The sequence below is a fragment of the Homo sapiens genome, chromosome 14, assembly GCF_000001405.40.
Source record: "Homo sapiens chromosome 14, GRCh38.p14 Primary Assembly".
In the NCBI taxonomy this organism is placed as follows: domain Eukaryota; kingdom Metazoa; phylum Chordata; class Mammalia; order Primates; family Hominidae; genus Homo; species Homo sapiens.
Genome location: NC_000014.9, coordinates 51,264,283 through 51,765,613, shown reverse-complemented (window position 1 = coordinate 51,765,613; position 501,331 = coordinate 51,264,283). Strand labels below are relative to the sequence as shown.

General features: G+C 40.3%; 1 protein-coding gene, 8 long non-coding RNA genes and 7 pseudogenes across 41 annotated transcripts, besides 16 other annotated features; 8 read left to right on the top strand and 8 right to left on the bottom strand.

The window, feature by feature from the left end:
- OR7E106P (olfactory receptor family 7 subfamily E member 106 pseudogene) lies at positions 1,540 to 2,566 on the top strand (annotated as a pseudogene).
- OR7E105P (olfactory receptor family 7 subfamily E member 105 pseudogene) lies at positions 7,628 to 8,623 on the bottom strand (annotated as a pseudogene).
- FRMD6 (FERM domain containing 6) lies at positions 34,887 to 369,183 on the bottom strand. 32 transcript variants are annotated; one of them, XM_047430926.1, is made up of 18 exons: positions 368,894 to 369,183; positions 333,152 to 333,198; positions 276,194 to 276,273; positions 195,204 to 195,266; positions 144,888 to 144,990; positions 75,679 to 75,923; positions 67,382 to 67,472; positions 64,455 to 64,558; positions 63,026 to 63,102; positions 60,679 to 60,865; positions 57,381 to 57,536; positions 54,018 to 54,083; positions 53,063 to 53,131; positions 50,115 to 50,289; positions 45,224 to 45,559; positions 43,534 to 43,665; positions 39,744 to 39,835; positions 34,887 to 37,869 (listed from the first exon to the last, which is right to left on the bottom strand). In XM_047430926.1, the coding sequence occupies exons 6-18, from the start codon at positions 75,775 to 75,777 to the stop codon at positions 37,585 to 37,587; spliced, it is 1,869 nt and encodes a 622-aa protein (XP_047286882.1). In that variant the 5' UTR covers positions 75,778 to 75,923; positions 144,888 to 144,990; positions 195,204 to 195,266; positions 276,194 to 276,273; positions 333,152 to 333,198; positions 368,894 to 369,183; the 3' UTR covers positions 34,887 to 37,584. The 32 variants fall into 32 exon arrangements, with proteins under 32 accessions (XP_047286882.1, XP_047286889.1, XP_047286878.1 ...); XM_047430933.1 differs by lacking the exons at positions 333,152 to 333,198; positions 368,894 to 369,183 and adding exons at positions 210,809 to 211,024; positions 274,080 to 274,203 and having other exon boundaries at positions 64,479 to 64,558; positions 276,194 to 276,486; XM_047430922.1 differs by lacking the exon at positions 144,888 to 144,990 and having other exon boundaries at positions 333,121 to 333,198.
- Positions 41,406 to 41,511, bottom strand: RNU6-301P (RNA, U6 small nuclear 301, pseudogene; annotated as a pseudogene).
- On the bottom strand, positions 72,753 to 72,862 carry RNA5SP385 (RNA, 5S ribosomal pseudogene 385; annotated as a pseudogene).
- Positions 112,931 to 113,080: a silencer, noted in NCBI's record as "silent region_5740". NCBI's record gives its function as "represses an Ori minimal core promoter by ATAC-STARR-seq in GM12878 lymphoblastoid cells {active_cell/tissue: GM12878}" and the evidence as "EXISTENCE:reporter gene assay evidence [ECO:0000049][PMID:35858748]".
- Positions 113,091 to 113,150: a silencer, noted in NCBI's record as "silent region_5739". NCBI's record gives its function as "represses an Ori minimal core promoter by ATAC-STARR-seq in GM12878 lymphoblastoid cells {active_cell/tissue: GM12878}" and the evidence as "EXISTENCE:reporter gene assay evidence [ECO:0000049][PMID:35858748]".
- Positions 113,161 to 113,250: a silencer, noted in NCBI's record as "silent region_5738". NCBI's record gives its function as "represses an Ori minimal core promoter by ATAC-STARR-seq in GM12878 lymphoblastoid cells {active_cell/tissue: GM12878}" and the evidence as "EXISTENCE:reporter gene assay evidence [ECO:0000049][PMID:35858748]".
- Positions 113,461 to 113,910: a silencer, noted in NCBI's record as "silent region_5737". NCBI's record gives its function as "represses an Ori minimal core promoter by ATAC-STARR-seq in GM12878 lymphoblastoid cells {active_cell/tissue: GM12878}" and the evidence as "EXISTENCE:reporter gene assay evidence [ECO:0000049][PMID:35858748]".
- Positions 113,870 to 116,098, top strand: FRMD6-AS1 (FRMD6 antisense RNA 1). The gene has a single exon (NR_037676.1). It is a non-coding gene; the product is annotated as an FRMD6 antisense RNA 1 (long non-coding RNA).
- Positions 114,041 to 114,110: a silencer, noted in NCBI's record as "silent region_5736". NCBI's record gives its function as "represses an Ori minimal core promoter by ATAC-STARR-seq in GM12878 lymphoblastoid cells {active_cell/tissue: GM12878}" and the evidence as "EXISTENCE:reporter gene assay evidence [ECO:0000049][PMID:35858748]".
- Positions 114,041 to 114,701: a biological region, named in NCBI's record as "H3K27ac-H3K4me1 hESC enhancer GRCh37_chr14:52117631-52118249".
- Positions 114,083 to 114,701: an enhancer, noted in NCBI's record as "H3K27ac-H3K4me1 hESC enhancer chr14:52117631-52118249 (GRCh37/hg19 assembly coordinates)". NCBI's record gives its function as "activates a minimal SCP1, AML or CMV promoter by ChIP-STARR-seq in primed H9 embryonic stem cells {active_cell/tissue: H9 hESC(primed)}" and the evidence as "EXISTENCE:reporter gene assay evidence [ECO:0000049][PMID:30033119]".
- Positions 155,598 to 155,647: an enhancer, noted in NCBI's record as "active region_8374". NCBI's record gives its function as "activates an Ori minimal core promoter by ATAC-STARR-seq in GM12878 lymphoblastoid cells {active_cell/tissue: GM12878}" and the evidence as "EXISTENCE:reporter gene assay evidence [ECO:0000049][PMID:35858748]".
- LOC124903415 (uncharacterized) lies at positions 160,714 to 160,775 on the top strand (annotated as a pseudogene).
- FRMD6-AS2 (FRMD6 antisense RNA 2) lies at positions 165,662 to 311,102 on the top strand. Of its 2 annotated transcripts, NR_047477.2 has the most exons (4): positions 165,662 to 165,787; positions 181,331 to 181,448; positions 217,731 to 217,907; positions 218,794 to 218,985. It is a non-coding gene; the product is annotated as an FRMD6 antisense RNA 2 (long non-coding RNA). The 2 variants fall into 2 exon arrangements; NR_051990.1 differs by lacking the exons at positions 217,731 to 217,907; positions 218,794 to 218,985 and adding an exon at positions 310,799 to 311,102.
- Positions 230,223 to 231,422: an enhancer, noted in NCBI's record as "MED14-independent group 3 enhancer chr14:52000910-52002109 (GRCh37/hg19 assembly coordinates)". NCBI's record gives its function as "activates an origin of replication core promoter dependent on BRD2, BRD4, P300/CBP and CDK7 cofactors, and independent of MED14, by STARR-seq in HCT116 cells {active_cell/tissue: HCT116}" and the evidence as "EXISTENCE:reporter gene assay evidence [ECO:0000049][PMID:35650434]".
- Positions 230,669 to 230,963: an enhancer, noted in NCBI's record as "tiled region #6575; HepG2 Activating DNase unmatched - State 8:EnhW, and K562 Activating non-DNase unmatched - State 24:Quies". NCBI's record gives its function as "activates a minimal TATA promoter and a strong SV40 promoter by Sharpr-MPRA in HepG2 cells, with weaker activation in K562 cells {active_cell/tissue: HepG2 | K562}" and the evidence as "EXISTENCE:reporter gene assay evidence [ECO:0000049][PMID:27701403]".
- Positions 242,647 to 242,750, bottom strand: RNU6-1291P (RNA, U6 small nuclear 1291, pseudogene; annotated as a pseudogene).
- Positions 297,271 to 297,985: an enhancer, noted in NCBI's record as "H3K27ac hESC enhancer chr14:51934347-51935061 (GRCh37/hg19 assembly coordinates)". NCBI's record gives its function as "activates a minimal SCP1, AML or CMV promoter by ChIP-STARR-seq in naive H9 embryonic stem cells {active_cell/tissue: H9 hESC(naive)}" and the evidence as "EXISTENCE:reporter gene assay evidence [ECO:0000049][PMID:30033119]".
- Positions 326,301 to 329,464, bottom strand: SETP2 (SET pseudogene 2; annotated as a pseudogene).
- Positions 368,479 to 373,485, top strand: LINC02310 (long intergenic non-protein coding RNA 2310). Its single transcript, NR_146549.1, has 4 exons — positions 368,479 to 368,614; positions 372,005 to 372,154; positions 372,565 to 372,646; positions 373,283 to 373,485. It is a non-coding gene; the product is annotated as a long intergenic non-protein coding RNA 2310 (long non-coding RNA).
- Positions 368,631 to 369,830: an enhancer, noted in NCBI's record as "CDK7 strongly-dependent group 2 enhancer chr14:51862502-51863701 (GRCh37/hg19 assembly coordinates)". NCBI's record gives its function as "activates an origin of replication core promoter dependent on BRD2, BRD4, P300/CBP, MED14 and CDK7 cofactors, with strong dependence on CDK7, by STARR-seq in HCT116 cells {active_cell/tissue: HCT116}" and the evidence as "EXISTENCE:reporter gene assay evidence [ECO:0000049][PMID:35650434]".
- Positions 368,631 to 369,991: a biological region, named in NCBI's record as "CDK7 strongly-dependent group 2 enhancer GRCh37_chr14:51862502-51863701".
- Positions 369,491 to 369,991: an enhancer, noted in NCBI's record as "H3K4me1 hESC enhancer chr14:51862341-51862841 (GRCh37/hg19 assembly coordinates)". NCBI's record gives its function as "activates a minimal SCP1, AML or CMV promoter by ChIP-STARR-seq in naive and primed H9 embryonic stem cells {active_cell/tissue: H9 hESC(naive and primed)}" and the evidence as "EXISTENCE:reporter gene assay evidence [ECO:0000049][PMID:30033119]".
- Positions 369,992 to 370,492: an enhancer, noted in NCBI's record as "H3K4me1 hESC enhancer chr14:51861840-51862340 (GRCh37/hg19 assembly coordinates)". NCBI's record gives its function as "activates a minimal SCP1, AML or CMV promoter by ChIP-STARR-seq in naive and primed H9 embryonic stem cells {active_cell/tissue: H9 hESC(naive and primed)}" and the evidence as "EXISTENCE:reporter gene assay evidence [ECO:0000049][PMID:30033119]".
- Positions 396,262 to 396,846: an enhancer, noted in NCBI's record as "H3K27ac-H3K4me1 hESC enhancer chr14:51835486-51836070 (GRCh37/hg19 assembly coordinates)". NCBI's record gives its function as "activates a minimal SCP1, AML or CMV promoter by ChIP-STARR-seq in naive H9 embryonic stem cells {active_cell/tissue: H9 hESC(naive)}" and the evidence as "EXISTENCE:reporter gene assay evidence [ECO:0000049][PMID:30033119]".
- On the bottom strand, positions 400,057 to 432,221 carry LINC00640 (long intergenic non-protein coding RNA 640). Its single transcript, NR_038358.1, has 5 exons — positions 432,050 to 432,221; positions 417,054 to 417,107; positions 415,871 to 415,945; positions 415,242 to 415,419; positions 400,057 to 400,251 (listed from the first exon to the last, which is right to left on the bottom strand). It is a non-coding gene; the product is annotated as a long intergenic non-protein coding RNA 640 (long non-coding RNA).
- Positions 417,093 to 425,497, top strand: LOC105370495 (uncharacterized). The gene is made up of 3 exons (XR_007064165.1): positions 417,093 to 417,132; positions 420,539 to 420,731; positions 425,379 to 425,497. It is a non-coding gene; the product is annotated as an uncharacterized LOC105370495 (long non-coding RNA).
- Positions 425,502 to 432,215, top strand: LOC124900595 (uncharacterized). Its single transcript, XR_943854.3, has 3 exons — positions 425,502 to 425,583; positions 429,425 to 429,531; positions 432,144 to 432,215. It is a non-coding gene; the product is annotated as an uncharacterized LOC124900595 (long non-coding RNA).
- Positions 432,222 to 437,228: 5,007 nt separating the features above from the next.
- LINC00519 (long intergenic non-protein coding RNA 519) lies at positions 437,229 to 461,303 on the top strand. Its single transcript, NR_145423.1, has 2 exons — positions 437,229 to 437,484; positions 460,774 to 461,303. It is a non-coding gene; the product is annotated as a long intergenic non-protein coding RNA 519 (long non-coding RNA).
- Positions 461,304 to 469,111: 7,808 nt separating this feature from the next.
- Positions 469,112 to 478,183, bottom strand: LOC124903315 (uncharacterized). Its single transcript, XR_007064164.1, has 2 exons — positions 477,551 to 478,183; positions 469,112 to 472,462 (listed from the first exon to the last, which is right to left on the bottom strand). It is a non-coding gene; the product is annotated as an uncharacterized LOC124903315 (long non-coding RNA).
- Between the last annotated feature and the right edge of the window lie 23,148 nt (positions 478,184 to 501,331).

Sequence of the window (501,331 nt, the reverse complement as noted above, 5' to 3'; positions counted from 1 at the left end):
AGACTCCGTCTCAAAAACAAAAAAGAACCCACAACATTTTGAGGGTTGGGAGACCATCAAGTATAGTGCCCGGGACTTAGAGTCTGGCCATTAATTTCAATACCACCCTTTCTACTTATCTGTATGGCAAGGAGTGAGACGTCCATCCTCTGAGACTCAGCACTCTCATCTGAGTTGATTTCTAGTTGATCCAAGGGAAGTGAGCGATGATGAAACCCATAGTGGGTGCCCGCTGCGTGATCTCTATGTGATGGATGCATAAAGTCAAGGCAAAGTGAACTTTAGATACATTCGTTAATATTTTCAGCTTAAACTCCAAACGGTTCAACGGAAATATCCCCTGACCTGAAGTTCTTGTGTCCCTGCATTCCAGACAGGACATCTTATTTTGTCCTTGTCTCAGTAAGTACTGAGTATTGTGAGAGGAACAATTGAGTCTCTTTTGTTTCTGATTCCCCAGAGCCTATATCTTGCTTGGCACATAGGAGATAGCCAAAGTAAACATCTATGCTGATTATTGAATTGACACTTCCTTGGTTCACAAAAATTGGCTGTCATCAGTGTGACGTCAGTGTGACAGAGCGTGTGTTTTTGGTTTTTTGTTTTTTGAGATGGAGTTTTGCTCCTGTTGCCCAGGCTGGAGTGCAGTGGTGTGATCTCGGCTCACAGTAGCCTCTGCCTCCCAGTTTCAAGCCATTCTCCTGCCTCAGCCTCCCGAGTAGCTGGGACTACAGGCACACGCCGCCATACCGGGCGAAGTTTTCGTATTTTTAGTAGAGGCGGGGTTTCACCATGTTGGCCAGGGTGGTCTTGATCTCCTGACCTCGTGATCCGCCCTCCTCGGCCTCCCATAGTGCTGGTATCACAGGCGTGAGCCACCGCGTCCGGCCAAACGTTCTGATGAAAACTCTAAGTCCACCTAAGCTAAGGATAGGAGTTATAGCTTCCATGAATTTTAAAACAAGACCCACTGATTTGAGGAAGCAATTACTCTCTTGAAGGAGAAAAGTCAGAAAACGTAATGATGAAATCACTGGGACCCACCTGGCCTGTGGAACTATTTTCTGCTTATGAACCATCAACTTTAATTTCATTTCCAGATGGCATGGTCTCAGCAGTTATACAGTGTTTACAGATGTTCTAAATCAAGGGAATTTGTATCAATCTATTCGAATAAAATAAAATATTTGAGTTCTTAATTTCCTTTCATTAGGATAACCTTTTTCTTAAAGTGAAGAGAATGGTTTCATTACATCGTTTTCTTCGGAAAAGATAGGCTGTATTTTCTAGCAATGACGAACTTCTTATATAGGATGATTTGGTTCTTGGAAGATTCTTGAATCTAGTGTCTCTAAGGCAGGTGTGTAGAGCAAGAAGTGAAGAACACAGAAATCAATGATGAAAGCATTAGAAGACAACTGAGTTTGTCAGCACTGCAAACTATTGCTGAGTGTGGATTGCTCTGAAATCTGAAAACATGACTTGTGAATTGCTTCTATGCAAAATGCAGACATGATGCTGGGTGTTGCTTTACTTGTTTCCAATTTCTCAACCCTCTTTTCTAGGCAAAAGGTGTCCAATCTCTAGAGACCCACAGAATCTAACAGATGTCTCTATATTCCTCCTCCTAGAAGCTCAGAGGATCCAGAACGGCAGCCGGTCCTCACTGGGCTGTTCCTGTCCACGTGCCTGGTCATGGCGCTGGGGAACCTGCTCATCATCCTGGCCATCAGCCCTGACTCCCACCTCCACACCCCCATGTACTTCTTCCTCTCCAACCTGTCCTTGCCTGACATCAGTTTCACCTCCACCACAGTCCCCAAGATGACTGTGGACATCCAATCTCACAGCAGAGTCATCTCCTATGCAGGCTGCCTGACTCAGATGTCTCTCTTTGCCATTTTTGGAGGCATGGAAGACAGACATACTCCTGAGTGTGATGGCCTATGACCAGTTTGTAGCCAAATGTCACCCTCTATATCATTCAGCCATCATGAACCCGTGTTTCTGTGGCTTTCTACTTTTGTTGTCTTTTTTTTTTCCCTCAGTCTTTTAGATGCCCAGCTGTACAATTTGATTGCCTTACAAATGACCTGCTTCAAGGATGTGGAAATTCCTAATTTCTTCTGTGACCCTTCTCAACTCCCCCATCTTGCATGTTGTGACACCTTCAACAATAACATAATCCTGTATTTCCCTGATGCCATATTTGGTTTTCTTCCCATCTCGGGGACACTTTTCTCTTACGATAAAATTGTTTCCTCCATTCTGAGGGTTTCATCATCAGGTGGGAAGTATAAAGCCTTCTCCACCTATGGGTCTCACCTGTCAGATGTTTCCTGATTTTATGGAACAGGCGTTGGAGGGTACCTCAGTTCAGATGTGTCATCTTCCCCGAGAAAGACTGCAGTGGCCTCAGTGATGTACGCAGTGGTCACCCCCATGATGAACCCCTTCATCTACAGTCCGAGAAACAGGGATATGAAAAGTGTCCTGCGGCGGCCGCACGGCAGCACGTTCTAATCTCAATACCTTCTTATCTGTTCCATTCCTTTTGCAGTGTGGGTCGAAAAAGGCTGCATGATGAAATAAGAATGATATCACAGGGTGAACACCCACTGTGATACTAGGAGTAATACCTCCCTAGGATATAAAATATACTGTCACAGAGTATACACACATGGGGTACACCCACTGTGATATTAGAAGCAATATCTCCCTAAAGTAGGATGAAAAATATCACAGGGTGTGCACACTGTGTGATATGAGGAGTAATATTTACCCTGGATAGTACGACTAATATCAAGGGTGTACACACACGGGGTACACGCACTGTGATATCAGGGGTTGTATCTCCCTAGGATATTATGAATACCATCACAGGGTATACACTATGTGTGTACATCCACTGTGATATTTGAAGTAATATCTCTCTAGGAGATTATAAATAACATCAAAGCGTGTACACCCCTGTGACATATTAGGAGTAACATCCTTCTAGGGTATTACAGATAACGTCACAACGTGTACACTTCCTGTGACGTTTTGTACACTCTTTGTGACATTCAAAGAAACATCCCCCTAGGATATTATGAATAATAACACAGGAGGGGTACACACATGGTGTACACTGCCTGTGTCATCAGGAGTAACGTTCCCCTAGGATATTACGAATAATATCACAGCACGTGTACACACATGGTGTACACCCCATGTGACATTCGGAAGAGCATACCCCTAGGATATTAGGGATAGTATCACAGGTGTTGAATACGCATTTTTAATGTGTAATGTCACCCCCAGTGACATTAAAAATAACCTCCCCCTTGGATATTACGAATAATATGACAGGGAGTACACCCCATGTGACATTAGGAGTAACATCCCCCGAGGATATAACGAATCATATCAGAGGGTGTACATGCATTGTGACCTTAGTAGTAACATCTCTTTAGGATATTACAAATAATATCACAGGGTATACAGGCATTGTGACATTAGTAGTAACATCCCGCTGGGATATGACGAGTCACATCACAGGGTGTACACCCCCGTGACAATAGTAGCAACATTCCCCTAGAATATTATGAATAATATCACAGGAGGTACAGCCCCTGTGATTTACGATTAACATGTCTATAGAATATTACAGCTCATATCACTGTGTGACTCTGTGTACACCCCGTGTGACTTTAGGAGTAACATCCCACAAAGCTATGATGAAAAATATCACAGGGTGAACACCCTCTGTGACCGGAGGAATAAAGTAGTTTTAGGATATTGTGAATGATGTGACAAGGTGTACACACCCTGTGACGTTAGGAGCAATATCCGTCTAGGATGCTAGGAAGAATATCACACGGAACACACCCCCTGTGGCATTAGGATACGACAAATAATATCACAAGGTGTACACACATTGTGACATTAGTGCTAATATCCCTCAGGTACACTATGAATAATATCACAGGTTGTACATCCCTGTGACATTAGGAGTAACATCCCCCTAGAATAGTAAGAATAATAACATGGGGTGTACACCCTCTGTGACATGAGAAGTATTATCTCACTAGAATATTACGAATAGAGTCACAGGGTGTTATCGTCTGTGCCAATAGGAGTATAGACCCCTGGGACATTATGAATACTATCACAGGGTGTACAGCCCTGTGACATTAGGAGCACCATCTTTCTAGACTATCACAAATAATATCACAATGTGTACACCCCCTGTGTCATTCGGAGTAAAATTGCCCTAGGATATTACGAAATAGAACACAGGGAGTACACCCTGTGTGACATTAGAAGTAACACCCCCCGAGGATATAACCAATAAGATCAGAGAATGTACCTGCATTGGGACGTCAGTAGTAACATCTCTTCAGGACAATACGAATAATATCAAAGGGTCTACACGCATTGTGCAATTAGTAGTGAACTCCCGCTGGGATATTAGGAATTTTATAACAGGGTCTACACGCCCTGTGACATTAGCAGTAACGTTTTCCTAGAAGAGTACAAATAATATTAAAGGGTGAACAGGACCTGTGAATTACGAGCAACATTTCCACAGCATATTGCACGTAACATCACTGTGTGTACACGCCGTGTGACATTAGGGGTAACACCCCACAAAATTATAACGAATAATTTCAGAAGGTGTGCACCTTCTGTGACATTAAAAGTGACATTTCCCTAGAATATGACGACAATGTCACAGAATGTACACCCTCTGTGATATGAGGAGTGACATCTTATGAGGATAATACGAGTAATTTGACAAGGTGTACAAACCCTGTGACATAACGGGTGACATCCCTCTAGGACATTACGAATAATATCAAAAGGAAAATATCCCCTGTAACAATAAAACAACCTCCACTTAGGAGAATAAGAATAACACCACAAGGTGTACACACAATGTGACATTATTATTAAGATAAAGCTAGGATATTGGGATGACATCACAGTGTACAGAGTCCTGTGACATGAGGTTTAACTTTCCCCTAGAAAATTACGAATAATATTGAAGGGTGTACACCCCCTGCGACTTTAGCAGCTGCATGTTGCTACAATATGGAAGATAATGTCGCAGGGTGTAAACGGAGGGTGGCAGTTTAGAAAGGATCCTAGGAAAAATCGGGGAGTAATATCACCGCCCTCTCCCCCCATGGATATTACGATTCACATCGCATGGGGGCGGGGGCCCCGCGATTCGGGGAGTAATATCACCTTCCACTCCCACCCTGGACATGACGATCCCCATAGCAGGGGGGTGAGGCACCCCCCGCGATTCTGGGAGTAATATCATGCCCCACTCCCACCCTGGATATGACGATCCACATGGACGGGGGGGTGAGGCACCCCCCGCGATTCGGGGAATAATATCACCCCCCAATCCCACCCTGGATATGACGATCCTCATGGCAGGGGGGCGAGGCGCCCTCAGCGGTGCGGGGAGTAAGAGCCAGCCCCGCTTCCCCCCCTGGCTCTTAGGACCCCCATCCCAGGGGACGAGGCGCTCCCCGCGGCCCCCGCTGGCTCTTAGGAAATTAGGAAGCTTCTTACCAAAGCATCTGGAAATATGCAAGAAATTCTTGTGAACTAAAATTTCCATACTGTGCTATCAAACACTGGAACTCACTTATTCCATCTTTGTGTATTTTGGGACCCAATTATCCACTTCTCTTCATTCCCCATCCCACCCCTTTTTCTTCCTAGCGTCTGCTAACCACCTTTATACTTTCCACCTTCCTGAGATTCCTTTTGTGTGTAGGTGTGTGATGGAGTCTCTTTCTGTTGCCCAGGTTGGAGTACACAGGCACAGTCCGGGCTCACTGCAACCTCCGCCTCCCGAGTTCAAGCGCTTCTTGGGCCTCAGCCCTCCGAGTAGCTGAGACTACAGGCACGCGTCACCACGCCCGGCTAATTGTTTGTGTTTTCCGTAGAGACGGGGTTTCACCATGTTGGCCAGGCGGGTCTCGAACTCCTGGCCTCAAATGATCCGTGCGACTCGGCCTCCCAAAGTGCTGGGATTACAGGCCTGAGCCACCGCACCTGGCCAAGGTTTCCTTTTTTCTTCCTACATAGAAGTGAGGACATGAAATATTTGTCATTCTGTGCCTGGCTTCTTTCATTTAATATACAGACCTGCAATCTCATCCATTTTCTCTGCAGCGGAGAGGATTTTCTTCCTTTTTAGGCTGAATAATACTTCATTGGGTGTGTATACCACAGTTTCTTAATCGAAACAAATTTCTAAAGAGCTAATGTTTTTAAAATGTCTCGGAATGTGAAACTTCAGGGATACTGTGCCCATTTTATTCTTTTCTATTTCCCATCTTATGTATGTGCAAGTGTATAACAAAGCAGCAATCAATGTGTGTATAAATCTATAACTTCAACAAATGTAAAATGTAAATGCTAAGTGGTGGCTGGGCGCGGTCGCTCACGCCTGTAATCCCAAAACATTGGGAGGTGGAAGCGGGCGGACCACCTGAGGTCGGGAGTTCAAGACCAGCCTGACCAAAATGGAGAAATTGTCTCTACTAACAATACAAAAAAAAAAAAAAAATTAGACAGGCATGGTAGCGCATGCCTGTAATACCAGCTACTTGGAAGGCTGAGACAGGAGAATCGCTTGAATACGGGAGGCAGAGGTTGCAATGAGCCGAGACCGTGCCATTGAACTCCAGCCTGAGCAACAAGAGTGAAACTCTGACTCAAAAAAAAAAAGGAAAAGAAAGAGATAGAAAATGCGAAATGGTAAGAAAAAAACAGCATAATACACATTGTATGGTGTTGATGGACAACGCATTTGAAGATAATATTTGAAGAAATCATATTACAGTTAATTTCTGTTCTTACTCATTGGAGCTTGATGCCTCTAAAAACTTCGTCATTGGAACCACCTCTGGTGCTTTAAAGGAAAAAAAAAAAAATCCACATACTCACACAGGTGCAAGGAAATCAGAATCTCAGGTATCGAGACCCAGGCCTCATCATTTGTAAGCTCCCCAGGTGATTTGACTCAAAGCCAAGATTGAGGAACGGCGACATGGATCTCTACACACAACCTGCCTAAATAGATTCTCTAGAAGCAGTTTATAAAGAAATTCCACATGAACTGTGGAAGAGGTTATGAATTTGATGTACAGTATGTCCTCACTTAACATCTTTGAAAGTCTCTTGGAAACTTCACCTTGAAGCAAAGTTATGTATAGTGAAACCACTTATTTTTCATCAACAGTATAACTACACAACTTTGAACAACCAATGGTGTTGGAGGACCTCTTGTACATTGTTTCCATAAAGTCAGTTTTCAGGGAATTCCAAAATGAAGTGAGGACTTCATGTATATAAAAAGATGGTTGTGATTCCACCTGGATGACAGGGTTATTGCTCAGAAACTAAAAGAGGCCGCCTAGGTATAGAGGATTCTGTCATGAGGTTTCTGCTGAACAAAGGATCCCAGAATACTCACCCATTCCAGTGAAAGGCATAACGAAGAAAGCAATATTCACAAAGGAAATGCGGAAAGGAATAAAAGCCGTCAAGCCACAAAAATAATGTGACCAAGGGGCAGGATTTGCAGATGTAGAGATTTGATGTGGTTTCCCTTTTTCACCCACACAAGAAAAAGGATGCAAGAGATCATGAGATTCAACTGTTCTGCTGCGCAGCCTCCGCAGGGCACTTTGTGTGTGCCTGTTTCTCAGGCTGTAGATGAAAAGGTTCAGCATGGGGGTGACCACAGCGTACATCCCTGACTCCACGACACCATTCCTGGGGGGTGGTGCCACAGCTGAAGTCAGGTACATGCCAATGCCTGTTCCATCAAATCAGCAAACAACTGCTAGGTGAGAGCCACAGGTGGAGAAGGCTTTATACTTCCCATCTGACGATGACATCCTTAGAACGGAGGGGACAATTTTAGAGTAAGACAAAAGGATCCCTGAAATGGGAAGAAAACCAAACATAGTACTATCAAAATATATGAATATGCTATTGATGACGCTGTCAGAACAGGCAAGTTTGAGAAGTTGAGAGGGGTCACAGACAAAATTAGAGATTTCCACATTCTTGATGATGGTGAATTGTAACACAATCCAACTGTGCAGCTGGGAATCCAACAGGCTAAGGAAAAAGGACACCAAAACGAAGAAGACACAGAGGTGAGGATTCACGATGACTGGGTAGTGCAGAGGGCAACAGATGGCTACAAAGCAGTCATAGGCCATCACAGTCAGGAGCATGTCTTCTATACATGCAAAAAGGACCAAGAAAGACATCTGTGTCAGGCAGCCAGCATGAGAGATGACTCTGCCATGCGACTGCGTGTCCACAATCATCTTGGGAACCGTGGCCGAGGTGTAACCGATGTCAGCCCAGCACAGGTTGGAGAGGAAGAAGTACATGGGGGTGTGGAGGTGGGAGTCAGAGCTGACAGCCAGGATGCTGAGCAGGTTCCTCAGCACCGTGACCAGATACATGGACAGGGACAGGGAGAGCAAAGCGAGGACCGGCTGCAGTTCTGGATCCTCTGAGAGTCCCAGGAGGAGGAATTCTCAGACACCTGTGAGATTCAGTGGCTCTGTGTGTCTTGGACACCTTGAGAAGGAAAGAGGATTGGGAAAATAAAAGATAAAAACCAGCCCTTAATGCTGTGTGTATATTTTGGATGCAAGCAATTCACAAGGAACATTTTCACACTTGCGGACCATACACCGCCAGCAATGTTTCTCAGTTGTGACAATTCCAAAAATCTCAGAATTATTATGTGATTTACTTTTTTGCTATACAAGTCTTTCGGTACATACTACTTTAGAGAAAATCCACTGAAGAATATTAGAAGACCAAAACGTCATGTATAACAAATCCGTGATCTCAGTAAAATACTGCCTACTCTTTTCAGAAAAAATACAATGCAATGAAAATGTCCTTCTCTCTTTAAGAAAAAGATCTCAGTCTAATTGAAAGAAATTAAGAAGCCGTGAAATACACTCTATTTTATTCTGACACCGTGCTACAAATTCCTTTGATGTAGAGTATGTAAAAGGACGACACAAGAGCTAGGACCGCATTATCTAAAAACGAAATCGAACCTTATAGTTCTCAATCAGAACACCTTTTCACCTGCCTGTGACTTTTCATATTTATTATCATCCTTAGGTTTTCTGACATCGTTTCTTCACAAAAGTACATGCACACTCAAATATGGGAGCTGTGTTTCCAAATGAATTGAATATATAACTCTTGGCCGAGCGCCATGGCTCACACCTGAAATCCCAGCACTTTGGGCGGCCGAGGCTGATGGATCACCTGAGGTCAGGAGTTCCAGACCAGCCTGGCCAACGTGGTGAAACCCTGTCTCCAGTGAAAATTTAAAAAAAATTAGCCGAGGGTGGCAGGTAAGCCTAGCTACTCGGGAGGCTGAAGCAGGTGAATCCCTTAGAACCTGGAAGGCAGAGATTGGACACCCTGTGATAGGATTTTTGATATCCTAGGGAGATATTGCTCCTGACAGCAGAGCGGGCTTACACCCTGTGATATTATTTGTAACATCCTAGAAAGATATTGCTCCTAATATCACAGTGGCTGTACACCCTGTGATATTAATTGTAATATCCTACAGAGATATTACTCCTAATAATACAGTGGGTGTACACCCTGTGATATTATTCATAATATCTTACGGAGATACGACTCCTGATATCACAGTCAGTGTACACCATGTTTGTACACCCTGTGATCTTATTTGTAACAACTTAGAAAAATATTACAGCTAATACCAAAGTGGGTGTACACCCTGCGATGTTATTTGTTATCTACTAGGTAGATATTAGTCCTAATATCACCGTGAGTGTACACCATGTGTGTACAGACTGTGAAATTATTCGTAATAACCTGGGAAGATATTACTCCTAATAGCACAGTAGGTGTACACCCTGTGATAGTATTTGTAATCACCTAGGGAGATACGATTCCTAATATTACAGTGGGTGTACACTCTGCGATGTTATTTGTAATGCCCTAGGAAGATATTACTCCTAATATCAAAGTGGATGTACACCATGTGTGTACACTCTGTGATATAATTCATAATATCCCAGAGAGATATTTCTCCTAATATCACAGTGGGTGTACACCCTGTGATATTATTTGTACTATCCTACAGGGATATTGCTCCCAGTATCACAGTGGGTGTACACCCTGTGATATTACTCATAATATCCTAGGGAGATATTACCTCTAATATCACAGTTTCTGTAAACCCTGTGGTATTATTCATCATATCCTAGGGAGTTATTATCCCTAACCTCACAGAGCGTGTACACCATGGGTGGACACCCTGTGATGTTATTGGTCATATCCTAGGGGGATATTACGCTTAATGTCACAGTGGGTGTTCACCATGTGTGTACGCACTGAGATGTTACTCGTAATATCCTAGGGAGAAATTACACCTAATGTTACAGTGGGTGTACACCATGTGTTTCTATTCTGTGATGCTATTGGTAATATCTTGGAAAGTTATTAGTCCTAGTGCCACAGTGGGTGTATACCATGTGTGTCCACTCTGTGATGTTATTCGTATTATCCTAGGGAGATAGTTCTCATAACATCACCGTGGGTGTACATCATGTATGTACTCCCTGTGGTCTTATTGGTTATGTCCTGGGTTGATAGTACTCCTAATATCACCTTGGGTGCACACCGTGTGTGTACATTCTGTGATGGTATTCATAATAGCCTAGGGAGATATCACTCCTGATGTCATAGTGGGTGTACAGCCTTGTGATATTCTTGGTAGTATCCTTGGGATGTATTACTCCTGTTATCACAGTGGGTGTGCACCCTGTGATAGTATTTGTAATATCCTAGGGAAATATCATTGTATACCCGGTGATATTGTTTGGGACATCTGAGGGAGCTGTTTCTCTTAAAGTCAGAGTGGGTGTACACCCTGTAATATTCTTCCTAATATCACAGTGGGTGTACACCGTGAGTGATATTTTTTTCTAATATCCAGCGGGGGAGAGGATGATATTGCTTCCAATATCACAGAAGGTGTACACCCCGCTGCGATATTGTTCTGAATATCCAGGGAAGGAGAGGATGACATTATTCCCAATATCACTGGGGGTGTACCACCTCCCGCTGGGATATTGTTCTTAATATTCGGAGGTGGAGAGAATGATGTTACTCCCAATATCCCAGGGGGTGTACACCACCCCTGTTTGTAAACACCCCCTGTGATATTGTTCCAAATGGCCTGTGAAAGAGTAAATATGACTCCCATTATTGCGGGGGGGTGTTCAGCCCTGATGATATTGTTTTCTAACATCGAGGGAAGGAGAGTATGCTATTACTCCCAATATCACAGGGGTTGTACACCCTTTTGTGTTTTCGTGCCCAATATCCAGGAAAATAGAGGATGATATTACTCCCAATATCGAAGTAATTGTACAGCACCCCTGTGATATTCTTCCTAATATCCGGAAAGGAAAAGAATGATATTACTCCCAGCAGCGTAGGAAACGTATACCCACGCTGTGGTATCTTTCCCAGTATCCAGGTGGGGAGAGGATCATATTACTTCCAATATCGCAGGGTGTGTGCACCCCCTCTGTGATCTCGTTGCTAACATCCAGGTTTGGGGAGGACGACATTACTTCCAATATCGCAGGGGGGGTACACCCCCCCCCCGTGACCTTGTTAGTCATTTCCTGGGTGGAGAGGATGATATTACTCCCAATATCGCAGGGGGTGTACTCACCCCTGTGAAAATCTTCCTATATTCAGAGGGAGAGAGGATGATATTACTCCCAGTACCGCAGGGGGTTTACACAGCCCTGTGATACTCTTCCTAATATCCACAGGGAGAGAGGATGATATTACTCCCAATATCGCAGGGGGTGTACACAACCCTGTGATATTGTTCCTAATATCCAGAGCGAAAGAGGATGACATGACTCTCAATATCACAGGGGGTGTACACCCCTCCTGTCCTATTGTTCTGAATACCCTGGGAGGGAGAGGATAAGGTGACGTTGAATATCGCAGGGAATGTGCACCCTCCCCCTCTGATACCCTTCCTAATGTCCAGGGGAAGAGAGGAAAATTTTACTCCCAATATCGCAGAGGCAGTACACCCCACCTGTGATGTTGTTCCCAATATGCAAGGCGGGGAGAGGATGATACTACTCTCAATATCGCAGGGCTGTTCACATCCCCAGTGACATTTTTCCTAATATCTAAGGGAGAGACAATTATATGACAGCAAAGGTCGCAGGGTCTGGACATCCCTTCCTGATGTTGTTCCTAATATCCAGGGGGGAAGAGGATGATATCAAATATGAAAGGGGGTGTACACCCCCCACTCCTACGATATCGTTCTTAATAATCGTGAGGGGAGACGATAAAATTGCTCCAAATATCGCAGGGGTGGTTCACAACCCCCTGTGATGTTGTTTCTGATATCCGGGGCGGGGGAGAAAATCATATTACTTCCAGTATTGCAGGTGGTGTATACCCCACCTGAAATATGGCACCGAATATCCAAAGAGGGAGAGGATGGTATTAATACCAATATCGAAGTGTGAGTGCACGCCCCTAGTGAAACGGTTTTTAATATCCAGCGGGTGGGAGGATGATATTAGTCCCAACATCCCAGAGGGTGTACACTACCCCTGTGGTATTGTTCCTAACTTCCAGAGGGGAGAGGATGATATCACTCCCAATATCTCAGAAGTTGTACATCCCCCGTGATATTGTTCGTCATATCCAGGGAGGCGCAGGATGACATTCCATTGAATTTCGCGACAGGCGTACACGCACAGTGTGATATTGTTCCTAATATCCAAGAAGGGAGAGGATGACATTACTCCCAATAAAGCAGTGGGTGTACATTACCCCTGTGTTACTGTCTCTAATATCCGGGGCAGGGGGAGGCGGGGAGAGGATAACATTCCCTCAAATTTAGCAGGTGGTTTGACACCCCTCGTGGTGTTGTTTTACATATCCAGCGGGGAAGACCATAATACTATTTTTGATAGTCCGATTCATCCGCTCCACCTTTCCGGAACTCTGAGGCCGGGAGGCGGCATGCAGTTTCCGTGTGATCCCCAATACCGTTGCCGTCTTCTGTAGCAAGTCAGCCACAAACGCAGGCCCGTTATCTGAGCCGATCCGGAAGGGCAGTTCCAATCTAGGAATCAGATCTCGAAGAAGCACACGGGTTACTTCACGAGCTTTCTCAGCTCTTGTTGGATAGGTCTCCACCCACCCAGAGTAGGTACGCCCAAGAACTGGTAAATACTTATTCCCTCCACACTCTGGCATCTCTGTGAAGTCTACCTGGAGATCTTCAAAGGCGGCTGCTCCATAAGCTTGTATGCCGGGCGGAACGGCTGGACCTTGCCTCGCATGATGCTGTCGGCAGCTGACACAACGCTGCCTCACCGTTTTGGCAAGGGCTGAGAAAGGCGAGATGTAGAAATACTGGCCTAACAACTTTTTGCAGTGACTCCTGACCTAGATGGGTGGTTTCTTGCACAGCCAGTACAACTGCAGCTCCTCGCAGCTGTGGCACAGCTACTCTCCCATCTGGTAACCGAATCCATCCTTCCTCCATCACTTGTCCTTCCCTCTACCTGGAGAAAGTCCTTTTCTTCTTTAGAATAAGCAGGTCCAAGATCAGGTGCTTGAGGGAGCAGAGGAGCTGTGACTGATGCCTAGAAAGGGGCAGATGCTGCTTTTCCAGCCTCTGAGTCAGCGCGGGAATTCCCCAAGCCCACCAAGGTGGAAGCTCGCTGGTGTCCTCTGCAATGCATAACTGCCACCTTGTGGGGTTTCCATACTGCTTCTAATAAATGAAAGATTTCTGGTTGATATTTTCTGCCTTTTCCCCCAGAGTTCGATAGGCCCTTTTCTTTCTGTCACACTCCATGCACTTGAAGGCTTAAAAAGGCATACCAAGAATCAGTGTAAGTGTTGACAGTCTTACCTTCACTGAGTTCTAAGGCCCGAATTAAAGCAATGAGTTCAGCTTACTGGGCTGAAGTGGCCTGGGGCAATGATCTGGCTTCAAGTTGTTGAGTGTCCAGGGTTACCACTGAATACCCTGCACCTCTCTCTCCATGGGGGTTGACAAAGCTGCTCCCGTCCACCTATAGTTCCCAGTCTACTGATGCCCAAGGCTGGTCCCGGAGGTCGGGTCTGCTAGAGTCAACTGAGTCCAACACTTCTACACAATCATGCTCGACAGGGCTCATGATGTCCTTTAGTATTCATTAAAGTCACCACAGCATGGGGGGCCTTTGTGTTCAGGTTCTGCCCAAGAGTCAGCTTATTTGCTTCTTGTACTAGCAGGGCAGTTGCTGCCAAGGCCCTCAAACACAGGGGCCATCCTTTAGAGACCCCGTCTAATTGTTTAGAGAGGTAGGCCACCGGCCTCGGCCAGGGCCCCACAGTTTGGGTTCAAAGTCCGGCTGCCATCTTATGTCTCTCTCTGACACATAGGATGAAAAAGGCTTTGTCAGATCGGGTAGCCCCAGGGCTGGGGCTGACATAAGTTTCTCCTTTAACTCATGAAAGACTTGCTGTTGTTGGGATCCCCATTCAAAAGGTTCCCGGTCCCCGTCCCCTTTGTGACCTCATACAAAGGCTTGGCTTATACTGCAAAGTTTGGGATCCGCAGTCTACAAAACCCCACAGCTCCTAAGAATTCTCTCACCTGCCTTCTGCTCTTAGGCTCCACTAGATGGCAAATGACCTGCTTTCTTTCTGATCCCAGGCTGCGTTCCCCCTGTCAGATAGTAAACCCCAAGGAACGTACCTGCTGTCGGCAGATCTGAGCTTTTTTCTTGGACAACTTATACCCACAGTCCTCCAGGTGTCAGCGTAGGGCAATCCCTTCCCTTGGCGCACCCGACTGCTGTGGGGTGTCCCAGCAAAAGCTCATCAACCTAGCGGAGCAATGCGCAGCCTAGGTCTCCGGTGGGAAACTTCTGGAGGTCTCGAGCCAACGCCTCCCCGAAGGTGGTGGGGGAGTTCTTGAACTCTTGGGGAAGCCCGGTCCAAGTGTACTGAGTAGTGACACCTGACTCCGGATCTTCCCACTGAAAGGCAAACAGCTTCTGGCTCTCAGGGGCTGATCTGATAGGAAAGAAAGCGTCTTTCAGGTCCAAGCAGGTGAACCAGCTGTCCTCAGCTGGCAGCAACCCCAACAATGTGGACGGGCTAGGTACTGTTGGATGGAAAGTCAGGGTAGCTTGACTAAGCAAGCGCAAATCCTGTCCCGGCCTGTAGTCCTTGGTCCATAGCTTGGGAACAGGCAGGAGGGGAGTGTTCCGTGGAGACCGACAAGGAACTATCATTACAAAAGTTCTTAGGTGCTTAAGATGGACCTGGATACCTTGAAGAGCTTCTCTGGGGACCGGGTCCTGTTTTTGCCTAAGCGGCTGGGCCCCAGTCTTAACTGGCCAACCCTGGAGGGTTGTCTTCTGCCCATACTCTTGGCCACCGCTTAGCCAGAGCTGGTCTTATCTCTTGGCCCGGCTCAGTTCAGAAAAGTCTCCATTCCTCCTCTCGGGGGACCGTAAGGGTCATAATGACTCCCGTGGCGGGTAAATTTAGCAGCAAAGAGCTGTGTTCTGTCAAAGACAGAGCAGCTCTCAGCTTGCTAAGCAAGTCCCTTCCCAACAAGGGCAAGGGACAGTCAGGCATGTAGAAAAACTGATGAATCACTTGATGTCCTCCCACAGTACGAGTCCCAGGCAAGCAGAAAGCTAGCTTTGCTGAAGCCCCCGTGGCTCCGGTGATGTCAAGAGTCTTTCTGGATAAGGGGGCGACCGGGGCGGTTACTAGCGTATGTTCAGCACCGGTATCTACAAGAAAATCAATGTCTCTACCCCCGACTGTCATTCTGACCAGAGGCTCTTTGGGGACACTTGAGCCCGGTCTCCCTCAGTCCAATAACCCTTCTGCCAGGTTGAGCCGGGCCCCTTCCTCCTTGTCCGGGGCCTCCTGCTCTGAGTCACCTTGTTTTCTTTTGAGCTCAGGGCATTTGTTCTTCCAATGTCCTATTTCTTTACAATAAGCACACTGGTTACGCTGCAAACTCTGACAGCCAAGCTGAGTTTCTTTCCCAGGGCACCTCTTCCCTTGCTTCTTTGGGGGGACCGCTCTGATTGCTGCAGCTAACCAACAGGTCGGCGTTTCGCCGGGCCTGACGTTCATTCTCTTTGCGCTTTTCCTCGCGGCTTACTGCGTCCCCGTTTACCAACACCTGCTTAGCTATTGCTCATCAATGTGACGTATTCATCCCTGCAAGCCCAGCCTGCTTCTGCAGGTTTCTTCTAACGTCTTCTGCGCTTTGACAGACTAAAGCCATGTGAATCATGCGCTGATTTTCAGGGTTATCGGGATCAAGGGGAGTATACATACCACAGGCCTCACACAGTCTCTGGTGGAATTGTGCTGGACTTTCTTCTTTTCCCTGAATGACCTCAGAGACCTTGTTAACGTTTGTGGCCTTCTGAGCTCCCCTCTTGAATCCTTCCAAGAGAGCTTCCCTGTCTCGGTTTAGCCTTTGCATATCCTCTCTTTCATGTGGGTCCAACTGGGGCTGGGTTCCTGGTAACTGGGTCCTTCCATACTCTTGGGGGTTTTGATAATCAGCTGGTGCATGTTCCTCTAGCCACTTAGTTGCTGCGTGGAGCCCTCTCCGCCTTTCGCCTTTCATCTCTCTTAAAGAGGAACATGAGCAACCGGTGGCGATCAGCCCAGGTGGGCTTGTGGGTCTGGATAACAGTTTGGAGCAAATCAATTAGGGCTTGCGGCTTTTCGCTCTAGGATGGGGTATTGTTCTCCCAGTTGAGAAGGTCGGCAGAGGTGAAGGGCTGGTACACAAAAACACGCCTCTCCACCACGTGACCATCCTCCTCTATCCCAGTATACCGCTGCTCTCTCAGGGGTATTTGGATCCCCGTTTTGGGTCGTCAATGAGCTGCCGGGGGAGGGGTGGGGTGGAATGGCGCAATGTGACTTGCCGCAATTAATCTCAGTTATTAATTGATACTAATAATGATCAATATTAATAACTGATCATATAATTCTTAAAATCAATACCGATAAGAATGATAATTCATATTAGAGTTATACTCACGATAACAATAAATGATTAATATTAATGATTAATGATGCCTGGTATTAAAGGGTGATATTGATCTTATTCATTAGAAAACTGCCATATTAGCTCCTAATAATTAATATTAATATTAATTATCTGAACACTATTAGCAATGATTTCTTAATATTAATATTAATATTGGTAATACATATTCATGGTAATGATAAATGAGGAAGAATTAATATGAATATTATCCCTAATACCTCAGTGGGTGTACACCCACCGGTGATATTGTTCCTAATGTCCAGGGAGGGAGAGAGCATGATATTACGTTCAATATCGCAGTAGGTGTACACCCACCCGGTGATATTGATCCGAATATCATCTCCGGGGGATGGCGTAGGACGTTACTCCCAAGACAGCAGTGGGTGTTCATCCACCCGGTGATATTCCTCCTAATATTCCCGGAAGAAGAGAATGCTATTACTCCCAGTATCGCAGGAAGTGTACACCCCTTCTGTGACATTGTTCCTAATATCCGGAGGGGGAGAGGGTGATATTACTCGCAATATCGCCGGCTGTGTACACCCACCCTCTGATATTGTTCCTGGCAGCCAGGAAGGGAGAGGACGATGTGACTCCCCATACAGCAGGAGGTGTACACCCATCCTGGGATATTATTCCTAATATCCATGGAGAGGAGAGGCTGATATGACTCCCAATATCGCAGGGGGTGTACATCCAGTCTGTGATACTGTTCTTAATATTCAAAGCTGGAGAGGTTGATATCACTCCCAATATCACAGAAAGTGTACAAAGCCGTGTACTATTGTTGCTATTATCCAGAAGAAGAGAAGATGATATCACCCCCCCATCGCAGGAGGTGTACACCCACTCTGTGATATTTTTTCCAATGTGCAGGGCAGGCGAGGATAATATTCTTCTTAATAGCACAGGGTGTGTACAGCCCCACTGTGATATGGTCCTTAATATTCCAAGGCGGAGAGGATGATCTTCCTCCCAATACCGCAGAAAGTGTACACAGCCCCAGTGATATGGTTCCCATGATCCAGGAGAGAAGAGGATGATGTTACTTTCAATATCGCAAGGGGTGGACACGCCCCCAGTGATATTGTTCCTAATTTCAACGTGGGAGAGGATGATACTACACGGAATGCCCCTAGGGGTAAAAACACTCCTGTGATATTGTTCTTAATATCAAGGGGAAAGAGGATGCTATTACTCCAAAGAGTGCAGAGGATGTGCACCCGTCTGTGACATAGTTGGTAATTTCCAGAGGCGGAGAAGATATTACTGACAATAACGTGAACACGCTGTGTGACCACCGTGGATCGTCATATCCGCGGGGGGAGAGGGGGATGATATGACTCCCCGCATCGCGGAGGCGCCCGCCCCCCTGCGATGTGAATCGTTATATCCAGAGGGGGGTGATATGACTCCCCGCATCGCGGGGGCCTCACCGCCCTGTGATGGGGCTCCTAAGAGCCGGGGGGGATAGGGGCTGGCTCTTACTCCCTGTATCGCAGGAGGTATGTACAACCCCTGCGATATTGGGAGTAATATCATCCTCTCCCCCGAATATAAGAAACAATATCACAGGAGGATGTACACCCCCCGCGATATTAGAAGTAACATCATTTTCTCCCCCTCGGGATATTCGGAACAATATCACAGTGGGTGTGTACAGCCCCTGCGACATTGCTGCTAGTATCTTCCTCTCCCTCCCAGGATATAAGGAGGAATGTCACAAGGGAGTGTACACCCCCTGCGATATTGGCTGTAATATCTTCCTCTCCCTCGCTGCCCTTTAGGAGCAATGTCACACAAGGGGTGTACACCCCCTGCTATATTGGGAGTGATATCATCCTCTCCGTCTCTGGATATTAGGAACAATATCCCTAGGGAGTGTACACCTCCTGCAATATTCAGACTAATATCATCCTCTCGCCGCCTGGAGATTAGGATCAATATCACAAGGGTGGTGTGCACCCTCGGCGAAATTGGAAGAAATATCATCCTCTCCACCTTTGGATGTTAGGGACGGTATCACGGGGGAGGTCTCCGCCCCCTGCGATATTGGGAGTCCTATCATCCGCTCCCACCCAGGATATTAGGAACAAGATGACCGAAGGGATGTACACCCACTGCGCTATTTTCAATAATGTCATCCTCTACCCCCTGACTATTAGGAGTAACATCATAGAGGGGTGTACACTTTCTGCGATATTAGGAGTAATATCGTCTCCCCCACGGATATCGGGAACAGTTATATTAATTATTAATATTAATCAATATAAAAACAATTAAAAGTAATCATCGATATTAATAATTACAGTAGAGACAGTAAAACAGTATGGATGAAAAATATTAACGTTACTATTAATAACTAATAGCAATATCAGTATTAATAATAAAATAATGATATCACTGATTAATGTTACTTCCATCAATCATAAGTGATGTTGGTAATAAAACAATAATTACTATTAAGATTAATAACTAATATTAAAAGTGACATTAATATTAATATTTAATTTTAATCATGCATAATCATATCTTGGAAATAATCATTAATGATTGATAATGTTAAACTGTTAATTAATATGACCATTGATAATTATTCATAAGACTGATGTTTAATAATTCATATTATTACTGCTAATACCGCAGGGGCTGTACACCTCCCTGTGATATTGTTCCTAATATCCAGGGATGGAGAGCATGATATTAGTTTTCATATCGCAGTAGGTGTACACTCACCCTGTGACACCCATCCTAATACCCAGCGGGTAGAGTATGACATGACTGCCAACATAGCGATCAATGTACAGCCACCCGGTGATATTGCTCCTAATATTCACGGAAGAAGCGTACGATATTAATCCCAATATCGCAGGGAGTGTACACCTCTTCTGTGATATTGTTCCTAGTATCCCGAGGGGGAGAGGGTGATAACAATTCCAGCATCGCAGGCTGTGTTCACCCAGCCTGTGAAATTGTTATTAGTATCCTGAAAGGGAGAGGATGATATTACACCCCATAATAGATAGATATGACTCCCCATAATAGATAGACATGACTCCCCATAATAGAGCAGGAGGTGTACACCCACCCTGTGATGTTCTTCCTAATATTCAGAGGCCGAGAGGTTGATATTAGCGCCAATATCGCAGGAAGTGTACACCCCCGTGTGACATGGTCCTTAATAATACTCCAAGGCGGAGGGGGTGATATGACTACATACATGGCAGAAAGTGGACACCCCCCAGGGATATTGTTCCCATAACCCTGGAGGGAAGAGGATGATATTACTTTCAATATCACAGAAGGTGGACACGCCCCCACGGATATTGTTTCTAATTACAACGTGGGAGAGGAGGACATGACACGCGATATCCCAGGGAGTGGAAACACCCCTGTGATACTGTTCTTAATATTCAGGGAGGAAGAGGATGATATGACTCCCAATACAGACGGGTGTACACCCTCTGTCCAAGGTGTACACCCTCTGTATACAACCGTCGGTGAAACAGTTCATAATCTCCAGCGGGGGAGATGACATTGCACACAATCTTGTAAACAGGGTGTGAGTCCACCGCGGATCCTAAGAGCCAGGGAGGCAAGAGGGGCTGGCTCTTACTCCCCGCATCGCGGGGGGCGCCTCGCCCCCCTGCGATGGGGTCCTGAAAGAGCCAGGGGGGGAAGAAGAGCCAGGGGGGAAGTGGGGGATGATATTACTCCCCGCATCGGGGGGGGGGGGCGTCCGCCCCCCTGCGATGTGGATGGTCATATCCAGGGTGGGAGTGGGGGGTGATATTACTCCCCGAATCGCGGTGGCACCCGCCCCCATGCGATATGGATCTTCATATCCCGGGGGGGAGTGGCGGTTGATAATTTCACAAGGTGTGCACCCACTGTGACATTAAAAGTGACATTTCCCTAGAATATGACGACAATATCACAGAGTGTACACCCTCTGTGATATGAGGAGTGACATCTTATGGGATAATACGAGTAATTTGACAAGCTGTACAAACCCTGTGACATAAGGGGTGACATCCCTCTAGGACATTATGAATAATATCCAAAGGAACATACCCCGTGTGACAATAAAACAACCTCCCCTTAGGAGAATAAGAATAATACCGCAAGGTGTACACACAATGTGACATTATTATTAAGGTAAAGCTAGGATATTGGGAAAAACATCACAATGTACAGAGTCCTGTGACATCAGGTTTAACATTCCCCTAGAAAATTACGAATAATATTGACGGGTGTATACCCCCTGCGACTTTAGTAGCCATATCCTGCTAGAATATGGAAGATAATGTCCCAGGGTGTGAACCGAGGGAGGCACTATAGAAAGGATCCGAGGAAAAATCGGGGAGTAATATCACTCCCCTCTCCCCCACTGGATATTACGATCCATATCGCAGGGGCGCGGAAGCCCCCCTCGATGCGGGGAGTAATATCACCCGCCTCTCCCCCCTGGATATTAAGATCCACATCGCATGGGGGCGGGCCCCCCTTCGATTCGGGGAGTAATATCACCCCCCAATCCCACCATGGATATGACGATCCACAACGCAGGGAGGCGGGGGCACCCCCCCGCCGTGCGGGCAGTAATATCACCCCCCACTACCCCCCCCGATATGGCCTTCCGCATCACAGAGGGGCGAGGCGCCCCCCGCGATGCGGGGAGTAACAGCCACCCCCCTCTCCCCCCCTGGCTCTTACGATCCACGGTGGACTCTCTGCCTGTTTATGATATTGTGAGTAATATCATCTCCCCCTGTGGAAATTATGAGCTATTTCACAGACGGGTGTACACCGTCTGTATTGGGAGTAATATCAGCCTCTTCCTCCCTGAATATGAAGAACAGCATCACAGGGGTGTTTCTACTCCCTGCGATATTGGGTGTCATATCCTCCTCTCCCACGTTGAAATTAGAAACAATATCAGTGGGGCGTGTCCACCTGCTGTGATATTTAAAGTGATATCATCCTCTTCCCTCCAGGATCATGGGAACAATATCCCTGGGGGTTGTGCACTTTCTGCGATATATGAAGTAAGATCACCGCCTCCGCCTTGGAATATTATTAAGGACCATCTCACACGGGGTTGTACAGTTCCTGGGATACTGGGAGTAATATCAACCTCTCGGCCTCTGAATATTAGGAACAATATCACAGGGTGGGTGTACACCTCCTGCTCTATTATGGGGAGTCATATCTATCTATTATGAGGAGTAATACCATCGTCTCCCTTTCAGGATATTAATAACAATATCACAGAGTGAGTGAACACAGCCTGCGATGCTGGAATTATTATCTTCCTCTCCCTCTCAGATACTAGGAACAATATCACAGAAGAGTTGTACACTCCCTGCGATATTGGGAGTAATATCATACGCTTCTTCCATGAATATTAGGAGGAATATCACCGGGTGGCTGTACATTCATTGCTATGTTGGGAGTCATGTCATACTCTACCCCCTGGATATTAGGATCAGTGTCACAGGGTGAGTGTACATCTACTGCGATATTAAAACTAATATCATGCCCTCCATCCCTGGATATTAGGAGCAATATCACAGGTAGGTGTACACCCCCTGCGGTATTAGGAGTAATAATATCATTAATTATTAAACATCAGTCTTAATAATAATTATCAATGGTAATATTAATTAATAGTATAACGTTATTAATAATTAATGATTATTTTAAATATGTTTCTGCATGCTTAAAATTAATTATTGCTATTAATGTAATTTTTCAATAGTATTAGTTATTAATCTTAATAGTAATTATTGTTTTATTACCAACATCACTTATGATTGATTTAAGTGACAATTCCTGATATCATTATTTTATTATTAATAGTGATATTGCTATTAATTATTAATAGTAATCGTTAATATTTTTAATCAGTCTTAACTTTTACTATCTCTATTGTAATTATTAATATCGATGATTACTATTATTATATTTATTAATATTAATAATTAATATGACTGTTCCCGATATCCGTGGGGGAGACGATATTACTCCTAATATCGCAGAAAGTGTACACCCCTCTATGATGTTACTCCTAATAGGGGGTAGAGGATGACATTATTGAAAATAGCGCAGTGGGTGTACATCCCTTCGGTCATCTTGTTCCTAATATCCTGGGTGGGAGCGGATGATGGGACTCCCAATAACGCAGGGGGCGGAGACCTCCCTCCTGATACTGTCCCTAACATCCAAAGGTGGAGAGGATGATATTTCTTCCAATTTCGCCGGGGGTGCACACCACCCTTGTGATATTGATCCTAATCTCCAGGCGGCGAGAGGATGATATTAGTCTCAATATTGCAGGTGTACACTCCCTAGGGATATTGTTCCTAATATCCAGGGACCGAGAGGATGATATCACTCCCAATATAGCAGGGGGTGTACACCCCTTCCGTGACATTGTTCCTAATAGCCAGCAGGGGAGAGGGAGATATTACCCCCAGTATCGCAGGGGGTGTACACCCCTTCCGTGACATTGTTCCTAATAGCCAGCAGGGGAGAGGAAGATATTACCCTCTGTATCGCAGGGGGTGTACACCCCCTTGTGACATTGTTCCTTATATCCTGGGAGGGAGAGGAAGATACTAGCGACAACGTCGCAGGGGCTGTACACACCCCCTGTGATATTGTTCCGAATATCCCGAGGGGGAGAAAATGATATTACTCTCAATATCGCAGGGAATGTACATCTTCCTGTGATATTGTTTCTTATATTCAGGGGGAGAGGATGATATTACTCCCAATATCGCAGGGGTTGTACACACCTCCTGCGATATTGTTCCTGATATCCTGAAGGGGAGAGCATAATATTACTCTCAATATCACAAGGGGTGTACACATCCTTTGGAATATTGTTCTTAATATCCACAATGGGAGAGGATGATATTACTCCCAATATCGCAAGAAGTGTACAGCCACCTCTGGTATAGTTCCTCATATCTAGGTGGAGAGAGGATGATATTACTACCCATATCGCACGAGTTGTAAAACCCTTTCGATATTTTGCCTACAATCCCGAGGGGAGTGGATGATACTACTCCCAATATCGAAGAAGGTGTACAGCCCCGTGACATTATTCCCAATATCCACGTTGGGAGACTATGACGTTACGCCCAATATCGCAGGGGATGTACATCCACCCTGGGATATGGTTCCTTATATCGAGAAGGGGAGAGGATGATACTACTCTCAATATCGCAGGGGCTGTACACCCCTCCTGTGATATTGTTCTTCATATCCTAGGAAAAAGAGGATGATACTACACCCAATACCGCGGGGGGTGTTCACCCACCTCCTTAAGATATTGTTCTTAATGTACTCCACCTCCCCCCACCAGGGATATTGTTCCTCATATCCAGGGAAAGAGAGGATAACACTATGCCCAATGTCGCTGGGCGTGTACACACACCCTCTGTGATGTTGTTCCTAGTATCCAAAGGTAGAGACGATGATATTACTGGCCATATCGCAGGGGGCGTACACCCTTCTGTGATATTGTTTTTGATATTCAAGGGGGGAGAGGATAACATTAGTCCCAATATAGCAGAAGTTGTACAGACCCCCGTGATATAGTTCCTAATGTACAGGGAAAAGAGAATAATATTACTCTTAATATCGCAGGGAGTGTAACCCCCCCGCCCCCCGTATATTGTTCCTAATATGCAGCGGGGTAGAGGCTGATATTACTCCCAATATCGCAGAAGGTGCACACACACCTGTGATATAGTTCCTAACATCCAGCGGGAAACAGACTGATATTACTCTGGATCTCGCAGTGGGGGTACACCTGGCATCCCGGCACAGGTGAAGAAGTTTCACTCACTGCTTGAGTCAACATTTATTGGGCACCCTTTCTATGTGGCATTGTGCTAGTTCCTCAGGATGAAGCTGAGAATGAGGGAGATACGGCTTCTGCCCTCATGAAGTTTATACATCCTGGTGCATTTTTTATTTCATGAAAGCTAAAACTCTGCCGACCCTCAATTTCTAAAGGCCTGGATCTTCTTCATCATAGAAAATCTATTCTGGGCCAGGTGCTGTGGCTGACGCTTGTAATCTCAGCACTTTAGGAGACTGACGCCGGCGGATTGCTTGAGCTTAGGAGTTCAAGACCAGCCTGGGCAACATGGTGAAACCCCATCTCTACAAAAAGTGCAAAAATTAGCTGAGCATGGTGACACATGCCTGTGGTCCCAGCTACTCAGGAAGCTGAGGTGGGATGATTGCCTAAGCCGGAGAGGTTGAGTCCAGTTAGCCCAGATCGCGCCACTGCTCTCCAGCCTGGTCCACAGAGTGAGACCCTGTTCAAAAAAAAAAAAAAAAAGAAAAGAAAAGAAAGAAAAGAAAAGAAAAGAAAAATTCTATTCTGGATTTTGAATTAGGGTGGCTTTGGTGGGGAGGGCTTTGTGACTGCAAATACCAAAACCCAAAAGGAAAATCAGCGATGCAGGTCCCAGGCAGCTGAAAACAGCATCTAGTGGCTCCAATTTTAAAAATCCATCTACCATCTTCCCCCTGTTTTTGGGGGGAAAGCTTTCCCTTAGCTCTCTAGCATTCTCCTCATGCTATCCCAGTATTCTGTGTTCTGGAAAAGAAATTCACTTCTAAAAGCAAAGCTCTATTTTCAGCCCATTCAGGTATCTTCATTTTTGGTAGCATCTCTTGGTGCTGAGCAAAAGCACAGAAGCTTGGCCCTTTGATGTTCCCCACAACACACCTTCTACACCTTGGAGGCTGTGGGAGGAGCAAGAAATATTTGTCTTTGAACCTCTGAGTTGCCCTTCAGAGGTTCTCACTGAAGATGAATGATGAGAATAAAAATGGCAACAATCTATGTGAAGCTTTGCTACAGCCCCTCCTGGGAAGCACCTACTTCTCTGCCAGCATGAATTTATTACTGACAGATGCCATCAACACCCTAGCAAAAAGCAAATTTTTAACAATATTCTCTCAGACACGGGGTTTTGGAAAGTTCTCTTTGCATCTGAAATTCTAATGAAGGGGATGAAGAGAAAGAGCTCAAATAGGCAGAGGGTTGCCTTGGGAAATGGGCAGGGTGGTCTGGAACTGGCACAGCTAGCTCCCAAGGGTGGTCAAAGAATGAATGGGTGCATCAGAACCCTCGGCCTTACCCTCAGAGGTTCTCATCAGTAGATGTGGGCTAAGGCCCGGAAATAAATCTATTTATTTATTTAGCTTTAGCAAAGCTCCTCTGGAGCTTCCAAGAATCATTTAAGTTTATAAACCCTAGAACTAGGGGCTAGACTGATCAACAATCTCCTGGTTAGCCTCTCCTGCCTTCCTGACTACAAAACTCCCTGCCCTGTGTGTCTCCAACCCCTCCCTCTGAACACCAGCCTCAGGTTTGGTCTTTCACTCCACTTTTTGTCATTAGCCCCTAGAGGCCTGTGGCTGAAACTGGAGTCAGCCCCAGCCCCAGTGCCAGGTGGAGCAATTGACTTGGGCCATTTCAGCAAAGGCTTTGGGTTACCAGACACCCATCTGCTGGCTGTTCTCGCCAAAGAAACGGGAGTCAGATCACTCTCACTGGGTGTCAACCCCACGCGTCCCCGTGTGCAGAGAGGAAGAGGATCCGCCTCACCTTCTGGCGCCTTCACTACAAACAGCTCCCAGACGGCTCCCCAAAGCCTTCTCCTGAATAGCCTAACATCTCCCAGAAGAGCCTGAGTGTGTTGTCAGAAAGAGCCCACTCCAAAGGAACATCAGCCTCCCTCTTCCATTCCATCTCCTGGCTGGGCGCCCACGTCCTCTATTCATTCAAGACAAATATAACAGCCCACTCCTCAAAATAGAGACCGAACACCCACTCATCCCCACTTCCTTCCATTTGTTGGTGCTTTTCTCTTTATGGCTTCCAGGAACCCAGGGTTATTAACAGGAGTCTATGCTAGTGACCAAAATAGTTTTTATCTTCTTGTTATAAAAAGGAACTTTTTATTTTTATCCAACACATCTACACAACTTAAAAGTTAAATATAATACAAAGCCTCAAACAAACAACAAAAAAAGCAGTTTTCTCTTCCTTCTTTCCCCGAACAGTAACACTTTCAACTCTTGAAGTGTTTTTAGCAGAAATGCATTAACCTCTATATTTCTAAGTAATAGTCATATTTGTGTACTGTTTCTTTATGCTTTTTCAATTTGGGACATTATCAACTTCCTACTGTGGAAAATGACAATATAGCACTTTTACACACATTTACTCTTCTCAGACTATCCACATAGATTTTCCCTTCTTTTCCCATATTTATGTTATATTTGTAACTTTTAATTTGTTTAACTTGTAACTTTTAAAGTTATAATGTAACTTTTAATATATTGACATTATAATAGTGTTTACATTACGATTGTACAAGTCTTGTTCATTGTTAACCCATGTATTATACTATGATTATATGTTTTTCTTCAACATTTTGTTCTCAGAGTTAATAACCTCCTCTTTTTGCTTGCTCAGTTATTCTACGTAGGCATCAGCAACTTTTCCCACTTTCGTCAAAGAACTGTAAAACCTCTCTCTTTTTCTAAAAAGTCTGTGGAAGGTTTTATGGTCTTTTCTTTATCTTTAGTATTTAACATTGTATGATGTTGTGTCCTGGATTGGTCTTTATTCCTCATTTTCTAGGCGTTGCTTGCATTGTTTTTGTTTGTTTGTTTTTCCGGTTTGCAAATGCATGGCTTTCAGTTCTGAGGAATTTCCTTGTAAGATTTTTTCCTCTATTTTTTTCTGTGTACATAAGCTGCCTCCCTGTCTCTATGTAGGCATGTATGTAACATTTGCCCCCTAGATGTTGGGAATCTCTCATTTCCTATCCTTTCTGTTGTCCATCTCGTTGTCTTTTTGTTCTGCTTTCTGAGAGATTTCCTTTATCTTCCAGTTCTACCACTGGAACATTTATTCTGGCTATTATATTTTGAAGAGCTCATAATTCTCTCTATCTGTATAGCAATCCTCTCCAATTTTCTGAGTGCAATATTTTCTATCTCTCTGACAATATTATTATGAGGTTGTTTTCTCCAAAAGTTTTTTTACTTTCTGCATAATCTCTGCTTTTTTTTTTTCCTGAGAAGATGGAGTTCTGCTTTTTCTTTTTTTTTTTTTTTAAAGGCAAATTCCCTTTCCCCTCTTTTCTTTAATACTCCCTTCTTCAGAGTTACCAATGGTTTAGTTAGTGGGATGTCTTTCAAGGTCATTTTTCAGGCACTTACATTTAAACATACACATATAATTATGTATCTTCTGTTTTTTCATACTACACTAGTGAACTGCATCTTGTCTTTCTTTTTGTACATAACAAATGCTGAAGATATTTTAATGTCTGTGCATCTGAACCATTTATTATTTTTAACTCCTTTATTATTTTTAACTCCATAATAAGATTGTGCCAATATTTATTTGACACCTAGATTGTATAACATGTTTCTCTTTTCAAATCAATACTCTTAAATTTTTATGTTTATTTCTATAGGATAAATATTTAGAAATCAAATCGTTGAGTTGCAAGGTAATTTTATTCAAAATTTTGGTAGAAACTACCAAATCGTCCTACAAAAATGCAGTATTAATTTACACTATGATAAAAAATTATGAAGGTATCTATTTCTTCACACTCTTACAAACACTAGATATTATCAATCATTTTAACTTGTCAGTTTGATAGACAAAAAAATCAGTATATTAATGTTTGGTTAACTTGTTACTGGTAAGGTTGAACAGCTTTTCCCACATTTATAAGCTGTTTTAAAATTTTTCCTCTGTGAATTGCCCATGCATAGATCCCTCTAATATTTCTACTGTGTTGTTTGGGAGTTTGCAGAATCTCTTAATATGCTATAGACCCAATTATTTGTATTTGTAAAAGTTGTAGATATTTTCCCCATGTCACCTATCTTCAGGTAATGGTATAAAGAGTTTTTCAGCCTTTTTTTGATTTCAAATTTATCAAATTTTTTGTGTGACTTGGGAGTAATGTGTGGATTTTAGGGAAGTTTCCCCGCCCTAAACTTTCTCTATTGCCCTCTAATACTTTGATAGTTTTAATTTTTAAGTATTTAGCTATTTATTTTTGTGTAAGGTAAAAGACTGAGATTTAATTTTATTTTTCAAAAGAAAGCTAATTTTTTCAGCATTAACTATTGCATAATCCACCTTTCCCTCTATGATTTGAAATGCTGTGTGTTTTATATACTCAGTTCCCATTTGTAGATTCGTCTGTTCCTGGATTCTTTGTCTGTTACATTGCTCTAAATCAGGGATTGGCAAACCACAGCCTGTGAGCTAAATCCAGCCTGCTGCCTGTTTTTTGTAAATAAAGTTTTATTGGAACACAGCCATGCTCATTTGTTTACATATTGACGATGGCTGCTTTCAGGCTGCAGTGGCAGTGTTAAAGTAGTTGCAACAGAGACGGTATGATGGCAAAGTCCAAAATATTTACTCTTTGGTCCTTTATGGGAAAACTTTGCCAGTCCTTGCCCTAAATGGCTATTGTTGTGTTAGTATCGTTAATAACAGGAGCCCTATAGTGTGTTTGCATCTGGAAAGGTAAATACCTCCTCATTGGGTCTATATTTCAAAATATTCTTGGCTAGTCCTTGTAATGTCTTTGGGGTCAATTTTACATTTAGTTTGATTATTGGTATGGCTGGGTTTGAATGTACCAGTTTTCTATTTTTTTACTTGCCCTATTTGTTTTCGACCCTTTTTCCCTTTTTGTGTGCCTTCTTTTCAGTTTATTATTTTCTTATTCTACTTTATCACTTATGCCTCTTTGTTTCATTTATTTATTTATTTATTTATTTATTTATTTATTTATTTTTGAGATGGAGTCTCGCTCTGTCGCCCAGGCTGGAGTGCAGTGGCACAATCTTGGCTCACTGCAAGCTCCGCTTCCGGGGATCACGCCATTCTCCTGCCTCAGCCTCCTGAGTAGCTGGGACTACAGGTGTCCGCCACCACGCCCGGCTAATTTTTTTTTTTTTTTTTTGTATTTTTAGTAGAGACGGGGTTTCATCATGTTAGCCAGGATGGTCTTGATCTCCTGACCTCGTGATCCTCCCGCCTGAGCCTCCCAAAGTGCTGGGATTACAGGTGTGAGCCACCGTGCCTGGCTGCCTCTTTGCTTTATTTCTAGTGGTTGTTCTAGAGTTTATAGTATACATCTTTAAACTATCATAGTCCATCTTTAAGTAATATTATACCATTTCAAATATAGCATAAGAAACCTACAACAGTATACTTTCATTTTTTTCTTTCTGCTATTGTGGTGAGACATTTTACTTTTTACATATGTCACAAACCCCACAATGCATTGTTTTTATTTTTGCTTTAAATAGTTGATTATTTTGTAAAGAGATTTAAAATATTTTTTAAAACTTTTGTATTTGCCCACAAGTTACCATTTCTGGGGCTCTTCATTCTTTGTGTAGATGTAGTTTTTTTAATCTGGCTTTTTTTTTTTTTTCTTGGCCTAAAAGACTTCCATTAACATTCCTTGTGCAGCTCTGGTGTTGAATTCTTTCAGCTTTTGTATGCGTGAGAAAGGTTTTATTTCATCTTTGTTTTTGAAAGAGATTTTTGCTAGGTATAAAATTCTAAGTGGATAGCATTTTTCTTTCAATATTTAAAAAGGCTGGTTGCTTTTTAAGCTTTGTTAGGCAGGACCGGAGCAACACCCTTGAGTCCTTTATGAGGTGTCCCATGTATTACAAGGCTTTTTCATTCTACTTGGTGGGGACTGAAACTGTTCTTGGCCTTACATGAGCTCCAGGGATGGTTTTGTTCTTTTCTCCTGGCTCACTCCCTGCCTCGGTGCTTTCCTCACAGGTACTTGCAGATCAGCACTGAGCTGAAGGCTGGAGGGGAACCTTCTGCGGATCTTCATGGCCTTCCCCTTCACTCTGCACAGCTCTTTCTCTGGTACTCTGCCCTGTGAACTCTGGCCACCTTGGCCTACCTAAATTCTCAACTCTGCCTTCTCAATTCAGGGAGACTTCTGGGATCCATTTAATTTCCTCCTGTCTGTGCTGTGGCCTGGGAACACTCAGGCTGTCAGATGAGGCATTGATCATGCTCACCTTGTTTAGTTTCCTTCTCTGGGGGCTACTCTACTGCTCTACCTATTGTCAAATGTCTAAAAAACATTTTTTATTCATATTTTTTCTATTTTTAATTATTTAAGGTGGGAGGGTAAAAGTAATACCCATCTTTCCGTCATGGCTGAAATGTTTTATTTGGGATTTTGATTGGAATTGATGGGAAAACTTGACACTTATATCATTCTTTCCTTTTAGGAATAGGGTATATCAATTTGTTTCAGTCTTCTTTGAAATCCTCCCATGGACTTTATGGTCTTACACATTCCTATTGATGTTGCATTTAAAGGCCCCAATACAGGCTCGTTACCTTCTCTCTTAAAGCCTGTTATTCCTACTCTAGCAATTCAGCAGTAGAGTCTAAAGAAGACCCTGGGGCCTCTGCTCCTTAGAGTAGCTCCTAGACCTATCCTCTTCCACCTCTGCAGGTCAGGAGAAAAGGGCCTGTTCTAGCCTACTCTTTCATGATGGCAGAGCAGCCTGAGCAGCTCTGGACTAGAGGGTGTGGATGAGAAAACAGTGGATGCATCCCTCATGGAACTCCAAGGGAAAACTGGCTAAGAGCTGCTTCATCTTGGCATGGCTTGCCTGAAGCTTTCTTCTACTGTTATCCATAGTAGGGCATGAATGTACTATGAGAAGTAAAACCGGAAGATTGAACTACTGGTCTACAGGGGGTATATCATCTCTATCTGGTTGTGGGGTCACTCCACCTACCTTATTTATGTTGTGGGCCTGCCTCTTTGACAGATGATTACTAATACACAGAAAAAAAAGTCATCTCTAATAATATCTCTGTGTTGAACAGGCATTTATGAGCTAGTTAGGGAGGCTGGGGACGTGTGTTCTAAATGTCAAACAACCAATTTAGAAGCAAATTTGGAACTGAGTCTTCCTTCCTAAGTTGGGAACTATCTGTTCTTATGAAATCCATCTTGCAGTAATGACAGTAATAAATTGAGGATCCCTCAGCTGACTACAGTTGACACCAGATGGGTAAACACCCATCCTAAGTAATGAGTTGGTTAATTATAGCTGTGCCATGTTCATAGACCTTCAATTAGTCTCTTGAGAATATATAACTTTATCCCCTACAATGGCTCATAGCATCTGAGCAGGACTTCTCAGAGGTCAGACTTCTCCATTAATTCAAAATACATGTCTTCAGAACCTAAGGGCTGGGTGGAATTTAGCTTACTTATTTTCATTATTCCTCTGTGTGGGGATCAGCTTGTATAAAGCACTAGAGAAATGACAAGGCAAATACAAGAATGATAGGGAGGAGATTTTTAAATATTTTACCATACTCACATTATCCCCACCCTCATACTTAGCCAGTCATATGTAACACCCTGATCTCTAGAATGTGGGTGTATTCAGACTTTCTGAAATGGTGAGTTGACTGCCCCACTCAAACACTGGTCCACTCTCTGACAGCTTTATTGGCAAAAGAAAACGTCATTCTAACAAAATGCAATATACCCAGACACTCTGGAGACCCGATCCATCCTAACTGTAGATCATACCAGTTCAGGAGCAGATAGCCTGCCTGGTCTATATGGCTCGGGCTCATGTTATAGACCCATGGGTTGCAACCCTGATGCACATTAGCATCACTTGTGGAACTACCCTGAGACCAAATATATCAGAAGCTTTGGGCTGGGACCCAGACTATACTGTTTTAAACTCTCTAGGTCATTCTAACATGCAGTCAGGTTTGAGAACCACTGCCATAGACTAGAGCAGTTGTAGCCATTGTGCCAATTTTTAACACTCAACAAATTTATCGAGTGGATTTTAATTCATATTATAAAGTAGTACTTAACTCTAGTCTTCCCAAGGACTTTGCCAAGTAAGGGAAGATTGCCTACTTCTCTGGTTGTATTTAGTTTAGGAGATGACAACCTTCTGTTTGTGTGTAACACAGTCCCTTGGTTCTGCTTTTGAATGTTTTCCTTTTTTCTTTGCTACAACACCCTCAGTTCAGACCCTCATCACCTTCCAACTGTCTCCCCACCTTTTGTTAGCATGGCTCTCATTATTTCTCTCAAGCCCCAAACACACGTCTCTTCCTTTTATAGCTCCGTTCTGTCCAGAAAAAACTCAGTGTCCTCATTTGGGCGTCCAAGGCTTTCATGGCTAGATTGGAGCATGATTACTCAAGCCAAAAGGCCCCTTGAGGTTCTTGCAGGTCCCTTGACTGACCACTGTTATCTCCACCTTCTAAGCTTTTGCCTGGATAGTTTGCCCCTTACTCCATCCTGCCAGAAGTCCCCATGCAAATAAAATTGCCTTTCCAGTAAAAGCTTCTCTGATCTTCCTGCCTCCCATTCCCCACCTCCCAGGTCTTTACTGCCTCTTGGCCAAAGCAATGCCTATATAAGCCCTCTATATAGTCTGGCACACAGTAGATGCTCAAAAAAATTACGAAGTTAGCAAATAAATTTCATTTATCCGCTATCAAAATTGGAGTCTGTCTTCCCTATTAGGCTCTGATCTTTCTTTAAGGGCAGTGGGTAACAACTGTATACAGTATAAAAAAAAAAAGCAAGGCTTTTGGAGAAAAGTTTGGGTTTAAAACTCTGCTTTACCACTCACTAGCTGTAGAGTCGTGGGCAAGTTTAACTGTTTCCTCAGCTGTGAAATGCGAGTGACAGACAACTCCTTGAAGGGTTGTGAGGATTAGACACGGTGTTTGTACTATTAGATGCATAGTAGGTACCAAGTATTTTCTTTCCTGGACTCCAAATCACAATTTATCAGACACTGCAAAATTCGTAACACTTGACTAGAAAACTTGTTTTGGACCGTGTGAATCCAAATGGCTCTGTTTCACAAAAGTTAAATGTCAGATTTGACAGCCCTCCTTTTCCCACCTAGTCATCAGGGGCATACTCAACCATTACCTTATCTAATTCTCCAAACAGTCCTTTAAATTATTAACTCCATTTTTTGGCCAAGAGAAGTGGCGCAAAGAGAAGGTAATGGATTTCCCTTCAGAAAAAGAGCTGGGGCTTTTCGGAATGCTGTTGACTCTCAACTCTGGGCTCTTTCCTTAATGCCATGCTGCCCTCACGTTCAGCTTTGTGAATGCATGCTTTTAAATGCAACCATTTGTTTATTTTATAATTAAACCAACAGTCCAATGATGACGGTTTTCAGGTTTAAGTTACTTATTTTGGTTAAAATATTTCCTTTTAAAGGAGAGTTTTTTTCAGCTCCATAATTTGAACTCAACAGTGGCTGACTACCACAAACTCCTGGAAGCTTGATTCCTTCACATCTGCAACTAAGAATAATAATAGTACCTGCCTTCTGGGGATATGAGGATTAAATGACTGAACACATGAAATCTGAATACATGTGAAACTGGGTCTGGCACATGGTAGTACTCAGCATCAGTTATTACCATCGTCACCACCAGGACTGTTTTACTTGGAATTCTATCACATGGAACCTTGTTGTCCTTTACTGTGCTCCATTACAGCAAAGAACATGAAGAAAACACTGTCACTCCTTAATGCTTCTCGCTTGAGAGCTCTAATAATCAAAAAGGCAATTTAAAGGCAAAAAAGTAACTTTATTGACTGCTAATCTTACCATGAAATATCTATAAGAAATAATTACAAAATAATGCAGGTTTCTTTTTACATACTTTTGGTATCATCTTGATATGATGATCCTTTCACAGAAAGGATTATTTACAGTTTATGTAGATATAAAGCTCACTGTTGCATATACAAATGTAGATGTGCAGAGGCAATATATACCAAAACGGGTATACTGACAAGCGATAGATATGTAAGAAATGCAGAATAAATAACAGCTTTATATATTTCCTTTCCTTTTTATTTTTAAAAACAATTTCCAAATACAAAACATGGATTATTCAAAGTGGATTTTTCCTATACATATATATAATTCTGCTGCAAACAGTGGATCAAAAAGCAGAAGTGTTCTTAGCATGATTCATCTTTGAAAACCCATAGAACTATTCATAAATCCAATTAGAAAGAACATGTGCAAAACCACCAACAATGTCAGCAAAACCTCAAAGATCTGATTTTGGTTGAAGTAGAGAGAAAATAAACATAAAGCAGTACCTGTTTACAGTAATTAAATATGTTTTTTCTTTATCTTTCTTTCTTAAATATGTCTTTTTTTAAATGTTTGCAAGAAACTCTAAGGGCTAAGGAAATGCACTGCATTATGATCTGGGCTCCTTAGAGTACAAACCTCACCAGGCTTAAGCATCATCCATAAGAAATGGTGGATTACTTAATGACTTATAAGTAAAACAGTCATTAAATGATCCTTTCATACTTTAATCCTCTTATGCAGAGACTGAGATACTTCCATACATTCCAATATCTGCAACTTTGGTTCTATTAAAGTATTTGATAAAAGCAAAACAATTTTGTGACCACAGAACTCTATGGAACTTTTTTTCCTTTTAAAGTGTCAGGTGAACCTAGCGTGATAAGGCAATGTTGCCTACACATCCGCGACCCAGCACAGGAGGGACAGCACAGACAGGGCATGTTCCAGCTCACCATTTGTTGTATAATACTGACTCCCAGCCAGGGGTAACACTGCTTATGTTCCACTGTACCCTACATCTATTTCGTTACCTGAAAACATAATTTTGTATAAAAATATGATTGTTTCTTTAGAAAATAATATATAGTTTTTTTAATAAAACTGGGCAGATAGAAAAAAATGGTATATCAAAATATGGTAAACAAATGTTGTAAAATACTAAATCATTAAAAATATCTTATAGAAAGACATTGTGCTATGAAGTTCTCTCCTGAAGTGTGAACTACGTTTTTACTTTACATCAAAAGATTGATAAATTCACTCCCCTGACTTGGTTTCATTATATATTGTAACAGCAGCACAACAGGTAACTGTCTTAAAAATGGCCCTTTCTCATACACTACGTCTTCTGTACACTTTTACTTCAAAATTAACAAGACACCCCCAGGATCAGTGGTTTTCAACTTTGTTGCATATTAGCTCCATCTGGAGAACTTTAAAAGAAAAGGCAATTCTACTTGGGTCCCGCCACAAGAGAATGATGTAATCGGTCTGGTGGGAGACTCAGTCATTATTTTTTAAAAGCTCCCCCCAAAATTCTGTTATACAATCAGTGTTGAGAATCATGGCCAAAGGCACATGAGAAAACAGTCATTCTGAACTCTACATATATCAACTGACTGTCTGCAGGTATCATTCACTCAGTGACATATTCTCAATCTTAAGGAATTCCATGTATAAAAGATAGTCATGGAAGCCAAAATGAAGACATAGTAAGCTTTAAACACATATAGACATACACAATCCCATGTATTTATATATGTATAATATATACACAGAGTATTTTGGTTAAGCAGAAACTAGCATTGCCATAATTTGTTCTTGATAATTAAACAAATAAAGCATCACCAAGCACCAACGTTTTCTAAGACATTTTCCAAAGTTTTAACAGACACTGGTTTTGTAAACTCCACAAAATGCATTACAACATGAATATAATTCATCTGTTACTTGGATGTGGAACTCAAATGAATCCTGGAGCTTTCTGGAAGATCACAAAAGAGGACATGGCACTGAGCGGGATGAAGGAGTCACAGGCATCACAGCATGCACTTCTGGTTTTCTGCTTATTGCTTATGTGCTTCTGTCACATACGTATCTTTGGCTTGCTACAACCTTATGATTTTGACCACTCCATCAGTGTTCACTTTGGGACAGCCTCAGGGAGGAAGCAATGGGTATACAGAGCAATCATCTCTCTGTTAAAAGAAGAGAGAATCTTCCCTCTTTCCTCTCCCAAACTATGAGCATTTTATGTGGGAGTGGTAAAAAATTTATAAGCAAACAAATCTAACATCTTTCACGTGATAAAAAAATGTGATGTTACATGTAACTGAACTAAAAAGCATCAGATGAGCAAACACACCACACTCCAATATTCTGAAGGCTTTGCAATCAGTAAAGCGCATTTCCTTCTGAAGGATCAGTGAACTTCCGGGCACTTGTCTTGCTGTACATTTTCTGTAGTTCTTTTACTTCTGTGTAATACTTAAAGTGCAATTGTTCCAAGGCTTTTGTTTCCATCATCACAAATATTATAAAGAAAGAGCTATGTTTAGGGTGAAGAAGATATGGCACAAGTAATATGTAAAGAACTTATGACTTTCGCATCCTCTAGCAAACAGTAAGCTGCCTGTACAGCTGCACACAGACGGACTTTACACAACAAACTCTGGAACTTCATCATGAGTGAGATCCAGAGAAAAGTATTTGCTGGTTCTTTTGACTGGAAAAGCATCTTGGATGTTGATGCACTGCTGGGCCAAGCAACTGTTGCAATAGAGGCCTTCCTCATCCAGTTCATGGCCACATCCAAAGGTGTAACTCTGAGCAGTGTCCTGACACAGACCTGCAATGCGCAGGAAGTCTTTCTGGTAAAGTCTGATGTCATCGAGGCTCAAGCTGTGTCGATCAGTGGAGGTCTTTGGTTTCCGACATATAGTCTGCAAGATAAGGGAAGGATGAAACAACTTTAAAGTGAAAGGTTAGAATATTTGCCTTGTAAAGAGAGATGCTACAGAACCACAAAAGGTTAAGTAATCCTTACATGTTAGAAAGTGGTTTCCAATCTGTGGTTTCTGGGCTGTATGGGGAAATATATCATCAACACCACCTCCATCAGTAATAATAGCAGCTAACATTTACCGAGCAATTACTATGTGCCAGGCCCTGACCTAAATACTCGGCATGCATTAACTCATTTAATCTTCCTAACAGTCCTAGGAAGCAGGCACTATCATTCTCCTCATTTTACAAATAATCCAAAGCACAGAGGTGCAAATACAACAGGAATCCAACTATCCCTAGCATTTCAGAAATCAAGTAATTATCTTGAAATAAGGTCATATAGGTAAAGACATGGCTTCCTTTTTTTTTTTCAGTAGGATATGGCAATTCAGACCTTTTAGGCCAAGGTCTGTTATTATTTTATTAAGAAATAGGAAAATAAACCAATTATTACCAAGAAACACAGTTTTTCTCTTTAAAAGGCCAGAATTCTTGGGTTGAATATAAAGTGTTCTTGGTGCTGGGTAGGATATAGGGTGTTCTTGGTGTTGAAGAGGCTGGGAGGCAGGCACCAGGACTAAGTTCCCGAACACGAGTCGGGGGTGGGGGGGTTCCGCCAAATGCTGTACACAGCAGGGGGCAGACTTTTTTTTATTATCCCAAGAGGTGGTATTAGAAATAGGTTAAAAATGATTCTGATAATTATATGAATGGAAGATATGCAATGGGTTATTTAAGGAAACCAGGTATTATATCTTTAAATTTTGCTGCTTCCCACCACAAAGGACAACCCTGTTAGAATAAGATACAATTTTTGCTAGAGGCAAAAGTTCCAGAAGCATGTTTTACTAGGAAGTGTCACATCCGAGTGATCCCTTGTGCTGATGCTGTCTTCCCAGACTCCAACAGGATTTCACACATAGAATCATTTGGTCATCCCCACAAACTCTCAAGGAAGGCACACAAAGTTCTCCCCATAGTGTAGGTGTGGAATCTGACTATCAGCTGTGCCCCAGAAACATCTCTTAAGAGTAGATTACTCATTGCAGTTTTCAGGAAAATATTTCATAAACATCATTTTCACATTATGGTTACTTCAACGCAAGTAAGAGAAAGAAAAGACAAATGAGAAAAAAGGGAGGAAAGAGGAAGAGAAAAGTAGGGACAAGGAGAGCCAGAATGCAAATGAAAAAAGAGAAACACACACAGAAGGGAAAAAAACAAGACACAAAGAGAGCCCAAGAAAGAAAGGCAGGAGGAGGGAGGAAGTGCTCAGGAATTAGGGCCATTAGTCATACATTACATCCAAATGCTGAAACCATGAGTTTCAGAGTATTTTATCTATATTGCTGGACATTTAATAGTTTAACCAATGATCACAGGTTGTCAAATGCTCTAGGCTCAGCATACTTTGAAAATTCAATCTGAATGGAATAACCAGAGTGTGGAAACATTTCTGCCAGAACACACTGACAAAAAATATTATTCTCCCAGGTTGAGGACAAGCAACACACACAGACACATGCATGTGCACACGTGGTTCGCCTGAAGCCTGAAGAACAGAGGCTTCCCAACCATATAAAATGTGAAGCAAAATCTATAACTTATCTAAGTAAAAATCAACTCAAAGATAAGCAGAACTAGCAAATAAGATGGAAATAAATTCAGAATAAAGCTAGAATGTACGTATCTAGGAAGGATCATTTCCTTAGGGTTTTTAATTTTTGCTCATTTGTATAAATGTAAGTTACTACTTAAAATTTTCTATAACTTCAGTTTCCTAACTGATATTTTTCAATTCCTTTAATACCTGTGGAAGAGAATCAGTACTCTGGCCACGAAGCTTAACAACTGTTTCTGAAGAGCTCGAGGTGGAAGACCCAATTTCTTTCACAATCAACCCTGAAATAAAACACAGAGATAAAAACAATAAATACTTCAAATTATTCACACCTCTTGCCATATATTCTGACATATTGCTATCAGGAATGAAAAATCAAATATTAACCATTACCAAAAAGTTTCACTGTGACTCTTTGGTGGCAGACAACCAGAACAGCACACACACTCTCTCTCATCTTACAGTAAATAGAGGTTAATGAGTCAAAGTAGGGTTAGAGTGTAAGAAGATGTTTAGTCTGAATTTTCTAAAACAAACTTCTAATTAAGCTATTTATGATGAAGTTATAGAAAAGAAGCAAAGACTATAGGTATAAAGCAGCCTCTTTACTGCATCTCATAAAGCTTCCCCTCTTCCCCTTTCTATTCAGCAGCAACATTAAACTTAACCCTTACTGAACACATGCCTTCTAGATTTGGTTCGGCTTGGATGTATAGTGGTGAATTGTGGGGGCTCTGGCCTCTGAAGTCAGATAGATCTGGCTGGATCCTGGCCCAGATAACTAATTAGCCATGTGTCCTGGCCAGTTACTTAGCCTCCCAGTGTCTCAGTCTCCTTCTCGTATAAAATCGGGCCAATAACAGCACCTGCCTGCTAGTTTTAATAATTACACAGTGAATGCATAAAAGGGTGAGGTACAGGGACTATACATGGATACACTCAGTTCACAGCAGCTCTTTTTGGGTGATGGGACACTTGGCACATACCTCCTGCAGCAGATCCCCCTGGGAGGAGACAAACTGGGAGGCCACAGTGAAAATTCAGTACTGGGTCTTTGAGAACAACAGAGCACCTAACCTAAGCACTTTAGCACTCGGTGGAAACCCGCCAAAATTTCAGAAGCAGAAATCCAGGGCTGACATTTCCCTATGTGACTGGCATATGAGTGAAGCACTGAGTAGAAACATGTCTCAGAAGGTAAAATTACCAATAAGAACTAGAGGTGTAAGTGAACACCGCTGAAATTTTTCTTGCCAATGGATGAAGCAAGTGTACTACAGGTCAAGCCCTAGATCCATAAGGCCAAATGGCTTCTTAAAAAAAAAAAACAAAAAACCCTTTAAGTAATGTGATTCTTATTCAACTACTGCTAGTAGTCTACAGAATGACTTGTGTTCTATCCCTTAACTCTTTAGAAACATCTCATAATGACTCAGTGTCTAGCATATGCCATAAACATATTAAGTATTCAATAATTAGTTCAATTGAAACATGAAATATGAAGACATTACTGGTTTACAAGTAGACACTTTAAAAACTCAGGGGATACTCATGTTTTAGGAGTTAGTACAAATGGCTTTAGTAGAGGATCTAGAACGATCTTTATCTTCTAAAGAGCATTAAACCTTTAAACAAGTTGTCATGGTTCCTTTTCGATTTCCTGGTAAATGTGCCCTCAGCTATCATGCCTGTAAAGAGTATTCTCCAAACTCAGACCCACCACTGGAAAAGTCAACACCGAGCTGATGCTCAAAACACTTAACCAACTCCTATCAAACTCTGTAAGAATGAAAGACAGTGTGGTATACTTCATCACTACTCAATCTTAGCTGAGTGTTTTTTTTTTTTTTAAAGATATGGAACACTTCACAAATTTGCATGTCATCCTTGCCCAGGGGCCATGCTAATCTTCTCTGTATCACTGCAACTTTAGTGTATGTGCTGCCAAGGCGAGTACTTAGCTGAATGTTTTATAAGCAACGTTTAAATGCTCAAATTAATAGAGAATTTAGAAAACTAAGATGATGTAAGAAAGAAAATAAAATCATCTATATCTATAACCCTAACATCCAAATAAAAGGCTATTAATAGTTTTACGTTTTTAAAATACACAAATAAATATTCTTGTTTTTAATTAGATGACATTTTATATAATTTTTACTATTTACCTTAACTATCCTTCTTATGTTATTAAATATTGTTTGAAAATCTCGAATTTAATGGTTATATACCATTGTATGAATAAGGTATAATTTAACCACTTGTTCTTTTTCTTTTTTTTTTTTTTGACAGAGTCTCACTCTTTTGCCCAGGATGGAGTACAGTGACACAATCTTGGGTCACTGCAACCTCTGCCTCCTGGGTTCAAGCGATTCTCCTGCCCCAGCCACCCATGTAGCTGGGATTACAGGCCTGCAGCTAATTTTTTTTTTTTGCATTTTAGTAGAGATGGGGTTTCACCACGTTGGCCAGGCTGATCTCCAACTCCTGACCTCAGGTGATCCACCCACCTTGGCCTCCCAAAGTGCTGGGATTATACGTGTGAGCCACCACACCTGGCCTTACCACTCATTCTTTAATTATTTTTATAACATTTCAACAAACTTTTTTTATATATAAATCTTCTTAAACAGCCAGGCTTTTTACTTAAATTTTATTTCTATTTAAAATTAACAGTCTTATAAAAATTAAATGCAGAAATATATAAACGCAAAGTCCAGGTCAGCTTCCCTCATACCTCCCTTCCCAAAGGCACTGCGGCATACACAGTTTTTAGACCATTTCCTTTCCACAAGCATAAACACACAGAGCTATATACATGGACCTATAATGTGCATATAATTGTGAATTTAAATTAAAATGTAATTATAGGAGAAAATTCAATATCATAAAGTACATGGGCAAAAAGGGGCAAAGTTTGGTATATGAACTCTAAGCATGTTTAGGGTAAGCAGCCTAATGAGTCAGTGTTGGTCAGAGAGATGATTCCCTGCAGCTACAGGCAGGTCTGGGAAGCCAGGGTTCTGTTGGGTTAGCGAACAGAATTCTGAAATAAAAGATGCCTCCTGCTCTTGAAGACTAAGTGCCAGGATGGTAGTGACTGTGTATCGGTCTGGTTCCTCTCTGATTTCCAGTGCCTGGCACCTGGAGGAGGAGGCTCGATGAACATCAGGAGCTGTGGATTTGCCAGAGCAGGGACAGGCTACCTCAGTCAGGCCCTTCATTCAATCAAAGCTGGAAGGGGCCATTTCAATAGTGCTGGTTCCTGAGGCATATTTCTCTAAAGAACAGACTGATTCATGATGTGTGACAAAAGCAGTTAGATCTGACTGATGTCTATAAACAAAACTGATACTGCTGCCGTTTTTTAAAGATAGTATCTTACATGTAACAGAAATATATATGATGTATTATATAACTATAGGGAATGCATGTTTTCTACAGGAATTCATACGAATATGGAATTTAAGAGTGTCTTTTTAGGTCAACCCATTTTGACACTTTTCCTCCCAGACTCCTCTACCAGTATAACACAGTGGGAAAAACAAAAAACAAAAAAACCCCAAAAACCTGGAGGCCTACTTCTGTTTCTAGCCATGTTGGATTTGTCCTCTTTGAACTATAGGTTAACTTATCTGTAAAAAGGAGGCCAGACTGAAGGGGTCTACAAGGCCTTCCAGATACATTATATGATTCTCGACACAGCATAACATAAAGAGAACCCTACTGTTCAACTACCTTTTGTCCAAAGCATGGAGCACAAAATGCTAATTCCCAGTCCTGGGTGTTTCTCCTCTTCCCTGCCTTCCACAGAAGGCACAGGATCCTGCAGTTTACAACACTGACCTGAAGAGACTCTTAGTGCAGTCCAGTCTCTGGTCTAGGGCCCCCAGCTCACCCCTTCTATTTTCTGAGGCATGTGTTTTTCAGTCCTGGATAACCTGCTACCAAGGAAGAATAACTTCCCGTAAGAGCTCACCAGAGTGTCCATTCAGCTTCCGCGACATGAGCATGTCCTCTGTGATGTAGATGCACATGTCTGGGCTGACTTCCAGAGACTCTTCATTCATCTGCTCCAGATCCCGGGGGTCATCAACCAACATCTCTATTTCTGACACAGAAGAAGGAAAAGATAGTTAATGACAAAAAGGGAAATGACCATCATAATATGCAACCATATTTTGAGGGTGGCTATGTAATTATTCCTATTTGAAAATAAATTTGCTAATGAGACTCCAATAGGAAACTCCAGGGACCATTTTCAACAGGTACTACTTGTTTACTCCTTCCCTCCTTCCCTCCTTCCTTCCTCCCTTCCTTCCTCCCTCCCTTCCTCCCTCCCTTCCTTCCTTCCTTCCTTCCTTCCTGGGACCATTTTCAACAGGTACTACTTGTTCCTTCCTTCCTTCCTTCCCTCCCTCCCTCCCTCTCTTTCTTTCTCAATTTCTTTCTTTTTGAGACGAAGTCTCACTCTGTCACCAGGCTGGAGTGGTGTGATCTCCGCTCACTGCAACCTCCGCCTCCTGGGTTCAAGCGATTCTCCTGCCTCAGCCTCCCGAGTAGCTGGGACTGAAGACGCGCGCCACTACGCCCATCCAATTTTTGTATTTTTAGCAGAGATGAGGTTTCATCATGTTGGCCAGAATGGCCTTGATCTCTTGACCTCGTGATCCGCCTGCCTTGGCCTCCCAAAGTGCCAGGATTACAAGTGTGAGCCACCATGCCTGGCCTACTTGTTCTTTCTTATCGGATTGCTGCATTACCTATATGTGTTTTAATACTATAATTTGCCCATTATTCTGTATTTTTTAAGAAGAAAAACTATACCACCTTGCTGCAATGACAAAGGACAAACCGAAACTGATGGGCCCTTTGCCTGATACCAAAGCAAGGCTCACTGACACAGGCAGATGACAGTTCACAAAGCCCCCCATGTCCATAGCTGCCTATTCTGAAGGGCACTGAGTGACTTGAGAGCCACACAAATTCTACAGAAACCAAAAAGATGGTCTGCACTTTTCTTTAACAAAGTCTATCTTTTCCGTCAAGCCTGAATGCTACAGCACTTATTTGAGACAGAAAAATAATATAAAAGAGGGACACAAATGTTAAGTTTGGCTAAGATAAGCCATAGGATTCATCTTATCTCCTTAACATGCAGTAAGTTCCTATCAACCAGGTGCTATATTTCTTTTATCCTCCCTATAGTTCTGGTTACATGGGAGGCGCTTCAGAAAAACATTACTAAGTAACTCAATGGCATGGACTCCAATCTTTACTTTGTGGGGAGGGGTCCAGAAGTTCAAGATGTTTCTGTCACTATTACTGCACTCCACTGTGCTGTCCTAACCACTGTTTTATTTAATCTGGGAAGCAGAAATACAGACACAAGGGCAGCAGGACTAATTTCCAATCTACTTCATAGAAACAGCTAAGACTGAGTCTACAACCATCCAGTCTTGTGGCCGCAAAGGATCACAACTAGAGGGATGTTTTGTTCACAGCCAAACACAAGCAACTCAACCAAGTCATTGGGGAAGACAACAAGACACCTCTTCCACTTTATTACTACTGCCTAAAGTTGCTCTCCAGACACCAGTTCTATAGAACCAATGCTTGAAAAAACTGGGAGACTAAACAGAGAGCCAGTGAGGGGACAGTACTGTTACCATCGTCCTGTAAGTCCTCTTCCAGCCGGTCTTTGCCGCCACTCTCCACCCCTGAGGTGTGGGAGCTGCCATGACTGGTCATTGAGCTGCAGGTTTTCAGCTTGCGGTGGATGGCACTGCTGGAGTAGCTGTCTTCTGGCCCCGTGTCCCGGGGCTTGGTGTCTGCCTCAATGCCCGAGGTGTGGGAACTGCTGTGGCTGGCGGTGGAATGACGGGACAGGCGCTTGTGTTTCATGCTGCCCGCACTGCTCCCGCTGGCCCGCGACCGTTTTTCCAGCTGGTCCATGTCGAGGTCCAGGTTGTCACTGATGTAAGATTCCCGGTACTGCTTCTTCTCTACGTGGTGGGGAACACAGTTCATTAACCAAGACAGAAGGAACGGCTGGTGAGCTTAAGTGACTCATCAGGCCAAGAACAAGGATAACTTCAAATTCAGAATCTAGTGATTGGAAAGTAGTAATAATTTAGATAGGAATTTGACTTCAGAAGACTGAAAAATGAATAAAAACCAGTGCAACAGATTTGAGGGGGATATTTAAACTACTTAGTTTTTTGAAAGCTTCAAGCAGTATAAGAAGAGTGGTATTTAAAGTGCAGTTACAGACCACTTCTTGTCTGCAAATTTATTGGTCCATAGTGAAATAAATTCAGTGAGTGATATGAACATTTAGAAACTTCCAGAGCTATGTGACATTGCCATGACAGCCACCAATGTGATTTTGTATTTTGCGAAAGTATCCATAGCATATTAAATATTTTAAAAATCTGGCCCTTTTCTGCAGATAATTTCAGAAGCACTGCTCTAGAAGACTACTTAATAAATACAATTATGCTAATTGCCATTCATTTTATTTGTTCATTTGTTCAATTTGTTCCACTGTTAGCTTAGCTCTAGCTGCTGAATACAATTTAAAATAAAACTATTCTTCTGAGAATTTCTTGTGAATATTCTAAAATTTGGATTTTCATTAATATAAGATTGATTTTCTCCACTTAGGCTGAATTAGTGAGGCTTTATCATCTACTTAGAAAATACCAGTAATCACTACTGGTTTGATGATTTCCAACTCTGACTGGTAAAGCTGTTCTTTGATTTCACATGTCAGTGCTGTTCTTTAACGCAGTCAAACACACAACACTGCAAAGTCTCTTTTATTACATATAAACTAACCATTCCATTAAGGCACAAAGTTACAACCCAGCTGCCAGTTACAACTCAACTGACACAAAAATATTATTCTTGTCTTTCAGGTCAGAAATGTAAAACAAGGAAGAAGTTTAGATTCCTTGCCTTTTTAATACTGGTGAGAAATAATACAATAAAACAATGTTAAAAATGGAGAGTGCATTTGGGGAATGTGAAGTTGATCTGATTTTAGAAACTAGTAGACTAATTGGGTTCTCAGGGGCCTGTTAATGGATTTTAATTGTCTTGTTTCTTGGTTAAGTGAAAATACTTGCATGCCTGATGTCTGAATCCAGCTCGGAAGTATAATCATCACAGGGTCCCTAGAGAGAAAATGAGCAGGAGGAGAAAGAAAAGATGCGCCTTCTAGGATGCAAAATGCAAAAAAAAAATGCTTGGAGAAGGCTATGTGCACATTTCCAGGTTCCAGCCTATTCACATTGTTCTAAGGAACTGGCTGAAACACAAAGGTGAGTATGTGTTGCTACAGAGAAAGCAGGCTGAAACCAGACACCAGAGCTCCACGCACATATCATCACAACAAAAATGCATCCATGTACAACTTGTCAGGGAGCAGACTGGGGCCTAACAATCCCCATCTTCTGAATCAGCAGGTGTGAGATGAAGGTGGACAGCTAAAGCAGTTTGCAAAAATTACTGTAGTTTTTATTCACTGTGGTTTCACAGCAATAGCCATGTGGCCCTTGGATGAGTGGCAAGTGAAGAGAAAAAAGTAAAAGTCTCTAAGTTGTTGGAGTTCCATTGTTCTAAAATAATTAGGAACTGTGGACCTAATAATTTAAAAGCTTTTCTGTATCTTTACATATAGCCTTTTTACTCTCAACTTCCTGATAGGTTCAGAGATCACTATAGTTCCTCTATATTCACTAGTATGCTCACGAGAAGACAAGTACTTGCCAGCCTGTTTTCTACCTATTCCTGTCAACATGTTAGCATGGCCTGGGTGTTCCACATGGCTGGCTTCTCTTCCCTCCCTAGTGCTGTACCAGACCCTTTCCAGACATTTAGGAAGCTTCACACCGTTCAGTTACAAACTGAGAGAAACATTAAATAATTCTGAAATGTTTTCTAAGAAATGTAAAATGCAACCTCTCATCCCCCTAATAATCACTGGTGTCAACAGTGCAGATCATCAACATGCCTGTGCTCTTTTTACTCCCTCTGTTGTAAAAGCCCAGAGACAATGAGGTTTTTCATACGCTACTTTGGAAAATAATGCAGTAAATGTGAATACTTATCCTAGGAATAAGCTCCAGCTGTTGAATAAAGTTAGGCTTTAACATTTTTTTAAATGACGCAAGGCATGTTTTTGTTTCTCTTCTAAACCCTATGGAAAAATCCTTGTGATCATTTTCTACTAAAATGCTAAAATAGTGTTTTAGACAAGGTGACTCTACATAAAATTAAGAAAAACACAGACTCTTTTTATGCTGTTTTTTGCTAAACTAATGCCCAAAAAAGGGCTTTTCATGTTAAAATGATAAAGCCCTTAAATGGGGGTGAGATCTTGGATTCAGGCCAAAGTTGACCCAGAGAAACTTAATTTCAGGCCTTTTTCAGACCTGGAAAACCCCTAAGTAGAAGAAACTAAGCATGTGTCATTTCTTCATTCCTCTACTGCTATGGTTTGAATGTCTGTTCCCTCCTAAACTCAGGTTGAAATCTAATTGCTATCATAAATCATATGATATCAAATATCATAGTAGTAAGACATGGGAGTTTAAAGAGATGATTAGATCATGAGAGCTCTGCTTTCATGAATGGGTTAGTGCCATTATTGCAGTAGTGGGTTCATTATGAGAGGCGGAGTTTGGCCCCCTTTTACTCTTTCTCACCCTCTCTTTACCCTTCCACCTTCCATCATGGGATGAAGTAACAAGAAGGCCCTTGGTAGATGCTGGCCCCTCAATCCCGGACTTCCCAGCCTCTAGAACTGTGAGGAAATAAAGTTCTGTTCTTTAGAACTTACCTAGTCTGTGGTCTTTTGTTACAGCAGCACAAAACAAACAAAGACACCTACTCACTTAAGCCTCCGAATACACTTGGTACTATGGTTGGCAATGAACAACGCCCTGTCTCTCTGAAAACTCAAAATTCTTTGCAATTTTTACCTTAGAACCTATAGAGGAAGGTCATTAATTCTTTAAGGCTCTGAAGGGATCTCTTAAGGTCATCTGAACAAAAAAAATGTACTAAAATGCTGCAGGCAGAAAGCTGATAGAACAAATCAACTTCTCAAGGTGCCATGTTAGACGTTTAGGAATGAAGCTGACTTGGCAAATTATGGGCTCTGCACGTAATTATGTCACCTATTCTCACAGGTTCTCCTGCTTCTTCATCCTCCTCCTGTCCCCATCTGAATTCCTTTTCATATTCATGTCAGCATAGGAGAGATATATTTGTTACACTGATGAGTCATCGTGGGGAAGAAGTGGCAGTCTAGCAGCAGCTGAAGCCAATACACCTGACAGTTATACCAATTCTCTCTGAAGACACAGGCAGTTTGTGGCAGACAGTGAGGAATGATTCATGTTCTAATCGCTACGAAATTACAAAAGAATTGCCAAACCGGGTCTCATTTGGATTGACAGAGAATTTTTGAGAGAAATCTATCAGAAGCACAAACCTCTACAAGGTCTTTTGTTTGTTTAAGAAAGGATGGGTATTTGCCTGGTTTCTAAAGGAAAGATGAGGTCTGAGGTGTCAAAACTTGTCTCAGACATGAACCTAAAATATGAATCTTCACCCTGATATTCACACAAATACACCAAATCCAATCTAATCAAATTACTGTTAGATATTACTACAACATGAATTTATAAAACTAATTTTTGCAAAACAAATCTTTGAAAGCATAAACAAAACCCCAAAGCATTAAAAAAAAAAACAAACCCAAATACGTAATGTAGCAGTTTTGAGGATTAGGGTTGGGGTGTGTTAAATGGAGGAAATCCAGGGTGCCACAACTCAAGATAAAGGGCTATCAGATTAATGTAAAGTTGAAGTCGGATGTTACAGACCCTTAGCACTGCCTTCTTTCCCACCCTGACATGATCCCCGTTTCAGGGTCCAGTACTCTGAGGCCCCAGACAGACTGCTTTATTTCATCTGCATCTCAGCAAAGGCCCCACAGGACCAGCTGACTTCCCTCTCCTTTGTTTGGCACTCTTGCTAGAACAGACTTGGGGGCCTCCCAGCCGTCAATCAGAGGCTGCAGACACATCTGTGACCTACCTTTATTGTCACTCTAACCCTAAGAAATAATCACATTGGAAAGAATTCCAGACCACCTGTGGATAATAGCACTAAGGTGGGTCAGTGTAAATACAAAGCTCTAAAATGCAGATAAAATCTGAGTTGCAGATAAACCCTTGCCCTGTGCCTTTATGGGTGGCTTTTTGCAAGTATTTTCAAGTCAGGCATGGGAAAACCTTAGAGACTGTACTTGAGAGATAGCTAAATGCAGTCACCTCAGATATTCTGAATAAGTGCTACAGTAGGTGGGGCTCAAGCCTAACCCTTTGCCTTCTGGAAATACTGAGATGTAAATAGTAATGCTGCTCTCAATCTGGAGTGTCCCAGTCCCAAAATCCAATTCTGTAGGAGCTCAAAACCCCCATTCAGAGTAAGAGGCCACAGGTGGCAAAGGTACAATTTGCTTCCACACCCCAGACCCTGCAATACCTTCGTTTTCCTCCAGCTTCCGGATATGGCGCAGGACAGGCTGCAGATTCATATAGAGGCGGTGGCTGTTGCTCAGAAGTTGCAGGAGGTGTCTGGAGCGCATGGGGCACCCCGTGTAGTATATGAGCTTCCGGGCAGAAGGCAAGCCATCTGGCAAAATCTCAAATTTCTTACCCTTTGGAAGGAAACCATGAATCAAATTCAGGAAGAAAAATCTCTGATTTGCCAAAGTCCCCTTTGTTTCCTATTTAGTAAGGAAAATTATAGATTCTGAAATGTATAAAGTTTCATTTAAAATTCCTTGTGGGATAAATTATTGTTTTTCCTTTCAAAAATGTCACAGGACAGGGGATGACCAGAAATTCAGGAAAGCATCTAGCCACAAGGGTCTGTCAGTAAACACTGACTATCCAAAACAGCTGAGGAATATCTTTGGTTTCTCTGGCTGGTCAGGTTATTTGTATAATGCAGAAGAGAAGGGTCCATCATAAAAGAACCATCAAATATAATCCCAACACCCTAACTCAGCAACAAGGCAACCAATTCTAAAAGATTCTAAATTATTTACCAATTCTAAAATATTTATTGAACACTTAAAATGTACCAAACACCTTGCTAGGCACTGAAAAAAAAATAGGCAGTGAATACGACAGACAAGGTTCCTACCCTCATGGAGCTATATATCCCAGCAGGAGAAATGGCAAAGAAACACACAAAATAATAAGTTTATGATAAATTATTGGAAATAAATAAGGAGTTATATAGTGAACAATACAGGATATCTATTTGGGGTTTAGAAGAAATGGAAAACTTCCCTAGCTAAACATAGAGAGAGCTGGTAGTTGGAGGTATGAGATGGGAAAGAACAAGAACAGCTATCAGTAGACATATAAGGAGTCTCATTCTTCAAATCTGATCACTAAGATAAAGTCCTAAGTTGAGGGCAAGGCTTTGACAAAGTTTCTTACAGTTATGGGATATTATGAACTCTTTTAACTTTCCTAATAATGAATAGGGCAGCCGAAATACAAAAAGGAGTATTTCAGATATAATGATTCTCAGCCAGAGAGTGGAGGTAAAGCAAGAACGGAGACATATTCTAACTACACACCTTAAGGTCTGTATGGAGCAGTATGGGCTTGTATAGCCCAGGCAGGGATAAGGTGGAGGTGTTTTTTTTTTAAATCTCTGAGATTTCCCTCATTTTAAAGGAACTACCAGTGGACCCCAATACTGAAATAGTAACAACTGACATTTATTGAGCACTAAGCATGTATCCACTCATTTAATCCTCAAAGCAAGTCTAGGGAGGGAGTTAATTATCTACATTTTAGAATGAAACCAAGGCACAGAGTTTATGTAACTTGCTCAAGGTCATACAGCTAGGCAGAGCTGAGTTGGCTTCAAGAAGCATCATCTGAGAAACTTGTCAAAATAGATTCCTCATCTCTACTCCAGACCCACTGAGTCAAAAATCTCCTGGAGGAGGAGCATGAGGCCCAAAAATATGTATCTTTAAAGAAGACTCCTCAGATAAGGGCAATACACAAACAGATTCAGCAAGCAACAAGTCCAGGACCCTAAAAAACCCTCAATTTCATAAATGTACTTTATTATAACTTAATTTGGGGCATGAAAGGGGCAAGTGCGTCATAATTTGCTCATTTTCAAACAGCTCAGATCCTTTCACAAATAGCTTGAAACAAAAAAGAGCCAGTTAGGAGGAGACAGGTTAGGCCCCATGTAATGTATAAGTAAAGTGAAATCAGATTGAATCGTGCCCAAGTAATTAAAGTAATGTGAAGTCAGAAACACATCTTTTGACTTACAGGGCAGCATGGAGTCAATGCCCACATTCTATTTGCAATATAGCCTCATGGAGCTATATATCCCAGCAGGAGAAATGGCCCTTTATTTACATAGGCCATCTTTCTTACAGGAGAGAAGCCCATGTCTACAAATCCTTATCTTCCTTTCCTCATGTATTTTTTTCAGTAATTTCTGAACAAAGCAGAACTACGATTTTTTTTTTTTTTTTTTTGAGATGGAGTTGCACTCTTGTTACCTAGGCTGGAGTGCAATGGTGCGGTCTTGGCTCATGGCAACCATCGCCTCTCGGGTTCAAGAGATTCCCATGCCTCAGCCTCCTGAGTAGCTGGGATTACAGGTGCCCACCACTATGCCCAACTAATTTTTGTATTTTTAGTAGAGACAGGATTTCACCATGTTGGCCAGACTGGTCTCGAACTCCTGACCTCAGGTGATCTGCTCACCTTGGCCTCCCAAAGTGGCTGGGATTATAGGAGTGAGCCACTGTGCCCGGCCAGAACTATGAATTTTTATGACCAAATGTACACATTATTAACTATAATTCTTTGAACCCTACCAAAAAACGGATATAGCTGGCAAAAGAGAAATACTTGGGAAAAATCAAGACGTTGCTCTAACAAAAGAAAATGTATCATTCTCAATATTGTAAGAGTATTTTTCATGTTAAGAACTGCAGACCTCTCTTTAAAATAATGGGTTTTAAATAGTCAAATATTAATAGAAACATCTTTTTATATAATTCTTTATTCTTTGCTCAAGAGAGGTAACTTTCAAAAGAACTGGCTAACCTCTACGCGAAATACCTTCTGCAACTAGAATAACTTAGGGTCATGTGCTACGGACCAAACATAAATTAAAATTACTAACTTCTTTTGCTATAAGAGTCTTTACTGTAAGATTCTTTGATTTTAAGTTCACTACTGATATGTGTGACAAAGAATCTATAGCACATGCATTAGAATACAAGAAAGCAAATTATCTTCAGTGTCAACTTCTTAAAAATAACAGCTTTTGTGCCTGAGACAATATTGTTTAAAAACAAAACAAAAAATAACAGAAACCCAAAAAAGTAAGCAATTAATGAGACTTTTCTTTTAAGCCAGTTATTTTAAACTTACCACAAACACCAATTTTCCAACATTTGTCCAGGGGAAATCATAAAGTAATTGTTTCTCTTCATCTAAATTCTGTGAAAAGAATATGCATATGGAGTTAATGGGAAAAATGATAGATACTGTAAAATGGCTCTAACTTCTTTCCCTGAAAACCAAAATACAGTAATTAAAATCTGAAAAAAGCCCCCACATCTCTTTGGAGAAATACAGACAATAATTAAAAGATTCATGATAACAATTCTGTGGCTTTTGGTTCCTGTGTGACTGTATTAACTAACCCTTTTAAGGCAATCTTTTCCCTTCTGGTGTATGCCTAAATTTAAATAAAAAGTCCAAAGGACTCAGGTATTCAAGAGATGCAATAAGGCGCTCAGACTTTCATAACTGGATATTTTGCCTACATCAAAGATAAGACATCCTTTCACTTTCCTGTGTCTTGCTGAAAGAGGTATCTGTCTCCCTTTTTGATGGCTGCAGGATAACACTGTCTCACCTGCTAAAAGGTGACAGTTTCTACTTATTTAAGGGGTAAGTTTCATCACTAAAGTATAACGGAAATTAAAACGTCTGGTCAGGCACAATATTAAAATGTTGTTTTTCTTTCCACTTACAAATGCTCCAAAGGATAAAAGAATATTTAAAATCACTGACACACAGAAACGTTTGGATATTAATGATCTGTTAGTGACCTGTTAGTGATGAACCTGGGCTAATCTTTGACTTATTGTTTTCTGTTATTTCTTATTACTTATTGTTTTCTGTTATTTCTTATTACTGTCAACAATCAGGCTGAGTCACTTCATCCATCCTACATCATCCACATCTGTGCTAGACAAATGGGAAATGATGACCAGCCAGTGGCCAAAAATGAACTACTGAACCTGTGGCAGGACCACAGAGGCATGCTGTAAACAGAAGACATGGCTGACAGCATTTGACACAATTCTCATTTACCAACCTGAAAAATCTGTATTCCCCTCATGGTCAATCCAAGAGTCAGCGATGCTTCAATTTCCCTTTTATCCTGTAGGAATAGGATTTTATAAAAAATTAAATGTTTTTATATATTTTTTCTACAGTGGACAATTTAGCACCAAAGAAACATTTCAGGATTGAAATTCAGGACTGAAAAGTTTTTGACTTAAAATAACTTTGCTCAAGCCTTTCCACATACCTAGTTTCCTACAAGAATTAAGAAAACCATGGGCACATATTAAATCAAGAATGGTATATTCTACTTTTTAAATTCCTGAGATTTCAAAGTTTTAGTGTTTTCACTATATTACATACACTTTTGTATCTGACAATATTCTAAATACTTGTTATTGACAACTCCAGTTAACAAGGCTATTTTTGCTGCTTTTGCATTGTTTGATTTTTTTGACCTTCCATCTCATAATTACTCTTTTCTCAGATGTTAGAATCTTAAATCAAATGTAATAGTTATATTCTGAGATGCATAAGACTTTATATGTTTAAAACTGGGCACATCTTCCAGCTCTGTAGCCAAAATTAGGGGCAAGTGACCAAATATTTAAGGCTCTCTCATGAGGATAATAAAGCTGTACAAGCGGTGTATTCAGATAGTTTGGAAATACTTATTTTTAAGAAGTTCAATGATCACTTGCCAATATGATACACAATCTACCAGCTAAACCATAAACTGTAGAAAATAAACTACAATGAGCATAAGGGGAAAAAAAAACCTCCACAATTAAAAATTCACTTTAAAATTCAGCCACATCCTTTAAGTGCTCATCTGTAATAAGTATATATAGTGTATAAAGTTCAAAATAGAAATGAAATTACTAAGTAAATATTTTCATTATGAGATTTCCCAATAAACACAATGAGTATGCAGAGATCTTTTTAAGCTTAGTGCCAGCTTTCCCATGAACATGGGATGAAATATTTTTAAAACATGTGTCCTCACCTGGCATTATAAATATAAGACACAGCCTATTTCTACTATTTAGGCTGTTTCTTTCCAACTAGTATATTTTTACATCAAGAAAAACACATATAGCATAAGCTTTAAGAGGAGAAACTAATCCATCATTATATGAGTTTTGGTCAATTTCGCTTTCAAGGATGTACAGATTGCTTTCCAAAATAAGGCTATGCTCATAAAAATGCTGGTTTTCAAGTATACGGTATATATTGGTGGGAAAGGGGCACAAAACGGGTTTTTTTTCCAGAATGTTCCCTTGTCCTTTGTCTACCTTATTTCCCGTTTATGAGCAGCTCCTAAATGAAGCAGATTTAATGGCTGCCGCTGAATTTCTCCAAAGAATAAAAACTGTGAATCAGCCAATATCTTTTCCCCCACTTCATTATGTTACATTTTTACTAAAAATCTTTTTAGCAGATAAGAGTCATTTTCTATGCAATTCAGAAGCGCCATACTTTAAGTAAACTTGAAAATTAAGTTTTACACAGAAGATAAATTGGGGATATCTACTTCAACAAAAGATTCTTATTTCTTAATAGGATTCTTTAAAATAGCAAGCTTCCCCAGCAAATAAGGCAAAAAGCAATTAATGGTTATTGAGCACTCACTAATGTGCCAGGTATTCCACCTCATTATTTCAGATTCATTATCTCACCAAAGCCTCCCAACCTTGTGAAGCATATTGTATCATCCCCACTTAATAGACAGCTCAGGATTATAGTTGCCTAGGATCCCAGCTATAGCGAGTAGTGACATAGGGTTTCTAATTGACATCTGATTCCAAAGCCACACTCTTACTCTTTCCAACATATCATTCATACTTCTAATACATTTTAAAATATAAACTAATTATCAAAACTGTCATTTATTTGCATTTTCTTGTGTCAATTGAGGTGTCACAAATAAAATCTCTTCAGGCTAAAAAAAAATTACAACTCAGTCCTTTAGGAATTTAGCCAAACAGATCTTATGGAACTCAATTATGCCTTTCAAGGAAGATGGGGCATTAATAATGCATCTCTTGGGCATAGAAGAGAGATAGAAAAAACATCAGTTGGTCCCTTAAGTTTTCTGAACCAGCTAACAAGATTACTGAGCAATACATCCAAACTAAAGCCCAGTTTCCAATGGTCTAGCTATGCTAATCCTACCACAAAAGGCAAAGTAGAGATAACAAGCATAATACTATCAATGGTAATGGTAACAGCAGCCAACTTAACATCATGCTTAACATGTGCTGGGCACTGTTTTAAGCAGTTTTTCATCCAACAATTCCTTTAGTATTCAGCAATCCTAAAAAGCAGGTATGTTGCTGTCCCCTTTAACTATGGGGAAACTGAAGTACAGAGCGGTTAAGTAAGTAACTTGCCTGAGGTCACATAGTAAGAGGCCAAACTGAGATTCAATCCTAGGCAGTTAGGCTCAACTTACAGTGCTCTTAACCACTTCATCCATTTGGTTTGAGAATACACCTTTGAATACTTAAGTGGGTATTCAGGAGTTCTTGCCAACAAAGTGGCACTTATGGAATAGTGAAAGGGGTTAGGAGGAGGAGGGGAAGAGAAGACAAGATGATATAGAGTACTGTGAGTGATTCCCTGCAGAGCATGGCCCCAGTTGTTATTTGGGTGTGTGACCTCTGCCCCAGAAAGGAAAAACGAGGCTAGAGATACACGGGACACAAAGGAGAGTAACTTCCGAGAGTGAGGAACGTGTGGAATACAGTGCCTTAGGCTCACAGCCTATGTTATCAAGAAGGCCTTGACTAAATCCTGGCTTTGCCATTTAGTTTTGTGATCTTAGGTGATTCATTTAATCTCTTTAAGCCTCAGTTTCCTGGACTGTAAAATAAAGATTAAAGTACCTTTCATATAAAGTTATGAGGATTAAAAAAAACACATATAAAGTGTGCCCAGTAAACACAGGACTCCATAAACATTACCTGTTGTGGTAATGTTCTTGTAACTGACGGATACAACGCAGGTATAGCTTCACTTTGAGGAATATTAAAAATTACTTATCAAAGAAGTTGCAAATGCTATTCCCCAAAGCAGAAAAGCAGATTTGGGGAGGAGAGAAATAACAATGCCATAATCACTAAAAAAGTCAGATTAACATCTTATAGCCAATTGTCATCTCACTATTAGAACCATTAAAAAATACTCCACCCCGCTTCCAGGCCAGAGTAAAAGCACCATGGCCTCCAAGACTGACGTGCGATAACAAAAAGCAGTTCAATGAAACTCTTTTAAAAGCATGTAAAAAATGAAATAAGTTTTAATGGAAATGAAATCCTTCGGTTTTCCTTCTCAATCCTATTGAGAAGATGTTTTTTTCTCAGAAGCTGAAGACTTAGTTGCCGTTTCATACCTTATACAATCTGTAGTAATGAACAGCGACGTCATCCAGTCGGACAGCCTCTTTGATATATTTAAGATGAGCTTCGGAAGCTGTTAGTGCAAACTGATCTTTGTGCATGTTTGGAATGTGCTTCAGGATGTAGTCCTTCCCCCTCTTGGAAACAACCTGTTGGGATACAAGGGGTGTGCAATGCAACATTTGTTGGAGAGATGTAAGTTCTACCCCCACCCCCAAAATGATGAAAGAATGAGAAGCTAAAATAGGCCATGTAAACTGGTTGGTTTGCATTGAAAATTCATTCTGTTTTCACCATCTGTTATGTTACTAGGCTAAATCAGCTAATACTAGAAGCTATAGAGTCAATTTAGTTGTACTGCTGAATACCTAAGAAGAAAAATCACAACAAATAGGAAAAATAAGTTATCTTTGCTTTAAAGTCACCAAGAGAAAAACACTACACAAACTTTCATAATTTTGTACACATAATTGTTTATACTTGCAAGTTTATACTTGGTACCATGAAATACATCTATAGTAGGCACATCTTCAGGTTCTGGATCCTACCTAACTCTTAAGAAAATTTCAGCCACAGACTGGGAGGTTCTAAATGTTAATCAAAAGAAGGCAGGGTACTGGGAGAAATTCTCTAAAACATTTTTGGTTCTTGCATAAGAGGCTGATATGAACACTGCTGGAATACTTATGAGAAAACCGTTTCATTCAAACACTCATTGTGATTCACTGTGACTTAGATTTTCATCAGACAGTACTCTGGGCTTTCAGATGTCAAATATATAGTATCCAGCAGCTGCAGGCTAAGAGAAAGGTGTTGATTAAAGTCTTAGCTGATTCCATAAGGAACTTAACAGATGGAAAGAATTATGCAATGTGAGCAAGAGTCGTGCTTAAAATAATCAAAATTTAAAAATTACAGACTTTTTGGTTTTAAAATGTCTTTATATTGACATTTTGTTTCTTCCTATTGAATATTTTACAGAGAATTAAATATGATGAATTAATAGTCAGTTGTCAAGTTCTGCTAAGAACTCAAGTTACACAGATTTTTCTTTCCAGGTTCTTTTCACATGGTAATCAGTTAAATCAGTTATTTATCAACCTTTTTTTCAGGTCAAAAGCACACTGAAAACAGTATTTGTAAGGGCACTAAAGCAGATGGCTTTGGTGATCCCAAGGGTGGGGGAAACTGATATCTCAGCACACTGGTTGCCCTGGCATACTAACTGGATTTCAATAATCAATATTCAATGAGCACCTGATGACAACCAGAGAATGCAAACATGCTACAGACAGCAATAGTTTGACAGACATTGTGATTTCTCTCCAAAAAAATGAAGCACTCTAAGTCACACAACAAAAAATTACTGAGTACCTCAATATGAAGAGCTGATGAAATAGAAAAGGTTAAGGTTATGCCCGTCTTTCAGAACACACTAAGAAACAGTTTACTGGGAGCAAGAAATAAATCATTTTAAAATAAGATGTAAAACACTATTCCCAGGTTCTTCTTGAGCACTGGGCACCTAGATGGTCTGCCCAGAAGGAGCGACACCTGGGCTGAGTCTCGGAGGATGAGTAGGAGTTAGCCAGGTGAAACAGAGAGGGGCTTCACTGGCTAAAGGAACTGCAAGAAGAAAGACCTGAAGCATGAAACACCACAGTAAGTATGGAGACACACCAATGGCTGGATGTTGCCAGAGCCTAAAGTTCAAGGTGCAGGACAACCAGAAAGGAAGCTGGAATGGCTGGCAGGGACTATAATCTGGAGAGTTTCTAGGTTATGCATGGGAGCCTGAGCTTCACTCCACAGGTGACAGAGGAGGCCCTGAAAGTTTAAGTCAGAAGCAAAATCATCTCATCTGCAAGCTGTGGAGTAAAGACCGAAGCAGGGACAAGTTTCTGCAACAGTGCTGCTGAGAACACGAACCTAGAAACAGCAGGAGCTAAGACAGGGAGAGGAGGCAATGGACATTTAGGAAGGCTAATGGCAATAAAAATAGAAGATAATTTTATTTCTTAAGCTGGGTGATTGGTATTCAAGCACAGACATTACAAGGTGTTACAGTTGATGGGACAGGACAGGGAGAAGGAATGGTGATAAGGCAGAGTTCCGTATGACTCCCACGTACTCAGAGGTAGGAATACGTAGAAATGAGGTGGCAAGAAAATGAATTTGATTTAGGACATCTTGAGTTTGAACGGCCTATGGGTAAACAGCTACCTTATGGATATAGGGGAAAAAACCAGATTTGGGACTTGCCTTCACATAGGTGATCGTTAAAAGCATTAATTTGGATGAGATCTCCCAAGATGTGAGTAGTTAAGTGTCAGGTACAGCAGCAAAATTTAGTGAAAAGAGTCTGCTGGATATGTTAATATAAAGCAACTGGTGTCAATATAAAGCAAAAGTAGTGCATATTTAATTTTTTACTTCTTTACTGTATTGATATAAAGCAACCTAACAGGCAGCACCATGAGTGGACTGATGGGGAAAGAAGGCAGATGGAAATGGCTTGAGGAACACTTGTGGGAAGTAAAGAAGCTGAAAAAATCAAATACACACTACCTCTTCAAGATGCTTTACTGAGAAGGAAAGGCAAGAGTAGTAGCTCTTCTTTCCCTCCCCACTTTCTTTCTCAAGGATGGGTGGGTGAGAACCAAACATGTTTTGCATGTTCTCACTGAAGAAGAGTTACTTTGGGGAGGGGCTAATGATATAGAAGAGAGACAGAAAATACAGCCTAGACATGGAGGAAGGACGGGAAGAGAAACAGACAGGGTGGAGTGGAGAAAGCGCAGCTGAGACAGTTCACGTTGGAATAACCCACATTTTCTTGCTGAAAGAAGGGGTTAGTTCCTCCCCGAGAGTGGAGGACATGGAGGCCGGAGCCAGAAGTTGACATACTTGTTCTCGCAGCAAAGGAAAGCGAGGAATAATCTTACTTTTTAAAGAGTTATGTTTTTCTGCCTTCAAAGGGAGAAAATACTGCTTCGGTAAGAGTAGGCAAGAAGGTCAAGGGCATGTCAATGCTGAAAGGAGGCTGGTAAATTCCAAGCTCCACTGTATTATCAGGATGGATGGCAATTCTCTACCCCACTCACCATAAGCAGACTAAGTACATGAAGACATGATGTGCACCACGTTCTTAAGCATTAAATATCTGGGCATCACAAAGAATTTGGCCACAGAACATCTGTGTTCCCATTTCTTAAAGAGTATGAGTAGCAACACTACGAACTAGAAATGCCCGAGAGAAAACACTCTTTCGAATTTGAAAACAGTGCTTACCCAAGATGGGAAGTAAGCCTCTGGCTCGAAGTATTTTCCATAGTGCTTATTCCTTTTGAAGTTCCCAAGATCAGCCTGCAGGGCAAAGGCTGCCAGCAGGAAGTAGGCCTCCTCTCGGAGCACACACTGAGAATGAAGAACTTGTTTTCTCAGGTGCCAGTAATAATAGTATCTTGCTGCTCTGTCACTAGAAAAATAAAAGAAAACAGAACTCACATTTTGATGGAATAATCCAATGACATGTAAACAGAACCCAAATCCTTCTCTCCATCTGGTGACAGGAACCCTTCTGTTTCTGCTCCTCCCTCCCACCTCACTGAAAAGGAAGCGGTTGTAGCTAATATCTGATAGCTGCCTCACTGAGGTTGCAGGGGGTCAGAACCCCAAATCAGACTATCCAGACAATAAAAATAACGTTTCCTAAGGCTTACAGCATTTGATTCATTCAGAGAAGAAAAAGGTCTGAATCATTCCACTCTAAAATGGTAAATATTTCACTGAACAAGTATTAGAATAGAAACTAGACATGTGTTGTCTGTACTAATGTTGCTACAATGATGCTACACACGTGACATAAATAAGGAAAAATCTGAGGAGCAATCCTGCTTCAGTGTTTTGCTGTTCTTTTTATTATTTTTTAACTGAACACACTACAAATACTCTAAGGCCCTTTATAAGTATTTGCATATATACTCTTCTGGAAAAAAATTTGCTTAACAAAGGTTTCTTTTCCGTTTTTTAAACTTCTCCAAGAAGAAATGCAATGAATGCTTTCCTTAAATCTTTTTTTGGGGATTTTTTTGAAGTGAATGTTACATTACTGTTATGTTTTTACAGGCACATGTCACGACAATTATTATACTCCCCACAAAAGGAAATACTAACAGAGCACTCATTACAATCTCTTGAGATCAGAAATAAATACAGTCATCATTAAATACGTTAAGAAATGCTGACTGGGGAAAACATGGTAAAAGCTCCAAAAAATATTTACTGGCAAATAGGATGCTTTTGTGATCAAAGTAAAAATGTGTGTGTACATATTTTAATGAGCTCATTTGCCTCTACATTATTTCAGGTTGAATGTTTACCTGAGATTCATAGCTGATGTCATTAGCAGATAACAATAAACACATATGGGTTTATTTAAACTAAGACCATGGTTAAGTAGAAAGAGCTTAAAAATAAAGCATTTATGTAAATTTTCCCCCCTTAGGACAGAGTACTTTTCAGAGCACTTTTGTTTATAATGCCAACCACAGATGGTTTGGACTGGTTCATGCCTGGGAAAAAGGGGCAGAAGTATAGGGATGCATTAAAACTTAGCCCCAGGGGGTTAACTATTTGTTAAATATATATATTCCTTCTTTCCAGGTCATGCCACACTTACCAGGTAAAATAAGTAAAAATTGTATGTAAACTAAGGATAACTAATAAAGTGTCTTAGCCTTTTTTAAAAAAAATCCTTATGGGCTAATTTTTTTACTTTTTAATTTGCATCTGGCATTGATAAAAATATCAAGAGCTAATTTTACATATAACTCACTAGCCATATGTATTTTGTTTCTTTCACATGGAACTTCTCAAAGTTTAAAAATATATAAGCAAAACAGAGTTCATATTTCTAGTATTTTCTATCGGCCAAGAAATCACTTCTGAAAGTTTTCTAGCACTGAATCCTCCTATACAGACCGAGCTTCTGAAATGGTGAATTCTGAATTTGCATCCTGAGCCTACTACTGTTCATGCACACACCTCCAGAAAAAGAATCAATTACCTGCCCTTGTCAAATTGCATCTAAGATTCTGATAGGATAGCTTCACTGGGCTTAATCTTGGTTTTAAGGCTACTGCCAAGAATATAAACAAGACCCCAAACATGAAAAGAAAACCGATTATATAAACACCCATCCACTTTTATAGGAGAGTTCCTGCCTCTGACCCACTCCCACCTTACCACTGGAAAAGAACATAATCTTTTAATCAACCTCCTCACTCTTTACAAAAGTGCTAGTTTCTTCTTGAAATAAGTATCTTTTTGGAGACTGATTTGGTTATGAAAACGTGGAGTGGAGAAAATGTGGGCCAATAGATACTGTTAATATTTTTATCAACAGTCTAACATTCTTTCATTTAACAAATATTTACTGAATGCCTATTGTATCTCTGTTTTAGGGACTGAGGATATACCAGCGTACAAAATATTAAAAAGAAAAAAATTGCTGCTCCTACAGAGTTTATATCCTAAAGGTGAAGACAAAGAATAAACACACGTAACTTATTTGGTATGTTAGAAAAAGTGCTATGGGGGAAAAAAAAGCGTTTAGAATCACCCCCTGTCCTCTTACCTGATCAATCTGCCATTTTCCACATAGTACTGCACACGGAAGTGGATGATCATAGGAGGCCCAAATTGGTCGATACCCTAGAAACAAAAGCACACACAAAAATCAAGCTATTTCTAGTTACTTTGAAAATGGGTTTCAAAAGCAACCAAAATACAATTATTTGCAAGATACTTTTTGATCACTGATAGGTTTTATTTACTTATAATGAGTAGGGGCTTGTAGTAGGTAGACAGTTGTCCTATATAGATACCAGGTTCATATACAATTAGGAAGTTATAAAGCGAAACAGGGCACCATCCTTCTATCTGATTTTCATTCACTGTAATGCCAATGACAACATAAGGGAAGATAAAAATAAATGCCAGTGGAAATTTCTAGCTGAGACCCAGCTCCTCGCTCAGCTCTGTTCCCTGTGGTGACCATTTGCTCCTTATTACAAATGTTCTCTTGTTCCTCTGACATTCCACATACCAAATTCTAATATGCTGTTTGTTTATTTAGACATTCATGTTCTTTACTTTGCAGCTGGCTTTGAAGTAGCCTTCTAGTTTACTCCAAGACTTCTTAAATACAAATTAGAGGATCTAGGATTACTATTCCTGACTTACTAGGGAGGTTCTGGAAACACGAGGTGAATTCCCTATTAATGTTCTCTCATGTAAATGAAATTAATGTTTGTGAAATAAAGCACCAGTACAATGAATGGACAAAGCATCAAATGCAAGTACAGTAAAAGTAGATTTAAAAATTAGTAATAACTTCTAGAACAGCAATTTTGACACCTAGCATAGCCAAAAAAGAAGAGCAAATAATTTTTCCATACTTTTCATTTAAAAGCATTATTCCAAGATTACTAAAGTTATTATCCAACATTATTTAACAGATAATCCAGATTCTATTTATTATTTTCTATAAGCTATTAATACTTGATTAATGTGACACTTTAGAACTTATAAGTTTCTTTTCCCATTTTTTATATATACTAAGTATATATACTATATATACTTTATATACTATACTATATTTTCTACTATATATACTAAGTATATATATACACTTTAGAACTTATAATTTTCTTTTCCCATTTTCTATATATACTAAGTATATATATATATACATTTTAGAACTTATAATTTTATTTTCCCATTTTCTATATATACTACTATACATATTACTATATATATATACTAAGTATATATACTACTATATATATACTCAGCATATATAGAAAATGGGAAAAGAAAATTATAAGTTCTAAAGTGTATATATATATATACTATACATATACTATATATAACTTAGTAGATAAAGTAGAAAATATAGTATAGTACATAAAGTATTGCTTACAGTTTTCTTCTAATGTATAACAGCTAAAATAAACATTTTTTAAAAAAAATCAAAATAATTTTGCTTATAAATGTAATCTCACCCAAGTGACTTCGTATTGTCGTACCTTGCTGGCCTCTTTCTTCCATTCTTTTGGACAATATTTGTAAAGCTTTTGTGACAACTCCATATACACATGTTCATTATCTGTACATTAAAAAAAAGGAGACGACATGCTAAAGAAAGGATTTTTAAAAGAAAAAAAATATAGAAAGAAACAAGTTTCTTTTAAAGCCTCAAGACTTGTGAATGTAGTCTGAATGCACATACTAGAAAACCCAAAGAGATACTAGAAGACAAAAGGTTCTGTGAACTAGACATTAATGAGATACTTGTGAATTATTTTGCTTTTGCAATACAGAACACATACTATTAAAGTATATAATATTTAGAAGAAATCTTAGATTCCAACTTCTGCTTTTTCTTAGTTTCTAGGGTCATTATGACTTACAGTCTAACTTCTAACACTGTGGGTGTTAGTCTTAGGAAAACATGCTTTTGTTCAGCTCAAAGAAGCCTGCTCTTATAGGTACAAAATAATAAAGCAGGGCAGAAACACTATCTTAATTGCTATGTAAGAAATTAGAAAACACGGTATCAGCTCATTTCCAAGTGAGAAGTCTGACCCACATTTTGTGAAGACTAATCTTTAAGACTATTTCTTGTCCGTGTTCCACACACAGCAAAACACAGCATGACAAAATGATAAACCCTTACTCGCACTGCCTTTGGGATCAATTTCATGGAAAAGAGAAGAAACATTTTATGAAAAACAAGTATGGATGCCAAAACATCCCTTCCAGGGGATGATGCTCATAAGGTGAACAGAAAATAAGACCGCTAAAACCTATGTTAAAGTGATCTAAACACGTGAAAAGAAGCTGGTAGAAAACAAACGTTTTCATATTTCCCAAAGATAATCTTTTAAAAGAGAGAGCTATTTCACAAAAGAAGTCTTTGGCATTCCTATACTGTACAAAGTTTCAAGTCTTTTTTAAACTCCTTTTATTCTAACTATCACTAAGGAGACATCTTCACGGAAAGCTCTGCATAAAAATGTACCTGTTCTGGAAGTGTGTCTCTTTGACTACTCCAAAGATGTGCACACTTTGCTACACTTTGACTCCAAGCTGAATACTGGGACTTGACTGGAAAAATGCCAGAAGAAAATAGGAAGGGTAAAGTTACTCGTTGGTTATAAACGACATTAAGTTAACCAATTTTAATGAAAGGGTTAGAAAAGAGATCCCAGAGACAAAAAAAGGAATGCTACTTAAATCCAGTTATTAGGTCAACTAACACTATCTCCCATCTCTCATATCACTGATTAAACATGAAATAAACAAGACCAGACAATCTTCCTGTCGAAACTGATTTGTGTTTGGCTTGAGTTCCCACCTAAAGAAGCAACATAATGAATAGAATTAAGACTGTTCACCATAATAGTACATATATATATTTTTAAACTGCCACTATACCTCTGCCACCTACAATCTGACCAGAGCTTTATACCTTAAGAATTCTCAAAGCACATTAATCCTGCAAAGCTGGTGGAGTAGTAATTTCCATTTGACGCGAAAAAACTGACATTGAGAGAAGTCAAGTGCTAGTTAGGGGTGCAACCGGAATTAGAACCAGGTCAACCAATTCCTGTTTCAATGTTCTTTCGCCATACTACTATCTCTTTTTTAAAAAGGACATCTTAAAAATTATTTTGAAACCTAAGGAAGCTATAAACTGGTTTTATTGGACTTATTTGTTGAACAATAAGGATCTAGCAGTAGTTGTTGTAAGAAGAATTAACTTTGAGCATGGAATACTAAAAGTTACTTAGAATCTATAGAGCCTCTTATGGCTCTCAGACTCTTCCCTGAAAGAACGACTGAAGTATGCACTAACACAAGGATGGAGCTTAGCAACTGTGTTTTATTGTTTTAACTACCACAGGAAGAAACTGAAGAGCAAATGGCTGATTCACAAGGTCCTGATGTGTTCCCTGCTCCATGCTCTTTAGCCTCTCCTAAAAAGGCAACTGAAAACAGTCTACATTTTGGGGGAAAGGGGCCTTGTTTATCAGCTGACCAACTTTATACTGATATCCTTTCCAACTTGGCAGGTGTAAACATATTATTGTATTGACCAGATTTCCAAGATATCTTAAGCCTTGAAATTTAAACCAATTCCAGCAGTAGAAAATAAACCATATTCAAGAATTAGAATTAAATACACCGCACCAAAAAAAACTCTTCTTGACAAAATGAGCAAAGATATATAGAAGACTAAATTAGAGAAATTTAAAAATATCATTTGAAGGAAGAAAGCTTATAATAAATGGCTTTAGAGAAGTCCCAGAAATTTAACTCTAACTAAGGTGTTATGAGAGAAGAAAGCTTATATGAAGTCCTTTACTTAAAAATCTTCTCCTCACAAAGAATATAGAAGAAACTGACCCGATATTTCCAAGTCATATAGTCTGACTGGAAAAAAGAGAAGGGGTACGAGAGAAAAATAAAAAATAAGATTAAATTAATAATTACTTTGTGATACTATATAGTTAATAGCAAGATAACTTGAAAAGAGAAGTCAGTTTAATGTCAAAAATTATAAAACAAATTAAATTACTTTCCTAAGTATTCCAGCTGCTCCCTGAATGCAAGGAAACAAAAATCAAGCTTGCTTCATTAAAACATGGAAGAGCAAACACATAGAATCTAGATTCCCAAAGAGGAATCAATTTTTAAGTTCAAACTATAATAAATAAATGCCTAAAATCCTAAATATTGTAAAAAATACATAGAAATTGAGATTAAAAAATTAAATACTACACCTACACTAAAAATGAAAATCAGTCCATGGGTATTTTGACAATCACAGTTTTATAACAATAGGCCCAATTTAAGTTATAGCTATAAGATGTCATTTCCTCAGGGATAGTTGGCTAAATCCATCAGAGAGGGCTCTAAGACTTACTTTGTATAACACTGAGTCCAAAGAGGTGGCAGTCCTTTAGCCTGAGCAGGTCACAAACCTGGACCAGCAACTGGTGACACAGAATCTTAACCTGTAGGGGAAAAAGGCACGACGTAAAATAACAATTCAACTAAGTCCACCCAGGGAGCCACAATCAGGCAATTTAATGCATCGTAAATATATTCCTTGAAAGGACAAGCTGACAGTAGAAAACAACTGCTGCTTTATCCAAATCACTTTAACCTGGGGTTGTGTTTCAGTAATGATGATCACAGTACCAGTTTTTACAACATGGTAATAAAGTACAAGACTCACAGATCTTACCATACATGGACAAAGCTCTGAAACCATGGTGCATGATAAATGATAAATGAGTTTCAGAAAGTAAGCAGCATAGCCTACTCAGATTACTAAAAATATTTATTTGGCAAGTATCTTTTTTAAAAAATTTTTATTCATTTGTTTTTTTAATTGACTAATAAAATTGTATATATTTATGGTATACAACATAATGTTTTGATATATGTATATACTGTGGAATGAATAAATCAGACTAACATATGCATTATGTCACATATGTATCTTTTTGTGGTGAGAACACTTAAAATTTATTCTTAGCATTTTCAAGTATACATCATCATTAACTACAGTCACCACGTTGTACAATAAATCTCTTGAACTTATTCCTCCTAACTGAAATATTGTATTTTTTTACTAATATCTCCCCAGTCCCCCTAACTCCTCAGTCTCAGGTAACCATCATTCTATTCTCTGCTTCCCTGAGTCAGACTTTTTTAGATTATGCAGGGTTTGTCTTTCTGTGCCTGGCTTATTTCATTAAACCTAACATCCTCCAGGTTCATCCGTTATTGCAAATGACATGATTTCCTTCTTTTTAAAGGCTGAATTGTGTTCCACTGTGTGTATGTGCCACATTTTCTTTATCCATTTATCCACTGGTGCACACTTAGGTTGATTCCATACCTTGACTGTTATGAATAATACTGCAATATACATGGGAGTGCAGATGTCTCTTTGACATAATGATTTCATCTCCTTTGGGTACATACCCAGGAATGGGGTTCCAGGATCATATGGTAGTACTATGTTTAATATTTTGAGGAACCCCCATACTGCTTTCCATAATGTCTGTACTAATTTACATTCCCAGCAACAGTGTACAAGGGTTCCCTTTTCTCCACATCCTCGTCAACACTTGTTATCTTTTGTCTTTTTGATAATAGCCATTCTAACAGGTGTGAGATGTCACATTTCCCTGCTATTTAGTGATGCCGAGCATTTTTTCATAAGCCTATTGGTCATGGGTGTATCTTCTTTTGAGGGACGTCTACTCAGGACAAGTATCCTTTCAAGGAAAGCTTTCCTCTTAATAGTCTACCCCAAAAACTCATCTACTGTACAACGAGTTGGTCTAGACTTTTTTTTAAAGACAGAGTCTCAATCGACTTTTTTTTTTTTTTGTAGAGACAGGGTCTCTCACTACGTTGCCTGGGCTGGTCTTAAAACTCCTGACCTCAAGCAATCCTCCCATCTTGGCCTCCCAAAGCGCTGGGATTACAGGGATGAGACACCATGCCCAGCCTGCCTAGCTTTTAATTTATCACTGTTATTTTGTCTAATATATTTTTAGTGCCTAAACCAGATTCCTTTTCTGAGTCTTAGTATACTTCAATCACAAAGCCATATTAATTTGGAACTCTGGCAATAAGTTATTCTGACAAGTCAAAAGTTAACTGATAGTCTTTAAAAGATACAATTTTCTTTCTCAATATTATTATTATAAATAATAACTCATACAAATAATATTTGTATTATTATTACAAATAATAATTATTATCTCATAATAATGCTTTCTCAAATGTTTAAAGTAGTATTATGGAGGACAGTAATTCTGCTGATTCTATCTTGTTGACTTCAGAATCATCAAGGTTTATTAGAGTTTGGATAGAGTTTAAGAAACCACCCAGGTCAATTTATTTTCTGAAAATAAAACTCAGAAAGCTTAAAGTCATATCACTAATAGTGGCAAAGGCAGCAACTCACAGCTTATTTGTGTATTAAAATACCTTAATTATTAAATATATATATTAAAATATTGTAACATGACAGTTTATCATTTTACCTATATGCATTACATATGGCATTCTCCCCTTTTATTAGTACTATCTGCTTTCAAATCCTTTTTTTCAATGATAATGAGTTTAAGTTATTATAAATTCTAAAAATTAACTCTGAATTAATGACTTTATCATATCTTAATATGAAACTCAGATTAGGAAAATAAAGACACGCCAAGATCCCTTGAAATTTGAAAGTAAACAATTCAGAACTGGTGATAATTCCGACTGTAGTAAGAAGAATGGGTTTACTGCTCTTTTCCACATTCATTATTAAATAGCAACCAACCTAAAGTATCTTACCCACTGGAAAGAGCAGAAGATATTTAAGACCAAAGTAGCACCAAGTGAGCTGCTTGGAAGTACCAGGAACTCATGCAGGAACAGTGTCTTATTTTACATTCAGGATCTATAGTAGGCACTCAGTAAATGTTCGATGAATGAAAGGCAGGAATCTGATTCCCTGTGGGCTCCTGCTCACCTTCATTCTGTTCCATGACTAGAGATCAAGACCACTCCCTGAATTACTGAGCAAACCATTTTATAAATATGCCATTCAGCATTTTAGGAAAACTGTATAAATGCAAACCCACCCACCACCACCACTGGAGAACACATTTGCCAATGGGGAATCATTATCATTCTCTTTGTGTACAGCTAGGTTGAATCACCTGACATTCTAGATTTCTGTCCTATAGAAGTCCTATGTCATTTCCAACACTCACTTTAAAAGGCCTCTGGATTTTGAGTTCCATTATCATCGTAATTCTACCTTACAAATAAACTTAAACAATGATAAAGAAGAGGAGAACACATCAATTATCACATAAAATTCTTAAGTTGAACTATATACTACAAATTTGTGACTTAAAATGTCATGTTGTTTACAGCACCTTTAATCCTTAGTTTGACTGTATTTAAAAACGTTGGGTACAAGGCAGCCAAGATAAAATGCCATAAGAAGTTAAAATTCCAAACCACAAACTAAATGTATAGGAAATAAACTGTTTTAGGCTCGTGTGACTGTAGACCAAATAACGTTATATATTTCCTCCATGCAGCCCATACATTTATTATTGTTCTGCTAGTTTAAATCAAGTATTTGAAGCCTACTGGTAAAGCTCTTTAACAAATATCAAGTAAGCAGTGCTCTTATTCAAAAACTATAATTAAATAAGGCCATGGCTCTGAAGTCTTGCCTGCTGTGAAAATAAGCTTGAGTTTTCTGTATTTGCATATTATGAGTCTTTAAGGCTACATTTTAGCTGACTGTAAAATTTCTCAAGTTCTTTAATCTTCAGGAGCAATGGGAATGTTAAAAAGTGCTATATAGTATGAGGTATTAAGAATAAGAATTAAAGCTTTATCTAAAAATATACTCTATATGGACTATTTTTTTTCCCTTGAGACAAGGTCTCACTCCGTTGCCCAACCTGGAGTGCAGTGGCACGATCACAACTCATTGCAGCCTCAACCTCTCAGGCTAAAGCAATCCTGCTACCTCTGCCTTCCAAGTAGCTAGGACCACTGGCAGTGCCACCATGCCTGGCTAATTTTTAAATTTTATGTAGAGACAGGGGTCTCACTATGTTGCCCAGCCTGGTCTCAATCTCCTAACCTCAAATGATTCTCCTGCCTCAGCCACCCAAAATGCTGGGATTACAGGTGTTAGCCACCTCACCCAGCCTCTATATGGACTTTTAAATTAAAATAGTATGTGATCCTAAATGTTAATGGTTTGTTATTGTGCAGGAATGTTTAAAATATACTCTAGAAAAAAAGAATTGCTTAATCTTAGTGAAGACATATAAGCTCGTGGCCACAATTACTTCACTCAAATCTTTATGGCTCCTACATTTACAATGGTTTTACTTCCAAAATTGTCCAAAGCTTCCATATTTGCCTGATGATTAAAATCATTTAAAATAGCTTCTATTAATGCAACTCACAGGGAATTCAGAATGACCAAAACACTAAATTTATTCCATATGCAAAAAGGCAACATTCTATCAACCACACCTGTCAGGGAACAAACTTTCATTGTTATAGAGAGAGAAATTATGAAAAAATTAGTTAATAAAATCGTTTTTGCTACAGTTAATTTATTACACTCAAACTCTATACACATTGACTGCTATTTTCTGAACACAAAGATAACACTTTGTAAAAAGGGAGGGCCTCTTGGCAGCCATGAATTGTTTTTCTGGTAGTGGGGAAGCCTCCATCCTACGTAACCTAGTCCCTTCTTTGGTCCAACCGCTTACTGGAGAGGAGTTTGGGCATAGTGAGTCTACATGCTTGTGTCCTACCTTAGACCTGCCCTGAAATAAGAAATCTTGCAGGCCTACATGGGATTCAGACTCTTCATCTTGGTTTATTAACAGAGTACACTAATGAAATGAACAAACAGTTCAAGGAACTAAAAAGTAAACTGACACTCAAGGGTTCACTTACTGAGCAATTCACATATGCAGGCACTTCACTGAATACTTCATGCATGTGACATCTTTAAATCCTTGCAATGTCCCTGTGCAGAGGGTAAGATTATCCCTACTTCACAAATGAGGAAACCAAAGCAACAAAACAAAACAACTAGAAAATTTGCCCTAGATTGCAAAGTTGTGGAGTAGGGATTTCAACCCAGGTACCTGTGACTCCAAAACCCACCTTAATCGTGATATATGACCTCACAGTCCATGATCATAGTCCTAACCATGTTAGAGAGATTATCATACTAACACTGTAAAAGAGAAGAGTTGAAAAAGTATAATTTATCTCTGCCTAGGGATTAAAATGATAATAGCAGCTATTATATATGCATCAGAAATTATGCTGAGTGTTAATCCTAAATTCTCACAATCACCCTGCAGCGTAAGTATTATTCTCATTTTAAAGGTGAAGATGTTGAGGCTGGAAGAGGTATAATTAACTTTCCCAAAGTCATTCAGATATGAGATTTGAATTCAGGTCTGTGTGTTTTAAGTATATCCATGTGTTTTCACTTCCATACTACTCTTCGATTATTCTATAGAGGGAAGACAGAAATGAAGCTAATACAAATTCAGTACCCACTAGGTACCAGGTACTGGGCAAGTTGAAACACAATCGAGTAACCAGAATTCCAGAGAGTGAAAGAAACTAGGTGGTGCTGGCACATAGATCTTTGCCTGTTTCGCTCAAATTTTAGAGTATCTATAGCATCTATTTAGGGCAGATGCTTGCATCCTGCCTCAGACTCACTACATCGGCATTTCTCTCATCCAAGTACTAACCAGGCCTGACCCTGCCTAGCTTTTGAGATCACATGAGATCAGGCAACATTCAGGGTAGTATGGCCATAGACTACACAATCTGAATATTAGTAAGCTGCTCCAAATAATTCTGATATATATTCAAGTTTCAAAACCACTGATCCATAGGAACAAATGAACTAGCTATCTTCCAGTCTGTTCTCTATAACTATCTTCCTCAGCTGAGATTTTAGTATAAATTAATTTATTTGAAAATTATAGTCAGCTTTCAGTATTCTTCACTGTCAGATTAGCCTTCCCTTCACTTAAATGTGGTAAGGTGTTGTTCCACAACCTGCTTGTGTGTGTACACACACACACACACACACACATTGCACCACGTAAAAAGACAAATGAAAGTGAGAGAAGTTTCTTAAGTGCTTATGCTATATGTCCTAGATTATGTATATTTTTAAAAATTATTGGATATCTTTTATATAACTGTATAAAAAGTAAAACAAAATATTCACATATGTAAGTAGGATTCAATTATAACTTATATTGCTAGTGCCCCCACTGAAAAAAGAGACACATTGTCGATTTTTATTCAGTTTAAAAAACCAAATGCTGTCAAAATAGTAGCCCACCACTTCACACATCCAAAAACAATTTCAGTTACCCTGAGCAGCAATGTAGCTAATCATTGGAAATTCTGCCCAAAAGATGACAAAGTTCATCCAATAGGCAGGCCTGTTGGATCCTCAGACAATCCCTAGAAGCAAAAATGAGGATACAGCAGTAAATTAAGAAATTGGGTTGATTGTCAGAATAAAGCCAAAATGACTATAGCAATAAGCAGAAACTTTTCTTAGCTAAACTTTTTAATGAAGTTATTTAAATGTCATATATTTCAGCATAATATTTAGAAATATTCTTTTATATAGCAATTGGATTAAAAATATAGTAACATAGCCAGGCACAATGGCTCACGCCTGTAATCCTAGCACTTTGGGAGGCTGAGGCAGACAGATCACGTGAGGTCAGGAGTTTGAGACCAGCCTGGCCAACATGGTGAAACCCCATCTCTACTAAAATTACAAAAATTAGCCAGGTGTGGTGGCAGGCACCTGTAGTCCCAGCTACTCGGGAGGCTGAGGCAGGAGAATCGCTTGAAGCTGGAAGGCAGAGACTGCAGTGAGCCAAGATTGTACCACTGCACTGCAGCCTGGACAGCAGAGAAAGACTCTGACTCAAAAAAAAAAAAAAAAAAAAAAAATCAAAATCAAAATAAATAAATAAAAATATAGTAACATATAGGAAACTAATTCAAGTCATGCACTAAGGCAATTTTTTCCTCTAATTCCATCAGAATACAATCTATGAAAGAAACAGTATGAAAGTTGATAACACAGAGAGGGGTTGAAAAATCTTAGGCATGACACTGATTACCATAAAATTGTTTGGCAGTCTCTACCAAGGCTAAACATAGTGTAACCTATGATTCACAATTACTCTTCAGTATAAACCAAGAAATATTTCTACATGTGCATACACATAACATGTTCATAACAGTTTTACAATAGCCCAAAACTCAATATCTATCCATCAACAGTAGATGAATAGATTGGGTGTATTCGTACAATGGAATATCACACAACAATGTAAAAGAAAGAATTATTGTCACATGGATTCACATGAATAAATTTCACAGGACAAATGTTGAGTAAAAGAAGCCAGAAGAGAATATATCACATAACTTCAGCTTCATGAAGTTAAGAAACAAGCAAAACTTTGGTGACAAGAGATCAGAATAGTTTTTACCCTTTAGGTGAAGGATATTGACTAGGAGGGGTCACAAAGGACCTTTCTAGGGTGCTGGAAATGTTTTATATCTCAAACAGTGATGGTTACATGGATGTATACAATTGTAAACATTCATTGAGCTGCACACATAAGGTTTCTATACTTTGCAGTATGTAAATTATAACTCAATTTTTTTAAAGTTAAAAAAAAATCACATTCCTCAATGTTCAGGTTATCTAAGCAAGCTGACTATGACTCACAAACCATAAGCAACAGCTTAGTGCTCAAATGTTCAGCCTATAGGCACCTAGTCCTGGAAATTGGCTAGATTTTGGCTACTCTTAAGATAAAATCAAGATGCATATTAAAAAGCTATCTAAGGCTGGGCGCGGTGGCTCACGCCTGTAATCCCAGCACTATGGGAGGCTGACGCGGATCACCTGAGGTCAGGAGTTCGAGACCAGCCTGGCCAATATGGTGAAACCCCGTCGCTACTAAAATATAAAAAATTAGCCGGGCGTGGTGGTGCGTGCCAGTAATCCCAGCTACTCGGCAGGCTGAGGCAGGAGAATCGCTTGAACCCAGGAGGCAGAGGTTGCAGTGAGCTGAGATCATGCCACTACACTCCAGCCTGGGTGACAGAGTGAGACTCTGTCTCAAAAAGCAAAAACAAAAAACAAAAAAAACTATCTAGGTTGGTGCAAAAGTAATTGTAGTCTTTGATACTACTTTCAATGGCGAAAGCCACAATTACTTTTGCACCAACCTAATAGCGATGATTACCATTTCATGTGTGTGGGTGACAACTCTAAGCATTTAAGACATAAATTCATATACTTCAATAAAAGTTATATTTCGATCAAAAGTTTAAAAATAGCAAATGTTTGTTTTTCAATATAGTAACCATAGTCCTCTAATTCTAACCCAGGTGAGAGAATGTTGAAGGCAGCTGCACACAAGCCACAAAGCTAAGTTAATGTATGTATGGACTATTTGACAACCCAATTCTGCCACATGATTACTGCCCTAATTCTGTAAAGATTTCACCCTTAATCAAGTCATAAGTTGAATGTGGCCACTGGTGAAAACACAATATTTAGACATTTCTAAAACTGGATCTACTCACATTTATGATGATGTTCAGAGATTCATCGTTGGGAAGGAAAATGCACACACTGCGGCGGTCTTGCATGACTCTGTTGTTATGAAAATTCAATTTGTTCATTGTGTTTTGGGCACTCTGGTGGTCAGGGCTGGGCTCTGGGTCCTTGGCAATTCCTCAGGTTCCCAGCACTCCAAAGCCAAGCTCGCCTCCTCATCACACGCCCTGCAGGAGAAGCATCACGGTGTTCGACTACGTGGGTTTCATAGCTGTGAAAAAGCCAAAGGGGAGACTCCTGAAGAAAGGCGGTGAAGACTGCGAAGAGCGCGTCAGGAAGATAAGCACAGCACCACTACTATTGTGGGCACAGGGACAGCATATCTCCAGCCAGCACCACCTTATTTAATACATGGGAACTCACTGAAATTCATTCTGTATTTTGCCCACAAAGTTTTAAAGCTTTCATCCACAGTCAGGAATTAAACTTATAACCAATGAGAGCCTCACACATTCAAGGATGTACTAAGTACTACAGGCCTCACAGAAACAGAGATCCTGTCTTGGAGGAGTTTTCAGTCCCACATGGGAGATAAAGGGTTTTGAACATGAAATGGCAAAAACAACAGCAATAAGAAAATTCTCGTTCTTTTTCATAACTATCAAACTCAAATAAATGTCTTGGCTCTTACATTACATTCATTCTTCAACCACTGTGGTCTGGCTTACACTTCCTTCACTTCACCAACATGGCTCTGCCAAAGGAAGCCCATGATCTCTAGGCCATCACTTTAATTGATCTCTCTACAACATTTATCCTGGTTGCTAAGCCCTCCTTACAACATTCTTCTTAGTTTTTATAGCTCTGTCTCTCCTGCTTCTTTAACCTAATAATGCATACTTGATTTTTCTATTATTTCATAAGCCAATTAATACACAGATAAAACAAGACTGTATATATCAAACCATGTTTGTATAGAAAAAATGGATTTTGGATGCCTCTCATATCTAATTAGTTCTATTAAACATATTAACTGTATTGTTTAACTTATCAGGTTTTTGACATAGAGAATTTTGTTTGCAAGTAATAGAAATTTTATCTCCAATTTTCAATAATTACACCCATTATTTCTGTTTTATGTCTCATTGCATTAGTGAGATCTTGCAGAATAATTTTAAAACAGTAGTGGGTATTTTCTACTTTTAATGGGTGTGTCTAGTATTTCATATATTGTTGCTAATAGAACACTATTCAACCAAGACAAGTCAAGACTAGTCGTCTGTCAAACCATTAGTATTTATATTATTCCTTTCCAGCTACATTTGTAGGACGTAAAAGACTATTTCCAGGAATATGGAACTGTTTTACTAGGTGGAGAGTATATATAACCATACAATTTTCACAGAAAATACATTAATACTCACATAAATCAAAGCATAAATGAAATAGAATCTTGGCCGATTTGCTTAAGGTTAAATGTATAACTCTTATCAGCAGGAGGGGAAAGAATATATTCTTAGATACTTGGCACATTTAGAAAATATAATCTAGTATTCTTCTTAAAGAATAAATAAAACATCATTTACAAGGGAATTACTCGAAACTAAAACAAATGGTAATCATATATACGGTACTTCATTATTAGGAAGGTGGCTAAAAGCCCATTTAGAAGTATTCTGCTTTTCTTAATAATAATCATCTCATGTTAGGTTATAGCCAGTACATCACCTCATGGGGTCATTGGAGGCCTGTGCTATCGTTCTCACTAGGATGGATGGTTAACCCATGTGTTCTAGGACCACAAACTATGCCCCAAGCTACTCATCCATCTTGAAAAAAAAAAAACACGCATGCTTTTCCTTCAACAATTCCAAAGCATCAGTTGGAGGACCAGGGTTGGCTGCATCAGAATCACCTGGGTGTTTGTAATGAACACAGAATCCTGAGCAGGTATTCTGGCATTTCTATTCATACAGAATCTCCAGGGTCAGAGCTAGGTATTTCTGATGTGTAGCAACAGATGGAAACCACCACTTTACTTAGCAGAAGGAAGGGACTGAGCAGAGGGTTGAATATAATACATTGGAAAAATATCTTAAAGATAGAGAATTGGGAAAAAGTAATATAGGTGAATATCACATCATCTTTATAATAGAAAAAAAAGGTCCTCAACATTGTCAAAGGTATGAATTCCTAAAACAGGTCAAATTTGTGTGCTCAAAACATTTTCCTGAAAAATGTTACTAGGTGGTACAGGGATAAATAGGTTTGCAAAGTACTGTACCCTATATATGTCCTCTCTTAGAAATCAGAAAGTGTTAAAGGCTCTGAGAAGTGTTGCAGGCAACTTCTTATATTTAATGCAGTATATCTCAAACTTACTTGGGCACACAATACTTTTTTCCCCCAAGGCATATCTATTAAGGTCCTATAGAACAATATTCTTAGGCATACCATTTAGAGATACAATTCTAAAATGATTTTATCAAATATTATATTTCATGACAAAATTTTCCCCTATATATTGATATATTCCAACACTTAGTCTTCCTTTTTGCAATATAAATCTTTTCAAGAAGAAATTATAAGCTTTGATTAAATGCATCTTAAATTCAAACCCTTAAGTAATATTCATCCCAGTGTAATTCTTATTTAAATCTGTACTTCAAATTGAGTTAGTCCTATAATTTTTCACTTCTAATTAAACCAATTAAAGCAGGGTATGTCTACTGACCTACTTTCCAGAATTTAAAAAATAAACTAGAAAAAAATATCTTCTGAGCTGTGGGATGTTTCCAGAGCTTCATTAAAATAACTTGAAATTTTCATTTGGGTACAATTTTTGCTTATTTTATGGCTCAAATATGCAGCACAGAAGATGACTGGAAGAGGATTATTGAAGCAAATGTAATAAAAGCAGAGTCGATACGAAGCAGCACTGCTTCATTGCTGCTTTTTCTGCTTTGAGGATGGCAAACTAGAAAAGCCCTTAAAGAAAGAGTTTAAGTTTTTACTTTACCCAAGACAGCATTAAAGCTGATTAAAAGGCTCCAATGAAATGGCAAAATAGCCATATCTCTAATATGCACCAGTATAAAACTTAATCTTAAATTGGGCAGTCCTGGGGAAAAGAATTAGATTAAATTTATACCAATTTGAATTTTAGAAGTCAGCCTCACAACAGCCATTGGCTACTTATTTTGTATCCTAAACTAAATCTCAACTCAGTCCCAGGAGGACACATTTCTTACTACAGGGCAACCCTTTCCTGTCCAATGATCTTAGGATCTATTATCTTCGAAGGGTAGACCATGTGGTAGTAACATATTTTCCAGGGAACAAAAAAAAAATCAGTTTTAATAGTGATCAAACCCCACCCAGCCTCTTTATTTATTAATATCCAACTTACAAAAACAATATGTTGAGCTATACAATTCCCCCACTGGAACTTTAAGTGCACATTATTATAAGCTCCTTATTTCCTGATAAGTCCCAATGGTTACAAAATTATTCCATTTCTTTTAAGAATCAGGAAGCCACCACCCATGGGCATTCAATACTGATTGTCATTTTTAACAAATTGTGGGAAAAAAGCTTTAAAACTGGGTCCACTACCCCTAAAAGTATGCAGTTTTGTTATAATGTATCAATACTGATTTGTTAGTTGTGACAAATATACCATAATCATGTAAGATGTTAGCAACAGGGGAAACTGGGTGCCGGTGTGGTATACAGAAACTCTCTATACCACCTTTGCAACTGTTTTCTGAATCTAAAACTAAGGTAAGTATTTTTTTAATTTTAAAATTAAAAGTAGGTCACCAGAAGTTTCCTACCCACATAATATAGTCTCATATTGAATGTAGGCAAAGGAGGATTTTCAATTCTAGGACTGTCTCTTAAAAAGTAAAAAGCTGGTAATTTGTTAAGATTACTGTAAGCGAAGCATGACTAAGTAGGCATGTATCAACAGTCAATATGGTATCTTCATCACCTAACAAAAACAAGGCAAAAATTTATCTTGGAAAACTGGATTGTAGAGAATCCTATCTTCTAATTTAATCATCACACATTTATACAGCTCGTGTTACACACACAGTACGGTAATATTTATTTGCTGAAAAGCAGAATACAAAAGCATTAGATACTCCCCCTCCACCTATATGAGTTCACCATCTAGTTAAGGACATATCACACTGCCAAGAAGCTTAAAACGATAATATTGTCCCGATTTCTAAGAGCACACATACTCTGATGGGCAACTCTCATGCCAACCTCAAAGGAAGATATAATGGATAACAGTATTAAGTACACAAATACTGTGCTATGAATACTGTAGCTAAGATCATTCTGGAATAAACTGTATCATCTTTAATGTATAGTATCCTATCCCAAAAGTGATATCAAAATGTCTTTAGTAAAATGAGTTCTGTTTTTGTTCATTCTTTCATTCAACACCTGTCTGCCAAATGTTGCTGTATGTGCTGAGTACACTAACAGCACTAACAAAAATACCCTGCTCTAATAGAAACAGACAATAAGCATATGATATAGATGGTGACATGTACTATGAAGAAAAATAGGCCCAGAGTACTTGATAGAGTTGATGGAGATATGGTTGTGGTGTGGATGCTATCTCATATAGGGTAATCAAGGGAAGCATCTCTAATGAGTCAATATTTAAGGAAACATCTAAATGAAGAAAGAGATGTAATTTCCTTCCATCTGTCCATCCATCCATCTATCCCAGGCAAGAGTTTTCCTTGCCAAGACTCACTTACTGTTCAGAAAAGGCAAAATAATAGTGCTAATGATAGCTAGCATTTACTACAAACTTACCATGTTCCAGGCACTGTTAGGTACTTATGGTATGTTAAGGAAACCTGCAAACTCACTCTCATGCTTCCCATTCAGAGGTGGGATCTATTTCCCCTCTCCCTGGATCTGGTCTGGTGCTGTGACTAACTCATGCTCAGTAAGAAGTTTTTCCTTGTGTGGATAATCTACTTGTGCAATACTCCTTGTAAGTACTCCTCAGTTGTCTGTCTCCTCTACTCAGCTCTTCTCAGAGGAGGGTCACTTCACTAGCTACATATTTTGCTTAATCTCCAATGACAGGCACATAGTATATGCTCATTAAATGTTAGCTGTTTGGCTTCCTATACATGAAGATTCTACTGAAGGGTTTTTTAAACTTGCCACTACTGACATTTTGGGCCAAATATTCTTTTTGGTGGGGGGCTGTCCTGCACATTGTAGGATGTTCAGCAGCAGCCCTGGCCTCTACTCACTAGCTGCCAGGAGCCCCTCTCCCATCAGTTGTAACAATCCCAAATGCCCTCAGACATTCCAGAATGTTCTCTGGGGGCAAAATTACCCATGGTTGAGAACTAGTGCTCCACAGGTTTCCATATAGAGACACTATGGGCTACTTTTTACCATCCAGCTGTTTTTTATTTAATAATACAATTCTTACTAAATACATATTTTCCAGCTAAAGATTAGCAACTGAGTGCTAAACTCAGAAATCTGGCTTGAACTTTAAAGACAATTTTCAACCTCTTGAATGTGTGTGGCCTCTGGCTTTGGAATAGCTTTGAAGTTTAACTTCTTAAAACTTAAATATTTACTGCAGTATACAGCCAAACTTCTCACATAAATACACTTCCACAATCCCCACCTGCTTGTTCCTGAAGAGTCCTTTATTTTGATAACAGTACCTGAAAATATAAAATCTGACCTGGAAACAACTATTTTAATTTGCTTGCATACTCTGTACTATGAGGGTTTTTTTTTTTTTAAGGGTCATTTATTTATTTAAAAACAAAACAAAACATTTAGGAGCCACAGATTTACTTTTCTCACTTAAGGTGAGAGATAAACTGAACACTCTGTTTCATGGCCTGTTTTACAGTTACCATTTTACCTATAAAGAAAGTAGTTGACATCTATCAACCATCTGGAGCCAAATACTCTGGAAAGAACATCAGATTCTTTGTTGCCGTCTCTTTCCTACCTTCCAACCATTGCTCTGGTGGATAAATGAGGCACTGTGGAAAGGCTAAGATCGCCTTTGATATGGCTTAACCTCATGTTTAGAGACAATACAAACAGATTACTGATTAAGAAGATAGATTTAAGGGTTAAATAACCCTTTCTCAAATCAGTCAAATCTGGATCTTAATCTGGATTCCACAACACCTGCTGTGTGACCTTCGGTAAGTTACCTGACCTCTAAATCTGATTCTTCATCTGTAACATCTGTAGTATTGGCCGCCTAAGATTATTGGAAGGGTTAAATGAGATAATGGATATAAGTATTAGCTATCAGGTTATTTGGGTGGGAAAGATTGTTCATTAAAACAAGAGTCAAAGCCAAGCACAGTGACGCACATCTGTAATCCCAGCACCTTGAGAGGCTGAGGCAGGAAAATTTATTGAGGTTAGGAGTTGGAGACCAGTCTGGGAAACACAGCGAGACCCCATTTCTACTAAAAAAGTTTAAAAAAAAAAAAATAGCTGAGCATGGTGGCACATGCCTGTAGTCCTAGCTACTCAGGAGGCTGAGGCAGGAGGATCACTTGAGCCCAGGAGATGGGCTCAAGTCATTGCTGCAGTGAGCAATGACTGTGCCACAGCACTCCAGCCTGAGCAACAGAGCAAGGCTCTGTCTCAAAAATAAAAAAAATAAAAACTAGTCATGAGTTGCCAGGTCATGAGAAGGAATATCTACAACTGATTAATAAAAATACACTCATACAGAGATCTAGGCCTCGGAGCCAGATGTAGCAAATGAGCTAAACTTTAAGAAGTCTACTTTTGGGTAGGGAAGTTAAGCGTATTGTTGGTTGTAAATGGAAAAGTGGCATTATATTAAGTGGTTACTCCTTTGAAATTTTATGTACTGAAAGACAGTGCGTATGGGTGTATGGGTTGAAATGTGTGCTGGCTGACCAAAGAATGGAAGGTAGAGGACATCTGTTTTAGTCTGCCTGGCACCATCTTTCCAGTGGGGCTATTGATCACAGTGTGTTGTCCCCACCCTGGCTGATGGGGGTGATGTAGGAGAGGGATGTAACTCACAGCTGGCCAAACAGGGTTCATTCTCCAACCACAGTGCTTGGTCTAAATGCTGAACATGTAACCCAAGCAAAACCAGAATTCCTCCATGAAATTTGTGATATAAACGCTGGGAAGGAGAGAGCTGCTCTTCTTTTTGTATTGCTCTTTGTGAAAATAATATGAGCCTGGAGTTGCTGGCAATCATCTTTGATGCCACATGGTAAGAAATCTCCTGAGAAGGACATCATCACAGAGGAAAGAGAAGCTCAGAAAGAATCCTGATTGCATCATTTGAACTGCTGCATCTAGCTATCTGAAGCCAGAAACCATCCATAGAAATTCTCATATAGTGAGCCAGCAAGTTATCTTAAGCTAATTATGTTAATTCTGCCACTTGCAACAGAGTAAGTCCTCTCTAATACAGATAATCCAAACAAGAAGCTGACTGACTGCTTGATACATTCATTCATTAATTCACTGTTTCCTATCTCTGGCTATACCAACATTGATATTTACTTTACTTAAAAAAAAAAACAAAAAACTGCTCTAAGTTTTAAAGTTTCTCTCCAATCCAAAAAAAGGAGAATAGTCACTATTCACCATAAGCAGAGAAGACCAAGAAGATGGGGGATAAAATCTGAGTAGCTGAAAAATTTAGGTGGTTGGGTTAAAATAATAGTAAATTATTATTTCACCCAATAATCCCACTTACAGGGAATATATAAGTAGAAAATAATTCAAAATAAATCACTAACACAGTAAATAATTTATGGAAATAATGCAAAATTCATTTAAGGCAAACAAAGCATATTGGGCAATTAATAACAGTAATTTTCAGCAACAAAGGAATATCTCATCTTGCATACTAATGTGTGGGTGAATAGTCCTCTTATTAAAGACCACAATGTGTTTTACAGAATCACGCAGAATATGCTTTTATTGTATTGTACATTTGTAACAAATTAGAGTAGCTGTAAAAAAATGCTTTTACTGCAAACAAAATAACTGGAAAGCATGGTTGATATGTAATTTGAAAATTGATCAGTAAACAGTGTAATCATAGCAATTTTAGTAAAAATAGCTTTAATTTGAAGCATATTTTATAAATTTGGTAAGGGGAAAACCATTAAGCTAATTACCAAATGCAAGCTAAGAAACTGTAATCTGACTGTAACATTATTATACTATACAATTGTAAGTGGCTGTGTATGTCACTTGAAATGCAGGCTAGTTGTTGAATCAACAGAAAGGCTAAGTTTTGAAAGAGGAAATACTGTATGGCAGTAGGCAGCATAATAGGCTGTTAAGAGCTTGGACTCTGGAGCCAAACAGCTTGGGTTTGAACCCAAGCTCAGACACTTCCCACCTGGGTACCCTTGGGCAAGTCTCTGTACTTCTTTGATCAATTTTGCTCACCTTTGAATTGAGATTCATGTGAAGTTTATTAAACGGGTTACTCATATGTGAAGCACTTTGAACAGAGCTTGATATACAGTATGTGTTACTGTATTTACTAGCAAGAAACATAACTGGCTTCATATCATGGAAAGCAAGTGGAAGCACTGTTGTTTGCAAACATGTAGTGGTCACTATCTATGCTATTTTATCATATCTTGAAATCTAAATAAATGGTGTTTTTCTCCTGTTGGCAGCTAACAGATTATTTAACTTCTGTATTTAACCAATGAGGTTAACCTCGGGGTTAGGAACAAAAAAAGAACCTTCCAATTAAAGTGGACTTGCATTGGTGCCAAGTAATGCTCATCATACTCTAACGAAAAACATTATGTGGGTAGTACTCAGCTATAGAAAAGGGAGAATATAAAAAGACCAGCAAAGAACTTTCTATTGCAATAAAGAGAAAAATTAGTGAAATCGAATCATAAGCTGTGGTTAGCATTATAAATCACTGCAACCAATTTGGCTTTTTTTGTAGTAAGAGTCATAGAGATGTTCATACCTTTTCACCCAATAATCCCACTTGCAGCGAATGGATAAGAAATAATTCAAACAAAGCATTCAACATTTCTGAACAAAAGTACTCACTAAAGTGTTATTTATCAAAGTAAAAAATGAGAAAAATCTAAATAGGGAAAAGACAGGAACAGATTAGTAAATCATAGTATATAAAAAAATAACATCAATAATAATAAACGTTTATTGAGCACATCATCCCCTAAATCACAAATACCCACTATAGCCAAAAATTACCCTTTCACTATATAATTTTAGAATAGGACTAGCAGGAATAAAGAAAGCTGCTAAATCAAAGAGAAAAAAAAAGCAAGAAAAAGATCATAAGTATTCTGTTAGTCAATGAATAAGCATAAACCAACTGGTATTTGAGAACTCTAGCACTTGTTAAAGTGTAGTTCATACATATTTGTCTCTCAACACCATTTCTAAATTTTAGCCCTTAGACAGTTTATACTCTTTCAAGAGTCAAAATTAATAGCGTAGAAACAATAGGAAGTAATGCAACTACATCTTAAATTAAATGCTAAACTGTACAGTAAAATGAAGGCTGTGGGATTTGAGAAAAGGCTGAGAACTGGGAGGAGCATGGCATTCAGGAAAGATTCCATGAAGGGAGGTTAACAGCATGTATGGGGAGAAGAAAGAATTGCAAGGGTGGGAAGTAATACAGATAAGGGCCCTAGTGGAGAGGCCTGGGCCTGTGCTGCTGCCCCATGCAAACTCAGACTGAACAGATGAGAAGCCTGGTTACAGAGCCTTCTCCTGAAATATAAGGCTTTTCTTCAGTTGGAAAGCCTGAGAGGCTTCCAACAAGATTCACTTGGATGGCACACAGCATAGTACACCACGGACTGTTTTTCAAAGTTTTGTTCTTTGTTAACTCAACCAATGAATCGCCTTCTCTAGCTTTAACCGAGGTTTTGCACCCTGTGCTGTTTGGACTCAACCCTTCCCCCTTCTTCTTTGGCATTATTTTCTGCTACCACCATACTCACGCTATTTATTTGATTACAGAGGCAAAGCAAAGGCTAATGACAATAGGTACTTGGGAAAATGAAATTATCACTTGTCTTACATTAGAGATTAAAAACATATTTCTCCAAAGCACAGGTCTGGTATATCCTTCCTAAACTGAACAGTAATAAGCATAATTCTGTTAATCAACTATTACAATGAAGCCCATAAAAGAAGTGATGGGGATCTTCAAATATCTCAAAAAGCCTGATAGAAATGGCATATTTTCCCACAATAATATCTCAAGGGAAATTAAAAGATCTTTCACTTAAGTAATATTAGTATTATTTTCAGGCACTTATTTTGATAGCACACTTAGCTTTACATGCCAAAGCAAAAAAAAAAAAAAAAAAGAAAACAAATGACTTAATTTGTTTTGACAGACAATCTTTCCAAACATTAAGCCTAAGGAAGGTGGGGGAAACGACAAATGAAAGTGATCCTCAATGACTGAAAGGTTGGGAAAATTATTTGCTCTCTCTGTATTATTTGTTCTCTCTCTCTATATGCTACATATGCATTATATATATGCATAATATATATTATATATAATATGCATCATACATATATAGTATGCATTATATATAGCAAATATATACATCTATACACGTGTGTATATTTTTATATAATCTTAGTAAGAAAAAAAAATCCTTCCTTTTGTCTAGCCTTTTTAACAGCTTTCTTCTCTACTATACAACCTCACTGTGTTCTCACCTAAATTTTTAAATGTTCTCTGTCTTGTCTCATTCCTTAAAGCCATCCCCCACAATGCTGCCAGGGTGACCTCTTAAATTGCATATCTGATCATACATATCACACCATTGCTCACATTCTTTAACAGTTCAGCACATCCACAGGACAACACCTAACACTAAAGCACAGTAATCCTTCACCATCGGGTCCCATTCCTCCTCAGTGTGAGTATTTTCCAATTCATGTTCTGAATTACTGCAGTTCTTTTCCTCACGGATCCCTGAACAAGTCTTGCTTTCATACTTCTATGCTTTTGACCATGCTGTTCCCTCTGCCTACAATATTATCCCTTGCATATTATCCCACCCACCCACCCACTCCAAAAGAACATAATGAAATCACAAAATATCTTCATTCTCCCTGGAAACTCAAGATGCTGGTCTGTGAAGCATGCCTCCACGTTCCTAGGCAACTCAGCAGTTTTTCTCCTGCTCCCCATGGAGGACTGGAGTCTCCTCAAGGGTAGGCTGTCAGCATCCTTATGTCACTAATGCCCAGGGTAGTACTGGCTCTGTATAGGTATCCAGTAGGACTTGTTAAATACACTATTTAGACTTACCAGAAATGTGAATGAATCCCTAGCAATTAAGTTAAAAATTATGTTCCTTTACGACACACTTTTCCCCCACAATGGGAGTCAGCGTTGGTCAGAGCTTCTTGAATATTTTCTGCATATTAGTTATAGAGGAAATGTGTACATTTCTTCTTGTCTCCAAATTTAGTGGACATAATGTGAGAATACGATCCTCCAACACTGTCCACAAAATAATTTCTGCAAAAGTCTCCATGTGTGTCAGGTTAAGCCAACTTATGTGAAAGCAAACACATAAGGAGACACACTGTTTGGGACGCACTAAGTTGCAAGTACCAAAAATATCCAACTCAAATCTGGACTCTGAAGCCAAACTGCCTGGGTCTGACTCTTAGCCAGCTATTTATTAATACTAACTGTATGACCTTTGACAAAGTCTCTTCACCTCTCTATCTCAGCTTCCGTATCTATAAAATGGAAATTATAACAGTACATACTTTATAGGGTATTATAAGGCATATGGTAAGCACTAGATAAGTGTTAACTATTAGTAAACAACAGGACTAGTTAAATAAGCGAAATTTATAAATAGAGTGACTTGGAGCCTAAAGTGAAATGGGTGGCCCCACAGGTGGTTTGATGTGGTGGCTCACATTGTCATACACAGAACCTAGTTTCTCCTGGCACCCTGAAATCAGCTCCATCTTAAGGCTGGCATCTCTCAGAGTGGCCAAATCAACCAGAATGTAGAAGGAAACAAGAATACTGAATCTCTACCTGACTGGAGAGTTCACAAGTCCTTCAGCACTGAACAGGGGCAGGGAATAGTTGAACTAGCCTAAGCCACCTAGGGCCCACATCTAGATCTGGCGGTGTGTTAACTTCCCCTGAAGTACACGGACATTAAAACCAAAATTTGGGTACCTATGGGAAGCTGGGGGATAAGAGAAGATGTTAGATAGGCAACCAACAAGAACAAAGGCAATGGTAAAATTCATGAATTTTAAACCACAGAAACTACTTTCACAGCCATCTGTATTCAAAAGTCATATCAGGTTTAGCAACCAGGCACAAAAATTCCTTTCAACCAAGATGAATTTCTAGCATGACATCGCCAACAAAAAGTGCTGTTCTCAGGGAAAATCCTCCAACTTAGAAGCATCTGCTTCTAATTTCCACAATGAAATCTTTGATTCCCTCATTCATGGGACTTGCACTCAATTCCCTCTGACACAGGAACTGCAGTTTTCTAGATAATGACTTTGCTGTGAAATTCTCATTATCTAGTAGCAATATATGAATCTTAACATTAACTTTACTTATTTTCCCCTGAAATACTTCTTCCCAAAGAGAGCATAATGCCCCTAACAAAGATTGAACTAAATATTTGAGAAGTTGCTAGCTTTCTGGTAACATTGCAAAAGGATTTTCTATGTCATTACATGGCTCCTAACAACAAGGAAATGTACAAGCTAGAAACGCAAAGGCCCACTGACAACAGACTAAATAAAATATGGTACATTAAAACAATTAAGCAGTGAAAAATCATGAACTACAGCTACACATTAACAAGTGCGAATCTCAAAAAACAACATTAAGGAAAAAAGCAAGTAACAGAAGAATACATATGACAGATTACAAATAGAAGGTTCTTATGTTCACATGTCAGGTTCAAAAAGAAAAAAAGAAAGTTCAAAAATAAGCAAAACTAATGAATGATTCATTTAGGGATACATATATATGTGTGATAAAACTAAAGAAAGGCAAAGGTATGATTAACTTCAAAATTGTAATGTGGGGGAGGCTGGAGGTAGGATGACATATTCAGAAAGCAGCAGAGAACTTCAAAGGTTCTACAGAAATTTTTTTCATAACTTGGTAGTGAATACAATGGTGTTCTTTCATCACTATTATTGTTTAAAATGTACAGACATTACAAACACTCTTCTATGTGTATATTTCACAATTCTGTAAAGCACATCAGAAGTACTGAGGTTGAAAATGCTGTGAATAATCACATACTGATAATTAAACTTTAAAAAGATACATAAGGCAGGACAAGTATGAAATGCTGCTATAACTGCCTGCTACATTTCACAAAAGATGAATCCATTACGGATCCTATGCAGAGTTTAACTACCATGTAACCACCATGTACCACATACTTAAAAAATGTTATTTCACTTACTACACAGTTTGTTTCCAGGGATCTGAAACTAAGAAAAGCCTTAGAGCTCCTAGTATTGTTAATGAATTCTTGTAATTTTTATAATTTAGTGACAGGTATAAAATAATTTCTGAGTTTCTATCTATTCCTAACTGGAAACAAATGTAACAAAGTGCAATCAAATGAAAAATTTATCACTGTATCAGATTTTAGAGATGACTTCATCCAACCTTTTAAGTTTACAGGTTAAGAAACTGGCACTTTGAGAGAATGTGCTGGCCAAGATGACAGTCAGCTGTAGGACCGTGGTGTGCTTTTCCTTAATGGGATTTTTCTTCCTAAATTATATTCCAAAACTCCCATGGGTAAAAAACAATTTAGCTTAATCTAGTATCTTTTCAGAAAGTTCATATTTTATATTTTTAAACGGAAAGTTAAGAAACGTGCTAAAATAATTTACTAAATTAAACATACCCAAATGCTAATAAAACCTGCCTTTTACCTTGATACCTTTCATTATATGTGAAAAATTTTATGAAACCAGAAAAGGGCTTTGGAGATTCTAGATTTAATTTTTACCCTACATAAATTATGGGGATAAGATTATGTTGTTACCTAGACACACTCAAAGCAGCAGCATTTGCTGTGGGGACACCCACAGAGACACACACACACATTGTACATGTGCAGAATGATGCAAAGTGAGGCTCCAAGGCCAGGTACTCTTTAAAGTAAAGAAGATCAAAAGCACAACCTACAGACTTCAAATTAAAAAATTCATCTGGAAAATCGAACAAGACTTTCTACTGCTACAAAAGTCCTTGTTTAACACCCCCTTGGGGGATTTTGCAGTGATTACACAAGCTGGAGACAAGTTGCTAAATAAACTTAAAAAGACAAAACATTATACAGTTTTAAAAGCCCTTAAGAGAAATGATAAAAATGTTTCTTTTATATATGGCTTTATTATAGTTTCACAACATATTTACCATTGTCATTTTCATGTACAGATTCTGTCTCCAACACATTAAAAGACACTTCTATCCTAACAAAGCCTTCCATTAATCAGAGATCTACAGTTCCCCTGTGGAGTCATCAAATCTTTAGCCAACGTGCTCTAAGGAGACCAAGGTGCCTTCTGTTATTCCATAGAAACATGGATCCAAGACTGCTAAGGTAGCTGTCAGGAACATAACTGGGAGCTAGGGATGGCTGTATCCTTCATGCTTCTCCCAGGGGAATCTTCAATCAGAAGCCGGCCTCTGCTACTGTCACCCAGTGTTTCATTCTCTTAGCTTACTTCTAGAAGATAACTACCATGAATCTGCCAGTTACACCAAGTGTGGAATCTCATTTTCAGTGGTACTTACCTATCTAGCAACATTCTATTTCCCATATGCCAATTCACAGGCATTATTTCTGTAACTCTTCTCAACTAGAGTTTTGAAATAATATACAAACCAAGGTCAATTCAATTATTATCCATCTATTCTAAAAGAAACAGAAATAAAGCCACTTAACAGTGAACCTCTCTGGTCTCTCTGGTGTGTGAAGTCAACAAAATCCAGGAATGAGTAACTGAAGAGCCCAGTCCAGTCACCTCCATTTGACCTACCTATTTACTGGATCATCTGGTTGTTCGGTTCGTGCGTCCCCCTCCATATTACCAAAAGAGAACATTCCTTCTCACAGTAATCATCCTCTGATGCGTTGAGAGAGGCTTAAAGTATGCTTTTTAAAGGGTGTGGGGGAAGGAAACCAGAATTACACCTTACCCTACACAAATAGGGTTAATCTTCCATGAAAAATGGAACCATACCTCAACCTTGAAGGTTGAAGTTAAAAAAGAAAACCCCAAATCAATCAAACAAACAAAAACCAGAAACCACCCTACCTCTGCTCAGCACTGCTTTTTCATATGGCTCTAATCATACTGGAAAGGCAGAAGTACTGAGACTGACACATAAACATTTATCCTGGAGAAACCCAAGGAGCAGACTATTCCAAGTCAGCAGGCATGGCAGGACCACTGCTCAACACAAATGGCTCACTTACTCGCTCAATCCTACCCTAGAAAAAGACTATATATTGCCTACAATTAATTGCCTTGGAATCACCTTATCTCTGATTCACAGGCAAAATCATTCAAATATTTAAAAAGCACTCATCGAGAGGAGTGCCTATATTCCTTCATGACTTTCACGTTTGGAAGAATGAATGAAGAAAACATGGTGTTGCTCCTCATAGTGGGCTTTCTAGGAAAAGTTGGATTCTTTTTTTCAGATATAAGATTTGCAAAGTTGTAAATCCATTGGATTTTTACCTTCAGTACAAGTTTCAATAACCAGGAGACAAAATCCTGAAACTCCCTCTAATGAGTCTTTCTTTCAAAAGCATCTTCCAATTGAAAGTCATCTGTCTAGGATTTGGAAATTATTTTCTCCAAGAGTAAAAGTCGTGATGTTTCCTAAGCTTCCATGTATAATAACTGAAAACTGTAGCTGAGGTCTAAGTTATCCACTTTAGTGAATAAAGCAATTAAAAGCAAAGATTCTGATAATAAAAAAGAAATACTTCCTTTCAGACTCTTAACTTGTCACATGCACCACAAACTCTGGACAATCTACAAACTTCCACTGGCAAGTGATTACTTTCAAGGACCATTTCTCAGAATGAGTATAAAAAGCATCATATTCCACACATAATTATGCAAAAGATGCCTCTGTACTTTTTTTCCCCTCCACATTTTTCAATGCGTTTCTTCCAGTTTTGGGGAGTTCTGAAAAATAACCTGTTACATCCAGGAACTTTCAGTTCTTGGCCATCAAATATTAATTGCTGCAGGAATTGTCCTCTGCCATAAACAACTAGAAAAGTGGATAAAACACATCAAATGGTTTTTAGACACTGAAGGAAAACAAACTAGGTGAGCCTAATGATTCCCCAAACTTAATGACTGGAGGCAGTTTTGGTCCACAGTGAGGAAAGGAATCCAAAAAGAACTGAGAAGATTCCCTGAATTGAGAAGATAAAGAGAAAAGTTTGGGAGGCAGAGGCAGCTAGAATTTGGGGGGCAGCACAGAATCCCAAAGAGGAAGTAGGGGAACCCAGATAGAGGTACAAAGATCTTCAGAGAGGTTCTCCTGGTACATTGGCTAACTACTGATCTGTGCTAACGTGGAAAAAAAAAAACTCCACAAGGCAGAGGAAAGAATCTTCGACAAGCAATAGGTCAAACAATTCCTACAGCTCACATAGAGCTGGGCATAGTTCTCATTCCCACTAGCCAGAGGAGAAACCCTATAATATTTATGGCATCAGATAGGTTAGTGTGAAGGATATCACCTCAGTAGGCCAAGTAAAGCTTCAGTCTGAAGGCTGCCCTGAACCAACTCTATAGAAGGTTAAAAGCAAGCCTCAAAAGGATCAAACTGGGCCCAAGTAACTTACCTACATGGTGAATAAAGTCCAGACTTCTTAAAGCCCAAGTAACTTACTTACATGCTAGAATAAGGTCCAAACTCTTTAATGCCCAAGTAACTTATCTACACTTATCCTCCATGAAAAATCGAACCCAATGAATGGGTTCATTCATCCTTCTAGAATGAAGCCCAAGCTGTCAAAATCCAGCACCCAATAATAAGACTATTATGAATAATTTTACATTAATAAATTCGAAAACATAGATAAGATGGACAAATCTGTTAAAAGACAAACTTCCAAAGCTCATTCAAGACGAAATAGATAACCTGAATAGCCCTATATGAAGGGACTTCAAAAAGTTCATGGAAAAAATGGAATTAAAAGATAAAAATAAAGAATATAAGCTTTATTTCTCACCATAAGCTCCAAAAGGTCAAGATATTTTTATAATAATACCAGCCACCTAGTGCATCCTAAAGAACTGAGGGTCCTGGGAATTTAACCATGTCAATGCAGTCTTTTTACATTTTTAATTGAAGAAAAATGGGTGCCCTTTGAAGATTTTTAAGATTAGGAAACAAAAAGAAACCAGAAGGAGCCAAATCAGGACTGTAGGGTGAATGCCTAATGATTTCCCATCAAAACTCTCCCAAAATTGTCCTTGTGTGAAGAGAGGTATTGAGCAGGAGCATTGTTGTGGTGGAGAAAAACTCTCCAGAGAAGCTTTCACGGGCATTTTTCTGCTAAAGATTTGACTAACTTTCTCAAAAGACTCTCATAATAAGCAGATGCTACAATTCTTTGGCTCTCCAGACAGTCAGCAAGCAAAATGCCTTGAATATCCCAAAAAACTGTTGCCCTGACCTTTGCTTTGACTGGATCACTTCCACCTCTTGGTAGCCACTGCTTTGAAAGTGCTTTGTCTTCAGGATCATACTGGTAAAGCCATGTTTCATCTCTTGTTACAATTCTTTGAAGAAATGCTTCAGGATCTTAATCCCATTTCTTTAAAATTTCCAATGAATGTTCTGCTCTTGTCTGTAGCTGATTTGGGCACAATGGTTTTGCCACCCATCTAGTGGAAAGTTTGCTCGAATTAAATTTTTCAGTTCTGATTGTGTAAGCTGAATTAACTGAGATTCCACAGTGTTGGCCATTGTTTCTGCTGTTAATTGTTGGTCTTCTTAAATTAGGGCATGAACAAGATGAATTTTTTTCCTCACAAATTGATGTGAATGGTCTGCCCCTGCAGGCTTCATCTTTAACATTTGCTAGTCTCTTCTTAAAACGAGTAAGTTATCCACCAACTGCTGATTTCTTTAGGGCACTGTCCCCATAAACTTTTTCTAAAGCACCAGTGATTTCACCATTCTTCCACCCAAGCTTCACCATAAATTTGATGTTTACTCTTGCCTCAATTTCAGCAGAATTCATGCTGCTTTGAGAGGGGTTCTTTTCAAACTGCTGTCCTGCTGTCTTACCCTTTTTAGTGCCTCAAACTAGATCCTATTCAGGTATCTTATAACATGTTAGTATGAGTTTATTTCGGTGCAAAACCATTCTGAAATCCATACATAATATGCATTTTCTGTGAACTTTCTGAAGACCCCTCAGTTATTAAATGAATTGAATTTTTAGTTAAAAATTTTATGACAAAGAAAATTCTAGGCTCAGATGGCATCACTGGTAAACTCTATCAATGTTCAAATAAAAAATTAATATCAATTCTACACAAGCTTTTCCAGAAAACCAAAAAAGGGGAATATTTCCCAACTCTTTCTATGAGGCCATCATTTCCCAAACTAGGTGACATTATAAGAAAATGTTTTAAATGACCAATATCCCTCATGAACATAGACACGAGATTCCTAACAAAATTTGGTATACTGAATTCAGCAATATATACCAAAAGGACAACATATGATGACCACGTTGGGTGTATTCCAGGAACGCAAGATTGGTTTGATATTCAAAAATCAATGTTACTCACCACAAAAGATGAAAAACTGAAATTATATGATCATTTCAATAGATGCAGAAAAACAGCTGATAAAATTTAACATATGTTCATGATAAAACATACAAACCGCCGGGCACGGTGGCCCACGCCTGTAATCCCACCATTTTGGGAGGCCGAGGCAGGTGGATCACCTGAGGTCAGGAATTCGAGACCAGCCTGGCCAACATGACGAAACCCCATCTCTACTAAAAATACAAAAAATTAGCCGGGAGTGGTGGTGTGCGCCTGCAATCCCAGCTACTCAGGAGACTGAGGCAGGAGAATCGCTTGAACCCAGGAAGTGGAGGTTGCAGTGAGCCAAGACTGCGCCACTGCACTCCAGCCTAGGTGACAGAGTGAGACTCCATCTCAAAGAAAAAAAAAAAAAGACCTAACTAAATATATAAAAATGTACATTAATAGGAAGACTCAATATTGTTAAGATATTGATTCTCCCATAACTAATCTATATATTCAATGCAACTACAACCAAAGTTCAATTAGTGTTAAACATGAGTACACATAAAAACTGAAGAAATCCAAGGCTAGTTAATAGTACTGTACCAATGTCAATTTCCTGGTTTTGAAAACAGACTACAGTTGATTATCATTGGGAGACTCTGTACACTATTTTTGCAACTTCTTGTGAGTCTAAAATTATTTCAGGCCAGGTGCGGTGGCTCATGCCTTTAATCTCAGCACTCTGGGAGACTAAGGTGGGAGGAGCACTTGAGGCCAGCCTGGGCAACATAGTGAGACCCCCATCTCCACAAAAACAATTAAAAATAAAAAATTAGCTATGTGTGGTGGTGCATGCCTGTGGTCCCAGCTACTTGGGAGGCTGAGGCAGAGGACTGCTTGAGCCCAGGAGGTCAAGGCTGCAGTGAGCCATGATCATGCACTGCACTCTAGTCTTGGCAACAGAGTGAGACTTGTCTCTAAAAAAATTAAAATTAAATTACCTCAAAATAAAGTTTTTAAAAATCCCAGGGACTTTTTTTTTTCGGTAAAAATCCAGAATCGGATTCTAATCTACTTCAGCCCTTATACAGAAATTACTTTGAAATGAACTACAGGCCCAAATTGAAAAGCTAAAACTCTAAAAGTCATAGAAAACTTACAGGGGAAGATCTTTGTTGCCCTGGTTTTCTTAGGGCATTAAAAACATGAACCACAAAAATTTTGCTTTTTAATTTTGCCCTCTGAAAGTCACTTAAAAAATGACAAAGAAATCATCATAACAGAAAATACATTTTCAAAACATATTTGGAAAAATAGAAACCATATCTGATTAAAGACTTAAATCCAAAAATATATAAATATTACAACTCAAGAACAATGCAACTCTTAAAAATATGGCCAAAAAAGTCACTTCACCAAAGATATACAAATAGCAAATAAGCACTTGAAATGATACTCAACATTATTAGTCATTAGGAAAATGCAAATAAAAATCGAAGTCAGGTACCACTACACACCTGCCAGAATGGTTAAAGTTAAAAACACTGACAATACCAAATCTTAGTGAGAATCTGGAGCAACTAGAACTCTCAGACATGGCTGGTGGGAATGTTAAATAATACAGCCACTTTGAAAATGAATTTGACAGTTTTTAATAAACATTCACTTACTATACAACTCAGAAATGAAAAGCTATGTCCCCCAAGACTTATATAATACATAAATGCTTATAGTAACTTCATTCATAATAGCTCCAAATTAGAAACAATCCAAATATCCACTAACAGGTAAATGAATAAACAAATTGTGACAACTGAATACCACCCAACAACAAAGAGGAACTACTGATATGTGCAAGAAAATGGATGAATACATCATGCTAAAGTGAAACATGGCCAGATACAAAAGCATCTAGAGTGGCAGGGGAGGAGACTGACTAAAAAGGAGCTGTAGGAAACTTTTTGGCTTGACAAAAATGTTCTGTATCTTGACCGCAGTGCTGGTTACATGATGATATATACATTTGTCAAAACTCATCAAATTATCTACTTAAAATTTGTTTATTTTATTATTGCATATGATTCATCATTTAAAAAGCTGATTTTGGGCAGGCATGGTGGCTTATGCCTGTAATCCCAGCACTTTGGGAGGCTGAAGTGGGTGGATCACTTGAGGTCAGGAGTTCGAGACCAGCCTGGCCAACACGGTGAAACCCCGTCTCTGCTAAAAAATACAAAAATTAGCCGGGTGTGGTGGTGCATGCCTGTAGTCCCAGCTACTCAGGAGGCTGAGGCAAGAGAATCACTTGAGCCCGGGAGACAAGAGGTTGCAGAGAGCCAAGACTATGGCACTGCACTCTAGCCTGGGTGACAGAGGGAGACTCAGTCTCAAAACAACAAAAACACCAGCATTATTTCATTCGAGCTTCACAGCCTCCTGCATTCTAATTTTAAGATTACAAAGTTCTGGGCTGGGCACGGTGGCTCATGCCTGTAATCCCAGCACTTTGGGAGGCTAAGGTGGGCAGATCACTTGAGGCCAGGGGTTCAAGACCAGCCCGGCCATCATGACAAAACTCTGTCTCTACTAAAAATACAAAAATTAGCCGAGCATGGTAGTGCATGCCTGTAATCCCAGCTACTCAGAAGCTGAGGCAGGAGAATCACTTGAACCCAGGAGGCGGAGGTTGCAGTGAGCCGAAATTATGCAACTGCACTCCAGCCTGGGTAAAGGAGTAGATTCTGTCTCAATAAATAAATAAGTTCTAAAGAGTAAATCAAGCAACCGTCCTTAGTATCTTACCCTTAAATGTATAATATGTAATCATTTCAAAACACCTTTACTTTCATATCCCTTTCCTAACCAGTTCTATAAATTAATAGAGTATTTTTCAGGGTAACAGCTGCTCTGAACAAATGACTGATAATGTGAATTAATTTAGACCCTGTATCTATAATATACTGATTAAAAATTTCCTGAAAATTTACTCATCAGCAACATGAGCCTAGTTCAAGAATATGTAAGGCAGTAATTAAAGCAAATGTTGTTTTATAAATTAGATAACTTCAATTAGCTTTCCCTGCTAGGTTTTACTCTACAACTTATATTTCATGAAAATTTCTCTTTACATTTCTCTAGGCACCTGTAGAAGCAAATAATTTAGTCAATTACAAACCATTAGCTCTCAACATCCTTTCACAGATTTAAAATGAATGAGGGTTCAGAAAATCAGTATTTGAGTTTTAAAAGATTTTACTTTTAAGATTTAATTAGAATTTATTTTAAATTCTAGATGAGATAACATTTATTAAAAACTGTTCCTGATTTTAATTTCCTTAAATATCCTTAATATTACACTTGAAAATCTTGGGTTTCTTTGAAGTAAAACCCTTAAACATGTCAATGTTTCTGAATCTCCTTCTATAATTGTAAGTAACGTGAGTTCCTCAAAAGAGATTTCAGAAATGGCACCACTGCAGCTGACCTTTGTTTCAGTATGTCACTAAACTATGCAAAAAATTAACTTTACCACTATATTTAGATGGGTTAAGTATAGAATTCTATTTTCTTTGGAAGAAAATACATAAAACATTTCTGATTGTTGCGATAAAACATACGCAACCACACAAAATTCCACTCTATATTTTGGGTCACACATGTCAGTAAATTCACTGCCGAGTTTTTTTCAGGATACCATATTACTTCATTCTTCCGACCAATAAAGTATTAATTTTTCAGTTATGGGCTTGCAAGTATTAAATAAAGGTGCTATCCACTAGTAACTGTTGGGGGATTACTAAGTTTATTTTTTATATCCTATTTCTGAAAGCCATGAGAAAATTCCTCATTACAAATACCTTTGAAATAATTATAGTTTCATAAAATAAAAGTTGTTTTTGTAAGCTATTCACATCTGATTTTTTTTTTCTTTGAGACAGGATCTTGCTCTGTCACCCAGGCTGGACAGGCTGGAGTACAATGGCATGATCACAGCTCACTGCAGCCTTGACCTTCCAGGCTCAAGCAATCCTCCCGCCTCAATCTCCAGAGTGCTGGGACCACAGGCACGCATCACCACACCCAATTAACTTTTGTATTTTTTGTAGAGACAGAGTTTCATCATGTTGCCCAAGCTGGTCTCAAACTTCGGGGCTCCAGCAAAGCGCTTGCCTCAGCCTCCTGAGGTGTTGGGAATACAGGTGTGAGCCACTGTGCCAGGCTAATATCTGAAATTTCTAGCCTAATTCCCCATTTGTCCTTTGTTTACTTATTTAAACAGAGTTCAACTCAGGTACCAAACAATAAATTCTAGAGCTATAAATCATAATTTTGTTTATCACTAACGCAATGACAACAGCCAAGTTAAGTTCTCAGGGAAAAAACTTTTTAACTATTATTTTGTTACAAAATTATCTTTTTGTTTGTAAGGTTAAATTTTTACATTCCAATTACTTTACAAACTGCCATGGAATATATATGAGAAAGTTAAGGAATTCAGAATTCAGTCCTGTTGCAATTCCCACTTCAGTCCCCACTCCTAGACCAGATCAGACTGCCCCGAAGTCTCACAGCACCTCTACTTCTTAATAACACTTTTTGAAATTAAATCATTATGTACTCCATTATTTAAATCTGAATTTCCTGCTAAAAAGTAAAAGCTTCAAAAGGGAAGGTATCACAGTAATATCACAGACATACTATTTACCAAATGAATAAAAAGATAAGACATTTAAAACAATATTAGTCATTAGGAAGAAGCATATCTAAAATAATAAAACGGCACATAGTAATGACGCATTCATCTGGAAGCATCATCCATCTATGTGACAGAACTAGGGAAATGGCAATAAATGAGGTGTTTAGTGAATTCATACTCAAATGGATTATATAAATGTTACTAACAAAGCTACAAAGGAAATGGCATAGTAAATTAAGAAAGCACTATTTGAGGAAGTAGATTTCACATAAGATTTTGATTACGTTCTACTTCTTCTACAGGTGTCACTATAATCATAGATTACCACCCACTGGAAGCTAAATCTAACAATAGAGTATTAGTCCATTTTCATGCTGCTGATAAAGACATACCTGAGACTCAGCAATTTACAAAAGGAAGAGGTTTATTGGACTTACAGTTCCACGTGGCTGGGGAGGCCTCACAATCATGGCAGAAGGTGAAAGGCACAACTCATATGGCGGCAGACGAGAAGAGGGCTTGTGCAGGGAAACTCCCATTTTTAAAACCACTAGATCTTGTGAGACTTAATCATTATCACGAGAACAGCACGGGAAAGACACACCGCCATGATTCAATTACCTCCCACTAAGTTCCTTCCACAACACATGGGAATTCTTGGAGTTAAATTCAAGATGAGATTTGGGTGGGGACGCAGCCAAACCATTAGCAAATAGTTAACCCAGAAGATCTAAAATAAATTTGATAGGTGTTAGTAAATTAAATAGTCTTTGTCTTCAAGAAACTAGTACAGCTGGGGAGCTAGAAATGTGCTAAGTTCCAATGATGTGACATGAGCAACATGCAGCTCGGACGCAGCGGAAGGAGAAGCCAGAAGCAGAAACATGAGGTAGACGAAGTGTGTACGCATTAGACAGGACAATGGGAAGAACAATTTGGCTAGATTTAAGGAACTCTGAGAAAAAAAAATAAGTATCTAAACACAAGGTTAGCAAACTCACATGCCTACAAGGGCAGGAGCAAAGAAGTGAAGCCTGCAGGATGAAAAATGCCTACAACAGCTTGGTCCCAATGTTGAGGACAAGAGAGTCTCTGCCAGGGACTGTGGGAGACTACAGAGCACACACCCCGTATAAAGGGGGAAGCTGTTATGTTGCTACAACAGACCTTGCCAGGCCTTCAAATTTTTCAAGAGAAGGTATAAAATGCAATTTTTTTAATGTAAAATTTCTCTATTTTTAAATGTTGGCAAATAACTATGTTAAAAGCCAAAACATGTCTGCAGCCAAACTTGTTGGTGGGCCACAGGCTTGCAACTCTGGGCTGGCATGATGAATTCCACCCTAAGAGATCTGGACTTTATTCTGTAGTCACTGACAAGTGACATAAGATTTATTTCAAAACTTGCTCAGTTTTATACCTCTGCATACTCCAGTATCTACAATGTAAAATCCCCAGCACTGCGAAATTATTCCACATTGGCCTCGTGTATTTGTTCCAAGCCAATTACATTCTAACTAACTGTACTGTAACTTAACTAACTGTAGAGTAACTTACAAGTTTCAGCTGAAAAAAACATTCAAAATGATGCGAATAAAACAGTGCTGGCAAAGCAGTACCTAAGAGAATGCTGACATTATATGCATATACCACAACCCACTGGAAACACACATATAATCACCAGAGCTCCACTTCTCAAAAACCTTGTGCCCTAATCCACTGCAAAGGAAAGTCTTCGCCCTTTCCGGCATTTTCTAAATTAGCAACTTTCTAAAGACTAATACTATACTTTGGTATTACCAAACACTAAAATATATGTAACAAAGTTTTCATTCTACCAACCACTCTGAGCTTCTAACTATCCAAAAACAATACGTATGCATTAAAGGCCTATGTGTTAGCATTTTAATAAGCTTAGAGAAAGAGAAGATAATTAGTATCAGACACCTGTTGATTCATTTTGATGACAGTATTACAGACAGTTAGCAAAATTCAAAGGTAGTTCCCAGAAGAGAAAATTCTTGGTGTATAATTATAAAATACAGAACTATGAAAATTGCTTAATCACATGCTTTGAAATAACACTTCATGATGAAAGTCATCAACAAGGTATTTAAAATTTTAACGAGGCAATTTTTCTATTACTCAATTTGCTCTGGCTCTTGGGATTCACTAACCTGAGCCATCTACTCTGTGAATGATGGCTTCCAGGCCAGTGGGGCACTATGCTGTGTGGCCTAGTCAGATCAAACCTATCACCATTGCTGAAAAAGAAGCCACCTCAAAGCACATGTCTCACCTTTCATGAAAAAGGACTGCTATGGTTTGAATGTGTCCCCCAAAAGTTCATGTGTTGGAAACTTAATCCCCGATGCAATAGCATTGGGAGATGGGGCCTAACAAGAGGTGACTGAGTCATAAGGGTCAAGTCCTTATGAGTGGATTAACGTAGTTATCACAAGAGCAGGTTGTTATAAAAACTAGTCCAGCCCCTTGTGCTTTCTGTCTTGCCCTTGCTTCCGCATTCCACCATGGGATGACCTGGGCCAGATGCTGGTGCCGTGCTCTTGGACTTCAGGGCCCCCAAACCATAAGCTAAATGAACTTCCTTTTTTTAAAATTTAACTTTTATTTTAAATTCAAGGGTATGAGTACAGGTTTGTTATATAGATAAACTTGTGTCATGGGGGTTTGCTGTACAGATTATTTTGTCACCCAGGTATTAAGCCATTAATTATTTTTCCTGATCCTCTCCCTCCTCCCAACCTCCATCCTCTGGTAAGCCCCAGTGTATGTCCCCTCTATGTGTCCATGTGTCCTCATCATTAAGCTCCCACATAAGTGAGAACATGCAGTATTTCTGTTTCTGCATTAGTTTGCTGAGGATTAATGGCCTCCAGCTCCATCCATGTTACCTCAAAGGACATGATCGCATTCTTTTTTATGGCAACATAGTATTCCATGATATATATGTACCACATTTTCTTTATCCAGTCTACCACTGATAGGCATTTAGCTTGATTCTATGTCTTTGCTATTGTGAATAGTGTAGCAATGAACATATGCATGCATGTGTCTTTGTAATAGAATGATTTATATTCCTTTGGGTATATACCCAGTAGGGATTGCTGAGTCTAACTGTATTTCTGTTTTTAGGTCTTTGAGGAATCACCACACTGTCTTCCACAATGGTGGAACTAATTTACACTCCCACAAACAGTGTATAAGCATTCCTTTTCCTCCACAACCTTGCCAGCATCTGTTATTTTTTTAACATTTTAATAGCCATTCTGACTGGTGTGAGATGGTATCTCGCTGTGGTTTTGATTTGCTTTCTCCAGTATCAATGACAAGCTTTTTTTTCATATGATTGTTTGCTGCATCCATGTCTTCTTTTCAAGTGTCTGTTCATGTCATTTGCCCACATTTTAATGGATTTTTTTTCTAGTAAATTTAAGTTCCTTATAGATGCTGCATATTAGACCTTTGTCAGTACATACTTTGCAAATATTTTCTTCCATTCTGTAGGTTGTCTGTTCACTCTGTTGACAGTTTCCTTTGCTGTTTACTTTAATTAGATCCCATTTGTCCATTTTTGCCTTTGTTGCAATTGCTTTTGCTGTCTTCATCAGTAAATGTTTGCCATTTTTATGTCCAGAACGGTATTGCCTAGGTTGTCTTCCAGGGTTTTTAGTTTGGGGCTTTACATTTAAGCTTTTAATCCATTTTGAGTTAATTTTTGTATATGGTATAAGGAGGCAGTCCAATTTCAATCTTGTGTATATGGCTAGCCAATTATCCCAGCACCATTCAATGCATAGGGAATTCTTTCCCCATTGCTTGTTTTGTCAGGTTTGTCACAAATCAGACAGCTGCAGGTGTGTGGCCTTATTTCTGGGCTCTCTATTCTGTTCCACTGCTCTATGTGTCTGTTTTTGTACCAGTATCATGCTGTTTTGGTCACTGTTGCTCTAATAATTTGAAGATGGTACCATGTTGCCTCCAGCTTTGTTCTTTTTGCTTAGGATTGCCTTGGCTATTCAAGCTCTTTTTTTTGGTCCCATGTGAATTTGTAAATAGTTTTTTTCTAGTTCTGTAAAGAATGTCAATAGTAAACTTCCATTCTTTATGGACAGAATACCTTATGTGTGGTACTCCATTATAGTATCAAAAAACAATCTAAGACAAGGATCAATAGATTGAATTAAAGAACACATCTTTACTAGAAATGAAAAAGTCTTTAAACAAAGTATGAGTATTTTCAAGATATAGTTCTCATCCAAAGACATTTAACAAAGAACTAAAAAACTGCATAGAACCGTTTCTCTATTTCAAAATATACAAACTACAATCTATATACTAGAGCCCTACCCCTACCAATAATAACTAGGGAAAAGCTCAAAGGCTCCCTAACCCTGACAAAGCCTGCTGAAGATATGCACGGCCTCCAACATTCCCATTTCCAAAGTCCCACTGCACATCCTACCAGGCATATTAAAATGTACCCACATCAATATTGAATATTTGTAATATACAAAACTGAATTACAAGTAATAGTTATCTTTCATAAATTTTTTATTCTCTTTGAACCCACTCCAATAAGGTTTTCATCTCCACTTCTCCAGTGACACAGCTCTTGTCATCATCACCAATGACTCCCCAGGTTGCTAAATCCAATGAGCAACTCTCAGTCTTCACCCTGCTTGACTTCTCAGCAACATGTGAGCTAACTGATCCACTCTTCTGCTGGAGATATTTTCTTTGACTACAAGGACATTTTTCTAATTTTCTTCCTATCCTCTGCTTGCTCCTTTTTAATTTTCTTTTACTGATTCCTCCTTATCAACACAACCTCTAAAAGATGAAGCATCCAGGTTTAGCCCAAGACCATCAACGCAATTAGAAAAACAACTCATAGTTCATTCTTCCATTGTGTAGATCAATAGAGTTCACAATATCTTCTAGTGATAACATTGTTACTCAAGGAATGGAGACACTTAATTGGGTTCACTATGTTGGAAAAACGTGCATAATTACTTTGGCTTAAAACACTTCTTGGATTATGTGTGTGATTTCTTCTTCTCTCTACAAACTGTAAATACTGATATGCCCCAAGGCTTGGTCCATAAGCCTGTTTCTCTGACTACACATATTCCCCAAGTGATCTCACCCAAATTCTGTTGGCAACTTCCAAATTTGTATCTCCAACTTAGACCTCTTCCCTAAATTCCAGATTCCTACAGCAACCAGTGATTCTATTAAAATGCAAATCAAATCCTCTCACTCCTCTGCACAAAACCTGGCTCCCCATTCCACTCACAGTCAAGTCCTGAATACAGTCCACACAAGCCAAACATGTGCTCTCCAAACATCTCTAACCTTATCTACTACTCCTTCTCTCCCTGCTCTCAGTGCTCCACCACTGTGGCCTTCTCCCTGCTCCTGGAACACATCAGGCATGCTTCCGCCTGATGCCTTCACTAGTCCCTCTGCTGCAACACTTTTCCCCCAGCTAGCTCTGTGTGGCTCTCTTCCTCCTTCAAGCCCTCTTCTCAGTGAGGCCTACCTTGACTATACTCCACCAAATCGCAAAGTCCCTGCCTCCCTCCCCCAGCACTCCTACTGTCCCTTAGCCTGCTCTACTTTTTCTTTTTCCCATCAGGCTTATTACCTTCCAAAATACTACAACACTTATTTTCTTATGCTGATTGCCTCCTAATAGAATATAAGGTCCACGAAGGCAGAATTTTTTTTTTTTTTTTTTCCTTTATTTTATTCACTGACATCTCTCAGACCTAGACCAGTGCCTGGCATATCCTAGGCATACATTATATTGAATGCATGAATTTAAACATTTAATAATTTTAATTTCATAGTTGTCTTTTAATATTTGAGATTTTTACCAGATCTTGCACATTCTGTTGCTACTAGAAAAGCCCCTTTTCTATGGGCTTGAAGGATAGAAAAATCTTAGCCTGACTTCACTAACCAGTATAAATCCAGTGGCCCCAGGAAGGCTGGGAACATCCTATGTGATCATCCTTGATTTTGGACCCTAAAACGAAAGCTCAACTTCACACTCATCTGGAAACATCTAATATCTTTTCAAACACATGTATTTTGTTCCCCCAACTAGACATGAAACACATTGACAGAAATTGCACAAAGTATTCAGCACAGTCCTGAATACTTCATAAAGACATAAAACCTGGCTTTTGATGGACTTAGTGAACATTTTTAAAGTGCTAAGTTTACTAAGCTCAAGATTTTACACACACAATCAAAACGGGGAACTGGGTTATCTGGACTAGGTCCCCCGCCCTTTAACAAACAGATCAGAATGATACAGCACGATTCTTCTAGAGGATCCTGTACCTTTTTTAGCTGAGCTCGTAATTAGGCTAGTTAGATGAAAATGTATCTTTCTAAGGTGTTTAACTGTGTCTTTCTTAAGTTTCTTTGAATGAATGGTTTAAAATCTCAAACTCTGGCCCTCATAACAGAAAATCACAAATGGTTCTGACCCACATTATATAAACTGTGCCAATGGTTAGGGGTTGGGAATAAAGAACTGCTTTATATCAATAATAGTGGCTTTCTTCAGAAGTACTCACATGAAGCCATACAGGGAACATGAGCAAAAGACATGGGCCAGTCAGTGGTACTCTTTAAAAGAACTTTGCACAACATCAGTCACCGTAAGGAGAATTTTAAAAATCTGCAGGCTGGCTTTTTTGACATATGGAAAGAAACAGTTATCTAGCAGACAGAAGCTGAAGGACTGAGACGGCTGGAAATTAGAAGAGAATTAAGAAAAATAACTCGATCAATTAGTAATCAGTGCAACAGGCCAGCTGCTCCTACTGCAGCAACACAGACTTGCCAGTATCTGTAACTGAGAAATACTAGGTTTTGTTGCCTGCTTAATGCCATCAAAAAACAAAGTTAAATCTCATGAAATGCTTATAAATGAAGGCTTGGGAACCTCCAATAAAACTATAAGTCCTTTTATACATCACTTCTTTTTGTCTTAAGCAGCAATAGCTAACATCACGTAAGACGTTTATTATATATCAAAGACCATGCCATTTGTTTTACACGTACCATTTCACTTAAAAATAAGAACAATCCTGTGGGATAGCTATTATAACTATCTCCCACTTTACTGATGAGGAAAAAGAGGTGTAGAGAGTTAAGTAACTTCCCCAAGGTTACACATGGGAGAATACTGGAGTCTGGATTTGGGCCCCAGGGAACTGATCTCGAAGACCTCATTCCTATCATTATATTTTACTATCCCTCTTCTATGCTGTCTTCAATACGGATTACGCTATTCTGTAGTAATTTCATGAGCAACTTGTCAGAGCTGTGGCCCTATGGTCAGCATATTTTTTACTTGTTAACATTACATATGCTAAATTTTTGCTGTGATAAGCAGTATCTTATTCGGGTAGGATATATAAATACCACATATTTATAAAATTCTCTAATTTTAACTTCTCTTCACCTTTTTAATGAGCTTAAGCTGAAGCTCTGAGTCTTTTCTTAAGTAATAAAACTGTCCTTTATTCTTTAGGGAAACATAAAATAAAATGTATACATGAATAGTTTTCCTTTGCAAGCACTTTGTTTTATCTGTTAGATCTCTCAGTGAAATCATAATCTTATGTTTTACAATAAGTACTTCCTGGAGACTGCCACAGATTTTAGCGTCAGAATTTCACTGCTGCTCTCAGTAGACAAAGATTGGATGTTTCCAGGGATCTTTAAGAAACGATAACTGGATGGGGGTGGAAGGAAGACACAAAAAGGGAGAAAAGAGGGAGAAGCATAAAGGCAGGAGAAGTCCAAAAACTGAATTTTTGAAACATTTTCTTAAGGATGAATTATTCCAAAAATATTGACAAAGCAGTCCTTTGAAATTAGGGTCCATCCTAGATCATTTATGGATCAACAAGAGTGAATCAAGAGGGACCTCAAGAGATCTCCTACTTGATACTTACAACCCAAAGTCTCATTAGGAAGCCCTAGAAGTGAGAGAGAGAGAGAAAAAAGGGAAAAGGCAAGCCCCAACAGAGCTCTGTATGGAGGGCAGAGGTACAGCAGGCTGAAAGAAGAAAAATTCTGCCTCATTGGGCTACAGATCCATTTCCTCTGGGCAGATCTGAGTCTATCTGAACAGAGCCATAGAATACCTTTGCATTAATCAGAAAAGGGCACCCATCCTCCAGGCAGTGAGCCCCCCAATGGACTCACTTGCTTGGACTACATAGTAGGGAGCTGGTTTTCAGACCCACCTTGCATGGCAAAACCTGCACAGCTACAGTTGGTAGCCCTGATCTTGCCTTCTCTCTCTCCAACAAGCATGTGGCACTAGAGGAGACAAGATTGAGAGTCAGAGCAGCTTCTACTACTGGCGCTGTCATCAGCTGTGAGACTCTGTATGAATCATTCAACCTCTGCCTCCATCTCTGAAAAATGATGGGGCTGGCTAGATGTCACCTAAGGCCTCCTTCCTCTTACCAATTCTCAATTGAAATCTGGTGATATCTAGTTGGTATATTCCAAACTATATCCTTAGGATACAGTGGCTGAGTGGAACCTTTAAAGTTTTCTTAAGATTGCTTTTTTTCCTCTCACATCTTACCTCTAACGTTACTTTTTCTCTTTTAATTTTAAGACCATACTCTGCTTTCAACCCCAAAGTGCTCAACATTTTTTAGAGCCATCAAAAGGTCACCTACCATGTACTGTCCTCAAACTACCCAAATATCCACCAACAAAATGGATAAAGAAACTGGGCATATTCATTCACAGAAATAACAGAAAAAAGACCTATTGCGACCTACATCAATTTGGATATATCACATGACATTATGCTGAGCTAAAGATGACCAAAAAATGTGTATTTTATTGCATTTAAATGCAGTCCAAAAACAGTTTAAAACTAACCATGACAATAAAAGTCAGCATAATGGTTATCCTGGGGGCAAAGATGATGACTGTAAAGAGAGGCTGGTAATGTTCTGCTTCTTGATTTGGATGCTAGTTGCCCAAATGTGATCATTTTGTGCTGTACACTCCTGATCTGTGCATTTGTCTGGTTGTGTATAATTCAGTAACAAGTTCAAAGAAATAAAGCTACAGGGACCAAAAAAAAAAGTCATCTACTGAAACTGTACACACAAGTGCTACTACCTGTGGGGAGAAAATTAATTACATTTTATTTAACCCAATCAGAGAGAAAAATCATCTGAAAAGCTAAGTGAGAAACTTCATTATATTTCCTAAAATATGCATCAAGAAATTGCTTAATTTTTTTAAATGATTTCCTCCCTCACATGAAACTGTGGCTATAAATTAATTCAAAATATTGTTTTTCCCTCTGTCTTCATGTATCAGTAAAACATTATTGCTCAAAGTTGTATAAAACATGTACAAAGATAATGTTGTTGGAAAACATCTGAAAACACCCCCAAGAGGATCCATTTGGAATACTGAGAGTCTAAATAGATATTTTTGGTCAGAATTATCCCAATTATCAGCACATTAATGCAATGACCTGGATAATGACCAAATCTCTACCTAGTTTCTTGATATATCAATTTAACTCTGCTAAGACAAGACCATACAGCTGGGGAAAGACATTCAAGAAAATGCCATGCTAGCCGGGCGCGGTGGCTCAAGCCTGTGATCTCAGCACTTTGGGAGGCCGAGGCGGGCAGATCACAAGGTCAGGAGTTTGAGATCAGCCTGGCCAACATGGTGAAACCTCATCTGTACTAAAAATACAAAAATTAGATGGGCGTGGTGGCAGGCACCTATAATCCCAGCTACTCGGGAGGCTGAGGCAGGAGAATCATTTGGACCCGGGAGGTGGAGGCTGCAGTGAGCTGAGATCAGGCCATTGCACTCCAGCCTGGGCGACAGGGCGAGACTCCGCCTCAGAAAAAAAAAAAAGAAAAGAAAATGCTATGCTACAGACCACTCCAAGGAAGCTCCAGGAAAACACTGCCTTCTCCTTGCGACTGTATTTGGTTCATCTGTGAATTTGTTTCAGCACATTTTTCTCTTCTTGACTTGAAGCAATACAATCAGCTGAGAGATCAATGATTTCTTTCCCCTTCTCAGTGTTCTGTAATTCATCTTTGATCAATATGGTATATATACTGCATGACTGCTCTGTTCCATTTGATATATACAAAAAGTGATCATACACAAACTTGCATCAGAAGTAATTACATCACTAAATCGCATAAAGTAATGAGAAGCACAGATTGCTTGTTTCTACCTAAAACTTCATAATAACTTCAGCCATTACTGCTGTAGAGCCCCCTCTGGTCCCACAGCATGGGAAGTAGACATTAGTAGTTTCCTCAAATGTTGGGGGACTAATTAAATATTTGTAGAATCATTAGCACTTAAACAAAAAATGTTTCCAGTCTTTGAAATGGGAAGTGGCTTTTGGAGTGTACGGGATACAGTTATAAGCATCCAGTCCCTGCACATTATTTAACACCAAACTAGTGATTCAACACAAAGACAGGCAAAATTTCCAGGATAACTATCAATTAGCAGTCCTATTTCAAGTTTGTATACAGATCTTATAGGGCACCTTGATTCTAATCATTCTGATCCTTTTTTCTCAGCTAAAAATACCTTATTCTTTAATCTACACTTCTAAACAGTAAGTTCTCTCTACTTCAGCCTTGTTTTAAATACTTATCCTTCTAACTTTTTCCTTGCAATTCAATGTCCAGTATTCCACTTCCTCGTTCCTCTCAAATTATCCCTTTAACTTGTTTCTACTTACTTTTAAAGGCCCCCAAAGCCTCTTCCTCAGGATAATGTGCAATTCAGAAAGCCCTCTCAACTACCCTCTGTATAAAAGTTTAACCACAGAGACCAACGATAACATTTTTCCTGTTTGGGTTTTGGGGAACATACATTATAACTGAAATTTCACTACTCATAAAACTCCTTCACTAAATCTTTCCCATTCCCCTCTCCTAACTCTCCATTGTTTTATACACAATCACGACATAAACACACTCCCAAAATGTGTAATGATATAATCATACAAAGACTTTCTAAAAATACATAATTTTAATGTGTGCAACAAACAGCCTTTATAACTCTAGTACTGGGAGTACACGTTTAAAAACATACTGACTTTTTAATAAACTGTGTTTGTTTTTCCTCGTTGGGGGTGGGGAGGAGGTAGGGGATCATCAAACAAGGACCAATTGCTATACCTGAATCCACAAACTGTGTTACAGTAGGATTCTATTGAGGATTGTAAACACACTTAAAACTTTTTTTTTTTTTTTTACTTTAAAAGAAGAAAGTTGAAATTGCAAAAATGAGAGCCAAAATTTCTATGCTTTACCCATAAGGATACACAAACTGAATACCTCCTGTTTTCCCACTTATGAAAGAAATATGCTTCATCTACCAAACTAGGGCATTTATGAGGTTTGTATTAATGAACAGAAAAATGCAAAAATGTACAAATGCAAAAAACTTTCTATCCTTTAGAAGACTTAATATTAAAATGATTTTAGGGAAAGCCCAAGAAATCTCATTCTCAACTCAGAAAACTACCTAAGGGATAATTTGTGAATGCCATCTGGGATCCAGGCAGTCCCATCCACAAAAGGGAAAACTTGTTGAGATCATCCAAATCTAAAATTCACATACATTTTTACATCTGGACTGAATTAATCTTTTCTTGGTACTGGCTTTCATGTAATAAAATAATTGTTTGCAGGTTTTATTTTTCTTAAAAAAAAAAAAACCCACAACTTTAGAAATCAAAATGTGCAACATCCAAATCGAAAACTACAAAGAATTCCTTTATCAAAAAAGTTAGTTGTGAGACAGGACTCATTTACACTCAACTCTGAACCTGACAGCTCAGTCAAAAACAATTATGTTTGAAACTTTCATTCCAAGCATCTGCCACAAAAGGCTACGCAGTCTATTACATCATAAGTTCAGAAAGCCAAAAGCTTTATAAGTATAGTTAAATGTGGAAACAAAATCCAAAAACTACAAAAAGACCCCCCCCCCAATTCAGCTAACCTAGTTCAGTAACAATTTTTTTTAAGAATTTGTAACTAAAAACCGCTACCTAGCACACTGGCATTTTGCTTTCAAAAGCAGCGTCTTCATCCAGGCCCATGCTGTTTTCAGGCGTTTTCCTGTACAGCCAGGAGCATCTTAAATCTCTAAGTTCAAATTATGTACTTAAAACTAGCAGCTTACCCTTGTTGCCCCCAAAAAGGAGATACTGGAAATAGGAAAGATTTCCTGCCCCTTAAAATGTCTTGAGTACTGCAAGAACTGCTGATTACTGTAGCCCATCAGTGTCAGATCTCAGAGATTCTTGCAAGCAACTCAAAGGGGGGAAAATTAGTTCATATTACAGTCAGTCTGCTTTCTGGAGAAGATGTCCTGCAGATAATTTGATATTAGATATCCCCTGGGGGACCCTTTTCATCTAATAATCCTACTAAATGTCCATTTTAATATGAAATATGAATCCAAAATGTTTACAAACATACTGGGAAAAGTATTCAAATGCCAGCTGTCTCATATTGTGAAGTATTTTCATTTTTAACATAAAACGTTTATTTCTCAAAGCCACACCTGAGAAAATGATTAGGTGCTGTGGTGCTGTTAAGTTTTATACTACAAAGGACATCAGCAAAGGCATCTGTTTTCCTGCCTCTCTTCTGGTCTTCTCCCCTCCCCCACTCTCCATCCTGTAGGTCCTGGTAGTTAAAATTTCTACAATAGTCTCATAATGCTCTAAATTCTAAAAAAAAATTTCTCATCCTTTAACACTGCTGAACCTAAATTCATGCACTGCTCTAAGAAGGAAACCCAAAAGTCACAAGCCTTTTTAATGACAGATGTATTACGGAAAATTTTCCCCACAAAGTTTTGATGCTGTGAAATATCAACTCCCTGAAATCACAGAAAGGAAATGACTTACATTCTTGGAAAATGAAGCCACTAGCAGCTTTCTCCAACAGCATTTTCTAAACCCCAAACTACACCCTGTGGCAAGAGGGAGTATTTCGTGCAAAAACTAAATTTAAATAGATGCTTATAAAACCCATAAACAAACATTGCCCGGTCCCAGAGAAGAACAGAAGGGAATCATACTCGGAAAATCCAGCAAGAGATACTTTTTCTCCACATTCAGAAATGCTGGAGAGCACAGGCTGGAAGTCAGAAGCAACCTGAGAACGCTTGCTGAAGTTTTCCTTCCCTGCTGTGAGCAATGCACAGCTCCTGAGGGAAATACTGGCAAAACAGATTTTGCGTAAAAAAATAAAAATGAAAAGGTGTTAAGGGGGAAAACGAGCTAATATTTCTTTGGACACTAGCTACACAACTACACGGCCTGAAAATCTGCCAGCTTTCAACTTTAAAATATGCTTATTTTGACATTTTCCCATCTATTCGTGCCTTTAAGAAAACGCCCGCACCATTAGGTTATGCTGTCCCAGGACTCGAGGTGTTGTTTTAATCTCTGTAGACTTTACACTTACACGGGTGGACCGCAGCTGTCCATACCTGACAGTGCCTGGCCCTCCCGGAGCCGAATCCGGTGCTCCTGTTCGCCTGGGGCTCCGCCAGCGCGCCGTAAGCTCCTCCAGAAACCCAAATTCTGCAGGCCGCACCCCCAACTCGTATCTCACCCAGGCCCCCGTCTGGCGCCGATCTGCCCCAGCTCAACCTCCGGCTCCGCAGACTAGGCACTTTCCGGGACGCGGGGCAGACCCTGCGCTCGGGTCCCTTCCCGCAGCCGGGCTGTCCGGCCTCTGCGCGCGCACAACAGGCGGCACGGCGCAGCCCCCGGGAGCGCGGGACTCGGGTGCTAGTCCCGGCGCCCAGCCACAGCGACACAGACCTGGGTGCCGGGGCCCGCCAGGGAGCCCTGTGATCCGGGGACCTCCGCGATGCAGAGAACCAGGGACCGCGCACGGAGCCCAGGCGCGCAGTCTGCAGCCAGGACCAGCCTCCCGCCCCCGCCGCTGAAGCCGCCCCGAGCTCCACGCCTCCCCCGCTGCCGGGCTCGGCTGCCCTAGGGCCTCGTCCGCCCGTCCCAGAGTGAGCGACCTCCGACTCACGGAGAAGCGACCTTACCACCGGTGCCCGACACCCAGAGCTAAGGGAGCGAGAAGAAGGCGAAGAAAGAGGCGGAGAGCGGTGCACTGCCTTCGCTGGGACTCGCGACTTCCAGAAACCCTCCCGAAACCCAGTCCCGCCGCCGCCCCGCCGGCAGGGGGCACAGCGGGCGTCCGGGGCGCGGCGGCTGAGCGATGGGGCGAGCGGAAAGGGCCCAGACGCCTGGTTCTTGTTCATACCTCGGAGAAAGTCTTGAGCACCAGGCGTTGGGCTCTCTGGTCACCCCTCTGACTCTTCCTACCGGCGCCGAGCCTGCCCCACTCCTCTCAGCCCCTTGGCCCCGCCAGCCAGAGGGGCGCTCCGCGTCCGCCCCGCCCCCCACCCACGCCTCCCGACCCGACCCGCCCCCCCGAATCCCCGCCCCCTGAGACCCCGCCCCCGACCCGCCCCAACTGGCCGCGGCGGCAGCCGAGCCGCGGGAGCTGCGCGCTGAGCTCGCGGCAGTACGGGGAGCGCCCGCCCGCCCCGCCCTGGACCCAACCAAGCGTCCCGCGGAGGGGTGCGGCCACTTGGGGGCAGGAGAAAGCGGAGTACGCCACCCCTCTAGGGACCCAGGAAGCGAGGCGAGCCTCAGGTGGACGCGGTGGTGTGGACCACGGCGATCAGGGCCTTTCCCCCTGCTGTGGAGACGGAGGTGCGAGGGGACGCCGGCGGCTCCCCACCTTCTGGCCGAGTGGCCTTCTCCGCCTCCGGCTGGACTCCCTCGGGGCGCTCCCTCCAGAGCCGAGTCGGGCTGGCCGGGGGCGGCTGTTTGGCCTGAGTGTCGTCTTACTAAAGCGGAACGCCGGAGGGGAGGCCACTCCGAGAGAAGGCGGTCCCCGGCGGAGGTGGCTTCGTGAATCCTGCAGCCCCCTGCCCGCCCGCCACTCGAGACGCCGCGCCTCGTGGGTTTCACGCTGGATGGAGGGGGCGCCGCCGAGGATGCCCAGCCTCCCCCTCTAATTCTACCTCTCCAGTTCCTCAGGTAGACACAGCCTCTGTCTGCTGTGGTTTTAGTGCCCATGGCCCCTCAGAAATTATTTTTGTCCCCTCCCGATAGTGGCTTTGGGGGATGGAGGGCGAGAGATGCAAAGGGCCAGTGGAAGATTTTTTATAGCACAAGGAATCAAGCCAGGAGATGGAGGTTTCATTGCCACCTCGGGGTCTGGGGAGGGGGCGAGCCACACCTCTCCGGTCAGTCTGCGCCCACCAGGACCTGCTGCTGGGAACCGCACACGAAAGGAGAGACACCCAGCACCTGGCCCCTAGACCCGCAGGGCGTCAACCTCCTGGGCTTCTGCCTTTCTAGGTTTCCTCTGACTTTGCTGACCCAATGACCCCTGGCCACGGGTGGCAAAAACGCCCTCACTGAGCCCTTCGCTAAAGGAGTGCCGGGGTTTATGTGTCTGGCTTTTAAAATGGGATGAGGAGACAAGGAAACAGGACCTGAGAAAGGACACTATCCAAAATCTGATGCTCTCAGAAGTCAACTTTAAAACTGCCCTGCTCCGCGGTGGCTCACGCCTGTAATCCCAGCACTTTGGGAGGCCGAGGCGGGCGGATCACGAGGTCAGGAGATCGAGACCATCCCGGCTAAAACGGTGAAACCCCGTCTCTACTAAAAATACAAAAAATTAGCCGGGCGTAGTGGCGGGCGCCTGTAGTCCCAGCTACTTGGGAGGCTGAGGCAGGAGAATGGCGTGAACCCGGGAGGCGGAGCTTGCAGTGAGCCGAGATCCCGCCACTGCACTCCAGCCTGGGCGACAGAGCGAGACTCCGTCTCAAAAAAAAAAAAAAAAAAAAAACTGCCCTGCTCTTTTCATCCAAAGATGAATATATGAAGCCAGCTGTTACTGGTTGAAAGTGTGCCTCTTGTTTGCATGGCAAAGGAATTCAGTTTTGTGTTTATTTACAGCTGAAGCTCTCTTGAAATAATTGTCTCAGTCACAGCTTTTACATTTTGGGGAACCATGCCATTAGAACTGAATATTAGGAACTGTGATCTTTTGTCTTTTCACAATTGACAATACATTCAGAACTTATTTCTGATAAAACTGGGCAGTTTCTAAGGATACTGTACTTATGATTTAAAGTCATAACTCCATGATGCAAAAGAGAACAAGAAATATGTTTCAATGACTGCCTTTTAAATTAGCGGTACTCCAGCACTTTGGGAGGCCGAGGTGACAGGATCGTTTGAGGCCGGGAGTTCAAGACAGCCTGGGCATCATAGCCAGACCTTGTTTCTACTAAAAATAAAAAATAAATAAATTTTCCGGGCATGGTGGCCCATGCCTGTAGCCCCAGCTACTCAGGAGGCTGAGGTGGGAGGATGGCTTGGGCCTAGGAGGTTGAGGCCACAGTGAATTATGATTACACCACGGGACTCTAGCCTGGGTGACAGAGTGAGACCCTGTCTGAAAAAGAAAAAAAAAAATGTAGCTGTACTTAATGTACTAAAGTTAAAAATTGGATAACAATAGTTGAGGACAGTGTAGGCATTTAAAGGTAGAGGATTGCACTTTTTTTCTCATTTTTGTCTTTTATATGCATCAGAATGAGTGCATATTGTATACTACTTGGTAAGGTCTTAAATTAATTTGGTACCTACTGAGATAATCCGGCATTTCATGTGTAAAGATAAATTAGATAAATGAATAATATATCACTATCTTGGAAAACAGTTCCTAAATCTGATTTATTTTCAGGTTTCATGAATCAAAATCTAACAGATAAACAACAACATATTGGTAGGCGTGAAACATTGCTGCAAATATAATTAGGTAAAACAAATAGCAAAATATTTGGAACAGTTTAAAAAAAAAAGTGTGTTTAAGAGTGGGCTTGTTGTCCAGAATTATATTGTAGGAAAATTCACTATGTGAATATTTTCTGAATCATAGTGATAATATTAACAGTATAAATACCACATTAAACAGAGACTCTTAGTTAAAATATTTTGCAAACTAAGTATTTTAAACTCTTAAAATCAGTTATATAAACTCCTGTAACATCATCAAATTCTGAAAGGACTGATTGGGGAAGTAATACATAATCTAGTAAAGATGGAAGGGGAGCTGAGAAAGGATGTGTTGTTTTAGATATTTCTTATCACAGAAAACGTTTAAAACGTTTTTCTGTGCTTATTACAATAAAGAATGCAACTGTGTGGGTAATAATTCAAAGTTATATTTTATGTTTCTTCTTAATGTTGGGATGTTTTATTTTCACTAATATGATGAGATGTTTTTCTAAATATGGGACATTGCCCACCAGGGAAACATTATTTTAAACACATCCTAAGCAATTACTTTTTCCATGGCATTTAAATATTAACACAACTCTACATTTTTGCTTTTGTTTTTCTTAGGAACAGGTTATTCATTCTATGAATTTATTGGGTTCTCCCATGCACCAGGCAAAGGGTTAGATTCAGAGATTCAAAAATAAAAATACTCCTTAATCTTATAGTAGATTAGGGGAACAGACACGTGAGTTAACAGTTACAACATAGTTAGTTCATGCTATGGTAGAGATACGCAGGAAGAATAGTGAGAAGGCCTAGGGAGGGAGAGCATCAAACATCCCCTGTGAACTGAGAAGGGAAGGATAAACAGAAGTTTGCCTGAGAACAAGTTGGTTGAGACAGTGCTCTCAAACTTGCAAGCACGTTGGAATTACCTAGAAACTTTCAAAAACTATTGATGCCTGTGTCTCAGGCATATAATTTAATTGGTCTGTGGTATGGCTTGGGCTTTGGAATGTTTTAAATATCCCCAGGTTATTTTAAGTGTAGGCATATGGCAGAGGACACAGAGTGAACAAGCACACAGAGCCATGCTTTTAAAGCATGATGGCCATAGCCTTATTTTGAGAGGTGTAAACTTTGGTAGGTGGTATTTGTACATTTTGGTGTAAAGAACACAGTAATATAGAAAATGAGATAAGAACTGCTGTAATTCACATTCCTTTACAGGTATTTTCTAGACACCAGGATAGTATGTTGACAATTAAGATTAGCATATTAGAAGAAAAAAAATTATTTTTATCTTTTGTATAATTCAGGCTTATTGGCTGGGCGCGGTGGCTCATGCCTGTAATCCCAGCACTTTGGGAGACGGAGGTGGGCAAATCACCTGAGGTCAGGAGTTCGAGACCAGCCTGACCAACATGGAGAAACCCCATCTCTACTAAAAATACAAAGTTAGCCAGGCATGGTGGCACATGCCGGTAATCCCAGCTACTCAGGAGGCTGAGGCAGGAAAATCGCTTGAACCTGGGAGGCGGAGGTTGCAGTGAACTAAGATCGCGCCATTGCACTCCAGCCTAGGCAACAAGAGCAAAACTCCATCTCAATAAATTAATTAATTAATAATAATAATAAATCAGGGCTATCCAGCATTCAGAGTATGTTTTAATGCTGATATGTAAGTTCTAGTCTAAGAGAGAAGTCAGTGATTTAACATACTGGCTTTTAAAGAATACTTTTCCAGAATTAAATACCGTTCATCATTCTGGCTGAAGGTCATAATAAAGAAATTAAGTTCATTTTTCTTTTTGGTAATTACTGAGATTCATTTTAAAAGCAAAACAAAAAGTACTTTAAACAAACAAAATAAATTTAATTAAGTCCTACTTTAAGGTTTTAGATGTCCCTGTAGCTAATGAAAGAAAATAATCTCACATGGAAACTTAAATAGTTTAGTGTTATGGTCCTGATTTTCACTGCCTAACATTTAAAATGCTCTTTTTATTATTCTCAGCTAGTAAAATAAAGTACCCAAAGAGACTTTAATGCTTAAGAAAAGTCAGGAAAATTGATTATCATTCATTTAACCCAGCTGTCTAATTACCATACACCGGGAGCCCCTAACCAGGAATACGCATAATTATTTTTCAGAGGCAGCATAGCACGGGGCTTATGTAGCAATCTAACTCAAGAAGATTTACTTTTACCCAATTTATAGAAATACAGAGTTGAAAAAATTAAATTCATTAAATTCTATTCTCCTGATCATCAAATTTTGAAAAAAAAATATGTAAAAGTAGAATAACTTGATTATCCAGGGTCAAAGTTTCATTTTAATATGGTTTACAGGGGATGTATTTAAAGAACTACTTTGTTTCCATTCTATTATGGCTTTAATTTCACCACAAACATCACAATTCCCATTCCTTGAGGGCTTGAATACTAGAATACTCCAGATGTAATAAGAAAGGTTTGATAAGGCTGGAAGGGCCAGACCCTGCCCCTTGCTCTTGGGAAGGTGTTGCACAATGTAGAGAGAGGGCCCATCGTAGAGAATTACACTGGCGTCTTGGAGTTGAAAGGCATAGCGGCAAGGCAGTGCTAGGTTAAGGGATACTGCTACTAACTAAAATATAGTTGAGGAATTATGTATAAACATGGGATTGCTGCCTTATGCATGAGACTTTACCTTATACAGAAGACTGAAGATAGAAGAGCTCTAGTACAGAAAAATGTCAAGCAGAAGGGCAGGACAAAGGGTGGATTCCCTACAGTATGAAACTTAACTCATGTATTCTGTTTGTGTGATATACAATGGGTCTTAAAGGTTCCAGAGTAGTTTTGCAGCTCTGATTCTTTGATCACTCACTGAAAACCTGGGGGAAAAAAAAGCTTACCCCAGAGTTGGGAGGCAATTCCCTCCACTCCCATTAGGATACGCAAGAAGAAAGGAAGCAGCAATCTATCTGGTGACAGACTGGTTACTCTTTGACTTATGTCTCAGGCACGCTCTGATTATCTGAGATAATATTCTCAGAGGATTCCTTTGAAACACTAGTGATAACATTATGGAGGTCTTGGGCCACTGAGGTTCTCTTCAGTGGGTTTTTTTTTTTTTTTTTTTTTTTTGGATATGGAGTCTCGCTGTGTCGCCCAGGCTGGAGTGCAGTGGCGCGATCTCGGCTCATTGCAACCTCTGCCTCCTGGGTTCAAGCGTTTCTCCTGCCTCAGCCTCCCGAGTAGCCGAGACTACAGGCGCGTGCCACCACCCCCAGCAAATTTTCTGTATTTTTAGTAGAGACGGGGTTTCGCTGTGTTAGCCAGGATTGTGTCGATCTCCTGACCTCATGATCCACCTGCCTGGGCCTCCCAAAGTGCTGGGATTACAGGCTTGAGCCACCGCACCCGGCCTCTCTTCAGTGTTTTGTGATATCAATGTGTGCCTAAGACATACTGAACTGGAACAGTGGGAGGGGTGAACATCTGTCTTTCAGAATACGCATGTACAGCCTGGCCAATGCTGGCTTTCTTGAGAATACCAACAAAAGTTCCACTGGCAAAGAGCATTTATGAAACCTGTCCATTCTGTTTTAATTTAGTTACCCTGGGTAGGTTATAAGCATAACAAATGTGCCTTTGAACTTGTTTTTGATTGCTTAAGAAAGAATCATGAGTAAAAGTACAAATAAGATATCCTAAGCCAAATGTGGTGGCTCCTGCCTGTAATCTCAGCACTTTGGGAGGCCAAGGCAGGTGGATCGCTTGAGCCCAGGAGTTCGAGACCAGCCTGGATAACATAGTGAAACCCTATCTCTATAAAAATAAAAAATAAAAAAATAAAAAATTAGCTGGGCGGAGTGGCTTGCAGCTATGGTCCCAGCTACTCCTCAGGAGGTTCACTTGAGGTGGAGGTTCACTTGAGCCCGGGAGGTCAAGGCTGGAGTGAGCTGTGATCATGCCACTGCACTCAATCTGAGTGACAGAGTAAGACACTGTCTCAAGAAGAAGAAGAAAAAAAGGCTCTCCTAGCTCTGGAATTTCATGGGAAGTTCACTGAGGCTAAAGGACTTGGTGCAGCCTCCAAGGGACACCCTACCTGTCCATGGTGGTTGGGATTTGGTTATAAAACAAGATGCTGATGTGCTAGCTATACTAACTGGTTGGATGAAAGGAAGACAGTACCTTGAAACACCCGACATAAGATCGCTGTTTCTCCTCTCACCTGATTCTAGGTTAGAAACAAAATCTGCATTCATTTTGATTTGGCTTGGCTATGAAACCAAATGCCAGAAAATATTAAGAAAGTTTTCTACAGGCAAGGTAGTGGTTAGATTTTTCATTTTCAAAGGTAGCCTAATAAATTATTCTATTAGCCTAAACAGACTTCTTATACTTCAGTTCTTCAAGGAAAGAACACTGCTAATTAGATCATGGAGATTGAATTAGAAATTATGGATTGGAAGATTGGTCTCAAAGGACCCCAGATTCAGATGTTTACTTTTGACATGTATGGAGAAAAGAAAGTACTGGCCAATAGCACTCTTAACTAGATTTAGCTTCAAGAGGAAGACTGGGGGCGAGGAAATACGCTCTCTTGTAAAAACATTTTTATATATTTGTTATTCCTATATAATTAAGCCATACATTCCATGTGATTTCTTGAGCAGAAAAACAGAATCAGCATTTTTAGTGATTTTCTGTTCTGCAAATAGTCCATATTGGATCATTTTGTCACACTTATACCCCAATTTAAAGGATAATGAGGAGACACATTAATATATGATAGTTTTATGTACAATACAGACTTAATATACAAATCATTGTGAAATATTAACACATCACTTATTTTTATAGCACATTTTACTATCTGATTTATGAATATGTTAACTGTCTCTCCTTTTAGAATTTAAGCTTCACGTGAGCACAGATCTAAAATCTCTCTAACTGCTATGGCCCCATTCATCTAGAACAGTATCTGACACATATTTGTTGAATGAATGAATCCCATAAATTACACGTAGAGATCAGGGAGGGAGAGAGAGAGAGAGAGAGTGAGTGAGTGTGTGTGTGTGTGTGTGTGTGTGTGTGTGTGTGAAGGGTGAGGCAGAGAAATCTGAGATGCACTGAGATGAGAACAGAAAAGGATTAACATTTTTTGAGAAGCTTCTGGGCCGGATATCTCAGGTATTGATGAAAAATGATCTATCCCTTAAGAAGCCTTGGTTGATTTGAATGGGACACCTTATATCACTCAGTTCACGTAATGTTTATTTTTTTCAAGTGTCAATGTATGGTATAATTAATATTCTATTGATGTTCCTTATTGTATATTTTATTTCTATTTTTAGCCTTCCCCCTGCATTGATATCAGTGGATCTAATTCAAATTTGGGAAGGATTACCTATTTTTGATGTTCTGTGATGTTGATTGAATAACTAAAACTGTAATTATTAATTTCTTAATAAGAAATCATTCAACTAAAGTGAAACTATACTTAACTATACATCCTCCAGCTTTTCAAGATATTAAGAAGTTTATTAGCAGGATTTTACTAGAGTGGTTATTGTTGAATTCTTTGCTCACAAAACATTTTGATGAGATACGCTTGGGAACAGAATAGTTTGAGTTGAACAAGGAAAAATGTGTGGCCTTGCCTCCATTTGCTCAGCCTCCGCCACCTCCATCCAAGGTTTAACTGCACCTTGTGTTTCCTGGAGCTGCTCCATCTCTGAACCTTTGGACTGGAAACTACTCTGTCCACCACATCTGCCACTGTCACCATCTCCCCCTAGACTTTCAGTCCCCAAACCCCTCCCTGTTCTTTCAGTTTATTAGCCGTTTTTTGGCTTGACTTCTTTCCTTTTCAGTTTAATCGCTGAGTGGTCTCGTGTCCCAATCCCTTTGACCTTCTAATCCAGCTTTCTTAACAATCCCAAAATTCAGGTCAACTCAATCATCCGTTTTCTTACATTTTGCTTTAAAGACATTGAAGAAGCCTAAAGAAAATTGAATAAATGAGTTGATTAGTCACATCACCAAGACAACAGTTTGGTCAGTGAAACACTCATAGCTGTTGGGTCAACTTTTTATTCATCCCTGCCTGGCTGTCTTTCCTTTTCATCACACAGTGACTGTTCACATGTTTATGACTCTCCACAGGTTCCTCATCCCACTCTGAAATCCTGCCACTCTCAATGGTCAACCGAGCCTTACTCTTGCTGGTCACTGATCTGTGACGTTTATATGTATTACCTTGTTGAATCTTCACAACAGCCCTTTGAAGAAGATATTATCCCTGGTTTACAGATGCCCAAGTTCTTAAAGAAAATAAGTAGTGATGCTTGGATCTGAACCTAGGAAATCTGACTCTAAGCTCATGCCCTTTGTCCCTAAACTGCCTTGCTTCTGGTACAGACTTGGTCAGGCATTTTCTCCCTAGAGCTTCAGTCCTTTCCACCTACAGATTTTTCCGTATCTTTCTCCTAGGCCATTCTCTCCTGACTCTTCTCAGTTAATCTCCTCCTACCAAAGCTCTGTATCCCCTGCTCCCCTGGCTCTTTTAGGGCTTTCTCCATCATTGATTTGTTGATTCATTTAGCAGATACTTATTAAGTATTGTATACTAGGTCTTAGGGACACAGGTAAACAAAACCTAATCTCTAGTCCTGGAGCTTTACATTCAAATTATTCCTCTAAAATATTTAACATCTCACCATGCCCTAGGCCATCTTCCTCCTACAGAAATGCTGAAGTGACTGTATATTTCATACTACATCTAGCACCACACCTGATGAGGCACCAGGAACATGTTTGACAGAGGGACAAATAATTCCAGGTAAAGTAATCAAGCTTTGGAAGTTTGTTCTTAGTCTCTAGCCTCCTTTGTATTATTTATTTATTTATTTACTTAGGAGATGGAGTTTCTCTCTTGTCGCCCAGGATGGAGGGCAATGGCGTGATCTCGGCTCACTGCAACCTCCACCTCCGGGTTCAAGCAATTCTGCCTCAGTCTCCCAAGTAGCTGGCATTACAGGTGTGCTCTGCCACACCTGACTAATTTTTCTATTATTAGTAGAGACAGGGTTTCACAATGTTGGCCAGGCTGGTCTCAAACTCCTGACCTCAGGTGATGCCCCCACCTTGGCCTCCCAAAGTGCTGGGATTACAAGCGTGAGCCACCATGCCCGGCCTCTGGCCTCCTTTTTCTAAAAAGTAGCCCACTTCAGATGTTGAAAACCCTCTCTCTCTCTCACTATGTTCCCTTCTGAGCAGACTCAGAAAGGTTCTGAAAACCAACCCTTTGCCATTAATGACTGACTAGTTGTACTTTCACTGAAATCCCACCAAAATCACCTCAAACTAGTACCTACAGTTTAAGCCTTTAAGTCTATGATTGTGAAACAAAAGGTACGTGGCCTTATTAATAAATTTTGGCATCTGTAAGGTGGGAGATAATCGTGAGACAAGGGAACCTTCAAAGCCATATTTTGTCACTTCTAGTGGTCCTTGGATAGGGGGTGATTTTGCCCCTACGAGAACATTTGGCAATGTCTGGAGGTATTTTTGGTGTCACAGCTTTATGGGGAAAGCGGGGAGGAGGGACAGTGCTACTGTAGGCTTCCAGCAAGCAGAGGCTAGGGATGCTGCTCAACGTCCTACAACACAGGGGACAGAACCTCACAACAAAGAATTGCTGCCCCGACTTGAAAGCCACTGATCGAAAGGGTGAACTTGACTGGAACATTGAGGTGCCCTGTGAGTCAGGGCAGTTAGTATCTGGGGGATGCTGGCTGAGCCTGCCAAGTGTCTATTGAAAAGTTGCTGGAGGTGAAGGATCATGTCTTTGGGACCTAAAGAGTGAGATATTTGGACTCAGTTTCTGCCTCCACCGTTCCCCTAACTTTATTTGGATCTTCCCACAGCCCCAAGACGTTCAGTACACATTTTATCTCGTCCTAGATCACCTTCTTTTTTAGTATGTAGAGATTTTGAGGGGAAAGGTAAATAGGAGACTCTTTCTCAACAGAGGTAGGATAAGATTTATCTTAATCCCAATTAAACAATAGTGAAGACCCAAAAGAAAAAAGTTGGAAACCTAAGCTTTTCACTTAATAGCAATGAAGAATCAATTTATTGAACAAAAATTAAGTCTTAAAGGAGGAGAATAGGCAGGGCATGGTGGCTCACACCTGTAATCCCAGCACTTTGGGAGGCTAAGGCGAATGGATCACTTGAGGACAGGAGTTCAAGACCAGCCTGGCCAACATAGGGAAACCCCCTCTCTACTAAATAAATAAATAAATACAAAAAATTAGCAGGGTGTGGTGGCATCGCCTATAATCCCAGCTACTTGGGAGGCTGAGGCGTGAGAATTGCTTGAACCTGGGAGGTGGAGGTTGCAGTGAGCTGAGATCGTGCCACTGTACTCCAGCCTGGGTGACAGAGCAAGACTCTGTCAAAAAAGAAAAAAAAAAGGAAAGTTATGTTAATAAAGTATAAACTCCAAAATTTAACCAGAAGTTAGTGGATATTAGCTCTTACCATGGAAAATTATCATTACTTAAATAATTTGCTAAATTTTATTTTTAAGTGGTTTAGTAGAAATATATTTAATAGATGAAACTATGTGTGTTTTAAACAAATAGCTACTGCCAAATATGTAGAAGTAAACATTGAAATGATTATTAGGGCTATCAAGAATTGTTTGTATAAATCAAACCAATCAGATTCATATGGATTAAAGCCATTTTCTTATTTTTATACTTTTATTGTTCATCATATCACTAGCATTTACAATAAAGAATATATAATTATGAATTCAAATATACTCAAATTCTCATGAAGACAAAACCCAAGAAGAATAGTTGTAAACGGGATCATTAAGCACCTTTTTCAAATATTGCCTGATTTCCACTTAGACTTATTAGCTGATTGCTTTTAGACAGTGGTTTCCAAACTTGGCAATGTATCAGTACCATTTAAGAACTGGTGACAGGGCCAGGAATCTCCAATTAAAATATCAGCAAAAAGATCCAAATGATTTTGATACCCATTCATGACATACAGGTAGTTGCCCTGTTGATGCTTATACTAAAACAAGTTTTAAATGAAGAGGCCAGATCTAAAATATTTCTGAAATGTTTAATTTGAAGCCCCAAAATGCTTTAGGTATTGTAACTCTATCCTTACCTTCCAAGGAATAAAAACGTGGAGGGGGAGGAATGTGGTAAAATGTGATTAGTAATCTTTTTGTCACAATAAGGACATTGACGTCAGTGCATCTAATTCAGATTGGGGAAGGACTGCCTGTTTTTAATTTTCTGGGATGTTAATGGAATAACTAAAACTGTAATTATTAATTTGGTCAATAAGAAGTCATTCAACTAAAGAAAGCACTGGAACCTACCAGTCTTAGTGAATAACATAATTGCATCTAGTCCCCAGAAGCTTCTACATCAACCTAATAATGTATACATGAATCATATTCTTAATTAACATTTCCATAAATATGCTGAAGGGCAGCTCAAAGAAAATGGAATACAGACTGAACAGGATATACAGGCATCCCAATTTCTACTCCTTCCCATTCATAGCTTGCTCTTTTGATGCTGCCTAATAGATATCTCTATATTTTACATATATTTAGGGACATATTTCATCTCCACTGTACTGACCCACTAAGGGCTTTGGCTCATAGATAAATACGAGGTTGCATGGATAGATACTGTTTTATTCTATGAACGACAAGTTCAAAAGGGTGGTTTCCAGGAATGCAACGCATTTGAAATAATCATTTAAAATAATGACAGCTGATCATCTACTGTTTACTGTGTGTTTTAGATGCTATGCCAAGTTTAGGTTTATTATCTAATTTAGTCATAACAGCACATCATGAAATAGGTACCATCATAATTCCTATTTTACAAATAATGAAACCAGAAAACAGACAAGTTACCCAAAGTTAGTAGCTTATTAATAGTGGAGTTTAATAATAATAATTATTTTTTTTTTTTGAGATGGAGTCTTGCTCTGTCACCCAGGCTGGAGTGCAGTGGCGCAATCTCAGCTCGCTGCAAGCTCCGCCTACCGGGTTCACGCCATTCTCCTGCCTCAGCCTCCCGATTAGCTGGGACTACAGGCGCCTGCCACGACGCCCGGCTAATTTTTTGTATTTTTAGTAGAGACAGGGTTTCACCGTGTTGGTCAGCATGGTCTCGATCTCCTGACCTCGTGATCCGCCCGCCTCAGTCTCCCAAAGTGCTGGGATGTAATAATTATTTTTGTGTGTGAACTCGGCAGAGAAGTATGTAAATAATTTTTTAAAAAACAAAGGAAAAGAAAAGTCCTGTGGCAAAAAATGGGAACACCTAGTTTTAATAAAAAAAAAAAATCCTGACACTTGAAGTGTCCACTTTCTTAGCAGAGAGTGGCTGATTTTCGGACAGCAAAAACTATGTATCAGAAAACCGGGAGAAGAACCCAAGATATGTCCCTGCTCAAACTGATTCAAACTTAGATATGTATATGGAACAGGAAGGACTGGGAACAAAATTCTTAGCCCATTTCTAGTGGGTAGAACATTTAAAAATAATTACAAGGAATTATGTGAGGTCATTTGGCAAGAAGGAGTCAATAGGGCAGTGTTGGATGACACCTCTTCCATTCCAACAGTGTAAGCTCTACTGTGTCTTAAATTGATCAGACTAAAAAAGAATGATCAAAGTTCTCAGATAGGTTGCTACACCCCTCTACATTCCATCTGCAACTCAGCTTTTGTCCTTCAAGTTTCTAATTGCTTCATTTGAGCCATACACTCAGTATAAAGGAGAAAGTTGGACAATCTGGGTCACAAATGGGGAGCTGACTGACAGTCCCCTGGAATCACCTTTGCCTTCAGTCCCTATCATTGCGGGAGCCAGGTTGTAAAATCTAGCATGGAACAAGAGGCTCATCTGTCAGCTGTGGCTCCCGGAGCAGTAGCCCGGCAGTAAGTGTCTCCAGGAGGAATGTGAACAATGCGGAACCACCCACATCTGGAGGCTCCCAGTCTCAATGGAGTAGTAGGGACAGAGTTACTGTTTGCACTGGCATTGGGGATTGGCACTATGCTATCCGCTCTCACTCAGCTTATTACCCATGGAAGGAATTTGGCAAACTTTTTTTTTTAAGACAAGGTCTTGCTCTGTCATCCAGGCTGGAATACAGTGGTGTGATCATAGCTCTCTGCAACCTCAAACTCCTGGACTCGTGATCCCCCCACCTCAGCCTTCCAAGTAGTGACGACTACAGGCTTATGCAACCACACTCAACTAATTTTGTAAATTTTTGTAGACACAAGGGTTCACTGTGTTGTCCAGGCTGGTCCTGGTCTCAAACTCCTGGGCTGAAGCCATCCTTCCACCTTGGCCTCCCAAAGTGCTGGTATTACAGGCGTGAGCCACCACGCTTGGCAGACTTTATTTCTTAAAGATTGCCGTCTTACTCAGCATCTTGGAGAACTCACAAATAAATGTCCCTGAGTTTCGAGACAAGCCAGCCATTAAAATCTTTTAGGGGGATCCAGAGAAGATGAGTTAAATTGGAATGGACTTGAAAAAACTGATTTAGTTGGATTTATGGATCACAGTCATGAAAAGGTAAAGATACCAACTTGTTTTGTGAATTTAATCTTTATTCCTTACTTTTTTGCCCCTACTGTTTGTAATTCCTACTTTATAATGAAATCCTTCTTGTGACTTATAGAAATTAACTGGGGAAAATGTTTTTCTGTTCTCCATTTCCTTTAAGTTTGTTTTTAGATACACTGCATTGCAAGTATGTGTGGTACAGTAAAATGTTGCTAATTGTATCTGCGCTGATAAGATGCCATTTGCTCTAGGTCAGTTTCCTACCCCCTCCCCCAACTATTCCTAGCCAGTGGTAGCATGCTTCTTACTTCCAAATATATGTGTGTGTGTGTGTGTGTGTGTGTGTGTGTGTGTGCCTGTGTGTATCAACAATGTGATCCTAAAATAAAAGAATGACATATATTTGACATTATTTACATACTAAATATGGGAGCACATAAATCAATTACAGAATAAAATCAATTTTTCAAGGATTTTGATGTAATGGTTTTTATTCAAAATGTTTCTTCCTTTCCTTAGGTAGAATTTTCTGCCAATTATTTTAAAGAAAAATGAAGATTTATTTTTTAAATGTGAAATGCAGTTTTTTTCTCTTTTTTGAGACAGGGTCACGCTCCGTCACCCAGGCTGGAGTGCAGTGGCAGGATTACAACTCACTGCAGCCTTGACCTCCCAGGCTCAAGCAATCCTCCCACTTCAGCCTCCCACGTAGTTGGAACTATAGGTGTACACCACCATGCCCAGCTAATTATTATTATTTGTAGAGACAGGGTCTCCCTGTGTTGCCCAGACTGGTCTCAAACTCCTGGGCTTAAGCCATCCTCCCACCTCAACCTCCCAAAGTGCTGGGATTACAGGCATGAGCCACTGTGCCCAGCCTACAATTACTATTTACTTAAAATGTTTATTAATGTGAGAAAATGTTTCAGAATGAATCTGGTCTTTTTTCTCTACAGTGGCCTCACCCTTACTTTTCTTTCTTAGCCCTCTTGGGAAAGGGGCTCCCTGCTTCTCCCCTCACGTCACCCCTCTCACAGTGCTTAATGGGGACCTATAAACAACAACTCCGTGGCCCCGGGGAAACAAGCACCTTACCTTGTAACAACGAAGACCTTTAAGGGGTCACATCCCACATTCTGGCCTTTTCCCCTCTAAACTTTATCATCAAATTTAACCTTTCATATGATAACTAACACTTGGACAGCATTTTATAGTTTTTAATCCACCAGCATTATCTCATTTGCCTCACAAAAACAGGAGGAGGCTAGGGAGTCCAGGGACTTCCTGAGCCATCTTCAACACAAGTCAGCATTTCACAGGGCTCCTTTCCTCCAGCTGCCCAGCCAGCGCAATTTAGTTATTGGCAGAAAGGAATAGAACTTTACGGCAGGAATATGGACCAACAGTCAGGCAGTGATCTCCACCAGCTTTCCTCACAAAGGCTAAAGCAACTCCATTGGATGCTAATCTGCCATGTTGACTAATGACTAAACCTTTTCTGGGAAGGACTCTAAGATTTCCAGTTTATCTTTTGTAATTTGTTTAAATCCTGCCCTTAGGTCAAAACAACCTTGATGTTATCAAACCTCAATTGTCCTTCACATCCCATCTGAATCATGCATACCCTTTCCCTATATAAACCCTGGCTCCGGGGAGTAATGGGGCGGGGATCCACCATCTTGTCTCACCACCACCTGAGGCCCAAGACACAGACGCAACTTCTGCTCCTAAGTCCCTATTAAATGTTTCTCCCTAAGAAACTGAATTTGTCAGCCTCTTTCTTTGCCTTCCGCTTTCTCGGACTTTGGGAGTAGGTTTGTATAGACCTGTCCACTGCATAACTCACTCATGCTGCAAATGTGAGCATATATAGGACGGAGTAAAGAGCTAGGTGTACACTACGGGATTGTTTTATTGTGTTCTTTAGCAGGAAAATAGGAGTGTTTTTCTACATAAAGCCTCGATGGAAAAGATAAATTATAGCTGCTTTACTGAGTGATTACTACATGTCAGGTATTCTACTTAAGAGAGTACTTTGCAAGTATTTTTTTATTCTACCTCCCAACAAATCTGTGAAGCAGATGGCATTATTTATTTATCACTTTTAAAAATATGAGGTAATAGGAGACACACAGAAGTCCTTTGTCCTGAGTTCTAAAGCTAGATTTCAACCCAGTCTGACTGCAGAGAATGTGTTCTCAAAAGCTAAATAATCTGCCTTATGGTAAAATTTACTTAAAACGTTAAACTAAATGAGAGCACTTAAAATTATTTTCTAAATCTACTTTTTAAAAAATTGGATAACCAAGGGCTTTTACTGATATGCTGAAGATTGTGTTTGCCAGTACTTGGGCTCCTGTAATTCAGAATGGCATTGGGTCCCTGAAAAGCACACAGCTAGACTCTGCCTCCTTTTTGTTTTGTTTTGTTTTAAAAAGATAGGGTCCTGCTGGAGTGCAGTGCAGTGCCACAATCATAGCTTACTGCAGACTTAAACTCCTAGGTCAAACGATCCTCTTGCCTCAGTCTCCAGAGTGGCTGGGATCACAGGCACACGCTAATATGCCCAGCTTGCTTGCTTATTTATTTATTTGAATTGAATTGAAGATGGAGTCTCACTGTGTTTCCCAGGCTGTTCTCAAACTCCTGGCCTCAACTGACCTCTGTACCTCAGCCTCCCAAAGTGCTGGAATTACAGGTGTGAACCACAGTACCAGGTCTCTGCCTGCTTAATACTGGTAAAGAAGTTGAAGCCTTACTCGGGAGGCTGAGGCAGGAGGACCACTGGAGCCCAGGAGTTCGGGACCAGCCTGGGCAATATACTGAGACCCTGTCTCATTTGAAAAAAAGAAAAAAAGCAGCAGCTTAACAACCAAGCACCGGTCAGTAGCCTCTGGTAGAAGAATAACCAGAAAATTGACTCTATTTTAGACCTGGAAAAAATATATAGATAATTTAATCTAACGTTTTCATTTTATAGATGAAAAAACTGAAGCTTGAAGCAGTTATGTGGCTTTACCAGGGTACATATCACTAACTAGTGGCAGGGCCAGAGTTCAAGCCTGGCCTTTCTGACTGCATTCTCGAAGTTATACTAACTAGGCTGCCTCCAAATTTGTGAGAGGGAATTTTCTATTTCCTTTTCCAGTGTTTTAAAAAATGTCAAAAGCTAACATTTATGTATTTTAGTAAATTTATCTTTTTTTTTTCCTTTTTTATAGACATTGGTAAATGAAAATTTGTTTGGATTTCCCAAGAGTACTTGAATTTCATGATTTTACATTTCCTACAAAGGGGTCAGACTCAGCAATTTAATTTTCATGGACTAAGAGCTTTCATCAAAGCCTTCATCTTAACAAATAATTGGTTTTGGGAATAGGGGATAGAGATAATTCGGAGAGAGGATAAGCATTCATTCATTAATTCACGCAGACATGTATTGCATGCCTATTTTAGACACTGTGCTAGGTACAAGTCATACAAATATGGCAAAGTTCTTTCCCTTGAGGAATAATTTTTTCCTTCCTTCCCTATTAGCAAAGAATCTGATGTATTCTTGCTGGTCTTAAATTAGGTTACTATCTCCCAACGTGTAATAAGAGTACTACTTATTGTATGCCACATGATTTTAGGTGATAACAGACAAGCACTTAAAAAAACAATTATATACACTTCAGTGTATGAAGATGTAGTTATATAGTCATTTCAATGTAGAAAAAAGATAGTTCACAAATCCATATTTGTGGACGTTGTATCTTAGGACATGGCTAATCATGTCGTTGATCTGCTTTTTGCAGACTGTCTGAACTACATGCATGATGCACAGGCATGTTCTGTAAACCTGCCATCACATTTTAAAAATATGATTCAGATTTTTGAAAGTACCGAAGAAATGGATTAATAGCATGGATTCTGCATGTACTGAATTTCTGTGTTAATCGCTGCATTATTTAAAAGATACATCAAATTGTCACTGCTGAAATTTGATAGTAATTTAGTATGTGAAGTATTGTACGTAACTTTATTATGCTAATCACAAACAGTTCCACTCTAAGGAACTTATATTTGGGTATACATGTTAGAAATTGATTAGAGTTATTATTTGTATTCTTTTCTTGAAAATATCTTGTTTCTAAAACAAAACACTGCTTTTTATTACAATTTTATGGTTACCTTAAACTATGACATATAATTATTTCTTTTTTTTTTTTTTTTTTTTTTTGACAGGGTCTTGTTCTGTTGCTCAAGCTGGAGTGCAGTGGCATGATCTTAGCTCACTGCAGTCTCCACCTCCTGGGCTCAGGTGATCCTCGTTTCTCAGCCTTTCAAGAGCTGGGACCACAGGCATGAGTCACCATGCCCAACTAATTTTTGCATTTTTTGTAGAGACAGGGTTTCACCATGCTGCCCAGGCTGGTCTTGAACTCCTGGGCTCAAGAGATTTGCCCACCTGGGCCTCCCAAAGTGCTGGGACTACAGGCATGAGCTACCGCACCCAGCCAAAAAAACCCTGATAATATGATTTTAAAAAATAAAAAAAAAAAAGAGGAGGTAAATAATAACAAACTCCTAGGCTTAATCTCCAGAGAGTTTGATTTGGTAGATTTGGGGCTAAGAAATCTGTATTTAAAAAACTTTTCATCATGTAAAATTTGAAACTATAAAAAGACTTGTTAAAAAAAATCCTCACATATCCCATTAGATTGAACAGTTATTAACATTTGCTTTATTTGCTACATCTATTTTTTTAGATATTTTAAAGCAAATTCTAGACATCTTGATATTTTACACGAAATGCATGAGTTTGCCTCTTAAAAATGCCATTTTGTTATATAACCAGATACCATAATCACACCTAACAAATTTAATAATAATTTCTTAGCATTTAAAATTTCCATGTCCCCAAAATGTCATCTTACAGTTGGCTTGTTGGAATTCAGGTCCAAACAAGTTCCATGCCTTCCCTTTAGTTATTGTGCAAGTTAGTTTTGTTTTTTAAAGAAGAATTCCCCTTTTACCTGAAACTGCCATTAACCAGTGTCTCAATCAGGCTGGCCCTCTAGGCTTCTCTAAGACAATTCAGATGTAGAAAGAAAGGGCCATGGACATTCTTCTTTCAATATATTTCCATCCTCTATGGATTTATCAGACCACATTCTTTTTGGAGATCTTAGAAAGACAGGATGGGTGTGAGATGGAGAGGGGTGAGATGGAGAGAACTGCAGATAGCCAGGAAACCATCCTTCTAAAGGAACTATGCCTTTTCTGGGCCATCTTTCCCCAAAATGTTTTAAAAAAGATTTCTGAGATTAAGTTTTTCTTTTCAAGCAGCTCAAGTGGTACAACACACAGCATCTCTCTTTTGGAGGCTCATAATGCACATTGAATATACTGTATTAAAGACTCTTTGGAGTTCCACAAAGAAATTTTACTCGTGTTTCCTAAGCGTATTTTATTATGGAGTTGTGTTCTGTCCCCAGCAGATCACCTTAATTAATATCTCTTGTGTATTACTTCATTCTCACGCTGCTATAAGGATGTTCCCAAGACTGGGTAATTTATAAAGGAAAGAGGTCTAATTAACTCAAAGTTCAGCATGGCTGGGGAGGCCTCAGGAAACTTAGAATCATGGCAGAAGGGGAAGCAAACACATCCTTCTTCACAGGGTGGCAGAAAGGAGAAGCATGAGAACCAAGCAAAGGGGGATAAAACCATCAGATCTCTTGAGAACTCACTAGCACAAGAATAGTGTGAGGGAAACCACCTCTGTGATTCTATTTCCTCCCACCAGGTCCCTCCCTCCACATGTGGAGATTATGGGAACTACAATTCAAGATGAGATTTGGGTGGGGACACAGCCAAATCATATCACTTGGAGCATAGTTTGGGAAGAACATCGATCTATGCTAATGTTATTACTGCTTTTCTTAGGGACACCAATCAGAATTTGTTGCGACAAAACACCATGTAGTCACTTTTGCTAATTTTCACTCTCACTCTTAGACCCTGTGGTGTTAACTAGTATTTTTATTCCCATTCAAAGATAACTGATATTAAATACATGATACGAGCTGAGTAAAATCTACTGCCAGAGTTAGGATTGCATTTAAAGCCCTAAAATTTGAAGACTTAAAATCTTACTTGAGTCTTATTTGAGTTGTTAAAAATTCAAATAATCCCCAATTACCAGAAGCTGTGCTGACAATGGTAAAGAGAAAAAGTGATTTCACAGCATATTATTCGTATTTGCACCTCCCATTCTCTGTCCCTTTTACCACCTTCTCTACCTAAGCATGAACAACCCTTAGCTTCCTTAGCTTGATTCTAGAAGGAACAGAACTAATGAAAGTAGACATTCTAAAGATAAAAAGTATTACTTTTTCCTCTTTCGATGACCATATAAACATTTACCAAAAAAAATGGAGTGTGAGACACATAAATCAAATGTTCCTAAAGACAGAGATTAAGGAGGCATTCACTGTGGAATCTGTGAATGTGTTTCTTTGAGAGAATTCCTCCAAGTGCCCTGTAACTTCTTGTAAGTGCTCCGTTCCTTCTATATATTGCTCTGGCTTCCACCATGCAGAGATACCAGGTGGTGGTGGGTGGCAATGACATCAGTAAAGATTCGTCTTACCCAAGAGAAGCAGAACTATTACTCAAAAAATGTACCAGTTTAATTCTGGAACTTCTCAGTTTCTCACCTTGGGTAGCAAAACTGTCTCTGTGGATTTTCTCTGCACTATCTGGGCAAGTACTCAGAATGAGCAATCCTTTCTTGGTGGGAGAAAATTAAAATGCCTTTTCAATAAGCAGGAATCCCACTCCTCTACATTCCTTCTGAAACTGCCAATTTGACTCTTGGTCCTCAGGGTTTGAAGTATGCATATACATATGGCAGCAGAGTGTGGAAATGAGTGGAAGCCTTGTACTACAAGATAATTGTTGGCTGTATAATTTAGGTGTAATAATTGGCCATTGTAAAATCCCATTGTTACATTTTCTCATTAGTTGACATTTACATGCACTTTCTTCCACCTGCTCATTAAGGCTTATTTATTTATGTATTTTTTTAGAGACAGGATCTCATTTTGCACCTAGGCTGGAGTGCAGTGGTGCAGTCATGGCTGACTGCAGCCTTGACCTCCTGGGCTCAAATGATCCTCCCACCTCAGCCTCCCAAGTAGCTGGGACTACAGGCGCATGCCACCATGCCTGGCTACTTTTTTTATTTTCTTGTGGAGACAGGGTCTTTTTTGCCCAGGCTGGTCTCAAATGCCTGGCCTCAAGCAGTCCCCTGACTTTGGCTTCCCAAAGTGCTGGCATTTCAGGCATGAGCCACTGCACTCAACCTAAAATGTTTCTTCTTTGTTTTTTTAATTCTCAGTTGGCATAATGAAATAAAATCCAACTTCGAACTAGATGACATGGGCTTGAATCCCAGCTTCACTCACTATCTGTGTAACATTATGCAATTTGCCTACACTCTGTGCCTGTGCTTCTTTACCTGTAAAATGACGATTATAGAACTATCTCAGGGATTATGAGTTTTATGATATTAAAACTATGAAAATGTTTATTTCATATCTAGTATATGGGCAGTCAACAAATGTTGGGTTCTTTGCTTTCCTCTCTTTTCCTCTGCAAATATAACTTAGTAGCCAATCCCATCATTTTGAGAAGAAAATAAAGAATAAAGGCTTTCTTGATTTTGCTGGTTTTTCTTTGAAATAATATCATAGGCCATGAGAGGCTTAGATAACTAAAGGAATCTACTTCAATATGCTGGAGCAGAGGAGAAGTTTGAGCTCAGGAGTTCGAGACCAGCCTAAGCAACATAGCAAGGCCCTGTCTCATTTGAAAAAAAGAAAGCAGCAACAGCAGCTTAACAACCAGTAGCCTCTGGGAGAAGAATAATCAGAATTGACTCCTTGTTTTAGAGCTGGAAGGAAACATATAGATAATTTAATCCAGTGTTCTTATTTTATAGATGAAAAAAACTGAGGCTTGAAGCAATTATGTGGCTTTACCAGGTTACATATCACTAACTAGTAGCAACTGGCCAGCTGGCTGAAAGAAAACTGCTAGTCAGCACAGAGCCTGGGTGCCTGCCCATATCAAGTGCCAGGTTTCTTTTTTATTTATTATAATTATTTAACTAACACAAGAAACTAAGCATCCCTTTCTGCTTCTAAAGACATCAAAGGGTCTGTTACAAATTGAAAAGTAGACTCTAGTCACCGTAGAATGCTTATGTTCCCATTTAATGAGTATAATTAAAGAGACAGACAATAAGAAGTGTTGACAAGGATGTGGAACAACTGGAACCCCCATACACTGCTGGTAGGAATGTAAAATATATTTTATTTTAGAAGACAATTTGGTAGTTTCTTAAAAAGTTAGACCTACAATATTACCTAGGAATTTTGCTCTTAGGAATTACCCAACAGAAATGAAACATACATTGGCACCAAGACATGTATGTGAATGTTCATAGCAGCATTATTCATAATAGCAGTTGGAAACAAATGTCCTTCAATTGGTGCATGGACTGTTCAGCAGTAAAAAGGAACAAACTATTGATATGTGCAACAACGTGGATGAACTTCAAAACCGTTATGCCAAGTGAAAAAGGGAGATGTGGCTGGGCGCGGTGGCTCACGCCTGTAATCCCAGCACTTTGGGAGGGCGAGGCGGGCGGATCACAAGATCAGGAGGAAATCGAGACCATCCTGGCTAACACGGTGAAACCCCGTCTCTACTAAAAATACAAAAAATTAGCCGGGCGTGGTGGCGGGCGTCTGTAGTCCCAGCTACTCGGGAGGCTGAGGCAGGAGAATGGCGTGAACCCGGGAGGCGGAGCTTGCAGTGAGCCGAGATTGCGTCACTGCACTCCAGCCTGGAAAACGGAGCGAGACTCCGTCTCAAAAAAAAAAAAAAAAAGAAAAGAAAAGAAAAAGGTAGATGCAAAAGGCATAGTGTATGTGTATGTTGCCTTTTTTTTTTTTTTTTTTTTTTTTGAGACAGAGTCTTGCTCTGTCACCCAGGCTGGAGTGGAGTGGCATGATCTCGGCTCACTGCAACCTCTGCCACCTGGGTTCAAGTGATTCTGCTGCCTCAGCCACCCGAGCATGGGCATGCCACCATGCCCAGCTAATTTTTGTACTTTTAGTAGAGATGGCATTTCACCATGTTGGCCTGGCTGGTCTTGAACTCCTGGCCTCAAGTGATCTGTCCACCTTGGCCTCCCAAAGTGCTGGGATTACAGGATTATAGACGTGAGCCATCACATCCAAGCCATTTAAATTTAAAATCTATAGAGACAGAAAGTACATTAATGGTTGGCTGGGGATTGGAATGGGGATTGATTGAAACAGGCATGAGAGTTATTTTGGGAATGTTGGAAATGTTCTCAAACTGGATTGTGGTGATCATTACACAACTCTAAAAGGGTACTAAAAAGTCATTAAATTATACATGTAAGATGGATAAATTTTATAGTATGTCAATTATACCTCAAGTTGTTAAAGAATATTTATTGTTATATAATTCATAAAGTGATCTTCATATTAAAAGTAGCATTCAGAGACTGGAGAATATCATAGATTGTACTCTTAGAAATAGGCACATATCTGTTTTTTTAGCTCAAATACAGTGAGATCTCCATATGCATGGATTCTGCATCTGTGGATTCAACTTACTACAGATGAAAAATGTTTGGAAAAAAAATTGCATCTATACTGAACATGTAGACTTTTTTCCTTGTCATTATTTCCTAAACAATGTAGTTTAAGAACTACTTACATAACATTTATGCTTTATTAAGTATTATGAGTAATCTAGTGATGATTGAAAATATATGAGGAAGATGTGTGTAGGTTACACGTAAATGCTATACCATTTTATATCAGGAACTTGAGCACCGGTGGATCTGCAGTTGCAGGAGAGAGGGGAGAGCCTGGAACCAATCCCCCAAGGATATGGAGGGATGACTATTCACTGTCCTGTGACTCTGATGGTAAACATCCCCAGTGCTCCAACTTTCTAATTGGGTAAGGCATGGAGCAGTGAGTGAAGGGGAGAAGCAGGTCGGGTAACAGGAGAGCCAAAGAGAGAGCACAGGGAGATGATCACAGGCCAGAAGCTGCTTCTGTTCTCAAGCATCAGGAATGGAAATGGAGTGTGCTTGCTTTGTTTGATCTTTCAAGAACCAGCACCCAATATGTCCATTCTGCCATTTCCTGTCTTGGCCCAGCAGCCTATCTCTGCCCAGTGCTCTCCCACTCCTGTTTTGTGTTGATTTCTGGTCTCCTCTGGGCTGTGCTGCTTCATCTCTTGGTCCCTCAGTCACCTGTACACCAGGGTGTCCTCTCTGGCTAGACCTTCTTCTGACATGGCATAATCCCTATATGCAACATTTCAAGCCAAGGAAAACCTTATCTTTCAATCATTATTTTTCAGTCACTTATAAAATGCCTTTCTAATCTCATCCACAAACATACATAAGAAGTTGAGATTATCAATTTGCAATTTATGTTATTGAAGAAAATAAGTGTGGTTTAGGATCTCAAAGAATAGGGAAGTTTGGCTAGTGCAGGGCTTGATATTTTAATCATGCTCCCTTTCAACTTCATCCAGTCACAGTACATCAGAATAAGATTATAAAGAGGGAGAATTCACTATCTCATGCAGATAAATATAATACACTTGTAATAGTGGTGGTTGCAGTTCTAAAGGCATATAAAAAAATCAGAAATTGTGTGAATCGACTAAATATCAGATCATTAGGCATGTGGTACATTTTAAAAGTGAAAGTAGTTTTAAAACCTCCTTAAAACTGCAAATGCTCTCTCAGGCCTATCTGCCAGTTGAATAATTTGGAGTTAGAATTACATAGATTTCTTTTTTCCCTGAAGCTTATTGTACTTTACAAATTATAGCTAATAATTATTGAGTACTTGTGATGTTCCAGACACCTTATTTAATCTTCACAATGACTCTGAAGTAGGTACAATAGTTATCTCTATTTTGTAGATGAGAAAAGACGTAAAGAGGTCTCTGTTCAAAGTGGCAGTTGATAAGTAGCACAGCCAGGATTCAAGCCCAGGTCTTTCAGACTCCAAACCCAGTGTCCTCAATCCCTACTCCATGGGTCTAACTAGACCTCATGATAATAAATATTCTTCAAAAATGCTCACCCTTAGTTAAATAGCAACTTCTGTTTATTGAGAGCCTGCTATATAGAAGGCACTGTATTTGGGATTTCACATTTATTATTTTTAACCCTGATAACGTGGCAAAGTAGGTATTCTTATTCCTATTTACAAGAAAAAAGAGCAGAAAACAAAAAACATAACTGGGGCCAAGGGAAACTAGAAAATTCTGTCTGACTCAAAATCCACGTGCTTTCCCTCATGCTATCATGCTCTTCATCAAACCTTGGAGTACCACCAAGAATTAGATGACTTTTTGGCTTCTTGAACAAATATTTATCTTGCCTATTTAATGCCTAGCTGGAACCTAGGAAATGACAACCCCTCCAAAATAAGACATGGACCTTGTTCTTCTGGATCTCAAAATTCAGTAAAGAGAAAAGGAGAATGGAATAGTTTGCTATGGATCATGGCCTCCAGCTCCATCCATGTCCCTGCAAAGGATGTGGTCGTGTTCCTTTTATGGCTGCATAGTATTCTATGGTGTGTATGTACCACCTTCATAGAAAATTCTATGACTCTATTTCCAGGGCCACTAAACCACAGTTCTTGCCTTACAATTGACATACAGCATCTTCTTACTTTCATTCATTTGTTCAATTTATTCAACATTTATTGAGCGTCTACTACAACTATAGTAAACACAAGCTTTACACTTAGATTATTCATAGTCTGGTCGGGGGAGACAGACAGGTCAATAAAACTCCCTAACACGTGGTGGAGTACTAAGTTCTAAAAAGAATGATTCAGACAGTAAATGCTAGGGGAATCTAGAGAGGGGCACAGTTAACATGAGCTGAGGAGAATAGGGAAAGCTTCCTCAAATGATGTGAGATCTAGGTGGACCTAAAATAAGGCAAGGTTTGGATAAGCAGAGAAGAGAGGGAAGAACATTCTACAAAGACCTCCAGCTTGGAATGAGCGTGTTGGATCAGAGATCAATGAGGACCTGGTTAGAATGATGGGGTTTGTGCTCGGGAGCAGAAAGATTTGAAGGCTCTATCAATTTATCTTACAGCAGCTCACTGTGATACTAACAAAAATCAGTTCCAGTCAGGGTCCAGGGAAAAGTTATCCAGGTACTGCTTCCTGCTGTGGGTAGAAATATGTCTGTTTTTTTCACCATCATTAACAACAACAACAAAAAAAAAAGATAAGGGGAATCCCAAAAGGGCCATGGGACAAATATAGGCTTAGAAATCTGAATTTATTCCTGGGTTCTGTTTTCAGTTTCATCATCTATTTTCTGAAAATGCAACAGTAGAAATTATCGGACCTCTTCTGAATTAGTTTCTGCTAAGTAAGAAAAATATATAACCACCACCTCCTCCAACACCACTACCACCTCCAACACACACACAAATTCATCCCATTCTAAATATGCAGATTGCTGGAAGTAATATGCCAAGTATTCAAAATGGAGATTTAGGTCATGAAGGTGCCCCCAAACTGCCCTGTTTCACTCCCTTCTGGCTCATACTATGCTGAAGACAAAGTGGGCAGTAAATTATGTTGTTTTGAAATTATGATAATTTTGCCACCTTTTAGCATAATAGGAAACAGAGTGTTAACTGTGCAGTCTTCAAGTATGGTTTCTAGATACAATATAACTTTCATTATCATTACAATTTTTCTTCTACCTGGACAACTTGACATTTTCCCAGGGTGTTTAATTACACAGTTTTTTAATTTGTACAAGATTGGGGTGAACAGTTATTTTAGTGAGTTTTAAGCAGGCAAGTTACTCTTCCAGACACATTTTTCCAACCTCTCTCAGCTCTGATTTGGACTTAAGAAAACTCATTTTACTAACTTGCTGAGCATAAAAAATTTGGTGCTGGTGTTTAGCTATCTCAGCGCTGCAGTTTAGAAGGGTAAGTGAAAAACATCCCTCTGAGCTTCAGGGGCCAGAAATGAAGGAGCTCCAGATGACACTCTTGTCCACTCGCTAAGCAGAGCCTTACAGAGGCCATTTTATAAAAGATAGCAATGGGCTAGATATAGAAATTCCACAATGAGATCACACGCTCATACCATGCACCCTACACATTCATCTTGTTTTTAGGAAGTCAGCAGTATTAAAAGCCAGGAAGAAAGAAGGGGATAGTTCAGAAATTGAAGAGTGCAATTTATCCTTTTAATATTTCACTCAGGATTGCCCAGACCCTTGGAATCTGCCTTTATCTAATTTTTGAATAGTACTTTTCACATGTTGTTCCCAGTTTGGGCTACAGTGTCTAAGCTAGGAAACAACAGGGTAAGTTTCAGATAAAATTCTCTGCAATTTTATTTATTTTAACTTTTAAGTTCAGGGGTACATGTGCTGGATGTGAAGGTTTGTTACATAGGTAAGCATTTGTAAAGGGGGTTCATTTTGCAGATTTTTCCACCCAGCAGGTATTAAGCCTAGTATCCATTAATTATTTTTACTGATCCTCTCCCTCCTCCCATCCCCTGCCCTCTGGTAGGCCCCAGTGTGTTGTTCCCCGTGTGTGTCCATGTGTTCTCATTATTTATCTCCCAATTGTAAGTGAGAACATGCGGTATTTGGTGTTCTGTTCCTGCATTAGTTTGCTAAGGATGACGACCTCCAGATCCATCCATGTCCCTGCAAAGGACATGATCTTTTTCCTTTTTACGGCTGCATAGTATTCCATGTATATGTACCACATTCACAGAAAATTCTTTGACTCTATTTCCAGGGCTACTAAACCACAGTTCTTGCCTTATAATTGACATACAGCATCTTTTTGCTTTCATTCATTTCTTCAATTTATTCAACATGTATTGAATGTCTACTACAACTATAGTAAACACAAGCTTTACACTCAGATTGTTCATAGTTGAGTGGTGGGAGATGGGCCAATAAAACTCACTAACACATGGTAGAGTACTGTGATACCAATAGTGCTAATGGAACAAGGCGTGAATGGTGAGAGGGGGGCAGCAGTGGTTAGAAAGGTCTTCCAGGAAACTGTGATATCTGGGAAAACTTTGAAGGATGATGAGGAGCCATCCAGGTTGAGATGTAAAGTGGCTTTCTACTTGGAGAAACAGCATGTCCAAACACAGAGAAGCATGAGAAAATCTGTGTGTCCTTTCAAAAATATGAAAGGTAACAGACCTGGAAGACAGCTGAGTAATTTGCAGAATTACAGCTTTCAGAGTGACCAACCAGAGGTCTAGGTTTCATAATCTAATCATTTGGATCTGTGGCATTCAGGATCCCATTTTAAAGGCCACTTCTTTGATTACCAGTCAGGAAATATAATGACAGGCTGGTTCAAAATGTAAAACTCATTGAGGAGGAGATTCTCCAATGCGATAATCTCATTTCATTTCTTAACATATGATCAAGAATTCCACCAAGATTATTTTTATTTTGTTTTGTTTTAACAACCACCTATTCCTTTCTCACATTCCATATACCTAAGGTGTTGCTCTAACGTGTGTGCAGAGGCCAGTTGATTCTAAAATTAGATCTCTTATTTTTTTTGGAGGAGCAAGTATTATTTGTTTTTATTGTACATCCAAGAAAACAGAGGATCTTATGACAAATGACGAAGCCATGACTGGGCATGGTGGCACAAGCCTGTAATCACTTGAGCCTAGGAGTTCGAGACCAGTCTGGGAAACACGGCAAGACCCCATCTCTACAAAAAATCTTTTAAAAAATTAGCCGAGCTTGATGATGCCTGCCTGTAGTCCCAGCTATTTAGGAGGCTGAGATGGGACGATCGCTTGAGTCCTGAAGATTGAAGCTGCAGTGAGCCAAGACTGTGCCACTGCACTCTAGCCTGGGTGACAGTGTAAGACCCTGTCTCAAAAAACAAAAACAAAGCCACACAATGCGTCAGTGCAGAGAAAGAATTAGATTGAAGGACTCCCAAAAGCTTGGTTTGGGATGAATCTTTAGGATACTAGGAATAAGAGTAAATGCTCTGGAATCTGACTTCAGCAGGCACTCTGTATGTGTGTTGGGGGTTGGTTAGGGATTGACTCCGAGTGAAGCTCTAGGGCAGGAAATAACTCTACCAGTTGGTACTATGAAAGAACTTGAAGCTCACAAACATACAATGAACCTTTTTCTTCTTTAGTTCCTCCTATAACCAAGGACTAGGAGTCAGGACTGCTTCTGCCTCACTTCTTTTATAGGTGACCCTCAGCTCCTTCTCTAGAGCTACCTTTAGTGACCATTTTATCCTAATTTCACTGGTATAAATATAGTGAGGGTCAGAAATAGCCTGATTTGCACCCTGTTCGTGCAAATTATATATGCAAAATTAGGTATAAAAATGAATAATTATTTAGAGCAAGGAAAGAAATCACAACAGGTTGCTGAAGGATTGGAAATTTGGGACTCCTAAAATATCTTTAGCTGAGTTACAAGATGTTCTTACATAGAAACACTTCCTTATTGGAATCTGGCTTTTGTTCTGCACAGACAACATCCTACAAGTCTTAGCCACTCCCAGCACTCACAGGGATCTGTGCAAGTGAGGGACCTGAAGCTTAGACTCCATCAGCTTCCTCCTTCACCCAGATGTGGTATCACTGATGAAGGCTGCAGGAAGATAGCTTGGATAAAAGTCCTGGTTTGCCAGAACAGTCTCGGGTTATGCCTGTTGCTCTTGTCTACATTTTAATAATTCCCTTTCTAAAAACAGTCCTTGTTTGCATGATAAATGATATGGTCACCTATTTATGCTGGTCCCCTCTGTGACCACACAAGCTGGGGCCAGATGGGGAGTTTCAGTTATAATTTTAGTACCCTCACTGGCTTTCTGACCCAGCTGGGTCTGGTAGAATCTGTTTCTCAATCTTAAAGTAGGGGTAATCACATTGACCTACTTACAGTGGGTTGCAAGGAAGGTTCTGTTCTGTTGTGTTTTTCTGTCTTCTTTAAAGGTATTGTGTTGGTATCATATAAATTAGACTTAAAAAAAATTAGTCGTTGGTGTGTACAGCACCTGTCATTTAGAGATGCAAGAATCTGTAAGCAATACCATCTAATCCAGTAAATGTTGTCCTCTCTGTTATGCTTTCATGAAGATCCACCCATCTTCTCGAACAACCTACAGGGTGGAACAGCAGGACATTCAGGCCTAGTTAAAAAGATCTTCTGGCTACCTGTCCTTGGGTTGCTGATTGCATCTGAATGTGATGGTGGAGCTAAGGAAGTATATCTGGGCAATAACTTGCCCTTGGTGGTCACACTGTGTCAGTTCATCACTATAAGAGAAAGGCAGAAAAGCTAAGCCGAAAAGCTCCATCCCCACGAGAAGCTGGTTTGCATGGCTGGACCAGTGAGGATGTCAAGACAGCTCTATTGTGGGTTGGCTGCTGGATCCAACTCCACCACTTCTGAGCCTTTGAGTTATAACATCAAGCACAAACAACCAGGCTTATTTTCCCAGCCAAAGTCACATGCAATGTCAAGGTATCATTAAAAAAAAAAATTGAAGTTTAAAAGGCAGCTTCCTCTGAGTGCTGATTTGGGCACATAAACAGTGGCGTGGTTAAATGCCACTCTGTGTTTAAGGTAATTATACATCAGCCCTGGAATGTAGTGATGTGAAAGCCCCACTGCAGCAAACAAAGTTGATTCTATCAGCAAACTCTGGCAAATCAGCTGGCCTGGATGCTTCTCCCTGAATTTACTACTTCCTACTTGAGAACTGTCTCTGGGAACATCAGAACTTGAAGACAAGTGTGGTGCACTGCCTAGCACTCTAAGGCTGGTGCCAGCTTGTAACCAATGATATGTCTGCAGCAGGGCTTGGGGACCTTGGCCCATAGCAGCTTGCAGTGAGAGCCCTTGGAAACAGCTGAGGCCCATAGGAGTGTCAGTGGTTTGGGTCTGTGCATTGTCATGTCTTACCAGGTCCTGCTGGGGCTGGACTGCCACTGCTCAACAAGCCAAAGACATCCATCCAGAGAAAGGCTGGTGGAGTGGACAAGACTTCTTGGGAAAGGTGACATTCCTAGGGGTCAAGAGATGATGGTTTTTGGCTTCTAGCTCTGGAAGCACTGTCGTAATGGGCCCAAGCAAACGTCTGACTGGTGTAGTCTAACTTTGTTCTACATAAAAGGACACAGGGGCCCATTTATCCTTTTCCACTTTGGAATCATACCTTTCTCGGTGAGGACTCAGTCATCACCCCTCTGCCCTTCATCCTGGTGCCCAATCCCCAACCATGCGCCAAATCAGTGGAACTTTCCTTGTGGTTTTGCGGAATCTTTTTCCTTCATCCCTACAGAATTTCCTTCATGAGTTACTGCTGGCAGCTGTATTTGTGCTAATTAGCTGCCCTTGATGGATTTCTTTCATCCAGTTGTAAATTCTAGAGGAGACATTCCCAGGCCAATTTAAAAGTAGAATTCACAGACCAAACTAAGTGGAAATCAGGTTTGGATGGCCTCCACAGAGCAAGTCAAGCCAATTCCCATGGCACCTGAGCACAGCATTCCCAGGGTGGTAAGTCAAAGTAGTAGAAGGACAGACCTGGAAGAAATCTCACATAGACCTTTAGTTTAGTCACCTCATTTTACAAACTAGGCACTTGGGGCTCATAAAGGTGAATTAACTTGTCCTATCTCACCGCTATTTGCTGGTCACCTCTGAAAGTAACAAGGTATGGGTGGCTCTGTAGACTACAGGGGAATTACCCCGTTGCCTTCTGCGACACCTTGAATACAGCTGTCATAAGGAAAGGCCTTGTCTGTTATTGTCAAGTTCATCTTTTCTTTTCAACTTCTAACTTTTTTTTCTCATGGAGTAATATTATACCCCTAAAGAAAACATATGGAATCCAGCTGTTGAGATATGTCAGATATTCCAAAAAGCATACAAAGTAGCTGACCTCATTTTGGTAAGTACCATGGACGAGCTGCTAGAAGGCACAAAACTCCCTAAACATCTGGACAGAGCTGGGTCCTAGGTTCCAGTAATACACTGTCCACTAGCAAAAAGCCTTTATGCTCTTAGTGTGGAGTAGTCTACGGTTTCTCATCTGTCTCTGGTACTTTCAGAGTCATCAGGGAAGCTTCTGTGAGGTGGTGATGTAGGAAGGTTTGTTTTATGGGGTATTTGGGAAGAAATCTTCTTGGTCATATTTATGACAACTCTTCCAAAGGGTAACTATTTGTTTACGTGCTGACCTCGGATCCGTTAAAGGTGAAAGCCAGGACCTTTCTTCTTCTTTTCCTTTCCTCTTTTTTTTTTTTCTTTATCCTCCTCCTCTTGCATACCTTAAAGCCCAGCTATGCTATTTAACTTAATAAACAGACATCCACAGAAGTCTTTGTGTAAGTGATACTGTATCCATTGGGCAATTGTTGAACTCTGGCCTCCTGTACATGTATTAAAAATAAGTGTTTCTTCATATTGTTCAGCTTCTGTATAGATACTATGTATATTCATGTTTTCATGTAAATACAAGAAGACTTGCGCTTTACTGAATCAAGACCAGGACATTTTTGTATAAAACTTATGTCATGAAACACTTCTGTTATGTGCAAAGCAATTATTTGAAGTAGTGCCAAAATCACAGTTAAGGGAATTCTAAATCACCCAATGATTGATTATATTTTTTGTCTTACAACAAATTATTTGAAATTCTTTAAACATATAGAAACCAAGAATCATCTGGACTTCTTTATTATTACATATATAATATATGTAATTATATATGAAATAATATATCATATATAATAATATATATTCATCATCAGATGAAACTGTCAATTCTTCATAGAAATACATTTATAATTGTATTATAATAATTTACTGAATGCAATGGATTAAAATAATTTCCATTTCAATTGAATGATTCTGAAAGCAAATCACAAGTAATCATCTTCCCACCCAAACCTGTTTCTCCTATAGATTCCTCATTTTAGCCAGGGGCTACTCCATCTACCCAACCCCTGAGGCTGGAAAACTGGGAGTCATTCTTGATACCTCTCAGCCCTCAGCCTTCACATTCAACCTATCAGCAAGTCCTGTTATTTCACTTCAAAAATATATTTTGACTCTGCCTATTTCCCTCCTAACTCCATTTACTCCAGGCTTCCCAAGCCACCATCATTTCTTTGCTGGACCACTCATCAGTAGTCTCGCAACAGGTCTCGCTCCTGCCATACTTGCTTCTCTCCAGTCTGTTCTGCTCAAAGCAACCAGAATGACCTTTTAACGAATATGAGCAAGCTGTGCTCTTGTCTCCACTTCCTTAACATAGGTCTAGATCTCTTGCCGCTTTTCCCTTGGCTCTCTACACTCTAGTTGCCTTGGATTTCTTTTGGTATTGAAAGTGATCTGAAACATTTCCTTCCTCTCCCTCCTCTGAACCCTGCCCTAGACCCTGACCAGTTTCTTTTCATCCTTGGGCCTTAATAAAATGTCAGTCTTCTAAAAAGTTTTACACCCAGACTAAGGCAAGTAATGCAGCGTACCCAGAGAAAGTAATTGTTATTCTCACAGATAACACCTGGTTCTTCTCTTTCAAAACCCTCACCACAATCTGCATTAGTATATATGATATATAATTCCATATATATAATGCCTAACTTCACTCATAGACTGTAAGCTCCATGAGGGCAGATATCACATATGTTCTGGCTCCGTGCAGGTATATAATAAATTTTCATTAAACACTTGCAAGTAAATGGATCATTATTGCCATGCATTTATCTATTGCATGTTTTATTTTAAAGTGCATGAGTGTTCTAATACCCCTAAATTAAGGTACATATTGACCAGATGATTTTATCCCCCTTCTACAGATAGTGAAACAGGTTTAAAGAAGAAAAATAAGTTAGGAAAGGTGGTTTAAGTTCCTTGAGTTCAGAGCTGACTAATTCATAGAAAATAATAATAATTATAATGATTAAAATTTATTGTTCTCTTAATATATGCAAGAGTGTTCCAATAACATTAACTCATTTAATCCCTTCAACAACCCTACGAGGTAGGTAGCATTATAACCATCCTTTTCTTACAGATAAGGAAATGGAAGTACAAACTAGTTAGGTAATTTGCCCAAGGTCTCAAACATATATGTGCAGCAATATATCATATTAAATATATGTTACATAATAGGCCCACATTCATGTTCGTTATCTCACTGACAAGCAATTCTAACATACTGAGCTTTTCTCAATCAGGTTTTCCATTATGAGCAACACTGCATCTGGAAGAATGATTTCTGGTTCCTCTTGGTCATCATTCCCTGTCTTCCCTCTACCTCTCCAGCCCTTGCTCTCTCTGCCTTCTCTCTTCCCTTTTCTTCTTTTTCCCCCCACTCCCTGCTGTTCAGTAGTAAAATCTCTGACAGAGCCACTTTTTTGCCAGGCTATCATATACAAGGTCAGTGTTCCCACATTCCAAAGGTAGGTAAAAATGTGTGTGGAGAGCAGGGAATTCTGCCAGAACAATGACTCACTGTGTTACATGCAAAACGGTTCAATAATAGGTCACTGCCTTAGCAAGAGCAACACTGCCTGTCCCTACGGAAAATAAGGGGGCTTCCACATGGCACTCCTGATGCTTTAATAGAAGCTTTGTATGACAAACGGGAAAGCTATACCCATCTTAAACCATATACTGGCTTTTTGTTTCATGGGCATATGAGGTGAGTTTCAAAAAGGGAAGTGTATAAAATGCAGTTCTTGACATGTAATGTCACACGTATTCATAGTAAGCATGCACACAAAGTCACCTCTAGGTTACTCAGCTAATTACATAGGTGGTGGAATATCTGGTTCCTTTGCTTCTCCAAGTGGCTTGTTTACTAGTTTGTTTTTTGGCTCATGTTCCTGTTCATTAGAACTTCCATTAGCAGAAATATAGGATTATGGTGGAACTGGATGGGCTGCTTCTTGTCTTGTTTTCTTCCAGGCTCAGCCTAGAATGCATAAAAATGGCTGGAGCCCTCTCTCATGCCTCAGTTCCCTTGAGCCTGTGTTCTTTACCACCCCAGGCCAGTAAACCCCACCTTAGGATCAGCCCCAAAACCAGCTTCCTTCACCAGCATAACACTGCTGCTGAGGAGGAAAAAAGGAGCATCCCTTGCAGATTGGGACTCTCAGACATTTATGATTCACCTGATCTTTAAGACCGCCTCACAGCTGTGTGGCTTATCTTCAGCTCCCTTGTCCATTCCCCTCCACAGCTGTTCCAAACCCTTTAATCTAGTCTAAGCCAGTAGTTCTCAACATGGGCAACCCATTACAGTCACTCCAGGACCTGTTAAAAATCCCAGTGCCTAGGCTGCATCTTAGAACACTTAAATTGTATTCACTGGCACTGGATCCAAGCATCAGTACTTTTTTAAAGCTCCCTAGATAACCCCGGTAAGTGTACAGCCGAGGATTAGAGCCATTGCTTTAAGCTAATAACATCACCTCCCACTTCATCAGAAAATGGAAGGCTGTCAACTACAGACATCTCAACTTCCTATCCTCTCATGCGCCTTTCTACATCCACCCCCAACCTGCTGTCCTTCCCTCAGTCTTAGAGGTTGGTATGTCCTTCTTTCTATTTCAGGATAACACTTCAAACTATGGCCTTTATACCCATATCTTCCAAGATCTAATCTCTTCCTTTCAACTAGATCTTTCCTTTCAGATTATAGGCAAGCTTAAGTCTCCTGCATCTTTAGAAAGGTATCTTTGGAACTCATCACCTCTACCTGTATCTCTAGTTCCACATGTAACTACTTCCCACATAATTCTTTGTGCTCTGGTTATATTCTCCTTGGAATACCACACTTTCTTAGCTAACTAATCTTTTATAACTTGACTCAGTTGCTACATCCTCCATGAAATGTTTCTAGAATTCACTGGGTGGATCATGACTCTCCTGTACATTATTTTCAAGTGAGGTTCTTCCTTTGTTTTTCCCCTCCTCTCCTTTCAAATATCAGCTCCTTGAGGGCAGGAACCATGTCATTTTCACCTTTGTTACAGCAGTACCTGGCTCACCATATGCTTGTCGAAGTGAATGTAAAACAATTTTCCACCTAGCTTCTTGGGCAGAATGATGTGGTCTAACTGGCTGTGAGTGATTTTCATTCCTGCAGGCCCCTGTGCTTTTATTTTCATGGATAACTGCTAGAGAAGTTACCTGGGGCAATTCTTGGGACATTATTTGGGGTTTTATATTATGCCACAGAATAATGTCATGTTTACTTGCTTAGGATGAATTTATAAACAAATCTAATACATGAATCTTCTCATTAGCATCTCCATACTTTCTAAGGCCATAACTCCGACAATAATGATTAGTAATAGAAGAAATAAGGATCAACAATGTGGCTTGTCTCTTAATATACAGTTTTAGAAATTAAAATTCATATCCTAACACAGTCAATGCTTTATTTTAGAATCCAACACCATTTCTTTGCAGCTAGGCAGTGCTGACCTACCTCTGCAGAGCAGCTAGAACAGGCTGGACTACTATACTGAGCTTTTAGTGGCAGCAGCTGCTAAAAGTTTTTGTTTCCTTTTATTTTCCTCTTAAACTCTCCTTTAAAAATACAGTACAGGTTACTCCTCAGTCATACTCTAAATGCTTAGCCCCTTCAGTGGAGTAGTCAAATCCCTACTCTGCCTGATTAATTAGCTGAGTAAATCTAAGAAACTCCTCAACCTTATGGCCTCTCTTTCTGCCAAGTTTTGTATAACTCATAGACTGCATGTATTCATAAGCACAAGAAAACACCTGTGAGCAATTAACCACAGACCCTTGATTTAGAGGCATTGGAAGTATGCTGATGGCCCTTAGATTGTTGTCACAGGTCTATAATTATGTGAGACCACAACCAAATCATCCCAGCAGTCCAATTAAAGGAAGGGTCATTCTTTCAACTATAACATGATGCTGCTTCTAAAAATAATTCTGCCTGAGATCCAGAAAAAAGTATTCTTTAAGAGGGTGCTGCTTTAAAGGAACCATACATGGGAGTTTGAAGATGGTAGTGCCTCAGGATATTTCTCTGAAATGTGTATATAACCAATACATGGGGAAAAGAGACCACAAAAAACAATTAAAAATTCACTGAATTGAAAATCCTGTTTAAAATTATCCACCCAGAAAATATTGCATATAACTCTTTGTTTCTGTTTAGCCTAGAAACAATAATTACAGAGTTAATAAACCAAGTCTGCAACCAATAGTGTGACCGGTGAAAATATAAGAATCTATCTTTTAGAGTAGACAGTCCACTGTAGAATTATGAAACAAAAAGACAATCTTTGTTTCGTAAGATTGAATTCTCATTCTACGGTGTATGTTACCCTGTATTCCATGTGACTAGAATACTTAAGCCTTGCAACATTGAAGAAAAGTCACCTATTTCTAGAATCAGGCAAAAAAAACAAAAAAACAAAAAAACCAACCAACCCAAAGTTCCTAGAAAAAAAGAGTTCTTAACCAAGCGCAGATGTGTTTCATGAGCTATGAGAATCCCCAGAATTCTTGAACATTTTGTGTGCATGTGTATTTTTCAGGCAGAAGAGTGGGAAGTGCCTGTAGCTGCACTGTCCTATGTAATGGTCACTACTGCATGTGGCTATTGAGTGTTTGATACGTGGTAGCTTCAATTGAGGTGTGTGGTACGTGTGAAATTCACACTGGATTTTGAGCGATAGTGATAAAAATATATAAAATATATCATTAATAATTATTGTATTGATTAATATTGAAATAATATCTGTATTGGGCTAAATAAAATATATTGTTAATATTAATTTCATCTATATATTTTTACTTTAAAAAATATGGCCACTAAAATTACATATGTGGCTCACATTGTATTTCTGTTGAATGGTACTGGGTCTACAGCTTCCATCAGTTTTTCAAAGGGCTCTTTTTCTTAGAGCAAAGAGGGACTTGTTAAGATGTAAATGCTCATCTTTCAGGCTGCATATGCTGTCTCAGTGGGCCTTGAATCAAGCCCAGCACCGGGGAGCTATGATGCTGACAAAACTGTCCTTGGATTACATTTGGAGTTGCGCTGCCTTGGAAACCTCTAACATTGCTGGTGTTTTCAGATACACATTGATCCATTCATTACTTTACCACTCACACAGACTCCATAATATCTCTCCCTCCGGATTTAGAAGTACACATATCCACAAATCTGCTCAATCTGTCTTCTTGGATTCTTCACCTACAAATTGAACATATTAGCACCTCTTACCCCGATACTGCTCCATCTCTTGCATTTTCTATCTGGGTCACAGGCATCTTTGAATTCCTCCTCTCCTTATTCCCTCACCACACCCACACATGCAAACAATCATTAAGACCCATCAGTCTCTTGAATACACCTGTTTGTGTTTCTTTGTCACCAATGCCTAGATTATTGTCATAACCTCCCAACTTGCCTCTCTTTCTCCACATTACCTTTCTCACAGCTGTCACAGTTCATTTTAAAATCATGAATCTGATTATATTACTCTCTGGTTCAAAGATTAAATTAGAAACTCCTCATTTTGGCCAAAAAGGTCCTCCATAAACTGTCTCAATTCTGGTTTCGTCTCCACTCTCCTTCCTATATACTTTCCAGTCACACCACGGTTTTCTTTCATGCTTCCAAGCCATTGCACCTGTGTGTCCCTTTGCCTGAATTCCTTTTCCTCCCCTTTGCTTTCAAACCCCACATTATCACTAGCTCAACTACAGCTACTTTTGGACTCTTATAGCACTTTTTATCTATTCCCATTATGGCACATATCTATCATGTTATATTGAATTTATTTGACTCTGACTTTTTGTCCTTGCTGCCTAGTGCTGAGAACTGGTAGGGGTTTATTTAATATCCAGAGAAATTCCAAGTAGTCTTGTTTGTGCAGATCTTTCAAAAGTACAGTTCTCCAACTTTATGAGTAAGAGTTTGAAGGTGCCTTAGAGGTCTTCTAGTCTACCCTCTTATTCCATGATGAGCAAAATCAAGACCTACAGAAGTTGAGTCATCACTTAGTGAGTGCCTGCTATCTCAGTTCATCTTCATAATGACCTTTGAAGTAGGCATTTCTACTAATACCCATTTTATAGAAGTGAAATTGAGGCCTCAGTGAATGTAAGCAATTTAGGCCCAAGGTCATGTAGCCGGTTACCTGGCAAGATAAAATTAGAATTCAGGTCTTCTTATAGTTGGCCTAGGCATCTTTCCCTTGTCTCACATTGCTATTTACAATTTGCAGCATTCCCTGAGTTATTCAACAGAAGCAATGATGATATATTTTGTACAGAGAGATGGAGTGTTTTCATGGAAAGAACCAAATTACAACAATGAGGCTGGTTTTATCCTTTGCTCTGTGAATTACTAGCTACTCTAGTCTCATCTAGAGTTGACTAAATGGAGAGATTTAAATTACCTGTATTTGTTGTTAATACAAAATAAGGATGGATATAAACATAAAATTAGACATATGAAAGGATTAAATGCACTATATTATTTCAACTTGCAGATGTTCAGGCATTTCTTTTGAAAATATTTTGTTATGAAAATAATTGGTGTTCATTATGGAATACTAGAAAACTATAAAAATAAATAGAAGAAAAAGATCACCTCAAGATTATTATTAACATTTGATATAATTCTTCCCAGTTTTCTCTATGCAGTTTTTCTTTGACATATTTGTGATCATATAAAATTTTTCTGCCACTGTTTTTTTTTCATTTTACATCATGACATAAGCATTCCCCCATTATCGCTATATAATCTTCATTAGCATAATGTTTCATGGCTACATAATAGTCCATCAGCTACTCACAGCATAATGCTTAGAGTTGTTTGATAAAGTGACATATAAAGGCATGAAATCCAGCAAGTTGGTAGTATGACAGCATTAACAGTTCAAAAGGACCTTAGATCTCTAGTGCTATGCGTATCCAAGTGTGAGCCCCAGACTGACAGCATGCGCATCATCTGGAAGCTTGTTAGAAATGCAGATTCTTGGGCCCTACCCTAGTCCTACTGAATTCAAATCTGTGTCTTAGTAGGATCCTTGGGTGATTTGTGGACACAGTAAAGTCGAAGAGAAAATGAGAAAAAACAGTGATTCTCAATCTTGACCGTACTTTAGGAAGATCTTCAAAATTTCAATGCCCAGGTTACACTCCAGACTAAATAAATCAGAATCTCTAGAGGTGGGACCCATGCATCAGTCTTTTTTAAAGCAGCCCTGGTTATTTCAATGTGTTCAAGAGCCATGGAAGAAGGAACAGAATCCCTACCTCAAACTGATTAGATGATGTTTATGCAGCCACTCTCCTTAGTGCCAGAATTCTTTCTACTAGGGAGAACTCTGAATTTCTATGGGAAGTTCTGGTAAAATAAGACCCCATAATACCTTTAAGGAAATTTAAGTTAAGAAATTTCCTTATATTTCCCATTCGTGTTTTCCTTTCTGCTCCTCCCTAGCCTCCTTCTCCATTTTTCCCCTCTCCAAAGAGATTCCTGGCTTGACACTCTCTGGAGATCCTGCTCAGAGACCACAAAGCCTGGTTTTCCTGTATCACAGAGCCAAGAAGCAATAGAAAGATTACTCGATTTCTTCTCAATAATTGTATTTGTTCTGGCACATTCTCCTGCTTGCAAGACCCACATCCAATTTCTCTTATGCCTGTATTTAAGCAAGCCAGGGGATTTGGAAACTCTGCCTCTGTCTACACAATGCCACAACCATGGGTTGAAAGAAAAGTCAAAGTCATAGCCATCAGTTGTTTTTCTAATTTTCTTTTCCATCAATTGACCACTGAAAAAACAAACACCTGAGTCAACTTGGAAGGCTTTGTTCTCCAAGTCCTGAAGAATGTTTGACAATTTCTAACCCTGGGACCTGGGGAAAATATACTTTTTCAAAACTGAAAGTTATAGTATTATTTCCCTTTTCTACACAAAATTGGACCATACCACATACTCTGAATATTTTGACTTATGTAGAGAATTTTATGATGGAACCCTAGGAAACTGGCATTAGACTTGACCAATAAAAAGTGATTTTTAAAATTCTTCAACCTTTAAACTCAGTTGGAGCAATGTTGGGGATCCTGGTTCTAATCTTTTCCCATTTTTAACCCCTTCAATTTTTCCTTCGGTTTCTAATATTTGTTTTTATTTAAAATATATTTTAAACTTTTTATTCTAAGTAGGATACAAAAATTAAACAGATGTTTAGCTAATAATGGCCAACCAAATACAAGCATTTATCTCTTTTTCTGTTTGCAAGTCACCAAAGATTGCAGCTTTTTTTTTTTTTAAAAAAAAAGGGATTAAAAAAAGAATAGGATGGGACCTATCAGCTTATGAGAGAGTTAAGAATATTCTAGAAGATAGGAGTGGTTGGAGGAATAATGGCTTGGAGAAAGGAGGCTGCGCTGTTTATTTACTGACTCCCCCACCCCCGGGTCCATTGGCCGAGGGCTGCCCTGGGACTGAGCCTGTGCCTAGGTCAAGAGAGCTAGGACTGCCAGTTGAAAGATGAGTCAGCACTTGTACAGAACTGTCCACCACAAATGCAGATGAAACTAGAGGCGGACTGCAGGCACGTGATGCTTGCACCAGAAATGACTCTATAGCCACATACAGCTGGATGTGGAAGAGCTCAATCCTCTATCTGAACATGATATTCCTGCTTAAAAACTTTCAGAGGTTTCTCTGCTGACTGAGCAGAGCAGAGGAATGGGCTTCGGATTCTTCAAGCCCTGAAACTTTGTGTGTATGTGCCTATTTTGGATGAGAAGATCCATAATTTTCATCACATTTTCAAAAGGGTATATGTTAAGTGTTTAAGAACCACAAACACAAAACCCTAATCCTTAACATGACAGGTGAGGCCCTACACAATCCAGACTAACCAACCGCTCTTGAGCCGCATCTCCTGCCAGTCGGCTCTCCCCCATCTCCCCTTACTCAGTGAACATTAAATTCCAGCCACAGAACTTCTCATCCCATCTCAAACATGCTATAAGCTCTTTAATCTCTCTCTGATTGAACGCATGCCTTTCTCTCTGCCAGGAATGTTGCTCCTCCTTTGCCACTTCCTCTGCCCCTTCTCTGCCTGGTGAATTTGCTTTTATCCTTTAAGACTCAGCAAAAACATCACCTCTGTGGCCCTCTCCCTCCTTCCTAGTGTTCTCCCCAACCGTTTCCTGAGCAATCCATACACCGATGTCTGTGGAGTTCACCCTTTGGTAGAGTCATTGTTTGTTTATGTGCTGCTCTCTTCTACTTGTCTGTGAATTCTTGAAAGCACAGACCATGGCCCTCACCACTCCAAACCATAACTTGGAACATAACAGACAACGATAATATTGATGCAACCAGTGAGAAATGAATGACTCCATTTATTAGCTTGGCCACCTGTCTCTTGGATCTTACAGAGAACCTGACCCCGAGAGACTGGGATATTCATAACTAGGTTTCCTGTCCAGGTTGTTAGAATCTGTCCTGGTTTAAATGTACATTTCTGATTCCTATACATCTTTTAAGAACCACTATGAAAAAAGAATAATCAGAGAACAAGAAAGGATACTTGAAATTAAAAATGTAATTGATGACATCAAAAATTTAGTAGGAGGTTTGGAAGATAGAGCTGTAAAAATCTCCCAGAAAGTAGAGAAGCCACCCCCCAAGGCTGGTGCACATGCCCTCCTTGTAGCATGTAGGACATTCCTTCTCACCAGTGCATTTATTTGTCACCCTGCATTGTGGTAGCCACTTTATGGATCACTGATTCCCAATAAATAGGCTGGGCTTCCTTGGAGCAGGGACTGTCTCTTCCTCCCCATCACTTATCCTGTGCACTAACGTACATGTGTATTGAAAGAATGAATGACAAATGTGTATGAAGGAGTGAAGGCAAACTTCAGTTGGGCTGGGGGTTGAGGGGAAGCTTTGCTGAGGTTAGAGGAAAAGGTGAATGAGGGTATATCCCTGGGGAACACTAGGGAAGATCCAGGCTAGGGGGAATAAACAGGTTCACAGCTACTGCAAGCGTGGCTGAACAGGGAAAGTGTGACTGGGCAGATGCAAGGGGTTGAACCACCAAGAAAAAGCCTGAGAGAAGGAAGGGGAGGTGGAAGGTCACTCAGGATTTCATCTTTCCTTAGGAATGACTTCATGCCAGGCATTGTGTTAAGGACTTTCCATGCATTCTCTTACTTAAGCTTCACAAAACCTTATAAAGTTGTAATTACTACTACAGCCATTTTCCAGGTGATAAGGATAGGTGTACAAACAATAAGTATCTGACCTCAGATTCTAGAGCTGGTGGTCACAGAACCAGGATTTGAGGGAAAAGTCTGATTATGTCTGTGTTGTTTTAATCACCAGGCTACTCTCTCTGGCAAAGGATCCCAAGCCGAACCTCTCATATTTTGTTCCACTTTGCCTAGGTCGGCAGTCCTGGGTGCCCAGAGCACACTCTGCAGATCACAGCTCGTAGGCTCCTAGCTGGGGATTGCACAGCTCCCTCTCCCAAATCACCGCAGTCTCCTTTTCCCAGAAAAAGCTGTGTGGGAGAGAGTAAATAGCTGGGTTTGGGAATAATGGTTTTCTTCTGTTTTGTGTTACTGGATCTGATGCACAGAAAACTGCCCAGAGCCTCAAATAATTACAGTAAGACGACTCCGCTTCCTTCACGTGGCCACAGCAGACAGGCAGGAGCCCAGACACACTGCAAAGCAAGTGCTGTGACTGTGAGATGGGAAAAGGCAGGAACCCAGAGTCAGGGATTCCTGACGGAACCGCAACCGCAAGCACAGCGTGGCACTCGGCAGAAACCGGGAAAGGGGCCCCACCCGGAAGGCCGGTGACTTGTTTCATTTTAAAGTCACTTAATAAAAAGCCCATTTAGACATATAGTTAAGTAAGGGAAATGGCAAGTTTTAAGATGATTCATGTAGTGCAGTACCATCTGTGTTAGGACAAAAAGCCCAACAAAGCGTGCAGACTGGAAGACCATCCACTTCCTGCTGCCAGCCATCATCCCTGAGGAGCGAGTGGTATGGGGGAGGGAGGGAGACCTTGGCTTTACCTGTATTTTGGAAATATTACTTACATGGCAATCATGTATTATTGGATGATGAAAAATGGTCAAGTAAATTTGAGAAACTTGAACCTAGTCATTTCTTTGTCAGTCAACATTAGAGTTGGCACCTCAGTGGCAGGGCCAATTCTTTCTTTGGTCTTCATGACCATGCCCCGTTTGCCCCCTCAGTTTTAAACTGGATACACAATAATACACTTTCCACCCTAAGGTACCAAATATTGATAGTTTCATAGTGTGAGTCAGAAGACATGGAAGAAGTCGTCTGATCCTGCACATACATGGATGAAGAAAGGGTGGTCACCCCTTTCTTCCATTCTCCCGCTGTCCCCCACAGCAGCGTGATGGCCAGTGTTAGGTGTCAACTTGGCTGGGTTAAGGAATATGTAGAAACCTGGTAAAGCACTGTGTTGGCTGTGTCTGTGAGGGTGTTTCCAGAGGAGATTAGCATGTGGGCCTCAGGGGAGTAGTGGGGGAAGACCCACCCTCAGTGTGGGTGGGCATCATTCAATCTACTGGGGACCCGGACAGAATAAACACAGAAAAGAAAGTGCAGACCTGTCTGCTGGAACCGGGATACACCATTCCTCTCCTGTCCTTGAACAACAATTCCAGGCTCGCCAGCCTTTGGTCTGGAGAACTTATGCCAGCCCCCTCCCCACCTCAGGTTCTCAGGCCTTTGGCCTCAGACTGAGCATTACACCTTTGGCTTCCCTGGTTCTGAGGCCTTAGGACTTGGGCTGAGCCATGCTAGGTCAGCATTCCTGAGCATCCCAGAGTCTCCAGCTTGTGTATGGCGTGTCACGGTCTTCCCAGCCTCCATTTGCATGAGCCAATTCCCCTAATAAATTCCCTCTCATATCTCTCCCTATATTTATCCTATTGGCTCTGTCTCTCTGGAGGACCCCAACTAATACATGCAACCTCCCTGCTTTTCAGCATTCATTTCAGACACTCAATCCTAGAGCTATTGGGATAGAAATAATTCATGGACTGAGCCCAGGAGAGCCAGGGTCACCTAAGTATTATCCCAGGGTCAGAGCATCATTAGGACAGAGGTGATGGGAGAGGGCTGGGGACTAGAGATTGTTCCTTGGAAAAGGCCTGCAGAGTGCCCAGCAGGGGTGTACATATGTGCATGTGTATGTGAGGATGTGCATGTGTCTCACATATATGTGCTTATATGTGTGGGCATGTGCATATTTGTATGTGTGACTGTGTATATACATTAATATGTGTGCTTGTTGTACGTATGGCTGTGCCTGTGTATTTCTGAATGTCCATGTGTATTACTGGCTGTGTGTGAGTTGGTGAGTTTGAGGATATTTGTGTGGAATGGATCATTCTTTCCCCAGGCCAGAAGGCCAAGGAGATGCTACCAAGTGCTTGAAGACTTGATGTCACATTCTTGACTACACCCACCCCCCTAGAACTTCCTGGCATCTCACTGTGATGCACAGGCATGGCAAAGGATAACGCTTACCTTACCCTGGAGAGAACACACTTTCTCTAGCCTCAGAAACTAACCCATCATACTTCTGGCTGCATTATCAATTTTCAATTAAGACACCAATTTCTCTGACCCTCTGAAGACAACAGCATGGAGCCTGAGTAATAAAGTGGAGTGGGTTCAGTGTATCCAGCCTCAGCAGTAGGAAGGACACAAGTTCTGAGACTCGGGGGTACAGCTCTTCCTGATATGACCACTTGAATTCCCTTTACAGATGAATAAAGTGATATCTTGTGACTCTGGTTGCCTTCTCTTTCAACAGGTCTCAAAATGTATAGCCCACATCCTGTTAGCAACATTTGCACATACCATTTCCAATGATAGAAAGAGTCATATTCCAGATCCAATAGAAAGCTAATCCTGTATAGTCTTGATCTGCTGGGTGCCATTTCTGCAGATGGGGGCATGACACCTCCCTGAAGTGCCTTTTAAGGTATATATTCTCTCTCAGCATTTTCACGAGGGACATTCAAGTAGAGCATACATCTTTTGGGGTAAGACATAAGCAACATAATTATAGGGACTCCAAATACTTCACGTGTGGAGACATTAAGAAAGAATGATTTCTTTCCCTTATTTGATGTAGCAAATTCAAACCCATCCTCTTCAAACCCATCCTAAAATTGGAATAAATAATGTAATGCAAATATATGTAAAGTGCTTTGTTAAACAGATGCTTGAAGGCAGCATGCTCGTTAAGAGTCATCACCACTCCCTAATCTCAAGTACCCAGGGACACAAACACTGCGGAAGGCCCCAGGGTCCTCTGCCTAGGAAAACCAGACCTTTGTTCACTTGTTTATCTGCTGACCTTCCCTCCACTATTGTCCTATGACCCTGCCAAATCCCCCTCTGTGAGAAACACCCAAGAATGATCAATAAAAAAAAAAAAAAAAAAAGAAACCTGCAGAGAAGTAAATAGCATAAAAAAGTAATGACTATGTAACAAATTAGATGGGTGGCCAGGCAGGGGTAGAGATACAGGGAACTTCACAAAGCAATGGTGTTGTTTTGGTTGGTTTCTGTTTGTTTTACCCCTCATGTATCTTGAGATCACAGCTCGCATAGGCCATTACACTTCAACGATATAATCTCAGGACTGGAATATATTCACTTGTGCCAGTATTAAGAGTAAGCAGTGCTCACTTTGGTAGCACATATACTAAAATTGAAATGATACAGAGATTAGCATGGCCCCTGAGGAGGTTGGGAGTACAGAGGCGTGGAGAGGGCCTGGAAGAGTATAAAGGTGGAAAATGAACTCTTGGAGTAGTTAGTATTCCCTGGACAAGAAGATAGACAAGGAGGATGAAAAGAATATGGCACACTTCAGAGTTTCTAGTTGACGTTGTTCTACCCAAGGGATGCTCCTTGGCATCTGGTGGAAGAAATACAATGGGCCATAGAACTTTCTCTTCACCTCTTCCCATTCTCTTAAGCTCTTAGCATCTATTCCCCCAACTTATCATTAGTTTTTTTAGTGTTTCTTTTTATTTCTGGCCCAATTATATCCAATGATTTCTGCAAAACATGAAGATTTTAATAGTATTTTAGTAAGAATCTTCCTTCTTGCTGTGAATTCCTTCAAATAATAATCTTGAAAGCACACTAATAATAATAATGATAATAATCTGGAAAGCATAGTTTCCAGTTCAAGTAAGTAGCATTCCAAGTGATTGCTCAATGCCTTACTCCAAAGCGATTCCTTCCAACCCACCACAAGGCCAGAGCTCACTCTGGAATGTACTGTATCTTACACATCTTGGAATCTCCGGTGCTTTTCACGCAATGGGTGCTCAAAACTGTGGAACTATACTGTGAACTGTTGGAAAAATTTTCCTCCCAGACCTGCACCATCACACACATGCAGACATTCTGCCCCCACCCAGCAATCTAGCGGTCTCTCACTATTGCAAGTAGTAATGAAAGCTTCCTGACCAAATGACAAAGCCAGTGGCTCTTCTGAACTGCTCCATTTTCCATTATGCTCAGGATAGTTGGCATCTGTCTCCTCACTGCTCTGATACTCACTCCCTCACCTTCCTCTGCTCCTCACTCCATGTATTTCATCTTAGGGACTTTTTTTTTTTTTTTGTATCACAAGAGAAATTACCGTGGAAGGCAGGACATCGTATGGCAAATATTCTACATAAAATATGTTGAAAATTAGTCATTTTTTTAGTGCTTATGTGCCTGTCACCATGTGAGTTAGTTGTTTTCTATGTATGATTTTATTTAATGCTTGAAGAAGCCCTAAGAGGATGTTATTTTCCTTATTTGAGAACTCGGAAAACTGAGGTTCAGAGATAGCAAGCACTTCAGTCCAGGTTACGTAACTAGTGACTGGCAGTCTTGGTTTCTCAACCCCAGTGAGCAGTTTGATGCCAAGGCCCTTGCTCCACTGTCTCCCAGGAGAACATTTTTACCTTAGGGAAGGATGAAAAAATATCTAACATATTATAATTTTGTTCTATTTTTTTCTAACCATCTCTAGTATCAAAGGAAAGTTTTTCGTTATGTATTTTTCCTTTTTATAAAAGTAGTATTTGTTCACTGTAAACCATTCAAGAAATACAGAGAAGCAAAAAGAAGAAAAAAAAAATCACTTGCAATCCACCACTCAGATACAACATATCTGAAAGTTGGTATGGCTTTTTGATGATATTTTTGATTGAAACATTTTTTATGGGTTCATGTTGTATAAAGAGTTAAAACTGGAAACAGTTTTTATGCCACTTGTCTTAGTCCATTCAGGCAGTTATAACAAAGTATCATAAACTATGTGGCTTATAAACCATAGAAATTTTTTTCCTATAGTTCTGGGCGCTGGGAAGTCCAATATCAAGGTGCTGGCATATTCAGTGTCTGGTGAGGGCTGGAGTTCTGGTTGGTAGATGGTAGCTTCTTGCTGTATCCACATGTGGTGGAAGAGCTGGCTGGCTCTCTGGAGTCTCTTTTATAAGGGCACTAATCTCATTCATGAGGGCTCAGCCCTCTTGACTTAATCACTTCCTAAAAACCCCATCACCTAATACCTTGGGAGTTAGGATTTCAACACATGAATTTTGAGGTGATGCAAATATTTAGACCATAGCACCAATAAATTATTCCACAGCAATCAATTGTATAGCTATACCATAATTTCACCAGTACCACATGGTTAGCATGAAGTTTTGTTTCTTTGAATGTTAATAATATTGGGATAAACATCTCTGTAATTATCTCTGTATATTCTAATATTTTATGAAAGGGAAGAAATATTTTATAAGTGTTAAAAAACTGTTCACCCAAATGCATGAAAGTGAAAAAGAAACAAACACTTTGCTCTAAATCAGTAGTTGACAGGCTTTTCTTGTAAAGGGGCAGGTAGTAAATATTTTAGGCTTTTTGGGCCATACAGTCTCTGTCAAAACTACTCAGCCATGCCATCATAGCACAAAAGCAGCCATAGACAATCCATAAATGAATCAGCATGGCCATGTTTCAACAAAATTTTATTTATAGACCCTGAAATGTGATTCTCATATAATTTTCATGTGTCATAAAATAGTCTTCTTCTTTTGATTATTTTCTAATCATTTAGAAATGTGAAAACTACCTTTAGTCTGTGTGTCATACAAAAGCAAGTGACTGGTCCTTTCTTGCTCCAAATCATCCATTCATCCTTAGAGACATAAGCCTACATCTGTTTCTAGCCACAAAGTTATAGGATTGTGAGAATTCTCTTTCCAACCCTCCCTTCTCCTGGATTTACACACACACATACACGGACATACACTCCTGATTACCCCAAAGTCCTTTCCTAGTAAGCTGGCCACCCTCTCCCAGAGTTCCATATGTTCAAAAATTACTTCTATTTTCTTTAATTCTATTTCTTGGAGCATCTGATTATCTGACTGAATTAATTCACATTAAAGAGTGATTAGTGGGGATCAACTCTCCCTTTGAGAATTTCCATTTAAAAGAACATGTACCAGTGAGGCTAACGGAATGTTGGGGAAAACATTTTTGAGTGGCTGGATACCCAGCTCTTCATTTAGGAAGTTGATTTTGGTATTATAAGGCTTGCCAAGTAGGCTAAGATGACTTATCTACTGGTGCTTACAATCTAATCAGGGAGGCAGAACAACTGTGGTACAAGAAAAAATAAAAATTCAAATCAGAGGCTATTAACTGCCAAGAAAATGATAAAGAAATTAAATGACTAAATTATGATAAGGACAAAAATAATTGCTCAATGTTACCAAGCCTAGGCAGTCAGGGACATTTGTCTGCATGTTGGTAGACATAGGACCTTGCCTTCTTCCTCTCATGGATAATGGCTTCACAATATCCTCAGGGTCTTAAGCCTTTTATCCAGTTGAAGTCACTACTTCATGGTTTTACTTGTGCATAAATGATAAAAAGAAAAATAAAATTTAAACAACTTGAGCTTAGAGGGAGTTCTTGAGCCATTTACTAAATTTCTAGAGATTTGTAAAGCTCCAAACAAAATGCATTCATGAGTCCTTTAGCATATGACTGAACCTGGAAGTTTCACCACTAATTCCAAGGTAACCCTTGGACAGGCAAAGAGAAATAGGGCAATGGAGGGTTGATGTGACAGCATTTCCTGCAAAGGTATCCTCTCACCAGGTAGGCAAAGAAAGATAAGTTACCCAGACTTGAAATTGCAAGAGTCTTTTTTCCTAAAAATCACATCCTACACCCCTGGGGCAGTAAAACCCTTCTCTGAGGTCTCATAGAAAGGTGGTCTCGGGAAACTAAAACAAGCTTTGACCCAGGGGCTGCCAGCCAGCAGGTTTTCTCTTGTGGCAGTGTTTGCTTGCCATTCATCCAACCCTGACCAGAGGCTTCAAAAGCTGGAGCTCAGCTCTACCCAAAGCATAGTGGATGCTGGGGGACAGGTCTGCCCATGAAATGCCAGGAAACCCCAGAGCTAGGAGAGGTAGCTTAAAGGTCAACATCTGGGCATCAGGGTGCTTCTTAAAGCAAGTGGTGAAAAACACATCTTACCTCTATGTTCTAAAAATTGCTGCCCAAAAATCTTTGTCTTTAGTCACCCAATTTTCATTTCAAAGCCAAGTGCTAATAGGATATTAAAATAATATGCATATTACTAACCCAGGCTATGGGCAACTGCTGCTTGCTGCAAGCCCTTGACATTGCCTCCCTGTATCTAACCATGGTTCTGCTTAGTCTGGCTTCCTGCCTTTGGCAATGGCCAGGGTTTGATTGTTCAGAGAAAGGCAAATTGCCTAGTTAATTAAAATCTGTACTTTTAAAAACATTTTTCTCTTATATTGCCAGGCGAAGTTAAATGGGTACAACTTTCTTTTGAAAAGGCCAAAAATAAATTCTGGGCTTAAACATTGTAGATGAAATTGCTGCCTTAAATTCTAAGTTGCAGAAAAATAAAGGCTTATCATGAAAATTGTTATTTAGCTGTAACTGTGGGGGTGTAGGTACAAAGGGATTATTAACCTCCTTTATAAATGGGTATGTCAGGAACTTTGAAGGAAGACCCAGAGTTTAGTGGCCAAATGCCAGTGTGTGTTAAATATTCACAGTGAACTCTTCTCCCTTTGGTAATTGTAATTCTACGTCTGTTTCTAGCCTTTCTCACCTTGGTTATAGCACTCTGCTAGGGTCACATGGATTTCCAAAATCAACTGCAAGGGAGTATTCTGAATTCCTGTTGATAAATAAATTATGTTCCAATTACTGGTGCTTTTCTGAAATGTTACTCAATGAAGGGAAAAAAATTAAGCTCCTGAGCTCAGCATATCTTATTTTGCTATCGACCGTATTTCTGTGTCTGTGTTCAAGTAACTAACTCCTCTTGGCAACTCAAAGGAGAGCTTTAGGTAAACAAGTCAAACTATCTTCTTGTTTATACCTTTTTTGGAGAAAAAGTGAGAGTGCTGTAATTTTAAAAAAATTAGAACAGTAACAATGTCATCTTGAATTTACAAAGTGCAGGAGTTCTCAGATCTGTGATTTCAAGTCTTCCAACAACTCTTTTTGGGTGGGAGTAGTCAGGAGTCTGTGCTGTGGTTGAAGCCCAGGTTGGCCGTCGGGAGCTGAAATAGAGGCCAGGACTCCTGGCTCCCCGTCCAGACTCTGAGGACCCAGGAGCCTCCATGGGTACACTCAGAGGCCACACTAGATGCAAAAAGAACCATTTACAGAGAAGTGAGAGGTTCTCAAAGGTATGTGTTTCAGCATTTAACAAGGAATTTTACCTGGGGGGTGGTATTCATTCAGAACCTGGCTACAAAGCTTGAAGAAAAAAGAGCCAGAACTAAGGAAACCTGTGCCTGCCTTAGAAAGGCAATGAGAAGTCTGTTTGTGTCTTTTGCCCACTTTTTAATGAGGTTAATTGCTTTTTGCTTGTTCAATTGTTTAGGTTTCTCATGAATTCTAGATATTAGACCTTTGCTGGATATATAGCTTGCAAATATTTTCTCCCATTTCATAGGTTGTCTGTTTACTCTGTTGATTGTTTCTTTTGTTGTGCAGAAGTTCTTCAGTTTAATTAGGTCCTATTTGCCAATTTTTGTTTTTGTTGCAATTGCTTTTGAGAACTTAGTCATAAATTCTTTCCCAAGGTCAATGCCCAGAATGGTGTCTCCTAAGTTTTCTTCTGGAATTCTTATACTTTGTGGCCTTATGTTTAAATCTTTAATCCATCTTGAGTTAATTTTTGTATATGGTGAAAGGGAGGGGATCAGTTTCATTCTTCTGCATATGGATAGCTAGCTATCCCAGCACCATTTATTGAATAAGAAGTCCTTTTCCCATTGCTTATTTTTGTCAACTTTGTTGAAGATCAGATGACATATAAGCAGCCAACAAACATAGAAAAAATGCTCAACATCATAATAATCAGAGAAATGCAAAGCAAAACCACAATGAAATACCACCTCACACCAGTCAGAATGGCTATTACTAAAAAAAAAAAAAAAAAAAAAAAAAAAGACAGATACTGGCAAGGCTGCTGAGAAAAGTGAATGCTTATACACTGCTGGTGGGAATGTAAATTAGTCCAGCCACCGTGGAAAGCAGTTTGGAGATTTCTTAAAGAACTTAAAACAGAGCTACATTTGACCCTGTAATACCATTACTGGGTATTTATCCAAAAGAAAATAAATCATTTTACCAAAAAGACACATGCACTTGTATGTTCAGTGCAGCACTATTCACAATAGCAAAGACAGAATTAACCTAGGTGCCCATCAGCAGTGGATTGGATAAAGAAAATGTGTTATATATACACCATGGAATACTACACAGCCATAAGAATAATGAAATAATGTTATTTGAGAAACATGGATGCAACCTAAGTGAAGTAACCCAGAGATAGAAAACCAAATACCACATGTTCTCACTGATAAGTGGGAGCTAAACACTGGGTACTCATGGACATAAAGATGGCGGCAGTAGACCCTGGAGGCCACAAGAATGGGGAGAGAGGGAAGGAGACAAGGGCTGAAAAACTACCTATTGGGTACTGTGCTCACTACCTGGGTGATGGGATCATTCATATCTCAAACCTTAGCATCACACAATATGCCTACTTAACAAACTTGTACATGTACCCCATGAATCTAAACTAAAAGTTAAAATTATTTTAGAAAGAAGAAAGGCAATGACATGCAACAATAAGCAGTCAGACTGATATTCACCCCATACCCTGACAACTCCCTTCATTTATTCTCAATCACACTTGGGGTGCTTCTGCAGGAAGGGAATGGAGGAGGTTTGGCTCTTGGGACCACTTTCTGTGTCTGTGATTATAGATTATAATGTTAATTTCTGGTTTGGTTTTTTGGGGGCTAGGGGGAGAAATTAGTTTTCTTTAATTTTTTCTCCTCTCTGGAGCAAAGCTGTTTTTCTCTCATTCTTTTTAAATAATTTCATTGTCAATGAAAACACAAAAGACAGTTGAAAGCAATTCAAAATAGGGAATTTTCCACTGGGGAGAAATCAGGGAATAGCATAAAATGGCTTCTTGCCCTTTTCTTCAAATTCCATATTCATATTAACAGCAAAAATGGATGGTTGGGGGGCAGCCGTCTGCATCTGTTTTGAATCATCCTTGTTTCCAGGCCTCAGTCTCTTCCCACACTTCTCCAAACTGTCATCAGGTTTAATGGCAAGGCAGCCTTGGGCGCTGCACTCCACCCTCAGAGACCAGTCAGAACTCTCAGTGGCCCTGAGTGCTAGACCTTGGAATTGGAACCATCTTAGAGATCATCTGGTCTTGGAATTTCTTTACCCCCTTCTTTAATAACTTGGATTGAACATTTATAGAACACTTACTATGCACCAAGGAATGTTTTAAGTAGTTTGTATATATTAGCTCATTCATTCATCACACAGCCCTATCAAGTAGGCACCATTATCCCCACTTACAGATGAAAAACTGGGGCACAGAGAAGCTGAGTCATTGACCAGGATGGCCTTCTACAGGGTGGCAGAGCTGCCTTTCCTCGTTACACATTCTGCATTCCAGCCAAACGTGCTGTAGGCTCTAGGTCTCCATCTTAGGCCTCTGCTCACTCCTGTTCCTTTTGCCTGGAAAGCCTCCACATCTGGTCCCTCCCCTAAACTCTGCATTGTCCAAATCCTATATAGCCTTCAAAATGAAGGGCGGATGCTGTCTCCTCCAGGGAGCGACTCCTAATTGCCTTTAGCTAGGGTCAATCTCCTTATGCTGAAATAGCGAAGTACTTCCATTGTACTGTGTGGCATGTGCCATATTCTGCCCTGCATTCTAGTTATGTATGCATATATTTCATTTTTTTAAACATAAGATAAGCTCTCTATGGTAGAATGCATGTGTGATGATCTCCCAGCTCCCATATCACCTAGTGCATTCTGTGGCACACATTAGATAATGTCTGTTGCTGTATTTACCACATGGTACAAAAAATGTGTGAATGATTATGCACATCATAGGTAACATTGCTTCATGAGCAAATGCCCTCTTTGACACATTGCAATCAGGCTCCTATAAAATTGCATATTTATAAAATGAATATTTACATGTGTTAGTTAAATGCGATGCAGTTTTTCCTAAGTGGGGAGGCATCTGTGTGATGTATAAACTTGCAACAACAGAGCAGCAGATCTGAGGACCCCACGTATACATGCGGGGTGCTGTCTGCCTTGGATGAGCTGGTCATTGCATGGCTTCTCTGAATGCTCTTGTGTGAAAGACAGCTTTTCTCTTGAGTCTCTACACTATCATTGCTCTTTCTGGGCCCATGAACTTTTGAACCAGGCGGTGGGGCTCTGCTCAGAGTAACTCTCACCCACCAATGTGTCCACATTGCAAGTGGTATTCACAGGCCACAGAAGCGTCACTGCTTAACCATGAGCCTTGAGACTCAGCCACAGCTCAGGCCACCACCCTCAGGATGCAAAACACTTCCTCCCATACATAAAGCTACACAAAGTCATTATTGATGACACTCAGCCACATGGGTAAACTTACGAAGGAGTACACTTTTTCTAATTTTCATGTAAGTATCAGAGAAACAATCAGGCAGAGAGAGCAATGAACACAAAATATTTTGATATGATCATTTGACAGGGTCTTAGATAGTAGGTATCAGCTTATAATAGAATTTAAATCACCTCCCAACCTCAGGCTTACACGGTTCACAGTGCAATACTCCCTGAAATCAGTAATGTGAGGGTGCTTGATTCTGGCTACGTATCAGATTTCCTGTGGAATTTCACACATACCCATACACACACACACACACACACACACACACACCAGGCTCTCCTCTTGGAAATTCCACAATTCCAAAAAACTGCATAGTTCATTCTGATGTGAAGCATGGGTTGAGAATTACTGTGACCAAATGAGACACAAAAATAATAGGTCACTCAGTCCCAGGCTGTGTCTTTTGCTGTTGCTGCTTTTTAATCAAAAAGGCTAGAGAGGCATCTCAGTGGGAACATTAGTTCTGCAAGTGACAAGACTTATAATATTTCATAACTATAGAAAACAGCGGGTGGCTATGATTTCAACAGCAGAAGTAAAACATTTTTCCATAAGCACAAACCAAAATATGTAAAACCCTACATACCCCAAAGAAGAGGAAAAATAAATTCAAGATTGTGAAACTTATATTCTGTTTACATTAGAATACCATTAATTAATTATCGACAATAGTTTAGTTTTAAAATAAAACCAGAATGGAGAAGACTCATTATTGCCTGAGACTCTAAGGAAGGCAAACTGTTGTTTACTGAAAAATTTCATGAACCATAGTCTATAGCCATATGGAAAAGCTAGTACATTATATTTTACAGCATGTAATTGATCTACAATATTATCTTCAATTCATCCTCATTAATTGGCTTTTCCATGAAACAGAAGGGCTTCCCCTTGCCATCTTTGATTTGGCAGATGTGGCTGGATTTCATGCTGTCAGGGTTCACCCTATGTACTCCCCTATAAATGTTCTTTTTCTTTCTGACACTTCACTCACTCCAGAGATGAGCCTTCACACTGTTAACAATACTTTCATATCCCTGTCTGCCCTGGAAGTAGATTTTGGTCTCTACCTTTCCAACATAATCAAAGTTTACCAGTCCCATGTTCCTTGATTTCAGAGTATCCTGTTTCCCAGACTCTGTTAAGGAAATGCTAAAGTGTTTTGTAGAATAATCTGAGAAAATGGGATCTAATAACAAAATACATCATATTTCCAGGGTACAGATTTGAGTTCAAAGGGATCTTCTGTCAATAATGCCTTAGCCTAAAAGTGGTACTCTGAAAGTCAGAATTCCAGGCACTCAGAGTTAGGGGACTGATGCAGCTTTGGCAAGACGGGTCGCTCTCAAATCACATTGCTTAAGCATCTACTTAGTCCACCTATTCCAAGAGTTTTGGCTCATTGGTCCATGTGGTCTCCTAGCACAGAACGGGATGAGAACTACAGGCTCCCTCCTTTGGTGTCTAGCACAATCCAGGACTCCCTACCCCTTCCGTTGAGGCTGAGTATCCAGGGTTAACCCAACAGCTCATCATTCTTTATTTCTCTTCTATGCAAGTTCTGATAATTTTCCTGAAGGCACCATCTCCAAAGGAAGGAACGAATATCCAAAGCAGCCAATTTTGCTCTTGCTTAACAATTCTGGCCAGAGTCTTGCCACCGGTAAATAACAGGGACTCTTCCTGCTTTATTTCCCATTTCCAAGCACAGTGGGGAGTTGGGTCCCTGGGGTGGACAAGGGTTAACCCATGTACTCATGGCCGGGTGTGGTGGCTCATGCCTGTAATCCCAGCACTTTGGGAGGCCAAGGCAGGTGGATCGCCTAAGGTCAAGAGTTCTAGACCAGCCTCACCAACATAGTGAAACCCCATCTCTACTAAAATACAAAAATTAGCCAGGCGTGGTGGCTCACACCTGTAATCTCAGCACTTTGGGAGGCCGAGGCGGGTGGATCACTTGAGGTCGGGAGTTCGAGACCAGCCAGACCAACATGGAGAAACCCCATCTCTACCAAAAAATATAAAATTAGCCGGGCGTGGTGGCACATGCCTCTAATCCCAGCTACTGGGGAGGCTGAGGCAGGAGTATCACTTGAACCTGGGAGGCAGAGGTTGCCGTGAGCCAAGATCGCACCATTGCACTCCAGCCTGGGCAACAAGAGTGAAACTCCGTCTCAAAAAAATAAATAAATAAATAAATAAATAAATAAATAAAAATAAAATACAAAAATTAGCTGGGCGTGGTGGTGCACACCTGTAATCCCAGTTACTTGGAAGGCTGAGGCAGGAGAATTGCTTGAACCCAGGAGGTGGAGTTTACAGTGAGCCGAGATCGCGCCACTGCACTCCAGTCAGGGTGACAGAGCAAGACTTCATCTCAAAAACAAACAAACAAAACATGTACTCATTTCTTGTTCTTAGTAAATCTCTGGAGGGGGTATAAGAAATGTCGTGAGTTCATCTAGGTTCCATCAGTAATTCACTGTGGCATTCCCATTTCACACACCCTGTTCTGTTGTCCCTCTGAGTATATCTGTAAATGCCAAGCCGTTTGGTCTTACTTTTGCTTCAGAAAGTAGGGGGATTCTATTCTTGGAAAGGAGAAATGAAAATTTTGTAGAGTTGGGGGTGTGGTTCATATATATATACATATATATGTGTGTGTGTGTATGTATATATAGATATATGTGTGTATTTATATATACACATAACATATTTCAAATTGCCATCTTCAATTTTGTACTTACTATATCAAAGTAGTCTGGTATCCAGAAACGGGAGTCAGGGTTTACCTAGATTATTCTCTTTGAGAATGAAGCCCACGAACTCCAGCAGAGAAGACAGAATCAAAACAGCTGGATTCGTCATTAGAAAGCACAAGTTCACCCCTGTCTGGCACAGTCATGTGCTCACTACAGTCTCACAAGGCTGAGGGCAGAGGATGCGAAGCAAGACCATTCAGAGGCACAGGAATATACGTGCAGCAGCCAACTGTCTGCTGGTACAACACAGCTTGCTCTGCTGACATTCATTTTTCTGTTGTCACAGGTACAATTTAGTAATCTGGCAAGTAAGTTTTTATTTTAAAAGCTGTGAGAGGGGAGCTAAAAATTCTAGATATATTTTGAAATTAGGATTTATTTGTCTTTGCTTCCACTTATTCACATTCTTCAGGAAAGGGTGAATGTAAAATCCAAGAAGAAGGTCAGCATGTTTCTTTGGCTGCATTAGAGGCTACATTACAAATACCCTCTCTTTGTCAGAAGGGAAATCTGGAGCTGTTCGCTGGGGCAGTGTTATAGAGTCCCTTGCCTACTCTCCTCACCCACATGACTTCCCTCTGCAGGTGCAGATATGTTAACATCCCATCAGTTACACCGAGGACCCTGCAATGAAATGCAGCTCATCAGGATGCCATAAAAAATAAGAAGGTGGTTTAGGTAAAAACTACGAAAGGCATTGTTTACTAAACTGAGTGACAAAATAACATCACATAACCATCAGCTCTGCCTATATCCCTTTCCTCCCACATCAAAGACTGAGCTGACTCAGATAGGGAAGCCTTAAAAATAGGTGCTACAATGAGGAATGCACAGGTTTTGTCTTTCATTGCACTTCATATATTTTTAATAAAGGACATATATTTAAAAAATCATTTGTAAGATATTTTGTTAATTTTAAATGAACATTTAAAAATAGAAATTGTGGCTTCTATAAAAATCAGAACTTTGCTTTGATATGTACATACAGATTAAAAATTTAACCCTATTTGCTGTAATCTAAAGAAATGTGTTAAGGCTCTAAGGCTGAATTACAGTTACGATGGAAACCAAAAAATGTAACCATTATGATTTAGGAGCCTCTAGATTCTCAATAATTTGTTGTTTGAAGCAGGGAAATTAAATTTTTAATTAAATGAGTAGAACACAAGTAATTTTACAGGAAATTTATTACATCGTGTTCAAATGTCATCTAATGTGTTCCTTGATGCTCTTTGGGTAATTTTTTCAGCAACTGCTGGCAAGTTTTTGAGAGATAGGTTAGAATATTTATTGAGCACCTACTACTTATTTAAAACACTGTACAGGGCTCCAGGGATGGGAAGGATAACATATAAATACATAGTTTCTATACACGAGAAATTTTAGTTTAGTTCAGATAATTTTTAAAACACACGCAATAACCCAAATGCCTTTACAGAGCTATAGTTCAGCAACAAGGCATCCTAACAATATTTTGATCAAAGGACTCTGAACCGAGGACAGAGAGAGCCAGTCAAAGGGGTCTAAAACTCTCAATGGAGCTGAATTTTAAACCAAGCTTTTTTGTAAATCACAATTTCCTCTCTGATCACAAAAGCAACATGTGCTAATTGTTGAACATTTGAAAATATGAAAATTTCAGAAAAGAAAATTAAAACCAGCTGTAATTCCAACTCCTATATTAACTTTTTGGTGTATTTGTAATGGTAACTTTTTTCCTATGGAGTATATATAGGTATGGGCAGTTGTCACTTTGCATGATAGTGTGAGACTGCAAAAATGACCATGAAAGCTAGAATCATGCAAAGTGATCTTAACAATCAGTGGAGAAAATCCAATTGTTCTGTAACCTTTAAAATTATTTTGTCATTAAACTCTCTTACTGTTGTTTATAAATGTATAAGAAAATAAAAAATAGTGGCCGGATGTGGTGGCTCACACCTGTAATCCCAGCACTTTGGGAGGCCAAGGAGGGTGGATCACGAAGTCAGGAGTTTGAGACCAGCCTTGCCAACATGGTGAAACCCCGTCTCTACTAAAAACACAAAAGTTAGCTGGGCATGGTGGCGCACACCTGTAATCTGAGCTAACTGGGAGGCTGAGGCAGGAGAATTGCTTGAACCCAGAAGGCAGAGGTCGCAGTGAGCTGAGATTGCGCCACTGCACTCTAGCCGTCTTGGAAAAAGAAAGAAAAGAAAAAACAGTAAAATTAATCTTTAGTACTCTGAATTTAAAATATAGAAATGTTGAGAATTAAAGTGTTTTATTTCTTTGTAAAAAACTTATCAGAAATAGTTTGAATAATGCTGGTCTATCTTTCATTGTACAACTTATAATGTGGAGCAAGCATCTTTTTTGCAAATTGTCATACTTCTAAGTCTGGATCAGCTTCCACCACTTTGTCCTTTGTACTTTCAATGAGGTGAACTATCTCTGATAGTTCCTTTAATGTAAAGTTTTTTTTTGTTTGTTTTGTTTTGTTTTGTTTTCTGCCAGCATCACTTCTTCTGTGTGTTTTCAACACCACCACATACTTCCAGAAGGGCTGCCTTTACCTAATTTACACAAAGACGCAGTATGGACTGGCCTTGGCCCTGATCAACATGATGGATTCTCACCACAGCCCTCAGAGGTGACAGAGAAGTTCTGATTGCTCCAATTTTATACGAAAACAAAACAAAACAAAATGAACCAAAAAAAACCCCACAGCAGCTGCCATTGGGTCAGTGATTTATCTAAGCTGAGAATGAATTGGTGAGATAAAGATGCAGTTGAGGAAGATATTAGAATCCAGGCTGAGCAGGTTTCATTTGAAGAAAAAGGCAACAGGGGACTGCGAGGTATATATAAATCAGGCTACACATTAACTTCCACAGAGTAAAACAGTAAGTCACAGCTGTCCACCTGGAAGAGATTGCTCTGGGCAGCTTGATGCCTTCCAACCAGTTAAATTATTTCTTCTCCAAAACTTTGGTCACTTTTTGCATTTGGATCAGATCTTTGGAGACATCTCCATTTTCCTTGAGGAGTAAATATACAGCCACCAGGATTTTAAAAAAGTGAGTCTGAAAGCAAATATCCCTTCACCTCACTGTCTTTTGTAATTGAACTTTACAGACCCCTTTTAGAGAGTTGTAATTACTGTCGTTACTGTTCTGAGAGTATCTGGGCCTAGGGTTTTTCTGAGTTCTAAGCCACACAGTCTGTACTCTTACTTGACAGAGAAATGCTGTTGCATAAACCAGATCCTTCAGCTATTAGGGAGTCAGGGGTTTAACTTTCCTGGGTGAATTTAGCATTTCTTCTTGGATTTACAAGCTTTAGAGGAACACTTGTAAAAAAAAAAATTGCTGGGTACAAACCAATTAATCCTTCCTCCAAAAATAGCCAAATGATATTGGTAGGTGTTTAAAAACAAAAACAAACCAAAAAAATCGAAGAGGCTGCCTCTGAGAAATAGAACTTGAAAAATAGTTCTCTGGTCAAACATCTGGAAAAATCTCACCATCATTCTGCCTCTTTGCAGTGTCATGACACTCTCGGAGAGTCCTTCTTTGTAGGTAAAAAATGTTTTCAATTTATTGGGAATTACAAACCTATTTTTTTCTATATTTTTAGACAAGGTGAGAAATCCAACATTAACAAAACTTTTTAAAAAATTCTCACTTACCTGATTTTTTTTTTTTTTTTTTTTTTTGAGTTTCGCTCTTGTTGCCCAGGCTGGAGTGCGGTAGCACGATCTTGGCTTGCTGCAATCTCCGCCTCACAGGTTCAAGCAATTCTCCTACCTAAGCCTCCTGCATAGCTGGAATTACAGGTGCCTGCCACCACGCCCCACTAATTTTTGTATTTTTAGTAGGACGGGGTTTCCCCATGTTGGCCAGGCTGGTCTCGAACTCCTGACCTCAGGTGATCCACCCGCCTCAGCCTCCCAAAGCACTGGGATTACAGGCGTGAGCCACCATGCACAGCCTCATTTACGTGATCATTTATTGATATCTGGACTAACTTGTGTTCTATGGAACTTGTTTTAAGAAAGCTGGACCATGGTCATGGACACAGTTGGTTATGCACAGCTAACTCTATTTGAACTCAGAGCTACTTCCTGTCCCCAATTCCAGAACCAGAGGGGTAGTAACAGAAAATGAGCCAGGAATGATCAGGCTCTCTGGCTGAGGCTGGCAGTAGCATTTTCATCCCTCAGTGGAGAGTGTTTTGTGTATGTGAAATGAGGAGTGTGAGGCCAAGCAGATGGGGCTCTGTTCTCCCTCACCCTTCTTCAACCCAAGCAGATCTGCTTTGATCTGCCTTAGATGTTGCAGTTTCTTGCAAGGTTTCATTAGAAAAATAAAAAAAGATTCCATCAGCAAAAAAAGAAAAAAGAAAAACAACAACAACAACAAAAAAAACCAAAAACAAAAACCCAACCAAAACAAAACAATAGTGGATGGTGGTGTTTTAAAACCTGTACATGGAGCAAAAATCTAGGAGTGATAAATACTCTCTAGGACCTTCTATAGTCACTTATCCTCTGGTTTTCCCATCTGTAAAATGGGATTGATAATGCTGTGGGGACTAAAAACTCTTTTTGGAAAAGAATGAAAGCTTGCTGCATACTTAGTTCAAGGTAGAATGTGAGCAGGTAGAGAAGGACAGGAAGGAAAGTAAATATTTGTCATTTTTCAGCTCTCCATCATCTGAATCCCCTTCCCATTATCAACTGTGAGGTAGAAGGTCAACTGCATGTTCCCATGGGTGTTTAATATCAGAGTGAGTGACCCAGAGAAGCCTGGACAGTTTAGGGCTTATGGTGGTCATGGTGCAGTCACCACTCAGTGACATGGCATCAGCCGTGGCGCACAGTCCCCAGAAATGGCAGTGACCAAGCCACACTGTTCATGTGGCATGAGACTTTGAGTTTCCTTTGTCCCCTGTGTGGGTTTTGTGTCTGATTCTCTGGCCTTCCCATGAGTCTGTGAGCCTCTCTTTGTTCTTTGATTTAATGCTTTACAGTTTAAGTTCGCCAGAATTATTTCAAGTGAGAACTGTTAGGCATAGATGGTGGCATATCAGAGTGTGAGGTTGGGGCAGCCTGGGGTGGAAGTCATTTTAGGAGATCTAAAACTCTCCTCATGTGAGCATTCAAGCTGATCACTAAAATTTGTCTCAAAGGGAATGGGAGAACCATGTCCCCTGTTTGGGTCGTGTTCCTGTAGATGTAGAAGATATTTCAGCAGGGGAGGGTATTTCTGCTCCTTGTATTTATAATTTATAATTTTCCTACATAATCAAGTAGAGACCTGCAGAACACCTATTTTTCTTTTAAACTTCTCTCTCTGCTAGTTTTGTTAGGATGTAATAAAAATTAATCTTTTAACAAGTTAATGGGTGCAGCACACCAAGATGGCACATGTATACATATGTAACAAACCTGCACATGGTGCACATGTACCCTAAAACTTAAAGTATAATAATAATAAAATTAAAAAAACCAAAAAACAAAGATTAACAGAAAACAGAACAACAAAAAAACTCCCAGCATATACATTGAGTCATTTGCAGGTTTGGGAGGGGGGGAAATGCTTTTTTGTATTAGGAGAAAAGTAAGTTTTCATTTTAAATGTCTATATTACTTAAAGTTTGCAATAAATATTTATTACTTTCAACAGTGAAAAAAATTACAAGAGAGAATATGAAATAGCACAGTAATACAGACTATAGTAATGCTAGAGAACATAATGAAAACGAAAGAAAATATGGGGGAAAAATAGCTAAAATCCTAATCCAAACAGCACTTGACTCTCAGGGGTCAGGGGAGTTCATTTCCATCGTGCTGTAACCCTAAACTTTTTCTTGTTCTATTGAATGCACAGAACAGTGATAAGAACGTCATTGCCGCTAACGTCAGTAGGAAGGACCCTCAAGGTTACTTTCATGGACAGGGACCACTTGTTTCTTCTTCATATTTTAATTTTATACTTAAGCATTTTTACAGTTAATGCAGCTTAACTATTCAAAGCAAAACACTGAAAATGTCTAGATGGGTCTGCACAACCCCATAAACAGATAGGTTTGGTCCTGGCCTTTTTATCAGCTCTTAGTAAGATTACACATGCAAGCATCTCCATCCCAGTGAAAATGCCCTCTAGATCACCCAGATCAAAAGCAGCAGATATCAAGCACACACAAATGCAGCTCAAAACACCTTACTCAACCACACCCCCACGGGAAACAGCAGTGATAAATCTTTAATAATAAACGAAAGTTTAACTAAGCTATACTAATATTTAGGGTTGGTCAATTTCGCACCAGCCACCGCGGCCATACAATTAACCCAAGCTAATAAAACTTGGCATAAAGAGTGTTTAAGGTCTGCCCTCAATAAAGCTAAACTCCATCTAAGAGGAGGTGACACTCAGAGGTGTCACTGCTACCTCATCTGTATTTTCAGAGAAGCCACCTCAATCTACTACTAAAATTTAGCTGCAGGTATAAAAATAGACACATAGATCAATGGAACAGAATAGGGAACCCAGAAATAAAGCCACATACCTAACAACCAACTGATCTTTGGCAAAGTCATCAAAAATATATACTGGGAAAATGACACCCTATTCAACAAATGTTGCTGGAAAAATTGCATAGCCACATGCAGAAGAATAAAACTGGACCCATACCTCTCACCATAGAAAAAGATGAACTTGGGCCAGGAGTGATGGCTCATGGCCATAACCCCAGCACTTTGAGAGGCCAAGGCAGGAGGTTTGCTTGAGCCCAGGAGTTTAAGACCAGCCTAGGCAACATGGCAACATGGCGAGACTCTGTCTCTAAAAAACTTTTTTTAAAAAATTAGCTGAGTGTGGTGGTGCATGCCTGTGGTCCCAGCTACTTAGGAGATGGAGGCGGGAGGATTGCTTGAGTCCAGGAGGTTGAGGCTGCAGTGAGCCATGCTCATGCCACTGCACTCCAGCCTGGGTAACAGAGCAAGATGCCATGTCCAAAATAATGATTAATAATAATAATAAGATAAAGTAAAGACCTGAACATAAGACATGAAGCCATAAAAATCCTAGAAGAAAACCCAGGAAATATTCTTCTAGACATTGCCCAAGGCAAATAATTTTTTAGCAAGTCCTCAAAAGCAAATGCAACAAAAACAAAAATAGACAAATGAGAGTTAATTAAATTAAAAGGCTTCTGCACAGCAAAAAGAAACAATCAAGAGAGTAGACGGACTACAGTATGGGAAAAATATTTGCAAACTATGGATCCAACAAAGGGCTAGTACCCAGAATCCGTAAGGAATTCCAACAGCTCAAGAAGAAAAACAACCCCTTTAAAAAGTGGGCAAAGGATATCAACAGGCATTTTTCAAAAGAAGTCATAGATGTGGCCAACAAACATATGAAAAAATGTTCAACATCACTAATCACCAGAGACGTGCAAATTGAAACCACAATGAGGTATCATCTTATACCAGTCAGAATGATTATTGTTAAAAAGTCTAAAAGCAACAGAAGTTGGTGAGGTTGTGGAGAAAAGGGAAAGATTATACATCGTTGGTGGGAATGTAAATTAGTACAACCTTTGTAGAAAACAGTATGGAGATTTCTCAAAAACTTAGAACAGACCTATCGTTTAAACCAGCAATCCCATGACTGGGTGTATACCCAAAAGGAAAGAAATTATTATATCAAAAAGACACCTGCATTGTATATTTACTGCAGTATTATTCACAATAGCAAAATCATGGAATCAATCCAAGTACCCATCAACAAAGGTTTGATAAAGAAAATGTTATATATATATATATATATATACACACACACACACACATGCCATGGCATACTATTCAGCCATAAAAAGAATAAAATAATGTCTTTTGCAGCAACATGGATGGAACTAGAAGCCATTATCCTAAGTGAAATGACTCAGAAACAGAAAGTCAAATATTGCATATTCTCACTCACAAGTGGGAGGTAAATAATAGGTATACATGACCATACAGAGTGAAATAATAGACATTGGAGACTATGAAAGGTGAGAGGGTGGGAATCGGGCAAGGGGTTAAAAATTACCTACTTTATAAAGTTTATAACCTTTAATCCTTACAACATGCAAGATAGGTATTCCTATCTTATAGATGAGGAAACCAAGACTCAGTTGTTATTCGATCTAAAGTCACATAGCTCATAAATGTGAAACCTGGATTTGAACCTAGGTTCAGCTGCCTCTCAGGTCTTTGCTTTTAATCCCTTCTTGGTCTTGCTTCAGAAGCAGACAATTTATAATCTGCTAAATCTGATATTTCTTGGGTAAACAGTTAAATTGTAAACACTTAAATTGGGTAAACACTTAAATTGTAGCCTCATCACAATTTCAGGTTGTGAGATTGCATAAAAAAGGAGAAAGGGGTCACTCCCTCCCTCCGCTGGGACAAATTTAAGTCGTATGTGTATATGTATGAAGGTGAAAGATGGTTTACTGGGGAGAGACTCAGATGTGGTGAGGAACTGGGGGCCTAGGATAGCTTTGCTGGAGAAACAGGAGGAGCTTCTAGGGGCGAAAATAACATGCTAATGTTAAAATAGCAGTCACAGGAACAGCGTGCCTGGTGGAAAGGAAGAACTCCATCTTGCCAGGCTGTCCTAGAGACAGAACGCCCTGAAACTATAATGCAGCAAAGGGGAATGATAGGATGGCAACAATGACAGCTACTGTGTATTGAGTGTTCACTACGTGCAAGGACCATTCCAAGGGCTTTATGTGTATTAACTCATTTAATATTCACATTCTTGCTAGAAGATAAGCACTGATCACAATATCTTTTTATGAATGAGGAAACTGAGCCACAAAGAATTAATTCTAAAAAGAATTAAATTTGCCCAAGTCACAGAAGCGTTGTAGAACCAGAATTCAAATTTAGGCCATTTGCCTTCAGAGCTTATACCCTTTACCACTATAATTTACAGACTCTGAGGAAAGTGGACACGTATGAAGCTGATTGGCAGCGAAAGAAACTAAGAAAAGGAAAGGCCAGGATGGAGCCTAATGGATATTAAAGCAAAACTGAGTTAAATTTCATCTCAGGGTTGACAAGGACTTGCTCACATGCTGATGATGGTGGCAACTGATTAATGGAAAAATTGCAAAGGGCCTTGGAATGTGATCATCATGTTACACAAGGTTCCATACAGAAGTAATTATAATAAAGCCAACTCCCTCTCACAGGTACCAAACCTGAACTGATGCTGTCTATGCCCAAGTGGTACCATTGCCCAATTTCCCTATTTCTGCCAAAGCTATGCCAGCTTGGAGGCAACTTAGCTCCTTTATTATTGATATCCTATCATGTTTTCTCAATCCTCTCTGGAAAATTCTACTGTTTTCACTGAGCCCAGTGTACCTCTTGTACTTCACTTGGATTTTGCAATAATGCCTCACAGGTCACCTTGCCTCTTGTCTCTCCCTTCCAGGCTCAACCAAATGCCTCTGCCAGGAGAATCTTTCAGAGTGTCCTGGAACATTGGAAATAGGCTTAAAGCTTAAATGATGAATCAGAAGAGTTATGCTGTATTCTAATGCTGCCACTAGGTGAGTGACACTGGGAGTCATTTCAACCCTCTAGATCTTTAGATTCTACAAATATAAAAGGAGGAGTTGACATTGATGCTCTCTAAGGTCCTTCTAGTGTTATAAGTATATGAATGCACTAATGAATGAATTCCTTGCTTGTATACCTGCCTATGGATTTCTGTTTCAAACTTTAAACCTGGTGCTCAAGGCTCTATATAAAAGTTTTCTCACACCATTTTATAAGATGGCTATTCCTCCTATCATGCCTTATTCATTTCTAAACCCCAGCTTCTCTTTCTGCTATTCTTGCTTCCTAAAACCTCCAATTCCATCCTCTTCACAGCTCAAACCTTAGGCCATCATTAAGGTTCTGCACCAGAACCAAGTTGTCCACTAACAGCTTTCCTGAGTGACTTCGGGCTGCACCATTGTAATTCTTCAGAAAGTGTATACACATGGTAGCCAAAGAGCCTGGGCCCTGGAGCCAGACCACCTGGAGTCAAATCCTAGCTCTGCTACTTAGGAGCTGCTGGTTAGTTAACCTTTCTGTGGCTCAGATTCACCATGTGTAAAATGGATTGTAAGAGTGGCTACTTGGTAAGATTGTTGTGAAGTTTAATATATGTGTTAATATATGAAAACACATGGAAGAGCTCCAGGTACATAGTAAGTGCTCTGTAAATATCATCTATTATTATTATTGCAACTACATTTCACACGTTTTAAATAAATCTTAAGAATTAAATTGTTTCGTGCATGTAGATAATGTCTCCCCAAGTAAACAGCAAGGATCTTCGCTATTTTCTATGACTTTGTGTCCTGGCAAGGGAATTCAAAGCATTACAGCAGCTATTCCTAAACAAACAAACAAACAAACCTATTCTAAACAAACACCTGAAGACAGTAAGGGAGGCCTTACCTGGTGCACTGCAACTTTAAACCATTTTAGTTCGGCAAATAAAGAGAATTATGACACAAATAAACATAATAAAGACCCTGCAGCTGCAGCCACTGGCTTCTCCTTAATGTCTTGGTTTCTTTCTGACTCTTTGTAGATGAATTCTAAGAGTTGGGAATGAGAATTTCTAATGGATTTACTGACACTACTTTATATAATTCAATACATAATAAAATGAAAATCTTTTGAAAACGCATATGAGTGCCACCATGTTGAGGCAGTTATTGCAGGAAAGGCGAGAAAGTAAAAACTATGTGTGGAATAAAAGGATAAAATATTCTTATTTCATCAGCTTACCTTTTGACTCCTTTATATTGTGAGTTCCAAATATGGTCAAGATGAAATGTGTTTATTTTGCCTTGAACCTTCTCACTAATGTACCAAAGGGACATTTCATGAAAGCTAAGAAGTACGAATTTCCAATAAAGCAACCAAGCTCCCTTAAGAAGTGCTCCAGAAGGAAAATTTCTCATCGTTTTGTTGTATTTCTCACCACCAAGTCAAACCAACTGCCAATGCCAAGTTGGACAGGAAGGGTGTCATGACATCAAATATTACATTCCACTGGCAGTGAGATGACCATTATGTTTCTCAGAGCAAGCATGGCTTCATAAGCCAGTTCCTGTTTGCAAGTTGATCTCATGGGTGATCCAGATAAGTGCATACTGCAGCAGCAGTGTGGGCTAGTGGGAAGGCTTGTAGCTTCCTAATGATTCTGCATAGCCTTTGGAAGCCATGGTGGGTCTGGAGCCACAAAATGGTGTGGTTACAATACTTGAGGTGAAAATACAGCAAAACTCCAAAGTAATGTGGACTAAAGCTGAGTCCACAATTATTTTCTTGAGTGATGATCACAAGGAAGATAATATCATCCAATGTCTTCCCTCATTAAGTGGGACGACGGACTATCCTGACGGACAAGGTCATTGCTCTCATCCTGATCTCTACTGGATTAGGACACATCTCAAAAACAAAGCAAAATAATTCTCCTTCTGCCCTTCCCCACATAAACAAACCAAATGGAAACAAACTCTAGTGACTCTTTCTGTAGAACACTAGGGAGTATGACAAGCTATTAGAAAATAGCATAGGCTTCCACTTTAGTCAGTATGTATGACGTAGTCACAAATACTTATTGAGCCCTATGCTAGAAGCTTGGGCTAGAGAAATAAATAAGACAGGTCCTATTCTAAAGGAGCCTACAGTCTACTAAGATAAAAGATAAGCCCTTTTTGTCTCAAAATGGAAGAGCTGGGATTTAATATTCACAACAGAGGATTTTTTTTCAAAGTCTTTCACCTACTGTGGTTCCCTTATGAGGATTTGCTACTCTTTGGGGATGACACTACTTTCACTCTATGTATAGCTGTCTGATTCAAGCTTCATACATTTAATGCGGGTAGGGAAAGCATTTCCAGGTTAGAATGAAACATAAAGTTCTTTTGCTCAACTGAACTTTTCACTAGCACTGCTTAGACACTCTGAATCCTGGAAACATGGTAGAATGTGATGCCAAGAATTCGGCAAGTATCTGGAGAAAATCAACTGAGCTTTAACTTAGCATTTTATTGCCTCTTCACAAAATGAACCAAGGATAGATAAAGACATATAAACTTAGTGATTTATAGCTTTCAAAATATTTTCTATGTTTCTCCACCATGTGTTTGTTTTGCTTTAAGTCTTTTGAATTGGTACTTGACTGATAAGGATATGCACTGTAAATGCCTCCAAAAGATAAGAATTTCTTCTAGCTTGGGAAGAAAGAGGAGAATGATTATAAAACTTCTTGGAGATGACTCACTTTGTTTAATTTTCCCTTTAGATTGTTAGAAACTTGAGAGTGGGGAATTGCCTTACTCATCTTGGTCACTTCTGAATCTACCTCAAGCGCTCCAGAAATGTTTGTTGAATGAATGTATGAATGAGCCATGGATGAATGTCTAGGTCCTGAAGGAGAGGAGGTAGTAGATAAAGAAAGATGGGGGAGAGACTGAGGATGAGAGAGAAGCATTTGTACAGTGTGGGAAGTGTGGGCGGATGCATGTTAGGGGAATGGGGGCAGGTTACATGATATTAGTGTAGTTGAATGGAAAGGCATGGTGGCAGAGGAGGCTGCAGAAAGACTCTGGGGCCACATTGGTTTATATATCTGCTTTCTATGGTACTGTGGCAGCCAGTCTATCATTTCCACATCTTTTCTGTTTTATTTAATTTTTGAAGGCCACACTAGCTCAAGCTCTAGTAATAGGTCTTCGTTTGGTTCCTATATTAATTTAGGGATATAAAGAAGCCTGCATTTTTGGGCTACCATGTAAAGATGAGCAGGCTGTGCACTGCACAATTCCCAGGAACAGTTACAGATCCAGTACAGTGCATGACAGTGCTGTGCTCCCTCATTCTCCCTATATTTGTAATGAAATACATTTACAAATTGATAAATTGCTGGAAGTGCAACACGTTGAGAAATACTTTTAACTATCTTTCCTCTTTACCCATTATATAGTCCTGAAGACCCCCTGATTCTTTCATTTTCCTCAGTCTGTGAGGGTTATATTACAGAAAACATTGTGTTGCTTTTTTACGATGCTTCCACATTCTAACTCTCAAAAATCAAAGGGTACCTATTTTCAACCATTCTATATTGGGTAGGATTCTGATGTTGCAGTTCTTGGGTTCAAATTCTGGCTCCATCACTTAATGTGTGATCTTGTGCAAACTATTTAACTTCTCTGTGCCTCATTTTCCTTAGTTGTAAAATAGGAATAATAAGAGCTCCTACCCTATAGGGTTAATATAAGAAATAATTGAGATAATCTATGTAAAGCACTTAGCACAGTGACATAGGGAGTGCTCATAGGTGTTTGCAATTCTGCTACTAAATTATTATTGCTGATACTGGACTTCCAGGTTGAGCCTGCTGGGCAGAATTCCTCCTGTGCCCCTATAGCTGGGACTGCCCATCCAGAGCCTGTCCATTTCCAATGAGCAGGGCAGGTGTCCACATTCCTCCCAGGTTGTTCATTCCACGAGAGGTAGCCAGATAATCCCCACCTATGGGTTGACAGATCACAAACATACACACACACACACACACACACGGTGCACACAACTTCCCTTTTACTTCAGAAACTTCTAACAACAATGCTACAAAATCAGGATGCTGTTAGGGCTTTCCTCCCTGTCTCTTTCTCCAGTCTAGTCCATTCAAACATCATTGTTGGGTTTGAGAGGGAAATGGGGGATATGTGAGTCCCCAGAACGTTTCATGGGTAACAGTGGAGCTCTGGCAGATAACAGTGGTTTTTGGTAAAGGATGAGCCCCAGAAGGAGAGAAGAGACAGTTTTATTGTTGCTTTTAGTGGTGGTGAGTGTGTACATGTGTCAGATTGTAAATGGGGCAGAGAATATGTCAGATTTGAAGAGGACCTGGAAATCAATGATCAAGTTGCAAAGGGAGAGGGGTCTAGGGTCAGGTGAACAGTGAGAGAGGAGGAATACACTGGCAAGTTGAAAAGCAGGATTCAACAATGAGTAAGGACCAGAGAATCATAGCACCTCTTCTCTCACCAAATCATTTACTCATTCATTTGACAAATTGTTCTTAAGCATTGACTATGTGCTGGGATGTGTTAAATGCAGGGTATTCAACAAAGAACAAGACAGAATCCCTACCTTCATGGAGCTATCATCTAAAGTAAACAAATAAACACATTATTGGTGAGAAGTTATATCCTAGAAGTAAGTGCAAGGCATTATGGATATGAGGGGGTGTCAAGTGATTTGATAAATTTTCTTGGAGAAAATTTGTTGCTTTCAGGAACAGCCATGGGATCAGCACAGCTGGGGTATACTGTGGGAGTAAAGTGAGGTGAGGATAGAGAGGTAAACAGGAGCAATATTATAAAAACCATCTTAGGATCAAAGGTTAAGGAATTTGTTCTTTATTATCAGGGCACTCTGCAATGCAAAACTTAAATATTAGTTATATCTCAAGGCTTGGAATCCAGGGAGGGAAATTGGGTGGTTGTCTCCTTGAATATATTATATATAATATGAAAACTCAACTGAGGATATTTACTGGAAGGCGCCTCCTCCCTTATGTTTTCCTCTATGAGAGATGAAAGATTGTCCCTGCCTGTGGCAGGGCACTCTCCAAAGGGAAGTGATACATCTTCAGCCCCACCTAGATCTCTTCCTCTTTAGAGCAAACCTTGTGCCAGCCTGTATGTTTGCTGTGGTTGGGTTTTCATAAAGCTGTAAAGAAGAAAAGGAAACCTATCATTTATTACCTTCCCATAGCCACATTCATATTCCTAAGCCTGGCCTTCAAGGTCATTTAACTTCTTCCACCCAAACTCGTACTATTCCCCATGCATGGGTCCTCTTCTCTGGTCAAATGGATTGCAGAACATGATATGTACCTCCCTGCTTTGGTGCCTCTGATCTTGTTTTTCTTTCTAGTCTTGCCCTCTTCCAGCCTCAGTTTCCTCGTCTATAAATTGGGGATCATAATATCTTATTCAGGATGTTACACAGATCATGTGTCTGAAAGTACACAGCATAGTGCCTGGCACAAAAAACATCATTCAACAAATGCAAGCATTTGCAAAACTCAAGTTCTAGATCCTTGTCTGCATGTCACAAACTTCAATACTCAAGTGTTTTCAGGGCTGGGTATCACACGAGTGGTGAGAACCAGAGCGAATAAGCAAGGGCATGCTCTGCTTAGAGGCAATGAACATGCACAGAAACAAAAATGAAAATACACAAACAAAAATGCCTCCGACCTCTTTTGGTTTAAACCCACCACTTTGGAATCCTTTTGACTTTTGCCTCATTACTTAGATGGTAAATATTTCTTCTTATGTAATTCTATTTCTTCCAGTGGCCACTTTGTGCCACTTATTTTTCACTTACTTTATATTCTTTGTGGCATTATTTATATTTCAGTGGAAGTTTTTTGACACTCAGGATTACTATGATAACCAAGTGAAATCACATATGTCAAGAATCTAGTGCCTGGCATCAACGGTAGCTTTCCTGTTATTCATAATGATAATGATGCTATTATCAGTCTCTTAAATTCAGAGACCAGGTCTCTAAAAGTTCCAGGAATTTCCTTCCTGCTTGTTGACTTGGCAAAGAACAATAATAACAGCAACGATGGCTTCTGCTTATTGAGTGATTAACCATAGGACAGGAGCTATTAGGAGTGTTTTACGTGCCTGAACTCATTTCTGCTCATGATAACCTGTGAGTAGGCCCTATTGGTATAATGCCTGTTGTAGAGATGAACAAATTGAGGCAACGAAAGATCAAGGAACTAGCCAAGTTATGTAGTTAAGAAATAGCAAAGGCACGTGTATACCTATGTAACAAAACTGCACGTTCTGCACATGTATCCCAGAACTTAAAGTACAAAAAAAAGAGAAAAGAAATGGCAGAGCTAGGATTTGAACTAGGTGGCTGGCCCCAAAGCCTATATACACAGTGAGTATAGCTCTATACTCACTTTCTGACCAACTTCTGTTCATCCTTGAAGGGCCAGGTCACATGTTACCTCCTCTCCTACTTTCCATGCAGAGTTAGTTACTCCATCCTAGGTACTGTCATAGTACTTTAAATGTACCAATTATCCAGATCTATAGCAATTATCAAATTGACGTTGTTTATTTTTATGTGTGTGTTTATTTGTACGCGAGTTTCGTATGGAAGAATCTGTGAATTACTCAAGGCTGTATACTTAGCATAGGGCTTGGCACATATCTGATACACAACACTATACATTGAGTCTTAACTGAACTAGTAATTCAGCTAAATTTGATGATCATGATGATGATAGTGGCTGGAGATGAAACACGGTTGAATGGAAATTTCAAATGGTAAGAACCATAGTGCTGAGCTACTGACTGTGCCATGAGTTTGGTGATATTTTTGCTGTTCTTTTTTTTTTTCCATTGGAGTAGTTAAATGACTCCTATTTAAGATGTCTCAGGGCTCCTAAGCCCTTTTTAGCTACATGTTTTCCCACCCACTCCCTTCTGAGAAGGACTAGCTCATGGCAGATGTGACTGCCTTGCAAATACCAACAGAAGAAACAAAGAACGTGCTGAAACCTATGCCTTGCAACAGTTATTAAAATTTCACCAGAGGTTACACAAACAAGCTGAAAGAATGACTAAAGGAGGCTTAGCCCCACCCCAACATAAGCCATGATCCATATTTTATTATAACAACACCTTACATTTGCATAGTGCTTTAAAATGTGTAATCCTCTCCCCTCTGTTATTTCATCTGATTCTTACAACCCATTGGATCAGACAGGAGAGGCTCAAAGAGAGAAAGAGACTTGTCTAACATCATGTGGCCAGTGAAAAACGAAATTGGGAGGAGGACCTGTCTTCCATACAACATTTATGCAACGTGCCAGACAAGATGGCCCAAGTGGCTAATTTGATATTGGGAGGTTCCTGTCTCCAGCGTGCGTATGTCTGATCTCCTAAGTACTATGAGGCAGAAAAGATTTTGCAGATGATAGACATGAAAACTGAAGAATGGGTCAAGGGATAACATGCTGAGGGTCAAAGAGAAGATGAAGAACGTGAGCTTAGGGGTGCAGGGGAGTACAAGGTGATATCCACTCATGGGGGACCAAAAGAGAAGCTCTGTCACAGAAGGAGGTCGCATATTGAAGTTCACAGGATAAAAATAAAAATTTAAAGCATTCTGCTTCAAAAGAAGAGATGAGATAGGCATGCCCGAGTTCAGAAGACAGAGGAGGTTTCAGTCAGCGTGAACTGCCTGGGCAAACTACGTTATGTTGAATGCTTTTAAAGGACTCTTCTTTCTCTATGTTGTCATGCCCTCCCAGGGGATCTAAGAGACCCATCAGATCCCCTGGCCTGTGCTTTCCACTTCAATTCCCTGTTCCCACCACACTGGGCTTACTGTCTGTAAGGCTATAGGAATGTGGAGAAACCCAGAAGCAGGAAACAGGGTGAGAATGCCTTCTTTGATGTCGGCACTTAAGTTTGCTTTGTGATTCCTCGTGCCTTGTGCCTCTAGTTTCTGCAGACTCTGTGGGCTCTGGTCTCAGATCCTCTTCCTGTAGCCCACTCTCCTGGGTGTCGGGTGCCAGGGCTGCTCTGGTTCTTGATTGTTCAGGCTGCCCTTTGCCTCAGGTCTGCGACCCTCTCTTCTCCACTGCCGACCACAGGCTCAGGCTGGACTTGCTCTATTCTGGCTCCTGGCTACAACCATTTGCTGCCAGTGGCCTGGTGCTGATGGGGTCTCCACCTACTTTCTCAAAGAATGTGGGACTATACTAGAAACTGTCTGCAATAAGGTAGCATTTGTCCCATTTGGGAATACCTGCTAATCTGTTCATGTTTATAAAGATGCAGCTCATGGCCCATGAGCTCTTGCCAGCCATGACAGAAAGAAAAGGAGACACGGAGAGTTCCAGCCATCTGCAAACGTAAAACAAGGCAGAAACACAGTGCATTCTCAAATACAGCTGAAAGCACTGCAGCGTAGGCAGCTGAATCCCATTAAGAAATCATGCGAAATCTCTGTATTCCTGCCATTGTGACGAAGAAGAAAAAAAATCTCTAAGGATTTCAAAAAGAAAACATTTATGACCAGCAGACTTAAAGTTCTACAATATCTCACGAAAACAGAAAACAGTCACACACACTCCTCTGACACTTTCTAACGGCCCTTACCTAGGGAGACTCCAGAAGGGAATTTCCACTTAGCTCAACCAAGGAGCATCTGCATCTGCAGGAGAAAGTCAGAGCCAGGTGGCCCCCTCCGCTGATGCAAGATCCAAAGTCCTGATGTTCAGGGAGCACAGACAAGGCTCTCTTTATATTCACAGCCCATCTTTGTAAAGGTTATTTCATGTCGATAGATAAGTTGGAATTACTTATCTGCCTTAATTCCTTTCTCCCCAGTTTTTAATTCAGACTGCCTCTGGATCTTAAAGTTAAAATGTAAGCCATATTTTAAAATTAAATAACAAATTGAATCTTAAAATTCAAATTTAAGCCATTCTCAGCAATGAAAGAGGATTGATAATGTTCCTAGTAGCCATTTTGAGTGACTGGTGGGGCATCATCTCTCTAGGCATAAAAGTGGTCTTTCAATAGGCTCCATGCTGTGATAAAAAAGGCCAAACTGCTCTTACATGAGAGCAACACATTTACTTTGTATTTCTTTATTATCCTTTTAAAAATTTATTTTATTTTTAATTTTTATGGGTACATACTATGTGTATATATTTATAGGGCACATAAGATATTTTGATACAGGCATGCAATGTGTAGTAATCACACCAGGGTAAATGGGGCATTCATCACCTCAAGCATTTATACTTTCTTTGTGTTACAAACCATCCAATTATATTCTTTTAGTTATTTTAAAGTATACAATAAATCACTGTTGATCAGAATCGCCCTGTTGTACTATCAAATATTAGCTCTTATTCATTCTATCTAACTATATTTTTGTACCCATTAACCATTCCCACTTCCCCCACCCCACCCACTACCCTTCCCAACCTCTGGTAACCATCATTCTACTCTCTATACCCATGAGTTCAATTGTTTTAATTTTTAGCTCCCATAAATGAGTGAGGACATGTGAAGTTTGTCTTCCTGTGCCTGGCTTGTTTTATGTAACATAATGTCCTCAGGTTCTGTCCATGTTGTTGCAAATAACAGGATCTCATTCTCTTTTATGGCTCAGTAGTACTCCGTTGTGCATACATACCACATTTTCTTTATCCATTTGTCTCATGATGGACACTTGTATTTTAATAATTCAAAATGAATATAAATCTCAAAAAAGAAGACTTCTTATCAGGGTAGCTTTAAAGGCTCTGTGGATAGAGTCTATTTTTGCATGTGCCCTGATCTATGCTTGGAAAACCATGGTCCAGTAAATTCCAGGGCACAACCAGAAGAGACTAGAAAGGTTGAGCAATGAGAGGGAGAGCCTATTGCACCCTTCACTCTGAAAAGGTGGTGGCTAAGGTCAGAGAGGATTGATGTTTACAAAACCATAAGGGCTGGGCAGGGCTGGCAGGGCAAGCACAGGAAGACCTTCCCAAGGGTTAATCAAAGGTGGCTTTAGCACAAATAAAAGGAAGCATGAAGTCACCCTGTGGCTAGCAATTCTATGAAAACTGTTACCCAAGAGATGCTTCATAGAAAATAAAAAAATAGGTTGAAGAGGGTGATGAATTTAGTAATAACTAATTATTATGGGATTCTGGAAATGCCTCCTAGAAAGCAATCTTGTCTCGTTTCTTTCCCTAAATATCCCTAGTTGTCATTGTATTAATAGCATCAGGTTACTTGGTTAGAGAGACAACCAGCCTGTGGTCTGACTGATACACGGTGATTCTTTGACTCCTTTATGCAAATGATGGTCTTGGTAAGTAGTCATCTGCCTCCTACCTTGCTTCATTTAAGGTAAGCGTCCAGTCTCCTGAATTTAATAACTTGGACATAGAGATTTGAGACACGGGGACTGTCTTCATCACCATAACTTGAATACAAACGACCAGCGTGATGTTGGCTCCACAGTAGCATCCTAAGAATTCAGTATGCCAGCAGAGCACCAAAAATACTGCTTCAGCCTAATGTAGGATTCCTTTCTGTGCCTTCCCTGGGATCTGGCTCCTCACAATATTTACTTTCTTGTAAAGTACTGAAGGAAAGTAGCAAATGGATGAGGGAGGAGTGTATTCCTGGAATATCTGTTTCACCTTAAGACATTTCCTCTGTCCCTTTTCACCCTTCTTTCCTCCCCTCTCTCTCTCCTGCTCCTTTGTCTCTCATTGGCATAAGAGGTGATAACAGGGCCAGTGGGGCATTGAAATGTCAGTGGTCTCCTCAGAATTCCAACGCCAGGTCACCTTATTGGCCTATAACCCCTGCTTTCCTTCCAGTAAGTGGCTAGTTATGGGACCCAGCAAGGGCATTTGAAAGCACTGACTGAGGACAAAGTGGGGTTTAAGTGATGCATAACCCCCCTTTATCCTCCATAGTCTATCTTGGCTAGAAGCCTGTCACAGGACTATCAAGGGCAGCTGAGTCTTCCCCAAAATCAACAAAGAAAACAACCTCATTTCTATATCTCAGCTGTGTCTGAAGAACCAATGTCTAGATAGATCCCCTTCTCTCAGATGATTTTTGTGTGTGGGGGTAGGGTGAGGAAAGTGTTGTCTATGAAAGCATCATATGATAAAACCTAAGAATGTGAAGAAAATTAGTCTTCTCTCTGTCTCCAAAAATTTACTGTTAAATTTCAAGTGAGTCTATAAGCCTCTGACTCTTCACATATGTATTGAAATAGAACAAAAGGACTAGTTTGAGGAGACAACATTAAGCTTAGTTGATGGAAAGTAAAAGCTCTTTGAAATGATTCCCTTAAAGGATTTGGCCTTCCGAATTCAATTTTGCTCCCTTTTCAACCATCTTAGGCATTCGTTTTTAATAAGTCTTTATAAAGTAAATGATTCAACAAAGGAACTCAAAACTGTGTTTCTGACTGCAAAAGAAGTATAGATTCCAGATGTCTCTCATTTTTCTACATCACTAATTCAAACTCAGAAATCTCTTGTTTATTGGACACTTGTTTAATCCTAATGTTTTACATACCTCTCCTCTAAGAATCCCCTTTCTCTCTGTCTCCCTTCTCTCACCAAAGCCATCTACAGGGCAATATGTCATAGATGCAACTGTACCTTTCCAGCATATGCTATGAAATATTTCAACTTATGCTAAAATGAGATTTTCTAATCATATATAACTGTTATTCATTCATATTAGCATTTATGTGAAAGATTAGGGAAAGTTCCTTCTCCTGAAATATTTGCCAACTGATGACGTGTTTTGCTTTGTACATTGAATAGAGGTAAGGGAAATAAATCATCTTTCAAGATCCTCTTCTGGTCCTTTGATCTTCTGCACTGGGGTCACCCAGCTGGCTTTTCAAATTTTGCTCCAAGGGCTGGTGAACATTAGAGGAGCTAATAGCAGGCACTATTCTTTACTCTCCTAGCACTATGGATAGGCTATGAATGATGCTTTTCCATATTTTATCACGTCCCTAATGCTATCTGGCCTTATGCTGGAGTGCCAGCAGTGGCCAAGGAACTAGAAGAGCAGAGAACAGGGAGGTGACATAATAACAAACCTTCATAGAAGATAAAACATAGTAGTGGTGTTGCTGCTGGTCTAGTGGGGATGAGAAAACTTACAGGTAGGTGAGCCATGCAAAGGAGAGACACTTGATATCTCCCCTGTCTGCTTGTTTTTAATGAGACAAAGTTTGATGTAACCTTTTTGAATTTATAAGTCTATTAATAAAATCTTTAATCATGGCTAATATTTATTAAGCCAGGTATTTGCTAAGTACTCCTGGATTATCTGCATTATTTTTTTAGAGCAATCCTCACTAGTACAGTCTATTAGTATCTTCATTATATAAATGAGGAAATTGAGTCTAAGAGACTCTGATACCTACTCGTCAAGAAATATGTATGATTTGGAGAAGAAATCATGCATATCTTTGCAAATGAGGCATCATCTTCAGCAAAGGTACTCTTGGGAGCCACATTTACCAATCATTTAAGAACGACAGTATCTTTATATGTATTCTTTTTAAGTTTAGCAGATAATTAATTAACAGGGATTCCCAGGGTTACACCAGATCAGAGATGAAATTTCTGCTGGGTAGCTATCCAGGCTGTTTTTCAGAATTGGTGATACTGGATAGTGTGGAGAACTCCAGCATACCCTAAACACTACAAGAGGACAGAATCACATTTTGTGTGACAACATAAATCCTTCATAAAGGACGACACAATCCTTTGCCAATGGCTTCAGAGGCACACTGCAGCATCGAACTCCTCAGCTCAAGTGATCCTCCTGCCTCAGCATCCCAAGTAGCTGGGACTACAGGTGTGTGCCACCAGGCCTGGCTAATTTTTATTTTCTGTTTTTTATAGAGATGAAGTCTCACGATGTTGTTCAGGCTAGTCCCAAACTCTTGGCCTCAAGCAATCCTCTTGCCTCAGCCTCCCAAAGTGCTGGGGTTAGTCATGAGCCACCATGCCCAGCCATGCTGTGGATGTTAATTATGTTAATTATAAAAGGCAGCCATCTTAGTAGCTGGACACCCATTTATAGATGTGTCTTCCATGACTATTTTCCTCCTCAAAGCTAACAAGGGATATAAATCATTTCATTAGTTGACAATTTCTACCAAACACATCGTTTTGACGGAGTCCCATATTAGATAGAATTTAAGTTGTCACAAAGATAGTATGTTTGGAATAATGTATGATTTTATGAAGCAAGCTTGTTAAATGAGGAATGGATGAATCTGAAGGAAGAAAAGGCAATGGAGAAAAGAAAGGAAGAAACATTAAGTCCATTAAATGCAATCGACCCAGAGAGATATTTTCTATTCCTTTGGCCTACGAAACCTATCTAAAACTGGTTCTCAGAACTGTATGTGCATCAGAGTCAACTGGAAACTTTATTAAAGCACAGGGGAGAGCCTGAGAATTTGCATTTTTAACAACTTCCTTCATGGTGTTGATGCTGCTGGTCTGGGAACCACATTTTCAGACCCACTGCTCTCAAATGTATTTGGAATTGTACACGATTGGAGATCTTATTTGACCTTTCCCAGATTACAGTCCAGAGATCTGTCTAAGGCTGACACCATCTTTAGATTTCTTAAACTTCGGTTTTTGTTTTTTGAAACAAAGTTTACAGGTTCACTTTAGCACTTCTTACCTGATGAAATTTGACAAGTTTCCAACCAGAAGAAGCTTCATAAGAAAAAAACAGATATGAAGGCTGTTGAGAGAAAAATAAGGAACAATCAAGAAAAGAAATATAAATGTCTCTATTTTTATAATTAGCATTACTTTTAGACAGATTAAACACCACCATTCCAAAGATACATCAATTTTATTTTCTCCACCATTTTTATTAGCAACTTGAACAAATTTGCAGATGAAGAAAATGCAATTGGACTAACAATGTGACAAGTTAAAAAGAAAATTCTCCGCCGGGCACGGTGGCTCATGGGCCGGGCGCAGTGGCTCACGTCTGTAATCCCAGCACTTTGGGAGGCCAAGGTGGGCAGATCACGAGGTCAGGAGATCGAGACCATCCTGGCTAACATGGTGAAACCCCGTCTCTACTAAAAATACATAAAATTAGCCGAGTGTGGTGGCGCACACCTGTAGTCCCAGCTACTCGGGAGGCTGAGGCAGGAGAATGGCGTGAACCCAGGAGGTGGAGCTTGCAGTGAGCCGAGATCGCGCCACTGCACTCCAGCCTGGGCGACAGAGCCAGACGGTCTCAAAAAAAAAAAAGAAAAAGAAGAAAGAAAATTCTGGCCGGGCATGATGCCTCAAGCCTGTAATCTCAGCTCTTTGGGAGGCTGACATGGGCACATCACTTGAGCCTAGGAGTTTGAGAGTAGCCTGGGCAACATGGCAAAACCCTGTCTCCACAAAAAATACAAAAATTAGCTGAGCAGGGTGGCATGCCTGTAGTCCCAGCTACCAGGAAGGCTGAGGTGGAAGGATCACCTGAGCTCGGGAGGTCAAGTCTGCAATGAGCTGTGTTCACACCACTGCACGCCAGCCTGGGCGACAGAGTGAGATTCAGAAAAAAAAAAAAAAAAAAGAAAGAAAGAAAGAAAAGAAAATTCTATTATTAAATAGAAAGTGACAATAATGTCAGAGTTACAATAAAGTATTCTAAACAATGTTAATTAGTGTTTATTCTGACCCTGGTATTGTTTGCCTAAGTTAAGGCACTATTTTTAGTAACCAAACTATTTTGGTTACCGTTTCTTTTTTTGGCATTCCAAAGTCTGCTTCCTAATGCAAGGCTGTTGTCTGTTTATTTGACAATTTATTTCTTTTTCTGATTACCAAACAATTTGGGAAACTCTGAGAACCATACAGAAATGTCTGAGAGGCACGTCTGTGTAGCGTTTGTGAGGGCTAGTATGAAGACAGGGCTTCTTCAGTAAAAGCCTTTCTGGCTGGGCACAGTGGCTCACGCCTGTAATCCCAGCATTTTGGGTGGCAGAGGTCGGGGGATCACCTGAGGTCAGGAGTTCGAGACCAGCCTGGCCAACGTGGTGAAAACCTGTCTCTACCAAAAATACAAAAATTAGCCAGGCGTGGTGGCACCTGCTTGTCATCCCAGCTACTCAGGAGGCTGAGGCAGGAGAACTGCTTGAACCCGGGAGGCAGAAGTTGCAGTGAGCCGAGACTGCGCCATTGCACTACAGTTTGGGCAACAGGGGCAAAACTCCATCTCAAAAAAAAAAAAAAAAAGTAAAAGCCTTTCTGGATATTTTATTAGCATTTCCAGGTAAGGGAAGAAATACAATGTTTTCCTTTGGTCAGGCAATCAATTCATACCAGAGCTGGTCCCTTCACCACAGCCTCTTGATTCCCTATCATATCAAGCCCATTGGATTTAGTGATCTGTAGAGGTCATTGTTTCCATACTTCTCCTTCACTCACAAATGGTGCTGGACAATTCAAACCACTCCCAGAACCATCCTTGGGCAGCCTGGCACACATGCCCAGCTGTTCTGGATTTTTGGCCTACTGTTGGCCACAGAGAGATAACTTTAACAGGCCAGTACAAGGCAAAAAGTTTCTTGCAGTGTTCGCCATTTCTTAGTCACCTCTCCTCACTTCCACATAGGGACAAAGATAGTGGTCACTCATTTCTTGAACTTCAATGCTTGCTCCATTTCTCCTCCCATTACACCTGTTTCTGGATTAAGGCTGCTTACAGCTCACGCTGTACTCCTCCAAAACACTGTAAGAAGAAGGCCCAGAGAGTTCTGACTTGTGAATGCAAAACAGGAGCTTGACATTCTTTAGCTGGACCTATCATTCTTCTAATGCCTAAATCAATGGAAGGTTTCCTGCAGACAAGAATTGGCTCAGAAAATTTCTCATTCACAGTCAAGGCTTGTAAGGAACAACATCACCTCCATGGGACTAAATATAGCCTATGATATTTTTATTCTAGAAAAGACATAAATGAACTCATAGCTATTTTGCCAAGTGCTTTCTTCTTAAACATTTATGGCAAGCCAGTGCTTCTCAGCTCGTCAAGGCAAGATGCCTACAGATGTTAACTTGTTAGCTTGCCTAGGCTAGAAATTCAGGAACTTCGAGACACGAAACTCATTCCTAGTATAACTACGTATTTGTGTGTCAGCAAAGACTATTTTCTTTTCCCTTTATTAAGAAAAATACCAACTGCAAACATTTATTGAGCTTTGAGATAGCTATAAAAGAAGTATTAGATATGAGTCTTGTTCTGGAAGTGCTTATGATCAAGTCTGAATACAAAATCTGTACATATGAAATAATCAGAAACAAAGAAAGGAGAGAGTTAAGCATTAACTGTGCAGTACAGACCTTACAGATGTACTATGTCAGAGTGTTGAGGATAGCTTTAAGAAGGATGTGATTAAGGCAAATAAAGGATGCATATGATTTCTACAAAAAGATGGGTGGGACGGGGCATAGTGGCTCATATCTGTAATCCTACCACTTTGGGAGGCCAAGACAGGAGGATTGCTTGAGGCCTGGAGTTTGAGATCAGCCTGGGCAACATAGCAAGATACTGTCTCTACAAAACGATTAGCCAGGCATGTTGGCACATGGCTATAGTCCTAGCTACTAAGGAGACTGTGGCAGGAGGATGACTGGAGCCCAGGAGTTGGAGGTTGCAGTGAGCTATGATGCCTCCACTGTACTCCAGTCTGGGTGACAGAGTGAAACCTTGTCCCTAAAAGAAAACAAAACCAAAAACAGATGGGTAGTCATGGTAGCATCTAGAAGTCTCATACTGGTAACCAGAGGGTCAAGGGACTTTTTAATTTGACCTTCACTCGTTTCAAAACAAATTTGAGTTAGTTGCCAACATTAACAACTTGGAAGATTTTACATTAAAATACATTTTTTCTTTTAAAAAATGACGAGTCTGTCAAAACCTGGCCTACGTTTCTGCATGGTAACTGGCCTATGTTTCTGCATGAACCGGAGCTGAGTAGCACCCATCCCTTCAGATGGGGCACTAACTACTCCTTCCCCACCTCCCATACCACTTCCTGTTGCTTCTCCCACTTAACCTGCTGCTTTGCTCATCTGTAGCAGCTGTCTGGCTCTTGTGGGCATTTGAGTTTTCAATGCCTGCTGTGCATTAACAGAGCCTCCTGCATAGGGGGCCTGTGACAAATGCTCAACCTCAACCAATTCTGTGAAAACAAGCGATCCTGCCCTCTCAGTCCAACTTCTGCAAGGTAAAACAACTTATACACAGAAGGATACTTTACAAAACTTTGTTCTTAGTCTAGAGAGGAAACTATCATGGACAACACATACAAATAGTTTAACTTTTGGTTTTGAAAGTATTGGGTTGGTGCAAAAGTAATTGCGGTAAAAAGTAATGGCAAAACTGCAATTATTTCGCACCAACCGGATACATTGGGTATAATGACTCAAAATGCATATTCGAGGATGGTGGATTGCCTGGCTACTGTGTAGGAAGGCTGGAGCTTCATTAACTCTTTCAGTTCATTGAATTTAAAAAGACCCAGGTGAAACAAATATTACGTGGGAAAATTCAGATTGGAAAGTGGATAAATTGAGGTTGCTTATTCTATTTTTCAGAAAATGTCCCTATTTTACAAAGAATTTTTAAAAGCAAAGTTGTTCATATATATTTAAAATATGGTCAAATCTACCTGAAAAGTAGCACTGTGTATTCTATAAAGCCAGACACATCTGTATGGGTCTTTACTCTGGACAATCGATTCTTTACTGTTTGCTCTGAGGAAATGTATGTGTCACATCCAAGTGGCTGGTCAATGCAAGCTGCGTGTGTTCGATTTGGAATGACTTTTCATGCTGGTACTGGAATGGTCATTCCTTTGTTCATTTGACTATCCTAAATGCATACATTTCTTTAGCCCAGTGGGCTTTGTCTTGAGACAGAGTCTCCCTCTGTCGCCCAGGCTAGAGTTCACTGGCATGATCTCGGCTCACTGCAAGCTCCACCTCCTGGGTTCATGCCATTCTCCTGCCTCAGCCTCCTGAGTAGCTGGGACTACAGGCGCCCGCCACCACACCCGGCTAATTTTTTTGTATTTTTAGTAGAGACGGGGTTTCACCATGTTAGCCAGGATGGTCTCAATCTCCTGACCTCATGATCTGCCCGCCTCGGCCTCCCAAAGTGCTGGGATTACAGGCGTGAGCCACCGTGCCCGGCCACTGTCTTGACTTTTTTAATAAACAGCTCTGTGAACTTGGAGAGATCCATTAAACTTTCCTGGTTTTTGTTCCTCAAATGAGGGAACATAACAACACAATGTGCCCCAATTCATGACTTCCATCTAAGGCCTCGCCACCTCTAGAACTGCTGCTGTTCCCTGAGGCCCCATTTCCTTCATAGTTAATGGAGGTGGTTGGGCTAGATCTTCAGAGCCCATATTTACCGTGGCATTGTCTAGCTCTTGGTGATTCATTTAAACAAAACAAGGACGACCCACAACTACCACCGCCACCACCAGCACCACCACCATCACCATCACCCCCATCAAAAACCTCCGTCTATTTCTCAAGACTGAAAGTGAAAAGGGTTGTTTCTTTTCAAATATTTAAAAACAAACCCAAACTACCTTTGGGCAAGAAGCCTAGAAGAGCATGCCTCACCTCATACCATCAGTTCTTGGTATTTGAATCCAGTGGGCTAATCCAGTATTGTTCTAGCAGCACCTTGAAGCTTAATAGAGCTCAACTACAGCTGCCCCCAAGTGGGTTACACTAGTATTCGGCACGTGTAAGCCAAGTGTTACAAGTTTCTGTGAAGAAGTCATTTCAGTTTGGGAAAAATTGTCTAATTTGGCCATTCAATTTGCATTGTTCTGAAAGTTGCCAGACTTGTCCTGCCAGGCATTAGTGTCAAGAACTTTCATCTTCCTTGGCTCCACCTCCTCTCTCTGTGTACACAGAAGAACAAAGGGAGGAGGCCCTGAGGCAGTGCCATCCAAGGAGCCAAACCCGGTCTGGGTTTTGAGTTGATGACTTTTTTGAATTATAAAAACTTTTCCAAGGAAGTTTTCGCTCAAGACTTTTATGGGTTTTATAAACAGAAATGAATGCAAGCTGGACAACAGACCGTGGCAAGTTAAACATCATGAACAGGTCTGCCATTATTACTGTCGTGAAAAATCACTTCCCTGTGTTTTTGATTCTCTTTAAATATATACACATAGAAAATGCACACACATTTCTTTTCCTATATTTTTAATTAGGAAAATATCCCACATGTTGATAAACTTTCTGTGAGTGACATGGTACCTGATTTTTAGCAAATGCGAGCTCCTACATGTAAGTGAAGTCACCCTTTAACTGTTAGGAGAACTGCTTATTTAAACATTTGCTTAGAAGAGGTTGTTGCCCCGAGGCCTTTCCAAAAGAGCCCTTGACCTCTCTTTCTAAGGCTGTTGTGCTGCTTTTCAGAAGAGGATTGTTAATTATATCCTTTAAACCACCTATTATTCTGAGCTGCTGCTGTCCATAATCTCTCTCTGTCAAAGCCACCCTTGGTCAGCTCTCTCAGACCCCGGAGCTGCCTGCTCAAAATGGAGGCCGCTTAATCTCCCTGGGTCCCTTCAGGTCGCTCCATTTTTACTTCCTCTCTTCTCAAAGAGGCCAATTTCTTTTTCATCTCATTTAAAACTTTTAAAAAAGAGATTTTGGTCTAAAACTAGATCATACAGGTTCTGCCCAAATTCATTATTGTAGACAGGAAACTGAGGATCTGAGGCAAACTTAAATCACATACCGCCTCAGAGATCAAAGACAGCAACACGAATGCATTTTCCCTGGTCCTAATGAGAAGACTCTCCAAGCTTAGGAATTTACATGTTCAAAAGTAACGACAAATATAAGTACTGTGTAAAGAGAGGCTCAATCAAATGCAGTGTGAAACTTGAACATGACCAAGGGAGGCTCGTGGAGGAAATCGGGCCAATCTGTGGGGGTGTGAAGTAATATTGAACAAGGAGTAGGATAAATAGTGACCAGAGCTGTAATAAATGAAATCAGTACCTAGCTGCATACCCAGAAAGAAATTTTCCGTAATAAAAACTTTAGAAATGGTAATAAAACAATTGTTTTCAAGAGGTAAAAGTGGTTAGAACTTGAAAGTTTATGACTTGCGATCGCAAAGTTATTAATCTTGTGGGAATTCTGAAAATAAAATTGTTTCTAAATATCTCTAAGTGTACAGTTAGAAACCTTACTATCAGTGAATAAAAATGGACTTTCCAAGCTTGATTATATTAAGCATTTTTCATAGCCATTAGTATAATCATAGACCTTCTGTATACTTTCTTCACTTCTGAGTTGTTACTGAGCTATGCATTACATCAAAGTTGTATTGCAACCACAGAAGCTTTTTTCTTCATTCTTTTTTTTTGAGACTGAATCTCGCTCTATTGCCTAGGCTGGAGTGCAGTGGCATGATCTCAGCTCACTACAACCTCTGCCACCCAGGTTCAAGTGATTCTCATGCCTCAGCCTCCAGAGTAGCTGGGATTACAGGCACCCACCACCATGCCCAGTTAATTTTTGGATTTTTAGTAGAGATGGGGTTTTGCCATGTTGGCCAGGATGGTCTCGAACTCCTGACTTCAAGTGATCCACCCTCTTCAGCCTCCCAAAGTGCTGGGATTACAAGCATGAGCCACCACGCCCGGCCACAGTAGCTTTTTTCTACCATGGCTCTAGCTCTTGATGGCTATGCCTTATATGAATGAGGCAATTTGAAAACATTTAAATCTTATATAAAAATTCTCTGATACATTGAGAGATGGGGTCTTTCACTCTGCCCCTTGAATCTGGACTTGTAAGCGATAATTCTTTTACTATGGAAATGATGCTGTATGAGGCTAGGTCAGAAAAGACCATAAAGCTTCCTCCTGGTTCTCCTGGGATACTCACTCTGGGAGGAGCTAGTCACCGTGGAAGAAGTCTGGCTCTTCTGAGGCTGCCATGCTGGCGATGCTACACATCGGTCAGCAGCCTACTGTGCTCTCTGCCTACAGTCAACATCAACTGCCAGACATGGCAGAAAGAAACCTCAAAATCACTTCAGCCCTGAGTCATCAAATCACCCCCAGGTCATGAGTCTCCCTAGCTGAGGTCCCAGACGTTGTGCAAAGAGACAAACTATCCTTACTATGTCCCGTCTGAATTCTTGACCAGCAGAGAATTCTATATCCAAGAGTATCATAAATGTCTATTTTGTGCCACTAAGTTTTGGGGTGGTTTCCTGTGCAGCAATAGTAGCTGGAGCCATTAATAATTACTACCATGCAAATTGTGTTTCTTAATCAACCCATCATGTTTAATTTAATTCAGGTTATCAAGTCTTATGCAGGAAGAAAGCTGTACTGACTCAAATCTTCTTGGTAATATATTCTCCCAACCCATTATGATAACCTGTTTAGATATTTAGCCACTGTATAGAAATTGCCCTTGGGTTGGAGTGAGGGAATGCTCTTTGCCAAGAAATAAACTGGAGAAGCTTTATCTAGACTAACACTTCAGGGGGCTCATGCAGTCCCCACGCATGGTTGACTTCCCACTCGTACTCATTCTGAACTACTTTGGCATCAGAGTTTTTACAAAACTGTGTCTCCACAGTATATATACCTGGGCCAGCTTGAAGATCGCAGGGTGCCATGTGGCCTGAGCAATATGCATGCTATCTTCTGCTTCCTGATAAATGCTACCATGCATGACCTCCTAGATAGAGATTGTCAACCTGGGTAAGATCTAGATCTAATCTCCTGTGGCCTACTCCCATTAGTCCCTGGATGCAGGCAATCTTTGGTTGATACCTAAATTCTGATTAAGAAAGCAAGATATTTATTTTTGATCATAGAGCCTGCAGATGCAGGGATGGGCGGGATAGAAATGTGGGGGTGAAAGATGGAAATTTACTTTGCAGTGCTCTTCCTCAAATACTCATCGCTCAACTCGTCTTGGAGTTGAAGGAGCAATTGATGCCGGACTTGGGCCCTAAAAGGCAGATAAAAAAGCCACGGTGGGAATCTTTGATTCTGGCCAAATTCTACAGAATAGAAAAAGAAGCTGAATTGGCTAATTCTGGAAATGTAGTTTTAGAAAATGGTTTAACACCAGGATTGTTCTACAAGATCAGATTTTCTAGCAAAGATAAACTAAATATATATTTTTTTCATTTGGGATAACAATCAAAATGAATTTGTGATGATTTCTCCCCTTTTTCTTCTTAGTGAACTATGATACTGAAAAACTCAATTAAAATAGCCTGAAAGGATTATATGTATTATTTGGATGCCCTTGACCTTCTTTTTCACTGAATAAGGTTGACATATCCATTAACATGGAAATCTCTGCTGGGAAGTGAGTGCTCTTCAGCTCAAGACTATTTTTCTGAGCTCATCAGGTCAATGTCAGGTTGAAGTCATCAAAATAAATAAATAAATAAACAAAACACCCAAGCCTGTTGTCAAATTCAATATAATCTTTGCTTACAAGTCTATTGCTATTTGCCTACAACTCTGTTACTTAAATGCGTGATTCACAGCTTCAGCCTCTGTTGTCTAGAGAAGATACTTCCCCGGCTGCTCCCTGAGCACTGGTAGTTCACAATACATTCTTAGTGCTTAGCCACAGCAGGCTGCAGTACAAAGGAGGTCCCTTCCAATGCTGATGGGACATTCCAAATGGAATTGCTTGCCTTCATTCAATTCTATATTTTAGCCCTCAGTGATTAAAAATGCCTTCTTTGTTACAGGGTTAGGGTTAGAGGCCACAAGAGAAAGACCATATTGATAGTCTGAGAAATCAATGTTGTCATTGATATAAAGAAATCATGTGAGGCTGAATTCATCTGAATCCTGATTCATCCTTGAAAGGCAGCTGGTGTAACTGCCTCCTACAGAAAGACTTCATCTTAAGTTACCTAGATTCAAAGGGCAAATATTCTGTACCCACAATTTAGCTCTGTCTTCCCCAAACCAAGATGTTTTCAAGTGGGATGGCAAGTTACTAACTCATAGTCTTCTGACAGCAGGAAGAGGGGCTTAAGAATGTGGACCACATAGATGTCAATAATCCAACATTAATTTTATTCAATAAACTTTTTAAATAAAATGCAAACATCAGATTACTTTCTCCCTACTACCAAAACTTTTATTAAAGAGAGACCAAGAGTAATTTTGGAGTTTGGAGAAATTTGTGGGTGAACAGGTCATGGTAGGATGTAGGAAGGGCACCTTTGAGAGGACTCTGGGTAACTAAAAAAAGTGAGATCAGCCAGGTGCGGTGACTCACGCCTGTAATCCCAGCACTTTGGGAGTCTGAGGCAGGTGGATCACCTGAGGTCAGGAGTTTGAGACCAGACTGATCAACATGGTGAAACCCTGTCTCTACTAAAATACAAAAATTAGCCGGGTATGGTGGCACATGCCTGTAATCCCAGCTACTTGGGAGGCTGAGGCAAGAGAATCACTCGAACCCAGGAGGCAGAGATTGCAGTGAACTGAGATCATGGTATTGCACACCAGCCTGGGCAACAAGAGCGAAACTTGGTCTCAAAAAACAGACAAACAAAGTAGGATCAATGCAAAGGAGTGGGATGTCAACAGAGATCACCTGCCCACTTGGCTGTTATACCAAGCCTGTCTGTCTCCCATGCAGCTTCTGAAACACTGTTGCCGGCCTACATGAATATTACTATTACTACTCCATTCAGGGTGTAATTTGGTACATAAATATATGACACTGATATAAAACCTTTTATTTTACGAATTTTTCATCAGAGAAAATTTAAATAAGGATAAAACTTAATTCAATTCTGTGTTGGGTGATGTTTATTTCATTGTATTAGGTGAGACTCTGCCTTCTCACACCTCAATTGTGATACAGAAAACAAGAATGCAAAGTATAGATCAATATGGATTTATTCCATGTCCATAAATGTATTGCAGATTGCTAGTGTCTACTATTATAAGAGATACAACATGATTATAAAGTATAGTCCCAGGATAGAAAAGCTTCAAAATATAAAGACAAAAGACTAGCAGAAATGTCTTAAAAAGGAATGGACAGAAAATTAATAAATTAAGTTAGTATTTACAATGTAAAGACTCTAGGCACGCCTGGAAATGGCTTTATAAGTCATCCAGTTCTCTTTCTACCTATGAACATGACTGTGCTTATACTCACTTCTGAAAAACTTCCAGAAAAAGTGTTTCCACCACTTTGTATAACCCATCTATCAATCTTGCAGGCTCAGGGAAGGGGATAGGCATATTGCAGAAATTTTATGTTCAGGAAAAAATGATTACCTTATTTGTTCTTGATTAGGGAAAGATGGATGGTCATAAAATATTCAAAGGAAGGTTCTGAATTTGGAGGTCTGGAGAAGAGAAAAATTCAAGAAATAGTGGATAAGCAGAATGTATGAAACTGGAAAAGAAAGCATAGAGATAGGAGGAAGGGTTGGTGGAAGGGAATTGTGAAGAATGTCAGAGGAGTCATTCTAGCTTGGTGATGTAAACTCTCATATGCCTGAGAATTTATCACAAGGAAGGCTTGCTTAAAAAAAAAAAAAAAAAAAAAAGTAACGTGGAATATACCATCACCACCGGAGGATTCTGATTGGATTGACCAAGGGTAGGACCAAAGAATCTGCTTGTTAACGTGCACTCTGAGTGTTTCTGATGCAGCTGGTCTAAGGACCACACTTTGAGAAACACTGAAAACAATGATGGTTGAAGTCTTGCAGAAGAAGGCAAAAATTATGACCTTTAAATAGGGAGATGGATGGAATAAATAACATTTTCCAATTGAATTTACATTTACAGATCTTATTTCTTTTCTGAGTGAGAGTTAGTATATTCTCTAGAATCAGAGAATAGGTACCAAATCAAATGAAGGCCTATTTGCCGGGGTATGTTGATATGCAACTTTCTCTCACCTAGCAACTTCATTTATCTAGGACAGTTAAACTAAGAAATGTGGCAACAAAATGTTTCAGTGTGGATAAAATGGACTGAAACCAATCCACACACTGTACTCATAAAGTAGCTCCTCAAGGCCTTGCTTAGAGCTTACTTTTTGTTTAGAAATGTCTAAAAGCAAAGCTATAGGGTTTCCTAACTCATAGCAGTTAAGTCATAAAATTTGGCAAAGAGTGGTACAATCAGGGAACAAGGGTGGGGCTGATGCTGGAGGTACAGACACCAGTGATAGCAAGAAATGACAGGTGGCATCCTGACAGTGAAGAATATGAAAAGCAGACAAAAAAACTCCTTTAGAGGAGGGCAAATTTTCTCAAATAGTTAAAACACCTAAGGGCTACTATGTTACCACATGTTATATAGTAACTGATATTCATAAGGGTGGTCTCTAAGTAAAAAGAAAAAAGATTAAATTATATTTAGTAGATTTTATTGGGAAAGGCATGTAATTATATAATTATACTATATTATGACATTTTTGGAGACTTCTCATTTAAAATGGCTAAAATTTTTAGCTCCTAAGAGAGTTGGCTTTTGTTTTCCATATTATATACTCAGTTATTCATTTGCTCATTTAGTTTTGTTTTTTGTTTTTTGTTTTTTTTTTGAGACAGTCTTGCTCTGCCGCCTGGGCTGGAGTGCAGTGGTGCAATCTCGGCTCACTGCAACCTCCACCTCCCAGGTTCAAGTGATTCTCCTGCCTCAGCCTCCTGAGTAGCTAGGATTACAGGCTTGCACCACCATGCCTGGCTAATTTTTGTATTTTTAGTAGAGACAGGGTTTCGCCATGTTGGCCAGGCTGGTCTCAAACTCCTGACCTCAGGTGATCTGCCACCTTAGCCTTCCAAAGTGCTAGGATTACAGGTGTGAGCCATCGTGCCCGGCCTCATTTAATTTTTAAAAAGGTATTTATTAAAAAATGAAAATTGTATATATTAATGGTTTACAACATTTTTTTAAGGAATTCAATAATTTATTGAGAATAAAAGACAACTATACAATTGTAAACAAATTATTAACAAAAAATCATCTTTGTATCTTTCGGTATCTTCATGAAAACTTCAAATAATAATCATACTTTCCTTACCAATTGTCTTTTTTTTTTAACTTTTATTTTAGTTCAGGGGTACACACATGCAGGTTTGTTATATAGGTAAGTTGTGTGTCACAGGGGTTTGGTGTACAAATTATTTTGTCACCTAGGTAGTAAGCCTAGTACCCAAAAGGTAGTTTTTCCAACCTCACCCTCCTCCCTCTCTCGACCTTCAAGTAGGTCCCGGTGTCTGTTGTTCCCTTCTTTGTGTCCCAACATGGTATTTTGATATACGAATACACTGGGGAATGGCTAAATCAAACTAATTAATATATCTATTACCTCACATATTTATTTTGTTTTGTGATGAGAACATTTAAAATCTATTCTCTTAGCAATTTTCAAGTATACAATACATTGTTACTAATTCTAGTAACCGTGTTGTACAGATGTCCTGAATTTATGTTTCCTGTCTAACTGAAATTGTGTATCATTTGAAGAACATTTTCCAACCCCTCTCCCTGGCTCCCCCTACCATCACCCTGCCCTAGCCTTGCCCTAGCCCCTGATAACCACTATCCCACTAGTTGAGTTTGACTGTTTTAGATTCTACAAAGAGGTGAGATCATGCTGTATTTGGCTTTCTGTGCCTGGCTTATACCACTTAGCATAATGTCTTCCAGGTTCATCCATGTCATTGAAAGTGACAGGATTTCCTTCTTCTCTTTAAAGGCTGAATAATATTCCTATGTATGTATGTATGTATGTGTGTATATATATATATATATATATATGTCACATTTTCTCATCCATTGATGGACACCTAGGTTGATTACATATCTTGGCTATTGTGGATAATGCTTCATTTGCTCATTTCCTTCCTTCCTTCTTTCCTTTCTTCCTTCTTCTTTTCCTCTTTTCAGACAGGGTCTCACTATGTTGCCCAGGCTAAACTCACATTCTAGGGCTCAAGCAATCCTCCCCGCTCAGCCTCAGAATAGCTGGGATTATAGGCACATACCACCATGCCCAGTTTATTACTTTCTTATAGCCTGCAAAGCATCGTGATAAGTGTCAGGAAAAAATAATATGGTTCCTCAAAAAGTAAAATTTGTGAGTCTGGAAAAGCAGGCATCTTGGGTTTAGAATAAAGGTCAGAGATTTAGATCTGGATTTGGAAGCCACTTGAATAAAGTTTTGGTTGAAGCTATGGATTATGGTGGAAGGGGTAGAGAAGGAGACAGGGGCAGCTCGGGAAAGAACTAGGTGGTGAGCTCACTCTTCAATGATGGATAAGGCTAATATTACTATATTGCAGATAGGATGTACATTAATCCTCCTAAAAACTAGAATGGACTACGAATTGGAAAGTTTAGACATAATAACGGACTAAATCTCCTTTGGAACAGAAACTTTGCCTAAGGCCAATACCCCTGTCGCCTCCCTCCCCACCACCAGGGACTCCATCTAAATGCATAATTAGATAAAAAGGAAGAGTTGCTGAGGAAGACAAACTTGACTGAGCCTCAGTCTTGTAAAGCAATTAAGTAAATGTCACCACAGAGCGGATTTTAGCACTTAAGGTTTGACTCTGATGATTAAGGCTCTCACCTACTCACAATGTGAAATTCTACAAAGTAAACTGGGGCTATGAAATGTTTTGACACTTGTTAAGAAGAAATACCTTCTAATTATTCAGTGATTGATATGAAAAATGAATACAGTGCATTCAAATATGTAATTTATAGTACATTAAAATACAGAAATCTGAGAGAACAAAAGTGTCTGATTTTACCATTGATGTCTGTGGGTAGAAAGGAAGCAGTAATCAAGATGGCACATTCTGACTATTCTGTGATTCCAGTCTAAGCCTTCAGTTAAGTCCTAGGAACAGCAGAGGTGTACCTTGTTTAACTAATTCACCAAAATGTGTTGATGCAAGGCCCTTTGGCAGTTGCATGGGAAACACAAAGGCCATCAATACTTAGCCCTAGTTTTGAAGGAGATTATGAGTAGCTGAGGTAGGTACAAATGACTACCTCAGAAGGCAAAAGGTGATTATAAAGTGCCTCTGCATATCTCTTGTTCCAACTTTTGAACAAATCATCCAAAGAATTTGGACCTTACATAGGAAGTAAGCAGTACCCAACATGTAATTAACAGCAACTTCAACAGTAGTATTTTTTTCTTTAACGTATCACTACTACTTATCAGATAACTTTTTTTTTTTTTTTTTTGAGTCAGAATTTTGCTCTTGTTGCCCAGGCTGGAGTGCAATGGCACAATCTCTGCTCACCGCAATCTCTGCCTCCCAAGTTCAAGCGATTCTCCTGCCTCAGCCTCCCGAGTAGCTGGGATTACAGACATATGCCACCATGCTCAGCTAATTTTGTGTTTTTAGTAGAGACAAATTTTCTCCATGTTGGTCAGGCTGGTCTCAAACTCCCAAACTCAGGTGATCTGCTCGACTCAGCCTCCCAAAGTGCCGGGATTACAGGCGTAAGCTACCAAGCCTGACCTATGGGGTGCCTTTTTAACCAGGAGCAGACTACATCAGTATGTAATTAAAGCTACAACCTTATAAGTGCTTCCAATTAATTGTCTCCAAAAGCAATTTCTACATAGCCCAATTGTGAAAATCAAAGGTACCTGGCTGAAATATTTCCTGGGACACAGTAGGCAAATTTGTTTTAAATTTGGTACAGACAAACTGAGTTGTATATTTACAATGTGAACTAACTGCTATCACTTGAAACTTAAATTTATCACATTATTTAGACAGACATAATTAGTAGAACTCTTCTTTGGAGGTTGAATGCTCCCGGTGATAGTCATGTATGCATCTAGAAAGCCCAGGAAGTAGACTTCTGCCAGATGACAGCCATCTGGTGGCCCTTTGGTAAAATGATGCCTGTTTTTACATCACTGCCCTTTTAACCAAGAAAGCTACTTGAGACATCTTGAATTGGAGGAAGGGTCCACAATGCATCGAGTAAGTATTTCCTAGTGCAGGCCAGGATGGCTCTTTTAAAAACCAACTTTATGTCTCAGAACAGTTTAGATTTACAGAAAAATTGTGAAAATAGCACAGAGTTCCCATGTACCATGTGCCCAGGTTCTCCTATTATTAACATCTTACATTTTGCGGTATACTTATTAGCACTAAAGAAACAAAATTGATGCAGTGTCAATAACTACAGTCCATACTTTTGTTCCCATTTCTTTAGTTCTCACCTAAGGTCCTCTTTCTGTCTCGGATTCCATTTTGGATGCGAATGGAAATTGGATGTGTCCTTAGACTCCTCGTGGCCGTGGCAGTTTATCAGGCTTTCCTTGCTTTCAGTGACCTGAACAGTCAATTTCGGGAGTACCAGTCGGATATTTTGTAGAATGTCCCTTTATTGGGATTTGTCTGATGTTTTTCTCATGACTAGACTGTGGTCATGGATTCTGGGGAGAAAGTCACAGATTCCACAGATGCCATTTTCATCACATCATATCAAGGATAACATAGCATCAACATGACTTGTCACTGTGCTGGTGATCTTGAGCACCCGGTTGAGGTACTGTTTGTAAGGTTTCCCCACTGTAAAGTTACTCTTTTGCTTCTTCCCAGACTATACTCTTTGGAAGGAAGTTACTATACACAGCCTCAATTAAGGAATTGGGAGTTACATTCCATCTCCTTGAGGCCAGAGTATCTCCACAAAATATGGAATTTTTCTGCTTGGGAGATTTGTCTCTTTTATACTATTTATTTATTCAATCATTTATTTATAACATGGACTCATGGATATTTATTTTGTATTTTGAGATATAATCCAAATGCTTATTTATTTATTTTATTTGTCAAATTGTTCCAGCTTTGGCCATTGGGAGCTCTTTCAGTTGGCTCCTGTGTTCCTTTGAATATAGTCTCATCATTGTAAGTTTTGGCCTTTGTTTTGTTTTAGAACTTGCTTATTTTCTGGCTCTACAGGGTGCCCTAGGTTCATCTTGTATATTTTTTTGCTCCAGCCCTAGAATCATTCGTGTCTCCAAGAATCCCTGGTTCTTTTTATTGGATAATGGCCTTGGAAATCAACACCTGGGCACCAAGTATGCTTGCTGCTAATAAGATATTAGGGTGCTATTTTGATGTTCAAGTACAAGTTTGTTCTCATCTTCCTAGAGATTTTCACAGACCCATTTCTCTTTTCCTACTAAATTCACAGCCTGCCCCTCATCCGCTCGGTAAACTCCACCGTCTTCTCTTAGCTATTCATTATCTGCAACTCCTTCAGGACCAAAGCAGCGTTAGAAAAAGCCACCAGAAAAATGAACTCCTTCAGGAACTTGTGTCTCTTAGAACTGATCAGTAGGTATCCCTAGAGAAAATCTGATCCCTTTCCTACCTCTAGGCAGGTGTTTCAGTTCTGATGCACCTTTTAGCTCCTTTTAGCTGCACAATCAGGTATCTACCCTTTAAGAAAGAGGACCCTTTCTTAATAACCAGAAACTCAGCTCAAAATAAATAATAAGGAAATAAAACAATAAGCAAGTATTCTTATAAATGCTCAATAATAAATATGACTAACTACCCATTTCCCTCATAAAGCATTTTAAATGTAAAAGAAAATGTTCTGAATTTCTTTCCTCTGTTGATCAGGCAGCACAGAATCTGCTGCTTGTGTTTTGATGTACTCTGATCTGGGAACCTGTCTGATTAAAGCTATGTTCCCATCCTGCAGAGTTAAGGGCATTCATTGGAAATAATGTATTTTAATGACCAATGAGCAGATGCTATTATCCTGAAATCACATTTCCCATCACTTGGCTGGGATTTGTCTCTTTTTGACATTTGCGTCCTTTTTAAGATTCAGTAGAGACTTTTAACTCCAACAGAGCTCCAAGAGGAGGTAAATGTGAGGGTTTTAATAATTCAACCTTGGAGATCTCTCTAGAAATCAGGACTTATTCACAATGTATTAAGATCTCTTTCTGATCTGCTTGCCAATTCACTGTGCCAGGTCACAGGTATTGGCAGTCTCCCCTATTTGAACTGACATTACCTACTGGAATCACCTGGCAGACTGCCAGCTTGGGACTTCTTGCATCCACTTACGACTTCCTGCAGGAGCCACTGAGAACCTAGATCTGGCTCATGAGAGCAACGTGTCGCACCCTTGAGGAAGGCAGACCCAGCCAGTCTTCTGAAGCAGTCTTCCACCTGGCATTTGAGTAACTGGGGTCTTTTAGGCAATTTAAACAGTTCCTCAGCTTAACCCAGAGGCTCATTGTTCTCAGGTGGATTTTGTTTTGCTTGCATAGTTTCATATTTTAAATTAAATGAGCTGCCATTATTTCAGAATCAAGAATTTCACATAATTTTTCAAGTTTTTTACTTCTCCTGAAGAAAGAAAACAAGCTGGTGCCATTGGACCCCACCTTGCCACATGAAAGTTCAGTAGTGGCTGCCTTTTGGAAACTAGCACTGGGTGAACGCTGACTCTCCGTCATGCATCGCACTCCAGTTTTGCAGAGTGACTGCAGTGGGTTCCCATCTGCGCCACTTAACCTGTGAAATCATTGCCAGCCCCTAGGGGCATCAGGGTTTGTGCCTACTGGCAGGGAATTCAAAGGCTACTCGTCCCTCTTGTAACTGTTTGTCCAATCCCTAAAAACATTGCACTTAAAGCCCTCAAATTTTAAAGGAAAGATAGTTTTCAGATTTGCAGGCTTAAATTAGTCCAAATAGGATTCAACGCTAAATCACTGTGCGGTTCTAAAATGAAAAGTTATGACAGACAGGTTCACCAACAGATGTTAGTAAAGATCTATCTTAATCTCCCTTTAAATGAGGCTTTTTTTCCATGTGAACTTTTCATAACAATTTATCAACAGATTTACCCCATTTAAAAGAAAATCCAACATTGAAAGCTCAAAATTTACACAAAAATTACATTAGGATATGTTTTCTCATTTATTCTCAAAATATTTATTCATTGTACACTACTATAGGCTAGGCAATGTTCTAGGCATTGATTTGTTTAAACAATAATTTATATTCAGTAGCACAAGGGATAATCAGGTGGAAAAAATATAAGCCATAAAACTCTAAGAACATTAAGACTGTGTGTGTGTTTCTGAAAACATGGAATAGTTAGAGGCCAATGGATCAAATACATACCTATATACTAAAAATATTTTAACATATACTTATATAATAGATGTTAATGCATTTTATATTATATGCATTTATTTGTATATTTGTATAAAATGTATTACATATATTATATATTCATTTATATAAAGTTTTTTTTTCTAAAGAGGTCTCATTTTGTCACCCAGGCTGGAGTGCAGTGGCCTGATCTCTGCTCACTGCAGCCTTGACCTCCTGGGCTCAAGCCATCCTTCCACCTCAGCCCCCCAAGTAGCTGGGACTACAAGCACAAACCATCAGGCCTGGATAAATTTTTCGTATTTTTTGTAAAGACAGGGTTTCACTGTGTTGCTCAGGCTGGTCTTGAACTCCTGAGCTCAAGCAATCTGACCACCTTGGTCTCCCGAAGTGCTAAGATTACAGGCCTGAGCCACTGTGCTGGGTCATATATAAAAATTAAAAGGCTATCCACCAAGGTGACAAATAATTGTTCTCTGTGTATAATAGGATTACAACTGAACTTTTTCTTCCTTTTTACTATCTATATTTAAGTCAATTTTTCTTCTACGATGAACCTATATACTTTATTTTTAAAGAAATAATTTATAAAATTTGTATTTGTGTCAAAAATGCCAAAAGTACTGGAATTTGAAGAGGAAGTGCCCCAAGAATAAACCTTCTGGATTCCGGTGTTTTCAAGTCAGTTTCCAGTGGCAAATAGCACAAGTTTTTTTACTTAGTAGTGGGAGATCCTGGATCTTGAAACATGTGCTGGGTAAATGGAGGATCTAGTGGGTGGTCAGGGATGGACAGAAACTACTGGATGGAAGAAAGTCCACTTGGCAGATAGACCATGATTTCTGACCATGGCATCAAGGGACAAGTGAAGGTCATCCAATAGAACACTTTAAGAAGATCCAACACAGAGAAACAGGGAGTGCCAAACAGTGTGGGTGGTACCCGGGACCAGCAAACGGGGAGGGAATCAAAAGCATTCATTATGCACGTTTTATGTGACAAGTGCTAAAGTATGTGATATTTTTATGCATCATAATGAGGAAACAGGCTCAGAGAGGCAAGGGAAACTAGCAAATGGTGAATGCTGACTCCCTGTCACGCACTGTACAATGTATTTCACAGACATGATGAAAATTGCCAAGATCACACAAGTAGTGAGTAGGAGAGTTACAGTTCAAATCAAGGTTTTCTGATTTCATGGCCAATGCTTCTTCCACTCACTATCCCGCCCTTCCTCTGCCTCTGCACCATGAAACATCATCTCAGGAATCCATTCAAGCTATAAGCATGGCGGGGGGGTCTCCTCCCAAGCTGCCCTCTGATGAGGCTGGCACTGGCAAGGCCTCTCAAGGAGAAGAGCTTCCTGAGGACCCCACAGACACACAGGCACAAATGCCATCTTCATCTAGTGTCAGAGAAGCAGACACAGCCCAATATTTATACAATTTTTGGCTGGCTCTAATTTCCAACAATTCATTGAATGCAATAAAATGAGCCAATGATAAAAAGACATTTGGGAGGCTGAGGTGGGAGAATCACTTGAGCCCAGGGAGGCCAAGGCTGCAGTGAGCCATGATTGCACCCCAGTACTCCAGCCTGGACAACAGAACCAGTAATTGTTTAAACAAAAAATTAAAAAAATAAAAAGACATCATTCCTATTTCCAAAAGAAATGGTGGATTTAGGGATGAGAAAAGAGGACACAGATTGTTACTCCCTGGAGTGAATTTCTTCATGTTGTCATAAGCTCTCAGCATTAGCCAATGTGGCATGAGCAGCATTACCGGGATCTTAGAAAGAAAGGGATCCCCATTATTTGCAGAAGTATCATTAAGGCTATACAACTGTGGCACCAAAGGACAGGCACTATTTAAAAATATGCAAAAATTAAAAAGCCATTGGTTTAGGTTAGCGGACATGTGCTGGGGGCAGGGGAGTCAATGTTGCAGGCAGAGTCCTGCCTTTAAAAGGTTTATACTCCAGCTGGCCGGGCGCGGTGGCCCACGCCTGTAATCCCAGCACTTTGGGAGGCCGAGGCGGGCGGATCACGAGGTCAGGAGATCGAGATCATCCTGGCTAACACGGTGAAACCCCGTCTCTACTAAAAATACAAAAAACTAGCCGGGCGAGGCGGCGGGCGCCTGTAGTCCCAGCTACTCGGGAGGCTGAGGCAGGAGAATGGCGTGAACCTGGGGGGCGGAGCCTGCAGTGAGCTGAGAGTGCGCCACTGCACTCCAGCCCGGGCGACAGCGAGACTCTGTCTCAAAAAAAAAAAAAAAAAAAAGAAAGAAAAAAAAAGTTTATACTCCAGCTGTGGAAATAGGGCCTAGCTAGAAAAAAGGAACATAGCAATAGAGGGCACTAATGCAGCAGCAGATGAGTTCGGGGAAGGGAAGGTATTCTTCTCTGCTGGAATAACACCCTTCCACAAACCAAACCTCGCTCCACAGGCTGTTGGAGGCCTACAACTGTCCAATTTTCAAAATAAGACTTTGTTAGCCTGCCATGTAATCTACTGTGATTGTGATATTAAGCTAGCCTATACTATGGAATAACACAAAAAATCTGCTTGTAATTGATTTTTTAAAAATATTCACTTCATCTTTCGTTTTTTCAGGGGTTTACCACGCTTTTCATCCACTCATTCATCCATCCATCCCTCCATCCATCTATCCATCCATTCACCTATCCATTCATCCACCTTAACATTTCATACACTGAGCTAGGTGCTGGGAATCCAAAGACCAGAGAGGCATGGCTGCTGCCCTCACAGCCTGGTCTCCCAGGGAACAGCATTGCACCTGCTTCTTTCTGGGACTTTCTGGCAATCATAACTGGAATATAAATGCCTTCTAGACAGAATGATAAGCTCTCTAAGTAAATCAAATATTCTAACCATGGATTACATCAATGGTTCTCAAATGTTGATAAGAATGCCAATCGCCTTGGTCCAGGTTAAAATGCAGATTCTGATTCAGGTCTGGAGTGGCCAAGATTTTCCATCTCTAATTAGCTCCCAGGTGATGCTGACGTTGCTGGTCCCAGGACCACACTTAGAAGGGCAAGGTTTTACAGTACATCAGTAAGTATGGACTTCTGAACACCAGAAAGAGTTATTCCTCTTAAATTCCAGGGTAAATATACCATCACTAAATTCACTCTTCTTTTTCTGCTTTAGAGAAACAGTTTCACAGAAGTGCTTCAGCCTTTAACTTATCTCCCCGTTTCCCCCACATTTCCCCTTCCAAAAAATTGAGAGTTTAGTCCAATTATTTTTCTATTTCACAGACTTTCTTCAATTTTCTTTCAAGAAAGACAAAATATTGCTTCAGAAATCCACGGAGAATTAAACATACTTCAGAACAAGAAGAAGGGATCCAGAGCTAATTACCCTAAGCCAGCCAGGTTGTGTTAGGAATCCATCATGATCATGTTTACTGCATGCTGCAGACCCGCAAAGCCACCTGCAATTAATTCTGATGGCTACAAGCCACAGGGTACCTAACAGCTTGTGGGCGATTAAGAATAAATCACTAAACTTTCATTTTAAAGGTCCCAGGAAGAAAGTGGGGACAAATGCCAGATATGTTTACATTACTCATAGAACTTAGCGAGAATGAACATTCTCATTTATTTTCTGGCAATGCCTCTTTTAAATTTTTCTATATTTTAGAAAATTATGCTGCCTGTCCTTTGGTGCCACAGTTGTTTAGCCTTAGTGATACTTCCACAAATAACGCAGATCCCTTTCCAAGATCCCACTAATGTCTGAGTATCATTTTTTCATAGGAGAAAATAAATTGGTAATTATTCCCACTGCTTGATGCGGGCACACATTGTATTTCTTAGTAAAAGCTGATTTCACATCCATCACCTCATTAACATTTCTGTATATTTCAAAATGAATGTTATATGATACTGTTTATAAACTCTGGGTTGGTACAGTTTCTAGTTCAATTACAAAAGACCCAAGATAGTTTTTTTTTTTTTTTTCAGGGCCACACAGGGTGCCAACATCCAATCTCAAGATCTTCGGGAAATATGCTCACCCTCCAAAATACTTACAGATGTGTCTCCTCTTTTTTGTAAAATAAATGCTCTTCTTATATTTGGTGTTTCCTTGGTATGGCCACAAGATTATTTAGTATGACATATTTAATGGTGAAGATAAAGGTGAGCATCACAATGTTTTAAACAAATCACATTTGGGTGGGATATTATAAGAAAGAAAGTTCCCAGGGGATAGAAAAATGGTTTCCTTAAATCACTCCATACTCAATAAGCGTCGTAGGGCTCTCAATATACATCACCAGACCAGGAGATGCATTTGGCTAAGGCATACCAGACTAGGATATGAATCACAGAACACTATTCCAAGACTATTACAGAATCCACATACAATATAAACCAGAAAAGGCTGCATTTTAACCTCTGTGACTCATGCATTACAGCCTGTGACTCCATGAGGAGGGTTAGGAATCAGGCTGACATCCAGCTCAGGCCAAACAAACTTACAGCCAAGAGAAACAGAAGCATCACCTTCCCAGCAGAGAGCAAGATGTACAGAGCTTGATACTTTACACTCGTTAGAATTATGTAACTTGTCAATGGTTGAGACTCTAGGGTAGAGGGTTTTGTGCTTTTTATTTTTTCTGGTATAAATATTTAAACTTCTCCATAACATTAGAGTTAGAACTTACTTTCCTGAAATGAAATTCTAAAACAAATTTGACAGCAAAACACTGTGGAATTTTTAAATGCCAACAGGTTTGTGTCCATTACAGAACACACAGAGTTTTGACCTCTCACTTTTCCTGGTGCTACTGCTTTCAAAATTTCTAAGGTCATTGTACCATGGGGCTCTAATTCTTGGTTAAGGAAGGCACCGAGATCATACCAGGAATATTCTCCTATTAGCTGAAACTTGAACTTTGCCTGGCAGGAGGTGTTATAAATTATTTTTTGGCTAGCATTTGCTTTTTAAAACACTCTTTTACCCGGGTTTCTCAAATTAGTTCCTGTAGTGATACTATCTCTATTTTTGCCTCTTTATGACTAGGGTCTTTAATGGCTTCAGAAGTGCCCTGGGCTGAAACTTGATCTGAGAAGGTTATTATCAGAACTGTGTTCCAAGAGAAAGCAGTGTGCTAGCTCTACATGTATACATGAGTTGCCATCAACATGAATTCAATTACAATGAAGATAATTTGGAGTAGACAATTGTATTTTGGTTGCATGACATCCATTTTATCTTAGTGTAATAACACCACAGGTTTTTTTTTTTTTTTTTTTTTTTGATGGGGAGGGGGAACAAATTACCTTTACCCTGTTAGATATACTCTTACAGTTTTTTTTTTTAAATAAATTACCTTTACCCCATTAGATATTCTCCCAAACTGGCATCAGATGTGTGGCCAAAGCCAGATCAATCAAAATAAACTTCAGGAATTTTACAGGAACTATTTAAAAAAAGAAAAAAAAAAGAGTTTCTCTTTCCTGAGAGACATGATTTTGGGAAGAGCATTCCACTTTAAAGGCAGAGTTTGGAGCTGCTGAGGCTGCCACGTGGAGACTGGAAATAGCAATAATCTAATAGAAGCCAGAGAAACCGAGCACTCATGGCCTAATGTGATCCTGCATCAAGGTGTGTTCAAACACAGACCTATCCTTTGATTTTTACCTTTGAGATTTACAAGAACCAATAATTCCCTTTTTGGCCTAAGATAATGTGTGTCAGGAATTCTATGATTTATCACTGAAATACAGACTTGTCATATTTTTCTACAATTGTTCAAAATTATTATTTTATCATTTTCTATTTATAATGGAATTTCGATGAGCTGTTTTAAGGAAGACAAAAATAGAGTGAATATTTTAAATTTAGATATAATCCCATTTTCATTTTTTTCAACTTTAATTCTTTCTCTCTCAGCAAATATTTTGTCAAGATCACAATGCTATAATAATAAGCACTACCATGGATTGATTAGGATTTCACTGCTTTTTTTTCCTATGCCCGAACATATTCCCTTGTATGCTGCTAGTAAAATTGTCAAATAGGGACAAAAGCAAACAAACATAGGACATAGATGATTTATCAATTTGATAAACAGTTGAGAGTTGGCTGCATTTATTTTCAATGGCAAATAATAATAACAATAATGGTAGCTAGCATTTACTGAATGCTTTGTCTATGGGGAGCTCTATGAAAAGCGCTTTACATAAACTAACTCATTTTATCCTTAAACTTACCCGGGAGGCAGTGGTGTGCTGGTAAAATGGCTCTGGGGGATGAGAGGGAAGCCAGATTGACAGTTGACTCATTTTTGTGGTGTAAATACTCCCACCCTGGCTGATTTCAAGCAACTGACAGTTTAAATACTAGTTTGCAAAATTCTTGCATATTTAACATCAGCTCTTTGGATCAGGTAAAATAGACTCCAGTCCACCACTGCAGGAAACTAAATCGGAAGACAGATCATGCAGCTTCCTTAACTCTAGCAGTTTGTAAACCCGTTTGTACTACTCCAGAGCACACCTCTGGAGTACAGAGTGGAGTGTCAACCTCTGTACTCCTTTCTAATCATGGGGCAGATTTTTGCTGTGTTTAAAAAGAGTGCTTCAATGTTCTGTATTTTATGGGTGAACAGCAAAAGTTGATATTAAATATGATGCTTGTATCATGTCTTCGGTTAACAGACACCAAGCTATTCTACTACAGAATGTTTTGAAGATAACTGTGTCTAGTGCATGTCTGGGCACGTTAACAAAAATTAAAGAATGATAAAAAGGATGGGGCATCAATTATGAGTGATCTCTTGGAATGTTTCAGCCCCAAACCCTTCCTAATTCATGTGTTGCCATGTTTCTTAATCTTACTATTAATACAACCCTTTCCAAATGGTTCGGGAAATTTATAGGTGGGTTTTGAGCCCATGGAAAATACTGAGTTGTAATTATGGATTTAAAATCCTTATACACGTGTGTGTAGTGTGTGTGTGTATAAATGCCAAATATTCCCATACTACAGAAGATTAAGTAAATTATAACTGATGAGATGTTACACTAATTTCCTTTCATCCTTATGCAGGCTTGACTACAAAGTCTCTCTTGGCTCGCAAGTAGAGGATTTTGCATATATTGTTTATTATTTCATTCCAAGCCCAAAAGCCGCAACAAAGTAAAATTGATTAAAAAAAAAACTGTAAACAGTAGATAATAGACGTCTTTGCACAGCAGAACTCTCAGAGTTCACTAGATAATAGACATGAAAGCACTTTGGAGAATTCAAGGCATGACACAAACGTGAGGAATTATTATTGAGTAAAAAAAAATCTCAAAGGAAAATTCCTCAACAGCTCAACTTATACATATTGTTTTCAAACTATGAGTATATAACAAAGTAGAAACTTCCCTATTATACACATGTAATAAAAGAGCTAATAACTGATGTGGCTCTGAGAACTGTATATTTTGTATGTATTTGAAGAAGAACGATTTTAGTTTTTAAGAAACTCAATCACTCCTGCATCCCTTACCAAAGGTATTAAGGAAAAAAATTCTCCATAAGAAATAATACAGAATTTTATATGTGAATATTTACATAAATCCTTAAGTTTTAAAAACCTCATTCCATTAATAAAGTATTATTAACTTTATTTAGGTAGGATAATATTATTGAGATATTTTTTAAGCGTTCTTATCTGTTGGAGTTACATAAAAATCTTCACAGATGAAATAATATAATGTCTGAGATTTGCTTCAAAATACCTGGGAAGGGGGCTATGGGGGACAATCAGTGAAATGAGACTGGGCATGTTTTTGATAACTGTTGAAGCTGTGCTGATGGTACATGAAAGAATTTTTTATATGTTTGAAACTTTCCCCAATAAGAGTTCAAGAAACCTACGTCACAGCAATATCTAAAACATTTTAGAACAATTCTAAGGGCTGAACAAGAGTATGGTGCGAATTCATTTCCAAAGTACCCATTCTTACTGACTTCACTGCCTGATTTTGGTCTATTCTAGTTCGGTCCACGCTTACATTGCTGCCAGAATTACATTTCAAAAAAATTAAATGAGTTCATGGAACTCCCTTGCCCAAAATAATTCTTTTGAGTTCCCATCACCAAAAGAATACAGTTCGCAATTCTTTCTTTTGTGATCTCACAGCACTTTAGTCTCATTCTCCTATAGAAATCTCCTGTGTAGTATAATCTTTTCAGCATCTATGTTCTTGTGTCCTGCAAGATGGTGAAAACCATGAGTACAGAGATCAGGTCTTTTTATCTTCCTATCTTTGGTGCTTGGCATATTATCAAGCATGTGGTAGATGCTCAATAAATTTTTGATGAGCAAAGTAAATGTGAAATGCAAACAGATTATATAAAAGTAAATGCTTAGACCAATGAAACTATAACAGGTAAGTCATGATAGCTAAACAATTTCTACTTAGCAGTTTTGTTTTTTATTTTTCTTTAACCCTTCTAAATAAGGCATGAAATTTATTTATAATCAAAATTAAAGGGAAATACTTATGCTAATAAAAAGTATCTTTTAATTGAAAAAGACACAGGTAAATGAATGGGCATAATTTTTGATACTCTTACATATATACACCTAAAGCAAATCTAGCTATCAGAAATATACTATCCTCAACAGATAGGATCTTGGTAATACTGTCAGTGCAAGATTAGTTGTTTTACTGCTATAATCATGGTCATAAAAATCATAATCAACTTGGGTGCCTTTCTGCAAGCAATAAAAAACAGATAAATTAGACTTTGTCAAAAGTAAAAACTTTTGTTCATCAAAGGATACTATCAACAGAGTGAAAAGACAATTCATAGAATGGGAGAAAATATTTGCAAATTATATAAAGAACTCCTATATCCCAACAACAAAAAGTCAAACAATGCAGTTAAAAAATGTGCACAGGGCCTGGATAGAATTTTCTCCAAAGAAGATATACAAATGGCTGAGAAGTATATGGAAAGATGCTCAATGTCACTAGTCATTAGGAAAATGCAGGTTAAAACTATAGTCATATACGACTTCACACTCACTCAGAATGGCTATAATTTTAAACATGGAGTATAATAAGTGTTGGTGAGGACACGAAGAAATTGGAACCACATTGCTGCTGGTGGAAACGTAAAGTGGTACAACCACTGTATACAACAGTTTGGCATTTCTTTAATAAGGTAAACATAGAATTACCATGTTACCCAGCAATTCTAGGTATATACTCATGAAAAACAAGTGTTAAAACAGAAACTTGTACACAAATGTTCATAGAAGCACTATTCACAATAGACAAAAGAAAGAAACACCCAAATGTCTATTGCCAAATTACTGAATAAGGAAAATGTGGCATATCATACTATGGAATATTATTCAGCCATAAAAAGGAAGAAAGCACTGGATTATGATACAAATGGATGAATCTTGAAAACATTATGATAAGTGAAAGAAGCCAGACACACAAGGCCACACATTATATGATTCTATTTATAGAAAATATCCAGAATGAGCAAATCCATGGATACTGAAAGCAGATTGGTAGTTGTCAGACTGCGGGTAGGAGAGAATGAGGAGTGACTGCTTAATGGGTATAGGATTTCCTTTTGGAGTGATAAAATGTTTTTGAAAGCAGATTGTGATTAGGGTTGCACAACACTGTGAATATACTATTGTTGAATTTATACTTTAAAATGGGAAATTTTGTTGTGTGTATTTTACCAAAATAATAAATGAAACTTTCAAAGTTCAGCTTCCAGAGATCCTATTTTGAAGCACCTGGTATGGGGCCTAGGAGCGTGTAGTTTTAATAAGTACCACAGTAACGTGATGCAGGTGGTATTGGGAACAAACTCTGAGAAACATTGGTGTACTGTTTCTAGGGATATTTAAATTACTTCCATGATAAAAACCTTATACCATATAATCTAGCCAGGAAAATGCCTCAGGGACATCACACATTAACCTTCAAAGTTCCTACCTCTTAATATGGGAAACCATTCACAACTTTAAATGACACAACTCCAGGGCCTAGTTACATAAAAACACCTTCAGTCTCTCCACTCAGAACTCTTCCTGTGACATCTGGAGTCACAATTCTGTTCCCTGATCAAGGTTAATCTCTCCTATACTCTTGACCTCATTCTTTTCTTCTCTCTCATGTTTTCAGCAATTTTTGTTTCTAGTGCTTCCTCCCTTCCACCTAAAAACCATGCCTACATGTCTGCATCCTAACAATGGGTCTCCCTTAACCTTTTCTTACATCCGTACACAGCCAAGATCCTTGAAAAGCCAGCAGATGTTTTGTCTCTCAGTTTTTGTCTTCCACCTCCTTACCCTACCCCGCCATTGAATCCTAAGAGGAGCGCTGTGAGATTTATACTGTTTTTATTTCATTTTACTATAGGGAAAATAATAAGCTCTACCAGGATATAAACTCCATGAGAAGAGGAGTTTTGTGTGTTATTCATTGCCCTTTTCCCAGAATCTAGATGAGTACTTCAGTCAATGCTCAGTGAATATTTATGGAACCAAAATAGCATGTACATGATAAGCAAAGCTTTGAGAATAGAGGAAATCTAAGAAAACCCAAGTTCAATGATCTAGACCCATTTAGGTTGTAACAATTTGCAAATTTTTTAACTCAAGTAAAGTCATCCCAACTTAGAATTCTGTCTCTATTTTGTCCCAGGCAATATTGTTAGGAAGCAACTGGAAACTTGCCTATGAGTACTCAGAAACCTCTGCTCTAAGACACCCCACATCAACATAACTGATAGGGAAATTGCAGAGTTCAGAAGAAGGGACTCAAGTTGTAATTTTGTTCTTTTAATAGAGAAGTATTCTGAAATAGGAGGAAAGTTAAGAGAGGGTACTTCTTGCATGGTGTTTACCTTAATATATTAGTCTAAAAAAGTAAATGGATTTGAGTATTGTGCTTTCATAAACTTCCTTTTCCATTCTTGTTTCAATATGAATTCCTAGTATTTTAAAATTTCCTATGACAAAGCATTGAAAAACCATGACTAGTAAGCTATATTTTTCACTTTTGAATCATTTTCCTTTAAATTTTATTGACAGCAAAACAATTATTTCATTTATTTGCTCATGGAATTTATTTATAATAAATTATCTACTCCAACTAAAAATTAAGTACTATAAATATTTGTATCTTGTGGCACAGAAGATAAAAAGGATGAGCCTCAGGACAAAATAAAAAACACAGGAAGTGAGCTTACTTCACAGGGCTGTAAAATCTACTTTGCAAAGCAAGTTTGCCATGAATCATCTTATTTAAGACATTCTGTCCAATTTTCATTGAGCCTCTACTCTAAGCCAGGCATTGTGGTAGCCAATGAAGACCCAAAGACAAAACAGCACGGCCCCTATCATGATGGTGTCGCAGTTTCACAATACAATATTTCACCACGGGTAAAAGGTCTCAAAACACCTGAAGCAAAACCCCATTTCAGATGCATAAGGAACATCTAAAATATACATCAAAGTGAAAAATATCTACTTCCCAACCTTCTTTCTCTGTATGCAAACATTTTCCTTCTGTCCGGCCTGACAACTGGAACATGGATTCCAAGAATAGGGCAGAAAGTTTGTCACACACCAACAAGTGGCAGCCCCACCATATCTTGGCTCCATTTTTTTGGCCCCTGAGCTAGTCTTCTCTTGGTTCCCTATCACCCTCAATGTTTCTCCTGATTCTGGGGATCTATGCCATCACCAAAGCACTAGAATTTCAATTAAGAAAAAAAACACGTTCTAACTATTGCCACTGATATTTATAAAGCATTCAGGGTGGGCAATAGTTGGAAGGCTCTAAAGCATTCTTTTTAAGACAGCCAGCACACAAAGTGTGCCTTTTGTTGGAGTGTTCCAAGAGAATATTTTTCTTGCTAGTCACTGGAACAGCTGGTTGGGGATTTCCCTATTTTTGTTAGAGTGAACTAATTTGGTAAGGAAAGTAAATGAATCTTTTCAACTCCCCACCTTCCTCTACTCCCCCCACCCTCATAAGTCAGCTGTACCTCAGGAAAGGTAAGAAGCAGACAAAGAAGTCATCTGCAAATGACTCAGATGGCTGGATTTTTCTTTCTGGGTTTCCCACCACAAGGCAAGAAACTTTAGTAGAGAGAGAAAGGTGGGGGTTGGGGGAACCACGTTACTGGCTACATACTCAATGCCTCTGCTCTCCCAGACAATCACATTCCATTCTGGAATGTAATTGCCCAGAAGGAAGCCAGAATTGGTTACATAGATGGTATGCCCAACTTTAAATTTGCTCCCCCTACCAACCTGCCCAAAGTTCTTTGTGATAGGTGCATGTTCCCAATGCTATCTATGTATTCATTTTTTTCTTTCAAAAAATGCTTGTTAAGCATCCACTATGTGTCAGGCACTATGTAGATGTTGAAAAATATAATAATGAGAAAAACAGAGGCTTACTGTCTGCTGGGGAAATAGACATTGGTCAAAATATAACACAAATGAGCTCATAAGCTAAGGTAAATGTTGAGAAGAAACACAGTACTATGATGGCTTCCCAAAAGGGACAGACATGGACTGAGGTGGGGGCAGCTCAGGGAGGGAGAGGTGAAAAATAGTTAACTAGGTGGAAGAATTCAGAAGGGTGACATCCAGACAGAAAACAGCATGTGCAAAGGCCCTGTGACAAGGGGGAGCTTAGTGTGTTAGAGAAATTGAAAAAAGGTCAAAAACGGTGGAATTCAGAAATGAGGAGAGTAGTGCAAAGTGGAAGCAGGACCCATCAAAAATAGAAAAAGCCCATTAAAACCAATACCTGAGTCCAACCAGGTTTTGCCATACAAGATCAATATATAAAAGTCCATTGTATTTCTAGATGCTAGCAATGAACCATCCAAGAACGCAAAACTCCCCAAATTGATCTACAGATTCAACACAATCCCCATCAATATCCCAGATTATTCCTTTGTAGAAATAGACAAGATAATCCTAAAATAGACAAGATGATCCTAAAATGAAAAAGCAGAGGACATATTTCCCAATTTCAAACCTTACCACAAAGCTGTAGTAATCAAGACATTGTGGTACTGCTGTGAAGATAGACACGCAGATCAATGGGGTAGCACTGAGAGTCTAGAAATAAACCCTATTATCTTAGGTGGCTAGTTGATTTTTGGCAAGGGTGCCAGGAAAATTATGGGGAAAGAATAGTTTTATAATAAATTGCGCCAGAACAACTGAATATCAATATTCAAAAGAATGATGTTACACCAATATCTCACACCAAATACAAAGATTAATTCAAAACATATAATTGACCTAAATACAAGCATTAAAACTATAAAGCTTTCAGAAGAAAACAGGAGTAAATCTTCCTGTTCTTGGATTAGGCAATGATTTCTTAGCTATGACACCAAATTCACATGTGACAAAGGAAAAGAATTGATAAATGGAACTTCATTAAAATTAAAAACTTTTGTGCTTCAAAGTACACCACCGAAAAAGTAAAAAACCCACAGAATGGGACAAAATATTCTCATATCATAGATAAGTCAAGTGAGGGACTTATAACTACAATATATATTCTTAAAACTCAACAATAAAAAAGACAACCCAATTTTAAAATGTACAGAGTTAACACATACAAAAATATGAATCTAGACACAGACTTTGTACCTTTCACAAAAATTAACTCGAGATGGATCATAAATCTGAAAGTAAAATGCAAAAATATAAAACTCCTGGAAGAAAACACAAGAGAAAATCTAGATGACCTTGGGTGCAGTGATGACTTTTTAGATATAAGATCAAAGCCATGGTCCAGGAAAGAAATAATTGATAAGCTAGACTTCATTAAAATTAAAACTTCTGCTCTGTGAAAGATACTGTCAAGAGAACAAAAAGACAAGCCACAGACTGGGAGAAAATATTTGCAAAAGACATATCTGATAAAGAACTGTTATTCAAAATACATAAGGAAATCTTAAAAGTCAGCAATAAAAAACGAACATCCCAAGTGAAAAAATGAGCAGATGAAGAGACACCACACCAAAGAAGATGTACAGATAGATGACAAGTGAGCATATGAAAAGATGTTCAAAATCCTACGTTATTAGGGAATTGCAAATTTAAACAACAGTGAGGTACTATTACACACATATTACAATGGCCAAAATCCAAAACACAAAACCAAATGCTGGTGAGGTTGTGGAGCAACAGGAACTCTCATTCATTGCTACAGAGAATGCAAAATAGGATAGCCACTTTGGAAGACAGTTTGGCTGTTTCTTACAAAACTAACTTACAACACTCTTATCATATGATCCAGAAATCACACTCCACGGGATTGACCCAAATGAAATGAAAACTTAAGTCTACATAAAATTCTGCACATAGATGTTTATGCAGCTTTATTCATAACTGCCAAAACTTAGAAGCAGCCGAGGTAGCCTTCAGTACGTGAATGGATAAATAAAAACTGTGGTCCGTCCAATACAATGAAATACTCTGCACTAAAAGCAAATGAGCTATTGAACCATGAAAAGACACGGAGGAAACTTCAATGTATATTACTAAGGGAGGGAAGCCATTCTGGAAAGGTTACATGCTGTATGATTACAACTAGATGGCACTCTGTAAAATGCAAAAGTACAGAGAGATCAATGTCTGAGAGAAAGGAAGAATAGGAAAAGCACTAAAGGGTTTTGAGGAAAGTAAAACTATTCTGTATGATACTACAATGGTGGATACACATCATTGTACATTTGTCAAAACCCATAAAATATACAACATAAAGAGCGAACTCTAATATACACTATGGACTTTGATGATAATGTATCTGTGTAGATTTATCAGTCTTAACCAATGTACCACTCTGGTGGGGAATGTTGATAGTTGGGGAGACTGTGTGTGGGGGGCAGGGGGTAGTCAGGATATCTCTGTACCTTCCTATTTTCCTGTGAACCTAAAGCTGCTTTTTAAAAAGCCTATTTAAAAGAAATCCACCCAAACATATTAAACAAACTCCATTATCCATATCACTCCACCATGTAAAGTGTTCTCCCTAAAACTGCTCAGCTGGTTTATGAATGATCATAACTAGAAAGTAAGATGTTTTCTAAAAACTTTTAAAAATATGGACAAGAGGCCAGGTGCGGTGGCTCACGCCTGTAATCCCAGCAGTTTGGGAGGCCAAGGCGGGCAGATCACTTGAGGTCAGGAGTTCGAGACCAGCCTGGCCAACATGGTGAAATCTCGTCTCTATTAAAATACAAAAATTAGCCAGGTGTGGTGGCAGGCACCTGTAATCCCAGCTACTGGGGAGGCTGAGGCAGGAGAATCGCTTGAACCCAGGAGGCAGAGGTTGCAGTGAGCCAAGATCATGCCATTGCACTCCAGCCTGGGGGACAAGAGCGAGACTTCCTCTAAAAAAAATAAAATAAATAAATAAATTAAAAATATGGGCAAGAGGCCAGCTGCAGTGGCTCATGCCTGTGATCCTGGCAATTTGGGAGGCTGAGGCAGGAATGATCACTTGGGGCCAGGAGTTCAAGATTAGCCAGGATAACATAGTGAGACCCTGTGTCTACAATTTTTTTTAATTAGCTAGGCATGGTAGCATGGGCATGTAGTCCCAGCTACTCAGGAGGCTGAGGTGGGAGGATCACTTGAGCCAAGGAGGTGAGGCTGCAGTGATTCATGATTACACTAACACACCCTAGCTTGGAAAACAGGGTGAGACCCTGTTTCTCTCTCTCTCTCTCTATATATATATATATATATAAAATATATATATAATATAATGCAATATAATATAATATATATATGGGCAAGGATTTGCATAGACATTTTACCATAGGAGAATAAACAGATGACAAGATGTGTTTAATGATAAGGTCAATAAACACATGATAAGATGATCAACATCATTATTCACAAAAGAAACACAAATCAGACCCACTTCATATCCACCAGGAAAGCTTAAAATAAAAAAATCAGACAATAATAAGTGTAGACAAGGATGTGGATAAATTGGAACCCTCATACCTTGCTGGTGGGATTGTTAGGTGGAGCAGCCACTTTGGGAAAGTTTGTCAGTGTTTCAAAACATATAACCCAGCAATTTCACTCCAAGAGAATTAAAAACATGTATCCACACAAAGATATGTGCATGAATGTTTATAGCAACGTTACTCATAGTAACCAAACAATGGAAACAACCCAAATGTGCATCACCTGGTGAATGGATCAACAAAATGTGGTATATCCACATCGTGGAATATTATTTGGCCATAAAAAGGAACACAGTGCTAATATATGCCACAACATGGATAATCCTTGAAAATATTTTGCCAAGTGAAAGAAGCCAGTCTCAAAAGACTATACATATTCCATGTCCATAATAGGCAAATCTGTGGAGATAGAAAGTAGAAATGTCCAGAATAGGCAAATCTATAGAGCAGAAAATAGATTATTGGTTGTTTAGGGATGGGGTGAGGGGAGAATAGGATTATGATTGGTAAACAGTATAGGGTTTCTTTTTGAGGTGGTAAAAGTGTTCTAAAATTGATTGTGTGATGGTTGTACGTACTGTGAATATATTTTAAAAACCACTGTATTATATACTTTAAAGGGACAAATTTTATGTGTGTAAATTATATTTCAATAAGCTATTTTTTTTAAGTGGGGCTAGAAAGGTTTGAGGACCCTGGAAGCCATGAGAGTACTGAGTTTCCCTGATTTCAATCAAAAGATGACTGAATAGGCTCAAAATGTCCTTGTAGCTCCCTGAGCATTAGAAGAGAAAACTGCAAAATATCTGAGTAGTTCACTTTTGGTGGGGAATGTGGGTGAACTGCTCACTGCTCTTCCCTTTCCCTGAAAGTCTTTATCTCCTCTTGAATCTCACCTTGGGTCAACAATACATCTAATTGAGCGGCTGCCCCGGGGCCCTGCGTTCTCCACTGGAGAGTACCTGGCACATACTTCTAGTCCTATCTGGACTCTGGTTCCTCTGCCTGGCTCATCAGCTTTTTGTAAAACAAGCAGGAAAGCATAACCTTTGGGGTCACACAAATGACTCTGCTGCACAGCTGAAGTGCAGGCCTTTGTCCAACTGCTTCCTGCCCGACTTCCTGTGGTAGCAGATATTGATTTTTCTCATGACAAAGCAATTATTTACCTGTTCTGGAAGGCTGGGAATTTTAATCCCCAGTTTTAGAGGAGGGAAAGTGACACTGGCAACCTCTTTAAGTAGAATGTTATAGAAGGAAAAGCTAAATAGTGTGACAGCTGTCTGGGCAAAGAAGAGAGAGACGGTGATATTTACATAGACCTGATAGGTATTGAAAATAGGAAAGGTAGAAAGAATGTTTTAAAAGGAAAACTTCTAGGATTGTATCCAAAAGAAACAACTTCCTATAGCTAGGCTCTAAGCCCTTGTCCAATAAAAAAATCAACCATCATAAGAAACAACTCAATCTCCAATCATGCAGCACTGTTGTAATTAAGCTTTGAGGACTGGTGACTACATCACACATTACCATGGGTAGAGTGACAAAATCTTTCCTCCCTGTAATAGTGATATTATATGGGTAAAAGCTGCTTATGTGGAAGAAGTTGGTTTAAGCATGTGGTTCGAGAAAACATAACCAGTTAGTAGACTTTAGAATGAATTGAGATCTACAGCCGTTTGAACTATGTGGATGGCTGTCCCTACAGGCAGACAGGAGCAGGGTGAGTTCCCTGTGTACCCCCACCCTCCATAGACTTGACTCCTTGGTTGTGCAAGGCACTGGCAGAGCTGCCCAGGCACATGCAACAACCAGTCAACCCAAGGCTGTGAATTAGGTCCTTTCCCCACCCACCTAGAAGCTGCAATTCTGCTGTTCCCCAAAAGACTTTCTTCCTATTGGTCTTACTATAATTGAAAGAGATAAAAGGATCCACATTGAAGAAAGTAGCCCACCAGGAAAACTGCAAGTGAGGGGAGTTATTGTCAGTGTGCAGTGACAAGAACTCACTAGGCACAACCTCAGCCAAGACCCAGAGACGCTCTCTGAAAGTGGAACAGGGGTGGCATCCTAGGAGGAAACAGGAAACCTGGGTCTAAGGGCCTGGCAATGTCATCTTGAGACCACGACATTTATTGATAGGGTTCAGAAGGGTATTTCTTTTTTACATTTATTGATAGGGTTCAGAAGGTATTTCCTTTTTAAAGGATGGCATTAGTAGCTATGACAAGCCTGGTAGAAATGTCTGAATGTGATTATTTCCCAGTTGCTGAATGAGTTGAAGATCATCAACATTTGGTGAGACTCAGTACTAGGTCAGGAATTATATAAAATGGAGAGTCAGCCGTAATCTCTATGCATTAGACTCCTGTAAAAACACCAGTGTGTTGCTCAGACTCTGAGCTAATAGCCTCAGGAAAAATAATTTATGCCATTCAGGACAACTCATACAAGTGTAATGTGGAACCTGTTTTATCCAGCTTTTTTTAAAGGCAATTTTTCTGGAAATCAAACCACTCTAAGAAATAAATCCTTGTAAACATCTCTGAGTAATTGCCAAAGCCTCTCTAGCAGAGCAGTTCCCTACCATCAGCCTGCCCCACCCCAGAAAAAAACCCAGACTCCTCGAAGCCCAGCAAAAACCTAAGTAGGTCTTGGCTTTGTTCATCTGGCATTGTAATTCCTCTGAATGGTCCTCTCTTTGTCATTGGGCTACACTTAGGTAAAATCAAGAGAGCTGCAAAAGGTATGTGACCTAAGCACTTGGCAAGACATGGAGGAGGCAGAGACCATTATTGGTTGTAGGACATAACATTTTCTGGACTGTTCTAAAGATACATTATTCAGAGTGAGCTAATAGCAGTATTGCAGCCCTCAAAGGGCTGGATGACATTGACAACATTCACTGACATTCCACTAAGTGCCAGGCCATGTGCTGAGCACTGGGTTGACAAAGATTTACAAAATGGGGTTGAATGAGCTTTAGGATAACTTAGGACTGAGCTCTGTCTCCTTACTACTATTACTGTTGAGAAGGTCAGTTTGTGGGCCAGATCTGAAGCTTGTAATGCAAAAAGAGAAAAATGATTCTGAAAATAATGACAGAACTAAGTACAAACTCTGTCCTCAAGAGTTTCAGTCAATGTAGGTGGTTGTTTATATAGGAAGGACGTCTTCAGACTCAGGAAATTATGAAATAAGCACACAAAACAAAATTTTTACTAATTTAAGTCATGTTTTGTGTTAACACTTCCACCTGGGTGGAAAATTGGCTCAAAGACATATGACTGCTAATATAATCAGTAGCAGGTGATCAGTGAGGTATCATGGACCCTGGGGTGGGCACAATATATTTTATTCATTTTCTCTTCAATCTGAATGAATATAATTGTTGTCAGCAAAATCACAAGATGATTCCTAGACACAATCCCAGAATATGAAAAATGCATATTTAATAATTTCTTTTTTTTTTTTTTTTTTTGAGATGGAGTCTCGCTCTGTCACCCAGGCTATAGTGCAGTGGTGCTATCTCAGCTCACTGCAAGCTCCACCTCCTGGGTTCACGCCATTCTCCTGGCTCATCCTCCCGAGTAGCTGGGACTACAGGTGCCCGCCACCACGCCAGGCTAATTTTTGTGTATTTTTAGTAGAAACGGGGTTTCACCATGTTAGCCAGGATGGTCTCGATCTTCTGACCTCGTGATCCGCCCACCTCGGCCTCCCAAAGTACTGGGATTATAGGCGTGAGCCACCACGCCTGGCCCCAATAATTTCTTTTAAAAAGCCCCAGAGAAGAAAAGATGAATAATTTTGACAGATATTCAGCGATGTGGTGGTAAATGTTTAACAACTGACTCCCTGGAAAAGAAGTATATGTTTATTATAAATTTTACTGATATAATAGATGGATAGCACATATACAAATGCTAATACAAGCAATAAAAATTAACTGATACTCAGAGAGTGCTTTTGTTGATTTTTGCCAGTCTCATATCCATAGCCAACTTATGGCTGCAATTGACAAATGAATGTATTTCTGATATGAATATTGATTGGCATTTTCATTTATGTTAATGAGTAAAGCAAAAGTAAAACAGCAAAGACCATGAAAGAACTTCACCTGTTCCACAATAACATGAGAAAATTTTTTGTCAAACTGAACTTGATAATAGTTGTTGAGTACGGGAAGAATATTTCCTCAATTTTTTGTGCTATTCATTATGTAATGGCTGTAGATACAACACATTTTTCTTTTGAAGTATGTTAGACCCACAGTTAAGTGATAATGATCAAAACTAATAAACATTGGCACCGTACTATTAACCAAATTGCAGACTTTATTCAGATTATCAGGGTCCCAAATTGCATTTAGTTGTCATTTCTCCTTGTGGCTGTGATAATAATACCTCAATATGTCCTAGTCTTTCAGGACCTTGATACTTTTGAAAATAATGGTCAGTTATCTTGTTGCTTATCCCTCAATTTTGGCTTGTTTGACATTTTCTCGTGATTATGTTAAAGTTATTCATTTTATGCAAGAATATTTCAGAAGTAATGTGCCTTTCTAAGCACATCATTATCAAGGGGTACATGATGTTGATATATCTTATTACTGGTGATAACCTTAATCACTGCTAGGATTTAAATGTGTCCCCTAACAAGCATGTGTTGGAAACTTAATCTCCAATGCAACAGTGTTGGGAGGTAGGGCCTAAAAGAAGGAGGTGAGGTCATGAAGGCTCTACCATTATAAACAGATTAATGCCTATTATGAAAGGGCTTGAGGCCACTAGTTTACTCTTTTGCTCTCCCTCACCCTCTTTGCCCTTCTGCCATGAGAAGATGCAGGAAGAAAACCCTCACCAGATGCTGGCGCATTGGACTTACCAGCTTCCAGAATCATGAGCCAATAAATTTGTGTTCATTATAAATTACCCAGTCTCAGGTATTTTGTTATAGCAGCACAGAATGGACCAAGACAATCTCTTTGTTAAGGTGGTATCTGCCAGAACGCTGAACTGTAAAGTTACTGTTTGTCCTTTTCTAATTAATAAATATCTTGCAGCCGGGTATGGTGGTTCCTGCCTGTAATCCCAGCATGTTGGGAGGCTGAAGCAGGTGAACCACTTGAGCTCAGGAGTTCAAGACCAGCCTAGGCAACATGGTGAGACCCCATGACTACTAAAATTAAAAAAAAAAAAAATAGCTGGGTGTGGTGGTGCATGCCTGTGGTCCCAGCTACTCGGGAGGCCGAGGCAGGAGGATCACTTGATCCCCAGAAGCAGAGGTTGCAGTGAGCCAAGATTGTGCCACTGCACTCCAGCCTGGGTGACAGAGTAAGACCCTGTCTCAAATTAAAATAATAATAATAGTAACTCACAAATAAATAAATATATTGAGGTAGATGCAACACACTTTTACATTTAATCTACCTTATTAATATCTACCTGTTACTTTCTTAAGACTACATAACCAACAAAACAATAAATCTAACTCTGATTTGTGGCATTTGCCAGTTTCTGTGGTATAAATACTCCAAACATGGCCCCATTTCAGCTTCCAGTGTGACGCCACGGAGAGTGGAGCTGGGAAGAGAGCTACAGTAACCCATCACTATGTAGTATGTCCACCATACAGACAGAATCGATGTGAGTAACTTCAAGAACATAGGTAATAGCAAAATGCAGTAAAATAATTAAGAAATGATTAACTGAGTATTTACTACCTTTCTTTAGAATGTAATGAACATTTACATAATGTAATTTTTAACAGTGGCTGTGTTTAACAACATCCTCAAAACATCCTGAGATTTAACAGCTGTCTCTCATGAGCTTGTAGGAGCTGGCTCCAGCTCACAATTGCAGGCATTATTGCCTGTAGCCAGATGGCCACCAAGGGCATCTTATCACAAAGCTGGGAATGAGAACTAAACTCTCTCTTAGATTCTTGTCACAAGCCATACAAACTAACTGATACTCAGAACGTGCTTTTGTTGGTTTGTGCCATTCTTTCATCCATAGCTAACTGATTTCCAGTCACAGGAAATGTTCACTTTAACTGGAAGAAAGGGTAAAAATGGCTGTGTGGGTTCTCTGTTATGAGATATCACCTCAGGTGCTTTTGCCAGGTGAGATGTTTAAGACACGTGTCTCTCAAGGTAGGGTGGTCTATCGGGAGATGCTGGGACTAGGGAACAAAATTCCCAATTTTATATTTACTACTTGCTTATGTAGAAATTTCAGTTCTTTTTCCTGATCCACTAGGGTGAAATGATTGCTACTGGATATATAAGAAACACACAGATAAAAGCAATATTGATAAAATGCCTGGCCAGCACAGTGCCTGAACAATAGTAGTTGTGCTCGCTCTCTCTCTCTCTGTGTATGATGATAAATATGTGTGTTATGTATTTTTAATTAGCAAACACTTCTGTAGTGCTTATTAAACATCAACCACTTTACATGCATTCACATGTATGAGCTCATTTAATTATCACAGCAATCCTGAAAAGTAGATAGGCATTTTCATGATTATTGTTATTCTCTTTTTATAGATGTGTCAACGTAGGCACAGAAAAGTTAAGAAACTGGCCCAAGGCCAAAAAGTTAGTAAGAAGTACAACTAGGATTTAAGCCCAAGAAGTCTAGCACCATAATATATGCTTTCAGACACTATAAAGTGTTTTCTTCCCCATTTAGAGGAAAGGCATGAACTGAAAACACAAAACACCATGTTTCTAGGTCTGCAGGGCTGTTCTGTCAGCATGTCCCCCAAGACCAACTATTCATCTTGTGTGCCTTGGAAAGCGTGACTTATGATAGTTATAGTAAGTGTCTGCCTGTGAGAGGAGATATGGGGCTCATAGACTGGAGGATGCTTTCCAATTAAGTTAACAGAAGAAGAGAGATTAGCACCCTTTGATGGGAAAGCTCTACTGAGCCTTAGTGGCAGGAGGAAACTGGGGGATGTTAAGGGGTGAGAGGTTGTTGATTCTAGGAAGCTTCCTGGGAGCTCTTTGATGCACTGGCTAGTTTTGCTGGAAGATTTCTCTGCACGGACATGGTTCAATTCCATTCTGCTCTGATATAAAAGAACCACAGGATATCAGAACTATCAAATGATTTCCTCTTTGTATTCAAAGTCAGAAAAAGCAGGTACTAAGACCAGTGATTTTCAAACTTTTTTTTTTGAGCAAACACAAGCCTACCCTCTTTCCCCAATGCAATCTCACATGGAAACCCAATATATAAATGACAGAGATAAAAGTAAAACCATTGGTTGTAGCTGGGTTGGGGATCTTGGTGTTTTACCTTTGGGGACCTTCTAATGGGCTCCCCAAAATTCTGGAATGCAAGGGTTTAATTATACATACGGAAGATTAGAGATATAGCTAAAGTTCCTCATCTTATAGTTGTGGGAGCCCAAAAAGCAGGAAGGAAAAGTGATTTTTCCAAGGCCACAACAGCAGGCAAAACCAGGTGGAAAATCTGCCTATTCCTAGTGCTCCTAGTGCTTTGTGCTTCACATTGTAGTATTACTGATTTTGGTGATCTCTGAGGGCCAGCTGGGGAGAGAACACAAGTTGCTCTACCCCTCAGCTGGATGATCCACTGGCAAAAGTGGGAATTGGCAACTCCTAACCACCAGTGGGGTTTGCCACTGAGCTGAGTCTGCTTTCTTTCTTGTTTTGTTTGTTTGTTGTTTTTTTGAGACAGCGTCTTGCTCTGTCACCCCGGCTGGAGTGCAGTGGCATGATCCTAGCTCACTGCAACCTCCACCTCTGGGGCTCAAATGATCCTCTGGACTCAGCCTCTGGAGTAGCTGGGACCACAGGCATGAGGCACCATGCTCAGCTAATTTTTCTAGTTTTTGTAGAGATGGGGGTCTCACTATGTTGCCCAGGTTGCTCTCAAACTCCTGGGCTTAAGTGATCCTCCCACCTCAGCCTGGCCCCACTGAGCCTCACTGAAGGAGTCCTTCTGTGTTTGCAGACCAGATGCTGGAACAGAGGGATCATATTTGACTGCAGTGGAAGCCATGTTAATGTATGCCTCACCATCTGTCTCTCATAAAGGTACAGCAGCCTTCCCTCTTTATCTGGCTGAAAGGTACAGTTAGTTTTATTGTCAGAAGCATGAAAAATCTAGGACCACTTGGATGGGCTCCTATGGGATGCACAGAGAAGCTGCTGAGCATAAAGCAACTCTGACATATTTTGCAGGGGTTTTCATAATTCATGAAACCTGTTATTCAGTGGAGGTTTTTCTAGAGACCCCATTGGGAATGTTGTTTCTATGAGAAGCAGGGAAAGGAGGAGAGAGTACTATTTTCCTTATGGGTCTGCCTATCTGATCTATTTGTCTCATCTACCCAAATATTTATATAAGGCTATCTCTTGATTACTAACTTGCCTAATGGTAACCTGTTGCCTGGCCCCAACTATGGATGTTTGGGGACAAGCTGTTTAGCCATTCCCGTCCTCAGTTTATTCATTCATGTAAAGGACCAGTCTGGATGTTGTCCTGAGGAATATGTTGAGTTAATGTTTATAAACCATGGTGATGGCCTCAGATGAAAGATGTTCAGTGAACATAAAAAACTCTGCTGTGATGACTAATGCATGGCCTTTGCCAATGAGATTATTTAAATAATGGAACAGTGGCTACTTCTTTAATCATATAGAGTCTTTCCGAAGTTTCAAAGCACTTTTCCTACACTAAATCATGGCAAGTGTTATTTAATCTCCACTTTAGAGACAGAGAGGTTGAAGCACAGTAATGTGTGTACTTTACCCATGGGCAGGGGTTACATTTGATTGTGGATACATTATCAGGGCTACTTCTTTCCTCTCTTCCTTCTAGGACATCATTCCCATACTCATCTACCTTGTCCTTCTTGCCAGGTATTTAGTAATATGTCTTCAGCTGAGACATTCTCCCTGAGGAAGATTGCAGAACCCACAGGAAATTCATTTAGGAAGACTTTACTGAGGTGCTGAAGATAGAAAGATGAGAGACAGAGTCCATGTTCTCAAAGCCCTTACAATTCAACGAGAGAGGCAAAGCGGCAAGCCTGTGGTGTGCTGAGCACTGTGACAGGTCCGTGAGTGGAAACAGAGACAGTATCTGATGAGAGTGGTGGAGAATGTAGGATAATATAAAAAGTGGTTGTTGTGTTTGTTTGCAAATGGGCTTGCTCATGGGTCTTAAGTTGGGTTGCCTCAGACAAGAATTTAGTGTAAGAGGCTTATTTGGAAGGTGAAAAGAGCATTATTAGGGGACTAGGAAAAGTGAGACAGCAAAGGGACAGGGACCTATCACTGTGGTCAATGGGAGCTCATTTCTGGGGAAACACAAACTTCATAGTCATCCCACCCAAGGGGCAAGGGAGCTGGGATGTTTATATTCTAACTCCTGTCAGTTATTGATTGGGGGATTCTCCTGAGAATATTAATTCCCTGGTATTTCTTGCTCATGAAGTGGGTATCAAAGTGGGTTCCAGAGACCAGAGAAAACCTTCAAACAAAGAGGTGGCGGCAGGTGCAACTCCTGTACACCGAGGTGATAAGGGTGAGGAGACATGATCTGGGGACAGTACTTGCTCCACCTTTAAAGGAAATCATTGAGTGAATGCCAAGTACTTTGTTCTCTCTTGCATCCCTTCAGCTCTGGTTTCTAGGCAGCTGTTTAGAGTTCAGGCTACAGAGCATAGTCCCTATCAAGAGCAGGGCAGCCCTGGGCGAGGACTTGTTAAGAAGCGAAGATCAATTTATGGCTTACTACTCAGACTTGTACAAGACACAGCTCACTGGTATTGTTCTCCAGTGTCCCAGAATAGATGTCACTCCTTAGCCTCCTTCCGGATGCCTCCTGTGCCCTGCCAGGACTCTGAGCTCACCCCTTTCATGGTGGTTTTAACATCTTGCACTTGTATGGTTACTCATTCATCTTCTTCAAAGGACTGTCAACTTCCTGAGGGCAGAGTCTGTGCCTCACAGTGGACCCCCTCAAGTGACTCATGTGACCTTCTTTTAGAAGAGTAAAAATAATGAATCTTTTCTATTTTACAACTTTCCAGTTGTAAAAAAGTGTGTGTTCCAGAAGAAATGGAAGATGAGTTGAAAGTAGTAAGGTCAGGGGTTATGGTGATGCAATTAACACAAAATGAGGAGGCAGGAGAAAGGGAGTTCCACCAGAATATTTACTAGGGATTCAAATTAAGCAGTGAAAAGTATAACATCTTGTAAAGAAAGAAGGGTCTTTAAAAATGCTGGGTGTAGTGGCTCACACCTGTAATCCCAGCACTTTGGGAGGCTGAGGCAGGCGGATCACAAGGTCAGCGGATCACAAGGTCAGCAGATCAAGACCAGCCTGGCCAACATGGTGAAACCCCATCTCTACTAAAATACAAAAAATTAGCTGGGCTTGGTGGTGCATACCTGTAGTCCCAGCTACTCGGGAGGCTTAGGCAGGGGAATCGCTTGAACCCGGGAGGGGGAGGTTGCAGTGAGCAGAGACCTCGCTACTGCACTCCAGCCCGGGTGACAAGAGCAAAACTCCGACTCAAAAAAATAAATAAATAAAAATAAATAAATAAAGAAGGGCCTTTAAAAAACAAGTCTGAGCTTCATTTTCCCTTCTGTTTGTACTTAAAAACCTTTATCCATCCATCCATCCATCCATCCATCCATCCATCCATCCATCCATCCACCCACCTATCATCTGTCTCTATCTATCTATCTATCTATCTATCTATCTATCTATCTATCTATCTATCTATTCTATTTGTCTGTCTCTCTCTCTCTCTCTCTTTCTCTCCATCCACCCACCCACCCACCCAACACACAATCCTGGATTGTGTGTTTTTTAATAGAGAGATACAAAAAGAAAAAGAAGTAAAAATCTTTCTGCACAAAGTTAAATTAAGTTTAGCTTAAAGCTGCATCCTTGTAAATTTGGCCTAAAGGCTTTTCTGAACATAGTGAACTGTACCTAATTGGATAAACAAATAGACTGCAACCTACTCTTGCATCAATCACTGAGTTTTGGCCAATCACAAGTGGCCAACTGTTCAAATAAGGAGAACGCCGAGCTATAACCAACCCAGTTGTTTCTGTAACTCACTTCCATTTTCTGTATGTCATCACTTTCCCTTTTCTATCCCTAAATTTCCAACCATGTGGCAGCACCAGAGTCTCTAAACCTATTCTTGTTTAGGGGGCTGCCCAATTTGCAAATCGTTCTTTGCTCAGTTAAATGCTGTTAAATTTAATTTGTCTAAAGTCTTTCTTTAAACAACAAAGAGACCCCCCCCGTCATAAAAATAAAAAAGTAATGTATATGAAAGAACAGCAAATCCAATGGTAGAGAATAGTACAGAATGGAAAGGACCTCTCCTTGCCCCCAGAGGTCCCGCTCCCCGCAAAACACCTACTAAGGTCATGCATAATTCCTTCTAGAAAATAAATACGATATAATGATAAAATGATAATACATAATATTTATTGAGTGACTACTATGTTTTGGCACTATGCTAAGATCTTTATATATATTATATTTTAAAATCTTTATAAGTTACCTTTTGACCTCCAATTTACAGAGGAAGGAGGTGGGGCACAGAAAAATAAACCCACTTGCCCAAAGGACATGCCTAGTAAAGGGGAGAGGCAAGATTTGAACTTAGAAAGGCTGGATTCAGGGTCCAGATTCTTAACTGCAAATCACATGCATCTATGTGTATATTTTTGTACATAAGATATGAGATATTGTGTATGTGTGTACAAAAATGATCAACTATAAAAGAGCAAACTGCATGCATGGTCTAAGCAGCTGGGCCATTTCCCATACCCTGCATTGTTCTGGAGGCTTTATCCCTGATATTGCTAGCACAAAATCATCTGCAAAACACATTTAAATCATATTTGTAATAACCATATGCTTTCCACCATAGGCATTTTACTATGCACAATTTGGTCAACAACACTGTTATAGAGCACACTTCCAAACGTGTAACACTGAATACAGAATGCTTTAATAAATCTGCTTTGAAATTTAAATTGGCCCTAAATTGCAGATGTTCATGTGTTCAGTAGCTCATTTCACAAGTAAGACTTAGGTGCTAGAGGCCTCCTTGACCTATGCATGAGTTATCATGTGTTAGGGGAGTTCCAGAGCAAACAATGTGGGAAGGACCCTGAATTTGTCACCATCCTATTCTACATCACAAAGACCAGATGGCCACGAAAGTAAGATGGCCAGACAGCCAAGCAGCATACACTTACAGGAGCAACCATGTCACGAGCACTGGGTTAGATGGCAAGGCATCACTTGCATGGGTTTCTGTCTTTGAGTTCATAGCTGAGTTCATAATCCTCAGCCACAGACAATTGCTTTCCAGCTCTATTCAGCGTTGCCCCAGTTCTGCATATGTGCCTTCCAGGACCACAGAGGCTAAGGGGAAGGCTCATCTGGTCATCGGCTCTTATCTTGCCCCACCAAGGCACCTTTTTTTTCTGCCTGTTTTTCATGCTGGGAGGTAGCATAACATTTTATTTTCACAAAATCATTCTGTTCAGAAGAGCTTAGAAGCTATTTCCCCAAGGCACTAAGACTTAAAGAAAAACATTATTTTTCATTCACTTTTGTAAATTCTGCTTTTGTCTTCAGATAATCAAATAGTCAGCTTGTATAAATACATCATTTTATGTTTAAATGTTTTTTTCCTGATTATGAATTTGTACACCCCTATTGTTGAAAATTTAAAACTACAGAGAGGTTAAAAAATAATAGTTCTAATTCCCAGAGATGATTAGTGTTTCCATTTTGTTGTATTTCCATACAGATTTTAATCCCATGCAGATCATGTCTATAACCTATATTTTTGTAAAATGTGAAGCATAAAAGGATTTGCATGCCATCTTTACACAGGTGCCATGCTAATCTCCCCATATTGTTCCAATTGAGTACACAGGCTGCTGAAGTAAGTGCTGTACATAAAAGTTTATATTATGTCTTGCATTTTCAATGTGTATTATATTTTAACTTTGTCCAAAGTAGGATTTCTTTTAGGTCTGACTCCTCTAGGCCAAATCTAATTTGCTGTAGCTGCTGAAGACATTTCCAACATAGGAAGAATTTTCAATCCAAAAGAAAATGCAACATTCCCTTTTCAAATTCCCAAAAAGGGACACTTGTGCAAATTTGTCAAATCCATGATATTTTTATGATGCTGAGGTGCAGATACACATGACTGACTTTTAAATTCATGCTCCATTTCCTAGAGCACTTTCTTTTAAAAGTGGAAGGGAAAACAGGCATTTTCATTATGTTGCTGCCCCTACCAAAACATGGTGCTACAGGGTTTTATAATAGCAATATGGTAGACAGAAACCTAAACAACAAAGCTAATTGAAAAACAGAAAGCCTATTTGCAAAGGTTAAGCTTAAATTGACCATCATTTTGTTATTTTACCCGTGCCCCTGTTCTTCAGATTTATGTCATCACATGTAAATAACCACATGTAAGATACACAGCTAAAAATGATATTGTTTACATGTCATTCATAACCCAAAAATTTTGAGATTAAGACCAGATTACTTTCTGGTATTTAGAAATAAGACATTTTACATAAGAATTCACTTATGGTTTGATGTGTGGTCTTGAATAAATCAGTATGAGGTATGTTTAAGGTGCTTTTAAAATTCTGCTAAAAAACAAATCTAAGGAGCAGCTAAATTAAGAATTCTATCTTTTCACTTTATGTTTCCAGAGATGAGTCATTTAAATGACCTTTAATCCTGGTACATTTTAAATGATTACTACACTTAAAAGTAATTCATTCTATACCCACATTTTCAATTACATTTTAAGTAAGCTCTGTGCAATGCTCTGAGAAAGGGTTACATAAATATGTAGCCTGAAACCAGATGTGACCACAAATATGATTTGTTCAAAGCTAGGAATTTATGGTACATAAATATCACTTCTGCTCATCACAAATTTATCTTGGTCAGTTAAAGAAGAGAAACAAAATTTTAGGGATGAAATAAGAGCTGAATTCCACAATATGTATTAAGCCTCCTGCATGAAAATTTATAATCCCAATATAGCCCTGCTAGCCTTTTTTTTTTTTCCTGCCTTTCTTCTTCTTTTGGTTGGGGTTAAGACCTACTTCTTGCATAGGGTTTTTGCATTTAAGTTTCTTAACCTGCCCGCGTCTATCAACAAAGCAATGCATGCTTCTCTTCCATGAATTTAAATAAAAATGACACCAGTCTTTTTTTTTTTAGAGCTATACATTCTTTACTGTTCTCTACTGAAAGACAAAAGACATAAATGTGTAAATGTTTTCTAGAGATTTAAGTACATTGTGTTGCATATTCTCTGAGATATATCACTATATGACTGTTAAAAGAATATATGGATAAACCTCCTTTCAATTTATATACTCCAATCTCATTTTAGCTATTTATATTCCAGTAAAATAAAAATACTTTAATACAATTTGTATATAACATAAATGTTTTGATGTCGAGTTTTACTTTGGTGTATTTATATATGTTCTTTCATGTCAGCTTTTAAAATTAACCTTACAGAACTACAACTTACATTGAATAAAATACACCTATACTACTGGACAGTTTCACCAAATGTATACGTCTGTGTGACCATCTCCACAGTCAAGATACAGAACATTTTCGTCACCTCAGTAAAGCTCTCTTGAATCACTATATAATACCATAATCACTTCCCCCAGCCCCAGATAATCAGTGATCTGCTTTCTATTACTATAGATTAGATTTGTCTTTTTCAGCATCATAAAATGTACGTTCTTTTGCATCTATGTTTTCTTAATGATCAGCATAATATCTTTGAGATTTATCCATGTTGTTTCATAGATGAATAGTTCACTCATTTTATTTTTTTTATTTACGTATTTTTGAGACAGGGTCTCACTCTATTGCCCAGGCTGGAGGGCAGTGGCATGATCATGGCTCACTGCAGCCTCGACCTCCTCAGGCTCAGGTGATCCTCCCACCTCAGCCTCCGTAGTAGCTGGGACCACAAACACGTGCCACCATGCTTGGCTAATTTTTGGCTAATTTTTGAATTTTTTGTAGAAATGGAGTTTTGCCATGTTGCCTAGGCTGGTCTCAAACTCCTGGGCTCAAGGGACCCACCTGCCTCAGCCTTCTACAGTGCTGGAAGAGGTGAGCCACCGTACTCGCCAGTTTACTTGTTTTAACTGCTGATTTTTAATTTCATGGTATGGATATATCACACTTCGTATATTCATCACCTCCTGATGGACATTTCGGTGTTTCTAGTATTTGACTATTAAGGATAAAGCTGTTATAAACATTTGTGTACAAATTTTGTGTAGACATATATTTTTACTTATATTGAATGAAATATCTAGGAGAGGAATTGTTGTATCATAGAATAATACTGATTAACTTGATAAGAAACTTCCTTTCTCTTCCAGATTGGTAGTACCATTTTACATTCCTATCAGCAGTGTGTGAGAATGCAAGTTGCTCTGCACCTTTTCTAATTTTAGCCATGTATAATGATATTTCATTGTGGTATATAATTTGTGTTTCCTCGATGACTAATGAGGTTGAACATTTTCTCATGTGTTTTTTGGCCACTCATATATCTTCTTTGGCAAAGTATTTGTTGAAGTCTTTTGCCCATTTTTAAATTAGGTTGTTTGTCTTTGTATTGCTTAGTTGTAAAAGTTCTTTATATACACCTGGCACAAATTTTTTGACATATATATGTATTGTGAATATTTTTTTCCCATTTTGTTGTTTGCCTTTTCATTTTCTTAATGGTGCCTTTCACAGAGCAGTTTTTGAAATACCATTCCTTAGGGCACAATGGGTACATCCATATACAAACAAGGTTTGCTAATGCGTGGAGTGAATGTCTCTTAAAATTCAGTGCCAAATCAAATCATATTGCCCATTTTATAGTGACTGAAATGTATCTGTGGCAAAGAGTCCCTGGGCTTATCTAACACAAGACCTACTGGTGATAGGGCCCCCAAATTTTGTGCTACCAGGAGTCTCTGCCTCATTCCTTTCTTATCTCTCCAATACCCTTCCACAGAAAGTCTTCTTCACTGCACAAAGTCAGCAATGAGTACAGACACTATTTCATTACAGTGTAAGGATCACCATGACCTCCTTGTTGTAGTGGAGAAAGTGACTGAAAAGTTGGGTTTGTCCTGGATTTCAGGAAGAATAGGAATCTCTAAGTTAAAAAACTCAAGCTTCTTCTAAGCTCTCAAAATTGGAACTGAATGAGTTTGTCCTTTCTGCTAGGAAAACTAACTCTCAGAACACTGATGAACTATATTTTATTCATTTCTTTCAGAAAATGTTTGCTAAAATGTGGGCCGGGTGCAGTGGCTCACACCTGTAATCCCAGCACTTTGGGAAGCCGAGGTGGGTGGGTCACCCGAGGTTAGAAGTTCGAGACCAGCCTAGCTAACACGGTGAAACCCCACCAAAATTAGCTGGGTATGGTGGCACCTGCCTGTAGTCCCAGCTACTTGGGAGGTCGAGACAGGAAAATCACTTGAACCCCTGAGGCGGAGGTTACAGCAAGCCAAGATTGTGCCACTGCACTCCAGCCTGGGCGACAGAGTGAGACTCCGTTGGGGTGGCAGGGGGCGGGGGGTGGGAAGAAAAAAGAAAAGATTTGGGAAAACGTACAACATCCCAAGCACTGTGTTAGAAATGCAAGAACTATCTAGGGTCCCATGTATTAAATCATTTAGTTTATTGTTAGTGAAACAGTGAGCATCTTGAGGACAAGACTATCTTGTTCATTTCCTACTGCACTCAGTGCTGACAAATCGTTATGTATTAAATTTAGTTAATGACTGTATGCATGCATGAATGAAGTGTCAAAGGCTTGGCTTGCTTGAGTAATTCTGAAGCTGTTGGCTGTTTTATTCAGAATTACATGCATAATTTGCTATAATAAGACAGCTATAATCAAATAGCCACAGTCACTCATGGTAAAACAATGCTATGGTGGCAACAAGATAATCCAAATCTCCCAGCAATATCCCAGGTGGGAAGTCAGTTAATACTTGGAGTAAGGCTTGTATCGTTTTGACTTTTAGTGGTTAAAATTTTCCAAAATGAGAGAAAATGCACTGGACCTCAGAAATGAGAAAGGTCACAAGGAAAATACTTCCTCTTTAGATTATATCAGAGGTAAAATTAATAATAAAAAGAAGACTGACCACCATTATAATAGTATTTAGTACAGTTTATAAATAGTGTCATATGCGTTTTCTCACTGACTCCTTATAACACCCCTGGGAGAAAGTTACAGGGAACATTAGTACACTTATCCCCACTACACAGAGCTGGAAATGCGCTTCTGAGAATATAAATGTCTTGCCCAAGATTTCACAGCTCAGCAAAGTGGACTAGCTGGGACTCCAGCATTCTTTTTCGCTGCCCTTAGAGAAAAATCCCCTTGCCTACAGGGTGCCATGGATGGTGGTCTACATCTAAATCTACATTTCTTTTGTGTCCTTGATTTCTAAATAATATTCCTTTGTTGTGCCATGAGATGAGACAAATTGTCTTTACTACAGTATATACTTCATGGTACACTTTGATTCATATTAAATAAATCTCAAGTTTTGATTAAGTTTTGATATAATGCTTCACCAATTCCACGGGGATAGGTGCCTTGGAAGCATGACTCCGTGTGAAGTCTCAAATTCCTTTTTCTATGCAAACGTTATTTAAAATAAGTTAACTGGAATATGCTAAGATAATTTTTTTCTCTTAGACAAAATTTCCTTAATTGTTTGTATGTTATACTTGTCCGAGAGGAACTCCTTTGCTGAGACTACTCAAAAATTTCATTGGCTGGGTCATGCTTGGAGGGACAATGAGGCTTGTCAGCTGTAGACAGTCACTTGGGAGGGAGGACTGAAGAGCTACTCATCACCCCCGTTCAAGCTTCCTAGTAGTACTATCTGTGAGTTAGCACATCAGGCCATACCGGAGAGCCAGCTTGTATTTGGAGAGTGGTCTTCAATTTCAAGCATGGCCATGACTCTGAAATAACTGTGGCTTGTTGTTAGTCTTGTAGAAGAATTACATTTCAGCCCATTGCTTTGCAGAAGATGAAGTGTATTTGCCTCTGCTTGGATGACAATGGTATAATTATAGGCTTTGTAATTGGGTCTTAAGGAAGGAAAACTGATGTTTTTCAGGATCAGAGCTCGGTAATTTAACAGAACTTGAGACTCTATTCTTCCCCACCAACAGTGGAGAGTTATGACTGAGAAAAACACAATTAAATTTATCTTACTCAAACACCTACATTTCTAGATTCTTATTGGTTTCTATAATAGCTACACAAAGGGTAAACAGCTCTCTTTATTAATGCTTCACTAAGGATTTTTATATCTATGTGACAAGTGGTGCATTCTTTGCACAGAATAAATACTTGGAGCCTTGATTCCAGCTGGTCTGGATTGGAAAACTCATTACTGCTCCTAGCGTGTCTGCCAGCAAACTCCTCAGGGGAGAGATACAGACTCGTATGTATGGAAATAACCAAACCGGATTGGTCAACTTTTATAAATAAACCATTGGAAAATGTAATTTAGAGGGAGGAGTATGTCAATTACAGATTGTTTCCTTAATCACTTAATCATTTCTATTATTTCCCAGTTCCAAATTTTAGGCATTTTTCATAAAAATAACACTTAAAGTATACAACAAAGCTCATCATTCAATTTTTTATAACAGAACATCTATTTGTAATGATAAAGGGAATTGAAAATGACATTACAATTTGGAGGCAAAATTATAAGACTGTTTATAACCAAGGCAATTGACAGCCATCTTGACAAAGTTCTAGATTAAAGTCACCATCTCTTGACTCAAAGATTGGCATCAGATTAAAAGAGGCAAGGAACTGTTTCCAGCAGGGAAGATTAAAACACAATTATAAATTCATTTATCTTCCTTTGCCCAGGGACTCGACATCCCATAATACCATTTGCATAATGGGTTACTTTGTTTGTTCCCTTTTAAATGTTCAATTTGGAACATTTTATTCTAAGTGCCATCAAAATAAATAAATAAATAAGCTGAGTTTTAAGCCCACAGCTTTTTACGTTTATTTGAGACTAAGAATCAGTAGAATTTGCCTGTTTTCAGGGAAGCACAAGCACTTATTTTTTTACATACTCAAGATGACAGGGCTCTAAAGGGTTGTGAATATAGACAAATGGCAGCTAGAAATTCACTTCATCTATTTCACTCTGAAAGATACACACATGTGCACACACATATACCCCCTCACTCTGGTCCTTTCTGAAGTTATGTGGAGATGCCATTTTGTTTGTGTTGGCTTCTCTCTGCCCTGGCTAACTGTCCGAGTCTGATGTCTTCTACTCCAGAGTCATATTCCCAAGTGAATGCTTTAATCAATGCATCACTGCACTCTTTCCTCCTACTCGTCTCTAATCGGATGGACCCGCCTTATGTCTAATTACCTAGATAGCAAAAAGCTAACCTAAAAACCAGTCCCTGTAAATGGAGAATTTATCAACTCAGGTGGAACACATTTTGTTTTTTTGTGAGTGTGTCTTGGGATGCATAATAGCTGTGTTTAGTCCTTAGAAGAGAGAATTCAAGGCAAGGGGTTCACCAGTGGGCAGCTCTTTGGCAGGAGGAGAAACTTCCAGCTTCCCCCATACACCATGTAAGCACTTTCCCCTCTCTCCACAGAACTTGGAGATGAAGTTAAGATGCACAGCAGCCAAACTGCCCTGATGTTCAGGGGTTCAGAACACCCAGAAGGTTAGAAAGTGCCTCCTTCTGGCCTTCAACCCCTTTGCATTACTAGAGTAACTACTTTGCAGTGTCTCAGCTCCCTTAAAGCCCTGCTTTTCTAAAACGTCTCACATTCTATTTGTATTGGAAGCTGGCTTTCCCTTGGATTCAAACCTCATTGGCTTGGCTCTAGGTAAAGATTGTACTCCGAGTTAATGAAAAAAAACTCAACTTCCTCAATGGTTCTCCCTGACACAGCTATTCAAGTCCAACGGATGGGTCTCCTTGGAAACATCAGTAGCAGCTCTGTTATCCTGTCTCCTGAAGATGTTCTTTCAGCTCTATTAGCTGTTTATTCCCAGAAATTGGTGTCCTGGCTACTGCTGGTCACTATAAAGACCATGTAGCAGGAAGAGGAAACCTATCATCAAGGGGCAAGACAGGTGGTAGGAGGTAGGCCCAGGTGACATGGAGTTTCTGCCACACCAAGATACTGTGTCCAGGGAGCACAGATAGTTCCATATGGGATTCCAACAAATGGGGGCACCAGTTGCACTAGAAGTGGGGGCCTAATATATACACAGAGTCCAGCCATGGGGAATTGAAGCAGCAGATATACTGACGTTCAGGGAGGCAGCCAGTAGGCATCAAAAGGTGATGGATGGAGAATAGAGGTCCTGCCACTGGGCAAAGGGACTAGTTAGAGATAGTCAGGTCTGAGTGGTAGAAGGGGACTGAGTTATGTCCTGGAGTTAGCATTCAGACACAGGGATGAAGGCAGAACTACGATCTTGGTAACGGGAACTGGAGTGGGGCAATACAACTGCCTTGGTATTTAGAACCAAGAAGCAGGAGGTCCATTAGCAGAACTGAACCATTTAAGAAAGGGGCTGAATGAGAGGGGAATGTGTGATGTGGTTCTACTTCCATCCTGTAGCACAATCTAGGAAAAGAGGCATAACAAGTTTCTAGGATGGGGGTGGGGACACCATCATGGTTGAACAAGAGGGTAGGGACTTGGGATGTATGTGAAAACTCTCCTACTGGTTGATGAAAGAGAAAACAAGTTTAAAACACACACAAAAAGCAATACCCACAACCACCTTCTCAATCTATTTTGCATCGCATATTGCTTCCTTTCTCCTCTTGTCGTCATAGTTTTTTTGTTTGTTTGTTTTTGAGACAGAGTCTCACTCTGTTGCCCAGGCTGGAGTGCAGTGGTGCAATTTTGACTCACTGCAGCCTCCACCTGCTGGGTTCAAACAATTCTCCTGCCTCAGCCACCCGAGTAGCTGGGATTACAGGTATGCGCCACCATGCCCAGCTAATTTTTGTGTTTTTAGTAGAGACAGGGTTTCATCATATTGACCAGGCTGGTCTAGAACTCCTGACATCAAGTGATCTGCCTGCCTTGGCCTCCTAAAGTGCTGGGATTATAGGCACGAGCCACGGCACCTGGCCCAATTGTAGTCTTAACTGATCTTACTCACATTTTATCTTTTTTTATTTATTTATTTTACTTTAAGTTCTGGGATACATGTGCAGAACATGCAGGTTTGTTACACAGGTATACATGTGCCATGGTGGTTTACTGCACCTATCAACCTATCATCTAGGTTTTAAGCTCCACATGCATTAGGTATTTGTCCTAATGCTCTCCCTCCCCTTGCCCCCTAACCCCCAACAGGCCCTAGTGTGTGATGTTCCCCTCCCTGTGTCATTTGTTTTCATTAACATTTTATCTTAAAAATTATTGAGAAGAATCACTTTTGAAAAATGTGCTGGGGTAGGAGAGAACTTTGAGAACTATCCCTGTCTCTCTACCCAGCGACCTCCTGCCTGAGAGTCTGTTGGTCAATTTAGCTGTAACCAGGGTCAAATGGGCAGGAAGAGTCATGTGGGGGAGAGATTACAAGAGCCCAGAGGTGATAAGAGTGACATTACACCACTTATTGAGCACCTTCCATGTGCCAGGCACAAGTGTAGACACTTAACATACATAATCTGATTTAATCCTGGCAAAGTAAGAATTATTCTTCTCATGTTCACAAATAACGTTACCAAGGCTTAGAGATGTTTATAATTCCCTGATATCCCATGGTTGGTCAATGCTCCAACAGTCTAAGCTTCCCAGACATGGGAGCTGGGGAAGCTTAAATGCCTCTTGCCTCCAGTTGGGATTGGAGAGGAGAGATAGGCCTTAGCTGGGGAGATGCCAGGGCTCAGTCATGAAGAGACAAGGAAGGCATGGGATGGATACAGGGAGACATGGAATTTCAGAGAGGCTTCAGCCCAGGTCAAAGACTAAGCTGTCTTAACTTATTGGCACCCAGACCTCACTTCAGGTCATTAGAGAAGCTCTAAATAATACAGAAATCCTCCTTTAGTTAAAAAAAAAAAAAATGTAGAGATTCAGGAAGCATCCAAGAATGTTGGTCAAATGTGTATCATTTTCTCTGGGAGCATAAGAGCATTTGCCTTGAGGCTCTGCCATCCAGACTTTGAACTGTAAAGCCAAAATAACCACTGTGAAGAAAGGCCTGGCCCGGGGTTTTCTGACTTAGTAGCTGTCAATGGCTCGGCCGAATTGTGGGCTGTGGCTGAGAGGAATGGCAAAGGAATCTGTTCCTCAGAATTCTCTGATTAGAAATTTATAAGATATGTCCTCAAAAGAGGCAACAGTCACCCAATGTGCCAGCTGCAGGGATGGCTCTTCTCTTCTTGAGAGATCAGGAAATGCAGCCTGTTTTGGTCATTGGGACCAACTTTTCAGTTAGGACTTGGATCAACAAGGAGTGGGGTAGGGGACTGTACCAGTTCAGAGAAACCTGGGAGCTTGTGGAATGCAGAGTCCTAGGCCCAGGTTCAGAAGGCCGCTCCTGTGATTCTGATGTAGATGGCCCTGAGGGTGGGGCACTCTGGGAAAGTCTGGCATAGAGACTCTCTTCCTACCATTGTCAGGGCTCAATCAGACTAGAGCCTCCTAATTTTGAGAGAGTGAGGGTGGAAAGCCTCTCTGTCTCCTCTGAAAGGCTACTTTTGCCCAGGCACACCACTTTCCACTTCTGGGAAGGAGTGCCCTTGAGGCACTTTTCACTGCTGGGAAGGAGGCCCTTGAGGTGCCTCAGTGGTCAGTGCTGCCATGGCCAGTACATCCAGGCAGTGAGGACAGGAGCCCCTTCCACGTCAAGATCTCTACAGTTGCCTCACCACTGAGCCCCAATCCTTGCTTTTCCTCTATTCTGATCACATGACCAGAGTTGAGTTGGTTCCAGCCTGGGGGAAAGAATCCGGTACATACAGACTACTCCTTCTCTTAACATCTCTCCTCCACAGCTGCTAGAACCCACCGATTTGTGCTGTGTCCCAGACTTTAGTTCTTTTTATCCATCCCCCACAAAAAAAAAAAAGAGAAAGAAACATTACATCAGCTATCAGAAGGAGGTTGTGACTTCCTTGCATGGGCTAGCTTTAAGGGCAAGGAGTTGCTGAGGTAGAAAATTCTCCAGTGGCAGCCTTGATGGATGACAAGACGTTGTCCCTGGGGATACAATGATTTGCAGCAGCATTTCAGCAATCCAAAATACACCATCACTCTGCACTAGGGTGACAAGCTTAGCATCTACACCCTTCATCATAATTCTAGTGGCAGGATTTTCCAGACTAGGTTAACTCCTTTTACTTTGGCCCAAAAATCTGAAGCAGGAGCAGGGAGGGATCCTATGATAATTTTTCTTTGGTTGATCACTTTCATCTGAGGATCTTCAAGTATTTTATCAATATTAATTAAACCACCACAACACCTTCATATGCATAACTATTATCCATCCACCACTCCCAGCTGCATGCCAACCCTTTAAAGATAAAGAAGTTGAAGGATAGCCTGGCTAGACTTCAGTGACTGAGCTCATCACAGAGGCAAGACCCAAAAGTTAGCCGTCTTCATTTCTAGTTCTGGACTGAATAGGTCTAAAGTGATTGAAAAAAATCATATGATTCCTATGCATACATACATCATGAAGTATTATTACCAAAAGAGAAAATGTCCATTGAACTTGTCATTTAATTATTATAACTATTATATTAACCCTAGCTCTGTTGTTTCTTGTTTATTTTAATTTTATTGTTATTTCTTTATTATTATTATTATTATTATACTTTAAGTTCTGGGGTACATGTGCAGGACATGCAGGTTTGTTACATAGGTATACACATGCCATGGTGGTTTGCTGCACCCATCAACCCATCACCTACATTAGGTATTTCTCCTAATGCTATCCCTCCCCTAGTCCACCATCCCAACTGGCCCCGGTGTGTGATATTCCCCTCCCTATGTCCATATGTTCTCATTATTCAACTCCCACTTGTGAGTGAGAACATATGATGTTTGGTTTTCTGTTCTTGTGTTCTTAATCAATCTTTTCCCTTCCAAGATACCTAACTTCTTTTTGTTTCAATTTTTCCCTCTATAAAATGGTGACATAATAGAGCTCCCCAATGTCTTACATTCCTTTGTTGTGAGCATTGATGGCTTGTAAACCAATGTGTTCTACAACTACAAGTATTTGTGTTTCCCAGTTACTACAGCAAACCCCCACAATTTGAAATGGGTTATCCTAATACATCACTTTGCCCTGAATAATTTTCATGATCAAAGCTGTTATTCATATTATCAGAATTTCTTTCTTCTTTATTTCAGTTCATGGCCACTGGCCTCTATGATACCATCTTATCTGAATCAGTCACCATCTTTCTTTTTTTGGAAAGTGGTACAAAAACTGCTGCCAAGGTTACAAGTAAATAACTGTAGTTAAGACCAAAAAATATTAGTGATTAAAAAATCTGTCTCTGTCTCTCTTCTGTGTGGGGAATATCTGTTTTTCATTTAGTGACTTTTATCTAGTAATAGCCACTGGGGAGTAGGCTAGAAAGCAGTGGGACTACTTAGAGAGACTTGGGGCAGGGCTGTAGGTGAATGAAATGGCTTTACCAAGCAGCCCTACAAGCTTCACTCTGGGTTATAGGCCTCTTGGCGGGGGCGGGGAGCGAAAGAAAGAAGAGCCAGACACTGCCTCAGGTGGACCCTGAGCAGAGACGAAAGGAAGAAAGACAGAGCAGGGCATGCATCCCAAAAGGTTGAAGATAACAGAAAGAAACAATTAAGTGGATAAAACTACATCACACGCATTGTTGCTGCAAAGGCCTATGGGAAAAGAAAACTAAAGAAGGCGGTAGAGACGGACCCTTCAGGTGTTAGCCTTGGAGGTATAATTCCCCAGGGACAGGTAGATTTCCAAGCTCTGGATGTAGAGACCAATTACCAGGCATTTTTTATGGCTCTGGTCAACGCGTGATTTAATAAGTTTATGTATTCAGATTTCACATAAGGTTTACAAAGAAAATAACACAAACTGCTTGTGGTACACCAGTGATAAATATTTCTACAGAGCTCTCCTTCACGAGGTAACTGAGAAACATCTATAAGTGAAGTCACGGGTTAGAACAAAAATCTGTAGTAATAAAATATATTGGATTCTTTTAGAAATTATTAATAACAATCCAGGAAAAATAGGGAACCAAGTTCCTGAAGAAAAAAAAAATCACGGAAATATTGAAAGTTAAAAAGAAAGAACCACACAAGGGAGGCATGAACAGGTGAACTCAGGTGGATGAGTTGGTAAACGGGGCCTTAGAGTCAGCAAAATGGATCTAATTCCTGGGTCTGCTACTCCCTCCTTGTGTAACCTTGCTCAAGTTATCTGCCTCTTAAAGCCTCTGCTTTCTCACAGAGTTGCTGGGAGAATAAATGAGTTATTGCACACCAAATGCTCAGCTCAGAGCTGGGCTCATTGTAGGAGACACTCCATAAATATTAGTGCACATCACATGCCACAACTGCCTCCCTCCATGGCAACAAGATGGATGAAAAATAAACAACATACAACTTTTCTGAATTTAGACATCCAACTGAAATGTTTTCCTCCAAAATGGCTGCCCTAGGGTGCTAGGCCTGAAGGGAAGATTGCCCTGTTTTCACAAAATAATCTTGGACCGCCTCCATTGGGATTGTCCTCAGGGCTTATTTAAAGTATATACACGTACGCGCAGGGCAGTGGCTAATGCCTGAAATCCCAGCACTTTGGGAGACCAAGACGGGTGGATCACCTGAGGCCAGGAGTTCCAGAGCAGCTTGGCCAACATGGCAAAATCCCATCTCTACCAAAATACAAAAATTAGCCGGGCGTGGTGGCAGGTGCCTGTAATCCCAGCTACCCAAAAGGCTGAGGCAGGAGAATCGCTTGAACCCAGGAGGCGGAGGTTGTAGTGAGCCGAGATCGCACCACTGCACTCTAGCCTGGGAGACAGAGTGAGACTCCATCTCAAAATAAATACATAAATAAAGTATATACATATATGTGCATTGTTACTGGTGGCAAACCTTTGTCCTGCTAGAGTGACTTTTGTTTTGTTTTGTTTTGTTTTGTTTTGTTTTGTTTTTTGAGACGGAGTCTCGCACTGTCGCCCAGGCTGGAGTGTAGTGGCGCAATCTCCGCTCACTGCAAGCTCCGCCTCCTGGGTTCACGCCATTCTCCTGCCTCAGCCTCCCGAGTAGCTGGGACTACAGGCATCTGCCACTACGCCTGGCTAAATTTTTTTGTATTTTTTTAGTACAGATGGGGTTTCACCGTGTTAGGCAGGATGGTCTCGATCACCTGACCTCGTGATCCGCCAGCCTCGGCCTCCCAAAGTGCTGGGATTACAGGCGTGAGCCACTGCACCTGGCTATGACTCGTTTTCATTTAGGATTTGTCATTTAGAGCCAAGTCTGATGAAGAAGAAATGTAACCAAGTGGGGACAAAATTAAAGTATCAAGATTGATTTTTCTTGTGTGTCTTGTAAACCACCCCTCAGGGCAATTCCAAGGGAGGCCTTGTATAAATGTTTTGAATGATGGTGAGCAGTGATGTTAAGGCATAACTTCTTGAACTCATGACTTGAAGGATATCCCTCACCTAAGCTTGACTTTTTCACCATGTTTTTTAAAACATATAAGCCTCAGTCATTCATAGTCATTCTTGATCTGTTGGACTCCATTGGCTTTTGAGGTAGGGAGTCTGGGAAGGAAAGAAACAGGAAAAGACCAGCGTTTGAAGAAAAGGGTGGGAAGAGAGTGAAAGGCCACAAGTGAAAGGACAAGTCAAGGCAGAGAACATCAAATTAGCTTAGAAACATCACAGAGAAATCAAGCTTATAGGCAAGAGACTGTAATTATAGTTTGCTTTTTAAGACACAATTCATATGACTATTTGTTTTGTGAAGAGAGGGGAGTGCTCAGGATGGGCCGCAGTAAATTTTCCAGTCGGGCTACAGCCTTGTTTTTCTCCTTACTAAGAAAATGTGTTTAATAAAATGCCTTAGCCTTTTGAGAAACTGAATGAGTTTTCAGGACATGTATTTTACGTTTCCTCCATATTTTGAACAATAGTCGACCACCTGTTCACGTCTTGCTCTTGTCTCCTCAAGGCTCCAGGACAAGCAGGGGCTTGAGTGTGAGGACTTGTGGGAAAGGAAGGAAACACACGGGGCTCTCTTATGTAAATAACGTGATTAGCAGAAAGTATAAAAGAGGCTTCTTCCCCTGTTCACAAAGCAGATTTTCTTCAGAAGCTGGCAGAGCTCCCAGACAATTTGCTCTGGGGACAGACTCTGGCTAAATTGCTGCCAGTGCCGGCCTCTGGGGCCTTCTAGATTTATGAGTATGGGCAGCCGAGAGGAGGGAGCACTCCGTGGGTGGGGGAAGGACATGGAGAGTAGCAACAGGCAGGGCCGGATGGGGTCACCCAGCGGGAGAGGTGGCTGCGAGCACGGGACAGGCTGGGGGGTGCTCATTGCCCGGGCCAAGGCCACTTTAGCAGCTGCAGGGAGGACTGAGGGGCTGAAGAGGGGAGTAGCTGGCTGCAGGGTCTGCGATGGAGCCTGAGTGGGCACGCTCAGTAGCAGGGGGAGGCACAGCAAAGGATGAGGGGGCTCCCACAATCAGGTAAGGGATCATGCCATTTCAAGCTGCCCGGAGCATTCTGGAAGGCAGAGCATCCCTGTTCTCCAGCACCAAGAAAATAGGGTCTCCTGACTTCCTGCCTGGCCCAGAGGTGTGATCAAGCCATCCTGTGGGTTTGGGGAATGATCAGGAGGCAATTGTTGCCACCACATTTGCTGAATCCTCACTTAGCATTGTCACCACTGCAATGCCCAGCCAAGCCTTTTCAGCTCCCCTGGGTTGTGTTTTCAACAAACACTCACTCTGGAGTACTTCTAATGGAACTGGAAATCAGCAGGCACTCTATGAACTAAAACACATTAGTGGGGAAGGGAGAGGGGAAAGAGGAGGAGGTCCTCCGCTTCAGAAGCTACTGCCAGCTTCCCCACTAGGTTTTATTTAGCTCAGCCAGACTGGAATTCCTGATACGGAGACTTTTAAAGATGATTTTCCCCTATAGTAGAATTTTGAAAAGGTCTGTGGCCATGAATTATTCAGGGTCTCTACCTAATTTAGCTCCTAGTGTCTTCCAGATATCCTCCAGTGGATTCTGAGCTAGCTTGGATATTAACAGAAAAGGCATGGGACTCATGCCTTTTGGGGAATGATCTGGAAGCACATGTTGCTGCCACACTGCTGGATCTTCACTTAGCATTGTCACCACTGCAATGCTCAGCCTTTCCTCAACTGGGCTCCCCCTGGGTTGTGAGGACTCTGCTGCTTTCAGTGTCCACACCAGCCAGGATGCCCTGCAGCTGCTATGACAATGGGAACCAGAAGTCAGGGTTAGCCGACCGTAGCTAAGGCTGCTTTCCCTGCTCTTTCTCCTAGTGGAAATAGCCTTATTGCAGTGTGTGTGTGTGTGTGTGTGTGTGTGTGTGTGTGTGTGTGTGTGTGTGTGTGTCTATACAACCAATTCTAATCATTTCAAAAATTCAGAAAATATAGAACGGTGTAAAGAAACCATCAACTGGGAACAAGCACAATTAACATTATAATACACATTCCTCATGATTGTTTAATGCTAATATTTTTAAGTGAGATCATAGTATATGCACATTTTTATAACCAGCTTTTTTCATTCTACGATGCATCACAAATATTATCCTTCCATGTTAATAATTATAGATCCATATTGTCACTTTTAATGGCTGTTTAATAGTCTAAGGTAAAAATGTGCTGTGGTTTATTTAGTCAACTGCCTGTAGTTAGATGTTTCAGCTGTCACTAGGTTATTGATATAAACAGGTATCTTTATATAAATATCACCAAATGCTGCTCAGATCATTCCCTTAAGGGGAATTCTTTAAAATGGAAGTGCTGGGTCAAATCCTGTCATCTTCTTTAAGGGCATGTTGTCAAAATTTCCCTACACAGTCTCAATCAGGATACCAAGCATCCAGCAGCAAATGAAAACACCCATTTTCCTCCTTCACCCTCAACACTGGGCACTATGAGTCTTTTTAATCTCTTCCAGTCTGATGATTGTGTATGGCATAGCTCATTTGCTGTTTTAACTTGTTCACTGTTTTCTCTTCTCCCTCTGGCACCTTCTGTAATCTCTTGGAGCCTCTTTTCGCCAGTATCCTCTTCATTTAATAGTAAACATTAATTGAGCACTTCCTGTGTGCAGACACTTGCCAAACATTAGTGCTCCAACTATAGGAGCTGTACTGTATAAAATGTTCTGGGCGCTGAGAGGGAGGCCTGGGGAAGCTAGAGAGAGCTTTGCAGAGAAGGCAATATTTATGCTAGATCTGATGGAATGGTGAGAGCTTTGCAGAGAAGGCTAGATCTGATGGAATGGTGAAGAAAGGAGTAGAATAGGAAAAGGCCATTTCATGCAGAGGAAAGAGCATAAGCAGTGTCACCAAAGCCTGTGTTCCAGTGGTGGACATGGGGGAGTGGCTAGATGGAGACAGGCTCTGTGTAGTGTACTACAGAGTTTAGACTTTATTCTGTAGCTATGGCAGATTGTTACAGGAAGCGTTTTTGGAGGAGAATGGTGATCAGATTTGTGTTCAGATGGTTAATTTTGGCAGTAATATGGAAGAGGAAATAAAGTAGAAACAGGGAGATGAAGGGAGAAAGACCAATAAAAAGGTCATTTGCAATTGGCTGTGTGAAGAAACTGAGAGCCAGAAAGAAGCCATGGGCAGTGCGGGGTTAGAGCAGAGAAATGTATGAGATAAAACCTCTGGAAAGGGTGATCGAGTCGAGGGGGGACATTCAAAAAGGCTTGGATTAGAGAAAAGGTGTGAGTATGGGCAAAAAAGAAGAAAGGATGCATTTAGGTTTAGAAACATGCTGCATTTAAGGTGCCCATTGGACTTTAGATGGATCTATTGAAAGGGAAATTATAAATATGGATTTTGGACTCTGGAGAGAATCTGGGACTGTGAATACAGATGTAGGAGTCACTGGTACTCAGAATCCACATACTGATTGCCAAAAGCTCTTCCCCTACCCCACCACCCCTCCATCCAAGCATGATACCCTGTTATTCTAGACAACCTCTTTGTCCTTGTCCCTGACATGTGAGCCCCTTTCCCTTCTCTAGGAAGTGCCCAGTTTGTTTTACAATTCATGTAAAAATTCGATAAACAAGCAACCTATTTTTAGGTATAAATAATAAACATTTCTAAAAGGGTATTTGTTGGGAGGCTGAGGTGAGAGATTGCTTGAGGTCAGGAGTTTGAGACCAACCTAGGCAACATAAGGAGACCCTGTCTCTAAAAAAAGTTTAAAAATAAATAAAGATTATTTGTTAACACAAATAAATTATTCCTAAATAGTGTGAAAAGTTTCTGGGAGAATATTCGGGGGACAGAAAGCCTTTCTTAGTTCTCTCAAGTCCTAACAACAATGCACCATCCAGCCCTACCTCTGGGTAGAAGATTCTGCTTCCCCATTGGAGATGTGTAAGCCACCCAAGGAACAATTCCTAACTGGACAGTGAGGCCTAAGATAGCTCTTCACCTGAGGTCTTTCCCAAGGGCCAGATGTAAGCCTAGGACCTGAGAAGGAATAGGAGCATGGCGCTGTGCCATGCTGTTGGCTGGCTGGCTTCTCTGCTATGATGGGAAGAGCTCAACTGAAAGGACAGGCAGCTGCTGTCTAAATTTAAACAGAAACACTGTAAAATAAACTTAAGCAACTGTAGCCCACTCTGTTCTTTGGGTGAGTGTGATGCCTTCATCACAGACTCATGCCTGCTGTGCCACAACATGGAATGCAGTTGTTCTGGAGCAGCCTGTGTGGTTGATAGTACCCATTTGATTCTCTGGGCCCAGACAGAGCTGTGTTACCAGGTAGCAGTAGCAGGATCTGATTTAACCCACCAGAGAAAGAGGATCTGAAGAGGTCCGGTGAGAAAAGTAGACAGGGTTAAAAGAAAAGGAGCAATTTCTAGTCAGGCCAGAATAAGGATTTCCTGGTCTGGAGATGAGCTGCTGTGTCAGCGACTGAAAAATGAAGCTGAGAGCTGTCCCTTGCTCACATCTCCAGCCAGCACAAAAAAAGTACACACCTGCTCTACCAAAAAGTAACCAGACTGCTTCTTCAAGCAAGTGCCTGACCCCGTTTCTCCTGACTGGGTGAGACCTCCCAACAGGGGTCTCTAGCCACCTCCTACAGGTGCGTTCAGGCTGGAAACAGGTCAGTACGCCCCAGTACAGAGCTTCCAGAGGAAGGAACTGGCTGCCATCTTTGCTGTTTCACAGCCTTCACTGGTGACATCTCCAGATATGGTAAAAACCAAGGCAACTAGGGTCTGGAGCTGACCCCAGCAAACCACAGCAGCCCTATGGTAGAGTAGCCTGACTGTTAAAAGAAAAACAAACAGAAAGCTAGAAACCTAGCTAGACTAATAAAGAAGAATAAAATAAACACAATCAGAAATGGTAAGGGGGATATCACCACTGACCCCCGGAAATACAAACAACCACTAGAAGATACTATAAACACCTCTATGACATAAACCAGAAAATCTAGAAGAAGTGGATACATTCCTGGACACATACACCCTCCCAAGATTGAACCAGGAAGAAATTGAATCCCTGAATAGACCAATAATGATTTCTGAAATTGAGGTAGTAATAAATAGCTTATCAAACCCCCCCCCAAAAAAAAACCCAAAACCAAACAGATTTACAGCTGAATTCTACCAAACGTACAAAGAAGAGCTGGTACCATTTCTACTGAAACTATTCTAATAAATTGAAAAGGAGAAACTCCTCCTTAATTCATTCTATGAAGCCAGCATCATCCTGATAATAAAACCCAGCAGAGATACAAAAAAAAAAAACAAAAAACTTCAGCCCAATATCCTTGATGAACATCAATGCAAAAATCCTCAATAAAATACTGGCAAACCGAATCCAGCAGCATGTTAAAAAGCTTATCCACCACAATCAAGTTGGCTTCATCCCCGGGATGCAAGGTTGGTTCAACATGTGCAAATCAATAAAAGTGATTAGTTACATAAACAGATCTAAAGACAAAAGCACATGATTATCTCAATAGATGCCTATTTAGAATAGGCACCTAATAGAAAAGGCATTTGATAAAATTCAACATCCCTTCATGTTAAAAACTCTCAATAAACTAGGTATTGAAGGAACATACCTCAAAATAATAAGAGCCATATATTACAAACCCACAGCCAATATCATACTGAATGGGCAAAAGCTAGAAGCACTCCCCTTGAAAACCAGTACAAGACAAAAATGCCCCCTCTCACCACTCCTATTCAACATAGTATTGGAAGTTCTGGCCAGGGCAATCAGACAAGAAAAGGAAACAAAGAGTATTCAAATAGGAAGAGAGGAAGCCAAATTATCTTTGTTTGCAGATGATATGATTCTATATCTAGAAAATCCCATTGTCTCAGCCCAAAAGCTTCTTAAGCTGATAAGCAACTTCAGCAAACTATCAGTATACAAAATCAATGTGCAAAAATCACTAGCATTCCTATATACCAATAATAGGTGAGCAGAGAGCCAAATCATGAATGAACTCCCATTCACAACTGCTACAAAGAGAATAAAATACCTAGGAATACAGCTAACAAGAGATGTGAAGGACCTCTTCAAGGAGAACTAAAACCACTGCTCAAAGAAATCAGAGAGGACACAAACAAATGGAAAAACATTCCATGCTCATAGATAGAAGAATCAATATTGTGAATATGGCCATACTGCCCAAAGTAATTTATATAATCACTGCTATTCCCATTAAGCTACCATTGACATTCTTCACATAATTGGAAAAATCTATTTAAAAATCATATGGAACCAAAAAAGAGCCTGAATACCCAAGACAATCATAAGCAAGAAGAAGAAAGCTGGAGTCATCATGTTACCCAACTTCAAACTATACTACAAGGCTACAGTAACCAAAACAGCATGGTACTTGTACAAGAGCAGACACATAGACCAATGGAACGAATAGAGAACTCAGAAATAAAAACCAGACACCTATAATCATATGATCTTCAACAAACCTAACAGAAACAAACAATGGGGAAAAGACTCCCTATTTAATGAATGGTGCTGGGAGAGCTGGCTAGCCATATGCAGAAAATTGAAACTGGACTCCTTCCTTACACCATATACAAAAACTAACTCAAGATGGAATAAAGACTTAAATGTAAAACCCAAAACTATAAAAGCTCTAGAAGGAAATCTAGGCAATACCATTCAGGACACAGACACAGGCAAAGATTTCATGACGAAAATGCCAAAAGCAATTGCAACCGCAGCAAAAATTGACAAATAGAATCTAATTAATCTAAAGAGCTTCTGTACAGCAAAATAAACTATAATCAGAGTGAACAGACAATCTACAGAATGGGAAAAAATTTTGAAGGTCTAATATCCAGCTATTTTAAGAAACTTAAAGTTACAAGAAAAAAACAACCCTATTAAAGAGTGGGCAAAGGACATGAACAGACACTTCTGAAAAGAAGACATACATGTGGCCAACAAGTATATGAATAGAAGATCAACATCACTGAGCATTTGAGAAATGCAAATCAGAACCACAATGAAATACCATCTCATGCCAGTCAGAACAGCTATTATTAAACAGTCAAAAAACAACAGATGCTGGCAAGGTTGCAGATTAAAAGGAACACTTTTACACAGTTGGTAGAAGTGGAAATTAGTTCAACCATTGTGGAAGACAGTGTTGTGATTCCTCAAAGACCCAGAGGCAGAAATACCATTTGACCCAGCAATCCCATTACTGGGTATATATCCAAAAGGATATATATATATATTGTTTTATTATAAAGAAACATGCATGCGTTGGTTCATTGTGGTACTATTCACAGTAGCAAAGGCATGGAATCAACCTAAATGCCCATCAGTTATAGACTGGATAAAGAAAATGTGGTACATATACACCATGGAATACTATGGAGCCATAAAAAGGAACAGAATCATGTCCTTTGCAAGGACCTGGATGGAGCTGAAAGCCATTATCCTCAGCAAACTAACACAGAAATAGATAACCAAACACCGCATGTTCTCACTTACAAGTGGGAGCTGAATAATGAGAATGCATGGGCACATGGTGGGGAAACAACACACTGGGGCCTGTTGGGAGGGGTTGGTTGGGGGAGGGAGAGCATCAGGAAGCATAGTTTATGGATGCTGGGCTTAATACCTAGGTGACGGGATGATCTGTGCAGCAAACCACCATGGCACACATTTACCTATGCAACAAACCTGCACATCCTGCACAAGTACTTCTGAACTTAAAATAAAAGTTGAAGAACAAAGAAAATGACATAACACCCCAAATGAAGCAGCAAGTCAGGAGGAAACAGGGCATGGAGAGATTCTGAACTTCTGTTTCCAATTTCTTATTCAGTGCATAGTATAATTCTAAGCCCAATTGTTAGAGTTTTGGAGTAGAGGAAATGATTTATGCTAGGAAGGAGGAACAGGGAAGCTGTCTGAGCACCAGCTTTCTTAATGCCAATCCACCCTGATAAGCTGGCAAGTTTCCCATAACTATTCATGGCAAAATCCCTGCAGTATCAAAGATCAAATCTGCTTCCTAATTTAGGCCAACATTTTTGAGATCATTGACAATTGCCATAGAAATTAATTTAGAAACAACTCACTGTACTGCTCACCGTATGGGCTTCCAACTCAAGATACTTAAGCTACATGTGACTCACACCCATTATATGTATGTGTGTATATACACACACACACACACATATGTATATATGTACATATATATAATCTTCTATGGCCTTCAGGGTTCCTTAACTTCCTAAATCTTTTTCTGTTAACTGAAGACACATTAATGATTCAGGTCTTTCTGTGTCCACACATACAAAAACTAATCTAAAAATGAGTGAGTAGCACAGATCTTGCTTCATTCAAAACTTTCTCTTTACATACACACTATCTTTTTCTATCTTTTTTTTTTTGAGACAGAGTCTCACTCTGTCGCCCAGGCTGGAGTGCAGTGTCGCCCAGGCTGGAGCACGATCTTGGCTCACTGCCACCTCCGCTTCCAGGGTTCAAGCGATTGTCCTGCCTCAGCCTCCTGAGTAGCTGGGATTACAGACGCGTGCCACCACGCCTGGCTAATTTGTGTATTTTTAGTAGAGACAGGGTTTCACCATGTAGGTCAAGCTGGTCTCAAACTCCTGACCTCATGATCCGCCCACCTTGGACCCTCAAAGTGCTGGAATTACAGGTGTAAGCCACCACGCCCGGCCTACATACACACTATCTTTACACTACTTCCACATTCGTTTACATCTCTAACATTTCCCCCATCATCTCCCAAAATATGTAACTGCCAAAACGCTTTAAAATGCAGCTCCGGCAACATTTGGGCAGATTTTAAAAGACTTAATTGTGAATGTGAGCTGCTTCTTTTTGTCACCCTGCATGCAAACTTGGCACCTTCGCAAAATCGTAAGTCTTGATGTAGCAGGAGCTAAACTATGTGTTCTCCACCACGTTAGCAGGAGCCCTGCTGAGGTCTTCCAAGACATGGCACCCTCTCTAGCCAGGGTTCAGGGCCACCAAGCCATTATTTCCATAACTCATGAGAATATTTTCAATTTAACAAGCTCAGTTCAGACATAAGAATCAAATGAGACAAATTAAGAAAAAAAAATACCTCCCAACCCATGTGCCGAATTGGGAAACCAAGTGACCAAAAGAAATTAGAGTCCTAAAAGAGTTTATACAGATCACCCAAGGACCGAATACCTGAAAAGAATATATGCAGCATCAGACTGTTGCTCTGATTTCTGCTATACTCCACACTTTGCTTTTCTCTGATTTCATGGTCTCTTTGCTTTCCCTGTATGTAGACAGCTGTGGGACAGTGATTAGAAACATGGACCTCGGAGCTGGGCTGCCTGGGGTCAGGCCCCTACTCCACGTCTTATTTGCTGTGTGACCTTGGGCTGTTACCTAGTTTCTCTGTGCTTTATTTCCTCATCTGTAAAACAGACTGCTTTAAGGATTAAATAAGTTAATGTAGTTGAAGCTTTTATACAATGTCTCACACTTAACACAAAAGTTCTGAATAAGTGTTAGCCAATTTCCTTTAAATTGGAAATCTATCAAAACCACAGAAGTTTTAGCATGAAATATAGAAAAGAAAATTGGGCCATTCATACCTCAATTACTCTTTCTCTGCTTTCTCTTGTATATTAATGAAAGGCCAGGTGACAACTGTGAACAGAGAAAAACTACAGGCTCAGCTGTCGTTGCTGAGAGTCAACATCTCCGCTAAAGGAGGGCAAGGTTCCTCTCTGGAACAAAAGGAGCATCAAGAAACATGTGTTTATTGAACGTTATCTATTGCAAGGGATCCTGTGAGGTCTCTCTGTGTGAGAAGTAACTGTATTGAAAACTGCAGTGGAATTCCAAGTCACACCTCTGCCAGGAAACCTGTCCCATCTGCTCAACTCTGTTTCTTGTTAGATTGAGCAAGCATGGGTGGAATCTTTCCAAATGTGAAGTAAAAGCAACATTGGAACCAAATTCAGTCACTCTTTGTGGGACCTTGGGCAAATTGCAGTGCAGTAGGACTGTGCTAAAAAGTGCTTTAGATACAAATATCTTATGTAATACATAAAATACCTATGAGATCTAGTGGTAGATTTTACATTAATTATTCCCCAACTCATCATGCCTCCCAGGATCCATGCCCTTGTGTAGTTTCCTCCCATGCGATGCCGGGTTTCGTCACGTGGATGGAATGAGTAGATGTGATCATGGTTAGAAGCTCGATAAATGCTTGCCTGTTGAAGCTTGTACTGTACTCTCAGAACACTGCCACCACCACATGAGAAAGTCTAGCCTCCTGAAGGATGAAAGAGCAGATGGACAGAGAGAGGCCCAGCTGTCCCAGCTAAGCCCAGGCCCCTGTTGATCTTCCAGCTGAAGGCAGCCACGTGCATAAGCCCAGGTAATACCAGTAGCAATTAAGCTAGACAGGCAACCCATGGAATCATGAGAAATAACAAATTATTGTTTTAAGTCACTAAGCGTCGGAATCACTTGTTACTCTGCAATGAAAACAAAAATTGGTGAGTGGAGTGCTGCCACAAAACAAAAATTAAAATATGTGGCATTGGCTTTGGGACCACATGGTGGGCAGAGGCTGAAAGAGCAGAGAGGAAATTATTTCTGGAGTCTGGAAAAAGGGAAACCCATATTTTTGAAACAATCAGCAAAATAATTTCCTGTGGTAACTTGTAAAGCAAAAACTGTACCTGATACGCTTATGGGTCTGGCTAATGCTATTTCTACACAAAATGCTAAAATAGTTTTTTGTTTTTATTTTTAACACTGCCTGATAAGGTATAGAAGAAAGACGGATGAATTAAAGAAGGAATCATTTAGTTTGCAAGCACAACATAGAGGAAATGAGCAGGTCCCAGGACTTGCTGGATTAGAATGTAAGACTGTTCCTCATTTCCATTTTCTCCAGCTGGCAAAGGATTCTCAAAGTAAAAAATGGTTTCAGGGTAAAGATTAATCTAGAGTGTGGCTATGAAATCCTGTATTAAGGCCTCTAAAGGACTTTAGGAAGTTCTGAGTAGACTCTCAACTGGATGAAAGGGCTTCTAAGATTCGTAGAAGCCTCATCCCAAAATATCTCTGGGTAATATAGAGCTGGGCTGCCCAGGATGGTAACCACTAGTGATGTGTAGCTACTGGGCACTTGAAATATGGCTAGTCCAAATTGAGATGTTTTGTAAGTGTAAAATACATGCTGGGTTTCAAACATGTAGTATGGAAAAGTTTAAAATATCTCAATAATTTTTATACAGATTACATGTTGAAATGATAATGTTTTAGATACACTGCATCTAATAATATATTACAATTTCATCTGTTTCTTCTTACTCTTTTAAAATATGTGGCTATTAGGATTTCAAAAAAACATATATATGACTCACACATGTGGCTTGCATTATATTTCTATTGTAACATTAGTGTGGAGAGAGCATTAGTAGAGAGAGGCCTGTCCCAGAAAGAATTATGGGTATAGATTTTGTCTAATAGAGGGAATAATAATATGATACATGGAAAACCGATAAAGTTTTTAAAGGAGTTGTATCAGATTGAAGAACAGTTTTATATAAATAACAGTTTAGATGATAAGAGACCTCTGGGCTCCCAACTTTCTACAAGCAAGCAACAGGCTGAGAGAGATACTTGGCTGAAAACATAGGTTGTTTCTTAAAAAAAAAAAAAAAAAAGTTATTTCAGAAGATGGAATCAAGAACCCAGAGCGTTGAGTCAGGAGTAGAGCCAGATTCTAATCAAGGAATTCTGCCTGCTTGAGTGGAGGAATCTGAAAATATGTGCCCAGATACATATGTCAGAATTACTATGGACCAATTACTGCTATTGCCTCCATTACCCTCCTTTTTGAATGAGGATATTAAGGTTACCATGTCCCTGTTTCAACATTGTATGGTGGGTGTATGGTTTAACTTGTAAGTATAATTTAGAGGAAATGAACAGGGGGCAGGATATGCTATGTTGGAAGGCAAATCTCATTTCTGGATGAAGAGAAATTACATGTGAGAAATTTTATGTCTGGACCGGATGGCAGATCAAAAAATCATGGACTTCAAACCAGACACAATCATTAAGACACACATAAAGATGAGACTTTAAGTGTCTTGGAGGGATGAGTGTATTTTGCATATGGGAAGAATGCAAATAATTATTTCCAGATGGTAGACCTGTGGATTATAAGTGACCAAAAATTATTTGCAAATCTTCTCATTAAGAGGTAGAGTTTATTCCCACATCTCTTAATCTAAGCTAACCTTTTTTACTTGTTTTACCCAATAGAATGTGGCAGAAGTAATGCTGTGCAACTTCCAAGCCCAGATCTGAAGAGGCTTCGCAGCTTTTACTGTTATCCTCTTGGTACCCTGAGAACATTGCACTGTCCTAAAGCCTATAAGAAAATCACAGAAGTTAGAGTCCCAGCTATTCCAACCATCTCTATCTGAGGCCCCAGACATGGGAGTGACGCCCTTTTAAATCTGTAGCTAACTGTAGTCACACGAGTAAGTCTAGGAAGAAGACAGCATGAGAGCTACTTAACTAATCCAAAGAAGTGTGAGAAACAAGAAATCATTGTTGTTTTCAGCCACTATATTTTGGGGTGCTTCGTTCCACAGCAATAGATAACTGATACAGTCTATTCAGTTTAACAAGGAGCTAGTTGAGCAGATGGTGCAGGTTTTCTTGTGAAGGTGTGGTTTGGGATTCTGCTGCAGTTGGAACACTGTCACCACCATGCTCTTCATGACGTGGGCCTCTCCACAGTGCTGCTTTCAACTTGCAGCTGGATTCCTCAGAGTGAGTGATCCAAGAGTGTGAGAGAGGAATGAGTGGCCAAGATGGAAGCTGCTACATCTTCCACATTCTAATACAGAAGTAACATATCATCACTTCTCTTGTATTCCAGCCACACAGACCAATGCTTATAGAATGTGGGTAGGGACAACACAGGGTACTAATATCATCATTAGGGGCTATCTTGGAGACTGGTGACCACCTAAACCAATAAATAAATATAGTTCACATCTTGGTCTTTATTTCAAGAACCCCAAGGGATTAATTTTCCCATATCATCCATTACACCTCTGTTTATCATGGCTTCTTCACCTAGTTTTCTTTCCTTCTCAATTTGTCCCATGCATTTCCTCTACCTCTCCAATTCCTTTAGGCCACGGAACATGGCATTTAACGTCTTCTTACCCTCACTGGAGGAATTGCTGCTGTTAGCTGGCTCAGTGTCAGTCCTCAGTTAGAAGGCTCAGTGATAGGGAGAAAGACACTCTAATATCAATGCCCCCAAAGCTTTTGGAGAGGAGAACTATAAATGAATTCAACTTAATAAAGAACAGGGCAGCCTAGGACTGTCGGGAGACAATGCTTGTATTTGTTGCTGGTTTCTGAGGAAATCAATCTGGCAATTTGCCAGAAGAGCTATAAAATTTGTCATTCTATTTGACTCAGTGATTTCTTCTTTGGAGGCCATACTCCCCTGCTATGGTCTGAACTTTTGTGTCCTCCTAAGATAGACCCTTAAAAGTGATTCTGGTGAGGACTCGGAAAGAAAAGAGAAGAGCTGTAGAGAATGCCTTAATATTCTTAGAGAATATATAAGTGGTTGTTGTGAACAGAATATTGGTGAAATATGGATATGAAGGCCATTCTGATGAGATCTCAGAGGGAAACAAGAAACATGTTATTAAACAATGGAAGAAAGGTGATCCTTGTCACAAAGTGGCAAATACCTTAGTTGAATTGTGTCTTTGTCTTAGTGTTTTGTGGAAGGAAAAACTTGTGAGCAGTGAAATTGGATATTTGGCTGAGGAAAATTCTAAGTCAAGTGTTGAAGGTATGGTTTGGCTTCTCCTGGCTGACTATACTAAAATGTGAGAAGAGAGAAATGACGTAAAGATGAAATTGTTAATCCAGATGGAAGCAGAGCTGAAAGATTTAGAAAATTCTCAGCTTATCCATATTGTAAAGAATGAGAACGTATATTTGGGAGAAAACATCAAGAGTGTGGCCAAATGACAACGATAGTTGACAAGGAAATTAGTCAACTATCTAAACAGAAACCAGGACCTATTGTCCAAGACAATGGAAGAATGGCTCTGAAGGAAATTCAGAAAATATTACGGCTGTCACCTTCATCATGGGCCCAGAGTGCAAAAGCCCCATCAAGCACAGGGTTATCATAGACTACCATTAGGGCACCAAAATCAATGCGGAGTGCAGCCATGGGGGTGAGGCTGCCCCCATGACCCTAGATAGATGTTGCCACAGGTGTGCATTTCAGCCCCAAAGAACCACAAGCACACAACTCCGAACCATGACAGCTGTGGCATGGGCTTTGCCCGACAAATCTGTGAGGGTAGAACTGCCACTCCAGTGGATCCAGAAGGCAGAGTCTCTGCCCCAGTGTGCCTGGAGGGCACAGCATCAAGCCAAAGATTGTTTTTGAGTTTTAAGGTTTTGGACTTGCTCAGAACCAGTTACTCCTTTCTTCTTCCCTATTTTTCCTTTTTGGATTGGGAATGTCCATTCTAAGCCTATCCTACCACTGTATCATAGAAGCATATAACATGTTTGGTTTCATAGATTCATAGCTAGAGAGCAATTTGCCTCAGAATGAATCATATCTTAAATCTCATCCATATCTAATTTAGAGGCTATTTAGATGAGACCTTGGACTCTAGACTTTTGAGTTGATGCTGAAATAAGTTAAGACTCTTGGCGCTATTGGGATGCAATGAATGTATTTTGCATGAAAGAAGAACATGAATTTTGGGGGACTGGGACAGAATGATATTGTCTGCATGTTTGTGTACCCCAAGAATTCATAGGTTGAAATCCTTATGAATCCACATAATTGGGATTAGTGCCCTTATTTAAAAAGAACCCCCACTAGCTAGCACCTTCCACCAGTTAGAGTAAGACAATGGTTATCTATCAGGAAGCAGACCCTCACCAGACACCATATCAGCTGGCACCTTGTTCTTGGACTTTCCAGCCTTTAGAACTGTGAGAAATAAATTTCTATTGTTCATAAGCCATGCAAATTTATGATATTTTATTATAGCAGCCTGAACAGACTGACACGTCTGAAAGAAAAACCCAAAGGAAAAAGTTAAAAAGTTGCATTCATTGGACCATCTCAAATGCTCAATAATAAGGAATTGGCCTGAGTAATATGATAGAAAACTATATTCATATAGTAAATGACAAGTATGTCATTTCATTGACATTTCCTCGTGTATTAGTTCTCACACTGCTAATAAAGACACAGCTGAGACTGGGTAATTTATAAAGGAAACAGGTTTAATTGACTCACAGTTCCACAGGGCTGGGGATGCCTCACAATCATGGTGGAAGGCAAAGGAAGAGCAAAATCACATCTGACATGGCAGCAGGGAAGAGAGAGAGCATGTGCAGGGGAACTCCCCTTTATAAAACCATCAGATCTCGTGAGACTTATTCACTATCACAAGAACGGCACAGGAAATACCCACCCTCATGATTCAATTACCTCCCACTGAGTCCCTCCTACGACATGTATTATGGGAATTATGGGAGCTACAATTCAAGATTTGGGTGGGGACACAGCCAAACCATATCAGCCTGTGTCTATGAAATAAAATTGTGTTAGAAATGAAGTAGAACAAAGTAGTAAACACATATTGCTAAGATCAAGGTTTTGAAAAATCTAAAGTGATACAAATAGATGATTGTTGATTAGGATCTGGGAGATTAAATTTTTTCATGTAAACACCATTTTCCCAGGAAGTCAGCTGTCTTTGAGATGAGGAGGAAACTTTTTAAAGCCATAATAGGAAGTGGTTTTAAATAAACCCAGCAGCATCTTCTGAGTCTCAGTTTCCCCATCTGCTGAATCAGTGTCATGTACCTATATCCCAGGATTGTGAAGATTAAATGAGATGAACCATCTGAGCACACCCTGTCCACTGGGAAGGAGTTTGTAATCCAGGCGCCATGGTGGACGCAGCATGGAATAAGGGAAACAACTTGAGCTTCAAATTACAACCCCCATTTACATGCCGCCTCCATCACACCTAGTACTGAACTTTTACTAAACCTTAATGTCTTCAACTGTAAAATGGGTCTTTCTACTTTGCCAGGTTCTGTCATGATTAAATGGTGTATCACATGTAAAGAGGATAGTAAAACACTGGGTACACACTACCTGTTCAATTAATATTAGTCTTCTTCCTTTCTGTTGTTTCAAATCTGCAATTCTTTTATTCTCTTTTTTTAAAAATTCAAAATGAGAGAAACTCTTTGAAAATGAAAATAAGCAACTTAAGACCAAACATCAAAGAAGGTGATACTTGACTGATTCATTACCAAGTTATACAATAAAAATAGTTTCTAAGACGTTTAAGGGGATAGGTCTCGGTATGCTGCTCAAGTTAACCAGAGTCATCCAATGGTCTCGGTGCTAAGGAGGCTGACCTTGGCCCTCCTCTGGCATCCCTAGTCTTGTGAGACAAGATCCACATTACAGAAGATTTGCCTATAGATACACACAGGAACAGGTTAGAGTTGTGACAGTTGTGACAGCTTGGGAATGAGCTATCACAAGACTGGTTAATTGTAGGACCACAGGCAAACAGGTTAGAGATTTCCCAAACTCTACCTGAGAGTAGTTTCAAACAGGTACTAGGAGTCCATCCCAAGAGGAGAACTCTTGGTTCTAGGTAGGTTCTGGGGAATATATTAGCTGAAACTCAAGGAAAGGAAAAGAACAAGTGTGGACACTTCCTGACTCCTCTTAAAGCAGGACTCTGTCTCCGGAAACAGCAGCATAGTGGAAGTCAAACATATGTTCCTGCAGAGTTAGAGTCAGCCCTGAACAGCAAGGAAAGAACAAGATGCACAGCCCTTGTTTGTAAACAAAGACCAAGATAAATGTCAGCTGCCAGACCTCAAAGGGAGGCACGACAGGACACTTGGAGAGACAACTCACAGGCAGCAGAGGAAGTCCTTTGGTCTCCCTGGTGGTTTCCAGCAGACCTTTCCAGAGCCTCCATGGAAGAACAGGGGAGCTAAGAGGGCCAGAAGGGATTCTGCCTAAGTGTCCGCCTCACAGAGCTGTACTGTCTTCTCCTGGCCAACTTTCAAGATCAATTTGATTTTCACTGTCATCACAGGCTGTGGTCGAATGCTTTGGAGTCGGGCACTTAGATTTGAATCCCCCAGCAGCAGAGAAAAGGCTAAGCGTCCATTTTGGTTTCATTTTTTAAATTTTTTTGTTTTGTTTTGTTTGTTTGTTTCTATGAAATGGGGATACCAGTAGTCCTTACTTCATAGGGTTGTTGTAAAGAATAAATTAGATCAGGTATATAAAGCCTTTGGCACAGTACCTGGCACATAGCTGGCGCTCAGCAAATTCTGGGTGCTGTTACTGATATTGCTGCTGATTTCTTCCTCTGCTTTGTCATTTCCCCCATGGCAGCATATTTCACCAGAACTAGGAGATGTGAGGAGCTGGGGAACCATCAATGAAAAACTCAGACATTTTCCAGAGTGGGGAAGGATGTTATTTATAGCAACCAAGAGAAGAAGCAGCTGTAAGGAAGCAGTGAAAAGGAAGCGCATGTGCTGGTACTGAGGTGACCTTTACATCTATCAACCTTGCCTGTGGGCCTGCCTCAGTCCAGCTAAGGAGTTAGCCTCTTAGGGCAGGTGAGGGCCCCATGCTAACATGCAAGGAAGTTCAAGAATGTTTGTTGAGGGCCTAGGGCATTCAGAACGATGCAAAAGAGAAAAGAAGCTTCCCTTGGAGACACCCAGGGAAGAGTCTTCCAAAGGGGAAGGGGCTCCACCCACCCCACTCCCCATTCAACTTCATTCCCAGGGTTTTGGGGAGAGGGCAGGGCAGAGAAGGTATTTGGTCCCTGCCTTAGAGCCTGCCCTTAGTCAAGAACCAGGGCCCTTGCCCAGGGAACTCAGGGATCACAAACAGGGTCCAAATCTCATAGCAGTGCTCTCACTATTCTTGGCCTTGGAGAACTGGATTTTAAGGAAGCTTGAGCCCAGTACTGAGAGGAACACAGTATTTATTTTCAACAGGGTGTCATTCCCAAGTATATATAGACAATACATATTTTTATAGTAGGTCAGTACACAAGCAGTTTCGGTAACTGGGCCACCTTAAGAATTCTGCTACGGTAACTGCACTAAAACTCTGCGGTTGTCTTTTTGTTGGCAACACGAATAAGAGGTAGGTAAAGGTTACTAAAGAAGAAATTTCGCATTTTATACACACACACACACACACAAAATACACACATATATCGTCCAGGACCTAGCACTGTGCCCCACACACTATACACACGTATACAGCCAGGACCCAGCACGGTGCCCAAAACACAGAAGGTGGTGATTAATGTTTCCAGAACAAGTGGTTACAGAGATGCATTTTTAAATGACCCAGCATTTGTCTGTAAGCCAATATATGAGAGTTTCTCCTCTCTCCCTCCCTCATATTCTGTCTCTCTCTCTCTGTCATAAATACACATGCAGAAACACAAGCACACACTCACAATGGCAAACAACAGATAGCCTCAATATTTGGTCATCTTAAAAGTAATGTGATGACACAGTTCATAAGTAGCTTCTCTGAGAACTGATTGCCTAGTTACTGACTCACAAACTTAGTCTGTTTTTTAAAAGTAGACCTAGAAATTCTCATAAAACTCCACTTTGTTCTTCTCCATATTCCCTTTATCACTTCCTTCTATCACACATGCATCATATTTTACTTTTACAACACTTGGGATCTGGTTATGACAAACTCTGTAACAGCTCATTGTATTCATTGTACAGTTTCTTGTCTAGTTTTGCTAAGTTATACCCCTCATAAAAGAAGTGCAGGAACCCCAAATATGTAAATGTCTCCTTTTCCAACCCAGAGGGTAAGCATGTAACTGATACTAATGTAACCGACACCTACTTAATGTTTCCCAGACTCTTAATAACTTCCTTTTTAAAAACTTATGATGGTGTCTTACAAGAAGTCATTGTTGGGCTCTTGAAACATTTAGAATAAAACGGTGCATCAAAGGGACCGGTCTTCTGGTCAGGTTATCATCTGTGTTTTTGAGAGTGTTCTTACCAAGGCAAGTGTGTGTCTAGAGTACAGGACACGTACATAAACACACACACTGTAAGCAAAAGTACAGAAAGCACAGGCACTGTCAAGTCATGAAGATGTGAGTTTCTTCCTAGCCCTGACAGCAGTGGCTGTTACATTGGACAACCCAAGGTACCCCCTTCCCTAAAGAATAAATCATGAGACAGATCAACTTCAGCAGCAGAACCAACTCCCTCAGCAGTTTGGGCTGGTTTGCAGACAAATCAAATTATTTAAACCCTTCGATGATTCTACTGTGCCCATTGTACAGGAATTTAACATTAAATTTGTCTTCAGATTATATTTCATAAAAAAGGGTAAGAACAAACATTTTTTTCCTACCTGCTGCTGGAGCCACCAGGAGCCAGGCTGCTGCTCTCAGAATGGGGCAGACTCCAGGCATTAATCTTCAGCTCCTGCCCCTGGAACCAGAATCGTCGAAACAAAATTTTCAGTTGCTGTGAGTAAGCAGGCTGTTTACTTCCAGCCACTTCTTTCCCATTCCCATGGCTTTTTGAGTGCCAGAGTGGGGTGCTCAAGGAAGAATGTTTGGAGAGAAAGGGATTGAGATTGGGGGAAAGGGCAGGAGAAAATAGTGTTAGTTCACCCAACACCCTTCCTTCAAGGAGGAAAGCCCTCTTTCTCCAGTTTTAATTTCTCATAGAAGATCTGCCACTGCATTACTCATATAATTGCTACATTGCCCCTTCACAAACAGCAGACATAACTTTTTGGGCGAGCCTCCAGATTTCTGATGCATGCCCGTACCTGTCTGCAGAGATATTGCTGTGCCTGGGAAAATTGGGAGGGCAACATACCCACCCAAAGGGAGGACCCAGTCTAGATTATTAATCAAGCTCTCGGGATAAAATATACCACAAAAAAAGCAGAGGCCGGTGTGAGCTTCTCCATCCATAGGGCATCCACCTCATTCATGGGATCACTGGTTAGGGATCGAACTTCGTTCAAATAGATCAGCAGCTACACTTTGTCAAGCTTTGACTTGTTTCCCCAAAGAGGAAAGGAGTAGCAAGGATTACTATCACAGAAAGAATGTGGCTTTCTTACTCCAGGCAGTCAATGTAGGAGAGTCAAAGATGAGAGATGTGCAATTAGAGTTCCTTTAAATTCAATATCATGAAATACAGTATTTAAGAAGACATTTCAAAGATAAGGCAAGCATTATAGAAGCTCCATGTTTGATTCATTCCTAGTTTCCAAGAAGGTGGTAGTACTACAGTAGAGAGGATGTAGAAATAGGGCAGAAGTTGTTAAGTCTTGCTCTGCTGTTGACTACCCATGTGACCTTGAATAAATCCCTTAAACTGATTTCCAAATAAGCAAAATGAAAGGATTGGGCTGGAAGACTGGCACAATAACAGAACACCATCTCTCAGTTTTACATCTATTCCATCTTGTTTTTGTATCAAAACTTTGATTTTCCTTTGGGGAATCACCCCTTCCTCTCAGCTGTCGTGGATGTTGTTGACACCACCCCCAGACTTCTTCAGAAGTGGGCCTGTGGCCAAGTCTAGCCAATCAAAATTACTGCGAAAATTTCAGAGACGGGCTCCTGCCAATGGGAGTCGTCCCTGGAATTTTTGCTGGGAAGGGAGGTTCTCATTCTGCTGTGGTTTCTAATCATAGAAGCAGAGCCTAGGGCTGCTGGTGGCCACCCTAGGGAAAGAGGAACTGCCTGAAGATAAAGCCACTGCAGAAGAAAGCAGATCTCGTTACTACATCGTTTGAACACTTCATTCAGCCATGACGAAAGCAAGCATTTCCCTCAGATTTCTTAAAAATGTCCTTTATCTCCTTAAGCCCATTTCAGTTAGATTTCTAATACTGGCACTAAAAAAATTCCAGCTAATATGAATTTCTTCCTACTTCCCTCTATACCTATCACCACTGCTTTTTAACATTCATTTCTACAGTATCAGTGGGGGGATTTCTAGGGCCAATAAATGAGTTTCCTTTTGCTTCACTCTTGGAAATGTGTTTCAAGGCTAAGCCTGCATAGCAGAGAGATGTCAAAGTAAGGCAAATTCTGGTGAAAGACTTTAAAAATCTTTCATCCTTTCTCTGAATATAGTTATTTGTAAAAAATATTTTTAAAAAATAATGCGCAAAGGTGAAATGTACAAAGCATAACTCCCCACCATTTGACCTTCCAACAATAACTATGGATAACATTTTAGTGGCTTGCTATTCAAAATGTGACCCATAGAACAGCAGCACTGACCTGGAGCTGGTTGGAAATGCAGGACCTCAGGCCTTAATCCAGTCTTGCATTTTCACAAGATCCCCCAAGTGATCTGTATGTAAATCAGAGTCTGAAAAGCACTGGCTTAATGTACAGCCATCTAGAGATTGTTTTCATATAGTCAGCAGCATTTTTTCCAGTACCTATAATTTGTTGATTTTGTATTTTACTGATTTTGTAAAGGAAATGTATATACAAATACAATAAACCAAAAATAATGTAATCAAAATTCTTTATAACAAGCAATTCATTTACAGGGACTGTAACTATAAGCCAGTTATAAAGCTGTGACAAACCCACACTAGACCTTAGGATACTATATACAGTAACAAACAATACTGGGACACTGTACACGCTAGAGCAGCAGGTCTTCAACTTGAGCATTCATTGGGACCACCTGGGGGTCATGTTCATGATTCCCAAACCCATACTGAGAGTTTCTGATGCAGTAGGTCTGGGGTGAGGCCTAAGCATTTGCATTTCCAACAAGTTCCCAGGTAATGCTCATGCTGCTGGTCCCAGAACAACATTTCTCCAGTACTTCAAAAACAAAAAAAAAAAAACGGTTTTATACCCTATATACTATCCTGAAACTTGCTTTTTTCACTGAATATTGTATCTAGGACATCTTTCCATGCCTAGCATATATAGCATTGCATCATTCTTTTTAAGGGCTGCAAGGTCAGAGATCGTTAGGGATATGACAACATAGGTTAAATGACAAAAGAGAGAATGACTGGCATCTTCCACATAAGGACAAGCATACCCACAACCAGAATTTCTCATCCACTTTCAACTTGAAATAGGCATCTTGTGATTGAGTCTATAGATCAGCAAAGCTCTGGACTGACCAGGAAAGAGATTAGCATTGTATCAGTGTCCACGAAGATACAAGTATGAAATTTGATTCCTTTGGGAACTATTCTGGTCTTTTATTTTTTCTATGTTTTCAGTGCCAGTTATGATAACAGGTATACAGTAAGAACTTCATAAATGCCTGCAAAGTCAATAAATGAAACCATCAATGCATTGAATGCACATAAAAACTCTACACAGGAATTCTTGATACAGAACTGCTGCACCATACTGCATACTGCTAATGCTTAATAGTTAGATAGCCCTCCTCAGTCCATCAGACTCCCACAAAGAAAGTGATCCAACTTGCAGGCCGGGCATGGTGGATCATGCCTGTAATCCCAGCACTTTGGGAGGCCGAGGAGGGCGGATCAACAGGTCAGTAGATGGAGACCATCCTGGCTAACACGGTGAAACCCCGTCTCTACTAAAAATACAAAAAATTAGCCGGGCATGGTGGCGGGCGCCTGTAGTCCCAGCTACTCGGGAGGCTGAGGCAGGAGAATGACGTGAACCCGGGAGGCGGAGCTTGCAGTGAGCCGAAATCGCGCCACTGCACTCCAGCCTGGGTGACAGTGCGAGACTCCATCTCAAAACAATTAAAAAAAAAAAAAAAAGAAAAGGAAGTGATCCAACTTGCAAACTTGCAAGTATGGTTGGAACTTCAAGGGGAAGTCTGGCAACAATCAGGTCTGGGATTCTGAGGCAGTTCCCTGGCCATCCCTCAGCTTGACTGCAGTGTGCCTGCTAAATGTCACCTGTTGTTAAAATGCTCTGGGCTTGGACTTCCTCACCTCGGGAAAGTTAACCTGTTGAAAAGGTTTTTCGCTTAGGTAGAAAAATACAGCCATATAAATAAAATATGAAGACATATATCCAGCATATATAATCTTCAACCGAGCCATGCCCATGATTCTGTAACCACACATGTGATCACCACCAAACAAAGGATGGCGTGACTACGATATACCCTAGAGGATCACATATTGAACAGAAATGCAGAAATTTCAAATGCAGAAATTAGAAATTTGGATTGAGTTAGGGAGTGAGATGGGATGAAGAGATGGTCACAGGTACTGTTCCTCAAACAGGAATGGTGTACTGGATCTAGGGTTTGTCTTAGCAAGAAAACACAAATCTTCTGCACAGTGCACAGTTGAAAGGGTCACTATAGTGGGTTGAATAGTGTTCCCTCAAAGGTCATGTCCACTTGGAACCTCAGAATGTGGTCATATTTGCAAATAGGGTCTTGCAGATGTAATTAGTTAAAAATGAGGTCCTATTGGATTAGGGTAGGCCTTAAATCCAATGACCAGTTTTCTTCTAAGAAGAGAAGAAACACAGAGAGACAGGGAAGAAACCCATGTGACCAGCAGAGTTGACTTGACATGAGACTTGTGTAGGTGAGCTGTGAAGCAGAGCAAAGGCCGTGGAGGCATCCCCATCCCACACGGGCTTCTCTAGAAGCTGGTGGTTGGTGAGAGGCCCTCTGTAACCATGTTCTTAGACGCCTTAAAAGCCAACTGTCCACAGACACTTTTGAGCTTGGTTAAATGCTTGTAAAGAAAGCACATTAACTTCAATTACGCTGTGTTCTTCTGAGGACCTCGCAGGGTATAAACTAATCCTCAGCTCATTTATCTTTGAGGCAGAAGCATCATAGGCCAAGTGCAGGCCCAGGAAGCTCCTCACCCAAGAAGCTACTAGTGCAGCCCTTTGACACTCAGAGAGTAGCTGTGTTCAACTAATGTCAACCAAAACTTCTACCCCATTGACTGCCTTTCAAAGTTTCAAAATTGCTTTGCCAAGTGATGGACATTGCAGTTGGATAGGAAGTGGGAGATGTGAATATGAGAAACTGGCACTCATCATCCACTTCACTTTCCCTCCATGGTTCACAGGCCGGAAAGCTAAAAACTGCATTTCCTAGGCTCTCTTCCAGCCGGGGTTTGATTTACAATTCAGTCCTCCAAATTAGTTGCACATGGGAGATTTGGAAGATGGAAGTGAGGGAGGGACTATCTTTCCTGCTGCTTCTCCTGTTGCTATTTGCAAACAGGTTTATGGAGGCAGGAGCTTCTCTACAGCAGGGTTCCAGGGCCCTGTCTCCACTGGGTGACTGCTGAGTGGCTATTCTGGTGGTGGTAGTGAAGTTTTCTTGTTCGTTATGTTGCAGCTAAGGTGATCTGTTCTTGGAGTTAACAGTTTCCAGGGCCCTGTCTCCACTGGGTGACTGTTGAGTGGCTATTCTGGTGGTGGTAGTCAAGTTTTCTTGATGGTTATATTGCAGCTAAGGTGATTTGTTCTTGGAGTTAACAGTATCAGCAGTGGCCTCCTGATTCACATCTGTTCCAGGCCATAGCAGAAGGAAACAGAGGTGGCTTCCCTGGCAGGTCAGATCAGCAATTCATTCTGAAATCATCTGGAATCCCAGCCTCACATCCCCCAACCCAAGCCTTTCCAACAATTTTGAACATGCCCAATTCCCTGTAAAGATATTCTTTGACTTATGACTTAAAATAGATTTTTTTAATGGAAAAGCTTATTTTTTATACATTTAACAGATTTATTGAACATCTATGTTGAAGGTGCTTTTCTAGACCTCAAACGCTAAGACAACATGGTGTAACGGAAATAGCACACACTCTTCATAAAGAAGCGAACTCTTACTCTGCCCCAGCTATGTGGCTTTGGGTGAGTTACTTAATCTCTGCAAGCCTCAGTTTTATCATCTGGATGAATATAGATATGACGAATAATTACCTCTAGGGTTGTTCTAAGAGTTACATGAAACAAACAATACACTCTACATAAAAGATGCTCTGTGTTCATTACCTTTCATTTTCCTTGAAACATGTAAAAATGAAATATTGACTTTAAATAGTTTGAGCAATATTCAATAGTACTGAGTATTAGTTTATTGTTTCCAAATGAAACTTTATCACTTCCCTGATTAAAACCCTACGATGGCTTTCTGTGACAGCTAGACTAAAATTCAAATTCCTTACTTTAGCCTACAAGGCCTTCACCAGCCTCCACCATACTCTCCAAATTCTCCTGTAAAACATTTCAGCCACGGGTACCATTTTTGTTCCTGCACATTGCCAAGCTCATGCCAATCTTAGAGACTTTGCCCTGGCTGTTCCCCATGCCTGGAATGCCCTTCCTCCAGGGCTTCTCATGCCTGCTTCTGTTCATGCAAGACTCCCTTCAAATGCCCCATCACCATCCCCCATTCATTTTTGAACACATGCTTCCTCCTTTAATCTTCTATGACACTTGTTACCACCTGGTGCTTTCTTGTATATGTGTGTACTGCTGGTCTCCCCAGTTAGAATGTAAGTACTTGCATCATTTGAGGAGAGACCTCAACTCTCTTGTTTGTTATTGCATCTCCGCTTTTCAGAAAGGTGCCCATTGGATAAAAGATATGCAATACGTATTTACTGAATGAATGAATTCTTCAATCAAAAATCTCTGAAGATAATGGTTTAAAGAAAAACACTTCATAAAATTGAACTGTTACTGGTATCACTAGAGGTATTCCAGTACACAACTAAGCAAAAAATATATCTAGCTTTCAAAAAAATTTTAAGAACTGGAACAGGACAAAACATCACTGGATGCATTAAAAACCAACCAAGGCCAGGCGCAGTGGCTCACGCTTGTCATCCCAGCACTTTGGGAGGCTGAGGCGGGTAGATCACGAGGTCAGGAGATCGAGACCAGTCTGGCCGACATAGTGAAACCCCCCGTCTCTACTAAAAATACAAAAAATTCGCCAGGTGTGGTGGTGTGCACCTATAATCCCAGCTACTCGGGAGGCTGAGGCAGGAGAATTGAGTGAACCCAGGAGGCAGAGGTTGCAATGAGCTGAGATCGTGCCATTTTACTCCAGTCCAGGCGACAGTGCCAGACTCCATCTCAAAAACAAACAAACAAAAACCAAATACACACACACACACACACAGTTCCTGCAAAGTTCCTTCTCCAATTGCACCTCTCTCTTTCCTAGATATAGTTGTATTATGCTTACTTCTGTTCCTTGGACAGATTCTCCCACTTTAAGAATTTTTGCGGCTTTCCTGAATTTCACTATTCCCGGTGATTCTCTCCGAGCAGAGATAGAGGGAGTAAAATGCACAATGCCGACTCTCTGGTAAAGACAGGTTATAGAAACACCCATGGAGCACTTCTTCCAGACTCCTCCACTGCAGGTTGAGCTTTGTTCTAGAAACATGGATTGAGAAGCCTCTTCATTGGCGCTGGAGACTGTGTGTGGCCTTCAGCCAAAGTGGGTGTGGGGTTCTGCAGTCTCCATGACACCACGTGCGAGGGCTGGCTCCAGGAGGCCCTGCACTCTGCTTGTGTGCCATGACATAAGCCCCAGTCTTAACATTTCAGATGGTCAGCAAATAGCTGTAGGGAACATCTGAAGTGAAGTCCAAAGTCAGGTAAAGCCAGATAATTCTATTGGAGGCAGCACCACTTTTATGTTATGGAAAACACTAATCAAGTTGAGACTGTTACCCTTTGCTAGACATCTTTTTCTTTTCTATAATGAAATGATCCCCATTCTTCAGTCCCTGAAACTTCCAACATTTTTGAAAAACAATAAGCGCTGAGGTTTCCATAACCATACTGCTTGCCTTCTGCTATACCCAGGGGGAAATGTAATTATAAATTATAAAATGCAATTTGAACAAACAAAATAAAACATAATACAAATTAGGGCTAGTTCCTGGAAAAACAACAGGGCCTGCTCTGCATATGCCCTAATCTCTGTTACTGATCTACTGGCAAAATAGCCACTCCAGGAAGCATTTGGAGGGGCCCGTGTGCCAGAAAGCACTCTCATGCTTTCCAATTGTCAGTCAAGTGACAGAGTATTCCTATGTCAGTCCACACATGATGTTCCAACAAAGCTGGCCCCTTTTCAGGGCCTGGGATATAAGTTGCTTGCAGTGTAAGAACGATAATAATAGCCAGCTTGGGTGATCGAAGGAAACCTGGAACCCAAGTGATATTCACTTAGGTGAGGTGTCTGTGTCCTTTACACCGTATACTTTTGCAAATAGTAGGCAGTTTGATATGGCTTGGCTGTGTCTCCACCTAACTCTCATCTTGAACTGTAGCTCCTATTATTCCCATGTGTTGCGGAAGGGACCCAGTGGGGGATAATTGAATCATGGGGGCGGTTCCCCCATACTGTTCTCGTGGTAGTGAATAAGTCTCACGAGAGTTGATGGTTTTATAAGGGGTTTCCCCTTTCACTTGGCTCTCATCTTCTTTTGTCTGCCCCCATATAAGACATGCTTTTCACTTTCTGCCATGATTGTGAGGCCTCCCCAGCCATGTAGAACTGTGAGTCCATTAAACCTCTTTTTTCTTTTAAATAAATTATCCAGTCTCGGGTATATCTTTATCAGCGGCATGAAAACGGACGAATACATACCTCATATTTTCACTCTTACCTTTAAGTTTTGTATCTATAAGTATGAAACCTGCATCACATTGTTTTCATGAAATGATCTTTGCATGAATGATGGGTAAGTGTGATACTCCCTGAAACCTAGAATTTTGGTCTTAATAGATATCCCCCAAATATTTGCTCTTTACTCTTAGTATTTTACATGTGGTTTCACAGGAATTCCCTTTGACAATTATGCTTTCAGCATATCTTTTAGAGGAGCATTTATTGAACAATGGGTTACAATGTTTACATTCACTGAGGTAAAGTGAGCTATCACCCTCACCATCACACCGTGACATGCCACCACTGCTACAGCTACTATTATGGTTTCTCCCAGGTAATATCTAATATTTGCCAGGCACTGCTCTAAGCACCTAGCATGTAGTAGCTCACTTAAGCCTCACAATATCATTGTGAGGTAGATGCTATTATTATTTCATTTTACCCAGGAGGAAACTAAAGTATAGACAGGCTCAGGAACTCACTCAGAGACATCAGCTAGATGTACGGTGTCAGGATATGAACGTAGATAGGACATAAGACTCCCCTAATCAATGTAGTCATTGTATATAAACATGATGCCTTCTTACCCTCAAGAACCACAGAGATGCATAGAGGATACATTTAGGCAAATAGATGATTCCAGTCCTGGAATTTTAAAACCAATGTTTTAAAACAATGTTTTAGGTCTTAATTTTCTACACACTGGGCATACAGATTCATTAAAGAAATAAGCTAAAAGAAGATTGGAGAGGACACTCCTCTCTTCATATTCTTTCCCAATTCGTTTGTTCTCTGCCTGGCTATAAACTGTGATCCCCGTAAATCTCAGATTTGCAGTGACTTCATCAATTATTCAGCCTCAATTGTTCAGTAAATACACATGTACGTATACCCTGTGTTAGGCTCAGAAAATGTGGCACCAGATCCCAAAATGCAACTGTGCTGTTTTTCATTGCTCTGCTGTTTTTCCCAGGGCCTGCTGCTTCTTCCTTCTTAGCACCTTGGCTCCATCTCTTACTCTTCACTCTGCAAGCCAAGCCCTGATTATAGCTCAACTGGGATGTTGCAACTGCCTTCTCTTGGGGCCTCCCTGACTTCAGTGATCCACCCCTTCCAAACATCCTGCATCCTGCTACCAGACTTTTCACTGAAGTATAGACAATTAATTGCTTATAGTATCAAAATCCAAACTCCTTTGCCTGACTTGTGAAGCCTTCATGATCACACCCCACCCTCTCTATTCAATTTTCTTTCCCACGAAGTCAATACACAGTCACTGAGTCACTGTGAGCTTAACTGAAGAGGCAGCAACCCACATGCCTCTGCAACTGCTATTTTTCTCACCTTGGATGACCTCCCAATCACTCAGGTATCCAGCTCTCTAAATTTTACCCATTGCTCAAAAGCCTAGCTCAAGTCTCAGTTCTATTATTAAACTTTCCCTACTGTTGCAGCAGCCAGCTTTCACTTCTTTCTCTTACCTCCTATTAAAAGTTAATAATTATTTACATGACAGTAATGAAGAGCTAACTTCTACTGAGCACTTCCTATATACCATATCCTGTTGGGATAAATAGTTTTATTATTCCTGTTTTGCAGATGAAGAAACACAGGCACAGAAAAGAAGACAATTCTGGTTAACACCTGATTGTTTGCTAATCATTTTGTGTGACCTCTCTAACTAGCTTTCCACTTCCTTGAGAGCAGAGACTAAGCTCATATTTATCCTGTGCCTCCTACACAGCTAGCAGAGTGCTGGGTGCAGTATAAGTGATTAGTTAGTATAGTTGGGTGGTCATTTATACATGTCGATGTTATGCATCTCTACCCTACAAGAGTGACCATGGAGGGTAAAATTTCTACCCTATAAGAGTGAACATGTTTGTACAATGTGCGCATAAATGTTAAACCAACCCTTTAGCGCACAATGATGAATGGTTTGGGGGAGTTTATGGTCTAAAAGTGGCCCTATGTGATTTTTTTTCTAAGTTACTCTCACTACTTCCATCTTCTCACTCACTTGAAACGTTAAAGATTGGAAATCACAGATGGGCTGTCAGTAATTAATGACATAATTAACTAGCATTTTTGGAGGGCTACAAGGTAGGGGAGGTTGTTAATTCTGCCCTGGCCAACACCTGGGTCTTCTGATTTTATTAAAAATCAGGTGGCAGCAAAATTTTCCCAAGGAACCAAATATTTGTACCACAATATTATAGGTTTTCTCCGAATTTCTTCTGGCACATTTTTTTTCTTTTGACAACTATGGTGTGTACAGACCTAAATTCATCAAAGATAAATATTACAGTATAACTGTCAATGCAAAGGAGGCAAAGACTATGATTTAGGCTAAAGATAGCATCCCGATCTGTTTTCTCCTCGTGGTCCCCGACTTCCATCTCATAGGGACTATGCCTTTTTAGTTTTCTTAAGGATACCAAAATATGTCTGCTAAAATATTCTCTTTCCTGCAATAGTATTTTTTAAAGGTATAATTATTTATTCCATTCTTCATAGGCATACTTTCCAGTTTCTCTTTCCCACACCCATTCTTTGAGGAACACCATATGGAAGAACTCACGAGATTCCTCCTCCCTCCCACTTCAGATCAATGCTTAACAAAAGCCAACACCATAGAGAAACATTTTATTTCAAAATTTTTACATTGGCTCAATTGGAATTCATGAATTCCTGAGTGAATTCTCATAAGCACTAAAATAGATACTTTTTAACCAAAACATCAAATTAGAAAACTTATCTTACCAAAGTCATTCTACTTTACGTTTCCACTGACTACTATTCATTCTCACTGATGCCAGCGCTTTTCTTCACTTGGAAAAAAAATCCAATGAGAAGGAAAAAAAATGCATATAATATATCTTGTATCTTTCCGCAGTTTCTTAAAGCCTCAGCTTATTAGGATTTCCTCATTGCCAGTTGAAGCCAGATACACAATTGAAGCCATGTGATCCTATAATAATTTCAGTTTTACAGACATGCTGGCTTGAAAAGCATGCTGTTGAAGAAGTCATTTTCAAACTAAAATCACTCAGTTACAGAAAACATTATCTCATTTTTTTTAGTTGGGGGAAAGATATAACATGTCATATAACATGCTATAGAAAAAAACAGTCTGGGTGCAGTGGCTCACACCTGCAATCCTAGCACTTTGGGAGGCTGAGGCAGGTGGATCACCTGAGGGCAGGAGTTGGAGACCAGCCTGGCCAACATGGCAAAACCCTGTCTCTATTGAAAATACAAAATTAGCCAGCATGGTGGCACGTGCCTGTAATCCCAGCTACTTGGGAGGCTCAGGCACAAGAATCACTTGAACCCCAGGGACAGAGGTTGCTGTGAGCTGAGGTCGTGCCACTGCACTCCAGTCTGGGTGACAGAGTGAGATTCTGTCTCCAAAAAAAAAAAAAAAAAAAGAAAAAGAAAAGAAAGAAAGAAAGAAAAGAAAAAGAAAAGAACACTAGCTCATTATGGAGAACATGAAATATACTGCTCTTTTCCCATTTATCAATTTTTGCTTACCCAATTTAAAGTTTATAATACTTAAATTTTTTTTCAACAGCATCTGTCAGCTTTTGCATACAGTTTTATAATCATATTCAAGGCAATTATTTATTTTATATTTTGAATAGTCTCCAACACTCACTGCAAGTCATCTTCTACTTGTTTCCCCCCTTGTATCCTCATGCCAATTCACCTATTAATCAATGGGGCTGCAAATTAAAATTCTTTTTTCAAGAAGGGACTGTGTGGTGTGTATTTTCTGTCTTCTTGTAAATATGAAAATGAATTCCTACAGCCTTTGCACGTAAACATCACGTTGGGTGAACATGGAATTCTTGAGATACCACCTTGTCTCCTAAAATGGTGTTTTAGCCTTCAGGGTTGAGAAGTCTGATCCCATCCTAATGTTCATTTCCTTGTTAGTAACCTGTTTATTTCTCTATAAATCTCTGATTCTTTCTTTAACCTGGAAAATCAAAACATTTTACAAGCTATGTCTCTATGTGAGTCTGGTAATTTTAATTCATCTCAGATCTCTTCTGCAGGCAGGAAAGTTTTCTTCTGCCATATGTTTGAACATTGTTTCTAGTATTTTGTTCAATTTCTTCATTGGGAACAAATGTAACTCCTAGATTAGATCTGTGTTTTCTGTCTTCTCGCTGAACGCTTTCATCTTAATCCTTTCACTCCTTAATTTGTGTTCTACTTTACTGGTTTGATTTCTGCAGTCTTCCCTATAGTTACTCTCTTCAGTAGAAGTTTTAATTCTGCTATTATAGTTTTGGTATATTTGCCCTTATTTCTTATTTCAACCTTTGCCAATCTGCCTGCATCCCAATCTATTTTCTCCTGATGGCCCCTGACTCCCATCTCATAGAGGCTATGCCTTCTCAGTTTTCTTAAGGGATACCAAAAATATGTCTACTGAAAAAGTCTCTTTCCTGGAAAAATTTATTTTTGGATATGTAGTCTTGCTTCAAGTTTTAATGGAAAAGCTTCTTTTCCCTTATCTTGCAGTATTCTTTTTATAGGTCCCCTTTGGGCATCTCTCCACCTATTCATACTGGAAAAGAGAACACTATGTTCACTCCTGGCACTTGCCAGCAGAGTATTGGTGAAGGGTCTTCATACTCCCTCACTCTCCTCTTGAGTGCAAGTAAAGCAGGTATAAAGAGTAAACTGGTGAAGATAGTTTCTACCTGTTTTCAAAGTCCACAGAGATTTAGCTTGTTCAGGTGTCTCAGCATTAGGTTGGGGTCTCTCCTGCTCCAACTGCTGCAATTTCTGACTGGTAAAAGAAAGACTGGGAGGCAATCTACGGTCCTGTTTTAGACAGCAGCACATAAAAGACCACATTCCCTCCCAGCATGCGTTGGCCCCTGCCTTCTTATCTCTCTCCCTGTTACGGTCCTTTTTATTACATAGCATCCATTCTAAGATGCAACACACCTCTGCTTGTCTCTATGCCCAGCTGTGGTCTGGGAGCCAGAGTCTCCGAATGGATGTGGAAAGAGAGAAATTGATAGTTTGAGTGGAAGGCATGACTCTGGATTTGACTTCTGTTGGTGCAGAAGATAGTTGAACGGTTCCTAGTTGAACCATTTACTTTTCTGGCCAGGGCAGCCCCAGGGTCCTAAAATAGCCGGGGGCAAATGATGAGGGCAAGGTACATTTGTTCTCTATTATGTTTCAGTACCAGCTGGGCTTCTCTGGTTCAGCATGTAAGCACGTGCTTACATGCTTCTCAATCCATTCCATCGACAATTACGTTAGTAGACATTCTCTGTGGACCTCAGCATATGGCTTTTCTCCATCTTAAATTTACAGCTTATTGTCCTCCCTTTTTCACGCTTTTCATGTAATTTCATGAGCACTTTGGCAAAAAGTTTGGGAAAAGGCATCTCAGTTATTACCTGTTTCATCCTTTGATGATCTAGAAAGTTTATAAATGAGAATTTTAAATGTTGCTAGCTAGAATATACAGGTAAACCATAATAGCATATCTATGTTAGGTTTTGAATCCAACCCAAGGGGGAAAATAGAGGTTTCCTCATGGCGCTCATAGATTCAACAAATAGAGAAACCACGAAATATGCTAATAGCATCACAATGGCTCATGCTGTATGTAGAGAGGAAAAGAAAGCTGTAAGATCTTAGGTGGCCACAGCCCTCCTAGAACCTGGGGCTAAGAACACTCTCTGAAGTTGAACATATTATCAATTTGGAATGGGTGAAATCAGCTCGTAGCAAAAGTTACTCCTGACATCATAGTGCTTCCTAACTCTATGGCAAAGAGGACAGTTTGTTTACTTCATTGAACCATGAAAAATAAGGCATTTCTTAAATCTAATCAGGAGCTAGGTGACCCACATATATCCTCAGGTTCCAATGCTGTTAATGTAAATCAATTTGTACCCAAATAAATGGCATAGTCTCCTGGATGAGGAAATAATGAAAAATATAATTGGCTTGGAATCTAGGAAAAGGGGGACCAGAGAATACAAATTTGTGTATTCTGACACCATCTAAGAGAGAGAGCATGTCTTGGCTAGCTTAAACAAGCATTGTCACTCTCTTGGCAGGTACATCTATGCATTGGAAGTGGGGATTATCATAACTGATGACTCTGTCATTCAGACTGTCTAGCTCACTTTTCCCTGAGCCAGTGAGCAACCTCTCATTTTTCACATAAGGCTTTCCCTCAGTTTAGAAAAATATCTCTGCAGAAAGAACATGGCTCTATGGCTGAACAGATAATAGAACCTAAATCTTTAGTGCAGTGTTAATAGCTTGACTCCAGTTACAGCTGTTTGATAGGGCAAAATGAGTCACGCTGTGAACAAAACATTCTGTATCATTTTTGTTCGCCCACCTCTCCCATGTTCAAAGGCCTTCTGTGGTTCCCCATTGCCTTCACATTCAATTCCAAGCTTTTGAATCTGTCTCTCAAGATCCTTCTCAAACTTATCCTGCATCACTCCCCAGTGTGGGCTGGCCCACTCCAATGCCATCCCAAATACCCACACTCATTCTCTCCTCTCTCCCTTGGCTCCAGCTGTCTTCTACCTGGGAGAATTCTCCCTCTTCCTTTCTACAAACCAAAATCTCACTAGTTCAAAGGCAAATTCAAGACCACTGTGCCCTCTGAAAACTCCTCCGGCCCCACCAGCCCCACTGATTTCTGCATTTCAGATGCACTGCCTAGGATTCTGAGGCCTAAATCTTTCCCGCCAGTCCCAAACTGCCATTGTAAATTCCTGTTGACTTTGCTACCACTCCACCCTCTTCTCTGTTATCTAAGCATAATGAACTTTTGTGATGTAGTGTTTAACTGCTTTGTCTTTCAGAGTTCTAAGGGCAGGGAAATTTCCAACTCCTGTCTCTATTCTCACTTTGCTAATCACAGCAATGATGACAAATAAGCACCCCAGCGTTTTCCTAACTTGAAATGAAATTGAAATCTGTACACACGGTTAAAATCCAGACCTAGAAGTGATGCTGTGATTAAAAGCATGGGCTCTGGATAGAGAGAGATCTGGATTCAAACCCCTGCTTATCTATTTTTATCTATAAACTTAGGGCAAGTGACATAGATTCTCTAAGCCAAGTGTTCTCATCTGTAACAAATAGATTTCGTAGGGTTTTTGTGATGATAAATGAGATAATGTGATACGTGCTCAATAAATGTTAACTATGATTAGTAAGAAGAGCTCCAGGGGATGTCTTCCTTTGAGTCATGCAGCTTTGAGAATGCTGGGATAGCTCTAGGTCAGGGGAAATTGCATAGGATTTTAATACATCTTGGGATTTAAAAAAAAAAAAAAAGTAAAGAAAGCATAGAAATTAGCTCCAAGACCAGGACTACAAGTCCTTAGTAATAAGTGGGAGATAAAGATGCTCCTGCCTCAAGGGTGTGGCTGGGAATAAGAGAAAGGGGTAGGCGGAGAAAGTACTGCTCTCAAAAGGCAGAAAACTCCCTGAGATAGAGCCAGAAGCCTATGCCCTAACCTGGGGCACAGGTCCAGAATCAGCAAGAGAGGTTTTTGGTGAGAATCCAGGTAATACCTTCATATGAAAGGTGTACTAGTTTCAATCTGTTCAAATTTCCTCAATGGAGGGTGTGTAGAACAGGAAGAACAGGCCTACTTCTGGAAGCATAAAGAGTCGTGCTCACTTACTGGCCAGGTCATTTTAGGTTGGTCAGAAGCTGTGACCTCTGGAGAAACACTGTCTGCCAGGGTCAGAGTCAGCTGAGGCAGCAGAGGAGCAGTAGTGATGGTGGCCATGCGCGGTTACTTAGAAACTGCAACAGACCAACAAGTGGCTGGGTCAAGATCAGCCTTTACTGGCCTTTTAAAATAAGATAGGCCATGAATTAGAACCAACACAAAACTGGGAGGTAGCTGAGACCACATACACATATAATTTAAAGCCAAATCCTGATTGTCTCCAAGGCTAGTACAGCCCTAGAAAACTCCAGCTGTAAATCATTATCCTGACGTGGGAAGCACAAGCAGCAGGACCGGCAGGGGCAGAAGCTCAGCTCTCACTTTATTCCCAGTGCTTTTCCTGTTGGCCTGGGCACCCTCATTTGGATGACTTCCAAAAGACTTGAGCTCATTATACCTCATTTGAAAATTATTTCCCAAACTGCTCAAGGGTATCAACTAATAAGTGTTCAAGGGGTAACCATTAGGTCTTATCACATGTAGGGACAAATATTCTCCTAAGGAAGGATACACTACATTATCCTCAATTAAATCTGGTAACAGACTTAAAGCACAGCCTTGGGGATTAACTTGGTAAGGTGGCTAAACAAAGATTCCTGGCGCCTCAGTGCTTGAGTACTAGGAGCATTTCAAAGATTTACATGAACCAGAAATCTGGGTGAGGGGAACAGGGCTGCTCAGAATTTTTGACAGGGTGCTTCAGCTGTGAGGCTAAGTTCAGGTGAGCTGAGGCTAAGATTCAGGAACTGAAAAGGAGGGTCCCTGTTGGTTCTCCTTGAATAAGTCTTTCTCTCACAGTTAAAATCATTCCTTCAGCAGGCTGGGTGCGGAGGCTCACACCTGTAATCCCAGCACTTTGGGAGGCTGAGGTGGGCAGATCACGAGGTCAGGAGATCGAGGCCATCCTGGCTAGCACGGTGAAACTCTGTCTCTACTAAAAATACAAAAAATTAGCCAGGCGTGGTGGCAGGTGCCTGTAGTCCCAGCCACTCGGGAGGCTGAAGCAGGAGAATGGCGTGAACCTGGGAGGTGGAGCTTGCAGTGAGCTGAGATCGCACCACTGCACTCCAGCCTGGGCGACAGAGAGAGACTCCGTCTCAAAAAATAATTATTATTATAATAATAATAATTCCTTCAGCAATTGAGCCAGAGAAAGAAGTCCCTAGAACACCCAGCATTCTGAAATTTCACAGTGATGAGTCTTTGAGTCTTGGTGTAGCTCTTTAACCTTCATTGTGCTGGGTCCTATGTAGGTCTTTTGAAGCTGGTAAACTGTGTCCTTCACTTAGGGGAAATATATGCATATTCTTAATTTATAAAGAAAAGAAATTTATTTCTAACCGTTCTAGAGGCTGGAAAGTTCAAGATCAGGCATTACCAGGTCCAGTTGCCTCATAGGGTCTGGTGTCTGCCCCTAAGATGGCACCTTGAATGCTGCGTCTTCTGGAGAGATGGACAGTGTGTCCTCACATGGCAGAGGCAGAAGGGCAAAAGGAACAAATTCCCTCCTCCAGCCCTTTATAAGGGCATAAAATGGGAAAATATTCTTATATCATTTCTTGGGTAATTTTCTCCTCTTGTTTTCCTTTTTCCTATTTTTCATTTTCTTTCTTTCTTCTTTTTTTAAACTCTGTTATTATTTGAATGCTGGGCTTCCTAGAGAAATCCTCTTGGACTCTTGTCATTTATCTACCACTTTCTATCACTATTGTTTACTTTGTTGTTATTGTTCCATTTGCTGTGAGATTTCTTCAACTGTATTAACTGAACCTTATCTAAATGTACATATTTTTAAATTTTAGTTACCATGTCTTCATTTTCCAAGAATGCCGAATGTTTCTTTAAAAACAGCACTGGGAATTTTATAATGATAAAAAGAATAATTCATCAGGAAGACATCAATTTTTTTTTTTTTTTTTCGAGACGGAGTCTGGCTCTGTCACCCAGGCTGGAGTGCAGTGGCGCTATCTCGGCTAACTGCAAGCTCCGCCTCCTGGGTTCACGCCATTCTCCTGCCTCAGCCTCCCAAGTAGCTGGGACTACAGGCGCCTGCCACCACGCCCGGCTAATTTTTTGTTGTTGTTGTTGTATTTTTAGTAGAGACAGGGTTTCACTGTGTTAGCCAGAATGGTCTTGATCTCCTGACCTCATGATCCACCCGCCTCCACCTCCCAAAGTGCTAGGATTATAAGCGTGAGCCACCGCACCTGGCCAGGAAGACATAAATATTATAAATGCATATGCATCTAATAACAGTTCCCAAAAATACATGAAGCAAAAATTCACAGAATTAAGGGGACAGATAGATTCCACAATTATATCAGGTGATTTTAGAACCCCATTAGTAAGCAATTCATAGAAAAACCAGAAAAAACATCTACATAAATACTGAAGGTATGCACAATACTATTGATCACTATCTAACTGGCATTTATGGAACAAACATCCAGCAACTGCAGAATATGTATTCTATTCAAGTTCACATAATACATTTTTAAAAATAGGCCATATGCTGGACAATAAATCAATAAATTTTAATGAATGAAATATACAGAGTGTATTTTCTGGCCACAGTGGAATTAAATGAGAAATCAATAACAATATGGCATCTAGAAAACCCATAAATATCTAGAAATTAAACAACACCATCTTAATTCATAAGTCAAAGACAAAAATCACAAGGGAAACTAAGAAATGTTTTGAACTGAATGAAGATACAATGTACCAAAATTTGTGGAATTCAGCTAAAACAGCTTTAAAATGCATATAAGTAAAAATAGAAAAATTAAAAATCAGAGAATGATAAAAATAAGAGCAAAAAAGATAAAGATAAGAGCAGAAATAACCAAAATAGACAGACAATAGATAGATAAAAGAGAAAATTACCAAAACCAAAAGCTGGTTTTTTTTTGGTTTTTTTTGAGACGGAGTCTCGCTCTGTTGCCCAGATTGCACTGCAGTGGCGCAATCTCGGCTCACTGCAACCTCCGCCTCCCGGGTTCAAGCAATTCTCCTCCCTCAGCCTCCCAAGTAGCTGCCACTGCGCCAGCTAATTTTTGTATTTTTAGTAGAGACAGGGTTTCACCATATCGGCCAGCCTTGTTTGGAACTCTCGACCTTGTGATCTGCCCACCTTGGCCTCCCGAAGTGCTGGGATTAGAGGCGTGAGCCACCATGCCCCGCCCAAAAGCTGATTTTTTAAAAAAGATTTAAAAAATTGACAAACCCCTAGCTAGATTAATTGAAACACAGAGAGAAAGAGAAACACAAATCACTAAGGAATGAAAAGGGGGTTATCATTATAGATTCTATGAGCATTTTAAATTTTAAAAAAATGAAAAACTTTATGTTATAAACAAAGTTTTTAGATTAAATAAAAAATCTTGGAAAATACAACTTAATTGATCCCAGAAGAAACAGAACATCTGAATAGCCCTGTGTCTATGTAAGTATTAACTTCTTTTTTTTGAGACGGAGTCTGTCTCTGTCAATTTGTTATCCAAAACCTTCCCCCAAATAAAACTCTAGGTGCAAATGATTTCCATAGAAAGGTGAATCAAACATTCATAAAAGAAATAACAGCAATCTTACACAAACATTTTCAGAATATAAAAAGAATACAGGACATGCTGCAACCAATTTTACAACCCTAATACCAAAATCTGACAAAGACATCACGGAAAAAAAAATAAAGTATTTCTCATGATAGACAAAAATTCTTAATAAAATGTTGGCAAATTAAATCCAGAAATATTAAAATAACATATCATGGCAAAGTAGCTTTTTTTTTTTTTTTTTTTTTCTTTTTGAAATGGAGTCTCGCTCTGTCGCCCAGGCTGGAGTGCAGTGGCGCTATCTTGGCTCACTGCAAGCTCCGCCTCCCGGGTTCACGCCATTCTCCTGCCTCAGCCTCCCGAGTAGCTGGGACTACAGGGGCCTGCCACCACGCTCGGCTAAGTTTTTGTATTTTTAGTAGAGATGGGGTTTCACCGTGTTAGCCAGGATTGTCTCGATCTGCTGACCTCGTGATCCGCCCGCCTCGGCCTCCCAAAGTGCTGGGATTACAGGCGTGAGCCATAGGGCCCAGCCATGACAAAGCACATTTTATTCCAGAAATGCAAGATTGATTTAACAATAAAAAATAAATAAATAAATAAAAATAAAAAACAAAAAACAAATGTAGGCTGGGCGCAGTGGCTCACGCCTGTAATCCCAGCACTTTGGGAGGCCTAGGCGGCGGATCACAAAGTCAGGAAATCGAGACTATCCTGGCTAACACGGTGAAACCCCGTCTCTACTAAAAATACAAAAAATTAGCCGGGCGTGGTGGCAGGGGCCTGTAGTCCCAGCTACTCGGGAGGCTGAGGCAGGAGAATGGTGTGAACCTGGGAGGCAAAGCTTGCAGTGAGCCGAGATCGTGCCACTGCACTCCAGCCTGGGCAACAGAGCAAAACACCATCTCAAACAAACAAACAAACAAAACAAACAAACAAAAAAACCAAATGTAATTCACCATATTAACACAATAAAGAAGAAAACCCATATGACTGTTTCAATAGATGTAGAAAAAGCATTCGCAAAATTTATCACCTATTCATAATAAAGAAAGGAAGGAAGGAAATGAAAGCAAGCAAAAAGAAACTCGAGTAAATTGAGAGTAGCAGAGAATTTCCTCAAACTGATAAAGATCATTGACAAAAACATCTACAGCTAACATCATGCTTAATGACAAAAGACTGAATTGTCCCCCTGCCCACCCCCGGGTTTGGGAACAAAGCAAGAATACTTCCCTTCTCTTCTATTCAACATTGTATTGGAGGTTCTAAAAACAATGTCAAATTTTTTAAGAAAAAGGAAAATTATGAAAGAAGTAAAACTGTTCTTATTTTCAATTTTCATAGAAAATTCCCAAGAATCTAGAAAATGCTTATTAGAAAAAATAAGTGAATTTAGCAAAGTCACAGGATACAGTATGCAAATACAACACTTACATTTTTATACACAAGTAGCAAAAATTTTAAAATAAATTTAGAAAAAGTTTTAGTAGCACCAAATAAAAATATAAAATAGGAATAAATCTGCTCCCTCCCCCTCCCCCTCTCCCTCCCCCTCCCCCTCTCCCATCTCTGTCTCCCCTTTGCACCGTCTCCCTCTGATGCCGAGCCGAGGCTGGACTGTACTGCCACCATCTCCGCTCACTGCAACCTCCCTGCCTGATTCTCCTGCCTCAGCCTGCCGAGTGCCTGGGATTGCAGGCGCGCGCCGCCATGCCTGACTGGTTTTTGTATTTTTTTGGTGGAGACGGGGTTTCGCCGTATTGGCCGGGCTGGTCTCCAGCTCCTGACCGCGAGTGATCTGCCAGCCTAGGCCTCCCGAGGTGCCGGGATTGCAGACTGAGTCTCGCTCACTCAGTGCTCAATGTTGCCCAGGCTGGAGTGCAGTGGCGTGATCTCGGCTCGCTACAACCTCCACCTCCCAGCCGCCTGCCTTGGCCTCCCAGAGTACCGAGATTGCAGCCTCTACCCGGCCGCCATCCCGTCTAAGAAGTGAGGAGCGTCTCTGCCCAGCCGCCCATCGTCTGGGATGTGAGGAGCCCCTCTGCCCGGCCGCCCAGTCTGGGAAGTGAGGAGCGCCTCTTCCTGGCCGTCATCCCGTCTAGGAAGTGAGGAGCGTCTCTGCCCGGCCACCCATCGTCTGGGATGTGGGGAGCACCTCTGCCAGGCCGCGACCCCATCTGGGAACTGAGGAGTGTCTCTGCCCCGCCACCACCCCATCTGGGAGGTGAGGAGCGTCTCTGACCGGCCGCCCAGTCTGGGAAGTGAGGAGCCCCTCCGCCCGGCAGCCGCCCCGTCCGGGAGGTTGGGGGCGCCTCTGCCCGGCCGCCCCTTCTGGGAAGTGAGGAGCCCCTCTGCCTGGCCGCTACCCCGTCTGGGAGGTGTACCCAACAGCTCATTGAGAACAGGCCATGATGACGATGGCAGTTTTGTCAAACAGAAAGGGAGGAAGTGTGGGGAAAAGAAAGAGAGATCGGATTGTTGCTATGTCTGTGTGGAAAGAAGTAGACATAGGAGACTCCATTTTGTTCCGTAATAAGAAAAATTCTTCTGCCTTGGGATGCTGTTAATCTATGGCCTTGCCCCCAACCCCGTGCTCTCTGAAACATGTGCTGTGTCCACTAAGGGTTAAATGGATTAAGGGCGGTGCAAGATGTGCTTTGTTAAACAGATGCTTGAAGGCAGCATGCTCCTTAAGAGTCATCGCCACTCCCTAATCTCAAGTACCCAGGGACACAAACACTGCGGAAGGCGGCAGGGCCCTCTGCCTAGGAAAACCAGAGACCTTTGTTCACATGTTTATCTGCTGACCTTCCCTCCACTATTGTCCTATGACCCTGCCAAATCCCCCTCTACGAGAAACACCCAAGAATGATCAATAAGTATTAAAAAAAAAAAGGAATAAATCTACCAGAATATTTTTGAGACTTTTACACTAAAAGCTGCAAATCATGGCTGACAAAAATTAAAGGAGGCTAAAATAGAAAGATATCCCACATTAATGAATTGGAAGACTCAACATGGTTATGATAGCAATTATCCCCAAATTGATTTTTAGAGTCTATGTAATCCTTATCAAAATCCCAGCAAGTTGTTTTATAGAAATTGATAAGCTTCATATAGAACTTACATGAAATTGCAAAGAATCTAGAATAAGGCAGTTTTAGAAGAGGACAAAGTTGGAGTACTTAGCTTTCTTTTAAAATTTATAAAGCTACAGTAATATTAACAACAATTTTGTACTGGTAAAAAGATACATACATCAATAAATAGAATAGAGAATTCAGAAATACACCTATACATATATAACCAATTAATTTATGACAAAGTGCCAAAATGATTCAATGGGGAAAGAAATGGCTTTTCAACAAATGGTACTGGATCAACTACGTATTCATATAGAAAAAATGAATATCAATTTTCATCTCACATAATACACAAATGCTAACTTAAAATACTGGATCATAAAGCTAAAGGTAAACCTCAACTATTAAACTTTCAAAGAATATATAGGAGAAAACTTTTGTGATCTTGGAGGATGCAAAGGATTCTCAGGACTCAAAAAGCATGAATTACAAAAGAAACAAATGGATGAACTCAACTTTTCCAAAATTAAGTTTTTGCTCTTTAAAAGACACAATTAATAAATGTAAATGCAAGAAAATATTTGCAATCTATATAAAAGACTTGTATCCAGAATATATAAATCATTCCTATAGAGCAATAAAGTGACCCATTTTTAATGGGTAAAGTATTCGAACACTTCATGAAATGTACAAGTGCCTGATAAACATGTAGAAAGATGTTCAAGATTGTTATTCATCAGGATAATGAATATTAAAACGACAGTGAAATTTTATACAGCCATTAGAATAACTAAAATTTAAAAGACTGATTATATTAATTCTGGTGAGGATATGGAGCAATTGGAACTCTCATGTACTGCTGGTAGAAGATTAAATGGTACAACCACTTTGGAGAGCAGTTTGATTATTTCTTGAAAAGCTAAATATACACCTACTGACCAACTAGCCATTCTCTTCTTAGATACAGTATTTGCCAATAAAAAAAAAAAGAAAACATGTTTGCACAAAGACTTGCACATGTTCATTGCAACTTTATTTTATATTTGCCCAAAATGAGAAACAACCTAAATGTCCATCATCACGTGACTGCACAAATAGTGGTATATCCATGCAATAGAATACTACCCAGCAACAAAAAGGAACAAACTCTTGATACATGCAACACCATGGATGATACTCAATGGAATTATATAATGAAAACTCTTTTTTTGTCTGGCTTCTTTAACTGAGCATGATGACTATGCTTATTTAAATTCTACTTATTTAGAATTCTATAAATTGCAAATCAATTTGTAGTTGCAGAAAACAAACTATGGTTACCTAGAGATGGCGGGGGGAGGGAGGTTGGAGGGGCTGTGAAGGTTTAGAAGGGCTCTTTTGAGACTGATAGAAATGTACACTTCCTTGATTGTTATGGTGGTTGCTTGCATGCATACAAATGTCAAAACTCATCTAATGGTACATTTTAAATATATGCAGTTTATTGTTCATGAGTTATGGCTCAATAAAATTTTTTTCAGTAAACTTATTAGTAAAACTAAACACAAACAGAAACAATCATTCTAGTAAACCTAAAAATAGCATTATCGTTTTTTGTCTCATGACATAATATCTGTGTTAATTTTCTAAGAATGTTCATTACATTTTTCTTTCTATTTTCCACCTGTCCCTTGCATTATCTGTTTTTCCTTTTTGTTGTTATTTTGGTTCCTTTTTTGATATTAAGAGCCATTCTTTTAATTTCTGGTGGTTCTTGGCTGATTGGAAGCCTGTATATGTGGCAGGGAATGAGCTTCATAATTCCCTTGAATTATTTCATAGATTGTTGATCTAGCAGAGATCCAGTTTTTAATGCTGGAGGGCTCCTAAATTTCAGTTTCTGCATGCAATTTCTCTTGGGCTTGTCCGTTCCCCTACAGAGCAACCCTCCAGCCCCCTGCTTCAGGTATATATACCTGGCTGGCAGCATTCTGGGGGCCAAGATGGGTAAGAGACCTCACCATTGAGTATGCAGCTCTTCCTTCCTGTTTACAGACCCCTGACCTCACTACCACTCTACGTTCTGTCTGGAAGTCCCAGAACTGAGCCCCTCGGACAACACCTCCTGCAGTGGGTATCCATCTTTCACTATTATGGAGAAGGCCAGTTTTCTTGTTGCCCAGAGTAACAGGGCACGAGTGGCGGTAGTTTTTGCTAACCCAGTTCTCCTGTTCTCAGCTCTACCCCATCCCCGCCTTCAGAAATACCTGGAGAAATAACTGGAGAGTTCTCCTGCACGAGTTAGTTGGCTTTAGCATACATTCTGCTCTGTTCTAAGTTAGGGACCACTTCATCTGTTTTTTGTCTTCCAGAAATTTATTACCTCTCCTCTGATTTTTTTTTTTCCTTCACCTTTTAAGTTCAGGGGTACCTGTGCAGGATGTGCAGGTTTCTTACATAGGTAAATGTGTGCCATGGTGGTTTGCTGCACAGATCATCCCATCACCTAGATATTAAGCCCAGCACCCATTAGCTCTTCTTCCTGATGCTCTCTCTCCCCACACCACCTCCTCTGCTGTTTCTTTTGCTGTTCTCATTGTGCTGGAATATTTTATTCCTTCACTATCTTTAGAGTTGAGTTTTAGGTTGGAGCAGAGATAAATATGAGTACAACTGCACTCTTTAAAACCTCAGACCAGTGCAGTGGCTCACACCTGTAATCCCCACACTTTGGGTGGCCAAGGTAGGAGGATAGCTTGAGCCTAGCAATTGGAAACCAGCCTGGGCAACATAGCGAAACCCCGTCTCTAAAACGAACTAGCCACACATGGTAGTGCACGCCTGTAGTCCCACCTACCAGAGAGACTGAGGTGGGAGAATTATCTGAGCTCAGGAGGCTAAGGCTGCAGGGAGTGGTGATCATGCCACTGCACTCCAGCCTGAGCAATGGAGTAAGACCCTGTCCCCTCCATCACCCCCAAAAACAGAAAAGAAAAACTCAGGAAAACATTTATAACTGTATTTTAATATTGACATGCAAAAAACTGTTGTGGGTAAGTACTCAATACATCTTCCATGAAGGCCTACAATGTGTCTGGTAGAGTGCCAGGTGTCAGAGGCACTGGAGCCTGTCTGCATGTAGCGTGCTCACTGGAACCTGTTTTAAGTAAGACAGTTCCTAAGAGGTTCTGGCCTTGCCAATTCTACTTCCTGTTCTGTGCTCTCTAGAGCTTCCCAGGGCCTTTCCTGTGGATATGTTCTGGGCATTTACAATTGGCCCTCCATATTCATGGGTTCTGAATCCATGGATTTAACCAACTGCAAATTGAAAATTTTCTGGGGGAAAAATTCCACAAAGTTCCAAAAAGCAAAACTTGAATTTGCTATGCACCAAGTACTACACTGAATCCATACAAATTAAGTGATGTGTAGGTATTATAAGTAATCTAGAGATGATTTAAAGCATATGGGAGGATGTGCATAGGTAATATGCAAATACTATGCCACTTTATATCACAGACTTGACCAATTCTTGATTTGAAAACAGCATGTCCTTTAGGGCCAGAAAAAGCAAATACTTTCAGTCAGTAGATTAATGCTACTTAGTGAATGGCTACCTGAGTGAAATTGAGAAAATTCATGACAAGAAGAGCAAAATATTCTTTTCTAGTTAACCTGGTTGAATGCGATAGGGAAAGTTGTCCTTTTCATGTTTTCAACCTTCCTCAAACCACAGAGTCAAGGAAGGAGTGTATAGCTGGAATATCTATACATGGCAAATGCTTATTTTATTTTTATAACAATCTAGCAAGGGTGGTTAGTACTGTCATACCACATTGTACAGACAAGGAAATGAAGCCACCAAGTGATTCAGTTACTTGCTTAATGTCACATAACAAGTTGTGGCACAGAGAGGATTAGAACTCTCAGCCTCTGGGTTTTTAGTTCATTTCTTCATCTGTGAGTCACCCTTCTCCCTTTCTCTCTCTCCCTTTATCTCTCTCTCTCTCTCTCTCTTCCTCCCTTATTTTCTTCCTCCCTTCTCTTTATTTTATTTTGACACTTGATCTTATGGGTCTTCACAATTCAACTTCCAAAGAAGCTTAATCTTATGAACAAATGCAGAATGGCCCAAGACCAAGCCTTTCCTTATCTACAGGTACAGGATTCTGATGGAGCAATTCTGGAGACACATACACTAATATCCAGCAGGAACCCTCACCTCTTGATTACCAGGAACCAGAAAGGTGGGGTCTACCCATTTGGTCTCAGTGAATAATTGCTGCACAGAAGCCCAGAAGAAGGGGAAAGCCCGAGTCCTAAACTCAGCAAGGGCCTGCCTACACCAGGAGCCAGTTCAAGCAGGCACAAGCAGGAAGCACAGTCTCACCAAAGGAAGAGTTGGGAGCAGGTGAACCACACCCATATAATTTCTTACCACGTACACAGCATCTCCCATACATCCACTCATTTGTATTCACAACCCCCCGAGGCAGGTATTATTGACATCATCCCATTTACAAAAGAGAAGAGGATCTCAGGCTCAGCAATGTCACATGACTGGATCACACACTTAGTAAATGGCAAAGCCAGGACCAGAGCCAGAGTCCACTGGATCCAATCCCACACTCTTCTCCAACATCTCACAGGAAAAATTAGTCCCACTGCTTTTTAAAAGATGTTTCTTCTCTTTCCTTCCTTCTTTCTTTCTTTTCTTCCTTCTTTCCTTGCTTCCTTCTTTCTTTCCTTCCTTCCTCTCTTCCTCCTTCCCTCCCTCCCTTTCTCCCTTCCTAAGGAATTTCTTCTGATAAGTTTTATTACAAGAATAAGAACAGCTAACATTTATTGAGTGCCTGCTGTGTGCTAAGCACCTTGCATGCATTTTCTCTTTACTGTTATCTCCAATATGTGGGTGAGAAAACTGAGATACTGAGACAGAAGTAACACCCACCAGCTGGCTAGTAACATGTAGACTCTAGGATTTAAACCCAGGCAGTCTGACCTCAGAATCTACTCTCTCCAATTCATCACTACCTTCCATCTCTATTCAAAATGAGCAAAGAAAATTGCTTGATTCTTACATTGACCAGCAAATTGGTGGCAGGCAGAGTTTTTAGGAAAACATGGTTCTCACCTGTTGGGGCCCTCACCAATATTATGGATGAGGCCTTTCTCTGAGCTAAGTTTTTTAATTTTTGAAGGACATCAAAAGACCAGTAACTCCTTGTATTTTTTATTCAGTATAGTCCTAATTGACATTCAGGTATTATTCATAGTGGTTTCAGCATTTGACTGGTGAGATTTCTTCTTCCTATCAAATGTCTGAATAGTTCTGATCTCTGTTATTGGGAATAGGAACACAAAGGAAGTAGCCTTTAACTTATAGCTAAACTTTATGGACACAATTGGTGGAAGGTTTCAGAGGTGGAAATTTTTTGGCACCTTTTATTACTTCCTCTGGAAGAAATAACTGGCAGTGGTAGCATCTAATCATCATTCTCTTGTCTGATCATAGGCAAGTTCAATGGTCAAGTACCTTGCTGTAGTCTAAGAGCAAAAATTAAACTGCAGACAACTGTAATTCCTGGACTGAGAAATTTCTCACAGAAATTCTTTAAATAGCACATGTCTCATTTGTTGTAATAGGTGTGCTTTATCTTTCTGGGAAAGATATACACAGCTCTTGTGTGGCTTAACTCAAGTACACATGTCTGTAGTCAAAATCTGCTAATCCCATTGGTTTCCCTTTGTGGCTCTTTGGATCTATAAAAGCAAATTTGACCAAGGGGTTTCCACTATCTTTTATATAAACTATATGTAGGGAAGGACTTGTTTTTTCCTCTCACTCCGTCATAAGCCAATACTTCTAATGTTTACAGAAATAAATTACTAAAAGAAAAATGAAAAAGGAACATACAATATACATATCCAGATTTTTTAACATAAAATCACTTTATCTTATTACCACAGTTTTAAAATGCTTAGTTCTCAATCTTTGTACTTTTCACAGACCACTAATCAACATCTTCAGGATCTACTCCAGAGGACTACACCTTGATTAGTTCCAGTTGAGAACATGTACAGGAAACATATCACTTGCTCTTACTAATAATTTAACTGATTTCTTGAAATCAACCTGATGTTTCTATGAAGGTGGTTTGAGATGTGGTGGTCCAAGACCCTTTGCTAGCTTTAAAACTCTGCTGATTTTTTAGAAAGCTTTAAAAAATATGTATCAAGAGCCATAAAATGTTCACGTCCTTGACCCTGTAATTATATTTTTAGGAAACTACCTTAAGGAAACATTACTTATGCACAGAGGGAGTCAGTAATTATACTTTTAGGAATCTATTTTATGGAAATAAAAGCATGCATGCACATAAGTGTTAATTGTAGGTATATTGAAAATAACCAAAGACTAGAAACAATGCAAAGTCCCTGAATGGGAAGAATGTAGAGCAAATTATGTTCCATGCTCCTCAGGGAAGCTCCTCTTTCTTACATACCAGACAAGGTCAAGTTCCCCCAACAGTTCCCTCTCGTGGTTCATGTGTGTTTCCTTGACTAAATAAACATCTGTGTAATTATTTAATGTATTTCTAATACAAGGCCCTGTTTCTAACTGTTTTCTCCAACATATTCCCAACACATGTTATAATTTCTGGCATATAGCAGCTGTTCAATAAATATTTGTTGAATGAATAAACACATTATACATGAATAAATTCTAATGACTTGGAAAGATTTCATGATATGATATCAAGTGACAAAACTGGGATGCAAGATTGTATTAACGGAAATAGTAATTAAATAAAGAGTACCGTTTTACTTCGTTTAGCAAGAACTTATCACAATAGTATCAGGAAGGCCAAAAGATTAGCCATAGCCGAAGTTTGTAAAAAAAAAAAAAAAAAAAAGAGAGTCAGTAATTTTAAGTCAGCTGTATGCGTCAGCTTTTTTTTTTTTTTTTTTTTTGAAATGGAGTCTTGCTCTGTCGCCCAGGCTGGAGTGCCTTGGCATGATCTTGGCTCACTGCAAGCTCCGCCTCCCGGGTTCACACCATTCTCCTGCCTCAGCCTCCCGAGCAGCTGGGACTACAGGCACCCGCCACCACGCCCGGCTATTTTTTTGTATTTTTAGTGGAGACGGGGTTTCGCCATGTTAGCCAGGATGGTCTCAATCTCCTGACCTCGTGATCCGCCCACCTCGGCCTCTCAAAGTGCTGGGATTACAGGCGTCGCCAGCGTCAGCTTTTTTAAGGTATAATTGAAACAAGGAGAAAAGCAAAGAGTATTGCTTGGGAAAGGGAAGAGAGAAAGCAGAAATCCCCAGTGACTGTTCTACCTCTGTGCTAGTCAAAAGAAAATCTGGTGCTTAACCTAAAGAGGGTTTTGAACAAACCATGTAAAGAGGAAATTTCAGTGCCGGATAGGCAAGAAGTTAGTGAGGGAGGGCCTAGTCATTTCAAGTGGCCTCAAGAATCCAGGCCCATGTGAATTGGATTCCAGGGCCTACAGGAATTTCAGAGACACCAATGGTCATCTTTGAGAGATTAGAAGAGTTAGAAAAAATAGCAAATGACTGAACAGCATGAGACCTTGTCAGAGAAAGTGATTTTTGCGCTTTGTTGCTACAGAGAACAGAAGTAAAACCAGTGGATTTCAGTTATAGGTAAATAGATCTAAGGGTCAATCTAAGGGGAGAACTATTTAACTAGCTGCTAGCACCGTTCAGCACTTCACTACGCTGCCGTGTGCATCTCCGATGCTCCGTACGCTTCTGACAGATACGAAGGAGGAGGGATGGGGTTGTTAGTCCAGACAACCTCTGCCATCTCTGCTAATTCGAGGAAGCTCTCTCATTCTTTCTGGCAGCCCAAGCCACTAAGTCACAGCCTTGCTTCCAGTACCAGTGAACTTGAGTGTTTTAGTAAGTACCCTCCTTCATTTCCATCACCAGCCCTCTACACAGCTTAAGCAGCTGCAGACGTCTCATCACTAAGACCTAGAGTACATCATGGCTTGTGAAGCAAAATCCACAGTTGGTCATACTGGAAATGACTGGACACCATGATTCACCCTTTGCTCACCCCAACACCAGTCCAACCAAAATAATCAGGTTGCAGACTAGAACACAGTCCAGGTGCCCTTTCAATTCTTCATTTTCACTTTGCTTATCTTCTAGTTTTCCTAGTTATAAATAATCAAACAGCCAATTGGTTCTGGAACTGCATCACTAATGGTCTGTAGAGATAGTATTGAGGAATTCACTGAATTTAGGAAGACCCAGAAAGGACTGTCTATCAAACTTCAAAGGACTTAACCCATTTAAAACACAACAAAAACCCTTGGAGATAAAATGCTGCATAAAGACACTGAACAGCTTGAAGATAAGACACATAACCTCAAAACCTTCCATGGAAGCTGTGAACATGCTATCAGGATCATCTCCCAAAAATGCAATTTACTGTGAAAATCTAATCAGTCATTGGGCAAACATTTCCTTGGACTGATAAGAGATTGGGGTAGGGGTGAGAGGAGATGGGAAAGGGGCCATGCAAGAAAAAGGAACAGTTAATAACTGGTATTGATCTCTCGTATCATATCAACACAACTCTCTTCTACTCTTCAAAAATCATTAAAAATGACAACATACAAAGCCACATAGGTTAAAGAGTGAACCACTGAATTTTGGAAACAAAGGAATCAAGTTATTCACATGGAATGCAAGTCTGCTTTTTACCTCCTTTATCTGGCCCACATTCCAAGGCACCTTAAAAAGGTTAATAAACAAACAATCATGTCAGAACCCAAGCTGATCTCAGAGCAGGCACAGGTTGAGTTCTCAAGATCCTCTTCTACTACCAGGATTCACTAAATATTAATGATTTGATCCATGTGTTCCCCATTAGTAAACATCCATTCTATGTTAAGGCATTCATGCAATAGGTGCTAGGAATGCAAAGATGAAAACACACCGTCACAGCCTCCTAACACATACTCTCTCAAGGTGCTCCATGCAATATGCTTTTTATAAGCCAATCATTTTGCTCTACTGAAAGTTCCCATAAATAATATTCTCTGACCTATTGATTAGACCCTTCACCCAATTACAGCGAAGTGCTACCATGTGACCTGCTCAGTTTCTAATACCTGGAACCTACACCTAACACTTGTATAACTGGGGCATCTTAGAAAGCACAGCTCAGGTGTAATATTTAGGAATGGTGGATGTTCAGGAGGATCATCTGCAGGAAAAATGGGGGACATTTCTCTAACTCTTTGCCACATCATTAGCTTCAAATGGAAAATAAGATTACAAAGCAAGGACCTGAAATCACAGGGACTCGTAGCTTCCCATATCTACTTTTTATAAAAATGCTTCATCAACCACAGCACCCACCCTTCTGTCATTGGTTCGTTTTTCTTCTTGTTTTGTTGTTTTTTTTTCTAGTCATCATATACTTGATGATTTCCAGCTTTTATTTGTTATTGCCTATGTTTTCAATTCTCTTTTTAATTTTGTTTTTAACTGACACAATAATTGTACATGTGGATGGGATATATTGTGATGCTTTGATACATGTTTACATTGTGTAATAATCAAATTAGGGGATTTAACATATTCATCATATCATACATTTATTATTTCTTTGTGGTGAGAATATTCTAAATTCTCTCTTCTGGCTATTTTGAAATACACAATACAACATTATTAACCATAGTCACACTGCTGTGCACTAGAATATATTCCTTCTGCCTAACTGTAACTTTTTGCCTATGGGCCAATATTTCCTCATTTTCCTCTCTCTTGCTCTCCCTAGCCTCTAGTAACCACCATTCTACTTGTATGAGATCAACTTTTTTAGATTCCATATATCACTGTGAACATGCAGTATTTATCTTTTGATGCCTAGCTTATTTTACTTAATGTCCTCCAGGGTCATCCATGTTTCTGCAAAGAACAGAATTTCATCCTTTTTCTGGCTCAGTAGTACTCCATTGTGTATATATGCCACATTTTCTTTATCCATTTTCCATTGATGGACACTTAAGTTGATTCTGTATCTTGGCTATTGTGAGTAGTGCTGCATAAATGCGGGAGTGGAGATCTCTCTTCAATATACTGATTTCAGTTTTGGAGCATTGCTGGATATGAACAGACACTTCTCAGAAGAAGACATTTATGCAGCCAACAAACAAATGAAAAAAAAGTTCATCATCACTGGTCATTAGAGAAATGCCCATCAATGATAGACTGGATAAAGAAAATGTGGCATATATACACCATGGAATACTATGCAGCTGTAAAAAAAGGATGAGTTCATGTCCTTTGCAGGGACATGGATGAAGCTAGAAACCATCATTCTCAGCAAACTAACACAAGAACAGAAAACCAAACACCATATGTTCTCACTCATAATTGGGAGTTGAACAACGAGAACACATGGACACAGGGAGGGGAACATCACACACTGGGGCCTGTCAGGGGGCGAGGGGCTAGGGGAGGGATGGCATTATGAGAAATACCTAATGTAGGTGATGGGTTGATAAGGGCAACAAACCACCATGGCACATGTATACCTATGTAACAATGTTGCAAGTTCTGCAGAATGTATCCCAGAACTTAAAGTATAATAAAAAAAATTTAAAAGAAAAAAAGAGAAAAAGAAATATTCCCACAGGATGATGATTCAGCCAGAAACAAACACCCACCCAGAGCCCCCTCAAGCCCAGTGCTTCCTAAGACTTTATCCGCGTCTGGATGCAAGGAACTGCTCCTCTCCTTTGATCCTGCAGGCTTCACCCACCCACTGCCTGAAAATAACAGGGAGATCAGGCACAGGTCCAAGACCTTCTCCTAAATTTTAATCCTTAATCTTACCCCTGAAGACTAGGCCTCTGCTGACCTTGAACTTCACCTTCCCCCATCTTTGCATCTATCTGGCTTTTAGAGGGAGGCCTGCCCTCGGCAATGGAGAGTTCCAATTCCCTTACCTCTCCCTTTACTGCCTCCTCCCCATACCAGAATTCTATGCTGTCTCCTCTCATTCCCAGACGTTTGCTTTGCCTCCAAATTTCCTAAATTCTATGACTATTAACCCTGAGTTTGAAGCTGTTCTCTGCCCAGTGTTCTCCTGCTCTTGGACCCTAGCCCAGGTCACCTGACTCTACCAAAAGAAGTTAAGCGACTCACCCAAGATCACACAGACTGATGATGGCAAAACTCAGAGCTAAAAATGCTGCTTCAGTGTCCGGGACAGGTTAACACTGACAACTATATATTTGAGGAAATAAAAACTGCCCGACAAATGCAAGAATTTACAAAACCCATAAATACAGTATCCAAGGTCAAGAAGTTTATAGGCTTTAAAAACTCAGCTCAAGATATCACCACAATGACAAGAGCAGTCAGGAATAATGATTGAAAGATCCATAATGGTGCCTTAAGAAAATCACTTCCTTGGGAACTGCTAGAAGGAGCTAGAACAGTATTGCTCAAACTGTGTTCTATGGAAAATTAAATTCTTGGGATGTGAATTAGTATGCCTTGACAAAATAGTTTCATAATCAGGTTAGCTTAGGAGGCATACTCTATATCCCCCTTGGGATTCCCGGTGCATTTAAGTATATTTAATGTCCTAAGAAGTCCTATAGTAAAGAAACTGTTACACTTGATTTAACCTCATCTTTTCTAAATTTACTTGACTACTGCTCACTGGCTCGCTCTCACTCTCTCTCTCTCTCTCAACAGACTACCTATTTGTCCTGAGAACACAGTTTGGGAAATTCTGAACCAGGTTTATTTAACAGGTTTTTAAAACTCCTGATTCTTTACATTTAATTATTCGCTAGAATGAACCAAACTACTGTCTTTGCTCAATTCATGGGATGATCATAAATCCTGTGCCATTAGATCCTCTGACATATGCTCTTCATTGAAATGCATCCTCATTCAGTGCATTCATTTTTTTTTTTAATTATAGGACCTAACAAAGGGAATGGAGAGTAATCACATCATTCCAAGACCCTTCCTTTGCAGTCCTGTAGTCACAGCTCCAAAGACTCTGGGTTTTGGAGTAAGAGCTGTAACTGCTCAAGAAGAATTCGTGAACAAAAGCACATCTTTCTGAGGAGGCAGAATATCACAGGCCTATGACACCAGACTGCTGGAAGAGGCACTAGAGGTTGACAATAGATTCCAACATCTCATAAACCAGGAAGCAGCCTCAGGAAGGTTGGCAGCTGCCAAACCCATAGGCTAAGCAGTGGTGGGACTGTGATTCAAACTCAGATATTTTGGTTCATCTGCCAGGAAATTTTTCCTGTCCTGGAATTATCTGCTCTTCTCAGGAGGGAAGAGCTCAGTCCTCTTCATCCTGAAACCCATCATAGGAAAGGCAAGAAGGAAATGCACCAAAATGTTAACTGTGGTTGACACTGAAGTGGTAATTTGGTCTTTGTTCTATTTTTTCTGCATTGACCAAAATGTTTACAAAGGACATACATTGCTTTTATGCCAGAGCAAAGTTATGTTTAAAAACATTTTAAAAGCCAGAAGGTAAAGTACATACCCTGGAAAGCATTGTGTACGTGGCTCCGCTCCTAGTTGTTGACCAAAATAAGCAGAGCTAATGAAATGCCATGGCATTTCCCTGTGCCAAGGGAGGCATTAGGCTGTTCTCAATGAATGACTCACGGAGGCAGCGTATAGAGGCCTCCCTGCTGGCTGCTGGCGGGGCATCGGCTCTCTCTGGTAGGCATTGTGCTGCTGTGGCTTCACCCACTGACTGGCACGGAGCAGAGCCCTGCTTCATCGCCTTTGGTAATTTCCTCTTAAAGCATGTGTCTCCAGTGGGCTTTGAATGGCTCCTCTGTGATTTCTAAACTCAACCTAACTGAGTATACAATTTTAATTGGAAAAAAATGGCTTGACGTTGCCTTTCTGTATTTATACACCAGCCTCCCACCTAGCAAAAACTAACTGTGTCTAAAAACAAGCCTAACTGTGTCTAAAAGCAATACTTTTAGTATTTTAATGCCTGTTTTGGAGTCTGAGCAGGTTGTACCTTGTTTACATATAAGGGGTGAGTGTGTCTGTGTGTGTGCACACATATGCGTGTATGTATGTGTGCATGCATGTGTGAGACAAAGCTAATCACTTAGGTCCTTCAATTCTAAAGAGAATAATTTGATAATCCCCTCAATCAAATAGCATGCAGTCAGTCACTTCCAAAATATCTATTTACTAAAGTTTTCCAAAAACTGTATATCCACTGTACCTTAAAGTACTCTGAATCTTGGACTATTATCATTCTTCTTAAAAGTAGCGGCTGAGGGTGTCTTCATGTCCACCATTTCCATCAATATCTCCTCATTTCTCAGTCTTCTCCGCCTGACATTAACCACAGCTCTTTGCTTCACAGCTTCCCATTTCAGGCTGTTCTTGCTCCTTCCCCTACCTCACCCTAACCTGTCCTCCCTCCCACAGTCCCAGAGTATGTTGGATCCTCCCTGCCAGCCCCCGACTCAAAGCCAACATCCTCCTCTCTGGTTTTGAATCCATCTCTTATCATTTTATCTCCCCAGGGTCCCTGATGCATTAATCACCTCTCTTGGGCACCACATCTTTAATTCTCTATTTTTTTTTTTACCAGCTTTTCCTGTCAGTTTATAAGCTTGTTCAGTTCTCACTCATCTTAAATTACTGCCCCTTAACTTTACATGGTCATCAGGTTCTTGCTTTATCTCTCTTGTTCCCTTTTCCTCAAGCTTCTCAGATGATTAGACTGAACTCACTGTCTCCATTTTCTCAAGTCACATTCCGTTCTCCCTGGAAGCAACCTGGCTCCCACAATCAAACCACTGAGAGGGTTTCTGCAAAGATTACCGATGATGAGACATCGTCTTCTCTCCTCAAAGTACTGGACATCTTCCTTGCCGTTGACCCTAATGACTGCTCATGCTTTGAGACACTCTACTCGTATGCCTTCTAACACCCTGTCTTCAGCCTTTCCTTCTTACACTCTGACTGTTCCATCTCAGCCTGTTCCACTGGCCCTTCTTTCTAGATATGCTCCTTAAACATGGAAGTTTCCAATGTTTCATTCTGCAGCATTTAATTCTTGATTCACTTCTCTTTTTATGCTACTCCTTGGGTGACTTAACCCACTTCTGTTTATGCTGGTGGCTCCCAAATATACTCTATCCAAGTCAAAGTCCTCCTGTTCTTGAGCTATAGACTCATTCCAAGTGCCTTCTTGATATCCTAACTTAGTTGCCCACTGGCACCTCAGTCAATATGCTCCAAATCAAACTTATTATCTCCTCAACATCCCAAACTTACAGCTTCTTCTACTATTCCTCATGTTAGTTTGAAAACCATCACTAGAGTGACCAACCATTCCCATTTTCCCAGGACTGAAGGGCTTCTGAGGATGTGGGACTCTCAATCTTAAAACTGTCACAATCCAGGCAAATGGAGATGGTCTCTCTAGCCACCATCCACTCATCATTGGGCCTAGAACCTTAGTCACCTTTGACTCGGCCCCCTTCATCCTCTTCTTCCATCTGCCTGTCCAGCTAATTTAATTTCCTAAATAGTTATTAAATTCCCATTTTTCTTTCCAACCCTCGCTCATGCTCTGATCATCTCTTGCCAGTTTTGCTACCCTAGCCTGCTGAGTATTCTCTCTACTGTCAGTTTTCATCCCTTTTCAATGTATGCTGTATTCAACTGCTGAAAGAATAGTTTTAAAACACCAATCTCACCCCATCTCTGCCCTGCTTAAAGCATTCCATGGGCATCCCATTGCTTGGGATAAAGCCCAAACAAGTTGATATGTCAAAGTCCTCCACGGGTGTCTTAATCTGTTTTGCATTGCTATAAAGGGATACCCAAAGCTGGGCAGTTTATAAAGAAAAGAGATTTATTTAACTCACCATTCTGCAGGTTGTACGGGAAAAATGGCACAAGCATCTGCTTCTGGTTAAGACCTCAGGAAGATCCCAGTCATGGCAAAAGGAAAAGTGGAGCTGGCATCACATGGCAAGAGAGGAAGTGGGGGAGGTGCCAAGCTCTTTTAAACAATTAGCTCTTGTGCGAACTAAATAGAGTGAGAGACCAAGTGTGATGGCTCACGCCTGTAACTCCAGCACTTTGGGAGGCTGAGGTGGGCAGATCACTTGAGGTCAGGAGTTAAAGACCAGCCTGGCCAACATGGCAAAATCCTGTGTCTACTAAAAAAATATACAAAAAAAATTACCCAGGCATGGTGGCACATGTCTGAAGTCTCAGCTGCTTGCGAGGTTGAGGCAGGAGAATCAATTGAACCCAAGAGGTGTAGGCTGCAGTGAGCTGACTTCACACCACTGCACTCCAGCCTGGGTAACAGACCAAGACTCTATCATACATATATATACATATGCATAGAGTGAGAATTCAGTCATTGCTGCTGGGATGGCACAAAGCCCTTCATGAGATATCTGTCCCCACGACCCATATACCTCCCACTAGGCCTCACCTCCAACATTGAGGATCAAATTTCAACATGAGATTTGGAGGAACAAATATCAAACTATATCAATGGTCCACCTATCCCTGGCCTCACCTGTGTCATGCATTGAGCTTTATGTAGGTATCTACACAGGCCAGACTGCTTATCCTCAGCTCTTGCTGTGACCTTTTCCTGGCATGTCCTATCTCTATCTCATCTCCCTTTGTCACCTGGTAAATTCCTCAAGATTCAACTGAGGTTCAAGACTCAACTCCTCCACGTCATTACCTGCAGGAGGTCTTCTGTGACATGCCCACTCTGCAGGTGGGTTAGCTGTTACCCAAATCACCCTCCACAGTGCACTCAGATGATCTCCTTACAGGTCAGTCTTTTCCTCTGGGCTGCCAAGTTCACAGGAGTACACACAGCATTCTCCTTGCCTCTGTGTCCATAGCATCTAGGACAATGCCTGGCATAAAACAGACCTCAACAAACATTTGTGGAATTTATCTATCTATTTGAGGTGCAAACTGATGGCCAGCAGGTCAAATCTAGCCCATAGTCATGGTTTGTTTGGCCCAAATGATGGCTTTTTATTTTTTTATATATCAATGTTTAAAAATCATGAGATCTCATACAAAAATCCCAAATTCTAGATTCTCTTGAGAAAACTAAATATCTGGAAACGTTAGATTCCTATTTTGTGTGGTAGCTGACCTCATGAGAGAGCACCTGTTACCATCTTAGCCCACATCTCACTGGGAGCCTGCATCTCTCCTCGACCCTGGTGGGGAACTGCTGGCAGAATCTTTTGAATGAGCTTCATTTGGAAGAGCTTCTAGGCATTTGTTTTTCCTTAAATAGTGAACTGATGGTTTAGAGACCAACTTGGTTGCCCCAGAATGTTTAGGGTAAACAAGAAACCCACACTGCCCAAAAAATTCTGGTCTGGTTTTCTGTCTAGATTTCTATCTAATATCTAAATTTTCATGCTGTAATTCCTATCCTCAATTTTTGAAACTCAAAGAATTTTATCTTAAATTTTCTTTCCTACATTTTCCCTGAAGAGCTCTAAGAGAAGATGGTAGTGATATTATCATCTTCAAACTAGCACTTTCCTCACTGCTATCTCATTTTCTTCTTACCTCTGTGGCAGTAAGTCACAGGATCTTGACACGAGAGATTCAATTTTATAAGTATATTGAATTTTTGCCACAGGTATGATTGTTTTCACAGTAAACAGACAACAATCACATGCACAGAGACATCTCAAGAGCTTTTTACATCTTAACTGTTAACAGCTTTATGAATTTTAATGGTTCAGGAAAAGTTTATTTTTCACCACAGGCCCAGATGGAAATCGCTGCCATCAGGAATAGCTGAAATCCCCAGCTGTGATAAAGGAGCAGATTTCTAGGCAGAGGAAATCAGAGTATGACCTACTGGTGCTGCCATCTGTTCCCCTATGTGGACCCAAGAGCTGGGGGGTTCCTGTGGGACCCAGGAACCATCAGCTGTGGGTTTGTGTTTTATTGGATTTAATTCAGCCAAGCTTCCTGACTTCCAGGCTTCCACAGTCACTCTTGAATGTTTGGCTCTATCAGATACTGCTACTATATGCTTTTTGATAATTTTTTATTAATAATAAAGTTAATTAAAATTAATTTAATTGAGAGAATTTGGTGACACTCTTTGGGATCACTACAGATACCACCCAACATACTCAATTCAGAATTGCCAAAGAGGGACTCCAGGGCCTCCTGCTGTTTCAGATGGCCTTCTCTGGAACAGTGGGCCAGCTCCTTCTTTGTGGCTTTGGAACTGTTCTGCAGCAGCACTGACAGACAAGAGAAGGTGCAGATTAGCCTGATAATCCCATAAGCTGTGATGGGAAAATCCACTGTGCACTGAGATTCCTTTCTCATTGGGTGGAATCTCAAAATCACCACCATGCTCTTTTGTTGAACTACCCTGAAGACTGATTTTCATGTTTCTCCTGAAGAACCTCCCACTGAAGAATGGCTAAATGCCAGACACTGACTGCCACAGGGAGAGCTTGGCCTTCCCACTATCCCTTTCCCTCTTGCCAAAAACACTCCAGGAAACTCCCTCTGAAGTCATGCATATCTTTTCTGGACTGTGACCCTGCCTGTGCATGACTGTGGCCACCAGCAGCTGGGTACAGCAACTGAGGGTCAGACATCTGCTCTGTAACAACAGCAGAGATGAATCTCTATTTTAATGAAACATGATGGGCTGCATGATTACAAGCAGCATCAGGTTTTTCTAAAGGCAGACTGCAGGCATTGTTTGCCTACCCTTGTCCCATTTACCTGGTGCCTGAGATGAGGTACCATGACTAGTCTGAACAAGCTTTTTGAGGCTTACCAAACTCCTTTTCCTTGGTGGTAACCTTCCTTCATGCATTTTTAAGTGAGAGAGAATGTCAAGATTATACCCACGACGAGCTGGGGGAGGTATCCAATTCAAATGTTTCATTTCCTGCCCCAAGTTTTATTGCATAAGTGGGATGGTATTTAGGAGTTTTATTTGAAGAAGAGAGACCCTGGCTTGGCCATGGTTTTTGAACACACGTGTCACATGCTTCTGCCTGACCTAACCTGCCCTTGAACTACAGACAGAGCAGTACAAGCCAACCAGTTCCATATGCCATTACTGTAAGCGCTAAATGACCATGGTCCCTCTTTCCTTGCCAATGGGTAACTAACTTATATTTCAGCATATATTTCTACCTCGGATTACACAGGAAGATCAGCTTAACAATTGCTTCTCAGACATGCCAACAAATTCATTTCAGCAAACACTATTTATCACCGGCTGTGTACTAGTCATGAAACCAAGATGAAATAGATGCAGTCCCTCACTGTAAGGAGCTTACAACTTTAATGTATGGAATTAGACACATGCACACCTAAATATAGATTAGTGAACTGGAACATGAATGCAAATAAATTATCCAGAATGCAACCCAGACAGATAAAGCAATGGAAATATTTGCTATAATGGTTAAAGACATATGGAGAATACAGTAAGAATGAATGCTATCTATATAATTGGAAATCCAGAAGGAGATGATAAAGAGAATGATCAAGAAATAATATTCAAAGAGATAATAACTGAGGATTTCTCAAACATTAGGAATTCCAAAAAATCCCAAATATATTAACTACAAGGAAATTTGCAAACAATCCATCATGGTGAGACTGTGAACACCAAACACAGAGATTATCTTAAAAGTATCCAAAGAGAAAAGACACATTTCCTACAAAGGAATAGCAATTAGAACAATACAAGCTTCTCTGTGATAGCATTAAGCCAGAAAAGACAGGGGAGTAGTATCTTCAAGACAGTACATAACTGCCAAGCTAGAATCATATGACGTCAAAGCAATAAGAAAATAATTTTGGCCATGATAGGGATTTAAAGTTATAAGTAAGGTGCTTTGAGAAAGCTAAGGGAGGAGCATTAATCGTGCATGGATGGTGGTGTTGAGGGGTGGGGAATGGAACAGATGTGAGTAGGATTGAGACAGCTGGGGAGTGAGGAGACAGGACTGCAGCCAGTGGTAGGATCCCTTTGTTTAAATGAGGAAAAGGCTCTACCTCAAATCCAACACAGTTCCACCCAAGGTGCCCAGAGTGTGGGCTGTAGGCGAGACGCCAATTCTTCCAGACTCTTCAGCTTGGTGGCCTTACATAAGGCACAGTCTGCACATTTGTAACTGCTGCCCTGAGGGGAGGTGCTCCAGATGGTGCAGTCTGAGCAAAGGCCTAGAGGTCCACATGGACATACTATGGTATGTTCAGGCAATAGAATGCCTCTGATAACTGCATCCCATAAGTACGACGTCTTCCTGGTGTTCAGGCTTGTGCACTGGACTGTATAGAAGAACACTGATTCCCATGAGTGGAGCAGGCAGCACACAGGTAAGCTAAATGGGAGCTTCAAGGCTGATAAAGCTCTTCCAGAATTCAATCAATGTGTTTTCCAAGGGCATCAGGGACCTAGTAGAATTCTAAGCCTGAGAAGGTCAAACACCATTTTACAAGTCCCTCCACATCTCCCCGCACCCCAGAGTGGCCTTGCTGTTGCTCCCCGCACCCCTGCAGGCCCTCTGCTCATTTACGCTTTTCTACTCCATGCCATGGAAATGCAAGGAGTTAGGAGCTGTAAAGGATTCCTTGTGAGTCCTACACCTCTGCCTGCATTTGCCCACTCATATCGGGACAGAGTATTATAAAGTATTGAAGTCTCCAAGAATCTTTGAGGTCATTCAGTACTTCCTCACAGCCATTGTGGAATTTCCTGTACAACATCTGTGACCAAAGCCCATCCCCATCCTGCCCAAGCTCTCCCAGGACCTAGAGGCTCACAGCCTAGGTCGTCATGATGGATCTCCTCTCCAAGATGTCAACTCTCATTTCTTCCTATGTCTGTCTTCTCCAAGGAAAAGAGCTTCAGTCTTCCCCTTAAATGACTGCACCCTAATCATTTTAATATGGTCAGGATTTGGCAAAGTACCTGCCCTCACCCCAATCACAGGTTTTATTTCACTGCACTGTAAACTTCACTAGTGATGCACAAGAGTACCTTGAGGGCAAAGACCATTTCTTATTGATCATTGCCAATATTCACAAGGTCTGGAGTACTAGTGGCTACATGATGGACATTCACTAAATTACTTCTGAAAGAATAACTAAAATGACAACCATATTGTCTGGTTTCCAAATCATCCAACTCATCTTTCTCTGGACGTGTGACTGACTTAGAAAACTATGAAATCCAGAACCCAATACAGGCAACCTCAACTTCCGTGTGTGTGTGTGTGTGTGTGTGTGTCTACACAAGAGAGAAGGACTACCCTCCTCTGGGGCCAATGTATTTTCCTTCTTTGCTCCCTCATATACTCTTGGGCAGCAGCAGTCTCTTATGAATCTTCAAGCTTATCTCTACTTTCTCAGTATTTATAGGGTAAATTTTCCCAAAGATGAAAAGGAGAAGCCAGAACACAGGGAAAACCATCGCGGTCACTCCTCTGGTTCCTTCTACCACTGCCCCAGCTCAAAGCTCTGCTGCGATGCAGATCATGTTTTTCCCAGAAAATGTAAACTTCTTAAGAAAACTGACTATCTTCTACAACTCCAGCACAGTGCTAGGCATACAACTAATTTCTGCAAGACAGTGTAGAAGCTAAGAATGGGCTCTGCAGCCAGTCACCCTGAGCTTGAATCTTAACTCCATCACTGTCAGTTCTGTGACAGTGGTAAGTACCAAACCTCTCGACGCTTCTGCCTCCTTATTTGTGAAACGGAGATAGTGATGTTATCTACAACACAGGTATGCAAATACCTACAATACATGCAAAATACCTGGTATGTAACATGCTATGTAGTATACGCAAGAAGCATTAGCTGTCATAATAATTTAATACATATTTATTGAGCTAATTATGGGTAAACGCAAAATTACAACATAAGACAGTCTTGTGCTAGGTACTTTTTCATACTCATTGAAAGCATTTACAGAGCCTTCTCTGTGCTAACTGCTGAGGGCACAAAGATGAGTAGCACTTGGGGAGATGATGTCACTTAGGAAGGTATTCTTTTCTCACTTTTTCCCTATTACATTTGATATTGTAAGGTGTCTCTGATGAGGTGTTAGCAGGTATCAAATCTTTAAGCATGTCTCCTAATCCTTTTGGACCTCAGTTTCCTCAACTGCAAAGCCAGGCGGTTTGGCTACTTGATCATCTAGCTTTAACATTGTATAACTTTATGATCATGGAGATTTGTTTGTAAAAAAAAAAAAAATTGCACTTCTGTTTCAGGGGTTTTTCTTCCACTCTTCTTCTCATGGACTAGGAAACCTGGGGACTTATTTTTGAGGTCACAAAAGAGGAAAAACCGAGACTCCTCAACCCAGACCCAACCACTGGCTTTGATGACATCAGGAAAGAGGGAGGAATGTTCTCTTCAGACTTGGGAAGCTGGCAGGCGACTCTCCTGGAGGCTGGTGTGCTTGAGGTCTCTGAGGGGGGCCCAGTCGCAGCCCCTATAGACCAGGATAGAACAATGAGATGTTTTCATGCCAGGACCTACAGAAGGAACCATTCATCTCTTGCTGCTTCAGGCAATAGTCCAGCTTCTCTTGGCAGGGAGCAAATCTATGCCAAGATTCACTGAGGTTTTGGTGGTCAACTGGATGGCAGCAGACCCTCTCTTTCTTCCTGGGTCCATTGAACAAATAAAAAAATTAATAGTTGATCAAAGTTGAGCCATTTCCAGGCTCCTGAGGCATTTCAATGATCATTATAGTATTATATCATTGAATAAGTTTTCAAGTACAGTGCATTAGGTAGGAGGTGGGGGAAGAACTTAAAAGGAACAGCTCTGAGGAGCTGCTTCATCTCGGGCCAGATGGGAATGGACTGGGATGTGGGTTCTCTAGACACCAACATCGACAACAAGGAGCTCTCAAGCACACAGATGCCTCCGCCCCCTATCAGTTGCACAGGGTTTCTCGCTAAAGCAGTTTAGAAAAACAATTTAGACATCTGAAGAATAAAACTCTAAGGGTATAGGGCTCCGTGACTTCTTGCCAGAGCCAAGAAGAAGCTGGCTCTCGACCTCACCTGCCATCACCATTCAAGGCAGACAGAGCCTTCAAAGTGCTTAAAAGAGATGAGTCAGAAGTCCAAATTCCCTTGCTCTCTCTCAGTTTTCATCAGCACCACAAGAATAGGCTGGAATTTTACTAAACGACTGAACACACACATTGCTAACAATGGATTCGTTACAGACTGTCCAGGGAAAACAGGAGAGAAAAAAATGAATGGCAGTGTAACCCCAGTTTCATATCATGGCAACCCTGTACAAACAACTCTCAGCGCAACCACATGCCAGTTCTCATCTTCACCTCCCAGACCCAGGTAGTCCTCAAGAGACAAAGCTCAGGAGCTAATCTCAGCATCTGATGGCAACAAAATTACCATTAAGCCTCTTGCCAGTGGGGCCAGCACTCACCAGGAAAAACTTACTCTGTTAGATAAAAACCCACTGCTGGGCGTGGTGGCTCACGCCTGTAATCCCGGCACTTTGGGAGGCCAAGGCGGGTGGATCACCTAAGGTCAGGAGTTCGAGACCAGCCTGGTCAACATGGCAAAACCCTGTCTCAACTAAAAATACAAAAATTAGCCAGGCTTGGTGTCAGTTGCCTGTAATCCCAGCTACTTGGGAGGCTGAAGCGGAAGAATCACTTGAACCTGGGAGGTGGAGGTTGCAGTGAGCCAAGATTGCACCATTGCACTCCAGCCTGGACAACGAGAGGAAAAAAAAAAAAAAACTCACAACTTGCTTGAAAGGGATAATTCATTCTCCCTACCTTTACCCCAAATATGCATGTATACATGCCATGTTTTCTGAAAAGGAATGATGTTTGTTATTTCTCTATTGGTGGAGATAAGCCTTGTTCTGGCATTCCTGGCAAATGCTCAGGAAACAATGTCCTGGTTGTTTTTTAAAGGAGAGACTACTTCAGAAGGACTTGGGGAGAGAGATCTTTTGTACGATTTCTCTTGGAAGATGGGGATGGAGGCTGCAGCAAGGCAGACTTTCAGAGAGAAGAGTATGGCACAAACCCCGCATGGGAAAGACCAACTCCTCATCCTGTGCATCATTTGTACCTTCAGCCCGGTCAGGCCCAGAAAGACTGCATATCCAGTGCAAGCTGGTGGAGATGCAGCCTTTGGTTTCATAAAGCACAGGGTGTTTTGCTCATTCATATTTGGGGGCAAGAGCTTGTGCATTTTTTGGCAGCCATAAACCTTGCCATATGCTGATAGAGAGAGTGAGGGTTGAATTAACACGCTGCCTCATCTTTTGGTGGATCACAGCTGAGTCATATCCATTTTGACACTCAGAGAATATAAATAGAAAGATTTTGGGGACAGAAATGAGAAATCTATACATCTTGGACTTTTTCAAGTTCTTCTGGCTAGCATGTGCTGTTTTCCTTAGCAGACTTGCCCATGATGAAACAAAGTCAGAGAAAGAACAGCCTTTGCTCAAACTTTTGAATGTCTTTGATACATTAGATTGGAAAAGACTGTTTGAAAGATAGGGAACAAATATGTTTTATTTCATTGAACTATGTGTGTGTCCTGAGCCAGTAGTGGCAAGAAGGGGGAGAAGCCTATGGATGATGCACGTAAGATTAAAATCCTGCAGGGTTTTTCCCCATCCTGGTGCCTTCACAACCTCAAGTATGGGGAAGCCAGAGTCATGCAGTGATTTATGCACCAGGAATCCAAGCTCAGAAAGCATGCAGGCATAAGGCCAGGCACTGGTGATTTCTGCTATTTTGCACTCCATGGTTTCTTGAGAAAATGGTACGTCACTCTGTTTGTTTTCTTGCTGTTCTTCTGAGGTGGAATGGAACATAAAGCTTCAACATGTTTTGTACCAAAATGGTTATACTAAAGAGGTCTGGCATATAGTTATCCTAAAGGGGGCTGCCCAAGAGGAGGAAGAAGTGACCAGCAATGTCTCATTAGCAGCCATAGACCTGGGAGACTCAACATGTCAAATATGTCAACAAACATTTCCTGAGTAGTCACTAGAATAGCATCCATTTAAAAGGCATAGTTTCTGCCCTGAGGAGCTTATAATATGTGGGGAGCAGGGTAAGAGATAAATACTTAATAAGCAGAAGATAGTAAAACTAAAGACAAGCAAGGCAGAGGCTTTCTAGAAGTTTGCTAGAATAGAAGTAGAGATAGGAAAACTCACAAGGCCATTTAGACTCAAGAGTAGCCTTCCCTCTGGAGGTCTAATTTAATTAGCACTATCACTGGGCAATTACTAAAATTATTCATCAAGGGATGGAATTTAAAACCTTCGAAAAAAGAGGGGTGGGAGTACATGTGTATATGTGAGAGAAAGAGAATGAGAGAAGAGAAAGGAAAGGAGAGAAGAGAAAGAGAAAGGAGGAGGGAAGATTAGGGAGGCAAAGAAAGGACAAGAGAGAGCGGAGGAGGGGAGAAGGGATCCCTAACCTAGATTGAATCCCCCAATGCTCAAAACCACTGAGCACTTTCTACTCTCAGAATTGTTAAAGTCACTGTCATCCACAAATGCTTTTAAGATTTTGAAATATATGAGAAACATTTAATGTGCTTCACAGAATAAGCTAGATAAAAACGGTCCTTACACTGCAACTGCTGGCACTCCCCTGGGCTGTCTGATGGTACGAAGTTTTGAGCACACACACGGATGATAACAAGCCTGTAAGGCTTGTCAAGAAACTTGACTTTTCAGGTGTTTGAATAAAGAAGACAGCATATTTTTGTATTCATCTCGGTTAACAGATATAAAAGATTAATTATGTCATTAAGTAGTATATAATTTTCAAGCACATTTAATGTCACTGCATATTTACAGTAATTTTCAAAGGAATTTTGCATCATTATATTATTCCCACAACAAGATTTTTTAAATGTTTTTCTGAAATTCTATAGTTCTAAGAAGAGCTCTATGTACCTTCTTGGAGCTTCATCCCAACGTCAATTTAGGAAGAAGCGTAGCTAATGTTAAAACTCTACACGCATGGGTTTACATTTAGACACCTGCATTCTCTCTGTCCATCTGTCTCTCCCTCTCTTTCACAGATTTGAGACACAGGAACTAAAACTGGACCAAGGCTCCTAGTAAGGATCACAGAATAGAAGTATTTTGGTTCAATTCCCCTCCCAAAAGACATATAAAAGTTTAAAAGAATGGAAAATTAAAAAATTTACAATCCCACCTTCTTTAGTGAAAGTAGGATACAGCCACAACTCTCAACCTCAGTTTCTGAGGATTGGATGCTAAGCAGAGTGAAAGTGGGACCTAACTGAGGGAAGGCATAAGAATAGCCACAAGCCTCTATAGATTTCTGGTAGGATATGGAGTTCTCCAAAAGGGGTGGCCCAGCAATTGCCTGATAGAAGTGTCAGGGCCTGGAACTGTGGGCAGGGCCCGAAAGCCTCCCTGTGTCCAGTTCCAGGTTGTGGAGCATTTGGCAAGGCTGCCTGATACTTAGCATACAATGTGTCCATATAACAGAGAGGAGGTCCCGCCCTCTGGCTGCAGAAGGAGCACCAGTGGAGGTTGGGTTTATAGCAGTGACTCCATGCCTGCTGGTAAACAGTTCTCAGCCAAAGATGATTCCACATCCCAAGGAGGCATTTGGCAATATCTGAAGATATTTTTATTTGCCACAACAGGTATCAAGTGGGTAAAGGCATAGAGGCCAAAGATGTTCTAAACATCTAAAAGTTGCAGAACTTTCCCTTGGATTATACAGCCCCAAATCTTAATAGTGCCAGGGTTAGGAAGCTCTCTGATCTTGGACAAATCTCTTAACTTTTCTTAGCCTTAATGTCCTACTCTGAAGAATGGGACTAATAAATAGCTTCTTGATTGAGTTGTTAGGCTGATTAATTCAGACACATGATTTATATGAAGCAATATTTTGCACAGTGCTTGACACGTTGTAAGTATTCAATAAATGTTGGCAACTATTGCTTCTCTCTCTCTCTCTCCTCTTCTCTCTCTCTCTCTTTAAGCAAGTATAAGTACATTTGCTTGGCTCTATGTCCTATAGCCCATCCTTGACACTATTCTGCCTTCACAAACACCTTTAGCAGAATTCTCAGTTCTCCAGCACTTTCTAAGGGTAGCCTACCTCACTGGTGACAATTCTTTGAGAAATGTGCTAAACGTGTGCAGTTAGGACAAGGGAAGTTGGATTCAACTGATTGGTCCAGCACACTACTCTGATTTTTGGAATAAAGATCATAACCCACCATTCCAGCTTTACATAACCAAACCAGAATAAAACCCAGGCCAGCTAAACCCTTGGATAATTAATTGTTCTTGGGTATGTTTCTGGATCATTGAAAATTTGAATGTGTAAGCACCAACATTTCTATTTTAAACATTTGTAGAAAATATTCCTAAGATGAATTATAAATTTCTCTGTATTTTTAACGAGTATATTCAACAGTTTAAGCTTTCCTTCATGACTCAAGATCATTACTACTAACATCAATTATTACACATGCTTTACCACAGTGGTGGCCTCAGGATCTGCTGAAGTTTGTTAGCTCTTTATCCACATGCTAAATAGATCAAGGGCGCTGCGCTTTCTTATCTTTTGTTTACACTAATTAACAAGGGTTTGTTTTCCTGCTGAATTCTTTGTTTTAACATTTCTAACTGGCTGTTCTTCATACATTAGCATAATGCCAAGGGTGGATCCGAAATTTTAGGGAACTGAAGCTCAGACAATTGTTGGTTGTTGGGAGGAGGGACTCTTAAAAAAAAATACAAAATTACAAATACAAAATTAGATACCAAATTGGACAGTGGGCATATTCCTGGAAGACATTCCTACTCTGGTTACGCTAGCAATAATTTAATAATACACAGAAGTAACTATAAAATATACATATATATTCCAACAAACCCTAATTGACTTCTACTTAGCTAGAGCTCAAAAAACGCCTACAGCCTCTTCAATGCCATCTGACATGAGGTGATGTGTGCTGGAGGGCAAGTCAGAGTGGCAGCAGGCAGTCTGAACCAATTGTGGTTAAGATATCTTACCTTTGGAAATTTTACAAAACCGTGTGACCTAGTGAACACGTTAGTGGGTCACTTACTGTGGACCTGCCTTCCTAATAGTCTGATGCAGTATTACTCTCTTCTGAACTAAAAACCCAAAGCCAACCTTGACAGAGTTTTACATGAATTAAGAAAGAAAAGGCTCAGAATAAAGACTGACGTACCTACTTGGAATAAAGCAAAGAGCCTTGCATGCATAGAGTTTGAGACATATGCATAAAATGTCTCTTTGGCTTATCTCTTATTTCTAGCTGTGCTTCACCAGGTGAGGAAAAATGAGCCAATCTCTTAGAGTCATTCTTTCCCCCAAAAAATCTTTATGTTCTTTCACTGGAGCAAGATTCCTGATTCCTATACAGTGATGTATTTACTAAACAGAGACCTATACAGAAATTACATACTATCCATCTACATAGGTTGTTACACTTTTGCCTGTTGGTGGGATAGTTCCATTTATCAAGTTTTATACATCAAAAAGCTTTGAATTTCACCAGATTGTCCATTAATTCTCCTCTGAAAAAGTGGCATTTAATTTCAGCTATTATACTTTAACAACATTAAAAAGCTTCCGCATTACGCTTCTTCTCTGCAAAATGGCATTGAGCAGACAGAGCTGAGTCCATTACCCCACCCAGATTTATATAGTCATATTTGAACAACTTTACACCAGAGAGCTGGGACAGTTACTCCTAATTAACACAGACTTCTTACTCTGAGAGCCCATCTTCTTGGCCACATTTTACATAGCCAGTGAAGACATGCCAGCAACTGCCCTATATATAGCTTGGCATTAAAGCACCAGGTCTATTTGATGGTAGTGGCAGGCACTATTACTTTATATCCCGGTAAAAGGCAAATTTTAAAAACTGCCACCTGGAGATTAAAAATCAAGGGCACAACGTTCTGAGAACTGAGTATTGAGCATTCTGGTATCCCAAATGATGTGAATATTATCAGAAACCAATGGCGAATGGTACCCATGTTTCCCAGCTAGGGAGATATTAACAGAATGATTCAAATCCCATTACTAAATCCACATAGCCCTGAGGTTTTCCTGTAAAGTGTGTATCAAAAAATATGAAGTTAGGGTGACAAAGTTTGACAGTGATGTTATACAAGTCAAACTTGGAAGGTCATAGTAAGCATATCTATGCTGAGAGAAAAGCATCAAATCCTTTGTGTACACATTTAGTTGTATCGTAACAAAGCAACTTGTACACTTTTAACCTTTAAAACTGAGCATCATCTTTCCTTTCCTTCCAGTGAAACAAAAAGAAAATTTAAAAATAAACAGGAACAAAATTACGATAGAGAATGTCAATTCCAAATAAGATCCTACAGGTTCTGCTGATTCTCCCATTGAGTGGCAGGGCTCAAGTCATCATTCAGAGAGAATTTATTTTAAAAGTGTCATCTTAAACTGTAAGGATGTCTGTCAAATATCACAATTGAACATGCCAAAGCAGAAGCCATGCTGTCAAAATGCCCACTTAACCCAAACATCTCCAACCCACCCTTTGCACCTTCTATAACTCCATTTTTTAAAGTGTTTTTGTCTTTTTTTAAACAAGAGAAAGTAGACAGATGCATGTTGGGAAATGCTAACTGTGCATATTCACATAGAGACATGGTGTACTCTCTGAGCCCAAGGTACAGAGAAAGGAGAAAAGAAGCTAGAATTCTGTGCACTGCTACACAGAGGCCTCACAACTTCCAGCTTCCAGCAGAGCAAAGGGAACAGGTTTTTCTTTTTTCCCACAGAGTTCAGTGGTGTTGATTCTGTACAGTTTTTGTTCAGACAGGAAAGGATAAAAATGAATTTTGAACAGAAAGGGGTAGAGACACTTTTTCCATTGTATTCTGCTCAAGGTATTTCTCCCAAAATAAGTTGAGAACCATGGTGTAGAGAAAAGAGATCTCAAGAACAGGGCGACTGAGCACAAGAGGAAAAAAAAGGGAAAAAGGAAGACTGCAACTTGCTCCCAGGGATTGGAGAAAATTTTTTAAAAAAGAAAGTTGGGGCCGGGAGCGGTGGCTCACGCCTGTAATCCCAGCACTTTGAGAGGCCGAGGCGGGCGGATCACAAGTTCAGGAGATTGAGGCCATCCTGGCTAACACGGTGAAATCCCGTCTCTACTAAAAATACAAAAAATTAGCCGGGTGTGGTGGTGCTTGCCTGTAGTCCCAGCTACTCGGGAGGCTGAGGCAGGAGAATCGCTTGAACCCGGCAGGCGGAGGTTGCAGTGAGCCGAGATCGCGCCACTGCACTCCAGCTTGGGCGACAGAGCGAGACTCCATCCCAAAAGGAGACAGACTCTTTGCAGGAACATGGATGAAGTTGGAAACCGTCATTCTCAGCAAACTATCACAAGGACAGATAACCAAACACTGCATGTTCTCACTCATAGGTGGGAGTCGAACAATGAGAACACATGGAAACAGGGCAGGGAACATCACACACCGGGGCCTGTCGGGGGGTGGGGGCCCGGGGGAGGGATAGCATTAGGAGAAATACCTAATGTAAATGATGAGTTGATGGGTGCAGCAAACCAACATGGCAATGTATACCTATGTAACAAACTTGCACGTTGTGCACATGTATCCCAGAACTTAAGTATAATAATTTAAAAAAGAAGGTTGGAATCCATCAGTGTTCTGTTAGTCATCTTCTCCTTCATCCTCCTCTCCCTCCCCTTCATCATCATCTTCTTCTTCTTCACCTTCATCCTCATCCCCTTCTTCATCAATACCTTCTAATCCTTTCTCCTCTTCTTCATCATCATCTTCTCCTTCTCCTTCTTCATCTTCATCATCATCTTCTCCTTCTCCTTCTTCATCTTCATCATCATCTTCTCCTTCTCCTTCTTCATCATCCATATCGGAAACCAAGTAGTACTGTAATAGGTTTGGCCAAATATCATCTTTGATGACCTCTCCTAACTCATTAGCCCCTACATCAGAATGGTCAGTAAACCAGGTAAAAAACTCTCTAGTTCCGCATGCTGCTTCTTCCTGCTGGCTTTATTCTGTGTTTAACTTGAATGTTTTGTCAAATCCTTTCCAGATTTCCATTTGATTTCAGTGGACTTTGAAGATGGATCACCTCTCTCATTCAGATGAAATTCTTTGGAGAGAATTTTATTTCCAAAGTAAGGATTTTCATCAAAATAAAAATCTATTCAGCAATTTGATTTAATGTCATCAAATTCCATCACTTCGACTCTGGTCAAGTAATGCACTGCCTCTTCGTCCTCCTCCCCAAGCAGTGCAGACACTTTTGGATGGTTAACAAATGTTGTTACCCAAAAATCTGGGATTTTGGCAATCAATTCTGACCTCTTCTGAGAAAATTATTTACGGAGTTTGTTATATTTCTGTTCTACTTTCAAAATCTCCTCACTGGCTTGTTCATTAAGTCTGTCTATTTCATTTCGTACTTTATCAATGTGTTCAATTGCTTCTTGCTCTTCTTCTCCCTTCTTCAGTAAGCCTGCAGAAGTCAATGTCTTCTCTGGTCTCAGGGCAGGAGGTGGTCTTGGTTTCTTCACTTGAGGTGGGAGTGGAGACAGGTGTTTGGGGGCCATGTGGCTAAGGAAGTCCAAGAACCAGACCACAGGTCTCCTCGCTCATCAGGAAGCAGGCAAAAAACTCAGGGTCATTTTTTAAGAGCATTTTCTTAATATGAATAATCTTTTTTAGTTGACATTTAATAATTGTACATATTTATGGAGTACAGTGTGATATTTCAATACCTGTATACAATGCACAATGATCAAATCAAGGTAATTAGTGTCACCTCAAACATTTTTTGTGTTGAGAACATTCAAAGTTCTCTCTTGTAGCCATTTTAAAATATTAAATAAATAATAACTATCATCACCCCACAGTGCTATAGAACACTAGAACTTACTCCTCTTATCTAGCTGTAATTTCATATTGGTTAAAAAATCCTTTCCTTATCTCCCCTTCCCTCTACCCTTCCCAGGTTCTAGTTAGCACTATTTAGTAATAGTTTTGAATATGATTTAAGTTAAAGTAACCATGATCATCTGTAGTTTGTACTGTTTTCAGTAGTAAAAATTCAAGACTTGGACTCTTAAGGTTTCTAATAAAAAGCAAATGTTTACTTGTACTTCCCTTTGTTCCTCTTTACCAGTTATTTCTTTTTAATGTTTACACTTCGTTTCTTTTTTTTTTTTTTTAAATAGAGATGGGATTTCGCCATGTTGCCCAGGCCAGGCTGGTCTCGAACTCTTGGGCTCAAGTGATCCTCCCACCTCAGCCTTCCAAAGTGCTAGGATTATAGGCATGAGCCACTATGCCCAGCCTAATTTTTAAATTTTGAAATAATTTTGGACTTAGAGAAAAGCTGCAAAGTTCAGAGATCCCTGATATGCTTTACCCAGTTTTCTTGACCACATCTTATATAGTCTTAGTAAGATGATCAAAACCAGGAAATTGACATTGATACAATACCACTAACTAATCCGTAGACGCTGTTGAAATAATTTTGCCAGTTTTCCCACTAATGTCTTTTTTACTGGTACGATCCAGGATTCCACATTGTATTCGGTTGTCATGTGTCCTAAGTGTTCTCTAATTTGTGACAGACAGCACCTTAGTCTTTTTTGTCTCCCACAACAGTGACACTTTTGAAGCCTACTAGCCAGTTATTTTGAAAAATCTCCCTAGACTTTGATCTGATAATTTCTCATGATTATACTTTTTTGCAAGAATAACGTAGAGGAGATGTTGTGCCCTTCTCAGTGTCCCATATCAAGAAATACACAATATTAGGTGATATTAACTTTGATGACTTGGGTAAGGTGATGCATGCCAGGTTTTTCTACCAAAAAGACATTTTTTTCCCTTTGTAATAATTAGGAGAAAATTTAAGACTATGCAAATAGTCTTATTTCTTCATTAATTTTAGTGCCCAATGATGGTTCTTATCTGAACATTTATTGCTATTTGCCTAAGAATAATTTTTATTTAAATAATTTCCTCTACATTTATTAATCAGAATCCTACTGTAAGAAAGAATTGTCCTTTCTCAATTACTCATGTCAATTTAGAGCCATAGATACTTATTACAATTTTTTAATTGTTGTTGCTCAAATTGTCCCAATTTTTACTACAAAAGGAACCCCTTCAAGTTTCTTACATTCTTTCAGCATGTCCCCATCAGTTTTTGAGTACTTCCTTACCTTCTGGCATCACAAGATGTTCCAGACTAATCTTATCATTTCACTGGCTCAATCCTGGAGTCAACCAATTCTACAAGGAACCCTGGTTCCTTTTATTGAAGAATGGCATTTAACAACCAAAATATAGGTGGTAGACATGCTCATTGCTACTGGGATGTCATGAGGTATAGAAAATATGTGTCTGTATATTACATATGTATATATACATCTACATTTACTTCTTTATGCCACCTGTGTACATAATAAAAATCATGAGTTTACGCTGATACCTCCTATTCTAACACTATAGGGTTTATTCTAGCTTCCTCCCCCTTCCTTATTTTTAACTTATTTCTTCTACTTGAGAAATGGGGCTCTCATTATTCACAATGTTTTTATTTATTTGTTCAGTCCTAGTAGATATGTAGCTTCAGAATTGCTAAAGCATATCCCTATGAGTATTTACCAAATAGATTAAGATATTTGCGTACAGTTCGTTTTATAATACTTGCATACAGTAGTCTTTGGTGCTATAGTATATAGTCAAAATACTATTTCCAATGCTACTTTTCTTACTGTTGTGTTCTATTTGGGGTTCCCCCAGCATCTGGGTTGAATTTAATTAATTATAATGGGAGAGGGGGACATTCCCATAGTTCTAAGAGTCAGCGCTATATAGTAAAGGCATATTCAGAAAAGTACTGCTCACACCTTGCTTCTACCACTCTGTTCTCATTTCCCATTCTTTCCACCCTGTTTCCATCTACCCTCTGTAGGTAACCAATCTCGTTACTCCTGGCTTATTTTTTCTGTATATTATTCCCCGTCGGGTTAGCAAAAATTAATAAATTTTACAACACGTTCCGTTAGTGAAGCTATATGTAAATAGGCATAGCATACTTAGGCACAAATGAGCAGATATGTATTTAGTATGATATGAGCTTTTAGTATTCCATTTTTTCTCACATCAAGCATAGTATACTACACATATTCTTTGCATTTTACTTTTCTCACTTAAAAGTATGTCCGGGAAAATCACTACCTATTATTTCAGAGAGATTTTCCTCATTTTTTTTACAGATATATAGTACTCCATGTATAAATGAACCATGGTTTTATTCAATCATTCTTCTATCTGTAGGCATTTAGACTGATTCCAATATTTTGCAATTACAAATCATGCTTCAATGAACAATCTTGTATATATGTACTGTCATATCATTGGAAGTGAATTTTGGGCTAGATTTCTAAAATGAGATTTCTGAGTCAAACAGTAAACGCACATGTAGCTTTGTAAAGTAATGTCAAATTTCACTTTTAAAAGGTTGTACCAGCTTGACATCCTACCAGAAATGCATGTAACAGAATGTGTTGTAAAATTTATTAATTTTTGCCAGCCTGACAGGCAAGAAATCGTATCTCAGTGTTGTTTTAATTGTATTCCTCTAATTATGAGTGAGTGTGAACAAGTTTCATGTTTAAGGGCCATTTCTATTTCATTTGCTGTGAATTGTCTGCTCACGAAAGCAAAGCCAGCAACAGAAATGGACAGGAAACTTTCACATCTGGCTCCCAGGATAGGCCCTGCCCCCTGGATTGAGCTCCATGGAGACCTTAGACTTGCCTGCTTTCTCAGCCCTATTCATACACCCAGCACCCAGGGCAGACAGAATTCTATTCCTCCCAGAGGTGGTCCGTGACCTCAGTACTGCAGTTTGGTTGGTGTCTTAACCAAGCTCAATGGTCTGAGTATTCAGGGTTACGGTTATTTTTAGGTTTCCTGTGACAATAAAAAACATTTTCTGCAGATGCTTAAAAGTAAGCCCTGTGTTTGGTGTAGAAATCACAAAGTTAACAATTAACATGGGCCCTGGGTATCTTCACATTTGAGTGTCAGGCATTGGTCCTCATGTTTCATACTGGGAAAAGTCAATCAACTCACCATTTGGCAAAGGTCAAAGCAGGGGACTGACCTTATGACTGATGATTCTGTGTTCCAGACCACTGTGAATTCCTCTACCTGTTTGCAAAAGAAAAAGGGAATTTTCCTGAGTTTCAGTTGAATTAATCACATTTAACAGCTCTTCAGAGGAAAAAAAAAATCAATCTTGTAAATTACAAGTACTGCCAGGGGAGCCTTACATTAGGCATCACTTCCATGTATATAGTCAGACCAGAATGAAGCTGGATTTGATCCCTTGAGGTTGAACTGTCACCAAAGGCAGCATTTCCGCTACTCTCTATCTTTTCAATAATGTAAATAAAGAACTGGATCAATCTGAACAACAGAGTCATTACTGTATCTTAATTCAATGTTTTCTGCTATTAATACATCTTGTCTTCTTTTGATTCTCTAACTCAAAAGAGCTTGTCGTTATGTGTTATTTGTTTAATTTAGTACCATTATCAAATTAAATAAGGAAGTATCTTCCTTTGCTTGTAGTCTCCAGGGCTGGAAGGGAAGTAATGCAGTAACTGTACAAGCCTTATTTAGCTCACACAGCTCAATGGTACCCTTGCAAAGTGGGTGACTTTAAAAGGGATACTTTCTTTCCACATGAGCAATCTCATCAAGAACTCTTTTAGCCTGACACCTAAAAGCTGCTCTACTTGCATATGACCTCTATTTGTTAGTTACATGGGATTAAGGAAAATTGATCTATCCTTAGGGTCCCCTTTACCCTAAACTGCTCATAAATTCATCTATAATTTGGAAAAAATAAATAAAGGGAAAATAGCTAAGGGGAGTCTATCACCAACTTCAGGTAAAATTCAAGGTCTTGTTTGTATTACCAGCTCTATTTCTGTATACCTAAATCTATGATGTTTCAGTTATGGACCACGAACTATAAACTCAAGTTCACTTTCACTGCAACATTGGTTAAGAAGGAGGTGCTGTCAATGCAGGCATTAATCATCTCAAGAACATTCAGAGTATGAAATGGTTTCCCTGACTTTGATGTAAACAAAAATGTTTCAAACTTTTCCCTTTCTGTACCGGGTAGTACTGTGGGTGACTTTTCTGGAGTCTTTTTAGGAGAGATAGAATGAGTTGAAAACATATCAATTTGCATGTTTTATGGAAAACAATTTCTGTTAGAGCCACTGGCATACTAAAATTACTCAATACTGACTGAAATAAGGAGTCTATTTTAGAAGGACTTCCAGCTTGGGTGACCAGTTTCCTGTTTGCAAACTTTGAAAATCTCTTATCGGGGCAATGGCTTAACCATTAATAAGAAAAACACAGTCCCCTTCTCTAATTCTGCAATTGCCTTGTTGAACTTGGCCATCCACAGGTATGATGGCTCACTGCCCATTAAGGCATTTTGACACTCTTCTGGGTATATATAGAAAACAATAACCTCAATTGTCTAAAAACAGAGAGACTTTAAAATCAGCATATACATATCCTCATAAACACACACACACAGTCTTCTGCACACATACATACTCCATACATGAATAGCAATGTCCTTACTAACATATTAAATATCCCTTTCAGTTCTTCTGTCTTTAGCGGTTCCCATTTCAGAGCCACACCACAGATTCTTTGTGTCCTAAGTCCATAAGAAGCATCCCAAGCATTCTTGCAAGCCCTGTGGCTCGGCTCATGCAACTGGGAATAAAAGATCCCTTGAATACAAATGGTAATGCTCATGCTAGCAGCTGCCACCCAAGGGTAGCAAACACCATGCAGTTCATGTTTTGTACTGCTGCTTTTTGTTCTGAGTGAAAGATGAGAGATATGTTCTCACTGGGGAATTCTTTGGTTCTGATTTAAGCGGGGAGAAGAACAGAGGGTTTTTTTTGTTGTTTTTTGTTTTTTTTTTTATGATTCCCTGTGGCATGTAGAGTTTGACCTTGACTTTTTAACTACCACGAACACATGAACTTCTACCCCAGATTATGCCTAAACTTTCAAAATAAAGGAATTAAAAAAAACAACTCCAATTTGCGTGGAGCTACTACTTTCAGCTTTCAAAATCCTGTAAGGTGTATTGTTAACAGCAGTGGGTTAGATCTTCTGCTATTAGTGGAGGCCAGAAAAGAATACTTTGGGAAAGGTCAGCAGTACTTAACAGGAGCTGAAGGAAGTGAGCAACTATATTTAAAGACTTAGGATGGAGTATGGTTTCACTTTACACACAAAGAACTCTTTCTTTCGGCTTTTAACGTTGAGGTGGATAAATTCTGAAAACTCACAGAGGGATTTGTTGTTGACTTGTAAATCCAAACTTACATGTCATGAATTTCATTACTCTATCTCTCATTCCCCGGAACAGCCCATGGCATTGAACATCTTTTGCCTGGCATAATCACATGGAACACAAAGCCTCTACTGAATCTTATGGAATGAAAGAATGCATGTTGAATTCAATTTTATTTCTTTTTCTTTCTTCTTGAGCTTCATGCATTTAAAATGGGCGTACATCCTCAGAAAGTCAAGTGCCTGAGGATGTTACTAGTGATGTAGACATAACTTTTTGCCCCAAGGTGGTGGGTATAAATCTAGACTGAGTCAGGGCAATCAAGAGGAAATTGATGAGTTGTGTGTTTTCTGTGAAAAGAATTTCTCCCCATTGATAGTTACTATTCAACATCCTTACAATGTCTCAAAGTCCCACAAGTGAAAGGGAACTGAGAGACAAGTAATCTAACTTCCTTATTTTATAAATATTAAAAATAAGATGGGGAAAATATACATGACTTGCCCAAGATCATAGAGGTAGTAATGTCAAAGCTGGGACTTTGTCAAGTTTTCCTCACTCCTGTCCAGTGCTTGGTCTCTTTTAAAAGCCCACGACACTTAATTGAATGTTAAATGGGGGAAACGGATCATTCTGTCCAAACGCATGAGATGTCCTTAGCCACATAAAAGTAGTTTACTTAGGGAGCCATCATACCTGTGCTCGACAAAGTTCAATGAGGGAATTGCAGAATTAGAGAAGAAAATGGTTTGGTAATGTGTGGATAAAGGGCTAGAGGGAAACAAACAAACAAAAAAAAATCTTCATGACTACCCAGGTGAAACTGTTTTTGAACGGCTGGGTTGCACATTAGAATCACCTGGGGGAGAGTTCTGATTATCTACTGCTGCATAACAAACCACAACAAAATTTAGTAGCTGAAAACAACAGCCATTTCATGAGAGCTCACAATTTTGAGGAAGAGGAATTGGAGCAAGTCTTAACCAGGTGATTCTTCTGCTCCTTGTGGTGTCAATTGGGATTAGTCGGTGGCATTTAGCTGGCAGCTGAACTGGTTTGGAGAATCAAAGATGACTTCACACACATGCTTTATTCACATGCTTGGTGCCTTGATAGGAACAAATGGGAATTTGAGCTCACCTGTTCTCTTCTCTTTTCTCTTCTCCTCTTCTCTTCCCTTTTCTTTTCTCTCCCCTCTCTCTCCCACCCTCTCTCTCCCCTCTCTCTCCCACCCTCTCTCTCCCCTCTGTCTCTCACCCTCTCTCTCCCCCTCTGTCTCTCCCCTTCTCTCTCTCTCCCCCTCTCTCTCTCCATGTAGCCTCAGGGAATATCTTCATAGTCTTCACATATGGCAAAGGTAGCTTGGGGCTCAAGAAACTGATAGAAACTGCCATTCTTTTTAAGGACCAGGCTTAGTGTTACTTCTGCCATTCTCTATTGGCAAAAGCAGTCAGGCAGCCCAGACCCACAAGGATTGGAAATAAATCCCACCTCCTAGTGGGAGAGGTATCAAAGAATTTGTAGCCATCTTTAATCTGCTGTAGCCCATCCTCTAGCCCCTAATTATTTATATTCCTGCCACATTCAAAGTTCACTCACCCTCTCCCACAACCCCCAAGATTCTCATCTCATTACAGCAACAGGCTCAGACTGGAGGTCCAGGATCGCATTTTCTAAATCATGTCTTGGTGCATATGAAGCTATCAGGTATGTTTCTTTAAATACAGTTCCTCTTCATCTGAAGACTTGTAACCTGGAGACTGGAGTTGTCTGCTCCATATACGCAGCATATAATGACCACACTGAGATCATTGCAGTAGACACTCAAGTTCAAAAGTGGGAGGGGCACAACGGGAATCACAGAAGTCACTTGTACATGGCAATTCTGAAATAGTTGGGCACGTGACACCAATTCCTTCATTCAAGCCCTGATTTAATTGGGTCGGGTGGGGGGCAGCCTGGGCACTGATAGTTTGTATTGGCTCCCCAGGTGATTCTAATGCATAGTCAGGGTTGGAATCACTGACCTAGGAAGTTCACCTGGCACCTTTAGTGTTCAAAGAAAAAGGAAAATACTCACTTGAAAAGTTTGAGTATGTCCTAAAGTGTGTTCTCATTTCACTTTGAGTCTTTTTTAAAATGTAGATTCTTCCCACAGCCCAGACTTACTGAACCCAAACTCCTTTTAACAAGCCTCCACCTCCCAAAACGATTCCCGTGCCACAAAAAGTTCACATCCACTGGATGTACCTCTTTGTAAAAATGTAGTTATATTTTGTGAATTTTTAAAGAATGTGGTAGTATTGTACATCCGTTGTTTGCTGGTCAATGTTTAACAACCAGGTCTTTGGGGAAGAAAAATCTTTGATGTATAGTGGGTGCCAATTTCTGTGGTGTAGATACTCCCACCATGGCTGCTTTCAAGTTCAGCGCAACATCAGAAAGCTTGCAAACTTCCTGAAAATGTACAATTACCTTTCACAAGACAGCACAAGCTAACAAGTATACCACTGCATGCTCACTTATGTTCACATCTCTATACGAAGTGGAAAACACGGGAACAGCATGTTTGAAGTAAGGCTGTCTTAGGTAAAAATCCTAATTCTGCAACTTATAGCCAACACGTGACCCATGACAAATTTGTTTTCTTCTCTAAGTCTCAATGTTTGCATAAGTAAAATGGGGATGACAATACTAGCACTACTTCAGGGGTTAAGTTTTCCCATTTCTTTTCAATCACATATTCCCAAAGTTCTATGTGCTTCTCCTCCCATAAGGTTCTTCATACATTCATAATTTAATTGTGTGCCTTCCTCAAATGCCTGAGCTATGTGAAGCCAAATTGTACCTCTTTCTTTTGGACCCATATGCACGGTGATCAGCAAAGTGGCTGGCATATGCCAAATAAATAATGTATTGCTCCACTCCCTCCTCCTGCATGCATGGCAGACAACAGTAACAGGTCATGACACTTGTATACAAGAGGATAAATAATTTGAGGAAAATGTGCTCTAGGGAACTTCCCCACAGTTGGAACTAGCCCATGAGATAAACCGATTTTCCACCTTGCTATAAGTTCTGCTAATAAAAGGTCCTGAGCCTCAAGGAAAAAAATAATATACCTACTAGGTCTCAGAAAGCAATTATTTTAACTTTACCATTTCAATAGGACTTAGACTCTCATATCTGATGAGGAGGGGAGAAAAGAAAGTTAAAGAAAAATTGGTAACTGTTCCATTTTCCAGTAGGCTAATTCCAATCCAGATCTATTTTCTTGTGGTCATTTTGGGCTCAGGCAAATTCTGCTCTGTCAGCTCTAAGCTAATGCAGTGGGGTGAAACAATAGGAGGTGAAGCCAGGGATCAGGCCCCATCCCATTCCTCACAACAGCCTGCGAGCCAGGGTCCTCACTGCCACTTCAAGGTCTAATAAGGAAGGTAGCAGAGAAGCTTGGAGTTCAAGAGAAAGTTCTCCACACTAGGTGAGCCCTCTCTGAGAAGAGAACGAGAAGGGTCTTAAACTCTGCACTCTCTGTTCCACTCCCCCCATCTCACGGTACCTGGCATCTCTTATCCTACTTAGTGTAGCTGATCTGCATTCAAGGTTATACATTACTTGTGTATTCATTCAGCAAATATTTATTAAGTCCAAATTTTCTAGGCATTGAGTAAATAAAGTGCAAAAATACATATAGTCTTCTCTGTTGAGAAGTTTGCCATCCACTTAGGAAAATAGAGGGTATATTAAAAAAACTATAGTACAAGGTAGAAAGTCATGTGTTGTAAGTGAACACAGACAAAAGTAGAGACTTCTGAGAGAGCGGGGTCTAATTCTAGTGGGGAGTGGGGCTTGCAGGTGGATGGGAAGGACACACAGACGCGGGCACAGTCAGAGAGTGCAAATGGTGAGGCTGAGACACCACGTGACTAGGTGGAGGATCTGGAGGGGATGGAATGGAAAACACAATCAGGATATCTTGATTGCCAGGCTAAGTTCCAAGAGAAGTAGAAGGTTTTTGAATATAACTAACGATTATGACAAACACTTCAAGAAAAAGTCACCAAGCAGTAATGGTGACAGAGACAACAGGGGGAATCAATAAAATGGGATATTTGTTAGGAAACCATTACAAGAATCCAAAAATGAGGGCCCATGTTGAACAAGATTGTTAACAATTATGAGACTGGATTTGGAGAGCATGAAAGAGGAAAAAATATATAAAGTTCAGGGCAGGGTGGCCAGGAAGATCCATCCACTCATTCAGCACATAATCACTGTGCTTTTGCTATGTGCCAGGCATCACACTCAAGAGTATTCAGTGCTGAAAAAAACAGACTTCATCCCTGCCAGGCGGAGCATAGAGGATAGTCAGGAAATCAGACTAGAGACAAGAAAAGATGAAACAATTACAAGTGTAGTTGGAAGTGTCATGATGGAAGTTCACAGAGTGACAGGAGAGGACAAGAGGAGAGACCTACTCAGAGAGGGTGGTCTGGGGTAGGTTATCTGTGCAGGCAACATTCTGCTGATCCTAGAGGGATGAGGAGACTGCAGCCATACACAGAATGTGGCTGAGACAGGGAAAGGGGACACATTTTAGGAAGAAGAGGCTGTGTGGAAAAGACCCTGAGACCTGAACAGGGGGAAGTGATAGAACAGAATATGAGAACTGGAAAAGAGAAGGTGAGTTTGAGACATATTACAGATGAGGAGCCAGTGGGCGCCCAGAAGAAGATATCAAGCAGTTGCTGACAAGCTCAGAAGAGAGGATCACCTGCATGGAGGTGGTCATTTGGCAGGGTTTTCCAAGGAGAGGGATGGAAGATGTATGGACACACAAGACACAGGATATATGGACATACAAATAGAATCCTGGGGCGTGCAGGGTCAGTCCTGGGAATCCTCAGGGGGTCACAGGTCCAGCTTGTGAACCGAGGTGGTGGAGAATAAAGAGCCCTTCAGGGGCTCAAGGACGAGGATAATCAGGGAGGGAGCCAAGACCAGGGCAGGGAATGAGATTGGGTGGCAGCATCCAGCCCAGCCAAAGTCCCGTCCATTGCCCAACAGCATGGGCAGCATTGCTTGGTGCCAGTGAGGGCAGAGGATGGAGCCTGGGGAGACAAAAGGAGGAAAGGGCTGGGGGCAAATGCTGCCCGAGCTGAAGTGGATGCAATGGCCCTGGTGGTAAAGAACCATGACCCGGAATTCCCTGTCTCAGCTGTTTTGTATGAAAGCTAGTCCTGCCCAAGTCAAAATGCACCATGTGTTCACAGGAACTGCTGACCTTTTGTCCTCTTGTGAGTGACTAGAGCAGAGTTAGAGAAGGGAGTTGATCTGGAGAAATCTACAACTAAATTAATGGCTCAGAAAAGATAAAAGTGTGATAACAGCTGCTTTTTCTCACACTTCTTTCCCCTTCTTGGAGACCTTTTCTTTTCCCATAAGCTTTGTTGATTGTTGCTAAATAGCCATACAATACACACCAACTTTTTTACATCTGCAAGAATGAGAGACAGAAATTCCTCTTTGGAACGCTGTTTCAGACAACAACAAAGCCACAGGGAGGAGTTTAGCTGCAGTGATGCTGTGGGACTCCCTGAAGAGGGGGATGTACCAAAAGCCACATCTCCTTAGAAGAGAGGACATTTTCTGGGATATATTTGGGTATCCACAGGAGGCTAACAAAAATGGTTGTATTTAAATGCCTTTCAGCGGAAGCGTCCTGATTCACAGCCTTTAATTTCTGTAGTCTCTGTAGCTTTAAAAGGCACTCTCTACCTTCACAATGAAGATCAACGATATGAATTTAAAGGATTTGCTTTTGCCATGGTTTTCACTTGTGCTCTTGATAATTCTTATAGAATCTCAAGAAAACAGTTTCAGTAAATGCTTGGTTTGTCTGTATCCACTTGTGAACTTGGGTGGTCATCTCAGTACAGGTTCTGTCATCCAATGAAGCAAAAGTGTCCCATTTCCACATTTCTGCTGATCTCATCGGTGGCTTTTACCTTCTACTTCCCCTTTAACTATTGTTCTTTCACACCCGAGAGGATGAGAAAGAAAATGCAGCAGTCTTTTTCTTCAACACCTCATCAAGGCTTATGTACCTTGCTAATAAAATGATCACTATGCAGTTTGAGCCTAATCAATTACTGCCCAATTTTTCAGTTGCCTAAACCATATGACATACAATTTACTGTTGTATATACAATGCTCAAATGCAATACTCTTTCATTCACACATTATTTCACATACACAAGTTCTTTCTCAAGGTTGTAGACATTTTGTATTCAAGAATTATACATTTTACTTCCTAAATTTTCCTATATCAAGCCCCAGGAGACTGCTAGATACATAGCCACTTACAGTAACAGCCCAGCTCTCCAGATGTAAGGAACCTTATTACTAAAGCCCTAAGAAGTGTGGAGTAAGGATGAAAAGGGGGGACAAAAATGTCAGATAAATAGATGAAACTGGTAAAATTCTGCTGATACAAAAGAAATAGGAGTGTGGTCAGAATCACGCTCTGGTTCAGTGAGATGACAGGGACAAGCTGCAGAACCTTCCGGAGAGTCCTGGCACATGGGAGCAGGACAGCTTGTCTAGAAGAGTATGGGACAGGGGAGTTTAACCACCTGGGCCAGTGTCCATTAAAGGGTGAGAAGGAGAAGACAGAAAGTTGCTCTAAAGTGAAAAAAGAAGGGGTGAGCCATCTCAGGAGCTCAGTTCCTGTCCCAAGGCAAATGCTACTGGTCATAGTAACACCACCATGCAAAAGAGCCTAAGACTTAGAGTCTACATGAAGAAGTAGCTACACGCAAGCTGAGAAGAAGCCCCTTTCCAAGACAAGGGGACTTTCAGGCCTGGAAGGCTGCAGTGCGTGGATCCTTCAGACAGTGACAGACGGGTGCCCCCATGTAAGGAAATGGCCAGGGAGGCTCTGCCGTGAGAACTAGAAGCTTGGAGACTTGTGAGATGTGGGGAAGGAAATGAATCCTAGAAAGGACTGGTTTATTTTGATCTTATAAAGTGACCATATCCTGAGACTTATGTGCTGAAACAGACAGAATAAGCTACGCAACTACAGAATCTCAGTGGCCTAGCACAACAAAGGTTTCTAGCTCATTCACACTACAGTCCAAAGCAGGCTGGCAGAAGTCAGCTTGCCGTACCACTTAGGAAGCCAGGCTGGGGAAGACTTCCATGTTCATGTGGTGGTGGAAAAGGAAAGATGCGAATAGCATACTGGCTCTTGAGGCTTCCTCCCAGAGTGACATACATCACTTCTGCTCACATCTCATTGGTCAAGGCAAACCATGTGACCATGCCTAACTTCAAAAGGGCAGTGAAGTACAATCCTACCATGTTTCTAGAGGGCAATATTTGTGAACAGCACTAACAACTTCATCCTATCCCAGGGCACAACCTCCTTACCCAAAGGGTGTTGACCCACCTGTGCACCATAAAAAAGTCTTTTCTCCGGGAATGCAAATGGATTGAAAACTGATTTGCCTCCTTGACTTCAGGTCATCATTGAAATGTTTCCAAAATATGAAAAGAGTTCAATATAAATTTTTTTAAAACCTTACTAATCAATTTTATTGCAATAAATGATTAAATGGAAATTTCTCCTTGTATAATTATTCCCAGATCTTTTTAATTAAGTAGTTTCCTCCCTCTTGTCCTCTTTTACTTTACCCTGTTAATTTCCTTCATATAATTTTTTATTTGTAATCATTCAATTTGTAATCAATATTGTATTGATTTATTGGTTTATTTATCAGTCATGTACTTGTTTATTAAGGAATTTTCAATAAATTAGTTTAATTTTTTTCCTAATTATAGCAAAGAAAACTTAAAATACATAAATATCATTTCCTAAATACCATTTGCCATTCTTGGCCCATTACATAATAAGTGCTCAATAAAGCATTACTGTTGCTACTGTTGATGATGATGATAATGGTAAGTAAGGGGGAAAGTCTTTTCAAAGGCCATTTTGTGAAATAACAACCGGAACTATGTCAATACACCCTGAATTAATTCAGGGAACAATTTCGGCTTTATGATGATGATATATATTTTAAATGGGTAAATTGTATTATGGTATATAAATTACATCTCAATAAAGCTGTTATAAAAAAGGTTTTAAGAAAAGAAATAAAAAAGGGAAGTGAGCCTCAGGGAACCTTAGTAACTCTCCTAAGTTTGGAGGGCCAAGGGCTGGAGGTGAGAAACAGCTGTGAGATGGATGAGGCTAGCTCCCCTGAACCCTACTTCCTATGGCAGATCCGCAGCATGACCCAGAAGCTTTACACAGATGGTGTGGGGCCAAGTGCCACCAGAGCAAGGGGAAAGTCTGCAGGCCTGGGCTGCCTTCCTCATGCTGTGGGACTCTTCCTGATGTGTGGGCCAACGATGTTTAAAACCTGGTCTCCTGTGCAGCAGCTTTACCAAACTCAGGGCAGAGACTGCCTGGAAATAGACCAGCTGGGGTTCACCATGGCCCTAGTCTTTGGCCATTCTGCCCAGCTTGCTCTATCATGACACAGATGTGTCACTTCAATTATAGTGCTCTATTTTAAGATCAGAGAGGAGGTTCCCTATAGCACTCAGGCTCTTACGGTTCTTTTGCTATACAATTCTTAATAGCTTCTAATTGATTTGCCTCCAGGAAGTTCCTTATATCCAGAACCACACCCAGATTTCTTTCCTAGACACAATTGTCAAGCCTAATTTATTTTGTTCTCACTCAACTCTTTTCCACTCTTTTTTTAACTCAATGGCGGTGATTTGCAGAGGCTTGGGACAGAACACCACACCCTTAATGAAGTCTTGGCCTTAGGACTGAGTCTTGAAGGGCTTTAACTTCTCAAAATCTTTTTTCAACTTATTTTCCTGCTGCTTTCAATCCAGTGGCAGTCAGCTTTTCCTACTTCTCAATCCTCAGATTCCTGAACCCTGTTTTCTTTCATTTCTGCTTTTGAGCTGGTCAGTTTTTGCTTAAGTGCTGTCTCCTAAAGCCTTGCAAAATGTAGCTGCTGTCAACACACATACAGTACAGTTGTCCCTCAGTATCTGTAGGGGATTGGTTCCAAGACTGTCATGGATACCAAAATCTATGGATGCTCAAGTCTTGAATATAAAAACAGCCGGCACAGTGGCTCACGTCTGTAATCCCATTACTTTGGGAGACTGAGGGGGTGGATCACTTGAGCTCAGGAGTTCAAGACCAGCCTGGCCAACATGGTGAAACCCGTCTCTACTAAAAACACACAAAAAAATTAGCTAGGTGTGGTGGGGCACACCTGTAGTCCCAGCTAATCGGGAGGCTGAGGCAGAAGAATCACTTGAACCGGGAGGCAGAGGCTGCAGTGAGTGGAGATTGTGCCACTGCACTCCAGTCTGGGTGACAGAGCGAGACTCCATTCAAAACAATAATAAAATAAAATAAAATGGTACCGTATTTGCATATAACCTACACACATCACCCTTTATACTTTAAATCATATCTAGATTACTATGATACCTAATACAATGTAAATGCTATGTAAATAGCTGTTTCACTGTATTGTTTAGGGAATGATAAGGAAAAAGTCTGTTCATGTTCAGTACAAATGCAAGCATCCATTTTTTTCCAAGTATTTTTGATATGTGGTTGGTTGAATCCATGGATGAGGAACTCACAGATGTGGAGGGCCAAGTGTACTAACATTCTTTTATTCCATTTCTTTCCTTAGAACTATAAGCCCAATAAGCATTTTGTCTAACTTAAAAGTTATCACTGACATTTTCCCAAATGTTTTGCCATTACTAGTCATAAGTCTCCATCCCTCTAACCCTCAATATCAGTTTTCTGGCTGCCTGCTCTCCAACTATGAAGACAGTACTGTATGTTTTAGTTTTTGTTGTTATAGTGCCCAAATTTTTTAACCACGTCTTGCATTAGTTCATATTAGCTGCTGTGACAATAGTAGTAGAGTGACTTTACATAATAGAAGTATATTTCTCTCTCATATACAGTCTTTGTTCCATGCAGTTATTCAGGGACTCTGAGAGATAAAGGATCTGTTACTTTATCTGTGACAAGGTTGCCTTGGGCCTTGACATGCAGACCAAAGAGCACATGCCTGGGAAGTGAATGTGCTTCACTTTCACGATATTTTATTAGCCAGAACTCAGTCGCACCTAAAAAGCGCAGGAAGTCACATGACTACACCTAACGAGGGCAGGAAGTCACATGACCACACCTAACGAGGGCAGGAAGTCCCATGACCACACCTAACGAGGGCAGGAAGTCCCATGACCACACCTAACAAGGGCAGGAAGTCACATGACTGTACCTAGCAAGGGCAGGAAGTCACGTGACTATACCAAATGAGGGAAGGAAGTCACATGAGTACACCTAACAAGAGAAGGAACTCACATGGCCACACCTAACAACACAAGAGATTGTAGACCTTTGTGGGTATTCTTTGAAAGAAAATCAAATAAGCTTGGAGATGGCTAGACAGTGTCTGAACTCATTCTACTAATTTCAGAGACTTTCAGATAGGTCTTCTGAAAGGAAATTAAATCTTGGGACCCCAAACTCATTAAGCCAAGTGGAAAAGTCAAGCTGGGAACTGGATCACACAAACCTGCCTCCCTCATTTGGTTCCTAAAGAAGATTGTTACAAGAGGAAAAGCTACATGCCTCCCCCATATTTTGCCCACAAGGAAATTCCTAGTGACCTGTAAGATCTTTTAAGGTGTTTCTGTTAAAATTTGACCATGGCAGCTGGGCATGGTGGCTAATGCCTGTAATCCCAGCACTTTGGAATTACAGGCAGGCAGATCACGAGGTCAAGAAATTGAGACCATCCTGGCCAAGATGGTGAAACCCCATCTCTATTAAAAATACAAAAATTAGTCCAAGATGGCCAAATAGGAACAGCTCCAGTCTGCAGCTCCCAGTGTGACTGACACAGAAGACTGGTGATTTGTGCATTTCCAACTGAGGTACCTGGTTCGTCTCACGGGGACTGGTTGGACAGTGGGCACAGCCCACAGAGGGTGATCTGAAGCAGGGCGGGGCATCACCTCACACAGGAAGCGTAAGGAGTTGGGGGATCTCCCTTTCCTAGCCAAGGGAAGCCATGAGAGATGGTACCTGGAAAAACAGGACACTCCCACCCAAATACTGTGCTTTTCCAATGGTTTTAGTGAATGGCACACCAGGAGATTATATCCCGTGCCTGGCTTGGTGGATCCCAAGCCCACAGAGCCTTGCTTACTTCTAGCGCAGCAGTCTGAGATCAACCTGCAAGGCAGCAGCCTGGCAGGGGGAGGGGCATCCGCCATTGCTGAGGCTTAAGTAGGTAAACAAAGTGGCCATGGAAGCTCAAACTGGGTGGACCCCACCACAGCTCAGCAAGGCCAGCTGCCTCTGTAGTCTCTGCCGCTGGGAGCAGGGCATAGCTGAATAAAAGGCAACAGAAGCTTCTCCAGACTTAAACGTCCCTGTCTGACAGCTCTGAAGAGAGCAGTGGTTCTCCCAGCACAGTGTTTGAGCTCAGAGAATGGACAGACTGCTTCCTCAAGTGGGTCCGTGACCCCCGTGTAGCCTAACTGGGAGAGACCTCCCAGTAGGGGCCGACTGACACCTCATACAGGCAGGTGCCCCTCTGGGATGAAGCTTCCAGAGGAAGGATCAGGCAGCAATACTTGCTGTTCTGCAATATTTGCTGTTCTGCAGCCTCTACTGGTGATACCCAGGCAAATAGGGTCTGGAGTAGACTTCCAGGAAACTCCAACAGACCTGCAGCTGAGGGACCTGAGTGCTGGAAGGAAAACTAACAAACGGAAAGGAACAGCATCAACATCAGCAAAAAGGACATCCACACCAAAACCCCATGATGATGGTCACCAACATCAAAGACCAAAGGTAGATAAAACCACAAAGATGGGGAGAAACCAGAGCAGAAAAGCTGAAAATTCTAAAAACCAGAGAGCCTCTTCTCCTCCAAAGGATTGCAGCTCCTCACCAGCAATGGAACAAAGCTGGATGGAGAATGATTTTGACAAGCTGACAGGAGTAGGCTTCAGAAGGCTGGTAATAACAAACTTCTCCGAGCTAAAGGAGGATGTTTGAACCCATCACAAGGAAGCTAAAAACCTTGAAAAAAGATTAGATGAATGGCTAACTAGAATAAACAGTGTAGAGAAGACCTTAAATGACCTGATGGAGCCGAAAACCGTGGCACAAGAACTACATGACACATGCACAAGCTTCAACAGCTGATTCAATCAAGTGGAAGAAAGGGTATCAGTGACTGAAGATCAAATTAATGAAATAAAGTGAGAAGACAAGGTTAGAGAAAAAAGAGTAAAAAAAAATGAACAAAGCCTCCAAGAAATATGGGACTATGTGAAAAGACCAAATCTAGGTTTGATTGGTTTACCTGAAAGCGACAGGGAGAATGGAACCAAGTTGGAAAACACTCTTCAGGATGTTATCCAGGAGAACTTCCCCTACCTAGCAAGACAGGCCAACATTCAAATTCAGGAAATACAGAGAACACCACAAAGATACTCCTTGAGAAGAGCAACCCCAAGACACATAATTGTCAGATTCACCCAGGTGAAATGAAGGAAAAAATGTTAAGGGCAGCCAGAGAGAAAGGTTGGGTTACCCACAAAGGGAAGCCCATCAGATTAACAGCGGATCTCTCGGCAGAAACTCTACAAGCCAGAAGAGAGTGGGGGCCAATATTCAACATTCTTAAAGAAAAGAATTTTCAACCCAGAACTGCATATCCAGCCAAACTAAGCTTCATAAGTGAAGGAGAACTAAAATCCTTTACAGACAAGCAAATGCTGAGAGATTTTGTCACCACCACGCCTGCCCTAAAAGAGCTCCTGAGGAAGCACTAAACATGGAAAGGAACAACCGGTACCAGCCACTGCAAAAACATGCCAAATTGTAAAGACCACTGATGCTAGGAAGAAACTGCATCAACTAACAGGCAAAATAACCAGCTAACATCATAATGACAGGATCAAATTCACACATAACCATATTAACCTTAAATGTAAATGGGCTAAATGCCTCAATTAAAAGACACAGACTGGCAAATTGGGTACAGTCAAGACCTATCAGAGTGCTGTATTCAGGAGACCCATCTCACGTGCAGAGACACATATAGGCTCAAAATAAAGGGATGGAGGAAGATCTACCAAGCAAATGGAAAGCAAAAAAAAAGCAGGGGTTGCAATACTAGTCTCTGATAAAACAGACTTTGAACCAACAAAGATCAAAAGAGACAAAGAAGGCCATTACATAATGGTAAAGGGATCAATTCAACAAGAAGAGCTAACTATCCTAAATATATATGCACCCAATACAGGAGCACCCAGATTCATAAAGCAAGTCCTTAGAGACCTACAAAGAGACTTAGACTCCCACACTATAATAACGGGAGACTTTAACACCCCACTGTCAGTATTAGACAGATCAACAAGACAGAAGGTTAACAAGGATATCCACTACTTGAACTCAGCTCTGCGACAAGCAGACCTAATAGACATCTACAGAACTCTCCACCCCAAATCAACAGAATATACATTCTTCTCAGCACCACATCGCACTTATTCCAAAATTGACCACATAGTTGGAAGTAAAGCACTCCTCAGCAAATGTAAAAGAACAGGAATCACAACAAACTGTCTCTCAGACCACAGTGCAATCAAACTAGAACTCAGGATTAAGAAGCTCACTCAAAACCGCACAACTACATGGAAACTGAACAACCTGCTCCCGAATGACTACTGGGTAAATAACGAAATGAAGGCAGAAATAAAGATGTTCTTTGAAACCAATAAGAACAAAGACACAACATACCAGCATTTCTGGTACACATTTAAAGCAGTGTGTAGAGGGAAATTTATAGCACTAAATGCCCACAAAAGAAAGCAGGAAAGATCTAAAATTGACACCCTAACATCACAATTAAAAGAACTAGAGAAGCAAGAGCAAACAAATTCAAAAGCTAGCAGAAGGCAAGAAATAACTAAGATCAGAGCAGAACTGAAGGAGATAGAGACACAAAAAACCCTTCAAAAAATCAATGAATCCAGGAGCTGGTTTTTTGAAAAGATCAACAAAATTGATAGATTACTAGCAAGACTAGTAAAGAAGAAAAGAGAGAAGAATCAAATAGATGCAATAAAAAATGATAAAGGGGATATCACCATCAATCCCACAGAAATACAAACTACCATCAGAGAATACTATAACACCTCTACGCAAATAAACTGGAAAATCTAGAAGAAATGGATAAATTCCTAGACACGTACACTCTCCCAAGACTAAACCAGGAAGAAGTTGAATCTCTGAATAGACCAATAACAGGCTCTGAAATTGGGGCAATAATTAATAGCCTACCAACCAAAAAATGTCCAGGACCAGATGGATTCACAGCCAAATTCTACCAGAGGTACAAAGAGGAGCTGGTACCATTCCTTCTGAAACTATCCCAATCAATAGAAAAAGAGGGAATCCTCCCTAACTCATTTTATGAGGCCAGCATCATCCTGATACCAAAGCCTGGCAGAGACACAACAAAAAAAGAGAATTTTAGACCAATATCCCTGATGAACATCAATGCAAAAATCCTCAATAAAACACTGGCCAACTGAATCCAGCAGCACATCAAAAAGCTTATCCACCACAATCAAGTCAGCTTCATCCCTGGGATGCAAGGCTGGTTCAACATATGCAAATCAATAAACATAATCCATCATATAAACAGAACCAGCGACAAAAACCACAATTATCTCAATAGATGCAGAAAAGGCCTTTGACAAAATTCAACAGCCTTCATGTTAAAAATTCTCAATAAAATAGGCATTGATGGAACCTACCTCAAAATAATAAGAGCTATTTATTACAAACCCACAGCCAATATCATACTGAATGAATGGGCAGAAACTGGAAGCATTCCCTTTGAAAACTGGCACAAGACAGGGATGCCCTCTCTCACCACTCCTATTCAACATAGTGTTGGAAGTTCTGGCCAGGGCAGTCAGGCAAGAGAAAGAAATAAAGGGTATTCAAGTAGGAAAAGAGGAAGTCAAATTGTCCCTGTTTGCAGATGACATGATTGTATATTTAGAAAACCCCATCATCTCAGCCCAAAATCTCCTTAAGCTGATAAGCAACTTCAGCAAAATCTCAAGATACAAAATCAGAGTGCAGAAATCACAAGCATTCCTATACACCAATAACAGACAAACAGAGAGCCAAATCATGAGTGAACTCCCATTCACAATTGCTACAAAGAGAATAAAATACCTAGGAATCCAACTTACAAGGGATGTGAAGGATCTCTTCAAGGAGAACTACAAACCACTGCTCAACACAATAAAAGAGGACACAAATGGAAGAACATTCCATGCTCATGGATAGGAAGAATCAATATCGGGAAAATGGCCATAATGCCCAAGGTAATTTATAGATTCAATGCCACCCCCATCAAACTACCAATGACTTTCTTCACAGAATTGGAAAAAAACTACTTTAAAGTTCATATGAAACCAAAAAAGAGCCTGCATTGCCAAGACAATCCTAAGCCAAAAGAACAAAGCTGAAGGCATCACACTACCTGACTTCAAACTATACTACAAGGCTACAGTAACCAAAACAGCGTGGTACTGGTACCAAAACAGAGATATAGACCAATGGAAAAGAACAGAGGCCTCAGAAATAACACCACACATCTACAACCATCTGATCTTTGACAAACCTGACAAACACAAGAAATGGGAAAAGGATTCCCTATTTAATAAATGGTGCTGGGAAAACTGGCTAGCCATATGTGGAAAGCTGAAACTGGATCCCTTCCTTACACCTTATACAAAAATTAATTCAAGATGGATTAAAGACTTAAATGTTAGACCTAAAATCATAAAAATCCCAGAAGAAAACCTAGGCAATACCATTCAGGACATAGGCATGAGCAAGGACTTCATGTCTAAAACACCAAAAGCAATGGCAACAAAAGCCAAAATAGACAAATGGGATCTAATTAAACTAAAGAGCTTCTGCCTGGCAAAAGAAACTACCATCAGAGTGAACAGGCAACCTACAGAATGGGAGAAAATTTTTGCATTCTACCCATCTGACAAAGGACAAATATCCAGAATCTACAAAGGGCTTAAACAAATTTACCAGAAAACAAAAACCATCAAAAAGTGGGCAAAGGATATGAACAGACACTTCTCAAAAGAAGACATTTATGCAGCCAAAAAACACATGAAAAAATGCTCATCATTACTGGTCATCAGAGAAATGCAAATCAAAACCACAGTGAGATACCATCTCACACCAGTTAGAATGGCGATCATTAAAAAGTCAGGGTACAACAGATGCTGGAGAGGATGTGGAGAAATAGGAATGTTTTAACACTGTTGGTAGGAGTGTAAACTAGTTCAACCATTGTGGAAGACAGTGTGGCGATTCCTCAAGGATCTAGAACTAGAAATACCATTTGACCCAGCAATCCTATTACTGGGTATGTACACAAAGGATTATAAATCATGCTGCTATAAAGACACATGCACACATATGTTTATTGCAGCACTATTCACATAGTAAAGACTTGGAACCAACCCAAATGTCCATCAATGATAGACTGGATTAAGAAAATGTGGCACATATACACCATGGAATACTATGCAGCCATAAAAAAGGATGAGTTCATGTCCTTTGCAGGGACACGGATGAAGATGGAAACCATCATTCTGAGCAAACTATCACAAGGACAGAAAACCAAACGCTGCATGTTCTCACTCATAGGTGGGAACTGAACAATGAGAACACTTGGACACAGGGTGGGGAACATCACACCCTTGGGCCTGCCGTGGGTTTGGGAGCAGGGGGAGGGATAGCATTAGGAGAAATACCTAATGTAAATGACGAGTTGATGAGTGCAGCAAACCAACATGGCACATGCATACCTATGTAACAAACCTGCACGTTGTGCACATGTACCCTAGAACTTAAAAGTATATTAAAAAATAGAAAAATTAGCTGAGTGTGGTAGTGTGTGCCTGTAGTCCCTGCTACTCGGGAGGCTGAGCCAGGAGAATTGCTTGAACCCAGGAGGCAGAGGTTGCAGTGAGTTGAGATCACGCCACTGCGCTCCAGCCTGGCGACAGAGAGAGACTCCATCTCAAAAAAAAAAAAAAAAAAATTTAACTATGGCAAGGTAAATCAACAGTTTATCTTTACAGGTGCAGTCACCCCAGCCCACCAGACACAAATGCATATCTGATTGTTACTCTGTCCCATTTTTGTCTGTGTTATCTTTATTTTATTTTATTTTATTTTTTTAGACAGAATCTTGCTCAGTCGCCCAGACTGGAGTGCAGTGGTGCGATCTCAGCTCACTGCAAACTGCGCCTCCCCGGTTCATGTCATTCTCCTGCCTCAGCCTCCTGAGTAGCTGGGACTACAGGTGCCCACCACCACACCCGGCTAATTTTTTTGTATTTTTATTAGAGATGGGGTTGCACCATGTTAGCCAGGATGGTCTTGATCTCCTGACCTCGTGATCCACCCGCCTCGGCCTCCCAAAGTGCTGGGATTACAGGCGTGAGCCACCGCGCCCGGCCTGTCCGTGTTATCTTATGTAAAAAAATGCAGATTCACTGAGCCAGACAAAAGCATGAATGACTGTTTTTCCCTCCCCCTCTCTTACATGAAAATTGTGTACTTCTCAATATCCCACCCTTTCCTCTTTATATTTGGAGCTCTCAAAATCATCTTCAGAGAAAGGCATAGACCTGTCTCCTGGGCGCATCATTAACTTTGTGGCAAATAAATCTTCTAAAATGATTGAGATTCATCACGTCATTTTTCTCGAATGACAGTCCAAACAAAATTATCCACAGAATCGCTATACTTTCACCAAGAGACACACTTGAACAAAAAATGTAATGCAGAACAGTTAAAAATACAAGGATGACTAAAGATATATCAAAAATATATATTTAAAAAGAAAGCAGAGTGGCCATGTTAGCCTCCGACAAAAAGTGTGAAAGCAATAGATGTTAAGTAGAAAAAAGACTTAAGGAATAAATTACATCAAACTATATAACGTGCCAACTGGAAGCAAAGGAAATAAGATAGAGACAGTACAATAGTGAAGACTTTAACAGACTACTTTTTAGATCCTGATAGATTAAGAAGCCAAAAATAAAGATTTATAGTATTTCAATGATATATTTAATAAAGTTAATTTAAAATGTTATACCTTCAAATTGAGCATGCTTTCCTTTTAGCATGTGTAAAAATGCATACTATTCTCAGCCACAAAGGAAACCTCATATTCCAAAAAGCACAAATTGTACAGGTTACCCTTCCTAATCATATTGTTATGAAATTAGAAATAAGATATTTAAACAAAAAATTTCCATACATACACACAAACCAATTATAAACTTAAAACCAAAAATCCACCCTCTTAATTAACTCCTGGTTCTAAATCAAAACAATTGTGCTATTTATATTCTTTAGGCTTCAGAGAACAGAGACTCATTCAAATTATCAAACCATGGGTGCATAGATTGATGCATGCAATTGTAATGATAAGTGGAGTTAGGGAAATCGAATATAACAGAAATCTAATAATAAAGCAATGGTTACAAGTGGGCTGCCCCCAATGTAAGGGGGAGGTTCCCCAAGGGAGAGACCAGCAGCCTGAGAGTGTGGATTTTGCTTAGTGCTCAAGCATGAACTGACTCAGCTCCCCTCCACCGACTGCCTCTTTCTGCACCCCACCAGTTATCTCCTTCCCCCTCCATGTCTTGTCCTTACTTCCCAGTTTCTGCTTTTTTGGTGAATATTCCCCTAAATTTGGTTCGTTATAACCTCTCCAGTCTTGCATTGTTACATGACTTTTCAGTTCTGCTCTTGCTGCCAACTCCCTCTTAAGCATTTCTGAATTCAAATTCTTAAGAAATTGAATTGTATTAGCTAGCTCAGCCTTTGCTTATGAGACCACTCGTTAGGTCATTAGCCAGCCTGTGGAGTGGCTGCTTTGGGGCCTCTTCTTACCCTTCATCCAACAGACAATGACTGAGGATAGGAGGGAACACATGGTATAAAACATAAATGCCTAATGCCTGCCGTTTCTACAAAGACAGGGGTTAACTAACTGCGGGGAGTTACAGGCACAGCAGGAGGGGTCAGAAATATGTGTTAAATGAATAAACAAAGAACCTACTATTAATAGTATCAGATGTTCTGCTAGATGCTGAGCACACAGTGTATACCACCAACAAAATACTGTTCAGTTTTCTAAAATTCACATTTACACATAGACATTACATTACACACAGATATAGAAAGAGCCACGATATAAATGTTAATAACAAATCAGACTACAAAAGAGCATGTACAAAATAATTCTGTTTTTTGGAACATAAAAAAGTATTTATGCATGAGAAAAAGGCCTGACAAGACATATAATGTATGAACGTGTTTGACCATGGTTTTCTTTGGGTGGTAGATTTGGGGTAATTTTAATTTATTCTAAAATGTTTCTAAAGTATTTTCACATATCTGACCTTGAACATGTGCTGCTTTTTTAAATAATCAGGATAATAAAGCTATTTTTATTAAGGGACAGGTAGTCTTAAAATATGCATGGCTTTTGACTTAGTAAATCCATTTCAAAGAACTTCTCCTAAGAGAATAATTGGAGTTATGTTCAAACATACTTTTACATGAAAGTTTAAAGGTTTATTTTTCCTTCTAGAAGAAAGTAAGCATTTTTTGAGGATCCATGGTTTCTCCATAGGTATGACAGAAAAATGAGCCTCCTTTACAATTCCTTGGGCAATCTGAAGAAAATTCAGTAAAACAAGTTGACTCCTGGCTTTGAGACTAAATAACCTATAGATACAGGTGAAAACAGGAGACAGTACTCACACTGTAGTGGTCAGGGACACGGAATCAGCAAATGCTAGATTCTTTACAGAGAAAAGCCACTTTTTTAATGCCAATTTTGGGAAGACTTTTTCCTCCAAATACCAAATATTCCTAAGCTTTTTTGTTGGGATAATTTGTTTCAGAAAAAGATCTGAAACTAATTTGTACAAAAGCATAAGACAGATAGCAACATAACAAAGTAGTTCTCCATTGAAACACTGAGTAATAATTCTCTCTTCTTCCATCCCAAGATTTACATTCAAGAAGTTTGAGATATGACCTGTGATCAGCATTTTAGCAAGGATGCCAGATGATTTTCAAGGAGATGGTCTAAGATGGCACTGTGAAACATACTGCGTTGGGCCGGGCGTGGTGGCTCACACCTGTAATCCCAGCACTTTGGAAGCCTGGCGTGCATGGATCACTTGAGCCAAGGAGTCCTGGGCAACATGGCAAAGCCTTATTTCTAAGAAAAATACAAAAATGAGCAGGGCATGATGGTGTGTGCCTGTGGTCCCAGCTACTCAGGATACTGAAGTGGGAGGATCAATTGAGTCTGGGAGGTTGAGGCTACAGTGATCCAAAATTGTACCACTGCACCCCAACCTGGGTGATAGAGTGAGACGCTGTGTCAAAAAATAATAACAATAAATAAGGAAATAAAAGAAATACTGCCTTAACATGCTTTTAAGCATGGGCATTTGCATTTTAACAAGAATTAAAGCCTGAAGTTAGAGGAGTAAAGATGATATCCACTTCTCAATGGTGGGCTAGAGACCTTGACCAATTCTACTGCTGGAAACAACTAAAAATCCTGAATGAAAGACCTTTCAGCATCTTTTTAGAATAGTTGATGAGCTATCCAGAAAACAAGACATTCTCTGAGGCAAAAAAAAAAAAAAAAAAAAAGCAAAAAACTTAATTTAAAACAAGAGTCTTGAAGAGTAAGTCGAGCACTTAGGCTGGCTTTTGCTCTGAGGGATTTGTCAACTCAGGTGAAACTGAGCATTGGTTTTCCTATCGCGAAGGATTGGAGGAAGAAGAAGCACAGATCTGCACACAGAGGGTCAGAAGGCTAATAGGAGACCCCCATGAATGCTTACAAGAGGTTCATGCTCAGGTAAGGAGTAGACTAAAAATAAACCTGCCCCCATCCCTGTGAAATGTGAGAAAAACTGTCTCTCTCAAACTGTGGGATGGTGAGAAGGAGAAAAAGTCCCTGTCGAGTATTCTTAGCCAAAAGCTATTATAGATTTTGTATACCTTCACGCTACCTAGGATATCCAAAAATCCTCAAGGTGAATTTTTACTTTAAAGTGTTCGAAGTTTGTAGTAGCCCAGGAACCTGAGGAAATCAATTCTCTCTGATGAAAACCATTTGGATCCTTGTGCAAAAAATTGCCAAAGATAAACTTTTCAAAATAGGAGCTCATATTAAAAACTCCCCAAATGCCAGAAAACAAGCTTCCATTAAAGGAAGCAGAAAAATAAAGAACTGAAAATTAGACACACAATATATAGATATTAAAATTATTGGACACACAATAGAAAATACTTTACATGTTTAAAGAAATAAAAGATAACCTCAAAAATATGAGCAGGAGAGTAAAACGATTATGAAGAAGAGGCTATAAAGGGATTGTAATATGAGTAAAAGGGAAGAGACTACAAAAATGACTAAGCCTATCTGAAAAGTTGATTTGACAGAGTTGAAAAGAGCATTAGCAAGCTGGAAGAGAGATCAGAAGAAATTATCCAGAATACAACATATAGAAATAAATACACAGAAATTTCAAAAGAGAAGTTAAGAGTTATGTAATATAGACTATGGTATATGTTAACATAAATTCAAGCAGTATTCCTGAAGGACAGTAAGGAGTTGAGAGAAAATAAGGAGAAAACAATATTAAAGAATTAATAAAATTAGCCAGGTGTGGTGGCGCATGTCTGTAGTCCCAGCTACTAGGGGTGCTGAGGTGAGAGGATCACCCGAGCTTAGGAGGAGGTAGAGGCTGCAGTGGGTCATGACTGTACCACTGCACTCCAGCCTGGGCAACAGAGTGATATTGTATTTGTAAAAAAAAAAAAAAGAATAGCTGAGAATTTTCCAATACTAATAAAAGACAGCAATGTGAAGACTCAGAATGCTCTATAAATCCCAGTTAAAATAAGTTTTAAAATGTCCATAGATTAAGACAACCTAGTCAAATTCCAGAACACTAAAGATTGAAAAGAAAGCATTAAAAGCAGCCATAGTCTTCTACCTAAAGAACAATAAAGGAATGCTATAGAGTTTATGCCCATAAATTTGAGAACTAAGATAATTCAGTAGAAAAATTCACTGAAATACACAAACTGCCAAAGCATATATAAAGCATTTATGATAATTACCCAAATTAAATGAACCATAAAGAACATCTCATGTTCTCTGCTAATCAGGCAATTAAGTTAGAAATCAATAATACAATCATAATGAGATGACATCCTCATGTTTGGAAATTAAGAAACACTTCTAAATTATTTATAGGTCAAAGAACAAATCAAAATGAAAATTAGAAAAATATTTTAAACTGAATTTTTTAAGTCTACTTGCCAAATATAGAAAGCAGTAATAAATATTCATATGAGAAAAGAAAAAATTGACAAATTCCTTTTTTAATGTATATTACCAAAATGGACCCAAGAAGAAACAGAAAAGTTAAATGATTCTATACCCATGAAAAAAATTAAATTTCACAAATAAAACTGGTGAAATTTTATTTTTCACCAATTTTGAATGTTTGGTAATATTTGTTAGTGAAGCCAATATTTGGATGGCTTCACTAACAAAAATTACCAAACATTCAAGAAAAAATAATCCTAATTACACAAACTATTCCAGAATATTGAAAAAGAGGAATACCTTCCATTTCATTTTATGAGGTTAGCATTACCTTGATATTCCAACTTTGCAAGGACAATATGAAAAAAGAATATTACATGCCAATCTTACTGTTGAACACAGATGCAAAATCCAAACAAAATATGAGCTAATCAAATACAATAATAAATAAAATGGATGTTACAATCACAATTACTTTAACATTTAAAAAAAATAATACTACATGGTAAATTATATTATACATTTTCCTTATTATCAGAGGTTCTAGTCAGTCCTAGGAAATGTGGAAACTTAGAAAAAAATTCACATTAATTGCAGTTAATATAACTATCCATGTGGAAAGTTTCAATGAACGCTCAAATAAATAATTAGAACTAGTAACAGTTTATCAAGTTTGTCTGATACAAAAATCTATATGTAAATATCACTTGCATTTTTTAACACCAACAACAAGGTGTTCTAAAATGAGATTTTAAACAATATTATTTATAATAGCATTAAAAATATAAAGCAATATATCTAACAAGATGCACAAGGCCTTCATAGAGAAAATGACAAAGCATTATTTGAAAGACTGCCTTTTGTATGCATGTGGTTATGTATATATTTGGACAAGCTTGGTTTACAAATACATATGGAAGTAGTGAGGATAATCTTGAAGAATAATTAGGCTGGGGTGGAGGATCTAATTAGTATAACAATCAATGTACAAAAATCACTAGCATTTTTATATACCAACAACAGCCAAGCTGAGAGCCAAATCAGGCAGGCAATCCCACTCACAATTGCCACAAAATGACTAAAATACCTAGGAATACAGCTAACCAGGGAGGTGAAAGACCTCTACAATGAGAATTACAAAATACTGTTCAAAGAAATCAGAAAACACATAAACAAATAGAAAACATCGCATGCTCATGGCTAGGAAGAATCAATATCATTAAAATGGCCATATTGCCCACAGCAATTTACAGGTTCAATGCTATTCCTATCATTACCAATAACATTCTTCACAGAACTAAAAAAAAACTAAAAATTCTTAAGGAACCAAAAAAGAGCATGAATAGCCAAGGTAATCCTAAGCAAAAAGAACAAAGCTGAAGGTATCATATTACCCAACATCAAACTATACTACAGGGCTACAGTAACCAAAACATCATGGTACTGGTACAAAAACAGGGATATAGACCAGTGGAACAGAATAGCCTAAAAATAAGACCGCTCACCTATGACCATCTCTTTGACAAACTTGACAAAAACAAGCAATGGGGAAAGGATTCCCTATTAAATAAATGATGCTGGGATAACTCACTAGCCATATGCAGAAGATTGAAACCAGCCCTCTTCCTTACACCATATACAAAAATCTACTCAAGATAGATTAAAGACTTATATGTAAAACCCAAAACTGTAAAAACCCTGGAAGACAACCTAGGCAATACCATCCTGGTCATAGGAACAGGCAGAGATTTTATAACAAAGACACCAAAAACAATCACAACAAAAGCAAGAATTGACAAGAGGGATCTAATTAAACTAAAGAGCTTCTGCACAGCAAAAGAAACGATCAACAGAGTAAACAGACAACCTACAGAATGGGAGAAAATATTTGCAAACCATGCATCTGGAAAAGGTCTAACATCCAGCATCTATAAGGAATTTAAACAAATATACAAGAGAAAACAAATATACAAGAGAAAACAAATAACCCCATTAAAAAGTGGGCAGAGGACGTGAACTGACACATTTCAAAAGAAGACATACATGCGGTAAACAAACATTTGAAAAAAAAAACTCAAGTCACTGATCATTAGAGAAATGCAAATCAAAATCACAGTGAGATACCATCTCACACCAGTCAAAATGGCTATTATTAAAAGTCAGAAAATAACAGATGCTGGTGAACTTACAGATGCTGGAATAACAGATGCTGGAGAATAACAGATGCTGGAGAAAAGGGAACACTTATACACAGTTGATGAAAGTATAAATTAGTTTAACCATTGTGGAAAGTAGCATGGCAATTCCTTAAAGGGCAAAAAACAAAACTACCATTAGACCCAGAAATCCCATTTCTTGGAATATACCCAGAAGAATATAAATCATTCTACCATAAAGACACATGCGCACAAGTGTTCATTGCAGCACTATTCACAAAAGCAAAGATATGGAATCAACCTAAATGCCCATCAATGACAGATTGAATAAAGAAAATGTGGTATATATATACCATGGAATACTATACCACCATAAAAAAGAGTGAGATCATGTCTTTTGCGGAAACATGGATGAAGCTGGAAGCTATTATCCTTAGCAAACGAAGGCAGGGACAGAAAACCGAATACCGCATGTTCTCACTTGTAAGTGGGAGCTAAATGATGAGAACTCATAGACACAAAGAAGAGAACAACAGACACTGGGGCCTACATGTTGGGGGAGGGTGGAAGGAGGGAGAGGAGCAGAAAAAATAACTAATGGATACTAGGCTTAATACCTGGGTGATTAAATAATCTATACAACATATCCTGGTGAGAAGAGTTTACCTACATAACAAACCTGCATGTACTGCCAAACCTAAAATAAAAATTTTTAAAAAGAATTATTAATATAGTATATCAACTAAAACAATGGAGTGTGAGTCAGTGGTAGAACAGAATAGAAAGCATACATGTGGCTTGTGGCAGAGAAAGCATTGCAGAATACTAAAGAAGGGATGGACTTTTAAAACATGGTACTGGAACAATTGGTTATCCATAAGGAAAACAAATCAAATTGGATTTCCACATTATGGCTTATATAAAGATCAATTCTTAGGTGAATCAAAGACTTGAGGGAGAATGCCAACAACACTAACATTTTTAGAGAAAAAAATAGAAGAATATCTTTATGACTGTTACATAGGAAAACATTTTAAAATAAGACTTAAAAGCTCAACCCATAAAACAGAAATTTGAGAAATTTGGCAAATTTTAACTATATTAAAATTAAGTACTACAAATTGAAAGACATCATAAATATAGTAAAAAGACAAGTCACCAACTGGGAGAAAATATTTGCAACAAATACAACTGACATACTTTTAATATTCAGAATATATAAAAATAAATTCAGCAAAAACAGAAAGAAAAATGGTCAAAGCTTGAACATATTCCAAAAGAGAAAATACATCAATAAATGTAAAAAGATCAATTTTATTAGTGTTAAGAAAAATGCAGATTAAAACTACAATGCAATAGTATTTCAAGCCTACCAGAAAAGCAAAAATTAAAAATTCTAAAAATAACAAGAATCAGTGATGACATGTATAACATGTACATGTGGTACATAACACTTAGACACCACTGGTAGAAGTTCCAATGGGTGCAGCCACTTTGGAAAATAATTTGGCACTTTCTAATAAATTTGGAGATTCACAAGTCCTGTAAGTTCACATCTTCTCTCCTATGGAAATACTTGTACCAGAAGACCCACGCAAGAATATTTGTACCTGCACTGTTCAGTTATAGCAAAAATCTTGAAAAAAATCCAAAAGTTTATCAATTGTGGAGTTTAAGTTTGTGGCATATTCATTCAATACAATTTTATATAACAATAAAATGAGAACTACAGGTACTTGTAAAAACACATATGAAACTTAATACATAATATTGATTTTAAAAAGTTGCAAGACTGGGCATGGTGGCTCATGCCTGTAATCCGAGCACTTTGGGAGGCTGAGATGAGCAGACTGCATGAGCCCAGGAGTTCAAGACCAGCCTGGGCAACATAGCAAGATCTCGTCTCTACAAAAAATACAAAAAATTAGCTGTGCACAGTGGTGCATGCCTGTAATACTAGCTACCAGGGAGGCTGAAGTGGGAAGATCACCTGAGCCAGGGAGGTAGAGGCTGCAGTGAGACATGATCGTGCCACTGCACTCCAGCCTAGGTAAAAGAGTGAGACCCTGTCTCAAATAAAATAAAATAAAATAAAATAAAAGTTGCAGAATATAGTCTGATTCTATTTGTACAAAGTTCAAATACAGGTAAAACTAAACAATATGTTTTATAGGTCAATAAATGTAAAAGGTAAAATCTTAAAGAAAGGCAAGGCAATGATTGACACAAAAATCAGGATAACAATTTTCTCTGAAAGAGGAAGAGCCCACAGAGTCCTACAGAGGACTTAAAGGATGAACTATTTTTCTTAAACCAGGTAGATGGTATTTTTATTTGTTTTATCTTACACATGTTTATATATCTACTTTTATCTTTTATTTTGAAAATACCATCAAGCATCATATACTTTCCAAAACAGTGAATTTCTACCGGAGAATTTCAAGCCTTCGTAAGCATTTGGGAGAGAGATTGAAGAGGGATTCTGGGAACCTTCCTGCGTCCCCTACCTATGGTGTATTAGTCTGTATTCACACTGCTGATAAAGATATACCCTAGCTGGGCGCGGTGGCTCACGCCTGTAATCCCAGCACTTTGGGAGGCTGAGGTGGACGAATCATGAGGTTAGGAGATCGAGACCATCCTGGCTAACAGGGTGAAACCCCATCTCTACTAAAAATACAAAAAATTAGCTGGGCATGGTGGTGGGCACCTGTAGTCCCAGCTACTCAAGAGGCTGAGGCAGGAGAATGGCGTGAACCCGGGTGGCAGAGCTTGCAGTGAGCCGAGATCATGCCACCGCACTCCAGCCTGGGTGACAGAGTGAGACTCCGTCTCAAAAAAAAAAAAAAAGAAAAGAAAAAAAGATATACCCAAGACTGGGCAATTTACAAAAGAAAGAGGTTTAATGGACTTACAGTTCCACATGGCTGGGGAAGCCTCACAATCATAGCAGAAGGCAAGGAGGAGCAAGTCATATCTTACGTGGATGGCAGCAGGCAAAGAGAGGGCTTTTGCAGGGAAACTCCCGTTTTTAAAACCTTCAGATCTTGTGAGGCCCACTCACTATCATGAGAACAGCAAGGGAAAGACCCTCCCCCATGATTCAATCATCTCCCACTGGGTCTCTCTACAACACGTGGGAATGAGATTTGGGTGGGGACACAGAGCCAAACCATATAATAAAGGTTTGTGAAATAGCTGCCTGGCCAGAGATAGTCTCTCTGACCTTCTTGTTCTCTCACATCTCTTTTAAAACCTGGAGTTCAAATAAACTCCCCAACCTTCCTACTGCCATTTGCAGGCATTCTCTTCAAGGCCATAATGATTCTTTTTATCCCAGCCTTTTTATATGAACAGAATTTATCCACACAGATATCTGCCAATAGTATATCAAAAATCCCAGGGACAGTGTTATCTAGTCTCCACTGAATTTGCCCAGACCTCATATTACTGGCCTACCAGCTTTCCTGGTTACTCAGATTCCCTCGTTTTGGCCCAGTTCCTTGGCTCTGGCTGTTTGTCCAGCTCTTGTGATAGGAGGCCTGGCTGGGCCAAGTGTTTCAACCTTATCTTCAGCACTCCCTCCACGGCCTGTTTTCCAACATCTATTCTCAATCCTCATGTGCCATGATCTCCCCTGACAGACACTCTTGGGATGAACAAGTCTGGCTGTCTTGGGCACCCCCTGTTCTTCCCAAATACATGGGTAGGAGGTCAGGGAAGAGCAGTTTCTTTAAATTCATCACAGTATAGTGATTTCATATTAGTCTCAGTCACGTGCCTCTGTCAGCGTCCCATTCGAGCCCTGTTGACATTAGCAAGTTGAATACTCCTACGGGGAAGTTCCAAACAATGGAAAAAGTCTTCAGAGAAATTGAAGACTGTTTTACTTTTGGCCTGAGCTTGGGTTAGGATGGGCATTCCAGAGAACCCATCCAAGATATCACCTGATCTGATCCTTTTACTCTCAGAGTTCAAAATGTTCCTTGCAGAGGGACCTTGCATTTCAGACTGCTGCCCAAGGAACTTGTTGCTACAACAAAAACTCCCAAACCATGGAAACTGTTTGTGTCCGCCAAACCCAAAGCAGAACTGTACACACAGCATAAAAATCAAGTTGCCTTAATCTTGCATATTTGGCTCAGTTTTTCCTAGCCACATCCTAAAACAAAATGGGTTGAATTACTGGATGAAAAATAAATTCCATCCATGGAACTGTTGCTATTGCCACAGAAAACAAAAGGAAGGTGTTTTTCTGCCATGTCTTGGAAGAGGTGAAGTCATTGTTTTAGGATAAAGGGATCAGACTTAAATTCCTACCACATGCAGAAAAATGGAGTTGGTTGCTTAATTAGACTGCCTATTAAAAGGTTTCTCATTATTTTAAATTGTGTTTTAAAATACTTAAAAATTCAGGAAAACCTTTCTGAAGAAAAATTTGAAAGTGCTATTTAAAGTCTTCAAAATGTATATAATTTTACCCAGTAGTTCCAATTCTAGGAATAATTATGGAAGTGGCTGAAGAATTATCTGCATAGATATTTAATGCTGCATTACTTTCAACAGTGAGTGGGAGAAAAACTGTTAAGATGTTCAACCTAGGAAATTGGCTAAATAAATTACTGTGTAGTAGAAGGGCTCTTTAAAACCTAAATAGCCCTCTGGATTAGCCATAACTCTCCATTCTTTACATAATAAACTTTTGTCTAATGCCCCAGCATGCTGAGTGCTCACAGCCTGTAGGCTGTCTTTCATTAACCCACACATGTTTATTCCCAGTAGTTGAGTTCCATGCTCACCAAGAATCAGGTGTGTTTGTTCCCAAACCTGTTTATGCTGTTATAGTTTTTTATTGTAATTATATAATTTTATTAAATAGTATATACACCAATGGAATTACAAAAGAGAGATTTTTATTTCTCCAAAAAACAGATTGAAATTTTTAGAAAGACTGGATAAAGTTGAGTTGCCAAAAAATAAAAATACTGATTAATTAGGTGATAATGGACAAGAGTAAAATATTAGGGGAGAAAATAGTAATGATGCAGGAGACTCTGTGATTTGTATGAACATGAATGAACCTAGAGGACATTATGCCAAGTGAAATAAGCCAGGCATGGAGAAACAGTTACCATATGACCTCACTTGCATGTGGAATCTAAAAAAAGTAGAAGTAGAGAGTAGAATGGTTCCCAGAGGCTGGGAGTAGAGCGGTAGATGGGGAAGGAAAGACATTGGTCAAAGGGCACCAGTTTCAGTTAGACAGAAACAGAAGGAATACGTTCTGGTGACTTATTGCATGGCATGGTGACTAAAGTTAATAATAATACATTTTACATTCAAAATAGCTAAAAGAGAGGACTTTAAATGTTCTTACCACAAAGAAATGATAGATATTTGAGATGATGACTGTGTTTATTAGCCTGATTTGATCATTCCACAATGTATGCATGTATTGAAACATTCCATTGTGCCCATATATATATACAATTATTTTTTGCCAATTAAAAATAAAACTTTTTTTAAAAAAGGAATATTTGCTAACTAAAAAAAAAAACAACATTCTCTGCACATTGAAGCATAAAAGAAAAAATAAATTCAAAAATTCTCACTTTCTTATTCGCCTGTATTTGCCTTATCTAACAAAACCTCTTATTTCTACTTAAGTCAATTCAATGATTTCACTACTTTTGACAAGAGCTGGTCTAAAGTTTATTCTATGAGAGTCAATCAATAATATAAATATAACCAGAATAAAAATACTGAGAAAACAGCTCTCTTAGATAGAGAGAAACACTTTGGAAGCACCCACTTATGTATCAATAATTTAACTAAATTTGAAGCACAGAGGAGGTACTGCTAAGCCTATTGTGATATAATAATTTCAAATCCATCAATTCAATGAAGAACAACACTTTTCAGCCTAATTCTCATAACTGCAGGCACTCAAAAGTAATAAAGTTATATTTTGGAAACAATATTCTAATAGTCAGATATTTTTCTAACTCAGATGATATATCCCAAATTTAATCTAGATTAATGAGGTTTTACTAGGCACTCATGTATCTACCGAAAAATGGGGCACATTCAGATGGTGGCTAATGTCTACTAGAGAGGAAAGTAGTAGATTTAATATTTATTGAGCCCTTAATATTTTCAAGTAACTGTGATGGGTGAACCATTAACTACAAATAGTCCCTTAATGCAGTAGCCTGGCAGACAAGTGTGAGACATGCATAAAGATAGACGGGGAGGAGAAGGAAGACCTGCTGAATGCAATGTTTAAGGAAGGCAGAAGAGGGAGTGGTAAATTCTGACTCAGGGAATGACGAAAGGGTAAGGTTTCCAAGAGCAGAGCTGGGGCCAGGGTATCAACAGAAGAAAGCTCATGAGCAATGGTAGACACACAGGAAAAGGGCTTGGCTAGGAGCAGTGAGCAGTTTGCTGAGTTTAGGGTGTGCCGATGTGGGGTGGGGACAGTAAGTGTGTGGGAAACAGAACTGGAGCATCAGGCTAGGGCCCGATCCTGGAGAGACTTAGAGGCCATTCCAGGGAGGTTGGGCTTTATTCTGTACACACTGGCAATCTGCTGACATGTTTTGAGCCAAGGAGTGAGCAGATCTAGGTTTGGGGCACTCTCTTTGGTGATGGTGGATAGGATAATTTGGAGTCGGGAAAACCTGGAGACCAGTGAAAAAATTATGGAATCTATTGTCCCTGGTTGAGACTCTTTTTCCCAATTTTCTAGTTTACCTGCTGTCTTCAGAGAGGATTATTAGCATATCAGGGTGTAATTTTTTGAATGAAAGTAGGAAATTAGGTTTATCATTATTTCTTTGTTCCAAAAGCCTGGTTGTTAGAGACTTCTTATTAGTGTACTTTTCATAATCTAAGAATTTCTAGTGAGATGGTGAAATATGCAAAAAAAAAATGCAATTTGCTCAGCTTATAAATATTGGCTATTTAATTAACATTGTTTGTGACAATGACATATTTTTCTTATATAGATGATGAGAGAAAGTTCTTTGAAAAATTGCATAGCTATTGTTCTTGAGTAAGTTGCTAAGAGCATTTTACCACCAAGAATAGAGCTAAAGAAAATTGGCTTTGCCTTGTCTGAAGACCATGACTTCTACCTTGGGAACATGTGCACCGAAATGAATACAGCCTCCTCTATGTGTTCACGGGAGGGGATCGTGGGTGGGGAGGTGCAGTGATTCTCAGAACGGCCCTTGTAATTTAAACCTAAGTACCAATATCTCTATGTCAGAAGCAAGGAAATAGACCAAAGCATTAAATGACTAGTTTCAAAATATGCACTTAACCAGCTCTAATGCTGAGAGGAAAATCTTCACTTTTATAATTTTTTTGTATATCCAAGTAAATATGTATAACAACTTTCTCCTAAGACATTTCCCCCTTTTGGTTCTAGAGACCAAAAAAATTGTTGTCTATGTTTCTAAACTTTTTTTCAAGGACTTCACACTTTTAAATTCAAGTTGAATACCCGTTATCTGAAATGCTTGGGACCAGAAGTGTTTCAGATTTTGGATACTTTTGGGTTTTCGAATATTTGACTATATACCTTGAGATATATCAGGGATGGGACCTAAGTCTGAACAAAAAATTCATTTATGTTTCATATACACCTTATAAACATTGCCTAAAGATAATTTTATACAATATTTTAAATAATCTTAAGCACGAAACAAACTTTTGACTGTGTTTTGACCGCAACTCATCACACGAGGTGAGGTGTGGAATTTTCTACATGTGGCGCGATGTCAGTGCTCAAAACATTCAGATTTTGGAGGATTTTAGATTTTGGAGTTTGAGATTACAGGTGTTCAACCTTTGTATCAAACACAACCAATTTATTAACAAAGCAGGTACAAAGTACAACACACTTATGCCCCTAACTTTTGAAGAAAAGCAAAAAAGATTAGTAGGTAAAAGTTGTTTTTCTCTCCCACAAATCATCTTTGCTACTCACACACACATATACTTTGCAAGTGTTTCCAAATCTCTGAAAACTTCACATCTCTTGTCTCAAGCTCTAGGTATGTACCTGCCTACCATAGTGTGGTGTCAAAGGGAAGGTGTCTGAGCAAACTTATTGATCTTAACCTTTTCTTCTCCACCTATGGCAGAAGCCACAAATACCTTATGTAAAGGGCTTGCAGCTGTGCCCTGTGAAGGAGCACTCCCTCCAGACTGGGCATGCGTCCTGGCCTCTGTTTGGAATGCTCTCTTTCTGCCTCAGTTTCCTTCCTGATGTATATATATAGACTCAGCCTCTCTGCCCAAGTCTTCTATGATGACAGCTCACTAGGCAGGCAGCGTGGATCTATGTTCCAGTCTCCTCTTGCAGATCAGATACCACCTCTGAGATCCTTCTCTGCTCCTCACTGACCAAACTCAAGGAACAGATCTTCCCTGCCCAGGTCTCCAGGACCCCAACCTACCCACTTCTAGGAGAGAATTCACACAGGGTAAGTTAAGAACACTTATAGCAAGGGATAAATCCTCCCTGCCCCTCGCATGGTGTGCCTTAACATTTAGCCCTAACCACAGGGATACAGAATAGCCCCTTCTGCAAAACTGAACTGGAAAATTGGATCCACATATAAAAAAGGAGGTTGTTCTGGCTAATTGATTAGTAAGGCCCCTGTAGCTCGTCCAGTTACATATATTCATGTCCAGCTTGTCACACTGTCTGGCTGACTAATTTGGCCTACAGACTCCCCAAACATGAGATTCTAATGACTCACCTAAAGTTTTAATATTCAGAAAACTGGGCCTTCTCCTTGGAAAGTTGTTCCGATGAGCAGGAATGTTAATCTGTGAGTGTAAGTACTGCCTTCACCTCTGGACGTGTCTGTGTGGTATGTGCCAAAGAGACAGAACTCAGCACAGATGGTGACTCCTGAATCATTAACTTCAGGCAGCTGCGTTCCGTGGCTGTACAGCTCCGTGGCAGCACAGGCACCAGGAGCCCACAGATTATCACGATAAACAGTACAAGACCTCTTGCAGGTCGTAGGCCATGGAGCACATGTTTAACTTCTTTGGGGAAAAAAATAATTCGCTGGCAAAAAAAAAAAACCCAGAATATTTGCCAAACACCTCATTTCCTGCTCTATAACCAGATGGTTATGAATCATGTGAAATATCCCTTCCACCTCCATGAACAAATATTCGTGTTATTTACAAACTAGTAGTACATTTGTGACTGCACATACATGCTTAACAAATTTCTAGGCCGTGGAATGTATTTCTCAAGTATATGGGAAAATCTATAACATGAAAATCTTTATCTTCCCAGGCTTTCTGAATAATGTGTATTAAACAGTTGTTGACGACCTAACAAAAGTTACTGGGTCTTGGAGTGTGAGACAGATCACTATTTTGGAGAAAGGATGTTATATGAAGCAGGAACTACATTTTTTCACTGTGGTTTCACCCTTTTATTTAGAAACAACAATAAACATTTTTGTTACGGCTTTGAAAAGAGAAAATAAATCCCTTTTTGTTATGGCTTTGAAAAGAGAAAATACATGCCTTTTTGGAAGAGAGAAAGAGAAAAGGCAGGAAGGAAGGGAAAGAAGGAAGGGGAGATTGGATGGATTCTTTGCTAGCCAAGGTGCCTAAGAGCTAGAAACAAAAGTAGGAAATACAAACACTGTAGCTTTCTGCACCACAGCTGCCTCCCCTCGCAACAAAGAGCAGGCCCTCGGCCTCCGAGCCTGGGAGAGGGAGCATCACCCTTAGGCACAATGTAGCCCAGAAGGGCCTGGCGCTGTCCTTTTTGGCCTCCTGACAAGAATGTTCACTTACAGATCCCAAGTTATCCTAAGTCCATCTGGCGTGTTCTGAGGATCAAAAACAAATGTGTGGAGCCTCCCCTCCCTCGCACCCGCCTGCACTCTCAGGCTCTGACCTGCTTTCAGGAGCACTCAGGGTGAAGCCCAGACTTGTCCCACAGGGGATTCTCTGGGAGGGAGGCTGGGAGCACATGGCATGCAGTGCCTCTGCCTCCTCACCCACCCTAAGAGGTGGAAGGAGGCAGCCCAGCAGTGCCCCTCAGAGTCAAAGACAGCGTGGCTCGCTCTCACAAGCCCTTCAGCTTGCTGGGCAGTAGTGAGATTTTTTGTTCCTTTCTTATTAGAGTCACAGAGAGTCAGAAGGGAACTCAGAGATGATTTTACAAAGGGAAGAATATTAAGGCTTAGCGAGGTCAGACTACTCACACAGGTCATGGCAAATTAGCAGAAGAGTTGGGATTTCATTTTTAGTGTTTTGCCATCCTATGGATGGGTTTAAATCAGAGGTAATAACTTTGATCCAGCTATTCTTCAAGAGAAAATAAAGCCAGGGCTTTGGGAACAGTAGGAGGTGGGGATGAGGGGAAGGGCAACATCAGGCAGCATTTATGTGACCAAACAGACACGTTTTTGACACAGGTTGGACATGTCAGATAAAATAATCTGCCATCTGCACCAACTTGCTTGACCTGAACAACAAGTTCAAATGCCAAGGTGACTAGAGAAGAGGGAGAGTACAGGAAGCAAGGGAGGGGGAGAGGCTTCTCCTCTTTCTCAGGACAGGAGTCTGGCACCTCATCTTTTTATGAACAATAGAGCCCCTGTGTAAGCCCCATGTCCCTCAGGAAAGGAGGATCCCAGGAGGTCCCATCCTCTGCAGCCTGCAGTGCCTCTTCCTCATTTCCTTATTGACTCCTGATTCCGGGGGTCCTAGGTGGGCAGGGCTTAGACGTCCAGTTGCATCAACTGTCCCTGCATCCTATCCCTGATTTTACTTCACTACAGGAAGTAGCCAGAGTGCAACAGCAGGCTCTCTGTGTCTGGATTTTATGACAAAAGAGGATTTATAAACAGAACTTGAGGGCCTTCCTGAGAAAGAGAAATTGGCCTCTCTTCAGTCAGGAGCCAGGGAATTATTTGCACGCCAAGCAAATAGCTCCCAAGCTAACAATAAATGGCTCTGGGGCTGTGTCATTCATTGACCCTGGGAATTCACCCAAGGCACCTCTGAAATTTGAAAATAGCTGTTAATTACATTAAATCGTGAGAATTACAGATTTTTCCAAAAGGGATGACTATTAGAAATGTGAGGTGTCAACGGAGGTTTGATGAATAGGCACCACCAGTTTGTTTTCTTCCTATAATCCAAGCCTCTGAAAATGACCTGAGAATTCACACATATGATCTGAGAGTCAGAATTGGCCAATATTGTAGAAAGTAAAGGTAAAACCTGTATTCTTCCCACCTCCCTTTAACAGAGTACGTACTACATTAGTCTGGTGTTTGGAACACCTACTGTAGGTTATTCCTTTGGACTTATGCGTTTTTGTACCTAAGAAACTTCTTTCAAAATAAAAATACTCTTGCCAGGGGCAACATATCAGGCTGTTGTAGACTGAATTGTGTCCCCCTAAAATTCATGGAAGTCCTAACCCCCAGTAGCTCCGAATGTGACTGTATCTGGAGACAGGGTCTTTATAGAGGTAATTAGGTTAAAATGAGGTCACTGGGATGGGCCCTAATCCAATATGATGGGTCTCCTTATAAGAGGAAATTGAGACACAGACCTGTTCACAGGGAAGACCGTGTGAAGACACTGGAAGAAGACAGCCATCCACAAAGCAAGGACAGGAGCCTTGGAGGAGAACAATCCTGGGGACTCCTTGATCTTAGACTTCTAGCCTCCAGGATTATTAGAAAATAAATTTATGTTATTTAAGCTGCCCAGTCTGTGGTACCTTGCTATGGCAGCCCTAGCAAAATAATTCACAGGCTATTTACACTTGAACATGAATTATTGATAGTAGGGAAAAAAAATGAGCCCTGTAACTTTCCTAGTCTTGAGGAATAGAGACTACAAACAAATCAAGTCTTCTGTGGGAATGCTGGGCCATGGGCTTTGGAATCACCACCAGTGATGGAACCCGAAGTAAGCTACTAAACCTCGACAGGCTCATTCATGAATCACCACCAGTGATGGAACCCCAGGTAAGCTACTAAACCTCAACAGGCTCATCCATGATGTGGGGATTATCATAATATCGACCTTATAAAGCTGCTAGGATTAAACAAAATACATGGAAAGTGTACAGTGCCTAAGACGTAGTGAGCACTCCATAAATTGTAGTTATGATAATAGTGAGGGGCTAGGAGAGGAGGCTCTGAGAAAAGAGGACTAGGTAGAAGACAGAGGGGAAAGTCATAAAAACAATGCTGGTCTGCAGAGTTGGGAGCCCTGGATTTTAGCTCCAGCCCTGCACTGATTAGATAATTTTGAGAAGTCACTTTGCCATCCTGATCCTCAGTTTCCTCATCTATACAATGAAAAGGCTAGACTATATACAAAAGACAAAAGGTGAAGAGGAAGCTAAAAACACCTCTTTTTTTTTTTTCTCAAGGTGGTCCTGAAAGGAGGAGGTGCTTTGCTTCTCTTTTTCGCAGATGTCAATTATGGATCAACTTCTGAGTCACATAGAAGAGGTAAACACAAGTTTCTTCACTCGCTTTCTTTTTCTTCCACCAAATATCCATCCCTGTAATAGCTACCATGATTGATAAGAGGAACATTTTCCAGGACCACCCTTAGCCATGATCTCAGGCCTCTGGAGTGGCCCCTTCCACCCTTCTCCAATGATCTTCCTTGCAGTGTCCCCTCCAAACCTTCCCATATCCAGGAAACCTAGATTTCCACACCCCAGGGGAACATCTCACTGGATGCCAGGAGAGCAGAAAAGCATAGATGGGTTGGACCTCACGTTACTCTGAAGGAATATCCTGAGATTTACTCTAGAAATATATTCTCTGCCAACATCAGAACTTAAGAGTCTTCATCACAAAAATTATTACATTTATTAGGTGATAATTGATGAGGCTTTGGACAGAGCATGCATTCCTTCAAGCAATCAGCTCTGTGCTTACTTGCTGCCAAGACACTGTGCTAAGTGCTAGGCTGGACAGTTCTTTCCTGGGGGGAAATTCATAGACTATTAGATAGTTAAAAAGAAAAAAAAAATCCATCATTTTACCATGCACTTCACATCGAATGAGCCATGGCATATTTCTGTTAAATATTGATATAAACCGTCATGGAAATAATTAAACATTTTCACCTTCCAGCACCATCAATTGGCCATTTCTCACCTGATCACTGAGGATATAAAGTGCTTTTCCAGACTCCAGGACTCGGTTCATTGCTAGTATCAGGACGCCTCTCATGTATGGGAAGCCAGAAACATCCCAGGAGCCTCACTGACTGCTTGGGCACAGCCCTCTGAGCAGACCTATGAAGAAACAGAAGGATTTGTGCCTTTTAGGTATCTCTGGTCAAAACAGGTATTTGAAGTTCTGATTCTGCTATTATCTGGCACCTCCACTTGGCCCATTGCTGGAAATATTAGGACTAGAAAACATCAAGATCAGGCACCGAACAGGCAAATCTCCACTGAGTGGTTCTGATGTGCAAATAGCTGATGAAGACTGGTTATGGTTATAAAATGGAACACAGTTTTCTAATTACATAGTGTGTGGGTCTCGTGTGTGTGTGTGTGTGCATGCATGTGTGTGCATGTGTGTGTTCGTGTGTGTGTGTGTGCATGTATATCTAAGGTGCTTCACATTTAGCTCTCAGCTCTCAGAATGAGTCCACATTCTGAGGTAAATCTATGGTGTTTGATACCAACCAATTTGAGAGAAACATCTGGTGTCATTTGCTTTTCTAGATTCATTTTTATATCTCCAAGACAGAGACACAACAAAGCTTTACTTAGGGCCAACTTATTCTAAAGTTTTATTGGTATCTAGAAGTAGACACCCATGTCTCTTCCACTTCCTTATTTGAATAAAATTAAGTGGGTCTAGTCCTTACCTTAATTCTCTCTTAAAAATGCTCAAGAAAACCAATTTCAATAGCTGGGCCTAAAACAATATTACAAAACTTGGGTGCTAGGATTATAACAAGGATTTTTCCAACCAGCAAGAAACAAAGCAAGACTTTCAAACAGTTTTATTATTTTTTATCTTTTTAAAAATTGTATTGGGGTAAAATACACGTAGCATAAAATTTACCATCTTAACCATTTTTAGGCCTACAGTTCAGTGGTACTAAGTACATTCCTATTGTTATACGGCCACTACCACTATCCATCTCCAGAATCTTTTCATCTTCCCAAACTGAAATTCTGCCTCCATTAAACAATAACTCCCCAGTCCCATCTTTCCCCAGGCCCTGGAAACCACCATTCTATTTTCTGTCTTTATAAATTTCACTACTCTAGACATTTCATATAAAGAGAATCATATAATATGTGTTCTTTTGTGGCTGGCTTATTTCGCAGAGCATAATGTCTTCAAGCTTCATCCATGTTGTAGCATATGTCAGAATTACCTTTGTTTTGAGGGTGAATAATATTTCATCATATGTAGATGCCACATATTGTTTACTCACTCATCCCTCAATGGACGCTTGGGTTGCATCCACGTTTTGGCTACTGTGAAAAATGCTGCTATGAATATGGGTGTACAAACATCTCTTTGAGACCCTGCTTTCAACTCTTTTGGGTATATACCCAAAAGGTTAATTGGTGGATCATACAGTATTTCTACCTTTAATTTTTTGAGGACTCACCATAGTGTTTTCCATAGCAGTTACATCATTTTACAATCCTACCAATAAACGGTACACAAGGGTTCCAATTTTTTCACATCCTTGCCAACACTTGTTATTTTATGTTTTTAGGCTAGCCATCCTAATGGGCATGAGGCCTTCCAAACAGTTTTATGATCGACTAAGTTAACCAAGTAAACCAGATCAATGACGGGCCATAACATCAATGACCAAAAGAAAGGGGGATGGAAGACACTCAGAAAGTTCCACCCCAGCCCTTACAACATTGTTTGAATGGAGAGTAGAAGGGGACAAGCTCCCATTTCACAAGGTAAAGTTTATAGATTACCTAGATGTCTTTCATTGCCACTTGTTCTAGGTCACACACACAAAACCTAACTCAGCAGTCTCAAGTATATCAGGAGGAAAATGATGCAAGTCTCAGTGAGAGAGAGAGAAATAGTGAGAGAAAGAGTGAAAAGGAGGAGGAGGAAAAGGAGAAAAGGAAGGAAGAGAGGGAATAGGAAAGGAGAGGCAAGGAAAGCTTTCACGTAGCAAATGAAACAGAATGAAAAGACAAACTACAGAATAGGAGAAAATATTTGCAAACCATATATCTGATAAGGGATTACTGTAATATCCAAAGTGTATAAGGAATTTCTACAACTGAATAGCAAAAAATAAAATAAAATAATAACAAATAACCCTACTAAAAATGGGCAAAAGACTTGAATAGACATTCTCCAAAGAAGACATGCAAATGGTCAACAGTTATATAAAAAGATGCTTGACTGGGCGCAGTGGCTCATGCCTGTAATCCCAGCACTTTGGGAGGCCGAGGCGGGTGGATCACCTGAGGTCAGGAGTTCGAGACCAGGCTGGCCAACATGGTGAAACCCCATCTCTACTAAAAATACAAAAATTAGCCGGGCGTGGTGGCAGACATCTGTAGTCCCATTTACTCAGGAGGCTGAAGCAAGAGAATCACTAGAATCTGCGAGGTGGAGGTTGCAGTGAGCCAAGATCGTGCCACTGCACTCCAGCCTGGGCAACAAGAGCAAGACTCCATCTCAAAAAACAAACAAGCAAACAAAAGATGCTCAACATCATTAATCATGAGGGATATGGAAATCAAAACCGCAATGAGACATCACCTCATTAGAGTGTTAGGATGTCTATTAGAGAAAAGAAGATAACACACGCTGGTGAGAATGTAAAGAAACTGGAATTCTTCTGCATTGTTGGTAGGAGTGTAAATGGTACAACCACTAGGGAAAGCAGAAAGAAGGGTCCTTAAAAAATTGAAAATAGAACTACCATATGTTTTAGCAATCCCACTTCTGGGTATATACCCAAAAGAATTGAAAGTAGGATCTCAAAGAGATATTTGTACTCCCACGTTCCTTGCAGCATTATTCACAGTAGCCAAAAGGTGGAAGCAACACAGGTGTCCACTGATAGATGAATGGATAAAGAAAATGTGGTATATATATATATATTATGGAATATTATTCAGCCTTTAAAAAGAATGAACTCCTGCAATATGCAACAACATAGATGAACCTAGAGAAACATTATGCTAAGTGAAATACTGTATAATTTAACTTACACTTGATATTTAAAAGAACTGCTATGGTCCGATTATTTGTTCCCTTCAAAACTCATGTTGAAACTTAATCCCCAATACAGCAATATTGAGAGATTGATTCCTTAAGAGGTGACTGAGTCATGAGGGCCCTGCCCTTATGAATGTATTAATTCATTCACGTATTAATAGGTTATCATGGGGGTGGGACTGGTGGCTTTATAAGAAGAGAGGCCTGAGCTAGCACACTCAGCCCCCTCACCATGTAATACCCTGCACTACCTCTGCAGAAGAGTCCTTGCCAGCAAGAAGGCCCTCACCAGATGTAGCCCCTTGACCTTGGACTTCTTGGCCTGTGTAACTATAAGAAATACATTCCTTTCCTTTATGAATTACCCAGTTTCAGGTATTCTAAGTAACAGAAACTGAACTAAGACAACAGACAAGCTGACGAAAGCAGAGGGTAGAATGTTGGTTGCCAGGGATTGAAGGGAGGGGAAAATGGGGAGTTGCTATTCAACGGGTATAAGGTTTCAGTGATGCAAGATGAGCAGGTTCTAGAGAGCTGCTGTACAACATTGTGCCTTTAGTTAACAGTACTGTATTGTAGACTTAAAACTTTGTTAGGAGGCTAGATCTCATGTTCAATGTTCTCACTACAAGAAAAAAAAAGAAAGAAAAAGGAAATGTAGTATTTGTGAAGTTCTATTGAATAAAAGCGTGTGCATATGGATGAACTTGGCTGACCTGACAATAAAAGTCCTAACATAGAACTTCTTTGAAGATTGAACATATAATAGGGTCCTAATTCTCCATAGTGAATGGTCTTTTTCAAAAAGAATACGTGATCAAAAACTTTCCACAGGCAGAGATGACTTAAAGCTACTTCACAAATCTTACTTATATACTGTATACAGTATTACATTATATACTGTAATGAGTTGTGAGGGATATGTATTACTTTAAAATCTTGACTACACAGATTATTTAAATGCTTACAAATGAAAAGGCTCATGAGATAGAGCTTTATAATATTTTTAGATTAAATAAAGTTTTTCTGAAGCTAGAGGTTTCAAATTTGCAGCTACATTTCTTGTGAGAAAACTAAAATAGAATACGTCCAAAACAGCTTGTCCATAGAATAGTTAAAATAATCCTTCCTGTTTTGCAGAATTAAGAATACATTCAATGAGTGGAAGGAAAATGCTAAGTTTCTGAAGACAGACTAGCTAAAACTAATAGTTAATATTTATTGCTCATTTATTATGCACATTTGCTCTTTCCAATAATTCCTAAGGTGGTTCCTATTATTTTCTTCATTTTATAAATCTGGACAATCAAGTGATATTAAACAACTTGACTAAGGTCATTGGATTAGTAAATGCAGAAGATCACTAAGAACCAAAGCAGTCTGACCCCAGTGCCTATTCTTACAACTATTACATTGCACTATCTCTCTACAGATTAAAAAGGAAAACATCTCATCTTCAATTGCCTGATGAAATGACCAGTGATTCCTCTGCTTTGGAGTAAACAAAGTATATTACAACAAATCTCCTCCACTTTTTCCTTCCTTTGCAGGATTTCTGAAACTTGTCTTCTTGTCAGCTGCTAGCATAAGAGGAACCAGAAGCCTACTGCCCATTTGATTTTTTCCTTAGCAGGGAGAAACAGACTTAGCCCCAGTTTCTAAAATCTACGGTCTCTTTCACACAGCGAGGAGGATGCAGCACATGCAGAGGCTTCATAAATCTGATGAGTGCTGAAAAGAACCATGCCCTCCAGCAAGGGGGAGCCAGGAAACATTCTACAGGAAAGTCTGGAGTTTTGACACCTGTTGAGAGACACACCACCCACTAAAGAAAAAAAGGGTGCAGAGCTCTTCTACCCTTAGATAATATGTGTTGGGAAGAATTAACCAGGTAAGTATGAATGCAGCACATATAATCTCATCTCTTCTTTCATCTGTATCAGTCATTCTTTGAAGATGAGCTAATGTCCCAGTTGTTCCTCCTACTTGGCTAACCATCTTTTGGTCATTTTTCAACAATTTAGCATTGTGTAATGGACAAGAGAGGAAGTCACACTTCAATCTATCACAGATTATGACATCTGGTAAAGAATAACAATGGTAGGAAGATAAACAAGCTCTGTCAGAGCTAGCGTTTGTCTTCTTGACTGCAAGTGCTTGATGAGTATGTGTCAAAAAGGAAGAAAGGGAAGGGAGAGAAGGAGGAGGAGGAAGAAGAAAAGGAGGAATGAAATAATTAAAACTTTTCCTACTAGAAAAGTGCCATTTGATGCTCATCTGAGCTTCAGACCCCTCCTTGTTCTCAACCTAATTATGCCTTAGGTGGGGGAGAATTATATTGATCTGGCATCAACATAGTACTGTCAATTTGCTGCCAGTTTCTCTTGATTGTGCACTTAAGATCAGGAATGAGAGTGATTTTATGCTTCCATTGTCTACAGCCACATACAAACCATCCTAAAACATAGTGGCTTAAAATAACAACAATCATTTATTTGCTCACAGTTCTGCAGTTTGGTCAAGGTTCAGCAGGGACAGTTTGTCTCTGTTCCACATAGTATCAGCTGAGGCAGCTCAACTGAGGATGGAGGATGCACTTTCAAGATTGTTTCCTTGCAAGACTGGCAAGCTTGTATTGTCAGCTGGACCTCAACTAGGACTGTTGGCCAGGGACCTCTCTCCTCCTCCACATAGATCCATCTATGTGGCTGTTTGGGTTTTCTGACAAGATGGCCACAAGTTCCCAAGAGCAAATATTCCAAGAAAACAAGCCTCAATATGAAATCACTTATCAGGCCTCTCCTTGCATCATACTTGCCAAATGTCCCATTGGCCAAAGATGGCTCCATGATCAAGCCCAGAGTCCATGTGGGAGGGGACTACACAAGGGTAAGAACTCCAACAGCTGTGGTTCATTGGGGGTCACCAAACTAAGAGTTTACCACAGAGTGTGGTAACTTTCGTCTCTCCCCATTAGTAGAGAAAAATTGAAAATTGGTATTATTTGCCCACTCCCCCAATTTTTTAAGTCAGAAACTTAATACCAATGTTTCCTAATTTTTAAGTTGGCTTAAGAAAATTGGAGCCAGGTGTGGTGGCTCACGCCTGTAATCCCAGCACTTTGGGAGGACGAGGCAGGCGGATCACGAGGTCAGGAGATCGAGACCACCCTGGCTAACACAGTGAGACCCCGTCTCTACTAAAAATACAAAAAAAATTAGCCGGGCGTGGTGGCGGGCGCCTGTAGTCCCAGCTACTCAGAAGGCTGAGGCAGGAGAATGGCATGAACCTGGGAGGCAGAGCTTGCAGTGAGTCGAGATCGCGCCACTGCACTCCAGCCTGGGCGACAGAGCGAGACTCTGTCTCAAAAAAAAAAAAAAAAAGAAAGAAAATTGTAGGGAGGAAAAAAAGCTGTATGAGAGGAAAAAAATGTTATGGGTAAATAAAGTCAGGAAAATAGAAGTTCTTATCAAAAACAACCATAACTATCCTGGAACCACAGGGCAGCAAGGGGTGCACATGTGATAGGGGAATGCTTATGTCACAGATGAAAATTATGGCATGCTGGGTGACAAAAAACATAGACATATGGCACACCTAAACGTTACAAGGAGTGGAAATGTTACAAGCTAGTAAGGTTCATGAAGAAATAATGAAGACTTTTTCCAGGTAAAGTCAGAAAAACAAAAGCCAGAAAATAATTTGCTTTTATAAGCAGCATTTCAGTTGGACTTTCAAAAGGTTTGTTAATTTAAATGACATTTTAAATGCTTTTATCAATGATGAGATTGTTAAAATGGTGAGATAACTAATACTTTGAAGGACTGGATTAGAATTCAAATTAACTGAACAAATAGAAGTTGACAAGGATGTAAGGGACACAAATGTTTTCTAAGCTGTGATCACATTCCAAGCCCATATTAAGACCTGCATATATATTAGTTATCACAGAAACTTAAGGCACAGAGAGTTAAATCACTTTCTCAACGTACCATTGTTTGCCAGTGTGGGAGACAGGATTTGTAGCCAGATTTGTCTGGTTGTTTTGATCGATTTGTTAGATCCGAAATTTCTGCAAACTGAATCATTCATTTTTTTCATTGACTCTTTAAAACCAGAAAATATATTTTCAAGGGAAAAAAAATACTGATCAAAGATGCAACAAAGACATCACATGTAAGAATTCTGAAAGCTCTTCTAATCCTCAAACTGAATTGAAACACATTTAATGAAATGATAACTCTCAAAATAATTAACCAAATCAAATACTGAAACTTCAAACGTCAAATTATGAACATGTTTTCCTGTGGCTAGATATATGTGAGCAAGTATTTTTAAAAGCAACAGCTGCTTCTTTCTTTATTCCAAGTAATTCCTTTTAAATTCCCCAAAAGTTATAAAGACAGACCAAATCTTGGTACTTAAAACTTTGAAACAGTTTGTGCTGTAAAGATTTTTTTAATCTTATCTGCTTGCCTGCTATGAGTATCTTCCCAGTTGTTTATTAACTAAGGATTTTCCTTTTCTTAGGCCAAGAGTATTAATAAGGGGCATTTAATTGATCCATTTCCTTGGTATCCTTTGTGAGCTCTTGATGCTAGTGGAAAACATACTCATTTTTATGTATGTTCCTTCTTAGAACTAAAAAGCGTATATATTAGGATTGTTCATTACAATAGTAGCAACAGTAGCTCTATCAGATACTGTCAGAAGCCCCGGCTTCCTAATTTATTGTTTTTTGTCTTTTGCTTTTTTTTTCAAAGTTGGCATTTCTTTGCCACGGGGAAAATGACTTGATCCTTTAGTGCTGCAGCATAGACACGGAGCACACCCCGGGGGTGTGGAAGCGGGAGGCAAGCATGTGAGATGTGGGCCGGGGAAGTCCTTTAAATTCAGCTTTTCTCAGAGCTCTATTAGAATTCATGTCTCCTTTTTGACTCAGTAACTTCGGCAAGTGGCAGAAAGTTTGGAAAGTGTCCAGAAAACAGTTGTGAAAAGTATTAAAAGGCCAAGGAAATAGGTCATATGAGAAACCTAAAGGAACCTAAAGGTTAGTCATTCCATAAAAGAGAAGCCTATGGTGGGATTGAAGATCTGTCTTCACATCTGGGTAGAGCTATTATAAGAGTGATGGTGGCCCCCCCATGATGGGGACTGAGGCTCAAAATGAGGACATCTATAAGGGCTATAAGACCCTAGGACTGGTTGTCAAGCAGGGGAGCTGATTTTTAAAAATAGGCCAGAAGTATCCTTGCTTCATGTTGCCTAAGGATAGATTTATACTCAACTATTCACAAAAGGACTGGCCCCATTTCGGGGACATTAATTATTCACATAGTCCAGTGAGATGCAGAGACTAGGCCAGAAGGGTAAAATTCACCTGGCTCCAGTTTCCCTTGTTATTTTGTGTTCAGGAGATTCTTCTGGTGCAGCACTCTATTTGCTGATGGTAGTGTGGTCTCAGTAGATCACCCAGGGTCCTGGAAGGAATTCAGGTTTGGGATTCAAGCAGACCTAGGTTGATACTCCATCTCGGCCACTTTGTCAGTTGCTAGGTTCTTAATTCTGCTTTTCAGAGCTCTATTTTCTTAATCATTAAGTGAAGATAATAATACACACTTACGTTTTAAAAATGTTATGAAGATCAAGTGAGACAAGATAATGTAAAACGCCTTGTCTGCAGTAGGTGGTTACTAAGTCTTGCTTCCTCTCCCTTTCTGTGACTGGGCAGGATTGTAGGAAAGGGAAGAGTGGAAGAGTATCTAGATGAAGCGTAAATAGGGACCACATATATTTTATAGCTGAATTTCAATTTTTTGAATGCCAACAATGTGTAAAAATGACCCTCAAGTCAACTAATCATCAAGTGATAGCTCCAGGAGGCTCAGATCCCTTTTGATTGCACTCCAAGATATATTGCATTTCTCAAGTGCTTTCTGAGTGCCAGGTTCTTCGCTGGCACTTTACATCCTCACCCAACAGCTACGTGTTATTGTCCCTATTTTATAAATGAGGAAACTGAGGCACGGAAAGATCATGTACTTGCTAATTAGGACACATGGCAACCAAGTTCTGGAGCTAGAACTGGAACGCAGGTTTATTCCGGTTCCAACACCTGAGATGGTGAAAAAGAAGAGAGGAAATAATAGGTCTCACTCATGCGTAGAGTCCTCGGGGGATAAAGCCAGACTTAGAATTTAAAGCTACCAAGTTCAGAGCAACTGGGGAGCCACTTTGTCAGGCCCTGGCACCTGAAATCTGTTACATTTCTAAATGCCATTAAAAAAGATGTTCCCAGGAGTCAGGCCAGAGCAACCTGCTTGAAATCCACCTAATAGGTGTATTACAAGGAAGATAGAGGACTGTTTACTTCCTCTGACCTAATCTCTTTATATCTTAAGTGGATTTCTGAGGGTACAGTAAAAGCTCTCTCTGCTTCTGACACAAGTAAGCCTTGAGTGTCACTTGATTTATGCGTCTTCCCAGCTTGTGCCAGCATGCCTCTACCTACAAATAGCTTTCCATTCACCTAAGGCGTACAAGTAGGAACAGAGCATTCTGACTCACCAGCAGGCAGTTCCAACCTGGTGCTACTTGCCTTTCTTCACCCAGTCACCAAGTTAATGGGTTGTATTAACAGTGATATTTATAGACAACAAATGAACCCCAAAGCAGCAGTGGTGCCCTTCCCATTTAAAAAGGGCCTATTCATCATGGCTCTCCCACATGCAGTACTGCTATTTCCTTGTGTCCCTTCTCTCAAAGTGATTGCCAGATAGTGCAAATGTTTCATTTCCTTTCACGTAAGAATTTTTTGGCTACAATGATTGAGATGAAAGAGTAATAAAAGAACGTAGATGATGTTGTTCCTGCTGTTTTGTATTCTGGTTATTTTATCCCATCACACTTAGAATAAAATAAAAAATTATTCCTATAGCCAACAAGGCCTTTTGTTGTCTGGTCCCCTTCCCCCTCCATGTACACACACACACACTCACACACACGCACACACACTCTCACCCCCACTACAGCTCTGACTCCTCTGCCATCTCTCCCTTCCCTTTCATCACTGGACACCAGCCACTATGGCCTCCCTGTTGCTCCTGCAACACACCCAGCACATGAACACCCCAGGGCATTAGCACTTGCCTTTCCAGATGGAACTCTCTTCCTTTACAAAGCTTCGTGAAGCACTCCCTTAGTCCAAGTGTCTGCTGAGATATCTGAACAAAGAGAACTTCCCTGACCACCCTCTCTAACACAGCACCTTCAATCATTCTTTATCCCTTTAGCCTGCTTTATTTTTCTTCTTAGCACTTATCTATTTGACATTGTTATATATTTATTGTACTCAGTCCACATACACACATGCACACGCATGCATATACACTCACATATGCACGCACGCACACTCAAATGGAAGACCCATGGGGCAGGGCTTGGCTTTGTCTTGTTCACTGTCACAGCCTGAGCATCTAAAACAGAGCCAGGCTCACAGAAAGGGCATGATAAATGGTGGTTGGATGGATAATTGTTTTGTCCTCACCAAACAATCTTAGTCAAACTCTTTTAAGGTATGATAAAGTATCTAAAAGTTCTGGCTGGGTGCGTGGCTCACACCTGTAATCTCAGCACTTTGGGAGGCCGAGGCGGGCAGATCACGAGGTCAGGAGATCAAGACCATCCTGGCTAACAGAGTGAAACCCCGTCTCTACTAAAAATACAAAAAAAAAAATTAGCCAGGCATGGTGGTGGGCACCTGTAGTCCCAGCTACTCGGGAGGCCGAGGCAGGAGAATGGCGTGAACCTGAGAGGCGGAGCTTGCAGTGAGCCAAGATCGCGCCACTGCACTCCAGCCTGGATGACAGAGCGAGACTCTGTCTCAAAAACAAACAAACAAAAAGATATCTAAAAGTTCTATACATCATTGTCAGCTGGCCTCATGGAATGTTAGCTTTAATTTAAAAAAAAATAACACTGCTTTTGATTTAGAAGGAAGAATCTGGTACAGGGAAAAAAAAGAAAAGAGAAATTAAAATGTTGACAATCTGGTTACCAGTTATAATGATACAATAATTTTAGTTAAAGAGAGTGGCTAGACCTATTGCTGTTTCTGAACTAGATTTGGATCTTAAACTTATATAGAAACATACTCCAAAGAGTGCTAAATTCTGAGGCACAGTATTTCATAAATCAATACAAACACCATGAAAAATACAGTTGGTGTTCCAAAAAGAAAATGTCTTAATCTTACATTTTACACTAGAGGAAGCAGAGTCCATCGGTTACTGGAGGTCTTGAAAAGTCAGTGGGAGATGGAAGGGCTAAAACCCATGTCGTCCCCTGGCTAATTTTTTTTCCAAAGTTGCTTATTTCTTCTACTTGCCTCTCCCTCTGAGCTTTTATACTAACACATTTTCATGTCTTTTTGCATACAATCTACTTGTCTCTTACTTTTTCAAAGGGAAATTTATGCTTATCTTCAAACCCAAGCCAACATTTCCCAAATTGCATTCTACATAATAACCAATATATTTACAAATATTCCTCAAATTAAAAAATATATATACATACACTCACATATATACATATATTCAAATAAGTTTAGGGAAAATCTAATGGTCTCTCTCTCATGAATATGTAGTACCCATTAGCCCACTAAACCTGAGAAGTCATGCTATAAAGAAATTGTATATCTTTGTTTAGCTCAGTGCTTCTAGAACTTATCCGACCAGAGAACATTACTTTTTTCCCTAGAAACTTCTCATAAACATAATTGAAGAAATACTTCTTTCTCTCTATACACATATATGATAAACACATAGGCATTTACAATACGTTGTTTGTACATGAACATAAACGTACAAAAAGAAGATTGCATATCATGTGCATGTTGTTTGAAGTGCAAATATGTAGCTTATTGGAGGAATGGACAAGTTAGAGCACCTTAAGAGGTCCAGCAGAGCTAAGGTTGCAGGTAGCTGGTACAAAGGAGAATAGGGTAGCAAGCATAGTAAGCATGCTGCTTAATTTTTTGTTCAGCATCCTTTTTCTAGAAACTGCCTCTACCTACTCACACACCACCCAAATAAGTGTAGTAGGAAATACCATGTCTCCATACTGTGGAATTCCTGACCTCACAGCTGTAGTTAACTGGGATGTGGGTAGCTTCCTCTGCTAAGCTAGGCCAATTAGCTCCTTTCCTAGGAATTTTGGATCCATGACTGAAAGATCTTAAGCAAAAGAATAAAGTTGGCATTGGGAGAGGAGTGGAGACAGAGACTGAGAGAAAAGAGGCATTCCTGAGGACCCCCATCCCTGACTGTCCCCCTGGGGCCAAGCTTCATCCTCAACTTGGAGTCCTGAGATAACTCCATACTCAACCAACACATCTTCTCCTTTCTCTCTTTTCCCTGCTTTTTTGCTAGAATTGGTTTCTGCTCCTTGCAGACAGATTAATACACCAGGGCAAGAGGTATGTAATGGATGAGTCAAACACAGGAGGCAGCAAATCCTAGAACTTTCAACACACTCACCGGTCATTGGCTGTTCCCCCAGACTTTCCATTTTCTCCCTCTGTGCTTTCATTTGAAAGAAAGTGCAGTTTTCATGGAAGGAAAAGAAACTGGTAAGTATGAGATGCTAAGGAATCTTGCATTTAGATTTTCATGTCTATCAATACCTAATTATTTTAAATAAATGATGTAAGATTGCCCCACTATTTTTTGTAAGTAGTTTGAGCTGCTCGTGTATTATCTCAAGCTTTACTTCTTGAAGATCTCTCTCTTCTTAAGGACCTCTGGGGATTTTCTTAAGGAAGTATTTCAGGTGGTTTATTCTGTTTGAGTACAAACATTATTAAGCCCTTTTAAAGCTCATTGATAAAATGTTGCATTTCAAAAGCGTATCTTTAGACTGAAGTCCATATTTTGGTGGGGACAGAGGAGTATCAGAAAGTAATAAATAATCTAACTTTAGTGTAACCATCTTAAACTAACTGTAAACAAAAGAATCATTTTCCTAGAAACAGACCAACACAAAAGAGCTGAACAAGCGAACAACATCAGAGAGATGCAATTAGGTAAATATTCAAACCTACAAGAAATCAGAGAAATACAAAATAAAACAAGGCATTTTTTTCTCTTAGCAAAATCATACACTCACATAAACAGATACGTGTGTGTGTGTGTGTGTGTGTGTGTGTGTGTGTCTGTGTCTGTGTCTGTGTGTCTGTGTGTCCATTTGGGAAATAATTTGGCGTTGTTTACCAAATGCTATAAACATGCCTGTGCCCTTTAATCCTCAGCTAAACTTCTAAGTGTAAGGAAAAATATTAAATATGAAAAAGCTACATACTTAAATATGCTAAATGCTGCCATTTTAATAGTAAAAAAGTAAGAAACTAATGTCCAGTTAGAAGGGAATAAAGAGGTAAATCATCATATATCTATATCATAGATATATATATGATATATAATATATATCATAATAATTAATTATTATATAATAATTAAAGCCATGGTTCTGAAGACCATGTAGTAAAATAAAAGTTATTAATAATTTCATATTAAAGAACAGTGCCAATATTACATGTGTGGAATGATTACAACTATATAAAAAGAAATATATGGAAACAAGTCTGAAAAAAATATACCAAATTGCTTACAGTGATTTATTGCATGGTAATAGTATAATTCCTTTTTTTTAAGAGATAGGGTCTCACTCTAATACTCATGCTGGAGTGCAATGGTGCAAACAATCATAACTCACTGCAGACTTGAGCTCCTGGGCTCCATCGATCCTCTGGCTTCAGCCTCCTGAGTAGCTAGGATGGCAGGCAGGCACCACCATGCCTGGCAATTTTTTATAAAGGTCTGCTTATGTTGTTCAGGCTTGTCTCAAACTCCTGGCCTCAAGTGATCCTCCTGCCTCAGCCTCCCAAAGTGTTGGATTTACAGGCATGAGCCACCATGACCAGCCTAGTTTTACATTTTCTAAATGAAGCAAGTCCAGCAAACTATAACAGTAAATGTTCATACTCCAAGAAACCAGATTTTGTTATTTGTTATGGTTAATACCGAATGTCAACTTGATTGCATTGAAGGATGCAAAGTACTGTTCCTGGGTGTGTCTGTGAGGGTGTTGCCAAAGGAGATTAACATTTGAGTCAGCGGACTGGGAGAGGCAGACCCACCATTAATCTGGGTGGGCACCATCCAATCAACTGCCAGTGCAGCTAGAATAAAGCAGGCAGGAGAAGATAGAAAAGCAGACTTGCGGAGTCTTCTGGCCTTCATCTTTCTCTCATGCTGGATGCTTCCTGCCCTTGAATATCAGACTCCAAGTTCTTCAGCTTTTGGACTCTTGGACTTACGTTATTGGTTTGCCAGGGGCTCTCAGGCCTTTGGCCACAGTGAAGGCTGCACTGTAGGCTTCCCTATTTTTGAGGTTTTAGAACTTGGACTGATCCACCACGGGCTTCCTTGCTCCTCAGCTTGCAGACAGCTTATCGTAGAATTGCCCTGAGTGAGAGTCTTATCTCCTATGGACAAAGGACTGAAAATGTGGAAAATCAGGCACAAGCTCTTATCATGCAAGTGGCTGACCTGCACCAAAAGGTGCACTCTGTCTCACCAGGTGTCTACTGTCAAAGTGAGGGTATTGATTGGAAAAGAATGGGACCCTGCAACTTGGAATGGGGATGTGTGGGAGGACCATGATGAAGCTGGGGACACTGAGCTTGTAAACTCTGATGAGCCTTTTTTTGCCAGAGGAAACAGCCTCCCCAGCCCCAGTGGTGACAACATCCTTTCTTCCATCCAGGCTGCCATCAGCCTTTCCACCTTTATCTGAGGAGATAAACCCTGAGCTGCCTGAGGCAACAGTGATGGCCTCCCCTGAGGCAGTTGCCAGACAAGGCAATGCTGATTCTCCTCACCACCCACTGTACTAATCAGGGTTCTCTAGAGGGACCGACTATTAATAATAGGATAGATGTATATATGAACAGGGGTTTATTAAGGAGAATGGACTCACACGATTACAAGGTAAAGTCCCACAATAGGCCATCTGCAAGTTTAGTAGCAAGGAAGCCAGTGGTGGATCAGTCCAAGTCCCAAAACCTCAAAAGTAGGGAAGCCAAGAGCACAGCCTTCAGTCTGTGGCCAAAGGCCTGAAAGCCCCTGGCAAACCACTGGTGTAAGTCCAAGAGTCCAAAAGCTGAAGAATTTGGAGTTCGATATTCAAGGGCAGCAAGCATCCAGCACAAGAGAAAGATGAAGGCGTGAAGACTCAGCAAGTCTGCTCTTCTGTCTTCTCCTGCCTGCTTTATTCCAGCTGCACTGGAAGGTGGTTAGATGGTGCCCACTCAGATTGAGGGTGGGTCTGCCGCTCCCAGTCCACTGACTCAAATGTACAACCAGGTCCACTGCTCAAAGTTCTGCTCACTGGGAAGATTTCCCTTTGCCACTGTCCTTCAGGGATGTCCTAGAAAGGGGCTGTAGTGCTGCAGCTGTCCACTTTCACGTGGTGCCTGCATATCATGCAGAGCCATCTGTGCACCAGGCCCTAGTCTTCTCTTCCTCTGTCAACTGATCATAGGGAACTCCCCATGAGGCCATTGGTGCAGGCTGGGGGAAAGAAGGCAGAGTGGCAGGAGTGGAGACCATGGGCATTTGAGCCACTTCCTCATGTAACTTACTCGTGCCTTCAGGGCCTGCTTGAGTCTGATCATGTATATACCACTTCCATTTGATGATGGAATGCTGCTGTGCATGACCCACTTTATGGCTAGATGGGTCAGAAAGCACCCAGTTAATATAGGCAGTTAAGGTTGCATGGTGACTTGATGATCCATAGTCAAACATTCAATTTCCACCAAAGCCCAGTAAACCCACCAAGAGCTGTCTCTCAAAAGGAGAGTAGTTATCTGCAGAAGATCACAGGGCCTGGCTCCAAAATCCTAGAGGCCTCTGCTGTGATTCACCTATGGGAGCCTACCAAAGGCTCCAAACAGCATCCCTATCTGCCACTGACACCTCAAGCACCATTGGATCTGGGGGGGTCATATGGCTCAAGTGGCAGAGCAGCTTGCACAGCAGCCTGGACCTGTTGCAGAGCCTTCTCCTGTTCTGGACCCCATTCAAAACTGGCAGCCTTTCGGGTCACTCAATAAATGAGCCAGAGTAACACACCCAAATGAGGAAAATGTTGCCTACAAAATCCAAATAGGCCCACAAAGAGGACTCGCTGTGCCTCTTTCTTGGTTGTAGGAGGGGCCAAATGCAACAACTTGTCCTTCACCTTAGAAGTAATATCTCAACAGGCCACACATTGCTGGGCCCCTAAAAATTTTACTGAGGTAGAGGGTCCCTGAATTTTAGTCAGATTTATTTCCCATCCTCTGGCACACAAATGTCTCACCAATATGTCCAGTGTGTTTGCTACTTCTTACTCACTGGGTCCAATCACCATAATGCCATCAATATAATGGACCAGTGTGATATCTTGTGGAAGGGAAAAGCGATCAAGATCTCTCCAGACAAGATTATGACATAAAGCCAGAGTTGATATACCCCTGAGGGAGGACAGTGAAGGTATATTGCTGGCCTTGCCAGCTGAAGGCATATTGCTTCCGGTGGGCCTTATGGACAGGAATGGAGAAAAGGCATTTGCCAAATTAATGGCTGCCCACCAGGTACCAGGAGATATGTGAATTTGCTCAAGCAATGAAACCACATCTGATACAGCAGCTGTAATTGGAGTCACCACTTAGTTAAGCTTACGATAATACACTGTCATTCTCTAAGATCCGTCTATCTTCTGCATAGGCCAAATAAAAGAGTTGAATGGAGATGTGGTAGGAATCACCACCCCTGCATCTTTTAAGTCCTTGATGGTGGCGCTAATCTCTGCAGTCCCTCCAGGGATGCGATATTGGTTTTGATTTACAATTTTTCTAGGTAGAGGCAGCTCTAATGGCTTCCATTTGACCTTTCCCACCATAATAGCCCTCACCTTACCAGTCAGGGAGCCAATGTGGGGGTTCTGTGAGCTGCTAAGTATGACAGACTGTCTATGCCCATTATGCATTCTGGCACTGGGGAAATGACCCCAGGATGAGTCTGGGGACCCACTGGACCCACTGTAAGTCAGACCTGAGCTAAAACTCCATTAATTACCTGACCTCAATAAGCCCTTACTTTAACTGGAGGACCACAGTGACGTTTTGGGTCCCCTGGAATCTGCGTCAACTCAGAGCCAGTGCCCAGTAGTTCCCAAAAGTTCTGATAATTCCCCTTTCCCCAGTGCACAGACACTCTGGTAAAAGGCCAGAGGTCTCTTGGGGAAGGATGGGAGAAAGATTAACAGCATAAATTATCAGTGATGTAGTGGGGTCTTTCCTCAAGGGGATCCGGACTCCCCTTCATTCAAGGGGTTCTGGGTCTGTAAACTCATTCAGGTCTTGAAATTCACTGAGGGGCCATGATTCTCTGATTTTATAATTCAAATTAGTCTTTGTCCACTCAACCTGGAAGTTTTCTGCTTATATAGATTAAGTAAGAATGCAGTAGGCTTCCTATCAATTTCACTTCTAGGAACATCATGATGAATTAGCCAATGCCAGAGCTCTACATGAGTCAGACTATTCTGATTGCTGCTTTGCCTTTGCTGTCCATTACGGTAACTATGCCCACCTTGCCTTTGAAGGTTGAGGGCTGCCACTTGGCCCCAGCTACCTTGAGATTCAATTATTCCCATTGTATTTCAGTTTTGTAATTGTGACTGCGGTTCCCACTGTGAGATCTGGCATATAGAGAACAATCACAGAGCTCTTCAAGGAAGCAGATGCCTCCTTCACAAATTTGTTTTACAAGGTATTAGTGAAGGATATGTCTTCTGGACTCTCCCAGCTGGGATGAGCAGGTCTAATGTGACTAAACCACTCTAGTGTTCCCATATCCCTAAGCCTTTGGATCCCTTCCTCTACATTAAACCAAGGGAGATCAGGCATTTCTAGGTCACTTATAGTGGGCCATCTTTTCATCCATATTTCAGCTAACGAAGCAAATAAACTATTAGAACCTTTTTTAACTCCCCAAGCTGCAACATTAAATGTAGAATCCCTGCTTAGTGGGCCCAAATCAATAAATTCAGCCTGATCCAACTTTATGCTCCTTCCACCACTACCCCACACCCTTAATATCCATTCCCATTCCTGTTCTCCAGATTTCTGCTTACATAAATTAGAAAACTCAAGCAGTTATTTTGGAGCGTAGTGCCCCTCCTCATGGGTCACACTCTGAACCTCACCTCTAGGGGCCTGCTGGGACCTGAGTCTATTGTTATAGGTCTAGAAGCAAACAGGGGTGTTAGGGGTGGGTGATAATGGTTTGGCTATGTCCCCACCCAAATCTCATCTTGAATTGTATCTTGAATTCCCATGTGTTGTGGGAGGGACATGGTGGGAGATAATTGAATCATGGGGGCGGTTACCCTCATGCTGTTCTTGTGACAGTCAGTGAGTTCTCATGAGATATGAGGGTTTTGTAAGGGGCTTTTCTCCCCTTCGCTCATTCTTCTCTTTCCTGCTACCTTTTGAAGAAGGACATGTTTGCTTCCCCTTCTACCATGACTGTAAGTTTCCTGAGGCCTCCCCAGCCCTGTGGAAGAGTGAGTCAATTAAACTTCTTTCCTTTATAAATTATCCAGTCTGGTGTACATCCTTAGAGCAGCATGAGAACCGACTAATATGGTATTAAACAATATATAGTCAACTAGAATTTAAAGGCTCAGGAGGATCCTAAAAATAGCATCCATTTAAAAAATGTAATTAAATCACTGACATATACCCAGTATAAATCCTAGGAAAAGTGTTACAGTAGGGTATATTACAGCAGAGTACACAGTGTTTAGAAGATGTGCATTGAGAAAATATTTTTAAATGTTCACCAGCACAGTTCCTAGGCTTGGCAGTATGCTATTCAGGGTGGACGTGATAATTAGATTACCTCCTCTTGGCAAATTATACTGTTAAATTTTCTTCTGAGAGAAAGCAAACGTGCTACTTAGTGTTATAAATATTAAACACCTACTTTTTTACATATTGTTACTTTTTGTCAGACTTTTTTCATGTGCATGAGGAAGACTGAAAATAATTTCCCCAACGTATAGCAAATTCAATCAGAAGGCCACATGGAAGGAAATAAATGTGAGTTATTGTTCCTGTTGTTACTGCTATTGCAATCACCCTAATCTTCTTATTGAAATTTCATATTTTAAAGACAAATTTTGCCCTCCACCGTCACCACTCTAAGAAAAGTTTGGCATCATCGACCACCTCCTTGAAATTTTCTCTGATTTGAAAAGGGAATGCTTATACACTCCTGGTGGGAGTGTAAATTAGTTCAACCATTGTGCAAAGCACTGTGGCAATTCCTCAAAAAACTTAAAATAGAACTACCATTCAACCCAGCAATTCCATTACTGGGTATATATACAAAGGAATATAAATCTTTCTACCATAAAGACACACGCACACATATGCTAATTGCAGCACTACTCACAATAGCAAAGACAAGGAATCAATCTAAATGCCCATCAGTGGTAGACTGGATAAAGAAAATGTGGTACATATATACCATGGAATACTATGCAGCCATAAAAAAAGAATGAGATCATGTATTTTCCAGGAACATGGATGGAGCTGGAGGCTGTCATCCCTAGCAAACTAATGCAGGAACAAAAAACCAAGTACTACATGTTTTCGCTTGTAAGTGGGAGCTAAATGATAAGAACTCATAGACACAAATTGGGGAGCAACAGACACTAGAGCCTATTGGAGCATGGAGGGTGGGAGGAGGGAGAAGATTGGAAAAAAATAGGTATTTGGTACTAGGCTTAGTACTTGGGTGATGAAATAATCTGTACAGCAAACCCTGTGACACAAGTTTACCTGTGTAACAAACCTGCACATGTACCCCGAACCTAAAATAATAGTTAAATTTTTTTTTCTCTGATTTAACTTCCATGATACTACTGCTGACAGCTAACAGTTTTTGAGTTGTGGCGGTGTTCCAGGCACTGCTTTTAGCACTTTCGAGTATGATCTCCCTTAATCCTCACAATAACTCTATGAGCAGATACTTTAAATAGCCTCGTTTTACAGATAGAGAAATTGAAGCATGCAGAGGTGAAGTTGCCCACCATAAGCCAGCTAGTTAACTTGTGGAGTCTGAATTTGAACTCAGCCAGTCCTACTTGAAGCCCATTGTCTTTTCTACCACATTGAAGCTTGTCATCTCCAACTCGTTGGGCTATTTAGAGTGACCTCCTGTTGTTTCACTTGTTATGTTCTCTTTGCTACTTTCTCATTGCCTCTTTTAATTGCCCCAACTGATTAAAAACAAAACAAAACAAAAAGCTCAGGACATAGTCTTCCTCTGCCCTGAAGTTCTTTCTCCTGTACTTATGGGTCATTTTCCTGACAGTGGGGGCACAGCCTGTATCTGAGATCCTACACATAAAATACTTGCCTTGTGTTTACTAAATGGTATTATTACATGACAATGATCCTGTGCACCTTCCAAAGCACTTCACATACACATTTTTATCTGATTCTCAACTCTGCATGTTGAAGGTCAAGTTTATATTTCTTTCCAACTTTTGGCCTCCCTATTCTTTCAGGACACTATCATCCTCCTACTCATCATCAGAGTCATCTTTAACTCATCTTTCTTCTTTAGTCTCTACATTTGATCTGCTACCTAGTTTTATGGATTCCACTTCCACCAAGCTTTTGAGCTTTTTCTGTCCTTTGTTTCCCCTGACACTAAAGCACTACTGCATGAATGCCACCCCTCTTACTCAAAAACATTCAATGGTTTCCTACTAGCTGCCAAATTAAATGCAATCTCCTGAGTCAAACGTTAAGATTTATTTTTATGTCTTTACCTTGCCACTCAGCATTAACTTAATCCACTATGTGAGTCCTACACTCATTCATATTAGATGGAATAATCTACACCTAATCTTTAAGCAAAGGGGAGCACTGTAGAGTTTCAGATGGATTAAACCTCACACATTTTATCTTATATGTGTCAGACTTCTCTCTTGAGAACCTCAGAGTAATTTGACCTGAAAAGCCCTTCTAATATCTTGCAGATATCAGCTAAGACTACTTCACTTCTTTTAAAGTAACTACTTGTTATAGCTTGGATGTGGTCCCTGCCCAAACCTCACATTGAAATGTAATCCCCAGTGTTGGAGGTGGGGCCTGATGGGAGGTGACTGGATCATGGGGGTGGATTGCTCATGAATGGTTTAGTGCCATCCCCTTGGGACTGTCCTCGAGATAATGAGTGAGTTCCTGGGAGGTCTGGTCATTTAAAAGTGTGTGGCACCTCACCCTTCACTCTCTTGCTCCTGCTTTTGCCATGTGATGTACCTTCTCCCACTTTGCCTTCCACAATGATTGTAAGCTTCTTGGGGCCTCCCCGGGACCAGATGTCACTATGCTTCCCGTACAGCCTGCAGAACCGAGAACCAATTAAAACTCTTTCTTTATAAATTACTCAGTCTCAGGTTATTTCTTTATAAAAATGAGAGAATGGCTTAAGACACTTATTCTTCATATTCAAATTTTCAAAATAATCTCCACATTTTAACACAGCGAGCAGCTCCTTCCATTCCATGTAGCAGTGGAAAAGGAAAAGAGAGTGAGAGGATACTGCTGGGCTATTGAAATTGTGAAAATCCCCTTTAAAAGTTCTCCCTTAGGAGGCTGAAGCAGGAGAATCTGTTGAACCAGGGAGTTGGAGGTTGCGGTGAGCTGAGATCGTGCCACAGCACTCCAGCCTGGCAACAGAGTGAGATTCCATCTCAAAAAAAAAAAAAAAAAAAAAAAGTTCTCCCTTAACCCAATAAAAGAATATGGTTCCCAAATAAGAAATCAGAGTGAGAAGGAACATGATTATTACATCTTAGGGCCATAAGCAAGGCTACCCTGAATTATGAAAACCGCATAGTGAGGCAGGTAGCGCACTTTTTCCTTGGCTTTGGTTTAAGAACTTGCTCATATGAATCATCTTTAAACCCTAATTGATAATTTTATTTAAACTACTCTATTTTTAAAGAAGTAAAAATTACCTTATTCTCTGATTATGGTAAACCTGATCCTTTGGCCACACGACCAAGGCGCTGAAATGCCCCCTGATGGCCGCCTATCATAATTGCAGACTCATACCTAGCCCCTCGAGGGTTCTCTAACTTCAATCTGTACTCAGCTATTTGCCTATGTAGTGCGGTTTCAGGGTTCCATTTGTTCTAATTTTGTGCCCACTTTTTAAAAATCTTCACTACCTAGCGGATGCATGGTATTCTTCTGATAGTGCTTTATTTCTTTATCACAAAAGCACTGGAAGAGTGATAGTTCTGTGTAATTTGCACTGTGATATAAACAGGTTACTCTTTGGTGTTAAGTTCACAAGTCTTAGCTGGGATGAATTTTGACACTAGAGAAACATTCCAGGGTCTTCCGAGAGAAAAGAGTATTACTGGCAAAGGTGAAAGAAGGGTACAAAATGGAGAAACTAGATAGACCAAAGACCAATTATGTTTTCAATGTTCTCTCTTTACAAAACCATGGTCGGGGCCGGGGGCGGTGGCTCACGCTTGTAATCCCAGTACTTTGGGAGGCTGAGGCGGGCGGATCGCCTGAGGTCAGAAGTTTGAGAGCAGCCTGGCTAACATGGCGAAACCCCGTCTCTACTAAAAATTAAAAAAAAAAAACAAATTAGCCGGGTGTGGTGGCGCGCGCCTGTAACTCGGGAGGCTGAGGCAGGAGAATTGCTTGAGCCCGGGAGGCGGAGGTTGCGGTAAACCGAGATTGCGCTGTTGCACTCCAGCCTGGGCAACAAGAGCGAAACTCCGCCTCAAAAAACAAACAAACAAACAAACAAATAAACAAAAACATGGTTGGCTTTCGGAAGAAAGTGGCTTATGAGGGAAGCAAAGACATTTTGGTAAAAAGCGAGAAAAATCATCCCTCTTAAGTGCCTCTACACTTCATTGCCAGCACCAGCAAACTATTCTGCAACCCATCCTGAGAAATTTGTTTAACCTAGTTCTCAGCACATGTCGCTAAGATTTTCTGTTTATTTGCCTCAGGCTCAGAAGAGCTACATGACCTGGTTACAGTTAACACATGCCAATGGCTAAGTGATTTCTCTAATTTCTTTAGGGAAAAATCCCGTGGTAAAAATTAGAGCCTAAGAATACAATCTAATGTTAATACTAAGAGGAAGGTCTTTATTATACTCAACAGCTGGTTTGGGAGAATATCAGTGAGTGACGCTTCTTTTCTAAGAAGTGGAGGAATTGAGACAGGAATGCCAAACCGCAGAATGTTATCCTCGCACATTCCTGATTCCGATGCTGATTCAGCTGTGCAGACACCAAAATCCCCAAAGATGCCTGCTCTTTATAATGGTTGATTCCAAGAGAGAAAAAGAAAATGTAGCCATTGACTATATTCCTATCGTTTCCTAGATCAAAATCAGAAGATCAGCCCTTCCCAACACCATAGGTTGCTGAGAAACTCAGCACAGTATTCATTTACATGCCTTAACATAGCATCACGTAAGGGTTTGCCTCTGTCACGTAAATCCCAGACATTTCCCTTTTTGGAAGAAATTTTGCAAACTTTCTAAATCTTACCTCTTCATTGAACTTCCACGATGATTTTAAGAGGCTGTTTGCAAGCAAGAAATAATACTGAATTACATCTCATTATCTTCTGAACTGGCTCTTCTACTTTAAATGGGCAATCATTTTGTTTTCCAGAGGTGGAAACCTATCTTTCATAGACTAGCATTACTGTTATTACTTGGAACTACACTGTCCACTATGACAGTCATTAGCCACATGTGGCTATTGAACCCTTGAAATGTGGCTAAACTGAATTGAGATGTTCTACATGTGTAAAATACACACTGGATGTTAAAGTCTTACTGAGAAAAAAATCATTATTAGTTTTTTATATTAACTACATTTCAAATGATAATATTTTGGACATATTGGATTAAGATACGTTATTGAAATTAATTTCATTTGTTTCTACCTACTTAATTTGGGTCCTAGATAATTTTAAATCACATATGTGTCTTGCATCTTATTTCTACCAGTGAATCTCAATCCTTGCTGCATATAAGAATCACCCAGAGAGCTTTTGAAAAATACCTGATGCCCGTTTCTTTCCTCAGATAGAATATCTGGGATTGGGGCTCAGCACTAGTATTTTGTACTTTTTGGAAAGTTCCCCAGGTGACTCTGATGTGTAGCCAGTGTTGAGCTAACTGCTCTAAACTCTGGAATTCTATGATTCCGAGATTCTACTGACAACTCATGCAGGTTAAAAGTTCAGAGTTGTTTTGTCCTTATTCTGTGTAATCAACTTTGTCTGTTCTCATCTATTTCTCCCTAAAGAAACAATGAAATGTTTTTGGAGTCATGCAAGTTAGAACTTGTTTGTTTTAATTTTTAATGAGGTTCACATGAATCCAATACACTGCCAGCACTGGGGGGAAAAATGCATTGAACTTGGAATTTTAAGGCTGATGAGTAACATGTCATCTTTCCTGGAGCTGCTTCTTTCATTTGCCTTTTTCTTCTTGGAGGCACCTGCTTTGTTCCTACTAATAACAAGAAATGCATCACAGTGCTTCCTCAGGCTTAACGTGCCTAAGGATCACCTGGGGATCTAGTTAAAATGCAGATGAGGATTCAGTATGTCTGGGTCTTGCTGAGATCCTGCACTTCTAACAAGCATCCAGGTGATGCCAATGCTGCTGGCCCATGGACCACTCTGTGAGAAGCAAGGCACCAGGACTTAGGGAAAGTGGTAAGACTCACCTGGTGGGTGGAGCTTGTGCACAGCTGTGCAGTCATGTGCAATAATGTCAACAGCACATTGACTTTGTTTTCTGTAATGAACATGGAGCAGCCTTTTTTTTTTTTTTTTTTTTTTAGTATTTATTGATCATTCTTGGGTGTTTCTCAGAGAGGGGGATGTGGCAGGGTCATAGGATAATAGTGGAGAGAAGGTCAGCAGATAAACACGTGAACAAAGGTCTCTGGTTTACCTAGGCAAAGGTCCCTGCGGCCTTCCGCAGTGTTTGTGTCCCTGGGTACTTGAGATTAGGGAGTGGTGATGACTCTTAACGAGCATGCTGCCTTCAAGCATCTGTTTAACAAAGCACATCTTGCACCGCCCTTAATCCATTTAACCCTGAGTTGACACAGCACATATTTCAGAGAGCACGGGGTTGGGGGTAAGGTTATAGATTAACAGCATCCCAAGGCAGAAGAATTTTTCTTATTACAGAACAAAATGGAGTCTCCTATGTCTACTTCTTTCTACACAGACACAGTAACAATCTGATCTCTCTTTCTTTTCCCCACATTTCCCCCTTTTCTTTTCGACAAAACCGCCATCGTCGTCATGGCCCGTTCTCGATGGTCGCTGTCTCTTCGGAGCTGTTGGGTACACCTACCAGACGGGGCAGCCGGGCAGAGGCGCTCCTCACTTCCCAGACGGGGCGGCCGGGCAGAGAGGCATGGAGCAGCCTTTTAAATGAAGTCTGCTCTACTTTGCCCACTGAAGCACAGTTATAATGGCACATATTTTCTCTATGTATAAAAGTGAGCCTCCCAAGAGTAGGACAGCTGAAGCTAGTAGATGTGATTAAGAATCCACATCTTAATCACATCTATCAACCTCATGTCCTACCTTTTTCCTTCCATGCACAGGGGTTAAGAAGAAGCCTATGGGCTCAGAGAAGGGTCTTAAAGTGGGACTAATCCCATTTGTCTCAGGCCTCACTGCCTCCAGCGACAGCAGCCAAGACTGAGTCCCAGACACCACTGCTCCCTGCCCCTCATCACCACCACCTGCCTCAGGTTCCCCAGGGCTAACTGCATCATGCCTTTGATACCTGTGTCCATGGTCACAAGAATCCCAGGCTCCCAGGTCACCCCACTTCTTTATTCTCTCCTCCCCGTAGGGCTCCACACATCCTTCATTCTGTCTCCATCTTCCCATCACAAGACCCCAGCATCTCAAGAGTCCTCCAATGTGCGTCTGGATTCAGAAACCCTCTTTAGAAAAATCCCTGTAATCTGCAGTCTCTTCCCTGAATGTCCCTCTCACCTGGGGCTCCTCCTGCCGATGCTGCTCCTCCTCCCTCGTAGCCTCTCCTGCGCTGACATTTTCCCCTCATTCTCCTGACCACCGGGCTTGGAGATGGGGCGGCGTCCTCTTGGCCCCCAGATACTGCTTCCATACCATCCTCCCCCATCCCTTGCTAAAATCCCTCAGCTGCTTCTCTCATTAACTGCCTCTCGTTGCTTCTACTTTCTGCTCGTGAATTACTCCCTGCTCATGATTTCTTTTAGCTCTGGGCTCACTGCCACACTCTCTTATACACTTCTTTCCCTATTCTTGGTGATTTCAACACACACACACACACACACACACACGCACGCACAATTTATCCAACAATATGTCCTCTCAGTCACTTGAACTCCTCTTCCTCAACAACCTTGTTTGAAATCTCACCTCAGCCACCCACTCCCAGGAACATACCCTCCCAGATCAATGACTTCAACATCTCTGATTCAGTCAGAGTGGGATCCATTTTTTAATTACAAAATCTAACAAAATAAGCACATTCTAAATTAAGTTCCTGCTTGTGGTCCATTGCACCATTGAACTGGGTGGAGAGCCTTCCACATGATGATTCAGGGACCCAGGCTCCTTCTGACTTGAAGTGCAGCCATTCCCTGGGGCTTCACAGTCCTGGCTGGATTCTCTGCATTCAGTGGCAGACAGAAAAGAAAAAGGGTATAGAATTGCATGAGATGATTTTTTTATGGGCCAGGCCTAGAAACTGGGCACATCATCTCCATCCACATTTCCTTTGCCAGAACTAAGCATTGGCCATATCTAACTGCAAAAAGGAACAAAAAAATGTATTCCAGCCATGTTTGGGGGTGAACAACCACCTTGCCATCCATATTCTCATTTTCATCCATCCCAGCATCTGATCACTTACCTCCTGACTCTCCAGTTCATACCACCCAGTGTCCCAACTCCAACAAGCCTTCAACCCACTGGGAACGACCATCCTCTTCTCTCACCACCTTCAACCCACTGGGAGCCCCATCACTGCTCCCACCACCTTCAACCCACTGGCAGCACCCATCCACTGATCCCACCACCTTTTGCTGACCCTCACTATCTTCCCTTTTCAGCTTCCTTTCATTACCTGGGCAATTATCATGATGGCCCCCTTGCATCTAATCTCTATTTCTTTGTCTCTCTGTAGCTTTCCCACTTGGCAACACCTCAACCCTGTTTAAATCTAGCAAACTGTGTCTGCACCCGAACAGCCAAACGTGGCTAGCGAAAAACTCATAACTACATGCACCAGTCCCACTTTATGTTTGTGATAGTGAACATCATGAGTGCTTGGTGCAGCCAGGCAACTGTGTTCATTTCCCTGGTCTATGGACTCTCCCACTCTCCTAGACATCCACATAATACCTTATCCACTCTCCTTAAGCCTCTGATATCTTCTCTCCAGTTCTTAGTTTCCTATTTCACAGGGAAAATTGAAGCCATCAGGAAAATCATTAGACTCATACCTGCCAGCATCATCACCCACATGTGCCGCCTCCCACCTGACACAATAGCTGGCCTGTCTGTGCACCCATCTAATGCCAACCTCCCACCTGCATATAGATCCCATCTCATCCCACCTACTCTAGGGCATTGCTCCAGCAGCTCTCCTTTCTCTCTGGCATCAACAATTCCTCTTCTCATTGTATTATTCTCATCTTCACACAAAAATGCTATTATCACTCTCACTTAAAAAATGAAAAACAAAAAAAAAACCCTCTTGACCCAGTTCCCTATGAACTACTGCCTGTTCCTCTCTTCTGTCTCCAGTTCCTCCCTTCCCTTCTCTGTTAACCCATCCAAGTGGGCTTTAACACCTCTACTCTTGTCAGGGTAACAAATGGCCTCCCCATTACTAAATCCAATGGTCACTTCTCAGTCCTCCTTTAACTCGACCCCTAGCAGCATTTGGTACTGGCCTCCTTGCTCTCTTCCTCACCATCCTCACCACACTTGCTGCCAGGACACCACATTGCCCTGAGTTTCCTTTCACCTCACCTGTAGTTCCTCATCACTCTACTTTGCTGATCCCTCCTTGTCCCCCAGACCTCTGGGGGTGCCGTAGAGCTTGGTCCTTGCACTTTTTCACTTCTCCATCTGCACCCCGCCTTCACCCATTTCATGTAGTCTCTGGCTTTTAACACCATCTGTACCCCAATGGTCCCTCGTATGCCCCCCCAGCCCAGATACCTCTCCCAACTCCAAATGCTCAGGTCCAACGCCTCCTGGATGTCTTCGCTTGGGGATCAAACTCAAGTCACCGAAAGCAAACTTTAATATTCTTCCCCAAACAGTTTCCACCCACAATCTTCCCATCTGGAAAATAACTCTATCCTTTCAGTTGCCCAGGAAAAAATGAAAAAGCAAACAAAAACCCCAAACCAAACCCAACAATAACAACAAAAGCCTTAGAGTCACTAATTCCACACTTTCTCTTATACCGCATGTCAACACATCAGGAAATCCTGCTGAATTTTTCTCCAAAATATATTCACATGTCTCCATGTCCACTGCCACCATCTTCGTTTAAGCCACTGGGGCTCTCCCTGGATTCCCACTAGAGCCTCTTCTCTTGCATCCTTCTCCCTTGCACCCTTGCCTTCCTATGATCTATTCTCAATGCTGCAGCTGGAGTGATCTGGTTATAATATGAATCCTATACCTCCTCTGCCCCTGACACCCCAGTAGCTTTCTATCACACTCAATGTAAAAGCCAGAGTCCCGAAATGACCTACAAGGTCATTTTCTCTTTGACCTCATTCCCTAGTCCTCAACTTCACTTCGCTGAGACCACTCTGGCCTCATTGCTGTTCCTCAGATACATCTTGTATACTTCATGGCCTTTGCACTGGCTAGTCCTTCTGCCTGTATGTGAGGCTCCCAGTATCCACATAGTAAAACTCCTGCTCCTTCTTCAGGCATCTCTCGATGAGTCTCCTTAACCATCTTACTTAAAATAGTTTTAAGTAACATTTTATCACATTCTAACACTTTATGATTTACTTCTTACTATGTTTACTTTTTTATGGCCTGTCTCTTCCCCTTAGAATGTAAGCTCCAATAGCATAGGGATTTTTATCTGTTTTTTTTTTCACTACGATATTCTAATACCTACAGCAGCGCTCAATAAACACATGTTGAATAAATGAATGAATTAAATCATACGTCAATAGTCCTTAGCCCAATGCTATGTACTCAGAAAGTACTCAATAAATTTTCATTACGCAAGAAAATTAAACCACTCTACAATCTTTATTTTAAAATGGTTATGTTTTGTTTGAGAATATCAGAAACTGTCTAGTAGAAAGTACTTTTTTTTTTTTTGAGACGGAGTCTCGCTCTGTCACCCAGGCTGGAGTGCAGTGGCGTGATCTTGGCTCACTGCAAGCTCTGCCTCCCGGGTTCACACCATTCTCCTGCCTCAGCCTCCCGAGTAGCCGGGACTACAGGCGCCTGCCACCACGCCTGACTAATTTTTTGTATTTTTAGTAGAGACGGGGTTTCACCATGTTAGCCAGAATGGTCTCAATCTCCTGACCTCGTGATCCGCCCACCTCGGCCTCCCAAAGTGCTGGGATTACAGGTGTGAGCCACTGCACCCGGCCAATTTTTTTAAATATAGGAAAACCGGAAAGGCATGTGTAAGAGTCATTCTATGCAAATGAAGTACTGGCAGTACCATCTTTCACACCTTTGCAATTGCTGTTCCAGATATTCAAAGCTGACTAATTAGCATCAAGACCTCAATTCTCATAGCCTTTATCTAGTCATTTGCTGGAATCAACGTCATATGTGGACATTATCAGTCTTTAATTGTTTTTAATGCCACTGCTTCTCCAGGTACCATGTGACTTTGTCCACTTATGCTCACACCCAATAACAAAGAAGAAAAAAAGGAGAAAAGGATCAGAAAGAAGAAGATGAGGCAGTGGCAGCAGAAGAAGAGATAGCTGGAAAAGCTTCCGTCTTTTGTTGCCTTATATACACCAATCCGACCTTGCTCAACTCTGCCTGAGCTGCATAGTCACCTCTAAGCTTTCCCAAACCACAGATGATTGGAGGCCACCCCAGAATTACTGAGTCTGAATCTGCTGCAGTTGTGCCCAGGTGTGTGTGCAGTGTTTAAGTTCCCCATGGACCATTCTAATGCACAACCAGATTTGAGCAATACTGGATGGGGCAGTTTACCTGAGAAAAGATCTTATTTCATTGTCATGACAACCACAGAAAGTACATACTTTGATCTTCATCTTATAAACAATGAATCCAAGTCGCTGAGAAGTTAAAAACTTGCTCAGGGTAACACGGTAAGTGACAAAACTAAGGTTCAAATTCAAGGCTTTTTTGGCTATACTCTGTCTATAGTTATGGACCACTCCAAATCCTGAAGCACCCTGTCAGTGACAGGCCACGCTGAGTCCCCTGATGGAACTCAGTCATCATTCACTCTCAGAAACCTCAAAATGCCCATTGGAATCAGCATCTTAAAGACTGTCCACTGGGCACAATAGGCCCAGCAATCCTGCTCACCATCGTAGGCCCTTGACCTTGGCTGTAGGCTCAGTTCCTGTTCCTGAGTCCTGCCTTCTAGCCCATCTCTGAATAAAGGTATGGGGTGGTCTCCCTCATTAGAAGCAGATCTTTCAGGGAAAACTGCCTATTTCCTCAAGGTTGTGAATGTTACTTCCTTGTCCTGGAATCCCCATCTCCTTGCTCCACCTCACAATGAGACTCTGATAGGTCGTCTTGTAGAACCACCCTCCCCAACCCCAAGCCTGAAGCTTCACATTTTATCTATTTGTTTATTCATTCATTCACAAAGTATTTATCGAGCACCCACTAAAAACTAGAAACTAGTAAACTCGACAGTCACAGTACCTTCAAGGAAGCTATGGAGGAGACAAGAAACAAGTCAACTCGCATTCATGCTTCCATTCTTGTAGTGTGTGTTTGGTCATTTGCTGTCAAGGCCATGGACTCCTCCACAAATATTCATCCATGGGTAGATACATGGTAAGTGCTTTGAAGGAAACAGGAGGGAAACAAGCAGTGGATGGGGAAATTTACCTATGAGAGGCTGGTACACAAAGGCTTTGCTGCAATGGGCTCATCTACACTGGAACACAGGATGGGAGGGAGTTACGTATGGGAACAATGACAGGAAGAACATTAGAGGAAGAAGGAGAGGGTGGACACATCCGCTGGGCAGGAAGGAGCTCCGAGTGACAGTGACAAGACGGTTGGTAGGCATGGGGCTGGAGTCCACATGTGGCTTTCTGAATAAAGAACAAGCGCAATATGTATGTTTTGCCAACAGATACTACATTTAGACTATTTGACTCATACTAAGACATGAACACCAAAATGGGGCAGCGGGGAAGAAAAACAGCTAGGCAGGACGAGGCAAAAATAAAGCCATGGACTGCTTCAAACTCTTCATCCAAAAGAGAAATCCTTGAGCAGTGCTTTTAAAATCACGTTCTACAGGTTCTTTTATTTATCCTTTCAGCAAATGTCTGCCACATGCTTGCTCTGGATCAGGCACTGTTCTAGGTGCTGTGGATTCAAGAAAAGTCCCTTTCCCTCTCTCTCATCTCTAAATAGATTCTGAGTGCCCAGCTGGGATCTTTCCTTCCCTGTCTTTTCAGATTTCTCCCTGGGGGTATTTAAATACAGAATGAGGAGCAGAAGATAGAAGGACAAGAGAGACACAGGCTAGGACTAGTGGAGGATTCCTCACCCTGCTCCACAGGATTTTAAGAAAGAGATAATGCTACAGTGTTTGAGGAAAATGAATGGGAGAGAAAAGCAAGAAGTAAGAAGGAACAACATAGCTGTATTGAGCCCTTACTATATGCCTGGCAGTATTCTCAATGTTCACGTTATCATCTCATGTAAATCTTATAATGACATTATGAAGTGGGAACTATTATGACATGCACTTTACAGATAAGAAAACTGAAACAGAGAGGCTGAGTGATTTTCCCAGGGTTACACAGCTGATAAGTGGCAAAGCTGCGATTTAGGCCCCACCAGGGTGGCTCAGAGCTCACGCTCATTACCATTCCATGATAATGTCTTGACGCAACTGCTCTTCACTAGTTAAGCCCTTTATGGCATTCATAAAATGTAAATTTAAAAATTGGTCTTCTTCTTTTCTTCTACTCTCTTAACGTTTTCCATTATAAAATAAAACACAGATTAAGAAACCCACACAAAGTGATTTCATAGCCCAATTCATTGTTAAAAGGTGAACACCTTAGAAACCACTGTCCAGGTCAAGAAATGGAACTTTGCACGGCACCCCCAAAGTCCCTTGTGTGTCTCATCCTGCTCAATATGGCTTCATTCTCACAAAGCTAACCACTGCCCTGAAGTGTTAAGTAACCACTCCTTGTGTTTCTTGTAGTTTTATTACCTAGGCATGCATTCCTAAACACTATAGTGTAGCTTTACCCATTTGTAAATTTGACGTGTCTTTTAATTCTCTTATAGTCTGCAGGGTCTCTCCTCCATCCGTTTCTTTTTGTCCAACTTGACTGGTAGACCTCCCATCATTTGGCCTTTGCTGATTGTATACCGATTGTCCTCTGTCTTCTATCTTTCCTGCAAATGGGAGCTGGATCCAGAGACTTGGTCAGCCTCAGGTTTGAACTTTTGGCAAGATTCTAGGTGGTGATTTGTTTTTTCATCATGAAACATGCAGTGTCTGGTTGTTTCTCTTGTTGTGATAATAGCAGCTGTTGATGCTTGATGCCAAGATCTATTCATTCAAAGGGGGTTGCAAAATGGTAACCTTCTAGTTCTATCATTTCTTTTCCATTTATTAATTTGTCACTGGAACACTTTTCTAAAAATATACTTTCCCTCATCTACTATTTGATTACTCAGTGGCATGTTCACTTAGCAGAAGTAGAATAAATGTTTCTTTCTTTTCATTTACTAATTTTCACAAAAAATGGATTATTTCCCTATTATGCTCTGAAGGAGATCAATTTTTAAGGTATCATTATGAAGTCATGGATTTCAATTTATTTGATGGGTTTCATAATGATTACATTTATTATCCTTTTTGAAGCTCAAATTTCCCCCTCATCAGCCAGTGGAAGCCTCTTCGAGGTGACCCCTGAGTGTTTTCAACATGATCCTGGTGGTCTTCAAGAGCTTCCTCATTATCTGGTATGGCAAGGTGTTCCAGACACATCTTGTACATTGCCCATCCCAAACCTAGAAATAGCATTTTCTCTAGTTTTCGTTAATGGAAAAATGGTGTTTCAAAGACACACCTGGGAACGAGGGATGCCCATTGCTACTGGGTCGGTCATGGTTTCTAAACCTTTTCAGTGAACAGAGCTAGGAAATACACACACACACACACACACACACACACACGCGCGCGTACTCCCACAACTCATATGCATAACATATCTTTTTGTATGTATGTCATAGTCAATAAAAGGGGATTTTTTTTTTTGTTAAAATGATACATTTTGTTTCTTACTTTGCTAGCTTATTCTCCCTCAGCATAGCCCACTGAGGGCTATTGGTATGCAACCCACCTTAGTATTTTGAAGGCTTAGGGAAAAAATAAAGTCATTCTTCAATGCAGGTTTGGGGATTCAGCTCCCATTTCAATGTTATTTTCTCATTATATATTAGTTCAGAAAAATCTCTGCTTGTCTATACCACTTTGCAAAGTGTATTTATATTTTCCACATGCCAAAACTTCATCAAATAGTCCTCTTGGGGGACTATTTGAGATGCAAGCTGTTGCTGAAAAGAAGAGGAAGCAATGTCCTCTAGGCCAGCCCACCTGAGCTTGGCTCTCGCTCCAAGAGTTTGCTAGCTGCAAGTCCAAACTAAAGAATGATCTGCACAGATTGCCAATAACGCACCTTCATGCAAAGGGAATTAACAAGCATATGGCCATGAATACTAATTTTAGCTTAAATGCTAAGATATAAAAGAAGAAGAACAAGGGGCTTTGGAGGAGCACTGGATTGAGGAAGAATTTAGTCTGTGTTGAAAAGCAAGAAAATAGGATGGTATCTGCAAAAGAGATCATGGCAAATATTCCATTTCTGTCACTTTTTTAACAGAAACAGAGGGAGACATTTGCTTTAACACTTGTATAATCAGAAAAGAAACAGCTCCAATGTTTCAAGTACTATATAGCATCATACATGTGGAAGTCCCTTGCATGCTGCCATACCCTGTGCAAATGAACCAAGTATGTTATGAAGAAGTATTATCTAATTAAATTCAAAAATTCTTCTTTTAAATTATCTTGACCCTGTCTATGTGCCCCTACATGTTGTTTTCAAATGAAAGGCAAAGAAACATGAGAGCGTTGGGCTGGCTGCCTCTGAGTGCCCGCAGGGAGGCCAATAATATGACTCTGTGATCATCATTATCTTCATAAAAAGAAAGATCTGGAGGTTGAAACAGGGCCAGCCTCCTGGGCTTCCCACTGAGAAAAAGCACAGAGGCAAAACCTACTTCTGCCCACAAGTCCACACATGCCTGTCATTATTTACCAGAACTCAGCCACAGAGTGTTTAGATAAAGGCATTATATCTCAGGAAAGTTCTAGAAAACGTGCTGTAGTGGCCTGGGGGCCTGAGAAGAAGGAAAGGAAGGCAAGAACATGTATGATGTGCCAGGGAAACTGAACAAATGGGAGTTTTTAAAAGACAAACCAAGAGAAGGAATGTGAATCTCCTGCAGGCCTCTAATTATGTAGGCTTATGGGTGGGAGTCCCAGCCACACAGGAGATAAATGAGAGTTATCCTATCAGAGATGAGTCTTCTCTAGATGGGACAAAATGATGAAGTAGCTGTAAAGTAAGTGAGGAATGCTATCATTATGTTTATGAATTAAGTTGGAATAGTATCTTTAAAGGAGGCTCAAAAATCATTTTCTCTACATATGTATCTTTCTAATCTGTGGACCAGTGCGGCCTCTTTTTCATTATGTCCAGAGATCTATGCTTTAAGTTATGCTAACAACTACTACCTTTTGCATGTACACAGGGGGTTTTCCTGCATCTATCTATTCTAATGCTTTTTTTTTTTTTTTTTTTTTTTGAGGCAGGGTCTCGCTCTGCCGTGCAGTCTGGAGTGCAGTGACACAATCACAGCTCCTGCAGCCTCAACCTTCCAGGCCCAAGCAGTCCTTCCATCTCAGCCTCCCAAGTAGCTGGGGCCACAAGCGTGTGCCACTGAGCACAGCTATATTTTTAGTAGAGACAAGGTCTCACCATGTTGCCCAGGCTGGTTTCGAATTCCTGAGCTCAAGCCCTCCCACCTCAGCCTCCCTAACTGCTTGGATTACAGGCTTGAGCCACCGTGCCTGGCTCTAATGCTATTAAGAAAGAATTGGCAAATGTGTCGCCCAGGAATAGGAAATGTAATTATTCCATTTACGCAACTCACTTGGCTTTCCTCTACTGTGAGAGGAATAGCAAATGAGATGGCTAAACTGAAATATCTGACTCGTAAGACAGATCCCCTTCCTTTCCTAAATGGAATGTTAAGGAGACAATCAGCTATACAAATGGCTAAATTTTAAAATATGTATTTCACAGATAGGTTACCTCAACTCAACAGCATCTCACTCACTTCTCTCTCTCTCTTTCTCTCGCTCTTAGTTCAATTCAGTGTTCTGGGAACACCTAAACTCCTGCTAAAGAAAATAATATAAACGTGCTGTCAGCACTATCACTTATGATATGAAGAGCCCCCCATGCTGGCTCCAGGACAATGGGACCCTTTAATCCTAGGAGAATGGGGGTCAACCTGTCACTTCAGAAAAGCCATTGCTCTCTGTGAAAGTATCAGCATAGATGTCCCTGAGCCTCATAATTCTGTCTCATAGCCTGCGCTTGAACCCACATCCAGCTTTTCCCTTGGCTCTCTACCTCTGTCCCTCGTCCTTCTCCTGGTTCCAACCTGGCCATTATTTCCTCAGTGTCTGTGCCAGAGGCCACCAGGAGCCACTACCTCTGTTTCTGACTGTAGGGCTCTGCTCTGAAGTCTCAGACCTACTCTGTCAGCTCTTTCCTGCCTATACTTGCCTCCCGACAGTGACAGCCCAATCTACCCAGGTCTAGCAGGACCTAACCCTTCAATTCTACCAGGAATTAATGAATTGGGTTGTAACAGCTCTCCTTTTTTGTAGGGTAATATTTTTTATGCTACTTCCTAGTTACCATGCTATGGGCACCTGGTATGATGGGCTCCATGGATTCCTGGTGTATAAGGGGATACAAAGACACACAGAGAAGAAGTGTGCCTCTGCTCAAAGGAGGGGCATGTTAAAGGGCCAGTTGAAGTCTGCTCCAAAGAGAGACATGAAGAAAGGCTTGTTTCACTTTAGGAAGATTTCTTCAGTGACTTACAGGAAGAGAAGACAGTCATCTCAAAGTTAAGAAAACATTTCACCAGAATCACTGAGAACTTACAACTCTTCAAATTAAGAAGTTCATTGAAGTCATACTTAAATGAAATAAGCAGTATTGGACTTTGGTTAAGGAACAAGATATGTGAAGAGAGTCAAGATAATCTTATGTACAAGTCAGGAGAGGTGAGTCAGTGTATTTTTTGTATGGATAAAAAAAAGCCTCAACTATCCAAAGCCCTCAGTCTTGCAGTACAGTTTACATCAAAAGGAGCTGAGAAGGTGAAGAGCAGCCCCTAGCATGCTGAGCCCACCAGGATGTTTCCTGAGACCCTCCGGAGAAGGGACAGGGCACAGAAACATAACACAAAAACAAGTAGGGGCCACATGTTGGGGTGAGCAGGAAAAAAAGGAATGATGACAAATTAGACACTAGAACAGAAGCCGCAGCATCCTGAGAAAAGAGGATCAGCCAGAAAAAAATCTAAGACTGAAGAGCTTTGCTCCCTGGTGGGATGCAAAGAGCCACAGGCTCTGCTTCTCAGGGTAGCATCCTCAAAGGCAGGATTAGGGGATTGCCATGCTGTGTGCCCTTGTGGATAGAAGCAGAAGGAGAAATTCCCAAGGCCAGCAGCAGAGCATCAGGAATGGCTGCCAGTCAGTGCAGCTGAACAATCTCAGGGGTCATCTACTATTTATGGTGCCATTGAGGGTGTGGCTTAATTTCCTCATCTATAAAATGGGGATAATCATAGCACCTACCTCATTTAAGATTGGTGTGAGCATTAAAGGGTTTAGTACCTACAAAGTAATGCCTGGCACATAGTGAGCACTCAGTAAATATGAGCATTATAATTATGAATATTACCAACATTCACAGCTGGATCATGTACATAGATTACGGTATTTACACAAGTGACGCCATGGGTTAGTGTTTTATAGGTCCTCTCTCCAGCATTGGGTGTAGTGGAAAGCATGAGCAGAAATGGACCAAAATTGTATAAAATGGCACTATAATAGAACAGGGTCACCTCTATGTGAGTTGAAAAGGGCAAGTACAGGAAAATGCTGTTTGAATCTTCAAGTATTAATGAATTAACCTTGTATGATATTGGAACTCAGACATGCTCACTAGTTAAATTCTGAATCGATTCTTAAATTGTGCAAAGTTAGGAGTGAGTCCCGTGTAATTTTAGCTGGAGAGAAAAATGCCTAGTGGCTCAGACTCAGCTCTATGTAAGGGAGCTTGGCGTGTTATTCAAGAGGCAGAGACAGCTGGGTCCTGAGGGTCAGTCACAGGGTTTTCATGGGGGAATTCAGGGGCCAAAGTCTAGGCAAAGGTCAAAGCCAAATTTGGGAACCAAGCCAAAAAAGTCTTCCTTGCCATCCCAGATTGTTTTTATGAAGCCGCTCATGGGTTTGACAATGAAGCATATTAAAGGCTACCCATCAATTAGTCAGGGTTCTCCAGAAAAACAGAACTGAAAGGGTGGGTGGGTGTGTGTGTAGAGAGAGAGAGACAGATTGATTTTGAAGAATTGGCTGGCTCACATGATTATGGAGGTTAACAAGTCCAAAATCTGCAGGGTAGGCCTGCAAGCTGAAGACCCAGGGACAAGATGTTGCATCTCAAGTTGGAAGGCAGCCTGCTGGTATAACTCCCTCTGCCTCAAAACAGCTCAGCCTTTTTTCTTTTAAGGCCTTCAATTGATTGGGTGAGGGTCACCACATTTTGGAGAGCAATCTGCTTTAGTCAGAGTCTGCTGATTTAAATGTTTACCTCACGTAAATATAGCTCACACAAGCATCTAGAAAGCTTGACTGAATATCATGGCCTAGCGAAGTGGGCACATAAACATAACCATCACAACCCACTCTCGAAAATTAACAGGCAGCCCTCCGAATCCCATCACTGAGACTTGAGTCTCTACAAATGACCTCAGGCAAAAGAGCTAAGGAAGTTCCTGTCTCTGTACCATTGATAGGGCAGAAATGTCCTATAGCAACACAGCCTCCTAAACCATATGTGTATTTCAAACTGTTGGCTCTGGTGTTTCAACTCGAGATGCCACTATGAAAAGGTTAGAAGAGGGCCGGGCGCGGTGGCTCATGCCTGTAATCCCAGCACTTTGGGAGGCCGAGGTGGGCAGATCATAAGGTCAGGAGATCGAGACCATGTTGAAACCCCATCTCTACTAAAAATACAAAAAAAAAAAACAAACAAAAAAAATTAGCCAGGCACAGTGGCGGCGCCTGTAGTCCCAGCTACTCTGGAGGCTGAGGCAGGAGAATGGCGTGAGCCCAGGAGGGGGAGCTTGCAGTGAGCTGAGATAGCGCCACTGCACTCCAGCCTGGGTGACAGAGCGAGACTCCGTCTCAAAAAAAAAAAAAAAGGTTAGAAGAGGATGGTAATATGTCAACTCAGCATGGTGATAAAGAAATTTTTTCATTTTTTTAGAAAATCTGTTTGTGAGTAGATATTGTCCATTGACATTTTTAAATTCCTATGAATCTAGCCTAGTTTGGTGTCATTTACCACTTGCCAGCCTGGTTAGTCCTATGAGTTTAAGAAGAAAGGACAGATTGGCTCTGGCACATGTTCAGTCTACAAATACCCATCAAATACGGGTGAAAATTATTCTGGAAGGATGAAAATATATATTTACTTCTTGCTTATAGATCAAGAGGCAAAATGCATAGCAAAATGTCTTGCACGTATTCAAATATTGAGTGAACCGAATCAAAATAATTTTTAGCAAGTTCTTTCCTTCACTGTACCTTAATAAATAGGTAATTTACTAATAAAAAGCTTATCTAGAAGTTGCCAGGATATTACATTTCTTTACATACATACATTTATTTATTTATTTAGAGACAGAATCTGACTCTGTCGCCCAGGCTGGAGTGCAACGGCGCGATATCGACTCTGCAACCTCTGCCTCCCGGGTTCAAGCGGTCCTTGTGCCTCACCCCCCTGAGTAGCTGGGACTACAGGCATCCGCCACCTCGCCAGGTTATTTTTTTTCTTTTTTCTTTTTTTTTTTTTTTTTGTATTTTTAATAGAGACAGGGTTTCACCCTATTGGCCAGACTCGTCTTGAACTCCTGACCCCAAGTGATCCACCTGCCTCAGCCTCCCAAAGTGCTGGGATTACAAGTGTGAACCACCGCTCCTGGCCCCATTTCTTAGAGTAGAAGTCACTCTGTGGGAAACCATGGTTTTATTTAAAATATGAAATATGAATGCATTAAGGTACATAGGCCTTTTGTTCTAATTTCAGCAATACAGGCTTCCTGTGCGGAATTGTCAGTTAGGCTTTAAGGAAAACTTACGTAGGCCTGGCACCAAGGAAGACGCCGCCGCCCCACCTCCTGAGCCGCCGAAGGCGTGTGGAGGAGGAGCAGGCCTTGGCGCGCGCCTGCTCTCCACTAGTTTGGGGACGTTGCCGGGGCCCTGCGTTGCCCAGAGGTGCCACCTCTTTGAGCTGCAGCCGGGCGAGAAGATCCGCAAGATGAAGAAGCTGCGGAGAACTTGGTCGAGAGTTTCAGCCGCATTGCTTTGAAGAAAGGTGACACCACCTTTGATAAGATGGAAAGCATTCGCTGTCAAAAGGTGCTGCTGCTCTGATAGGTCTAAGAACCCCTGTTCTCATGAAGCAGCATGGAGTCAAGGCTTTCTACATTCTGGCCTTTGCTTATTTCTCTAGGCTGCTCAGCTAACTTTTCTGAAGTTGCTACATTATTACTGATAAGGGGCTCCTCAGAACGGCAAACCGTCCACCTTCACTTGCATTTTCAGTTAGGGAGAACAGACCAGCGTGGAGGAAGGGATTTGGCTATTGCTGAGAGTGATTAACAACCAAAGCCATGAAGACTCGGAGACTGCGGAGACGCGTGTCTCGTTCAGCAGTTGGTTTGGATTAGGCTGCAAAGCGCAAAGGCTAAAGGGCAGTACACAATGTACACAGTTGGTGCTAAGAAAGGCTCTTGGTGGCCGGGCGCAGTCGCTCACGCCTGTAATCCCAGCATTTTGGGAGGCCGAGGCAGGCAGATCACAAGGTCAGGAGATCGAGACCATCTCAGCTAACACAGTGAAACCCCATCTCTACTAAAAATACAAAAAATTAGCAGGGCATGGTGGCGGGCGCCTGTAGTCCCAGCTACTCGGGAGGCAGAGGCAGGAGAATGGCTTGAATCCAGGAGGCGGAGCTTATAGTGAGCCGAGATGGCGCCACTGCTCTCCAGCCTGGGCAACAGAGCGAGACTCCGTCTCAAAAAAAGAAAAAAAAAAAAAAGAAAGGCTCTTGGCCAGGAAAGGTCGAGGCTGCTGTAAGCCATGGTCTCAAATCTGCACTCAAGCCTGGGTGGCACAGCAAAACGCTTCCTTGAAAAAAACAAAAAAGAAAGAAAGAAAGGCTCTAGGGACTGAGAAACGTGGTACCACCATGCCCGGCTAATTTTGGTATTTTTAGTAGAGACGGGGTTTCACCATGTTGGCCAGGCTGGTCTCGAACTCCTGACCTCAGGTGATCTGCCTGCCTCAGCCTCCCGAAGTGCTGGATTACAGGTGTGAGCCACTGCGCCCGACCTATCCTGGAAAGCAATTTTTAAGACAAAACACTAGAGATGATCAGACTTCCTCACCAGAGAGAGAAAGCTTATGTGTTTTATCACATTGGGGAACAACAAGAGGTTTTTGACTCTGAACCTTTTAAAGGCCAGTCCATGTTATAACGGAGAGTGTTGGTTTTGCTTTTCCACTTAAAAACTGTATTTAAAAACAGAAAAACTCATTTTCATATTTATGTCCAGTATTTGGGGCTTAGAAAGTATGTTGTCATTAGAAACATTGTCAAAATTTGTTTTATGGTCTATATAGGTATGCACATAGTTATGTAATATCAATATATCCCAAATTAACAAAAATGTCTTCATTTACATATGTACAGATACCTTTGCATTTTGATCCATAGAACATAGGAGCATGTTCTTAGTCTATCTCAAAGCTCCATGTGTTTACATATTATATGAGTAGGCTATTTTCAGAAGTGAGTTTTGCTTCCATGGTAAGAGTGAGCATTTTGCCAAGAACACATGCACAAACACTCAGAATCACACCACTTGGATTCACACATAGGCATACCCAGTCCCATGCACAAAATCCCACACCACCTAAAGGGAACACAGTTGATTCCAGGAACCTTAGAATATGGCCATACTTACTTATCTCGAAAATCAATTTCCACCAACCCAAGCTCAGTATTCATTCATAGCAGGAAGCTGGATTCAGGGTGCTTTTCCACCTGAAAGCCAAAATAGTGCCACATTTCTGATCATCTAGATTATTCATCAAGTGAGGGATTCCACAATACATATTATTTTCTGCGATGCCTGAGTGTGCCTGTAATTACAGAAAAGTCTATGAGCATCAGACCATGCTGTATCCTGTTTGCACAGGTCTTTTGTTAACTTATGACATTACAAAACCCATTGGGAAATAGTGGTCAAAGTAATGGCCCCAAATAAAGCAGACAGGACACTTGTGGAAAAGGCCCAGGATTTTTGTGCCAGATTTTCCAGTCCATTTGGTTGCAAATTGCAAACTCTTTTTTGAGAAGAAAAAAATGTTTATGGTAGGAAAAAGCTCTCTTCCATACAGTTTGTAACCGATGTGCTCATCTATGGATGCCATCTTGAAATCTTAGTTGGTGATGGACTCCCACCTTATAGCCCACCAAGAAATTCTGTAAGTCATCTTTGATGTACATGGGAAGATTGTCATATCTTAATTCAATTGGAATAGAAAGAAAGCAATAAAAAATTTCTGCCTCAGATAATGAAGGAGACCTTACCTGGAAAAGAGTTTTGATGGTCAACTCCAGTGAGTTGGTTGCAAATATTATCTTTTACTTGGACCTCAGAGCCATCTAGAAAAATGTAGAGTAATGGTCAGTACATTGGTGCTGTTAAAGAATCCTTCAGGGATCCTTGGTTGATGTGGACATTGGGTAGAGGGTATAGAGAAGGTGAGTTAAAAAGCGTAGGCTGAGATGCTGCTGGGCCATCCTCCTTGGTGAATAAGGAAGGAAAGGAAAAGATCAGGAAAGAAATGACAGAACCTTGTTTTTCTAGCTAAGGCAGCTTAGTCAATGTGAAATAGTCAATGTACACATAGGTTAATACAAAAATTCATTGTTTGATTCCATGATAGTGTCTCTTGACTCCCCTGGTCATTTTGAAGCCCTGGAAAATGAACTTTTTCAATAATATACAATCTCTAACTTTCCTACAAAAAAAAGAGTGAGCATTTTGGCTTATGTATAAGTTAGAAATAATTGTTAATTTTTAATATGTACTTCATGGTAAAATGTCTCAGACATATGCAAGCAATTAAATACCAAACTTACGGCCTGGCACAGTGGCTCATGCCTGTAATCCCAGCACTTTGGGAGGCCAAGGTGGGCGGATCATGAGGTCAGGAGATCGAGACCGTCCTGGCTATCATGAGGTCAGGAAATTGAGACCATCCTGGCTAACACAGTGAAACCCTGTCTCTACTAAAAATACAAAAAATTAGCCGGGCATAGTGGTGGGCACCTGTAGTCCCAGCTGCTTGAGAGGATGAGGCAGGAGAATGGCATGAACCCGGGAGGCAGAGCTTGCAGTGAGCTGAGATCGGGCCACTGCACTCCAGCATGGGTGACAGAGCGAGACTCTGTCTCAAAAAAAAAAAAAAAAAAAAAACCCAAAAAAGCAAACTTAGACCAGTGGTGTTAACTAGTTTCTAAAATTCGATTTTTATTTGTAACAAGTCATTTACTTAAGGCCCAATGAACATAAATGGAATCACATTGGTTTATGTTTAAGGAATACACTGAGATTGCTGCTATTCTATTTATTTCACATAAAGAATAGCCAGATTTTACTTTGGAACCTCCTGGAAGCTCTTCAGTGGTCTTTGAGCCAATACAATTTATCTTTCATCACTAAAAGACCATTATTCTTATGTCATAATGAGAATAATCATTTAAGTACCTGGCATAATTGAGACTGCACCACTGCACTCCAGCCTAGGGACACAGCAAGACCCTGTCTCAAAAAAAAGGAAAAAAAAGTAAATACTTGATATACTTGGCATAATAAATACCTAAAGGACACCTTACTTTATAAATCTATTTTTTCTTGCTGTAATGGGAATACTGTAAATCATGCATTTGTATTAATGGCATTTCTTAAAGCAATAGATGTAACTGTGAACTAAATCAGTCTGCAAACTATTGTAGGCATCTGTATTCTGTTTTAGGTACTGTAAACTTTGTTGGAGTCTTTAGTTGGCAGATTATGTTGTAAATATATTTGTATATGTTAAAACATTTTAAAATGTTTTGTTTAATAGAATAAATATCTTTATTGGAGTGATAGCTGTGAAGGTATAAAACTTCACATTTGGATAAAACTCTACTGTTCACAAAGTTAAAAAAATGAAGATCAAAATATTAGGGTTAATATAAACAGAAAGTTTAATTAGGACTGCATCTTTTAGATAATAAACAGATAATCATTGTATTGGTCTATTCTCACATTGCTATAAAGAACTACCTGAGACTGGGTAATTTATGAAGGAAAGAGGTTTAATTGACTCACAGTTCCACAAGCTGTACAGGAAGCATGGGTGGAGGCCTCAGGAAACTTACAAAAATCATGATAGAAGGTGAAGGGAAAGCAGGAATGTCAAACAGCAAGGGGGAAATCTGCTCCCATGATCCAATCACCTCCCACTAGGCCCTTTCCCCGACATGTGGGGATTACAATTTGCTATGAGATTTGAGTGGGGACACAGAGCCAAACCATATCATTTCACCCCTGGCCCCTCCCAAATCTCATATCCTTCCCACATTTCAAAACCAATAATGCCTTCCCAACAGTCCCTCAAAGTCTTATTTCATTTCAGCATTAACTCAAAAGTCCAAGTCCAAAGTCTCATCTGAGACCAGGCAAGTCCCTTCCACCTGTAAGTCTGTAAAATCAAAAACAAGTTAGTTACTTCCAAGATACAATGGGGGTACAGGCTTGCGTAAATGTTCCATTCCAAAAGGGAGAAATTGGCCAAAACAAAGGGGCTATAAGCCCCACGCAAGTATGAAACCCAGCAGGGTGGTTACTAAATCTTAACATTCCAAAATAATCTCATTTGACTCCATGTCTCATATCCAGGGCATGCTGATGCAAGGAGTGAGCTCCCAAGGCCTTGGGAAGCTCCACTTCTGTGGCTCTGGGGTATAACCCCTGCAGCTGCTTTTACGGCTTGGCATTGAGTGCCTGCAGCTTTTCCAGGTGCATAGTGCAAGCTGTCAGTGGATCTACCATTTTGGGGTCTGGAGGATGGTTGCCTTCTCACAGCACCACTAGGGAGTGCCCCAGTGGGGATTCTGTTGGGGCTCCAACCCCACATTTCTCCTCCACACTGCCCTAGTAGAGGTTCTTCATGAAGGCTCTTTCCCTGCAGCAGACTTCTGCCTGGACATCCAAGTGTTTCCACACATCCTCTGAAATTTAGGTAGAGGCTCCCAAACTCTTGCCTTCTGCACACCTGCAGGCCCAACACCATGTGGAAGCTTCCAAAACCTGGGGCTTGCATTCTCTGAAGCAACAGCCTGGGTTGCACCTTGGCCCCTTTTAGCCACAGCTGGAGCTGGAGCAGCTGGGAAACAGGGTGCCATGTCCCAAGGTTGCATAGAGCAGCAGGGTCCTAGGCCTGGTCCATCAGTCCATTTTTTCCTCCTAGGCTACCAGGCCTGCAGTGGGAAGGGCTGCCTTGAAGGTCTCTGAAATCCCCTGGAGACATTTTCCCCATTGCCTTGGCTATTAACATTCAGCTCCTCTTTACTTATGCAAATTTTTGCAACAAGGTTGAATGTCTTCCCAGAAAATGGGTCTTTTTTTTCTTTTCTTTCTTCTTTTTTTTTTTTTTGAGATGGAGTTTCACTCTTGTTGCCCAGGCTGGAGTGGAATGGCACGATCTCAGCTCATTGCAACCTCTGCCTTCTGGATTCAAGCAATTCTCCTGCCTCAGCCTCCCGAGTAGCTGGGCTTATAGGCATGCGCCACCACACCTGGCTAATTTTGTATTTTTAGTAGAGACGGGGTTTCTCCAAGTTGATCAGGCTGGTCTCAAACGCCCATCCTCAGGTGATCCGCCCACCTCAGCCTCCCAAAGTACTGAGATTATAGGTGTGAGCCACTGCGCCCAGCCTGGGTCTTTCTTTTCTACCACATAGCCAGGGTGCAAATTTTCCAAACTGCTATGCTCTGTTTCCCTTTTAAATATAAGTTCCAGTTTCAGATAATCTCTTTGTTCACACATATAAGCATGCACTTGCAGAAACAGCCAGGTCGCATCTTGAATGCTTTGCTGCTTAGAAATTTCTCCTGCCAGATACCCTAAATCATCTCTCTCAAGTTTAAAGTTCCACAAATCTCTAGGGCAGGGGCAAAATGCTGCCAGTCTCTTTGCTAAAGCATAACAGTGACCTTTACTCCAGTTCCCAATAAGTTCCTCATCTCCATCTGAGACCATCTCAGCCTGGATGTTATTGTCTATATTACTATTAGCATTTTGGTCAAAACCATTCAACAAGTCTCTAGGATGTTCCAAGCTTTCCCACATCTTCCTGTCTTCTTCTAAACCCTCCAAACTGTTCCAACCTCTGCCTGTTACCCAATTCCAAAGTTGCTTCCACATTTTCAGGTATCTCTAAAGCAATGCCCCACTTTCCTGATACAAATTTTCTGTATTAGTCCGTTCTCACATTGCTATAAAGAACTACCTGAGACTGGGTAATTTATGAATAAAAGAGGTTTAATTGACTCACAGTTCCAGTTCCACATGCTGGACAGGAAGCATGGTTGGAAGGCCTCAGGAAACTTACAATCATGGTGGAAGATGAAGAGAAAGCAAGCACATCTTACCATGGCAGAGCAGGAGAGACAGAGAGTGAAGGGGAAAGTGTCATACACTTTTAAACCATCAGATCTCGTGAGAACTCACTCACTATCACAAAAACAGGAAGGAGGAAATCCACCCTCATGACCCAATTACCTCCCACCAGGAGCATCCCCTCACATATGGGGATTACAATTCGACATGAGATTTGGGTGGAGACACACAGCCAAACCATATCAATCAAAAAAAAAGAGAAAAGCTTCTATAGAATTGTGGTCTGGCATCCTGACAGCAAATGTCGATTTCCTTATGAAGATAAAATCCTTTTAATTATCAGAGTAAGCACCCTCCAAATGCCCCACCATATAGTCTTAAAGTGTGGAAATATATTCCTTTTTCATTCTTTATGGAATAAACAGAGAGAGCGGTACAAGTTGTTGAGGAGTGGCCTTTGGTCCTCTGTGTCAGGAATGCAGAAAGGATAAGGCTCCCAATTGTGCTGTCAAGTCAAAAGATGCTGATAGAACTTGTGGGGGAGACACAGCTTTCACCCTTGGGTTACTGACTCATTTTGCAGGAAGATGACCATCTTTTACTGCCCAACGACATCTTTCTACCAATGTGAACAGAGACTAGCAGCACAGTGATCACCTGCAGATAGACCTGGCTTTATCTGTACATAACACCAAAAGAAAAAACCTGGATTCCAGAAGGAAATAAAGATTTTCAGTCCCTGCAAGAATTCTCAATGTTCTTCACATAATTTGGAGGTATTGTTTCTGATATATGGGTTATTTTAATGGTGGTATCTGTTTTTTACCCATAAATGTTGAGGGCATCTTACACTTCTCCTATGTAATAGTTTTCCTTGGGAAAAATCTCATAGAGCCGTCATTCATAAAGTGTGTTCCAAGGAACACAAAGTCATCAGGAATCAGGGTTACCTGTGACGGTGGGGGAAGGATTCTGAGATCAACTGGAGAAGCACATGATTAAACAAAACTTAGTAGGTCTCTATTGTAGGACTTCTCAGAGACCTTAGTATGCTTATAGGGGTTGCCATTTGTGTGTTTTGCGTGTGTGCACTGTGGGTGTTTTATGTATTATGTGTCTGTTGTGTGAGTATGTGTATGTTTTCTATGCGTTGTATTGCAGAACTTTTTCAGGGCGTATACAGAGTATAACCTGGAAAATCTAATTTATTTAACATTAACTTTTCAGACATACTTCTTAAGCTGTATTTTGGTTTTTTGCACTTTAAAATGTCAGTGTACTTTTACAGCAGATGAACTAGTTCCTTATAACATAGCTTTTTCTTGTTTCTCAGAATTTTAGCTAAGATTGTACAAAAGAGACTTCTATTAAATAAATATAATTCCCTATCAAGTCTGTAATCAACTTGAAAATCGTTCATCTAGAAACTGAATACATTAGGCCTTGATATTAATAACATAATATAATGCAGTATTTTAGATAATATTCAAAGAGGAAATAAAGCACTAAAGAAAGAGTAGCAATCATACTTCAAATATTATAATTATAGATTAAAATGCTCTTATTTTATTATACACAAAATAAATTACAAAATAAGAGCATTTTACTATAAACACAACATAAATGAAGCATACTTATTCATTTTACCATAATTTAAATACTGACATTGCACAACAATTCCTAAAACTTTTGTGATTCATAAGTTAATTCCCAGCCATTAAGTACCTAAATAATGTTAATATTTTATCTTCTTTTTCTTTCTGGGCACTTCCTTCCTTCACTTGAACTAACAATTTTCTTTTCAGCCATTCTCACCCATCCAGCAATACCTGAGCAAATATGCTGGCATATAAAGGCAAATCATGATTGCCTTGCTTAGCTGCAGAAAGTCACCCAATGCCTATTTACCATCAATCAGCTAATACTGTGGTTCCAAATGTTAATCTGGCAAAGTTCAACAATTCATTTCTTATATTTCAAAAGTTAAGGGAAATTCTACTAACTATAACACTAAATGTCTGCTTTTAGCCAAACTACATTAATTATAATTAATCTATTAAGAATACCCCAAGCTAATCAGAAGCTGTATGTAGGTCATGAATTAGAAATAGATGGGGAGGGCTGGGTGTGGTGGCTCACGCCTGTAATCCCAGCACTTTGGGAGGCCAAGGCAGGTGGATCACTTGAGGTCAAGAGTTCGAGACCAGCCGGGGTAACATGGTGAAACCCTGTCTCTACTAAAAAAATACAAAAAATTTATCTGGGCGTGGTGGCGCGCGCCTGTATTCTCAGATACTCAGGAGCCAAGATTGCGCCACTGCACTCCAGCCTGGGTGACAAAGCGAGATTCCATCTCAAAAAAAGAAAAGAAAAAAAATAGATGAGGAAATGAAAATGAATGATTACTTAATAAATAAAATCAGGTAATATGATAAATGAAAATCTTCAAAACATGAGCAACATGGAAAAAAATAATGAAAAAAACATTTAGGATTATGGAATTTAAAATGTCCAACCTCTGATGACAATGAAAAACATGCATTGAGAAGTTACTATGTGTCAGGTACCACGTTAAGTGACTCAGCGTGTACCATTTCATTCCCTCTTCATCATCCTGAAATAGGTATAATTTTTGTTCCTATTTTACCATAAAGGTAACAGATTCAGAGGGGTTAAGTAATTTGCCATGGTTGTACATCTAATAAGTAGCAAAGCTGAGATTTAAACACACTCCCTTACACTCCACCCTGAATACGGAGACTGTATTAAATTTCTGTCATTTCATAACACATCCCAGTTTAGTGGCTTAAAACAACACCCATTTATCATCTCAGTTTCTATAGGTCAGGAGTTGAGGCACAGCCTAACTGGGTCCCCTGCTCAGGGTCTCACAAGGCTGTGATCTAGGTGTCGACACAGCTACATTCTTTTCTGGAGTCTGGAGTTTGGGGTCCTCTTCCATGTGTATGTGATTTCAGAGAGTTCACTTCCTTGAAGCTGGAGGACTGAGGTCCCTGTTTTCTTGCTAGCTGTCAGCCAGGGGCCACTCTCAGACTCAGGAGGCTGCCTGCAGTTTCTTGTCACATGGTACCTCACTACGTCATGGCCAAAAGGAGAATCAATCCTTCCAGTCTGCTATAATGGCAGTTTACATAGCAATAACATAACCACGGAAGTGACGATCCCACCATCTTTGCCATATTCTGTTCACTAAATGCAACTCATTAGCTCCAACAACACTCAAGGGGAGGAGATTATACAAGGATATGACTCATTGGGGTTTATCTTAAAATCATGCCTACTGTAAGTACCAATGTTCTGTTCCTGTTTTATTTACTTAACTGATGACTGTCTTCTGGATTGGAGTCAATATTACCTGGGAAAACACCAAAGCAATCAAGTTAGCCATGACTTGTACATATGCGAATGACAGAAACAAAATGATAGTTTCAAGTAGACAATAGGGGCTCCCAAATTCTGTAAGCTTGAGGACTATTGTGTCTACAGTAAATCTATGATTTCATTGTTGAATAATTTGAAGTCAATATTAGATGAATTCCCCCAGTAAATGAAGAACATTACTTAGCAGTCAACACTAAAGGCCAATTTTCCAGAGGCCAGTTTCTCTATTAGTGAACTTGGCTTAAAATAAGTAAGGACCATTTAAGTACTCAATTTTTCTAACTAATAACCAAAAAAAAAATCAACACCATGTTGAACCTGATCCCCCTGCCCAAAAAAAAAGGTTTTAGTGACAACTCTCGGAATTGGTGAATTTGGGACCCAGCTGCTTATAGGCATTACCACTGGCAGGATTATCAGGGGGTACTCCCTTCTGTAAAGCACTATTGTACTGGCTCTACTAGCCATTCCTTCAGGGTTACAAGGAAGTAATATGCACAAATTGTTAACCAACATAAAAGTTTATTTCAAAGAACCATGGGAAAGGCCAGCAAAAGGAGGCATTATTGATCAGCGGTGTAGGTATTCAGGGACATTGGTTTACCCATTAAAATGTGCAGCCAGTATCGTAAACAACCAGTGATATTTGCTCACTATTGCTCCAGAAAAAACAACAGCCTAAAGCTGAGTCATCAGCTTTCTCTTTAATCATCTGATATATATTCTTCTAAATAGAGGATTTGATTGGGCCATTTAGCACTGCATGGTATGGAGGGATTTAATGGGCACAGTCTCTGCCAACCTCCCAAGGGTGATTGGCTCCCTTATAGGCAGTCCACACAGAGTTGCTTTCAGCTTTGAGCCTGGCCCAGGTCCTGCAGGTGGTACCCACTTAACAGGAAGCTCCACTCCCTAAGAAAGAATGAACATGAACCAACTAATGATTATAACAATACTGGCAAAAAGAGTTGGGCCATTTTTCTTAAAAGATGAATGTGTAAGTAAAATGTGTTTTAAAAAATGTACGGATATACCCTTCGGCCCATGTGATTCAAATGAAAGAAGTAAATATATCAAACACCATAAAGATATTTAATCGCTTGGGCATTTTGAGAGTCTTTGATTCTTAAGAATTTACACTAAAGAGAAAATACTGATGTGAGGGGAAAAATATATGTTTGAAAATAGACGTTACAACATTATTTATAATACCCCCAAATCAGAAAGAAACTAAATGCCCAATAATAACAGATTGTGAAATAAGATTTTCTAATACTGGCCATTAAATATAACTATGAAGTTACGCAAAAACTTGGGGAAAAGGCAAACCAATTCTTAAATAGGAAAAAAGGTTATATAACCACATATAATCTTTAGGATTTGAGTTACTGCCCACTAAAACTTTGACTCCACCCTTAATTTGCTTAACAAACAGCAAAGATGAACCAGGTCACCCTTTCCTTCAAGTCACCACAAATTCCATTTGAGCAACATCTGAATGAATAGGATTTCCCTATTCATGCAGCACAGGCCAGCACTAGGATAAGGGGTAGTAGATTGAGTTGAATCTATCTCTGGGAACATATCCCAAAGAAACAATCCAAGATGTAGGTGAATAATTATGCATAAAAACTTTCACTATACCAGTATTTACATTAGCAAGGTGTTTAGAAAAGATTAGAAAATGGGATTTCCATAGTTATTCATTCATTTAAAAAGTATTTACTGAATGCTTACTCTGTACCAAGTATTTTAGTCATGGAGGATACATCAGTGAACAGAAATAGCTTATGTTTTTGTGGGTAAAGACAGGTACTAAAGAAATCAACTAGTAAGTACTTTGTATGCTGTTACGGGTTGAATGGGTCCTCCAAAAATGATGTGTTAAAGTCCAACCCCCAGGATCTCAGAATGTAAACTTATTTGGAAATAAGATCATTGCAGATGTAAATAGTTACATTAAATTGGTCATAATAGAGTAGAATAGGCTTTTACTTCAATATGGCTGGTGTTCTTATAAGAAGAGAGAGACACAGGGGGAAGATGGCCATGTGAAGATGGAGGCAGAGACTGGAGTGATACATCCACAAGCTATGGAATGCCAAGGTTTGCCAGCCATTTATAAGAAGCTAGGAGACAGGCGTGGAACACATTCTCCCTCTGAACCCTCAGAAGGAACCAACACTGCCGACATTTTGATTCCGGACTTCTGACCTCCAGAACAAGGTGAGAATAAATTTCTGTTGTTTGAGGCCACCCAGTTTGTGGTACTTGGTTATGGCAGCCCTAGGAAATGAATATACATGCCACACAGAAAAAGCAAGATGCAGAAAAATTAAAATAGGTAAGATTGCAGGGAAAGGAGTATTGGGTAGAGAGACTGCTCTTTATAAAGACTATGTAGAGAGTTTCACAGGTAAGATGGAATTTGAACAGGAACCTTAAGCAAGGAGGGAACAAGATAGGCAGGCATCTGGGGACAGAACCTATCAGGTCAGGACACAGCAAAGCAAAGTTCCAAAGGGAGAGGAAGCTGGACACCTGTGTGGCCGGAGCAGAGTGGATAAGGGCCAGAGGGGTGTGGGATAGAGGCAGCAGTGGGAGATAGAGACACTTACTGGCAGTGACATTGCAATGCCTTTGAGGGTTTGAGCAGATCCATAACATTATCTGGTTACTTTGTTGAGTATAAACTGTCATGGGACCAGGATGGAATCCAGGCAAAGACCCCTCAGGGGGCTCCTGAAATCATCCAACCGAGAGATGAAGATGGCTTGGGCCAGTGCGGCTGCAGGGAAGGTGAGGTGAGATGGGAATGGTATCTGATTCTGGAACTACTCAAAAGGTGAGACTAGCAGGTTTTGTGAAGGACTGGATGTGTGATGTAAGAGAAAAGAGTCAGAGAAGACCTCAGATGAGGTTTGAGGCCTGGAGGTTTGAGGTCAAGGATGAAGTTGCCATTTGCTGAGAAGGGGAACGTGGAGTGCAGGTTCATTAGAAGTTTAGCTTAAGACACAGTAAGTTTAGTATGTCATTAATCATCTCAGTGGAGATGTCAAATAGGCAGTATTCCGGGGAAAGTTGAGGCTGGAGATAGAATCTGGGAGTTCTTGGGGATGGGTGGACAGTATTTGAAGCCATGGTGCTTGATGGGCACTCCTGGCAAGTGAACGCAGATGGAGAAGGACTAGGAGAGGTCTGAGGCCTCAGGACTGAGTTCTGGGGCACCTCCTGCTATTAGAGACTGAGAAGAGATGAAGAGGTTCTACAAAAGAGACTTAGAAGATTCTAAGGAGGAGAACCAAGAAAGAAATGTTCCAGCAGCCAAGAAGAAAATGTTTCAAGAAGGGAATGGGAAAATATTACACAGCCATTAAAAATAATGTATTTGATACAACATAGTGACTATAATTAATAATAATGCATTATATAACTGAAAGTTGCTAAGAGAGTACATTTCAAGTGTTTTCACCACACAAAAATAATAAGTATGTGAGGTGATAGATATGCTAATTTGATTTAATTATTCCATAATATATATCTATCTAAACATCATGTTATATACTATATATATATAATTTTTGTTTGCAATTTAAAAAATTAATAATACATTTGAATCTTAATATTACAAAAATAGGATGATATAATCTCCAGTGGAAAAAAAAATTAGGACTCCAAACTGTATGCAGCAAAATCTTAATTTTGTTTAAGAAACATATGTAGGCATAGAAAAGAAAAACCTGAAGAAGTATAGGAAAGTAAATAGTTATTTCTGAATTTTTACTTTAGGAGGGCATTTGTTTTCTACTTTTATAGCAGTTTCTAAGCTCTTTACTATGAGCTTACTTCCCAATAAATATGTACATAAAAATTTTAAAAATCATAATAGCAAAGACTTTTAGATTCAGTGTTTTAAAAGCAAAAATATGTAACACTTGCAAAGTCTTTTAAGCAAGACAGTAGGAACTGTTGAAACGTCATGTAGTTAAGTTTTTTTGGTTGTCATAATTTTGCTGTCTTCCCCTCCAAAAAAGGAAGCAGAGAAGTATTAAAAATTTCTTTTTTTTTTTCACTTGTGTTATAATGATCTCTCTTCGGAAAGAAGCAGCATAATTAAAATAATGTAATATTTTTCATTTAAATAAGTATTTCTAAAGAAATGTAAAAGCTGGGTTTCCATTTCATTGTTAAGGATCAAGGAGACCTTGGACAGGTCACATAATAGGTCTGGGTCCTGGTTTCCTCATGTATTCAATGAGATCAACGGATGCTCCATGGCTCACAGTGTGGTTGTGAGACTCTCAGACTACATTAAATTAGAGACAGTGCAGTTGTGAGACTGAAGAGAGACCTCAGGGATGACTCTTCCTCCAGCATCCTCCAGATTCTGGCTTTGTTGCCAGCAGCCAACACTGGCAGCGAAAGATGGCTTAAACCAGTTGGCTTGCTTTGAATGCCCATAATTGGCCACACTACCTCTGCAGATGGTCCCTGAGGGCACAGCTCCTGCTTGGCAGAAGAGTCAGTGGTTTTCAACCAGGCCCCGGAAGTGTAGGTTTAATTTCTGAAGCTAGCAGTAAGATGGGAGCCACGTTGCCCTGTGATTAGCCTGATGGAGACAGCAGTCCACCTGAGCTCCGCCCACCCTGAGGCCCTGCCTGGGCATGTGCTGGAAGTTCCTTTAAACAGATTCAAATAACAACAGTTTATGTGTCTAGATACCAAAAGCATATGAGGGCAGTCTGGACTCAGCAGGCTGCACATTTCTCCAAACAAATAATTTATCACTGATTCTTTTAGCAATAAAACAGGGGAGGGAGAGAAGTTCAATAATAGAAGTAACAGGTGCAATTATAAAAGTTCCAATCATACTCTTTTGTTATGAAGTTAATTCCTCAATAAAACATGCATACAACTCAAGAACAACACACAGAGCTAATTTCTACTCTAGGAATTTGGAATAAAGTTAGATTCCTGTCCCATAGACTAGAAGCTGGTTGTTTTCCATCCAAGAGCAAGGTAATAAGCAGAAAGAGAAAACTCTTTTCATTCTCTTAAATAGCAGGTATGCTCAGGAGACATTCTCACTACCAGGGAAAAGAGAATGGGATTTGGAATCTGTAACATGATCAGCCACTTGCATACCTGGATGAGTTCATTAGCCATTCTGAGACCCCAGCCACTTTCTATTTTGGTATAGATTGGGCTAATCATATCCACTCTCAAGGTGGAGTTGGGAGGATGAAATGCTGAAAGCACAGCTGGCTTTTTTGGCTAACATTTATTGTGGGCCTACTTTGTTTCAGCAGAGCTGGGCTTTGGGTGACCCCACTGTCCACATGCCTTCCAAAACCGCACGTTACCTCTCCCAACACTGTTCAATAACCATCAGGCTGTCTCCTCCCCACAATGTGCCCACTCTGCACTTTGGGCAGCCACAATCTCCAACTTCAATTTGTGCATCTTCAATTCTGTAAAAGTAGTGACAATCTACTGCTGCTTCCCTCATGATACCTTTCCACAGTAATCTTCCTCCCTCTCTCTCTCTCAGTCAACTCTTGCCATCCCCTTACCTAATGGCATTTTCCAGCTCTCAGGAATTCTGAATCAATCTGCAATTTCTTTTCCTAGAATCCTTCCCCCCAAGAGTCCTGATCACATGTGAAACAAGTTTGGCCATTGTGCAAATTAGTTCTGTGGCCAAGTTCCTAATGCAAAGTCTAGCAGAAGCCAAGGGTGGGACTGGGAAAATGAAGTCAGTGTGACAGCCCCATGGTGAGTGGAAGGGTTGGAAGGCTTTGTGATCCAAAGGAAAAAAAAACACTAGACCAGGAGTCTCAGCCTCTCTCCCAGATCTACCCCTGAGTCCTGTGACCACTATAACACTTTTAATATCTATGGGCTTCCATTTCTTCACCTGTGAGATCAGGAGGTTGGGATCAAATCAGACATAGTAAATAGGTGGTACTGGTGCCATCATTCACTCATTCACTTACCTCCTCCCACTCCACGCACACACACATCCATGGCACATATCATTAACCAATCAGTACCTTTTTTCCTGCAGAACCCAGACTAGCCCCAGCACTCCAGGCAATCACCACCAAACAATGAGAGTTGGCACAGGATACAAGACTTCTGTCCTTCTATGACATGGATTTCTTCAGCATCCAGGTTTGCAGACTAATGAGCATCACCTTAAAGTAGGGCAGTGTAACTTCCTGGAAATCAACAATATGTACCGTCTAATGCCTCTTTACGCTGCAGCTCTGGGCAGACTGTAGAATGGCCAGGCTAGCCTGCCATGTGGGGAAACCAATCCTGAGTATAACCCACAGCTCCTTGTCCATGCAATGGGAGATGGTCCTTTAATGCCCAGCACAGATTTTTTATTGGAATTTCCAAAGAGCATATCCCATGAGCCTCGTTTCACCACAGATAATCAGACTAATTCCTCAGACTCCACAGTGCCAAGTCTTTCCTTACTTGCTAGCTTCAGTGTCTGCTTTGGCCTCCTGCCCTGCTTATGAAGCTCTGGCCCTCTCCACTGTAGATTCCACAGCCCATGACCTTGACTCAACTCTGTATCTGACTCCAGCCACCCCGGGCTGACTTGCTGCCCCTTTCTCCTGCCAGCCAGGGCCCAGCAGCCCCAGAATTGCCTGCCCTCTGTTGCCCCATCTGCCCCTGGCCACCCATCTCCAACACTGAATCTCCCCAGATGTGTCTGATGTCTCAGCACTTTCCCTACTAGCAGCGAGTGGCACTCAGCATTGGGCACTCCTCTGGCCCTGAGGGGACTGACTGTGGAACAGTGGGATCCTTGCTACCCCATGGCTTTCAATAGCTTCAGGAGCTCCCTTTTCTTGCCTGAATTTCTCTGCCTGGTTTCTAAGGTCCTGCGCAATCTAGCCTACCTTTCCCAGTTCCCATCATCCCTCTACACTAGCTACCTTGCTCTTCCCGGTGCAGCACCAGCTCCCAAGCCCACTCCCACCTGAGGCCTCTGGACATCATTTTCCTCTTGCCGGCAACTTCCTCTCCTCTTTCTCAAGGTCCCCACAACTAACAATTCTTCACAATTCAGCTTACGTCCCATCTCCTCCATGAAGCTTCTCCTGATTATGCCAGGCTTTGGTTTTTACCTAACATTTAACTTTCCTACCAGGTAATTTAGTACTTAATTATATGTTACTTCACAGGATTTTACAGAGCGGAAGTTCTTTGAGGGCAAGAACCTGCCACATGGCCTGAGTGTCTCTCCCTGGTGACATTATAACAAATTAACAAGCAAAACAAACATTATTGAGCTCCTCTCCTATGATAAAAGTGCTTAAACACTTGCTAATTCGTTTTTTGAAACACTGAGTAACTGTGCTGGGATGCATCAAATTCTTGCCCATTTATGTCCCATCTGGATCATAACAGATCCTTCTCTCCCTGAATTAAAGAAAAACTTAGATTATGCTGGAGTCCAAGAAAGTATTTGCCTATTAGGCTTTGGCAGTGGTTTTCAAGCTTTTAATACCGAGAGTCATCTGGGGTATTTTCTAGAAGAGTAGATTTCTCAGCTGCACGGACAAAGTTCCTGATTTCGTGGAATAGGGCCTGAAGTGTGCATTTTAATAAGTGGTCTAGGTAATCTTAAAGTAGATAGTTTGTCAATCCTACTCTGAAGAAAAAACGGGGCTGTGGGAACTTGCTTTCCCAGAGACAATCTGCAATGGGTGGGGCAAAGGCAAAGAAGGGGCCACCACCCCCAGAAAGGTCTATCCAGATTTTCCTCAGCCTCTTCTTTGGTTATACTCCAACTCTGATTACCAAATCTTTGAGACCCTCAGCCAACAGGCCACTTGGCCTTGAAGAGTCATTTTTATCTGCAGGGATCTCCCACCCACAGGCCTCCACTTGGCCTGCCCTCACTGGAGGAAACAAACACACCAGTGCTCTGTTAACCAGCTGCAGTGTTGGGCTTACAGGTTATTTTAACTCCACTATGAATCAGAACAGAATTATGAACAATTTACATGAGACTTGTCACATCTTGTTTCAGTCTTTCTTTGGCTCATAGTTTTCCTTGTTTGGCCTTTCAAATACTTATACGTCTGATTATTTTCAAGTCTGGAAGACTACATAGGTAGCATTACACAGATATGGCTTCTCATGGCTGACATCTCAGGAAGCTCTCAAATTCACAACCCCACATGTCAAAAGTAAGGAAACAGAGAAAGCTTCCAAAAAGGCAGGGCAGAGCTGGGTAGAGCATCTCAGCTGGCACCCAGGCTGAGTAATTCTTCTCTGTGTCTTAGCATGCCATATACAGAGGCCTGAGGCCAAATGGATTTCCACAACAACTTCTGCAGCCTAATTAAGACCCATCCTGTTTGCACACGGGAACTTTGTAGGGTAGACAACTGTTAATAAGAAAGAAATAAAGTATTTTTTTAGAAAAATACTCCTGCCCTAAAGCAGATGTTAAACAACCAGGCTCCCAAAAGAATCTTGTATAAATGATCCTCTAAGCATGAGTTAGAATCTCTACTTCAAATGAGAGAAATATTCTCTGGAGATTTCCCCTAACTGAGGCAATGAATGCTCCCATGAGCTTCCTGGGCACAAGAGATACCCCAGAACACTGGTATTTCTTCTAAGAAGGCAGAGTTCAAGTGCTCTGTAGAGTGATAAAACTTACCACGTTCTCTTCCTCCGATGCTTGATTCCACCCGGGGTTCACAATAAGTCTGTGCAATGTGTTTGTTGAAAAACTGGTTCTCACTTTCTTCCAGGTGTGCAGGGTTTCTGAGCCAGGAGCAGTTGAGGAGTGGGAAGAACATCTGGAAAGACTGGGAGTAAGGACGCCCCATCTGATGGAAGAAAGGAAACACATGCCCACCCATTTTTGCACCTGGGTCTTTCATTTGCCTTTACACTGGACTCTTGCAAGCCCTAAGCAGGACATTGCATCAAGCTAATGGGCTTGTGTTGAGGTCTCTTTCAACTCACCCCAAGCCTTGGGAGAGTCATATTTCTGACAACTAAATTCATGAAGTCTTCCTAAGCCTCTTTTAAATCATGATTCTCCCTTTGAAACAATAGGCACACACATTAAAGTCCAAATAGTCATTAACCTTTATCACCATTCACTAGGAGGTCAGAACAGAAGAGCACCATGTAGGAATGGACAGCCTTGTGGGTGTCGTGGATGCATGGTCCCATCTGGAACCCTGGGGCACAGATATCATGAGCAGAGGAGGCAGCAGGGCCAGGGGTGGATGCGAATTCTGCCTCTACCACTTCTAACCAGTACACCCTGGGCAGTGTACTTGACTGCTTTGTTCTTCAGTCTCCTCCTCTGTGAGGTTGAGATAATGGTAGCAACTAATTTAGGAGATTATTGTGAGAATTAAATGAGATTGTCTATGTCATAATAGGTATGCAATAAGTGCCTAATATATGTTGATTTTTTACTCTGTTTTCTAGAGAAGACAGATGTAGAATTTAGTCTTCATGATGGGTGGCTTCTGAAGATGTCAAAAGGGACAATGCCTCAGAGGCTGGCAGCCCCCTGACATGGTGAAATAGGCAGCCGTGTGGTCAGGCCAGGGCACAAGATTCACACACTCCCTCTCTCCCTCAGTAATGCTCAGGTTGTCTACAGGAAACATCCTATAGTCCTACATATCTTGTTCCCCACGTTGAACAAAGTGAGGAGAAAGACATAAAAGGATTTCTCTGCTCTTGCTCAGTTTTCATCTCATGAAAGAATAAGACTTGCCTCAAATTTCATGAGTGTACAGTCGAGTTCTTACCTGGCAGAACTAATCTTCTGGGGGAACAATAATAGGTCATGTTAATTAAGTACTCATTCTCCTAAGTATATTTTTTATTATCTCATTTTTTTCTCATAGCAACCCTCTAAAGAGGGTCTATTGTCATCCCCATCTTACAGAGGAAACTGAGCACAGAATGGTAACTTGCCCAAGGTCATCATTTAGCCAGAACTTAAACCCATTGGGTCAAACTCCAGCACCCACTATACAAAGCTGTCTCATCTCAACCAGCCCTCTCTCCTTCTGACTCACTTCGGTATTTCATTTTTTAATTGACATTTGCTAAGAAGGTCAAATGGATGACGAAGGATGTTGTTGAGCACTCATTTTAGCAAAGTTGTATCTAGCACTTAATCATGTGACCAATTGCTGTACTAAGACTAGGGGATAAAGGGAGGGGAGGACATGCAGTCCATGTCCCTAATGAACATTCCATCTCCTTGATTGGCGGGGGAGAGAGAGAAAGAGAGAGAGAGGCCACATGAAAGAAAAATAACAATGTAAGAAAGGGAGAGAGGAAGAGAGAGGAAGCAGAGATCTGGGAGAGTACAGAGGAGTGATGCGGTGATTCAACCCCACAAGGAAGGTCAGTGTGTCTTCTTTGCATATACGGTAAACAGAAGAAACTGAAGCTTAGAGATCTTAAATAGCAAATCCTAGTTTGCTTAGCAAGTCAGTGGGGGGAGGTAGGAGACTAGTGTCTGACTCTGAAGCCCACACCCTCTTCACTGCACATATGTCTCCCTGATCCTGAAAGGGTAGTTTACGACCATGTCCTTAAGGGCCTGAATGTTGCACTAAGGAGCTTGGGCTTTATTCTCTAATGAATATAAGTACCCACAATGCTCCTCTGCTCTAAAGTTAAGAGCATCATCTAGGGATTGCCGGGCAGAAGGCAAATCCCACTGGTTTCCTTCTACGCACACATATATCCCCTCCAAGGGTGTCCAGTGAGCCAATCAACCACTTTTTTCACTTTTATGCAAACACAGCAGCTGGATTAGCTGCACCTGCAGCCTCTGCTGTGTCACACATGATAAAAGGATCAAAGTCTAGAACATGACTTCAGACTATAATTTAAGATAATTAAGATTTTTAACCTAAATTACATTTTAACATTTCATAACAGAGCTGTCAAGATTCTATCTATCAAAACTCTATCAAGCAAACAAAAGAGGATAATTATATTTTCAGACACATGCAGTCATCACTCTGCTTAAGTTCTCATAAAAAAGACTTCTGTCTTCTTTCACATTCTCATTTTCAATTGCTCTTCCTCTTCCCAGCCACCCTTGGATTCTGAGACTATGCATTCTTAAACAAGAGGAAAATATTCCAGAGGAGTTTGTAACTCAGGCCATGAAAGTGTTTCTCAGAAGCGGCAGTTCTAATTAGAACTGCATCTAAAGGAAATATCTCTTCATTGGTAGGGACATCTTGCCTCACTAAATAGACTCTGATTGGGGATGAGAAAAGGCAGCATATTAAACTCTTCAAATCAAAGAGAACAATGAAATGCCAAAAAGTTTCCTCCTAGAAGCTGAATTTGCTTTCATCTTGTCCCATTAAGATATGGAGATTGTTGCAAAATCTTTGAGTTGCCACAGGAAGAATACTAACTATTTTGGGTATTGCTGGATGCCTGCCCATCATCCACTTCACCTCTCCCCTGACCATTAGGAATCAGCCATGTCAGTGAGGTAAAAATGACCCTACTCCCCGCTGCAGTGGCCTAAGGCACTCAATGTAATCTTATCCTCATTAAGACTGTGATTGATTCAGGAATACACAAGGAATACATGCTGCAGCCAACCCTTGCACGGCGTCCCCCAGTTCCCATGACTGCTCAAGACAGGGGCACAGGATCTTACTTGGCCCCATGGCCAAGAATGAAGCCCACAAGTTTTGTTGGACAGTAGAGAGGAGAGAAATGTTCTTCCTTTGGACCTTCTTTTGGCTCTTCTTTTGGACCTGTGTGTGCAGACATTGGACCCAGAACTGTTGCAGGCATTTTGCTATCAATAAGGGAAGCCTGAGGACAAAGCCTACACACTAGGAGGATGAAGCCAGGACTGTTACAGAGAAACAGAGCAGGAATCCTGATTAAACTGTGCGTGAACACTGACACAGCCAGTTTGAGTTCAGTTCTGCTTTGTTTGCAACCAAGAGCATCCTAACTGATCCACCAACTCTAATAGTTAAGTACAGTGTTCTTAGCTTTGTGGGATCGTAGCCCTTTGAAAATCTGATATAGACCAGGATCCCGCTTCCCAGAAAAACACATGTACAAAAGGTCACATAAAATCTAGGGGTGACAGGGGCATGGACTCCAGATTGAGTCTCCAGCAGACTGGTTAGGCACTTAGGCTTTGAGGTAGGATAGATCTGGGTTCAAATCCTAGCTCAGCTACCACCAGCTTCTTGTCACTTTATGTAACTCTTCTGAACCTCATTTTATTATGCCATAAAATGAGAATAATAATATCTACTTCACAGGGGTGTAAAATGTAAACAAAATCATGAATGTCTAGAGATTAGCACAGTACCTATCTCACAGTCACAACCCACAGCCTATGGCATCAGGCAATTAAGAATAGTCCTTAAAGGGCCAGGCGCGATGGCTCACACCTGTAATCCCAGCACTTTGGGAGGCCAAGCCAGGCGGATCACGAGGTCAGGAGTTCAAGACCAGCCTCACCAACATGGTAAAACCCCATCTCTACTAAAAATACAAAAATTAGCCAGGCGTGATGGTGGGCGCCTGTAATCCCAGCTACTCAGGAGGCTGAGACAGGAGAATGGCTTGAACCTGGGAGGCGGAGGTTGCAGTGATCCGAGATCATGCCATTGCACTACAGCCTGGGCCACAGAGCAAGACTCCGTCTCAAAAAAAAAAAAAAAAAAAAGAATAGTCCTTAAGCCCTTAAGATAGATGTCCATGTCAAGTGTTAGAATATGCACAGAACTGAAGCCATCATTGATCTGAATATGTAAAGCAGTTGATCAGGAATTGGTCCTAGATTTGGGGAAAACTTGTCACGAGGACAGGAATTTGGGCAAGACATAGCTTCTTAATCTGAAAAGTGCCTAGCTAGTTCTCAAGACTATAATGGAGTCAGATGAGAGAAAAAGGATTTGATCCACTTGGGGCAGAATAGGGAAGGTTTTGTTAACTGTAAAGTTTTAAAAGGCAGAGTAAAGGAGAATAAAAAAGACTTATGGTTGCACATCTGCAGACTTTCACAATCATAAGACCAAAAACTAGTAATTTCCCATCCCAGCCCCGGAGAAATGACTCACTGGGCTGTCCTTCATAGGCCCAAATCCCAAAGTTTCTTATAAAAAGGTGAAATTTTGGACTCCATGGGCAATGGCCACCCTGCCCAATATCCCTGCCTGCTGTTCAACTCATGTCCTGCCCGCCCACCTCCAGCACCTGCAAGTCCTACTCCACCCAGAGGATGTCCTGGCTGCTCATATTTCAACGAAATCGTAAGGCTCTTCGAGTATTCCTCCTTGATTTATGACTTGGAAATGTCAGCAGGAATGGAAAATCCAGGACATGGCCAGGAAGAACACAGTCCAGGGACGTTTTAGAGCTGATACAGCCCATCTGCTTGGTCCTTCACTGTAGTTCTCTATTTCTACCTTCTACTACCTTATTTTTCTTTCTGCATCAAAACATTCCTTTTTTTTTTTCCACTCCATTTTTCTAAGTAGGCCAGTCACAAGTAAGCATCTTTTTGAAGGCTAATGCAATCCCATCACTGTGTTCTCTACACTTAACTCAGTATGAGGATGCCAAAGTAAGTCCCAATGAAACAGCACAGTGAATTGACCCCTCCCTACCACCAAGTGGACAGCAAGATTGGACTGGAAGTGTGTCCCATCCCAACCTATTATCCTGGTTAAATTTGTTTCTTCCTATGAATCTTCTCCTTCAAAACACTCTCAGCATTCTAGAGGGAGGAGATCACAAATAAACAAAAGGTAAAGAACTGTTCTGACTTCCCACATCACAGCCAGTGATGACTCAGCAACCAAGTTCTGCTCCCTTCTAGAAACAACATAGACAAAGAAAGCAAAAGGAAAGAAATGCTGACAGAGACCCACAAAGGCCGCTGTGATTTGGTAAAGCACCAAGCCTGCCAGCACGTCCTATGGAAAGTGAGGGCAGACACAACCACAGTTGGCAGGGAGAACAGCCAAGCCGCAGCACAGCTAATGACAGTCACCACTCTGGAGAAATGCTTCAAAGGGCAGCTGCAGAGGTGGCAGCCAGCTCACTGAGGAAAACGTAAGTCACAGGAGAGGAGAGGGGAGGTGGGGACGCTCTCAGGGAGTGGCTGTGTTCTGTTTTATTTGCTGCACATGCTAAACCAAGACTTCAACCAGAAAGCAAAGGTTCCAGGAATCATGGGCAAGCATTTGAAGAAATAAGGCTCAAAGTCCTCAAGTGATGTTAAAATATTTGCCTTGATAGACCCCCTCATGGCTTTAGAATATGATAATTTTAGACACAATCACCAGAGATGTTGTAAACTGCTGAGCACCTAATATGTATCTTTTTTTAAAGTAGGATAATAGTTCTGCAAGGCTAACATTCTCACTTTTTACAATAGAAAGTAGGAGCTGAGAGACCCCATGCTGCAGCTCAGAGCCACTAACTTTTCCTCCAGATAGCAAGGATCTAGGAAATAATTGAGCCACAAATAATTACTGGTATGCTTGGCCCTGGGAACTATTCCATGGCCAAGAGCTCAAGCTGGAAAATCCCCTTTCCTGACCTTACTTCCTGCACTTCTTACCCCACAGCCCTCTCATCCCTGCTGATCTGTCCTCACCTTCACTGAGTCTCCATTTTCTAGATTCTTCTCTTGTCTCCTCATTCATCAGAGTCTTTCTGGCTTCTTTTGCCCCTTACCCAGCCTGGAATCCATTAGAAATGATTTAAATAGGGCTTTTGCAGGAATCTTAGAATTGCTCACTCCCAAACTGCCTCCTATGGCTGGATTGTCAATCATCGAATCTGGCAAACCCATACTTATCTTCCCTCTATCCATAGCTGCCAAGTAGTGTGGGAAAAATCACCAAAGCACATAGATTGTATCCCACAAGTCTATTTTCTCTAAATCCTGGCTGGGCCCTCCCTCCTTCTTGACAATCCTTTCTGTTAACTTTTCCTGTTGCCCTTCAGCACTTCTAACAGCATTAGTCTCCTCAGACACATAACTATCTGACTGCCTTACCTGCAAAGACAACTCATCTCTTGTCATTCTAAGAAGAATAAATCATTTCTTGGGGCTTCTCTCAAGTTTTTCCTCAAAATTTTCTGTGTTTTTCGTCACAGTTTTACCTTCCCTCCTATTGAAAAGAAAGACATATTCCTGTTCCTTTTTATAAAGCTGTACTATACCTGGGCTCCTCATCCTTTAGCTTCTCACTTTCTCTAGGTCCTTGCTCCATTCATTTCGTCCTTGCTCACTTGGGATTTGTCTCTCAGTGGCTGCTAGTTCTATCCTCTTTGTTGTAACCAATAGCAAGAAATATTGAACTTTCCGGAAACCATGTGTAAGCTATTTCTTGGAGGGACACTTAAACCAACTGAGAACACAGAAATCCCACAAGGAAAAACACAACCTGCTGATAATGAACTCTATTTAAAAATAAAGTATTACAATACACACACACAAACACACACACACACACACACACACACACACACACACAAGAATAAAGGACCAAGAGGGAATGGAATGCCAGAAGATGTAATTAATACATGAGAGAATTATCATTCCAAGTACTGGGAGAGAAGAGAACTGAAACAGACTAAAAAAATATGTATATTTAAAATTATTAAAACTTTGTTAAAAAATAATAAAAGTATGAAAAAGGACAGATTTTTAAAAAACAGAATTTATAGGAATGAAAAATATAGTGCTTAAAATTAGAAGTTCAAGGCCAGGCACGGTGGCTCACACCTGTAATTTCAGCACTTTGGGAGGCCAAGAGGGTCTATCACTTGAGGCTATGAGTTCAAGAACAGCCTGGCCAACATGGCAAAACCCCATCTCTATTAAAAATACAAAAATTAGCTGGGCATAGTGGTGCATGCCTGCAATCCCAGCTACTTGGGAGGCTGAGGCATAAGAATCACTTGAACCAGGAAGCTGAAGTTCCAGTGAGCCGAGATCATGTCACTGCACTCCAGCCTGGGTGACACAGTGAGACCTTGTCTCAAAAATAATAATAACAAAAAAATAAAATTAGAAGCTCAAAGTATGTGGCAGATTAAACAGAGTTGAAGAGAATATTACAAAAATGGGAACTAGATCTAAAGAAATTATGCAGAATACAGCTGAGAATAATAAAAAGATAGGAAATATGAAAGTAGTTAAGAGATATAAAGGCTAGGGTATGAAAGTCCAAAATAAATCTCCAAAAAGAGAAAAAAGAGAGAATGAGGGTGAGGTAATATTGAAAAGACAATGGCTAAGATTTTTCCAGAACTGAATTGTAATTCCTCAAAATGAAAAAGTACCCAAATGCTGAAGAGGCTAAATGAAAATGAATCTGCTACTAGACACACTGTGGTAAAATTGCAGAATAGCAAAAACAGCAGAAAATCTCCAAAGCAAACAAAGAGAAGATACAAATTGCCAACAAAAAAATGACAGCTGGATCCCCAGTAGACTTCCCATCAGCAACAGAATATCCCACAAGAAAATCACATTGTATTTTCATGCTATTGTTTGAAAACAACTGTCAACCTAGAATACAACACCTAACTCAACAAAACTCCCAGAGAGGAGAGTAAAGATGTTTATGGAAAAAGGAAAGGAGAATTTGCCATTCATCACTGAAATACCTACTAAAAATACACTTCATTAAGGAAATTTAGTCCAGAACAAAGAAGTAAAAAGCAAGATGCAATGATGAACACAAATATCAGTACATATGATGATAAATGGAAACTGTAAACAAAGCATAATAATAATTCAGACAACTAATGAGGAAGTTAGAACTAGATAGAAGACAATAGTAGTCACTAATAACATGGAAATGGAAGAGGAGCTGAGTTTAAAAAGTAAGCTCAGATGAATGGATAAAGAAAATGTGAAATAATCCACAAAATTACATATATATATAAATTACATATATAATGATATATCTAAATTATTCCACATAAATTTCATATATAGGTATATATAGCATCATTATATACATGTATGTATACATAATATCTCATTTTAGATATATATACACACACACACTCACATATGAATATAAAAAAAGCAGGAAATTTTGCCATTTGTAACAATATGGATGAACCCTAAGGACATTATTCTAAGTGAAATAAGCCAGACACAGAAAGAAAAATACTCACTCATGACCTCACATATGACCTCACTTATATGTGGAATCTTTAAAAAGTTGAACTCATAGAAGCACACAGTAGATGATGATTTTCAGGGGCTGGATGGGCAGGGAATGGGAAGATGGTAAAATAAAGGGTACGAACTTTCGATTATAGGATGGATAAGTTCTGGGAATCTAATGCATAGCACGGTGATTATAGTTAATAATACTGTATGGTATACTTAAAATTTGCTAAGAGAAAAGAACTTTAGTGTTCTCAGCACACAAAAAAGTAACTCTGTGAGGTGACAAATTGTGTTAATTCACTTGAATCTGGTGATGGTTTCACAATGGGTATGTATGTCGAATCATTGCATTGGACACCTTAAACATATACAATTTTTGTTTGTCAGGTGTAACTCAATAAAGCTGAACAGACAAGTGGAAGTCCTCACAGTGCTTGGGAAACATTAACTTTAAACTTAGTCAAGTATTAGTCACAAGAATTTAAAGATTATCACTATAATTTAAATTTAGAATTTAAAGATTATCACAATAGAAATAAAAAGTATAACTCCCAAACTAGAAAAAGAAGAAGAGGAAAAACAAAACTCAAATAGACCAAAAGGGCAAAAAGAAAGGAGAATGACGCAAAAACAGAAAATTAGATGGAAGAAATAGATCCAAATATACTAGTAATATATGTAAAAAAATTAAAACCACTGGTTATAGTCTCAGACTGGAATTTTTGAAATTTGAACTGTATGATATTTACAAGGTACAGATGAAAAAAGATACGCCAGGCAAATAGTAAGTGCAAGAAAGCTAGGAGAGCCTTATTATAATCAGACAAAATGGAATTTAAGACAGAGTTGTTAGTATTAAACACACTAAATGAGAAGGGAAATTTTTTTCAGGAAGAGAGACTGACCTTGACTGTTGTGCTAAACAATATGGTCTCAAAATATATAAAGCAAAAAGCTGCAAGATTATAAGGGGAAAAAATGAAAAAATCACAGAGGTAGATTTTAACACATCTTTGTCAGAAAGCGAGTCACCTAGACCAAAAATTGGTAAGACATAGAAGATTCAAATAATTATAATAATCAATATTGACCTATGTGACATTTAGAATTCTGAGATGAGGCAGAAAAACATAACTTTCAAATAATGGAACACCCATGCCAAATGAAAGGTGTTTTTTCCGCCTGACATCAACAGATTCTGACACCAAATGTGTAGGGGATTTTCCACACCCACAACCAATTCTACAATTCCTTGGCACCAACCGGGTATTCTACAATTCAGTTCAATTCTGACACTAACTAACCACAGTTAGTATCAGACACCAAAGGTTTAAGGACTCAGTACCACGAATCAGTCACAAGTATGAGGTTCCCAGATTACTGATGCCTCATCTGACTTAGCTACAAGGTTGTGGAATCCCATAATCCCCTCCTTCAGGTTGTGAACAGCTCACAGAATTCAGGAAAGCACCTTACTTGCACTTACTGGTTTATTATAAAGGGTACAAATGAGCCAAATGAACAGGTATGTAGAGTGAAGTCCAGATGTGTCCCAAGCTCAGGAGCCTCTGTCCTGTGGAGTTGGGATGTGGCACCCTCCCAGTATATGGATGCATTCACCAACCCAGAAGCTCTCCAAACCCCATTGTTTAGGATTTTTTTAAGGAAGTTAAATCACAAAGGAGTGATCAATTATTAACTCAATCTCCAGCCCCTTCTTCCTACCTGGAGGTTGAGGGGTGCGGCTGAAAGTTTTAGGCTTCTAATCAAGTTTTCTGGTTGGTGACCAGTCCCCATCCTGAAGTGATCTAAGGGCCCAACCAAGAGTCACTTCATTAGAACAAAATATGCTCCTATCAGCCTGGCGTGGTGGCTCACGCCTGTAATCCCAGCACTTTGGGAGGCCGAGGCAGGCAGATCACCTGAGGTCGGGAGTTCAAGACCAGCCTGACCAACATGGAGAAATCCCGTCCCTACTAAAAATACAAAATTAGCCAGGTGTGGTGGCACATGCCTGTAATCCCAGCTACTCAGGAGGCTGAGGCAGGAGAATTGCTTGAACCTGGAAGGTGGAGGTTGCAGTGAGCCAAGATCACGTCATTGCACTCCAACCTGGGCAACAACAGTGAAACTCCATCTCAAAAAAAAAAAAAAAAAAAAAAAATATATATATATATATATATATATATATATGCTCCTATCACCCCATCACTCAGAGAATTATAAGAGATTCAGGAGCTCTGTCAAAAACCAAGGACAAAGATCAAACATATTTCCATGATGCCACACAAAGAAAACATATTTCCAAATAACTTGTGAGCTAACAACTCATGATAGAAATTATTAGCATGACATGTCAAAACTTGTATGATACACCTAAAGTAGTATTAAAAGTAAAAAGTACATATATGTATATATGTATCACAATGAACTAGAAATAAGGTGAACTAAGCATTCAATTCAAGAAGTTAGAAAGAGAAAGATGGAACTTGAAGAAAGTAGATGGATGCATATAATAAACGTAAGGGCACTTTGGAAGGCCGAGGCAGGTAGCTCGCTTGAGCTCGGGAGTTCGAGACCAGCCTGGGCAACATGGTGAAACCCTATCTCTATCAAAAATATAAAAAATTAGTTGAGCATGGTGGCATGCACCTATGGTCCCAGCTACTCAGGAGGCTAAGATGGGAGGACCAAGCACTCGAGCCCAGAAGGTGGAGGTTGATTGCAGTAAGCCGAGATGGTACCACTACTCTCCAGTCTGGGTGACAAAGTGAGACCCTGTCTCAAAATAATAATAATAATAATAATAATAATAAACACAAGGGAAGAAACGATAGAAAAGAACAATAAAACCAAGTTCTTTTTCTGAAATGGAAAATTAAATAGATGATTTTCTGGTAAGATGGGTCAAGGAAAGGAGATTGTACAAGTTAGACAATGGTAGCAGTAGAAAAGAGAAGAGCATTTTAGATGAACTAGGGATTCAAAACTAATCTTAAGTGAACACTATGAACCCACATTTTGAGAAATAAATTTATAATTTTTTGATAAATTTGCCAATATTGACTCAAAAAGAAATAAAAACAAGTCTATAATTTTAAAGACTATCCCCAAATTTTATCCACATAAATTCCTAAAGCCAGATGATTTCTACTAATGAGTATTACCAAAGCTTCAATAAACATAAAATCTTAATTTTATATAAGCTATATTGAAAAGTAAAATAGAAATCTCTCAATCTTCCTTTAGGTACCATTATAACCTTGGCACCAAAACTAAACAAGGGGAGTCTGAGAAATAATAGTAATAGGAAGAAGAAAATGGAGTTGACATACATTAAATGTTCAACAAGGCACTGAGAACTGTTTTAGAGTTTTACTTGGATTATTCTTTTCTTTTCTTTTTTTTTTTTTTGAGACTAAGTCTCACTTTATCACTCAGGCTGGAGTGCAGTGGCACAATCTCCGCTCACTGAAACCTCTGCCTCCTGGCTTCAAGTGATTCTCCTGCCTCAGCCTCCTGAGTAACTGGGATTACAGGTGTGCACCATCACGCCTGGCTAATTTTTGTATTTTTAGTAGAGACAGGGTTTCACCATGTTGCCCAGGCTGGTCTTGAACTTCTGACCTCAAGTGATCCACCTGCCTTGGCCTCCCAAAGTGCTGGGATTACAGGTATGAGCCACCGTGCCCAGCCTTATTTGGATTATATCATTTAATTTCTTCAAAAAAAAAAAAAAACTATGTGGTTGGTGTTATTATTAACTGCATTTGGAGATAAGGAAACTGAGTCATAAAGAATGTCTGTAATTTACTCAAGTTAGTAGTCAGAAGTGATAGAACAAGAATTCAAACTTTGAACAGTCTCACTTCAGAGCATGCGCTATTAACCACTATGCTATAACACCAATATTTGCATCTGTGACCAAAGAATGAATATCAAGCGAAAACAGATGCCAAAAACACTAAATAAAATGTTAGCACATCTAATCAAGCATATTTTTAAAAAGCATTTAATCAAATTTGAAACCTATCCATGATTTTAAGATATGAAAAACTTAGAAAATTAGAATACAAGGGAACTTTCTTAATTTGATAACAGGCATCTATTGAAAGCAGACATATTATAGTGAGATTTCAATTTCCCATTAAATTCAGGAAAAGAAATGGATACTTCTATCATCATTTCTATTCAACATTGTACTGGAGATTATATCAAATAAAATAAGCCAATAAAGAAAACTAAATGCATAAAGACTAGAAAGAAAAAACAAACCTCTGATTTTTCAGACCAAATTATTATATACACAGAAAATCCAAGAAAATGTACCATATTATTAGAATAGAAAAACATGGGCTGGGCACAGTGGCTCACACCTGTAATCCCAGCACTTTGGGAGGCCGAGGCGAGCTGATCACCTGAGGTCAGGAGTTCGAGACTAGCCTGGCCAACATGGTGAAACCTAGTATCTACTAAAAATACAAAATTAGCCTGGCGTAGCAGTGCATGCTTGTAGTCCCAGCTACTTGGGAGGCTGAGGCAGGAGAGTTGCTCGAACCCAGGAGGCAGAGGTTGCAGTGAGCCAAGATTGCACCATTGCACTCCAGCCTGGGTGACAAGGGTGAAACTCTGTCTCAAAAAGAAAAAAAAAAAAATAGAAAAACATGCTTCAGAAAGGTTCCTAGATAAAAAAATCAATACACAAACATTTGTTGAACTCTTATTCCATTCACACTAGCAACAAAACATATTTATTCAGTAAAAATTTACTGGATATCTACTATATAGCAGGCACTGAGTTATGCACTAAAATAATATGTCCAGGACATTCATGGGAAAAATTATTAAACATTATGGAAAGATATGAAATAAGACCAAATTAATGGAGAGAGATATCATGTATGGGAAGACTCAAGACTCTATAAAGGACAACTCCAACTCTCCAAATTAATCTATAAATTCAGTAAATGCAATCCAACCCAAAATAATTTTGATTAAAATTTGATAGTATGATTCTAAAATTAACATGAAAAAGCAAAGGAACAAGGATATCTGAAATAATTTTAAAGAAGAACAAGGTGCAGCCTTTTGCCCTATAATATATCAACATTTGCTGTAAAGTTATACCAATTAAGAGAGTGAGTTCTTGGCACTAAGGTTCACCTTGAGGTGGGAGTGGGGTGCCACACCTGGGACACAGTTTTATGGGTCCTGCATTGCCCAAGGGTACTGGCAACACATCTGTGTCAACTAGGTTTTGCCAAATCATAATACTGAATTCTCTGCTACCTTTCATGGAAGAGCCCCTATATAAAACAGAAAATATGTACAGTTATGTGTCTGGACAATTTAAATAGCTTCTTGGCAATGGTCTGTAAAACTGAATATTAAATAGAAGAGTCTTTCCAAATCCTATGCAGAAAAGGCAGCCTTATCAGGAAACAAAATAGAAGTTGAGATTTGCCCAGGCATGGTAGGAAGAGACACTTCAGAAATGAAGCCAGTCATGGTGACCTTAAATGACCTTTGTTAACAGGAGGTGGTACGCTTCAGATAACTCGATGAGCCATTTGCCACAAGACAATTCAGGGCTAGAAGGCAGTGGCATTAATTAAACTCCTTGGAAGGCAGAATCAGCCTTTTCATTTTCTCTACCTCCACCCCCTTCTCTCCAAATATTTGGAAGTGATCCCATTGGAATAATCCTTTCCCTGGGGCTGAGAAGGAACAGTCAGCAAGCCAGATTAGGGTAAGAACTCAGTTTATTTCGGGCATGAATATTAAATGGGATTTATGACAGATGGAGTACTTGTTAATTCTTTCTATTAGTAGAGCTATTCATAACAGTAAAGAAAGGGCCATCCCAGAACAGAAAGGGATGTCTTTAATCCTTTCTCTTGGAAAAGGCCAATTCTCAATATTTCTCATTCCCTCTCTCTCCCCTGACACATGTACAGTTTCTCTATCACGTACAGACTCACACTCACACACACACACACTCTACACTCCTTATCAAAGGAAACCAGACTGCCCTCAGCTTGTGGACCCACGGCTCTCACTGATTCCAGCAGGAATTATGGGCATGGCATTGTGAGCCAGAATGTGACCTATCTCCTATGAATGAGTCCTACACCATAGGAAGGGAATTTGAAGTTAACAGAAAGAGTCCTGTGCTTCAGCCATCTGCTCAGGGATTCCAGTTTTTTTATACGACAAGAAGAGCACCAGAGCCCTCACAGGGCTAGCTCTTTATTAGCAGGGACCCTCCTTCTAGTCCAGGGCCCATCTTTTGTGCTGCCACATAAGAAACAATGCCCTCTTTCCCTGATGTCTTTTAATGTATGGTTGTTCTTTTATTAGGCTTTTGAGGTCTGAGAACCCAGCAGCCTCCCCCAAACCACCCCAAAAAGACAGTTCAGTATACAGAAACAGATCAGCTCCATCACAGAGCTTAGGACCAAATAACGTCGGATGCTGAACCACATAGCAGGCAGCCTCCTTGCTGCTTAACAGTTCTCACCTCAGATATGCGAGAGCTAATATAATCATACAAGAGCCAGCCAGGGAGAACAATGTCGGGGGAATGCATGAAAAACATTCACCGAGGTTGTACTGACACAATCCATCCTATATCCTGACTTGAGCTGCTTCTCTATTAAGCAAGGCTGATATCACTCCATCAAGTCCAACATACCGGCTTTGGTTTGCTCAGGTATAGGGGTTTCAGGGGTAGTTGAGCAATGTTGGCATTGGATCAGTCATTCACTTCTCATTCATGCATTCAACATTTTACTGAATACTATAAACCAAGTACATTGGTAGGCTCCAGCACAATCCAGGAGAGAAAAGAAACAAACAATAGCAACACTGTGTAATAGTAACACAGTATACTGGATTTGCATTTGTGGTGATAGGATAAGATGCAGAGAAAACTTCCCAGGAGACTTGACTGCTAGGCTGAGTCTTAAAGAACAAGTGTTGAGGGTATATTGGTGATGCCTCCCCTGCTTCCTTGATGGGCTTCCTTTCATCAAAAACACTCCAAAAACATCCCTGGTATCACTATGAAGGTGAGAATTCAACCGATGTTTGAAGCAATTCACTTCACCAAAATGAAACAATTCTAATAAAAGGTGCTCCATATCTCTGAAATTAATAAACCATCTCAAACATGTTTAATTGCCCAAAACATTTTTTAGTCACAAAGGCAGGAATCCAGCTATTAGAGAAAACAAATCATATTTCGGTATTTTATTTTCTATAAATAGTTTTTGTTCTGTTTTGTTTTGTATAAAACAGGGATCACGTGTTATACACATAATTTTGTAACCTGTTTTTTTTTTTTCACTTAACATTCTATTTTAAGCAATTCCCACATTCTTAAATACTCTCTGAGAAGGGTATTTTTAATGGCTGAAAAACATTCTACCATATGGATGGGCCACAATTATTTCAGATATTTCCTCACTGTTGGAAATGTAGGTCATGGCCATTCCTTTGCTCTACATGCTGCAATGAACATCTGAGTACACAGGTCTGTTTGTGCATATACAATTACTTCCTAGCAATAAATTTCTAAAAGCACAATAACTGGAACAAACACCACATATATTTTCTGGATTCTTGCTATATATTACTGAATTTCCCCAGAAATACAAACACAGTTCGTACTACCCAGTGGGTACTTAATAAATATTTATCAATCAATCAATGAATAAATGATTTTTAAGATTCTTTGTGATACTCTTGTGAAAAGTTGCCATATTTGAACTATAAGAAACTAAGTAAACTTTGAGGGAGTAATAAACACTTGGATTGGAGGAACCAGTAAACTAATAAATGTTTAAATATCTCAGAAGAATACAGACCAAAAATTACATCTACAGTAGAGTTATATATTCATTGGATGGAAAATTGTATACCCAAAATAATGCTGCAGAAGAGTAATTATTGTCATAGCAAAATGTGCACCTTGTGACACTAAACAAAATAAACATCCATATAAGTATATAAGTGTAAGCTATATTTACTGCTTTGGACTATAGTATGATCTTATTTTTGTGGAATACGTATGTGTGTAATACATACTGTATTATATACACTAGAAGACAAACACAAATATTAACAGTGATTCTGTTGGGTTATAGGTGATGTTTTCATTGTGATGTGTGTGTGTGTGTGTGTGTGTGTGTGTGTGTGTGTGTGTGTGCATCCCAAATCTTGTATATCAAGCATGGCACTACTTTTTTTAATTCAAAAAACCTGTTGTTAAATGTTGAATTACCATAGAACTAAAGGGAATACTTTCCAGAGCTAGAAATCTAACATAAAGATAGTAAACAAAATGATAAACAAGCAGTTCTTCCCCTGAGGGTTTATAATTCTGCTGGGGCTGCCATAACAAAATACCATAGACTGGGTGGCTTAAGCAACAGAAATTCATTTTCTCATAGTGCTGGAGGCTAGAAGTCTGAGATCAGGTGCCAACATGGTTGGGTGTTTGTGGGAGCTCCCTTCCTGGCTTCTTACAGACAGCCACCTTCTCATTGTGTCCTCACATGGCCTTTTCTCAGTGTGTGTGCAGAGAAAGAGAGGGAGAGAGTGTTCTGGTGTCTCTTCTTGTAAGAGTACTAATCCCATCATGAAGACCCTATCCTCATGACCTCATCTACCCCTAATTACCTCCATAAGGCCTCATCTCCAAGTACCATCACATTGAGGGTTAGGGATTCAACATATGAATTGTGGGGACACAAACATTCAGTCTATAACAGAGGGGATCAATATTAAGAAGGGCTCAAATTCACATATTTTAAAATAAAATATTTATGCAAGTCGCCTTGATAGATGATATAGTACAGAGAATACAACCATGAACAGGATGCAGTCCTGGCCATCAAATAAACACATTCTTATGAGAGGAGACAGAAAATTGTTACAAATCAGTGCAATAGAATTCTAACAAAAGTATATGCTGGGATATAGCTTCAGTGGAGAGAGGGAACACAGAAGAAGAGATCTTAGTCTGGAAACAATCATGAAATGTTTCTAAAATAAGTGAAACTTAAGCTGAATTTTGGGAAAAAAAAAGAGGAATTATTGAAGCTTGCAGAAGGCTGTGCCAGGCAGAGGCTACAGCCTGTACCAAGGCAATGAGGTGCTGAGGTGCTATAATAGAAAACAACTCAACACACATAAAAGGATGAGGCAGAGGACAAGGTTGGAGGAAGGACTCCCATCTCTAACCTGGTTCCTGAATTACTGGGGGATCTCATCAGAGATTCAATAAGCTGAACTGGACGAAATTGGTATGCCACGTTAGGAGGTTTGAACTTTATCTCCAGGACCACACAACTCACTAAAATTTAAACAGGGAAGAACAAAAAATGACTCATGATTCAGGAATACCCCTCTGGTAACAAAGTGGAAAGGAATAAATTCACTATCAATTTCAAGAATAAAGGCAGAAAGCTAGTGCAGAGGTTCTCCTAATAATTCAGATGAAAAGTGATGAGATCCTAAGTGATAAGGCCCAGATATTTATTTAGAAAATCAATAAGATGTGTATTGCCAAAGAGACAAATTGGTTATAGAAAATGTCTATAGTGAAGCTATAAACTGCATATGGTTGACTAAGAGGGTGAACGATGTGAAAGGCCTGAATTAAGAAAAAACTGCAAAGCCATTAGAAACAAGGCTACTTAATCAACATGGCAACCAACCAGTAGGATTATTCAAAGCATGTATATTGAGTTATGCTTGTAGAAATTGACTACAGTTGTAATAATTAATGTTCTAAGACACACTGTTGCATATCAAACAATCTGAATCAGGAATTTTCAGGTCATGCTCAAGGCTACTGCATGAAGACAGGAGGTGGCATAAAGAGGGCCAACAGTAAGAATCCTGCCTCTCCCTCACTTAGGCTAGAGTCTCTGCCACTTTAGGAGAGAAAACATGCTTGAAAGCCACTGATCTAAATAAATGTGTATGTGTGTATATGCCAATGGGGATGTATAACCAAACTTTTCATATGACCTAAACCTAACTAAATATATACCACCTTGGCATATTAATCAGCAATGTATATTTTTGTCCCATGTGGAAACTTAATAAGCACACCACAACTAACGGGTTTTAGGTTCTTCCACTAAATAATAAGTTCCTTAAAGACAGAGATTCCCTCCCTCCCACTGTTTATTATAGACTTTACAAATGAGGTGTCCGATAAACATTTGCTTGCTAAAAAGAAAAGGCAGGATAATTTTTAAAAATAAACAACGAAGAAATTCTTTTGTGGACCCAAAAGCAATTTGTCTGAAGGGGAAACACATCTCAGGTTAAATTTGTAATCTGCACACATACAGAAAGAATGCTAATTATTATCCTTAATGATTTAGCTATAAGGAATGAAGTCAGTATACCATAACCCCAGTTTACAACACAACCATCTTAGGACATGGTAAAGAATAGCACATCATAGTGGTGGCTTTATGTTAAGGAATATACCAGCTCATTACGTTCCAAACAATTATAGTGAAAGACTGGTCTCTTCCCAAAGCTGTATTTTCTCTTTATGTACACACACACACACACACACACAGCCAAAGAGGCATGTTAAGCAAACCTTATTGTCTCTGCAATGACTACTTAAGCAAGAAGGCAACCAATCAGTAGGATTATTCAAAGCATGTATATTGAATTATCTTTGTGTAAGTTATATCTATATATCTATGCATATCATATATGATGTTAAATACAAATGAGATGAGATGCCTATCTTTTGCAGTCTGTAAGAATTTTTTTTAAAGGAAGCATCCCAGTTGTGTTGACTGCCTCAGATTCATTTCCCTATTTTAAGTTTTAGAGCCTAAGAGAAAACAGCATTTGCAGTGATTTTTGTGGGTTCAATGAAAAGGTCACATGAAGCATGCACTTGTTTTAAGAGCTTGAAAATTCTATAGGAAAGACAGAAAAAACTCATACAATAAATAAAAAGGTGAGCTGAGGCCGGGCGCAGTGGCTCATGCCTGTAATCCCAGCACTTTGGGAGGCCGAGACGGGCAGATCACCTGAGATCAGGAGTTCAAGACCAGCCTGGCCAACATGGTGAAACCCCGTCTCTATTAAAAATACAAAATTAGCCAGGCATGGTGGCAGATGCCTGTAATCCCAGATACCCAGGAGGCTGAGGCAGGAGAATCACTTGAACCCAGGAGGCAGAGGTTGCCATGAGCTGAGATCATGCCACTGCACTCCAGCCTGGGCAACAAAGCAAGACTCTGCTTCAAAAAAAAAAAAAAAGAAAGAAAGAAAAAAAAAAAGGTGGGCTGCTGTTAGCTGTTTATTTCGGGCACCTGATTGATGTCGTGAGGGAAAATGTTATACACCAAACAGTAACTTGGTGATTATTTCTCCTAGCATAATTAAATTTATAACTAAATTCTGTACATTATTATTTAGATCAATGGAACAGAACAGAGCCCTCAGAAATAATGCCACATATCTACAACTATCTGATCTTTGACAAACCTGAGAAAAACAAGAAATGGGGAAAGGATTCCCTATTTAATAAATGGTGCTGGGAAAACTGGCTAGCCATATGTAGAAAGCTGAAACTGGATCCCTTTCTTACACCTTATACAAAAATTAATTCAAGATGGATTAAAGACTTAAACGTTAGACCTAAAACCATAAAAACCCTAGAAGAAAACCTAGGTATTACCATTCAGGACATAGACATGGGCAAGGACTTCATGTCTAAAACACCAAAAGCAATGGCAACAAAAGGCAAAATTGACAAATGGGATCTAATTAAACTAAAGAGCTTCTGCACAGCAAAAGAAACTACCATCAGAGTGAACAGGCAACCTACAAAATGGGAGAAAATTTTCGCAACCTACTCATCTGACAAAGGGCTAATATCCAGAATCTACAATGAACTCAAACAAATTTACAAGAAAAAAACCAACAACCCCATCAAAAAGTGGGCAAAGGATATGAACAGACACTTCTCAAAAGAAGACATTTATGCAGCCAAAAAACACATGAAAAAATGCTCACCATCACTGGCCATCAGAGAAATGCAAATCAAAACCACAATGAGATATCATCTCACACCAGTTAGAATGGCAATCATTAAAAAGTCAGGAAACAACAGGTGCTGGAGAGGATGTGGAGAAATAGGAACACTTTTACACTGTTGGTGGGACTGTAAACTAGTTCAACCACTGTGCAAGTCAGTGTGGCGATTCCTCAGGGATCTAGAACTAGAAATACCATTTGATCCAGCCATCCCATTACTGGGTATACACCCAAAGGATTATAAATCATGCTGCTATAAAGACACATGCACATGTATGTTTATTGCGGCACTATTCACAGTAGCAAAGACTTGGAACCAACCCAATGTCCAACAATGATAGACTGGATTAAGAAAATGTGGCACATATACACCATGGAATACTATGCAGCCATAAAAAATGATGAGTTCATGTCCTTTGAAGGGACATGGATGAAATTGGAAATCATCATTCTCAGTAAACTATCGCAAGGACAAAAAACCAAACACCGCATGTTCTCACTCATAGGTGGGAGTTGAACAATGAGAACACATGGACACAGGAAGGGAAACATCACACTCTGGGGACTGTTGTGGGGTGGGGGTGGGGGGAGGGATAGCATTAGGAGATATACCTAATGCCAAATGACGAGTTAATGGGTGCAGCACACCAGCATGGCACATGTATACATATGTAACTAACCTGCACATTGTGCACACGTACCCTAAAACTTAAAGTATAATAATAAAAAAAAGAATAAAGTTTAGAAAAATTTATGAAAAAAATAAAAATAAAAAAATAAAGTCTTTCAAAAGCAAGTAAAGGAAAAACTTGGCTTGGCTGCCTGTAGATAATTTTGTTTTGATACCAGTTTGAATAAAACAAGAACTCTCTGATGGATTTATAACATGATAGTGCAATTCAAGCATGGGATAAACTGAAGGTGACAGGAAGGGTGGCACATAGGCCATGTGCAATAAGCGTCACATTGACAGGGCAGCCTACAGGAGAACTTAGCAAACGTGGAAAGTGACTGGGCAGAAAGGTGGTGATACCTCAGTTCAGCAATGCCCTGAGTATATGTGAAGAAGAATCTCTTGATAAGCAGTATAAATCCAATTAGTAACATTCAGATTTTCATATTTTCATAAATTTCAAACACTATTTTTTGAAAAGTGCAGTCACAGTAAATCTGAGACCGCAATGTATTCAGCGTAGGATAGCACAGCAAGAGCAGCAGTGTGCACAGTGCCAGTCCAGCATGACAGGTCCATGAAAATGTCTATCCCGGGAGCAACACCACTGGCCCACTCTACAGCTTCTCCTGCATCACTGACATTGCTAAGTTACTTTATACACTTCATTCTCATCACAGTGAGTTTTCTGACTCAACATTCATAAGTCTCTCCATGTTCTTGTTCCTGCACAAGCAAATTATTTCTCAAAACCTCTTTCCCAACTTCTCTCTTGAGGGTAGGTTTCTGTTCTACAATCAAGTATCATCTTCCTCCTAATCATGGGAAATGCTGAGGAGATATTCACCTTTCCTCAGTGTGGATAGTGTGAGAAAAAGATCAAATCCAGGAAAAATGAGTACCAAGAAGGAAGGGGGGGAATCCACCTTTATCCATGTAGATAACTTCAGATGCAATCCCAGAAAGGGGCAGTCATGTTCCCATGGGTGTTTAAACATGGCTGGAATATAGCTAAATAAAAGCAAGCTAATTATCATTGATGAGCACACATGCTATTTACCTTTGGTGAGCCTTTTTCTGAACTTGAACAACGGATTTCCAATATTTACCATTGCAATGATTCATAAAAAGTTAAGATATTCTGGATCAAAATTGCAGTGTCCACTAAAAATACTCAGTTCTGACTTCCTTTTCAAATCAATGTGAAAGGCCATACAAGGTAAGTATACAATTCCACACTCAGTTTGAGATTCCAGAGTGTTACTTGTGAAAATAGATAGATGAGATTGTGAGGGGGGGTTGCAGATTCTAGTAATAAATGCATCTCTTCTTCGTATAAGATCTTCTCGGGGATGTGTCACTATCCTACACTGCATTGCTTCTGTTTCCAATTAGTTTCCAAAGCTACCATAGCCACAGTACACAGAGTGATACAGACAGGAAGCTAAGACAATTGTATACCTCTCTTGCATGGTTGATAATTTAAGCAGTAGAATGTCCAAGACTGTACCCATTTGGGGCTTTATTCATCATGAACAACAAGGTTTTTTTCCTGGCCTTATAGTAAATCTTTCATCAACAACTACAGTGAACAACACAGATCCAAGAATAGAGTTATTCTGTGTGACAGCAGAGAGAAGAGTCAGATGCATGATCCAAGGAAAATTCCCAGAAGGCATGAAGCCAAACCAAAGTAGGAGGGAGCATGTGGTGGAGTGGGCTTGAGTGAGCAGCTGTTTCCCACTATTTTCCTCTCAGTCAAAACTCTTTTTATTGCCACTGCCCTTAAGCCACATCAATAGCCTTGCCATGATTCTCTTACCTCGATGTATTTCTGTTCTTGAAATGAGATGGAAAGGCAGAAACCTGAAGAGTCTCTTTCTCTTCTCCATAAATCACCAACTAGATTAAAAAATAGAGCCCATTCACCAGTTACTCTTCTCATCTCGTAGGACTCTATTAACATGGTTTTGTCAAGTGTGCTATAAGGGAAATGGCTTAGGGAAGTTGGCAGACCTCAATAAACCATCGCATGGTTGTATTGAAGTTGAACAGTTAGAATGGCCAGGTGGCATATTACCAAAAAGAATGCCAAGGGAAAACTAAAAAACCTCTTTGTGAAGGTCTTATTCCTAAATACACAAACATTGAACCCCAAAAAATGAACAAATCTTCAAGATTGCAGATTGATTTAATAAATTTATTCCAGAATCCCATATATAATAAATGATTAAAAGAAAGGAACAAAGTTTCTACTAGGATGTCTTGAACACAAATAGCTCTTTCATTGTGTATAAGCCTAGTGAAATTTCATTCCGATGGAACAGCCTGTTCTGCCGTTCACCTTCATAAAGCTTCATCTAAGGATAACGGCCATTCAAACAATCAAATTACCCACTGTGGTTTCTTAAGAAAGGTGCAGTTCTGTATTTCTAAAATGTTCATTTATGTAATTAATGACTTTGGACTTGCAGGGAAATATTCTCCTGATTATTTGATACAATTGTAGGGCATGAATCTACTGGCAATGATCAAATCTTAAACACAAATGTGGAATAATTGCTCAAAATACATGTAAAAGTCTTTCATGATTAAATTAGCATGGGACTGAGAACCAAAAGTACTGTATAAGAATCACTGCATTTACCTGAAATTTTTCTGAGAAAATCAACATATCTATCTTAGAAATCATAGAATCTCTGAGGGGGCTGAGACCTTAGATAACATTAAAAGCAAACTTCTTTGGTAGGGTGACCAATTCTTCCAGGTTTGCCTGGGATTTTTCTGATTTTAGCACTGAAGATTCTAAGTCTTAGAAAAATCTCTGAGTCTTGGGTAAACGAAGTTGGTCACTCTACTCTTTGGATTCATGAATCTTCTCTGTGACATAACATAGAAGAAACTTAACTGAGACTTCACAGAGTTCGGTTAGAACACAGAATAACACAGACATGGACTTCACAGAGTTCTATTCTCCGTTGTGTCAAAATCAGTGCTATGATCTATCCTTGCTCTGCCTTCCACAGCAAGACAAAGTTTATTCCCTCTTCTACCTGGTAGCTCTATGAGTATGTGAAGGCTGCCCTTCCCATCCCACATTTCCCCAATCCAGTCTCTATTCTCTAGGATAAGCTGGCCTAGCCCCTTCATCTGCTCCTTGAGTGTTCTCATTCCATTGGTAACCTCACTACTCTCCTCTGGGCAGGCTCATCTGTCAAGGTCCCTCAAGCACTGACAGGCCAAACTTAGCTCAAGGCTCTGCACAATGCCTGAGCAGACTTCATGAGCCCCTCCTTCATGGGCCTGGGTGTCATGTTCCCATGCAGACAGACATTCCTTTAATTCATTTGTCCACCATATCCCACCATCAGATAAGAATACAATTCATGTCAACATAAAATCATGAAGATTTTTTACATATGCTATTATTCAAAGCTCTGCCATCTTGTAGTTTTGTAATTGAATTGGTCTTTAGACCCAAACATCACACATTTATCCTTTACAGTGAACCCATTATTCCAGCCCATGATCCCAGCTTTGGATCATAATTCTATCACCCAAATTATTCATTCCAGTAATTTGGTTCCAGGTTCATATAGTATGCAAATGTTTTCTGCATGTCAACATCTGCAATCATGCAAATCATTGGCAGAAATGTTGACTAGGTCAAGCGGAATACCAGATGATTAGTCAGTACACACCTATTGGCTACATAAAGGCAGGTATTCATGTGGGTCCTTTATTTTGAAATATTCTTTAGGGCTTTCCCTTCCAGATTTTAGAAATTGAAACAAGAAAGAGTACAAACACACAGTAGCCACACTTTCTTCTTTTCAACCAGTAACTGCCTTCTCTTTACCTTGAGCCCACATATATTCCTTCAGGCATTTCCAAACTTCAATGAAACAAGTTATGATAGAAATCCCATCATGAGCTGGAACTGAGCAGCACTGAGTGTGAATCATGAGTGCAGAGCTGCCAGTATTCTTGACTCTCTTCTTTCCTGGCACACAATAGGGCTGCATTTGCCCACCACTTTTGAGGTTGGGCATGGCCGTGTGACTTGTGTTAGCCAATGACATGCATGTGGAATGATATGTATTACACACTGGCAGGAGCTATAAAATCCAGCTATGGGGTTTGTCATGTTTCCTCCTCAGTGTTGTTTTGATCAGGGAAAGAAGTGTCAAGACAAAGCCTTCATTAGCCTGGGTCCCTGGGAGAACACAACTCTTAGTAGGGTGAATATGAGGGTGATGGATGTGTCAGAGTTCCCCTGCGGACCCATATTGGACATGCAGGTTGAGTAGGAAACAAAGCCCCTGAGATGTCGGTTGTTTTTTTTTTTCACTGTTCTATGACTTTGCCTATTACACAGGGTAACTACAATGCAGAAGTAGAAAAATACATGAACTCCTGTTTACAAGAAGCTTACAGTATAGTTGGGATAAATCATACCCACAAAATACAAGTAAGGACTCAATTAGCATGAAGTAGGATGCTAAACTGAAAAGTAGAGATAATTAGCCAGTAAGATGTGGTGCTAAATGTGAGTCACTGAGATGATGCATTAAAAGGGAATTAGTAAAATAGGAGCTCAATGTGGGCTTACAATTCTCAGAACACATTTCATTTCCGCTAAGCAAAAGTGCAAATTATATAATTTATTGAAAAGTATTATAGGAAATGGTTCTACAAATATGTTGACTCTTCTCTTTAAAAACTGTAATAAAAGTGTGGGCTTAAGTTATGGGGCCATTTTCCATGTATTTGATTTCAGTCTTTTCTAATAAGGTACTTAGTGTTTTTTTAATGGACATATTATAGATCTTTGTCTATAATGGACAGATTTAGCACTTTATCAAGACAGAGGGGTCACCCTTTCCAGGAGTTTTATAGAAACCTTGGCAATTATTGCAACGCAGACAAAATGGGGCTGATCATAGCACCCACTTAAATATGATTGACTTTATTTCACAGAAAGGTCCGTTATTACAACGACACAGATAAATATTCGTCTGAATACCCAATATCAATTTGGCTGACCTAGCAAAGATATGGCCTTGTTTCTTTTTCAAATATATTCAGCCTCTCCTTTCTGTCCTTCTATAGGGATGAAGGAAGTTTGGTATTAATTGGAATAGTCATTCACTCATTTAGCAAGCACCTACTCTCTGCCAAGGACTGTGCTATTATGAATAGATATTGGTTATTCATTAATGAGCACAATAGTCTAGGGTCTGTCCTCAGGGAGCTTACAATGCAGAGGGGGAAGAGACAGACAGCAGAGAGGGGAGGGAGAAGGACTTTCTAGTAGAAGAAACACCATGTCTTCCCTACTCTGAATCAGAAAGTTTCGAGTATTCAAGAAAATCAAAGTCCAGCATGTATCAATCAAGCAGGGTAGATGAAAAGGAAAGTTGCTTGAGATGAGACTGAAGTTGGGTAATGGGCAGGCCACATGGGACTTGGACCCTCTCTTAATTTTTTTTTTTTTTCATTTTATCTCAAATGCCCTCAGAGCTTTAAACAGGGGGTACAATGTGACACAATTTCCATTTTAAGAAAGTCACTCTGGCTGTATGAAGAATGAACTGGTAGGGTTAGTGTAGAGATGGTGGAGTAAGAAGAACTGTTGTAGAAGCCCAAGCAAGAGGTAGCAGTGACCTAGACTGGAGTGGTAGGGATAGTAATGGCATGAAGTAAATAGACTGAAATATATTCGGAAGTAAAATCTTAGAGGGGTGAATATGGATGCGAGAGCTCCTGGTTTCTGGCATGAGCAAGTCTCCATTTTGCACAATAGGAAGAGAGGACGAAGAGCTAGAATGAGGAAGCAGAGTAACGGTTCCCTGTTGTTGAATGCAGCTGTTATTGAATGCAATTGGATACATTGGTCTGAAGCTCAGCAGAGCAGAGTGGGCAAGAGATGCAAATGTGGGGGTCATCCGCTTAATGCTGGTATTAGGCTGTGAGTACAGGACAAGGAGGACATGTGGGCTTGGAAATGTGAGCAAGAACAATGAAAGTTCTTGGGAGCCAAGAAGAAGTTGGATCAGAGGCCTAATAAGTTTAAGAGAATAATTCTTGACATCCCTTGATCTAATCGCAGATCTATATGAGAATATGGAAATGTTTGTACCTGCTCCCATTATGCCCCTAAATCACAGATCAAAACAGTAGCATCTCTGTGCCTATCTCTACATCACAAGTTAACTTCATTTTCAACTTTTACTACAAGTTTCCTCTCCCACTCAACTATTTTTCAAAAGAGAATGACATTTTTATCACGGCACAAGTTTTACTATCTAAGCAATCTTGGGTAGAGGAATGCTTCCCAAATACCAAACTGTGACAAAATGTTGTTCACCAATCCATGACAAAATAACAAAACTAGAACCACAGAACATATATAATGTCAAGATAAGGTGGCCAATAATCACTTCCTGGGATAGATGCTCCATTATTCTGAAATCATGTCAGTTCTACCCTTTTAGTATTAAAATATCCTTTCTTTTAAGAAATAATGGTGATAGATTTTTTTTTTTTTTTTGAGATAGAGTCTTGCTCTGTCGCCCAGGCTAGAGTTCAGTGGTGCAGTCTCAGCTCACTGAAACCTCTGCCTCGTGGGTTCAAGTGATTCTCCTGCCACAGCCTCCCAAGCAGCTGGCATTACAGGCATGCACCACCACACCTGGCTAATTTTGGTATGTTTAGTAGAGACGGGGTTTCACCAAGTTGGCCAGGCTGGTCTCAAACTCCTGACCTCAGATGATCCACCAGCCTCGGCCTCCCAAAGTGCTGGGATTACAGGCGTGAGCCATCACACCCAGCCAAGACTTTTTTTTCTGATGTCCTTACTTAGCAAAATAAAAGATTAATAATTCTATGTAAAACTCTACTTTTTAATTGTACAAGTCTGTGAAATCCCAAATCAGGGAAGAATAAGAAAAGAGAAGAAGAGAAGAACAAAGCGTCATTGAGGAGCCAAGTGCCAGCTCTCAGCTAGGTTTACTCTCTAGCTGAACCACTCCCTCCCAGACACAGCCTCAGGAGTCCCTAGGATTCACTTTTGTGCTTCAGCAGACACTACTAAATGCCATGTACATTTGAAGTTGTTTCCAGACAGTCAAAACCACAAATGTCAGGGTGCACTTTATTAGTAAAACTGACTCACTGTGCACTAGGCAAAGAAATTCCTGCATTCCACTCTAAGAACTGTAAACGGGGCCCCAGCTAGCTGTTCTCTCTTGTGCTACTTACCATGCTTAGATCTTGATTTGAACAAATCGACTATAAAAAGACTGTGCTGGCAATTGAATACATGCGACTATGGTCTGGGTATTACTTACTATTAAGGAATTACTGTTAATTTTTTTAGGTGTATTAATGACATTATGTTACGAAAATATAATTTTCTTTTTTCTTTTTTTTTTGGAGACAGGGTCTTGATCAGGCTGGAGTGCAGTGACATAATCACAGCTCACTGCATCCTCAGACTCCTGGGCTCAAGCAATCCTCCCATCTCAGTCTTCCAAGTAATTAGGACTAGAAGTGTGTATTAGTCTGTTCTCAAGCTGCTGATGAAGACATACCCTAGACTGGGCAATTTGCAAAAGAAAGAGGTTTAATGGACTCACAGTTCCACGTGACTGCGGATGCCTCACCATGGCAGCAGACGAGAGGAGAATGAGAGCCAAGTGAAAGGGGTTTCCCCTTATAAAACCACCAGATCTCAGGAGTCTTATTCACTACCACGACAACAGTATGGGGGAAACTGCCACCCCCATGATTCAATTATCTCCCACCGGGTCCCTCCCACAATATGAGGGAATTATGGGAGCTACAATTTATGAGATTTATGAGATTTGGGTGGGGACACAGCCAAACCATATCAGTGTGCCACCACACTCAGCTAATTTATTATTTTTAGAAACATGGTCTCACTATGTTGCCCAGGCTGGTCTGCACTCCAGGGTTCCAGTGATCCTCCCATCTTGGCCTCCCAAAGCACTAGGATTACAGGCATGAGCCATCACACCCAGCCAAGAAAACATTATCTTCTAGATATGCACACTGAAGTATTTGATATAAAATGTATGATATTTGGGATTGCTTCATAATATTTTAGCAAAAATAAAATAAGTGAAATACAGCAAGCTGCTGAGCATTGATAAGTCTTGATGATGATGATGGTATATTTCACTATCTTACTTTTATGTCTGTTTGGAATTTTTCACAGTGAGAAGGAAGGAAGGAAGGGAGGGAGGGAGGGATGGAGGGAGGGAGGGAGGGGAGGGGAGGGAGGGGAGGGGAGGGGAGGACGGACTCTGTCCAACACCCTTATCATTTCATAATGACTTTAAATGGAAGGAAGATAGATTAATAGGAGGGAGCAATTCCCACTAGTATTTGTGAATACCTATTTTGGGTGCTCTCCATGACAGGAATGCACATGAAGGCACATAGTACAGTCTGATAGGGGTTACAACCAATGCTGTGGAGATGAGGAAAAGGAAACTCAGGTTAGCCTACATTACCTTTTTTGTTTGTTTGTTTTGAGACAGAGTCTCACTCTGTCACCCAGGCTGGAGTGTAGTGGCGCGATCTTGGCTCACTGCAACCTCCACCTCCGGGGTTCAAGCCATTCTCCTGTCTCAGCCTCCTGTGTATCTGGGACTACAGGCACATGCCACCACGCCCAGCTAATTTTTGTATTTTTAGTAGAGATGAGGTTTCACCATATTGGTCAGGCTAGTCTTGCACTCCTGACCTCAGGTGATCCACCTGCCATGGTCTCCCAAAGTGCTGGGATTACCGGTGTGAGCAACTGTGCCCAGCCTAACCTACATTTCCACATGGAAAATAGAAAGAGAACAAACTGGCTAAATGGAGCTACTTGGCTGCTAAAGAAATTCATTTCAGAGGAATTAAAAACAAAAACAATTATGTTGATTCTTAAGGGGCTATCTCAAAATCCAGGGACAACACAGACCCTGCAGACACATGGGCTCTGCCAGGATTGGGGCAGCCACTTCCTCCAGGCCCTTTTGTTAATTGGACCTGGCAATAGCTGTCACTCCCAGCCATCCTGACTCCGGTCCTTTCCATTTCCCTGCCACTCAGATAAAGGAACAAGAATTCTGACGCGGGGCATATGAAAAGGAAAGACAGCTCTTCCATAGTCACACCCAGAAGAGGGCAGATGAACCTGAGAAATAAAAATAAAATCCTAAGCTCTGCAGCTGACTGAACAGGCCCCCTCTTGGCCAAGGGGACCACAGAGAAACCTTGAAAACTGAGTTCCGAGCCATGATTGGATGGGAGTTTGGACAGGCCTAGTTATACCTCCTCCCTTGCTTTTCTTTCCTAAGGGTTAAACAGAAACTAGTCCTTGGGAAAGGCTTGCCCCACCATTGATTTCAACCAACCCCATGACTGCCCCTCCCATTTAGTGCCTTTGACACAAATGACCAGCATTCCTTCTGACCACAGAGTGGTTCTGGCCAGTCTACAGAGGATGTACACTGAGGATTTTTGTGTCCAATGCTTCACCTTTGATGCCAGAGGGCTGAAAATTCTACCCTCAGATCATGCTAACACAGTCATTTGTTGAACATACGACCCATGGAGAGGCATGAAGTTCAATTGTGCATGTGTATGTTTTTCCTTTCATATTTATAACTCCTCCTACAGCTTATTAAATATGTATTTCAGCCACCCCACTCAGCATAAATTTCTGTTCCCTTTGCCCCTCCCTTGAAGTATCTGTTTCTGGCTTCTGGCCAAAGGCTGTGTTTTCCAGCCTGTCAGAATAGCCACCTGCAGGCTGCAACCCTTTATGAGAAATAAAGCTCTCCTTTCCAAATGTATAAACCTCATCATTCTGCAGCTGACAATCCCATCTGATTGATATGTGGCTGAGAGCCTCTTTTCCCCTGCATTTCGTGGGAGGTGGAGCATGCTAACTGAATGCCCTGCAGAGAGAGCCGCAGATTCCCCCAGCTTTTCCCCGCATGCCTTCTATCCAGCACATCCTCTCCTAAATATCACTTTCTTCAGAGTTTATCCCTGCTCCAAAACAGTCAATGGGTTCTGGAGGTCTATGCTTCAGCACAGTATGGTGGGTCAAAGGGCAGGCTCACAGCCATACTACAAAGGGTCAAATCCTGGCCACTTAGGAGCTGGGTAACCTGGGACTAGTTCTTAACCTCTTAACCTCTCTCTACCTCAGCTTCCTTCTCCTCTTCAAAAACAAGATCACAGGACTGTTGAAAATGGAATGAGTTAGTTCAAGTAAAGCACTTAGCACACACTAACTCGAGCACTTAATAACATTAGCATTATTATTCCTATAACCCACCCTTACTTGGTTTCACTGCAGGCAACCTATTATTGATCCCAAAGTGCAGTTAGATCCCCACATCCCTTTAATTTTTGCTCTGCTCGATGTTCTTCTGGCATGTTCTCTTTCTGTTGTGTCTGCAAATCCTCCCCACGTGTCAAGGTCAAGCTGAAGCCCTAACTTCTCCTCATATTCTGACTGTTGGGGCCTCCCAACCTCCTCCTTCTATAGAGTTTAACAGTTTAACAGTATCTACCTCTACCTGAACATTTTTTAGGAAATGAGTGAGTGAGTCATGGCCTCATTAGGAAACAGGCAGCACCTAAAAATGATAATCAAAGACTATTTATAGAGGAGTGGATAGGGTTGAGAGAACCAAAAAGAGATGGCAGGTCACCCAGGGACTAGCAACAGGGGAAGCAGTTATCACCCAGGCTTAAAGGGATAAAGAGAGGGAGTAACCACTCCCTACTACTAGACACCAATGAGAGCCATCAGAGAGGCCTCCTAAGTTGTGGACTTGACATAGAGAAACACCACTACTGCCAAACCATTTGGAAAGTGGTGAATGAATACCCCAGCCTCTATCTCTTCCATGCTTCACAGTCTCTTGTAGGCAATTCCTATTAGCCAGACCCAACTGAAGGCCAGAGCCCAGGGAGAGGTCCGTCCCCTCCCACCCTACCCGGAGACACAGAAAAGGGTGGGGAATGGATATGGAGGGGTGAAGGGAGATTAGCTAGCATGGACAGGTTTGTAACAAGCTACATTCGCATGGACAGGTTTGTAACAATCGTCACTCCATTGGGACCTATCTTGTATTCATTCTGTGGTCTCTCACGTGCAGGCCTCTGCAAGAGTTAGCATGATTAAGTGGAAAAAAACATGGACTTTGAAATCAGAGACCTCGGTTATTATCATCCAAACCCTGTCATCTTCTAGCTATATGACCTTAAGAAAGTAACAACTTCCCTGAGTTTCTGATTCTCAAATTCCTTACTGGTAAGATGAGAGTAATCTAGGGTTGTTATGAGAATTAAATTAGAGAAGTAATTCCCTATTCCCTACTTCCTAACTACTTATAATCTCCTTAACACAAAGGCTCAGATGATGAAAAAATAGCTCAGATGATGAAAAATAGGAATGTGCACATGTGCTGATGGACAGAAAATTTCTGTGAATTCTAAGTCATACTGGGAAATTCAAGGGCTTTGTTTGGCATTTGTCTTAAGCTGGCTTGTCTAATGAGAAAAGCAGAAAGATATCTAACAATTTGTAGACCTTCATAACCCCGCAAATCAGAGTATGGTCCAGCAGCATCACCAACACCTAGAAGCCTATTAGAAATGCATGTTCTGTACCCCTTACCACCAGAATCTGCATTGTAACAAGATCTCCAGGTGATTTGTACATGTGTTTAAGGCCCAAGAAGTCCTGCTTTAGAAATAAAGGAACCCCAGAGGTCATCTAGATTCTGGTCAAGCCACCCCAATTTATCAGGACACTGACATCCAACACTATGTAAATTGTCCAAGGACACTGTGGCAGATGCTGCCTATTGACTAATCCTACAGGCTCCAACCTCTCCTCTCATGCTAGTTTCCACTTCACAAGATGGAAAAGCTAAATATCCTCCCAGTCTCCCTTGCAGCTAGGAGTGTTTACATGACAGTTCTGACCAGTGGCATCTGCTGAGTGGGTTTCTTAAAAATCTTCTGCTTTCTTGGGAGGCTGAGGCAGGAGAACCACTTGAAACTGCGAGGCAGAGGATGCAGTGAGCCAAGATCATGCCATTGCACTCCAGCCTGGGAAAAAGAGTGAAACTTCATCTCAAAAAAAAAAAAAAAAAATCTGCTTTCTCAGTAAAGAGGGGCATGCATGGAGACATCAACCTTCCCTGTTTGTCCTGCCTTAAAGGAAACACTGCTCTAGAGCTGAGGTGGGCATCTTGTGGCAATAGAGCCACAAGAGTAAGGCTAAAACAGCTACATGCTGAGGGTTGTAGAAGGGAAAGACACAAGGAAGCTGGTCCTGGAGGACACCATTAAGCTGAGGCTGAATCAAGCCAGCAATTTCCTACTTTCAGCCTTCTTGTTATGGAATATACATAAATAAATCTCTCTTTATGGAAGACTCCACTTGTCAAGTTTTCTGTTACTTGAAGCCAAATTCATCCCACATAATGTCACACAGCTAGCAAGTGGCTAAGCCAACGTTAGGTCCCAGGGCCCCAGAGATTTTTCCTATGCCTCTTTTATTCATTAAGTCAGATAAATCTTTCAAAAAAATTTCTATAAACACATATGGAATCAAGGGAAAGTGCTAATGTGAGAATGCATCTGTGCATGGGAAGAGAGGTGTTATATAAACTCTTGTAGTGCTGGAAATAATATCTCTAGGGCAGATAACCAGGTTCAGTTTAGAAATGCTGCATGTGTGTGTTTGCCAAACTTAAAATGGAGACAATGAAGAGAGGTGAGGGTGAAGAGCAGACAGATCTTCATTTCTTCAAAGAATCTCCACTGGCCATTTGTGAACCACATGGAATTTGATATATGAAATTTAAATAAATGTTAGGTACAATTCCTCATCTGTGACACCACCAAATGTCATGTTGATGCATCAATCTCTGCATATTCTATTAATATATATTTACTGAGTTATAAAAAATGCATGTTTGTCTAACCAAAGGTTGCTATTCTCAAACTTACTTTAAAAAAAAAAAAGGTAGGGGGAGGAGCTAGAATTCATTGACTCAGAGAAATCACAAAAGAAAATGAAAGAAGTAGCACACCCAGAAAATGAAAAAACAGCTTCCTTCCAGAAGTGGGACAGCCTGCTGGAGGAAATGCCCCCTCTGACTAAGCCCAGAGAAGATGCTGAACAGGCAAAGCCATCAGGACCAGGACAGACTCACCTCCCTCCCCTTTACCATGAGGTTTTTTGAAAAGCCAAGGGAGATCTCGACTGGGCTCCTGCCAAAATCATTCTATCATTTTCAGGTGAATTAAATATGAGCTAGCAGACACTGAGCACTCACAGTAATTCGGTTTCTGTACAGCTACATTCTACAAAGCAGCTTTGATCCATGCTGCTACCTTGTTGAGCTGGCCCTGTCCCTCATTTTACAGATGAGGAAATTAGGAAACTCCCTCAAGATCACAAAGCAGCAAGTGGGAAGAAAAAAATCCCTAAGACCCTGTAGGATCTTATGCTGCTTCTCTCTAAACTCACTGTGACATTCACCTTTATGTTGCCCTGGCCAGGCCTTGACACTCTCACCACCTTCCATGCCCATTCTTACTAGTTATGTCTGGTCTCTGTTTAAAAGTTACTTGTTTAAGAAATCTCTGCCTCATGCCCTGCCCTGGACTGGGTGTCCTTTGATGAGCTCCCACTATGCTGTGTACCTCTTAGCACTTTCAACTGTCATTAACTAATCAACTGATTGATTACATGAATTAAATAATGATTTGTTTATTCTGATGGTGGCACCAAGGGGTAGCTTGGTGTTACGCTGTGTGTGGCAGGACTGCAGGAGGGGGCGGTGAGGGAGCATCTTTGACTGCTCAACAATCTCCATCGGTTCTTCCTCATCATCATCCACTCCAAATAAACAGTTAACATGAGAAGAGACAAGTCATTTTGCAATATAAGATCACCTTTAAGTCAAGTATCTTTGCCATTCCCTTTCTGTCTCAAAACCAGACTAAAGTCCCAATCCCCAACCCTGTAGAAACTTTAGAACCATTTTTGAAAGTCTTTCACTCTGATTAGTGTGAAGGTTCCATGAAGGCATGCACTATGTCTTGTTCACCCTTGAATCCCAGCACCTAAGACAGTACTTAGCACACGGTAAGCAACCAAGTATATGAGTGAATGAATGAATGACTTAGGACTCCCAGGTTAGTGCTCTTCCACCATACCACTCTGCCTCCCCTAAGATTGAAGCCCACAGAAACTTCTACCTTTGCACATTCTCTACTTCAGATGAAAGCACAGCCTTGCTGGGGTCAGGGGCTTGGAAAAACACAGCCCCGACAGACAATTCTTGGTCATGGTTTTAGCTGAAATGTTTCATCTCGCACGCAGTGCCCTTTCAGGAGGGCAGGGCTCCCCTCTTAAGCCATTCCCAGAAAATAAGGAGAGGACTCAGACCCAACAGAATTAACACAGGAAAGACAGAACATTTGAGGGCCCAGATGTCCTTCTCTTCATCCAGGCTCTCAACACATGGAATACCGAAACCTTTTCCAGCCCCTTTCTCACAATCACCTGGAGATGCTGGTTTAAAGATGCCAATTCCAGGATTCCACCCTAGACCTATTGAATCAGAATCTCTGGGGGTGATCTGAGGAACCTGTGTTTTTAACAAGCTCTCCACCAAAAACAAATGCTTGTTTTTAACAAGGATTGGAGATTTTTTAACAAACATCTCCAACGCTGATACCTGCTACTCTGAAACGTCTTGACTCTTAAGTCACGGCCCAGCCTATGATGTTCAGAGGCTGACCATCAGTTTAGGCCATGCCAGGCCCATGAGGTAGGGGAATTTCATGGAACTCAATGAGACTCCATTCAACCTGACCTTTTTTTTTGCATTTTTAAATTAGAGTATAACAGTCACCACCAGTGGCGAATGGCCTGGATAGCTGCCCCTGCAGCCTCCCCCAGTCTTATCCATATCACAGTCTGGAGATCTCTGACCCCGTCAGAGGGAGAGGAAAACTCAATGATTGGGACCTGGTTTCTGTCACTTAAAAAAAAAAAAAAAAAAAAAAAACAAAGTTCAAAGTTCCAGATTGAACCTGGGTGGCACAGGAATGCAGGGGCTTTTCTTTGTTTATTTTGAGGAAGAGCAGGGACACATTGGCAACCAAATCCCAAAACCAAGACGGAATCACAAAGCCATTTCCCGGGTGTCTTGTTGCTCAAGAATCTCCCTCTCCCTTGTTGCTGGGTCTAGACGCAGCCTCCTGTTAAGGCAGAATACTTACTCACTAAAAGTTCCCATTTTACGTCTAGGAGGGGCCAAGGACCAAGTCACAACAAATCCAAAATGCTCAACAGTGGTTAATGGATGCTTTCATTCTTTAAAATATGGGCACTTTTAGGAAATATATAACAACCAGAATACCTCTCCCTACCACCACCAAAATGCACACAGTGCTCAGGACTGTTTATATAATTTCAAGTGTACACGGGTTCCCTGTAGCCTATCCATGGAACGCTGGCGATGGGGCCCAGATTAAGAACGATCATAAACATATTGAAGAATTAAAAACCTGAAATGTCTAGAAAGGTTTATCCACACCTGAGGAAATTCAAGGTGGGGATGGGATGGGATGGATGAGGACACAAGCTTGAAAATATTCTCTTTACTCATGTCTTGATTGTTAATAGAAATCTGGCAGAAATAAAATAGATATATGCAATATTTGTTTCTGGTCCTTTTATTAATCTGAAGTAATTTTGTTATTTTAGGGACATTAAAAATTCATCATACAGAATTTAATATACTCATAAAATAATCATGCTTCATAAATTTAAAGGTATAATCTTGGAGATGATTAAATATTTACTAGTTGAATTTACTTTAAAACGTTTTATATTTGTTGTAGGGTGCTGAAACTGCTAGGCTTTTTTAAAATCTAGGGTTAGTTTTTGCTGGTTTATAAGAAGCATTCCAAAACTGCAAATTCTTTCTTTAAATAAAGAACTGTACTCTTTTTTAAAAAAATCCATTGTCCATCTCACATTCACATGTCTAGAAGGAGGACAGGTCCTGGACACTTGCTCTATTCCTCCACACTCTTGAGACCTGTCCTATCTCCTGTGTGTTCTGAGTCATTAGGGCAAGTAGCACCACAGGCACATAGTCCCTGATCGGCCATGTGCCGACCTCTGTACTGATTCTCAAAAGACTAAGCCCACCAGCAAAAGAGGCACTAGGTCTGTCTGCCTTTTCTTTTAAAAATGGTAGTAACTCCCTGAATGTTATAAGCTTACATTTGTACCATTTTCCATTGATCCTAAGACACACCTTATGAGTCACCAGGAGCAACACCATCCTTTAGACGACATGATACACTGCTTTAACTATAGTTATCCAGTCATGCAAGCCTCTGATTGCTTTGACGTTTCTTTCATTCATCCAAGATGTGCCAGCAGTTTCTGCTGTCACTCGACTGGGCTTGTGATGGTCAATCCTTCTGTGAAACTCATTAACAGTTTCTTCTACTTAAGGGATGGCTCTTCCTCTCTTAGGCTCCAGAAAGCAGTTCGGTTGTTACTTTGCAAAAATTATGCACTATTGTGTTCATTCCTCCAACCATGCGTATCTGCTTCACTAATATCAAATTAAAGTCCTGCTGCTCTGTTTCTACGCCTTTTTGCACACAAGGTAATTTTTCATTTTAATGTCAAATCATAGTATAATTTTTTGAGGATCTTCTAAACGCAATTAAATTCAACACCTATACCATCAACAATGCATCCAATTCAATTGACATGATGACAGTGTGAACTGCCATGATATTATTAACGACTGTATCTCCACAGAGCCTGACCAACACCATGAGCTGATCCCCAGAGATGTTAGGATGTGACAGATGTGCATTCTGGAATCAATTAAATAGGGCTCCCACACTGTAACCCTGTGCTCTTGTCTTAATGTCTGGCTGACCCGTGGTCATAACTAAAATGAAGAGGAAAATAATTCCAACTAAGAATAGGATAATGATGAATCAAATAGTCCTTTCACTTCCTGCAATGTTCTGACTCCTTTCCGTTACGTGTCTTAAAGTGAGGGACTCAGAGCTATCTTTCTTACCTACTCACCAACAGTATGTCATGTTAGTTTGCTGTGATCTTAATGACAATATCCTGCTACATCTCTTTTTCCTCCCTCAATCTGTCTCTTTTTCTCCGCTAATAACATGGAAGGGGAACCAACTCTTATTTCATCTAGCTACACTAATACTACAACTTTGAGTTTACAAATTTCCTTCCTCTCATTTTTTAATCACAATTCCCCATAATAACTTTATTGAGTAGTAGAGAGGGGGAGAGACTATGAATTTGTGGATGATGTAACTGGGACAAAAAAGAGTTGGTAGGAAAACCAATATTAGCACTTAGCCTCCCAAACTTGAGTATCTTGTTCTCTGTTGTTCTGTTTTGTTTTGTTTTTTTGAGAAGGAGTCTCGCTCTGTTGCCCAGGCTGGAGTGCAGTGGCTGATTTCGGCTCACTGCAAGCTCCGCCTCCCGGGTTCATGGCATTCTCCTGCCTCAGCCTCTGGAGTAGATGGGACTACAGGCACCCGCCACCACGCCTGGCTAATCTTTTTGTATTTTTAGTAGAGACGGGGTTTCACTGCATTAGCCAGGATGGTCAATCTCCTGACCTCGTGATCCGCCCACCTTGGCCTCCCAAAGTGCTGGGATAATAGGCATGAGCCACTGCGCCAGGCCTGTTCTCTGATTTTAAGACCCCTTTGGGAAGAGCCATCCCACAAACAGAAGAAACTGTTAATGAGATCCCCAAAAGAATCTCTCATCACAAGCTAACCTTCTGGATGGGAGGAATGTATGTGGATTCCTAAAAGTTGAAGGCTGCTTCTATATGTTCAGTTTAGTAAGTACTCCTATAAAGACAGTACACAAGGCTTGCCAGGCAGGGTACTGTCGGGTATTCCGGGAGGAAAGTCATTGCTCCAGCCTCCTCTGCCTCATAATCTAGAGCCGTTCTCAATTCCGGGATGGGGGAAGAGGCAGGGAGGGGGCACTTCATCTTGTGAATCAGCTTACATTTACAGGCCCCAGAAAATTGTTCCAGATCCCTCCCTGAAAACACACACACACATGCAGGATATTGCAAGTCATTTCTTGGGATTGATACAGCTCCTGGACATTAGAGGAGTAGCTCACGTCTGTACCCCATAACATTGAGCCACGAAACTCACACAGATGAGCTTTTTCTCATGGTTAGTCCCACCCAAGTACAAAGAGACCAAGCCAGTCAAATAGTTTCAGGAGGAAGCAATAGCCTCCCTTGGTGTTCAGGTTTTCTTGATTAACATCTGTCAAAGAAATTCCTTGATCCTTCCTTCAGACCTGGTGTTTTGTGAGGCCTTCTTTCCTGGCAGGGTTGATGGTGAATATCCTCCAGAATGCACAGCAGGCCAGGGCACTTTTGAATAATCCACGGCCCTCCCTGAGGGGCCCGCCCATGATACCTCCTGCTCCCTGCATACCCCACCCTGTGCTCCACTTGTCTCTTCACAGCCCCTGGCCAAGATGCTGGAGCCTCAGATTGCCTTCTGAGCCCTCAGAAAGCAGTGCTCCTCTTAAAGAGGTCAGGGGACCCCACTCTGCCAGAAAAATCTCTGGCCAGGGCTATGGCTGCAGAGTTTCTGGCATCTGTGAGTTGGCGAGTGGTCAGGGAGTTTCCAGTCTTTTACAACTCTCGAAAAGCAACCTGATTTTTCATTTGAAGTCAGGATGTTGAAGTGTCCCTGAATCGCTGGGGACTGACATCTGGGATCGGAGCCTTGTCTTGCTGGAGCCAGAGTCTCCGTATCACTTAAGGACACAGAAATCCTGGTTTCTTTCCCACATTAACTTGTGAATACAAATATGAAGCTTTTTATAAGATTCCCCACATCCTGTCTTAGAAAAGGAGACAGAGTTCCAGTTCTAGAGCCACAAAGGATCTGTTGAAACTCTGGCATTGCAGCCACTTTCTTGTTTATTATTCTTCTTCTCTGGATGTCAGTGTTTCAAGGCCCTGCAGGGGAAGCTCAGATGTGGCCTCACTTAAATTATTACTACTATGAATTATAATATATAGTGCTTTTTAGTTAAAAGAGTTTTTACTGTTATTATTATTTTAACCTAATCTTCATCTGACCTCCCCAGTAATTCCATAGTGTATCAGCTGCGGTCCCAGCATGGATCAGATGGCCATTCAAAGAGTTTAATTGAAAATTGTTTAAAGAAGGGACTATTTACAGAGATGGATCAGTCAGAGTCCAATCAGGAAAACAAAAACTGTGCTGATTATTTTAATAAGGTGAATTAAATATAAAGAAAGGATTGGAGATCTTTATATGAAGTATCTAAAGTAGTCAATTCGTAGAGACAGAGAGTAGAATGGTGGTCATCAGGGGCTGGGGGACGGGCAATGGGGATCTGTTTCAAGGGCAGAGAGGTTCGGTTTTGTAAGATGAAAAAGTTCTGGAGATTAGATGCAAAACAATGTGAAGCTACTTAACACCACTGAACTGTGCACTTAAAAAGGTTAGGATGGTAACATTTATGTGTTTTTCACAATAAAAAGAAAAAAAGAAAGGGGTTGGAGATCTGAATATGTGAAAGGAATCATAAAAGTAACACAGAAAAGCAACTGTGAAGGACAGGCTAGCACCACTCGGGCCAGGAAACAAAGGGAAGAGCTTAGTGTTGTCACCCAGAAGCTCGGAGCAGGGCAGCAGATGTGGGTCTGAGGCCTCTGAAGAGGGGCTGCCCGGTTATTACAGGTCCTTGAGAGCAAGCACAAGGACGGCCCTGAGAGTGCCAGAAAAACACGGGAGGCTGCATCCCAAGGCTGCTGTAGGAAGGATGGCTGCTGAGGATAGTCTAAGGGGAAGCACAAGCAAAAGGAGGAATGGGTCCCTGCTCCTCCCTCCAGTCTTGCAGGCTCCCCACAGCACCCTATATTGGCAGAACCGACAGAGAGCTGCTGACAAAGAGGGATGTCTTTTGGAACATCACAGCCCAGTACCAAAAAGCAGGGCATAAAAAAGGGTGGTGAGGAGCTGAGCAATATCAGCTTAGTAATGGGCAGGGTAAAGGGAATGGTAAAACAATCAGCAACCAGGAACAGCAGGAAGCAATTATTGCCCCTAAGTCTAAGGGGCAAGAAGAAGGGATGATGTTATGGGAACCTTGTCAGGGCCATTAGGGACATGGCTGTGGGAGAGGGGCTGCCCAGCAGGATCTGTGGCCATCTGCTTAAACCCCAGCCAAGCAAGGAGGGAAGGGGGCAGAGATGGGGGAAGAAACCCCCTGACTTCTTTCTCTCTCCCTACCGGCTGGTCACCATAGCTTAAGAAGGAATGTTTAACATATATTTAATCAAAATGGGACCTACTAATATGCCTTTATCTGCATCTTCATCTCCCCATCTAAAGATAATAGTGACAATAAAACTGAAATCCCTCTAAGTTAATATACTTCAATTCATTCCTTCTCAACAGTTTAGCAGTAACTTGGCATGAACAAAATTTGCTTTTAAGCATGAAAAATTGGTGATTTTTACCAAATTTATTGAAAGCCTAACGTGCCATTAAAAGACTTGGAACTGATTTTTACAAACACTAGGAATATAAAAAGCAGAATAAATGTTTATCACCTGCTTCTCTTGCTCATTGTTGAAAAATTGCTTTGGATTCAAGTTCTCTAAAATGGGAATGATCATAATACACATCACACAGGATTGTAGTAAGGATGAAATGAGAAAAAAACAGGTGAAAGCACTGTGGAAAGGGGGGGTTTTATTTTCTGTTACCTTCAGCTTTCCCTGGATCTGGGTGTTCTTTAAAGCAGGGGTCCCCAACTCCCAGGCCATGGACCAGCGCTGGTCCATGGTCTGTTGGAAACCAGGCCGCACAGCAGGAAATGAGGGGCAAGCCAGCAAAGCTTCATCTGTATTTACAGCCACTCTCCATTGCTCATATTACCACCTGAGCTCCGCCTCCTGTCAGATCAGCTGCAACATTAGATTCTCACAGAAGCATGAACCCTATTGTCAACTGCGCATGTGAGGAATCCAGGTTGCATGCTCCTTAGAAGAATCAAATGCCTGATAACCTAAGGTGGTGATGCTAGTGCTGTGTAGTGGCTGCAAATACAGATTAACATTGGCAGGGAGGTTTGACTGCACAGAGACCATAATAAATCAATTACTTGCAGACTCCTATCAAATCAGTGAGTGGCAAGTGACAAGCTACATCTGGTGGCAGACTTTATAGCAACAAGTGAGTTGATGTCCTTCAATTGTACAACTGCATCTGGTGGCCTTAAAAGCACATTTGAGACAACTTCAAATCTCCGTATCTTTTGGATTAAAGTCAAGTTGGAATGTCCTGAGATTGCCATAAAAGCACTGAAAATCCTCCTTCCATTTCCAACTTTCTATCATTGTGAAGCAGGGTTTTCTGCAGTGACAGCAACCCAAACGAGATTATGGAGTAGACTGGACATAACCAACACACTTTGGGTGTCACTATCTCCCATCATTCCCAGATGGGACCATCTAGTGGTAGGAAACAAGCTCAGAGCTCCCACTGATTCTACATTATGGTGAGGTGTATAATTATTTGATCATATATATTACAACGCAATAATAATAGAAATAAAGTACACAATAAATGTAATGCACTTGAATCACCCCAAAACCATCCCCAACTCTGGTTCATGGAAAAACTGTTTTCCACAAAACTGGTCCCTAGTACCAAAAAGGTTGGGGATCATTGCTTTAAAGTACCACCATCACAATCACCATCATAATCACTGCCATCATCACCATCTTCATCATCACTATCATCATCATTACCTCCATCAGCACCATCATCATCATTATCATTATCCTCATCACTAACATTACCTTTTTTCCAGGCCCTATATTTCTTTGCCCTCAGGGCCTTCAAAATTTTATGGAGCAAAAAACCCTCTTGGAGGGAAATAAGAGATGAGATTTGGAGTCAGAAGAGTTGCGTTGGAATGCTGGGTTTGCCATTGACTAACTGTAGGATCCTTCTGAGTTTCCCAGTTTTCTCATCTGTTAAACAGAAATACCTACCTACCTCTGTTGATTATTTTCCCTTTGCCCCTCCAAATCCATTCTCTGCCCTCCCTTTGCCATCTTATTTTGTATCTTGTAAGGATGACTTTTACAGACCAAATCACCTAGGCTCCCTTGTATGTGTATATGTTTGTAGGAATATTGATAGAGGGCTGGAAATATACATATCAAGCTTAAGTTATCTGATTTAAGAAAGCAGTAGTGGTGGCTGGGCACAGTTTGTTGCTATTTTATGAGCAACAAAGTGTAATTCCAGCACTTTGGGAGGCCTGAGGTCAGGAGTTCAAGACCAGCCTGGCCAACATGGCAAAACCCCGTCTCTACTAAAAATACAAAAAAATCAGCTGGGAATGCTGGCACGTGCCTGTAATCCCAGCTACTCAGGAGGCTGAGGCAGGAGAATCACTTGAACCTGGGGAGCGGAGTTTGCAGTGAGCTGAGATCATGTCACTGCACTCCAGCCTAGGTGACAGAGCAAGACTCTGTCACAAAAAAAAAAAAAAAAAAAAAAAAAAAAAAAGCAGTCATGGTGATAGTGGTAGAAAGATTAGGTATGGAAAAAAGATGAGCAAAATGAAAAATATTTACATGTGAAAATATTCTGCTGAGCAAAAAAACTGAGACACAAAATCATAACTATGTCTGATGTCATTTGTGTGACATTCTAGAAAATGCAAACTAATCTGTAGTGACAGAAAGCATATCAGTGGTTGCCTGGGGCCAAAAATGGAAGGAGAGATTAACCATAGTAGGGTATGAGGGAACTTTCTGGGGTAATAAAACTATTTGGTGTCTTGATTTTGGTAATAGTTACAAGATGAATACATTTGTAAAACCTCAACCACTTGTACAATCATTTGTACTAGTTTATTATTATATGTAAATTATACTCAGTAAAGTTGATCTGAAAAATACTTGGGCTAGGAGCAGTGGCTCACACCTGTAACCCTAGCACTTTGGGAGGCTGAAATAAGAGGACTGCTTCAGACCAGGAGTTCAATACCAGCCTGGGCAACACAGTGAGACCCTGTTTCTACAAAAATTTTTAAAAATTAGCTGGGCGTGGTGGCACACACTTGTACTTCTAGCTTACTTGGGGGGCTGGGGTGGGAGGATTGCTTGAGCCTGGGAGGGTCAAGGCTGCAGTGAGCCATCATCATGCCACTGCATTCTAGTCTAGGTAACAAAGTAAGACCCTGTCTCCAAAAAAAAACTCATGGCATAATATAAATGGAAGAGATATATAATAGAATTCTAGCAGTAATATTACTGTAAGTCTGTACAACCTAAATGTACACACAAGGACTAAAAGGTACATGGACCAATGAATACATCAGCTTGGTGCACAGATGCCTGCTATTTTATGAGCAACAAACAAAAAAGAAATGAGCTGAAGAAGGCTCCTGAAGACAGCAATGCCTACCCAGCAATGCCAAACTCAATGTAAGGTTGCCCTTTACAGAAATATGGTATGGGAGTACCGAAAGCAACAAGAGGAAATAAAACTGTCTATAGGATCCTGATGGGGGTCTCATTTTACAATAAAAAGAGCTTTATGCAATGGACTCGAGTTATAATGAAGCTTAAAGGGAGAAAGAGAGTGGTCTCAATGCCACTGTGGCCAAATAAGATTCCTAAATTGCTTTCCAAAGATCAATTTCTTATTTTGTAAGCAAAAAATAACACTAGCCTTCAAATGCCAACTTTTCAAGACCCCAACTTCTACTGTGAAATATTCCCAAAGACATGGGAAGAAACATCTATTGATTCAAACATAAAAGGTGTTTGGCTCATCAGCCCTGTGCTAATGGTTCAAGAAATTTAAAACAACATAATTAACTCCCTGAATTTATGGAACTAAGCAGAGCCCATCCTCTTTATGTCAGACCAGTGGCCCTCATCCTGGCCCCAGATGCATCTTCAGAACTTTTAAAAGTACAGATTCCTGAAAACAACCTTTGGAGTTTATGACTTAGGTCTAATGTTGAGAACCCTCTGCTAGGCACTCACCTTGGTATTTTTATGCACTCCAAGCATTCCAACATAGCCCTTGGAGCACCTGCCATTTTCTGGCATAAAAGTTCTGTGGTATTCTTTCTGTACTCTCCCCAACTCTATGGCCCGAAGATTTTAAAGATATGCAAAGCATCTTCCATTCCCAGCTGAGACTGGACACACCTGAAATAGGTAAAAGTGACAGAAAGACTGGATGGTATGGAACACTCTTCCAAGTTTCCAGGAAAAGGGCTCAATCTGAAACATAATTATTTCATTTCTTCCTTTCTACTTCCTAAGCATTGATGGTTCAGTTAACAAATGGTACCTGAGAAGCAGTGTTAGCACCTTGATGCAATGAAAGTACAAGGAAATGAGACGACCTCCTGACCTGCTTTTGACACCCCCACATATGCCTGCCTCGAGATCTTGGCTTCTCAAGGGCATGAAAAATCAGCTCCCCATTCATTTCTTTTAAAAAAAGTTTATTTCCTGCTTCCTATGTACAAGCCCTGTTCTAGGCACTGGGGACACAGTAGTGAGTGAAACACAAAAGTTTCCTTCTATTGTTGGCTTACAGTCCAGTTAAAAGAGACAAGTAAAAAACAACAACAAAAAATAGTGTCAAATTATGATTTCAATGCAAGAAATTAAAAATATGTTGTTAAAAAGAGTGAAGGGGCCAGGCGTGGTGGCTCATACCTGTAATCCCAGCACTTTGGGAGGCCAAGGTGGGCAGGTCACAAGGTCAGGATTTTGAGACCAGCCTGGCCAATATGGTGAAACCTCATCTTTACTAAAAATACAAAAAAAAATTAGCCAGGCATGGTGGCATGCACCTGTAGTCCCAGCTACTCGGGAGGCTGAGGCAGGATAATCACTTGAACCTGGAAGGCGGAGGTTGCAGCAAGCCAAGATCACGCCACTGCACTCCAGTCTGGGGGACAGAGGAAGACTCCATCTCGAAAAAAAAAAAAAAGGGTGAAGGCCAGAGTCACAGAAAGACAAACACTGCGTAATTCCACTATTTATATAAGGTATCTACAATAGTCAGACACATAGAAGCAGAGAGTAGAATGCTGGTTCCCAGGAGCTGCAGGGAGGGAAGGATGGGATAGGGAGTGTCTATTCAACAGGTATAAAGTTTCAGTTACGTGAGATAAGAAAGTTCTGGAGATCTGTGGTACAGTATTATGCCTATTATAAACAATGCTATATTGCACTGTTAAAAACTTGGCAAGAGGGTAGGTTTCACATTAAGTATTCCTACCACAATGAAAAAGATGTTAAATAAAATAAATAAATAAGTGAAGAGCATAAAGCAGGACATGGGAGTGGGCAGGGAGATGAGGAGGAGTCGGGGGGCCCTTTCTTCCCTCCCTTTACTCCTGCCTCAGAAGGTAACATCTGAGCTGAGCTCAAGGAAAAGAATGAACCAGCATGCAGAGAGCCTACAGAACGAGCAATGTGACAGCTGAGGCCTAATAGGAAGCAGAAGACACTCACAAGGGACGATGTGCAAAAGCGCAGGTAGAGCTTAATGAAACTAGCTACCCAGGGCTACCAAAAGTGGGGGGAACCATGAGCACCCCTGGCCTGCAGGGACAAAGGGAGGAGTGGCTACCAAAAGATGGAGAAGACCCCTGATAGGAGCTGTGGCCTTTGGTAAAGGGATGCAACCATCCTCAGGTAACTAGCCAGCAAGGAAGGAGCAGGGGTGGGGTGGTAAATACCCTGAATAAATATCTCCTCCTCATTCTCTCTGATCTCCTGCTAGTGCTTCCCATTGGCCAATTCCAACAGGAAGTCAGGAAGCAAGAGTGTTCATCGATGCAATTCACACCATCAGCCTACTGGCACACAGAACAAGATGAGAAAGACTGAAGATTAGGTCTAGAAGGGCAAATGGAAGGCATCAGCATAAACACCAAGTGCAAAAGCTTGCAATGGGAAATAGCACAGCCTGTTCAAGGAGTAGAGGGGCCACTGTGCTGGAGCTTCTTAGACAAGGTATAGGATGTGACAGACAGAAGACAGGACCCTGATCATGTGGGGCCTTTTATGCCATAGTGAGGTGCTGGTATTTAATTCTGTGCCCAACAGGAAGTTTTTTAGAAGGTTGGGATAGGACATAGAACCAGATCTCACTTTTAAAGACCACTTTGCCTGCTGTGTGTGTACTACAGTAGTGGTAAGGGTGGGGGCAGGAAGCAACCAGTGCAGCACTCACCCCAGAACTCACATGTGCAGAGAAATTACACTTCTGCTTCGCCTAGATCTGATCTATTCTTGCTTGCTAGCTCCTATGCACTATAGAAAAACAAAAAAGCAGGGGATAACATTTAGATCAATACAATAATTTAAATCTTTCTTTTAGGTAAAACTCGGCCACTTTGGTTAAACATACTTAGTCTCTAGATTTCAGCAACATCCCTGGCCCCCAGGACAGTGCTGGGCAAAGAAGTGTACATGACCTTGCAGATTGGGGGTAAAAGTCCTCAAAACCATGCAGGGTCTTTTGGCTCCCCAGCAATGTGCCTTATTCCCCTTGTGATTAGCCCTCAATGGTGTCATTAGGGGCTATGGCTGAGGCTGCAGCTGGCAGGCATCTTGGTCTATGCTCCCTCTCAGCTCAGTTGGACCCAGTGACTCCCTGTATGACAGCCTCATTCATTTCAGCTCTCACGGGCATTACAAACCCCTTTAAGTCTCTGTAAATCCCCTATCTCAACAGGCCTGTGTAGGCCTTGTCAGCTCTCAAGTCTGCATTCATGTCTTGGGAGAACAGAGGAAGTACTGGGGATGCAAATTAGACCATCACTCTCTCTGACCACATCTCTGAATTGATTTCATGTGGTCACCCTCCAGGTTTGCCAAGAAGGTCCCTCAAGGAGCTTCCAGGTGATCTCTTCCCAGTGTTCCAGGCTGGAAGCAAGGAAGGAACCTCTCTGCCCCATTTCCCTTTAGGAATTTAACAGACTTCCCACTCTCCAGGGTTGAGACCAGAAGGAAGATCAGAGTGCTGAACTCACCATCTACCTCTTCTGACCCCCTTCTGTCTTCCTCCTCCAAAAATCTATTCAGGCTGGAGTGCAGCCTTCATTATCATAGTCATCATCTTCTGAACTGCAGCCTCAATGAGTGCAGAGCATTAATGGTGAATAGAATAAACATTCTATTAATATATGTTATCATAGAAATTTACAGTCTAATTTTCCAGGCCTACTCCTTGCTACGAAAATAAAAAATAAAAACATTTAAAAATCTTTTCTCTCCCTACACGGACTAGTTTTTAAGCCTACTGTCTTTCTGCAGAACCCCGTTTTTGAATGTCACAAGCCAAATCTTAACTCTTCCTTTTAGTTTGCATTCATTTATCTCATCTCAGAGGCAGATATATTCAGGAAAAAGAGAAAAGCACATGAAATTGTTCCAAACCATGGCCATCATTACATCTGCTAAGAACCTATCCTAATGTTCTGGGTGAGAAATAACCATAGCTTGATACCTGTTGGAAGTGGAGTAGAGAGTAGGAGAGATAAGTAAAAGGAGGCAGGATGAGGAAATATTTTGGAGGTAGAATCAGCAGAATTGGCTGATGGATTAGATGGTAGGGGTGAAGAAAGCTGAGGAACCAAAAATGACTCATAAGTCAGTAATAGACAGTTGGTTGTCCATTTTTACAGAAATGGGGAATCCTGGGCAAGAAACTGGTGTGCAGTGGGAAAAGTCAGGGATTCTGTTTTGAACTTATTAAATTTGAAATTCCAATGAGATATTCAAGTAATATGAAACAGGCCACTCTGATGAGAGGTCAGAGATGAGGATAAAAATTTGGGAATCAGCAGCATACAGATGGTACGTCAAGCCCACTGTAGAGTATGAAGAAAGGTTTCTTCTGTGCATGGAAGGCACCGGGGCTGAAATCCTCCATAGGCCAGCCCATGTCAGGCCAAAGAAGAAAAAACCCAACCACTCCCAAACCTCCTCAAGCCAAGCTCTCAGATTCAGCATAACATTTAAGATCCAGAATCAGGCGCCACAAACCCATCTTGAATTTACCAATAACCACAAGAGAGAGAAAATGTATACGTTGAAATTAGGTCATCATTATTGTACAGGATTTTGTTTCAGAGAAAGTTGTTAAGTGTTTATTTGGGACCAGTCGTCACGGAGAAAGCTTCCTGTGAAGCAGGAGACCAATGAGAAACAGCATTTTCTAATAGCTTGGACTTTTCTATCAACGAAGGATCTTGTGATACATCAACTTTTCAGCCCAGAAGCCACCTGGAGGGTTGGTTCTCTAACTAGTCAAATTAAACTATGGTTTAGTCTTTGGCCATGTTCTCTAACATTTTTGTTGCTGGTAGGAATCGGGAGAAAAGAATTTACAGGTCTCTCTACCTTAATGGAGGAAAAGGACCACAGTGGGGAGCTTGAGGAGTGAAATAAATAATACTATTTCCAAGGAAATAGCCCCACCTACTGAAACAAATTTCCATCTGGGTTGGGGAGGTAAGGGAGGTAAGATTGGAGTTTTTTCAGGAACTATGACTACTTAACAACTATAACCTTCTTGCTCCCTCTAGAGGGCAAAGGTATGAATAACGTGACTGTAAAGAAAAAAACCGTAATAGAAGCCATGGCTTCATTTTTACCTGCACCTTTCTTCATCACTTTGAAATAAGTATTTTAAGAGAGAGACAAAATAAAGGAAATGAATTAAAATTCCTCTGGCACTTTCCACATACTCTGACATTTGAAGCCCAAGAAATGGGGGTGCTTTGCAAGCAAAGTCAGCTCTATGGCACTAATCAAATACTTAAGACTGGCCTTATAAGATGGAGAAATGGTACAATATTGCATTGCTTTTATTAATCTATTTCTCTAAAGAGCTAATTATTTATTCTGAAAACAGGAGGATTCTGTAAGATGGTGTTCCTTCACATGTAAATTCATTTTAGAAGAATAATGGCTGGACTTTGTTTGAGGTTTTCTGAATTTTAATGAGGACATCATTCTTGCCAGGCAACTTTGTACTCTGGATATAGGTGCACATGAAAGTTAAATTACCTTATTATTCTAATGAATCTACTCTGACAATAGCCTGGTATAACAATTTGTCTACCTAGATCCAGCAGCTGAATGAAGGAAACAAGTCCAGGAGTCAAAGACAATAAACATGAATAAAGCCAGTTCTCATAAGACTGTTCTCCAAGGTTTCAGTACAATGGTTCCAAAGTAGAACTGAGACTAATTTTAAAAAGCTTCATTTCAGCCTAATGATTTTACAATAGAACAGACACTGATAACATTTAGACAGAAGGAGTAATATCTCAGAGCTGTGGGTTCAATTTGGGTAACAGTGTTTTATAAACACAGAGCCAGACGGTAAATTGCTTTAGCTTTCAAGATTATTGCTGCAATAATTAACTATTCTTTCAGAACAAACATTTGTCACCACAGGCAATGAACAGATAGCAAAAGACAAATCACACCATGACAAAGTAAAAATAGCAAAAAGGGAACTTTACAGGTGATTCCGTCCAATTTAGCATGTGATGAAAGTGGCATCTCAAGCCACTGGGGCAAAGATGTACTTTTTAATAAATGGTGTCAGGACAACTGGGTAGCCAGTTGGAAAAAAATGAAATAAAATTAGATCTGCATTTCATGCCGTACAAAAGAATAAACTCCAAATGTACCAGAGACCCAAGTACAAAAAATAAAATTATACAATTACTGGAAGAAACCATGAGTAAATTACTCTCTGATCTCAGTGTAGAGACTGACTTAAAATAGAGGCAAAAAAAGATAATTTGACCACATAAAAATGAAATATAACACATGGTAAAACAGCAACACCATCATTACCATAAACAAAGTCAAAAGACAACTGACAAACTAGGAGAAAATATTTGCAACAGACATTCCCCTAATATGTAAAGAGCTTTTGAATATCAAGGGAGAAAGGACCAAAAACCCGATATCAACAGACAAGTGAACCAAAAATATATAAAATGAAATACACAAAATGGCCCTTAAATATATGAAAAAAAATGTTATAGTTACAAAAATGCAGCCAGGCATGGTAGCTCACACCTGTAATCACAGTCTTTTGGGAGGCTGAGGGAGGAGGATTGCACGAGCCCAGGAGTTTGAGACCAGCCTGGGCAACGTAGCAAGACCCTACGTTTACAGAAAAAATTTTAAAAATTAGCAGAGTGTGGTGGTGCACATCTGTAGTCCCCGCTATTTGGGAGGCTGAGATAGGGGATCACGTGAGTCCAGGAGTTCAAAGCTGCATCATGCCACTGCACTCCAGCCTGGGCAACAGAATAACACTCTGTCACAAAAATTAAAAAAAAAAAAAGAAAAATGGACATTAAAACAACACTGAGATACCATTTCTTCTTTATCAGATTGGCAAAAATTAAAAAGTATGACAATATATTCTGTTATCAAGGCTGTGGGAGAATATTCTTGAACACTGCTGGTGAGAATGAAGATTGGTAGAGCCCTCCTGGAAGGAAATTTAACAACCCTTAGTAAAAATTATGGATGCATTTAGCTTTCGTCCTGGCAATTCTACTTCTACGAATCTACTCTGAAGTTAAACCTCCAACAATACAAAATTAATATGCACAAGGTTATCCACTACAGCATTGTAATTACGAAATATTGGAAGCGACCTAGATGCTCAATGTTCATATGTAAGAGTGGTTGAATAAACTACAATGTATCCAACACAATGGGATACTATACAGCTATAAAGAAGAATGAAGATCTCTATGAACTTATATTGAGTGATTTCCAGGACACATTAAATTTAAAATGCAAAATGTGAAAGAGTATCTATAGTATGCTACCTTTCATGAAAAACAGAAAGGAATGTAAATATATATATATTTTTCTTTCATATGTATATTCATTTGTACAAAAGAATAAACTGGCCAGGTGTGGAGGCTCACGCCTGTAATCCCAGCACTTTGGGAGGCCGAGGCAGGCGGATCATGAGGTCAGGAGTTCGAGACCAGCCTGGCCAACAAAGTGAAACCCCATCTCTACTAAAAATGTTTTGTGTTTTAAAAATACAAAAAATTAGCCAGGCATGGTGGCAGGTGCCTGTAATCCCAGCTATTTGGGAGGCTGAGGCAGGAGAATCACTTGAACCTGGGAGGCAGACGTTTCAGTGAGCCAAGATCATGCCATTCCACTTCAGCCTGGGCAACAACAGTGAGACTCCATCTCAAAAAAAAGAAAAAAGAAAAAAAAAGAATAAATCATAAATTAATGAGACTGGTTAAGAGTAAGTGGGAACAGGGCAGAAGGGAATGGGAAAAAGAAACAGAGTAATAGTCATAAAGGAGGAGTAAAACCTTTCTAAGTATACCTTTTAAAATAATTCTGACTCTTAAAATCATACAATGTTTTACATACCCCCAAAATAAATAAACCAGGATGTGAGGAGGACAACCCAAAATAGAATAAACAGTAACCAGTGAACGTAATTGTACCGCAGACGAATAACATGACAAATGAAGAGGGTGAGATAGAAAGAGCTATCGTAAGTATTTTGACTATTACAAAAAGAAAAACCAAAAGAACTATATATGTGTGTATACATGGGTTAATACACATACATACATTTCCAATGTCTTCTGAGAAGCAGTAAGCACATCTAGCTCTATGATCTTGGTTTCTAAATACCAGTCTATAATATAAGGAACCAACGCTCCTTGGAGAAACAGTTGATTTCAGGCTTAGAACATAAAATATAGATGAGCCTGGAACAGCTTCTGATGCCAAAAAGGAGTGCTCAAAAAATGACAGGGGTAGCTAAAAAAGGATATAGGAGCTAACTAGAGGGACCTCTTAATGGCTTAGGTGGAAACATTTTGAGCAATAATATATATAATGATAGTAATAGATTATGCCCGTAAGTCCAAATTGATAAAAAATAAATTAGCGTTTCAAATTAATAAATTTGAAAGTGGAATTCAAAGTGGAAGAAATGATGGAAATAAATAATCACTACTAAGCAAATATCATAGCTAATAACTGTTGCAGGGAACCATCAATGGATGCTAAAATTAGTGGACAAAAGTATGAGAAACAGGATATTTCCATAGTGTCAAAGTATCTCCCTAAAAGGTACTTATTAATTACAAAGGGAAAAATAGTCACCTTATAGTGCAGAAACCTGACAAACACTATCTAAGTAAAGTGAGCAAAGTAAACATCACCTAGGCTAGGCACAGTGGCTCACGCCTGTAATCCCAGCACTTTGGGAGGCTGAGGTGGGCAGATCATTTGAGATCAGGAGTTCGAGACCAGCCTGGCCAACATGGTGAAACCCCGTCTCTATGAAAAATAAAAAAAAATTAGCTGGGTATGGTGGCACACATCTGTAATTCTGGTGGCTGAGGCAAGAGAATTGCTTGAACCCAGGAGGTGGAGGTTGCAGTGAGCCGAGATCCTGCCACTGCACTCCAGCCTGGGTAAGAGTGAGACTCTGTCTCAAAAAAAAGTAAACATCACCAGTAATAAGACATTTGAAATCATGTACTCCCTGACATCATGCCCTGAGAAGGGCATACCATCATTTCTGTGGCATTATTGCAAAAAATGCATAATCTCACTCTAATCATGAGGAAACAACAAACAAACCCCAACAGAGGGACGGTCTAGACAATAACTGACCAGCGCTCTCCAAAAGTGTCAAGGTCATGAAGGACAAAGACTGATTACAGAGACTACAGAGACATGACAACTAAATGTATTGTGGAATTCTGGTTAGATCCCAGACCAGAAGAAGTACATTAGTAGGGAAATTGTTAGAGTTTGAATTGTTTGCAGATTAGTTTATGATGTCAATGTTAATTTCCTTATTTTTAGAAGTCTTTTCTGTAAGTCTATACATATTTCCAAGTAAAAGTTTTTTTAAAGCTAAGGGAAAAAAGTGGTTTCAGCCGGGCATGGTAGCTCACACCTGTAATCCCAGCACTTTAGGAGGCCGAGGCAGGTGGATCACGACATAAAGAGTTCGAAACCAGCCTGACCAACATGGTGAAACCCCGTCTCTACTAAAAATACAAAAATTAGCTGGGCGTGGTGGCGCACACCTGTAATTCCAGCTACTCAGGAGGCTGAGGCAGGAGAATCACTTGAACCTGGGAGGCAGAGGTTGCAGTGAGCCGAGATCGTGCCACTGCACTCCAGCCTGGGGGACAGAGCGAGACTCCATCTCAAAAAAAAAAAAAAAAAAGTGGTTCCATAAGGTGAAAACATTGCCATGTGGTACATTTCTGAAGGGAGTGGCCATGTGGAAGAGCTTACTGTTACTGAAGTTCTACAGATATTAACGTATAAATTATGTAGGAAGAATGTTGGACACCAGAAACCAGAACAACATTTTGCTTAAAACACCATAAAATATAACCTATTTGTTTAGCAGATTTGGGAAAAATAGAAATAATAATGTGCTACTTGTGCTTTTTCTATTTTCAGAGCTATAACTTTCAAGTCAGTAAAGTAGTCTGAATGCACATAGATTTGAGCTTGGTCCTAATAAGTACACAAAATTTTATTGGACATCTCTTAAGTACCACAAATGAGAGGCGCAAATCCTTTTGGTCTCACTCCTTGGAGTTAATGCTTGCCTGGACAGACTTAAGCAATAGCAGACAGATGTCAATAGATACATGTTTCTTCCTTTTGTTCCCCAAGCAAACAGTTCTGAGACACATTTAAAAGAAGATTCCATAAACATTGAGTATCAGTCATCCAATTTAACAGCTCAATAATACATCACAGTATACCCCACCCACCACCACCGCCATTTCCTGTTCAATTCCCCTGATCCCTCACTTTAGCACAATGGGATCACTACCAAGTAAACTTCTTGCTCATTAGCCTTTGTTCTAGATCAGGGGATGTCCAATCTTTTGGCTTCCCTGGGCCACGTGGAAGAATTGTCTTGGGCCACACATAAAATACACTAACACTACTGATAGCTGATAAGCTAAAAAATAAAAATAAATTTTAAAAAATCTCATAATGTTTTAAGAAAGTTTAGGAATTGGTGTTGGGCCACATTCAAAGCTGCCCTGGGCCTCATGGGGCCGGCAGGCCACAAGTTGTGCAAGCTTGTTCTGCTTTGGAGGACGGTAGGGGGTTGTAGGAAGTGGGAAGAGGATGATAGAGACTCAAGCCAAGAAAAAGATACAAGCTTGCCCTTAAGGACAAGTTTCAGGACAAACTTGTCAAGGACAAATATGGAACAGATACCAATCAGTGGGAGTACATTATTAAATTCACAAAATACTCATAAAAATGTCTGCAAATGAGAATTCTAAACAGTGAACCATCTATACCAGATATAGGCCAATCATTCCAGATAGAACAAGCAAAGATGGCATTCTTTGCCCATGAAGAGAGCTCAGGAACCAAATCAGGTTGGGTTTACTTTATGCCACATAGAAAAAAAGGCTAACAAAAGACTTCATGAGCACTGCTCAAAAACTTCTTATGCATGTAAGCTCCTACAAGAAGTCTACCATTAGTCAACAACAAAGATGAAAAATGAAATCATTTTGACCTGGAACAGAAAAAGATGTATTTCAGATTTTTTTTATATGAAAGACAAGTCCTACAATTTTTTTTTTAAGTGAGAGATTTCTCTTGTGGAATATCAGAGAGAAAATATTTGGTTCATTTATGCGAGGAAGAAAAAAGCAGAAAAGCCTAAAAGAAACACAATCAAAGCAAAACTCTAATTTGTTAACAAAAATAAATTCAGCCCTATTGTTAGTTTTTGACAAAACAGCTGCCTAACAACTTAAACCAATTGCAATCATATTATTTTGTAATTTGCACACAAAACTTTTTGTTGCTTTTTTTCTCCCCAGGTTTGCTTTATGATGTTTGTTCTTTTTTAAAAAAAAAATCTATTAGCTACTTAAGAAAAAAAATAGGAATTATAAAGTAAGACTACAGATAGCCAGTTTCCAAGTTCCTTGCTACTCTGAAAAATCAGCTGGAAATAGTCAACCACTAAGCATAGTGTGTCTTAAATCTGCTTCAAGGAATCAGGCAAGGTTTTGAGGATAATTGTGAGGCAGGAGAATAGGGCCTGGAGGCAGGGAACCTAAGGACTTCCTAGAACTAAATCAAATGGAAACACTCCACCTAAGACAGGAAATATCCTCTTCATTTACATAGGGCATACACAGAGTAAATAACTTTGTAACTTCACTTTAGCCTGTTCATTTACATAGGGCATACATCAAGTAACCAATGGAAGCATCTACAGGGTATTTAAATCCCAGAAAATTCTGTAACTGGGCCCTTGAGCCGCTTGCTCAGGCCTGCTCCCAACCTGTGGAGTGTGGTATCATTTTCAGTAAATCTCTGCCTGTGCTGCTTCATTCTTTCCTTGCTTTGTGCATTTTGTCCAATTCTTTGTTCAAGACACCAAGAACCGGGACACCCTCAACCAGTAATAATTGGGCAAAAGGGCTTCTTCTCCTGGAGTGAATGTCCCCTCCAAAGTACGGTAAACACATACACAAAGGATTTTAGTGTAAATGAAAAGGATAAAAACACTGTTTGACTCAGATGAGTTCACTTTCCTCACCTCCATATTTAATGCACCTGGTAAGGACGACTTGAGTTTCTAAATCCCAAACCCATAAGGCATGTTTCCTCAATATGTCAAATCATGTTGTTTCCATTTATCTTTTACAGTTTCTCAAACTATGAGATGCAAACTTAACATTTTCTAAAATGTTTTCTCAAATAGTAAACCCCACTTCAGTAAGGCCAGGAGCACCATATAATTCAAACAATGCACAAGTGTATCCGGCCAAAGCGGGAGTGAGGGCCAAGGAGGGTTGGTCCCAGGAAAATGCATGAATATAAATATATTTGCAAAACTTCACATAATTTCAGGGATCTTAGGTCCTATGAAACCCAGATCACAGGTTCAGAACTCCCTACTCTATTGTTCAACCCAAATAAATAAGGTTTGTACTTTACCATACTGATTGAGAATTTGTTGCTGAGTCAGTCCTAAATTAGGTATAAAACTCATTACAAACGTGCCCTTTTCAAGGTAAAAGAAATTTTATTTTTACCAGCTTAATAAACTATATTGTCCTCTGCTGCACAACTTACAGTTTTATCTAAATAAGATCTTCAGATGATAGCTTTCAAGCATTTTCTCTGCAATTTATCTTCTGCCCCATAAAAAGGTCACTCTCTTGCCTTTTAAGACTAACATTATGGAAAGCATATCCAGAAGTCCCGACATTTATAACTTTGCAATACTTATTTTATAGCATTTTAAATTTTTACTAAAGTGAGTAAAATGTATCAATTGAAGCTATTGGTTATAATAGTTTAAATGAGTGAAATGATATAAGAACACACCCTAACACACACAGACTGAGCTGCCAAACCCAAGTAACTTAATAATCGATAGTAAAAGGGAGGAAAAAAGCATCACACTTAATTTCTGGATGCAGCTATAACCTTAAACTCAATTGTGTTTGTGACAACATCATCCCTGTGCTTTAGTATAAAGAGGGCCCCAATATTTGAACGACCTTCAATAATAAAAGCTTTTTGTTAATCTTTAATTTTCCAAAACACCGCTAAAGTCATAGCGAAAAGATTTTTTGAAGTATACACCAAAAATACAAAAAGAACAGAGGAGTAGGCCCAGCACAGTGGCTCATGCCTGTAATCCCAGCACATTGGGAAGCCGAGGCGGGTAGATCACTTGAGCTCGGGGGTTTGAGACTAGCCTGGGAAATGTAGTGAGACACCGTCTCTACTAAAAATACAAAACAATAGCCAGGTGTGATGGTGCGTGCCTGAGATCCCAGCTACTCATATGAGATGGGAGGATCGCTTGAGCCTTGGGGGCAGAGGTTGCAGTGAGGCAAGATTGCACCACTGCAGTCTGGGTGACAGAGTGAGAGGCTGTCTCAAAAAAAAATTAAAAAAACAAAAAAAAATTAAAAAAAACAGAGGAGTACTTCTGTTTCAGGTAATTTAGTGGAGTGAATAATTTGAGAAAAACTCCTAGGACAGATGCCTAAAAGTTCTGGGTAAAAAATTTTTAAATCTCCTTAAATTCACAGCTGGGCATTTGAGAATCTCCTCAAAGCTAAAAATGAAGAAAAACGTGAATCCAGTGAAGCAGCCAAGTCTAAGAGCTAACAGCTACCACGGAGTTTCTGCTGGTCACTGATGGACTGGGTCTTTTAGTTCATTGGTCTTTATACAAACAGAGGCACTGGAGGAAAAGCCTAGCAAGAGAGAGGTCAGATGAGACCCACCAGCAACTCCCTCAGTGGAACCAGGAAATATCCCCCAGAGACGGAGATAGCAAAACAAACAAAAAAAAATGTGCCTATTTTGCCTTGGCTCTGGAAAAGAAAGAGAAAAAAATTTCCTCCATGAGTTTCTATCCACAAACTGGCCCTGCACACCAAGGCAAAATTTGTATAACCCTTAGGTATGAAAAACCCCAAGGTGAGAATTTAAAACACCTCCAAGTGACTGGTAGAAATAAGTACAAATCCTAGAGGAACACACCTTGAAGTCTGGTCTCCAAAAATTTATACAGATGACAAACCAAGTTAAGCTCAAAAACCTGTACACACAAGAGGAGACAAATTAACATGACTGACACTCAGCAGAACACCAACAACCCTATCAGACTCACCGTGACTACATATACAGAAATAAAGAATATAATTTCATTGAACATATTTAAATATAAAAAGATAGTACTTTAAGTATGGAGAGGCAGATTTCATCATATGTAGAGCATCTATAAATTTAAAATATATCATTGAATTTAGAAACTCAATAAAGAGATGAAAGATTAGGCATGGTTGAAGAAATAATAAACTTGAAGCTAGTTCTAAAGAAATTGTTTAGGATAAAGAGTAATAAAGAGATGAAAAATATAAAAGAAAAATTAATCAATATTGGGGACAGGGGGAGAATGTTTAACATACCTCTAATAAGAAATTAGTAGAGAATACAGGAATGAGGCAATATTCAAAGACATAATAGTGGAAACATTTCTAAAACTGTTGAAAGCCAAAAATCTTCAGATTCAAGAATCCTGATGAATCCTAAAAAGACTGAATAAAAAAATTACACCTAGACACTACAGAACAACAAAAGACAGACTGCATATAAAAAAGTTAGTTTAATGACTGGCTTCAAAACTTCAGAGGGTCTGCTCCAGAAAGAAGTAAAATGAGCCCAAAAAGAAGGTCCATGATGCAAGAACCAATGATGAGCATAATAAATGCAAAATAAGTAGGGGAATCTAGACTAATATTGACTGCATAAGGCACCAACAATAGTAATACCTAAATTGTGGGGTTAAAATAGAGAATTAGGCTCAGGTGTGGTGGCTCACACCTGTAATCCCAGCACTTTGGGAGGCTGAGGCAGGAGGATCACTTGACGTCAGGAGTTTGAGAACCAGCTGAGCAACATGGTGATACCCCATCTCTACTGAAAATATATGCCTGTAATCCCAGCACTTCGGGAGGCCAAGACAGCAGGATCACCTGAGGTCAGCAGTTTGAGACGAGCCTGGCCAACATGGTGAAACCCCATCTCTACTAAAAATACAAAATTTAGCGGGGTGAGATGGCGGGTGCCTGCAATCCCAGCTACTCAGGAGGCTGAGGTGGGAGAATCGCTTGAACACAGGAGGTGGAGGTTGCAGTGAGCCGAGATAGCACCACAGTACTCCAGCCTGGGCAACAAGAGTGAAACTCTGTCTCAAAAAAAAAAATACATATATATATACAAAAATCATCCAGGTGTGGTATTGGGCACCTGTAATCCCAGCTACTCGGGAGGCTGAGGCAGGAAGATCACTTGAACCCAGGAGGCGGAGGTTGCAGTGAGCTGAGATCACGCCACTGCACCCCAGCCTGGGTGACAGAGCAAGACTCCATCTCAAAACAAAACCAAAACAAATATATATATATATTTAAATATATATATAAATTATAATATATAATTTAAAATATATATAAATATATATATAAATTATAATATATAATTTAAAATATATATTTTAAACAAATATATATTTTATATATAGAGAGAATTAAAACAATAGCATGTAAATTAGGAGGTAGGCAAAAATAGTGATTAATATGCTTGTTAGAACTTTAAGAGATCCACGAAAAAATTAAAATGGCATCATTTTCAATAAGGGGGAAAATGGAATTCTAAAAAAAGTTTTAATTAAAAAATTGGAAAAAAAATTCTCCAACAATTCAAGAGAAAAAGTATGTATATAAACAATAGGACAATTACAAAGCACAACGTAAGACGGTAGAAATGACTGCAAATGTATCAGTAACCACAATAAATGTTAAAGGAGTAAATTCTTCAGAAAGAGAAAATACATTTCATTGTAAGGCCCATGTCTAGCCACCTGTTTTGTAAATAAAGTATTACTGTAATATAGCAACACTCATTCATTTACATACTGTCATGGCTATTTCTGTGATAAAACAGCCAAGTTGTGCTCTTCACCAACATCATATTCTGGGTTTTCTCATCATAAATCATTGTGCCTATTCATTGTGCCTATTTGTACAAGAAAGATCTGAACAAGCTTTTAATGTTCTGACTCAAGCCCATATGAATTTCTAGATGCCAATGGCTTACTACAATCTTTCTCTTTACTACTGGTAAAACCTTCTGCCCTTATAAAGCCTGCAAGTTGTATAGTATGAGGCATCATCAAGTTTAACGGTGTCCCTAAAACCAAGTCTACAGTTCTGATGGTAGTCTTGAAGGTGTCCCATGTTATACAACCTTTGTTGCTTTCTGGAAACACACATTTCTCGCAAGTGGGCTTACCTCCTATGAAATCCTATTGCTTAGCTTGTTGGTTATTTAGCAATAAAGGAGCTTAATATATACACTTATAGCGGATATGCTTTTGCAGGTAGTCCATGATTTTAGAATGCTTTGGCTACAATACAGGATTTTGACATCAGCAGGAAATCCAATTAAGATTGGCAGATTAAAACAACTTTTAAGTGCTCTAATACTTCCTAAGGTGGTAGTTATTATCAAGGTTGAAATTCATCCCAAAAAGGGATAACACAAATGCTAAACAAGGTGTTCTGGCTGGTCACTATGGAAGACAGGCATCTTTTGCTAAGCTCCTAGCACCCATGAAACCCCAAAACCACAAAGGTCCTCTTTGTGCACCTCCAAATGGATTCATACAAGTACATCCTGCAGTGAGTTTTTAATATGTCCTGTCCACTGTTTGCTTATTCTCAGGATAGACTAAGCCTTTCCTTGCTAGGGAGCTATGGCTCTATGGTAGAAAAAATATTATCTGATGTCATATTGCCAACCTGTGGAATTCAAACATCTCTCTAGTGGCAGGGGTCCCAATTTTTCTAGGATTGTTATTAAAGAGCTTTGCAAGGCCCCTCCACTTAATCAGAAAGTTCCCTATCTATATTGCCCCAATATCCAAGAAAGGTAAAGAATAAATATAACTCTGAATCTCAATTTTGCAAAGTTCCCAGAGACTCTCAAAGTTCTACGGTCTAAGATATTCCCATAAGCTTTAATGAGTCCACTGGAGTCTATCAACTCTTGCTTTATGAGTAAATACAGGCCTGCCCAGGCATCTAGGAATATTACATCTGATTCTAGACTCCAGACACAACTGGCAAGCAGACAGGACCAAGTATTACAAGGAACTCATGCTAAACATCCAGTCTTATCAATAGGTATGAGCAGCCTTTCCCCCAAATCCTCCCAAACAAACTTCATACAACCTGAAACCCAAAGACTTGGTCTTCTGAAAGAAACAATTTACTCATGAATTAGCTAAATAAAGCATACACTCAAACTGAGAGTTGGGATTATATACATTTTCCTTTTGGAGGAGCCACCCAGCTTCCGTTGGTTCCATTTCCTTGTAATGAGATCAAATGATTTTCTGGGTAAAATACAAGGATAAATAGCCTATCAAAAACCAAAACAAAACAACAAAATGTTCCTGTCTCCACCAAAACTATGCTTGAGACCTTTGGGACCTTTTGTGGGAGCTAGCTTTTGTACACAAACTTTCACAGATAGAAAGCTTGAAAGAGAACTAGGGAACAGATTATGCATATTTGGAGACTATCTCACTTTACCCGATCTGACAAGTAAAACACACTACTTCTCTTTCACTTTAGAACAACCAAATTAATAGTCTTGACACCATAAATTTCACTGCCTGGAGCCAGACCACTCTTCATAAGTGGCCCTAGAGCATAGCAAAAGGATTTGACAATAACCACAGGAGTATTTTGACCAAAAACAGACGACTGAGTGGCCACCAGTGAGTGGATTTGTAACACAAAAACCTACTGGCTACTACCTGCAAATCGGACAGAGGCTTGTTACTTTGGTAAACTCCTAACTAACCTCAGGATAGTCCCTGTTATCATCCAAGATCTGTTTTGATTCATCAATTTACCCTCTTAGAAAAAGAGATAGCTTCATGAAAGGAGAAAAAGTGGGTCTTGGTTTGAGAATCGAAACCCTAATCACTCAAATTCTGGATTGCTTTCTGCTGTCTTCAATCCTCTTCACTTTATAAGAGGCCTAGAGGTAGAGAGTCTCCGGCATGCTATGGTTCAGAGAAAAGCAGGAAAGCTATAATAAACAATGCTACCACAACTACAGAACTCTTTGCCCAAGAGGTTCAGAAAATGGAACTCAAAAAGAGCCCATTAATTATAATATTGGTGTCTTGAGAGAAAACGTGCTGTTTTAGGGGGAAATGGTATGCTTATAGCCCTGCAGATGTCTCTGGCATCTTTAACAATACTAAAAAGATCTGGTAAGCTAACCAAAAAATCATAAAATTAATTAACTTTATGATTTGACTAATAATCCCATACCTGGTACTGCATCTCCTCATTATATAGGAGATAAAATCTGTTCTTCTAGCTTAATTTGGACACTCTTGAGTCACGGCTTAGAGGAAGACAACAAACTGATCATAATCCTTCTCTTGGTATATTTTATTTACAGGGGCTCAGATGGTGTGTCCTCAAGTTTTAAATGCTGCTGTCCAACTGTTGTCTTACCACATGATTAAACAAATGATCATCCAACAAAAAGAACAGAAAAACCTAACACTTGAATGTTGAAACAACCATCTGGGAAATGATACATGACTAAGAGACTATATATAGCAGAGAAGATCTAGACTGATCACATCCCCAGTAGTGAATCCATCAGCTCAGGCCAAAGAATGGCAATAAGGGGGTGAAAAGGAAAAACTGTTTCCTCTATATTCACACTTCTGACATCAAATGTATAGAAGCTTTCCACACCAAGCAATTCTCCAGTTCTCTGTGGATACCAACAGGGTGTCCTACAATTTAATTCTGACACTGACTGTACAGAGACAGTGCAGACCCCACAGGTTAAGGGCTCATTCCCACAAGACTGCCTCCCTTTCCCCACTTCAAATGCCAATCAAAAATCCAAGCCTCCCATATTTCTGACATCTATAAATCAGCAGTTCCTAAGAACCCCTCCTAAGGTTCAATAACTTACTAGAATGGTTCACTGAACTCAGGAAATGCTTATTATTTCTGGCTTATTATAAAGGATACAACTCAGGAATGGCCAGAGAAGAGAGGTATTGGGCAGCAAGGTATGTGGGAAGGGATATAAGTTTCCATGTGCTCTCTAAGCATACCACCCTCCCTGCACCTTCATGTGTTCACCAACCCAGAAACTCCTCGAGCCCCTTTATTAAGGGTTTTTAAGGAGGTTCCATTACATAGGTATGATTAATTCAATCACTGGTCGGGAGAAAGCTTCGAAGTTTCAGTCTTCTAATCACAAGGTTGATTCCCCTGGTAACCAGTCCCTATTCTGAAGCTATAATATTTAGGGGCTTTTAGCACCACTCTTTTCATGAAAATATTAAAAGACACTCACCATTCACTCCGGAGATCGCAAGTTTCTGAGAAGCTCTTGTGTCAAGAACAAGGAATAAGATTTAAAAAGATACTCCTATCACCCCACCACTAAGGAAATTGCAAGAGTTTTAGGAACTCTGTGTCAGGAACTGGGGGGCAAAGACCAAATATATATTTCATATTATGTTACAAGGGGATACACTAAAAGCTGAAACCATCTGCACCCACACAGTTTACCGTCAATATCAACAACTGTCTTCATTCACATAGCATTAATATTCTAGGAAATTTACCCAGGAAGGTAAATCTGCAAATAATTTTATTTGTTCATTTCAAGACATAGTCATAATCATTTATCTGAACACTCAACTACTGAACATATCATAATCATTTATCTGAACACTAAACTACTGAACTTACCCTCATCAAAGTATATACTCCTTTCTCAGAATACAGCAATGAATGTCTACTTCTCAAGATTCACTTTATTTTTATTTTATTTTACCTTTCAGATGGAGTTTCACTCTTGTTGCCCAGGCTGGAGTGCAGTGGTGCAATCTCGGCTCACTCCAACTTCTGCCTCTTGGGTTCAAGCGATTCTCCAGCCTTAGCCTCCCAAGTAGTTAGGACTACAGGCATGTGCCACCACATCTAGCTAATTTTTGTAATTTTAGTAGAGACGGATTTCACCATGTTGGCCAGGCTGGTCTCGAAAAGCGCCGGGATTACTTGGCCTTCCAAAGCACTGGGATTACAGGCGTGAGCTACCGTGCCTGGCCAAGATTCACTTTCAGATCCTATCCACAAATTTGTCTAAGCATAAGCCCCCAAATGAAAAGACCCACCATAAGCCAGAGCCCCAAGGAACCCAAAATATCCTGCCTTTGCTCTCCCTCTAAGACATTACCAATATGCTGTCAATGTAGTGATCAATAGGATTATTTTGGTGTACTTCAGGAAGACAGGATTTTACAATAGAGTAGGAAGTTTAAAGTACAAGGTGCCATACAGAAAAGTCCCATGCAAGATTAGGGTAGCATAGCATAGGAGAAGTTACTACACTAACATTCTCCCAAAGTGTACTTTAAGAAATACTGATCTCTTAGGATATTTAAAGTTGTTGCTTTCAAAAGGGATTCTATATTCAAACAAACTTGATTAATACCAGGTTGAACAAAGGTAAACTGGTCTTATTGGTAATAGGTACTGTAAACATCCAGCTGGAACATACTGTATTGACATACATATCAAACTCATTTGACCACGAGCATTGTCCTCATAAATATCTTGTGGGATTAGTTTTCTACAGAAAATATTTTGAGAAACATTGAACTCTACTAAAGTCAATGATCCTAGGTTCAAGTCTTCATTCCAACACTTACTTATGGTGTAACCTCACCCAAGTCTTTTAGCCTCTCAGTTTCCTTATCTGTAAAATAATAATAATATTCATAATAATAAAAAATATGCGCTCTGTCTACTAATAAAGGTTGTTGTTAGAGTCACATGAGATAAAGAACATGAAAGCCCTTTGTAAACTCTAAAGCAACGTACACATGAATAAAATGTTTTTTTTTGTTTTGTTTTAGAGACGGAGTCTCACTCTGCTGCCCAGGCCAGAGTACAGTTGTCTGGTCTTGGCTCACTGTAACCTCCACCTCCTGGCTTCAAGCGATTCTCCTGCCTCAACCTCCTGAGTAGCTGGGACCACAGGTGCACACCACCATGCCCGGCTCATTTTTGTATTTTTGGTACAGAAGAGGTTTCACCACGTGGGCCACGCTAGTCTCAAACTCCTGACCTCAAGCGATCCGCCTGCCTCACCCTCCCAAAGTGCTGGGATTACAGGTGTGTGTGGTGAACAAAAGGTTTTTACAATATCTCACATTAGAGATAAGGGAAATCCATGGGGATCATGAGACAGTATTATTGGTGAAATAAAATGGAAAATATTTTATTAAAAGTTGTTTTTTGTGGCCGGGCGCAGTGGCTCATACCTGTAATCCCAGCGCTTTAGGAGGCCGAGGCGGGTGGATCACGAGGTCAGGAGATCGAGACCATCCTGGCTAACACGGTGAAACCCCGTCTCTACTAAAAATACTAAAAATTAGCTGGGCGTCGTGGCCGGCGCCTGTAGTCCCAGCTACTCGGGAGCCTAAGGCAGGAGAATGGCGTGAACCCGGGAGGCGGAGCTTGCAGTGAGCCAAGATTGCACCACTGCACTCCAGCCTGAGTGACAGAGTGAGACTCCGTCTCAAAAAAAAGCTGTTTTTTTTTGCAAAGTTGGATAACTAGCACAATTGGGGCCTTCTTTGGTGGCTTAACTCAAGATCAGTGGTAAACAGCCGAATGAAAAAATATATTCAGCAAGAACTTATTAAGATGACAGTGCCAAGACACTAATATGATTCCATTTGAATTTGGATACTTCTCCTTGCTATGATAAATTTTATAATGATGCTTCTAAAACAAAACAAAACAAAAACCCTCAGTAACCCAACTGACCTTTTTCTTCCTTAGTGAGTGCCAAGCATCAGATTAAATCTGATCTCCCCATATGTACAGGAGGAAGTGTCACTGATGTAACTAAAATGCCAAGATAATCATTCACCTTGTGAGTCTATCTTTTCTTAACACAGACACAAAGAGTAATGAAATTACTACAGGCATGGGTGTCACAATAATACAAACTGTCACCTGATAGATCTCTTAAGTCAATAGCCCTTTTTGATCAAAAATGAGTTCTATTTAACAATGTGACTAGAGCATTTAACTTTACAGTTGTATCACATAGCATGGCTTCCAGTAACTCCACTCAAACAAAACTTTGTGAAGGATGAAGAAATCTACTGATTGGGAGGAGATTCTAATACTTGCTTTCTATCTATCTGCCTTTAAATGAGCTAATGAGGAAACTTCAGTTTATTCATCTCCCCCTAGACGTATTGTTCCCAGACTTCAAAATGTTATAAACCAGTAACATTCTCCTCCAAATGTTAGACACAAGAAACTGTCAACTTCTAACTTTACTAAGGTCATTTTTAAAAATTACCATCATTTTTCATTTTAGAAACACTAAGAAGTAGAAAGATATCATCTTAGAATAAAGGACTGCCCGAAGGATTAATAAAAATATACCACAATGCCCTATTTTTGTGGACTATGATTTCTTTGGAAGCTCATATCCAAGATGAGAATAAGTAACAGATCATTTTATGCAGTTTGCACGTACTCAGCTAAAAATCAGCCTGAAAACTGGGACCATTTAAGAATCTGAATTTATGTGTTAACATTGAATGTAACTAAAAATGTTTATATGCAATATATTACTAAAAGTTATCAAGCAGTTTGGCTTCTCCAGCAGTAAGGTGTCAAAGCATGCACTGACAAGGAGCTTGCAAATACATAAAAAAAAAAAAAGGAATCACATTCTTGACAGGTTTACAAAATAATAGTTTAAAAAATGGTTCCAGTTACAGTGCAAGTTACAGACTATTAAGCAGTAGTCTTATTCAACTGCAATCCACCTTTATAAACATTAGACTAAGAAACATTCGTGATAACATAAACATTTCTCATCCTTTCCTTCCTCCTCCTCAAAGGAAACAAAATAGCAAAATAATTCCTACCACCTTCAAACTTATATTGTTCCCATTCTCAGAAGACAACTAAAGTAACTGTCCAAAACGATTTGTAAGAATTTGCTCACTAAACATAAAATCCAAATATAAAAGTTCTATTAAACAAGTCAAGCAAGGCTCTTTTAGGTTCAAAGCCTGCTTTCACACTAAACAGCTATATTTGAACCCAATATATACTATTTTTAGCTTCCAGGATTTCATCTCTAATGCTTACAGAGCATAACATTAGTGTAATGAATTATGAGCTATAATAAAAAATAGATCCCTGAAAGGAAAACTATACTCATTTCACCTTTCATTACCCAGTGTTTGTTGTGTCTGATTTGGCCCAAGAATTACTTTTTACCACATACATGTACTCTTTGTTCCCCCTAACCTTGGAATGTCACAGTGAGAGAAGTAAACCATAGGCTTGAAATGAGCATTCTCAGATAATGAAATACATATGGAATGAACTGGGTTAAGTTAAATCAAGACACCATTGTTCACAAAGTCGAGAGGTAACAGCCATGCTCATAATTTCAACTGAAAAGTCTTACTCAAAATGGTTAGGTAGTAAGAAAAATTATCTCAAGTAAGATGTCCAGAGGTAAGGGGTATTACACCAGGACTTTCCCTTTGCTTTTCTGAGATCCTCTTGGCTCTGCCATCCTGTTTATTGGCTTCATCCTCAGGCTGTGAGATGACCTCAAAATTCTGTGCATCACATTCAGATAATGCCAAACTCCAGAAGAGAGAGAACTATCTCTTTGCTGAGTCTCATTTTTAAGAGGCCTTGCCAGAATACCGCAATATCTCAATGGCTCTATTTGGAGCACACATCCATTGACCATGTCAATTGCTGGATTGGATTAGCATGTGTGTTCATAATCTAAACTCAATCTAGCAGGCAAAGATGGAGTCAACTGCCCCTGAAGCATATGAACGCAGGGGAGACACAGATGGAGGACTTAAAATCTGGCTTTTGCAGTGAAGGATGGGATGATGCTAGTACAGTGACACAACACAACAGTATTGTCTATGAGAGTAAAGGGCAGGGCAGCCTTTTTCATTTCTGGCTCCCCATTCTCAGCAGACTCAGGGTGTGATTATTTCCTAGTGACCTGTTTCGTTTTACAAATGTGAACATTAATGCTCGGAAGTCTCCC

Excerpts from the sequence above, each read along its gene's own strand:
- FRMD6 (XM_047430922.1), bottom strand. The coding sequence starts at position 75,777 with ATGAACAAATTGAATTTTCATAACAACAGAGTCATGCAAGACCGCCGC. Across the intron at positions 63,103-64,454 it reads GACAATACGAAGTCACTTGG|GGTATCGACCAATTTGGGCC; the intron begins GTGAGATTACAT and ends TTTTGTTTCTAG. Across the intron at positions 60,866-63,025 it reads GAAAATGGCAGATTGATCAG|TGACAGAGCAGCAAGATACT; the intron begins GTAAGAGGACAG and ends TTATTTTTCTAG.